The sequence below is a fragment of the Bombus huntii genome, chromosome 11 (assembly GCF_024542735.1).
Source record: "Bombus huntii isolate Logan2020A chromosome 11, iyBomHunt1.1, whole genome shotgun sequence".
NCBI lineage: Eukaryota > Metazoa > Arthropoda > Insecta > Hymenoptera > Apidae > Bombus > Bombus huntii.
In genome coordinates, this window is record NC_066248.1 from 6,567,815 (window position 1) to 7,090,997 (window position 523,183).

The 523,183-nt window shown below is 40.7% G+C and overlaps 24 protein-coding genes across 63 annotated transcripts; 7 read left to right on the plus strand and 17 right to left on the minus strand.

Moving 5' to 3' along the window:
- Positions 1–3,152: 3,152 nt before the first annotated feature.
- On the minus strand, positions 3,153–9,330 carry LOC126870832 (protein suppressor of forked). The gene is made up of 13 exons (XM_050628886.1): positions 8,906–9,330; positions 8,600–8,791; positions 8,442–8,474; positions 6,782–6,879; positions 6,554–6,707; positions 6,238–6,471; positions 5,758–6,141; positions 5,433–5,679; positions 5,289–5,358; positions 5,087–5,183; positions 4,749–5,007; positions 4,542–4,676; positions 3,153–4,430 (listed from the first exon to the last, which is right to left on the minus strand). The coding sequence occupies exons 1-13, from the start codon at positions 8,927–8,929 to the stop codon at positions 4,219–4,221; spliced, it is 2,139 nt and encodes a 712-aa protein (XP_050484843.1). The 5' UTR covers positions 8,930–9,330; the 3' UTR covers positions 3,153–4,218.
- A 10,124-nt stretch (positions 9,331–19,454) lies between these two features.
- LOC126870844 (Krueppel-like factor 6) lies at positions 19,455–311,053 on the minus strand. Of its 4 annotated transcripts, XM_050628918.1 has the most exons (7): positions 308,927–311,053; positions 295,573–296,180; positions 223,580–223,669; positions 196,278–196,443; positions 40,505–40,814; positions 35,354–35,565; positions 19,455–26,819 (listed from the first exon to the last, which is right to left on the minus strand). In XM_050628918.1, exons 2-7 carry the CDS (start codon positions 295,582–295,584, stop codon positions 26,647–26,649), a joined length of 963 nt encoding a protein of 320 aa, XP_050484875.1. In that variant the 5' UTR covers positions 295,585–296,180; positions 308,927–311,053; the 3' UTR covers positions 19,455–26,646. The 4 variants fall into 4 exon arrangements, with proteins under 4 accessions (XP_050484875.1, XP_050484876.1, XP_050484872.1 ...); XM_050628919.1 differs by lacking the exons at positions 295,573–296,180; positions 308,927–311,053 and adding an exon at positions 276,746–277,406; XM_050628915.1 differs by lacking the exons at positions 295,573–296,180; positions 308,927–311,053 and adding an exon at positions 265,202–265,712.
- On the plus strand, positions 255,382–478,206 carry LOC126870823 (transcription elongation factor 1 homolog). 6 transcript variants are annotated; one of them, XM_050628838.1, is made up of 9 exons: positions 255,382–255,391; positions 463,518–463,690; positions 463,767–465,022; positions 466,053–466,603; positions 466,689–472,150; positions 472,216–473,077; positions 473,153–473,527; positions 473,619–475,232; positions 475,307–478,206. In XM_050628838.1, exons 4-9 carry the CDS (start codon positions 466,204–466,206, stop codon positions 475,558–475,560), a joined length of 8,967 nt encoding a protein of 2,988 aa, XP_050484795.1. In that variant the 5' UTR covers positions 255,382–255,391; positions 463,518–463,690; positions 463,767–465,022; positions 466,053–466,203; the 3' UTR covers positions 475,561–478,206. The 6 variants fall into 6 exon arrangements, with proteins under 6 accessions (XP_050484795.1, XP_050484794.1, XP_050484797.1 ...); XM_050628837.1 differs by having other exon boundaries at positions 463,767–466,603; XM_050628840.1 differs by having other exon boundaries at positions 463,767–466,603; positions 475,310–478,206.
- On the minus strand, positions 312,275–316,435 carry LOC126870838 (fatty acyl-CoA reductase wat-like). Of its 2 annotated transcripts, none has more exons than XM_050628905.1 (9): positions 315,526–316,435; positions 315,009–315,188; positions 314,416–314,509; positions 314,094–314,339; positions 313,844–313,989; positions 313,463–313,762; positions 313,004–313,285; positions 312,651–312,908; positions 312,275–312,571 (listed from the first exon to the last, which is right to left on the minus strand). In XM_050628905.1, the coding sequence occupies exons 2-9, from the start codon at positions 315,173–315,175 to the stop codon at positions 312,463–312,465; spliced, it is 1,602 nt and encodes a 533-aa protein (XP_050484862.1). In that variant the 5' UTR covers positions 315,176–315,188; positions 315,526–316,435; the 3' UTR covers positions 312,275–312,462. The 2 variants fall into 2 exon arrangements, with proteins under 2 accessions (XP_050484862.1, XP_050484861.1); XM_050628904.1 differs by having other exon boundaries at positions 315,009–315,197.
- Positions 316,582–325,378, minus strand: LOC126870825 (WASH complex subunit 2). Of its 3 annotated transcripts, XM_050628857.1 has the most exons (13): positions 325,217–325,378; positions 324,869–324,997; positions 324,604–324,792; positions 324,379–324,530; positions 324,108–324,295; positions 323,929–324,011; positions 323,709–323,835; positions 323,456–323,644; positions 323,090–323,370; positions 322,673–322,995; positions 319,687–321,167; positions 319,462–319,601; positions 316,582–319,365 (listed from the first exon to the last, which is right to left on the minus strand). In XM_050628857.1, exons 1-13 carry the CDS (start codon positions 325,217–325,219, stop codon positions 317,863–317,865), a joined length of 4,788 nt encoding a protein of 1,595 aa, XP_050484814.1. In that variant the 5' UTR covers positions 325,220–325,378; the 3' UTR covers positions 316,582–317,862. The 3 variants fall into 3 exon arrangements, with proteins under 3 accessions (XP_050484814.1, XP_050484812.1, XP_050484813.1); XM_050628855.1 differs by having other exon boundaries at positions 323,929–324,295; XM_050628856.1 differs by having other exon boundaries at positions 319,462–319,583; positions 323,929–324,295; positions 325,217–325,377.
- On the plus strand, positions 325,811–329,592 carry LOC126870850 (YY1-associated factor 2). Of its 2 annotated transcripts, XM_050628931.1 has the most exons (5): positions 325,812–326,263; positions 326,538–327,012; positions 327,121–327,481; positions 327,579–327,743; positions 327,818–329,592. In XM_050628931.1, the coding sequence occupies exons 2-3, from the start codon at positions 326,836–326,838 to the stop codon at positions 327,457–327,459; spliced, it is 516 nt and encodes a 171-aa protein (XP_050484888.1). In that variant the 5' UTR covers positions 325,812–326,263; positions 326,538–326,835; the 3' UTR covers positions 327,460–327,481; positions 327,579–327,743; positions 327,818–329,592. The 2 variants fall into 2 exon arrangements, with proteins under 2 accessions (XP_050484887.1, XP_050484888.1); XM_050628930.1 differs by having other exon boundaries at positions 325,811–326,263; positions 327,121–327,743.
- Positions 329,517–332,040, minus strand: LOC126870841 (periodic tryptophan protein 1 homolog). Of its 2 annotated transcripts, XM_050628911.1 has the most exons (12): positions 331,989–332,040; positions 331,820–331,913; positions 331,683–331,744; positions 331,509–331,609; positions 331,263–331,439; positions 331,062–331,169; positions 330,826–331,000; positions 330,585–330,743; positions 330,396–330,504; positions 330,218–330,308; positions 329,901–330,137; positions 329,517–329,820 (listed from the first exon to the last, which is right to left on the minus strand). In XM_050628911.1, exons 2-12 carry the CDS (start codon positions 331,880–331,882, stop codon positions 329,660–329,662), a joined length of 1,443 nt encoding a protein of 480 aa, XP_050484868.1. In that variant the 5' UTR covers positions 331,883–331,913; positions 331,989–332,040; the 3' UTR covers positions 329,517–329,659. The 2 variants fall into 2 exon arrangements, with proteins under 2 accessions (XP_050484868.1, XP_050484869.1); XM_050628912.1 differs by having other exon boundaries at positions 331,263–331,436; positions 331,820–332,039.
- Positions 332,272–333,098, plus strand: LOC126870852 (PAT complex subunit Asterix). Its single transcript, XM_050628935.1, has 2 exons — positions 332,272–332,435; positions 332,597–333,098. Exon 2 carries the CDS (start codon positions 332,605–332,607, stop codon positions 332,935–332,937), a length of 333 nt encoding a protein of 110 aa, XP_050484892.1. The 5' UTR covers positions 332,272–332,435; positions 332,597–332,604; the 3' UTR covers positions 332,938–333,098.
- LOC126870828 (diacylglycerol lipase-alpha) lies at positions 333,075–386,415 on the minus strand. 12 transcript variants are annotated; one of them, XM_050628870.1, is made up of 18 exons: positions 385,831–386,414; positions 384,516–384,772; positions 383,995–384,445; positions 352,910–353,121; positions 347,305–347,409; positions 346,660–346,846; positions 346,233–346,317; positions 345,400–345,728; positions 344,722–344,917; positions 343,736–343,924; positions 343,177–343,467; positions 342,205–342,434; positions 342,041–342,064; positions 341,187–341,319; positions 338,632–338,831; positions 334,981–335,325; positions 334,703–334,877; positions 333,075–334,614 (listed from the first exon to the last, which is right to left on the minus strand). In XM_050628870.1, the coding sequence occupies exons 3-18, from the start codon at positions 384,087–384,089 to the stop codon at positions 334,336–334,338; spliced, it is 3,075 nt and encodes a 1,024-aa protein (XP_050484827.1). In that variant the 5' UTR covers positions 384,090–384,445; positions 384,516–384,772; positions 385,831–386,414; the 3' UTR covers positions 333,075–334,335. The 12 variants fall into 12 exon arrangements, with proteins under 12 accessions (XP_050484827.1, XP_050484837.1, XP_050484828.1 ...); XM_050628880.1 differs by lacking the exon at positions 338,632–338,831 and adding an exon at positions 336,004–336,353 and having other exon boundaries at positions 383,995–384,772; positions 385,831–386,415; XM_050628871.1 differs by having other exon boundaries at positions 383,995–384,533.
- On the minus strand, positions 386,978–389,881 carry LOC126870845 (probable GDP-L-fucose synthase). Of its 5 annotated transcripts, none has more exons than XM_050628922.1 (7): positions 389,748–389,881; positions 388,642–388,790; positions 388,452–388,566; positions 388,247–388,375; positions 387,897–388,110; positions 387,676–387,813; positions 386,978–387,599 (listed from the first exon to the last, which is right to left on the minus strand). In XM_050628922.1, exons 2-7 carry the CDS (start codon positions 388,776–388,778, stop codon positions 387,364–387,366), a joined length of 969 nt encoding a protein of 322 aa, XP_050484879.1. In that variant the 5' UTR covers positions 388,779–388,790; positions 389,748–389,881; the 3' UTR covers positions 386,978–387,363. The 5 variants fall into 5 exon arrangements, with proteins under 5 accessions (XP_050484879.1, XP_050484881.1, XP_050484880.1 ...); XM_050628924.1 differs by lacking the exon at positions 389,748–389,881 and adding an exon at positions 389,193–389,415 and having other exon boundaries at positions 388,452–388,588; XM_050628923.1 differs by lacking the exon at positions 389,748–389,881 and adding an exon at positions 389,127–389,415 and having other exon boundaries at positions 388,452–388,588.
- Positions 389,640–395,797, minus strand: LOC126870826 (rapamycin-insensitive companion of mTOR). The gene is made up of 10 exons (XM_050628858.1): positions 395,578–395,797; positions 395,131–395,413; positions 395,009–395,056; positions 394,509–394,665; positions 391,209–394,403; positions 391,008–391,137; positions 390,568–390,938; positions 390,348–390,450; positions 390,158–390,265; positions 389,640–390,087 (listed from the first exon to the last, which is right to left on the minus strand). Exons 2-10 carry the CDS (start codon positions 395,189–395,191, stop codon positions 389,719–389,721), a joined length of 4,542 nt encoding a protein of 1,513 aa, XP_050484815.1. The 5' UTR covers positions 395,192–395,413; positions 395,578–395,797; the 3' UTR covers positions 389,640–389,718.
- On the plus strand, positions 396,040–397,524 carry LOC126870848 (proteasome subunit beta type-6). The gene is made up of 5 exons (XM_050628928.1): positions 396,040–396,219; positions 396,540–396,607; positions 396,689–396,820; positions 396,904–397,178; positions 397,286–397,524. Exons 1-5 carry the CDS (start codon positions 396,124–396,126, stop codon positions 397,411–397,413), a joined length of 699 nt encoding a protein of 232 aa, XP_050484885.1. The 5' UTR covers positions 396,040–396,123; the 3' UTR covers positions 397,414–397,524.
- LOC126870833 (sodium-coupled monocarboxylate transporter 1-like) lies at positions 397,678–401,895 on the plus strand. Of its 2 annotated transcripts, XM_050628887.1 has the most exons (15): positions 397,678–398,234; positions 398,324–398,649; positions 398,817–399,031; positions 399,108–399,159; positions 399,235–399,302; positions 399,376–399,530; positions 399,615–399,755; positions 399,856–399,964; positions 400,180–400,289; positions 400,363–400,549; positions 400,605–400,691; positions 400,767–400,855; positions 400,945–401,058; positions 401,132–401,318; positions 401,428–401,895. In XM_050628887.1, the coding sequence occupies exons 2-15, from the start codon at positions 398,406–398,408 to the stop codon at positions 401,503–401,505; spliced, it is 1,836 nt and encodes a 611-aa protein (XP_050484844.1). In that variant the 5' UTR covers positions 397,678–398,234; positions 398,324–398,405; the 3' UTR covers positions 401,506–401,895. The 2 variants fall into 2 exon arrangements, with proteins under 2 accessions (XP_050484844.1, XP_050484845.1); XM_050628888.1 differs by lacking the exon at positions 397,678–398,234 and having other exon boundaries at positions 398,300–398,649.
- LOC126870827 (period circadian protein) lies at positions 403,312–428,244 on the minus strand. Of its 8 annotated transcripts, none has more exons than XM_050628861.1 (17): positions 427,753–428,244; positions 423,097–423,180; positions 419,546–419,730; positions 417,080–417,276; positions 415,832–416,030; positions 415,381–415,602; positions 414,073–414,257; positions 413,578–413,862; positions 412,888–413,034; positions 409,159–409,381; positions 408,538–408,911; positions 408,252–408,445; positions 407,563–407,723; positions 407,233–407,477; positions 406,944–407,162; positions 406,537–406,851; positions 403,312–406,370 (listed from the first exon to the last, which is right to left on the minus strand). In XM_050628861.1, the coding sequence occupies exons 1-17, from the start codon at positions 427,833–427,835 to the stop codon at positions 406,257–406,259; spliced, it is 3,432 nt and encodes a 1,143-aa protein (XP_050484818.1). In that variant the 5' UTR covers positions 427,836–428,244; the 3' UTR covers positions 403,312–406,256. The 8 variants fall into 8 exon arrangements, with proteins under 8 accessions (XP_050484818.1, XP_050484817.1, XP_050484816.1 ...); XM_050628860.1 differs by having other exon boundaries at positions 407,233–407,465; positions 409,159–409,405; XM_050628859.1 differs by having other exon boundaries at positions 409,159–409,405.
- Positions 428,726–433,321, minus strand: LOC126870839 (RNA-binding protein 45). 3 transcript variants are annotated; one of them, XM_050628909.1, is made up of 7 exons: positions 433,117–433,321; positions 432,303–432,758; positions 432,018–432,132; positions 431,125–431,915; positions 430,819–431,051; positions 430,591–430,722; positions 428,945–430,449 (listed from the first exon to the last, which is right to left on the minus strand). In XM_050628909.1, exons 2-6 carry the CDS (start codon positions 432,499–432,501, stop codon positions 430,609–430,611), a joined length of 1,452 nt encoding a protein of 483 aa, XP_050484866.1. In that variant the 5' UTR covers positions 432,502–432,758; positions 433,117–433,321; the 3' UTR covers positions 428,945–430,449; positions 430,591–430,608. The 3 variants fall into 3 exon arrangements, with proteins under 3 accessions (XP_050484864.1, XP_050484866.1, XP_050484863.1); XM_050628907.1 differs by lacking the exon at positions 428,945–430,449 and adding an exon at positions 428,726–428,838 and having other exon boundaries at positions 432,303–433,321; XM_050628906.1 differs by having other exon boundaries at positions 432,303–433,321.
- LOC126870840 (6-phosphogluconate dehydrogenase, decarboxylating) lies at positions 433,541–436,563 on the minus strand. Its single transcript, XM_050628910.1, has 5 exons — positions 436,272–436,563; positions 435,724–435,947; positions 434,852–435,096; positions 434,148–434,773; positions 433,541–434,075 (listed from the first exon to the last, which is right to left on the minus strand). Exons 1-5 carry the CDS (start codon positions 436,280–436,282, stop codon positions 433,733–433,735), a joined length of 1,449 nt encoding a protein of 482 aa, XP_050484867.1. The 5' UTR covers positions 436,283–436,563; the 3' UTR covers positions 433,541–433,732.
- LOC126870849 (ADP-ribosylation factor-like protein 5B) lies at positions 436,859–440,752 on the plus strand. The gene is made up of 3 exons (XM_050628929.1): positions 436,859–437,593; positions 438,268–438,712; positions 438,787–440,752. The coding sequence occupies exons 1-3, from the start codon at positions 437,548–437,550 to the stop codon at positions 438,833–438,835; spliced, it is 540 nt and encodes a 179-aa protein (XP_050484886.1). The 5' UTR covers positions 436,859–437,547; the 3' UTR covers positions 438,836–440,752.
- Positions 441,322–445,343, minus strand: LOC126870843 (probable citrate synthase, mitochondrial). Its single transcript, XM_050628914.1, has 3 exons — positions 443,056–445,343; positions 441,892–442,809; positions 441,322–441,803 (listed from the first exon to the last, which is right to left on the minus strand). The coding sequence occupies exons 2-3, from the start codon at positions 442,795–442,797 to the stop codon at positions 441,534–441,536; spliced, it is 1,176 nt and encodes a 391-aa protein (XP_050484871.1). The 5' UTR covers positions 442,798–442,809; positions 443,056–445,343; the 3' UTR covers positions 441,322–441,533.
- LOC126870842 (probable citrate synthase 2, mitochondrial) lies at positions 446,186–460,243 on the minus strand. The gene is made up of 4 exons (XM_050628913.1): positions 460,095–460,243; positions 448,757–448,912; positions 447,098–448,021; positions 446,186–447,009 (listed from the first exon to the last, which is right to left on the minus strand). The coding sequence occupies exons 1-4, from the start codon at positions 460,137–460,139 to the stop codon at positions 446,743–446,745; spliced, it is 1,392 nt and encodes a 463-aa protein (XP_050484870.1). The 5' UTR covers positions 460,140–460,243; the 3' UTR covers positions 446,186–446,742.
- LOC126870846 (methylenetetrahydrofolate reductase) lies at positions 460,095–461,958 on the minus strand. The gene is made up of 5 exons (XM_050628925.1): positions 461,756–461,958; positions 461,468–461,685; positions 461,211–461,371; positions 460,814–461,136; positions 460,095–460,735 (listed from the first exon to the last, which is right to left on the minus strand). Exons 1-5 carry the CDS (start codon positions 461,956–461,958, stop codon positions 460,687–460,689), a joined length of 954 nt encoding a protein of 317 aa, XP_050484882.1. The 3' UTR covers positions 460,095–460,686.
- LOC126870851 (phosphatidylinositol N-acetylglucosaminyltransferase subunit P) lies at positions 461,927–462,695 on the minus strand. 2 transcript variants are annotated; one of them, XM_050628933.1, is made up of 2 exons: positions 462,386–462,695; positions 461,927–462,095 (listed from the first exon to the last, which is right to left on the minus strand). In XM_050628933.1, exons 1-2 carry the CDS (start codon positions 462,693–462,695, stop codon positions 462,070–462,072), a joined length of 336 nt encoding a protein of 111 aa, XP_050484890.1. In that variant the 3' UTR covers positions 461,927–462,069. The 2 variants fall into 2 exon arrangements, with proteins under 2 accessions (XP_050484890.1, XP_050484889.1); XM_050628932.1 differs by lacking the exon at positions 461,927–462,095 and having other exon boundaries at positions 462,220–462,695.
- On the minus strand, positions 462,743–463,490 carry LOC126870853 (EKC/KEOPS complex subunit LAGE3). Its single transcript, XM_050628936.1, has 3 exons — positions 463,171–463,490; positions 462,953–463,081; positions 462,743–462,869 (listed from the first exon to the last, which is right to left on the minus strand). The coding sequence occupies exons 1-3, from the start codon at positions 463,185–463,187 to the stop codon at positions 462,743–462,745; spliced, it is 273 nt and encodes a 90-aa protein (XP_050484893.1). The 5' UTR covers positions 463,188–463,490.
- Positions 478,207–478,530: 324 nt separating the features above from the next.
- On the plus strand, positions 478,531–481,494 carry LOC126870831 (glycine--tRNA ligase). Its single transcript, XM_050628885.1, has 4 exons — positions 478,531–478,907; positions 479,123–480,803; positions 480,879–481,066; positions 481,176–481,494. Exons 1-4 carry the CDS (start codon positions 478,665–478,667, stop codon positions 481,287–481,289), a joined length of 2,226 nt encoding a protein of 741 aa, XP_050484842.1. The 5' UTR covers positions 478,531–478,664; the 3' UTR covers positions 481,290–481,494.
- Positions 481,479–484,296, minus strand: LOC126870854 (uncharacterized). Its single transcript, XM_050628937.1, has 8 exons — positions 484,064–484,296; positions 483,655–483,991; positions 483,231–483,350; positions 482,755–483,069; positions 482,389–482,552; positions 482,150–482,308; positions 481,694–481,858; positions 481,479–481,628 (listed from the first exon to the last, which is right to left on the minus strand). The coding sequence occupies exons 2-8, from the start codon at positions 483,714–483,716 to the stop codon at positions 481,480–481,482; spliced, it is 1,134 nt and encodes a 377-aa protein (XP_050484894.1). The 5' UTR covers positions 483,717–483,991; positions 484,064–484,296; the 3' UTR covers position 481,479.
- Between the last annotated feature and the right edge of the window lie 38,887 nt (positions 484,297–523,183).

Sequence of the window (523,183 nt, forward strand, 5' to 3'; positions counted from 1 at the left end):
CGCCGCGAGCAACTAGAACCGATCTGAACAGGAATGTACGCCTTAAGAACAATGAGAATCTACTGGTTACTTGAGTAGTTGCACGAAACTTTGAAAAATATAGCTATATACTTAAGAATTTAGAGGACAGGAAAATGGAGGAATTTTCGTAAGGCTTTAATAATAAGAAATTATTTGTGTAGCAAGTTTGAACGTTTCTTTTAGTCGCGTCAGAGGTTTACATGTATCCACCACATGCAAGAAGGAGATGGGATTTTTAGCGAGTATTACCGTCAACACCGTAAGTAACAAAGTCCCACATAACCAGGAGGTACGGTCACTGCCGGGTATGCGTAAACTGCACTTTTCCTTCCTGGCAAAAACAAAGGAAAAGAAAATTTAATCGTTTCGGATCGATTTGTACAGATATCGTAGATGATTGAATGAGCCTGAGAGTTTGAGATTGTTACAGAGTGAAGAGGGTGCAAGAATTATAGGTATGAAGATCAGATCGCTGAGCTTTGATAACTAAATGTTGAAAATTAGAAATTGGCAGGTAAAAATTGGAGATTGCAAATTACGAATTGGAAGATGAAGATTATAACGGAAATATTTTTACAACTAATTTTATTCGCGTCTTGACTTTTACAAATGCGAATGCTATTGTTATCCAAACCAACCAGACTCAGTTCGGTATATGCAACTGCACATGACATTTGTATGTTTGCTAGCTAAATCAAAGGTTGCAAAGACCCTTTGTAATTAAATGCTATTTCAAAGACTGTTGTAGCTGTTCTCTATTTACGCAATACTCAATTAATTTCTCTGCTTCTGTAATTTAATTACCTAACTGCAGGTATCTCTCGATAAATCTCGATGTGAATTCATTTCTTCTTAGCAGTTCTCCCTTCTATGTCAAGTAGTGGAATATTGAAACTGATACGATATTCATTTTTTAATTGATAGATAGCGAAACACCTGAGTTTTCTACATTTTCTACGCGTTTAGATATACAGAGCGTAGAAAAATGTTGGAGAAAAGCTTTGGGGACATGTAGCATTTATCGAAATAAATAAAAAATAAGTCTTGGGAAACGTGGATCCAAAAGCCACTAGTTTCGGAGTTATGAGATGTTTAGCGTAAAAAGGTACATTGTATAGTAAACTAGTTGCTTTGTTAGATTAGATAGTTGATACAACGAATCGAAAAACACTGCCATGACACAAGACAAATGCCGGGGATCGACGTGTGCGTGCTTCTATGAGAAAACGTGTCGAAGTTGAAATGAACGGGATACATATTGAACATATATTGTAAAGGTCTTACTGACAAAAAAGTCTTATAGCTCGGAAATTAATGGCTTTTGGATCCATGTTTATTAAGATGTTTTGCTTGCTTTGATGAGTATTATATGCGCCTAAAGCTTTTCCCCTACTTTTTTTCATACCCTGTCTATGTATGTACATTGGTCTAGCGTATAATATCGTTTCAATCTGCCAAGTTTTGAATAAATTCTGATAGGTCTCATAGTGTTTCGGAAATGTTTCTGTTTGCATGTTACGTAGTAGATTATACAGATACTTTACATTGTTTCATCTCCCTTCATAGTTCCAATTTCTACTACATAATCGCAAGGTATATACAACTATGAACTTGATGGCGAGTACGATTAATCAATGTAGGAAACGAGGCAAGCTGCGCTGAACTATTGTACTTTGTGCCACGCATGTGGCTCGTTAAGAAACCGTTAGCATAATAGGGTGTAGCGTATGAAAGCAAATATAGTAGCACGTTTTAACAACACGTGATGCGGAAAATTGCGTTCAAATAATTCAAATAATATCTTCATAATTTATTCTTCATTCACGGATTCCACCGATAATAAAGACCATAGGTGGCAAAATTTCGCATTGAAAAATTTGTTCCAATGTGTGACAATTTTTGATTTATTCTTTTTTTTTTCTTCATTTATTTCATGGAAAGGAAATGAATATAAAAATGTAAATACTTTTTAATATACGTTTTTCTTTAAATTTATAACGCTATAATTAAAACATTGTAGCAAAGTACGAACGTATGAAAGTTGCAAATTGTGAAACAAATTGGCTTTTTGCGAATTGAAATTCCTTTCTGCGGAAACAAGAAAGACGTTTTAGAATACGAAATGACGACACATTAGACATTTAAATGGCGCGACGCGGGTTATTGAATCGGTACGGAAACACCTGGATCCATAGGTTCAGGTGGCTGTTAGAATCTCTGCCAGTAGAATTTCTTTGTTTTACGGAATTGCTACGACATTAGAGGACTCTCAAAGGGATTCAATCTAAGTATCGTAGCAGAAGAAAATAGAAATTAATATATCTTACACTTTTTATGTAAAATGAATTAGTTGTTTCTTCCTAACAAAAGTTCATTCTATCATTAGTTAATATCGGTTTCGTTGCTATCTCAACGTATATTCTGGGTTCGCCGAAAGGAGTTAATGGTCGCTGTAGTATGGAGAGTATGCAAAATATGTTTGGCAATATCAGTATCTTTGTGCAAAACGTAACTCGATTATTTGGAAGGAATGTCGCTTGTTTAACTAATTTGAGAAGTGTACAAATGCTAGGTATCTTCGCTTAAGATAGATAGACGTGGAACTATGCCACAATTACGCATTAAACGTACTGGGATTTATGCCTGTGTAATAGAGATTCCTCCAGATTCCGCAGCTTCTACTACACACAGTTGGTATAAGCACAGCGACAGATTGGGGAGAAGTGTTACAACATTTGATTAACCAAAGGTACTATGTTGTATTACAATTAGATAACTTTTTTTAGTATTTCTTAGTTTGAGTCATTTAAATTATACCATGTATCAATATAAATAGCACTTAACTAAATCTAACTAAAGTTGCAACTGTATGTGCAAATTTCAAAATGATTCCAATCTCAGAGAACAACTACTTTCGTAGCATATAGCTCAACTTACAATTTCCCGAGAGGGCCATTAACAGCCACTCGAACTAGTTACAGTGATCAAAGTTTAATTGCGCCTTCATTGAGTAGTTATACCTGCTGACTAAAGCTCTGACGACATGTAACATTTCACTAACATATAAATGTCACACACGTCAATTTTCTCTGGAGAAAAGATAGAAATATTCTTGAATAAAAAAACTGCAGTGGAATTTCGACAATTTATTGGTCCTGTACATTAAATTATATAGATCGTCTTAACAATACAGAGCGAGACAAGCGTATTCGGATAAATAGTTTTCCGCAGATATTCTATTTTAACAAATGTTAAAAAAGAAAATAATAGATAATACATTAATAGTTAATCATTAGAAAAGTATACAAAATTTATAAAAACGAATACAAATATTGAAATAAGAAACGAAATGAGGAAACTATTTTTTCGAATACATTTGATTCGATACTGTACGATGAGAACAAAGTTATAACTAAGAAGATTCATATTCTTTATCTATCAATTTTTATAATGATTCTAAATAACGCAATATTTCTATATACAGTAAAAATCCATTTATCTGACTGAAAAGTTAATGCCCAACTAACTGATCCTTCGCCTGTTGAATTCATTTATTAGGTACTGGGCATAATTAGCGAAATCCTATTATACAAACTATTTGTCTCGACGAGTTCAAATAAATAGAGTTTTATTGTAGTTCGAAATACAATGAAACGATTTACTTCAATAAAATCATAAGTGTTATGCCTATTATTTTCATTCTAAAATGGTTGTGCAACCATTTTTTATAATCTGAGAAATGTTTTACTCATATATGATATAAATTGTCATAAACGCTGGTGTAAAAATTATATCTCAATCTTATACCTATGCTAAATCTGTAGTTTACAATGATGTAACTAACAATACAATCAATTTCAATCTACTGGACGTTCCCAATTTTATCTTCTTATATCTGATATACATATTAGACACTTTATATGTAAATGAACACATTTGAACAAAGATGAAATCAACAATGTAAATATAGGATTTCTGAGTACATAGTACTCAAAGTATTGTGCACAGTGTCACATAAGAAATTTAGTAGCTGTTATATACGTAACGTACGCTTTTCAGTAATAATAGGTTCGTTCTTTTAGGAAACTTCTTTTAGAACAAACAAAAAATGTAAAAATATATGATAACATGTATCATATTTCTCCAAAATACGTGGAGCTGATACGTAACTCTGGTGAATATGTAATTTTCTTTTATTTACTTGACTCGTTTTTGTTGTCTTTGGCGATATATGTCATTTGCGGGTGGCGGTGGTAAGTCTTCTTCTTCGCTGTCATCACCTAAGCGCGTTCTTCTACGTTTAGATCCAATACTAACCCCATCGTTACTTTCGTCGACTATCCAATGTACGGATTTCGCTAGGTCAAACAATTTTGTATCACATCCGTTATCCGCTACCGGTAATGGGGCTATGTAAAAAAAAACCTTCTTTTAGAACACAAATTCCATACATTGTTGTTATATTTTGATGAGTTAATTAAAAATGAAAATGACTCATTTGATAGTATTTGTAACCTTACCATGGTCAGGTAACTGAATTCGATTGAAAACATCCATGAGTAAATCAACAGCCACAAATGGTCCTCTGAAGCATCCAGGTGGAGGAAGCATGGTACAAAGTTGTGCTGCAGCTGGTGGCAATGGAAAAGATCCACCTATAAAAATTTTTTATCATGCATTATAGACAACTAAATTTAGATATAGTATGTTTTAATAAAGGAATTTACCTGGTACTGGATGCTCTCCAGGTAATGGATTTACTTTTGGTTTATAAGGTATCATTTGTGATATATCAGGTCTTGGCAATGATGCTATAGCTTCCTCTGGATCTGGTATTCGTGGTAATGCGCCAACTGTACTTCTTCCAACGCTGGATACTTCCATATATCCAATGGACCGTAACTCCATAGGAGTACATGGATATAGATCCAAGAATTTATATCTATCTACTAATTGTGCTGTTTCCTTACCTTCGAATTCTTTGATCTACAAAAAAAAAAAAAGAATTAAAAATTGTATAAATTACAAAAAGATATCAAATAAAGGTTATGCAGATCAATAATACCTTTTCTAATACAGCACTACGTCGTTTTTCAACTTTTACAATACTTGCTAGATCTCCAATATTAGATTCAAATTCTAAAAATCGGTTCCATATGTCGCTGAAAATAATATTAAATACAAGATAAATATTAAGAGTAACCTTAGTTATAAAAATAATTCATACACGTTTATTAATATTGTAAGCAAACAGATTTATCACTTACACTGATTTTTCAGGTTCTAAACTACCAGATGATAAAACTCTTTCGAATAAAACTCTTGTATTATTGTCCTCTGAAATATTAAACGCAATTAGAATTGAGATATGTAAAATATATGTAAATTTATTTCTTAAAAAGTTAGCTCACCATTCAAATGTGACAAGTAGTCAATATAACAAAGTATATAGTCAGGATTGTCCCCAAATTTCTTTAAACCTAATTCGAATATCCGAAAAGCAATATTTTTATCCTTCGTGCAATAATATTCCATTAATGCAGCAGCAACATATACATGATGTTTACATCTTGGGTCTTCGCGAGCTCTTTTAAAAACCGTTCTAGCCGATTTTATACCTTCAGCGCGTCTTGCGAATTTCATGTATTGTACATACGCCTACGAAATGGCATTCAATTTAGTAATACTCAAATCATTGAATAAAATATTTAGTATTAACAAACAATAGATACTAACTAGTGTAGGGTCAATGTCAGGTATATCAAGGAACTTTTGATATATTTGATGAACTTTTTCATATTTTACTCTTCCTTCTTCAAAATCGGCATGCGCAAAGTATAATAACATATTTTTGGACAACAATGTACTTGTTGCTCTTTCAAACATTGTTGCTGCTTCATCGCTTAAATTTTTTGCGGCATTTACATCTCCTTTTTCTGTTAATATTTTTGAGCTAAGTTCTAAAAAATGTGCAGCTTGATGCCACACTGCAGGATGATGACCCAAACATAATAAACACTGTTCTATAGCAAACATTACTCTGCGAGCAACTAAAGAAGTATCTTCAGTTCTTAAAGGGTTACTACGTTCCCATGCAATATATTTCTTCCACAATTCAACCTAAAACAATAATATCATTTTGTTATGTTTAAACATTTATACCATAATATCTACAATTTATAATAATTGATATTTACAAAGTAGTTCAATAATTACCTGTTTAACTTCTTCTGGATGACCGGTTGGAGGTACACTAGGAGCACTTCGATTCAATCCTCTTGTTACAGCTTCTAATTCTTTGGCAACTCGTCTTGCGTTCATATAATCTCTAGAACGTTCAATAGCCATTTTATCCGCAATTATTGGATTAATATTTTGTTCAAAAGCCATATAATCTTTCCATAATTGTTCCATATTTATCATAGGGTTAACTACACCTCGTTGATACACCTACAATTAACATCACCAATGTATGAAGCAAATCAATAAAATATATTAATATATAATCCAATAAGAACACATAGTTCATTACCTTCCTCACTGCACTAATTTTTTGGTTCTCAGCATATGAACCAACAGCTTCCACACTTTTAAGGAATGTAACATAATCATTCCATATACTATAGGAATGGATATCCATACCTATTTTATCCAGTGCAAAGTCATATGCTTGTGCCATTTTTTCCCTATGAATAAATTATGTAATAAATTTTGCTGCAATTATTTTATTAAAAACATACTTAAAGATATAAATACATACTTGTATGTTGCAAGACTGGCTTTAGTTTCTTTCACGTAAGAAAGATAAAGTTTCCACAACTCAATATTTAAGATTTTCATAAGGCACCTTTGGAAAAGCTGTCAGACAAAAGAAGTACTTTAGAGGAAATATAAGAAAATAGTGCGACATCAGTTAAAGCTCATTTAAGTGTGGTTACACAAAACATTACATATCTACCACCTTACTTACCCTTATAGGCAAGTCTTTTTTAAACACATATTTAAACATTATTGATAAAACCAATAAGAATCACATCAAAATATCAGGAAGTAAAAATTCAATAATTTATTAAGCAGGTCTTTAATACAATCACTACTACAATATTGTTTGTATGTAATGGGAGAAATAATAATGCACCAGTGCATCAATTGAGAATGGTTTATTGAATAAACATGTTTTCATTGGGAAATAATTAGGAAAAAATTTTCCAGATATGAGATTATAAAGGTAACACAAAATAAACCCCATTGAATAAAAAGTTTATTTATTTTTTGGCGGGGTTAATAATATAATTGACCTATGTGGGATCTAGAAATGAATGATCCCAAAACATCATAAAAAAATTTAGACAATTTGAAGCAACATAGGGTGACAAAACATAGCAAAATTATACCATGATTAAGTATAGGAATTATTTGCCTCTACTATATATTATAAACATACAATGAATTAATACTTCAATGTATTTGTCACCTTATGCTACCTCTATAGAAATTTCACAATATTTGAAGCCTCAAATACTGTGCTGGGGGAAGGAAAATGATGTAATTCCCAAAGCATACTTATGAAATAATATCTAGAAATATTAATTGTCTCAAAACTACACATAATACTGAGACAAATATGTGTGTCACCAATACTTTCCTTATTTGCAAAGAGGTAGATATACTTTACACAAATGTAATTCAATCGAATTAATGCTTAATATTTGTTCATAATATTTTTATTTCATACTGTTCTTAATAAGATTTCTACACTTCATGTAATATGACTATTATTTTATTTTAAGTAACATAATCCAAGCACACTAAAAAATGTATTGCAGGAAGGAATACAAGGCTGTTACATTCAGAAAGTTGCCTTCGTAAGTTGATTTATACTAGTAATGTGTATTTATTATTATTAAGCTTGTTACATCAAATATATTCAATGTATACATCATTCAACAAAGAAAACAACCTCCCAAATATACCAACAGATCAATTGTAATCAATGAGATATTTGTGTATGGTGAAATATTGTTTTTATTCACCTCATATAATATGAAAAGTGCTTAGAATCACATTGTATGATAATATTTGATCACAATGGGTTAATAATATCCTACCATTATTAAATGTAACCTTATTGCACTAAAAAATTAAAATAGAACTCTTTAAATACCAATGTTTAATTAGAAATTAATTATTTCATACAATGGTTATTTAATCTATAACCATTCTTGATTAATAAACAAACATGCATATCATGAATCTGTATTAAAAAAAAAGTTCAACCAATACTTTTATTTTAAAATCAATAACGAAAACTATGTATCATCCCGAACAAACAAATTGAACATTATATATAACTAGAAGTTTGATAATATAGAAAGTGCTTTCATTAAATTTTGAAACTCAGACAATTAATATTAACATACCTTTTCCACCTTTTCAAAGTTGCGCATTTTCATCTGAAACAGTAAAAAAATTACAAACTAAACTTTCTGTTTCAACAATAATCGCATTACTCGATAAAGAATCATTTATATTGATAATTTTTAATAGATATAGTTCACTGAAACTGTAATAATGTTACCTCTTGTTCTATATAAATTTTCCAATATCTGCCCGCAGAAGGAAACACAGACACAAGTTTTTCAAAAACTGGCCTTACTTCTACGATAGGTCTGTTTTGCGCTTCTCTGATAAGGATGCTCCATGCTTCCAAATCATAAGAAGATTCATCTACAGTTTTTTGAGCACGTTGTAATTTTTCATTTCCCCAATCCTATAAATAAAGAAGGGCAAACAATTATATAAAATGTACAAGCTAAACGGATGTTGTAGAAAGTGAGGTTATAATTACTTCATGAACGCTATCGCAATAATACATAGTACTTACAAATTCTGTTTTATCGTCTGTCATTTTTAATTCTCCGAAACAATTCTAATTTCTTGATGCAAGAACTTCCACGTATCGAAATGAAAATTGTTGAATAAAAATACAACACAGCCAGCTCTAGTTGCCTACAAGCTTAAGTAGGTAATGGCGTCCAGAAATCAGAATTTCGATGGCGTCCGATATATCGTTTTGAGAACACGTTCAATATATCGTTTTAAGAAATCGTTCGATATTCGACCTCCATCGATAGCAGCCATTTTAGTGCGTCTTTAATGTGCGTCGTTTCAAATCATGAGAATCTGCTAAAAGAAAATTCCTATTAATTTATACATTTTTAATCTAATAAGGTGGATTTTTATGTAAAAGATGCAAATATTATACACATAATGAGTAGAGATACTTATAGTCGAAGAAAAAAGGCCATTGCAATTCATCGATGAGCAACTTTGAACCAGTATGGAATGTTAAACAATTTCGTCTTGGTAAGAAAATTAATTATGTATTAATTCCTCGTCATTTCTTTATTATATAAGGATTAAATATGCAAAAAAATTTAATTTTCTATAAGAACGTTTCTCTTATTTGTAAAATCTGTATTATAATTTATCACAATACATATATGACGATTATAACCATATACGTAGATATATCGAATGGTAGGCATATGTAACACATTCAATGTATAAGCAAGTTCGTACTAATTAAATCACATCGCCGATAATACAGATTCTAAGCTTTATCAAATTTTGTTGTCTAACAATGTAACAGATTTTTTCTCTTCCAATATCCCACTAAACGGATATGTGATTTTTGACGTAATCGAGGTACGTCTCTAATCAATGTGAACTTCCGTCTATATCATGTACAATAGTTTCGGTTTTCGAATAACAATTTCATTGGTACAATTTCATTGAATATATACATACATATATATATACACATATGAATCATTGATTGTTAAATGATTATAGTCTAGTTCATCCCATTCATCATCTGTCAATTGTATACTGTTTCAAATTCGATTTGAACAATCGAAAGAAGACGTTTCGATTTTTGATCATAAGTAGCTATGAGAATTGAAAGTTACTACCGCTGAAGTATTAGTCACGATCGAGTCAAATCTACTGTGACGAGTTGGTCGATCAGCCCGGGGCGCGAATTTAGAATCGATCTCAGGTGAACACCTATCTTCTGGTACTGTTATGCCACAGGATCTTGAATAGATGCTCGGGAGATTCACATCGTTTCGTGTACGATATAATAGTCTGAATAATATGTCTGGAGGAAAACGATTGAGCATCCATCGTAGTGCATTTGATTCGACTCAATCGTGAGAATATTGTAAGATAAACGTTCCTTAATAGAGAGAGAGGGAGAGAGAGAGAGGGAGAGAGGGAGAGAGAAAGAGGGGGGTGAGGGGGAGAGAGAGAGAGGGAGAGGGAGAGAGAGACAGACAGACAGATAGACAGACAGAGGGGGAGAGAGAGAGAGAGAGAGAGAGAGAGAGAGAGACAGACAGACAGACAGACAAACAGACAGAGGGAGAGAGAGAGAGAGAGAGATTTTAAGAATCTTGATAATACTATACTTCTCGATACTTCGGATATTCTATAAGGCAACGATAAACACGATTTTTCGGCGAGCTGGATCTCGTAAGGAGATTCATTATACACAGAGTTCCGAAGTCAGAACAGATCGATTAACGCGTCAATTTGCATTTAAGCGTAACTAACTTAATGCAGCCAGCAGATGCATACATGCAAACTAAGCTGTGCCTTACAAATGATGGCTCGAACGGAGGACCATTTGTTACTCGTGCACCGAACAAATTTCTATTTTGCATAATGATGCAGATAGTGCATGCTCTAGAGACCTTTCTAACACCGTTTCCAAAGTAACCATTTTTCTGCAACACTTGTGATTTAAAGTCCTTGATGAATATTATTTCTTCAAAGAATATCATTCGAGAATTTTGTTTAATTGTATTTATTTCTACAAAACAACAAAAAAAAAAAAAGAAAACAAACGCAGTGGACGCGGAGTAAAATGACGAAAAACATTGAACCCTAAATTAAGACAGTGGCCGACAGTACAACGAGGTGTCGATAATGAATCTCAGCGTTAATTAGAGCCCAAAGGTGAGACGATAGGTAGCTGGTCGTGGCATACCGATATCTTCTTCCCAGTCTTTCGCACACATTGCAAAGTAAAGCTTAACTGAAACGTCACGCCACTTGTTACTCGTTAGTGTGTACGATGCCATCTTTACTGCTGGCCACTCGGCCGGGTTACTCCTACGGCAGCCACATCGATACCAGCACGGCCGTGTAATTAACAATGTTCTCCGCCTTTGTTCGACCTTGTCGAGCTTCTTCGATAGATTTTTGTTGAAGATCGAACGCAGCAGCAGTATACCTGGCAACCGTATCTTTCGAAATAAGCAGTAACTTAGATCCAAATCAAAGATCAGGGTGAGAAATCCTCCAAATTCTAGGCGCTCGTTTACATACATTTATGTAGGCTAGGAAAGGTGTGATTTTTAGAGGAACTCCATAATTTTCCGACGAAATTAGACGGGATTAGAGAAGCTGTTTGCTAGAAGAATCCTGTATAGTTGTTAGATCGGATCAGATGGAGTTGGTTCGTCCAGCGGGACAAGGAGCCTTGGTCCAATCTCGAAGGTATCTTTCGAGCGTCGACAGAGAGTGCTTCCATTACGCTGGGCGGTGGTCCCTCGTTATATCCGGGACAGGCAAGTCCGTGGCTGCTCATCTGATAGTCCGAGGATTTATGGCGGCCCTGATGGTTCATTTAGCGCTGACATGACTGGACAGGGGCGGGTCGAGACGGTTTTACGTACGTTGTGTGCGTGCGCTAACGCGACAATACGGAAATATCTTGTTAAAAACAGGTTGAGTAACGCTATAGATTGGCCGATTTAAGTGCATACGCATCATCCGTCAAGTGCATCAATTGGGAAATAAGCCTAAACTGCGCCTCGAAAAACCTTTATTAAATAGTTGCTGTTCGTTAATCGTAGGGACAGGGAGTATCGACCAGAATTTGTCAACGCTTATATATCACGAATTATGACAAGAAATGGTGTACTTCTCGTGTTCCTCCTACAATAGAAGATACGTAATAAGGGTTCAAGAAAGGAAAGAGTATCATCACGGTAAAGGATGGACAGTATTAAAATTAACAATTGACAAAACAACGATACCAAGGACTTGAGACCGTGATTACGCATAGCTAACTAAGATGGTAAATTCAAGGATATATTACGCGTCAAAGTCTAGAACAAAGTGCAGTTAATCTCGCCGCTTCAATGAGGATTATCGACGCAAAATCGAAATGTTACATTGAATTTATGTAAATTTCGCTTCTTTCGATCTTTCAATCCAACAGACTCCACGCTTCACCCATCGAAGCACCTTCTTCCATGTTATCGAGCCGATTCATCTGTTCTCTTGCAGCTGAACCTCCCAAGCAGTTTTGCAATTTTCGTTCGGACATACCATAAATATTACACATCGTTGATTTTCCATCTTTCCCGTAACTCCTCTGCGAGCCGCATCAATGTCGAAATTCTCGTTTGGACGGGTGCGCGTGTAAATTACCCGCGGCTAGTAGCAAAACCTCGAGGAGCGCATGTTCTCGATTCGATCCCTTCGACGGTGCTCGACTGTTACTTTCCAAGATTCATGCGCGATAAACGCGAAACTGGCGTAAACCGCACCTAATCCGTTAATAACGCCACGACCAAATAAGTGATATTTGACGGATCGTGAGACGAGCAGGAATGATGCTCCTCGAATCGAACGTGCTGACTAATAATCGAATCTGGCTAGGAACGATATAAACTACGGGGTGCACAGTTGGCAATCGCGAACCATCTGTGAAATATAATCGATGCACGTCCACATTGCTGGAAGAATTTTACGTTCGCTTTACGTGGAAGTCTTAAGACGTTGCGTTGTCTTTTTTTATAATTTTTCGCACGGTGATAGAGCTTGAGATGTCGCAGTCAACGATTAGAATTTGAGACTTGGATTGGACCATAAGCAGAGAAATTTATTAGATCATAAATGATTCACAGTTTTATGCTTCAAGAGACATCCTCTTTAGCCCAGAGTCCTTTCGCGAATAGATCTGATCCAAGTTTCTTAAAGCTTTGCTATTCCGCTTCAAGCATCGATGAAGAAACAGACTTATTAAACGGCCTTGTCAGCGAGCACATTCGAGTTACATTCTTTTGAAACAAGGAAACGTCAAATCCGTTGGTGTTTTGCGAAACACATGGAAGCTGCGCGAGTTCGCTGCAACCTTGATATATCCATGTGTCGTGTAGCGAGTAACTGGTTAAGGTAAAGCTAATAATCACAGCCGCAAACGCTCGTGTGTAAGTACCTTTCTACCATGCCAGTGAACTGATTTCCGAGAGCTATATCATTGTGCAACTGAATTCGTTGGTTGCAACCTTGGCTACCGTAAAACTCTCCTCGTATTACTTATCATTCTCGATGCTCTTTGAATTCATTGGGTTGCACCATCGTCTGAGCCAAGAATATCCCTTCTAACCGTATTTCAGACCTTCATTTACATAAATACTTCCTCGCTAAAGGAAAACGAGCGTTTATAGATACGTGAAACGTCTTAAACGAAACGTTATGTAATTATTTCAAAACGGGGAAAACCATCGCTCGCGAGGGGAGTCGAAAAGTTCAGTTCGGTCATTAAAATCATCGGGACGAGAGCGCGTCGATCTACGGGAAATAAATATAAATCTGCTTACGGCCAACAACGGTGGCGGCGGCATCTCGATAGAAAAATATGAACATTCGCGCGCGGAGCTCCCTTTCGTCGTTCGCCTAAGAGGGAACTGCGAAATGCGTAAAGAACATTTTATGGCGGTGAGTTTCTTGCATGTGCGTATGTATGCAACTCGCAGTGTACCGCTGCCGTGGGAAACGTGACACGAACTCGCTCCTAAACCTGAAAAGCTGTTTCGAGACCGTAGATAGAGGTCGTTGGTAGCCGTAGAAACAGCTGTACACGGTTGACGCGGAAGAGTAAAAAGACAGGAAAAAATAAGCAAAGGAACGAAAGGTCCCGATGATCGAGCGCAATAAATTACTCATTTGCCTGTCGTCAGACACGGCCGAGCGTCATCGAAACGTCACGCGGCCCTTTATGAAGAAACGGGGATCCTGATCGAGAAATTCATCTGATCGAATGCCTTTTCGATATTTTTAAACAGATGTTTCTTGGGAGAAATGTCGTCACGTTGTTATAGGGGAAACGATGATCGATGATCCTTGTTGATTAAAGCATCGATACGTCAAACGTGTTGAAGCAATTATAAATAGTACAATTTTATATATATTCACGATAGGTGTCGATAAGACAGTAATTACGTGATTAATATACAGTTGCGATAAGTTTTCTCAAGGTCTGCACATCTTCTCACACTTTTCGCCACGATTCGTTCTCACAGTCCGCTCCAATGATGCGCGAATCGACATCGCTGGTTTCCTTATTTTTCCAACATCTTCTCGGACGACACATGGTATATGCATCGTTGATCTGTTAGAGGAGCGACATAGTAGTAAAATAGATCTTTCAGGAGATAGCATTAATTTGTGCAAAGGTGTAAAAATTAGTAGGTTTCTACATACATATGTCACTCTTGCAGCAAACCAGCGATATATGTAATACGAGCATGATCTCAACAAACACGATACTCGACATTTACTCGCGACTTAATTAATCAAACGAACCCTTCAACGCGTCATTCGCGTTGCAAAGTGTCGACGATCCGGCGATTACCGTAACAGACTCGTCGGCCCGCATCTGAACATGCTGCAGAACGTTCGTTTTCATTGGTAGATTCAACTTTGTCGTTGTTTCTTGCTGGCTTGGCTGGCCCGTAGTCGTCGTCGAACGATCAGCTCCCTCGTAAAGATCGTCAGATATGACATGCGTTATGGGCTAGCGTGGACTTTCTGCGACGGTAGTTTCGTAGAAATGCAGGCGCGTATGTCTGCTTATGTCTACCAACGTATACTGCGCGATCTTTTGTTTCGTAAAGTTGCCTCGTTATCCGTGAGTTGCGAGTCCGGTGTCATTTTATCGGCCGTACAAATACGGTGGCGAAGTTTCCCCGTCGTCGACGATGATCCATCTCGCGAAAGCAATATCAACTTTTTCGTATGCTTTCGAGATCTATAAAGAGATCGAATTACCTTGCTCCATTGGTACGGGTATGGCTAAGCCGATTTTCCGCATGAAAATGTTGCTTCTTTGTAATTGACTCCGGCTATGCAAGATGAAATCACGATGACGCCATAAAGGGTATTAGTATGCTATTGAGTAGACAAAAGCGTTTATACCGATCGTTTTAGAAACGACCAACGGTCCAATAATGGTGAAATAAGCCACACGATTACGATAAAATTGTCACTCGTTTTAGTTACATTCGTTTGGCAAAGTATTCCCAAGAAATACGCGATACGTTCCCACCTTTTCTTTCCTATCTTCGTGTGCATTTCCATAAAACAAGAGTAATCGTCTAAGTATAAGCAGCTCGAAGAAGATAACGATTTTGTCGCTATTCGCATTGTATATAACTTTGGTTTTAAATAATCAACCGATTTTTACGGCTCTAACTGATTGAAAAATGCGCGAGACGTACGATAAGCGTAATTGCTTCGATCGTAATCGTTTGCATTTGTAACGGGGGGCATTTATCGTCATCGACTTAATAAAATTCGTTGTACCACCATCGGTTTGACCGCATACCCTGAATTTTCTACGTGTTTTATATTTTTCCGTTTCGTACTAATGTGCTACGATTGTTAAAATGCTTAAAATTAAACCTAATCGTAACGAGTTCCAATTCCTTTTACGAGCTGCGAACGTTTTCGTAATTCACTTTCTAATGCCCGGCTAAAATTATATCGTCACTTTTACCACTCGGCAACGAACCCGCACAGTGTAGTATCCAATCCCTTATACGTATGCAATCAAATAGGTTCGCCACGAATGTGCACGTGAGGCATGATTTATAACCGCGTGCAACACCGCAAAAAGATGTCTCGGTTTCGTTCATACATCGCCGAAACGTTGGTAGCTCCAGTTGAAACTGTAGCTAATGTCGGTCTCATTCTGTTGGGTTTTTTCCTCCATTGAACGATTCGCCAATCTTGTAAGATTTGCTGGAGATTTTAAAATTCCTATTCGATTAATAATCGATCCTTAAGAAATTTCTTTCAGATATATATCGATTTCTTCCTTTCTTTTCTGTTACTTTGGTAATTTGTTACTGTGCGGTTAACAATGAAATAATTTCAAATTTCAACAATTTCGTAGTACTCTTTCTATGATACTTTTATATTTTTAACGTATTATCAAGCTAAGAATGGTTTCTGCGTTTCGCTAGAGACATTTAGGTTTACGAATCGGCTCGTCCGAAGATACAATCGCCGATCGATAAACGGCGCCGACGTTTCTAAATGCAATGGCTCTATAAGCCAGGAATTGTACCGCTTGCGTACAAATATATTTGCACCTCGCACCCACTAATGATGACAAATATATATCCACGCGAGCCAGTCTGAGCGATTAATAACGAGCGCGAACACACCGGGCCATTCGTTACGTTCAACTATACGCAAACGTATATTTCAGTGTAACGGTAATCACGCTGCTTTATGCGGTGTACCCTTATTCGCGACCGATGACTTTTTCGCGTTATCGTGCCAACGATCGTAGAAAAAAAATTCGATAGCCATGATAAATGACGCGTACTACGGTTTACGTGTCCAGAAATATCTAAACACATCTATTCGAATCATCTTGATTGCTTATCGAAAAGTTTGATTGCGATCGTTTATTTCTTCGCTGCATGTGATCAATTTCATAAGAAGAAAATCCTGTTATTTTAGACAATGTAGTTTTGATATTATCATCTTGAAGATATAGGAAATTGAGTTATTTCTTACTTACACTGTTTCATTTCCTTGAAGTAATTCCATTGTTGAATAAAAATAGAAGGAATAGCGTTAAAATTGCATTCTTTAGTTTTTTTACATAGTTCAGGTCTTAAGTAACTCGATCGTAAATAGCCGAGAGTTAAAATAGCTAAACGCGTGCAAGTACAGCGATAGCCGTTTTCAAGACCAGAGTCACTGGAATTCAGGAAATGTTCAATTACCATACACGCTAAAGAAGAATCAATTCATTAATCGGATACGATCAATCAGCCCATTACGTTTATTACGAACCAATAAGGGACGTATAAAAAGTTGATCGATTACTGCATACGCGATCTATGAATCATTAATTTATCGGTTATCGTACATGCTCGTGAACGTTAAGAGTATCGTTACGCTGGAATCGGTGTTGCTAATTGCGAACGAACGAACGAGCGAACGAACGAACGAGCGAGCGAGCAAACGATCGACCCTGTACCCAATAACTCTTCTGTTTCTCTTCTTTCGTCGGTCGCCGGCCCAATTACCCGGCACAACGGTAATCAACGTTCCGCCGAGCATCCGTTACCTATCGATACCCTATAATTTCTATTAGTAAATTTAATTACCGATACGTCCGATCTTCGCGATGAGCCGCGCGCTTACATTTCACTCGCGACGGCCACTATCCTTCGGCTCTGTTTTTCTGCCGCGATTCACCGGCGCACGCCAATTTGTAACCGTTTTGTTGATAGTTAACGGACGGTTAATAGAAATACGGGTATAAGGTTAGTAAGTTATACCGTCATTAGCGTCGACGAAATATACTTCGGGGCCGGTTCGAATGGAAATCGAGTGGAACCGGGAGCATTAAGCACGTTCGTGCCTCGTAGGGCTCCGATGCGATGGGAATGTCACGTGGCCGTCAACAGGGGCTCGCGGAAAATGGACGACGTGGGTATACTGGAGCGGTTCGTAAATTCAATTATGGAGGCTCGATCCCATTAGAAGCAGAGCGAGCAGTAAAAACGTCGTGAGCGTACACGGTACACCAGACCCGATTCAGGGATGCGTGCCGCAACAACCATCGATTGCTTCTCTACGCGGTGCGGCGGCACCACCGACAGCATGCAGATATCCTTCTTTCGAAACACCGCCGTGCGAATGCGTTTTCCTGCCGATCTCGTTATTGTTCCCAACAGTCCCTTCACCGTTTTCAATTAACGATATGATCTATATAGGCGACTGCACGCTCGCCGCGCACACGCCGCTTTGCCTGAAATTGCGATTCCGCCACGCTTCGATCGTTCGTTCTTTCTAACTTTACGTTATTTCTGCACGGAGGCCGCACTATCAAAATGAAACGAAGCAAAAGACACTTTTAACTTTAATCTTTATATTGCTTTCTTAAGAGCGCTCCGGTTTCTTCGATCGATAAATACCACCAATGGGAAGAAACGCGACCACGATTCGAATACCACGACGCCGGCAAATACGAGTTCCTTATCATCGCTACCATAAATGATTTCGTTCCTTGTATATTTTTTATCGACATCGCCCAAGAACTTGGCACAAGTGGAAGAGTTTATTTGATCGGACAACGCGAATCGTTACACGTACGTGTCGTTACTCGTCTATGGTTTCGGTTAGTTCGCGAAAACACGGAGAGAAACCAAGGAGAACGTCGAAAGAACAGTCGCAAAACGCGAGCGATTAATTAAGTATACCCGTAAGATCTGTTCGATTGACACGCTTTCATTTACAAAGGAAACGCTGGTTTCTAGACGGCCAGGTATCAGCACGAAAGGACGTCGTGTCGTCGTTGATATCCACAATTGCACCGACTCGAGAGGGAATTCCGGCGAGGACTGGAATCAACGACGGTATTCCGCTTAAGTTATGGCCTCGGTTATAGCCGCCGTTCGGACTACAAATTCTCCCGGAGGTATACGGTAGGATTTGTACTTACCTAGTACGGAGACTACCTACAACTTAGTGGAATACCAGTGTGCAGAAATCTTGTTGCCAGACGGGACAAATACGTGGCCTCGGCAGAGATATTGCGTCTTAGGGCGGTACACTCTGGAAAATAGCCTAATGATCGTATTGTGACTGGCCGGTTGTCACAAAACATCTACGAGGCTTGCCCGGTTTTGCGGCTTTATTTATCGTACCACGACCGTCTAACTAGCGTGTAACGGGGTAAAACGTTAACGAGGATGCAGATGCATTTATATGGGAGCAAGGCTGGTAACGTTTTTAGAAAAGGTTCCACGTTCTCGGCTCGCTCGATAATTTTTCAGTTGGACATTCATAACAGGTTCACGTTGGTAAACTGTTTCGAATTATTTGAATTCAAGCGACCTGATGTCAGCGGACTTGATTAACGAGGACGAGCATAGAAACTTTGACATAATATTTCAAATAATGTGAATAACGTGTTAAGATTGGTAAAACGATATTGACAATGTTTCTATTAATTTATTAATTCCGATTGGTTCGAATTGATTTAAGACAAAACTTCAATCAGGAAATGGTACAAGGATCGCTCTCAGGTAGTTAGGAAAAGTCGTTAGTCTTTCTTTTTTTACGATTTTAATGTCGTAACCCTGCCAAATACAATAATAATAGTAATAGTAGCAATTATAATAAGAATCGTAATAATGATAATGATAATAGGATTATCTAAAATATGTAACCATCATTTCGATAATAAGATTATCGACTGGCGCGATATTGTACCGCACAGGACGCACGTGACACCTTGTGTGCTAGCGATTATGTCGACGATATAATTTATTTAATGGACACGTACGGGGCCACGGACCGCCCTCTTACGATACAATAATTTTTACTTCCTCAGTAGGAATCGCGAAGTACGATATTTAAATATCCGCCCGACCGTACTGTCACAAACGTGATTCACAATTTAGGACTTTCACGCGACGAGACGCGCCTCTGAGACGTGTCCTCGCGTCGATAACGTTGTATAAATATATAATTTCGTGCGTATTAATAATATTTCGCTATTACTTCAATAATCAGTTTGCTCTTTCTTTCTTTTTTTTTTCTTCTTCTTCTTTTCCGCGGTATACGATAATTACACGATCTTCGTTTCGGTTCACATCGCAATAAATAAATTATCCAAATCAAGGACATCGATATATCGATATAACAGTAATAAGATTACAACCACATTTACAATATATATCTATATTTATCTATATATATATATAGATTTTTATTTATATATATATAATATATATATTTTTTTCTTTTAATGCACTAACGAACCTCCCCTGCCGACGTGCGCGGTACGAATAGCGACCGTCCTCAAGCGACGCGGTTAATGTATAATTAGAAAGTACAAAGTTATAATAATGCCTTCGTTTATACAGAGTGAGTCGTAGTGTAATATATTATATTATCGATCCTACGCAACTCTACGCGACATATACAGTTACATATATTCTTATAAAGTAATAGTTGGTGGCGCGCGACTGTTAAAACTGTCCCTTTAAACCTTCCCAACTTCGACGACAGTCGAGCTTTCGCGTGTGTTCCGGCGTCCAATAGAAACACGTTCATCGACGACCCACGGATTTTCATCGCGGTAGATCCAACATATTCGTGTTACCATTCGATGCGATCGTTTACACCTGTTCTAGGAACCTGAAAGCGTTTCCGCGCGAGGTTCGATCGTTCTCATTCGCTGCTCGCGTTCGAACAATCGACGAGAAGCACGCGCGACGAAACTGTGTATATGTATATTGTGTGTGTATTGTGTATGTTCGACTGCGCCAAAAATTCGCTGAGAAAAAGGGTACGCCACGCGCCTCGCAGTGTATAACACCGTGCGAGATCCGAGAGAGAATTACTGGCCCCCATTGATTACATTATTGCGAGAAAAATTATGCTACGCTGATCCGTTGCTTTACTATCGGTGATGATCAACGGATAATTTTACATACTATGTACAAGTATTACTATCTGCTAGTATCTATCCTTACGATCTAGTAGTTCCGTTTTATTCCTTTTTTCCTTTTTCTTAACGAGAATTTCCGTATCTGAGTAAATTATTAATCACCGGCCTGTGTTTCTGTTCGCGTAGCTTTCTTTTTTTTTTTTTTTTTTCATCGTTGGAGATTCTTGGACCACATAAAACGCGACAATTCTTTCGTAAAAGAGAAATCAAAATCGATCAATCGGATTCGTTCTCGATAGCCATTTTCGTTTCCTGAGTTCGAAAGTGATGGCGTTTTAAAGTTGCGTTTCAGGCAATTAACTAACGTTGTATAACTCGTGGAATATACTTAACTACGTGTGTAAATATATTACTTGCTATTGCTTTTCGTTTCCTATGTGGCTCGACATCTCCTAGACGCAAACACGTGCACACCTCTTGCAACGATACGTTTTGCGCTCCTGCGTAATGGATCTTTAAGAATCGACCTCGTATTGTCCACGATGTACGCACGTCAAATTCAACGTACGAAAGCACCAAGAGAGATTGAGCACCGCGCATGATCGCAGATTAAGGATGCAATTTATACGTGTGGTTGCTTCATAAGGTATGCATGTTAGTGACCGACGTGTGTGTGTGTGTGTATGTGTGTGTGTGTGTGTGTACGCGTTGTGTGTATCATTTTACTGGCCCTTGAAGCGAAGAATGGAAAATCATCGCTAGTTTGACGGACTGACCTGTCAGCTACGTCTTCGAAAAGCTCGATGCATCGTGACTTTTTCCTACTCTTTTCTTTTTTATCAGACACGTTTTCGAAGGATCGCTCGCTCGATCTCTCGCGCGGCCATTAAACATCACTCGAACGCGCTCGTTAAGAGCACCTCTTAAATTATTAATACGCCACGCTGGAATTCTTTCCGACAGCCGTGTAAGCGCACGAGAATATGATGAAATCAACAATCTAACAACGAATTCAGGTACGTCGACACCCATCGAACGATCGAGCAACGACGATCCAAACGATCGACGTCGGAGGGTTGAACTTTTGAAAGACCTTGTCGAAAGACGAATTCTTTTCGAGAAAATTCTTTGATTTAAAGACTTTTCCTTTTTCCAATCTTAAAATTTAATTAAAATTAAAGAACGCGAACAGATATTTTTCTTTTAACGATCGAATACCGAAATCTTCCAACCGATTTATACGCTATTTGTAAATCCTTCGGACGAATACACAAACGTACCGCGTTTCGAATTATCAATCATCGCCAATGGAAATTTTATGCCGATCCATTTTTCTCTGCCCCTCGTTCCCACTTTACGTCGCCTTTTTTTAACCGAAGTGTGTCAACCGAATGGCCGAAAGCGTCCATTCGATCGCAGAAGGTGATTTCAATTCGAACGCGTAGCCTCGATTAGTTAGGTGTCAGTTGACGTCTGTTAAGGCACTTGAAATGCTAATTTCTCTAGGTGGGGCCTTTGTAGAAAATCGGTCGCCTTCAATTCCTTTACCCGGTTTCCTGTTTCACCGACGGTTCACCTTCTACGGGAAATTGAATAGCTTCGCATTAACATGAAATACAAATTGCCGATACTCTTTGTCCGGGTTTTCGCGAATCTATCGTACGCGTGCACGACCTAGGAATGTGTGTGCTCGTGGAATGTTCGTCGCTAACCTTGAGGGACCTCGATAGGTCGTTATGCTTCTTATAGAAATCCCTGTCTTCCTGTCTCTCGGCTTATCGTTAAACGATTCTTTCACGATAATTTAACAGCTATGGCGTTTGTTGCTACGCTTTAAAAAGATTGGAATGTGGTTTAGCGATTAAATTTTTCGGATCGAGGAAAGCGGTTCGTCTTTATCGTATATTTCGACTGATCGAGTTCTGAAAAGAAAGAAACCTACGTGAGTTTGGCCGAAACGAAATTTTACGATGAAGAACGACGAGGTGATCCCGTACGAATGTTACGAAGACGATGTGTGTTAATACGTTTCGCGAATGGGAGGCTTCACGGGCAAAAGTTAACCGGAAACAATATCGTTTTATCACCCCGTCGACAATTAGCCGAAATGAATCGTCCCGAGGTGGAGATATAACGGCACAACGTTGGGATGTATCGTTAAGAAGCGTACGACTCGGCACGAGCTCACAGTGAAAAAAATGATAATGATCAAAGAGGGTGTCGGCATGACGTCAGTATGCATTTCTCATCGCCCTCGCTCTGCTCAGATTACTGACGGCTGTTCCGCCGAAGAAATCCCTTACAGGAAAGGTACAACGGTATCAGTCATCAAGATCGTAGAATGGCATCCTGGGTGGCACCTCGTTCATTTTCGGATTGAATTTCGCAGTGACGATCACACGAAAATTATTCATACCACCAACCAGGGGCGTGGTCGTCCCTGCGGGTTTATAACGGAGTATGTGGTACTTATGTATTTTGTCGTTCGACGCAAATCGCTGTGGGCTTTACGAAACGAAAGGATGCTTCTTGAACAGGTGAGAAATATCTGACGAGCGTTTCCAACGAATTTTCCATCGAACGTGATTCGTTGTTTCGCGATCGATCGTTCGAATGAAAATCACAGATAGAATGATAGAAATCGTAGATGTCGAAGTAGGATGAAGACGAAGCAATTGGCAACAGTGAATCGAAGGAGTAACAACGAAAGCAAGGATCTTGAATTAAATTTACGTAAGATATGAAGATTCGGTTAATACGATTAGCGAAATTTTCCTCGTTTGTTTCGAACGACATTTAAACGGGAGTATCGAGAATCTTGTAACTTGATTTCCATGAATCTCGACCGAATAAAGCAACGCTTGATATATCTCACTGGTCCTCTGGACGAGGATTCGAATGGTCGCGTTATGAAATGTGTACAAGCACGAAGATTCGCGTGACTTAAGGCACTAACAGTATACTTAAGGCCTAACGCAGCGTTCTCTTCCTTAACGTTAAAAGGCACTATTCCCTATCAAAATACAACACATAACAAGTATTAATTTATCAATCTTCGCACTAATCTTACACGTAGAGGTTCCTTTCTTCTTTTTTAACGATATAAACTGGCTCTAGCATATACTGGCATCTTGTTCCATCGTATTTTTTTTTCTTTTTTCAACTAGCTTCGAAATAATTTTTGTTTTGTCTTCTTGTGTTTCGCCTACCTTTAGCCACGTTACTGACGCGGTGGCAAAGGGAACAAAAAAAAAAAAAAAAAAACATTAAAATGAAAAGAAGATACAGGTTCGAAGAAAACGGGGGAATGCTACACATGTGCTATACGTACGCAGACGTCGCGTTACTCAAGGTTTCTAAACTATTTACAAGCTTGCAATTCGCGAGCTATCCGATTCTCGTGCGATACATCTGGCTAACGCCACGGCAAACTTAACTTCCCCTCGACGTAGTCACTCGCAGGAAAAAATGCAATAATGCGGTATCGCGCGATACTTTCAGCGTAGCCAACAGACCCTTTATAACACCGTGTTTCCTATTGCACCTTCTCCTTCGAGTAGCTTCGTTTAAGAACGTATCGCGTGACGTTACCGTGGTTTTACACTTGCGACGCACAGAGTCGATGCCTTCGTACGATATGTTTTGATATATATATATATAGAATTTCTTTGATAACGTTACTTTCAGGCTCGTAATTCGTTTATGCACTCGACGCATTTAGATTGACGACAATTGAACAGCCGACTCGGTGCATCATCAATTACACGAACTCTGATACACGTACTCTTTTTCTCAAAACCACGAGGAACGTAGACATACGTTCTGCGTTTCTTTTCTTTTTTTTTCTTCTTCTTCTTTTAATTCTTCGTTCGTTTCACAAGCGAAGATTAAATTCTTTTTATTGGCCTCGAATGTATTTTGCTTGAGCGATCTCGTTTCGTAATAGATGCCAAAATAAAATGTGCAGAAATCGAGCAGGAAACGCTCGATTTTTCTTTTCGTGATGATGCTTGACACGTGGCACGATTCGACGAGACGTGTATCGCGGTGACGTGTTCGACGAACGGGATGCAAAAGCGTTTAAAAAATAATTCTTCGATCTGCTTTCTTCTCTCTTTCTCTCTCTCTCTCTCTCTCTCTCTCTTTTTTAACAATTGAGCGTAATGTATCAATGGACATCTTCGTTCGCACAATACGTTTGCACCTTCTACTTTGGCACCTTGTTTGTGTATACGCATGGCTGAAAAGGCATACCGGCTTCTTTACCGATACGACCGAAGAAATTTTTGCATGATCGAACGAAAGAAAGACTCGTAAAAGCATCGCAATGCCGTCGATAGTATACACAATTCTATTGCTTAATGCACACGTAATACTGGCTTTCAGAGCGTCAAATTCCCTTGTTTTCTTTGACAATGAAAACATCGATGATTGTCCGTCCCTAAACGCGAAATTCTTTGTGCATAATCTGATAAATCGCTATTTAATGCATTAAAAAATGTTTAACGATCACGATTTGTAGTTTATTTAACTGAGCATGCTAAGTCCCAAGCTCCGTCACCGGAGTTCGATATTCTCTTTAATTATTAACCGTTTAATTACCTTAACGATATTACTTCCTTCTTCTCCTTTTACTGGCTCTATTCTTCGCAATAGACGATACATATGGTGCTCTAGACTAGTTGAGCTGGCCTTATTTAACCGTACAAAAAAAAAAAAAAAAAAAAAAAAAATGAAAACAAACTGGACATACGAACAAGTAAAAATTGGCTAGAATTAAAAACAGAAGTGACCGCGTGCTACTTGCGGAAAACCCGCAGCAATCGCTCCTCTCTGCTATCTACGCTCGCTTTTTTTTTCTTCTATCGTCGAAGCTAAGCTTCGTTCGATATCCGTTTTTCTTTTAAATACACCTGCACAAAGAATAAATAAATTTCCATCGAATATTTTAAATATCAACGATTCTTACGCTACGTACGTTCGCCATAAAAACAACGCAAATCGAAAATAGAAATTTGTCTCTCACAGAGGCAGTACAACAAGAAACAAAGTAAAAAAATTTCAACGATTCGCGTTGTCACGATTGCTAGCAGGCTCGTCGCACGATTATTCACCAATAATTGCAATGATACTTCCATTAGATTAACCCATTTGCATCATGGCCCTACTTAAGAGGACTGGTCCCTATCACCACGCGCGGTCGGTCGTAGGTGCAGTGAATGACATCCAAATTCTTCATAGTTTATCGGAAATTTAAAACGATTGGTAGACAATGTTGCTTCGTAAACATCGCATCTTACATTCTTTATAACAGAAAAAAAAAGAAAAAATTATTTATTTAAAAAAAAAAGAAATTAAATCTTATTATTTCTCGTGGAATTCTTTAAAATGGTCAATACAATAAACTGATATAGGCGAGATGCTGACAAACAGGTCGAACATGATCTCTCATATCTGAAGAATATTTAGCGACTGATAGAAGACAGATAGAAGACAGTCGTCCGATTGCGTAATAATCCGCGCTGGGGGATAGAAGACAGTCGCAGAACGCGGATTATTCCGCGCTTGGATGCAAATGGGTTAAACCTCTAAACCTAATGAACGATTCGTTTGCTTCTTCATTTTTTTCTCCTAGTTTCCGCCTCCGACTCTTCACGTTCTCGTTGAAAACGATTCGAGCAACGATGCGAGGCTCTTCAGGTCCCGAATGTAAAAAAAAAAAAAAAGAATCATCGTCGTCGTCCACGATCACGATTCGTGTCCCGGTTTCCCGAGACAAAACGGTCTCTACCCCTTCTTCGATCTGCTCTATCTTTCCTCCAACGGCTAGATGGTCCTCTTTATCAGTGCCTTTTCATGTGAAGCGATAAATGATCGCTCCGCGAAAACGATCGCTGACAAAGATGGCACTTGAACGGCTTCTGGCCCGTATGCTTGCGGTAATGCCGTGTTAATTCGTCAGAACGAGCGAATTTCCACGTGCAACCCTCCCATGTGCACTGGTACGGTTTTTCGCCTGCAACAAATCAGTGAATCTTTATAAACCTTCGCTCCAAACATAGGGTAAGAGCTTGATGTTTAGTTAATACTTAATAGAGTTAAGATTTGAGTTTGCTATAAAAACTTTCGTCGATTAACGTCGTTTGTTTGCTGCAATTTACCAAGTTCAAAGTTACAAGGGGATCGTTGCATTCGAAACGATAGAAGCCAATGGAGAATTGATCAGCAGGTTGTATCGGTGTAATCGCGTGAAAAAAAGAAACCAACGAGATGGTAGGATCGTTCCGCATTGTTGCGTAATTTGCGTTGAAACGTAATGAGAAGCGTAAACGTGGTGAAACATAAAACCTCGTGCTGGATTCGCTTTAGATTTACGGCCCGATGCGTATGCACACGTATGCCCGATTCCTTTCATAATCTTCTTAGTACAGCCACTTATTTTCTTATGCGAACGAAAGTCCACGTCCTTGGGCAATTTATAGGGATACGTTTTATGCGTTTTCAAATTTACGATCAAAAGATATAATTGAAAAGTGGTGCCGGTCATTTGCCAGCCTTTATGCACCTGACTGGCTTCTAATGATTCTTCAGGGGCTTCGTTTCCGAACAAAGTATCGTCGATTCGAAATATCGAACGAGCCAGCAGCAAGTTACAAAAGCGATACGATAAATTTACATCGCGTTAAAATTGAAAATGCCCTGACAAATCGTTCGAATATCCCACAGAAAGCAGCATATGCCGCGATAAATTTACGACCAAAATTAACCTCGATTTCCTGTCGTTCGATTTCCCTTCGATTATTTCCGAAAGCCAACGTCGCTCCGTTTTTCGTCGGCGTAAAATACTCGATCGAAGTTTGGCGCGCTTGATAAGCATCGATGCACACGGCAATATCGCCTCGGTATTTGCGAGTATACGTCGATACAGGTACATTTCCGAGCGTTTACCCGAGGTGACTCGCGTCACGGTGTGCCCGCAGGTTTATTCTTGACTCTTATCGAGCCGAGCCTCTCTCTCTCTCTCTCTCTCTCTCTCTCTCTCTTTCTCTTCGGTAAGGACGTCGTGACAGCTGTCGCGCGTTGCAACGACTCCGGATCCCTCAGAAAACTGCCCATCACTCTCTTCTATTGTATGCAAGTCACCGAGCGTATTTCTCAGTCCGGTGTTCTGCACGATTTGCCGAAGAAAGGGAGCGAGAAGGAGATGTAGACGGCGTGTTCGCCAGAGGTGGGAACGGGGAGAAGGAGAAAGAGAAAGAGACGAAACGGGCAGAAAACGAGAGTAAGAGGGTTTAGGGTCTAAAAACGTAGCCGTCGTCGAGCCGTCTAGATGTAGAAACAGCCTGGTCACAACTCGATGACGCAATCGCTATCAAGTTCCGTCGTTCGAGAGACCGGAGACGAGGACGAGCCGGAGAAAATCGAACGGTGCGATCAGGCAGCCAGTTCCCGATCCCATTAAACCGCGAGAGTGGACGTGGATAATGGGGGACGACGGAACGGCGATGTTCCATCGCGAGCTTCTATCTCGTGAAAAGTACACAGCACCATCGTTTGATCGATATATTCGCGCGTGTCACCGTTGGATCCTCGATCTCTTTTACAGACTCGGACCAGCCACCTTCACCACGCGATTTTCTCGTTCCACATAGACGATTACGCGTTTTTCGTCGTGCTGGAATTGCCGTAGATCGATACTCGAATAAGTCAGGGACACGATTATCGGACATCGATGGCTCGGTGCAAGCTCGAATGCTCCAGGTTTGTTCGAAGCTCGCTCGTTACTCGGTTAATTACAACATCAAATGTGTCATGATTTCTTTGATAACTGAATGAATATTATCATAGATTATGCACGGGAGATCATCTTTCGATATATTACAGCGTAGGCTGTTGGTAATTTATTAGATGGGTTTTTAAACGATCGATAGGATGATACGAAAGAGCCCAGCAACACGGATGTAGCACATGGACGTTCAAACAGGCTGTGCTTTCCGAGAGTTATTGCTCCATGTACGATCAAAAAGAAGCGGAGAACCGATTCGTGGCGCGACAAGCGCGAGCGGACCGATCGTTTGAAACGAAACGATGGTAGATATCTAAATCGGTCGTTTTAACGTTTCAACGCCCATTGACTGAATATTATTATGTAATTCGCTGGGAATACGAGGAACTAATGACGAGGAAAAAAGCCGTGCTCTCGACCGTTACGTAATTGCGAGTAATTAGTCCATTTACGAGCGGCACGAACACGTACGCCATGAGACGTGCATATGCACGCAATATCGGCCAATGTGCAAGCACCGGCGCAAACACGCCGCCAAGAAGGCATTAATTTTCCTGTTATTAATGCATTTTGATTGGATTTTTACGTAGGCAGCGTTACGTTTATTGCACCATAGATTAACGCCGCGTTATACCGTCCGGCTCCATTAATTAACCGCAACAGCGAACTTAGCCACTCATTTGTAACGTCACTCTGATGTCGCGGCACGTATAAATCCCATGTTATATTAAGCCAACGCGATGCGTGTCGAACTTTTTCCTTTTTTCTTCTTTTCGTTTCGTCCGCTCACCAGAAGAAGAAGATCTCCTCTCTTATTCTCTTTCTCCGTACTGGAACAACGCTCGGTATAACGAGCTCGAGGAAAACGAACCATACCTTTTTCCAATTTAATAGCCGCTTTAACGTTAATTGGAACGGTATCATGTCCGTTTACGTAAAATATCGCAAGAATTAACGTCTGTGAATCGAAATTGAATTGCGAAACGCGGTCTAATCCGGCTAATGGAAAAGAAGGAGAGAGAAAAGAAGATCGTGATCTCGTGAGAAATCTTCGATTAAATTAACGTCATTTATTAAAGTGAAAATTATCGATTACGAGAAAGGAGAATCACTTCGATCCGGCTTATTGAACAACCTCGGCAAGTGGGTCAACGATAAACGCTAATTAAAAACGACACGGCGTAATTAAACGTGGTACCCTTCGCGGTACTTTTAACCATATCGCGACTTCTTCCTGCAACACGATTCATATTATAGCTTAATAATTCAACGTAAAAAGAGAGAGTATAGCAGCTCCCCTTTTAACGAGGAATTATTCTTAATGAGTTTACGAGCGTATATCTTCGGATGGTCTTTTAAATTCGACAATCCAAAAATCGTGTTGGCATTTACGGTTCTTCCCCGTTGTTATGCCCCGCGGTACCAATGGAACAAATAGACGTCTTAATTCCAGATAAATTCGTCCATCAACGAAACGCTTCTCCATTGTTCGCGTTCTTTATTCGAAGATATAACAGGATTTTTATGACGACAGTGAGTTTTTAACAGAACTTCTTATTCAACGTCTTGCGAGGCTTCTACTTAACGGAATCGTTAAACGACAACTTGCCGCTGGCTACTTTTTTCTCCTCATTCTGTCAAAGCGGAGTGGAGTTACGGACTAAACGGTAAAGAAGAACATCGTACGAACAAGTACTATGTGTTCAACATTGATCGCGAGTTTTCTATCTTGTAAAGCAAAGAGAAAGACGATAATTATTCATCGTCGGAAATTTATTCGAAGCTGGCAAGGTAAAATACAACTTGAACGCATATTCAGTTTTGCTTCAACGCGCGAATCGTTTTATGTTATTTATAAGACGAGGAAGAAGCTCGTCGTCTCGTATGGATAGGTCGAGGAGAAGAAAAGGACAACGAGTACAATCGATGGCGATATTTTACGAAGATCGAGGCTCTTAACTCGTAAAACATCGCGAGTCGAATCTGTCGTGTTGATGACACGGGGGACAACGATATTTCGTCCGTTCGATCCTCGAACGTGGAGAGAGAGTGCTTCCCATTATCGTTTGAGAATCTCCCGGAGGGATGATTAAGAAACCAGCTCGGATGTATGTATCTCTGGCAATTATCAGCATCTCGCCAAGATTCGCGCGGTAACGCGTTCCTCGTCTGTTCGGAACAGTTCCGTAATATGTAATTATATGGGCGACAAGTGCTGTAAAGATGAATGAATGTTGCCCTGTTCTTCAGACGAGTAAACTCCCTGTGCATCGACTACGAATGATGAATGTTTTCGAAGGCGTAAAAGAGATCGCGTGATTGTTCGAGACGTATCAATTTTGATTAAGTCCGCAATTTCCCTCGAAAGCATAAATCGCCATTCCTCGACGTCCTCGTCATTACCCACGACGGCCACGACGTAATCGTGACCGCTCCGGTAGTCTTAGAATTGAATTTCCAAGGTCTCCTAATTAACTCCCATCATCCTGTCTTCTCACAATCCTATATCTCAAAGTATTCTATTTTTTTGCCCCCATAATTATTACATCGAGTGTCCGGTGAGAAAGCAGCGGGACGAAGCGTCGCGATGCGTGTCGGTAACGAGCATCGAGCTGACAAGTAATGTAAGGGGAAAGAAGGGGAGAAATGAGAGGAGGAGAAGCGAGAGAAAGAAAGAAAGAACGAAACTTGGTAGTGGTGGTGTTGTAGATACAGAAAGGTAGACGCTGCGCTGTCAACTCTGCGTGGTGTCCGCCTAATGCGCCCTCCAGCTACTCCCGCGGTGTACGGGCTTCTTGTAAATAACAACACTCGTTAGCGGCAAGAAATACTGCAGCGATGTAATAACTCGCGGACGCGCGATTCAATTTAATCGCGGTCATTACGCGCCATTCATTATTTACGCCGTTATCGTGCTTTAATAAAATATAACAGTGGGATGCTCGTGCGTTACTCGAGAAGCTTCAATTAACCGCGCCGAAGCCGATTCATCAACGGGCCACCATTAACGTTGCGGCGAGTTCAGGATTCCCGAGACTTAGCCGGTTTTGAAGGGAATTAAATAATCGCCGACTGCCTAACAGCAATATTTGTGAGCGTGTCTCCGCTGGGAACAGCTTTAATTGTGTTTGCCTCGCTCGATTCGAGAAATAGGCCTTCCTGAGAATAAACCTCGAACCGTATATACCTTTGATCACCGGTTACTTCAATTAATGTTGCGCCCGATAGGAAAGACACACACCGAGGAAACTAATGAATTTTAACGCGTTACCCACTGAGAAACCGTTCTGCTACCTTCTTCGTATGGGTAGCTGCATTGGAAACATGTTCATTCCGAGTCGTATGGTTTAGCATTTACTGTTACCCACTTTGTTTACACAACCAATTTATTTAGTAATTTCATTCTTTCTCACGATGAGGCATATCATCGTTGATTCTTGAATAACCACCAGCTATAACGCCAACGTATTTCTTCCTTTTCTGAAAGGAGCGGAAAAAAAGAGAGATCCAAGTTACGATCGCAACGATAATCACCGCGATACCGATAATCGTGGCAAATTACCCGTGGCGAAAGGGCCCGAAATCCACCGACCATGGCCGATTGAAGTAAAGAAAAAAAAAAAGGAATTTAGTTTAAAACCATGTTCAAAACAGCGGCTTCGAGATAACGAGAATACGGAGATCATGCTCGCAAGGAAGTTGTGCTCCGCAAAGGTAATCGTAGTCCCGAACAGTGATGCATAAGTACATTGTTAATGGTAGGTCTGATATACCTTGAGTCCACGAAGGGACGAGAAATCAGTGTTTTCCTTCGATACACGAAGAGCTCGTTGTCTAGTTTATACCGAGGCTAATACGCCTTAATTAATACACGAGATTTTGCCGAAACTCCCATTGTTTACCAAAAGTCACGCTGTTTCATCTAGCGATTCTCGTGTCGCCTCGTTCTTTTATGTACGCCATTCATGGACTAAGTACGATCGTATCGTACGAATCGAGCGATTTTGGATAATCTAGGGATTAAGTATTTATTAGCGCTGGCTGCGGGTGTGCTTCACGTCGATCAGCGCATCGTGAAAGCGGCAGCGCTATTATGGAGAACCGTAGCCGGCATTTACCGTATCCTCGTAATATTTCGCCTCCCCTGGCCGCACAATGTAACTTCCGATGTTCGTGGCGTGTGTTCGGGAAGATACACGATATCGAAAGCGGTAGCAGCGGCCCGCTATTACTCCATTATACAGTTTGCGAGCGGCACGATATAAATTCGATGCAAATTCTACTGTTCGAGCCGTGAGAATCATCAATCATGGTTAGCTGGCTTCGATTCGCTGTTTTTCGGCTTGTTGGTTGTGGGAGCCGATCGATTTCGGAACGATGGCGCTCGACAACCAACGATTCGAATTGTCAGTAGCAAAAAATGGAAGTTTCGGAATTTCATTCTGATTTTAACTTCAGAGAAATCGCGTTAATAAATGAAAGATTTATGCGCTGCAAACTGTGCATTTTAAAACCAAATGTTATCGATCACTCGGTGCTCGTTCTGTGATAAAAAAAACCTCCAATTTCCGAGTACCCTTGAATTCCTGAACTTTTTTCATCGTTCATCTACTTTTACCTTCATACCATACGACCACCATAGTTATCGCGAGTTCACCAGACGATAAACCGCGTGTAAAATTATTTAACAAAACTGCCACGGCGCCTCTGATAACCCCGTTTTCCGCCGACCTTTTGGAACAATAGGTTATTCATACGAGACAAATTCCAACACTTGGAGGAGCAGACGGAGCGACCGTTTCGCCGCGAGCACGATCCGCGGTAGAACGATTTATGCCGTGGAATGGTAGAAATTACAGTAATCAATGAATTGGCATTTCCCACATCCAGAGTGCCAGTATATCCGCCATCGTAAAGATATCTCGATGGCTGCATAATATCGCGGTGTTAGAATGATGGATAGACATGCCGGTCCACGTTTCTACGACCGTGCTGCACAATCGCTGAAACAATTATTACAGCAAGCGTGGCTATACGACGTACTACAAACGTTCCCGGCTCTGACATTTAAATGAAATTTAACATTTAACATCGTCTTCGTTGTCATTGTCTAAGGCCCATAATTCGCACACAAATTCGTACTGTATTTTGTCACTTTCTTTTTCTTGTCGTTAACTATATGTAGAACGGAGCAGAAGCATATTGTTGGAAAGTTAAAAGCAAACGGAAGAAGGAAGGGAAATCTCACGTCCCATTATGTCTCTAAAACTAACATCCATGGTAGAGAAACGCGGCGGAATTATAATTTTTCGCATGAGAATCCCACGGCCGCGACCGTTCGGGCCAGGTTGAGCACCGCGGTTACACCGTCTTGGTTGAACCATGGACCAGACAAAAGATCCTGGTTCTCACGACCACGCCCTCTCCCCGCCGCCTCTGCACTCTGTAGACGGCGGCAATGCCTTCACGAAGGTACCTATCCACCGGAAATTCTTCAAGCCGCGGCTCCTTCGACGTTGTGTACACACATGTGTGGTTGTGGCCGCCGCGATGTGTATAGACCGAGAAACGAACGGTGTGTGACCTCTTCCAGGTTCTCGCGAGGCGATAATAAATGGCCGGCTATGACTGTACCAACGAAACGCGGGGGCCGCGTCTAAAAATGCATACTCGATGGATAGTATTCAGCGTGTAGTCACTTTGGCCGTACTATCGAATTTCTAAGCGGCACCAGGCCATACGATTCGCCGTGCGAATGTCGAAGACCCCTGACCCTCTTCTTCGTAGACTTCCAATTGGTCGCTTGAAAAACCCACTCTATGGGACGAATATGCTTGGCATTCGGCGAGCGTCGCAAACAGCAGCGTGAGCAAACAGCCAAGCTACCGAATCCTTCTCCCGCATAGAGTATCGATAAAAATTCCTGAAATCGCGCGGCCGGTCACGTGTATCCTTGTGACCAACGCGACTTCTGTTTGCCGCGCTTTTCCGTTCGAGTATCTCGACTGAGAATCAAAGGCGGTCCATGAGTAATGGCTCGCGGTCGCGGCTCGTTGACCCATCCAATGCGACAGGCCGTTTAACCATCGGCTATATGTTAGAGTTAAGTATTATATCGGGACGAATCTCGCTATTTTATTTGTTAATAACACTGCCCCCGGTGGAGTTAACGTGGGAAGATCGGCTAATGACTAAGGGAGCACGTTAAAGCGAGGTCAGAATTGCGGCGAACAAAAAGGAGAATTTCCTTTTACCATTTGCGTCGGATCGCAGGGAATATCAGACCACGGAGTTTTGTGCAACGCAACGAAAGCGCAAAGAAACGCGACCGCGTGGAATCACAACGAGCCATTCACGGGAATATTGTCCCAGCAATTAGCCTCTGTTCGTCGGCCGCCTGTTCAAAGTGTTACGGGCCGCTCGCTCGGTTTCTTCTCGTAATTGTGAGCACACCTTGCGCCGTCACCTTGAAACGGTAACGTCACCTATGAACCGGCGTGATCCCTCGCGGTGAGAGAAAAGAAGGACCGGAGCTGAGGATGACGAAACTCGCGTTCTACGTCCGTGATCGTTATGACTAGCGTGCGTGAATCATCGCCAGGCAATCAAGCGCATAGGGCTCGATCGAAGCACCGAACAATAAAAATGGATAAAAATAAAACTAGCTTCGAATCTATTTGGATTTAAGCTAAATTAAGTAAAGTAATTAAGTAAAGTAGTTGCATCAACTTAAGCGAAGGTATTAATTTAATATTTACACTTACCGGTGTGAGTTCTCTTGTGAGCTTTCAGGTGAGAACTCTTCGTGTACACTTTGTCGCAGCCCGCCACGTCGCATCGGTGAACTTTGCGTCTCTTCAACGCGTCGCCGCATTCGTTGTCCACCGCTAAACTACCGCCGTTTCCTCCAACACCGGCGTTTACTCTGCCGCCGATTCCTAACCCACTCGCGAGCGCGGGACGCTTGTGAAACACCCTGAAATTTCAAACAGACACCTTCAGATATATTTACGATCAACTTTGATTTAATTCGATAAAACAAGTGCCTTTCGAAAGAAGAAGAAGAAGAAGAAACGAAAAGATTCTTTCGTAAAAATAATCCTGGCCAATTACGCAACACGCGAAACAATCGAAACCGAGTTTGACAGCGCATGACCACCTTTTAGCAGCGTATCGTTGTTCGATTCACCGAACTATGTCCGATTCCCGCAGCGACGCTGATTACGACGAGCGAAAGGGCGACAAGAAATTCGAGGAACAGTCGCCCGCCGTGATTTCAATTCAGATATGGATAAGACGTCTTCATCGTTATTTTATCTTACCTGCGTACGACTATCGACCAACCATCGTACTTTATTTCTCGTTCGTCGACGGAGAGATTCCGACAGATCCGGCCGCATTCACCATGGATTTATACAGAAAGTTTTTGGTATGCATTATTCATTGATCGATGTGTTCCGATGCGTTATGACCGGTTCGAACGAAGAACGAGTGAAATTGCTTGCGACGTGAAACGATCACGGAACAAATACGTCGGTGTACACACATTAGAGAAAAAGAATTTGCCTTATGAATAACACCACGAGCTGTGGCCGCTGGTGTGGAGGAGGGAAAGAAGCGACGGTCATTACGTTAATCTGCGCGATTACATGGAAGCGTACACAGAGCAACAGAACTGTTGGTCGCAGATCTTTTAACGGGATGTACGAGTTACACGGTCGTATTAAAAGAGCTGTCAATCAGCCACATATATTTTCTCAAGTGCTCGAGTGACGACCTGTGATTTTCCATAACGGATTCATAGATTTCGAAGTATGTAATAATCGGTTGTTATCGATGGATGACCAGATAGTAACTTTCCAGTAATCAGTAACTTTCGTGAGAATTCGAAGATAACGAAGGCGAAAATGTTTAAATCCTTATCCTTCGCTGTATAGGTAGAGAAACGTGAAGTTGAAATATGAATTAATAGAAGGAATTTTGATTCGATAGAATTCTTTAAACGAAAACTTTTAAGTAGGTTTCGTTGCGAATATGGTTCAAGTAGTAATCGCAGCGATAGTTACGTAATTGTATCAAGTCTCTTTATTAAGTTTCTTTTCAAAGCCTTGATATCGTACGTAAGCCTGTAGTGGCGCGTACACTTTAAATGCATTCATAAATCACAAGCCCCTTCGTCGAAACGTGGTCCATTTTGCACTCCATTCCCATGCATATTCATGAATTATTTGTCCATTATACCGTGGCCAATGGGGGTAAACGTTGATATTCCATTATCGTTTGCAATCGGCTCGCAATTTACGCGGCAGTTTATTATAATTTTAAAGCACTTAGATCATCGAGTAACTGATCATAAAAGCACATTGAAACTTCCGTGCGTTCATTTTAAAAGTAGCGAAATGATACGTAATGCTCCTGTCAAGTTTATTCGGGAACTATAACTTTTGTAATTATTTTCTTTCTATTTGCTTGTAAACCTTAATTGTTTTCATATGATAAATATGTATATTCTCATTGTAAAAAGGAACAAATGAAAACTAAATAAATACGAGATAAATTAGAACTGTAGAAACAGGCTAATTGCTGTAGAGTTTCTCGTTAAGCAATGATAATCGTTCTACGACTCTGGAATCACCGCTTCTTATCGATTCAAGATCACCAACGATCATCTACTAAAAGATTCTTCTGCACCGGCTGTTCAAACTCGTCTCCAGCTACTAAAAAGAAGTGAGGCGTGTCGAATCGATCAATCTTGCGAGTCGACACCCGGCGAAACTTGTTTCGCAGCCAAATTCGTACTTACGGTCAATTGTCTCGCCTAATCGATCGTCGCGGCTAACTGTTAAAAAGATAATTTAAAGTACCTCACAATTTTATTTGATCTGATCAAGCAACTTGCTCAAGACAGTGAAACGATACCGTTCTCGGAACTTTAACATCGATGCGGAAATGTATCTATAAAATTTTTATGAAAAATTACAAATTGATCTTTTTGAAAGCTGGTCTGATATTTCTAGTATCAAGCGATATTTCGTATTTCGTAATCGTATTTCAGAATCGGTACTAGTCCACGTGTGAAGAATTTACGTTGACGCGTTTCTATCCTCGAAACCATGTGGAATTCGCGTTTCACGTTAACTGGATAAAACGGCACCAGTGGTACCACTGACGCATCCCTGGCCAGACCATATTTCATCGGGCCGAAGCCTGGCCTCGCACGCTTCGTGCCGTAAACCAGACCCGCAGCTCGCTGTTTAAACTGGCATAAATCTGCTTCTACTCGCGATAATCCGACTCGCTTCTATCCCGACAATCCTCCCGCTGCCGGAGAACAAAACCCTCTCGCACGATTTTCCGATTTTCACGACCTCGACCTGCGTTTATGGCTTTATTCTTTCAAACACAGCTATGAGGTGTTTCTGATGGTTTCGCACCTAGAACGATCGCGTAATTTCATGGACGATACATAGTGGGATATTATTTTTAAGCCGCGTCGGATATTTTATACTTGCGGTATTTATTCACACAACGTAAATATTATACGAACCGTAAACATAGCTCGGGACTTTTCTGAGATTTGAAATTGGATTTTTAGATTGAAAGAAAATTGGGAATTATTTATTACATCAACGTAGAAATAAACGCTCTAAACAAAGTTATATAAAGAGGAGAGATGCTAAAAAAGATTAATCACGAGATGAAAATAAGCGGTCTTCTTCTGTAAGTGAAATTTAAATAAAACTAGGGAAGGGAATTAAAATAGTTCTTATGATTATTTCGGGACTAAAAGCCAAGAACTGGGATCTTGGATGAGAATAAAAATAATTTCTAACTAACTTCCGATCAATTTAAGGTAGATCTGATGTGATTTATTGGACAACTGACTAAATAACGTCTCCTCGTTGTCAGAATAAATACTCAAAATCAACTCCACCTTTGACACTGAGTGGACTATAACTAGCGCATTCAGGTATATATATATATAATCATATGCTATATCAATTTTAGTATATCAAATACTAGTCGAAAAATCACTAACAGTGAAGCTGTCTTGAACCTTCTCCAAATAATTTAATCTGGTTGAGTTTGGATTACATTGATAGTGTAAGATACTGTTTACGATACTGTAATAGTCGAAATAATTAAGGAATTATCAGCAATAGATCACATTCGCGTTAACACGTTCAGAAACCGCCGCGTCGTAAACTCGTAGCATAGCTCTTTCTTCGTGATAATTAATATGCCCATAGTTCCCGACGACAATACAGAATCCAGGCGGCAATTTATTCCGCGATAATTCCATCAGCTTCCTCGGCGTCGAAATCTCCTGCACTGCGTGTACAGGAGGACTACCAAATGGATCATTGTTTCGAAGACGAAGCCGTAACCGCGTGGTTCGCTGGAAAGGCGAAGGAGGAACTGGAAAGTACATTTGTCGTGAAGTATTGCTGTAAGCTTGCGGCAGTTCCTCCGCAGGAGGGCCCTGACATGCGGGTACCGATGTACAACGGTGCGTGTACACGTGCGTACCTGGCTCGCGTATGGAAGTCGCCAGCGTGCACGTACATCCAGACGGAAACAGACAACGAACCAACCGGTGGAGATTTATGAGAAACGTAAAGTATAACTATCGGTTAACGGCATTGGGACACGAGAAGACAGGCCTCGATCCGTGATACTGGTGACGATTTCACGGTACGCGTGATCTACGGACACGATCCGCGGGTACCATTATTGGCATCGATCTGTCCAAAGGGGCGAAACAACGTAAATTCACAGTTATATCAACTGTTGGTTACGGTGACAAGAGTTAAAGTCGGAATAAATGTACTATATAACCATATAAGTCCACATTTGCGAGCATGAAATGTTTCCGTAAACGAAACGAGAAGGAACGACGGCAAAGTTAGCCTAAGGACTTCGAGGGCCGTTCAGAAGCTCTAATAAAGTCATTGACACCGAAGCAAGGATCAAGAGGCGAATTCCAAGATAGGAGGATAGACAGACCGTTATGTCATCGTCCGTCATCGTGGCACTGAGAGACGAGGTAAAATTATTATTCACAACGATCCGCGAGACTCGTCATCCAGTTGGTACAGACGTACATACGTTGGAAAGAAATCGTGACGCTCTGTATGAAATGAGGTTTGTTAGCGTGCACCCGGGTGTCACGAGATTACTATGTTTTCTAACGTCGGGTCTTTTCGCCGAGATCGGGCACAGAACGCTCGCTTGACAATGGAAAAGACACTCGCGAGCGCACGAGAGCAAATTAAACGAGATTTACAGCGGGTGCACGATCTCGTCCTATTAACCCTGGACGTGCTTGTACATTCGATGAAATATGACGGCACGTAACCATCGCATCGGCGCGGCGACCGACCGGCCGCGATATCCTGCTGTTTTCGACCGATTGTAAACTGATAATAAAGTCAGCCCTGGCTAGCCGGATGGCAGCCTATGTAAATCCTTTGTCGACTCCATTCAATGGCGTAATTGACGCTTACGTTAGATTCTCAATCTATTCTACTCCGAACTGTCACGTATTTAAGGACTATTACCGATCTCTATGAAGCTTCGTAAATGTACAGTGTGCGCAGACGTTCTTACGATGCGAGAAAAGATAGTAAATATCGCAACGTAATCTTTCCACTGGAATATAAAATTTGATCGGAACGCTTAATTTGCTTCAAACGCGATACGGTCGACAATGTTGCTTCTAGGAATAAGCCAGCAGTTGTATACTCCGAGTTCTACTTTCTTCGATAATAGAGCACATCCTGTTACTCGTTTATAAGAAGAAAAAAGCGTACGTACGAAGGTGTATGCGCCCCCTGCTACACATCTGTCAAGAGCGTGGTAAAAATCGGCTCGTTCGCCGCGGTTACCGCGATACGATCGGTAAAAGTACTTACAGGGACGTTTCCTTTATCCTCTGTAACGCGAGTAGGGCCGCCGAGGGGGAAACGAAGACAGGATCGAGCGGTTCCATCATGCGGACCGACACGTCCCGCTCTCTGTCCCTTTCCCTGTCCCTTTGCCTCTCCCTATCGCGATCCCGTTCCTTTTCTCGATCCCGCGGCTCCCTCTCTCTGATCCCTGATTCTCTTTCTTGCTGCCGTTCCCTGTGCTCGTTCTCCGTGCTCCTCTCTCGCACCCTCTCGCGCTCTCGTTCCCGGTTTCTCTCCCACGCTGTTTCTCCCAGAGGCGGCAAAGGCGGCGACACTGTAAGAAAAAAAAAAGAACGATGGAATATTAATTAACCGGCCACTGGCGCAACATCGAACAACCTGAAACACTGGCAACCTTATAATCTCATTTATTTAAGAGTATTTCGTCATTTCATCGAGCTTTATATACACGAAACGTCCAATGGATCGTTAATTCATTGGCCGACGCATAAATGTGGAAAATAGCTCGAGTTCGTTAGTGTTGCCCGTTAATTACTATATTTCGTGGAATCGTAGATTATCCAGCGAGTGACATATATGGTTCTAAGGAAACGATACCACTTTCAGTCAGAGAATAAAAGCACGCGTTTGGTATAGGATACCGCTCGGAGCTGTCGGATGCATCGAACGATCGAGGAAAACAACCAGTCGGCCGTTATTAACGCCAGTTTTTTTCCACTTGTATATTTTATTTAAACGTGCGATTTATGCCGACGTGCCTCGGCACCCGTGCAACATTGTCGTAAATCTTCCGTTATAAACTCTGCTAATCTACAAGCCACGGGTTGCGGGCAATGTTTCCCGGGGTTGAAAGGAAATTTAGCTGAAAGTTCAATCGTTTCACAGGCCTACCGCGAACTACCTGCCGCAAAAACCGCGCTAATTACGATTGCTGCTACTTTTTGTCGCAACCCGTGTTTTATCTACCATCTATACTTTTCTTCTCGCCTTCCTTCTTGACCTAGCTCCACGAGCGTCTTTTATCTTTCCTCATCCCTTTTTCCCCTCTCCTCTTCGATCTATTTCTACTCACTTTTCTTCTCCTGCTTTGCTTCAGAACTAACTTTCACTCTCCATCGATTCTCTCTCGACCGCTCACCCACGTGGCCACATGCAAACTCGTCCGTGACATTACTGTTACTAATTAATACACAGCGAGGCCAATAGATTCGCGATCGATCGACGCTGCAATCTGGCTTGGAACGAGTGTGGAATATTGACACGGTGGTTTAACTTTTGACCGTGGTTCGTTGCTATCTGCGCGTCTTTCATTCGATTATCGAAGTCGCCGTTTCGATCGCCGCGTAATCGATGTAAAATTGTAATTTCCAAGGCTTACCTCGTTACGTGGTAATGGCTCGTTTGCTGGTAAATGCCGGTAATTAGTGCCGCGTAATTTCGAGTACACGAAATCGCCGCGGTATCGTTACTCGTTACTCGCAATTTGTTCCGGAGAGAAAAAGTTCGCCTCCACGATCGGACACCATCGAACACGAGCAACATCAAGGTGGATTAACGCGGCTAAATGGCTGCTGCTTTGTGTTTCTGTATGAGGCGTTTTACAATTTAATCAAGCTTCTTCTTTTCCCCTCCATTTCGATCTTTTTTTCTTCCATCGCTATTCACGTTGTTGCCCCTTTCTCGATCCAACCACGTACTCGTACCTCCTACTTATTTCCAAAGAAAGGAGCAAAAAAGAATTGAGAAATATTAATTATGATGAATTTTCTTCGAACAAATTATTTCAAACGCATTTAATACCAAAGTTCAGGGATCGACGTTCACCCCCTTCGGCTAAAAGCTACCAAGAACGATCGTACTCATATCGTTGACCTTTTACCTTATGCGATGCGCCGTAAATATTTCTTGGACACTTTTCTTGATTCCAAAATAATCACCAATGATAGCCAATCGAGCGTCCCGCTGAAATTAATGCCGCGACAAGTAGTATTCTATCGTATTTAGAATCCGCGTAGCACGAATGTATACATCTTACACGGAAGGAGCAGATCCATGTTCACCGATGGACGTTTTATGTTCTCGAAATCTTGTTCCTGGCGTAAAAATTTCGCTAGAGAATTCGATAAAGTCGCACGAGTCACGGGACGCGTGTACGCAATTCGACGGAGCACGGATGTATCGGGAAACCGGTTTCATTTGTCGTTTACCCGGTGGCTGACTCGAGAAAAAACGCAGAATACTTTAAACGATACTACCGACTATCGTAAAGTTTCAAATTTTATATTTTTTAATCGACGGCAATCTCTTTATATAGTTCGGTCCTCGATTTCGATCTTTTCATAAGATAGACCACTTTGGTTTCCTGGTTCTCGTAGAGATGAAGAAACCCGTGCGAGATAACGGGATTAAGAGGTAATCGATTTCGTTCGGTGGGAGAGACACGACGTGTTCGCGGCAGAGCGCGCGGTACAACGCGGAATATTGCGTAACGCACGCACGCACGCGAGTCCCTATCGTTGTTCGCCGTGAATCAACGACCTGGAGATTTATGCAAACGGCCGTTGTGGTTGCTCTGGTGCACGCCAGCTGGCCAGAAACGCGTTCGACCGAAGATGCATGAGTGGAAAACGAACGCGAACCCGTGTGCCCCCGCCTATGTTTCGTTGGTTTGATGGATCGTGGCGGAGATTGATTTTTAATTGAATCGCAGCCTCGTATTTCAGCTGACCGACCTTTGAATTCGAGACGTCGTAAATATTGGGATTGACACAGCACGCACGCCTCGCCGTGCCGCGCTCCAAAGCCGTTTCCCTTTTAGTATTCGAGAAGTCGCGAGTTACCGAGTCGAAAACGTCCAAGATGTTCTCGCGATAAGCGAATTAATCATTATAATCGCGTTACGCTCCCAGCGTAATACGTTCCTTTCGAAAGTTGCGGTCGTCTGTTCGATACGAGTAATAACGATGATCGTAATGCATGGCGGACGCGCGTTTCCAGGAACGTTTTTTCCATGGTCCTGGAATTCAGCACGGAAAATTTTAGTATAAAAGTCAGCGTTACAGATACCATCTCCTGCCCTCGTGTTCTCCAGCCCTTATCGCTAGGGGAATCTCGGAAGAAGACTACGGCCAGGCCGATCGTCCAATCGTATCGAGGAATCATTATGAATACAGTCGGTCGAGCTCGGAACGTGTACTCGCGCTAGCGAGCGCCACCATGGTATTATTAACTGTAATTTCTGTACGTTGCCAGTACGGGCGGTTTCGCTTAATTAGCTTCTGCTTCGGACACTTCTTCCCCCACCGATACGCCAGCTATTTCTCCCTCTCTGAATCTCTGTGTTCTGGACGTCTCGTTAGGGTTATTAACTCTTGCCGTGGCTCTGCTCGAGGTCTATGATCTTTGGTATCTAATGGAGCACGAAGTCGTCAGAACTTTCTGACAGCGCTTGTCTAGCTCTTTAACCTGTGTCCGATTCTTCCTGCTTCGTTGTCCTTCTTCCAATCGTTACGTGCCGTCGTTCTTTAGTCAAAGTCGTGATAAGATGCCGCATCACACAATATTACTTCGCGTGTCGTTCTCTTGCCCTGGAGAAAATTTTTGAAAGAATCCTGAACCTTCTGAAAAATCGTTGGAAAATCTTCCTCTATCCTATACAGAACGTCTCCCTCGATACAAACTTTGCTCTTCTTCTATCGCCTATGCCGAGTTAACCCCGAGCATTACCGGTAATAACGCGGTTTTATCACGTCTCGCCTTCGTATTCGTTGCATCTTCCCACCCTTCTCCGCGTCTTCGTTACTCCACGTCTTCCTCTTGCTTCCTTCCCTTGCACCTTTCTCTCGAGCGCACACGTTTCAAAGACTTTCATGACCCGGCGAGTCTACAGTCAAGGGGGTAATTGATAATGTTAAACGCGGGGTTAATCCGTCGATTTATGGGCAGAGTTTGTACCGTGGATTTTTCGAATTTGCCAAATTGAGGGATAATAGGCGGACATTAATGCCCTGCTGCCAGCAATCGAACAGAGCGAGGCGGTAAAGAGAGATAAGTGGAAATCGCCGGTGGCGAACAAACCGTATTCGATTAATTCACTGGCAAAGTCGCTTCACAACTTCGTAGTCGTAGTCTGGAAAATTAATGCAATCGTTCGAACAGGAATTGCCACCGTACTACCACCGTTTAATTTTCACAACTTCGTGAAAATCATTTATCGGAAGCTTGTATACGTTCAAATGCAGCAAGTGGCGTCGGTTCCGCAATTTTCCATTTTTTTTCTTAAAAATCACTTTTTTTATCCCTGTGCTGTCTCGAATGTCATCTTTTGAGCGACGAACGGCGCCAAAACCTTCCACATACGAGACCTTGCGTTACGAGATCTTTATCGCGCCTTTCTAAAATAATCAACTAGAAAATTCATCAATCCCCGGAGGTGGTCAGGTCGAGGCTATCGGAAATACTATCAGCAGGAAGCGTTCCGCCATCATTTACGCGAATTCAAAGCGGCAAAGACAGCGGCACAATGGCCAGCTGATTGACAATCATTAAACGCGCTTCGATCAATTAATCAATATTAATTACGGAAAAAAGTGGTGCTCGTATTGAAATGATAACCCGGTGTTCGAGTTCAGCCCGGTTCCGTCCAATGATGAATCGTGTTTCGTTCGCGGTAACCTGTCGTGCAGCATCATCGATTATCATATATTGTACGATCAGCCGGACGTAAGCCGTGGTGCACGGAGAAATATGCGCGGACCGTTCTCTTGAATACGCGTGCACGAATACGAGCTAGGTGGGTGGACATGCCACCCGCATCGCGGAACTCGTTAGACGCGAGTTTTCAATTAAGTTTCCGGTTTCGCGCGGCGAAACGGAGATTAGCCGATGACCCCTCTTGTACCAATTAATCGTAGATTAAGATTTTTTTTCACCGGGCTGCTTTCGAATTTATCGACGTTCTCTCACACGCGGACGCGCAGTGAAGTTTACGATAAAATTAAATTTAGCCCATCTGCGTAGCAGACACCTTGTCAACGGTAATAGCGCGATTAACTTGGCGTGTATCTGGAGAAATATGTCTGGACGAACATCAGATTGTTCGAAAAGTTCGTAGCGTTTGTGACGATTCAGATAACAACAATAGGTTCCATTATATATTTAACTCGAGTGAAAGAAGATCGCTTATAACGACTGTGTGACAAATAAGAAAATGTGCACGATACAAATAAAAATTGTTTCTAATTTAAAAGAGAGTCATTTAGAAATTATCTGTAATGAGAGTGTCGTTTTGAAGTAAAATAACGTTAAACGAGAAAATGTTGTACATTAATTAGAGCGTTTTATCGAATCTACTGTTTGCAGCGGAGAAAAGAGATGTTACGGTGGTTTAAGATTCTTCCTAAGAAAATGACAATTTGTTAGAAATTAAAGCACTCAGGGTATAATTAGTTCTTTATGCAGGGATGGGTTATATCGATGCCGGAGGTTCGTAAATTCGGAGGTAGAAGCCGTACGATGGCCTTTAATTGAACCGCGTAACAGCGGGCGAAGCAGAAACGTAAAGGAATGCATAATAAAATCATACACGCCCAGAAAGGGGCGATTATCTCTTCGCCGAGCGTTGCATTAACGTGTCTTTATTATAATTAACCGCCGCCTGGCGCACGCTAATTGACAAAGGCGTGATTATACCACTACGGTGAAAGTAACGCGGAAACGGAGCTCGTGCATGCCGATTCGTATACGGTCGACGTCGAAACGAGCACACGCGGCGCTTGAATTTCGAAGGTTCACGATATATGAAACTTTATTACAGGACAATTCCGGTCATTTAAGCAATACCCGTTATAAAGCAAAACCCATTGAATTATTCCATTTATGCCCCTCCTTTAAATTTACCATCTACGATTCAGAGGTACAGTAATCGTCGCCGTTGATTTATCATTGTAAATGTTTAACTTTTACGCGGCTTAAATACTGTCTTTTCGAAATTCATATCGCTCGAAAAAAAAAAAAAAAAAATCATGTAAGATATGTGATATTAACGAACAGCTGCGGCACAAATATCGCCAGTCCTTATGTATTCTAACGTTTCTTTCCAAAACGAAATTAAGGGAAGATATATGTTAAAATTACTCATTCAAAGGCAGGATATAATATTCGACGCGCGGTGTTCAATTTGCGAGTGGGGACGAAAGTGTCGAATTCGGAGGCACCTTAAACGACGATATTGCCCCTCGTCAGATCGTAAACGTCTGTTAAACGATCAGGTCTCGGAAGGGAGAGAGCGAAGCGTTTTGCGGGTGAAATCGCTCGCGGCTATCCTCGAATTGTTCCACCCACGCCACGTGATCTCTTACGAAGTCTTCTCGCCGATGAGCGAGCAGGAACAGAGTGGAGAAGACGCGGACGCGTCGCGACGATCGAGCCAACAGAGATCAAAGGCCTATACGAAAAAGCGGGAAATAAGATATGGCTCTTTGTAATTACAGAGGACCGAAAAAGTTTCGGATAACAAATCGACGCCTTTCACAATGTTGCATTGCGAAGCTTTACTGGCATTACAGGCCTTCTGTCCTGGTACCTTCCAGGCTCCAAATGAATTATGCGTTTGCGATCGAACGTTCGAAAGTTAAAGTAACGTCTTACTCGAATCGCCGAGCCGTAGGTCTCCCCTGTGATTATCAGACCCGGTAGAACCAGGAGTGAGACTTTCGAGCTTCGTATATCGCGGTTCCGTAATCGGATGCTCGTGAATCGGTACATTTTATGGAGCCACGGTCAGCTCGCAAAAGGTATCGCCGGGGATTTAGTTGCACATGATCAAAGAGGCAGTTGCAACGTCAAATTTCATCATTACCACGCTTTTGCCTTATTATTTCTACGTATCAGAAGTGATTTAAGTAATGTCGGGTTTGTGTTGTTTACTGCTCCCAACATTTGCATTTTAATGCTCGTCAAGAAGGTTCAATTTATAGCGAAGAGGTACAGTCCATCGTGGACAAGGTTCAGAAGGAACACTTATTCCTCTTGATCACCGTCTTCTCTAGTACGTGTCGACTCTTGATAACAGGAATTATACCGCGCCCTTGCTATAAAAACGACGCAACATGTTTTCCGACTTGTCACTGCGACAAAATCCTTCAAAGTATTTTACATTACGAAGTGTGAATGATTAAAACGGTGCTCGACGCTACTTTACTCTCTTGTCAATTTACTTTGTCACGGATATGCTTGACGGTTTCCTTAATCGAAGCTTCCATTAAATAATCGGGAACCACGACGAGAATTCGTGGACGGCTGAAATATTATCGATGGAGTAGAAACTTATGCGAACTCGTCTAGACTACTGGGAAACGGGCACGTTGAAGAGTACCGAAGACAGGCTCGACAGTGGGACTCGCGATCTTTATTGCATTATCGGCAGAACCGTCGGATCCGCGATCGTTAGGTGAAAATGATCGTTAGCGGCGTAGCATTCACGCTGGCTACGACGATGAATCTTCCTCGTCATCCGGCCTAGACGTTCGTCGCGGATCTGTCCGCTTCGGCTCCACTTCAGCCCGGCGAAGGTGTATAAATTGTCGAAGGCTAGCGCGGGACGCGAAGGTGCCGATACTCGATAAATCTATCCGGTCCGTGATAGACGAGCCGAGGTGCAGGTTGGCCTGACCGCGCCAAGCCGTGTGCAGCCGCAACGATGCACCTCTCCTCTGGAGGCTAGATGCACATGCACGATGCGTCTCCCGATGCACCTTCACCTGTGATCTCTCGCGGATGAGCCTGGTGAACGACAGCACGTCGTGCCTCCCCCTGTCCCCCTACTTTCCTCTTCGCCTCAACTGCAACCTTCGCGTCCGATCGTTCCGTTTCTTTAATTGCCCCGTTTCTCTTTCGTAATTTCACGTTCTCACACGACGAGCGAGTTTCGATCTGCGTATTTAGTCGTTTTCTGTTCTTCTGACGAGTCTATGTTCGATAAGCGTAATTTAGATAGAGAAATTCAAACGATCCGTGAGACGTCGTTGTCGTAAGTGACAACGAAGAATTTCTTTATGTAAGTGATTTTGAAGCCCGTTGTTTAACTGGAAACCGTTACGTCGCGATTACACTGGTTCGCAACGTTATACACGAAGATGCATCGACAGATAGCAAGCAGATGACGGCAGGATTAAATTGAGGTGGAAAGATAGCGGTAATATTTCTATGACGTTTCGAGGCTTGGTTTCATAGGCTGCATCGATTGGGCGCCTCAGTACTGAGACATAAAGTATCTCATGCACATTTATCTCTCTCGTGAATCCAACCATTCATAGCGTGCAACGAGATTCTATATCGTTCTAATCGTCCTCTAATCAAAGATTAAAATCTCCCATCGCTTCTTCTTAAAAATGCCAATCAGTAAAGCATAAGAAACCACGTTTGCTTGTATTAATACTTTAACGACAGAGCATCCCAACTAAAATTTATGGCGCACGTCAGTTGAAGTTCTATAAAAAAATAAACACATGGCGAAAAAAGTGAACGAAATATATGTCATCGTACATTGTAATCGTTATCTATGAATCATCTTGTATTTAATGAAAAATGTCCCGTCGAGAAACTGTTAATAAAAAGCTCTTCAAGCCCGCTTTCCATCGTGCAAATTAACATTGATCGAGCATTCAGAGCGACACAATGGTGCTGAAGGTGACACGCGACAACCGGTCGATGCATAGGTAGCGCTGCTTTGGAAAAGGTCAGCCACGGCGACGTTGAGCGTCGCTGTCGAGCATTGTCACAGGTGTTTAACCTTCGCGAGAACGGGCTCAGGTGTGTTTCACCTGCGCCCAAGCGAGCAAGTAACCAAGCACGCGCTCGTACGTACGCGATCTTCGCCAGCCAGTCGATAAATTCCGCATTTTTCCGTTTCCTGTTCTTTCTGTGCTTCCAACTAGAACCACGATGCGTAGAATCATCATCTTGCAGGACGAACCTTGCTCTTTTTCCTCTTCCACCTTTTTTGCCTTCGCTCCGCCGCTTCCCCTTCGTCTTCTTTTTCATTCATTTCTTTTTTCTCCGTTTTGCGGCATGACGCTTAATTCGTAGCGCGAAGTACAGCCACGGCAGGGAGAGAAGGACTGCGATTACAAGGATAATAAATTAACGCACACGACCTTATCGAGCCGTATAATTCATCACAGGCTTACGTGCCTGCTCGCGTAGGCTAAAGTACGTGTACGCCGAGGCAGACCCGTGTGATCCTGCTTTTGCACATTAACCTCGTAAAACTCTGACGGCGGTTCGACCTCTACACCTGTGCAACGATCGTAGGTCCGCGCGATGTGAAAGTTCGGTGCATACGGAGAGAACCGCGGCGACGAAAAAGTGCGCTCGTTAACTGAGCGTTATCGTCGGCCCTCGTTAACGATGAACTCAGTCTGAATCCTGGAATTTTTCTCGGATTATTAGAGGGAGCTGAATCGAGCCTCGCCGCACCTCAAACTGCTTCAACGGAGATTCTGAATTTCGTGGAACATGACGTGGATAGATCGGAGGGTATGTTCGCGGTTTGTGCGAAGAGGTTAATCCTTCTTCAGTCGCGAAATAGATCGACCATTTTCAAGCAGTGAATTATTTCCCTTCGAGAGACCGTTAGTGAAATACTCGTGAATTTCGAAACGAAATGTTGACTTCCTATAACGATAAAATGTTACTTTTATTGTAATGAAAAGTTATCACATGGATTGTAAACGGCCAATTGCACACTCGATTCAAGGAAGAAACGAAAACTAACTGCTAATAACTGTACTATGTTCTTAGAGCACCTATTGTTTTGATGTACATACATTTCCGCGAGGTAATTGAAAAAATTCGGAAAATCGGGCTATTGGGAGTAGCATTGACAGTCGAGCAACATCTTGATAGCGTGTCCGCGAACATGGGACTTGGGATAGTATTATGCGAACTATAACGGGTGGCCAACGCGGCGGTACGAAGTAGATACGGTTCATCTTGATCAGACGCCAGGCAATAACGCCAAAGCAGTACGAAACCTCGAAGTTAACGATTCGAGAGGGAAATAACGAGGGCCCCGGTCCACCAATGGACAGCAGCTGCCATTATCTCCAAAAATAGAAGTAACCCTGTACGCGCAATCGTGGCTACATTCGCTATATCCGAGGTTCATTAAACGTTCGCAAAAATATCGATCAACATCGATCGATTTCCCTTCTTTTTGCCTCTGCTAAATCTCGGATATGTCCTGGACGAATTTCTTATTAGCCGAGCGCCGGGTAAACCGAGCTGTTTACTCCAAAATAACCGAACGTTCCACCTCGTAATAGCTTCGTTAGAATCAATTAGACAGCTGTTTCCACAGGCTAATCGACAAACCGATTACGCGACTGACCCTCGACTGTCCACCGGATCGATGTTTCGCGGTTTTTGAAGCGCGTTAAGAATACGACACGCTTGAGTTCGCAATAATTGTGCGCGAGGTCTCGAACAGGGTGTCGAGCTGAACTTAGCTTTTCTCGTCGCCATTTAAGGTGATGCCGGAAACGAGGAATTGCATAATTTTTGCAAACGACCTGTCGGTTTCTTGGCTCGCGTCTATTCGCATTTATACACGAACGTTAACGTTAACGAGGTGTGCAATACGGACGAAGGATAATTAATTAAAGGCGGTTACACCGGACACTTTTCTTAATAAGATCTGTCGCGCCGCTCTGGTTTGTCACGCGTTAAACATTCGTTCCAACGCGTCACACCTTCGGGCTGAAAGCCTTAATCGACTTCCTTCTCGCCTTCCCGTGAACATGATCTAATTTTACGCGTGTTCCTGCGTACCGAAGGACCCGTACTCGCACTCGCAATAATTGCACGGTCACGGGCCTGTTCCGTAATTTATGCGGACACGGGAATTCATGTGTTTACGTTTACTCGTTACTTTGTAATCTGCGTGGTCGCTTTCGCGATGCTTCGGGGCCTTGCAACGTTCGTACAACATCGTCTAAATAGAAATTCTGAATGTTGGGGTTACGTAATGGGCAAGTCGTGCTGCGGGCAACCTCTCCAGGCAAACATGCAATGCAGAGGCGAGGAATCCCTTAACGAATAATTTTCTTGAATTTCCACATGCGAATTATAGAGCAGACAGATTTTAGATTCGAGTGTTTCTAGACTACTTTCCTTAAAAAATCGAATATTTCGGGAAGAAATATTTAAAAATAGGCAAGTTTTCGTTTGGAGAGACAAATTTTATTACCGAATGAATTAACTGTTAATGAATTTAATGTAAATTACGCCACTTTCCTCGTTCGACATCGGAACGACGCGAACATCGCGAAATTCAATTTCACGAAAGGAGAGAAACTACGGTGGAACAAAGATGAAGCGTGTTGGTACTCGCTGGTTAGATGCGCGCGTTTCCTGGTTAAATCGCGGCACGAATAAGAGATCCCATTACACGTGGTGCATTAACAAATCACGGCAACCGATAATCCGTTTCGACCTTCGTCCGCAACCTGCAAGATTGTTGTTGCAGGCCGGCGCGAGCGGCCGTGCGCTGAAGCCGTATCTTCGAGCCGCGGAATACATTATCCCGAAGATTAGTGTGCGAACGATACAAGAAAAGGCATCCACAACACCAATGGGGGTCCAAGTGAACGCGCCGCGAACACATCCTCGCGATTGCACGAGCGCGCGAGCGCATCTACCGCTGTTCAATTTACGATTGAACGTGACGGCAGAGCGTTTACGAACTTAGTAGAATCTTTAACAATTTCACGATTTTTGATGTTAACGCTTACCTTACGATTTATTGCGTTTACGATAAAAACGAAAGATTTATTTTATAACGTACTTTGAAATATTTTACTTGTTGCTTTCAATTCCGAGAACTTTCGATAGTTTATTTTGGTTACACGGGACTTGCGTACGATTACAAGCAATTACCGCGAAATATTACTTTGAAAAAAGATTGCGTCGTACGCCTAAAAAGGGCCGAGGTGGTTAACTTACACGTAAATGTGATATTGCATTTTAATTTAAGGAAATTCCGGCAAGAAACGTTCCGGCAAGAAAATTGGGATTTCGAGGTAATAACCTCTGGAATCGATTTATCGGTAACACGATACTATTCGCGCAAGCGATCCTCGGTGAAAATTCGACGGTAGTTTCTCTTATATTTCGCGGCGCATTACGAATTTCATTCGTGAAAGTATAAAATTGCGCCCACGATCGTACTCGGGAATTGCTCTTTTCCAATCGAGCATTAAACCTTTCGCAGCGTTTAAAACGAAAGGTAGCCGCGTCCGCCGGTTCGTTCGTCCCGAATATCGTAAAACCAGCTGTAAAGGGTGCTGAAGCGCAAGTTAAACAACTATCCATACATATCGTAAAGCGTTGTTATTGTGAGCAGCGTGTAACGTTACGAGCCGTCACGGGGAACTGTACGTATAGTAAACTCATAGCCATACGCCAGCAATAGTGCCGTGCGAATCGTTGACGTCGATGATCCTCATCCAATGGCGAACCAAACACTTGTCAGCGTCAAAAACATTGTCAACAAAATGATTGTTTGTCATATAAGGATATTAGAAGTACATGCTTCCGATATTACAAAATTTCTATAATTCTCATGTCATTAATTCATTGATCGATTAATTCAATTTTAATTAATTCAATTTACAAATAAATACAATTTTGATAGAAGCTTGAATGTTCTGTAAAATTCTGTTAGGACACAAGCAAATCGAAGCTACGTTTCTCCAAGGTAACGATGATATTTAATAATTTTATTCTATTTACAGTATCACTATTCTTCGTTTCAAGAACATCGATCAAAACGTGGACAGATTTACAGACACGAACACTTGGCGAAGTTAGTGGGAATAGAGTTTCGAGGTCGAGTCATCTAATCCGAAGTCGCGTAGCCGCGGTCGATTCATGATTAAATAAATGTCAATAGCGAGGAAAGATCGATAGCGCGCCGGCGAACCTAACGGAAGCGGTAACGTATAAAGAATTTTTATCTAAACGCGTAGGTATTAACATAATAATAGTGTAATAATAAACGTAACAGAAAAGCAACGTTATTACGAACAACATCGATTTGCTATTATTCTATTAAGACATAAAATCGCGAAATGTAGAAATCATCGATTCGTCGAAGCTCGGTCGATTTCCACGGACAACGAAGTCATAAGTTAGGCCACGACTTTTATACCTGGGACCTTGAAACCGGGGACAGGCAAACATCTCTGTGCCGCGATCGATCACAATTGCACAATCGATAACTGGTAAACGCCTGGGACCTTTTCAATTATTCCTTCTACCCTATGGTCGCGGTTAAGCCGTTCGTTTAGTAATCGCGATTGCAATTTTATATCGACGATTCGATCGATGTTGGAACAAGGAGAAGCAATAACGGGAATATAGTGGACGGAACGAGCGATCTCCATAGTGGAAGTAGAAGAAAAAGCGAAAGAAGTTGGACTAGTCGAGTGGTCATTCGATACGACATCGAACGACTCGTGGTAGACGCGTTAAATGAACTTATCTTCCGTTGCCACGAGAAAATTAAGTCGACTCTAAATTAGCTGGAGGACTCGCCGGGTATAAATCCGGCAATGAAAGCCAACAAGCAAAAGGGTTGCAGGTTGCGCCGGTGTGTGCTCCGTAGGATTTCCTCCGATGCTCACGGCATTGCTACAACGGTATCCCTTTCATTGCATCCTCTCCATTATACGCTGCTTATAGCACGTAATCTCGGTCGCATCTCTGATTTCAATCTGGCCGCTTACAACGCACCGCGCGCGACCGATCTACAAATCAGCCTCGTTTTCTTTTCTCCCTCGAGTAGGATCTGCGTGAATCGTGAACGTACGCGGATATGTACATACGTTAGTTGGTACGTACATACGCACATATGCATGCGGATACACGGGGGTTGCGCAATCCGAGTATTATACGGCGAATACCCGCGAGCCCGCCGCCCCAGGCTCCTTCTCGCGCTTCTCGTATACGCGTCAGCCTCACCGAGTATAAACAATGGGCTTAAAATTGTCTGACGCCGACAGTTATTATAGTCCTGTCCGGGAAACGACGAAAACGCTTGCACGAGGGCTATCGCTCGTCCCAGGGATAAGGGACACTCGTTCAGCTCGTATCGTATTTTTGCGAAGGCAGTATCTTTGAGGGAAGATCGACGATGAACGCGTTCGCTCAGCCGGATTCTGTGCACGAAATGATCGACGGGGTGATTCTGTTTAATGGACGACGTTTGTCTTGACTGTAACCGATTCAATTACGTTGCCTTTCTTTTGACCAAGACAATGGCGAATGGAAAGAAGATGAAAATATGGGAATAAACGATCTTAGGTGGGTTTGGAAGTACAGATTTGTAAGAAAAATACGATGACGATGCAAGCTTTTATCAATTTTGGAATATTTTCGTTGAGTATAGTTCATGGGAACAGCGTTAACGAAATTTTATATAAAGACAGTTTTAATGATAAAAATGGCAATAAAGCGTAGTTGTTAGCCGCGTTTTCGTAGGAAGCTGTAGAAGGGTAAATGTAACGGTTCGACGTTCGAGGATCGAAGAGCGTACAGCATTTTTCTCGTGATTTTTAACGCAAACGAACCACACATTCGAATTTTGCAATTGCGTCCAGTAGTCTGAGAACGAAACGTTCGGATCAACGATTCGCAACGATTCCCACGAGACTCGTGCCGTGTATACGATTATCCATAGATGGTCAAATATTGCAGCTCCTAGTACAACTAATTCGACGAAATTCATTAGCCGCTAAAGCGCCAACACGCTTCTTGATCCTCTGTAGCCGTTTATCGACTCTATTCCTGAAAGCAACTCAGACTTCTCAACGAGAGTATCCATCGAGTAATCTCGATTATAATATCTGTTGGGTTAAACCGACATAGGAGCTGTAATTATGGAATGGTAGAGGAATAGGTGTGTAATCAGGCGTGAAGAAGGAATTTTTCCAGGGGATCGTACGATGATTCCTCGAACTGTGACTAATGTCCTTCTCTGGCTTATACAAAGAAAGAACCGGGCTTCTACGTTACAGAACAGAGAGGAGCGACGACGTCCTTCGAAGGATTTTTCACGTGTAGCCGACACAATGTAAGGCGATACGATAACCATATTGCACAAGAGCGGTGTAACCGGCTGAAGGCCGAGGCGTTACTTGATTTCCAAGCTTATTTCCCGTAAATGGAAATAATCGAGTCGCGCACAATCTTGACTATACCTCGAGCTTCCCACGTTTCCAGATTCATCGAATTCCATCCTGATGATGTTATGAAAACTTTAAGATCGTTTATAGTACACAGTTGTCGTATTTCTGTGATATTTATAATTCACCTTCGTGATAATTGTGGTTATCGAATCGGTGTCGGATGAATCAGGATAGTTCGTTTTCGATTGGAGATAAAATTTTGTATTGGAATAAACGGAATTGCGCCATCATTTAAAATATCCTTCCTCTATGTTAAGTTTAAGGGTAACAATTAATATTTCACTTTGTACCAACTTGTAATTTCCTTGTTTCTTGTAAAGTTTATTTATACGAGTACTCGACTACAATCAGGTACTAACGAATACTACTATCAACACAGCACGCTTTTTCTCTCGGACATCATTTCCATCGATTTTCTCCTTGTGTAAGAAACGTTTCACCTTTATGAGATACCATTACTTGCCAGGCGATGCACCAGGAAGACATGGTTTTCCAGGAAATAGAATACCGCGTTTTTCGAATGTTTTCGATCTTCCCACGCTCGACGACTCATTAAAGAAGAGAGAAAAAAGGGAGGACTCGTTGGCTCGCGAACAATTCACCGGCGGTACCAAACGGCGATCGAGACGATGCGGCGACCGCGTGAAACGCGCGCCGCGTAAAACACTATAAATCATCGAGCACATTTCCGTTAGCGTTAATGGTACGGGTGGTTCATTAAATTCCACGATTTACGCTTTAACGACAAGCCAAGTGCCCGATCCACTCGCGAATAATGCTCCCGTTTACTGCGTCATTATCGCGATTTTTACTCGGCCGATCGAGGTGCGAAATGGCAAATTAATTTCAATCGTGCCTCTTACGAAACACACAGACGAGTCGTCTTTTATACCACGGAGAAAAATGAAAGTAGAATATCCATCGTATACGTATCGTGCCTTTTTTGTACCTTGAAATCGCGACCGTTTTTCTCGATTCGTTTTACTCCATCATCTTTTACCAGCCACGTTGCAATGAATTTCGTGATGATTTAATGTTAACGATATTTAAAGAAATCGAGAGGCAGTCGAACAAAGAGAAGGTAGAAACGCGTTAACTTGTCCTTAATTGAGATCGATTTATGGAGGATGAAAGGACGGAGACTGTTAAAATATTAATTCGTTCGATGTGCTTCGAGTTTGTGTACGAGGGGTATCGGACGCGTACGGAACGGTGCGATTCCCTAGACACGATTTGTCAATCTACGTCCATTACATCAGCCAGGGGAGACAGTTTGCGATCGTGACGAATGCGACCGGCTGGAAGAAAAGTACGAGAGGATTGCGAAGAGCTTGCGCAGCCTCTTCGAGAAAGGGGGTCTCCGAGCGAATTGCCAGAAGACGCGTGCTTGTGACAATATTGCAACATTCTTTATAGAAATACATCTCTTGTGAAATTCGATAAATGTAATGATTTTTACACCAAGTCGTTAAAATTCGACTATTTTACAACTGTTGTACCATGGTGTTGAAGTGGATTTCAATTTGGTCACAGTCGTGGGATTTAGACAATGGCTCCATTATCTAAATGCTTGTTTTCTTGTAACTCGAGCGATGGGCGCTTTCCCACGATCCACTATTGTCATTATTCTTATCCTTTTTCTCAAGTTCAACTGAATTTTTTGATCCGTGAATATTTTCTCTACGATATAATCACTTCGAGGAAATACGATCGATGACGAAAGAATAGATTCGTAAATTTAGATTCATTTAGATTCTTCCTTCTATATTACTTACTTTAGAAACCTTATTACCTCTGATTTTGTACGCTTTGCTTTTTATTTCAACCGTTCTGTTGCGCCTTTCGCGATAAACGATAAAGGAATCACGAATGTTCGCTCGAACCGACAATCTCGAACAGTTCCACGGAAAAAAAAAAAATCGATTCTTCGCCTTTTTCACCTCGAGGTGGACCTATTACCATCCCTCTTGGTATATGCGTGGTCATTGACCATACGTAATCTACTGGCTCGAGAAGCTGGTCCACGCGAAGGCGGCTAAACGGAGACGGAAAGTGGAGCATTCTCAGTGATCCTCAACTCGTTCGTTCATTCCCAGTCCATTCTCGAGTTACAAAGAATTGATATCAATTGCAATGTCGTTATAGTAATAGGAAACGAGATGACGGGTTTCTCTTTGTTATTTTAATTATTTCTATTTGCGATCGTTGGAATTTATTCGATCTACTCCATAAATTTCCTTTCTTCCTATTTTAGAGACGATTAAGCTTCTGCAATTTGATATGTGCTTACTCATAATACGTATACAGTAGTGGTTTCAGCCAACTACCAATTACTTAAAAAGAAACTATCAAGACTAAATTTTCTTAAACTACGTGCACATAAATCATCGACCTTCGTACAAAGTTATAAATGCGGACAGATACTTGTGAGCATGACGTCCAAAGTGAAGGAATCTCTCAACAACTCGAGGAACAGCTCAATTAATCCAATCCATCATCCAAGGAGTAAACGACGCGATCCAAACGTCTCGAATTCCAGATCCATCAATTCCATCGTACGAATCTTCCACCCGTTACAATGAAATCGTGGCAAATCGAACGAATCCTGTTGGACCAACGCGAGTCCTCTTCGATTAACGCGAGCCGCCTGAGTCATCGCGTATCGAGTCGACTCTATTCGAGTCTGTTCCGGTTAGAAATCACCCTGGCATCCTCGTGGTCGTTCCTATGGATCCATCGGACACCTCGTGAAAGGTAATCGCGTGGTAGGAGAGCGGGAGAGGTTTCGTCGCGGTGGATTTTTCGCCCGAAACGCGAGTCGACGGGATCGGCACGGTCTGAATCGGACCTGGCAGCCTTTCTCCCACTCTTTCGTGTTCCCGGTCGATTTGCCAATAGCTCGTTGATATGCAGAAAGGCCCATCGTTTCAGCCGCGAGACTTAAAGGCTCGCGGGAGAGGAACGTTTCAAAACAGGGAACGCAACGTGTACATCGACACCGCCGTCAGGCAATGATATATGGGAATGGCTTCTGGGATGAAAATGGGGAGATGTATCCGCTCGATTTTCTCGATGGTGGCAGAGCCGAGTGAGCGGCCAGAGGGAGAAAGAGAAAAGGAACGCTCGACACGCTCGCGGTGAGTCCTTGAAGACGAACAGAAGGATTTTAAATCCTCGACTGACGCTCCTAGGAAGACCGTTCTCGCGGCGGGCGCCTAAGCATACGTTTAAATGTTATCGAGCCTGTCCATCGGATCCTTCGCGGTTCGTATACGGTAGCGGCGATGAATATAATAACTCATTCCTATTGTTCACGCAACCAACTACCAGTAACATCTGTAATGCGGATGTTGCCAGAGAAAAACTTGGAAAATTTCCGTAATGGTAACGAGAAGTATCGCGATAGATAATGTTCGATTCAACCAGTGTATAAGGCTCGCGAGTCGATTCTTCAATCCGTGATAGCAATTCGAAGCGGCAATGGTGTAGTTGCATGGGTTACTTCTCATCGAATACAGAGTCGAGGTATCGAGAATTTAGTCGTTTTGAATATTGAAAACGACTGAAAAATATCCTTGTTGATATCCCTTTATCCACTCTGAGCGGTGTTAAGGGCTTATGCATTAATCTTGCACTTATAGCACATTATAACAATATTACCGCCAATAGTTGCGAATCTCTTGGTCTTATTCATAGAATTTGCAAAGTTTTTCGTGTTACGAATGCTCTTAGCGCTGTACACCGACGACCGATCAGTTCTATTTTAGGATTTTATTTCCAGTTTAAGTAAATAAATAAATATTATGAAGTTGATGGTATATGGTAGCCTCGTAGAACGTCGAATATTATCTACTCCATTAAGACCACTCTATCGCGAATATTTGAATATTTGATTTCGAGTCGAAAACGCGGAGATTACGTAACACGGCTGTCCTCGGGGCCGAAGTGCACGCAAACGGGCTAATGCATATTCACCAACGACGCCCGGATTCGAAATCGAGCTATTCGAGTGGCGCAAAAGCGTCGCGTCGCGGCAAAGTGTCCGGTAGGGGCATTCTATGAATTCTCACGGAGACTCGATTTGAAAGTACCAATCTGTAGCCACGGACCGGTGGTACGAGCCGCGAATGAAATCAATGGAGCAAAAGTGTTCTTCTGGACTTGCGAAATCGTTTCGACCGACCGCTCGCAAACATGGGCGCATTGCAAATGCAAATGCAAGGTGCATGGAACACGTCCGGACTTACTGTCTCTTCCAACCCTCGAAAATCTTCCGTGCTGCACGCAGAATACTTTTACCTTAGGCTAATTGTCGTAACATTCGACGTGCATCTTTATCTTGTGAACATCGTTTCGATGTTCTCTTTATACGAGCTGTTATTTCAATTAAAATTCTATATTGCGTTTTGATTACACTGCTGCAATGTGTATATATAATATATACATATTATATATAGCTTACGATTTCAAGCAACTTGTTACGATATCTAAATTTATTATCTTGTGCACGTTAATTTTATAGGTTCATTATTTTTTCCAAGCTTTTATACGGATAATTAAATTTTTTACATTACCTACATATGTTACCATAATCTTTAATCGATCGATGAATAAACATCTGTTTCCTCCGGGCAAACGTACGTTCGCATAATTGTCCAATTCGAAGCCAAATCGATGTCGCGTAAACGAACGTTTAATCGATACACATTTATCAGCAAGAACTTGTTAAAAGCGTGGAGCGTTCCCGAGTCAGAAAACAGGCGATCGACGGGTTGTGACGCAACGGTGTGGCGAAGAGACTCGGTCTGGCTTCGAGCTGCGTGGCTAACCTCGGCTATTATGCAAATGAATGTTAATTAAAATCAAACAGAGATCCTCCGCGTTCGCCGGAGCCTCGAAACACGTCTGTGTACTGGCACAGCCCCGAGCCAGAACATAATGAAACGTCATCGAAAGTAAACGTTTCGACGATCGTCTTAATTTGTTTGAACGTCGTGGTTACAAACGAAAATCGGGCCAGCGTCAATCGTCGGTAACCGGCTTGTTATTGCGATCGCTGATCGTCTCGGTTTCTCTTATCGAAACTGCATGAGAGGACGCGTGGCAATTTAAGCGAGAAAGGTGGTCGGATCGTTTATCTCTATCGAGAGCGTTTCGTGGCCTACGAAATGCATTTTACGAGGAATAAAAGCGTCGCAGCAGATGAAAAACGACGCGGATTTTATCGCCGTCGTTGCTCGATCGTCGGCGCACGCGGCTCGCTCGGTCGTCGAGAAATCGGCGGAGCGAGTTCCGCGAAAACCGAGTCACTATGGCGTGTTGATGTTGCTCGTTGCGGCGATGATCTTTGTACGATACCGGAGATCGGGGCGCGAGAGAAAGAGAGGAAGCACAATAATTTCTAGAAATTTCTAGAAGATTACAAGTTGCAACGGCCATTATAATTTCTGTCTGCTGCTACGGCCGCTCGTAAAGTCCATCTACACGGAACATTAGTAGAAAGCCGTCGAACCTCGCGAGCATCTGTCTTCGATACTCCCTGTTCGTTAAGTTCAACCTTTTTCTCGTTTTCCTACGCGTTAGTCGCTGTATACACTCTTAATTGCCATTTAATAAACACACGCAACGACTCGCACAGGTTGCGGCGTTTGTTCCAACCGTAGATAATTTCCCCTTACTTTTTTCTTCTCGAAATGTATGGTGGTAACGATAGAGTACGGGAACGTGCACGTTGGTTCGTTTAATGAAATTCTGCCTCGTCATCGATCATGCGGGTCTGATCATCAAATAGAGATGAATGCAAAACCGCGCAGGTGATCCGTACTGTGTCGTGCCGGTCTTCCACAGGCAAAGAAGAGGGGCACGATGTAGAAAGAGACGGAGACAATGGGAAAAAATCGGCGTCGCAATCTACATACATCGCTGGGTCGCATTAGAAGTAACGAGAAAGCGGGTCGGGAGCCACGCGCAATTTACGAGCAATAAGCGAGCCCGCAGATCTGCTGGAAGAGCGGAGAGACGTCGTTAGGATTGGAATATGCACGGCCACGACCTCGGTGAGCCCGCCTAGGTTCACCTTTCCTCGACAACTTCTCATCCGTGGCTCGACCCACTCTCTTCAAGTGCACCTTCACCGATACACGTGCAACGCCGCGGCGGCCGTGCCGCGCGCTCGACTTCTTCAGGGGAAGAGGATGCATCGTAATCCGCCGTTCCACTCGCGTAGGAGTCTCTCGCACACTCGCGGAGACAAAAGGCCCCGTAGACACCGGCCGATGCGATTAACGCGGATTCCTTCTTTCCGTTTGAGTGGAATCTCTGTATCTTCGTATCTGTTTCATCGCGTATTGAGAAATCACTGGACGTTTAGGTGTTGCTGCACTTTTCTAACGCAGTCAGAATACTGTAATTGCATGATAGATGGGTAAGAAGAGAGAAGTTCATCGAGTTTACTAGACTGGTATTTCAAATTGATTGATCGTTCCAATTTTTGTGTTTTCACCGCGATCGTGGTAACAGGTGTACGATCATTTCGAAATGTTCATCAGTTCGTAGGTTTCTTAACAGAGAGGGATGCTTGTAGTTAAAATACTGTTATACAAAGCAAAGTTATGTACAATTATATTTTTATCTCGATAAAAGTCGCCGTTAATTTTATCAAAAGCATCCTTTGAACGGGGTTGGTAGTAAATATCAAACTCGTTACATCGATAATAATAATAAAATGATTAATCAAAAAGTAACGAATATTTTCTCGATTATATTCCACGATATTTTCATAGAAACGTAAACTCTTCGTTGGTGGAGAAGCATCGGAAAACGTCGGAATCGCGATGGTAGAAGAGAGAGGTATGGCTCTCGGTCGCCCAAACGGCGACCTCATTGATACATGTGCACCATAGCTGCTCGTCCCGTAAAAGATGCAGCGTGGAACGGAGAAGCGCAGCGTTGACCGCGGACGAAGCGGTATCCGTGGAACGGCGACATGGAAATAGTCGCGATAAATCGCTCGCCACGAACTATTCCATTATAAAGGAGCATGCCCCTCTGTAACATAGCCGGTCGCGAGCGTTGCTTTGTGCACACGGCGCACCTACCTGCGCTACGTGCATCGGCTGCCGACAGAGCTTGGCCTACGATTAACGACAATCGAGCCTAAGGATTTCCCTGAAACCCCTACGCGAATCTTGACGTACATCTTTCTCGATTCCGCTTCCTTGAATGAATTTTCTGCGCGCGTCACAAGCATCGAGAACAACGTTTCCTAATTCCGGGAGAGTTTTACACGAAAACGATCCGTGCCAGTTTCCTGGAAAGCTTCTCGACGACGGCGGGTTAAATATGCGTTGAATTTGCTTGCAAATGATGGCAGGTAGCTCTCAGCGTAGAAGTTATTGTTCTTAATTGGAGAGTGGCTGTTAAATAAGCGGCATACAAGTACGAGGATTCTCAAGAGCCCGCATTTTAGATTTAAATCAATACCGATATTAATTTTCCCGGCGGTCTTTATAATACCGGCTAGCATGAATTTCTTTTCAACGCGAAGTACTATCGACCTCGTGTTTCTCATACTACAAAACATTCGAAGTTTCTTTCGTTAGAAAGCTTTAGTTGTGAGAAAAGTATGCAACAGTTAGATTTTCGACGTTAACAACCAACAAATTGATTTCATAAACAAGCGTCTTCCGTAAACGTAACATTACAAAATCAAGTTCCCCACGTGATTTTGCAAGCTGTAGCCATAGATCTCGGCTCACGTTTACGCGCAACTAAGACGAGCGTGCACGAAACGCTCGGACTCGCACTCGCTCGAGCGAGCGAACGAGGCACGCCTGTTATTACTCCCGCAGATTGATGGAATCAAGCAACCAGTCATTTCGTGGTGGAATCAGTGAGAATTAATACCGGGCTATTAATTTCTCCCTGCTCGCGGCCGATTCGTGCACATACTGCGCCGAAGAAGCAGCCAGAAGGTTCGCGAGTGGAAAAAGCACGCATTGGTACCGGTTCCCTCTACGTGATTTAGACAACGTTTCATTTTTTTTCCTTTTTCCTTTTCTTTCCTTTTTCCTTCTTCGTTTTCCCTTCTCTCTCTCTCTCTCTCTCTCTCTCTCTCTCTCTCTTTTCGTTCCACACACGGAAACTCTCCGTCTTGAACTCCCTGGCGAATCGATCGCTCCCTGATGAGGATCGGCCAGATTCATGGCCGCTTAGCGCGAATTGATGCACAGGCATTAATTACGCGATCGGGTTCTCTTGCATTCCTCGTAGCCTCGATCGTGGATCGGAGCGGAGGTCGACACCGGTGGATCCTTAGGCCCTTAGGGATTCGTGCCGATTCATCAACTAACTCCGCGGGTGTGCGCACCAGAAAAGACGTCGATGGATCATCGTTCGCGTCCAAGTACCGTGAATGATGGAAATTGAACGGCATCAGACTTGTTGCCTTCCAATTGTCAATTTTCTCTCTTGCCACGGAAAAGTGAGCGAAACTTTACGTTTTCTGTTTATCGATTTGGAAAATTGCAACACTCTGTATACTAGAACAGTCTCGGTATTTCATTGACAACTCGTTAAGAAACCTTAAAGAATCACGATACATTAAATAATTATCTTATCTCGTAAGTTAACCAAACACTGAGAGTTTCAAAATTATTTGGAACTTCCTAAATCAAGTAGATCTATTTTAGCCGTGTCAATAGAACGCGTGAAAGAGGTGTTGCTAATTCTAATCCGCTTCGCCTAATCGCGCAGCTAATAACACCATGATTCTAGCGTTTAATATTGTTGCTCGTTTGCCGACAATAAATATCAGTTCCCAACAGTCGGGTCCGTAGCTTGGTTTTCAGTGTAAATGCAAAATCGCGCGTAATTTATGCTGGCAAGCAACACGCCTGGCTGGCCGAACCCCCGCGGCGAACTTGCAACGGCTTCATAAAGTCTGTGCATGGCTTGCCGCGCCCCACAACCGCAGATGTGCCACCGCCACGACCGCCACTCGTTTACACACGCACCCAATAGCGCTAACGCGCCGTTAGGGACTCCAGGGATACTTCTGTTCCCGATGAACAAATAGATCTCTCCTTTGAGCAGACACTTATACCAATAAAACTGCTCTGGAAACTCACTTACAGATATTCTCGTAATTTTCGAGCGTGTAATTTTACGAATCATTTTCCTTATCCGCGAATACACGCGTTTGTGAAATGTTTTAGCGATTAATCTTCGCAAACAGAAGATATAATATTTAAAAAACTTATGGTACGATTTAACGGTTGTAAATGTGTTATTAATAAACGGAAGAGTACGATTCTTCTACCTAAGTTCTGAAATCATTTCGCGTAGAGCATTATGATTGTTCGTGAAAAATGTTGCGAAGCTTACGTAAATCACATTGGTAAGCAGAAACTGCTTTACAGACAAATCGACGTAGACGATAATGCAAATGCCTGTCGATAAATTGTTCATTTAGTACCATGCGTAAGCACTTGGCACTCTCGTTTGCTCGTCCTACCATCTGCATCGACTTCATTCAATATAATTTTGCAGTACGACGATTTTCGAATTGCATCGAACGACAAACGAGGGAGAATGTCTGCTCGCATATACCAAAGGTACAAGCCAAATCTATTTGCAGTTCTAACAACCAATCCACCAGAGACCGAATTTAACCAGCCAAGACGACACAGGGGAAGATCGAACGGGACGATGATGCTGTATAAACGAAGTCGAGCGACGAATAATCAGCGAAACGCGGTGTATTAATGCAGACATAAGGGGTCCGTTTAATGCTTATGCCCACAAGCGGACCGAGTCGGGTCGAGCGTGCTGCATTACTCTAATTGATTCCCAATTTCCTCCATTTCGTGGAATGATAAATTGGGCATAATGGCGTGCATTTTCCTTGAATATACGCAATCATAGTTCGCGGCTGGTAATGGTCAATTACGGGGAACGGCTGGAAAGGTAGCAGAGCGTACCGGAGCACCAAATTGAGTGCCTATTGATCAAGAGCCTTTCCATCGTTCCCGATGCCCGACCGTTCAATGAAATACTCACCGCGTGTCTAAGTGGAAGACTAATTGCGCGTGTTGTCGACAGGTGGAACCGTCATTCGTCGTACGCCCAGACGCTAATAAGCGGTTCCAAGGGAAATTTAGAACACCGGCTTTTGGTCACTTGTTACTTCGTTATTTTTCCCGCGACATTTTCATAGCACGGGGAATACTATAAGTCTCTCAGGATAAGAGTGTCACATTGCTTTCGGTCGTTCGAATATCTGTATCGGTGTTCCTGTCGCGTGCATTTCGTCTTGATTATTTGATCTTGCGCTGTGAAAATCATTTTCTGTAGTCAGTGTGAAGGCACGTGCCGTTGCGTTTAATCAAACGATTTGAAACGAGAATACACGAACTCTGAGAGCGTTACGTTAATTTGGCAAAGATTCGATTAGTAGAACACGAGGCAACCGAGCGCAAGTGAAAACGGACCGTCTGTGTCAGACGTACCTTGGACACGTGCGACAAGAATGTTTCCCTATAACGTCGTGTAAAATTCATTATTCATAAACCAATTAACAACTGGAAACAAATCCATCTGGAAACAAATTATCGCATATTTTTTATACGATATAAAAGCTTCCGAATACTATATATATATATATTTATATATAATAATAATCTAATAAAATAATACGTTCAATAATAGAAAAGAAATTAGAAGTTTCTCTAACTCATGGAAATTGTATCTTGCACGAAACATCAGAGTCGCCGTTTCTAATAAATCCATCGACTATTATTAGCTGGTTCTAAGGCATTGTTCTCGCGTTAGCGGTTCGCGGCGAAGAATTTGCGCGCTTCTCGCGATTCTCGCGGGTAAGCGGACGAACAATCGTACGCGTTGAAGGTGTGTAACGGGGCGAATCGCATCGACAGTTGCGGTTACGTGAAAACAGGAACTCTGGTCGCCAGCCAATAACGCCTCCACGTGGTGGATCGCTAAATAAGGCAGCCGGTCCAGCTCGTACGTGGGTCGTTCGGTGGTTTAGCCAGATTTTTCATCGAGCCCCGAGATAAAAGTGGAAAATTGCCAGTTCTGCCCGTTAGTGTTCCCGCATTGTTCACGTTATTGTGAGAAATCGTTGTCGATCGAATCAATACGAGGTTATTAGGCTCCCCGGCGCTCAAGTTTCTCCCCTGTTACTTCCTTGGTGGCGGGCATAAATGGACGAGCCGAGTAACGGAAACTTTCATCCGACATTTTTACCGGATCGTAGAAAGATCTTCTTCTGTATTGTTAACTTTAAGATTCGCTCCATAGGAACGGTGATTTATGGAAGACGATAACTACGATTTCGAATCGAATGTATGAAAGCTTGTTAAGACATCGGAAATAGAAAATAGTAGATTCTCAGAGAATTATATAATACAGTAACATAATTATAAAATAACCAATATTTTTTTTTAATTTTTCCTGTTTAATAGACTCACCGTTCAGTTTTGTGCCATCATTTTCATCAAATTTAATAGCAACTTACCTGCAACAGACAAGAAACAAACTTGTTATCTAACAATTCGATATCGATAAAATTAAACCAGAAATACATGGAATGTGTAAAATTCCTCTTACTAACCTTATCGCCTTAAGATACCATAAAATCGATTTTACGACCTTTGTAAACAGCTAACCGTTCCACTGTTAAATCAGTTTAAAAAACACATTGGAAATCACGTATTTCGCGATTAGATAAGAAGTGAAAGAAGGAACTTGTGCATTGTGGCCGAGAAGAAAGTTGACAGTTTCGAGTCGCGAGTTAGAGGCAGCGCGTTATCGGATTCACCGACGATATCGTTCGCCAGTTATATCTATATCGACGATTATAATCGGACCTGCATCGCGGTCTCCTCGCCTCGTTAGCACCGAGCATATCGTCTTAACCAACGAGGTGTTTCCTTACTGCCTACCATCCAGATAGAGAATCTTCTTGTTCAGTCACTTGTTCCTCGCCGATTACATCGCTATGTAAATTTATCGTCGCTACGTGTGCGCGACCGCCCCTTTTTTCTCCCCTCTCGTTACGTGCAAGTTGCAAGACAGCGACGATTACGCTGCCTCGTATTCGTACTTTGATGCATACCTGTTTCGAGGAATATCCCGTGGTGATGACTTAAAACAACGAGCGACTTAATATCGATTCGAAGGTAGTAACTTAGAACGTAATATTCTATGGATTTCCTTATGAGAAGAAGTATGCACGTGATTGTGATTAAAATTTCTGCTTGTCAAGTTATGAAATTTATGTTAATTTGTCCAGGTACTTTGCACATGCTTTGAACGTACTTCCTTTGTAGACGATGCGTTAGGTTTATGTGGATTTAAAGAGAATATAATAAACTAGAATGCTAAAATCCTAATCAATCGTTTAGTTTTTGATTAAAACGATTGTCGCAGATCGTCACGCGAGTCGAGCAAGTTTGATTGAAGGAAATATTTCAGCAAGAAACCAGCTAACTTTATCCAAGAGAGCAACGTACCTCGTAGATTATGTGAACTTAGACGAGATCATTAAAAGAAGAAATTACTAGGATCAAGCGAGTAAAAGCGTTAACGAGTTTTAAATGCTTTCTTTCATTATAGGAAGAATAGAACCAGGGGTAATTTAGCTTTGATTGTGTAAGCAAGTTACAGCGAGAGATCGCGAAGATTAGATGAAAATGTGTGTTAACGAACAAAATGAAGACTTTATTGCGCGGCTAGGGAAGACGTAGAATGAAAAACACGTATGATAATCTCTTTAATTGCAACGTGTTAAAACAGTCATAAACCAAGGGACAGATTATAAACATACTTATATCGTAACAGATTATTAAATTTAAACAATTATCTATATTACGTTGTATCTTCTAACACTGAAATTATCTTGTTAATTTCCTCCTTACTTTCTCTTTTACGTCTCTTAATTCTTCTTTACGTCCAATCGTTTTATATTTCGCTCTACAAAAACGTTTACGATACCTGGATAACGGTAACCTTTAATTTTACAAGTTCTATAAAAATTTTATTACAATTTCATCTTTCGTAGCGAAAGCAAAAATGTTTAGATTTCTTTAAACCTTGCACGAAGTCCAGCTTGTCCGAGCAGCAATCATCTTCCAATGCGAAGGTGATCAACGAATCGATTATCTCCACCCTCTCTGCATTGTTTATCAATCAACGGTAATCGCCAGGCGATACCCTTTTCTCCTCCTCTGGACGATAATAAATGTCTGCCATAAACCGACCACGGCCACGAAATCTCCTAAGAGGAGTTTTTCTCAGCGGGAGTGATTGACTCCTCTTGAAGAGGAAGCTTCATTACACATTCGACTCCGTGGCGGCGTAATTGCGCCACGGAACCAGCCGACATAATCGTCCCGATTAATAGCCGATCGATTAATTAAGCACGGCCAATAGTCATCGTGCACCATGATGAATAGGGATTTGTTATTCAACGGTGAAGGATGTTGAGCTTAGCAGCGTCGATACGTGCGTGTAAACGCGCGAGTTCGCGAGACGAGCCATTAATTATGATAATTGATTCGCGCGCATTCGCATTCGGCAAATCGAGCCGGTCAAAACATCGGGCCGCCGCGTATCGTAGGAGACCAACAACCTCCAGATTCTTCGTCTTGCATGAATTTTAATCGCGCGTTGTCCCACGTGAAGCCGCATACTCGTTCGAACTCGCACCTCGGGGAGCAATCCTGTCGGGAAATATTTCATGACATTTTCAAAATTCTACGAGACATACGAAGTATGTGAACTTGTGTAAAATTCTACTGTCACGGAAATCAATCGTGTTCGAAGAGAAATACACGGAAATTCCAAGAAACACGCGGAAGAATAGAATAGGTGGATTGGAGAACGGTCGCTAATCAATGTGTGTCCACAAGAAGAAAAACACCAGAATGCGCGGCTCACGGTCGATTACTCGATCCACGAGGTGAATCAAGGCTTTAATAAATGATCCTTCTTATTATGAGGATGGACAGCGAGCGAATAGCTCGATAGCCTCGATCTTCCGGAAAAGGGAAAGTCGGCCTAGGCCGGATCACTCGGTACGACGGATTCTTCGAGACGACCTCGAGGAACTTCGTGCGTGTCGTTGTACGATCAAATCGACAATCGTACCGGAACACTGTGACTTTTTTTCTTTATTCTCTAGATTTACTGCTGCCTGGTGACTTCAATCCTTTCCGTTGAATGTCGACGCCATTACGCTTTCGTATTTGAGAACGTTGAACAAATTGACGCTGTTCAATTGCGATGGCGTTTAAATGGTCGAAGATTAACTTGGTAAGTTTGCTTCTATGAATTTTGTTGTAGTATTTGAAGTTACAGCAAATATCAGGTTAATTATAGGCGTTTACGTTTATGCATGTTTCTCTTAAAATAATCATCGATGCCGAATTCGAAAATCAATAACGCTTCGAAAAATTCACCACACTTTTACGACGTCTCGTTATCGCCCGTTTATTGCACCATTTAAGATCCAGCAGAGTTCGAAGTTCTTCCTACCTCTTATCATCGTAAATTTATAATTGCCGATGATTATTCGATGAGTCTCGTAAAGACAACCAATAAAGAGCGCGTCATATTCGCCGTCGAGTTAAATAGACAGCCACAAAAAGATTCGACGTAAGAAGGAAAGACAGATAGGAAATGAAGGGTGAAAACGTCAACGTGACATCAACGTTGACGACGTTCTAGTGATTCTTTTGAAGTTAAATAGCGAGGCACAAGGGTTAACCACGAAAGACGAGGCAAGAAAGCCACGATTAAGAACGTCCGTCTACATCCATCATCGGCTGTCATTTCGACTCTATGCTCGTAGAAAAAATACAAGAACCCGTGGAGAGCTTTTACGCGGCGCACGCTTTATGCATTCGCGAAGTACTAAGTCACCGCGAAGGCAATTAGCTTAATTACCGCTCGATACGGCAACGAGCCGTGATTACGGAAGAACCACAAGGTTTATGCCGGCATCAGCTATGCAAATGGATTTTGCAAGCTGTTTCGCGGCTTTTAAACACCTTCGTAGCGTAATTGTCCCGTGGTAAAGACGAGTATACGCGATTTACACGTAGTCATCAAATTCTGGAATCGCGCGGCCACGATGGCGAAGATTAGAGTTGCTGCTGGTGTTACAAGGGGAGTCAATTATTTTCAGTGAAACTGTCGTAAATATCTTGCGAGCGACGAACAAGAGGGAGAAGATAAATATCGCTTCGGTAAGTTGTTGCATTAATCTATCTGTAAGCGGTTGATTGTTATGGCTGAAGAGACTTTCAACGAGCTAGAAGTGTACATAAATTGCCAGTTAATAAACCAGCCTAGTGGAAATTAACAAGAAGGGATAAAATTAATAGCGATGCGCCCGTTATTTATATCTTAGACGGTGTAAAATTCTTTCTTTTTCAAAACAGAATCGTTTACAGTCTCGGTCGGAAGAGCTCAGTTCCGACAAAAGGTAAAGTTTTACCTCGAAACGACACCATATATTAAACAAAATATCCGTAATGCCCGATAATTCGAAAATACTGGAATAAAAAGTGGAATTAAATTGTCAGCAAATTTATTCAGCAAAGTACAATAATGGCGTAATGGACGAGAAACAGGAGGGGCAATAATTTTCAGTCGTTTCTTTCACCAGTAACTCGATTATGTTAAACATACGCATCACGGGGCTCGTCCTTTAACATGGAATTCCAAAAGGAACCGATCGAACGATCGACTGACGCGCGTCATCAGAGATCGATGCAGGTGCATGCATGAACAGACGGTAGATAGTTGATCGACCGTGCGTTCAGTTATTAGCGATTATTATTCATCAGCGTGAAAGTTACCTGGCTCCGCCACGAGGCGTGGCGTGGGAGTCACGCGCGCCAGATATGTAAATAGCTTCTCTTTGGAAATTTCACGGTTGCGTTTGTACCATACGTCAGGATGATACCATGGCGATAGCTAAAATCCCTCGGGTGTCGATTCTAAGATAGAACGGTGTTATCTTTAATATTTCTTGCGTGCAACTTGAGATGAAACTTTAGACTTTAAGAATTTTGCGAGACACGGATTTACATATTAGGTAAGTGTAATTTTGATGTTGCGTGATCGAAATAATTTATTCGTAGAGATCGTAGTAGCAGCATTGGCGTATCTTTACTGGAAACTAGAATTTATTTCGACTAGAGAAATTCGTAATCTAGAAAAAATCTAGTCGTAAACTTCGCATTTTTCGTTTGGATCTTCCAACAGATTATTCGAGCCTTCTTTAAACCAGCATTTTTAAGATGAACTCAAAACTAAAAGTAAGATTGGTTATTTCCACGCGATCGTTTCACTCGTCGACCCGCGTATCGTCGATGGAAATCTATGGTTTTGTAGTTGTAGTCTGAAAGTTCGTAAATAAAACGACGATCCAACTCATACGCAGCATCATATTTACGAGTCCCCATTCACGGTTAATTATAGCGTTCGATGGATGAAGCTTCGTTTACACCAAGGGACTTTCAATCGTGTAAAAAGCTTGACGGAGGCGTTGACACCCACACTGGATGGACAATGAGGCATGCAACAAGGATCATCGATTTCTACGCCCAATCAGATATCTTCTTTTTTGTCTGCGTTTATCTGAAGGGTGCTGTGACTTAGTCGATTAAAGTATACTTGCGCGTATGCAAACTTGATTTTTCTTGTTTACGCTGAATCAGTCTTCTTTATACAGGGTGTATTATAATTTGCGTTTCATGAAATATGTTTCCTTATCATATTGTTCCGTTTGCCTCTCTCCAGAAGGGGCAAAGGATGTTAATAGTCAGACTACTGAACGAATCTACCAGATCGTTAATATATTTGTCGTGTTCTTTGCTAATGAATTCAGCCAATAATCTTGTATACTTTTTGAATAGCGCAAATAATTCATTTAGATAGTTTCTTATTAAATTAACTGCAATGCCTACAAGAATGAAAAATCGAACGTCAAGCAGGACAAAGATAAGAACAAGTTTTCGCGGTAATTAATGCAGGCAATAAGAATGAAACAATTGACGTGTTCTCTGATTAGAGAAGGCTCGTCGCGTGAATAGTGACGGAATGGGTGTTACTTTTGCACCGACGTATATCACTAATGCGACGTTAATTGCGAGGCCACGATTGTTTCGTTTAATGAGTACATCCTTTCCGCGAGTCGCACAGAAATGTGCACCAATTACGATTGTGTTCGGGACCGCGGGTAGCTGATTTAGAAAGATTTATCTTTAATTAGTTCGATTCAAAGCGGAACGTATTACGCGACTTCTGGAGAAACCAATAGAAAGCTTTCGGTATGGGATTGTTACGCTGATCGAAAATACAATTGCAATATTACGTCGACGATACTTCTGAAATTATTTTTCATTACCCGCTTTGTTTTGCAAACTTTCCAGTAAGGATTATGTATAACGTTATTTACGACTATTTCATTTCCAATCTTGCGAAATTTTTTTTCTCACCTAATGCAGAATTCTATTAACCTATTGCAGAACAAGCAGGCCATGTAACTGAAGTTTATATAACAGTCCCCTTTTGTCCTTATTATTTTTCCACTTTAGTAATTATACAAGTTTCTGACTAAGGGACGCAATTAACAAGTCGAACAGTATAAAGAAAAATATACTTATGTTGTCAAAACATGAAATATGTATCCTTCGTTTTCGCAAAAATCCGGCTATTAAATTCCATCTGGAAATCGAAAGTAATGCTTGAGGGACATAAATCTTTCCTTACACATTGAACAAGGAGGATCCCCGAATTTCATGAATGCTTTATACCGCTGCTTTCTAAGAGATCCCAGCCTGCCTGAATCTTTCCGTGGGCGTCACGTCGGCTCGGTAATTTAGCCTTTAATACCGGATTAATGCGCGATATATTTATTCGAACGTGGCGCGCGCCGAATGATTTATGCGCACCTCGGTTGAGCGGCGATCCGTGGAAACGACGTTTGTCACTTCGAAGTCGTAGCAACGAAACGTAATAATCATAACTCGGCAGCCGAGTCGATGTAAACTAAGAATTCTAAATCTTCATCATCAACTTCTAAAACGTGAGATCAGCTTCGTCGAAACTCGTTACGAATTTCAGTGTCAAAGTTTCATCGTAAATGGACCACACGTGTCATTTGCTGTTCCTGCGGGGAAGAAGCAGCAAGACGAGAGTGAAGAAGTTTGCTCGAGGGATCAGGAAACTAAAGGAGCATCGGGTAAATGACGGTATCAGGGGAAATGAAACGAAGAGACTCCCGGGGCGAAACGAGTGGACTGTTTGGTTCATCAACAGGATGGCGATTTTCACGGCGATGATCACGTTTCTGTCTTCGGTTGAGCGAGAATCGCGTGCCGAGCCGCGAAACGACACGTACCTCGATCATTTCCGCGTGTTAATATCAATTTCCTGCCGTACCGAGCGTTCGAACCACCTTTTCGCGTCACGTCGACGAAAGTTGCGCCAACGACGCGATGCAACGCGTAATACGAAAAGCTCGTGAGAATCGGCCGTACGTTAACCCAGCGAACGATAAATCTGCGAGAATATAGAATAGAAGGAGACGATGCCTCGACTGGTTGGCTTTTCACTGGCCGGAACACGTGTTGGCGCGCGCACAAGAGCGGCGATATCACGTATCGTGGCGCATATTAATCGTCGGGGTACGTGCGAGTTGTTCATCGCCGTTGCACGCTCTCCCGCTTCGCGATGCAATACGTAACTCGTAGGCAAGCGAAGCGCCAATGCACCGAGTTAACGCCGTGGCAGAATTACGTAAGGATACATGGTATGCTCGTGCAACATTTCGCTGCAACATTTTGTGCAAGATTGCGTGAAAATCCTTAAAAACGAGCTAACCGGTTCGTCCCTTAATGAGAAACTTTCATAGCCACGGAATTAGAAATTATCTGATACGCGTGAAATAGAGATAGATTACTTGCGATCTGCTTATTTATTTTTTTGAAGCTTTCAGATACGTGGTAGCTAGGTAGGTGTTTAGCGATTTTGGTCCCTTAGGACTTAATGATAACTTAATGATAGGTGGAAAATTTCGTAATCTGGTGTGAGTGATTCTAAGCCTTTAGGCTTCGATACATAGTGGGTCTGAAATTATAGGATGTAACAATATACCCGGCATAACCTAGTATTAGGAAAAATCACTGGCTAATTTATGTAATTCAAGGTAATCTATAGACTCTGAAAAACATGATCTTGGTATTTTAAAGAAAGCTACAAATACTCCATCGATATAATCTCCGAGATTTTATTCAGTGACTCAAAAACTCCGATATCTTGGATACTTTCTATCACATTTTTCGATCGCTGGTTTTCAGGTGAAACTCGACGTTCGTTGAGGAATCGCGGGAAATAATATGGAAAATAGCTGGTCAACGATTCAGGCGGGTACGTCGTAACGTATAAAGACGGGAAAGCATCGGAGTAGAGAGGAACGAGCGAGAGACGTTGATGAACGTGCAATGGGAATTTACATACCGCTAAAAATTCACGGCATATAATTGCAAAATATAAGCGCCACGCAAAACGTATTCCGTGGCTGCTGCATATTTTCGCGCGGGAAGCGATTATTTCTTAATTAGCCGGGGTACCAAGGAATACCAGCAGAAATAGAGACATTCAAATACAAACGTCACTCGGTTGATTAAGGGATTAAGGTTGAAGAAAGGCGTTAGAACCGGAATTATTAATAGAAGAGGGAAACGACAGGTGAATAATAACTAACCTGCGTTTATCCTTTTTAAGTAACCAGCACGATATTTTAAGAAACTTCAAGAGGTTAAATGCAATTCGCTGTATAGAATAAATAAATCTAAATTATTCTGCATCTTTTCCTACCGTAAAGATACAAAATGCTTCGGTATATCCTCTCTTCTACATCTTCAAATTGGACAAACTAAACTTAATCTTCTAATTTAGTATTCGACAAAAATATTATTCAAAGATCGGGCACTTAAGGTATAAAATAATACTTTTAAATACATATTGGACAGCTTCATTCCTCGAACAGTGCAATTACTTTTATTATAAGCTATCAAACCGAAGAAAATCTTTATCGACGCCGTCAAAAACGAATAAACCTTATTTTCCTTATACACAGCTAACGCTTCCAATAAACATCACTTTCACGAAATTCACGGTCCAGCTCCACGCCCTTTGCTCTTTGGAATAAAAATCCAATATTTCCTTCCTTTCTACTCAGTATCAGAACAATTTACGTCCGCCCATAGTCTCGCCTTTATAGGCGCGTATGCTGGTTCCAACAGATCCTATTCCGCGTTTAGACGGCTATTCCGACGGAATAATGGATATTTCAATGGAAAGAACAGACGTGCAGGCAAAAGTGGGCAGACTGTGGCACAGATGCGACTAGATGCAAGATAGGAAAAAAATGGCGAATAGCGGAGGAGAAGAAGAAGGAGCGGAGGACGTAGTCGATGCAAAACTTCCTTGTAACGTCGTTGGACGCGCAGATCGTAAGCCGGGGTCAAGGGGTTAACCTAGTCTGCATGCACGCATCCGAGCAAGTTGGATGAGGTTAGACTGGACGGTTATCATCGCGTTTGCCTTTTACAGTCGCTTCAGCGCGAACACATAAAATCTCCGACACCGCTTCTATGGACGAGCGCCACCAATTTTCAAGTAGCTTTATCGTTCGTTCGTTCATACAGTCTTTAATAGCTTGAACAGTTAAAATTGGCTACGAACTTTCGAACATTATGTAATAAGAGATACATACAGGTGGTGGTAAATCGAAGCGCATCGACGAATAGAAATTTCGTCATTTTTATATGATAGTTATTGATTTCCCACGGCTGAAGAAGCGTTTCTATCGTCGTTGTCCGATAAATCAATGCAGGCCATTTTTAGGACCGAAGATCGATGAATTTATTTGAAACATCGTAAAGTTTCAAAGTGATCGTAAAATTAAGCTGAACTTAAGATCAGCAGTTTAAATTGAAAAGCGAGCAGGAATGGTTTTAAGAGGCTTTAAAATAGTGGAGGGAATAGCAAGAACTATCGGACAGTTAGACAAAAACCACTTATCGCGTTTTAGTGCCGACTATTCGCTCTTTACGCGCGATTTGACATCGCAATCACGGACCACTCATGATTTTACATCTTCATCTCGCTCCATGCCGCTAACCAATAGAATTTTCAAAGGCGATGGTTCTTAAACCATTTAACGTTCTTGCGATAGTATTCGATGCTTTCTGACATGCGTGAAGCGTGACGCATAGTATGACGAGCATAACGTAAAACGCGTAATATTTTCTCATTTCGCGAAATGCAAAATGTTCGCGAATTGATATTTTGACAATCGTAAATCATCGGCGATCCGTTAAATACCTCCATGTTAAAATTTTTCTATATTAAAATTCTACATAACTTATTTGCTCACGGGCCAAGATACTTCTGTACGAAATTACTAGGACATTCTAACGTTTAGTTGTTTTACCTTCAACTGTTTGATCGTAGATCTTAAAACGCGGTATAAAATTTTTGATCCGTTCAAAGTGCTGAACAGAGTCTTGGGACTTAATGGAACGCGTTCCTGAAAAGGAGGCGCATAGTGTTTCACGAGGCTGGCGCGGCTATTCCTTGAATTTCCACGGCGATTCCTTCTCGCCTCCCTTTCTCGTTTCCGCGAGGCTAAAAAGATTCCTGTGCCGATCAAGCTCGCTGGCTCGATGGCAAAAGAAAGGACGCGGCGGCGCGTAGAGGCCGCCGCTCGTTAGCACACCGCACCGGCAATAAAGCGGCTCCAGCACGTATTATTGTTAAGCGCCTGCTGGAAAACAGCCGGCGAACAGAAAGAGAGGAGGTGTATCGTGCTAAAAGTGGATATTAGAAGTCTCGTCTGTACGTACGCGGCACGTAATCTCTCCATTCGAGCGATCCTTTCCATCTTCAGCTTTTCCCTGCTTAACGATTCGCTCGTGATGCTCTACGATTTCACGTGTCTTCGTGATTTCATCCTATCAAACCGTATCGTCGCGATATTATAACCAGATTAGACCAACCTGGAATGTTATTCGTAGGAGGTTTATAGTTCTGCGCCTTCTCTATTTTATTGTGATTTTTCTATAATTCGGCCGTTTCGCTACAAGATTATAGAGGCGCAAATCCTTGCAATGTAAAATATAGAATGTAGAAGCTAAGAATCAGACGCAGCAGACTGTTCAAATTAATTCTTCTTTGTAAAAACCGTTTACATCTCTCGTACGCGAGGCACAGACTAAATTACACAACCCTATTAACATATACTGTAGCTTAACCTCCAAGCTAGCAATTGAAGAAAACCAATAAGACGCAAGAAAACGTTACAGCTCACCGAATCGCAGGAAATAGATTATTCCCACCTGCATAGAGTCGCCGGTTCTACTTTATCGAACTGGTCGTTCTATATAAATGGGTACACGTCCACGGGACAGGTCGCGCGAAATTCCTTAGTGTCAACAACAACGCGAGGGAAAACGACGTCTACGGCGAATTACATCCAGCTGTCTTTTAACGAACGTGCCTACGTGAGATCGAATAGCCCCGCGACACGCGAACCCTCAGCCTAACCGGAAGTCGTGCGTTGCACCGCGATAACGGACAAATAAGCCATTTAACTCGTTCGAGCCTAGCTGAGCTTTGATTTGCGATCTCTACCCCTCTTTCCCCCAACTCCTCTCCCTTCAGAGTGCAGCGAACGATTCGCATAAAAATTCCAAACAATCGTACTCGCTCGTGCTGGAGAGGCGGCTTCGTGACGTCGCTTAATTATCGTACATCATTATGATAAAAGCGGGAACAACCTGGTGACACGCGAGGCGCAGACGCTTCGTATCGCCTGAACCGGAAGCGCGTTGACGTACCAACGTCACAGTCGATAAATACCGAACCGCATGCACCACTTTCTCGCGTATCCTCTCCTCGGTGAAACTCGAGAACACGGCTGAATAATTATTTCGATGACCCCTCGGATTACGTTTCAACGCTCGAGCCCTCCACTGCTCGTGAATCGCGTTTCTTTCCTGTTCTTCTTTCTTTTTCTTCTTCGTTTCTTTTCAGAAGCTAGATATTCTAGGCTTTTTTTGTAAGCTTTGGTGATCGTAGCGAAATATTTCTCTATTTTAACTAAACCAGACGTGTATTCGTTATCAGCAAACCTACTTTTAATTTTAATACGATACGACCTTGTTCGCGAATATATCAGAAAAGCTGCGTTATCATTATCGATAATTAATTGAAAAAATATTTACCTCACAGCCGAAAATACATTGATGTTGATAAGGAAAAGCTTAGGATTTTCGAAAATCGAATCCTGCTCGCTTTAAGCAAATATGAAATTGGCACTTTATTTGGCCACTTTGAGAGCGTCTCGCGGCTCACAGCTGCGATAGAGATTATCGAGCCTCCTTAAATTTCGGATCTTGCTTTCAAGCGATGTGGTCGGGCTCGAAATTCGGCGGATGCAATTTTTTACGGCGGTCAGACCCGGTCGAGTTCCGTGGAGCTTTCTACCGCGTTACGCCCGCCAGAAATTCCGGACTCGACGCTCGATAAACTTGCCCCACTGTAAATTTGCCGCGCGTGTGTGTCGCGTATGTGGGAAGCTCTTTAAAAAAAGATCCTCTTAAATCCTGCGGCCTGCTATCGGGAATACACCAATCGTTTTATCCGTCGCGGATTATTAATTCCGGTTCTAGAGAAACGAGCAAGTAAATTTTGCTAAATGATATATCATAGTTGGTTTCATTATTTTAACAGGTCGTATTTTTGTCAAGGTTCCAAGGAAGACTGCAGTACTCTGAATACGCATCGACTGATACGAATACTAATCGAAGCAATCAAATACATATAAGCATAAATTTTTATGAGTGTACGCGTTTCGGGCTTGAAACGTTCCATTCGATAGAAAGATAATTAATCAGAACAAGCATCGATTGTAACCACAAACTGATACGCAAACTATAACCACGAACGATAGAAGTCACGAAATTCTGCAAATTATCACGATGGTCGATACTCACGATGGTAAAAAATTGCATTTCCGTTGTCCCTCGGGTAGCAAAACGTCGCCCTGCCACATTATATCATCCGCAATTACGGCCGTATAATTATAATTCGCCGGCCAGGCAACGGTGGACAAGCCAATAAATTAATGCCGGGCCCCGGTCGAGCGGGATTGTCGTTTACAAGGTTCAACGATCGTGTTCCGAAACTCAATAATTCGCGATAAGATCTCGCGGCAACCGAGTGCTGCAGTGTTCAGGATGCATGAGGAGCAGTAGGCGATGGGCGTAGCTGCCGAAATCGTCGTAATTTGCGGCTGTGGCGTATACACATACGAATACACCACAGGGGGAAGAAAAAGAAAGAAATAAAAGAAAAGGAAAGAAAGCTGGGCGCAACGTCGCCTGTCGTTCCATGGAATTATACGGCTCTCTCCTTTCATTGGTCTCTCGGCTTGTAGCGTTTCCTCGTGTAGCTGGTTCGATCGTTAAACGAACAAGGCGGCAGTAAAAACAAATTTCTCTGGTAGCTGTACGCGATGTAAATTCGTTCGCGTCGCGCAATCGCAGACGCGTGTGCGAGTGAGCTTTGCGGCCGCGTTAGACGTCGCACCGCCGCCGTACATAATAAAGGCAGATTCGTTTTTTCGAAAGGCCTCGCGGCAACCAATCGAACATGCCGCGATCTTTTCGTAACGCTCGAATCATACGAACCGGTTCGCCTAACTACACTTGTAACATGTATATGCGCGCTGGCAAACGTCTTATTTATCTGACATTGTCGGTTAATTGTACTGCTAACCGCTGATAATATTTTCACTGCTTTGATCTATCCCGAAGCTGATCTACGCGGAAAGATTTTCTCCTGGTAAACGAGATCCTGCTTCGATCTTTGCTAGACGAGATTACGTTGTAAACGCACAAATTGCCTGTACTTTCGGAGTTTTAAAGCGACTGCAATGTCTCCTTTTTTATTTAGCCTTTTGATTTGACTGAATTATTCTGCGCTTTTATCCTGGATAGAAGAAATTGGAACGAACAATCTTCACGAATAGACTGTTTAAAAGTAATACCCTTATTACGATGGTAATATAAATATACTTTTGATGGAACGCAAGTATACGTGATGTGCGTGATATGACGGTGTAAATGAGCGATGAGCAATCAAGATAAGGATTGATAAGACGCATGAATAATTAACTTTTAATATACGTGGCCTTATATAGAGAATTTAACTACAGCTTCCGAAGATGTTATATGCATATAGAAAGTAGTTCAAGAAAGGAAAAAAGGAATTCTGATACGATTTACGACGAAATAACGCAAACAACAATTTCGATGCAATCTCGCAAATTTCTTCATAAACCAACAGTTACGCATCGGGTATTAAAAACGAATTAAAAGAGAATGATACGATCGATCGTAGATCGAAAACAGATAGACCAGTAATTATTACTTACGTCGGAAGAAGGACAACGTTAATTGACTTATCGACCCTGCTCGCGATTTACTTCTTTTATCCTGACGTTACATGAATGTAACGCGGAAAGCGAGTCGCAGAGCGGTCTTTTTTCTCTTTTGGCCGAACGTTGATCGATCGTTATTCCGTGAGACCGTGCGCAACGCGATGCCGATGGGACGGTGCGTGAAATTAACCCTCGTGTAATGCAAAGATGCGACGCGGTTATTTCGTTACCTAAATTACGCTCTCTCTTTCTCTCCGCATAATAATCGTCGATTTGTGCGTTATTTTAAGCAGCATCTCGCGGGCATCGCTCTTAATAATCGCTGTCTGCGCATCGGATAGGCGGTTAATACGCGACATAATGTCGTGAAATTAGCTCCGCATTAATGAGCGTCGCAAATCGAACCGTGAACAGAATGGGACTGAAAGGACGTAGAGAAACGGGATGAAAGTTGAAGGCGTAACGGCAAAAATCGTGAAAATATTAGAGCATTTTTTAAAAGTATGACGTTGCAATGGCCCACGGTTGGAGCATAGCGATTTCAGTCGTATTAAATCTCATACTTTATACGACAGCCAGCAGAGACGAATCTTTATTTATCCACGATTATAAACAAAATATAGTCCAAAGATATTCAAAGATAACGAAATCGCGCGACGAGACTTTTTAACAACGCGCGCGTAATTTCCTCTCGATTTGCGATCACGCATGAATCGCCGTGTACGATGCTCGATTATATAATTCAAGAAATCAATTAACGTCGAGAAGCAGCAACGAACGGCGGTCGCGAGCGTGCCTCGTTGATTCGAATCGCTGATTCATTGCGGAGGCGTTAATTGATAGTAAAACTACAGAAATGAATAACCGATCCTAATCGATCAATAGCTACCGCGGCAACGCTCGATTCACGAACCGCGGCAGCACGATATTTCATGAAAGCGTTGGTTCAGAACCGAACTGGAAACGAGCTGACGGATATACGAGCGCGATGCGTTCCAACTACTTTGTATGGTCGTTGCTCTTGGCAAATCGCGTGCCACAGCGATGAAAACAGAAATCGTGTCGAAAAATGAAATTCTTACGGTCGGATGAAAGATGATGTTCGTCTGACGTCGCGTCGGCCCGTTATTAATGGCTTGACAGCTTTAGAAAGCGTTTCGATTTTGAAGCGTATCGTGATAAACTGCAAACGACAACGTCCACCGATTAAACCGGAGAAGAGAAAAGGCGTTGACAACTCGGTCCAGCTGTTGACTTGGAATAATCGCACGAGGAAACGAAAGAATCGAATTCGTATTTCACCGTAGCAATTAGCACCGAACAGATCCGCTAAGATGAAATACCTACGTCGATCGCTCGTAATTTCGACCCATTAAAATACCTGACGAAAGAATAAACAGTAGGAACGAGGTTTCACGGGGCCATTTCTTTCTCCTTACGGCGAGGATAACTACCTTTATCTGGTCTGGCTGGAGCATCGATAAACCTGTGCTACGTACATTTTTCACGAGGCAACAGTACCGGTCTTGGAGGAAGATTAAAAAAGAAACGAGCGACGAAATAGAAGATGCGCACCGTATCGGGGCCAACATTAACGCGGATCGTCCGAAACCGGTACTAGAATGCTGCACTTGTACACGGGACGATCGTGTCTCTGTACTTGTTATATTTCAACTGGTATTTTTCCGCTGGAAAGTTTCGAAACGTCGTCGGGTCAACCGACATGGTAGGCGAAACGAGGCTCGCGTCTGTGGGGACGCGTGCATGTAAGATCCCGTTTCTCGATAAAACGAAATAACAAGTCGACAGAGAGTGGTAATCCGGTTAATTGATCGCTCGCAGATAATCGATAATGTCGGTAATCCGTTCTAGGTGGATCCAGACAGCACGCTACAATCCATGGTAAATGATGCGTGTAATGGCTGTCAACGGAGCAAACGGGTTAGATACTGCTGCACATCTTCATTCGTTATTAATGTCCTAGCCGGTTTTAACGGGCTGCTAATTAGAACGATCTTAATTGATAAACATGATTTCTTCCCGTTAATCATCTTACGGGTCTTCTTCTACTAGTTCTCTTATCATGGCGTTTCTCATAACACTTCGCGTATCATCCAGAATATTATTTTGCCTATTATAGGATTTTACGTAATACGAAACGTTATCGTCTTTGTTATCACGAAGAAACATTTTCCGACTACGTTACACAAAAATCGTTTCGCAGAAATATTTCTACCATTTCTATTCAGCGATTCCAATGAAATCTGGAAAGTTCCTTATACGAAACCTCGTTCCTCCTCAAAATAACTTCGAACTGAAAAGGAAGATCGGCGGAAGCAATCAACGATCGGACAACACCGTAGCCACTGACCGAACGAAGTGCAAAGAACGAACACCGTGAACAGTCTCGTAGCCAGAGAACAGCATGACGAAGGTGAAAAAATCTGGACCCAGAGAACTCGAGGAATCCAGCGCGATATCTACGGTTGAAGCATGTTGGAAGAAAAGAGAAGGAAAAAGCGTACGGGTACGTGTGTCCTGATCGGGGCAGCCAGGAATCTCTGTTCTCTACCGATCGATCGTTAGGGGCTCGTCGTGAGCGGTACGGCGCGCGCTCGCCTCCCAACCAACCGCCTCCTCCGTTTCCCACAACGAATGTGGCGCACACAGAGCGTCACACGAAACGCGCCTCTTCTCTTCTCTTCTTCGCAACGGCGTATAGTAGCGTACACCGAAGCTCCTTATGGGGTTGCACAGCACGGTCAATTTGCGTCTAGCAGAAGTCACAGGGTGCCTTCGTGCGTTCCGAGCCGACGTCATAGCTGGCGCATAGAAATGTCAGCGACGGTGAAGCGCGCGTAAAATAAGATGTAGCGTCGCTGATAACAAGCGCGTCCCCTCGACTCGCCTCCCCAGGCCGCCACGAAACGCACGAGGAAAGGCGAAACGGAACAGGGATAGCCGTGCAGAGGTTGGGGAGGAGTCGAACGAAGGGAAGAGTCGATCTGATAGCGCGGCAAGCCGGGAGAGGAACCGCCACGTCCTTACAGACCTTCTATACGGAGTTCTTCCACTCTTTTCTACGCTGCTACCGCGTCTTTTGCTCTCGTATTTCCTTCCTCCTCTCGCCGTTTCCTCCGCGACTGCTATTCACCTTCTCGCGTCTCTCTCTCCCTTCTCGTTCGCTTTTTCTTCTTCCCCCGCTACACCGTGTTGTGCTTCGTCGCGAATGTTTCTTCGTTGAACAGGGTCGAGCTTGTAAATTTGTGCTCGCCTCCCTGATAAAGGCACAAAGGGCCGCCGTTTCGCCGCCACTATTTGCATAATGCGTCGCGGCAGCGGATGGTGGACGGCATCGGCACCGATGTGATGACTGATTTAAGGCGACCGCGCCAGTAATGATTCCGCCGGTTAAATGAAATGGAGAGAAAGCGGTCCGCGCGAATGCCAGAGATATTGGATGCAAATTCGGACGCGCTTGATCCATGACGGGGATATTTTATGGTATCTTTCTGACACTGACTTTACACTCTCTTTATATTGTAACCTTAATTACCGACGAGTGTCAAATTATTAACGTTTTATATATGAAAACATGTTTTGAAAGGACACCGGGTATCCGTTCGATGGCTTTCGAACCGAGTGAACCGTCCGGCTTTGAAAATGCCGGAATGTTTTTCGATAAAAGGAATTCCGGACGATGAATTTGGCTGCGTGACACGATATATGACACAATTATGGCGCGTATGGCGTCGTACCGTAATTAGAAAAGTGAAATTTTTATACGCCGGGTTGAACTCGTTGGCCGAGAATTATTTTCAAAATACATTACGGCCTTTCGAATAAAAAAAACTTTCCACACTTCGATTTCGTCCCATCGTATACATTTCCAGACCAGAACTTCAACTTTCCACTTGTCACGATACTTCTTCCTGAAACTTCATATCTCATTCGGTGGCCATCGCGGATGAAACCGAGACGATCCAAGTAGAGCAATGATCCTCGCGGGCAAGTTTTTGAAGCTCGAAAGAGAACAGCGGCGAAATGAACGGGGCGGTCTTGGGCAATTCAGGCCGGTGCGATGAGGCGAAGAAGCCGGAACGAAGAGGTGACGTGGATGAAAAGAAACGGAGCGATGGAAGGAGCGAAAAGTTACGGCTGCCAGAGCGTCGGATCGCTCGAGTGGAAACGTGGGCTCTTCCGTAACAGTCAGACCACGGACTTTCTTCCCTCGATTCGATCGATGATATTCGCGAGTCGCCGCACGTTTCTTCCATTACCGGCACACCGCAAATAAGATGCGACGACGCTGAGAAATTATCGCTGGCATCGTTCGATCGACGAGTTTTTTTGCCCCCGTGGAAAGCGGCCACGCTGTCATACATCACGTACTTTGATAACGCCACGCTCTTCTTTCGCCTCTCGCTGCTGCGGTTACTGTGATCCGGAACAAATTGCGACCGTTTATAAACGTGTGTCGTCGACGCGTCACGACTTTCAGTGCACCGCAGCCAAAAGCAGCGGCTGCCTGATTTATTATTCTTGCAGATGAATTGTAAACTTTTTGTTCGAAAACGAGAGCACTTTTTCGCATGAGTCGCGAAAGGAAGTTTGATTGTTCCTTGCGATACTGCGATGAATAATATGCGCGACGATTCCTCAATGGTACGCATAACTGAACAGCAAATAACTGTATTTTAAAAATACACGTGTATTCCGGCGTTAACAAATTTAAGAGATACCATTCAGTGCCACGATCCGAGACATTAGACACAGGTAACCATTCGAAAACGCAAACTCGTGTAATTTTATAATCCTCTCGTCTTTCATTACCCTTAAGACACCGGTTCATGAAACTCCATATTTCAATTACTGGAAATTGCCCGAAGACTGTGTGGCTACGAGTAAATTACAAGCCAATGAAAACTGCAGTGCCAAGCTCTTCTCCTCGGAATATCGATTAGCTAACCCCGAGTCTCCCATCCTTTCGAACGGAACCAGGGTTGAGGGGTTAGCTTGGAGTTGAAAAGACTACGTACCAAGGAAAGCACGCGGATGAACACGTGCGTAAACTAATAGAAGATCCAGCATCGAGTTCCGAGATCATCTCTAGAATATCAATTGGCTAAACTTCGTATGTTCCGTCGGTCTGAAAGCAGCCAGGGTTGAGAGGTTATTTCCAAACTAGGAAACTCTGTCTATCCGAAAAATCGTAGGAATGAATATATATCTGTATACCAATAAGAAGTTCCAATGGCAAATAGTGGAATCGTCCGTGGAATATCGATTGGTTAAAGTCTGCGAGCCTTCGAATGTGTCTGAGGTCGCGGGGTTGCCTCGAAACTGAAAGGGTACGCGCACGTAGATCCGGGCGAGCAGCAAGAAACACGCATTATATAGGAATCGCAGGAACTTTCTATCCGACCCGGCTGATAATGAATGCCGCGCAACTGGTTATGAATGGCCAAGCATACTGGCGGTAATTTTTTCGCGAGAAACCCGTGCGCTTACGCACTCTACGTACTTTATGATTATTAAAGGGCGTAGCTGGTTGGCACTCCAGGAGGAATCTTCGAATGGCGAATACCTGGCCGGAGAGATCCTTGACAACGCAATTAGCGAGGCAAGGAAACATCGTTTGTTGAATTAAGCCCCTAGTGGACTCGACTTTCACACGAGTCAGGCATTCTTTTCTTTTCTTTTTCTTTTTTTTTTTTTTCTCGAGTTATGTTCCTGTAATTTCTTCTTTGTTTGTGTGCGATTATGCTAAGAGCGTTTTAATAGTAGGCAGATGGTGACATTACGACGAGATTTCCGCGGTTGGAATGTAAGGTCGACGAGTTTTAATCTGTCACGTTCCTTTATTTTTAGCTTTTAGGAGTCGCGCGTCTATTTGATTTACGTTTCAAGATTTTACCACGTACGAATTTAACATTAAAAAATAAATATATACTTTTTCGTTAGAGACACTGACAGACTCGTATATAAAAATACAACACTTTCTTTCTATCGAAATTCCCTATACCACATACTTTTCTTATCCCAGCAAGTAGCGTGTGAATGAAATGAATCACCGCGAGTGTAACGCTTAATTGTGGGACGCGAACGCAACGGAATTATGCGAATAATTAATTCGAATCACAGGGCGAGGGTTACTGGAAGGGGTTTATCAGAATATGCTCTTACCGCAGGGACATTTGAATGGGCATGTAAGACAGTCGTAACGTCGAATCGGTTGGTGAAACCGTCGGCATTGCTCGCGGAAAGGAGAAGGCGAGGGTGTTTTACGAGCAAGAGGGATTCCATGAGTGTCCTTCCCTCCTCCTCTCTTTCTTTCTCACTTGCACTCTTCGTTTCTTTAACCATGCCCCTGGTTGTACGCTCGTTTCATGCAGCCAACTCTCGTTAGTCGGCTTCTTCCAACTTCTCGCGCGCATTGTTAGATTAATTAATAGGATATAATGGGCGTTCTCGCCGTGATCGTTGTCTTCCCTTTAGAAAGTCGACTTCGTGCTACGGTTCCCTCCACCGAGGGTGAAATTGTTGGTTTTACAAAACCGACGCCGCGGTACCAACTGGATAAACGTCGATTCGTGGCTCCCTTGCTTCCGTTAGGATCGTTTTTTACTTCGTTTCTTGTCGAATGGCGACCCTTTATACCTAAGAAGTTTCCAGTGTAAGCAATTGTAGAAACTGGCCACGCGTGTGGAACGAATAGATGGCTGGTTTATGGAAATGTGAAAACGTTTAAAATGAATAACGCGTTGAAAGGAAAGTGGAAGTGTAATTCAGACAGGTGCGATAATAATCGTGCAGACGCGTGTAAGCTGCGTGTGTTATGTCATATTTTCACATTGAGAACTTTACTTCTTTTTTCTTCTTTTCAAAGGGACGTATAGCCTTCCTCGTAAAGGGATTTTTTTTTCATTATGACATCCATCTCACAAATCCAACTTGTATCTCTAAAAATTTTCCATAATTTCGATCAATTCCTGCTTCCGTCCTTACGAAGTCACAAATTAATCTTCTCGCACATTGAAGTCAAACATTCGGCGATCGATCGACCGGGAGAATTATTTAGCCGGAGATGGCGAAAGGCTGGAAATCTTTAACGATCCAACGATAGGGCAATATTTCGCGAGGATTCATTTCATACGAGTGGGCTACAGCGATCCATTAAAGCGAGGCGAGAAACCAGGCAAATGATAAATAGTGCGATTACTGGCTGGCCAAGCAAGCAGGCTCGTGGCCACCGTACGCGAAACTGTCCAATCATCATCAGTCTACGAACGGCTGAAATCGTCTGTTCGTAGGGGTAATCTCGCGATACAGGCATCTGTCTTTTATGCCGGAAATCGTCGCTTTTAGGAGAGATCCCAGGATACCGAGGCTCTGATTGCTGAATCTTTTTGCAGAACGATATAAAACGGTCTTCGGTTATCCGAGGTCGAACGAACGTAGAAAATCTTGTCGGTCGTTTAATGCCTAACGAGGGAATGTAAACTTTTTTATACAAACGATGACTTAAGTCTAAACGATCTTTTATTTTGTGATTTCGGTTTTTATTCAGAGAAGCATGAAAAGTGCCTTCTGATTGTGCGATTATGCCATTGGTATTAAATGAAATGCGCGTAAACGAAGGAAAAATCAACGTTTTGCAGCTATTAAAAAGCCTCGCTTTTCATTGTTCAGTTCAGATCTTAAAACACAAGTAGGAATATAAGCGTTGAAGGTAGGCGAAGTTGGTACCTTTCGTTTTTTAATAAATTCTATATTACGAATCTTATAAATTTCAAATGTTAGATAATTCTTCTTCTAACTATCGTTTGACAAAAATAACGTTATCCTGCTACCGATTACGCGTTAGAGGCATTTTACGAGAGTTCTAACAAACAGCGATTGACTTTGCAATTCGAAAAAGCTGGATCGCTTTTAACGGTCCTCGCTAATGGCCACCATGGGAGGGCTTAGCGCTTGTTAGACACTGGATTGGTCGTTTCCACGCGAGTTTTGAAACGTAAACCAGGCCGATTTGCAGCGTGCCGGCATAATGAAGGAGGTTGCATGCAAGATCGTATTTATACACCCGGGGCACTATACGTCGCGCGTGCCAGCACTGGCACGAAACGCAATGCGCCGTTGATGGAGGTAAGCCGCATGTAAAACACCGTGTGGGATTTCATGGGATCTCGGGTTCACCTTGCTTGCTCAAACTGTCTCTTTCCCGTCGTCCTTCCTTCCCCTCGACCCGTTCTTCCGTCGTCGCGCTTCTCTCGGTCTTGTTCAAATGATCCTACTGATTGCATCGCCGCGTACTTTCTGTTCACTGCCACGAACGCTTAGCCGTGAACGTTCACCGGTTCCGTAAACGCGCGGTTGCGTATAATTTGATCGCTTTATAGAAATAAAACGAACCAGATTTCGCGATAACATCCCATGTGGACTCATTTTATATAGATTTTCTCCACTTTTTTTCTTCGAAGAATTTCGTTTATCGCGTCTAACGTTCTCAAGTTTTTCGTACAGATTGCGGAAACAATCTACAAGCGGAAATAAAGAAGAAATGCTACGCGAGGTTTTGCTACTATAAACCTTTTCAACTAAAAGAAAATATTTGTCCAAAAATTTCTCGATAAAACGTTCCGCTATATACAAGAGTAGAATATACGAATCAAAGATGAACGATCTTCCTGCTATTTCTACGGGATTCATTAAAAGAAATTTGTCATGGATATTTCACGCTAGAGGTGACGTTTAAATTAATATTACGGCAAAGATGGGAGCGGAATCACGCGTTAAACTGGTACTGGACTGGCGAAGCCGCCGGTCAAACGTTTGCATAAACGTTATCGAGCGTAATATGTCATAATTAAATGAACGACGGGGCACATTTACATTAGCGACGCGTTAACGTGCGCGTGGACGCTCGGTCGTCCGGTAATAATCGGTACTCGCCGAACAAAGACGGCGAATGTATTCTTGACTCGTTCCACTTGAAGCTCGCTCGAGGAAAACGGCCACGCTCGTTGCGTATATGTATATTAGAGATCGAGAATCGTGGCAAACGGGCGTGAAGCTCGCGATCGAAGATCGAGCAGCAAAGGAGATTGCTTTACCTCGATCGAAAACGATACCTACATGGATTACGTACGATCGAGATCGTAACTTCACCTCGAGGACTTTACTCCCGCGAACGAATCGGATCGTTTCAACGTTTTGAATACCGTATAGCCTTCCATACGGATTGAATTACCATGCGTTACGCGCTGTGTGTGCTATTTGATCGAAATATTAGGCTCCTTTGGAATTGTCTCATTTTCTTGGCTTTTTCAAATTAGAAATTTTGTCATTCGTACTACATACTTTCCACGTGGTCCTATATTAGGTTGTCCGAAAAGTTTCTTTCGTTTCATGAGGTGATAATAAATGAAGAACAATTTCTGTTTTATATTATTTTATTGAATTAGGTATGATCCATTTCGTTCTATTTCTATTATTATGTTCGTGCATAATTCGATAAACTAATATAAAACAGAAAACACTGCGCGTCTATTATTTCCTTATAAAACGAAGGAAACTTTTCGGACGACCTAATATTTACGTGCATTGCTACATTGCTGGATAACACGGGCAGTCGTGCGTACTTGAAAACCATTAACAATTTGGAAAAGAATAAAACGGGCAAAGAAACGATACTGCCATTATGTATTCTTATGTATAAAGTGAATTTGCAGTCTTTAAAGTCGCAATCGTTACAAGGAAAATCAATTTTCATTTTTTCCCTGCGCTGCGTACAATGTAACTAAATGTTGACGACCGAATAATGGTTCGTTAATTAAAGATTCGATTAAAGATCGTGTTAGAGTCTGGAGAAGAATAACGGCATGCCGAGTAAAGTTCTGAAAATCAGCCGGCGAAAGATCGTGGAGCAACGATCGTGGGCGTAAATAAGTCGATAATGAAGACATTTGCCACATTGGATCGTATTGAATCGCTGATATTAATGGCGTTTAAGTTAACGAACTGCGTAATTGTCGTTCCAGGCAGTATTCCAGGCGATAGAATGTCCGTGCCTCGCGACGGGACGATGAGATTTTCCGAGGATGCTCGTTCTTCCGTCTATGGCTGCATTCGCTGCATGCTTCCCTCTCGAACTATGCGGCAAATCGGCGCGATAATATCTACTCGTTCGGGCAACATGAAAATCTTCGCGATTTCGTTTTTGCTTCGTTTAATAGCCGTTCGGTTGTCGGTTTCGTGGATGCTGTTAAATGTCTTCATTAGAAACGGGTTCATTAGAAACAGAAAAATATTTTCTAACGACCATCGTAATTCTACAGAGTGCATCGTAACGTTGCAACGAATGATGTTCATTTATTTGTTCCTGGTGGGAACGATGTTAGACGATCGTAAGAATAAATATACGAAATAAATGATACACGTATTAGGTGGCAACTCATGAAATATTTATTCTCTTCGACTGCCTACCATTTTATGAAAGTGAGTTTGTCATAGAAATATTGCCTCGTTAGAATTGACACAATTTTGCCATTAAGATACAATATCTCTAATGGTATTATCAAAAATTATTTCTTAGATTTTATAAAATCTTTGTTGGACATCCTGCCTCCGCTTTCAAGCCTGGCATCGCTAAAGAAAGATTTCGAATATTTCTTCTGTGACTAAGTAATGTATCAGACATCAAACGTACATGGCAAACCAATAAATAAACCGTAGAGTCAGAGTCGCGTAACGGACCTTTGCGTAACAGTAACTAATAATCGGCGGCAGGAATTGAAATCGGCAGGCACAACACGCACCGCGACGCAGCTGCGCCATGGCCGTTAATCATAAAGCGGGGAGAAGCGAGCAAGACGAGCCCGCCGGGATAATAGTACGTCGAGTTAAACAAGTTGGAACGTAGAAAGATGAAAATGACGCGCAGAATAAAAGGAAACGGAGTGGAAGAAAAGGCAGAAGAGACAAAAGAAGGAAAGGAAAGAGACAACGTTCACAATCGGATTGTGACGCGTACGTCGACCACCTGTTTCCATAATTACGATCTCCTTAAGATCCGTATCGGAGCCCGCAGTGAGTCGTATTATCGTGGTGAAGCACGCCACTGCGACGAGGGATCGACCAGGAAAACGATAGCCTTCGTACGTTCCTCCGTCTGGTCGACGACGCGACGTTGCAATTAACGGGTAACACGGAGATACAATTTTCCATTCTGACTACACAGTGCAAAGGGTTTCAGCAATGAAATCAGGAATTGCATTGTGGTTAATGTGTAGATGTAGACGTCCGGCGTAAATTAAGGGGAAATTGAAATCTTAAACGAGAGGCGATAAGCTACTTATTAAGGTAACGAGGTAGTACGTTAGAAAATTAAACATTAAATACATATATTTGACGAGATATTTTTATTATGATGCGAATGTTAATGATACGAATACAGTTACTAAATGTGCAATTTTTAATGATTCAAACCGATCGAGTAATTTTCCATTCGTTTTTAGTACTTACTCGAGTAGCGTGCTGTGCAAAATTTTCGTATCTAATCGCTCTAAAATAAAAGAATGAGGGGAGAAACTGGAAATTCCCATCGGTTTTACGAAGCATCTTATCACTGCGAGTTCCTGCACTCGCCGACTGTTTTTCCATGAAGAATCGTTGCGGTTATCCATGCGGCGGCGTATCGCTTTCCCAGAGACGATAACGATCGCGTGAGTTACGCCGGAGGCCACGTTAACGAACGGCCACGGGGACTCAGCTGCATAACACGGGCCGAATCGCATCAACGGCGTGGCGAGCTCTCGATGACGTAGATTCACGCGGAAACTATCTATCGGACGCGTTGAATTTCATAGCCCTGCATGCTCGCCGGAAAAGACACGACGCCTAGTCTGTGCTTCTGTCGGTGAAGAACAGTGGAAAATGACGGCGTCGAATGGTCTCGTTAGTTCGAACTACGAGAACCGAGATGCGATATCTGCTGTTACTTATTGCCCATTGTCCTGTAAGTCCATTGGGTTCGCGCGACCCTGCCCCTTTTATGTGAGCTAATGCACAGTGAAAAACCTATTAGCCATCGCGAGTCTTTCGCGATTAGAGTCTCGCCAACTTTCTTGCTGACGGTTTAGACACGTTCTCGCGGTTCTCGATACCACCGTTTCCGACGTAAATTGAACGCGATGGACTTTTATAGAGATCGATTTCTTTTCTGTTAAATCGCAAGTATTTTATAGGTGTATCATATAAAAATAGTTTTCATTACAACATGTAGCTTATTCCTTCAAATAATTATATTAAATACTAACGACTTCCCTCTTATTGTTTTACCTCTGTTTTGTATCTTCGTTTCGGTTTCTAAACCTGAACAAAATGAAAACCATTAAACCACGAAACTACTCGAAGAATAAAAAAGGAAACCTCTCCATTCATACTCGACTCCGCAACATCCTCTTTGAAAGATCAAAAAGATAATCATCGATCGGTCCGTTCTTCAAACCATCTCCCTGTCCCCGTTTCCCTGTCTCCTAGATCAAGTGGAAGGTAACAAGAACGCGTGGTCGCCCTGTTTAACCGGGTTCACCCGTTCCGGTTTTTTCCGGGTAGCTAAATGGAAGAACGGTGTTACGCTCCGTGGAAGCGGGCCGCGAACGGTGGTTAGTCTTACGTATATACGCGTGTGCAAACGACAAAGGAACGAGAGCTTCCGCCGTGGCTCTTATCGTTGTTGCGTACTCAAGCCGATCCGTTAGATCTCTTTCACGGAGATACGGTCGCGCGCTCCCTCTTTGGCCTTTGGCTTCCTTCTTCACCTTCGCCACGCCATCGTTTTCTACCTCTTACCCCGTTCCCCTTCATCGTCTTCTTTTCTCTGGATCGAGCCTGAATACTTCCATGGGTTTGTCCCACCCACGAGACACCCACTTCGGCATAACTTTTGAGCCTTCCGGCAATGTCTGCTTATTGTCCGGTATTGTTGGCCGGCGTTTTGCATTCCACCAGTTCCGAAAAAATATTCTATGGACGGCCACACCGAGTCGCGTACGTCGCTTCGGTAACGTGGTATTACGTATAATTTATATTGACCAGCGATGCGCCCAGTTTTCTTCGCCGAAGTCGCGTACGAACGTGGCGCGGTCACCCCGTGGGTGTTTCGACCCGTGAGAAGAGTTCCACGCGAATTTACCACTTAAGAATCTACGAACTATGCCGGACTTTGGTATAGAGTTAGAACGCGTAAGAGTCCCTTGCTACTTAGGCTCATTGTCCCAAGTGTAAGGAAAGTAGTTAGCGGTGCAAATTAAGACAGACCTCGTTGCGCTCTCAAACATTAGCAAACCAAATTTATCCACCACGCATACATAACTAATACTTGGCTAAATGACCACCTGAGACTGCGTCTCATCAGCTAATGATCGTAGTAATCAATGCCGTTTAATAGAAAGAAAAGAAAGAAGAAAAACAAAAGAAAAGAACGAACGCTGGGCGTATCGAGGCATTGAGTTTTCCACGAGCACGAGCGAGGATGCACCGAAGCCATTGACCTTTCGACGCTAATTGAAAACCTACCCCGAGCAACATCCTGTAAATCATGAACTCTACAATACCAGCTTATAACCTTTTATTCACGATTACGATCGGCCAGGGATTCATTTAATTTCCCTGACGATTCGGTATTGGCGTCGTTTTAATTAAAGATCATCGGGTCGATCGATTCCACTTCAACGAGAAGAACGGCCCCTCGAGTGTCGGCAATAATTAGCGTGTACGGTGGGAAACTGACGACGTGAGTCGACACATTCCACCGTCAACCGAAGTACGATTATCTGTCCTTTTTTAACCGATAATGTATTGTCAGGAAACAATGAGCTGCGAAGGAGTGATTTAGAAGCGGTGCCCCGACTTTCTGAGTCACATATCGATACCTGCGGTACACCTGCGCAAGATCGCTTTGCCTTATGCATTTTATAGCGATTATTTGCCGTATTGTGTAGGTCGACTCATTAATTCCACGGGACGCGGCCTCGTCGATGCTTCGTCGTTAATGACGAAGTCTCGGAAACCGATGCTAAGTCGATAGGAGGGATACGGTTCGATGCTAAAACGATTCTCTTGCTTGAAGATCAGCGAACTTGTGACGAGATTAATTGCTTCCAATTACTCGACTTGAAATTCTGGAATTTTCTCGAACGATTGCTCTAAACATTCTCCCATATCTCTAACATCGTAGATTACGTATCCATCGCTCGTTCTTTCGTCCAATTCTATCATTCCTACGATATAATATTTGTTGAAGTGCAACGCTATCGTACGAAAGCGATATAGTATCAATCTCGAGGGAGAACAAACCATTTTACATTTTCTTTAACGTCCCAATCAAGAAAATCTATTCTATATAGTTGAAACAAGGAATATCTAGGCCGTTGATCTCTCAGCGGAATCTAGTCAGTGTTTAAAATTGCATTTCTGCGGTGCATGGGACTTCCTATTACCGGTAGGTATCGTCCTATGCATCGGCTCCCACACGAGCCGATTATTCCGCAATCGGCTTGGGACGACGACGACGACGACGACGCCTTTCTACACCTGCGCCACCGTGTGAGCTTATCTCTTCGGCTGCTCTCTATTTCTCTCTTGCTGCATGTTCGCGTCTCTCCGCACGTGAAAACAGACAGAAGAAGGATGCAATTGATAAGATGGAGAGAGATGGTAAAAGGCAGAGAAGGGGATCCCATGTGGCAGCGGTGTCGTTTATTCCCATTTAAGTAGAGTCAAGGTGACGAGGGGGGACCTTGCGCACACACAAATCAGTCAACCCTCGTGGCGAAGGTTCCGCCGAGGCGTCCAATCCATCTCGGTGAAATCACCCTCTCCAAGCAGAGACCCTTCTCGATCGTGCGCGCGTCCTCGTGCACCAAGCGGCGCGGACACCGTGAGAAAACCGATCGCCGCTCGGTATCGAGCCACTATGCATAAATACCTGGCCAGGGTTTTTTCGTTAGGAACGCTGATCTCCGATCGCCGCGCTCGGACAATGATCTTGCGTCAGTCACTATTTTTGACTCGCGCCTCGCCGACGGAACGCTCGAATAGCTTCGATTTCCACGACCGATAGAGCTCTTTTACTCGAGACAGATAGCGCGTGCGTGCGTTCGCCGACCAAGGATACCCGTGTCTGCGTTAAACGCTGCTCAAATGAACTTCTCGCTGGTATCGGATTAATAAAGATTGTCGAAATGATAGCAGGACTTTACGGATTCGTTAAGAAGCAACGTTGCGTCGACATTTTGTGTGACATCTTTTTTCATTAATCAATTTACATTTGCGAATTTTATTGTCTGACGTTGTACGTGTGAAAAGGAATCGAAAAACTTCACTTAATATCGTTCTCATAATTACTTTCTCCATTCTGGATTCTATGATTTTATGAAATTTAACCAGTTAGCCGTTGAGATCTCTTTGAAAAGTATGCATCTAAAATGCGTCGCAAAAAGTAGGCGATGACGAATATACTCGTGAAACACAGAGTACGTGTGACTGTTATAACATAGAATTACGCTGTAACGAAGAGGCCGTTTTATTTTTTAATTTTATTACTGCAATTACTAAATTGCGATTTAAACAGCAAATTGTAACTACTTTTTACGCATCGCGAGTATACTCGATTATAACACAATATATTGCCATTTATTCATGACGAGTATAGTCGTGAAAAACAGCTAACTGGTTAATGAAGTAATAAAGAATAAAATATGACTAGATCGTTTCCTTTTATACACACAAGTCGACGTTTCTGTAAAGAATTTTATCCTAGTCGATATGTGTCGATACCATTAGAACAAATGGACGTTCCATTATCAATATCGACGTATCAAAATCGAACATCGTACAGTAATCCCCGAAATAATTTCATCGAACTCACTTACTCTCACATTTCATCGAATTACATTCACACGCCTCGACACGTTTACACTTTACAGCCTCGATAATCGCGTGAAATGAGCTTCCTTTTAAAATTATTCACTCGTAAAAGTGTCCGCAGCGCCATCGTCAGCGCGGTGCTGACCGTCTGTATCATAACATACGTTTCTACTTGCGCGGGCAGCTCCAAGAAACGCGGTTGAGTATTTCAGTGGCCGCCGCGTCATTTACGCCAATAAACGTAATTCAAACGAAGCGATGCCACGGTGGATCTTCGTTTACGCTCGATACGCAAGAAGCGAAGCCCGGCGCTTGTCGCCACGAAAAAATCGAATAGCATTAACGCGAACGGCGGCGAGCGTTTATCTGCGCCCTGGGACCCCATAAAACGAGAGATTCTCCAGCAGCAGAGAGGCAGTTTTTGTTCGTCACCACCTTCGCTATCAATTCTTGGCAATTCCACCTGTCTGAACGTTAATGGATCGACGTGATTCAACCCGTCACCGGACGTCGCTCGTTATACATTCGGACGTTGTGCCCTGGTCGCTATTATCGTGTCGTGTTAATTAAAAATTCAAGTTGGTGCAAATGGTACGACGCCAGAAAGCCGATAGAAAGACGATTTTGTTTCCGATGGGAGGATGTCGACTAATGAGCGAGCTTTCGACAAAAAGAAGATTCACAGGGAAATTTCATTGTTGGAGCTTGCATAATGGATATTATTTACTTGTAAAGATATATGTAGATACTCGTGACGAAACTTGTGTCATAACATGTCATAATGTTCCAGATGTTTTAGCATAAATATCTTCTTATGCTAATCTACACTGTCCAACATATGGATGGGGAAGAGCACACGTATATCGGAAGAAAGGCTAAAAAGTAGCAGATATACCGAAAAGTATCGCTGGCGATGGCCAAACAGCTTCGAAATGGGATAGCCGTGTACTCGCTACTCGTGAAGATAAAAGAAGCATCGGTTGACCGAGTAATGTAATACACGGTTTCCGTGAATCGACCAGAGGAAGGGAGGGCAGTTACGGGCTAATTACACTCGTAAAGATTAATTAGATTAACGGTAAACTAGCGACTCTTATCTTCCGTTCGAAGTTCCTATCTCATCAAATGCCATTCGTCACCGAGACAAAGAGAGAAAAAGATTGTTCAGAAGTAGGTTTTATATATCTTTGTCTTAAGTATCGTTAGGAAGTAACGAGCGACGATTGCAAAAATAATTATGAAATCGTAATTTACGATAAATATAAAGTACATTGACATCGACGTTCCAAATTTTCAACGTTTTCGGTTAATTGGAGTTTTAATATCCCGGTTAAATTCCGTTTGCTCGAACGTAGCTTGGATCAAGCTTATATACGAAAGTTTTCTTTCAAATATCATCGCGCAAGATAAAACGAAAACATCCACCGAAAATTTCTGGAAATTTCTTGTACCGCGATCGGCAAAATAACAGGATTTCTACGTAACCACCATGATTCACGTTCGTAAGCACCGTGTTGGCCGCAGGCTGAGTCGCAGAGCGCTTTCTCCTCGGATCGCGCGATATCAATTAAAGACCGCGACGTACGCAATCATTAAACAAGTCCAGCGAAGCGACAAGCCAAGCGGCTGATTACAAGCCGCAGCGATACCTAATGATAGTCAAGCTAATACGCCTAATGCAACGTAACGCGCAGAATTATAGGCTACACCGGTCGCATAGGTGTCGCGTGTAATACGGTTGCACCGCCCGGAGGAACGTCCAGGAACAAGGGGGAAATACATGAGGGGAAAAAGAAGGGAAAAGGCGAGACGAGGCGAGCTGAATTGCCAGAGGAGGAACAAAATGACGCGGTAGAATCCAAGCAATTTAAACGCTCGTCCCTGGAATGTTTCGATCCGATCTGCTGGCGAAGCACAGGATCACCCCGCCCATTCGGGTCTGGTCGCGGCGATAATAATTCTGATCTGGCCTCGCCACCGTAAACACAGTCATTACCCTGGTATTTAGATGACACACCGAAGGATTCCTCTGTAAATTCATCGAGTAATCGATGCACTTCCGATTGGTAGGTTTGTAAAGTCTTGGGATGTCTGGCATAATTGTAAATGGCTGGGTGTTTACGACGTTGTCAACATGCGTGGCTATGGTGTAATTTGTAAGGTGAAAAGTGAGCAAGACCGATGGCGTGTGCGTGATCGAGGAAATGTTTGAACGAGAAATGATGCACAAGTTTAAAAATGATTAAGTAATGTAATCGTAGATTTGTAGAATCGTAGATTTCATAATATTAAAGTTGCAGTGCATTTAGATAATATCCTTGTTTGTTGAAGGAAATTTTATAGAAAAAAGAGAAAGTTTCGATTGAGGAAAGCAAGTACGATAATTGAATTCAGCAACACCGTAGCAACGAACATTGCAATGTCTACAGCCGTTTTCACGATAGCGAGTCCGACACGATGATAAGAGCGCACGCGAATAGCAACAGCGGCACAGGGTTGTCAATCACGGGGCGAAATAAACACCGGTCGCAGATTTCCGGAACGTTAATTATACAGAACGTCGCGTAATTATACAGAATATCGGCGGCGCGAAATTATTCCATGTCAATTAGCGTGATTTAGAAAGCAGCAACGCGGACGGTAGACGACGGGAGACGATACGAAATTTACGACAGGTGTCGACGAGAACGATAGCCTTGATACGGCATTTGCATTTTCACCGATACGGAGAATTTGCATGGGATTTGTGGCGCCAGCAGCCGTTGATCCGCGATTATCGATTCGCAAACTATTCCGTCTTTTGAACTATGAACTGAAGCTATTTTGATTCGTTTTAGGGACATTAAAGAATAGAAAAAGTTGCACAGGAATGGAAAAATTACAGTCATATTTCCTTTAATTTTACTATTACGTATTTATCCTTTTTAATTTTACTTCAATTTTACTTACTGGCTAGAGGAAGCTTAATCAGTATTTTTCTTTTGCAGTTTATATTTGTTTACGTGGCTGCTATTTGATCATATGGTTGCAATCTGTGATGAAATCGTTTGTTTTGGAAGATGATTCATATTCATTATTCTTCAGATCGTCATAAAACGGTTGTATAATCATTGGTCATTCGGTGTTGGAACGTCGTCTATTTTCGGCCCTGTCTTTCACTCGCGCTACCAAGGTCTTCAATCAAAACCTCATCCCAGGATCTATCGTAATTCATCGCGAGAGAAAGCGACGGATTCCGAGGGTGCATGACAAATCGCAGGAATCCCTTCTGGTTATGTATCTCGCGAACGGATTGTACGATTTAAGATTTTGTTTCAACATCCACCATAAATACCTGCAATACGATCTAAAAACGCGTTCAATATTCTTCATCGATCGCTCGTGTTTAAATTCCAGTACCTTCGCAAAACGCAATATGCTATAAATTGTTCCGCAATTTCGCCCGGAAAATAAATTGCACTAGTTTTTTGTTCCCTGCTTTCGACGACTTTTTGTCAACGGCCGTTGAAATAATCGCAAGAATTTCCAATTCCCACAACCAGAGTACAAATTGTTCGCATCTGGCTCGTAAATTTACATCACCCAAACGAGGACTTTCGAGCTTTTTGCATATAAAAATGTGACGATGCATGGACGAGTGGTCTCGTCTGCTCGCCGCCCATCCGAACAGCTTCCGTTCCGCACGATGATCGCCGAACGTGGCGTCTGATCGCGCCGCGTGATCGGAATGATAATGAAAAGCGTACGTTCGGCCGCACGCCGATGCCTTCGATACTTTTACCATGGCCGAGAGCGAGCAAAACGCACACGCAGCCTTGTGCCAATTGCAATCGGCACCGTGTGCCACCGTGAACACACGATCCCCTTTTACGCCTGCATGAAAATTGATCAAAAATATCTGGGTCTCTGCCGCGTTTACTCTCCTATCGATGGAAAAAGTAGATTTTGCCGTGCATAGTCAGACATCGTATAGGAGATTATTGAGCGAAATGTACGAATGTCTATGGTATCGTAACTGATTCAAGTCGCATGTGTATGGGTTTGAAAATGTTTCAACTATTTATTGGGACAAGATCAATGGTGGAAATTGAAAAATAATTTTCTCGTATCGAATTAATCGTTTGACAAGAATAACGTTTACTAGGACTTTTTATGCTTCCGCATTTTTCTTTCATTCTGACTGTAATACAATATTCTGTAAACGAGGTAAACAAGATCTGTACGATTCAAGAGTTGGTAATGATGTTGGCTGACTCACAAAGAGTAATGCTACTTACGGCCACTACTTCTTACGTACAGTTTTATCTTTCATTGTCTGCTGCATATCATTCTGTAACTGAAATATTCTATCTTAATCGATCGTTTCATCGCTCATTCGCACTCCAAACAATCGATAAAATATCTCTCCACTGAACGTCCCTTTGGAACTTTGTCTCCTTCGGCAATTACTTTCTCGCGACGATTCATTCGCAAATTCTTTCTTGCGGATCCTCTAGAAAAATAATTATCTTATACGATATAACTTTTATCGGGGATGAAACAACGGATTTACGACGTGACAAACTTAGCCTATAAATACCTGAAGATAATAACTGGGAAGCCGGTCAATTAGGAAGGCGGTCGTTGGTAAAGGATATTAATCGAATTCTCGACGATTTTCAAGCCGCGAATTATAAGACAGGAATGTTGTCTGGGAAATAAGCGATGCAACGTCATATGCGTGAAACGTATATACGCGAACCTAAGCGAGGACACGCGCTAAGCCCGAGATAGCCTAAGCACAATATGAAGATAAGAAGTTAGGAAGGTCATAGTGCATTAACTGAGACTTAAATCAATGAGCTAATAGTTTCGCGGTCGGGCCCCGCTACTGTGTGCTGGAACTCTGACCTCCGAGGCGCGCAGTCGACGTTTCAGAAAAAGAAAAGAAAACGCGGCGGAATGGTGGGAGGGAGGGGAAAAAACGTCCGCACCGGTGGGCAATAACCGTAAAACCGGCTTTTAATGTTCCGTACGCGTTGGGCTATCGTGCATCGTGATCAGACATTTTCAGAACCTCTTACCGATGCTGCGCGTTTCGCTCGAGGATCCTACGACGGTGTATCGGCGCGGCGGGTTCGTTTCTCGCTGGGTTTTCTCTCGTAACTTTTACGTCGTGTGGTCCCTTGGCGATACGCTATGCGGAGCCACATGACGTTTCAAACGTTATCAATGATTCATTAAACGAGTTAAACCGAGTATTACGTTGATTAGGAGACTTTTTAACGCTGGAACAAGTATCAAACCCGTCAAGATCATGGATCTGAGATTTTTTGCTTTTACAATTATCGAAAATGTGCAGGTGCTTTCAGCAACGTTAATACTGACTTTTATCGGTATAGAGACGCAATTAGGTATACGTAGATACGTATGAGAATTATTGCTATATCAGATCGAAATCGAAACGGTATCATTCGCAGAAACTCATTTCTCGTTCCCTTCACCGTGCAGCGGCTCGACACGACACACCGCTTCCCCGATCGTTACCTTTCGAAATCGCCGGTAACAAAGGCTCGAATTAGAAGCCGGCCAGCCGCATTGAGATTCAACGCATGTGGCCCGATTTCCTTGATTAATAAAGTTACTCGGCTCGTTCGCTGTAAAAGGGAGCACGGATCTATTCGAGCGCAGTCTGCACAGCCGCGGTCGTTCCGAGTCTTACGGAAAGTCAATTTAACTCTTCCCCGTGGTCACGAGAGATCGATGATCGTGCGAGGGCAAGTAATCCTTTAGAAGGTTTCCCGCGAAAGATTCTCGGCCCAGGCAGAAAGAAACGATAGTAAGAAAAGGGACGAACCACGGAGATGAAAGGGAAAGGGTAAAGAAAAGAGGAAGGCGAATAGAAAGAGAGAGAGAGGAAACGAGCGAGAAAGCGAACGCACCGACGGAGAAGGGACAAAATGAGCAGTCTCGATGACAGGCGCGTGGCCTTACAGGGCGGTGGCCACCGCCATTTACATTTACAACACCCGCCACCGCCTTATACGGCCTCTTATCCGCTCGTTCGATGACATTTCTCTTTTATTCCTTTATTTTCGTGCCCACGTAGCACGAAAGCTGCGCGCGTTCTTCGCTCGCTCGTGCTCGGAACGCGAACGGTTTCGAAGCTGCCGCGGAAGTCCAGCGTAAAGTCGATTAAGCCAGCTTTGCAACTCGATCACGTATCGATCAGAACGACGTTCGTCCTGGCTGCTTGTAAATTAACATACGTCTCTGTCTCCGGATCGATATTGTCGTCGCGTGGATCACCACGTGTCACGTTGAAGAAAGGGAGAAAAAAGAAAAGAAACATTCTTTCGGATGTTCGTAGGACAATTCGAGAGATACGCAGTTGATTTCGCCCGATGCCTGGTATTGCGAAAGTGGTGGTCGTTGTTTCGACGAGCGAAATCAAAGGAAGCGGCGGAGTTGAAGAATTAATAATAGAAGAAAAGTAAACTAAATTGTAGAAAAACGATCGAATCGAGCGTATATCGCGATGTAGATAATGTTTGAATTCATCTTTCCCTTTAACACTGTCAGCGACAAAAAGCCCTATCAATTCACAGAGCCTACGAAAAACAATATTGAAGATAAATGAAACGCCGTGAGACCTCCAAGGAATACAAGTCTTCGTCGACGAAAGAACGAGGGGCCGTATTATAGCGCCAACTGGTACTGCGAAAAGCATGTTTTTAGCGTTTACGAGCGCTCGTAGACACCGATATATGCACAATGAAAAGCAGATGCTGGACACGGCCAGTCTGCAATTATCGAAGGAAAGAAGTCGCTACCACGACGTAAATTTCTCGATGTGTCCCGTTTATAAGAGGCGAACACCATGGTGATGCATGATGGAAGAATAATTAGCCATTAACGATGCACGGACTCGAATATGGATAATTCGAACTGTCTGGCCTCGGTGTAGATTAGTAATTAGCCGCGACGCGATCGCCTTATGATGCTTTAATGTCGTTAGCCAGCGTGACAACCGACCTGGCCAAGAATAACTTCGATAAGTGACGTTTAATCCCTGTACTTCGATGTTTTTTATCGGGACGATTCGTTTTAATGCGTGGCGATCGCTTTTAATTTGCTTCTCCCCGTCGAAAGGGAGAAAGTCTGGATGATTTTTTACGACCTCTTTCAGGTAGTTTTGGTCCGCAGTTTGTCGGGTTATGTGGAAGCTATGGAAAGCTCCGATTAATGGGTTTGAACAAACGGTAAACGACACGGGTCGCTTTATACCTCGAAAATTATCCTCCTCCATTTGGAAGTGATTCGGATGATCGAGTTAATGGTATTCGTGTTACTAACTTATTTCGTTTAAAATCGATTCGCGAAAGTATTTAACTCGCTGCCCCGCATTACTCTTTGCCCACGGTGGAAAATTGCTCGCGATAAATCCAACATCCAACATTATCCGGTATTACTTTCTCGCAGCAAAGACGAAATAGACGCGGTTCACGCAACGCGAACGCCAACGATCGATCATCATTTCCACCGTCTCCAATCGATTTCTTCGAGTTTTTCACGATAACACACCGACTGCCTCGTAACTGTTATGAACACATCGTTCGCTATTTGCACGGAACTTCCCTCCGTAACATTGTCGCTAGCAAAGCAACGTAAGCGTGTAACGCTGTATGTGCCGTAATTGCGGTTTACCAGGACATTACAGATTTTATGATGTATTAACGGTAGCATGAAATCGGTAATTGCGAGCATTTACCATGTCCAGTCGTTCTAACGAGTTACATATCTTACGAATATTAAGACAAGCTGAAAGCAGCTCTGATACGTCAATCCTAATGGGAAAAATGATAACGATGTAAGGAAAACGACTCCTGGAAGTCCGTATCTCACGGTGTTCGCGCTGCTCGCGCTGCTGGAGCCTTCGATGGGTACCGTTTGCCACACGATGCGCTCTCGTGCTCGGTCATTTGTTTCGTTTGACGATAGCCTCGGCCCCACGGGGCCGCCATACCGACTTTCCACGGCGTTTAGTAGCGATCGACATGCCGTGACCATTAATTTACTGACCGTACTAGACGCACTGCGTCGGGTTTCGTCAAACAGCCGTTTCACGGCTCGTTACTAAAACCTCGCGTACCCATGTCTGGCAAGCCGGCTAAATTTATGTAGGAGGCATCCTCCAGTGGCAGAAATATAATGTGGGAGAATATGTTTCACCAACATTCTTCTGCACGCTGCCGGATGTTAGGGATCGTTTACGAGCACAGTTAATATTCGCAGTTGGACGCGTCTCGGGTTTAGACAGATCTCAAATCGCCCTGGGTGTTATCGAGCAATCGAAGTAACGAGACAATGTGAAAGACGGAGAAGGAAACGGTGCGTTGTCAGAGACGTTATAGCGAATATCAATCGAAGAGTTGATGATAATTTCCCGAGGATAAGAGATAAACGATGAAAAAGGTTGTTCACCGTTGTTGCTACATGCTATAAATAAGCGACAAATGGTCTAAAAATATTTTTCTCCGTAAATTCGTTTAATGATTCATATCATAACTTTTGGTTCTTCGAATCTTTACGAACACCCCTCTCTTCATCCGCAATCTCTCGTTCAAAAATTCATTGTTTCACGTTTAAGCCCATTAAATTTACGAACAAGCAACGACCCACGCCGTTGTCTTACCTCATCTTACCTCCTGCCACTTTCTTCCCTCCACTTAACCAAACTTCTTTCAACGGTCGCCAAACGAGCAAAGTTGGCGGAACGTTAGCGGTAAGAACTCTCCGCCCAAGAGATTCTCGTCTCATGAAACAATCACACAGGCTTTATTCACGATCGGTCGCAATTCGCTTTACAGTTACGCAATAGCGGCCATATTTTCTCCGTCGTTTAATTACGAAGGCACAAGTCCCACACGCTAAGAAGACCCTTATGCGCGCGGTCCGTTACACCGTTACTGAAAATCATCCGTTAAAGCGGTAAGAAACGTTGACTGTAAAGTCTCGCCGGGTGCAATAAATAATACGTAATTGCTGGAGATCGTGCCGGTGCCAATTGGTCGCGGCAACCGACGCTTTCCAGCGCGCGGAATACGAATTACTCGCCGATGCGATATTAATTTCCGCACAATGGTGCGTTCGACGCTGTGTGATAGCCGATAATGATGGTGATCACGCTTGTGGCCACCGAGACGAACATCGTGATGATGCTCCTTTTGCCATCGTATATTTCGCCTAAATATCGCGATCGGACGGTGCTCTGATGCGACGGTCCCATCAAACGAGCCAAAAGAACGAATATGAAAAGTCACGTGGAAAGAAATCGCTTTCGCAACATTCTTTTATATCTTCGACGAGGAAATTTAGGCGTGCGATCGCATTGGTACTATGTTACTTTATTTTATTTTATACAGGGTGGTTGGTACAAGCGGAAAGGGGGTGATTCTAAGCGAAAAAAGAAGTCGAAAGTATAGAATAAAAAAATTTTTTTTTAATTTTTCCATCGAGACAACGATCTACAGTGAGATTCGTTATAACGTACCGCACGCGTACCGAGCGAAAATCCAAAGTCGATTTTCTCGAAAACAAAGCCTCAAACGAAAAATTTTTATTCTATATTTTCGACTTCTTTTTTCGCGTAGAATCACCCCCTTTTCGCTTGTACCACCAGTTACAAACCACCCTGTATACAAATTTTCGAGTCAGATAGCGCTTTTACAGATAGAGTTTCGTACAGTACGTTTCCAGGGATGGTTCCACGAAATAAAATTTTAAGCTTTTACTTATGTTTAGTTATCAAATCTTGACCATGAACAACGATTACAAGCGTTCGACAAAAGTCGTCGCAGTGCACTAACATTGCTCGAGGACGCTGTCTGACGCTAATCGGTCATTGGATGTTAACAAAATCCCAAAGAATTCATCTTTTTCGTAACAAGACGGTCATTATCGACTCTGCGGTTGCTTTTCATGCACCGTACTTATATAGTATGTAATTCTACGGCGACCATACGTGTAGAGCATATGCAGTATGAGCATTTTATTTTCGAGCGGCTCGCAGTCAGGAGGTGAAAAAATGCGATGTTACGTGTGAAACAACGTCGTAAACGACGCGGAAGCGGCTATCGAATTTATTCAACGGCAACGATAAAGACCGGTGATCGTCTTGTAAACGCCGTTCCGCGTTTTATCGCGGCCACGAGCAAGAAAATAACAGTCGCGCGGTGAAACTAGGGCTTCGAACGCGGCCGAACAAGTTACACCGATTATTCCATTATTAATCGGCCCGATTTAAGTGAAAATATTCGTGATTTATTCGCGAGCGAGCCGGCAGATCGTAACGGGAACGTAAGGAAGCGCGATGAAAAATTCCCTCGAGCTACGGTTTCCAGTAAAAGATTCCACGAACACAGAGACCGGTGGTCCCACCTGCAACGAGCGATCGCGACCCTGAAACCGATACTACTCGTTGCGGTAACTTCGTTTCACCTCCTGCGGTCGCATAAATTCGTGTGTCGCAAACCGGCAATGGATCGTTTCACCTGTAATAACACACTTCGTTTCGTTTAGCGTTTGCGCGGAATTTAAGGGAGGACACAATTTATCGCGATACTCTTATTTTTGAATGAAACGGATCTCGTTACCGTACGCTTGCTATATGTGTGCGTGATTCCTCGTTCTTTTAATGTAGCTCATTAGAATATAAGTTTGTGCGTAAATTAAATTCATGCATACGAAATGTCATTTCTCCGAAGCTTAATTTCGGCCAATAAATTAAATTTAATTGTTCTACAGTCAATTATCTGTCGTATTGAAGAAGAAAAAATAATTTGTAAGGCACGTATACTTGACGTTAAAGAAATTTATAGTAAAAATATGCTTTCATTTATGCGTCTCAATTTCGTTATCTTTTCTTTTTTCCCTGACCAAGAAAAAATATAAAACGAGCAAGTCGCACCAGTTGATTCTCTCTAAGCCACGGTTATTGAATGGCCAATCTGCTGGTTGAGCAATTAAAATCTCCCACGGCGAGGAAACTTTACGAGCGTGAAATCTGTCGTAGAACGGCACGGTATGAAGTTACGTTAACGGTGATCGCGGAGAGGCGAGGCAGCTGGCCATTTGTCTCATTAACCATAATTATTTTCCACGTGTTTCTCTGGAACTCGACCATCAATCTCGAAAATGGACTAGTCGCGACACGTGGTTGTTGCATACGTGACTAGTTCGTTAGAGCACCGCGCGGAGGAGCATCGCAAAATAGAACGTATCTGAAAAAGCTGATCGCTGATCTAACTCGATGATTATCCGAGAAAAATTGATCGTTCGAAATGCAGGTGTTCGACGAGAAGAAAAATCGCCGTCGAGGAGAAAAACAGAGATTTCTTGTCTCAAGGTGAGAGGTAGTTCCTGTTCAGGCAATGATTTTCGTCGCTTATCTCTACGACAGCAATTTAAAGTTAAGAGGAAAACGTCAGGAATGTGGTTGCGTAAATGGCCGTCGATAATTTAGAATTTATTTCGTGGAAAAGGAAAGGCTTTCTTGTTACTTTAGTAGAACGTAGAGTACCTGTCATAAGCCCTCTCGTTACCTTTTTTCATCTTCGATCATAAATCATTATAGAACGTATTTGAACTAAACCTTGAGTGGTTCCAACGTTGGCGCGGGTTCGAGAATTGGCGAAAAATATTGTAAACGCGTTGCGTAACTGGCGCTTTCTCACGAATGCTTTAAGATAATTACATACCCCCCGTTACATAAACGGTATCGCAAGTAGATTTTTGAGTAATTGCCCGATTCGCGGGATGTGAAATTTCATAAACGTTCCTCGCATCTAATTTAATTAGATAGCTGACTCGATCCTCGTTTGCTGACGCACATTATTTATGACTACCACTATCTAAAAATCTGTAACATAAACACGAAACATTATAGGCAGTTTTATAGGTAGAATTATTTCACTTGAAACGTTAAACGTTCAAACGTTATGCAAAAGAATTGATTGGTCTCAGTGATTAAAACTTGTGACATGTGACATGTGATTATGCAAGAAGGCTCGGGTGTCCTAATAGTTATTAAAGGCAGTGAATATCGAAACGCAAGTAAAAACAAGTCGAAATTTTCGCGGGGCAGACTGTCGACGCAATTACCCGCAAGGTGACGAGTTCCCGATTGGCCGCAAGCGCTCGGCCGTGGTTCGGCATCCATCAACGTCGTCGTGGTCGGACATTGGGCGCGGGAATGCAAGAGGAATCGGTGTCCATCGATAATAACCGTCCCACGATCGGCACCGACGTGAAAAGGTCTCTTTTACCGCTAATAACGTCTTATTAGCACGGCCATGGTGACATATGACGGATGACCGTAATAAGGCCCTTTACGTTTTAACGTGACAAATTGCGATTGCGCCTGTTGTGTCGGTCGACCGTCCGGTCGTATGTTCCACAGCCTCGTTTACCAGCGAACAACGTGGCGAAACCACGTTCCGTTTAGAACACCTTCCGCGACCACCGTTAACCTATATTCGCCTACGTCCCTGCCGGCTACGATATTTTAGCGATGTTGAACCCGATAGGAATTAGCGCCACTGACATTCTCTGTTAATCGTTCCATTGTGTCGATTGGACGATTATGCGGATTGGATTAGTCGAGAGATACGATCTTGTTACGAATGTAAGGAAACATTGGTTTTATAGATACGTTGTCTCGTATGAACGTAGGAAGATGAAGTGTTTCTCGCGCGCTGCTTTGTTGCAGAACGATTCGGATTAGGAGGTCGCGAACGAGGTACAGATATATCCCCGTCTTAAACGTGACCGGATTTCAAATCGTTATTTCTTCGAGAAACGCGAGAAATTATCTTTGAACATGATAGTACATTATTTTGTTTGTCAAATTTATATTACTTTCCTATATACTTTTAACGTGATTTATAGCAACAGGCATGCGCGAAGAGCGAGTTAGAAACGGTGTGGCAATGGGAAGAAAGCTGTTGATTACCTAACGCTTTTAATTCCACAATATTCGAAGCAAATGAACAGCGAGTACAAAGGGACATAATTGCAAAAGTCAAACAAAGATAAACAGTAATTTCTCAATAAAGTTGTCGTAGACAAATAAGTAGCCAACACGTGACATTAGACAGTCTTAGACCCCTATTGTCGAATTCCAAGTGAAATAAAATCCAACAACTTTGTCAACGACACGATTATCTACGCCAATGACTTTCTCTCTCTCTTTCTCTGTGTAATCATTCTTCGTGATGCATAAATTCAACTGTCTATTCCTGGAAACAAACAACGAGACTTTCGAATCTCCCTGCCCATCTAACGATATTTCCAGTTAAATGAAACTCACGCAAGAAGAAAAACAAGATCAAGTATAAAGAGATAGGAAGAAGATGTTCTAACGAGTATCGTTTTTAACGAATCGCGTCGACAGTGATAACTGACTCGAAACGAAGTTTCTCTTGGCGACTGGCTGACCGCTCTTGGAATTACGAGGACACACTAATGTTCATAGCGTGATGAAGCCGATGGATCTCACGGTAGTAACCATAACGAAGAGGACGAACGATGGCAACGTAGCTACGAGCCGGACGAGAGAACCGAGCGACGTAACTACGAGGCATCGTTCGCTCGAAAGGTTCACCTTTCGACCCATCGAAACGGCCGCGATCCACGAGATTACCCTCGAAACACCTGTCATCTAACGACCGAACTTTCAGAGACCCGAGGAGAGAGAGAGCGAGAGAGAGAGAGAGAGAGAGAAAGACGGGGAGAGAAAGAGAAAGAGAGAGAAAGAGACTTGCCATCATTTATTTCCCCACGAAACGCGAACGACTTTCTAGCAATTACGGAAGCGCGTGTTAGACGTGGTCGTTGAAGATGTCTTCTTCATACGGTCGTAATGGGGTGTTGGAATTTTTTTAATGTCAGGGTGGAGGAGGAAACGAGTGAGAGGATAATTTGGAATAATGGATACGTGTCACGGTATACGATGGAAGCAACGAGAAAAGTTTGGATTTTCATCAGATTTTATCTTTCGGTAGATAGCTTTCGAAAGCTTCGAATTCAATCTAATTGCAGAGTTCGATACCGAACGATTCTTTGTCCCCGAAAAGTTTGGAATTTACGATCTAACGATATTAATTGAAAAATTAAATTTGCATTCTGTCGATAAAAAGGATTTCGAAAGAAAAAGTGTTTCCACAAGAAGAAGTAGATACTTGGCAATTCCTTCAGATCAGTTCAACAGAATATTCAATAAAAACATTCGTATTGAAAGACCTTTGGAAGCCCTGCAGAGAGTCGTACACCGAGATACGCCCGAGGAACGCGGCAGCTGGAAACGTTTCCTCGAAGTTTGCCTTTCATTCTGTCTGAAACGTTCCGAGGATCGGCGAGCAAACGAATCGGTAGTGGAGTAACGTGTATATCCTTCGCGAGACACGGAACGAATGGTCGCCTAGCAGCCGTACCAGCAGAGATATACCTAGGTTACACAGTGTACGGTGACTAATGAACCTTTACAGTCACCTTTACGTCCTACTGCCGGCGTAGCGTAACTGGCTAAGTTTATTGCCGATGCTAATTCACGAGTCCGAGCAATTAGAGGGTTCGATGGAAGCGGGTCCTTTGAGAATCCCCCTATTGCTCTTGTCGCCGGCCGTCCAACCCTGATCGCCATCGTTTCACAGCGTTCTATCGATTACTCTGGATATCTACCTGAATGCAAGGTAACCGTATCCGAGCTGCGAAACCAAACGTTCTAAGTAGATGAAGAGATCTGAAACATGGCAATTTCGTTTCGTTCACAACGATGTGGATTAATCAAAAAATTGTTAAACCTTCGCTCCGTGGTGAATTTTAAATTTTCACGACGTACGCGCGGTTCTTTCGGTTCTTGTCAATTTTCACGAAAAGTTTATTCGACAAATAAATTACTTTTGAAAATTGTTATTGCTTAAGAGAATAAGTGGCAGAAGAAAGATGCCTTGCGACAAACAAACACGAAAAAGGATGGAGGAGAGGCTAGGACGACAGAAGGTCGCAAGGAAAAACCGGTACACTGGTAACGCGTTCGCTTAATGACGGAGCATGTCGGTCATCGGGATATACCGTGGCGCTTCACCTTCGAGATCGGTGACGAAGACGAACGGTACAGACGATCGTGGACTGGCAAAAAGAAGCTTGTTGTCGCAGAAAAGGATATTCATACGGCCAGTTACGACAAACTGAACACAAAATTTCAATAGCTTTTGAAGACTAAAGAAGCCTGCGATATTTCGTAAATCGAATCCGGATGGCAAATGTTTCTTAATTTCTTAAATCTTTTTGTTTAGAACCTGAAACATTGTCTGCGGGATACAAATAAATATCGCTGATTCTTTGCTTAATGCCGAATATCTGGCTCATATATTTTCAGTCTTTTCGTTATTTTGCTGACAAGACAGCGACCTATGGCAGAGAATCCGCTGCGTTCTTCAAGTTGACGGAAATTCCACAACTTATCTAGTACCAGTCTTCCAGGTGCATACCATCCGATCCATGCGAGTCGATCAGTGGTTGGTTATTCGCATCGCGAGTAAATCCAGCTGCATCTAGCCGCGTTTTCTCCATCCTGTCAACTGGCCCAATCTAAATAGAACGATCAAAACCGAGTCAATAATAAATACCGCGTAATTACGCCGCATTATATATATATATCAACGCGCGACACGGTACAATAATTGCGCGTCATTACATGGTATCGGCGCGGTAATATATTATTAGGCCTGGTTGCGCATAATGCGACGTACGATCGCGGGAGACGGAGAGGTATCGTGGTACGTTTCTAGAATATTTATACGGTCGGTGACCACCGTTAATTAAGGAAAGCGCCGTAAACGTTCTGTCCGTGTGCGTGTAACACGGCAGAGGATCGAACCGACCCGAAGAAAAAGAAGGGGGAAAAACTACGAACGAAAAGCGGACGAACGATCAGTCGTCGTGATCGTGAAGCATCGAGGATCATGGGAGGCCATGAACTGGGATCGATGGATGGATCGATCGTCGCGAAAAAAAAAAAAAAAGAAAAAAGTGGGTACGATCGATCTGTCCGTCGAAATGACCATAGCGGAAGGCTAACCCCGATGCGAGTAAAAGCGATAATGCCTTGGACCTGGAGGCCTCGAGAATGTAAAAGTACGCTCGCCTCCCCCTCCTTGTAGGTAAGGTGCGCGCAAACAACCGGCCTCCGTTGCGACTTGCGTAGCTCGAGAGAGCAACGACAGAGCAACGAGAGAGACGCATGCGAATGCACACGCAGTCGATACACTAGATAGTGATTGATGATGATTAGCCGGCGATTTGCCGATAAGGGAATGTACCGCGCCAAGGTAAGCTCTGCGGGCCGTGTGCTGTTGCCGCGCTATGATACAGCCCACGATATTGGGCCCCGGTTCGTACACTCGTGTAAATTGCTGTACAATGAGCAATTACAATGAGTTACGCAACCACGTTCCCCGGCGATGCCAGTTGCTGAATTTCATTTTCTTTGCTTTTATCTTCTTTTCTTTTCGGTGGTGTCCTTCGATGGTAACCATGATAGGTACAGAGAAATTGCGAAGTAGCATCTTTCCTTGTTTACTTTCCAATAAGAAATATTTGGAAGATATCTTTATACGCTATACGTGTTAAGAGAAGAATATGAGATGAATCAATGTTTAAAATAATCGACTAGTCTATCAGCGAAAGAACGATATTTAACGGATTGAGCTATATCGTAGCTTGAATCTTAATCAATCATATTTTAAATTTGCATTCACATAGAGCACCAGGAGCGATGAATATTTACCCTTAATCGTCAAGTAATATATTCTTGACGTTATATTCGCCGAAATACGTCTGACTTAACAACGTCATATTCCACTTGACACCGCGCCACCGTAGAACCGTCCAATTTCTCGGGGCAGCTTTATTTCCCTATTAAGTCACGGCTGACAGAAAAGCGGTAACCATCGGCACGGTCGATTTACCGTGGCTCGGTTTAGCGCGAGTTTCCATCGTGGAGTCGCAGGTGCAACGAGAATCAGCGTCGTCTGTGAACTACGACGCCGATACGGATCTACCGGCGTGACAATCTTTCGATAACAAGCAGAGACGTCCGTAGGATGGTGGAGGGTCGGTGAACGCGGTATATACCATCGATTCGATATCTGTTACCTGTTCACCGTGATACGCGATGCGTTCTGATAAGGCGTATTGTTGTCGCGCCTCTTCCGGCACGATCGACCTCGAATATCGTTCGATAAGTTTTATTGGATCGATGCTCGCACCGATCCAGCTAATTCCCATGTAAATTGGCTGTCCGGTGCCCTGTGCTTTGCATAATATCTTTATACCTGTCTCGAGGCGGTGTGTGGACGACCAAGCTTGTTGCGAAGCTTTGCATGGAACAAGATATTTTCAAGCGGTCGAATTGTTTTCGATCGTTTTACGCGCGTCGAAGCTTTTTTTAACAAGAATTTTCTATGTTAGTAAGTGTTTAAGTTTCTTTTTTTTTTCTCTTAAGTCCTTTTTTTTAGCGAGTCTTTTCACAAAGACTTTTTTTAGAGTGCTTTTTATGTCAGAAAGAAGTTTCGTATTTGAAGTCATTATATTTCGAATTGTTGGATTACTATTTGAAAGATCATATTTCATTCGTTGCTTCGTAATCTAAATTCTAGCGAACATCTTGTCATAGACTTTAAATTTAGCTTAAATTTTAATTCTAGTTTGAAATTGTGCCAACAATTGAATCACAGTCCTCGATTCAAGTTACTATCTCCGGGTCATTATTCCCCATAAACAGTTAAATCGCTTTGATCACTTCGTACGAATCACCGTCGCTTTGTAAATAAAGTCGCGGTGTTGTTAAGTTCTGCGAGTGATCCTCGCGTGATTTAAGCAGCTGCCAATTACTCGGCTTGCTAATTTACACCTGTGTAATAGTGCTCGCAACAGCTTGCAATTAATTATTCATAAGAAATCTCCTATTCATTAATTATACCAATCGCGAACGTGCCAAGGGAAACATCTGCCGCTTAAACGCGCCACCTTGTTCCGTTGGCAAATCACGAGGCTTCGGGCGAAACAACGACTACGACCGAGCGTTTAAGAACCTGGATGGACACTCGGGACACATTAAGTCCGTAAATCGTAGCCAGACGGAAGGAGAAGCCGAGCGTACTCGTGAATCACCGCGTTAACACGCCGACTGGATCGTTACGTTGAAGCGACGTTGAATGAAGCTGAGGACGACCGATAACGTGCTATTCCACGACCGAGTGAAACATGCAAATGAGCTTAATCTGTATAATATCTGCACGTACACCTATTCTATCGGCGAGTAAAGTATCAAGCTTGCGTCAAAGAAATCAAAATGAAAGTTGTATGTGGTAACGTATGGATTCTTAGAGTAAGGACAAGCGATGATGGTAGATTTAGGGTTTAGTGTAGTTTAATAAGCGATACTCGATAACAACAGGACCGACTACAATATCGTCGCACGTCGACTCACACTCTGTAACCGCTCAACTCACACTCTACTTCTCAACTCACTCTCTGGCCGTTGTAGCATCTCTTTTGTCTTTTGCTAGGCCCAAGCACACGTGTTCCGCAGACGCTCGTAGCCAGGGTCAGGTAGGTTTTTTCTAACGAAACTAGTCACTTGTAAAGACCGAGGACACCTTAATAGACCCGACAGCGCCTCGGCTCTCGCAACATTGTCTATAGTTAAGTTGATGTTTCTTAGGTCCTTTTCCCCGATACTACATGTATGAAATGAGACAAGAATATTATATTTCACGGACAAACGTTCAAATCTCCAAAGGTGCATTTATAAAATATCTATGAAAAGTTAAATCGTTATGGTCGAGGTTTTTTCTGGTAATTGCAAATGCGGTACCGTCTGTCAATTATCCTCAATTGGGGAAACGCCCAAAATCTATTGCGCGAGTTCTCTGTACACATCTGAACCGCGCAAATCGAATCAGAAGAGGCAGCAGCATCCACGGCGTGAGTTAAATCTTTTAGTTGAAAGAGCGAGGTGACCACTGTGTGGTCTGACCCCTAGTTAGCGTGATTCAAACGCGGTGCACGCTCACACGTTCTCGATGAAGGCTGATGCACGGGTTCCAAGGACCGCCACGGTAGTCGATCGGTGATTAGACGGCAGCTTGTTGTTTCCGATCGCCGCTAAATATCTCGAGCGTCTCGGACGACGCTCACGCCGCTTCGGCGTGGATCGTTCGCGCTTCGCGGATCTTGCTTGCATCCTGCTGACACAGACCCTCTCTCCCTCTCTTCTTCTTTTCAGCTCGTTCCTCGCGTGGTTCGCGAACCCTTCCTTCTCCCTTTCCCTCTCGCGGCTCAGATCCTTGAGAGCACGCCGCTTCACTTTACGCGCACCGCGCGCCCGCTCGGTGAGAAAGTTTTACGACTCACTCGTGCGAACGCCTCGAAGCCCGAGGTCGAATCTCGCGGAGGGAATCTCGAACGCTCATCGCCGACCCCCTGTGTGTCGTTCAGCGCAACCAACTGCCGCGATGCGGCCTTTCTGATCTCCTTTTCGCCAAAGGATTCGATGTTTCCGGTTTCTCCTCTTCTTGTTAACGTTTCAAGTTGATACAGGAGCAACGTCGATACGGGATAGGAAATAGTGAGAGATTATGAGAATCTAGGTTGAATATACAGTAAATAAGACGATGCTATGGACATTATTTAAAAGTGCGGTAGTCAGTAAAGACAAATGACTAATGATACAATATGTAATGGTCTTGAAACAATCTTAGGGACGTTTAAAAAAAACTACAAACTATCATTGATGAGTCATAATAATTTATCGTATCACAGACACGAAAAAATATTCTTAGCACGGATATGTGAAAAGCTATCCAAGAGCGTTGGCATTTTTCCTGCTCATGCCTTAAAAATCTATGGCTTTTTATAGCATTCAGTATATACGTGGAATTCAGCTTCTCTACGCCGATACGAGGTTCTCGTATAAATCAAAGGTTCGTTTGGTGGTTAGCCGTTGCACGACCATAGATAGGCATAATATCTTACGTCGAGGTCAAGGCGAATGCGTCAGGCTCGTTTACAGCTCACACACGTGCTGGTATTAAACGCCACGATTCATCAGACGTAGAAAATAATCTGTACCTGTGCCGTAAGACCTTTGGGAAATACTCTCGTCCAACAGCTGGCAGGCGTTGATTCCCGTTCATCTTGAAAAGTAATCCTCAAACTTCGACAACCGTGATTGCATGTGCCATTTATGATTATACGTTTATGGGCAATTAATTGGGATAAGAAACGTAATGACCCTGCGAAACAGAAAAATGCTACGTCGAAAAAGAGGAAGCGAATAATCCTGAGAAAGGATTTCGAATGAAGATTTTTTTCTCGCGGGTTGCCACTCACGTCTAATTGCTTTATAAATTTTATCATATCGACGTCCTTTTATTTTCGCTAATAAATTATAAATTCTACGAAATCGTTTTTGTTCGCAGTCGTACCAACTAACAGTTTTTAATTTATTCATGAAACAGGATTCTCTCTGTCTTTTTCTAAGCGTTGAAATCACGAATAATATCTTTTTAATAGTTTCTCCGAGACAAAATAGATCTGTAAACACGAATGTTTTCACCTGCGCTCGGCTATCAATAATCCAAATCCTCTTGCTCAACATATCTCGTTTACGATCGCGAAAAACCAGATTTAAATGTCTACTTAATGCGAACATATACATACATACCTCCCTAACTCGTTAATGAAATGCTAAATGAAACAGGTATCCAGTTGGATATCAATTATCCATTATTAAAAACTGACACATCAACTCTATGAAAACATTATTCATTATTATTTCCATTCGAATACGTTTGTAATCTAGACAATTAGTAAAATGTCGTCGATCATTTCCTATATACCTTTTCGACAATAAAAGCAACTCGGCTGTATATATTAAAATCTTGCCAATGGAAGGCTTCTACATCGGTGATTCTTCGTATAAAACATTTCTTTCCATATACTCAGTTTCAAACAAATTAATCGTAAAATTAAATTTTTACATTGACAAACGTTCGCTAGTTCGAACGAATTCGCGTCATCCCGATACAAAAGTGAGCGTACGCGCGTTTCGAGGGCAGTTCATTAAAAATTTATTTATGAATGCCTGGCAAGGGCTCGGCACCGACGTCCACGGTCCCCTTGTCGGTGCGTATTATCGTCGTGGACGAGTTTTATCTACTGGCAAAGGTGTGTCATTGTGCGTTTCGCGCCGCGCAATTTGCTCCACTTTTTTCCCCTCTTCTTTCTAATTCGTCCTGCATTGCGTGTACACATTGGCGAACAACGTACAGAGAGAAAGGTAGACGGAAAGAGAGAGAAAGAGAGAGAGAGAGAAAGAGAGAGCGTGACACGCCAAAATGGTTTTCTCGTAAACAGGCGTGCCGATTCCCGCTGGAGATGACAAGGCGAGAGCCGATCGAACGTTTCGCGCGTCCGTTCGACAGCTTCAAAGGATGAACGCATCGCGTGTGGATAATCGAGCGAAACGTTTTAAATGTACCACGTATGCATGAATACGTATCTGAACGATGATAATACGGTGTACACGAGTGGAATAGAAATTAGTCGTTGTATAATAGAAATTGCAGATTCTAGCGTTGTAAGAAACGCATGAAAGAAACGGAAAGAGTCAAGAGGCGTGGCGAGCAACATCTTTAACTCCGGCGATGACTTGCCTCTGGTAGACGTTCAGACACGAAGTGTTTGGATTATTTATTTAAATACTAAGTGCGCGAATAATTGAAGGCTCGGTGCTCACAAAAGAGGAAACATTTTTTCTTCAAATGTTAAGAATCTTTTTTCTTTTTTTTTTTTTTTTTGTTCTTCCAAACAGGAACGAGATTGAAACATAAAAATAGAAGGATCGCGGTGGGATTAAATTCCTACGGTTCCACTAGAAACAATCGCGAAACTGATAATCGACACGTGTGCCACTTAGCAAACAAACGAATTCGCTGTTTTCTTTTTTTCTTTTTACCTCGTAGCCAGTCCAGTTTCTAGGAGCAATTAAATCGGGCTGAACAACGTAATGACCGATATAGCTTGATAGTCGGCCGATTGTGTAACATCTAGAGCGACTGAGGCCGCGATCTAATAGTGATGTAGAGAAACGGGATTAGTGGAGTCGGTGACGGTAATTTGTCACGCGTGCATGACATCGCGCTGCCTTTCAACGCGAGTCCTCGTTATTGGTAACAGGACAATCTGAATACCCGGTGACACAGACCCGTGTCCTGGTTCGCACGTACGTCACCCACACGTGACGTCCCACGCTTCGTTTGCAGCGTCTGTCATCTCTTTTACGCTGACGCGGATGCCTTCGTGCGCCAGCAATGACCTACACCAATTCCTGCGAACCCGCGAGAAACAACCGCGAAATTATGCAGAAACAACCACGTTGGCTAAACGAAATCTTCTCGTGCGCCACGAACAAAGCGTGTAAACGCTCACGACCTTCTATCTTGGGTATAATCAGAGATTATCGCAGCATTTTGACGGAAAGATTTAACCCGGCCACTGGTGAAATATGACATACCCCGGCTTCTGAAACTAACACGTATTAGTTTCCTTCTAAACACACAACTTGCAAACGATTTAAATTTTAAATCGACAACGTATTCACATGTAGCAAGTATAGTAAGGAAGAGGAAACAGCGAGTGAAACTTGTACACGTTTAACACCGAGCCAAGTTACACAGGAAGATCGATAGAAGACCGACTAAATCTGCAGAAAGCAGACAGTGATCTCGATATACTCCCCACTTTCATACCCCCCAGTCTTTTCCTTACATTCCGTTCCGTTGTCGCATCAGCATATAAATCAGGCGTGGTTCGACGTAGATCTATCAAGCGGTCGCGGCACGAGCTAGGAAGAGAACGGGCCCCGTGACAGATTAATCTCGAAGTGCAGCGCGTGCAAGCTATCGTACGCGTACGCTTCGCCGCATAATTCATTATTTTTCCGCTGTCACAGTTCTCGTATTCTCTTGTCCTGGCGGGACGCGAACAATAATGGATCCGTTGCCACTCTAGAAATCGAAAGGACGGTCGATCGATTTCTTTAGCTTTCTTCTTCTTCTTATTCTTCTTCTTCTCCTCTTTTTCTTTTTCTTTTACTTTCTCACTGTCTAAACACGCTTTAGCGATGCATCTAAAGCGATACGTTGGTACCCTCGCCGTTAGACTTTCCATTGCCTGAGATCGGGCCAGCTCGTTCGTTTCGCGAACGACCGGTATAGTAAGTATAGTAAGCGTGTTTGTTATACAACCGAGGCTGATTGTAAGACGGGACGCGATTTCGTCAAACGTACGCAACCGGTTAAGAGTCATACGCGATCCGATATGGTTAATCGTATCGGGGGCCCAAAGATGAAGCAATCGCGCCTGCAATGGGCATAATTAGCATTAAATGTGTTATTACTCGCGTTTCGGACAGCCGCGCACCTGGTCCGCGCGCGCTCGTATTCTCTTCGACGGCGGTAACGTTCGAGAAACGCGCGTCTTATCGATATCACCAGACGTAACACTGTGGTTAATTCGCCGTTTAACGCAATCAGATCTTTAGACTTGACCCGTGGAAAATTGAGATAGCGCACGTGTGGTGCGTTGCTGGAATATTTAGCATAACTCGAACGTAATTCTTTCCTTTTCTTTGCATTTTGCTTCCTGCGTGAAAACGGCTGGCTTGTTCATCGAACGGAATATTTTTGAACTCAGTCAATTCCAGTATTCGAATATTTTGCGATCCTGAAGATTGCATACTGTCGTAATAGTTCACGATCTTCCAGCCAACTTTCTCGAGTACGATGCTTCTTGTTTGTTCGAACTAATTATCAAGAAGTAGAAACAAAAGATTACTTCATTAGGGGGAATTCGTGTGAACGCGAAGTTAAAGAAGCTAAGTTTCTCAACAGAAACGCTTTGCTTTGTAATCGGATTTGCTTTGCAATCTCGGGCGATTGCACGTTAAAAGAAGAACTCGTTATCGTTTCTAACAATAGATCCTTTGAGACCAACGACTGATAGAAATTAACGTTATTCGGACGTCCCGTTTTAAATGCTAAAAAAGTCACACAAATTGTCCACGTTTAATTTCGTCCTCCACTCCACCTATCATCACGTAACATCAATCACGCGTCGCAGAAATTCTCCAACATATTTATGGCTTAAATAATGCACGTGGGTGAGCCTACTTATGGGAAAGTCCTGGCGATTCCATTCGTAACCCATTGTGTAAACGTTTGACAAGAGCCAGACAAGATTTATTCGCGATTTCGTGGACAACGACGACACTTCGTTCTCAATTGCGTCCGATGAACACCTACGTTCATTATCGAGCGTCGAGCGAGTTCGAAATCCCTCGAAATTGCTATACCTACGCTACGATAGTGAGTTGATAAACGTTCGTCAACGACGTAGGGAACGAGCTCGAGAAACGGCCGTGATTGTTTTTCTGTTCGTTGATTTTTCAACGACTAATTACGAGCAACAATGTGCTCGCCGCGAGATCACGTTCGGATAACTTTGTCGGTGAATTCTGAACACGTTGCACAATTGATTCCGTGGCTCTTTCGCGGTTTCTCAAGACTACGTGCATTCGTTTAGTTGCCTGTAATTGACGATTAAAAGGCGAATATATTTGTTTTTTTTTTAATGGAAATTGAATCCCGACATATTGTTTAATTTCCTTGTCGAAAGGAGAATCGAAGGAATTTCTACTGGTATTTGTTTACATAACGTAGGCTTATATTTGGAATGGTAATTGAAGTCACTCTGATCTTCGTTATTGGAAGGTAGCAAATCTTTACACGCTCCTATAATTGATTATTCAGCGACGTGTGTTTGTTTATCTAAGACGGAATTACTTTTAGAGCCTTCAATTGTCATTGTGAATATTTTTCATAATGTTATTGGGGCGGAATTTGTTGAAAGGATTTAAGTAGAATGTGAAAGTTTAGATGATTAGCTCGATCGCCTTAAGATATTGATTTTGCTTAGTCATCGAAGGTAACGGTTATTCAAAATCCTGAGACCATTACGTTGAGGAATAACAAGTTTTTTAATTATCAGAATTCCCTATGGGAACGTGTCAACGATGATAAAAGAAAAAAAAACGAACGAAAAAGGATAAACAATGATTTACGATTCTTATACGTAGTCTATTTAAAGAATTAAACGGCTAAAGCCTGTTCCTTTTAATCTAAAGTGGGACAGTTTTTCCGTATACACAACATTCTACTACACGTTCCTAGATCCGCGAAGTAGTAGGATTCTTTTATGCACAGACACGCATTCGAATAGAACGAATGTGCATTCGACGCACGTTCGAGATCTCGCAAACAGCAAATGCAGCTTTTATGTAAACGCGCGTCTGGTCTGTGTTAATCGCGTGCTAATTCCGTTGTTTGAGGTCACGCATTTGAAAAAAAGAAGTTGCACCTTCGGCCTTTCCTTCATCGAAGTTGAAACGTGACTAAAAGTAGCCGCGTAAAGTGAAATGCAATAAAAACTCATGCAAGAACAGAACGAAACAAAAAGGAGGAGAAAGTAGCAACTACGAGTACACATACTTTTCAATCTACCGCGAAAGTATTTCCAATTCCATCTCCATCGAATGTCACTTTCGTCGATTGTATTGTATTTCGTTCAATTTTTTCTTCCAATTCGACATTTTTTATTTATAGGAAAAAATGAATACTTTCAATTGCACTATGTAAATCCTACGAAACAAATTCTCCGTAACAGATACAAGGGCGAAGAACTCATCGAGTCTGTAGGCTCGAGGAGCAGAGACGGTCGGTTATCGTCACGTGTGCGGCAGCAACGCGAAATTAATAATCCGTCGTTTCTTATGCCTCGTTATCGCGCATCGTCACGTCTTTATAACGCGGCCGGTGCTCGTACGTCAGATGGTATCGTCGTATCTCGTACGGGCTAGCAGCTAGTAAAGTAAGTGCGAGTAAGTATAAACTACCGCGCTGAGCCACCACCCTCGATGTTCCGCCCCAGCGGAGAGATAACATCTTCGTGCACATTCTCCGTCTCTCTCCGCGACCTCTTCCTCCCTTCCACAACCCTCTTGCTCGCCTACCGTCTTCGTTGATCGGCCGGAGGCTTCCCTACGATCGGCTACTTCAGTAGCTGCACCATCTGCCCTCTATAAATCCTCACGGCCGTCTATGCTCCACCAATATCCTTGCTGGTCGATCCTTCGTTTCTCCCTTTTACCTTTTTCCTTCTTCCCCCTCTTTTAATCACGTGCTAGGATGGATTAAGTTTGATAGAATTCGTGGAGAACCTTGCGTGGATTTGCAGCGATGGCAAACAAATATAAAGCGATGGTACATCACATATGAACTGATTATGTGTTTGCTGATTATTACAAATGGTAATTTGTAATTGCGAGTGTTTGCACATCGTAACAAGTAATACCGAAAACTTGTCAAACCACCTCAATCCATCGAGCAAGCGTTCCAACTCTTGTTCCTTCTGTTCGTTTAAATGTCCTTCCTTGGCAGCATCTCGGATTAATAATTGCAACGCGGGACACAAACACGCCGATCATCGAACGCGTTGATCTGCAGAACTCTATAGCGAAACGAGGTATACGAGTCTCCGCGTGGGAGAGTAGAGTCCGTTTCATCGTTTGCCCATGTCGTTTCTTCTTCTTCTTCTTCTTCTTCTGCTTCAGCTTCTTCTTCTCTTCCTCCTCCTCCTTCTACCTTCGCTTCTTCCTCCTCCTATGTCCTATGGGAACGAACCTACCGAAGGGATCCCTGCTCGCGCGAACCGTGCAATATATTGCCATTTGTTCCGGCCGCTATAAGGCAATATGTTTGTCAGTATCACGGAATCGAACGCGAACCCTCGAACCTCGACGAGAGAGCCTAGTAGGTTGATCTTGACCGTTATTTCTCGGGTGCATATGGACTCAGGCTGCCGATACCACCTTGCGATATCTTGCCAAACGCGATCCGCACGGCTTTCGATCGCTCTTCTCTCGCAATCGATAAGTCTTACACGAGGAACCTTCTACTTCTTCTTCCTCCCGTCTTAAGCTTGTTATTCATTTGTTGCCCGTACATCTTCCGCCAATCGGCGCACCAGCTACACCGAGTTAAGGCTAACGATCCGAGGCCTGCACTTCGCTATCGATGCATCGAACGGACCTACGAGCGATCGCTGATCGTTATTCAGTCGTTGGATCCAGATAAATTTTCGTGGCTGTACTCTAGTTCCTGGCAAGGTAGAGGCGCTTCGACTTTTGGACGCAGACTACGAGCTGATATCGTATCTCTTGACGATATTCGTTCGAAGGGAAATATTCGACAGATAAAACGAGAATCAGAATTTTAACGTGGATTAAGGAACTCGAATCCTCCAGTTGAATTTATTATTATATGATATAATTAATTTAACGTCGTTCTTCTGCGGAAGAAGTTATCTTCTAAGGAAGAATCTTTGAACGAATACCAAGTAAAAATTTATCTTGCTGTACGTTATAATAAAGCAAAATCGATAAGGATCGAAATGTGTCGAATAATAAATTCACGCAGCGGTATGAACTTCTTTCCTGACGTTGCCATAGATTTTATTTAAAATGTAAGTGGTCGTTGATCCCCGTGGCATGGCATTTTCGATAATCGCGAAGCAGGATTGCGCGATTCGTAAGGTGCAGCGACGCGAAGGGTCGAGGGTCACGAACCTTTCCGCGCGTTCGAGTAAATTTACTGCTCGGCCCCTTGTCTCCCTTGGAGGGGATAAATGGCGGCGGAGAATTAAGTAGTAAAGGACTATCGACTGCGAAATCAGACGCACGATCGCGACTCGTGGCTTTCGTTACGCGTGGCCTCTGTACCGGTGTCGCGAGTCCCATCCAGTAATTGTCGGTTTCTTTAGAAACGGTTGTTAACCAAGTTGTTTTATCGCGTTACCGCCGCTTCATCGCGGTGATTATTCGCTCGAAGATAAAAACTTGATAGAAAATTGCACGTAGATGGAAATTTGTATTATATTCGTACCGCGTATCTATCGATATCGATGAATTTTGGTACGCTGAAGTTAATTGATTAATCAGTATCAGAGGTGCAACGCTGCGTAATTCGTGATCTTATCATCATACAATTACCTTCAAGAATCTTTCAATCCCAGTTGCTTATAATTGAACGAAACGATTAATTGTACCACGCATTATTGAAACTCTGGAGTGAAGAAGAAAAAGGAATTCCTCCACGTGGAATAATCTCGTCCTTCATCGAAGTCGCCGATAATTTAATCTTCATCGCGTTTTAAAATGTATTACGGCTTCTCCATAGGAGCATAAACATAAACTTCAAGAATGTAATACGTGTTTCCCATGAAGAACACATTTTCCCTCGCGGCTCGGAAACGTCTCTACTCCGATGCCGGAATCTGACATTCATCAACCGTTCGCAGCGTGGTAGAAACGTCGAAGAAACTACGAAGATATTAATCGCGGCAGCACGCTGTCCACTATAAATAGCGAAATTATATCGGGACGGATCGCGAACAGGTTGTCAGAACGCGGGGAAGCGGTGTGACGATCAAACGACGACGATCCTTCATCGATGAAAGATAGCCTGGTGGACGTAAGCGACGACCGCAGAAATCTCGCGTACTCTGTCGATCTTCGATGGAATTCCTTCGGTTTCTTTACTTTGTCGGGCAAAAATCAGCCGGCTCGGACGATCGTCTTCTGTCGGCGATGAATTATTATGACGTTAAAGGGGAAGCGCAGGCAGTTTCTTCTCTCTTTCGGTCGTTTTCGATTCTACGCGTTTTCCTCTTACGTTTGATAATCATCGACACGATTGTTCGACTGTGAGCGCGATATTAAACGGCTCTCTCGTCTGGTGACGAAAGTAGCCTGGCAACTTTCGGGGAAGCATCCATCCTGCCGAACATACCATCGCAGCGATATTATCTACATCGTGTTCTTTGCTTTCGTGAAAATAACGTTGCCTTCTTGTGGATGATATTCAGACACGGAAAACGCGTTTTACGGGCCGAGATCGAAGATAAAAAGCGGTCGATTGGAACAGACCGTGGAATATAGCGGGAGACACATTCCTCGATTTCATTTCGATGGATATGCCTCGCGCGTACCGTCGATGGAATTCGCTGTTTGTTAAAAAGGATCGAGACAGGAACTGGACTGTGTAACGTTGTTCAACCAGGGTAATGGAAATTACGCGAAGGGTGATTATCATTTGTAATTGCGGTGTTCGCGTATGTTACGTGGTAGAGGTGCTCGTTGTCGTATTAAATTGCAAGCGGTGGATAAGCTCACTTTGGCGGATTAATTAATGCAGTAGTAGATAGCAGAACGAAGATAGAATGATAGATGCGTGTATAATAAAATAATTCATTCTTTTCTTTCACCTCCCTATAATTCTAGTGAAAAACTTTGATATCTACATGATTCAATGAATCTTTAATCTAACACACTGCATACAATTAATTGCGAATTAACAATGTAATATTTTATAAATAATAAATACTAACTATACTTCTTTCAACATATTTATTCGTTTCCAATATCGAACACAATATAAAAATAGCAGGATAATGTAGAAAGTTGGCAAAGAAGAGAAACCAACAATAATTCCTTCAAGTTGTTTATCCGTTTCCAATATAGTGCAAAGTATAAAAATATCAGAATATCGAGAATTGTAAAGCGAGCAGGCTGAAAATATCGTGAAAGACGCGCTCTTGATATTGTTTTAGTTTCGACCCGATATCTTATTTAGTTGTCGATATACGAAGCCTCGAGGCGCAACGTTCGAGATGTCCGGGCTGCTGAATGGCCGATCGAAATCGTAGACATAATGACCCACTTCTTCTCCTGGAACCGCGTACGCGCGATGGTAATAGTGGAAAAAAACGCTGACTCAGCGTTTGCTACTGACCAGCGCAAAGACCGCGAGCTTGGGGTAGGCCAGCGAATACGTGCAAATGAGAGATCTGACCGTACGAGAAGGACGGAGGAGTAAATCGCTTAAAATTACGTTCCTCTTTCTACAGCCGTATCTCCTGAATGAAGAATCGTATGTAGACTAAAGAAAAAGCATTTTACAGGAGAGAATTTCCTGCTTCTGAGGACCCTAGGTAAGACTTCTTGTGATAATTTGCGACCAAGAAATTCCAAATATAATTACGAAAAAATAGTTTAGATTTTAATAAAACAAGAAAGACCAACGTTTTTTGAAGACCACTCGAGTCAAACTACTGAAATAAACACATAAAGCGGAGGATACATTAAAATACAATTAGGTCCAAGTATATTACGTTTTCTATCATTTAGCGGTACTTTCATATAATTATAACAATTTGATACTGAAACGAAAATGAAATACAATACAGACGCTTCGTTGGAAAATAATGGTACGCCACTGAAGCCAACTAACTGTATCTTGAAAATTGACGATCAGTTACCATTAACAAAGTGGATCGAACAAAAGTGTTGATATTTACGATGACGGTAGTCGACGATTCAATCGTTTCCGGTGCATCGAAAAGCGCGAGAATAAGTAGAACTGGTATCAGATTGAAGCTTGGATCGGCAGAAAGGACTGCGGTGCATATATACGAGGTACAGAGAGCGAAGGGAACAGAGGCGGAACGTAGAGGATCGTGGCTCGCTAATCCGCGGGGGCGAGCAGAGATGCACAGATTGGCGCATAGCGAGGCGATTCGCGGGACGCCTGCAGGTGAAGCCGATGCAACCGGCGGAAAGAACGAGATCGAGAGCCGATAGACGACGAGGTCGCGCGGGAATCCTTAACAAGGACTCAAATGTCACTTCTGGGTCTGACCCTGGAAAACTGCTCTAACGACCGGCCCCGATTTTTTACGGTATTTCGATCCAACAACGAAACCGACAGAGATCGTATTGCGCGTTCTCAGGCAATTTCGCGTTTTATCCTCTCCGACAGGTAAACTATAATTTTCACCTTTCTGACCTGCGTTAACTTTTTGTTCGTTGTTCTCTGTAGAAGATTGTAAATAGAAAAGAATGCTCGAGGTTCAACGTTCTTACGGAGTTTCGTGCTTTAAAATTTCCTTTTATGTACGATCTTTTGAGAAGAGATTAAATTACCGCGAAGAAAAAGTTATTATTTCTCTTCTTTCAAAAGGGTTTTCTTCTCTAAAATGTAAGCTTGCCTTTTACGAGGTCAGAAAGACGAGACAAATTGAGACACTTGTTCTCGCCGGTGGGTAGAAAATGTACGCAACGCACCTGCAAATCTTTGCACGAACAGCATTTATATACCTGTTGGCTCGTGAGACGCTTTATCACGATCTAGGAAAGGGACGTAGCCTTAAATTTTTCGGGGACACCGCTCGTTTACATGTACGTGACCAACATTGGATTTTTTCCTGATAGAAGAACGTCCAACACTTACCACTTTCTGTGAGAGTAACTTTGAGACTTATGACCCTCTTCTAAAGACTTACCTGAAACGGAAAAAGAAACTTTCGTTACAATAAATATTAATAAGGATTAACTAAAACGAAGAGTTTGATAAAATGCACGTATGCACAGAGTGCAGGATAAAATCCTCGTTCACTGAATCGTTTTATAAATATTTCATTTCAAGTTTCCACAACCTGTAACTTATGGAAAATTGGTATTTGGCGTATTGGAAAGTATAAATCTTCTGTATTCGAGAACTTTATGTTTAAATTACTAGCTGGAACCTATAGTTCCCACGTTTACGCTTCATGCATGCACGATAACTGCACTTCAAGATTCATGCAAATAGTCGCGTACAAGTGTACGGACAGATATGGTAACGAATTTATCAGGGATCATGGGAAACCGCCTGTCAGAAATAAAAGCCACGCATTTGAATACGAGCACACGAATTTAAATAAACAAAAGTCATACAGTATATTTCGTATTTCAGCAAAGTCTTCGAACCTTTCTGAAAAACTCTCGCTTGGTAGCATCGCGATAATTCAATAAAACATCTATCTCTATCGCAACAAATTTCTATCTTTCCCACGAGTTTCCCAATTTATCTCCCAAGACTTCGCTTCGTTATATTTGCATCTCCTTCAAGCAAATAATTAAGAAATCACGACCACTTCCACTCTCTACGTCATTCACCCTCGACGAAAGAAATTTCCGCGAAAGAAAAGAGCAACGTTATGTAGCATTTTCTTTGCCCTATTCCAAAATAGACAAGAACGAGAAGAACCAGAATACGTCGCTTAAGGGTTGAAGTGCAACGATCAGACTCGCAACCATCCGATCTGATCGTTGGAACAAGCAACCACCTCGTCGCCTCTCGTCCTTTCTCACCCGAGGATGCGCCGCACTCGACGGTCCCTGGCTTACCAATTCCGGTTCCCACGTTTACATTTCGTGCATGCGCAATGGGTATACCGTGTGGCCGGTGTATGTAGCGGTGGTAGCTCGTTAACCGGATAACGGTAGGTCAGCCAGCAGCACGTTGCAAGCGCACAACCACCGAGAGACTGCGGCCGTCTGTTCGCGGGGCCAGGCAGGAGGGACGGTGGGGGACGACGCGAGCGTGGCTTTACAGGGCACTACAAGATACCGGGAACGTCAGCCGCATATAGCAATCCCCGTGGAAGCCCTTAGGCTCATAGCAGAGCCTACGTTAACGTGTCTATTTGAGATATCAGCGATCGGTCGGTGCACGGCTGCTGCACGACGCGACGAACTCGCCTTCCAGTCGTCCGCGTTTGCAAACTGCGCGCTCCTGGATACACGCCGTGAGCCATCCACGATTGGATGAACCTACGTTCAGAGCGAGGGTGAGAGTTTACGATGAAAATGAAGGGTTGGAATATAGCAACGAAAGACTTTTGATAAAATATATCGTTTATCGCAGCTGCCATTCAGATTTATTCTCGTTAACTTTCGATTGCGTTATTATAGAAGTTTCGAGGACTCGCAACATGTCTGAGAAGCTACTTTCCATTTTCGAGTGACGGATTGGAAGCTCTAACGTGATTCGTCGATGCGAAAATATGAAAGTATTTCCTTATAGGCAAAGTAATTTCAATAAAGCGCATCATCTGAGAATTTATTGCATCGATTTACATAACAGCGGTACAATCTTTCTCTTTCAATGCTCTTCTTTCTTCGTTCATTCATTTATATTACCTTCAGTCGAATAAGTTTTCATTCGTTTTTTTACAATTTAGAATAAATAATTTATTTAGAATAAGAATTGAATAAGAATTTAGAATAAATTTTTTACAATAAATATTTCTCATCCCTTTCGAATTAATAAAATTTCTATTTCTTAGAGCAATACAACGAATCAGAAGAGGACAAAATATTGAAATAAAAATTTATCTCGCACCGCGTCGACACGAGATACACGGGACCCAAGTTTCTTTTAGAAGAGCGCCAATGAAGTAACGGCAGTCCACGCATTGAAGTCTCCAAACGCGTTTACTAGAAATTATCTGTTTACATGTCAGTTCCTATCAATGTATTTTTCGAACGGTAATCCGTGTACTTACATCGACTTAACGATAATCCTATTCACTCGCGGCTCCATTTGCACGATTGTACACACAAGTTAAGATCTCCGGGTTAACTCGTAGCCATTGTCTACGGGATTTTTACGCGGTCGAGTAAGCGGTATCGCAATTACCGGTTCACGCCCCGCAAACTTGCAACTCCTGCTTCTGTAATCGGTGGCTTTAATTACCGCGTAATTGCAGGGGCCTGGAGGAACCTGCTGCGTTTTCCGCACTATTATTACCAGCTCGAAAAATGGTGCTTGTTTCTACGTAGATAAATTCGAAGGTTCTTGTAGCGGAGAAAACCGATGCAGGCTCATTTGTACATAGGTACTTGAACATGAAAAATCGTCTATCCGCGGTAATAACACGTTGAACAAGATGTAATTTAGACCAAAACCTACAAAATTTGCCTACAACTCGGACGTTAAATCCTTCATAGGTGAATTCAGGTTGCGATCTCCCAGAGGAACAAAGAAGATTCATCTATGTGAAACACGTTGAGACACCGACAAACTGCGAGCCTATTTCCTTAAAGCTACGCCTGAAGAGAAGGAAAACGATGTCGTAACCGGTCGCGCCTCCTCAATCCCGGAATCGTTGCGCAAAAGTCGGCGTAGTTCTCGATGAAGCCACATCAATATTCGTCATCCCTCGCCTTCCTCGCTTGACGTGTAATCGCTCGTGTTCACGGACAATGAAGTTATCGGCACCGATTGCAATCTCCGCGCGCCGTTTCTGCTTCTCTCCTTCTCCCTTCGACGCGACGCGACGTGACGTGACGAGCACGCAAAAGAAAATTCTAATTAGCGACGGCAGAGTTTTTTTTTTTTTTTTTTGAAATAAATCAATGGCACAAGAGGGGAAAAAGAGGACGACGCGTTCGTCAGAGACGAGATGGTAATCGGAAAATTTATGACTACTAGCAATTGAAATGTTTCAGCATGTTGACGATGAATACTCTGGCATAAAATTCATAGAAGCGTTGCAGCAATACTTCGAAGAAAAGGTTAGAACAATATAATTAGAACCGCGCTGGTTATTACGTAATTGCGCACCCTATGTGACCGTTCTCCGTCTTTCTCTTTGTCTGGGCCGTCAGGAAGCAGTAGGGTAACCGAGCGAAAAAAATAAAAAGGGAGAGCAAAGAAGGACGCGTATTGAAAGGCAGGAGAATACAAAACGACCGAACAGAGATCGTAACGGAGCTACGACACTCACCGCTTTAACGATATTAATAATCCGGCTGATATATCTCAATACGCTGGGTGTACACACGCATCTATACATAAAACATGCGGCTCGTATATCACGTCAATTAAGATAGAAAATACCTAGTGTCATAAGCAAACCTCCGGACCGGCTTTAATTATCGACCGCGTTGCGCTCCAACAATTATCCGGTACGCTCGGAAGCGGGTCCCCCTACTCAATAATAACGACTCGCGTTACAATAATAACTGTTATAAATAATTACTCGCTACTCGAGAGAGCTTGTCGTAAATCTACTCGCGAATTACCAGCCACTTACTGCTGCTACCAGGATCGAGTAGCGCTTTGGTCCCGCGGGCGACACTCTTCGATTCCTTACGCTTAACGTACGGTTAACCATGAGCATAAATAAACGGAAGGAGAATAATGCCGCTATATTGACGGTGTACGATACGATATCGACCAACGATATTCTTACGATCGTTCATCGATATCAGTCTCTTGATATAAATCTCTTAATATCATTTAGATATCATTGAGAGATCGATAGAAACTGCACGAGTTTGTCGACGCCTGATAGACGTTTAACGCTGTTGACATTAATTAAGCATGGCGTGAACGCTGCGTGGATTACCATTTTAATGGATAGTCTCAATTAACGGGGCAACAGCTATTCAGTGCCGGACGATTAAGCGAGCTACTGGTGTTCAGTCTCGCGATACGCCGGCACGCGATCCTTCGATCGTCTACGATGCCGGTCACGCCTCTGTACAGACCAATTTCCAACGTAGTCAGGATGTTGAGTGAAATTTAGACTACCTAAGCAGAGTCGACGAACGTGCATTCCAAATTGAAATTCCTCGCGTAAATGGAATTGTCGTCAATAATCAATTGCGTCTTTTGGATCTTTGATGAATCGGTTTAAAGAAAGCGAGAGAGAAAGAAGGTAAAGATGGATCGTCATCGGAGAAGTCGAATTCGAGTGAAAGAATACGGCGTGAAACAGCAACTTTCTTCCGTTGGAAACGTGATCCTCCCACGATGGATTAAAGGTAATTTATCGTTCTGTATTGCATCGCTGCGTAACGTTTGCGGCTGCGGTGTAATACCGCTCCTAGACTGTAATGAATCGTATATCAACGCAATTAAGAGCGATTTCTCGTGCACGAACGAGCGAAATAAAGGAGAGGGTCCGGTAAATTTGTGGCTTAGGTCAGCACTTTTATACTCTGGATAAATGCCACATAGTTCAGTGAATATGCCGTTTAAATTATGACAGCAACGCGGAAATTGAAGAAGCAACTTTATTTATCTGTATTCGTTGTATGAAAAGAATCTACCAGGCGATATCAAGATTAAAAATAACGAATTAATATCGAGCCTATAAATCTGCAAGAATTAGAATATTTAATAGCAAATCCTTCAAAATTTGCATAATCATACGAGGCGAAGCATGGTGGTAAGTAATTCATCGCCGCGCGAATGCAACGAGAAACCGAACGTTCGACCCGGCAGCGTTTACTAAAATTAACCACGTACAACGGCCGATGAATACGCGCGTTTAGAGGCGAACCATGAATTACGTTCTAATGACAGCTGTGGTTCGTGCGTGAAATTAAACGACGATTACACGTGGCTACCCTTTTCCTCGTTCCCTCTCGATCTATCCCCAACGAACGGCAACTTCCTTTTTCCCCTGTACGGATGGTTGTCCGTTTCCACATCGACGACTCAATCGCGCCAGCCATCACCGGGATACTTTACGCAACCGTTCTCGCCATTATCGAATATCTTCTTTTTCATCCGTAGCATCGTCCTTTCCTCCCACCTGCGACCTGTCTATTTATTCACCTCCACCCCTTTTCTTTCCCTAACGATCGTCAGTCGTTACGTCCGTACCACGACGACGTGTGTACGTATGTACAAACCGTAGACGATAAGACGATGCTGGACGCACGTGCGCTGCTTCGTGGCTGCTTTGCAACTTGCCTACCAACGGTAATCACCTGCCACTCCGTTCTTCCTACCCGGCCAGCTGGAAAAATTCGCCAATCGCCATCAATCATGGAGAATTAGAGAAAACGGCCGGTCTGCGCCAGCACGTTGCGCCAAGCCTCTCTCTATCTCTTTCACTCTTTCTCCGTCTCGAGTTCCGTGCCATACAAGTTGGTACTTTCGCCTCCTTCTACCCGATGTCCCGTCGTCGTTCTCTCCAATTCGCCGTCTTTATCCCCCTGCCAATGATTTTTTCTTCCCCTCTCAAGCGCGCGCGACGGCTACACCGAGGTCGTCCCTCCGCGTCTGTCGTGACTCGTTCCACCGCTGCGATTTCCTCGTTATTGCCGTTAAACGCGATACCCTATGACCGGGCCCAGGCATCGGAATCTCATTTGATAACTCGTTGCGAGTCGCGCAGCGAGATAAGACGAGAGGGTGTCGTGGCACGTTTCAAATCGATTCGAAGGTCTAACGAGATTTTTCTTTCGAGGAAAACTGAAGAGTACGCAAACGGTCAGGAGAATGTAATCCGTGTCCGCTAGATCTGTAAACCACTGTGCGTTCTTTGAACTGCAAATGTTAGCGAATATTTGCGCTGAAACGCTTGTCGAGTATTTTTGTGGAATAAGTGTTCGAGAGCTTTTTTTTTTAAAGACAGCTACTTCGGTAGATCCTCTGATGAGGCACATTTCATTGTGCATAAGGAGAGTTTAATCGTAATGACGGATTCATAGGAGTTAGTGCTAAAGGATAATTTATGTCGACGGGATTAAGTCTATTTTTGCAAAGAGAAATAACGTTTGTCATTTCCGTATTGTTATTAATTGACGATCAATGCTGTACGTCGATGGATGAAAAAAGCCTAGAATGGAAATCCGAATTACAGTTAAATCGTTTTTCGTTGAAATTCACTTAACTATCGAACAATTTTTCTCGGAATTCCTTCTGCTTATCCACAGACAGAAATAGGAAAAATTACAATTTTCCAAGCGGCGCTGCTAATATTCTCCTGTCACGTTTCCCAGGTGACGCTGTATGTTAACGTCAGCAAGTTTGAGAGACACTTTTAGCTCTGCTCTTGAATGATATATACGTTTTCCGGTGTCAATTCACCCTAAGAATGACGCCATAGAATCTGTCTCCTATTCAGAAAATGCATTCAATTTGTTACCCAATTTTTAATATAGATACCTCCGGTGTTCGCTTTTTCAATTCTCATAAATCAACTCTTAATTTTTCTCCTAAATCTACATTAACCGAACTAAAAAGGATCTCTGTCGATTCTAAGATGCGATAGAAATACGTTTTTAGATTCTATAATATATAACACAATTTTCCAAAACTTGTATCAGAAAATTCATTGCCTGCCGTGTAAATTTATTACTTGGACAGCGTAACACCTTCACCCTCGGGAAATTAGTTCCGTCATAGTGTTAACGCCATTCTGGAGGAGAGGATGGCACGTCTAGCTTGTCGTTCGAAGCAAAGGTTGCTTGGAAGAAGATAGTCACGTCGAAAGCAATGTATACAGCTGCACGTGCCATCGTGGAAATTGACACCGGCTGACAGGCAGCGTTATTTAGCGATATTTAACAAAAACGGCGGCTCGAGGCGACGACGCGTTAAACCAGTAGCCATCTTTACGCGCTTCGCAGGTAGTAAACAGGGATTAGCAGCGTACAGCGCCGACTATGATCGTCTCTTCGAGTTTCCTCTGCCGCATCCAGTTTCGCAGCGGCGTACTTACTTGGCAAATACCGTGAATAAACTAGAGTTACCAAGACTGGACGATTGTCATCGGTGAAATACCGCGAAGTATGTCGAGGATTCTTAATGCGTATTGCGCAAGATTTTTAAACGCCGACGATTATTCTCGGCGTAAAAAACCGTGTTTACAGAATCGTTGATAATATACCGCGCCGTGCGCGAAGATTCCTCTTTTCATTGTGATTTTCAATGCAGGAAGATTGATATCCATAAAACTGGATAAAAGCGTCCGTATATCATGGTTGGGGCGAGGATAAATTTTCTTTATTGTTCTATTGAATGTCTTGGAACGTCGGACATACGAGAACGTAATAAAATCAGCATCCGAAGTCAGCAAAGTTTCCTATACTAAATCTTTAAATCTCTGTAGCTTAGTTGCCGCGACACCCAAAACGATAACAAACGAATTTCTCAATCCGTCCAATGCAACTTAAGAATACGAGTGGAGGCTCGAGGCCAGAACGAAAGAGACTTACAACAATAGATTTTCTTTCGTTCGTTTACGGCAACGTATTAAGGGCGATAAATTATTAATTGCAAGAAAGGAATCGGTTCACTTGCAGGCGTGGGAACGTTTCAATGGCCTTGAAGGACCTCCGCGAGTGACGGTCGGCAAAAACGTTAATGATATCTGATTGCTCTCTACTCACGATGATACCTGATCGTGCGCGTTCGTCTTATCTGTGTCTGTTTGCCTCGCCTCGTAAAACGTTTCCAGTTCCATTAGAATCTTATTAGACACCCGACAAACATCACAAGATACCGCCATTATGGGACTGGCGACGACTCAGCAAAGATTATGGTGGCTGGAAGGCGGTTTGGTAATTTTCCAAGCGACATCGAGTAATTGAGGCGTACGTTCGCGGCCAACAAGGAGATTTTCTCCGTGCGATCAGCTCCGCGGTTTTCCTCGATGTATTATCGCCGCGTGTGAACTGGGAATGGCACGTACACGTGGCGCGGCTGCGACGTAACTACTCGGTGACTGTAAAAGGTTTATTCCACTTTACCGCTTACCTCCATCGCGACGCGACTCCGAGTTTCCCGGCGCGACAGTCAACAGAATCGCGGAAGAAGTTTGTCGTTTAATTCCTCGTGTGGTGAAATGAAAAACGCGTCAAGGTATGAGGTTAATCGAATTAACAAAGAACAGTGATTTAAATATTTCTGTGACGTAAGAGATGTGGAGAAAATGATCGAATTGGCTTGGGAAAAACTGTCTCAAAAATATTGCGGATCCCGTGAACGATGATACTACATTCTGCGCTAAGTAGAACGTATAGCATCCCCGATTCTTCAAGCCTGAAACTTTATCCCATTGTTAGTTGGCTGTGCCCATATATCTCCAAAACAAATATCGACTACCTAAAGTGAAGTCGGTACAAGAAGTCTCCAAACAAAAAACCATCGAAGGAAGTGTAACCCAAGAGCGGTAGCAGTTGGGGAACAAACAAGAACTTCCTCACGAGCTTTCTCGCCCCTTCGATTCTCCGGAATCGTGACGCGACGGTTGAGAGAGATAGAGAGAGAGAGATAGAGAGAGAGAGAGAAAGTAGAATTGCAGCAACGGATCGTCCATCGCGGATAAAACAATAGTCGTAAGCTCCTGTCAGACCGGCCAAAGGGACGGAAAGAGGCAGGAGGACGAAGCCAAAGGAAGGGGAGCACAGACTGGCCGACTGGTTGTGGGAGGAAACCGGCAAACTCATTCCCAGCCGTCGAGGACCTCGACATTTCCCGTCATGGTGTACCCCTGTCTATTCGTCCGAAACGTTTCGATCGCGATACTACAGAAAGAGAGGAAAGATTAATGCCTCGCGAGGCTATCGCTGCTCTCCGTTCCTCCTTATTCACGTCTCTGCCTACCTTCCCTCGTCGATCTTCGTCCATTCTGTTTCCTTTTCTCTCGGCTCGCTTCGACAAATGATACTCCGACGGACGATTGCGCGAGCCTGTCAGTTAAATTATTATTGCGTTTACTCGTTGCGCGCGACTACGCAATCAACGGAGACTTTGTAATACGATTGAGGCGAAGGTATCGTCGCCACACGTAATTATGTGCCGATCGTGATCGAACGATCTACACCTTGGCACCGGTGTGGTGGATACCTTCCTTTGATCGTTCAGCGAGGATTAAAACCCTTTTGCGCAACCGGCGGATTTCTACGCGACGCTGACAGCTCGTTCGGCCTCTGTCCGCTCGGACGCGACGTTGACGCGCGCGTGGGTGTTCCTCCGGCTTGATAAGGAGCTCGATCGTATTTGTGTACCCGATGCTGTTACGTTTTGCTCCTTCTACGTTTCATCTGGGTCGCGGTGAATGCCGGTTATTGTTGAGCGAGTTAGGAGTGGAGGTTGAAAACGAGACATAATGCATCAAATAATGCATCAAAATAACGTATAGCGTGAGACGAAACCTGGTCCAGAAATATCTACGTATATTTATTGTAATATTAATAGACGACGAGGATACTAAATAGATAAATTTCAGAGTTTTTAATACCTAAGACTAGACGTAGTAGATACAATCTTGTTTTCTACTTACGTATCTGATAAACAAGAGATTAAAGAAAGGAATATTTTGTGATTCGATCAACGGCAAAATATTCTAAGAATCAGAAGACCGACACCGTAGTTAGAGAAATATTCGAAGCACATGCGGCAGGTTTTCGGCGAATCTCATTAAAAAATGCATGAATGCAGGTTTGATCACTATTGTTCACCCAGGCATCGAGGATCGAATACGAGTACTTCGCAAGAATTTATGCGACTGACTTGCTCGCCAGCTGAAGAAAAGTTGACTTGTCTTTCTCGTTTGACAGGAATCAATGGACAAACGTCGATGACATGCTCAATCCAAGACCACTCTGTGGAATGTTCAACGTTCGAGATTCGTCAAACTTAATCATCCGGTCTCCTAAGTCCGAATATCTTCGTGACAACCTTGTCTACATATTCTTCCGAGAGCGGCTTCTTTCAAGAGCTACTTTCTCCTCTGTCCATCTCTCGTTTCCAAATTACGACATAAAATAGAGACGAAAAATAAATATGAAACCAAGATAAAACGTGGAACCTGCTCGAGAAGAAAAACGCCGTATCGAAAGAAAACAGTATGCGCCGATATCTTTTCCAACCACTTAATTGTCGTTCGATAGAAAAACGAAAGAGCACGAGACAAAAGAGAAATGATAAAAAAATAAAATGCTAAAGTTAAATAAAAAGTTCCAGTAGCTTGGAACACACCGGACGAAGAGAGATGAAAAACGAAGAGGCGTAGTTCGCGTGGAGAAATGACAGGAGACGTTATTTAGAAGAGACCTAACTAGGTTGGACGTTGAAAGGACGATCTAGGGACGAGAGAACGATGATCCACGTAGAACATAGCCGGGAGGAGTTAACCTGAAACGGTACGAGGCAGTCGTACACGTTTCCGTGGAGACCTGGCACGGTCACGTGGCACGGGCCCGCATTAATTCGTTATTTGCTTGAAATATACGGATCCTCTGCCGCTCCGGGCGCAACAGTGTAAACGGCGGACATCGGCCGGCTGCTCTCGAGAGCGTTTAACCTTAATGACGCGTCTTTAACGACGTACAACGGTTCAAGTCGAGCTGCTCTATGCTCTTGGCACCGCTTGCACGGTTTCCCACGAGTCTATCTAGGGGATCTCGCTGGACCAAGGCACGATCGCTTAATTGTTACTCTGCTCTGTCTACATCATACACGGCCTTCTGGACCACCAGACAGAGGCGGCAGCAAACCTACTTCAAGTAGACCGAAGTTCGTTTTCCTTTTCTTGGCTTTAACTTTTTCTAAGTATCTCTCTCTACGTTGGTTCACCGAAACACGGCTGCGCTTCTAGGAGGATGTTGAACAGCGTAAATAGCGCTGAGAGGTCGCGAAATAAAATTAGGTACCTTGGCATTATTTTTTGACAAATGTGACAGGCGTATTTAAGCTAAGCTGCTAGCCTGCCTAGGGAGAAACGTTTATTGGGACTGAATCTAGCTGTTAAATCGAGTGTGTTTTTCATGGAAAGTAGCGCCAGAATTATTGATTCTAATAAGCATAAACAACCATTGGGTTGAAACGATAGAAATGCGAGGAACGTTTGACGAGTTTGCAAGAAGCTAAATGAAGGCTTGATAACAGAATAGCAATTTAACCATGATTCATGTCTCAATGAAATATGTTCAACGCGTTCCGTTTATTCAAGATGATATTCCTGAAATTAGATTGTCTCGCTGTAAGCTACATTGAGTCATAATCCGCCGGCATCAAGTGCAATTACGAATACGCAAGAAAAAGAGCACCGATTCAACGAGTATCCGCAACCGGATCAAGGTTTCCTCGCTCTCTCCGTGGAGAGAAGGGCGATCATCGTTTCTTTGATAAATTATCAAATCGCATCGAGGGTAATTAGATTTCAATTACACTAGCCAAGCTGCATTCGAACGCCGAAGGAATAATCGTTCTCTCAAACGGATCTAAGATCCATCGGTACGAAACAAAAGCGGCATTCATCATTTGTTACAGAAGGGATTCTTCGAATCCTCGTTCGAAAGAATTCTTTCAACTGAATTACCATGCAACCTATACCGCGTTGCAAACGAATGGTCCCTGCAACAGGATCAAGTTCTCCGGCTGAAGAAAGGAACATCCATCACCCGGCTGATAAATCCTCGAATTGGCAAAGCATCGTTCGCCACTCGTTTTGCAATGACGGGACGCGGTGTCACGGTGTGGCGCGGTGCGGCGCGGCGGATAACAGGCGGATCGTTTGGCACGGCGTATGCAAATGCCGCGGAAGCAGCAGCAGGCCGAACATCGTCCCAGGATTGGTCGGCGATCTTTTTTTTTCGCGGACGCGGTCGATGCAAAAGGAGCACGGTTGCCGCGGATTGGCCGGCTGTCTGGCGCGGTTCACCGCGACTTTTCCGATTAGAAATCAACACTGCACTGGATGCCCCTCTACTTAGGAGGAGCCTGCTGAAGTAGGTCATCCTATCTTGCCTTGGACTAGCGGTAAAATAGCCTCTCTCTCCGTTTGAGTGGGGGTGGCGTGGAGGGGTCTCCTCCTCGATGACTGCGACGAGTCGCTCTGCTTTTACCTCTATCTCTCTGTTTCTTTCATGCCCCTCCTCGTTTCTTTCCATCTGGAAGCTTCTTCCTTGTGGTTTTCGGCAACCAGGAACGCACCAAAGGAACCAAAAAGGAGGGAAAGAACGTGGATTCGTGAGAAAAATCGTTCGTTCGAAGAAAGAACGGAGGAACGCGAAGAGAAAAGCAAGACGGAGGGAGATCGTTAGCGATCGACATGGAGGGGTCGTACACTCCACCACCTGCCAGATAAATCCCGGATCGGAAAGACCTCTCCACGTGCCACGATTCGCCGATTGGATCCCCGCCAATCCCGTTTTGCCCGATACCGGCGTGCCAAGTAATCAAGCGGTGGCGATATACGGCGGCTACATGGAAATCCTGCCTCACCGATACTCGTTAACGTTTCCACTTCTTGCACCGCTTTTCTATACGAGGATCACGCGGTTTTGCCACCGCGACAGACCACCGGGAGTCGTCGCGGTTTTAGGTGGTTTGACGCGGGATAACGACTCTCCAGTCTGCTCACGATACCAGTTTTTTTCGAGGGCGGATAACAACCGCTCGCGAGACTTGATTTTTAATTTAGTTCTGTCGGATGTGGTTACGGTCTGTCTGATTTGGAAGATGCTTTACTAGAAGAACTCTTCTACACGGTAACGAGCCGCGGGTTTCAGTGACTTAAGAAACATGTAAAATGCTAATGAATTGGACAACTTTGTTCAAGGAAATGATATTCGAAATACGTGCTACCTGATAATATCAACGTTAATAGTAATGGTGATAGCAGCTTCTCACAAAGATTCTGTAGAAATTATTCTGCAATGTACCGTGACTTACGATCGTAGAAACTGAGATCTCCTTGACTTACGTTTACAGGCAGATTTAGTATTTCTATCCGTGAAAACTGTTGGCAAAATTTGTAAGAAAATTTGCAAAGCGATCGTTATACAAATAAATAACGCATCTCGAACTGTAACGATATTCGAAACTAAAGCAACCGTGTACATGAAAGAAACGCCCCAAGGGTTGCCACCTAGTCGCACACCTTGATATCCAAAAACCTATTACGGCTGATCACGAGGTGAAATTAATAATCAGCAAACGCGCTGAAACTAAATCGCACACGGCGATCAGTCAGATTCGCGAGCTTTCACAGCCACCCAGCCAGGCAGATTCATCCCGGCTCTAGCTCTAAATAATAGCCCTTCCCTGGGAGAAATATATTTTATCGGGGTCAGCAAGCGCGCTGAAAGTCAGTCGGTTATCGTTAACGCTTAAAGAAGCTGGTGTCCCGTTAATCACGAGTTCCAATATTTCTCAATGTCTTAATGAGAAGAAGCATTATCGTGCGGCCTGACGCTGTGTGAAATCGCGTATATAGATCGCGTGCTCGCGTGCTATCATAGCTGAGCGCGGTATCTAAATATCCTCTCTGAAGGGAGGACACGGACTTCGTGATACTCATCGATGATCCCTCGACCTCTCGTGTAACGATAACGCCGCGCTAGAGCGCGCCTATATCCGCTGATTTACGGCCTGTACCACGTTTCGGCGATGCCAACCGAGGATTAATTGACGGGTCAGGAAATGCTGTGACAGACGCTCGTTTGCGAATCGATTTTCTGCAAGGGTGAAGATATTGCCTTAATCCCCGATGATTTGAGTTGTGTGAAAGGGTTTATGTGATTTAACCAAACATCATAACGTTTACCCTGCAAATTCTTGTATATTACGTATATTTTGTATATTTGTATATTATGCACGTTCCGCGGTCTACTAATTTACGTAAATTTGTATTCATTAATTGACTGAACTATTTTCACGTAATTAACATCGACTAAAAATGCACGAGCATTGAGAAAGCGTAGACGTTGAATGAAAAAATCCCGCCTCGCGATTCGTATTCTCCAATAACGACATAAAAGACTCCTCAGACTCTCAACCCTCGGCTCGCGTCACGGCAGTCAATTACACGGCATATCGCATCGAACGTCGACAGACCACCGAGCACTTCCATTTCCCAACGTCGATGTAAATTTTCCATCCTGCGCTCCTTACCGACTCGTTAATTAATGAACGCCAACCGAGCTAGCCAGCCAGCCAGCCACGTAATCTCTCTTCGTCCGCCAGTCTACCCCGCGCGAACGTTCCCCGAAAGAATGGAAAGAAACGAAAGAAAGAAAGAAAAAAGAAAAAAAAAAAGAAAAAGTTCCACGAGCGCTTAATAACTTTCATAGTGACAAGACACCCGCCCACCTAGGATACTCGACGTTGGCTAATCCAACGAGACGATTATAAAGCCGCTGCACCACGACCAGCGCACACGCTGCGCAGCGAGGACGTGCGCGCAATTGATGATTATAATTAAGAAGCAATTAAACGTGCTTATTTGCGCGTCGGCGAACCGTTATGCAGAAGAGCTCGCCGGAAAGTCCACCGCTAATTAAGGGTTAACGTTTCAATCAGACGGTTCCCGGGTGAGCGCGCGCATTGCGCAAATAATTGTACAATGCAGCCACAGAGTTACGTCGTCTCTTTTCGCAAAGCCACGTTCACGTCAACGTGATGCGCTCCCTTATTCGTTCTCCCTGATCTCTCGATTCACCCGCGTCGCGTTTCAGAGAAATTCACCCGATACTCTATCCGAAGAGGCGACACGATCCGAGGAGATATGGTTTCTACAATTATCGAAAGACTCGGAGTAATTGGAAATTTTAGGGTTTGCTTTATTTGGATAATTAAATTGATTTAATGGATGTTAATCTTGGCAAAAAGATTTGATCAAGTATGGTGGTTAAATACGGCTGTTAAATTATATTACATACGACCTGCAACAGTTACAATAATACGACCAGACGCAATTACGTTAAACGAGAAAGTACAGTTGGTCTTACATCTGAAGTAGCATTCTGTATCCCTGAGATATAATTACTTTTAGCTACATTTCTGTCGCTAAAAACTAGGAAACGAATGCCATCTTAGCGTAGTTACAGTTTCCTAAATTACATACTTTATCGTTTATATAATTTCCTACATCTATAAACTTAACTTCGCTTTACCGATAAAAAGTCCGAAGGCTAAAGCAAAAATTCTCCACTACTCGATTGTCTCTTAATTACCAGTATTATACCTTCCGAGCGAAATTCCCTCGTACTTATCGAACGATTTCACCCCTGTCGTTTTCCAAATAAACCGACGTACAGGTCTAAAAAAAAATCCACGATCGATTACACCTGTCGCCCCACCAGAAACGAAACACATCCAGAATCGGCGAACGACACGAGCGCGACAAGGTTGTAGACGCAGTACCGTCGATATCCGGCGAAAAAGACGAGAGGAAAAATATCGTAGGAAAAATGGGAAAAATCGTAGGTATATGGAGTCTAGCGAATTACACGCATTCGTGGAGCCGGCGAACCGGTTTTAATTGCGATAACGATCAGAGGGTTGACGAGGACTATTGTAACCCCTCGGGTCCCGCGACTACGAACAGGGGACACGCGCGTTACGCGCCGAGTTACAGCACCGTTGTGTGACGTCCCGTACGGTTCCAGTTTCCAGGATCAGATACCAAATGCGGTGTAACCGATCCAGCGGCCGAGCCTCTTCGATTTAGTCCCGCGGCTCATTTGAATTTCGCCGTCTAGGCGTATCTCTACGCGTAATCTTTACCTGCCTCCATTCTCCCTTCCCCTCTCCTCGTGCTTATTCCTCTTTTCACTCGTGTCCTCTCTACCAAACCCTTGTGTCCTCTTCACGACCGTCCACGACCACTATTTCCAGCTATAGACTTAACCTCACGGCCGACGATCCTCGCTGGATAAGGATTCACCTCGACTGCGACATAATCGTAGGGACAGAACGCTGACATTCCACGGAACTTCCTGATCGTGGCCGCAGTTGTTTCCTGATAAAAGTTGCAGCGCGCGTGCGCTCGTGCGCGCAAACTGCCCCGCGAGACCGCCGCGTCCCGTTAACCGATGCTCGCTTATCCTTACGACCTTCGCATGGATTTCGATGCCTGTGGCGCGAGGATACCACTGTTCGATAAACCAGTGGCCACCTTCTGGTATAATATCTGTTGATGTCGCCGCGATACCATCGCTCGCGAATTTACATATGTATGGCGAAGTCTGTTCTGGAAACATCGAGAAGCTCGAACGCAGCAGGCGCAACGGAGTAGGGAGGATCGTTGGGTGTCAGAGTTGTACGAGCTTGAAATTTTATCGCATTACCAGCGAGTTCTCGGCTTAACTTGCCTTCGAATTTCTAAATTTCTTTAAATACGACCGTCGATTAATAGACGACGAAACGAAAATTTTGTGAAACACGACTGTCTTTACACGAACAAAAATACGTATCGATGACAATATCGTATTTAGCTTTGCTATGTTTTCGCGTTTGGAGAAAATGATTTACGAAGATGTGCTCGTACTCAAGGTTAATGCTAGAAAGACCAATCCTTTTGACCCATCCACCAACCGTCAAAAGTAATTATTTTCATTAATAAGCATGAGAATAATTTATTAACGATCATAAATCTAGAGAACACGCCAATATTTAAGGGAAACAGCCAAGCCAGTGTCTTCCGATATTCGATTACCATCGACTGGAGTGCCTTCTCAAAGTAACAAGATCTACGTAATAAAATAATATCCACTTAACCTCGGCCGACCTTCGCGGAAATAATCGCGTCCATTGAAATCGACGAGTTCGACGAATAAAAACACCTGTATTGAGAACCCGTCACGAGAATCAAACGCGATATGCTGGAACTCGAGGTATTTCGTGGATTTTGCGAGCGGTTCTCGAATTAAATGCATTAATGAGCCAGTGAGCTGGTGAAATTGCGTTGCGTTTGCGTTGCTGCTCGGTTTGATGCGTCACGGATTTGCCATCTTTAACGAGCATGCTTGATACAAACGCTGCTAGGGAATCGTTCGTGGAAGGAAAAACATCGATAAATCACCGGCAGCCAAGGGAGTAGTGGCCAGAACACTGTAACAGAAAACTGTTGTTGCCCAACCATTGTTCCTCGCCATTTAATTTCACGTCCGGTCTGAGTATTTACGTCTTCGGTGGTAATTGCTTTTTTATCTTCCCCGCGATGCTAGTAAATGGCCAGGTCTAGGAACTTTTTGTGTTAATAACGAACTAATGGAAGAACTTAGCAGTGTAATAGGAATATTTGATGTACGTTATTGGAATGAAGTTTATATTCTGCAATAAATTTCTTGTAAATTTATTACATTAATATTGTTTGATTAATACCGTTTTAGAGTTTCACACGTAAAAAGTATCTTCCTGATACAGCATGGTCAGTCTCTCTTGTTTCGTTAGCGTGGAATTAAATATCATAATAAAACAACGTTACGATGATATACCTATATCAGAAAATCCAATTTCAAGCGATTCAAGCTTCTCGAAGCTTAATTTCAATGAAGGAGAAGAAACGATCGCACTTCGAAGAGGCAAGAAGAAATCACAGCGAAATGAGTAATTTCTTATCTGATCGTGCAACTGGGTGAAAAACATGTATTTCCATCTCTGATCTGTTTTCCAGACAACCAACGACCCCGACGCTTGTAATACGTTCTTTTCTACGCAACGACTCTTTTCTTCCTCGTCTCGGAGATCAAAGAATTCTTCGTCGAGATCCAGACACGATAAGAGACAGTGGAAAGTCCGATAGATCGCGATCGATTCGATCGTACGAACAATTAGACCGAGACTATAAAGATGAAAAAGAAGGGCGGCCTCCCGCACGGTTCGCTCGTAATACCATGAATTCGAAGGCACGAAGAGGCGTATTATTATTCCGTTATTAATCAAGTTTTCTTACCGCGAGACGCCGGTAGCGAAATGTTCTTCTTGCGTGGCCCCAGTGCAAACACCGCGGCGAGTTATCGACGCAAGAATATGATGCATGGGGCGCCATGCGGCGTCAACCGTTTCTTGCTAACATCGTGGCTAATGTCTGGAAACCTATTACACGCGGTGTGTGCACCGTGAACACGGATTCCGTGTGGTCAGTGGCAACGCCAGTGATTCTGTTTCTCAGAGATTTTTGCGCTGTGTATATTTCGCGTGAGTATATCAGTCGTGGGAACACTGCTCCGATCGACAAAATGACGGAATGGTTGCTACGTCGATTAAGTTTTTCGTGAGCGCAACGTCAATTTCTACGAAAAGAGTAACTACGTACGTTTCCACGGTACGTGTGCGAGTGACTTTAATTAGCAGAGATACTAATTTCACTGCTTACCAATGGCTTAATATAGAATGTTTCGGAATGATACTTGGGTACGTTGTAATAAAAATCAAATTAAAAGATTTGTCGGGAACGCGCCTACTTGGCCGATAGAAGAAACACGGAAACGCACTATGTTAATACGTGTAACTTAAGAGCTTTCTTCTTTCGTTCTGATCTTTATTTAAAGCTGCCTCTCACGACAAACTGACTCTTTCTTGCACCATTCAGGATACTTACGCGCAATTATCTATAACATTAAGAGCAAAATTACGGGAATTTACTTAAAACGTTAAATCATGTCGCATCCGCTTTTTCCGAGTCGAACTCGAGGATTTAAAAAGCACCACCCAACGCGAATTACTAAAAGAAGCGAAAAGAAATAATCACCAACGATATCTGGAAATCCGTTCCGTTCAAACGTGAACTTCTGGTCGTTCGTGTTCCTCGATATATTTAGAAGCCGTTTAACAAACGTTTCGCGTTAACATTCACTGGGTGAAGGAGAAGAAAACTGGCTGATAAGATAGAAGAAAGTAACGTGGCATCGTGTAATTAATTGCCCCCATGGAACAGGCCAGGAAACACGGTTTCAGAGTGACGAGATTTACTACTTAAGGATACCGATACAGACACGAGGAGGGAAAAAACATTTGATATGACGCGGAAGACGCGACAAGGAACACACGAAGGGGGTAGATACAGAATAAAGAGGGACAGTACGCGCCAGCGACACTATATCAATGTAATTGACGTAAAGCCGTGGCATTCTAGACGACCTCTCACCGTGGTGTAGCATATCTACCGTTATCGTCTTCCGTGGTTCCTGCATTCGAGTTGCTTTTCCTGAAATCGCGTACCTGATCGTCTCGATCATCTCAGGCGAAGGACGATGTCGAATACTCGGGCGACGATGGATACCGATCTTTCGTCGCTTGTTTCTCGACACCTCGATCGCAGCTCGGATCTCATTACGGAGAGGATTCGATAAAAATCGGCAACTCTGAAATCTTGATCTCTGGTTCATCCTTGCGTCGCGTTATCGACGAACGAGGGTACGGTGGTCTAGGCTTCAAAGGCTTTGAAAGGCGAAAGGTTTCGTAATAGCTTGAAATGTTTATAGGATTTGAGAAATACATTATCGAAATTTAATTCATAGACGATATTTTTCATTCTTACGATTCGTATTTTCATTTTAATTTCGCAGAACTTACCGGATGAGATACAAGGAAAGACATAAAGCAATACTTTCACGCTTATGTAGAACAAGAATTGTTTAAAAAATCCAAAATATAAAACAAAGATCGATTATAAAGAGGCTCGCGCTCTATATACGTTACGCTCGTTAGTAGCGTAAACTGTTGCAGGATCTGAAAACAGTTGCAATCAAAGTTTACGATCCTAATGTCGAACATACAGAGCGTTAGTTGACAGCGGTTGTCGTTAGAGTTTCATTGCCGCCATTGCAAAATGCACCGACTTACATGCATAATTGGCCCCCCGTGGAGCAACGAAACGAAATTTTATACCCGGTACTCGTTCACCTATTCCCGTCTATGGGCAGCGCGCGTTTTCCACGTCAGGTTCGCGCCAGGCCTCGTTCAAACGCGATCCAGCTCGTCGATAATCTATCGGACGCGTTTCAAGCACGTGTTTCCTCTAACGATCACCGATTCTCGAATGCAAACGAGCGTTCCGCTAACGCACCAAGAAATCAAGCGAATCGTCGATGGCTGCGTGAGTGTAACTTCAAATTGATACAATATTCGTAACTGTAAACTGCGCTTTGCGGATTGCGAACGTGGAGGATCTTTTTGCTCAGCCAACGTTCCTTGTATTTTCTACAGAACGTAAATCTAACTCTGGCCGAACCCAGTTTAACTTTCGCTACGAATTTTCCGAGCAACGCAATATCTATGCGAGCGCGAATCTAGAAGCTTGCACGTCAGTGGGTCGAATAACTTTTATCCCACGAAATATCAAAGACACGTGCGCTATAATCCGTTGAAATCGAAGGAACCGAAAAAACCGGAAGCTGAGTCCTAGCGTCGGCGGTGTTGCGAAAGCGACGCGACGCAACGCACCGGGAGGCGCACCGAGAACGTTACTTTGTCGGCGCGATAACCATTGGCCATTGAATTTATTCCAGGAAGGATAACTCGAACTTAGAACGGAAGGAGCCGAGCGATAAGATCTAGCCGGCATCGGGCCAAAGTAGCGCTGTCCGCGGCACCACGATAACAGATACGAGTCGCAGATAGGCAACGCCGGGTGACAAATAGCGCGTGCTGCTTCGTGCAACCCGAGTTGCTGCCGCGCTTTTTTCCTCCTATCTAGATAGCGATTCTCCACTGTCCTGTCTCGATGATAAACGTCGCAGAACTCCGACCGCGACTCCCTCCTCGTGGATCCACCGCGGGTTCGCGTTGGGTGGTTTCACGCCGGTTACGCGAAACGATAATTAAAAGCGGCAACGCGACTCTCCCTCGTTATCGATTCTGGCAATAACAGAAGAATATTGAAAAGATACAACCGCATAACTGATATTTAAAGCTTAGACGAGAGGAGCTAAGCGTCGTGAGTCTAGCGCGTTAGTCTGTAACAAGAGCACGGTATAATTGTTTAAATATCGTAGAAATATAAGTCGAAGTTATCTAAAGTTGTTGGAAACGATTATCGATCCCGTTTCTACTGCGTCTGACTACTAGATTCTGACACTGGCTGTCCACTACTACTTTCTCTGTGCGGCGAGCAAGGCCCGCGGTAAGTAGTATAGGACCATACGAATCAGACACCCACTGGCAACTCTTATTTTTCTAAAATTGTATCCCCAAGCGTTTAACGATATTTTCCCCGTGTCGTTTATCTCGTTTTTTATATTTACAGATATATTTTAAGCAGATACGATCGAAAAGCCAAAAATCGAACGATCTAACGATGTTCCAAATCTTCGATCGACACTCGTATAAAAGAGAACATGGAAAAGATAAATATTAACATAAAGATCAAGGCAATAAAGCGACGAAGAGAAAGACAATAAAAACACGGTGGTGCAATGGTTATCGTCGGCCGCTAAAGAGAAGCGTAAAATTCGTCAGAACGGTGAACGCAGAGAGAAACGTCGGATCAGGACGCGTGTCTAAAAAGCCGGGAGCGACTGCTCGTCAGCGTGGACGCGCGAGCGACAGGTGACACTTGTTACACGACGTTAATACAAAGCGGCCGCTCCCCCCCTTTGAATTTCAGAGCAGCCGCCGCGAGTGTCTCCGTTCCTCCTCGAGCCTTCTCTCGCTCGTATACGTTCATGTAAATCCCGCACCGGGCGAGCTGGATCGAATGCATGCGTACAACCGCTCCAAGTCGTGCGTCTGCTTACAAATACTCGTCGTAGGCCCAGGCGGGCAAATCGAAGCGTACGCATATCTGGAAACATCGAGCACGACGCAGCGGCATAACGATTCGCCTTCGTCGAACAAACGACACGTATAAGATATCCGACGATTTCCATGGTATCGTCGGAGTTCGAGCGGAAAACCCGAAGGAGGAGCAAGAGCGGAGAGCAACGCAGGCACGAGGCAAATAAGAGAGTCGCATAGTTAGTAGCACGAGTTAACATTTGACGCAGGAGGAATACTAAGGTTCTACATGCGAATGCTATGGTTTGCTAGTGCTCCTCTCCGTTTTCTTCTCTGTTCGTCTTTCGATTTACGTCGGATCATTCCTCCGGTTCATAGGCCTCCCTTCTTTGCGACCCCTCGCATTTTCTCCTTTCTCTTTCTCGCTCCGTCTCCGTCGTACGTTTTAGCATTTCGCTTGGAATGGCGAGCCAGCGAATCGGCCAACGCAGAGCTCTCCGTTCGGTCGTTCGGTCTCGTTCGTCGAGACTCTGCTTGATTTACTTCGTTATGCGAGCGATGTCACAGAACGCGTGTCCCTACGAGGGCCGCGTTCGCCAACTACGGGACCCCGCGAGATTGCGGATAACGAATAGGTAACGATCGGATTGTGTTTCCAGAGATGAGGGCCAATTATGGGTATAACGTCTGCCGCACGAGCTTCGCTGATCTTTGCCCGTTAGCGGTACACCCACGCGTGCAGAGTGAAAACGGCATCGAGAAATGCCGGCACCGATGCGGGGTGCATGTATCTGCGCGAATGATCGATCGATCGCGTGCCCCGACTCTTCTCCGTGGATCACGGAAATTAGCGCTAATCGTTCCATGCGGCGCGTTGCGCTGACTAAGACGATCTGTCGCGTCAGTAGGGGATTGTGTTCGCTCTTGTTTTCAGAATCGACGAATCCTAAGTAGACGTACCTGAAGACGTTAAACACAGGGGTGAAGAAACACGAACGAGACTGACTATAGATAAGAAAGTAACAAAATTTCGATCGAACCTTATATCCTTCGTCTGTTAAAATCCATGAATTCTTCCTATGTATCCATAATACCAGGCAAATATATAGCCGGAACAAATGTATCCTCCAACTACCTTCGTCGAAGCAACTAAATCCCATAGAGCACAAATCTCCCTACTTCTCTCACCCTCTATTCGACTCCATTTTTCTGGCAAATTTCCATTCCGTTCAGGACGAAACCCATCCCACCACTCGAGCTAAAAGCTCGACTGTAACGAACAGTAACAAAACCGAGGGCCGAAAAGGCACTCGTCCTCGAAGAAACGCGTATTGTGCCGGCAAATGGAATGGGCCTGGGTGCAGCTGGTGCGCATGGTTTCCCCTCTGTCTCGCTCTCAAGCTCTCTATCGGTCTATCTATCCGTCTCGATTCGTCGTTCCCCTCTATTCGGTATCGCGGTTGCTCTCTCCTGGCGCGCGGATCGTTGCGCAAGCCGGCGAAGATGCGCGGAACGAACTGAGGAGCGGCTCTCTCGGCACGGCCTCAACCGTGCATCCGTGCCAACAGCGTGCTCGCGTGCCGTAAATTTCGAGCTCGTGCGCGATGCTACGGCGTACGTGTGCCCCGAGTGTGGCACGAAGTGTGCCAGATCGCATATACGAGAGAGGAATCGGCCCGCTCTATCGAGCCGATCCTCTTCTCTTCGCCCGCGCGTACCAGCAAGCTCGCGCTCTCGCGCGTATACATCGTCAAGAGAGTATACGATGCTACGACTCTCTCTGCTCCACTCTTTGGAGAGAGTAACAAAGCTTGGCCACGCTTGTCCCGCGTTCGACATTTAATCCTTCCTAAAGGCGAGACGCGTCTAAGGGCGCGCGAGCGTCTCCTTGCGTCGATATGTGTGGGTGAACGGTTTCTGCTGCTAACGGGAGCTTCGACATCGAGATTGTCACGCCACGGGGAGAGATCTCGTCACGATCGACCCGAAGACAGCCTTCCTAGATTCCTCTTTCCAATTTTCGAGAGCCTGCCTTTGAGAGTTTGCCTGGCTTTCGCTATGTTCTTTACCGCACACATGGTTTTTCGGTATGTTCGTGAGTCGATTTGATTATCCGAACATTACGACGAACATGTACCTCTTGGATCGTTGTTTCCCACTTTAGACATTTTTGTCTATTTCTTGATAAAAATGTTATAGCTGATACTGGATATACAATAGTTGATTTACCTTTCATAGAGAATAATTCAACGATTTGTTAAAGATGAATTATATATAAACACGAGTTGCTTATTTCTCGATTAAATCAATTAAATAGCTACATGAAAATATAGCATGCTTCTGATCGATGTTCCTCAGTTGCGATTATTATTAATCAGGAAATTCTGGAAATTATTCACGAGCTATCGCTCGAACTAGACGAATTTGTGAAGTTTAAATCCGAGCTCATACCTCGAACCTCAATTATTCATACCTCTAAATATTGTAATATCTATCTGTGGCAGCGGTTACTAAAAATTCCGATGAAAAAGCAATATCTCATGCAGTGTAATTGGCAATATAATTATCGAATTGTCAAGTACGTTATACAATTTTACGTCAACAGTTTTTAAAATATTAACAAGTTTGCACCGAAGAGCACGACCAAGTCGCTTCTAATTTATTCAATTCACTCATAGAAATTGTCGCTGTTAGACGAGAGAATGTCTGAAAATATATAATTTATAATTTATCTGAGAAATATATGGGGAAGGCTCGATATACTTTCTTCAAAAATACACCAGAAAGACACCTATTATTATTTCAGCAGCGAGAGTTATATCTTCTGCGACGAGACTTGGACAATTTTTTTCGGTCAATCCCGAGACCCATCCTCAGGCGACGCCAGCAATAAAGTTCCAAAAATATTCGCCCAGAAAGGAAATGATCGCGCCCCAACAGGTATTTCTGCGCAACCTGTACATTCCAGTTCGTCTGGTGTACCGGATGTTCGCAGAAATCGATTCGTCGAACGACCGTGTCGGCGAAGGGTCGTCGAAGTGGATTGGAAGCGGGGCTTGTCGGCCGTTTCACAATGGAGCGAATCGAACGCGTGCCGTCCGAAGACAGAACCCGCGGAACATCTGCATACTGAGATTTCAATGCGCGCTACACACGAGAAAATAATCGACTGCCTACGAGCACCGCCGCTATTTGCCTCCATAAACGCTTCGATCGGGCCACAGAAACGGTACACGCGGTAACCAATCACATTTGTCACGGCAAACTACGTCTGGGATATACCTTAAGCACCTTTTTTTTTTTCTTTCAGTAATTACCACTTGTTTTTCATTTTTATCTAGCTGAAGTTCTAAAATATTTTATTGCTTTTTTCAATTAGCGAATACTTTCGTCGACTGTCTACTGTTCTAATACCGTAAATGCTTTACGCGATAAATCATGAAAAGCACGCCTCTGCAATTTGTACTAACAGCTCGTTATTAATTTTCCATTCCCACTTCCTTCCTGATTCTAAACGTGATGAATGGATACGTGTCTTTCTTCGCCGATTCTTTGTGCCGCTGTAAATAAGAATTATTTCCCTAGTCAAACTTCTATCAACCTTTGACACGAATAAATCACGGAATGTGGAAATCTCATTTATATAACCAACCACTAATGATCCCCTCTATTTAAATCTACTTGCAACAATTTGAAGAATCACAAGGCAAATTACTTAGCATGACTCAAATAATAAGTCATCGGTAGCTCTAACGTTGAAAACCTTCGTCATACTTCCTTCGTCGTCGTCGTCGTCGTCGTCGTCTCTCGATATTTCCCACCCCCACCTTATCAAAATTCCTCCTTTGCTTCTCCCAGACTTTTTTCACTCGTCGAAACTTTTCTCAACAGACAACAACGTATCATCTTGCGGATTTTCTTCGTGACAGAGTGGGAACCTCCTACGAAAGGCAGCCGGAGGGCACGTCGACACGGGCATCCGAGGTATCGACGCGCGTCCTATCTTCTCGTCGGAGGCGGCAAGCAACGCGGAGGAGGTGCTCGGAGTTCCTGGTTCACCTGTATGCCTCATCCAAAGCTCACCTGAGACTCACCTGGCCGTGTTGCCACTCCCGCGGCTGCGGCACCACCTCCGCGACATGCCGCCTTTTCACTCGCGGCGGCGTTATTATCAAAGGTCAGCCGGGAGGTCGTTCGGGCCGAATTACCATAGTATAGGTCATGGAAGATGCACGTCCGCCAGGACCTACGGACGACGAACGGGAACACGCGAGCCAGACACGTTGACGTGGGTGTGCGCGTGATGGAGAGGTGCGTGATTTGTCGCTATTGCTTCATTGATAGCCTTTGCAACCGGCTACAGATTTTTCGGTATTCTCCTCCCTTTACTCTGTTGAGTAGGTGCGAGTACACGCCAAAGGGGAAGAAATAAGAGAAATGGTTAACGATTTTTCAGTAGAAAGGGTAAATTTTGGTGAATTTTCGAGATTACTGAAGTTGTCGAACGTTTACTACGATTGTTATCAATAATTAACAGAAATTCACTTTTAACACTAGGAATTATAAGAGAAAGCAGATGTACCTGTATGATGCAAATTTCGAAGGATTAAGAAATCTAATTTTTTTTAGAAAAAACATAATACGGAGAGAAGAAAGCAAGTTGATAAATCAAACAATATGTTAACATACTTCAGGGATGAATATGTTTGTTCTACATATGATTACGTCATTGTATTTAATTTATACTAAGTGGTGTGAATACCACTATTACTTTCAACAATCCGTTTCAAGCCTTAAGCATCACTCACGCGAAGACAATACCTAGCTGTCGTCATTAATACGACGCAATGCTTCCCCTCTTTGGTTTAATAGCTTCACGGTTCGAGCTACCGCAATGCGGGCAGAAGGCGCAAGTTTCCCTGCTCACCAAAGGCACAGCCACCCTTAAGTCGCTTTGCCTCGTCGAATATAACCGCACCGCATTGCAGTTACGTAGGGAAATCCATCTTTAAACTCAACCGATCATTTCGCAAATAATTCACCGAATTAATTAAACATCCGATTAAAACCCTACATAGAATCCAAATAAGGTTTGAATCTTTGAAATATCAATTACACATCATCCATCACCTTTGCCCTCGGTTCTTCGCGATTCATCCAACGCGTTCTACGTTTAAACAATGACACGATACAAAAAATCTCGATGAATTACGACAGAATTGCTGGTTGAACATGCATCGTTTGCTCAACGTACGCGGCGCGATAGTCCGAGAGATCGTGCGTGCCGGACCTAGACAGCAATTACAGTTCAGAATCCAGCAACTGTGGGGCTAGAAGTTCAGAGTTCACCCGCGGCACAATGAACCGTTCATCGATGCCTCGAGGCGGCTCGCGTTCCCTCCTCGAACGCTTTGAAATAACGGCGCGTCAATGGAACTGTTGTAACCTCGTGGGATTGAGATTCTCCGCACGAAAGAACCCGAGAAAAGAGAAACGAAAAGAAGGGAAAAGAAAAATAGAGGAGATTTTCTATGTCGGTGCAAGAGCGGCGAGTGGCGCATGGCAGGCTGAGCGTGTTCGAGACGTTAATGGAACGCGATTCCCACCCGCTGCGCGTCACATCCGATCGAAACCGTGTTACGCGTCGCTATTCATAACATTTACAATCAAACCGCCGCTGCATTGTGGACCGATGACGAAGCATCACCGTAGAATGCCCCCCCGTGGCATTGCGTTGAATTATTTCTAACCCGAACAGTATTAGCGGGTTTTTGTTCCGTTTCGGTGATCGTGCTTTCCTCGTGGAATCGTGATTCGGCATAATTATCGTTGCTTTATTTCTGACGGGAAGTGTCGCAAGAGTTTGGTAATAGGACAGAGGAGTCGAAAAATAGAACGCCTTTGACAGACGTCTGAATTCCAACGAGAAAGTTATACATATTAAATCATTTCCGAGAAGAACAATATTTGTTCGGAATTCGACCGACATTTTGCCGTCCCCATCTACCCCATCAAAGTCTACTTGGACGTTACATTTCACGCGATAAATTAACCATGCAGTAAATATTCACGGTGGAATAGCAGCGAGGAACGCTGACTCGCAAACAATTATCTTTGCCTCTCTCGAATAAAATGGGGAAAAAATCGTTGTGCGTGCTCGCGAGGACGACAAGGCGGAGATTGCGGAATCGGCTAGAATGCAGATCCACGTCGTCACCGCGCCGTTTTCTACATGCCGACAACCTGCAACGTTCAAGCGGAGCCTCGCATTTCTGGTTTTACTTGCCTTTACACCCATGCATCGTCCTGCATTATGCGCTACAGTCATCGTTCCAACTCCTCTTCCCCCCTTCACTCCCCCGCCCTGTAAGCCTCTCTTTCTCTGCCATATGTTGCCTTTCCTCCTCCTCCACCGCATACTTTTACCCCCTTTAGCTTTTCCATCTCTGTCTTCTGCCGATTCTGTCTCTGTCCCACACGTTCTCTTTCTCTCTCTGTCCTCTCCTCTCCTCTCCTTCTCTCCCTAGCCTCTCCCTCTTCCACGAGACGGCCTGTCGTTTCGCAAGGATGCACGTATCGCTTTATCTCGAGCTGCATTTAATTCACGTAGGTAGGGACTAGGAAGAAGAGCACGTGCATAACCCAGTCACTTTCAAAGGTTGGGCGTTCGAACGGTTTGCGAAACGCAGGAGCATACCGGCTTCTCCCCTTGCCGTATCTTCTTTCTTCTCCTTTTTCTCTTCTTTTTTTCCCCTTTCGTGCCTTCGCTCGTTTTCTACACGCGCCGAGGACGGCTCGTAAATCGCGATCAAGTTAAGTAATTCCACGATCGAAAGTACGCGCGCAACGTGGCGCAACGCCGTGTTTTGACGACGCGTATATACGTACGTCTCGATGACGGTGCTTCTGCTTAGCTCGGTCGAAGCTTCGAGCGAGCGAGCGAAATAGGATTAAGTAATTTTCACCTGTTCAAAATCGTTTTACGACGATTACGTTGTTCGATCGAACGCTCTTTCGATATCAGGATACTTGCGAATTTTATCAAAGAACAACGCGCAACTTACGAAGGCTGAGAAGATCGTAAGAAGAAATAAAAAGCTGCTAACCCCTCGACAAAATCAAACTGTATTCCATTTATAAATCTTATTATTCCTCGCGGCCTATGTACGATTTCAATAACCAGAATCACCAGATCATCCGATCGATCATCCGATGGTGAGTCACGGGAATATCTTCTGTCCGACCTTCGCGCGAAGCCGCAGAAATTCCGTGTCAACGCGTGCAAACACGTTGACCTCTTATATTATCCAACTCTCGCAGCCACGCTCGATGACGCGCAACGAGCGAAGAGTAGGGAAGAGCTACGAAGTGGAATGGAAACGCATCTCGCAGGATGGGACGAGATAGTATTGTGCCACGGCCTCGATGGTAGATGCCATAGGTGTAGGTGGATGAGTTGTGCCTCATTGTCGGGGCGGCATACCATTAGAATACATTAGAGAGTCCTTCCTTAGACCCCTATCCCGCTATCGTTTGCTCGAGGAACACGTCAGAAAGAGGAACAACGATAGAAGAGCAAAGAAACGGTATAGAAAGGGACGAATGGAGGGGGGAGCATAGAGGGTGGACTGGGTCGTTCATGATTCCCGATGATTAAACGTTCGCGGTACCGTTGAATTATGTTGTGAACGGTGCTGGACTTACGAGGGGCGTGATCGATCGCGGACCGAGATGCTAACTAGACCCGGCCACAGACGACTCTTTATTAAATAACAGCGCGCTGTCGTTTCCGCGTACCGATTCAACCTTTGCGTGGTCGCGTGGGATCATTGTGTTCCGAGTGTTTTCGGTTTAAACAGTGATTGCGTTCGATAGAACGAACGAGGAAATGGTCGGGTTGGTGATTAAAAAGAATCGAGTGGAACAATAGAGAGAGGTTGGATTTCAACGAGAAATTCAAGTTTCTTCAGGGAAATGATGTGTATTCAGACTTGTGGAGGTTCAATGAGGAGTATGAAGGTTGCCAGTTTGTGGGAAAGTGTTGTTAATGCGATGCACTTCTCTCCTTTCTTTCATTCTCACCCTGTCTTCCTTACTTCTTTCAGATACAGAATTTTTTCACATGCACGTAGAAATTTCGCGTATCATAAGTAAGCATTTAATATAATGCTCGATACAGAAAAATCAACAATGAAAAAACTTCGAACGTGTTAATTTTTCGTTCTTAGCGTAAGCACATATTTTATCCTCTCCTCTTTGCAACAAAATTTCTCCCTTCCATTACTCGTGATGTAGGTACTGTTTCAGCACCACTGAGAGCGAACTGGTCGTTTCAGGAAGGAGAAGAAAAAGAAAGAAACAGTAATTCCGCTTTTGCAGACAACGAACGATTTCAATTGCTGCCGAACCAGGACGATATTTCACACGAGCCGAAAGCGTGCAAGGCGTAGAGGAGAGTACACTCGCGTGTGCTCGTGGCGCTCACGCCGTTTCTTACACGGGTACAAATTGCAGCCGCGTCAAGGTAGCACCGATTTCTCTCACGAACGATACCCAGATCTGTTCCCCGATCTTTCACGGTTGACCAAGTGGAGGCGTTAATTAAGATATTCCCCTGGGCTGAGATAGCCGGTAAATAAAAGGATCGATGCGATCGAGCAAACCGGTGTCGTTTCTTTAATTAAATCGAACTAATGCCGGAAATCAAAGGAGATCGTGTCAGTAGTTTCGTACGTCGAATGGAGCAAGATTTCCTTAAGGTAAGGTCGTCGAAACTCTGTGATACTTACTCTCCGTGGCTTGATTTGGTCTTAGACTTGTAAGTAATTTTTATATCGTATCTTATGAAATTAACGATGATTAGGAAGGTAAGTTAAATAGAGTTATGCAAAATTGAGTCCTACTCATATTTATAGGGTATAATTTGCCGAAAAAACAGAAATTTATTTGAAAAGATCCCCAGATCCAACAAACTCATCTTCTCCATATTGTATCAAAAATTTTCAACGGAACAAAAGAGCGAAGAAAATTAGTCTCTTTGATCTACCGATTAGAGAAACGACAAAGACGATAACTCAATTGTCGCCTAGATACTCAATTGTCTGACTCTGACAGAATTTTCCACTTGTGGTGAGATTATACGATCGACGGGTGTTGCGGGACGCGTAAATCTACGCAGTTAAATCGACTGGCCGAAAGGGAAATAAAATTTGCCATAGGCACCCTTCGTCGTAGTCGATTCGTCGTTTGCCGGCAAACGATCGACGCGTAGGACGTTGAATTTACACCGACTGCCTCTACATTCCCTGCTTGGGCTCGATTTACGGTTATAGTGCAACGAATTAATGGGAATTAAGAATCGCTGGACGTGTACCTCTGGTGGCCGGTCGGATTCTAGGCAGCAGCTTTTCGCGAGAAACCGGAGACGTTTTATAGAGGAAATGGTTCGAATTCTTCACGCACTTCGATGAACTTCGATCCGCGAACATCACCGTGCGTTAAAGACTTACACTACGATCGATTCCTTTCATAGTTGAAGTTTCTATGTCATTAGAGAGTAGAAATGCTTTAAGACATACTTTCCGAGAAACCTACGACTTGGAATAGCGCTACAACATTTTGTCGAATTGAAATAATCGCAACTTGCATAGTATCAATTGTTTAAAGCACGTTACAAATATTATATACCCTAAAAAGTCAATCATTCGATTCTGACGACTACTCAAACTTTTTAAAATCAAGTCATTGCCGATTCTAGCAATATGAACGTCTCATTCAATGAAAGCAGTGCAAAACCGATAAAGATTATCCAATTTCAATCCCCGGAGCGGCTGAATTGAATCAGTGGCCGCTGCAGGACGCCGTGGAACGAGCGGCGATTAAATAATTCATACCGTCTCCAGACAAACAATAAGCGACGAGAAACTCCTCGCTCCCTCTCCCTCTTCCTCTCTTTGTTCCACCATGCGAGTTCCCGTGGAAGTTCGAGAGGCCAGAGTCTCGGGATTCGAATTAACTCGACAAAGTATCGGCAGGTAGTCCTTAATTAGCAGAACTAATTGCGCGCTGACTCCGCATGCAGAAAAGGTTACGCGTCGTGATTTATTGACCCCTCCCCGCCACTGTCCTAATTAAGTGCAAGCGAACGCTATTGTAGCCCAGCAGCGAGACCAGAAACAATTACCGATCCGCGCGCGGACCACGAAAAAACAGCTCGGTTCACGGGCACGGAGACTCGACAACAGGAATCCAACCGGTGTCCGCGAGCTCTAAGTTCGTTAACCCTTTCTGTCCTCCGTTTGCCATACGTTCGCCGTTTTAGGAACGATTTTAAGACGAATTTTAACACGTCCTCACTTCGCGCCGGTTATACGACGTTGCGTCGTTGAGTTTTTGCAACAGTAACGTTACGTGATGATTTCACGGATGTATTTGAAGATCACTGTACTTGCTCTGGCCATTCTCAGATCCAGGCAGAACTTTCCGAAGGTTTATATTGCAACACTTAGTATGTCACAACGTATAATTACAGTTTCATTTCTGTGGAGTATAGCGTAATGCAAGTAGCCCGAGAGAGAGAGAGAGAGAGAGAGAGAGAGAGAGAGAGAAATGAAAATTACGGAATAAATTATCGAACGATCGAGGGAAAAGCAAAAGTACTTGATTTATTCTACGTATGATGAAAAGGAGAAAGAAACGAGAGACTATGGTTATTCGCTCGCATTATCGGGTACAACATCATGAATGTTATTTTTCGAGGTCACGTAGCACGAGAGAAGGCTCGTTGCTCTCCGCTTAGCTAATGACCCGGCTGGGTATCTCTTCCGCTTGGCTTTTAGCCGTGATTGAAGTTGCGAAAGGGTAGCGGAGCCGGCCCGACGGAACGCTTTTCTTTTGATTCAATTACGCTGAGAGAATGGACGCGCTTTACGCGTGGACATTTGTACACTTCGTAGCTTACGTAAACGAGTCGCTGGACGTAACGCGAAAACCGAACGTAAAGGGCGTGTCGTTGTTTTCAAAGCGGTTGGAAAGGAACAATTTATCGATTCTGATATAACAGAGTATACTAAATACTTTGAATTATTTTGAAATTATATCGTCAGATAAAGATCTGCGTGAAATAAATGTCAAGAAAAGAAGAAGTCTCGTTGATCGAACTACTCGCAAATCTACCATGGATATCGAATTTTCTTTGAGTATACGAAGTTATTTTTCGATACAACAACGATAGTCTCTTGTAGAACTTTCACTCCGCAAACTCTTAGTAACTCAAACAGACATCCCATTCGAATCGTATCGCGTGATTGCAATATCACCCTGTATATCGTTGGAAGCTCTGACTGTACAAGCAAAACAATCGGTCCAAGCCCTAGCTACCGTATCGATCGATTGAATTTCTCCGCCGGTGCAGATACAGAGCTGTGTTCTCCGAGATCGAACTTGCCGCGAAATATGTTCGATATGATTGCAGCCAAGGGACCGGAAGGCGAGTTTCGCCTGGCTGCAACGCGGCACACAATTAAACGTAGTCCACCGCAGCAGTCGGCCGGGTTTCATGCGGTCGAAAGTACTCGCTGGCGAGTTATTACGATTCTCCATCAACGGTGCCGACAACCCATTATGTAACGGCACGGTGATCGATCTTAACAGCGAGATAATGGATCGCGGTTCAGTTCCGTATTTTAGAGAACCGCGGGGCCGGAGCTGACGCTTCGGAATCTGGATCTGAATCCGCGCGAGAGGGATCCACGTTTCGAAAGGGAATCGAGAGACTTGGAGTGGTGCTAGCTATGGGCGAAACCCCTCGCATGTTTTATTCCCCTTCCACGCGTTGTTGTTACAAGAAAAAGAACGTTCGTAGAAGAATCTAATGTAATTTTGAAACCACCGGATACTTAATATTTTTAAGCGAGCAAGATTTCCTATAGTTCCTTAATATACATAATTTAAGTGTGGATAGTATATACATATATATATTACTTAAATTAGGTCTTACAGCAAATGCTGTGAAAATGAAATTTAAGTGACGTAATCGTAACCTTTTCATCGTTTCTATTTATAAGCCACATAAACGATACTACTTGTGGTTCGAATATGGTTATAAATGACGTAGCAAATTGAAACAAATTTCAAGCAGAAAATATATTTTCTACGAAATATGTTCTGTAACTCACTTACGTACAGAAGAAATAAGAAAAATAAACGATCGATCCTCGTAAATTTCTCGAACAGCAGATCATCGATTTACGAACGATAGCGGATAATTTAGAATTTTTTTCACGAAAGTAGGGGAATCGCAGAGGCTGGCACGGCCCCGCATTAATCACCGTCTGGATTAATAATTACCGGTGTAACATATACCAAGTTCCAGCGTTGATTTATTTAGTAATTGCTTGCACTTATCGCGGTTCCACTACGCGCGAAATGTTAACGTTACTGTTCCTTCGCCTTGAAATGCTAATGCGGCTGTTCTCATGTCCCGGTATCGATCCCAGTAATCTTTATTGCCGTCACGGCTGAATATTGAAATATCCACCGTGCCAATGTATCTCGCACATCACGTGTCTACGCGAGAATGGCATTCATACGTACAATTAAATACCGATTAAGTAATTAAGATAGAATCGCTTAATTGGATATCGTGCCACGCTTAATCAAACCGTGTCTGGCGCTCTTTGTAAGCGGACAAAGCAACCGCGATAGCGAAACGTTTCCTACTGTTCCTTTATCGAATCCACCGATCGATCTGTAAAACGCAACAAATCAACTATGACCGTGCCTTGGAACTCGCCATGTGTGTACTCCTGTCGCAGGGTTTCTCGTTGATCTGTGTACTCGTAGGATATAGGTCGTAGGATTTTTCAACTGACCGACACTCTACAGTAGAGCCAGTTCGACTTCTAAACAAGTTGTCGAATTGGTTGATAAATTACTCAGAGTATCGATGACGAGTTGTACTAGATTAAACGTTGCTTTAAGAAGCGTGTGCGTGCGCGTGTGTGTGTAATAAGATTTTTCACCTAACATTTTCGAAAACTATGTTATTTATAGAATAAGTTGAATACGATAACTTCTATGTCTTACGAAAATTTATCAGATGAAACCACATTCCTTCGATTCGCTAGAAATTGCTCCAAAATCAAATCTTATGCAGAGGAATTCCAATTTGCTCGTCATATTTCCGCATATACGCGACTATAAACCGCAACACAGAAACTCGATAGCCGCTGACAAACTCCCCAAAGCGAAGTAACAGGTTCGACGGTTCAGCCTCTCGGGCTCTCAGCTTTTCGCCGAGAACGACTAAAGGGGGCTGGAAAATTTACCGAGGCAGAAGCTCGTAATGGTTCCCTGTCGGTCGTGACTGTGTAAACAATACGGAACGAGCGTTAGCAAACGGTGTTGCCCAACGGCACGAGTCCCCCATGAGACTCGTCCTCTCGTTCCATCCGTCCCATAAAGCCGCGATTTCGCAAGCTTTCCAGACCCTCTTCGAGTCTCGCAAAAGCGACCACGAGATAGAATCGCGAACGCGTCAGGTGCAGCACGAGCATAGCTACACCTAGACGCGATGAGCACGATCATAGATCCGATTTATATTTGCATGAAATTTATCGAAACCGAGGCGGACATGTGTTCGCCGTGGATTGTCGCGTCTCGTCGGGATACCGCCGATGTGTCGGCCCTAACCGACGATATACACAGAACAAACACGAACCGGAGATATATCGTTCCGCTACGTTCGCGTTTTTCATCGATTCCCGTTACAGGAATAAATAATCAGAGACATTGTATGTTCCGTTCCGGACACGTGAAGTCTTCCTGTGGAAGATTTACAACGCGATTGCGAAGGTAGGCTAGTTTCGCGTGGAAATTTTAGACCGTTAACGGCGACAAGCATTAGTTTTTCTCTTTTTTTCAAACAGACAGCTTTTTACGTTCTTTCGTTTGTTCCTGAGAAGCAACGACGACAAAGCGAGGTTAGAAAATGGAGTAGCTAGAGAGAAGATTGGGCGTGGTCTGTTATATTGTACGTTAAATTGATTTAATCTGACTCGATATGAAACTTGATGGATGTTATTAATAGATAATAAAAGTGTCTCGGTGTTACCTTCGGACGAGGTCTGTTCTTTCATCGAGTAATTGGGCGTGACGATTTGAGCGAATATAACAGTAGCTTTGAGAATACGGCTATTCACTTCATCCAACTAACAATAAGTGGATTTTAACAGTTGCAGAGCCTACCGACTTATAGTGGACTTTACAATCGTTTAGCATTTTCGCGATTTTTCCAACGTACCGGCTACGATTATCAGAAACACATGTTACGAAAGCCCCTTTAATGCCCTACAACAGCAACGTTACATAAAGACACGTCTATTAACCTCGAGCTACGCGAACTTAAATTGGAACGAACTTAAATTCGATATGCCGAGCACAGATCATACTTGCAACGAAAACGTTGGCGAGTGAGGCCAGTTTGGTTGGCCGTTCGCCCGATTATCCATCAATTTCGACCGTTCAGTCCCGATGAAACGATCGCTCCATATCAGCGCGCAAACGGCCAACCGATCATTCGCGGAATTACGAACTCTCCTTCGGCTCGCTACTATCTCCGCGGAAACGCCAGCTCAGCCAGCTCCGGTAATTGACTTTTACTTCTGGCTACGGGCACGCTTTTATTCCGGAAACACCTGTGTCTATTGCAGCCTCGAGTTCGATTGTGCAATCTCGTCGATCGCGACCGCCGCCGTCCCGTTTCTGTCTCTCTTTCTCCTTTTTCTTTTTTCCTCCACGGTAATATGCAGATCGACCGGTTAACGAGAAGTCGAATTTGGCAATAGGCGAACGGCGCCGGTGAAACTAGAAAAACCGTGGCCGTGGTTTTGCGTAACCGCGCCACAGTCTGCGTCTGTCCCGCGTTTTAGGGAGCGTCCAAACGCTCAAGATACACTACCACTCGTAAGTTCTTGGATATCTGGTGCACTTCGATCAAAAGGACGATACTTTGAACATATTTCCAACGTTATGGTGTTCGTTTATTTGAAACGTCGCCCGAAAATAATCACGCGATCCCAGTCCTATTAGAATTTCCGATTTATCGTAATTTCTCCATCGTTTCTTCGATCTTCCACGCCATGAATCCGCTGGAAAGGCGAAACCCGCATTCCATCGCAGCGAGTAAAGAAATACGACGGCGCGGCACAGGGAACGAGTGGAGAAGACGCCGCGGAAGAATTGGAAGCCACGCAGAGCGACGATTCCCCGACAACTCGGCGGGAGTTGATTTATAAAGAGCACACCCAGAGCGTTGGTAGCTGCTCGCGGTGGCTTGCCTGATGCAGCGTTAATTTCAAAGACATTGCGGCAGCGAGCATTAGGAGCGTCATCCAGTAGCACGGCCGATGCCGTGGATGCGAGTGGATGTACACCTCGCGCCTTCTTCCTCGGCGTCGCTAATAATATTTACTGGCCGAGCCAGGCGACCGGCGAAATGGTAGGCAGACACACATCTTGGCTGGTAATGACGCGGCTACCGACGCCGCCGGTAACCTTATAATTACGTTTCTATTCTATTATGCGTCCGCGATTGCGCACGAAATTCCTTCTTTTTTCGTTTCGTTTCGTTCTGCTCCTTTTTTCTTCCCATCCCCGGCACTATTCCCTTGCCTCGGCCGGTGATCGTGTTTGTCTTTGTGAAGGCGTTTTTCTTCTCACACGAGCGCGTAGCAAGACGCTTAGAGTACGATCGAAAGTTGATTACGGCTAACATCGATTACTGTCGGAGAGCGTCGGCTGAGAACAGCCTTGCGCGCAATTTCTCGGTAGCCGCGATTGACGAAATACGTTTACGATTAGAATGTGTAACTCGCTACTGCAATAATATATTATAACGGGAAAGGAACGCCTCTGTTTTATATCTTTTTAATGACGTGTTAGACGAAATTATACTTAATTGCCACGTTTAGAAATCCTACGAAAATTCTTTTGTAATTTGGATAGAACGAATCGAACGATGTGAACTGTGTATGCATCGCGATATCAAATTATACGTATACTGTGAACAGTAAAATGCTGCACATGTAGCGTACATGTATATCGAGTTGCGCATTCTGCACCCTGCGCATGCAGCACATATTGCGTTATGCATTGTAGATTATAGATTATGCATCCTGCATCCTACACTATACACCGTGCAATATGCATCACGCACTGTACACTATGCCCTATGCACCCTGTACAGCCTGAGTATTCTTCACGTTGCGCTATACGTCCAATATACACCCTAGGTACAACATTCTCTAACTTACACTGCACGTTACACCAAACACAACGTACGCAACAAATTTCACGTAGCTTGTATCATGCACTGTTGCACTATGCGCGATCTGCTAAAACGATTACCACCTACATACGTTGCATCTGTCGCGTTGGTGGTGAAACGTGCATCTAAATCACGGTTACAACGCGTCAACGCGTTTCCCGAAAGAGAGGGCGACCACCTAGCCTTCGCCAGGCAGTGCGCTGGTAAACGCAGTTTGTTAAACCGAGTACCTCGAGCCTCGCGTCTAATCAGAGACGTGCGGGCGAGTCGCGTATTCGCAGCTCAAATACGCGGAGATACTCGTTCATATACGAGTCGGTACCCAGCGAACCGCTCATTAACATGCATTCACGCCGCAATATTTATCGTTGCTGGTCGCTGCTCGCAGCCGTGCCTCTGTTGCGCGTCTCCGCGTCCCGCTCGACGTGGCCACGGCATTCAGATGTTAGATAAAACCGCCGCGAAACGCGCACGTTACGCGCCGACCGCCTGCGTGACACGCACCGAGGCCACGCACCGCGGTAACCCGCGTGCAATCGCGTTGCATTGCATTGCCAACAATACCCACCTCCTATTCTCCGCTAATTCCTAAATTTTTATTCTCGGAAATCATTAGCGTAATTGTTCCCTTGTCGAAATTTTGTGTAATTCAATGATTCGTATCGTACGAGCTATTGTTAAATAAGTTGCGCAGGCTTGATATCGTCGACCTCAACCTAGTAGATCGCTGAATTCAATTAAGCGCTATAATTAAAAAGTTCCCCATTGTAAAGACTTTAGCTTCGAAATATCCGATATCGAAATGTGAGAAGGAATCGACTGTAAGAAATACCGTAAACGTCGTCTAATTAATATGATAGGCTTTGTAACCAAACCTTTAGTTTAAATATACGTTACCAGCAGCCTTTCAAATCGCCGTTCATCATTACGCGTTCCGAACGAACGCGCGAATCAAACTCGATTCACAAAGAATCGCTGATTGACAGCGACTCAGACAGTCGTACGGCCAAGTCTGAGAAAGTAATGGTATCGAGTGGTCGATTGGGCAATCGTCAACGATGAATTCAGCGTGCACGAGCAACGCTACGTCTAAAAGTCCCGATTCAGACGATTCTCCGCGAACAGATTAGAAGCTGGATTCGAGTCCGTGGACCTCTTTCACACGCGTCGATCGCTCGAAAACGAGGTTTCAGGGAAACTCGCACATCGTCGATTAATCAAAGATATATTAAGGTCGAGGCATCATGTAAGCTGGAGCTGGATAACCGGTCCACTCGGGGCTTGGCGCCAACCACGCCGGAATATGATGCTCGTCTGACTCGAGAAGCAGCGGGATCACGACCTATGTATTGAGACGAAAGATCGATTTAAAGGTTGTGAAACCTCGCCGCATATGTGGAACGCACAATCTGCTTCTGACACGTTTCAACTAACGAGTTGGATATAGGGTGTGTCCAAACAGAAGCGTCAGGCTGTCTTAGATCTGAGAGAAACGACGAGGTTGATACTTTGATCACGTGGAAAACGTTGCTTCTCGCCTGATTACGAGAGACAGAGCTGTGTTTAGCTGCCATTACACGGAGATATAGCTTTCTAGAAAGTTCACGCGTAGTTAACACCGGCGGATTATAGTTTACATAGAATTGAATTTAGTCGACCGAGAAATATCGCTCTCGCCATCTCAAAATTTATATCAAACGTAAATCACTCGCATTACGACTTATTACAGCAATTCTTCTCAATTTCACGTTAAAAGAAAGTTACAGAATGTCCACATCGATACTGTGATCTTTCTGATTACTTCGAGAAATATGAAATATAGCTGATATTTTACTAAAGTATAAGAATTTACTGAACGATGACAATCTCTCTTTCTCTCTGTTTCTCTCTCTCTCTCTCTCTCACTCTCTCTCTCTCTCTCTCATCAGCGCTCTACCGAGGAGAGATTGAATTGTAGCGCCTTATAGGGATACCCTGATTCCCGAGGGAAGGCAAGCGCAAGAAGATACGAGCTGCGAGGGGGAACCTGGACGTATATGCTAATCGGCCGAGCGTGTCAAGATTCTTTCCGGTATGGTGAACCAGTCTACCCTGCTTTGGGGTGAACGAGCGCAACAGGGAAACGCGAGTGCACATGACGTCCCTTTATAAGGCACCACGCTTCCTGTTTTCTATTACTTTTTCAAGAGTTACGTACCTTAGGAGTGAACTTTGACGCCGAACATCCGAAACTACTATTTTTAATAGCATCTTGAAATCGGATGCTCGTGAAACAGATCTCAAATTGGAATCTCAAAGATTTTGTTCTCTGATATCTTTCTCCGATTATAGTTCATAGCCTTCGAAGTTTACAATTAAGGAAATAAATCTTCTACCATTTCTTTTTTCGAATATTTTTCGAAGCTTTCTTTCGCAGACGTCGTATCTCGACTAGCGAAAAGTCGATTACCGGTAGGCAACGATCCGTTACACGAGCATTTGTAATTTAAATGAGAGATAAGTACCGAGCACGTCAAAATCAGTATACCATTAAACGTTGATGAAACGTCGGGATACTGTATTTCGTAAAGATACCGCGCACACCCAACAAACCTCAGACGAAATTAATCATAACCCGGATCAAATCCTCTAATTCAGTATGTAATCTCAGAATAAGATTCCGATCAATGAAACGCCCGCTGAGCAACTACATCGATAGCAAGAGTATAGCCTGTCTCAAGGTGCGTCGAAACACCTGGCAGAAACGTCTGCGAATTTATGGAAGCAAGTGGAAACGAGTCGAGTTCGATCTTACAATTGTATCGAAGTACGCTGAAGGTACACGGTTTCCGATTTACGATCTCATCGAGGACCAATGATAAAAGCTGAAGTATATACGAGATGCCTGGTAAAAACTGACAATTAAATTTCTATGAAATTGGTGTGCTTCAGGTACGTCAAGAATTTGTAATAAAACGTCCTAGAAGCATACTCTTTAAAATAATTCCTTCTAGCCAGCCGAGCAACGAAGAAAATCAAAAAATCGATAAGACTGTTCTTAGGAGGATTAGTTCGGGTGGTCTTCGTGTATTAAACGCGAATGACACACTGTTCGATGGTAATCGAATAAATTGACGTAATTAACGCGGTAATGAATCGGAGTTTTGACGCTTCGCGCGAACCATTAAACATAAGCTGGAAATAAACATACGTTATCAAATACGAACGGACCCTTTCCATAGTGATTACGAACAAATTACGGGTAATCATCGGTGGAATGAGGGTTCGCCTATCTCCCATGAATACATTAATAACGTCATTTCATGTTCCTCCCCCCTACTTCGATTCCGCGTGAGTTTGTAGCGATTATCGTACGTGTCAAAATGCGGTTTTACGCTTCTGACGAAATAAGAATAACACTACTTCGATTTCCTCTAGAAGCGGCTGCCTGATACTACGGTTTAAGTTTGAAAATTACCTGCGCTTCGTTCGCACGTTAGACGTTAATTGTAAGAAGGAATCGAAGTGATCGAAGAACATTGGAAATTTCCAATTTTTACGTTCGATAAATTATATCCTTTCGCGAGATAGATAATTCAACAAGTTACGAAACAACCTTTCCTCTATCTTTTTTACAACGCGCCATTCTCAAAAATATACACCTTCGACTGGCATCGCAACAAGAATAAAACGTAGATATTAAAGTGCAGCTCGAACAACGAGTGTCGGTATCACTGTCTGAATTACGCAAGAGAAACGTCACGCCCATAATAAAGACTTAACAAAATCCGTAGAAGACACCGTCACGGACTGACAGCGGGATCAGGCTGCCATTCGAAACGGCAGCGAACCGAACGTTCATGCAAATCATATTGCTCGGTGTTCGTGAAAGGAAAAGTTCGCAACCTCTAAATGGGAGCTACTTAACACGCTCCGGACGTCGGTGGTTGCGTATACATCGCGCGCCGACAAGTATTTTGATTGGCCAGATTATCCTGGAAATTTACGTTACAGCGAAACGGATCGCGACGCGAGAAATTCGCGCAAAAACGTCTTCATCGTGTGTACGTGCGCGCACACCATCATGTAGACGATAATTATTAGGCAACGAAGTCGAGTAGCCGTGCAGATGCAACGGTACGTCGTGCAAATGCAAATAAAGGTGATCTACAGCGGTGTAATCTCGCGGCGGTAAGCTCACGATGTCCGATCAGAATTGCGGACCTCGGTCACAAAAACAGAGAGAAACCGCCGGCTTAGATCCTATCGTACGGTAGAAAATCGTATGGTGAAGCTAAGTGTCTCGTTTTCATATACTGCTACCTGTGCTAGATATTATTGGGTCGTCTTTGAATATTGGATCGATGGGATCGAAGACGGGATAACTTAATTCGTCGGTGCTCGTTAGGCGAACAGTGGTGGCATATCCGAATTTATGTGCCTCGTCTGGTCATTTCGTAGAACGTTGCACGTTATGTACTCCGAACTATCGAATGTACTCGAGTTTGAGTAAATGCTTGGACGTTGAATTGAGTGCTACACATACAACAAGTTGGTAATGTAAAAGTTCGATTATCGATTAATTTTTCTTTTGACAGTACATCGATGATGATATACCATCTGCGATATCCTACTATAATACAAGCAGTTCTTTATCAAAATCCCTTTAATTTCATCAAACATCGCGTTACGCTTTATCACCGGTATCCATCTTGCCCGTTGAATAGCCTCGGCGCTATCTAAAGTCAGACCGATAAAAAAATCTCTGCTAATAAACTACCGCCAAACGAGGCACTTTTTAAATTAGAAATTCCGCTAGGAGAAGGTAAGAAGGACCGATTCGATAGAGCGTCGTCCATGGCGCAGAGAGCATCCTACCAATAATTCGATAAGCTTGGTGAAAAATGGCCAGTGACACCGGTACTTCGTTACACGAGCGACCAGTCATACCAGTCTTGACCCCTGGAGGAACCGCTTCGGAACCTTTCCCAGCACACCTGGGGAAACGTTACCTTCCTCAACCGTCCATGCATCGACGAAACGATTTACAGTGCGCCTCCTCCCATCGCGCGCGGCTTTCCTCCCCGATCCTCCTCACGTTATCGATCTCGTACGCGTCCCACCGACAGCACCGGCCGCTCCGCATCATGGCCACGCTACGAGTACGCTGCTACACACCGCACCGGTTCGTGCCACCAACACACCACGCACGCGCCGTCTCCTCGTAATGACATAGCACCGCGTTTCGCCCGGGTAAAAGTGTCAATTCCACGGACAGAGTTGACGAAGGCTCTCAAGAATCTTCTGCTCACCCGGTTGGCTGGCTATCATCGCGTTGGGTTGCCTCTTCTTCATCTTCTTCTTCTTCCTTTCGAACGGCTCGAAAGGAGAGACGAACGGCTCGCGGCCCACGTGATATCCGAGCGTACTCGCGCGCACAAAGCCACGCGGTCGAGAGGCGTATAGTACGTAGCTGAAAACGGGTACGTAATCAGGCGTAATTAGCCTGTTGTGCCGTGGTAAAAGGCCGCACCAGGAGAGAGAGGAATAGGTGAGTGACCCTTCGCCTCGGGCGGGGTTCACCGTGGGGTCTTCGGCAGGGGTCGAAAGGGGTCTTCTACGGTCTCCGTCTTTTTCTGTCCGCCACCACCTCTTCCTCAGGTGCGTGTAGCCAGCCTTTCTAGCTTCGGGATTCTATCCCCCTTTTCCCGCCGTGTCTCTTTGTCCCCCTTCTTCTCTATCGCCGCCCGATACATACATCTTTTTGCGTTTTCTCCCGCCAGGGGCAATGGCCTCGGTCGAAGCCGTACTGTCCGCCCGATTCCCGCTTCTTTTCGCTCCCTGATATCCCCAATCGTTCTACGAGTTTCCGATTGTTTCGAGATTAACAACGATTGGAAAACGATTTCGATGGAAATGAAAATTTATTATTAAAATCGGTGTTCTTACTCGTCATCTTCTTTCTCTTCTTTTAAAGAAAATTACGCGAGTACAGAAACGCTAAGTTGCGTCGTTAATTCCATTAGCGATGGCTTGTACAGTTCGATAAGATCGATTGGAAAGATCAGCCAATATGCGTAATAAAAATTTTCCAGTGGCACGAAATAATATATGAGTTTTCCCTTGGAACGTTTGCTTCTCGTATCTTCCGCGTGACCTTTCTTCCTTTTCACCGTGGAGGGCAACGGCCCTACAGTCACCTGGAAAGGCCACCGTTAGAGCTGCAAATTTTTCGACGATCGATCGTGGAAACTTCTTCACAGGTGGTCGATGCGAATTATCACGCGACCAATGACCGATGATTCGTCTCTGCTGCACGCGATCCCGTAGCATTCGATGCACGGGTACCAGCGCGTTCACGTGTCATAAAATTTGTTTCCTCGACTCTACCCGAACTCAAACTTTCACGATAAATCCACCGAAGAAGATATTAATTTTAGATAAGTGGATTCGAACACGTAACGCTGCATTTTTCTAGTAATTTCGTTCCAACTTTTATTCAAGTTAACTAAATTTTCTTTTAAACAATCTTATCGAGTCTTAGGACACGTAGGAATGAATTTTTCGATGAAATTCATTAGATCGTATCGCACGAAGGGTTTCCAAGCATTTTTAACAATCGACATAGGATAAAGGGACGAAGAAAAGGGAACGACATCGCGTTCTGCACAAGTGTAAATTAATATTACAGCGTTCCAGAATATGCTCTTGGAAATATGTTGAAAGGGAAAGTACGAATTATAACTAAAATTATAATTTACAACAAAAACATCTCTTCTTCTAATAAATATTCCTATGATACAGGTTCTTTATACCAACATTTCCAGCGCATTAAATTATCGATAGAAGAAGGAATTAAATTAATAATGATTTCTTAATGCTGTAAAATGTCACGTAAATTGGAAATTAAATATCCACGTAGCGCAATTAACTATTATATAATCAGACGGTAATTAACCGGTAATCTTTCTCTCCGAATCGAACAAAATTCTGGTTACAACGGGTTAAAGCACTTTATGGATGATTTAAATATCAACTAATCTATAGAGAAACTGAACTATCATTACCTTATCTTCTACGCTTCTTCGTGTACATTAATTTACCAGCAACTTTAACGAAAGTACTTCCCAATGAGCCACGTCACATACCAATCTAACCGGCGAAGGTGCCACCTTCTTCTCCCTCCTTGGCACACGTGATTCCCACTTTCTATGTTTCCACTTTTACGCTTCGTAATAAATTACTCGCTCGCCAAAGTCCAGAACGACGTATTCGCGGTTTTTTGCCGTCCTTCTGCGATTTTTCCCCGTTGAAAATTAGTGTCCGCCTCGAAATTAGTGTTGGTCGGTAAATCTGTCTGTTCTTACCAGCATCTTGCAACGCGTACACACCGCGAGGAAAACGCTTCTGCTCGGTTAGCAGATTTCTTGCCGGAGCTTCTTCGTTCTGCAAACTTTTTAAACGGAAGCCTATCTCGAACGCTCGATCGACGAAATCACGTTGCATCCACGATCCCTATTGTTAGGAGGCTCGTTCCAGGGCGCGAGGTGGAATGTATTAATGTCAATTAAGTGATAATAAGTCGCGTCGAGCAACGCGATATCTTTTTCTTCCACGTTCGAAGACGACTTTAGGCTTAATGACGCCGCATCCTGCTACTTGATCGTCGCATCCTGACTAGTTCATTAGTCACGATTGCTCAATAACAACGGGAGCGGAATTGTTACACCGCCGGTGAACTTATAAATCACATGATCCACGACGTGATAAAGCGTAATGATCCCCATAAGGGAGAGGGAAAGAGAGGCAGAGAGAACGTTCGCGCTAATTCGAGGGACTTGCCTCGCGGGTCGGAGCAATCGCCTCTATAATGCGTGTACCGTGGCTTCGCAACGGGGATGACTCGTGAGTTCCTTCGCGATTAATATCGAATATTCCGTGAATATTATACCGGTTGATTTAATGCAAAGCACACGGCGGGCGAGATGTAAAATTAACGAATTTCGTTCGTTAGTTTACGACGTTTGGCTTATTAATTCCTGGTTTATATCTAGGTGAGATTAGCTTCGTTTCATAGCGCTTCTTGGATTCATCAGTTTTATGAACACATTATGTGCACGGGGTAATCAAAGCTCGAAAAGAAGAATACGGTGAATTAAGTTTGTGTGTGTGCCAGTTTAGGGATACGACTAATTTCCTTCGAGATAATAATATTACCGGGTGGACGATGAGAAAAACTTTTCTGGAATTTCTTCAATCACATTATCTTCAATCCTACGGTATCAATTAGTCCCAATGAAACGAATATTATCGAAAATCCATACTTTTCCATACTCATCGGTAAAATTAAACTTCACATTTCGGAGTTTTCAATTATCAAAGTTACTTTTAATTAATTTATGCCCTCGACGCTTTTAACAGGATTCATTTACATACACGTTTTTGACAAAAATTAATCAAACTAGAAGCTCCGTGACCCAGATCTATAAATCGACTGGTTGAAACTCCGAAAAATCTCCTGATCGTGAAACGAACTCGCACGTATATAAATACACTCGGCGCGCATAGACACGTTCTTTCGTCGTTCTCAGTGTCGTGGGAAGTGCACGCACCCCATAAACAGAGTACATCGCGGCAGTAATCACGAGGTCCACGTAATAATAACTATCGTGACGTAATTGCAAATTCGTCACGGTGCCGATAAAGGTTATTCGCGAGTCATTATTCTGATTTGCCATTAGCCGCGCGCCTAAGTATCGACGCGTTCCTAACGCTTTGTGTCGCGAACAGCGCCACAGCTGCGCCCGACGGAAGAGGAAACGATTAATTTGCAAGAATTAGCCGGCCGTTTCGAGCCTACCTCGATGAAACTTAAATCGTCCTTAGTTCAAACACACGACCCGATTCGCTGACTCGACGCGATTATCGATTTCCCACCCCTCAGGCGTCTGCGTGTATTTCGTCGCACGCCTTATACATACGCTCGATTGATATTTCTCGATAATTATTGATAGAAGCGCCGCTTGCACGTGTGCGCGTTACTCCGTTCCTCAGTCACAAATCGAAGAAACGTCGATGATACTAGGTGGATAATTCTTTGATCAACATCAACGAAAAGTGTGCATCGGCCTCGCCAGAATCCCATTGCAGACCACGATGTAGTGTTAATCGTTCGGCTGAGAGGCGATAAGGTGGAATAGGAAGGATACACAACCGGCTAGTAACGAGGGGTCCGTGATCCTGACGGCAGAGTGGTAGGAGGGAACATCTATGGGAAACTCAGGATCGTGGCCGTATGTAGATGGCCACAGGAGGCGTTAAGAGGCCGTGGTACGTGGCCACGCCACGAGGGTCGCGCACGAAGAAGGTGGTCTATTAGTTCTGTAACCTTCTCGAGCAGTCGAGAAGGCACACCATATCTGCGATCACCGACCGATAAGATACGAGACGTAACAGGAAGTCCGTGCTATTCTCACCCGAATACAAGCGTTTCGTTTTAGTAGTACCTTACTGGGCGTGCGCCGCTGCCCGTGTCGAACAACGAGCCGACATTACGTTGTCGAAAAAAAGTCCTGCAGAGTATCACAGAAAAGATCCTTGAATTTTATATTGGTACTTCTATGTACGTTTTATAGCGTGGAAAGAAGGTTCAAGCTTTCGCTTTCCTCTTTTCTTACGCTTTAAAGCGAACATTACAAACATTTAATATAGATGAATGAACAGTTTTTACTTCGCTCACGAATTATACATCTTTTCTCTAAAATATGCGATGCTAAATTTCAAACTTCACAGAAAATTCTACTCGAGATAGATTTAATTGCTGATTAAGTACTCGGCGAACCTTCGAAACAGACCTTCTCGCGAAGAAACAGAAAAATCATCCTTTTATTCACATAGAATGTAAATCTATACAATGGCACGATTTCCTGTCGGAGAGTTTCACAACTTCAACGGACAGATATCCATCTGAAGTTTGACATCGACGCATCGTTGCATCGAAGAAACGCGTGTTTCCCATTTCTCTGCGCGCGACTTCCCAAACGGCCTCGGATCATCGTCGACGATAAGATCGCACGTACGATAACGCGTCGCTTTATAAGGTGTTCCATTTGTAAACGCGTCGTAGAAGCGTTTGCATCGCGTCCGGTGATGTGGCATTAACTTTGATGCAATTGAATGCAGCGGCGATTCGCTAGGCCAGTTCCGGTTCGGCCGTGCCGTCCGGCTCGCTTCATGCCGCCAGAGATCGAAGGATATATATCCTCTGCGACGCTGGAATCCTCGTGTCTGAATAATGCTAATGTCGTCGAGGAAGATGTCCGTCTAGCTCGGCCATCCGCGAGACAAGTTTGAGAAAACTGGAGATAAGAGACAGCAGAATGCTGTTGCGTTGCCATTTTACCGACGTTCTCGCGTGTTTTCCTCGTCACATCCTCTGTTATCAGCAGGTATATCGATTCTGGCGTTTTTGCATTTTCATCGTTCCTATTCTTCGAATTATTCAATCTGTATCACATCTGAATTTCTGATTTGCTGATCCGTAAATCGTCAGAGTCACTTTACAGGATACCTTGAGAAAAATTAGATACTTTTTTTTAGGAGAAAATACGTCCACGCATGACAGCAGTGCAGAGTGTAAAACTCAGAGTAAGAAGGTTCGTCGAGAATACAAACAGCTTGTTTCGATTCTAACTAAGAGGTGTATCCATCGACTGCTAAGTTTCATTGTACAGGTTACAACATGTGCAGACTCGTATCGATATCAGACGTGGCTTGCGTCCACATAGAAATTAATACACAAATGTAGCTGGTAAGTAGAATCCGATCCTGATGCAGAAACCTAGCAATCGATGCGTGCGTCACGAGATGTTTCAACAGATACAAATCTCTCCACTTTACCAGATAATTGCCTACTTCGAAATTCTGGTGCAATGGCATCACCGAAATATTTCTGCCTCTACGTATGCACAACTTACTTTCTCCTCATCACAAAATATCAGCTGTGCAAGCCTGCTGCTTCCTAGCCACAACTCCACAGTATCCGCGAATGCAGAAGAGGATCGTGGCTCGTGAAGTTAGATTGTTGGCGTATATCCTGCTACTTGGATACCGTTCGGTGTTGGCGAAGCCACGTAGAATTCGTGTCGATTCCGCCGGTGGAAAACAGGCCTCCCCGTCGTATAGCGAAGTGGAGGGTTGGCCTGGAAGCTGCACGACAGGGGGCTGGGTGGGGAGCTTGGGGGAGGACAGCAGGCGCACGGCCCACGCCACGAATTCCACGGATGCAAATTCGCTTGAGGTATCGCCGGATCGTGAGCGTCTTCGGTACGGATCGGCGGGGGAAAAGACAACGAGGAACGAATATAAGAAACGAGCATCCGTAGAATCGCGAAGAGCCATGTATACGTGCATCCACCCACCCGTACGACCGGCCACTGGTCGGCTGCCAGCAAGTTGGCGCAGAGGATGGCGTTTCGAGCGTCCGTGTGGGTCCGTGCGGGGATACGGGGCTGCCGTTTATGTGCAGGCACCGTTGCACTTGCACCACGACCCGCCAGCACCGCCGTGGATGCATGATGTATATCCGCCACCGGGTTAGGTGCAGTGGCGAATATGCAAAACCGGTGGCGCGGGGCAGACTTGACCCTGTGCTGGCCCTCTTCTTCCCTACCTGCCCCTATCTTCCAGCCGCTCGTGTTCCAGGGCCCACCGAAGAACGATCCAGTCAATACGCGGAAGGCGGTCGTAAATCATATATTATATTTCGCTCTCCGCTCCGCTGAAGACCATGTTCCGTCGCTACGTGCCTCGTTAAACCTCCTGAGCTCGGGAAAAAGCGTATTAGGGGTTGCTGTTTCGTTAGCCGATCAGCTTTAGGCATAACGTAGGTGTCGATGGAATCATAGTTATAGATTGTACAATTATACGAATTCAATCCGTCAAGGTAATCAAATATGCGCTTACGTAGAATCTTGCGAGGGTATGCATTTTTATCTTTGGACGTTTCATTGGTGAGAACACGCAACCACAGTCTAATGTATTATGTAATATACGTATGATACTGACTCGTCGTATGTTTCGAATTAAATACGGTTGCCAATGAAAGTGGCTAGTTCATCGCGATATCGTAATTACGAGGAACGTGGCGATAAGTCGATGTAATTGAATTTGCGTCGCTTTACTCCGCAATGCTGTTGCACGGTTCGTTGAACCTCCACAGGTTTTAATTTTAAGAGAATCCTTCCGTTTGTCCGAGCGATTTCCGCGATTCTCGGGAAAATGATATGGTTCGCCGGCTCTGTGGCAGACAGGATAAGCTTCCCGGGCGCGCAATTAAAGCACGGCTGCAATCGCGACAATCGGAGCGGAGCGATATCGATCTTTTAAAGAGAATTCGTAATCACAAGCGAGGCTCCGTTAGACGAGATCGACCTACCGTTGCGAACGTACGCCGCTGTTAAATGATGCATGTGGAAATGATTAGGCCACCGACATCGATTGGGGATAATAGCCATCGGGGAGAAAAGCGACGTTTTACTCTGTCTGCAAACGCGCTAGAAAGTATAGCGCGTTCGATGGAAAGGGTCGAGGAAATCGGCTGCGGAATGATGATTGCGCGAAATAAGGCTACTTTGTAAATTGCCCGGTATTTGCAAGAAGTTAGACGAGACTGCGTGTCCACAATGTAGATTGGGACGAACCGTTCGATCCAAAGTTATTACGATATCATCGTCACTATGGTTGTTTTACCTCGAGTCCGAGCAAGACATACTTAGTTACACGAACAAATATAACAACGGTTAATAATTAATACAGGCAACAGGAACTGACCTTCTCTACGTCTTTTCAAGCGGCTAAGTTCTTTGTGAAATCTACCCTATGTTCCCAATGATATTTTTTGCGGGAAACACGACAAACTCGAAGAGGCTACTTAATGTTCCTTTTACTCTCCACCGTTTCAATAATCGTCTGAAACATTGCATTTGTTAAATGATATATATTATTTAGGCATAGCATAATGTCATACGCGTATACTTTGCAACGGTACTATATGAATTCCCTTTCGAGCAGCAAGTATTTGCATTAACGTCGAGGCTCAACAGAGATCGTAAAATCTACGACGACCATGATGCAACTTCTCTTTAAAATTTTCGACAAAGTCTTTCAGCTTCTACGTCAAAAGACCGTAATGTCGTTTGAGAAGCTTGTTCGCGTTTTATGGATGTAGAAATTTGTCGATTTATGATTTTCTAACTGATTTACAACGACATTCTTCCCGTCTCTTTTTCTATGCACACGTTTCCCTTATTAAGAATCCTAGAAAACAATTTCCGCTATCCCTTCGATTAACATTTTTCACGCGTGTACGATTAAGATTCGAGCGTACGCCTTCGACTAACATTTTTGTGAATGTAAATATTAGAAATTTAAGACTATACCGTTTCGAATAATTCTTCCTCCTACGAGGAAGACTTCGAGGATCAGCAAGAAAGCAAAGAAGGAACCGTAGCGTGTGTAAGGGAAAACGAATGAAGATCCCGACAGATTTGATTACCTTGGAAACACGGCGCGCACGATGTTCGCTCTTTTTGCCACGATTTACGCGACGGTACCATAAACACCGATGGTTCGCCGCGCAAATTAATTTATTTTTGTGGCCGGTTAATCAACCGACTCTCGTCGCTAACTGTCGCTAATTTAATACTTATTCGAGTATACATACATCAAACGTGAGACGAATACTGTATCATCGAGGGGCGAGAACGACGGTCATTTTAATCAAGTAATTTATTATTTATGCCGGATTTTTACGCTTCCCGTTGGGCTGCTACTGATTTACGCTAATGACTATAGCGAACGGATGGTTTTGTTAACGCGGCATTGGCACCGATCATACGTTCTAAGTATGATAAATATAGATTCTGACATGTCGTTAAAGGCACGCCGTGATTCCGATGGCGGAGAGTCGATCGAGACCCGCGAATCGACCACGGCTGATTGAGATTTATGTTGATAACGTTGGTCAGCTTGCAAGAACGTGTCTGATATCGTTACATCGCGTAGATTAATTTACCAAGGTTATCCTTTGGCCAGCGATTTAAATTTCCTTTTAATCCTCTTTCTGTCCGGGGAACAGTTAGACCTTTAACGATGATCAACAGGTACGTCGTAAAAATTGTCCACCTTTGCCACTGGTAATAGTAAACAAATTTCGAATTCTTGATTTATCATTCTTTTTTCTTACCTTATTATTATCCGAACGGAGAATGTGACATAAGATTTTCGTACGGAATATTTGTTTTCTACCGGTCGGTGAATGAAATTTATGGGTTTGCCCGGTGCCATTAGCCTGTTTCTTAATCCAGACCAGTCACCGATGAAAAATGTTACGATATTGCAAAACGTTTATAAAAACGTCACTCTATATGCAAATAAACGGGCAATTGCTCAGAACGGTGGACACAAGTTACTAATAATTATGGTCGAGCGTGCTCGAAAATACAGCGACGCGGAGAAGGTGGTCCGAGAGCTTGCGGTCGTCGGTGTCCATATTTCATGCGATCTTTCAGCCGTTCGCCGGTTAATCGACTTTTTTTCACGCGTCTTTCGTTAAATTCTTCACCGGTTGATTTACGATCGATATTTTTTATCCGGTACCCTTTCACGCTCGCCTTTCCTTTCTTTTTCCCTTATTGTCTCTTTTTTTCTTTTACCCGTCTTCCTTCTTTTTCTTTCCATTTCTTCTGTTGCTTCTTCTCGTCTCATTGCGAAGGCAACGGTAGTCGGGTCGCTTGCCAGATTTCTACGTACGCGCGTCGACATTTATTCCCGCATAATACGCGACTGCCACCGGTAGAATTATGGACGTACGCCTGCAGGGACACACGACGGATAAGATCTTCACGGTACAACCACAAGGTACTTTCTTTTTCTCCCTGGCCTCTCTGAGGCTGCAAGCACAATATAAGTTAACGATCGACCGATGATTAACATTACGCGACGCGATCAGCATACGCGATGCTGGACCTCTTCGCCACGCTCGGGACGAAGCTCCTTTATCGTGCCCCGCTCATGAGAAACTCCGTGCAGTCGGTGAATTGCAAATCATCGGCCATGTCAGGAGTTTCGTGCAGATGTCGAAATGAGTTAATGACGGACTTTACGTTCGTAGATAAATTCTATCCGAGGTAGGATATCCAGCGACAGAAGATAGCTTAAAGAAGAGCTCTAGGAGCGTCTACAGGCGTTACTTATCGATGTTCAGTAATACGAAAGGCTGGAATTATCAATTAAACATTATCCCCAAGATATCTAGATTCGTAATATCGCTACGAGAAGCCTACTATCGATCAAGCGCAGAAACACACGGTCAGTCCTTCTCACGGTACGTATCTTGCCACGTTTATATCTCGATCACCGATCGCAAGATGCATTCCAAACATTCTGTCGAATGGGATCGCAGATGAAGTGCGCGACCCCTAGAAATCGTACTCGATCGAGCTGAAATCGACGACTAATCTCGTCCAACACACAGGTGTGCGGGATTCAGGTGCAACGTCGATACGCGAACGAACAGCCGAGAGGGATGCTGAGAAAGCATTCCTACACGAGTCCACGAACCCGAGCCGTAATGATACCGATGTAAGAAGAGGTCGAAACGAAGAAGGATCGGTCCCGAACGGAGGTCGAGCACGGTTGCACTCTCTAGCCAGGCGCAGGACGTCGACTTGTAAGGTTTGAGCGATCTCCATGGCAGTTATCCACTTGCGAGCTCTCGCTTGCCATCGGCCAGCTACTGGGTCAAGCGTCGCTGCCTCCGGGGCCACGGGAATCTCCGGCGCATCAAGATGCACCAGTTTCGTACGATGAAAATAATTACGGGCTTGGTACTCGATCTGCCACGTAACCTGCACACGTTTCAGACACGCGTACCTCACGAGCACCGATAAAAAATGATTAATGCTCGATTCGATGGAAATGGTTTTTGGTTACGGTAAAATATGGTTGAGTTTAACGTGGATCATCGATCGGCCGAGAAATATGCGAGAACTGCCACTCTGTCGCAACTGCGGGTATACGTCCCTTGCTTTTTGAACTTTTTATGCGATTAAATTGATACAAAGTAGGGCTAGCTAGCTCCGAGTCTGTATTAAGTTACAGGAATGTAAGATTTACTCCTTAATTATTTTTCACAGTGTACGTCATTTAACTGGTGTTTCTCCTCGCTCCAACAACAACGCAGCATAAAACTTGAAATTGCGAAATATGCAGGTGCGGGAAGAATACATATACCTTCCACTAACGAGCCCTTATAGTCTCAAAATGCTAAGGAATATATACAGCCCATTAATATTGCCCCGTAAATTAATAACAAAATTGAAACTCGTTCGATCGAAGCGTAATTCACCGCACTGAAAGATCAAACGTCGATACCAAAATTACTCCCGTAGTCGTCGCTGTTTCGGCACAGCACCCTCGCAATTACGATAAAAACGCGAAAGGTAGCAAGGTCCGCTACTACTACTCGATGTTATTACACAGTCAACACGCATCTCGTCTCTCGTCGATCTTATCTTGTCCTGATCTCATCGAATATATCTTATAGCAAACCGTAAACGTGTTAAATAATAACGCAACAACTACAGAGAAACGTTTCGATCGTGACATCATTACCATCCCTTGGTAAATTACACTTTGGGAAACAGCCGCCGATCTTCCTCACCTCACGCGCTCATTTTTCAAGGCCGTGACAGACTGGCGACCGAGCACGCGTCGTCGTCGAGGAAAGACGAAGAGGCGAAGAAGCGAGGCAGCTGAGGCAAGGTGGAAGAGCGCGGTCGCCAATTTTCCGCGGCTTTATCCGGCTTAATGCGCGCACGCCGCACGAGCAGGTGCCAGCGAATACAAAACGGACCCGTTTAGCCTGTCTGCCACGTCCTACGCGGCAATGCGGCGCGATAATACGTTTATTACGATAGGCAATTTACGATGCAGCGCGCGGCGCGAGACCAACCATCCGTGGGCTCGCCTCTTTTCTTCCTTTCGACGGATCCTGCGAATATACACGTCGATCATCCACGCGCGAGGTCCTTCTTCGTTCGTCGACACTATAATGCAACGTGTCGACGCATTTCGCCCCGGTGAATCGACGCGATCACATACGCAACGTCATTACACGCCGGTTTAACGCCTCGGCGTCGGACACGCTGCGCCTTGATTATGATCTCACACGCTTGTCCAACATCCTAGCCGCCCGAATCATCGGCTAACGGTCGCGAAAACCACCTCGCGAACCCTCTCGCGCGAGATTGAATTAGAATACGCCGTTTCATCTGCGACGCTTCACGCCGGTTAACCGGAGGTGCGCGTTAGAGATTCGCCAGAGAGCTCGGATCAAACGTGTGGAGAATCGCGGTTGATCCTTTTCCCGTTATGGCGGGAAAAAACTGCTTTAGAACACGGTGTAATTCGTTCGGATATGGTTTCTAGTAAATATATTAGAACGATTTCGAGGCCATTGATACTTCTCCACGCGGATACGTTCCTTGCGCAACGAGCGACAAGGAAGAACAAAGCAACCCTTGATTCGCCTTGGCATCCAAAAAATTGCGAATCATCCGAGATTGCAGATCGGAGCTTGAAAGACGTTCAAGAACGAAGAACAAAAAGAAGCATCGACGAACTTCTGAAGAAACGTAGCCCGATTGACTCCCGTCGTCGCAGTGATACCGTGGCCCGACCCACGACCCACGACAAGGCTACCAATCAAACGTAACTGAAACATAAACTCACGGAAATTCCTGACCCAGGTTGTCCCGATCGAGAGAAGAACGGCAGAGCGATAGGCCAACTGAAACTAACGTTTGAAGAGAGGAAGAAGAAAGGAAGAGAGGCCGCGCGGCCGCGCGCGATACAAATTGACAAGGATCTAGCGCGCCTAACCTTGAGCCGGCAGCATTATTTATCGAATTAAGCGCCGGCAACGGAGTAGGTAGACGGCCGGGACGTAGCGTCCAGACGAGAAAACGGTCCGAGGCCGAGGCTGGAAGGTGGATGCTGGTGCTAGTGGGGGCGTGCGATAGTTCAAGTCGTGAGCGGGCAGCCCCGCCCGACACGACCGCGGAGCATCTCCGTTCTGACCCCCGCTGACTTAGTCGAGGGGGCCCTCCACCAACCCCCCGTCCCGTCCACCACCCTGAATCCGCGGTCCCACGAGCACCACGAGACGACTCTGCGCGCTTCTTCCTTCTATCCGTTTTTCTCCTCTTCCTTCCTCTGCACGAGTAGATTCAGTGTGTCGTCTCGTTCTAACTCGAAGTTCGTCTTCTTCCCGTGGCTGGTTAGAGGCGCTCTTCGCGTCTCGAGTCCCGCTTCTTCTTCGCTGAAGAGCCACCCCACCCTGAGGCTTAGCGCAACGCCAAGGGCACTGTGATCAGGCACCGTCCAGGCCTCACGGGCCCTCTCGTCCCAGGGTGGGGATTCATCGCGAACACCACTACTTTCCACCTCTCCCTTCCAGCCATGTGGCTAGAGCACCTTCGAGCGAGAAGGAAGGACAAAGGAGAACAAGAAGAAGAAGAGGATAAGGGGGAGAAGAAGGAAGAAGAGGCGATTGAAGAAGGAGGAAGGCAGTGATAAGTGTGGGAAGGGCAGGTTGCATAAGGTCTAATATTATGCAAGCGCACACAGGCCTGAATGCGTTAGATCCCTTGGGTTCTGGCCCCCTCTACGTCTGGTTACACCGCGATACTCTACACAGCGTACACGCAGAACATAAGGCCCCGGGTACAAGGGAACGGTTCTCCAGAACGTCAGGTTTCAGGGTTTGCGCGTACACGTATATACGGAATCATGAGATCGTGTTGAGATCCCTCTCCGTTTCTCTCTTTCTCCGTCTGTCTCTTTCACTCCCTGTGTGTTTGCATTCGTGTGTATACCTTTACCCTACCTGCATAGAAATCGCAGGAGCGTTGAACCCAGGAAGTGGCCATGAAATAGTCATTCCTGAAAGGTTAACTCTCCTACCGCATCTCGCGGGGCCCTGGGGTCGAGCCTGAAAGTCCGGAAAGTCCACGGCCGGACCAACAGGAGAGACGGATGGAAGATGCGAGAGAGGATCCACGGACTGGATGAGAAACGGAGGGAAAGGACAGCCAGGGAGTAGGGAGCAGGGAAAGGTCTCTTTGATTGTCCGTGTCCGTTTCGACTACCCTGCTAGATCCGATGATCCCTCGCGAGACCAACGACCAAGGGAAGATCGTATTCAGGTCGCAGCCGGGCATGATTAACAAGGTAACGACGGTCGAAAGAGTAAAACGAGTGGCATTTTAAGCTTTGGAAGAAAATTGTGCGTTTCACGTGCGACCCCCGTCACGTTATGTTGAATGGTACTTTTCTTTTTTTTTTTCTTTTTTTTTGGTAACTAGTTGTAACGATTTCACGTTGGAGGATAAAGCTTGCAAGTTAAAATCATTCGAAACTGTAATTTTTCAACTCAAGTACCTGTTACAATATTCCTCTAATTTATACAAGATTAAGTATTCAGATTAGATAGACTTAATAACGTCGTTACGTTTACGGCAATATCTAAATCGAGACAGTCACGACACGAGCATGTACAGTTCACAAGCTTATTGCAACAACCTTTCTGATTTCTACATTCCCAGACACAAAGCCCAACGATATATTAAAATCTTCCAGACAGGTCGAATCTTAATTTCAAATCGGATCAGCCATATCCTCTCTTCGACGTCTCAAGGTGCTCCGATCGAATTGGAAAAAATTTCTCCGTTGCCCCCATTTCGTAGGCCGTCTATCAATTTTTGCCCAGCAGTCCAGACCTCGCTAGCCCGCCAAAAACAAAATAAATCAATAAGCCATTCCCACGGGCGAACCATTACCGATTGACTCTCGAACCAGGAGGTCGAAGATCGAGCGAAACGTCGAACGTGTCAAAATTTCATCGGACTGTACGGTTCGAACGGGGAAGATCGCGCGTAGAGTTCGACCTGTCGTCTCTCTCTCTCTCTCTCTCTCTTCCTCTTGCTCTTTGAACGGCTCTCCCGTCCCCCCTCTCGGTGCACGACGTGGCTACGTCGAGTACCTACGGAGGAGTAGTACCGGGGTACCCTGGAGGCCACGAAGGTCACAGGGCTAAGGCACTTCTCACGCCCCCGCCATGTCGGTGAGGAACACCCCACTTAGACGGATTGTACATACCTTAAAGCAGCCGATTAGTATATGTGCTTAATTACCGGTAACGTGCGTGCATGACGTCGGATATCGATCATATCGTGCAAGCTTGACGGATTCGAGAAAAGAGATTAGACATCGACGATAATTCCTGCATCGCGTTTCAACAACGATACCTGCCGAGCTTTTTCGTTTATACGATCAAGCTGACGGAGTTTCGCGAGAGGAAGAACGTGCAATTAAATCGTGTAAAATTTTCTTTCGTTAAAAAATTTTCCAAGATGGTTAAACGACTTTGCAAATTGTAAGATGCTGCTTCGTTTCCATTTAAAGATCATTGTAGATCGTAACGATTGCAAAGAGAATGATTTACGCAGACCCGAAGGTACGCAGACACATTGCAGAGAAAAGAAAGATAGTTGCGATAACAAAGGCTATGATTATTTTACCAATTCCGATAAAAAGCTAGGAATCGATAGCGACGAAGATGCAAGGCCATCTCTTTGCGACCATTAAGCCGCCATCGCGGCATCACGACGCGCGAATAAAGGCGATGTACACCTGATCTAGTCTTGAAAGATCAACGATCTTGGTGACTGGTGTTCGATCTTTGAAATGTCAGCCGACTATCGCTCCTCTAATAGAGGCGAGCAGAGGCGACTCGAGACGAGTACACGATACAAGAGGACATAATGTCAAGGGAACCACCGCGCTATTGTACCAGCGTAGCGGCCCGGAAAAAAAGAATATGATGAATGGTTCCGGGTTGCCCGAGGATGGACAACTCTCCTTCTCTCGAGACGATTTTCGGCTCATCCTCCTCCTCTTTTCGTCATTGCGGACGCGTAGGCAACGTGCGAATGTGCAAGTTAGTCCACCAAAGCATGGTGGACTTTCGATTCCTCTCTGCTAATCAATCGGGAGAAGAGCTGCCTTTCTAGACCCGGAGGCACGTCAAGGATTTCGACGATCCTACTTCGTCCATGTTACATCCTCGACCGCCCGTTAACCTCTCTATTCGACTGGCCAATTTAACCCAACTTCCGACCAGTCGATTATATTTAATTCATTTGAAAGTGTGCCGCTACCGTTTGCTCTTACCGTCCACGCTTTCGACGGATAAGCGGCGCTTGATGGAAGGTGAACGGTTCACCGTCAAAGAAACATTAATCGTATTCTATTCTTCGCGGGTCTAAAGCGTGTCTTTATCGAATGGACGTGGATTTTTGAAAGCGGTCTCTGTAATTGCCGATGAACCATGGGAATGAGACCAACGGATCTCTGGCTGTTGCGTCGGGTAGCTGCTAATGAAGTTCTTCAAGTTTTATCATCTGTCGCGTCATTCGTACGATGTCTTCGCGTGAAAAGACAGACGATATTACTCGCTTATTAATTTGGATAAAAATCAGTCCGTTTTCTTTTACGTGAAACGACGTTCCGATATGAAAGCTTTGAAATTACGAAGAACTCCGACATTCCCTGCCCTTCGTACCTTCCATCCCTCAAGGTTCGGATAAATCGCGACTATCCGTCACCAGAAAATGAGAATCTAAGAAGCGTACAGGTACATTGTGTACATTGCACTTCTCTACCTTTCCGTCATCCAGGATAATAACTTCGCGAAGAAGAAAAAGGAGAAACGAAGGAAGAAATGGACTTCACGATGTAGAAAGTCGTGAAGATTCCTCTTAGGAGGAGACGCGTTTCCATCAGCGTAGCGTAGCTTACACAAGCAAGCGGGTTTAGGCTCTCGAAAAGAGTTAGCAAAGGCAAGGTAAGAGGAGGCAGAGGAAAAGGAGGAGGTGGAGGAAGAGGAGGTCGGACACGAAGGAGGAACGGTACCGACCGTTTACACCGTGACGAGGACGAAAACGTGGCGCAACGGAACGTTGGCGTTATGTAAAAGCGTAAAACGACTTAAAGATTCGCCTCACGCTTTGCCCTCGCTAAGAAGCTTCTCTTCTTTCGACCAAAATCCCACCTTCCCCGCTCTTACGATCTTCGTCGAGGCTCCACGCCTTCTAACTCTCTTCCGCTTCTCGCGTCTCCTCCATAGTTTCTTTTTAATTTCCTTTCGACCCATGTTTATGGATACCTTGGAATACAATTTCTATCGCCTTGGAAATTATTTCGATCAATTAAGTATTTTTCCAGCGTGTTAATAAATCGACAAAGAGTTCGCAGGCTTGTAAGGACTCATAAAATATTTATCACGATATGTTCGTTATTGAATGGGAAGGAATATAAAAGCAATTAATTGTACGACGATGTACGTGTATCTTGCGTTTGATCGGAAGAAGAATGCAGGCTTCGTTTAAAGGTAAGTCAAGGCGAACGTGATGTTATCGAGGGAAAAAAGAAAAAAGACAACAGGTGTCTGGTTCGGTAACAACACCAGTTATTGCCACTAAATGATTTCCGATGGCTGGTATTATTGTAAATCGTGGTCAAATTAAACGTTTCGTTATTTCAATGAAACGATAGTCATTAAGCCAGGCGTAATTCGTTGCACTCGGATCAACCATAAATTCTAGCATATAAAATCCATCGATCAATCTCCGTAGTAAATGCCTATGCATGCATTTCGCATCACGCGAGAACGCTACGCCAACGGTAATTACAAAAAATCCCAACCACCCTACGTTACGCTAATTAACAGCGAATCGAATAGAAGGTGATCGAAGAGCCACGACGCAAGAACCATTCCGGTGAACAAGAGGCAGGCAACGCTGAAAGAGGAAGAGAAGGTAGCTTTTATCAGCCTTATCTGCCGCCAGTGTCGAAGTGCGAGGGATCCGGTCGATTCTGTACATTGCATAATCACTTGGGTCTGATTCTAAGTATCGGTGAGCGAAAGACGAAGAAAGAGGGGATGATGAGGAAAGAGCGAGAGAGAGAAAGAGAGAGAAAGAGAGAGTGGCGATAATCGTTGTATGTTCGTAGAACACTGAGTCGACCGGCTGTGTGCACTCGCATCTACGCGTCTACTCCCATGAAGAATCTAAGATCGTATCGTGAAATGCTCCGAGCGCGATATGACCACCGCCTATTGCTACTCGTCTTACCGGCGGCTCTCCCTTTTTCTCTCTCTCTCTCTCTCTCTCTCTCTTTCGATGATCGCTTTGCCATTCAACGCGAGGACTTATCTCGATCGACGGAACATGTCCGCACTGTGCTCTATGTCTCTGATAAGAACCCATAAACGTCACCTTAATTGCGGCTAATAAAACCGCGACGCTATCGAATTGGCGCACTTTCGCATTTGCGCTTTTTTTGAAAATTCTTAGCTTTAAAAATGAAGCCGATGATGAGACCGACGACGAAAGAGAGAATTGACAGAGACTGGTCCTAGTTCTAATCTATCTATGTATGTGAAAATTCGAATATCTTCTTTATATCTTTGTTAGTAGTTTTTAGAAGCAATAAGAAGCGATAAGGATAAAAATAAAGAAACGATGAAAAGTGGAGGACGAAGTTTATAGTTGTTGCATCAATCCGAAGTAGCGCAGGATATTATGACCATTAGGTTTTATGTCGCGAGTAAATTAATAGTTTCAGTGAAACGTTGAAATGAACTTGAAAAGTTATATCAAAATATTTAATTACGTAAACGATACTTTAACGATACTTTGCGTTTCGCTAAAGAACAATTTATTACGTTCAACGAAAGCTCAAAGATATTTTCGCTAGAGATAATCTCTAAATTCATTATCCCTCGTTTATAATTTCATTAGGATCGCGTTTAACATTATGTAACTAACAATTTATAGACGTTTGCAAATTTCCTTTCCCTGCCTTTCTCCGCAAAACTTCTATCCAACCGAAGGATCTTCACGACCATTTGCATACGATGAGAAATGCCTAAGCATTAAGCTACACCTTCGAGGTGTGTAAAGGAAACTCTCGTTTAAAATTTATTTCTCCGAGCTTCTAATTCGGTTACCACCATCCAGCCTGGTTGATGATGACAAATTGCGCCGCTTTAAAGGCCGCGTTCAGACAAACTGATTATCCGTGACGTCTACAAATCCGACCGGCATGCCGCAACATGCTTTTATCATCCAATCGGTTATACTCAGTCACCGATTATCGTTTTACCATTCGCCAAGGATTTATCTCGATAGTCGGAACATGCCACCGGCGCGGCGGCCGCACTGTTCGCGATAAGGAAGAGCTATGATAACAAGCCGCTATTTGCTGGAGCAACACACAGTGTCGGTGTCACGCTGCTACTGTGCACACTGCACGTGCTTGTCTCTCTTTTTATTTCACTTCTGATCCGTTGCAAATGTCGTCGGGATTCCGTTATCGCTTTAACCTGCTGTTGTGAACGCTCATAAGAAGATTGACGACTATGTTATTCCATTGATAATTATTTCACATACGGAATAATAAGCTTGAGATTTTACAGCTACTCGATAGTATCGAGTGAAATTCAAGGAAAATTGACATATATTTTACTTTCATGCAATTTCAGAATTTTATTAAATCACTGCGCTTTTCCCAGGAATTTTTCGCAACGGTTTTCCTTATTCTGTGAGACATCTTCACGTACGATGGTTGGACATTAGGTTCGTTGACTCTTCGTCTACGGAAGGAAAAAGAATAAAAGCACAAAAATTGCCTTCTACGTCTGACGATGGAAAAATATGCGAGAAGAAATATATTGGAAAAAATCGAGTCGTCACGACGCGATATTCTAACCAAAGAACTACATAGCGTCGTTGGTTCCAGGCGTTTTCTCTTTAAATATAAGAAGATTACGCTGAACCGTTAATACGGTTACGCATTATCTAGATTGCTACCCGTCGGCTTCCGCCGGCCGAGAAACAGCATGAGTAATTAATCAAAGACAATCAAACTCTGGGAGCGTCGGCTCGAACCGACTCCCAACAAAACGGGACGCTATCCGTCATCTTCTCTCCGTTAAAACCGGAGAAAAATACAGAACTACGGTAGATCGAAGGAAACGTAGACGAGAGTACGAAAAACTGGAATGGCGAATCATCCGTGACTTTCACCGGGAAAGTTTCATCAGATATGTATCTGTGCTTTCGAGGCGAGCAAAATCCACGTGATAATTTTCAATGAAAAGTCGACGCGTCTCTTCCAACAACTTTCTTTAATTATGCGCTGGAATAGACAATAAAGGTGTCTATCTCGCGCGGCTACGCCTCGCAATTACGCTAATAATATTAATTGCCACGGAATTCCGATCTTCTCCGCGCCACCACTGTACGTGGAGATAATTTAACGCTGTGGCGCGAGCTTCGTCCAAGTGTCTATAATATCAGCGAAATAAAGTTCGTAAGATTCTTATTCGTATTTAGATAGAATTTAGATTTTTAATACAACTGTAATCTTTGTACGTACTCACGATGCTTCGTTGTAACAATATTTAATCCGCATTTAAAAATTTATTAACGCCGAAACGCAACTTCTTTCGCGAAATATTTCCGTTTTCTATCTTTTACCGGAGAACATAGAAACATATTACTTTCGCTATTGCAATTTTCAAATAAAGTCGAGAAACATCGACGCGCTCGCTTTGGTTGACCGCCCGTGTAGTCGCGTCCCCGCGAACCGAGGCCCATATTAATTTCGATCGGCGCGGAATACAAACGAAAGAACGACCTTCGGCAAATTTCTAATTTCACTCGGATGGTATCTATATGCGAGGAGTATTACCACAGCGGCGAATCACTTTCGCACAGCGGGGCCCTTTTACCGAATCGCTGCACGCCCCGTGGACGTTCGCGTACGCAAACAGCCTGACTGACGTCACTTCTAGATCCGTGGGACGCTCGTGCTCGTATCCCTCGTGACGCGTGACAAGTTTCCTTTATAACGGGCAACGTTTCGAAAAGGGAGTCGAAAGGGGAGCTCGATGAAAGCCGCGACCACGACCACGAGGCCGCAACAACGCCACAGTACCACGCTAATGTGCTCGTCAACTTTTACGAGATCGTGCCGGCTAATACGCTAGAAAGTCTCTCGACGGTTAATGGGTCCGACCAACGAAACACAGAAAAGGAACACGGTAAATGCCTGCTTTGAGTATTCGTACGTCCTTAATTGCTCGTTTTTGCACTACGATTTAGCCGTAGGATCGAAGGTAACGTTCGTAGAAATCCAACGTTTCAACCGAGTGTGTGAAACGCCTTCTCGAGTCTACGAATTTCGACAATTTCGACCGTCGTCGTTTTACGAAACGTTCGGCCGTGTGATTTATCACGGTGCATATAGTTGAACGTAGGGGACATTAATTGCCATTTTTAATCGGCCTCGCACTATGTTCACGAGGTATGCCGTAATATCATTCTACCAGGTGAAGTGCTTTCTTGATGGGATTCGTTCCGGTGTTTCGAAATTTGCGATGATCACTGGTCGTTCATTATGCTTCAAAAATTCCCGTGGTTTCGACTTGGCGTGACGAAAGGTACGTTTAGACTGGTGTTTAAGACGAATTACAGTGCCCCGAGTTATATTACTCATCAATGTACGTGGAATAATAAACGACGTTAACTGTACAATTTAAGAAGATGCGACAGACATTGTGTCGTGCCAAATTATCAATTTTTCAGAAACAACATTCTACTCTGCTTTGTCTTCACGTGTCAACCAATTCTTTATAAACCACGAACCATCCCAAGAATAAAATAACGACAGTGGCATTTAACCGACTACTCGAAAGTGTGCGGTACCTTGCAAAGATTTTGAACCACGCGAGGAAACAAACTATTCTCACACCGATGACTCATCCTTGCATTTCGATCGTTAAATTACGAAATCCTTGGCCGGCTAAGATGTCAAAACGTCGTTCGATCGACGAGGATGAGCTCGGCCGATTCTCAAGGTGTTTTATTTTTCGTTGCGTAAACAGACCTTCGGACATCCTGAACGCAGAAATCGAGCCGCTGTTGAATGTGCAGCGAGTGCCACAACAGGTCGGCCAGCTCTGCTCGCGTATATGGTATCCACGCACGATCGGAATTTTCCGATAGCCACCAAGCGGCGATTTATGGACGCGCGAGGAAACGGACGCGAGCCGTTATACACGGCCTCGAGTCGAACCTGGAAAGGGGAGGCTCGACATTCGAAGCCTATGCTCAATATCTGCTTGTATTATATCGCTGGCAGCTGCGGCCGCAAACCGATCAACTGTAAGGAAACCGAGGGTGCCTTCCTAAGGACTCGAATGCTTCTACTTGCTTACAAATCCTTGCTTCAGGTTTCAAGATCGCTGAGATTTTCGATTATTATAATTTTTCGTTCGACATCATCGAAACCGAATGCCGAACGCAACGTATCGGCAAGTGTATTAACCATTCACGTTTTCATCCACAAAACCAGTATGAATCTGTTCGATGAATCAGCCTGAAGCTACCAGAGAAAACTACCATAGAAAATAAATCGTATAGCAAAATGACTACACGTAAGTACGATAAGATGTACCAATCGTAAATAGGATTCACGAATCGTTACTGAATTTTCTCAAAACGCTTTCTTTCTTCTAAACATCGATCTGCCAATACTAACCCCCCTCCCCTCCATCATAATTTCCAACAGATTTATCTCGGAGAAGAGTCGCATATGGTGCCCCATTGAACGTTACAAACATGTATGCCCACGAGACCCGCGGCACGGCTCGGACAAATTGCCAATCGGCAGTCAGCGAACGGGTGCTCCTCGAGCAGAGAAGTATTCTCGCGGCGTTTCGAGACGACGAACACGGTGACTATAGGACAACGATGCCCCGGGGCAAGGACTACGGGTTGCGACCCCAATCGCATTCGGACTCCGCTTTGTGCAGGTGTGCGTGGTCATTAATCCAGAAATGGAAGTGAATGCGGGTCCAAATGCTAGCCAGAAGCAGACTGGAGCGCTGCGTCGTTGCACGCTTGTCTCTTCTTTTCCTTTATACCCTTCTTGCGACGCTTTTTTCTCTCGTAGCTGGTGATACACTTAATAAAGAAGAGGCGTGGCCCGTGCCCCCGGCCGAACTATTTCGCGGTCCCAAATGGTTTAAACGCGCTACATCGCGTGGCTATTTTACGCGAGCAAACGTAACAACTTTTTACCGCTGCCTAAGTAACTGCTAGTTCTCCGGTGGCCATTAACGTCTCATAGGATCGTTTCGGGAACCAGTCCTTTTTTTGCGTCGTACCGTTTCGGGGCACGGGCTATCGGAACAAGGTAATTCCACGCGTTCTACGACCGCGTTAAGCGCAAGGAGTACTACAATCTGCTCCACACATTCTCCAAATGCTCTTCTTTTTTACAGCGTTACCATCTGCTCTCTATTTGACATTTACATGAGACGTAATGAAATTTGTAAAAAGATTCACTCGTCGAGTCAAAAGCACCTGCACGCTTTTAATAATCGTAGAAGCGAAAGATCTAAATCCTGTCACTTTCAATAATTAGCTGGAATTAATCTTTCGCACAGCGTAAAAGTATTTTCATACTCTTGTATTTATCACAATATTCAATGAAGTCCAAACATATGAAATTCTCTATACCTAGTCGAGTTGTATCACTAACGATGCAAACACACTTATCCTAGTAGCAATGCAGCTCGGTTAATCGGTTGCGTTCGCAAGGACGCGAGCTATCGCTTGTATAGCCTTGACTCGTTCGTAAAACGCGGTTTGCTGAGCAAATCGATCTTCTATAGAATGGCTAGGGTTTGTGGGCTCGTCCGCAAGCGGTATGTAGAAAAAATCGTCCATAATTAACCCATAAAGCAAGCGCAATCGCCGGAGATCTCCGCGGTTTTATCCATAAGCGAGAGCGCAGCCACTTTCCAGCCACGACTGTTCCATGATACTATTATAGGTGTATGCAGGATCGTGCACCTGTGCACACGCGCGCATAGAGACAGGCGATAGCCGATAGTGTTGCTTTCCTTCGCCTTTGGTTCATAATGTGTAGTTCTACGGTGTTGCGAGCGCTGGAATTTTAAACGCGCCACTCGAATGCCCCGGCCCAATGCGGACTATGCCAAGCGTTAACTATGCTTATCGACCCCCTTGTATTAGAAAACTATGTTAACAACGTATCAGGTATTTTAAACGATCCGACAAATATCGAATTGACGTTCGTTGGCTTATCGCGGCGAAAGAATTAAAGGTATGCGCATAAAGAAATTTGTCGCTTGCGATATTTGCATTTTTCACTCTGAATTGACGCTAACGAAGAATCTCTTTAGCGTTGAATAGGTGTATGCATGCATTGTGAAAATTCGTCGACTCACCCGTAGATATGGAGAGCGGCGGCGGTGTAGGCGTCGTCGAAGGTGAAGGGATTCTTCTAGCCGCGGCGGTAATTATAGCCGCTGGACTATACCGAGGCACCTGCAACACCACAGGAGTTTTCACGGACAGATCCACTGGTTCCAGTTGCACCGGTGGTCCCGCCGCCTGAAACAGAAACGAACATGCTCGTTAATGCATGCTACAATCAATTTTGCAAAATGAGCTTCCCTTTGGCTCGATGTAATGAAACAACGGCTGCCTAGATGTTAATTCCCTGAATTTAGAATTACCCGACTGTGTAATTAGAACTTCTGCTACGCTGAATGCGTATCGCGAGACGAGTTCCGCGTTAGATCTTGTTCGATTTTACTGTTCCGCCGAGTGTGTGAAAATGAACGAATTTTTCTTTTTTTTTTTTTCCTTTTAGATCAGAGGAGATTAAAAATTCCTTACTAATTAAAATACAAATATTCAAATCTAATATTCAAACATTTGAATGGAAATACAGGATACGTTGAAAATACCCGTTTCTGAATCGCCTTATAATCCGAAACGAAATTCACGCGCTCCACGGTCGAAGTTATCGCGCTTCAATGATCGAGAGCGGCCGATCTGAAACCTCTCCGAGGGAGTGAGCCCGATAAATCGATAGCCAAAGGTACTACCTTCGTACCTAGCTTATCTGCTGCAGAGCACGATGCTGGTAGCAGGCCCAAGTGCTTTCGCGCAATTAGCATAACTAGCATTGCTATTGACGTGGACTAATCACGACCAGTTCCCACGAGATTCGAATGACCCGAGAGCTTGCCCACTGTCTATAGCAGCGATGCTATTTGACTTTCTCGATCGTCTTCGATTGTCGAACGAACAGTGGGCGCGATCAACGAGAACCAAAATCACTTTCGCGCGTCCAAATGATTTCCTGAATTACGTTAAATCTCATCGAAAGGCGAGAATATATTATTTATAGGTAAGCTCGTGTTAACGAGGATTGCTCTGCTTTTAAAACATATTGAAGATAAGATTGTGGAAACAAGTTGTTGGGTTACAAGCGTGATGATTCGAGGGAAAGCATAACTTCAAAGGAATCGACTCGTCGATTTGTCTTCGTTATGTTTTTGTAATCCGAGTAATTATAAGATCATCATCGGCATTCGCCTGTCGCGCTTAATAACTTGCGTATTTCCCTCCGTTTGCCAAGATTTATGGCCGTGCCACACGCGAGAACGACATCGGACACAAACTTGCATTTGAATTTTTCGTCCTGATCGCTGATTGCGATTCTTATTGCCACGGATTAATATCTCGGATCAGGATTAAAAGAAGATTTAAAACAAGTTTCGACAGTAATGAGAGACATCCTATTCTACAGAATTCGTACAAAAACGCGGCTATAAATCCACTGTCAACAATCGCACTTGAAGCGCACGTATCAACGTTATAGGTTTCCTCTTTCATGATTATCTAAATTCCGGCGATATTTCAATGTTCAAGAAAATAACTCGTCTAATTCGCTCGACACATTAATAACAAACTCGTCCGATCCACGCTAACGAAAGTCTTTTCTCCCAATCTCAATTCCATCCTTAGCGAAAAACCGAAATTGCCCAATTATCGAACCGCCCAACAGAACGCTGTCGATCTGGCATCGATTTCGTTCAACCCTTCGGTACAACCTGTTTCGGTGGAGGAGAAGAAATCGTCGTCACGGGCGACAACGAAAAAGAGGCATTTTGTATTCTACGAGTACTCGCGCAAAGGATCCGTGCCGGTATCGGATTCACAAAACAGTCGGGCGGAAGATCAAATTTACAGCGACGAGACGCTTCGACCACCGAGAAAGCACGATTGTTTCCAGGTAATGCCTTGACGAGACGTGGGAATGCTCGAGCATATATCGGCAATGAAAATCGACCGTCCACCGCCCCCGCCTTTCCGTACAGCTTCGAACGAACGGTATCGCGTCGTGCGACACGATACACGGCTAATAACGTAATCCGGTTGACAACTGGATGAAGTGGTAACGTTGTACGGTTAACAAATCGTGGACAATGCCAAGAGAAAATAAAACGTTTCCGATGTAGGCTGCTACGGTTGCCATTGGTCTATATCCATTGGTTTCTGACATTTCAAAATAGATTTGGAACGAAGTATCTTTACGTAAGAAAGGAAATCTTGAACGTTAGAGATTTCCATTGGTTTCACGTCCGTTTATTTAGTGTTACAATTCCATGCAGCGGAGTAGAAGCAAAAGTACACTCGACCGAGATGAAGATGTTTGAATAAACAAAGAATCCAGCGTATCTCGCGAAGTGTAAAAAATTATTGAAGAATCAGACAACGTTGCTTTCGACGAAATAACCGACGACGCTGAAAAAATTAAATTTCTACTTTGGAAATAGATTTATTAAAATTGGAAATTGATCGACTACTTGAAGATCAAGGCCAAAACGGAGGAGGGTCGAAGGAAGAGAGCGAATAGATTGGTCGACTCAACGAATCAGCATTTTTTTCTTACCAGATTATTTCAATTTGTTCGGCTAGTCAAACTATCGATTCGTACTTTCTTGGTAACGCGATAACATTCGGCAATAATCTACCGCACGCGACATTTGACATAAGCAGAAGTTTGCTCACGATAATAACTCGATGTTTGTAATCGCGGATCGTGTCTGGAATAGGAAAAACTTGCGAAATGAACCGGCAAATCGATCCAAAAAAGAGATACTCGTCACGCGAGACACGCCCATGGCGGTGTTCTCGTTTTCAGGAAACTCGTCGTTACGTGCATTTGTTATTCATGACTGGGGACAAGGGTCTAGCAGGTTCGCTTGTAGTTTCGGCCACGAGAATGAAATCGTTATGGCATGCGTATCACGACGCGAAAAAATGGCGCAGTCTTTGCAATCTCGCTGTTCTAATTGAGGAACTCGGCTACGATCGATTTAGGATCTTCCAACAAACGGATATAATAAATCTGCTGAAATTATGATATGCAAATAATATTCGTTTCTACGTAACGCTGAGGTGGAAGAGTTTAACGAGATTATCGGTGTAATTGCAAATGGTACAGTTGCGAATTGCAGATTTGTTTTTATAATTCTTGAAGATTTAGAAATTTGAAAACTTACATGTTCCACAATTGGAAAATTCCACACGCCTAAGATTAACATGCCAATGGAGAACTTATTGACAAAATTGAAGGCAAATCCTTAAATTTCGCAATATGCTTCGGTTAGCTTGCGTCATTCGTTTCCCGAGCAATCTTCATTCGATGTACGACGACGCGTACGCAATAACGAATTGTAAATCAATACGTTTTAACGAGAATTCAGCAAAGAGATCCGTCTCTCTTTCCATGTACCGTTTCACGCGATTTGTCTCGGTACAAAATCTACGATACCTGAGCCTCTTTTAAAAAAGGAACGAAACGACGGCGAACCTGCTGTTCTACGGATGAAATCAAACGACGTATTAAATCTGCGATGACTAATGAAAGACCGGGTAAACTGTTCTTAATGATGCTGGTACGCTCGAGATATATAAGGAACATATGTAGCAGCTTATATACTGCATATTATACGTACATATGTTCCCACAGTAGCGACTGGTAATGAGAATATAACGTTCATCAATCATTCGTTAGGCAATCCACGACCGAACGAATCCCGGCGGAATTAATTTAATTACTACAAATGTTTCGTGATAAAAATGGCCGGCGATCAATTCATTGCCAGCTCGCAGTTACACCGGTCGCTGTCCCCGCGATAATTTATGCAAAAGAGCAGCAGAGATCGAACATAGGCTAGCGCATTATCGTAAGACGTTATTAGATCGGTTAAACGTAATTAAGAAAATTTAATATGGATAATGACCTCTAATAAATATAATAATACGTTAGCAAAGCAGTGATCGATAACTTTTAATGAGCCGTCGTCTAGGGAAATTGATACCGGGTTCTTTCATTTGTCAGATGTGCGTGGATGTGTACGTCGAAGAGGCGAGAAAGACAGAAGAAACGAATATTCTTCTTGAGCCAGCGGCTGGTCGCCAATTAGGCAGTAATTAAATCTTATAGAAAGTTAGAAGTCGTTCTAAGTTCTCTGGCGTTCCGTTCACAAAAGAGATATACTCTGACACTGAAATAACGAAATTTCCGTAAGATAGAGACGACCGATTTGCGATCATCTGTTTCTCGTTTATCTCGTTTTACTTTAAATTCAACCAAGTTCCATTCGCGTATCCATCTTCTCCGTGAAAAATACCGTTGTTGAGCCTTGACATTTGAATTTCCCGTGCACCTTCTACAATTTCATCGAGTCGAGATTAAAATCGTCGACGCGAGATCCGCAAATGGTTGGCGCGGGAAAAATCGATGCATCGATGGATAACGTTGCCACTATAAAATACAAAGAGTTTCGGGTCGGGCACGAGGAATAAATTAGTCGACGGGTCCTGGCCTTCCTAGAGGATCGGAGGCGAGCATGTGCACAACGGCCGGCTTATGGCTGTCTTTGGAATTATCGGCAAGATCTACCGTGGCCGAAGTAACTACGAGTTATTACGAAGATAGGCCCATTATATATTATACACGGTTTCTTTTTATTACGATCGGCTCGGCGTACGCGCCGCGGCCATGCAAGCTCGACGCGCGCGAGATTAGGTTAACAGCCGATGTAGACATTACCAGAGATAGGGTGTTTATAGAGCAATTTTTGAGACGACGAATTAGTCTGTCCACGGTAACGTGCGATCGACCCATAACCTTGAACATTGCAACACGTTTTTTCTCCATTTCTTGCTCGATATAACGTCATTCGTTGAAAATAGCCGAACTTGTTGCGTGATAAGATCGGTTTCGAGATAATTGCGTATAGGAAAGGAGTATCGATGTACGACGCGAATGTAGTTCTTGGACTCGTAAAAATATTGTGATACCACAGTACTTTCTGTATTTTCTTTATAATTTCCAACGATACGATTGCTTTATGCATCATCGTGTATTACTCAAAAGACATCGAAAACAGATTTGCAAGGAATTCCGGTCTTATGGAAACATTTAATAATATCTTGGAACGAGATCTTCTGAAATAGGATTCGTACAAATGTTACGAACAATGTAACTCTCTTACTTTTCCACGCGATGATGTATCGTTAAGTAACTGTTATAAAACGGAAGAAATCAACCTGCGAGCAAGCAACCGAAGAACTTCATATTTAAAGAAACGAAGCACGACAAGTCTCAATTTAAAACGTCCAACTTAGTAGTTCGCTGCACGTGACCAATCTCGGCAACTATTCACTTGATCGAACGCATACACGTCTAATACATACGCATTAAGAGCACCGCAATTATTGATTGCTCGAAACTGACGTCGAGCAGATTATGCAAAACGCAGGGTAACCCGACTTCTTTTTAGCCAGACGAGCAAAGGTGATCCAGGCAGGTACGTGTCTGAACGGCACAACTGTCTTCATTAACGTTGCGCGCGAGTAGTAGCGGCGGCGGAGTGCGGATAAATCAGTTTACTGGCCGCTGTAAGTCTTACGGGGCTAATCGAGGCTGACCAAATTAACCGGCGGCGCACGGTGCACGGACCTTTGGAACGCGGTATTATCCTTATTTACCGAGCGGCCGTGCCCCGTGGCCACCTTCCCTGTTTCGCTTCTTTTGCATTGGCCCTTTCACACAACCTGCCGAACGTACTATATCTCCGCCACGATTTATAACCTTCATCGACAATCGAATTCTCATCCTCGTTCGTATCGCGTGAATTATTCGATATAATTGTCGAAGAAATTACTCAAGCGTATTAAACGAATTCCAAGTTGACCTTCGAACGCCGATACTTTCGGTTACCTTCGTAGTGTTATTCATCGGTGAATGTTAACAAGGTGTAAATGCAACGGTAATTAATTGCGCAAGCTATAGTTGCGAGTAATTAAAAGCGATTACACGATGCTGTGTAAAAGCTACTTTACTCCTATGAAAGCTTTGATATATGGCTGCAGACGTAGATGGTAAATAATTTACGAAGTATTTCATATTAAAATTACGGACCATTTGTATCCGAAATTGTAGGTAAGAAATCAGTGCAATGCGTTCCTCGAAAAGTGGTGTTATACGATCATATGAAAGCAAAAAGCTTGATACCCAATCGATACACCGAAACTTATCTTCTTCGTCTTGAAACATGGAGAAAGAAACCCGGACTCCTCCGAAATTCTACTCGCGAATTCCCGACGAAATGGTTCGACCACGTCCCGCATTTCGACGACAGCAGAGCAAATTAGAGGCACGGTTCTTCGAAACGGAATCATACATCTTGCAGCGTATCGTTACAGCAAGGACGGACCTTTTTACGAAACTGTCAATCGCGATCGAACACGGAACCACTTCGGACGGCTCAATTCGAGCGCCGGGAATGTTTATGACACCGGTCGTTCGTCCCCTTATTTGGGATGAGAGGTGCTCGTTAAGCGAAACGGACGAAATAAAAGCGGAGAACTACACGGTGAAGGAAGCGCTAATTCGAGGAAAGGACGAGCGTCCCCATAACGTTGCGAACGCAGTTTCCATTCGTCCTCGATTTCCATCGGGAACGAACCCTTTTTCTCACCTTCGTATCACTCTTTCCGACGTTAATTTGCTTTTTACCGCGACATCTGCGGCCAACCAGCAGTGGCTCCAGCCTTTTTCGACCGGGATTGAATTCAATTAGGAGGTCGTAGAACTTCTACGGTGGTCGTTACACGCCGCCAATCGAACGGAGGAACGACCGTAGCGTTATTTTTGCGAAAATCGACTCCACCAGCGTGGTAACTTTCATCCTTCCACGCTACGGCGTTGCGCAACAAATCGTATGGTTTTTTCCCTACTAGGTACTGAGATGGACCGCGCTTTCTACCTTTCACCGCGCCAGTTCCTAATAAATAATTTATTCGTGGATTGGCTTCGCCGTGGTCGATCGTTTTCTGCCCTAATCCCGCATTCCTAAAAATATATTCAACGATCGAGGCCCGGTGTTCCCGTCGAAAACAGCCTGGTCGCAGGTGAAACGCAGTTCACGTTCGCTCGCGGGTGAAGCAAGACATCGACCGTTCGTGGTCGATGTTAAACAGGGCCATGAAAACGAAACACTGGCACGAGGGAAACAACAGAAAAGGAGAAAAATACCGGGATCAAAAATCCTGCGCACGTTTCGCGATACGAGACACGCCTCGTGACATCATCGCCGCTTGATCTCCGGTCCCACGAGAGTAGAAATAAGGGAACAGACGGCGAAACCATTCCAAGACGTATACAAGAACGTTGTCGTGTATGATAAGGCGAAACGAAAGAAGGAGATGTCGAACAAGTTCGTACGTACATGCGAATTAATCCTTTGATCGCAACATCGATACGGTTGAGACTTCCGCGAGTGTAAAAATCGCGCGATAAAAGAATTAAACAACGACGGTTTCGTCACACGACATCGGAGACGCTTCTTCCATTTGTAATTCCTTTGCACCGTTGCAACCATCGTTGCTATATCTTTTTCTCTTCCTTCTTCCCCTTCCGATCGATCCCACTAGTTTTCTATAAAATTTCACCGTTCCTTGTTTCGTCGTTTTCCACGATGCGTTTGCTCTCGTGGAATTCGCCGGCTTATCGCTCTCCTCGTAAAGATGTCATTGATTATACGCGCCGTCCGCGCGCTGAGATATTACGCCTAGTGTGAATATACCGTGCAATAAAGATGCCTGTGTCGAGCGCATGCGAGCGTGTGCGCGAGTACACGCGCGTGTATACGCGATGGTGCAAGATCCAGTGCATCTGTGAACGGCTACGTGCCGCGACTGAAGCGACGTGTTGGTGAAAGTCTCGACGGGGTTGCACCGAAGGGAATCGCGTCGCGGTTGTTTAGACCGATGCATCCGGCTAATTGCACCAGGCCCTACGCTGTCTCCACAGACCAAAAAGGATCAATGGGATCGAATCTTTGTCCAGCGTTTGTTCCGTCGCCAGATGAGAAGAGAAAACTATATCGTTTTAACGTATCAGAAATTTGTACAGTGACTGAAATTGAGATGGATTCCGCCGTCATTCTGCAATTGCTGAATCGCGAATCAACTTATTTCTTTTGAGATTATTCCTTTTCTTGTCTTATATAACCAACGCAATAACGTTTTATTTCCTAATTATCCCATGCGCTAAAGACTGTCTGTCTTCCTCTCTCTCTTCCTCTCTTTCTATCGCTCTTTCTATGTTTCTCTGTGTTAATTACTATCGCTCTCAGGCCAGCTAAGCAGGCTCATCATCGTCGAAGATTTGCAGTTTGACTAGCGAGGAAGGGGGATCCACTTTCGAGGCAGGAGGGCACGGCGAGGATCGACGATGCAACCCGCTACACGAACGCGTGGTTTCGCCATCTCGGTTTTGCCATTCGTCTAGCAGCTTAAAGATGTCATTGATTAAACGAGCAGGAAGCGCCGAACGAAATACCTGCGCGCGCGTTTCTCACCCACACGTGGTCGGTTCTCGCGCGACGGCCTTCGTGTGGGCAACGCATTATGGTGCGGCCGACGTATGAATAGCCATGGCCCCTGGTCCCGTGAGATGCGGCTGGGCGTGTACCCAGGTCCTTTTATGCGGCACGATACCTCGTGGCATACCAGATTCATCCGTGGAAAGAAGAATACCGAGCCTCGGCCTCGAAATCAGTCACGCTCGAGCCGCTCGTTTGCGAGCCGGCCACTTTATTCGCCGTGAAATCTACCTTTTAATTCGATCATAGTTCTTGTGATACGATTCGATGGGTGGCGTGAATTAAAAGTCGCGTTGAAAACCAGAGACATCGTATTTTATTGCAAAGTTATGGCGTAGGATCCGAATGGGAATGATATTTCTATTTTGCAACAGCAGATCTAAAAAAGAAAAGTTTACCGATAGCGTTATATAGAACAGAAAAAAATAAAGCTTCTATCGTATTGTATCGTATCGTATCGATTGGACATTCGCGAAACGAACGATCTAATCGCGTAATTTGGAAACGTTACGGCAGGAAGCCGAATCGAAATGATACGATCGCGACAGGCTGAACGTCAGACGTAATTTCACTCGATGGTATTAACGTAAATACATGAATTCACTGTCTCATGTTGGCTGAGCAGAAGCCTCTTTAGGAAAATAAGTCACGCACGAAGGCACTTCATAAGCATAATGCATGTAGCGCCGTGGAACGAGAGAGAGAGAGAGCGAAAAGGGGGAACGAAAGAGAAAGAGAGAGGACGCAGAGGCATCGATATGCTTTCGAACGATCTGCTACCGGTGTTTATGAAACTCTTCCCTGCGGTGGCACTAATTCAACGAGAGCTTAATCCCCGTCGAGATACCCGCCGCGGACTTCATTACTCCGCGACTAATTATTGGTTCGTTAACGGTACAACGTACGGTTTATTGATTTTAACAGGCGTGCGAAAACGAAAGTTTTCCCTAGCCGTGAGAGAGCTATAGCGTCTCTACGATATCTTGGCGTTCCTGCTCCAAGAAATCCACCCTACTTCGATCTTTCCACCGATCGATCCGACAGAACGACAAATTTGATTGCAAGTCATTCGATCTACCGTTCCAAGGCGGTCCTCTCGTGGTAGCTGATATCGACGATCGACCGGATAATCGATAATGGCGAGCAGCAGCTACGTCCAAAGCAAATGGTAAATTCTGCGTGAAATTAGGCGAACCGTTGGCTGCTTTTACAAAACGGTTATCTATCCTGATTTATAGTCGTAGATCCGTGTACGTGCACAATGTTAAATTATGTTAATGTGTTATTAACATAGTCGATCTGAAGATTTAAAATAAAATTAGTTGAAAAATACCAAGTGCCGAATACTAAACTCTAATGTTGAATTCTAAACGCTTTTATCCAAGCTTTTACCTCTAACGACTATCATGAATCACGCAAGGATCGCGTGTTAATAGATAACAAATATTATACGAATGTTAATAGTGTTGAGTTTCTAAAGGTTTCTCGCTAATAGTATTATGTGAATGAACGTTGACCGATCGTGCAAGAATATTGAATCTCGAGGTCTACGTTCGTCGAATACGTAATGCGGATTTGTAAAAGAAATTACGTCGATCCATTTGATCGCGACGCCACGCCAGCGACAAGAGCGTCTCGCGTTGATAAATCGACGCGGCATCGACGATCCATCAGGCCAATTTCCTTCTCCGCGATGATTAAACGGCCATCAGAGGATATCATGGAAATAGATTTCCGTTCGTCGACCACGGTCGACCGGTAGGGAAAAAGAGCAGAGCGGGGAACGTAAAAATGCGACGATGCGTGGTGAAGCAGTCGATGAGCGATGCGACATTAAAGGAACGATCAATAACCCGGTCGTTGTTTAATGGGCTAGCCTTAAACGCGCTACGATTGAGCTACGATTGTCATTAAAGAGCCGGATAACATGGTGGGAACGTGCATTAATATCGGGAATTGACTCGGTTATACGCTCAGGAAACCTTATCATCTTCAAGTATTTGAATTATTCGTATCCTCAGTCACATACGAAAGACGTACAATTAAAATATCATCAAGATCAACGGGAATAATATATAAAAAGAAAAATACGAGTCTCACGACACTTAACCTTAGAAAAGCTAATGAGACCAAAAATGAAAAATAAAGTGCTCGTTAATGTATAATATAATTCGATCTTTCGTTAATAAAAAGAACGAGATATCTATGCGAGCACATGCTTGCAAAGCGAGAAAATGAAATCTTCGAATTGAAAGGGAACAATAAGAGAGAGAGAGAGAGAGAGAGAGAGTAAGGTAATAACATTACGATTGTAAAATGAAATCTTAACGTCATAAATATTTGCATGCCGACGTGAAACAGGAATAAAAATTTCTGTTTTTACTCGAGCTGTCGTTAAATAAAGAACCGAACGTGATAAATGGTTCTCCGGTTCTCCGACAGACGATCGAAATCGAACAACGTAGCCTTTTTTCTCATGCAAATTGGCCGCCGTTCGCCGGAGTTAATCAAGACGCGGCGATCGCGGGGACAATAATCTTGTTATACGCGCGGATACCGTAACCGAGTATCGACAATAAGACCGATAAGTGGTCACGCAACCAGTTGATTAATTACACGCGACGAAAACGTCGACTCGATGTGCCGGGATTAGGCGTTTCTGAATTACCATCCAATTATCGTCAGCTGGCCTACAGCATCACGAAACGCGCTAAGGCGCCGTGTAATCGCTAATTGGGCAGGGGCCGGAGAACGCTAATCAAAAGCCGAACAAGAAGATTACGCTCCTAAAAGTAATGTAATTACACGTCGCGGTATCGTTCGAAGCCGGTGGGGAATAGGCGAGACGGAGATGGAAAGAGAAAGGAAAAAAGCGTGGCAAAAAGCAAACGCGCTCGAGCCGTCCGAGTCGACTATCCCCGAGAAGAGGAATCGTCCAGTGGAAACTGGACGTAACGTTAAAAGGTGGAATCTAAGCATCCGGACACCTCGAGGCAAGCTTCTTCGCCGGTGAACTAGTGGGAGGAGATCGAAAATAAAAAAGGGAAGAAGAAGAAGAAGAAGAAAGAAGAAGGAAAAAAGAAAAGAAACAGGTACGGGTAAAACTAGAGAAGTTAAAACAGCCGAGAGAGTCGTCGGTCCGTTCAACGTTGACATTCAAATGTACCGTACGATCCGGTGGGCAGCGTCCGGCTGCAGGAAGTCGTGAGCCTGCGTCTCGCGGGCGCACAGTCCACCGGGAACCTGTTTGATTAAACAAAAATGTCGCTTGCGATGAAAAGAGTAGGAAACAGTAATCGTTCGTATGTAGGAGGAAGGACGAGAGCGCGCGCTCGAGCGGGACAAACGGTCGTAGCCGTGTGCATAAATGCGAATAGCTGGACGTAGAAAAGGAGAGAGATCCGACCATTTCACGTACAACGGATAAAAGAACGAGGTAAAAGTATAAAAGGTGACGAGAGGAAATAAAAGAAGGAGGAAGAACGAGACGCGAAACGAGAATCGTTGGATCGAAAGGTGAACATCGGCGCGTTTCACGGCGAACGTGGTAACGTCGGTTTTTCCAAACGGTTACGCGGCATCGAAACTAATGATGGAATATAGATATGGCGCCGGTGGTATCCACTTGGCTGCGCGCCGCTCCGCACCGCCCCGCACCGCGCCGTACTGGCAGGCCGCCGGCGATATCCTAAGAAAAGCCGATTAAAACGGCCTTGCAACGCCGTTTTTCACCGTCGGTGTCGGTGCCGCACAGAAAGAGTTGGGATCCTCTATAAGGAAGCACGAACCTCGACGCTGAACGGACAATGAGCGTGTGCCGCACTGGAAATGACATTTGAGCGCCTGCGAGGAGAATCGAAGCGAACGGGCCGAGGACGGTTAACAGTTGGCTTCGCCGCGGTCGTCGCCAACCCGAGAGGGAACGATAGAAGCAGAAACGCCAATAAGAACTATCGGCTCGTTATTGCTACCTGGCGGACGAGAATGTTTAAAGATCGTGACTTGTGTCCGCCGCCGACAGCTTTACGAATCCTGCAACCTGCGAATTTCCGCGATGCACATCGACCCAAGCCTGTGTTTCGCTTGCAGCCCTTATATATTCGAGAATCGACCGCCAGCCTGCAGACGACCACAACCTCGGTTATCAGCCGTTGTTAGTTTCGACGCCGAGATAAAGACTACTATTACTAGACAACGGTACTATTAATATTTTCTCGCGTGCACGCCGATGCCTCCTATTTGTCTCTGTCGATGAACCTCTTGTTCGCTTTTAGCGAGCGCGCACATACTCCTTTCTTGCGCGTAATAACTTCAAACGCGACGCGTATCGAGAACACGCACTCGCCGACGAGGAATAATAGTCGCGCTAACGGTTATCCTATCCAGGAATTCAATTATAATCCAGTAGTTCCCCAGTGTGTTGATCAATCAAATGTTAATGAAGTCACGTCCACGATCAGTTGAAAACAGATAGTTGTAGCACGCGAGCCCGTTGGATACACGAGTCGCGCCGCTTTTTTACAATAAATCAACCTAACGAGAATACTACTGATTGGTTCGAATAGAGAAGGCTTCGACCTATCAAACGAAACCGCGTGTCCGACTCTGTGTGCTCGTGGTTCCGTCGTCCAACTCGAATGAGAGTCATTAGACGGGCCAATTGAAAGAGGGATTAAAAAAAAAAAAAAAAAAAGAGAGAAAAGATAGAAATAATCAACCATTATTATTAGAACTGGAATACGTAGCCGGCTACGTTCCTTTGGTCGCTGATATCCCGTCACGGTCAATAGGATATCGCGGGATTACCGACGAATAACGAAGATTAATTCGATAAGACGCGGTCGAAAACAGCAGCGCGCTACCACCCTATTCCGTTTACGTCGTTACGTCTGCGACGTAAATCGCTTCGGCTAAAAGTCCAGTATAACGCGAGGCTAGTCGGTCGAGCGATAACGAGGCACTATTTATTCAAACGCATTCCATCGGTGGACTCGGTTCAATATTTATTTTATCTAGGTCCGATTGTCGCTAGACTAATAGTCGTGCGGCTGTAATACAACGTCAAGATCCGATCTATTCCCAATGTTGTTCTAAAAGCGTATAGAGGCATTAGACGAGGCAGTGACGTGGTAAAAGTACACGCGTGTCGTGTACCACGGTAGCTAATATGTAGTAGCTTCCGTACGAAGTACGTATCCTCGATCGAACGCAAACAGACGTCGATCGTGTTAACTCGAAAGAAAAACTTGTTCGACAGAACAACCGCGACAAAGAAAATGGTAAGAAGCCGAGTTTTCAAACATTATTCTTGACCAACGCAGTGGTACAACGAAGAGACGCTGTACCATTACCAATAACCTCGGCTATAAAAATACCGTTCTCATCGAGGTATCCCGTTAACGACATAACAGCGCCACTTCTTTCGGTTACAAGGTCTAATATCGTAAGAACGCTGCGTGAAAATACGTTTTCGCGTGTTGGAAACACTGTGTTCTTCTTGTTACGTTAGAGTCTTAGATTACGAGATGGGAGAGCTTAAAGTCTGGAATTCCGTTTAATTTAATCAACGAGAGTAGCGAGCAGTCAGCCCGGTATAGTACAGCTTCTATCAGAAATTCGTCGAAGATTACCTTACTGATATTAGATATCGTAATTTAGCTGGAAATTACACCTACTGGTTTCTTATAAAGTTACGACGTAGCTGTAAATCGCGCTGTCGTTTTTCAACTCGAAAATCGAGACGAAACGACTTAGTAGCTGTAGGTACTGGTACTGACTTGATTCGAGCGAGTCGAGACACAACTTTCAGATTTTAAATATCTCGATCTTCTAAACTTTAAACTTTGATCCCTCGATGGAGATTACCGGCCGCGGAACGTTACGTAATTCGACGTATCGCGATACGGGCGCAATAGCGAACCGTAAATCGATACGCGCCATCCAACGAAAAGTTTCTATACGCGGTGAAACTGTGGACTTCCTTCTGAATAAATAAATCGAGATCAAGATAAATAACGCTATCCTCTAAAATCACCTTAAAAAACAGCTTCTGTAGGATCACGTTCTAAAAAACGCACCGGAGCAAAATATTAAGAACCTTGATACCTCGATGATCCAATGGGAATAAATTAGGTATAATCATCGGCTTGTCGGCAACGAGGTATCTAAAAAGTCGCCAATCAACGAGTATCTTCGTTACGTTACGAGATTGCCAAAGTACCATCACCAGCCAACGATATCCGTAGAAATCCGAGCGAGAAACAAGTGGAGAGGATAATCATAGAACAAGGGCGGAATGTGTGCTCCGCTATGGTCGACCTCCGTTCCCCTTTTATTTACGAGGCACGCAACGCCGCTTCGGGAACGTTTTAACGAACGAACGGTTCTCTTTTATAACAGCAGTCGGTCGTACAAATTAAGTGCCTTTCTTCCGATAATAAACGTCCGCCTGTAATTTAGAGATTTAGAAATTGTGCGCCGGTGCTACCGCGGCCGCTGACATCGGCCAATCGCCAACCGGAGGGGAACCAATAACCACGTTCTTTCTGCTTCCTCGTCGACCCAGCCGATGAATTCATTCCGACCGCAATTCGCGTGTCGTCTGCTTTCTATTCTGCTTATTGCAGGTTCCATTAGCGACGCCCGTCGCCACAACCCAACGCGCGCGCACGCTCGCGACTACGTACGACCAGCACCCTGGAATTCATCGACGTAAGCGTCGTATGTGCACAGCTGACGTCCGGATGAAACATCGGCGAACCGACATAATTAAACGCCTCGAGATGGTTATCCGATATTGCCAATAAGCAGCGTAGATCCGATACGACACTGACAAATAGCTGTATTGATTCGTTCGCGTGCATCCGATCGAGCGGTTCGCGGTCGTCGATTAATTAACGATTTCGAGAATCACGGAGAACGTTCGCCGCGTTCGGACGTCGTCGCTCCGAGGAATCAATTTCGACGACAACGTCTACGAGCGACTCGACGCGAGAGATCGATCCCTGAGTTCGATCGATTCCGTTCTACGTTCTACGGGGCAAGGAGCGAGAAAGAGATCGGCTCGAAGCTCGGAACTATCTCGAGCCTTGAGATAGGATCTACGGAAATGCTGACAGCCGCGATCAGACTATCCTCCACTTCCATTCGATTCTCGGTGGAATCGGTACTTAGAGTTGCACGAAGTCGGATTCCAGATATCACGGTTCGTTATCTCATCTAACTTCGCGGTGGTCGATCGTTACGTGATCATTACGGTCACCGGGTCATTGCCAGGATCGCTTAGATCTCAATGATAGCGTACCGATCGGGGCTCAATTAAAAGCGTAGCGGCTGTAGAATGGCAGCCACGATGCGCCGGAGAAAGAAAGAGAAAATTAGCTGGCTCGTTCGACTACCGTCTCGACCCACGTCCAAGTTCCCGTACGTTCCGCTCGGTCCCAGAGTCCGGCCATGAATCTTAAAGGATCTCGTCGATCACGCGGCGGATCCATCACGAAATCCGCTTGTTCGCGCCGAACACACCGTTTCGTTCTTCTTTATGGTTTCCTTGGTCCGTGCGTCGAACGCAACATTACGGACGATAGTTTTCATAGCCAATGAAACACGTAAGCAAAAGCACATCGATGGCTTCATTGAGAAGATTATGAAAGATAGAAAGCTTCGTGTTTTCTCCAAATAGAAACGGCCTTTTCGGCTGGCCTCTTTCTCGCTAACTATGCGAATCAGTTTATCAAGTAAAACGTTCCGAGAAACGAGGAACACGCGTTGACGTTTATTCAATGAGCACGGACCAAGTCGACCGAAGAATCGACGCAGCTGTTAGGCGGAACAGTCGCCGAACAAATATTTAACGAACCGGCTGTTCGATCAAACGCTCCTCGAAACGAACGAAAACATGGTGGCAGCCTATGAAGGAATCGAAGGTTGCGTGGCGGATCTCCGCGTTGCCGGGATTTCACAGGCGTCCAGAACTGTCAATCACCTAATTTGGGGATCGATCGTCGAGGCACCGGTGCGGTTTCGAGTAATTGCAGGCTTGTTGGCTTCCCTGGCCGCGCCGAGGTCGGATAAACACACGGGAATCAGACATCCGCGTCCACAGCTACGTTTAATCGAATGATGATATTTAATTACAGTCCGTCGTATCCTCGTCGATGATTAATCGACGAATGGAAAGGTGCTATGGTCGGAATTTCGGATCAACGCTGCCGCGAAGATGCAATTAATGCGATCAATCGTTATACTATAATTCGAAAGATGGCCAGCCTGTACACTATTGTACGACATCATAATCGCCGTACGATTGTGTCTCGCTCCCGTTTAAAATCAGAACGAAACCAGTTTTCGGCCGAACTCTGCGATCCCTCGCGATCCAGCCTCGTAGAAAGTCCGCTGCGGTGTCACCGAGAGAGACAGAAACTTTATTTTTACTCGTTCTATTGATTTAGTATAAATTCATGCTGTAAATTTGATGACATAAGTATGATTGATGAAGTAAATTGCGAAATACGGTAACGCAACAGTATGTTAATGAAGGCTCAGAAAATTTTAAATAATTTAAAAATCGAATCGTACGACTTGGGCGCAAAGTATATTCTCTGTACGAGAACGTGTTAATCGCGAGCAAATAAAATTCTACCTACACGGGATTAAAGCATTACGCTTGTAATCTTTCCATTTAGTGATAGAAGAAATCCTATCTATGGCTTCTTCGTATATATAGATACTTATTCAACAGATTTTAGAGCAGAGTTTAAAACAGAATCTATGCAGTTGTCTAACTCTCGCTCTTAGATAAAGTCATAACCGAATAAATATCGCTCTATATATCCTCACGGGAAGAATACGTAGAATAAATACGAACCGTGTAAAATCTTGACGCATTGCGATCGTTTGTAAAGATATCCGGTCGTTCGTCATGCCCTGCCAATTTTTCCTTTTCAAAGTCACGAAGCACGAAGTATCTCGTCCTTTGTACGCAATGCGTTAAGCACTTCGTCATCTATCAAATTTTGTAACGACCTACGTCGCAAAATAGCCGGTTGTTACGCAAATTTCGTGATCGTAGTATAACAACTAAACTCGATCTATCGTCATCGGTTGGAAGAGGTTGCGCTGGTTCGCGCAACAGGCACAATGTAACTGGAGAGGCTGGGTCGCTTCGAACGAGACTGAAAGTGCAGACGCCAGGATCGTATAAATAGAACCACCTGTGCGTAACCGTACGATTTCTAAGTGGCAGGCGCTCCATGTAAATCCGAACGAAGTCTAGAGCCGCGAGAGCGACGTTCCTGGACAGGGCAGTTGTTGAGCCGAATGAGACGAGCGCTATGACGTGTGTATACCACGCAGGGGGTACCACTTCGATCGATACCGCTCTTGAACCATCGATAATAAATCACATTCCCCTCGTTTCGTCTCGTTCTAATCGGTAATGGACGTCCGAGCAGAGCCACGGTTTTAAAAATGGACAGGAGATATCCTCGATGAAGGCGTATTCTCGATAAAATAAAGTTGACTTTGTTTATCGCCGAAAATTAAGTTTATCGTCGATCGCCCTTTCGATAACGACACGATCTTCGATATTAAACTGGTTTTATCTCGAGGTTCTTCTACTGTAAAGGTTAGTTTGTCTGCTTAATAACATCTTTCACACGATCCACATTCTTATGATAAATTACCGTAATTACCCTTAATCAACAATTCCACGAAGATTCCATCTGAAACTGGCAAAAACGAGCAGAAGAGAGCGAAGCAAAAGCGTATCGTCCCAATTGCCATCTTATCGACGAATTCAATGCCAATAATCGATCGTCGATCTTGCACTCGATTTACTCGTTCAAACATGCAAAAGTGCGTGGTTCACGCGATCGTCGATCGCATCGCGAATACCAAGCAAAGCTAACCACACGTCGCGTCGGAAAGAATATTTTGTCACGACCGATCGTTACCAGCAATCGACGAGCCCCGGCAAACAGAACGTGTCTATACGCGGATAGCGGTGAATCGGCAATCACGTAGCTGTTTCTTCTTTTTTTTTTCTTTTTCGCCGCGATGACGATCCATGACACGACGAAGCGACGTCGTGAATCGACTGGAACGAGGCATCGCCTATCAAAATCGAACAAGCGAAATCAAGCCTCGACTTTTTGCGTACTGCGATCCTTTCTCCCTTCAACGTGTAATTCGCTTGGCACGGCGTATACGTATAGTAGAATAGACCTCGAAAGATACTGCGACTTCCAGCTCGGACTCTGTGATTTAGCGAGGAAACGTAATAAAACCCGCGGCAGTGAAAGAAGACGACACGCGGTCAACACTCGCGGCGCCTCTATTCGTTCGCGGCTTAGCGCGTACGGTACTCAACAATCAGCGGCGGCAGATGTTACGACTCTGAGCTAGGCTGCAAGCGACTGACTCGACATATTTCGTAGGGCGAGAAAAAATCCTGCCGTTTTATGCGGCACCTTCCTCTTCCTCGTGGTAACGAGTACTTACGCCGCTAACCGGGACGAATCGCGCACGCCTAAGATCGCGAGGAAACAGGCTGCGCCCCGTCGACCAGATGCGGCTCGCCTCCGGTTCGCCAATCGAATTTACCGGTGGTGGCCGCCCGAGAAAAACACGGATGAAGGATGCGGCGAAGCGCGTCAACGATTTCAGAACACACCGCGCGCATCTCGCGTATCTCGGGGGACCGTACAATGGAAACACATCTACAATCTCGCGTCATACATCTTCGCGATGTTTCGCAGCCGAGCTGTGATTTACCGTGCAGCACCGTAAGGGATGATTGTCGATCCTCCTCGCAGTGGAACGAGGTACTTGTTTGCTAGAAAGGACCGACGAGGCTTCGTTGGCTCCGATCGAAGAAATAACGCGAGGTTTGTCACGGTTGGGGATTTAGCGACAAAAGATGCGAGATTAGAGTCTGAATAGAGTAGAAAGTGGTCGTGGGTGTCTCCGGCTTGAGTGGAAGATTACTCGGATCAAGGAAATTTTAGTAAAACGCGATAGATATCAAAGGAACGTGAAACACGGAAGAAAATCAGGATGCAGTGCCTTTCGAGTCGTTAGGATTTGTCAAATAATTCTCGAACGGTGAAAAATGCTTGATAACGAAATACGCTGATAGAAAGTTGGGTGTGACTGAAGAGTTCTTGAGATCATCGTGTGAATGGAGAGTGTGACTGCGCAAGATTTCGAGTGGACGTGACCATGAGTTTCCTAGGACTGTCTCTTCGGAATTAAACGAAGCACGGAGCAGGAGAAGGAGGATCGAGAGAAAGAGTTTCGTACGCAGCGGTCGCGACAAAAATTTGTCAAACTAATTCCGAATCTAGTTGCTATTACCAGTGATAAGTTGTTTCACAAACGTGTTTGTCAAACGGAAAACTTTTACATCCACGTAAAACGTACAAAGCAACGAGGAAAGCCTGGGAACGCGAAAATGTAGAAAAGAGGAACAAGAAAAAGGATCGAACAAGGCCCACCTGTTGGCCCGTCGAATGGACTATGATCGACGAGGAAAGTAAACGCGATCGTGCAAACACACAGTCTTGCAAATATCCACGTGCAGGTATGCGCGCGAGCGAGCGGCCGAACAGGAAAGATCATCATCGATCGAGAATCCGTGGGCCGCGTGTGAATCGTCGGAGTTATGCCTTCGACAAAAGCCACCGGAGTGCCTCGACAAAGCAATTCCGTCTGTGGAGGCACAATCGAACGAGACGCGCCTCGTTCGGACGTGTTTTGCGCCAGAACCCTCCTCCTGGCTCTTCTTGTAAAGCGGGCAACGCGCGTTCGTCTCGCGCTTGCTCGAGCGCGTACACGTCCGTGAGAAAGAAACGGAGGGAGCTGAGATAGTCGCGTGTCTGTGTGCGTTAACGTTTGAAAATATATGCGACGATTTAACAAGCAAACGAGTCTTACACGTGCGAAACTTAACCGCGTATAAGGCGTGTACAGTTCGTCAGGTACCATATCTAGTTGTAACGATAAAACAGAATTTGATTCGTTTAATCGTCGTCCGTACGATTCGTTGGAATAATTATTTCATCGTTCGAGCCCATCTAAATTTAATAATAAAATCACTGTAATAAAAAGCATCTGCTCCCGCTAAAAGACCTCGATTTTGGATCGAAGTTTAATTTAAATCTTTATCGCCAAACGTCTCGTAAATAAAACTCAACGCCGTATTTCTTCTTCTAAAGTAAAACAACTCTTTTAATATTCGAAAAAAATGACTACGCATGTATTTTCAAACCGGACATGCTGATCGTGCGTACACGCGCGCGCGTTGGAGAGAGTGTGTCGGTGTGGCCACACCTCGTGCGATGCTCGTTGCGGCAGGCTGGTCGACATGTAAATTCGTAGACGTAAAACTCGCAGCCACGAGTCACGCGAAACGATGAAGAAGAATGCGTTGGTTCTGGCAGGGTGGCGACACGGATGAGGGGTCGGAGGAAGACCCGGGATCTCCAGCTGTCCGACGCTCGATTAAAATGCCATTGGCGAAAACGTGGACTGGGTAGGCCTCTAAAAGCGATCCGTGCTTTGCCAACGACTACGCCGTGGGATTCCAAAATGTTGGCCGTTTTGTGCGAGCCGCGCAGTCCACGCTCGGTAACGTGTCGCTTTCGACCAGATCAAGATCGTCGTCCCGATTTTACCGACGAATCCCATTTCCGTTGTTCCTTCGCGCGTTTTGAAGCTATTCGAGATAGAACTAGAAATTGAATCCTTGAATATTACGTGCATGTAGTTTTTTTTTTTAAATTAGATCTTTATAGATCGCCATCTCGAAACGCAAAAATAAAACAACGAAGCTTGAGACAGCATCGTAATAACCGTGTTCACAGTTTAAAGAGTTAAAGGACCGCGGCGTTGTAGATATCAATCTAAAATTCTTATCTGGTTCTCGATTTCCAACGACAATATCTGCCTACGATATCTCGACTGGTTTTCTACCACAAAGCGCAAGAACCACCGAAATATTACGAAAGCGTGGAACAAAGCGAAGCGATCCGCGCAGATTAGAAGCCTGCCCAATTAGAATTTCAAATGGGAGTTTACAGGACGTTCCACGTTTCACACGTCCGTCGAACATATTACCCTTCCCGTTATCGCGACCGGCGTGTTCGCTGGATCTTCCAGCGGGATGATGCATCGTGAGCATCATGCAAACGCTTTCGAAGCGGCGCGCCGCGGTCGCTTAGCTCGCTCGCGAGCGCAACCACATAGAGACGGGACCGACAATAGATATTCCGCAACGCCCACGTTAGCGGGAGACAAAGGCCTGAATGGTCGGCAGATGCACGGCTTGCGCCGACGTAATGCACCGACGTCCGTCGATTTAGAACGCAACGATGCGCCATACGTCCGTCCGTACGTTCGTTTATTCGTTCTTCGTGACGAAGGTGCGGTACGTAACAGCACGAACGCGCGCGCCCGTGCGAAGCGTGTACGCGCGTTTCCCCTCTTTCAGCCTCGTCGCGTCCCCGTTCCCTTCCCTTCCCTAAAGCCTGCGTCAATCGCGCTTATATACAGCCAACTCGTGCACGTACGTACGCTGGAGGTTACGTAATTCGGAGAAGAGCACGCGGACGGAGGAGCGACCGGTGACGACACCTTCTTCGGAGAGAACTCAAAGATCCGGGAGTGTCCACTTCACGAAGGTAGCCCAGCCCAGCCCACGTTCCAAACGATCGACCGACGTTCGTCCTGGATCCGAGATACAGCTCGATCGATACCGCAGCTACTGGTTGCCGCCACACGGTCGATCTTTCTGTCAGCAATGCTTCTTGATTGTGTGCGGGCTCCTTTAGATAGCTTTTATGGACAGTGGAAAATCGATACGTTACGAGAAAATCCGGTCTGTTCATCGGTATACGTAATGACGCGATGTAATTTATGGATAGAGGACGACGACTATCGAACATCACAAATGGAAAGGGATACGAAGAGTGAGGTTTATTGCCTGATTTTTCTATGTACGCGGATTGTTTACGAGCCATAGGTGAATATGATTATCGGTTTTCTCGACGATCGAGTACAAATTTTACGATAGATTTGATAAGAGCGGACGAAGAACGACGAAACACGGAATCGACGTGTACATCCATGGGTATCGCGTGGGCGGCTATTTGCCTATTTACCCAGATCCGATGGGAAATCGAAATTAGAAATCAGAAAGATGTAGGTGCTGACTGGTGATTTCCAGCCACGTGAAATCATACCCCGTGCGATCGTGGAACCGTTCGAGTGTCATAAATTCCGTTCGACGCGCAAGAACGAAGGATGACTCCTTCGTCGATCCTACTTTTCCACCTGTCCCAGTTTTCACATTTCTGCTGAATTCGAGATTCAGCTGCATCGCTATTGTCGTGATTGCGTGATCCGTTCGACTCGACGAATCATCGAGAACGCGTCCAAATTGCGTGTACGAAATCACGTTTGCTCCTGCATCGAATATACCTGCGAAATTCAATTCAGTTGAAATTCAAGTTAAAATATTGTAAACTATTTCCATCGGCACGAAAGGTCGTCGCACTCGCTACTACCATTAACGAGAAACAATTCGACGCGAGCTATTGTTTCTGGAGTCAACGAATTAATCATTTCTTAATAAATTTTTGTATTCGCAAAATCTCCTTTAATTAGCATCCAACGCGACACTCAGCAGGTGGCTGTCTACCAAAATCCCACGCTATCTGATACGACATCCCATGCAGAAGGGAGGAATGTCTTCCACGACGAAACGTGTCGGTTTATCCAACCGGTGTAGCCGTTAAATCACTCGAATCCTGCAATATATTCGAGCATCAACGTATCTCTAACGAGCCTATCCCTATCGTCCTCTTGGCATCGGCCAGGAAAATCCGACAAGCAATCAAACGACGAAAGATTCCACGGCTACCAAAGGCAGGCGACGAGGCAACCGACCAGCCACGATAGCCACGATGGAATCCACGACTATCGGAAGCGATCGCGAAATCTTCGAGCAATAATTCACCCCCTCGTCCCCTTCGTCTCTTTCTTTCTATCGTTCCATCGTCTCTCTGTTCCCCGTGGCAACGCTGGCCCGTTCGACAGCGATGTTCTCGTAGACTTCGGCAGAAGACCACGCTGCCGCCGCATCGTCGAACAGTTAATGCTCGCATAATACGTGCACGCCGTGGTGGCCGCAAGGGGGGACAGGTATTGTTACTAGTTTACGTCCCGTTATTTTCTTGCAGTTGACAGAAATTCCTTAAAGCGCAAAGGTGACTGCGCTATCGACGAATCTGCCGGCTTTTGCGCAAAAATCTAACGCTTTTATGCCAGCTCGGATCGTTGACCTCGTGCGCGCATGTACTCGACGTACGAGTTTTCACGATTAAAACGTTTCGCGGAAAAGGAGAAGGATTTATTAATAAATTGCAATCGTCGACGAGAAATTCGACGGGGGAAACTCGTTGCGGCGATTGAAATCTCGAGAGCCGCGTTTAATTACCGAGCCGGTGCAAGTGGAAAGGGATTAAAACGTAAACGTCAAAACGAAGATAGGGCAGAAGGGCGAGGAGACGATGTATCTCTGGTGGGCCGCGAACTCTTTACACACAATTACGCGTGTACCGGGTGAACCGGTGAGAGAAATATTGCGCCGCGGCGTGGCGCACGTCGTGGCCGGTGCATGCACGATGCATGCAGTTTACCGGTACCAGCGGTAATATCGCATCGCGAACAGCCGGCAGAGAAGAGAGGATAGGTCGAGATTAGTTCCGATTGCCTGTGCCGCACAGAGTTATAGAAGGGTTGCCCGGCTTCGGCCAGGCATCGATCCCGGCTACCGGCTTCTGCCCGTTAATGAGTCATGTTTAATTGGCGTGGGAAGACCATGGCTACGTTCACGTAACGGAATTGAACTGTACCCGATGCAACAGCGCTTCCAACAACGTAAATATACCAGCACGCCGCCGATTGACCTTATGTACACGTGGACACTGGATGGCAAATAATTCAACGAAAAAATTCTTAATGAGCAGCAAATCGTCAGGTGATTAATCGATCACCAGGCAAACGTTTACATTTGCCGGAGAGAAGAGAGCTAGAAGATTTAAAATCGCAATTACCTCTCGATTCACGATCAACGTGGCCCCCTGTTTACTACGAGAATCGTAATAGAACGATCGTCGTGCTTATTTTTCCATATTACGTTTTCTGTGTCGTTGCACATAAACGCATACGCGTCTATAATTATTTATCTAGCTAGTCCATACATGTATATATATATGTATAAATAATGAAACTTAGGAAACGTTAAATACTCGAGCAGCATCAAAATGTTCCATCGCATAGCCATTTCGCAGGTGTTGCGATCATATTCCAGGCACGACTGGCCTGGATGCTGCTTTTCGCAAGAAGCTACAGTTTTACGGCTACCTTGACGACAGCCAGGCATTCACCATCAAATCGCGATTTCTCAGGCAACAACGATTTAACGCGAGGCATTCACGGGCCTCAGGTACGAGCACAACGACGAGGACGAGTAGAAACGTTGTGTGTCGCGGCAGATGGTACGCGACAGGCCATTTCAAACGATTACTGTTACGCGAGAGCTTCTCTCTCGACTCTCTGTTAGGCAGGCCCAACTATACCGGTATGCAAATAAATGGCATCGAGCGGACGCGTTTAAAAAACGTACAATACGCTTGCGATACGCGGCGACGACGCGTGCTACGGGCCATTGTCTCCGAGTCTAATCACGACCGCGTGTGCATTTACGAGCCACCGGTTAGACGGACGTGTAGCCTCCGGAGAAAGACTACCTTTTGCGAGAGGCGGTTCTCGTATTCTCTGCGTTACCGCGCCACGTAGTAATATGCATCGCGAATACCAACACGGAGTCACACCCATCATAGAGCCCGACCCTGTGGGTGGCGCCACGTACTCGCAAATAAGTCCTACGAATAAGTCGTAAGACCATCATCCGCGTTGCGTCTCCGTCGCAACCGACTATGAATATTCTCTCCTACAGCTAGATATAATGCGCTCTTTGTGCTATGTTTCCTTTTGTGCCTGGTAATCTAACCTCCGCGGCGATTTTCCGACGCATAACGACGCGTTAGATCAGCGGAATAATTCACTTTGATTCGAGGACTCGTTAAATTTTACCCCAGTACTTGCCCGAGGAAGTTATGGTTAATACTACGCTATCCGCCGCCAGCCAGTTGACCTCTCGTAGAATTTTCAAAGAACGAGATAGATACTAGTAGTAGAATCTCTGTAACGGGGGGCCATGGTGCGCTTTCTATTTTATGATAGAATCTGATTGCCTAAAGTGTTTTGGTCGATGACATTCGTTTTAAAGAAATTGAGAAACGCTGGTAGCTAACAGAATTTTCGAGAACACGCGCGCCTATCATAGATAACCACCGTGACGGTGAACGTTTAACCGCTGATACCGAATTTTAGAAACTTTGGTCTTTAATTATACATTCGTCTCGCGCAAATTCCAACTGCCACGATTATCGTAAATCACCGTTCACCCGTACGGAACGTGATAAAACGAAAAAAAGTTGAGCTACGAATGAAATCACCGCAAGAAAGTGTCAAGGCGTCTGGTAGCGAGGTTCATTGGCGCGCTCCAAGTCCTTGTACGATCACGTTCCTAAATCGACACCTCGCTTCGCGATCTCGCCGCTAATCGTCCTTCCGCGAGTGACGTGCTGACATACCGCGGTTCTTGCTAACAACCCCGACGGACCCTATTAGTAGCCCATATATATATATATATAAAAGTATACGGTGATCTGGCTTCTCGACGTACGAGGCCGGCATCGCGATTTGGGTGCCATCACGTACCGCACGGAATCGAGCGGGTTTCCATTCGCGGCCAATCGACACGCGCTTCCCGCGGTTCGATACCGATCTCTGATCGTGATCGCTACCTCGCCGCGTAAACAAATGGAGATCGCTCGCGAACAGACTACGATCGTACGCCTAACTGGAAAAATTGATCGGACACGTTCGTGGGAAGGTTGAAGTACGACGTGGCTTCTTGAACTTGCCGTAATGCCACGCGGAAGGTTGCGGATTCTCGTGAGAGAGAATACGAATTATTTCGCGATACCCGAAGACACGGCCGTAATTAGCGCGATGAGTTTACGTATCAGATTTGATACAGGTATGTACAGGTTGAGAAAATTCTAAAACGCTCCCGGGTTCTTATCGCGCGCGAGAAAATCGGCGAAGAAACATTGTGTTCTTAGTAAAGCAGTCTCGTTAAAAATGAAATAAGTCGTTTAGTTTCCACTTGCATTAAATTCAATTAATTTTACGCGGGATTAAAGCGAGCGGTATTATCAACGTAAAATAAGATACAAATAAAATAAAATAAAATACAGACCGTCTTACTTACTGTCGTCAAGCGTGATATGTAATTTGCAAATTGCAACTTCAACTTGTTAAGTCGGACTTCAAATGTACAACCCGAACTCGTCAAACTATTCCGGTTAAGTTATTCAGATTGATACGAATCTACCATTAGATACTACGTGTATAGACAACCCGCTTGCGTAACGTTGATATTCGCATACGCGAACCCTACAGATTTACCAACCTTCTACACCGTAAAATAATACAGAGTGGATGAATATCTTCGTAATATATTCAATCTGTAGATGTTATCGTTACTTAAAGCCGGAACAAAGTCTCCGGTTTGTTTGCACGCGACTATTGTACAAAGAAAAGAAGGAAGAACGCGTAAAACGTAAGAAAAGCTAACATACCTCCCTAGACGTTGGTGCCCCCAGGACGCAGGGGCTGTCCGGGCGGCGGGGCGCACTGGCCCACCGCTTGCTCGAGAGCTCGCTCTCATCCTGAAACAATAAACGTGACCTGTAATTAGACAAGACGAAGGTAAAGGTGATAGGCGGTCAGACTTGATGAGCGCTATTATAGCAATCGTAATGGGCCCCTTGGAAACCAAATTGCTCTTCGCAGAAAATTAGATAGAGAACAATGGAACAAAGAGGAGCGGAGAACTTGCGATTTCATCGTATTCTACGCGAAAAACCAACATTTTTGCTCCAGTAATCTACAAATTCTGTAAATACTGATAGAAGTAGGTATCTCCGTATCAGTCGACGCATTGCACGCGGTGTGATTGTACGTGTAAAATATTCGAAGAACGCAAATCTTGTACCTTTTATCGATCCTACGACTACGTATAAAATTCGGATGATTTAAACGTAATTGAAGGTTGTTGCGGTTTTCCATTAAAACACCGTGCTTCATACGTGGCGAATAGCAATAAGAGAATGTCCGTTAGACAGATCGATATTCCATCGCGTTTATTCATACGTAAATTTCCCAGTTTCATCGTACGACTGCCGATAAGCATAAAAACTGCAATGTGTATTCCGTTTCGTTTTACGACACGACGTATGCCACAGCTTTTTCCTACTCTGCGGAGAGTACATCGTTGTCGTTGAAGAACGTACGGGTTGCTTCGTGCGGTCACTCTCTCGAATGGACGCAGCTGCGCGACGCAACGCGAGGAAAAGACGGGTAAACGCGGTGCCATGCCGGGCGCAATTTTCCGGCGGCGCCGGCGCGAATCGATGCGAACGCCTCGCAGAATTGCATTCTGCGACGCGATTAAGCTCGTACGCTCGGCCAGGAAACAGCAGGGACGCTCTAATGGGCCAATTACACCGGTCATTTGGAACGAAACGAAAGAAAGGATCGCCGTGGAACGGTGGCAGTCTCGTCGGTTCGCTCGAATAATTAAGATCGCATCTCGCCACGGTGACAACGTAAATCGCTTGCGCGCGAGACTCGGATAGCGATGCGAACAAATCCCGAATGAAGAAATACCAGAGATACCTGACGCAGCTACCTTTCGAATTTTTCATATTATAGGAAACGTATAGGAAGATTCTGTTTCGCGTATTATATAGACTGTGGCCTTTACGACAGAGATATTTCACACTTATTTATAACGCAACGTTAATCGACGCTTCTCGTCATTTGAATTTTCTAAACCGTACATACTAGTTTCTCCACTTATCGATTTCTCGATTAAGAAGTTGCAACTAAGCGCTTCTTTCGCATTAACGACAAGCAGAACTCTAGAAATCTTACGTAAGCGAAATCTAAAAGCTCGTAGAACGTCGATGAACGTGTATCCGCCTTGGATAACTAGACTAATAAAGTCGTTTAAAAGCAGAATCGAGTGTTATCCTCTCGAACGGGCAAACATTGCACACCTCACTTATCGCAGTAGAAAGAATTATAAAATACCGTTGCGTTATTACGTAAGCCTTCTACAAAATTAGATAAAGCAGATTCGGCTTTCTTTACGTAACGAATGCACGTTGTCACCCAATTAATAGTAGACGTTATCTACATGCTCAGGTGTCTACGAACATTTCTGGTCGATGGAAAGGCAATCCACTCGACGGTTGTATCTAACGCGGTAAAAATACGTGCATTACTTGGATTCATTATATTCGACTGTATTCTGACAGCTAGATGCGTTATTATCCTCTTATTATTATTACATATTGCATTATTACGCAGCAGTTGCAACAGGTCGACGATGTTACGTTTACTTTCGCTAGATTTCTCCTATTTTCCGTAATGCAGTGAGATTACCGCTGAAATTGAATCGGCTCCTTCGGACGCGGCAGTAACGATCCAGACATAGGTGTGTTCTCCGTCCAGACGCATCGATTATGTCAGCGCGGCTCGAAAAGTAAAAACCTATCCAGCCACCGGCGAATCCATAAAACAATTTCACCTGGCGCGAACTCACGACGATTGCGTTGTTATGATCTGGAAGAACGTCGAGGGAATCACGCGTGCCGATACTCCATGCCGATTCCTCGAAATCCTCCTTCGACCACCATATTCAGTAAGACGTCACGATTTTTCTTCTCGTCGAAGGCAATCGCCAACGCGAGCATCGCGGTCAGCGTCGACGATTTCGCAACGAGAGAGTAACAAAGTCGTGCGAGCTACGAAGTTGCGGTGAAATCACGAGCTAGCGCGAGAGGGCGCGATTAAACGTAAATGAGACGACCTCTGGTAAAAATCAGCCCTCGAAAAGGAAAATTCGTAATTAACGAGCCGGAGAAGAACGAGCTGATTCGCGTAGACGAGCTGCCTCTTAATTATCAGACCAGACACGGGCGATCTACCTTTATGAATGCAAGCATAAACGCTGGCCGATCGGCACACAGCGCAACACGGAGGCGTGTACGCACACTGACTCTGCTCCGGCCTTCCTCTACTTTCCCACGCCACACGTCTTTAACTCGCGCTAATGGCAATCGGGAGAGAGCTTTTGAAAGCTCCGCCGGTGGCTCCTGGTAAAAGTCGATCTGCGTAATCCGTTTTCTCGCGTGGCAAACCCCGCACCGATCGACCGTGTGGACCATAAATTACAACTTTCGGTCATAAAAACGAGACTATGAAAGTGATTTGCGGTGAGACGCCAGATACGGCGTTCCGTCTCCGTCGTCTCCTCCCCTGTAGTGGGAAGGCCAGGTGGGGCGGCTTTGAAATAATGTATGAAATCATCGACGAATACGCCGTGCAAACGGCCGCTCTCCATATGCAGCTGTTAGCAATAAGGAGGTGAAACGCTTACCTAACGGACGGGCATTAGCGGAATATTTATAACATTAATCGTCGAACCGTGCTGATTACGCGCTCACATCGCGCCATGGACACCCGCTTCACCGGCCGATCCCCGTTAATCCGATTTCGCCCCCAATCTTCGCGTCTCGTTCTTTCAAGGAACAACATCGAAGATCTCCAACGTTTTTGGACCGGTAGACCGCTGTAGGTACGTGTTTCGTTATCCTGATCACGATGCAAGAATATATCCTTCGTGAAATTTAGGTTGATCTCCGGTGTAACTTATCCCTGATACCTTGTCGTAAATCTCGACCGGTTTTCGAACGTTCAGAGGAAAGAACAAAGCCGTTGACGAACTCGATATCGTATTTGTTACGTGTATTCGATCTCATTGCTAATAGTAGCGCAGACAAAGTGCACAATGAATTGAATAGCTCTCCCACAGCGCTTAATAGCTCCATACTTGGCTGGAATACGCAACTTCTCTAGGAACTCCAAACGTTATTGGCATTGACTACTACGAATCTGTCTGAAACCGTAAACACTGACTAATGATCAGCCATCAATGCCGTTCAACTGCAAGAAGAAAAGGTAGAACGTAAAGAGAGCAGACTGCGTGATTGAGTTAAACGTTTCGTCCATGGAATTCTGCACCTGTTAGCCGGCTACGTTGAAACGCGATCGATTCGGATCGACTGGAGACTATCAATACGAAAGTCGATGATGCACGAAACGCGAAGATTTATACCGGAATACCGGTAATATCCCGAACAGAAATATGGAATGCGCGAGACTACCGTGCGGCAACGCTCGGGTCATTCAATGAAGGAAAACAATGGAGGACTTGATTTACGGGGGCATTACCGACAACCCACGTACATGCTTAGATCTACATATTATACCAATATTCTCGATGTTTACTGGCCGAGCACTACCGCTATCCGCGTACACGATGTGATTCGCATGAGGCTCGCCGCATCTTCCATAACAGTCGACCGGTACGATGTCCCGCACGAATATTCAGAGGTTGCGACGTCTTCCGTGACTGTCCGACAGAACTCTGACGATTCTGTGAATCCTTTCTTAACCTACTATTCTTCGGTTTAACAAATCTTTCGCATAGGAAGCGTTTCTTCAGACTTTCTGTTTGTTATTCACAGAGAAGACAATCTGCTATTATTTTAAACACAGAGAAAATAACTGCAAAATGTGGAATTCTTGTTCCTAGAAGGTGCAGGATCGTTCCAAATGTTACACCGACTTAGAGTTCCATCGGATCAAACCTTCCGTCCTGCAAGACTGTCGCTTTTCTCGGTCACGTCGCGAGACACTCCGCGTTACATTTGGTACGTTGTTCGAAAGGAAGAGCACGACGACTTTTTCCCCTTTCGCTTACTCCGCCCACGTGGACAAGATAATAAATCACACGGTATCAAAAGGAAAAAAGACGAACGGCATGCGCGAAGGGAAAGCCATAAACATTGTGGCAGTGCATCGGCACGTTGTATCAAACGTTGAGTCATTGGCGAAACGGGACGGGTCGTAAAACGAAAGAAAAAGAACGGAAGTGAAGCAGGTCCTTGGGACGTAAATCACAGGATGCGGTTAACGCAATAAGGAGGATATAATGATGACATATATCATCGTACTAATAGTAGGACCGCGATACGATCACGCTGCGCGATGGTCGCTAAGAAATGGCCAGAACTGCCCCCCAACCGTGTGGATGCGCCCGACCGTTTCGTACGCTTATAATCGGACGACTCGCCCGGATAATTACATTCGTTAAAATAACTCGGCCTGTCCCGGTGTAACTACATCCGTTAGGCATCGCGGCACTTGAATTTTTCACCGCTATCCATAATCGACCACCGTGCACCAACGTTAAACGTCCTCGGTGAAAATTGTTTCACGAGAATCACTCGATGTGGATGGGCAAAGTTTTCGTAATAAATTTAATCGCTGTTAATAAATTTAACTTTACGTATGTTGCGAAACTTTAATTACTTCGCGGGCGACGCGTTTATGTATTTTCGTGCGAAGGATGACACGCGTCGTGTGTGGTGGAAAATATTTTAAGTTCGCCAAGGCTGACAGTGTCTGCGTTTAAAGAAAAGATACGATCGAATACCTCGAATAAGGTGTGAGAAATTACATTTTTATCGGTAAGGAGAATAAGGATTCAGTTTCGAGAGGATTTGCATACGGGAACCAGGGCCCCGCCAATTATCTATGAAGCATCTGAGCGCGGTTGCGTACATCCACGCTCGTTCGCTTTACGCTCGTCTCGAGCACGAGTACCATGGAAGAGGACGAACGGGTAATTAGCGACGCTCGAGCAAGGAACAGGCGCGTGCCAGGGTGACTTAATTACAAATTTCGAAATGCGAAGTTCGCCAGCCGTGAAGAAGAAAAAGATAATTAATTTGAGGAAAAAAGCAGCTGATCGGTCGGCACGCTGTTTAACGCGTCAACGTACCAAAGACTATACAGTAGAAAAATGTACAGACTCGAGGGACTCGGAGATACGAATCTACTTTTTTCAAAACAGATTTTCACAATTTCACGAGTGCGTGTACCAATGTGTTTTACATTTGCGAGCACGTTCATTTTCTCACAAACCTAATCGCACTTTCGTTTTGCTTTACACTCGTGCTTTTTCACCCTTCTAAAGGTATACTACGATGAACAACAGTTGCTAGAATACGATTTTTGCGGGTTTTCGTTTTCCCAGTAGAACGGTGGAAAGATTTTTTCCGCCACGGCCCCTGAGTGAAAGTTTCAGCCAGGCTCCTATTTGCAGGCACGAAAGCGAGGGAGAGCAACCACGAAGCCGGCAGGTCGAGCGAGCCTCTCCTACGTATAATACTCGGCAAATCTTTGCGCCTGCACGTAACGCAAATCATGCGGCAGAAGTGTGGCACGTGTTGTCAGCGCGGCAACATATTGTACGTAGGTATATATATGTGTAATGGAAGCTAGCCGCCTCGCGCGATTACATAACGAGGGGATTTCAGTTTAAATATGGAAGCTGTCAATCTTCCCCCTGGCTACACGCTGTAATTAATAATAATTGCCTGCTCTCTTTGCCGCTCCAGTTATTACCTCCGTTTTGACGGCTGATTAGCACCGCATATTCGTAAATGAAGCAACCGACAAATTAAAAAATCTCTCTCTCTCTCTGATACCGCTGATTAAATTCGTGACTATCAGGAGAGAATTATTACAACGTGTCTTTGATATCTCTATAGAAATCGCTTGTTTTCTCGAACGATGTAATTTTTCGATCGTTCCTCATCTTCGTCTTTTTACAGACAGTGCAACGATTAAAGAAGATACATCGTAAAAGCGAACACCGATTAAATGCAGATCTCGCCCGAGCAAGAGCGATCGCGCCGGATCATGCAAGTAGAACACGGCACGTGTTGTCAGACTCGGTGTGTACGTGTTCGTACGTGTATTAAGCTGCACGAGTTTCCTTGGATTACACCAGCGGAACGTGCTCGAAATAAAAGTTAAAATCACGATCGGGTTCGTGTTAAATGCGAGCGGTTCGTAACTCGATCCATCGACACCGTCTCCCCGAGATTGCTCATCCTGGATCGGAGTCAGACATCGTTTGCTTCGTCTACAAAAACCCATTAATCTCTGGTGAACTAAGGAAAAAAATAGTATTTCTTATTTTCCAGGTGAAACATCCTTGATTGGAAATTTAATCGCGAAACCTATCCAGATACATTTTGAATCTAAGAAACAGTTAATCGTTTATACGCTTCGATCAAATCTTCTTAATTTTCGGTTACATAAATCACCGCGTTCGATATTCAACGAAGTTAATTATTTAAGAACTTTTCCTTAGTGGAATGACGAAATTGTGCACGGTCCAACTTGTTTCAGTAGTATAACCACGTATTATCGTGGACCACCCGTGACGAAGATTACCTAAAATATGTCCAAAAATCTGTTTGTAAATGGCACGTACACGTGTACAAAGAGCATAAACGTTCATGAACTGTTCGAACAAGTCCAGAATTAATCGCTTACAAAGTACCAACATTTTCTTGCCCAAGTATCGACATTATCCCTAAATGGAACGGAACGAAGGCGATCAGTGAAAATTTATTAATCGCAAATAAGATCGCTTTACGATCGCAGGTGTTGCACGATGCGAGAACGAAAATAATTGCAATGGTAATAATTGAATCGACCAGACGGACGATATCATTTTGGCGTGGTCCATCGCCGCAGCCACGCAACGAAAAATACTTTCCTCGTTACGACCTCCGGACACACGACCGATGCGATTTCATTTACCAGATTATGTACTTACGTTTTGACGTATCGCAGACTTCTTCGTCGTTTAAATATCGCGAACCGTCCAACAAACCTGTCCTACATGACTACGAAAGTGGACTACCAAAGCTTGAGGCTCGTTATGATTCGTCTTAACGACGTCTTAACTTTCGTTCGGAAAAAATTAAAAGCAACGATACGATCGCGACGATCGTACATAAAGATCGCTGGCGCCGTACCGTGGGATCGTGAATCATTTCGAATCTTTAGCGGGTCTCGCGTATAATTACAATGTACTTTTCGTAATTTATTACTAATATCGGCTATTAACATCGCGGACAGGCCGACGAAAAGTTTCCTTAACCGGTTGGCGGCTCGAATTTTACGAGTTCATCGCGTGAGTTTTTCTCTGCCTTTTTCTGCTTTTGCTCTTTTTACGTTTCTTCTCTCTCTCTCTCTTTTTCCTCTACATTGTAATTACAGAGTAGGACAAAAAGGTGTTGGCGAGTTTTACCAGCAGGGCGGAACTTTTCGCGTTCGTGCCACGGGTTCCTATAAAACAATGCACACCCACCACGGCGCGCGTTGGTGTAACAATGTCTTGGCGCCACAAAGGTACAATGATATATCTGTGAGTCGAGGTCGGTTACTTAAACTTCATTGAAACCGCGAACAACAATGACTTTCTCCCGCGAGTCGAAAGGAGGAAGTCAAACCCGACGCTGTTACAACTATTCGCCTTGCTCGTGACGCTTCTGTTCCATCGGCCAGGCCGGTGAAAAAAAAAAGTCAATTATTTATTTCGCACAGGCCAAACAGCGTGGATAGTGAAAGGACGAGATCGTCTCTCGAACGTTCCTTTTTCGTAGGGGATGGCTTTCGATCGATGAAATTACCAATCCAGTAAGAGAGCCAGCCATAAAACCAACGTGAGTTCTTCGCGATGTCTCGCTTCCTCTCGTGTGCACCATTTATTAAGAATATTACAACGTTCTACCGACCGCAATGAAAACGGTTTAATGGCTTCATATAAGCTTTGATTTATACCGAATCTCGTACGTTTCCTTATTCTCCTGGTTCGTTTGTCGAACGAATACAAGCATAGGATTTTCTGATTCCACGTTACCTAAACTTGATACCGAAACTGCAAACTTTCTTATTTTACTCGCGATAGTACTGCATAAAAGTATCGAATACGTCGCTATGAAAACATCTATAGCCTAATTTCTAATTTCATTACGTAAGAATAAGAACAACTTGGACTCTTTTTCAGCTTGTTTAACTCGGAGCAATTACAATATTCTATTTCACTTATGCAGTAAAAAATAATGTTACTATCGTAATATCTTTATTCCACTCGTACACGGCACAATCGATCAAACATCGATCGAGTTGTCACACGCTCGGGTGGTTCACCCTTCCAGTCAAACTCGAGGCATTGGCACGAGCCTACTCGCATTACGACACGCGGCCGCTAGGCTTGATAATTTATTATTACCGAAGAAATGGAAGCCGCCGATCTATTAGCACGTTCGACAATAACAGCACCGGCCGTAAGTAACCTAAGTGGTTAAGTAACGTCAATGCGGCTTACCAACCGCCTACGCCAGCTTCTTACAGGTACATATATGCCCCCATCGACGATGCGGTCGCTCGCATTCTCAACCGGTATCGATCGCGACGGCGCAGAGCCTGTCGAAGCTCGTGCATAGGACGAGTACCGAAGAAAACACGTTGGTTAGGTGGATAGGCAAGAAAAACAAAGTGAACAAATATCCTTAGAATTGCCAACTCGATCGACAAATTCTGTCACTTTCTTCTCAAATTATATTCTTCCTAATATCGTATGACCGTGCCTCGTCGTACAAGCAGTTTCGTCTAATACTTCCAACCGTCGTATGTATCGTTTTCATTGCGTATACATATATCGAATTTAAAGTATCAGGAATATTGTTTGAAACAGAGAAGAAATTATGGCCGTAGCGCACGGTTATTTCCGAATGCTTTACGAGCGTTCAACGTGGAAACAGGGACACCGGTATCCTGCTTCGTTTTATGGAAACAAGTTATCCTCCTTTAAGCTCGCGGCCCGGTTGCTGTCCGCTTCGATATAAGAGGCGAGTTAATCCACGCAGAAAACTGCCCACTAATATCGCGGTATTATCGCTGCGGCCTCCTAATTGAATCACCGATTCATGACGAAGGCTGGATGTTTAAGAAGACTTAACGGATTATTCGTTTATGCGGATCGGTTCAGCAGGCACAAACGCGGCCGCTGCCTTCTGATCTACGCGCGGGACCAGACAACGTCCGTATCCGAGCATTTACGTGATTGTCATACCGTCTCTCCTCCCCTTTCAGAACGACTGAAACGCAGCCAAGCAACAAGCATGGAGCACACGACTCTGTACCTGATTCCGCTCGTCGTCGTCTCCCTCTCTTTTCTTCTTTCGGTAGCGAGAGAAAGATCTCGTAGAGAAAGACCCAAGAGACGAGCGCCAACTACGCTCTACTCTTGACGAGAAATTTTCTCAGCGTTGCCCGGACAAAACATAAAATCACCGACCGGAAGCGTAACTGTTTTTACGAACGATTACGACGCGCGCAAATGAAACTGCGCGATAGTTTATTGACGCGTAAATCGTTCATTTTTTCATTCTGTTCGCCGATCAGAGTTCCTACACACTCGGTGCGAACGCTCGGAAATTCTGCAGCGAAATTTACATTCGGTGAGATCGCTGGAACGTTTCTCGCGAACAGAACGCACGATTTCGAATGTAAAGCCGGTGACGTCGCGAGACCGTTTCGCAACTGTCGAAGGATCGTACACGTTCGTAGAAGAGACGAATGCCAGAGGAGCAGAAGGAGAGACGCAGGCGAGATGGAGAACCGCGGAACGGCTTTAAGAGCGGCGCCGTCCAGCCGCAAATGCGATTCGCCTCGCCGCGACAAACGTTTTGTCGCCGGTGATTGGCGTTTGAAAGAACAACCGCGTACAATGCAATTACCTTGGCCTTAACCGCTTCGACCGACCGATAGCATTCGATTCCTCCACTGGATAAATACATACGTGTATATCACGAGCTGGTCCGCGTAAGCGAGTAGCATTCGCGACAGTCGATGCACGATTATGGTTTTTGTCCCTTGAATCTCTCGAATACACGTGTATTGCTTGTTCGCGCGATATCGTTACGATCAACGATTTTTAATATCCAGACTTTTCTTTCGAAGAGGTCAACTAATTTAAAGTTCAAACGTATCGCCGTAATGCAATAATCTGACGACGTATAACGCCATAACGCGTGACATACGATCGTCTACATAATTCTTTCGCAACTGCCAAAGCAACAAATATTTTCACCGCTAACTTTCAACCGACTTTCACAAGATATTTCCTACGAGGTATTTCTTACCTACGATTTATTATATTTCCATCGTGCAATTTGTTCCAAAAAGATTCAATTACCGCCAACAAAAACCAACTTACCATACCGATAGAAAATAAAGAATCAAAAACCCTGCATAATTTCCTGTATCGGCGTGTTTTCTCCCGTCTCGTCGACACGTAACGAATCCTGATTTTTCTTCTATTCTCTAGGGAACCCCTAACGAACCATGAGATCGCATCTCGTTAAAGGGTCGTAGGTCAACCCCCATCCTTTCTCTTATCTTGCCTTTTGCGCGTATCGACTATTTCACGCGACCTCGTATAAAAACACTTTGAAGGAACGCTCGCGGAATATACTGTATACTTTCGGAATACTATATATACTACATACTTTCGAATTAATTGTTCAAAACTCGGTCGAGACATTCTTGCACGTAATTTCTTTTTTTCTTTTTTTTCTTTTGGAATGCTGACGTGTAAAATCAGGGGCAGGGAAATTTAAAGGATGAACGGTGGATCACTTTTCGCAGAAGCACACACGCGCGTAATTTCTCTTTTTGAACAATACCGCGGATAAAGATACGTCTGGTGGCTTTTAAGGCGCAATCTTTATACCCGCACCGCGAGGCCGAGGCGGATATGAGAGCGTGGGCGTTATTGCCTTTAATGCCGAATTCACGATCGTAAACGGGCATCCCCGAGTCACGAATCCATGTCGTTTATTGCCCCAAAGTGGCGGGTCGGCCCCTCGTAATCATTGGATACATTCAATTTTTCGTAACGCCGTACCGGCGATTATCGCGAATCTAATTAGCCCGATCAACAGTCCTTGTTGAACAATTACCGACCTTAGTCCGACCCTGGTCCATCTGAAAATTATAAAAATCATCCGAACGAAATTCGTGTAATAACGATGATACTACGTCCGTACAAAGGGCTACCCGATTAAGATCCCTCGATCTGGATCGATAAGATACACCAGATTCGCTGTTCAGATAAACGACTCGACGAATAACTGTTTTAAAGTCGACGACGATTTCTTTTCTTCGACCAGCCCCGTTATCATGCAATAGTTACTTAATTGCTTTACACTGGTCGTTACAGTGTATAACGATCATTTTTCACTTCGGTTATTCTCCGCAAAAGAGCGTAGGAAAATTGCTGTCTTGCGCCTCGACTTCGATCGTTCCCTTTTGCTAAGAGTATGTATTTCACGTTAAGGTGTAATTTAGGTGTAATTTTTTAATTCTTTTTTTTTTCTTGTTGTTCTGGTTTTAGTGTCTTTCCCCTTTATGCCATTGTTTATTGATATTTATTGTAGGTGCCGGATACTACTTGGTAGCGGAACACCGTGATATTCATATCAATTAGTTCTCGAGAAAAATACCGGAAGTAACCGATCCTTCCATGAACCCTAGCGAGTAACGCTTTACCTGGAACAACACCTGGCTACCGGCAAGTGCCCCCAGTAGCTGCCACTCAACTCGATTATACTTTAATAAAGTACATAAGCATGTAATAGCGGCGCGACTCTTATTTATTTCCAAGTCTGATCAAGACAGGTGATATCCACTAATCGTTACAGATTCTCCGTCTGGTATTCAAGCAACGAACTTAATAATCCATTAATCTACGCGACTACCGTCATTCTACACAGCCGTATTATGTTCTACGTTATCGTATTTACAATCTCAAAGACTAAAACCAATTAAACCACATTCGCCTCGCTGCAAAGATACTTTGACTGAAAAACGATTCGCAATCGGTTAATAATTTAAGTTATCTACCCCCTAATGGTAGTTCTCTTGCTTCGCGACTAATACCGCCGCCAACTTGCCAGCCAATACTGTCTAGTCTGTCAGCAATTTTACGATCCTCTTCAAGATCGAACAATAAGACTGTACTGTCTATTGTGAACTAGCTCTGCTCGCCGAACTGGACAAAGGGGGGAAAGGACGGCTAGAAAGAAACGCAAAAAGCCGTGGAAAGGGCTGAGAGAGGAACATTTGCTTGAGATTTACGGGTTGGTTCGTAACGAAGGGGACTCATCAGCATCGGTAATGGCGACATTAAGCCCATCGGCCCTTTTGTACTCGCTGGCAGCCTCGATCGGACTTCTAACTGGACGCACGACGATTCCCAAGTCGGAGTGAACAGCAGCGAACGGTCAATCAATTTAATTACTCGTTCGAACGTGCCGGATACCAGAGTGGAACGTTTATCAGAATCAGAATGCCGTTCGGCGAGCACCGAAAGAGCCATTTCTCGAGTAACTTGTCTACCCTAATAGCACTAACTCCGCTTCAAGTGGATAGGTTGAAAATTACGCGTAAAAAAAGAGCCAACGACCGGTCTGAGTCGCGTTCCTTGCGCGAAACACGAAACGGAGAATCGTGATCGTTTGACGACAGAAGATGAAGCACGTTGGCAGCGATCATTTGTAACCACTGATGACGCCCGATCTCAAACAGATCCTTCCATCGTTTTCATCCTTTCGACGTACCTAACTCGAGTAACGTCGGCTTCGTAATCGTCGCGTGTTTTAATTCCACTCTGAACTTCGATTTGCAAAATCGACGACAAATCAAATTTTCTTTTATCGATTATCAGAGCGTCGATTATCGAACCGTAAGTAGGTATCTGCGAGGAAATTCACTTTCGATTCTGATTTCTACTTTAATTTAGAACATTGAGAAATAGCGGCCGTTTTATCAAGTACTTAATATTCCAAATCAGACACCTGTAGCCGTGAAAGAGGCCGTAATAATGATGGAAATAAATATGCGTAACTAACGAACGAACGGATAAAAGTGGCAGGAAAGAACAGTTTTACACAGGCCTCGTAAAAGAGTTGAAAACCGCAATTAACGATAAAAATCATTAAACGGTCGTTAAACCTCTTAAAAGTAAAGCTGTTTTACCAAATGTAACAAAACGAAAGGTCAGTTTTCACGTTTTACAACGTCCCTAACGTTCGATAATAAAACGTTTTAATTACTGTTACCGATGCATGACGAATCGAAACGAGCGAGATTTTCCAAGGAACTCCAAGACCTGTGGAAATTGCCAGGATGCATTAATTGCGAAAGAAGACTCAAGGGTATGGGCGTAGTAACAGTACAGAAACGATGTTATTTTACGACTGGCTGAAAGCAAACGGGAATACTTATAATTTCATTCCTTATAATTTTATGACCGTTGCACAATGATACGCGAAGAAAATTCGCGATGTCTAGCGCGAATTAGCCTGTAATCACCTCATCAGTCGCATTCCCACAAGTCTCTGCTCACTTACTTAAAACGCCAAGTACCATCGGTACTACGTACCCGTAAAAAACAGGCAAAGATTACATGTATGCAAATTTCCTCGTGCTATGCGCGTAATCCTCTTAATCGCCATCGGACTAATTATGTAAGCGAACGACGCGAGGGTTTCTAAATATGACGAGAACACGATTGGAAAGTGAAAATTTCAGATGTGGGTAAAGCGTTTGAAGATAGGTAGACGTAACATACAGAAAGACGATAGTGTGTAAATAGATGTTAGGAAATCAGCAGAAGTTTAATAAAAAGGGGGAAAAAAATGCTTCAAAAAATGAAGTCTTTAAAGTGTCCAGGTCTTGCAACTCGCAATACTTAACGAGCCAATCGTAAATCAAAATATTCACAGAACCTTTAATCCAATCTAAACGTCACGAATTTATAAATCGTTATTTATTGTAAAGAAAAAAAAAGAAAAAAGAAAAAAGGGGGAGAAGAAATACAAAATAAAGCTTTACGCGATCAGACCCATTTCCCCTTAAGATTTCTGATAGTACGTACGACCGGCACCGTATCTACAATTATAAAGGAATTAAAGACGGATTAGCGTTTCCACGAGATCATGAGCGAACACATTTCGCTTGACGCGCGAAACGACTGCGTAAACGAGCAACCGACCATCGGGGAATTAGAGGTGGACACACGCTAGCGAACCCACGTCACGATACCGATCCACAGATACGCTAAACGAGCTTATTACAACAGTCAATTGTGGCATTGTTCGCGCGCTTCTAACGACGTGCATTTGCATAACGCGTACGCTGCGTCCGCGTCCTCAGCGTACACGCTCCCACCTCTTACGTAAGACTCACGACTTTTTTTCCTTTTCGTTGTTTCACGCCATCGACGCTGCTATAATTGCAAGGGGAAATCAGCAGCCGAGCGTCGGTTATTGATTTTCGATCGTATGCAAGAGGATGATATGTCCGGCCACGCCTTTAAAAAATGGTTAGCGCGTCAGACGGTATGCGAAACCAGATACCGGAATCATCGGAATCCATGGGTCGTTCCCTGATGTCTCCGTGTATAATTAAGCACACCGACGTATGCAGTTTCATTCGCCTTTAAACACGCGTTCCGTTTAATGCGCCAACACTGGGGAATCACGAAGCACAATAATGTACGGCGAAGAATGTAATTGCATCGTGATTTAATGAGCGCCGCGGCGAGGTGGGGCGGCCGTAAACTACGTTTTAAGCACGTTGAAGGATTATCACGAAAGTGAGTCGGAGCCGGCTACGCCTGTATAAATTTAAGCATGCTCGTTGGAATGCAGCAGCTTTTAAAATGACCGGTAGGACGCTTAAAAAAAAAAAGAATTTAATTGTTTTCGACAACGCACACGATCAAGAAGGTGTCTGCGATGCTCGCCGCGATTTCCCATACGTCAAACTGCACTCGATGTTTCCCCTTTTGCGTGCTAACCGGTTTTAACAGACGTCGCGCAAATCCCAATAATCACGGTCCTGGTCACGACGCTAAACGCAAGGTAATTTAATTGTCGTTTATCTTAACTTATCGTTGAAAATAACCGGTGATAGGGTCTCTGCATACTTGCAACGAGGAAAAGTTCATCGATTCTCTCTGTTCGTAAATACGAGGACAATTGCTGATCTCGTGCGAATTCGGTTTTTAACGTTATCAACGCTCTTTACACTTACGTCGTTCATCACTTGCGCAACAATGTCGATCACATTTCGGTGATGCAGAAGATACCGCGCAGCCAGCATCCCTTCGTAATTTCGGCGAACCGGTGAATCGGTAATAATGCAGCTCCGAAGAGCTACGTTCACCGATCGTTCCCGAGGCGGGCTTTGATGAACCGATATCGTCCTATTTCACGTTCGAGCGAGACCACGTAATAAATATTCAGAAGGCTTCCGCCGTGGATTGTCGCGGAATACCGACCACTGAGATGCGACGTTGTAACGCAGCCGAGTTTCATAAACAACGACTCCGTGTACCGGCAGGTTGGTTAGTTATGATCCTCGAGGAGGCCTGGTGGCTACGCCACGACGCGACGGCCAACAACGAAAGACGGATGGCATACGGCATTGAGGAAGAAGCAAGAGAAGGAGAAGAAGAAGAACTCTCGAGTTGAAGGCGTAGTCGCGTCGCGCGCGACCTTTAAAATTTTCTTGCGGTCTACGAACGTGGCGTGTTTACACGCTTAGCCAACACCTGCGCGCTCCGTGATCACGTTACCGGTTCCGCGCGTACCGGTTTAAGATTTCTGCCGATACCTGTGCGATTCTCCGATTTTCCAGCGCTGCGCGACGCTTAGTTATTAGGCGGCCTATGCGTTATCCTGTTGCGTATCGGTTATCGAATATAAAAAATTCGAGTCTCTGTATATTCAAATATAAAATTCATCCTATTGTTTGTACAAAATAAACACCTGATTATCAGAGACATAAAAAAAGCAAACGATCAATTTTGCGCGACGATTACGATTAGCCCACAAAGTTCTTACGAGCAATAGAATCTTCGATCGCGCTTCGTTCGAGCTTCTGTGACCTAGCATTAGCGAGACACGTCCTTTTAACGTCGAATCGCATGCTAGTGGCGCGGCGGGTCAAAGTAAAAACAAGCCGGTATGGGACCCTTTAACGAGCGAACACCAGGTAAGAAAATCACCATCGCGGCGTACGCCCAGTATGCCGACGTTAAACGCGTTATTATACGCTAAGGTTATATTTTGTTGGCGAGATGCGCGAAGAAAAAGGGTTTGTCGAGCATCGACTAGGGGATGAACGGCCTTTAATCAGGACCGCACGAGTTTACGACACTTCGGAACGTGCTGTTCGCCGCGCACGAACAAATGCAACTCGACGGATCGTGCAAGACGAGCAAAAGCAACGGCAGCAACGACGACGACAACAACCACGACAACAACCACGACGACGAAACGAAGTAGGAGAACGAACAGCAGAGGCATACAGCAGCGCGTTAATTAAACGCGAGCGATTAGTTAGCGGCAGTTAATTATATAGATTAATATGCAAATGAATTCCCTCTCTCTCTCCTGCTGCCGGCGGGCTAGGTGAAGGTAGACACAAGGCGCAACGAAGCCCGGCTATCCTGATTACATTACGCTGCAGACTCTGCTTCGGCTTCCATCGCCTACTCGGTTTCCCTCTGTTATGCTACCACGCGATTCTTACCTAGAATCTAATGGAGCCACGCTCTCGAATAAGAGATACCGGTAATTAATCTCGGCTACTCCCTCGACCACGTCTCGAACGAAGAATGATCCCACTGAACCCTGATTTTCCAGGTAGAAAATGTTTCGCCGAAATTTACAGTATCGTAGTACTATTCCATTGGATCATTTTTATCATCTCTGCTGAGATACTTCTTCCCCTTTTCATTTTCTTCGACGAGATATTAAACTGCAGTTAAACGTTTTCTATCTTCGTTCCTTGGATCAATATAGCTTCTATAAACGTTCTTCTGGAAATAAAAGCTATTCCTATAATTTCCGTAGCTACTGCATTTGCGAATCAAACTCCAACTTCCGTACGTACCTTTTCTTTTCAAATTAGGAAAATTACTAGGAGAAGATTATGGATCGCGTACAAATCTCGCATCGACTTTTCCTTTGCACTTCGGGCTATAAAGGAACAAGAAAATTCCTCGTGCTACTAGATTCTTAGCTAGTTCGGAAGAACTGTAGGAAAATGTGCGAGTTTTAGACCGGTCACCTAATTTAGACCGTGTGACTGAATGTCGTAGTTCATGCGCATTATCGAGTACACGAATTAGAATGGGAAATTGACAAATCGGAGTGCTGTTTACCGTAAATTGGTCGAACGTGATCGCGTCAGGCCCATTAATTATCGCTAATGAAAAGCAATTAGAACTCCTCAATACGTGGCAAGACGGGTCCATTAACTGTTGCAAGAGTTCTCCTAGTTCGAGCGTCGCGCAAAAACGTGCCGCTGCATTAATCGAACGGCAGAAAATCGCGGAAAACCAGATTTCACGTGCCTATGATCTCTTCCTTATATGCGCGCCTATGCTGGCAATTATCATTCGAGAAAGCTCGGAGCATCGATAAAAGATAACCACCGTAGCGAATCTATTGGTTTCCACATTTATCCACTCGTAATATGATAATCAAGCATTTATCGCTACTTATATAAAATGATGATATTGCGAGTATATCGTGTGACAATCTTGGGTGATCGCTCAGTCTTCCTTTGCACCCTAATTTTTATCTCGTTTCTATTTTACGTATTAACGTAAAGTTTTCGTCCCTCGAGTGATCACGACTACTGCTTTCGATATTTTATATTTATCGCGTAAAAAAGAAAACCTAATTAATTACAAGCGTTGCATGAGCGAGTATCCCTGTCTCAAGTAGCAAAGCTCTTCGAACTTAGCAGCTACCGTCTAGCGAAACTTCCTAAAGAAACATCCATATCCTTAACCGCGCGAGATACGACGAAATTCGATGTAAAGCGAAATACACGAAAAGGATCGGTTGTGGATAGAAAGGGTGGACTGTCGCGTATTCGTCAACGCTGAATATCCCGGTCTATCATACCACGAATAGACGGTAGATAGAACGGCAGGTGAGAAGGCGAAAGAACGAATCTAAAGCTTGACGACAGGTAGACACGTCGGTGTCCGATCTTATAAACTGAAAGCCCTGGGAAGATGGGCCTAGCGCCTTCGTATGCCTCATGTAACTAACATTAGATGCATAATGCATGGATAGGTGGCCGAGCTAGGTGTCGCAGCGACAAAACTCTACGACTATCGACGTCCCTCGGGTTGCATCGTGCCAACAACATCGACATTTCTCCAGCGTCGCTCCTCTTCGGATCCACCAATATACGTCGATGTTGTTTCAAAATACGATTGCGCGCAAGTGTCTGACTCTCTGGCGTGTTTTTGGCGCACGCCATATGCGAAGAATACAGATAGAACCATAGGAAATTTTTAATAAAATTCGAGCAATTTGTAGTTAAAGTACGGGTTAAAGAGTAGTTAAAGAGGCGACGATAGGAAAGTAGAACGAAATAGAAAGAGGAGAATTAGAAACGACGAAAGAATGAGAACAGAATGAGGAAGATGTTAAGACGATATGGAAATGTGAACGACGCCGAGAGATTTGAATAAACTTCCCGATCAGATTCGAATAAATTAGACAAAGTGGTTGAATGTACGGTGAAACTTCTTTAGATAGAGGGTACACGTAACCAGTGGCTGCCAACAGGTCCGCGGACAACTAGTAGGAGCAGTACCCCCGTTGCCGATAAGCTTTTTCACGAGACACAAAACAGTGTGTACCTAGTAGCCGGATCGTCCACGTGAGATCTTGGTCGATACAGCGTTGTAAAACCATTGTAATGGTAATATGCGGCGCGCCCAACCACCGATACACATCAACGGCATAGCCACGACCGTTTTGCACCGCAAAAGTGTCCCTGGTGCAGCGAAATCGTCGCGTGTTGCGACAAGAGCGACAGCCTTTTCATCCTTCGTGCTCACCGATCGATCCCGAAGACAAAAAGAGAAATCACGGTGCATAAAATAGGCGACGTGGGACGTTTTGTTAAAGTTAGCCGGTGCGACGCACGGCTCGAAACGATTTTCCGTCTGAGCGGTGTCGGCGTAACACCGAAGCGTTGTACAGAAATACAAACGGGGCATAAATCACTCGTTGCCGCGACGCAATCATATTTCAACCGAGAAACGGTTAGCGCATTGCTAACAAGCACGTAGCGTTACCGGCAATTACAATCGTGCACGCAGCAACGCAGCAACGCAGTGCGTGCAACCACGATGGCGGAAGATGGTCCGTGACCGCGGGCCACGGATCGCGGTTCGTGTTCTACCATGCTGACCGGGTGATTCTAAATCGATTTGTCAGAACGTCCAACGCGAAGCTCCGCGAGACGACGTTAAGGACATAAGTCCGCTGTGGCAACAATCGCGGACGGACCGGAAGAGCGGTGAAACGCAGCGCACCGGCGCGTTGTACGCGGTGTACAACAGACAACAACCGGCAACGAGCAACCGCTTCGCGAGTTCGAGGGACGCTTTCCACGGCTACGGACGGCTAACAACCGCGCTGCCCATTGTGGAAGGGTCCAACCGACTGACTTTTACAAAGTGGACGCATAACAAATGCCCGGCGCGCATACATTAGCCCGCATTAATACCTGCTTGGATTTATTAATGCCCATATTATATTCATGCGTTGCTACGAGTTACGGCGCGATGCATTGCACCGGGGCATGCGCCAAGCCCGATGATATATTCAGCGTCGCGCTCACTCCATTGTTCGAACTCCCGCCACGAGGCTTCCTTCTCTCGAGCCGTGATATCCGCGGCTATCTCTCTCCTTCTAGCCCTTTCATTTTTTCGCACGAACCCTTTCAACTCGTTCGAGACATACGTACGAACCGTACGAGCTCGTTGTACCAGGCGATCGCAATAAGTCTACCGCTGACTACCGTTTGGCTTTTAATACGAGACCGCCGGTTGCGGTCGTGTCGTGAAATTATACTATCCGCGGGACGAGACTGTGGGATAGGTGTTGAGATAAGACTCTGGTAGAACAGACGCTCCAAGTAGAACGATGACAGTACCAGGTTTGTGTCCAAGTCTACGTGTTTCGACAGGGCGATAATTTTTCTCGTTTCCTCTTCCATGTACTTTTATATGGTCATTCGAGTTAGAGAACGTTTCTACGGTTTGGAAATACGGATAAATCGAAGGAGACACGATCGCGTTAACTAATTTTTTTGGCTGTCTCAACTTTTTGAGACGCATAAACCGGAAGACTTTCTCGGCTATCTCGGTTAAAACATATTGGGAGCATGGTTCGACAGACTCTGTAAGTGGTGAGCAAGAAAGCAAGAAAAAAGGATTTGACACGGCACTTTCACGCGATTCTCTTGCCTCTCGCCGACAAAAGAGCCTTTTTCAAGGCGGAACGAACGACGACTATGTGCCAGAAAGTTGTATCCATTCGATGGTCTTTGACAGTTGCTTTTTACTCTTCGTGAATTTCTTTTTACTTCGTTCCGTCTATATTCCGTATTGACAAGGATTATGTAACGAGAAATTTCAGCTTTACGACGTCTAACACGGACGTGGGAATTAATTGGAATTCTAACTATTTGTTTGTTAGTAGTACAGGCTATGTAAGGATACTGAAACAGGCTTTTTAAACTTCGTCAAATTACGTCAAATTACGTCAAATTATACAGGCCTTTTTACCACTACTTTATCCAGTCAATTACCATCTACAAATTACTCTCAAGCATGATTAATCGAATAAAAATCCTTGACGTGTAATCCAAAATTACACGATAAGCTGGCCGTTCTAGCGCAGCAACCGATCCAAGTATCAGCGTCTCGCGGAGAGCAGCAGCCTGAAGCGTGTACATTTCTCCTTTGCATTTCCTCGTACAAGCGGCGGCCTTGTTAGCCGTAGTCAATAGGTCCACCCAGACACGGTGCGCCGATGCACCGTGGGATCCGCGATATATAAGGCCAGAACCGCGAACTTGCACTTTAGCGTGCGACGTCTTCTCTCACGGCGATAACAAACGCGGCACGTCGTTGTTACGCTTGTGTGGGACGACCATGCGCCACTGTACAACGACGAGTTGCACGACGTGCGAGCGCCAACCTCCAACAAATATAAATGCACTTACTCCGCGATGAGGACAGAGTCGAGCTTTAGGTGGCAATTCAATGGGGCGTCTGCGCCTGCAACGCCACACAAGCGGCAGAAACGAACGTGCACGGAACGAAGGTGGGGAAAACGCGTACACGGATCAATAAGAACGCTCGAACGTCGCGGAAGAGATACACACGGCGAACAAACTGATGCATGGATCCGAGCAACGGGTTGGACACCGGCGACATGGCAGTTTCGCTGGCCACGTCGATACTCGTTAACCGTAACACCACCTGCCTCCATCTTGGATTCGGCTTACTTACTCGCGTTTCCATTTACTTACTTAGTTACTTACTTACGTACGCGTCGGGAACACACACGGTACAGCCTTTGCAGGAGTTTATCCGTGGATATCCGCGATATCGACGTGGTCACGGCCATATCGAGACAACGCGAGAAGGCGCTGGCTATTATTCGAGAGCGCACGTGCTGGTGAATCTCATTGGGCTGCGGCATAGGCGTCGCGCGGACGTGCTTCACATTCGTGAGGCGCCGTCGTTCTTAGACTCGACTTCTCCCCGTAATTCATCGGCGTGGATTTAAATCGCTTCTCTGTATTCGGATTCTGAAATGGATGAGCTCTGTAAAGATCTGCTTTGAAAATATCGTAGTTCCAGAATAGAAAGGGTTCTTTGTTTCAAATTTTTGTCCGATTCGAGGAATTAGAAGCGACTAAATAAGCATAGACAAGTCGATGGATTCATAAAGAACGTCACAACATTCCCCCTTTCCAAATCGAACAACCGTACGTCTCTAAATATTCCACAAACGACCACTTCACGTATGAAACAAACAAGTTCCGCGTTAACGCTCAACGAGTCCAGTCACATTCCACTCGTCAACCAAAACAAGTTACCTACATGTCACCGTATGTGCGACTGGCTTACATTTTAACTTTCGATCTTCATCAAGAAAGTACCACAGCTCTATCCATCGACGCATTTTATTCTAAAATATCCTGTGCTTCCGCGACCGATCATTATCGTAACCAAAGAGGGAAAAGTACCAGCTGTTCGTCAGACACGAGGCAACGACGAGGATAGTGCTTTCCTCGGCAGCGAGATAACGCTGGCTAAATAACGAAAAATGGCGGAATAACGCGCGACGACGTCATTAACTAACGCGTGCATCGCGTCTTAACGAGTCCCACGAAGGTGTATTTAGTACGTTTTATCGGAGCAATACACGCGCACACTCTTTGCTTAGTGGTAGATACACACCACACCGTTGCGTACCATTAATCGACGATAAAGCGAGCAACAGGATCGTGGCAATAAAGTGGCCCAAGATACAGCACCGTCGGCGTCCATGTACGCGAAGCGGCAACAAGCCGCGGAAAACAACAAAAAGCCTATCATTATTAACGCGTTAGCATAAATCCCCACTAGCGGGGATGCGGTTCCACGGCGGAGGTGGCAAAAACGATTGTCCACGGGCGTAAACCGCTCCTCTCTAAGGTTGACAATGACCGCCGCCACGAGGTCCGCGTGGAAGCCATAAAGGCTCGTTGAACACGAAGACGTGGCCACCGCGGAAACTACGAAGTTACGATCGGCCGCGGGTTCCCCACCTCTCGCTATCGGTCGGCAGCCTCGTAGAACAGACTTACGATACGTCCCCGGAACTCCAACGAATGCGACAAAAAGAGAACTGGCGAGTAGCACGGCAAAAGCCACGGCCGAGTGAAAAATGGAAGTCGAAGGAAAAACGAGACTGCGCGAACGCGCTTCCTGTTACTTTGTTACACGTCGCTGTCGATCGCCGCGATTTACCCGATAGGCTGCGCCAAATGCTTCGTTTCACTTCTACGAACCAATGTTTCCTTTTCTTTTGTTCTATTTGTTTCCTTTCTTCCGTTCCATAACGATCGACATTGGTAAAACGGAAAACTGAATTTTATCATCGTAGTCGGCCATTACGGACCTCCGACGACTGACGTTGCATCGATAATTAACAAAAAAACAGCTGTTTAAACATGTATTAGTTCCTAAAACTCGACGATCGCTTCTCGAAACGTACTGCGTCGATGTATGTATGTAGATAAGAAACGATTAGTCGCTACCAATAGGCAGGTATTATGTAAATCAACTTTAAAACAATCGTCATTAAACAATCGTTAATAACTGGAAATGTTTATTAATTAGCTCCCTCGGTGACGACCAAAATCGAACGAACATTGTACCTTTATTAGGAAAACATTATATTTGTAAACGAGATACGACACGATAACCTAAAGACTTAATTTAGAAACTAAGATACGAATAAGTTGCATGATAAACAATCTTCTTTGAATTTTAATCGTACAGTTGTTTACCATAGCGGCGTGGTTAACTTTCAGAGATTAATTACAAAGTTCGAACGAGAATGTCTATACACGTTCAAATTATTCCTTGGCACGTTATAAATTTGTTCGCATGCCTAATTCATCTTACAAAAACGACGCAAAAAGGAACGTGCATTCTGTGCTACTACTTAACAAACGGAAATCAAGAGGCGGCTTAGTTCAAACAACAAAGGAATATGAAGAAACGCCTTCCAAGGACAATTGGAAATTGGCTCTGAGCCGATGACGCTTCGGCAAGTAGTAGCTGATAAACCTAGCCAGACGGAGAGCAGTCACCGTGTCGTATTAGCGTACTCCGGGACAATTTGTAACGCCATCTTGGATCCCATCCGTGCGTAACAATGTAAGCAGAAGCCCGGCACCGGAGAAAATAAATGATTGGCCTGGCCGGCGTAAATCAATCATCGCGAAAGCAGGCGAAGCCGCGGCGCGGCGCGGTGCAACGATGACACGCGTAAACGTTGGCAGCCGCGCGTTACGATACGGACAGCTGGAAGACGGACCTGAAATCGAGTGTTTTACGATGCCAGGCCGAAAGACGTACGAGAAAAGCAACCATGATACAGGTATAAATTAAAAGCAAATTGTCTACTTCTACGAAGCGCAAGAATGTCTCCCGGACGAATCCACCGGAGCACGAGCGTACGCGCGGATCCGCGTGCAAAAATCCTTGAAAATCTGCTTGCGTTCGGTGCACCGTCGTTATTCGACGCGGCTCGTTTAAATACGCGCGACATCTCGTTCCCGTGGTCGCGCGACCGGATTCAAAGAAAACCGACGAAACCGACGTCACGAACGGAGCTACCAGAAGGTCTGCCGAAGGTAGTCCACGACAAGAAATCGTCCGCGGTTCCCGATTGTCCGCTTCACAGGCTGCTCCTTCTTCTTCGCACCGGCGTGTTTAGGAGCTGTTGGAACGCGATCCTCCGGATCCCTTGGTCACCAAGGAAAAAGCATACCGAGCAATTTGTGACGACGCCGAGGTGCCGCCGCCGCGATGTAAGCTCGACACATGCTCGGCCGTGTGCGTTCATACATATGGACATGTATAGGGACGTATATATCTTTATATGCGTGTATAGAAATATATGTCGTCGATGGCGGCTGTGGCGGTATCCGAGCCTGGCAAAAGACCGACGGGGTCTCGGGGATCGCCAGGATTGCTTTCATTAGCTGTAATGCCTAGATAATTCGATAAAACTGAAAAATTCCGATGTCGCGTAAGGGAGTGATGCATGGGTTTCGTGCCGCGTTCGTCGACCCATTTAAGGATAGGGACAGCCGCGCCGATTCCCCTCTTGAATTTGTGTATTTAGACTACCATTACCCGTTTCTTGCGCCAGGCCCGGGATCGACCTGGCCCGAACGGTTCTCTGTCCCTTCCTATTCGTCTCTGAAATACCATGCGCTCGTCCCGCCGGTTTCTCTTCTATTGGACACGTGAATTTTATACATCAACGTTTATTTATATACAGCAACGTTTATACGTCGTTTTATATTTCTCAACGAAACAAAATTTGGAAATATTTGAAACAAAGTCTCGGTTAGCGACGTAGATTATGTCGAAAATTAATAGATAAACATTGGTAAACCTGTGTAGGTTCGTTGGTAAGAAAAAGACAGAAGTAGAAGATACGACATCGGCGATATCGGTGAGTAGCGAAGTGAATCAAGCGTCGTCGTTAGTCGACAAAAACGGCTCGCTCCGCCAGCCGGATACGAAAAACACGATAAATCCTGCGTTACACGTAGGCGTGCCGGCCTTCCGCGGTACCCGCAACACGAGAATCCCGCCACTACTAAATTACGACGACGAGTTGGGCTCTCCTGCTTAAGCAAAGTGCAGGTTGCCTGTTCTACCTTCCTTTCGTCCTTGGCGAGAGGCGCTACACAGGCTTTCGCGCATTTAAAACGGTCACGTTGCCGCCTTACAAAACGTTCTGTCCATCAATAACCCATTGGCTAGTCGTCGGCCAGCGAGAGTGACTCACCGAAACAATCCTCGCACGAACGAAAATATATCGGCCAAGTGGTAACAACTGAATCCATTAATAACGTTCAGCTGATCTTATTGAGGCAACAAGAAGAATTTCTCTATCGAAGAACAAAGTTTCTGTGATGTATGAGCGATAAATAATGGCATTTGCGCCTTTTTCAATCGTCGGTATCATGTTAATAGCAGGAAATTTTAACAATGTCAATTTAACGTTTATGGTTGTTGAAGATAAATGTATAAATCGCGAACTTAATAACGGTTACGCTTTAGTTCAATTTCATGGAATTTCTGGGACGCTTAAGACACGAAATAAAGAATTCGAGGATCTAGTTGTATGCACGTAAGAATAATAGCAGAGGTAAGCTGATATTAACATTCAAAATATATTCACACGTATCAAACGGAACATGTATATTCGAGACATCACGCACGACAATCTTCGTGAAAAGCGCGCCTGGGAATAAAAGTGCAGTTACAACACAATTACACGACAATGCTCCTATTCATCGTTGTTTTGTAAATATATCTAGTCGCGATTCGCGAGATAAATCTCGTGTATAGTGTGCGTTATAATCTGCACATGACGCGCAATTATCCCATGTCGCATGAAGTTATCTTGAGAGCAATGTCCATTCGCGAATCCATGCTTTGATAAACGCTCACAAATACCTATCCAGATTGTTAGATTTTCAAAATAAAATTGATAAAGCTAACGTGACATAATAGATACGATATCGTCACAGTTTTATTCTAAAATCCGTCCACGTACTACAATGTTCTTATCTGATCGATAGACGCGAACGTGTAATCGAACTGCGTAGCTGATTTAGTTGAAGCATTAAGAGATCATTTTACGACAGCGCATCCTATCTACACTTTTCTATCAGACCTTGTCTCACATTTAATGAAGGCCAAATACTCGATGAACATTTGATTATCAATGACGAATAACAATGACCCTGATGCGTCATAATTTCTGTGCACAAAAAAAAAAACACCAACAACAAAGTTATCGTGCAAACGCTTTCATCTCCGAGTGCCTTCTTACCGCCAAAGATACTTTCACGATAAACGCCTAAGTAGCTCTAATTACAAGAAGGATACATTGTCCAAGTGAAATCGATCGAAAATGGAGCAAAAAGGAGAGATTCGAGAGTGGTCAACCTCAAAATCTGAAACTACGGATTCAAGAGAGCTCTCGCCCCAGTGACTCCACCCCAACATGTAGTTCGCTTTATCTGTGGATCGTCCGAACGTTAATGAAGCGGATCGGCTCGCTCTTAAGCGAGGACTCCAGCACTCGTGGAACGCGTCGTGCGCGACGCTCACTTGCTCGACATTCCATACAAATGTTCCAGTCGATCAGATACTCGTCGCTCTGGCTGATTTCACCTCCTCTTCTCCTGTTTCTTTCTTTCAGTTACTTTTTTTTTTTAAGAAAAACAGAAATCACGATGTTTTTGCAATTTACTCTTTCTAGCGTAAACTAGATCACTAGTGTAAACGATCGATGATCGATTTGTCCGATCACAAGCTTCGCGTGTATCACTGTTGATGTTGACTGATAGAGGAACCAGTGGATGAATTTCTAATAGAAAAATATACTGAAATAACTATAGGTATAAGTACAGGTATAAATATAGATATAGTGTATGCTGATTCAGATCCTCACTTTTACAGTGTTACAATACAATAGAAGAAGCTATGATAGAGAGCACGTTCATATATTTATAGCAAAGGACATTACCAAAAAGTTAACCTTGGTGTGTAGCTCTAGCTGAAGGCTGCAGGAAACAGCGATGGAAATCTACTAATAACTCTTTTGTTTCTGGACCTTGTAACACAAAACAAAATTTATATTCAAAGGCACAATAATATGGACCTCTTCTTATTTTGAATTTTTTTCACTAAATTCTATTCTCTTGGTAACAACGGTCTTCAGGTCACGCATATACAAAAGAAAAGGTGTAGAGTTTTTCTTGAAGTAATCACTTCAACGATCACGATCGCAATTCTCGATGGTAACTTTCGAATTACTGTTTAAAGGTAAGTACGAACACATTTTAAACGATTTCGGTGAAAGAAGCGACTCTCGTAGAACGAATATATTTAAACTTATATCGTTGAATTTACGTCCGCCAACGCTTGATCGTAATATGACGATGATAAAGCGTTCGATTCGGTTAATTAGCGCATCTGCTATCACGAAACTCGTGCGAGAGAGAGTTAACGTGACTCATCCGGAAATGTGCAATTATTTCCTTTTAGTTAGGACTCGTGTACTGAAATAGATACGACGGAGGAAGCAATGGTAACACCAGGTGATAAGAATCTAAATGGTAGAATCGAACAAAAGGATTTAGTGTATAACGTGATAGAAATGTATTCGAAAGTATGTACGTAATGATACATATATAATTACAGAGACAATTACTGCAAATAATTTTTAAAAACAATCGTGTTACAAATGTTATGTCATCTACGATTAGTGTCGGTTATCACCTGATACGTAATACCATTGTGCTAACTATTTCGGATCGTCTCACTAACGAAGAATCTCGGACGCTATGGCACCCGAGGATATACGACACACGATGGAATAATCCCAGGATGATGGAACCAATGTCAAACCATCTCGTATTCATGGAATCCACACAGTATAATCCTGAGGCCGTGGAACTTGCCGCAGATCTCCTCGGGGGCGGACGACCACGAACTCCGAACCCGCAGGGTCATGAAAACCACGTCGGATAACCTTGGAATCGTGAGACCTACCAAGAATCGAACAAGGATCACGAGACCTACCAAGGATCACGTTGGAAAATCGAGACAAGCCACAGAATCGTGGAATCGTGGAATCTCGAACTTCGAGATACAAGATTATGAAATTCACGTAGAATCTCATCGGAATTCTGCAAGCACTTACGGAACCAACGAAATAGCCATTTTCTATCGTTATCCTGTTTCTACGATGCTGACATTTTTCGAACAAACGAACAAATCGCCGGTTAATCGATTCCTGCACGCGAAACTATCCAATAAGGTTACCGACTAAATTGATACAAATTAGAAGGAACAATTAAAGCTGGTCGCGTTGTAATCGACGATTGTCGGGAATGAACGTGAGTGGCCGGCTGGATTAAACGGCTCGATCGCGGATGCTACGCACGCTTCGATCGCGATTCCCACTCGGGCCTTAAATTACTCTCGCGCCTCGGCGACGGGTGCGCCTCTTAAAAGGTTTGTACGGGACATTCGTTTACTTCGAGACGCTTATCGGCACGTAAGTACACGCTGTTATGTCCAATACGGTCCCAAAGGAATGCTGATACGCGCGCGATACCGAAGCTCGTTCGGCGTACACGAAAAAAAACGAAAGAAAGAAAGGAAGAAAAAAAAAGAACGTGCAAAGGATCCAAGAGAAAAAGTACACGTGCAACGAGCGCGTCCGTCGATCGAATTGCTCCGTGCACGCGTGTCGTAAATCGAGCGCCACGCCGAAACTGTTATTATTTCCGAGGCGAGGGATCAACGAGGCTATGTTCAACCGGATCCCCTTATTTCCATACGAAACCATGAGAATTCTGTAACAATCGGCAAATATATCATTACCCTTGACCGACCGCGAAACACTGCCAAAGAGAGGCAGAGAAAAAGAAAGGACGGGCATACCCTTCCAAAGGATCGGGGATTAATTGGAGGGTGTCGATTTTATGGATAGAAGCGGCAACTACTGCTAGCCGGTAATTTCACGAGCGAGCCCGCTCGGTCCAAGGTGTACCGCGAAACGGTAGTGGGGCGTGCTGTGGGAACCTTAAGTAATTTATAGGATGTTGTAACGGGATTTTTACAACATTGGACATTGCAGCATGGGAACGGTAGACTGGCAAAAAACTGGGGCTACGATATCGAGGCCGTGATTCACCCGCATCGTGGTACGCCCACCACCGCTAGACACCCATTGTCTCCCGTGTTTTAAAAACGTACTCCTGTTTAAGCGAAGAGACCCATCTATTCCCACCGTAAATCACGCGGATGATCTTAAATGACGGAACAGGGCAAACGGTGATTCCATGTGGTACTCTACTTGTACAGGATTACGACGATCGGTTACGTCACTGTCACGAATTACAGAGCACGAATTGCAAAGACGTACGATCGGAACGTTCTATCAACTTTGTCGTAAAATAAAATCTTCATACCGGCTTCTAATTGTGGCTGGTCTAGTCTATATATTTCAAGGAATCACGGACACCGTTAAAACAGCGGAGCACCAGAGAGCAGGTCGTGATAATTATGGCGCGGCTAGAACGAGCTAACGCCACGGTGTCCCGTAGCTTCGAGCAGGATCATAATTATACGCTGGGGACACTGGAAATCTGCTAATCGTCGAGGAAACACGGATGCACGGCCGGAAGACGCAACGGTCGCGCGCGAAAAACGAAGAAAACACACGACCAGAATTCACACTCACGCCGGCTAATGAGCGTCAATAGTCACGCGTCAGTTGTTCCTTTTTTCCTTTCTTTTTTCTCCTCTTGCTCGTTGAACGGAACGCGTTGTGCGCGAGCGAGACGCGTCATAATGCCGAGCAGATGAATGACATTAGTTGAAAAAATACGCCTTGTGCCATGAATGCGAAGAAAAAGAACGGCAAAGAGAGAGAGAGAGAGAGAGAGAGAGAGAAAGATGGGAGAAAAGGCTCGAGTCATCCAAAATCTGGCCCTTTCTCGATTGCCCAATTTCTTAATCGGCTTCTGGGAATCGAGCGTCACGATATCGTTTAACTATAATCGGATTATAGGATAGAAATGACGGCAGGTGAGCAGAAAGGCGGAGGCTAGTCTTCGTAGGAATATAATACTAGCTATAATCGAGGAAAGGAGTGGTGTTCCTTTTCGTCTTACTTTCTTCCGTCCGCGCTCCATCCAAACCATCGTTCTTTCGCGTTCTCTCGTGAGTAAATGGCTATATTTGGCGATTCGACACGTGCCAAGTTTCGAGGTAAAAGGCAAAAACCAGCTTTCCAGACATTTGTTTCGACGATAATATGGATACATTCGTTCACGTGGTTCTTGTACGATTGTGTTCCAACGAATCGACATTTTCTTGTATTTTCAAGCACGGGCTGTCTGTAGTGTCTCGATTGAGAAACGTGGAAGTATCGATCTCCGATTCGATACAGAGCGGCCATAAATAATGGCCATTCTTGACGAAATATACCGGTGCTACGATCGTTAACAGAGCCCAAATGGTCGTGAGAACTTTTTAAGCTCCATCCGAGCGTGCTACGTTGATTCGCTTCGAAAATAACAGTCGTATAGAATGCAACGGGTTACAAAAGAAGGAGTAAAATAATATAGCAGCGAGCAAAGTTCTGAATTTTCGCGCGACAAAGTGTCAAGGAATTGCTATAGGAAAACGACGCTAAGGAATAGCGATCGTTAAATTTTGTAACAAGCATGGCGAACAGTTTTTACGTACGACCGATCGACAAGAAAAGATTTACGATCCTGCTTATTACACGCGGAGGAAAAAGAAAGAAAATACGACGTTGGAAGTCTCTGTCTCGGATGGACGTGTCAGAAGTTAATGAATCATAAAGACGTAAAAGATCGTTCTCGCGGAGATCGCTACAATGCCATTAACACCGCTCGCAATTAATGCACACCGAGCGAGTATCTCGTTGCAACGTTCGACGGCCTCGAAGTATCTTGGAGCGGTTTCTCCTCGTGCCAGAACCACTCCGATCTTTTCCCTTAATTAAAAATAACGATTGCTCGTTCGAGATGCGGTCTCACAGTTGGCGGCGTCGAAACGGGATTGGCACGGGCATAATCATAATTTCCCTTCTTTCCACATTTTTTTCTTTTCCTCTCCTGAGAATCTCGTGGCAACTAGGACACAAGTAGTGGTGCACGGTTCGCCGGCGGATGTTCAAGGACGTACCTGTCACCTTCGCTATCTTTGTACTATCGGATCTTGGAGCGTCAGGAAAGGGACGATGAAAGCGAACGTCGGAACAGCGCGAATACACGTGTACGTCGAAGCGACCGAACGAAATTAAGTTTAATCGGCGAAAGATTTACGAAAAAAATGAAAGGAAAGAACGCGCGACATCGTGAATTCTCGAATCGCGCGAAAGTCTCGGTTTCTTCTTTTTCCTCGTTGTATTCGTCGGCTCGTAAAGTATCGTTCTCTCCTCTCACTCCCACGCCGCGAATAACTAACTCGACGTATACACGCGCCGGCAAGTGCGGCTATAGCACGATTTATCGAGCTAATTTTGGGACAATGGCGAAGAATCAAGGGAGAACAGCGGGAGGATGAGAAACCGGTGAAAGGAAAAGAGGTTGAGGATGCACAACAGGTTACGTACCGAGTATGGACGGTAGTTAACGGTGCGAATTGCTCGCCATATACGTACGCCTGTCGCGGTTATGTTGGCCCGGCTAATGCCAACCCGGGACCCCCACGTACGGTTTACACAGCCGTAAATATACCAGGGGACTAATGTGGTGCAACTTTACGTCGCGAGTTACACGATCATCCCCCACCGTATCGGTTGCCTACCGTATACCCGTATGCGGGTTACACACCGAGTTGGAAAGGGTCTCGTGTACACCGGATCAATTAGGAATTTAAATTTGCCGCTCGAATCGTCCGCGTTTGGACATCAAAGGAATTTTTCAAGTGGGAATTACACGAACGCGAGCGACCGTTTCCAAAGGTTACCGTGAAACCGACGCCGAGCCAAAGCCAGATTCGTAGCCGAGTTCGCACGAACGTCGCGTTCCTTGAATTTTTATTATAACGACGGATATTTTGCAATCTAAACTCGGTCTCACCGCTCACAGGCGAGTCTAAAGAACGGCGGCCCTCTTCGAAAAGAAGTTGTATTATTTGTTTTCTTCGACGGAAGGTCACGGAAAACCTGTCGCGATACAATTTCTCGATTCGATCGGGAATGATCTAACGCGACAAAGAGACTGACCTTCGTCCGTACATCTACCACACGTACGCGCGTACAGTACGTCGATTCTACACACTCGCGAATATACTTCCGCGTTACGAATGAACTCGCGTTTCTGGAATTCCAGCCTCGATACGTGTCCATTTGACTAAATCCACGATCCACTCAATTATTGTTATTTATCCGAGTAGGAATGGCCGTTAATGGCCGACCTTATTCCCGTTCGTAGCCGGTAGTTCGTGCATTTGCATGCAATTTACTTAAATCAGCGGTCGAGCCGTGCCCGACAACGCCACGTTCACCGGTCGCATAAACCACGACGGAACCATTCTGACTTCTTCGAAGGTGTAGGTTGCTGTATCGAATGTCTGACTGCTGCCGTAGTTGCTGCTGCACCGTGGCTTGGGGTCTGCACGGTGACAGGATCGGTCAGATCTCGTACCGATACGGTGGTACTCTCGTTTCAAAGCAATTACGCATAAATTTTCATGCCATGGCTACGACCTTTCCACTGTGCCGGAGTTAACAACTACGAGTGATCTTGCGCTGGCTCGCCTCTATATCATTCGCGGTGAAAGATAAAAATCACGCGTTAAGATACCTGGCAAATGCGTTAATAATTATTTCGTTCATTTTTCTATTCCGATTTATCTCTAGCTAATCGCTCTCCAACGATCTTCTACCGGCACGTTGTGAACGCACCGCAACGATACGGCGACGATGTCGTTTCGTAATAAATTTGTAACAAAATCGATACGAATCGATAGATCCTTCGATTAGAAATCGAACATCGTGGGATTCGGTGACAGAGTCGCGAGAAATTCCATCACGTTCGTGACTCTTGTACCGTGGCTCGAGGCTGCAAGTTATTCCTCAACTTGCACAATCCATTCAGGAATTTGCACGTCATAGATTGACCATCTTCGGTTAAATTAACGCTGGCTTGGAAGAATCGATGGTCTTCGGTATCGCGTGAAAGTGCCATAAGTTACTCCTCGAGTAAGTCACGTTCCACTGACCCTGGAAGCTTGATGAACACGTCTTTCAACGGTTTTACCAAAAGAGGACTGTGTAGACGTAGTCCATATCCATCGATCGCCCGACTCGTCTTTTTTAGGCACCTCTTTAGGTATTTTGTATCCATGTTTAACCTTAATCCTTGTTTGATGAGATCGCAAAATCGGGATAAAAAACCGTTCTTTTTCTAAACACCTTGTATATCTACCTCAGCAGAAATTATGAATTATATTTGACGTAATAGCATAAACGTTTATATAACAAGCTATGGACGTACACGAGTTCGATACGTAAAATAATCTTTTCTTGGATCAACCGATGACTCTTATACAACGTTAGGCCATCAAGGATTAATCTCAGCCTAAAACCACGTCGAAAACCATCATTCGCAAATAATCAAACACCTGCGAATGGACGAGCCAATGCCACAGTGGATGGATCGTTCGTCAAACGTTTCGCATAGGAAGAAGACATTGTCCGTGGGTTAATCCTGCGGTCGCGTCATTCTTGTGCAAGTCACTGATAGGTTACGGCTGATTGCAGTAATCTTCGCGTCGATGTTCCGTAAAAAAAATCTTGGAAATCCTAGCGCGAGCGTGAGGCATTACTAAATAACGGTACGCCTAAGTACGGGCTTTAATGCACAGGAGAAAATATAATCGCTCGAAGCTTCGAGGTCGACACCGGAGAAACGCGTGTCTCGTGTGTGGCCCAGAAACGCGTCTTCCCTCTATCCACGTCCGCTTAAATTCGTGCTGATGAAATGGAACTGCCAGCGACGAGCCGATTAGACACGCGAAATCAAATGTATATTGATTCTTAAGGTATCGATCGTTGTCGCCTTAAACGTTGGAAAATCGATTAGAATATCAGAAGGGAGACACGCGAGCGATAGACTACCGATTCGGTCATATCTGGTACATGATAGCGAGTAGCCAGATACCTGGCATCAAAGAGATAGTAAACATTGCGGTTCTGAGTCTTGTTTGGTCGAGTGTGACAAGCTAATGGTGTCCTTGCTCCATCGAGTCCCCGATTGAAAATACCGCGGTAATGTCTACCAAATCGGACCAAAGTGAGCGGATAGTGTACGGTTAGTCCCAGATGCAAGTGACACGCGGCCGATTGCCAAGCAAGAGGAGAAGGCGAATGTCGAAGGGGAGGTGTTGGCTTTCGAACCGAAGCACGTGAACGTTCTACTAGCGTATCAAAGAAAGCTAGAATATTTATTTCGTTTATCTTTGCTGCTAATTGTCGACGATGAAGAGCTATGGTGTGTGAAATTTCACAGAAAACCTTCTTTCGTTAGTTAAACGCGAAGCTATCGGAAATGAAAGAGGGATAAACGTAATAAGAAACTGTTTAGGCGCCTGCACTTATGATATCGAGCGTACGATGGATAATCGCGCGCACAGTAGCACGACGCTGACTTGTGCTCTCGCTAACGAGCTAAACTCGTGACACAACCTTGATTCAGTCAGCCAGGAAATATCGTGCGCTTCCTGCGTTGATAGCGATGGCATTACAGCTGCGTTCAAAAGCCACCTACGAACCTAAACGGTTAGTCACTGACCCATTTACATAATTGCTATCTTAAGTTAAATCTACTTTTCTTCTAGTTTTCCTTCCCGAGCTCGAACTTTAGTTTCATTAGGAATTAGCGAAGTAGTGATTTAATCGGCGACACATTCCACTGAACTTCTACCACATGCTTCGCGCGAAACGATTCACTCGCTTAGTTCCAATACATAACCAACGATCACGCTTCAAATCCAAGTCACGCCCACCGTATGTGTAATTAGTTCGTTCGCACAGGGAATATGATGTAAGTTAATTATCCTGCTGGTTTCTTTTGCTTCCGTCACGCCTCTTACGTCGTACAGCAAGGATTGTGCGGCCATGATATTCCCGTTAAAAAATATTTACCAAGGAAGATAAAATCGAGCGAAAGAAGATTCTCACCGTAGTTTAAGGTTCGCGCGTATTTTACGCAACCATTCAAGAGGCATAATATGCATCACTGATTGGCATCGCGCCTTGTACCCTCGACAAACATTCCTACGACACGTCCTCGCCACAGTGGGGTTTCGTACGGAACTGACGACTTTGTTAGCGTAGCCTGATGTAGATAGAGCACCGCCCTGTTACGCTGTTGACCATTTGAATGGTAGAACCTAGTCGGCTGTAGGTTACCGTGCTATCGATGCCGGTGTACAACGTCGAGGTAGGCAGCGCAAGCGCCAAGAAGTCTCCGGGCTTTCCGTGAAACACCTTCGCGAAACGTACGACGTTACTTGAGAAACAGGCTCCCGCTAGTGCCACGATACTCGAGGATGTACCAGGAGCGAGTACCAAAAGATGTACGACGAGGATTCGGTTCTAAGGTAGACGTAAACACAGAGGGTGTTAACGCGCGACACTGAATTTTAGTAGCTGCCAAGAATTCTACCTGCAGCCTGTCGCCAGAAAAAATTACACCACGCCGTTCTGTTTAAGCGATCTTATCGACAAGTGTCTCGGTACCGTCACAACGCCTACGGTTTGTCTAAGTTTACCGATTCTATATAAAGCGAATTCGCTTTTTCAGTCGTTAATAACTGTAACATAGATTCGTTGGATTAATTATGAGAAAATTTTGTGTCAAGCACGATCTTTTAAGAAGATCTCTTTGAAGGATTTTTCATTGACATACTCGCACTATGAAATAAGAGGATCGCTATCTCCTGATAAGGATCAACGGTGGTGTTCGATGAAGTATTTCCAAAATTGGAACGCAAAGTTGCAGCGCAAGAGATGTCGAAGACAGCGTCCGACGACCGTAATTTACATCGACAACCATATTTGATCGCAAGATTAAACGCGGCAATGAAACGAAGGAATACCCGAGGTGTACTCGAGGCAGGTGAAACGTCTACGATCGATCACGAACATACGGGACGCCAAGGTGCGGCATTCTCGATCGATTCTCGATGCACCTTACGACCTCTGCCCGACGCATATGCCGTACGCAACGCTGTACAACGTACCTTCCAAATTATATATTCGTTCGAGGCTAATCGGTGGTGTCACCCTTTCGTACGTGCAAGCTTCGTAGTTCGGCACCGAGTCATCCATAGCTGCCACTCTCTGGTCTTTGATACGCGAGAAGGAATGTTAAAACTTTGGATATCGCATGATAGATAATTGATAATAATTAAAAGATGTATAGTTTCGCTTAAAAGGAGGCTGGGAAATGCCTGCACTGTCGTTTGAAAACCGTTTCATTCTGCCTCGATGAAATCTTTTCCCGTCTTCCACGACTTTGAAGCTTTGTCCAGTTGCAAAGAAACCTAACTGCGTATAACTAGCTATTGCGTGTATATCGAGACTTCCAGTAAAGAGAAGAGGAACGTATTGATATACGTAATTTCAATAACTTTCTATGGTTATGCCGCGAAGATACAAACGTCGTGTGTTTTCTTCATTCGAGAATTCATGTTTGACGTGTATATACGATGAAAAATTCCTGCGAAGCTATCGATAGCTCGATTCCTGCTGTTTTCCTGGAAAAGGATTGCAACGAAGAGTGCGCCTTGCACAATTAACTGCTGATTAATAGTTACAAGCTTTTTCTGCGACATTTACGATTATAATCCCAATAGCGGCGTTGCGCGCGGCCAATTGGACAACACAGACCCATTCACTTTGATTGGTAATCATCGGGGACAATGAGGCGTAAACTTAATTGTAGGAAAAAGAGGCTCGACGTGCTAGATGCGCTGTGCGAATGTGTGCACGAGAGAGGCTGTCGTCCGTGTGAAAAGCCACGCGAAGGAACTTCGCGTCGAGGAATAATTACCGTTTCATTCATCGATCATTAAGGGACATATTATCGAATTGTGCGTACGTCGGCCGTTGACGAATATCCGGTAAGTCGGGCGCAACCCTGTCGAGGAATTACATTGTGTCGGTTGGCTGGCCACCGCTGTACAACTGTCACATGCGAATAAAACCGATAACCACTTCCGGTTTACAAGTTTCAATCACGGATAAAAAATTGAAGAAATCTTCTAGCCAACGTGGTGTTTGTCTCGATGGTCGTAAATAATATTTACTCGAAACCAACGTCACGGTTTTTTAGATATCGTGCGAGATTACCGCCACGTAACTATAATAGCGTTTAATGCACTTTAACGATTGGTTTAACGATTAAGCGTAGAGAATCGCGCACCATCGCGCGAACTGATGAAGATACCTCGATCGACCATTAAGACGTTTTCCGTTTCAAAGGACGCGACGTTGACAATCTTGGTCGTTGATCGAAAAAAATGTACTCGTCGTGACGGGTAGTTCGTTTTCATCCGGTTTCTTGTGCGGTCGGCGTTTTCGCTGCGCTTCCTTCAACGAAGCGTAATCGTCGAGACGAACCCGCCTGGATACACGTAGCGTCTAAGCCGAGACTCGTCTGGTCGGGAAGAACGAGCGAGAACCAAGTTTTTCTGGCTAATTTGAGTAACTAGCGGATACTGGGAAACAAAGAGAGACTGGACGAGAAGAAATCTTGATGAGCGGGCGTGGCAGCCGTGCTGCCGCACAATTTTATAAAGATCCGCTCGGCTGCTGTGCCGTCTACAAAGAACAGCCAGCGCTAAGGAAACCGCGTGAATCGACGGTCGCCAGGACTCGCCTAAGCCTCGAGGAAACGAGTTGATGAATCCGATCCATTTTTAACGAAATCTTGGTAAAAAGGTTAAACGGCGTTCGTGCCGTGCACGGTCGACGGCAAAATTAAATTAATTATAAATCGTGGATGCACCATGAAATTCCACCGACCGTTTCTTACCGCGGTCCGCTTCACCGCCTATGAGAATTTACCGAGACGTTCGAACGTTCCTTGGTCAAAGATCGTATATTCCCCCATGTCCTGTTTCAATAGGCAACACGCGGCACGTAATTCGCGTATCCCACGAATTTCACCTCTTCTTCTATTTCTATGTTAATTCGATCGAAGAAGAAAGAAATTAGCGATTCTGAAAACGCCATAAGGGCGACGAACTTCTCGGAACGATCGTTCACACGCTCGTTCTCGGCCTTTTTGCCCGATTGAATTTAACGATTCTGGATTACCGATGCCGAGCTTGGTCCCAAGGCGGTTCGTCGAATGGAATTCTCGTGCAATCGGGTCGCGATTCTGCCACGAAGGACGATGGATCGCGACAGGGAGAGAGAGAGAGAGAGAGAGAGAGAGAGAGAGAGACAGAGAGGGGAAGGGGGTTAGAGCGGGAGAGAAGGGCCGAGATGAAGCTCGCACAGTCTCATTACTCTCGCAAGCCGAGCTTATTACTTCGCGAACCGCAAAGAGGGCAAAGCAGCAAAGTGGATATCTCTCGAGGATACACGTTCGCGTACACGCATTAGTCAGACAGATATTAGGTAGAGGCCCGCTGGGTGGACAAGCTGTTAGACGAATAATACATCATATTGTTGAGAAACGTGCCATTCATTACGACAATGTATCCTTAATGATTGATTAACAACTTTGGTGTAGCACTGTAACGCTACAAGTTACTAAATTGTAATTGCAACGTGTATTTTAGATGATGCTTATGTAAACGATGAGTGAAGACAGAGATGCACGAAAGAATCTTCCTCCTTCGTCGGACATGAATGTGACTTAATCACAAATTTAATTGAAAATATAGTTGGGACTATTAACGGGAATCTCATATGTTTCCATCGATAATAAATGTTCGGAACTATTTTATCATAATGAAATGCGTTTCTTCATCGATGATTACTACACGAGCTACGAGATTCGAACATAATAACAACTTCCTTTACAATTTTCAATCGTGTCGTCCTCGAAAGTAGCAACATTACCATCGCACAAAGGGGATTAAGATTTCACCGCGATGGAGGGAAAAAATCGAAGCTTCTTCTCGATCGTGTTCCGTTATTATTAATCGAGTATATTACGGCGGCTCCACATCAAACGTTGCACCGCAAAAGTGCGGATAAAAGCACACCTGCTTCGACAGTTCGCACCGTCGCGTCGAGCTCTTACACACACCGTATACACCGACACTCTAATTGCGTTCTCGAGTTCCTGGCACGACTTCCCGAAGATGTAGCGCGTCGCTAGAGCCTGTTTACCCTAGACCATGCACAAGGGTTACAGCCAGCGACGTTAATTTGCCGACAATAAATGTAACGCGTGCTCTCAAATGAATTTTCTCCGTACTCGGTTTCTGATCGGCTAGATAAATATTTGAGCTGTCAGTTGATCCTTTCCTGCCGTTGATAATACGATTCCGCGAGAAACACGAAACATCTTTTTAAAGAATTTAATACACTTAGCTATCAACAGACACGCAATTTTTTCAAGGTACAGAAGTAAAAATATTATCGACATCTTTTCCTCAAACTTTTATACGTCTAAAACGAGCTATTCACTTGCGAGTTATGCGAACGTGTTAGACAGTACTGTTATTCAAATTGACGCGTATCGACGCACGCGAATGTCCGAGCTCGTTGGTTTGGACGCTTAAAAGCAAGCACTCGTCGTGAAGGAGCGTACAGGTGAAACGATCTTCCCGCACGCTCCTTGGTTCCCGCGAACGCCTACAAGAAACAGTTTCACCGTATTATTAATACACATATATATATCAAGGAAACGCGCCTAAGTAGCCGCACTTAATTACTTACTGCCAGAACTGCCAGCTACCGCGACATGGCCGGAATGAACGATAGTTTCAAGTTGCCAAGTTGTCTTTCGTTCGATTCTCATCGAGCGAGAACAACGCCAAGAACGAGAGTATAAACTCGAACGACCGCGACGCAGTACCCTTCGTACGACGAGTCGCCAAAGAAATAAAAGGCAGAAGTAACGCGTCCAACACGTGCAATTATATTTATATCGTGTATCTGTCAAACCGACCGCCCCTTTAACGCGTATTTCTTAACGCGTAACGACCGTCTTAAATAAACGTTAATTGTTTCCATATAAATTCGCAAATTGATACGTGTCACCGGGAGATAAAAAGATGCGAAACGGGATATATGATGGAACGATTTCACGGATCCGTTGAACGCCGACAGATTCATAGTGCGATGCGAATCATCGTTTCCGAGAAGGGAAAGTTTGCCGGCACGAGATATCGATTTTATCGAAAACCGGCTCTAAAGATCGAAGACGTGCGATAGATCGTACGCGTAAGCCACGATCGATATACAAATTACTCGTCGACAGATTCACAAACGATTTCTAAAACCGATAGGCGATACATTTATAAACCGTTTACCGGGACGTATCTACAACGGGCCGCAAATGGACGCGTATTTATGCTTTCATTGGCCGGTCGAGCAATCGGCGGCTGGCGGCTTCAGCCCGTGGCTCAGCATGAGTAACGACTTTCCACTGATCGCAGAAAGATTCGCCCACATTGGCCTTTGAATCAATTATGTACGATTTATATTTATGCACGGGTCGAAGAGCAAGGGAAGTGGACACGGGTCCGCTGGTGAGAGGGGACGAGAAGTTCGGAGGTAACAAGAGTATACGGTATGCGTACATACGAGAAACAGAAGGGGGAGGATCGAAAGAGATAGAGACACAAGGGGAGGAAACGAGGGGGAGAAGGGAGCAGATGCGAGAAGATGCACACGAGCTCGTTTGCAAAAGTATCATCTCGACGGGAATAAATCAAGGCTGCACCCAGATTTCAAAGCGTAAGATTACAAAAATTAATCGACCTGACGTTCAGTGCGATAAAAAGCGTTCTGTGGTCCTCTTTTTTTCATTTCTCTTTTCTCTCTCGCCCTCTCTTCGTTCTCTCTCTTCGTTTGCCTCCTCCTCCCGAAGGTCTTCTCCAGACTCGTCCATGGACACGTAACGACCGTGTGTACGACAGAACTCGTGGGGTTTATATCAATTACACCGATCGTGACCATAAAATTTCGATCAACAAGCCCGGGACGTCGTTAATTGCACCGCACGCTCCTTTAAACCTCCGAATAAGAACAGGGCGCAGATCGTAATCGCGAGCACTCCGATAATCTGTTCGATCAACAGAAAGAGACGAAACACGATCGGCCGGTGGATCGAACCTTATCCACCGAGGTAATCGAGTACGACCGTTGTTTCGTCACTTTCCTTCGATACTTATTTATCGCCCGATAAAATTCCTGGAAAACATTAACGATCGTATTGGACTGACGTTCGACCGCACCACCCATCCTTCTCGTCAGAGCAATCGACGCAAACTAACGATCTAACGCGAGACTACGTCCCTGACGTATTATGTTACGCCACTCGATCATAATAATTACCAATAATCCTTCGCATTTAGGAGTAATCACGGCGTAGCGTAGCCTTGGCCCGTCATTCCGACAGGGAACGCTCACGAATGTGAGACACATGTAACGAGACCCGCCGCCACTGCCTGCGCCATTCCACACGGGGACCCAACTTTGACTTACGGACTTTGATTTAACGTACGCGATCTCGTACGCGAAAGAAACGGAAAGATAATAATTTGATGATTCATGCTCCTTTCTTGTAAACGTATTGTGGCCGGTAATACGTTATTTTCAAGAACGTTGTTTCAAAAGGTGGTAAAAGGAGGCTAACACTTAGCGAGTATAAAGTTCAGCGAGGGAAGGTTAGTTTTGTAAATAATACATTTTATGATACACAAACGGGATGGGCTATCTTTGAAGCGCGATTACGTAAGAGATTATACTAAAATCATTTCACGACGTCGTATTTTTAATTTAACAAGTACTCTCAGGAGTAACGAATATCGCGTGCTGTACAGTTACGACGAACGAGCCTCGAGCTGTTTGACGAAGTCCGGACCAAACTGCGTTCAGTTAAAGAAGAAAAAGCAATCACCGAAGCTTGAGATTTACACGACGCGCAAAATACTCGACAGCTTTTTTCTTCTTTAAAGTCAGTCTGCAAGCATCGCGCGTTGATCGATCTCGTGCGAATTTGCACCACCGTCAGCTTCCTTTCGACGCGGTTAATTAAATCATCGCCGATGATCCCTACAATTCGAACGTATATTTACGAATAGTACAACAGCTGCAACTGATACGAATTAATAAGTTAACGAACGAGACAACGAACGTTCGATGTTAAATGCTGGTATTACGAAACAGTACCAACAACTGAACATTGCTGTACCGTTACGTTATACGGCAATAAGTTGCAAGATATTAGTGCCAACCAGAAGTCTCCTCCCACGCTTTATCCTCGTTCCCACCAATCATTCCGACCTTAAAACGCAAGGAAACGCGTTCAAATTGCAAACTTTATCGCTCTTGTCTCCGTCTGGATGTACTTTTAAACCCGGGCGTCCCCGATCGAAATCAAAGTCATTAAAGCGTCGCCGTGGTACGCGTAGGACATTTTTATTCGCTGCTGTAAAACTGGCGAATAGATACAGCGCGTTTCATACAGACGTCAGGGGGGGGACAAGCATTCCGCGGCAGTAGCACACAACGAGAGCATAAAAGTGCGACTCGATAAATCTGTAGGAGCGTTACGGTAGCGGGCGTCTCCGAGTTCTGTCCTCCTCGGATACTCTGGGACAGAGCCACGTATACACACGTACCGGCGATACACGACACGTTGTCCCGGTGATATTAACGCGATACGACGAAGGCGGTGCATATATATTCTTTCGAAGTGGCTCGAGCGTGTCACGTATGTGTACGGGGAACGCAATGCCGTTAAAGATTTAAGGAGCGGACTGAAACGCCTCCTTCCGATTAAACGATAAAAGGGGAAATAAATGCGAGGCATGCGTTGCACACGCGGGCCTTTTGTCGCTTACACGACGAATAGGATCTCCGTGGTCGGTTGATTCTTCCAGATTTCGCCTTACGCGCCTCGTCCACGACCGTGCGCGAGTCCACGGGTCGAAATTCCACGAAATTGAAATACATCGAATTATTGGAATTCCTACGGTGATATTACTTTCGCCTTGCTCATCGACGATAATCGCGGTGGATAATCGAACGCGGGAATGTTCAGTTTTGCAGCACGTAGCGGAGGAATGAACGTCAACGAGTCTGGTACTAATTATCTCACGCTTATAATTTTAATGCTGTGGGAGGTGGAAGATAAAAAGCTCCGCACAGCCGGCGAACTGTCCAACGAGCTGTCACGACTTCATGGGCTTATACGAGCCAGACGCACCGGTCACATATTTGTACAATTAATACGCGCGAGAGTACCGTAAAGCGTGGACCCAACCGGCCGGCACTGGCAAGGCATTAACGAAGACGGCTCGCCACGAGAAAAGTATCCGCGTAGGTGTTAAACGTAAGCACACACTAAGCGATCGCGTTTCCGAGAACCAACTTCAAACTGATTCTTATTATTAAATTTTAAGGCGCGGTCGCTTAAAGTGTCAGCCGATTGCAACGAAAGATTGCGAATAAAAGTATCTCAATCTCGAGCTATATGATTTATAAAACGCTACGAAAATTAACGACAGATATTTCAAAGTTACAGAGCAAATTATATCGAACGTAAACGCACGAAGCTATACTACACACGTATTTAGGAAACATCTGATGGTACTAACGTACCAATTTGGGTGTACAAATACAACCGTGCATGAACGACACGGATGATGTATCCGTAAGTTTAGATACCGGTTTTAAAGGCGTTTTAAGCCTGCAAACGTTTCAAGGTCGGGCCAAGATGGTTCCTCGAGTGCCGTTTCAAGGTGCCGGAACGTCCATTCGACGCGTACGTCGGCCAACGTATGTGGGTCAACCGTACGAAAAATTAACACGAGAAGCTCGTCAGAAACGGCGAAAAGAAATGTCGATGCCAATAACGCGGCGTGAATCACCAGTGTGTTCATCGATATTCCTCGTCCCTCCTTTGCGCTTCTGTTCTCGTTTGTCGCGGCGAGCTACTGCTGGTCCTGCTACCTCTTACATATATCCATGCAAATTGATCGTTATTGGTCATTACGCTCGCGGTGCACCATCGTGTTGCTCGGCCGTTCGAAAATTACATTGACTTTTGCTACGTTTCACCAACGATCGTTCGTTAACCACACACGCGGTAAACGCTGCGCGAGCTGCAGCTCCACGTGTCCGATTAATTATGAATATGACGTCGAACTTAACTGTAACACCGTTGCACCGTACAGTGAGAGCCGATCTTATGCATATTATGCGCCATTATGTCGGACGATATTTGTATTATGCGCGTACGCTGGTCGCGTTAAGGCTGTCGCATGGGTGCGGTTGCCGTGCGGCACTGCACGCTTACGTATCGGACAACTATTCGAACGCCAGTCAAATCGCGACTGGATTTATCTCGACTACGATCCGAATCATCGATGGATTGGAAACAGTCAGTTCCGTGTTTTAACTTTAAAATCGATCGCCTCGGAGGAATCGTTCGACGATCGCTAACGATTGATATAGTAAGAGCTATAAGAAGGAGAATCACAATCGATCGAATTTGTTGATTCGATGATTAAATATGTATTGTAACGATTAATAACGAGTCAACAAACTGCTCCATTTATCGGTGCGCCACGATCGATAGCGTAGCGTGAACCACTCGCGGACAAAGTCGTTCTCAAGGGAATCGAGAGGAAAATGGCAACTAATAGTAGAACGATTTCCCTGGATACGACAAGAAACACGATACGATACCAATCGGTCGTCCAACGGACTCGAACTTGACAGCAGTCGTTATTCAAATCGAACAATGCGCGTTTTTTTTTTCACCGTTCGCCAACGTACGTTGCGACGGATTAAAGGAAAAAGAGATAAAACCTGCCGCGAGACCTTCCAATCGATCAATCCTCGATCGAGTAGCGGTCAACGATGGACGACGTGCTCGTATCGACCGTGTATTCGTAGCGCAATAAAATTAGCAGCATTTACAACAACGCCATCGAAGGAACAAAGCCCGTTCTACAATGCTCTACACTGTAAAAGCTACTTTATTGCGGTTTGCACATAGGCGAGAGACTGCAAGTAATTATCACGCGACTAATTGACGCTTTGCTACTTTGTCGATTATACCGCTTCTCTAGTTCGATCGTTCCTTTCTCGCAATGACTTACGAATCTGCTTAGTCCAGGCCCTGAAGAATTACTAACGATACACGATCAATGATTTGCAGAACGTCCAAGTTTCAATCTCCACGAATTGATCATTTCAATAAAGAATACATCCTAATGTTTATTATTAAATTTCTTCCCTTGAAAGTCCTATTGCTTCAAACCCGAACGAAAACACAGACACGGAAGCATATCATAGCGATAATTATTAAGGTGGACACGAAAATTCTGCGATCTAGAGATTTTTAAAAGATTTCGTATGAAAAAAGCATCCGGTGAGTAGGTAACGGTAACGGCAGATTTTTTTCCTTCCGCTTTCAACGTATTCAAGTCTACAGAGCGACTGGAATTCAAGCGTGACTCTATCGACATCTAGTTAATATAAAAGCGTTCACGCACATGGCAGCGCGTTATACAATTCAATCGGTACAGTATGCATACGCGTGTTACTTGCACGCCCGGCGCAATCGGAGCACGAGGCTTATTTCGAAACTTCGTACGAACGTTTGTTTATGCCCACATTCTCGGCAACCACTGATAAATTAATCTCTCATGCTAATACTTCCAGCCGACTGACACAGTCCGTGTCTCGAAAGCACCGCGATTTCGTATCCCCGTGATCCCCGCATTAATTCTCCATCGCTTCCGGATTTCATTTGCCGGGAGGGGGGAGGAGTTAGCGGCTGGAAAATGTGTACGTTCATAGATTACGTAGAGGGGAAAAAAAGGAACCAGGTTATATACGCGGACACGCGTCCATTTACATCGAGCCGGCGCATTATGCGAAACGGTTGTTCCCCTCGGCCGCGGCGCGGCGAGCCGATTGTACGCTCGTGATTCGGTCCAAGATGCTCAACGTGCTTCGTTGTTAATCCCCGAATATAACATAGGATATGACTATCTTTTACGAGCCTGGGGGTTAAAGACGCTTTAAAACGGAAAACGTACGCTCGGTTTTGTCTAAAATATCGACGAGTAGAAACAGAAAGAGGGAAGCAAGCATAATTTATTATTTCTATATTACGTATCGCTAAACGACTCCGTTGTAACTTCATACTTCTTTACTTGTGTCTTCGTTAGAAACGTTCCAGCTGTTAATCGGGTTAATTTCCATTCCAGCCAGAGTTCCTTGGACGAGAATAACGCGGTATAAAAACTTTCAATACGAAGTAAAAGCCGGTAGCTTTTAACGTTAAAATTTAGAGGAATAAATTTAACGAGATTACGTAGGAAGAAACAAATGATCGTAGTTTATAGATGCAATGCATCTCGTACGATGCGTTCTGCATACAACGATCCTTGTCGACGATCCAATCGCTGACGCGGCGATACTTTAGGTCTAATGTCAAGGTTATGCCTATCCAGACAGAAACGTTGTAAACGGCTTTCCATGCGCGGTGGCGCGGCGAAGAGAACACGGAACACGGAAAAGGAAAAGTTGGACGATAAACGGACTGATGGACTTTCCCATGCTCCACCTCCACGGGAGAGCCGTAAACGTCTTGTCTCTCGATTTAAATGTCCCGGCATCTACTGGGTTGGGCAGATCCAACAGTCGTAGCCATTGCCGCGCCCTCGTGCGTCTCTACGTGTTACGCTGTCGCATTGGCGCAGAATATGACGGATTTGCTTTCATCTCGGTTCTCTATTACGCGATGTATTTCGAGCGTGACGTAACCAAAATTTTATCTTCGAAGAAACATTTTAGACAGTCGAATAAACAACGAAACAGAGCTACTCGATATACAAAAAATAGCACATCGTTTGAATTAAGTTTTTTGCCGATTAAATTTTTATTTTTGGAGCTTTCGAAAATTCGTCGCTACGTAACAATTGGTTGTAAATCGTTTTTGTCATTCGCTCAAAGTATATACTTTAAAGACGACTGAGTAACCGATATATTGGAAACAATGCTGAATTCTCTGTTCAAGGCTGATAAGGAAGGTTAAATGTTAATGTTACGTTGACAAGTGTCACGGTTACCTAATCAAGAACAGTCGCACTCCGACGATAAGCGTAATTATTACGTAGCTACGAGCATTTCACGTGGAAACGCAGTAAAATATGCTTATACGAACAGATGCTCGGCTTTCGAGAAGTTACGATTGCATATATGAAGATACAGTACATAAAGATAGATAGAAGCACTGTTTTACATCGCGTCCATAATAATCTGCTATTCTTAAGCTGAGTTACAACCGTTTGGCACGCGAAGAATCGATCTCCCTTTTTCCTGGCCTATATACTACGGTGAAATCTTAATAAAAAATACTTTACGCGATACTCCGTATTAAAAAATGTAGGTTGGATTAACAAAGCTTGAGGTGAAAGTCGAATAAATTATATCTTTTCGTATGATACGCAAAAATTGAAAAATATCGTATCAACCGGGTGTAACGAACGTTCGCTTCGCGAAAGCGTCGAATAACAGACGATCGTTTAAAACTACGGAAACGTTTGACAAGAACATTAAAATGTATGATGATATTTGAAATTTGCAAATCTATAAGCGAAACCTTGAAATTAATATTCGTACGCATGCAGCTCATCGCGGTTAATAATAATTTCATGAAGGTCGCAAATGAAAAAGGCTGTATTAAAGGAAACTCGAACGCTCACCGGTAACTCGTACGTTATACACCGTAGTATTACATTCCTGTTACATTCTCTCTATCGCAACCGCGGTGTATAAGAGCCAGAGAGTACGAGAGACTTTTACGAGGGGCAATGAATGTCCGTACGAGGAAGTTCCGTGAAGTTCGTCCATATATTATTGAGAACTTATTAGAATTAATTAACTTTTCACCCGTACACCATATCGCTTATTAGCCTCGACGACCTGGTTGGTCGTTGACATCGTCGCAGCGACGTTTCCATTATCGATGCTCCTCGAATTTATCTGAAATTACGTTGGTTTACGTCGCGGTGTAACACGCAACTTTAATAAACAACGTAAGATCAACCTCGTTCGGATGCTCGCACGATCTCGTTGAATCGAGGACAAATCGATGCGAACTTTCGCGAAACGCTCCTTAAATTCGCTCATCGTCTCGTTCGACCGATGCTAATCCCTTTCAACGATCAGGGAAGAAGATTAACAGGGGAGAAAAAGATCGAGAGAAACGTCAGAGTTGCTCGAAAAGAACGGAACACCAAGAGCGGTAACTGAACGAAAGGTGGAGAGAATGGGAAGAGGTAGGAGGGAAGGTGAGGTCGAGGTGATTCGCGGCGTGGCGAGGCGAGGCGAGGCAAGGTGAGCTCGGACCCACCTGCAATTATCCGGTCTAATGAGCAAACAGTCTGTTCTACCCCTCTCTTTCTCTCGAGTTCCCTTGTTGCCCGTTTCTCTCGATTCTGCTCGGTAGACGGCCCATCAGAAACGCGTGTACTTGACTCTGCTCTACCAACAACCTTCCACGGTCGTATCCTCCTCCACCTCCTTCCTCTTCTTCCTTTTGCCCCAACCTTCACCTCCACCTCTGCCAGTCCGATGCAGGTTAATGAAGATTATTAAATTAGTACCTCTCACGGGCAGTTTTTCCACCGGACAAACGTACCAGTGGCTTTGCCGCTCCCATCGATACACCGTCAGCCTTTCAGGAGAGCCAACTGGTTCGTTAACGTCCGTACACGCTGCTCTCTCCCACTTAGAGCAGCATTACAAAGAGCCAGGACTGAAAAATGGAGCTCGAACCTCGGTGATGCCGGTGATGGTGGAAAAAAGAGAGCAACCAGACCGAGATAAATGCGAGGTACACGATCGAGAGTACAGCCTGGACAGCAGAGAACGAACCGACTATCCCATGGACTGCAACGGACCCTGAGAATCACACAGACCCGAGATTTCAAGAGTTTCAGACTCGGGTCAAAGGGCAGGCCCGTTTAACGACACGTGGAGGGCAGTATAGCGGGTACGTTGACCCTTGATTTCTTGATTTCAGAAATAGAAATGATTCGGCATAATTGAATCAGGAGGGACGGAGCTGAGTTAAAAGCAGATGAGTCAGCTAGCGAAGAAGCTAGGTGGAACGAAGAGACGCTGATTACAATGAAAATCATCTAAACGTATGTAAGTACAATTTTTACGCGGAAAGAGAGATTAATAAAACGATTCAAATATATACTAGAAAGATTAGAAATACATACATATTTACCAAATAATAATAAAATTTAAAAATACAAAGAAGTGCTTGAAAATATGTATCGAAAAAATGAGCTTTCGTACAAATTTTAACAATTTATACGTTTATAACGAGAGAAGTTTGTTCGATAGTTCATCCGAAGGAAATAATTATTTCGCCGTGTTTCAAGCTGGCAGACAGCATCAGATTTCTCGAACGAACGCCTTCCGTCCTTCGACGTACGAAATGGTCTCTCGAACGGAGGAGAGGAAGACGACGATCAAGGCGTCGTTCAAGCAGGATGCACTCATCCTACCTGGACTGTCCGCCACGCCCGCCATTCACCTTCAACTTGGTCTCTCTGTCGCGGAACAAACGCGTGTGTTGTAACCGAGGCACACAGACGATGCACACAGCGAGCCAAAGCGGCTGAAAAGCAGCGCAGAAAATAGCAAACCGCGGAGAGGAGACGAACGCCAACGGCGGCTGATAAATACCAGAATCGAAACCAGTCTCCGACAAATTGTCCCGGATTAACGCGAGCCTATTGCTTTCCACGAACGACAGAAAATCGTACCGGCAGAAAAACGCACCGGCGACGTATTTATGGACTCGTCGAGCGCGTTACGAAGTAATTTGTTCCGGAATCTCGTGGTTCGGTAAACGATTCGACGCTAACGTTTATCGCCCCCGTTAACAACCAATCGTAAACAATTCGCCCGACCACTCGTCCCTGTTTTAACAGAAAGCTTATAGTAAAGTACTTTTTCCTTATTCGTGTCTCTTTTTTCGCAGCTTCGCGGTATCGGAATTACGACGAATTTTAGTAGCCCTTCCGTAATCGCGATTTATTCAGCGAACATACCGATTATAAATATATTCGAAAGTCCATAATATATCGTCGCTCTGGTTCTTAACCGTTCTATCTCCGCTGGTTTCTAAACGAAAACTGACTGAGTTTAATAATTAATGAAGTTTAATATTATCGCGCGAATTTAGGACTTAGAAAACTAGATAATCGCTGTTTTCCGATTGTAAGTAAAGCTTCCATCGTATTATCGTGAATTCGTAATCCTTCGTACCGATCAGACGTATGTGCACCGGTTAATTCTTTTTTTTTTTTTTTTTTTTTTTTTTTGAAAAACAAAATTAGGACAGTTAAGAAGCAGGGCGACGATACGTAGCTAATGGTCGAACAATTTTCGAACGTATGGGTAAATAGAGATACGTATCGTGGAGCGTGGAGAATGATTCGATACGATCGTTATTGTGATTTGCGAGAAACAAAGAGCTCATCTAAGCCGACACGCAGCTACCGTATCTCAAAAGTAGACGGCCGAGTCTGCAACGGAGATCGAATATACAGAGAACCGTAACGCTTTAATAGCACTGGCTTGCATTTATTCCGACAGTCCATAACTCCGCGACCCGTAATTGCCATAATTATGCGACCGCTGGTAATTGTGGTCGATCGGAAAGGAATTGGGAGGAGACGACGGTGCACGAGACTTTCCACGTCGCGTCCTTTTCGATGTTCCGAAGTGGACGTCACATTTTTTTTTCACTTACATGTTTTCTTCTCGTAAAATTTGGTAATCTCGATTAATTTCGCATACGAGGAAATGGCAAGAGTGGAATCCGAGATTACTGTCATCAGAGGGCCGCTAATAATCGTGGACAAGAAGCCACGAGGACACGCGATCAAGAAATATATTCCACGCATTCCAGCGTGTTTTCAGTGTGTACGAGCAAACGTACATTTTTCGTTGCTGCAAGTTCGATACTTATAGGGAATTTCGCGTGTAATTTTCTGGGAAAACACGAGGTTGCAACATCATACGCGGGTTGATTACAGTGGTTACGGTATAGCCCGTAATCGCTATCGATTAAGAAGCACAGAGATCTATAATATATAAAATGTTGAGGGCTATTGTGTTATAATTAATAATTTCTCCGCACCTCCCTCGAGCCATAATTCCGAGCAATCTGTTGTATCTGCTTACGTTGAAATAACTCCCTATATAAAACACTTTACTACTTGACTCCTCAATTGGAAACCGCAAAAGCCACAATGATCGTGTCCCAAGAAATTTCGCTTCTGGCCAACTGGTGCATAAATCTTTTTCGAATTGAAAGGAAAATTGCCTCGAACGCCTTACCAGACGAAACTCGTACCGTGTTGTATGCTCCCCGCGTATACTATATCGGGCAACACCTGAAAGTTTCCAACGATCTTTCGATGATCAAACCGAAGATTAGGAGAGGCGTGCGTAGTTTTTCAACGAATTTTTTTTATCTCCTCGTGTAAAGGTAATCGGATTACGCGAACCTAGGTATTACTTTGCGTATTGGAAGAAAAGAAAGGTGAGAACGATACATTGTCTGGGCCTACGGTGTTGATAAAGGCTTAGCCGATGTTTAAACGAGTTGAAACCTTTGGTCGGGTGCAGCTGCGGAAATGTCCGCTGAAACGAGGTGAAGGCTACCAGATGCAGATACACGCGGATAGGCGCGTATTAAGGTACACAGACGTGCACGCTAACGTCAGTGTCGGCGTTAGGCCGCTTAAAGAAGCTACGGCGATGCTTAACAGTGCATAAGTAAGTAACTAACAAGCGAGTTGCATAACACCGCGGCCGTCGCCGCCGCCGCGATGTACACCGGGTGCCGAGAGTTCGTGTAAGACGTTAAGGTCTCCCGGCACGGCAACACCACGTCGGCTACCTATCAGCGATTGCGTTAACCTTAAGGCGATACCGCCTTCTACACATATATGTAGGTACATATACCTGATACGCTCGTTCCACATACGAACCGCTGCCGCCGCGCGATATCCTACGTACTAGTTCGAACATTCGACCGTTTCCCGCTATGACGCGCGATATATTTCGCGAATAAAATTTTTTAATCGTATACGCGATTCAATACCGATAAAGTGGAACAAATTGCGAGACGATGAGAAACTCGGAGGAACAAACTGCAGATGTAAGAGTAGAAAGAAATACGTTTGACGAGAAATCGCGGCAATACGGCGGCAGACCAAGTTTACGTTTTAATCGATTTTTACTCCTTACCACCATCGTAATCTGGTCCGACTAATTGCTTCTACGAATCCAGAGGAGGCGCGTTTCCCGCAACAGGTGAACGAACCATTATCGAGCAATCCACGAGGACGACGAACGACAGATAACAAAAAAAAAAAAAAGATACAAAAGACTTTCCAAGGAACGAACGACACCCGGTATGTAGGCGAACCACGCGACGTATCGTGCGACACAGGAGTAGGGCGTGCCTGCAGTCGCTGCACACTGCGCAGTTTGTTGTACGCGCTGCAATCGTCCGTATGTACCGAGATGTGAGAGTTACACGAGCCATGTACGTGAACGCACATGCGTACGCAAACAGCTGAGCGAGCGGCGCACATCGACGAGCCAAACTTTTACGCGACCAAACGTATCTAACGAGAAGGTTTCTTCACGAGCCGTCGAAAACCTGGCCAAAATGAGACGCGATGGCTAGCCACCTATTACGCATACGGGAGAATACGAGTACGTTACGCGAGACGCGCGACTGATGCTTCCTACGAGTTTATTTTTAGAGTCAATCAATGGGACAGAGTTACCACGATGCTACGAATTTTTCTCGAACGCTGAGAACTTTGAAATCTCACACCTTTTTCAGCATTTCAAATATTTTAGCGTTCGCCTTCGACGTTCCGATTTTGCATCGATAAGGCTGACCCTATGAGCAAAATTTGCCGTTTCACCTTTAATTAGAATAAACGCCTAACAGATAAGCAACTGTATTCTAGATAAATTGCTTTGACACCGAACGTTCGTATCGTTTTTCACTCGGATGCTTCGCGACTTGTGTAGATTTAGAAACGATTACTGATAAGATGACAAAAGCATCTTTTTTTGCACTCGGGGCAAAATGCCAAGTTGTCGACGCTATGGAACGTTGGACTATTTCAACGAACAACGCGCGAGAAGATAGACGCCTGATAATAACCTTCGATAGTAGACTGTCTAACAAATAATAATAATAATATCGTGAAAATAGGAAGAACGTGTTTTTCAACATGAAAGTGAAAACGACGGATTAAATGCTTTCAATCGGAACGCTTTCTAATTAATTTCCGCAAGGTCACCCGTTAACGAATCTCTTTCGCAATTTTCATCCGTTGCATCTTTCTTATCTGCGACTCGAGATACGGTGCTCCGACAATTGTTCGCCGCTTGTAGCTTATGATTAATCATGCGTGACAAATTTATCATGTTAACTCGGTTGTAACTAATCTGTAATTTTCTTGCCGATCACAATTATCTTTTTACGCGGCGACAGTCGCCTCCAAACAGGTCGCGTCTAACCTATCGTTCTCGTTTCGCGAGTTAACGCGGGAGTGCCCGGGAAACCATTAAGAAAACCGTGTCGAAGCGTTCAGCGTCGTTGTCCGATAATAATCGACGCGTACGTGTAATTCTAGTTCGCAGATTCGCAACTATCCGAACGAGAGCCAAGAGTTGGCCAACTTTTTACTCGATCGACGAATTTTCACTCGTAAAAGCAAAAGGTATCGGAATGAGCATAAAACGATTTGATATAGCAACGAATCACACCGTAGATGACGTTCCTGCCGTAGTCGAGAAGCATGGAGCGTGTCGGTGGCAAGGGTCCCCCTACTTCCGGCGAACCATATCCGGCAGAACGCCCACCTATATCTCGGTCCGCCAGACCGTGCACACTCCCTACTGCCACAATCTACTCTATCGTCGTCCAATTGTAATAGATATTCTAGCCAGACGAAATTGTTCGACAGTTGTACGCGACGATAATAAAAATTGATTCCTCGTCGGCGGTACCCATTGACGTTCCCATTTGTCAAGTTTCGTCTTTGAAAGAATTCGGTCAAGATGCGCGGAGAAGACACGCCGAACGGAAATAGAGACCTGGCTTGCATAATAGGTGTATATTTTATTGCCACTGTTTGATGGAGACAAACATTTCTAAGAATGAGCGTATATAAGAAGAAGAGGAATGAAAAATGAAATTCGTGTCCTCGGAAGTGGATTTCGAGCGAGTCTCGATAAAGTAGAACGCATCCTCGGGAAACGTGGGTGGAATAATTTATTCTCGCTCGCAAATCCGTCCAAGACTTTACCGGACGCGCAAAGTTTCGTACACGTAGTATCCAAGGTTTTCTACGAAGAACCGCTTTAAATAAGATCTTGAACAAGCAAATAGACATCGTAATACGTAATGCGAATCTGGCACGGTGGAAGAAAGGGTGATTTAGAAACTTGTAAGTGGTCGGCTCGCCGGAACGCTCATCGATAGAAATTCGATCGAGACGTAAACAACTTCACGAAGACGATGTAAAAAGAAAGGGGAATGGGCAAAAACGATATTATGAAACTGCAAAAAGGTTGTGCGTGCCGCGGCACATGCCCCGATGCATATAATGCCGGCAAAAACTTGTAACGTCTGTTCTCGGCCGTCATCTGCCGATTCGATCGCGTCAGTCTAACCGTACGTTCATCCAGCTTGGAATCTAATATAAAAATCAAACTCGATATAAACACGAGGCCGCTAAAGAGGACCCGGTGCGGCGTACCGCGTCAAATAAAATCAATCGCTTCTAATAAAAACTTACATAACGTTAGTCGAACGTCTTGGAAGATTACTATCCACCTGTATCGAAGCGGAATTGCCAATTTTCCCGTTGGTTAATAAGCCTGGCGGCCGGGTCGAATCTCGCGTGTTCGTTGCTAGATAGGCGCTAGAAGACTTACGTAAGAGGTCGTGATCTTTCAACTGAAATCTGTTCGATTTTGCGCGCCAATATTCATCGCAGCCACATCGCGTTATCGTAATTAACTTGGCTGCAGAGTAATCCGACTCGTGAAGAATACGCGCGATACGCCACTCGACTCGGGCAATTTTATCCAATCCACGTGGGTGTCCGCGTATGGACCAGCGCGAAGGTCTCCAACCACATGACGCAACCAGGAAAGTAACCAGTAACTGATAAAACCGATAAACGATAAAGAACCTTTCAACCCTGTTCCGATCGTGCCATTAACCATGAGCGATACGACGAAAGTGACCAACCGTTGCTGCAGAACTCCAGCTGGTACATTCGGTAGGATTTATCGGCCGAATGACATTGTTTTCTAAACGCTTATTTATTTTATTATCTCAATACACTGTTTAGAATCGCGATTCCGATTAATCGCCAAAGGTATCTGTAATGTACTGCATAAGCTACGTAAGCTACGTACGACTTGATTTAAACGGTATGTTTCACCGGCAATTTGTTCATTTTCAAGTATGCGAAGACAGGAATGTTGGCAGAAATGAAAATGATAAAGGAACGAATATAATTGCAGGCCGTTGGATAAATTGCTTCGGTAAATCGTTCAAACCGAAGCAATGTCGGACGGAATAAGTTATCGCATCGTATTTCGACACGTTTCGAGCTTAGATTAACGTCGACGATGGACATGCCGCGTTACCAATGGAACGGACAAAAACTTCGCAGAAAATCACTCGAGGCTTCGAGCATGAACTATTCGTGCGCTCGCAAGAATTCCCAGACACGATGCAAGTAGCAACAACCGATAACTGTCCTTATCGTATTTCTACGCTTGCACAGGGTCAGCGTTCTGCTATCTGTTAATCATTTCGGTCTGCATGTGCAAGTAGTTCTCGAGTTTCCAATTACACGTAACAAGGAACCGGTTACTCGAACGATATGCTATATCAGCGGAGACAATAAACCAAGAACAACAGACACCGGCTGAACCTGTAATTGCGAACGTTCGTAAAAATCGTCGAACTTGAATCTTCCTTCGTCTCGTAACTCCTACCTCAATTAGTCATTGACTCGTTCTCGAGCCTCTGTTATCGTTAAAATACCGATACCTTTCCACCTGTCGGTGACGTGTAGCCGACGCAAAAATCAGTGACCTCGTCTCCACAAACATCGCGTCAGATACGAAACGTGTATACGAGTTATTAACCGATGAAAATTACAAGCGCGCGTTGTCGAGCTCGCAATCAGGGGATAGAGCCAGACATTTCCAAGACGTCTAAGTCAACGGTACGTTAGGGCAAAGCTAACTCGAAGTCAATGTACACTAACCATTTGTCATGCTTGGTTACTGCGTGCTTGGCTATCGAAGTGACTTCATAAACTCACGAGAGAACACCTGCGGCGCGTGAGGATGCTCGCATACCTTCTATCCAAGTGTCAACCTACCTGTTACCTAAACAATCTGACACCGCGAAGCTTAACTCGTGGGGATCTCTAAACAAATCGATAGCCGATTCTATCGACGATCCTTCCATCGTCTTCCGTAACTCTTTTTAGATTCTATCCGAGTGGAGAATTCGTGAAAGTTGGCAAGTTTACCGCGTGCGACTCTCGTGCACCACGCGTGGAATGTACCGATGAAATTACACAGATGCGTTTGAACGTGCTAGGAAGTGACACGGCGAAACGCTAGAAATAAAAACCGTCTTCCACGGTTCAACGCAACAACGGTTTGCAGAAACACTTTTTACCGGTATGATAAAAGGAAGGTGTAACATTCCGTACGATAAACTCGAGGAAATCAACGCTGCAAAGTTTCCTTTTTCGAACGTTCTGCGGTCGAAAAAAAAGTCCCAACGATTCGACTCCTACTTGAAATTCGATAACACCTCAAACGAAGCTTAAGTCGAGAGTTGCGAATATTTTTTGGAAGCGTTGCCTCCGATGTCGTACGAAGAAATTAAAGGAAGAAAGAGAAGAACGTAAGGATATTAATTTGCTCGAAGGTTATGTTGTGTGCTGTGCGTACTCGCAGAGGAAGTTAACAGAACGCTTTACCACTGAACACAACGCAAATCCACTGAATCCATTTTGTTCTCCGAACGAATCGTAACGGCTTGATGGAACCCTAGAGATAGAAACGGCAATATATGATCTCAACGGACATCGCGTAGTCAGCTATAAAACGGACGTAAAATAATGTCTGACATTCGAATTACAAAACACATGTAACTTTGGTGGCGAGCATCGTTCGGTTGCTCGTAAAATGCCAGCGCGAGATACGATTCACCCATATGCACTTTGGATTACGTTCTCATTTTACAGGAATTGAGTTTAAACAACGATGATACGTAAAATCGTGGCTTCTCTATTCTCAAGGGGTTCAACAGGCAGATGCATCTTTGATCTTTACTATTACGTCCAGGAACTTCGGACTTCTCTCGATGTAGGAAATTTGCGCCAAATAAGGAAACGACCGTGTGTACATCGCAAAGTCAGGGTAATTTCTTTATCGGGCGACAGATTCGAATTTAGTATCCGAGACGTTGCATCAATTGCGGACGCGACACGTAAGTGTCGAATAAACGAGACGATTCCGTAACAAGAGTATTCACACCCACCGAAAGTCAAGAATAAAATTCGCGATCCGTAACGACGCGCAACGATGCAGTGCGCGAGACATAAAAGGAACAGCAATTATTCAGTGTTGCCGCAAGGAAGTCACCCACCAGGGCCTCATGCTGAGACGATCACGTTCTGTGGACCGGTTCACCGTACGATATCGTGAAATCCCGTAACTACAACGGACGTAACCTCGCTGAACGGGATCGAAATTTCTCCGAAGAATTGGATTATCAATTATTCCGACTCTTCCTGAAATTATTTCAATTTTTCTTTCGTATCGCGCCGTTAATGTTGCGTTATCGCGACCCTATGCAGTTTAACTTCTTTCGTAACAACAATGTCCCTCGAATAACAATGCCCATATCGATAGATAAAATAATGCAAAAGCGCGATCTACAGAAACGTACGCTTATCGTTTATTCGATTGGGCAGCTATAAGAGCAAACGATGAGTGGCAATTTTAATTATAAACAGACACGTAACTGGCCAACAGATAGTAAGACTACACATCTCTACGCTCAAGAATTTAATAAATCATTTTCCAACTGAGATATAAGGCGAGAACTCTTAACAAGAGGTGTAACCGCTACCCTACGATACGCAAGGAATGCGATATATCTTGCATTTGCAATTCGCTTTTCGATAATTATGGACGGACATATCGCACAAGCATGCTTCTTACTCAGGATTCCTTTTACGTAACGAGCATTTTATTGAAACGCGATACCGAGCGCCGTACGTTCTTCGCCAACTCGACGATAGCTTGAAAATTCCTGAAAAGTGGAAAATTGAAAGTGACGTGACGTGAGAACTATATCGCGATATACGATCGTAACAGTTGCCGATGAAAACAGATCTACGACGTATGGGAAGGAACGCGTTCAAATATTAATCGACGTGAACGCGCCAACGTTGCCTTCTTATTTTTCCAATGGCGAACTGGTGGCATAAATCGTTCTTGAAACGAGTGCAACATCAAAGGAGCGATAAATCGTAGCAATGGATCTCGCGGATTAATTCTTCCGATATAGACAGCACATTTAATGCAGTTACCGTTCTATCGAGGATATATTCGCGATCGCAACCGGCATTAATTCCGTGCTAATAAACCTTAATGACGGCTAACGTACGCGTAGGAAGCTCGCTAATGACCGTCCAATGATACAACTTTCTTGTAAGTATTATCGATAATTTCGTACTTTCGCTTTTCGTATCTCCTCGTTTCCTCGGCGAATTATTTTCCCTCGTGTCGAACTTCCCGTTGATAATTCCCTATCGTTAACGTCGCTTCTTTTAATCCGAATTTGAATTCTCCCTTACGAATATGATTGCGCAATAGTAAATTTCCTTCATCGATTAACGATCGTTTCGATATACACCTGTTTACGAGTTAAGCGTACGAGTATATTATCACTTTGTTCGTGTCTTTGGGACATTTATCACTCGTGTCGGATATAGGCAGCGTTATATGCAACCATCTGATTCCGTGGCAACACTTTAAACATCGAAGAGGTAATTGAAATTGCCTCTCTGTGGTACTTTCAGAAAACTGAGAATACACATACTGTTACTCCGTATTTTTTTTTTTTCCTCCTGATGAAATATGAAATATCTGATGCGCGGTACATATAATTTTATTACGTTCAAAAGATCACAAAGTGGTATGAAAATTTTCGAGAACAGGTTCCGGTAAAAATTTATTACGTTTTTTACGTTCCCAGGGCAACCGGGTAATTTAAGTTTCAACAATTAAGCTGATCTTTCGTGAAATAAGCTGCAACGGGCGGTTGTCGGTAGCAAGAGGTTTGATTGATCATTAATAAACATTAATGCCCAACTTTAAATTGGAGGCTCGTTCGATCGATACAGAATTTATACCAGAGCTTTCTCCAAAGCAATCACGAAGAATTCTTCATCGGCACTCGATAATTATTCACGTAATAACTCATGTCGCGAGTCGAACGATAATTCATACGTCACCTTGTAAGCCGTAAATTACGTTATTAGCGTTTTAATTGCATGGTTATCGATTTATTCGGATACGCAATATCGTTAAAAGTCACACACGGCGTTAGTGACCTTTAGCTTTTAGCCACACGCGGCACAACTTAGAAGCAATAAAGTATTACGATCGTCGAGTTATTTTTTAAGAATACAATATTTATTTTTCACGGTTGTTAAACAGTTGTTATGAAATGTTAACTGATTCGAGAAACTCGTAAATCTAATCGGATATTGTATCGTCTCGCTTTATATCTACGTTAATCGTTTACTACTTTCCATAAAACAAACCGTGTCTCGAGTTTTTTAATCTTCTCGTTCCCATTTTTATATTTTCAAATGTACGTTAGTTAAAAGCAATACGCTTTCTCCGTCGCGAGAAACTTCTTCAGCCCTGCGGCATCAAATAAGACTTTTTCTCGGGATCCGATTGTTCCTTAATATCGTTTGACAAAAGCATTGATTTTCGTCGGTATTTCTTTTATTCGTGTACCAGTGGCTCAACTACCTCGCCCCATTTGTCCGTTTTGGGCGGCAACGTGCGGAAGAAATCTTTCCGGTTTTGGCGGTATAACCGGTTTTACCTTCTTTTTTCGTTTCACCCACCACGTTGATGCACTGCGACACGAGACCCTCGCGAACTTTTTAGCTTTTATTTATCGATGTATCCATATACGTATGCATACGGCCCTAGAGATCGCGGAATTCAATGATCTTCCAGCACGAAATGTTCTTTGCCGTTCCCTCGCGTTCCAGCTCCATTTTTATGCGCGTGACAATATAAAGTGTTATTCGCGAATAACACGCGTAATTTGCATATGTAAGTTACTTAGAAATCGTGTAGCGAATGGATCGTTTGATAAATTTTAGATAGACTCGAAAGGTTTCAAAGTGGACAGCGCATTTTATGTTTCAAAAACGCTGTTCAGAGATACGCTTATCTTTCTAGATTGTAACAACTTCTCAAGCTCCCACATAGTCGATTCCATAGACACGTTTGGCTTGTGCCAACAGACGATAACCTAAAGCAACGACGCTAAAGGCGTGAAACTTTGATAGAATACAAACTGACGAGTAGAACGATCGAATTACTCGAACTTACTCGAGTAACGTTCTCGATTATCAGTTTGAAAGAATCAAATTTACTTACCAGACAACGTCTTTGAGTCGCAAGATATCGATAAGGATCAGCTGGTGTTGTCGCGTGAAAAACAAAGAGATCGCGTAAAATGAAATAAGCGTCGCGCACGAGACAGCGTGGTTTTACCGCGAGCATAGCCAACGAGCAGAAACACTTTTCATTAGCACTGCCGAGAGTTCAGTCGAGTTAATTTACCCTCTAAATAGATCGGCGGCTATGCACGAAACCCGTCATTAGCGCACGCCGAACAAAGAGAGCTGCAGGAATTAAGAACGTAAGAGACGATACGCGGCTCGGAAGAGCGCATAATCGTAGCAGACTACTTTAATGTTTCCTGTTACGACCATCCCGCTGGTTATTGTTTCTCCATTAGATACATACTTAAGCGCACGAAGTAAATTCCCTGAACCGCGTTGCCGTCTGATCCGCCTTTTCCATTCCTTTCCTGCCAACTAGCCGGGAAATTTATCAGGAAACGAAATATGTTTCCTTCTACCATGAAAATCCCTTTAACACCGTATGAACGTTGATAATTAGAGAATAAATAACAACACTGTAAACGTCACGTCTCGTTATTGAATTGAAACGCAAAGACGTTATTTCCAAGATCCACGTAGATTCCAAGATCTAAGAATAGCGCGTTATAATTGCGGCCATAAGTTAACACGTTAATTAGCCGAATTGACGATTCCGATGGTTCCGTGGATAAAATTTAAACACGCGCTGGAAGGCACGAGCCTCCGCAGGGCGATGCGAGATCCCCTTGTACTGTACGATGAGACAGGAGCCGTGTGTAATCAATGTTTCTGTTAACGTTTAATGTTTCTGGACATATACGTCCCGGGAGAAAGACATGAATTCCGCCGTTCCACCGATGAACCTTGTCCACGCGGTCGGCAGTGACGGATGTCGACAGAGTCGATAAAATCGTTTCTTACGAACGGTTGGACCGTGCGATCGGTGTCAACCGCGTAAATTGACGTCGATACAGCTACTTATCGAATTCTAGGAGAATCGACGATCGGTCTCCTCTGTCTGAACGAACCTGGCGCGCTTACATGGCGCGCTTTATGACTAGACTCGCATTTTCATGAAACGACGCTTTCCGTCGACCGACCATGTCGATAAATGTCCAAACGACCATATCCAATCGCGAACACGCCGTTTAGAGGATCGATAGCTGTTCCCGTACAAAGGCTATCCCGACAAAAAGACGAGATATTCGCCGAACGCGAGCCTAGCTGTCACGATCGTTCGAGACACGACAAAGTGGCCCTGCCATTTGCTCTCCCGATCTGGATATATCATGTGGAAAATGATGAAGCTACAGCAAATCGTTGTGACGGCTGCAAGAAAACCGAAGAGGGAAACAGGAAGGGACAAACGGGAGAAAAACGATAGAGAGCAGAGACAATCACACGGATAGGGGAAACTTCGATGTACATACGCCTCGAATGTAAATTATCGTGGCACGGTAACGCTACGGAGTATGAAGCACGTGCTCATTGTTATCTCACGACAATCTAAATAATGCAGATAAGCGGAAGAAAATTGCGACAGGCAGGAACACAAGTCATTTCATATCTGGTGATTCTATATGCTTTGCGTAGTTGCACGCTCCAGCTCGAAGAACACAGAGATCCGAATAATATCGTATACCATATCGGTAGCACGTGTTACATCATAGATGCAATTTGTGTTTGTTCGGTTTTACGAGGAAATATTCGTGGGCGCCTTATTTATGGTCAACGTTCGCCGACCTTACGACCATATTATAGGAGAAGTGGCCCTATTAACTTGGCAACGACAACATCGCAGACCTTATAAATCGTCAATGAAAATTATTCGATTTAAATATATTACTTTCACGACTACAAATTATTTGCCGTAAAATAATATATTACAGCGAATCGTAGACGCGATTTTTACGATATTTAGAACCGATATATCTAATTTTGTCAGGATACTTGAATATCTGTTTTAATACGATGACGGGTGTAGAGGCCTCGAACGCGTCATTCACAAAATTTTACGACGAAGTACATCGTGGATGTATTATTTATCGCCGACAGTAGCAGTAATATACTTTACAAAGCGATTTACAGATGTACCAGTGACAGAATCGTAAAGACGTCACGAATCTTAACTCAATTTAGCGTAGAAAGCGCTCGAGAGGGAGTTACGAAAGGAAATCCTTTTTATAAAAGGCGAAGTGAGTTACGATTAGAAATATGCTTGCACGGGAATCGCAGACTGAACAGAGGAACAATACGAAAAAAGAATAAATGCCACAAAGTAGAAACGTCGAATTCAAGTCGATCCAATTAAATAACGAACGAGAAGAAAACGATCGACGTTGCATAACGTTGATAAAAGTGTGACAAACGATCTAGAAAAAAAAACTACCACGAATGCTTATCGTTAACAAAGGCAAATCGATGCCGAGTACAAAACCGTTGGAACGTGCGTTCACGGTAAATGCACTTGTATCGTCGTGAAAGCGAAACGGTCGACGAGATGTTTCAAAAAATTTGGCACCTTTTTAACGTTGGCCAAATTTACATCCGACTTTAAATCTTCCGCCTAAACGGGAGTGCAACTCCATCGACTTTAGTACCGAGCCACGTGACGTTAACGGTTCGTAAATTAAAAGATGGCCATCTCGTTGGTACGAGGCCGCCAAAGAAAGAAGACGTTCCTCGGCCGTTCTGTCGTATAAAATTCACGCGACTCATTGTTCCTGTTTTTATATCATCGGAATTCGCCTTTCGCTGAAAGGATATACGAGATTGTATTTACCCTATCCCCTTTGCAAAACCGAAAATGATACACGACCGTAAATTTCAACGATGGTAATTATTTTTCTCTCGATCGCGGGCATTCCTTGTTGCAAAATTCTTGCTTGCCACGTGACCGTTAAAACGCGCGCGCAATTATTTACGACATTTCTCCGTGCGCGCTTTCACGAAAGCGATATCGATTATTGCCAGTCGAAAGCAAATTATTTCTACGGACCGATAAATCCTTTGTCATCGATCGAAGATGGTAAACGAATTGGAATAAAACGCGTTCGTTTGGACGCATGAGACCGTCGGGAACAAGATTGGATCCTCGTGAATCGGCAAGCCATGCGTGTTCACACCCTTTACACGGAACACGATCGAAAAGTCGATCGAAGTCGTCCGATAGTGATAATCGAGCATCCGTGAGCCAGCACGTGAGTTGTTGGTATCCTACAGTCATGGAACAAGATGCATGCGCGCGTATATACGCGTGCACACAACCCTGCGGGTTATGGCTTCGTGCAACCGCAATGTTACTTGAAAATTAATGCAGTATAAATCAGAGGCAACACGTCCGCGACATGCTCCGGAACATCTACATTCCCTGACGCTTCAACCATAAAACGATACCAACGACAGCATCGCGTTCATATTTATCAGTTCTCCTTAAGATTTCTTAGATCGAAAAGATCCGTTCGATTGAAAAAGTCGTTCGCGTTGAAGACAATCGATACGATGTCTGTACGACCGATTGTTTGTCAGTTTTTACCGGAATACACGCGTTCAACGAAAGTTCGACGCGATAGAGCACGGCGCCGCTATTATCCTTTTTACATGAATGTTTTATGATCGCATGGGCGCAGGGAAAATGTCTATCATACGCTGGAAACGCAACTTACGGTTCATTTTACAAACTCGTGAGGTATCTCCGCGCGATCAATACTCACGATGTGCGTCTGAAATGGTTTCCTTCGTTGCATATGGAAACCTTCCAAGACACGTAATGTCGTTCGCCACAGTGGAATGCAACGTTAAACTAAATAGTAGAAATTTACAGATAGTGCCGTTCAGCGAGACACAGCTATTTAAGAAATCCCACTTCCAGTCTTGTAACTAATTGTAAGATTATAATTGGCGTATCTTTAACTGGTCGCTCGTATTCGCTATCGATGAATTTAAATGATGCCTATTGATCATCGCGGATAATTTATATCGCGCGAAACAGGAAATATTCTTTATGACTAACCACGATATCACGAGTATCGCGAGACCGTAACAGGTAAGTGACACCGTATAAATAGTTTGAATAAGACATTCTTATAATGATCGTATCCACTCGTAACTATCGATCGATAACAAAAGAGGGTGGTGCACATCTACCTACGTTGAACTCGCGTTACATTCTGTTGGCCGCACCGTCTAGACGCGCACATCAGCATAAAGAAAACCAAGATCAAGCTATAAGTTACCTAACGATAAAATCTTTACACTACGAGCGAATAATTTATTGCTAACATATTTACATTTGTTTTAAACGATCGCGATGAGGAGTATAGGTAACGCGTACGGGTATCTGAAAAAAAAAGAATGTTTGCTCAATCAAGAAAGCATGTACGCGCGTATTTTCTCATCATTCTTTCCTTCCTTTCTCCTTTTCTTTTTTTTTTCTTTTTTTTTTTTGTTTAATCATCGCCTCGCTCGAAAGGTTTAAACGAATAATTCTAATTACGGATTCCATGAATATGCAAACGATCCTCGTCACTGTGTAACAGTTATCAACTCGATCTGTTACTTCGATAATACGCGCGCACATAGCTCAGTATCATGAATTTCATCGGCTATGTCTGGAATCCAGTGAAAACCTGTCTCCGAATGTTTAATTAAATTGATCCGTAAACAGTTCACCGTGTGTATTTCAGAACCCGCGACGGAGGCCTATAGCTACGTTAGAACGAATGTTGCACTCGTTGTGCAATAACCAACACGTGCCGTGTCTTAAATATAGAACAAACTGTGTTCCTCTCTCTCGGTCCTTCTCTCTGTCTCGAGTCTTCGCTAAATGCGTGGTTTGGATCAAAGAGAACAACATACAGATCTTAAAGTACGATAAGAAACGCATTGTCACTCGACTTCCGTGAATGCTTGCTAATTGACGGTCGCGTTATTTAACGTCTTATCTCCAAAAAGGACTTGCGCCAGCTTTCCTCGCTTTTATATCGCGTAAGAGCATGCCTCGTCGATTTCGCTAAAATTCTACGTTGTTCGAATTTATGCGTTCGATAACATCGTTCAATCTGACTTTACCTCTCGACATTACGTAAACGATACTTTTTATTACGTTTGTCGGATCGTTCGTTACGATTACGATAATACACTCGTAGAAATCCGTGCCTGCCTCTGCTCGCATCCCGAGAAATTCGCGACTGACACACCGAACAAGACCGTGAAATCAAGAAAAATACAATCTACGGAGTACGTACGTACATGCTGTTCGTGTCACGGCTTTTCAGACGGAACGTTTGCCTCGAGCTGCGAGCATCGATTCATCGAGACAATCGAGTAATCATTGCGACGGAAGCCTTTGATATTCGTTGCACGTGAAGATATAATAAATCTTCGTGATTTCGTCAAAGAAATTCGATCAAATGGCAAAGATAAAGAAAGAAGTTATTAAAATTTCCAAGCGTCTGATCGCTCCATGTTTCTAACGCTTCTGATATACTTAAGCAAAAGAAAAAGAACGAGTCAAGGTCGCATGATAATAAGATAGCTTATGTACAAGCCGTATCTAAACAAAGTTGAAACCGCGTCGAGATCAACTCGATGAAACTAGCTTTGCGTTGCTCGACTTGAATTTCAAATTCTCGACTATTTAAATATAATTCGCTTCTCGATAGTTTGAGCAACATACAACCGATGGAGGAGCCAATTAGTATTTCGCAATCGCGCGCATTTTAGATCGCAACGGAAACTATTAAGTGAAGATTGTCCCATAATAATCTCGCGTTCGAGTTAAATTCAGATTTGGAACGGCTGCTCTGTAGATGAGAATGATTAAAATGTGAAAACTGTACCGAAGTTTCACTCACGTATAAGTACGTCCCGAAGAAATATAATCCGTGACGACCATATATACCTCGTTGCATCGTACCGCACCGCGCACCTTGGCAAGCGACATTCATTTATTTCGGACGCCGACTTTAAATCCATCGGAACAATTAACCGGCACGGTACCGGTGCACGCCTGCACGCATATCGCGTAGGCGTCACGTTCAAAACACCACGAACGATCTTCCTGTATCGTGTGCTTGGCGCGCGGCAGATAAGAGAAAAGGCAAAAATTGCTGCGTCGCGGCAATAAAAATAAGGCGAAGCTGTATACGCGGGCGGTGTAAGCACATTGCGCGTTGAAATAACGACCGCCGTATAAAGGCCTAAGGTTTACATTTCGAACGTGTTCCGGACAGCTTAAAGCATGATATTAAAAAATCGAACTTATCGATTTTTTTTAATGGTGAGGAAAAGGAGATAGGAACGCTGGTTTTCTCTTTTATTCTTGCAGCGTTTCTTGGTCAATGTATGAAATTAGATACGAAGAACTAAAGGTTTTTATTAAGCTGACCTGGTAAAAACGTGTCAAAAGAATGTGTACGACCCAGTCGCGCCTAAAATTGGAATCTCGATGCGAGATTGTGATCGTGAAGCTCACGTTACTTTTTTAATACTTCCAATTTCCTACGTTTAATAGGGTCGTCAATAAACAGCAGCGAAAAACGAACTTACGACGGGTAGACGGTGAGGATTAAACGCGAATATAAAAATGTTCTAAACGAACGATTAAGATTCTCCATTAAGACCGCGTTTTCGATCTTTATTCGGGCTATTAAATATCTCGAAGAATTCCAGGTACACACCCATATTCTCTTTCAACGGAAACTTGGGATTCACCGATCTTAGACGGATAAGAGATTTTGTAACGCGGTATCGAACGATAAGACGAATGGAAATTAGGTGCATTACCGGGTATATTTGAGCCGCTGAACGAATGGTATTCAACGTATCGTCTTTGACAAGAAGCATGCATCACTTTCACAAGGACTGCGAGCGGTACGCGGGTGATGAATCGTGGCACGATGTTCGTTCATTTTTCACGTCCATAGAGTACTGTACCCAGGTCGGCGGTGCCGTACGGGTTTCGTTTGGCTTTTAATGTCTCCCAGAGAAAAATATATCCGCGAGCAATGCGTATTACGAACGTTAAGCCGTCTCCACCCTTTAGCGGAATTTATTATTCCGTAGGTATTCACGGTTGTTGAGTATCCCACTGGTTGGCCGTGATATATAGCCGACAAACGTTCATTTGTGACGAAAAATATTTTTATTAATTGCCTCGCCGACGTACAGCCCGAGTAACGTCAATATTTATAGCACGTTTTTTAAACACACACCACGTACAACGGATACAAATAATATTTAACGTTGTATTACTCAAACTTCATTGACGGTCGTGTAATTTTAGCATTCGGAACGTCGTCGATACTCGACCGCGTGAATAATTAAATTCGGCGATGTTTCCGCATGATTCCGATAGCTTCGAAAAGTAAACGCGTAGGACAATAGAGCTATGAAAATTGTATTTGACCTTCGATGATACTATGCGGTGTTATTTGTACGACAACGAAATTGTGTTGAATCGCATCGGAATATCGAGGAAGGTCACGACGAACGATAACCGTACTAAGTGTCGAGTAATGCGCGTCACGATGCAAATGCGTTTCAACGTTTAAACCGTAAACGTATCTCGGCAACGTAAACGAACAAACGGCAGAAACACGAATTGAATTCCAAAAGGATTCGCGAGAGGTTAGTATGCATACATAATGCTATGCATCACGGGGCGAATATTATTGATGCGTCTCGCGAATGCAACCGCGTGATGCACGCCCGAGCGATGGCCTCTATTAAATTCGGCTCGACGCTAAATATGCTGATTCGTCGCTGCAGGTGGCTGTGGTAGTGGTTAATGGCGATGCCGTTCGTAGAGGAGAAGGTGACCAAGGGGCCGACGACCGATTTTCACGGGACAACCGATAGGGACACACGTGCTCGAGGAACCCGTTCCTTCGAGGGGAATTTTTTTCTCGCCAGGACTCGGTGGACGCGATCGCCGATTCGTCGCACTTGTGAAAAGAACGCGCATATTTATCGTCGTCGTTAATAACGCACCGCAAGGGGAAATGACGGCAAGAATTTCTTTCAACCACCGCGGCGACATCGATTCGTTTTTCGATTCGTATCTTCTGTCGCGCAATTCATTTTTTCCTCGAGGTCTTAAACACCGAGCCTCATTAAGGTCCTATATTATACAGGACGCGACCGCACGCTTTCTAACGCGCCAACGATAATCATCGACGATGAAACGACGAGGTTCGCGTTCGTAAAATTGCCGAAACGCATCGACGAGAAGGATCAAACGCGTGCGAACGGAAGCTCTACCGAAGAATAACGTCGCAGGTGCGCGACGAAATTCTTCCGCGTAAATTGACCAGGTCGAGCGGTCCTGCACGAGTAAATAAATATTCGTAAGAAACTTACTTACTTTGCACTAAAAATTGTTTATTCGAAGGCGTCGAGGTGCAATCGGCGAAATTTATCAAACGACTGTCCGGCATACCGGTTTATCGAGTTTCCCGGCGATGTTAATTTCTCAGTTTTAATTGTCGCCCCCTACTTCCGAAATGAACCATCGAGCTATCTAAACGTTCGAACTTCGGATAAAGGACCACGTTTTAACTTGTCGCAAAATTCAACATATCGAAATCTATAGCTATATCGTAAAATGTTCGATAATCTATGACACTGCGTATTCTCTAAGATACGTTAAAAAACGATTAATTCGCGATCGAAGAAGTCGCTGGAATCGATTTGTAGTTCAGCAGCCACGCAAACGATTTTCAATGATCTACAAATAAATTCTGCCCCTTGCGCTGCCAGCGAAATCGTCATGACGATAAAACGACTACAGATCGAGTGTGTACCCTTTCGCCATTGATTATCCTTTTTTCACGATATATACGTCCAACTGGTTTACGAAGGCAAGCCTGGACTTTTTCCTCGTGTTTTGTCCATCCGGTGCGCCACGGACGATCACGAAGAAGCAAGGAGAGTAAGAAAAAGCAGAGAGGAAGCCGGAGTAGGAGGAACAGAAGGAAGAAGAGGAAGAAAAGGAGGGTTAACGCACTCGCCACACCCTGCTTTAAAGATTGTAAACGATTATTAATGCCCCACCGCGGCTGACCCGTAACCTGGCGGTGCATCTCTCTTTGTATCCTTCTTTCTTCTCTTTGGTTTTGCCTCTACGTCTCCTCTTTCGCCCTCGAAATATCCCAGCAAGAGTAACAAAGCCGAGTGGCATAACCGGGAGAAATCGAACGTATCGAATGCCCGATGCAGCCGCTTATTCGACGCTTTTCTTAATTAGCGAGCCACGTTATGCTATATAATTTGAAAGTTACGCTCTGCTACGCTAACTAATTTGCGTAACACACTGTGGCCGTCTGCATTAAGATATTCCCAGCCGATCAGCCGGAAGAATTTAGAGACGAATAATAAAGTTTCAGATAAACCAGTTAAATCGGTAACTCGAGTAACGTATCCGAGTTGAATAAAGCAAGCTGGGAAAAAAATACACGGGTCGGAAACGCGAATGTTAACGAAACGGAAGAGCGAGAAAAAAGGAAGATAGACAGCTATTCCGGATGAGGAAAAAAATTTGTCGATTGCCAAAAGGTAACGGAGGGTAGAAATTCGAGAAACTTTCCTTGTACGTACCAACAGGATATCGAGCCTGTAGATTTCGATATAAACCAGCTTTTATCGAAATGATTACAGCGATGCCCATTGAATATTACCCTGAACTCGCGATAAAGGAGAATGGCAATAAATTGCAGGAGACGGAAGTTTGTAATACTTTCGGTAGTCCTTATTTATCGATATTTACGAGACAGTTTCAGTTCCTCGAATTCACCATTATCGGATGTTCCGTTTAAGCCGCTCGCTCGATAATCCAATGATCCGTGATATGAAACGATACGACGTGTATAAAGATAACGTTTCGGTACATCGAAGAAGTGTCGATGTTGCATTATGCAAATTGCATGTGACACGTGCTATATATTTCATGGAAGTTGCGGCATCTCGTCACGGCGGAAATTTTGCATAAAATCGCGTTGCTTATAACGGGTCCGCTTGCCAATTCGTAATTGAGCGACCGACAGAAGTACGAGGGAAAAAAAGGGGGGAAAGGATAAAAACGAGGAGAAATCATGTGTAAATATGTCACGAAATTTCTGCGTGAAATTTCATGCAACAAATTTCCTCGTGTTGCGGCAGCTCGTTAAAAAAAGGGTACGAAATTTTTTCGGAGCGTTCGGTGTGTCGTGATTGTACAGCCGCGTTATACCGAGGAAAAGCAAGAAACGGCGATAAAACACCGTAACCGTATTAAAATTAGTAGAAATAGATACAATGACTCACCATGAAAACCATGAACCTTGATTGCAGGTTGGCGCTCTCGATGTAAGTCACCGTTTCCAGCCACCGTGCTCGCCTGTGTACGCTGTTCGCTTCCTTTCTCCGTTTCAATCGTTTTCCTGGGGTATTAATTCACTTCACAGCCGAGAAATCGATCGGTCAGTCCACTTCGATAATCACAACTCGATTGCACTCTGTCCAATCTTACGAATATACTCTCGTAAAGAGAACACGCGGTCACCGATAATTTAAAAAAGCAAACCAATGAACGAGCGGAGAAAATTGTAGTGGTAGAAAAAAAGAGTACGATGTGAAAATAATAGCCCGCGATTCGACACTTATTGCTTCTTCGATTATATTATATTTATATATGCGTATATGTACGTGTGTGTATGTATATATAATATAAATACGTGTATATTTGTTACGCCTATTAAGCGACGTCTTCTAACAACGATTATATAAAACAGCGTGTGATGTATCGTCTATTAATTTAACTATCTAAGTAACTTATTAATTGGCTATCGGTGGCGACAGATACAGATACTGGCTCTCTACTGGCATCTGATTGGCATACTGGCATGAATACTGGCCCGTTCGGCGTACGTCACCTGCAACATACAAACGTACGTATCTGCATTAGAAATTAGTCTACACGATTGCGGGAAACTTAACCAGTAACGGCAAGGTTTTATCATAATTCTACTCGTTTCTCGTTCCTACTAAATTAAAATCCTGGAACTGAGTAAAAGCAAGTAATTGTTCTACATTCTAAATGTTCTTGTTCGTGCTATTCCATATTCATCTAACGCGAAGACAACGTTTCGTTCTATTTAGATCGTAGTTAACGTTAATTCTCTTTCTTTTACGTAATTAGAACCTTTGCAGATGTAAAAACAACCTAAACCAACCTGATTCGTCTACGGTGTATGAAAATATATTTACCTATGAAACTAGTCGGAATAAACCGTCGAAAAAAATTATCATGTTTTACAGTATCGTTACGAAAAACGCAACAGATTGAGCGTAATAACGAGCGAATGCAACGGCATCATGTCGACGGGCACGGTCGACAAGTACCAAGCCAGGCCCATGACGCACCCGGTCTTTATTTAAATCATTCGATCCGTCACGCTATAATCGATTAAAGCTAATAGTCGGGGAAATAGACTTGACCGGTGTACCGAGATGCACAATTTCTAGCTACCGCACCCCTTGCGAACCTCCCGTACCTCGATCGAGCATCCTGCAATTTAATCAACAGCTCAACATTTTTATGCATTAATCGAGTTCCCTGTGTACACATTATTTTAGATCGTTATATCGAGATATTGCAAGAGAATTTCCATTTTATCCAGCCTTTCCTCTCTTCTTCGCTATCGTTAGAGCACCTTGTAATTTCAGGAAATATTCTCCTAACACGATGGTACTTTAAAATAAAAAAAACGTAATTGCAGCAAGTATAGAGGATACACAAGGTATCTGATATGTAATTTGTAATACGCTATTAGCGTTATGCTATATTCAATACACACTGTTGCTTTCATCCTTGGTACTTTGTACGTTTTCCTAATTGTTTCGGACAACGAGTGGTTAAGTAAGATAGGAAAATGAAATTTCATAGGTTTGGCTCGCGGCTGTGGCCACAAAGAAACGATCTACGTTAACGGTGAATTCCAGATCCGGCACGCATAATGTAGTACAAACATTTTGTATACAGCGTGTGTAAAAATCGCATTGGAATTCGCACTTTCGTTAGTGCACTTTCACAGCGGCTTCGTAACGGTAGCCCTTGCACTCCTACGGGTATTGTACGCTTCTCTGCAATCGAGTAATATGCAAAACACGTCGTGTCGGCAACTCGAAGTAATTGTCAAACACAAAAGCATCGATGGCTAGCGATATACGTATTAAAAATGTAGAAAATCAAACGTAGGATAAAGGAGAAAGACTACAAAACTAACGGAAATCTATAATACATATACGAATACTTCCTGCTGCGTAAATTTCTGTACGAGTCTCGTTGAATTCTACACGTGTCATTAAAGTTCTAATGAAGCGTAGGTAATAAAAGCTCCAACGTGATCGTTCCATAAGAAAGTTCTATGACTGTGCTTGACCCCAAGCTACGCGTTAGCCTAACGTCAATGAACTACGAGTCTAGAAGAAATTATGAACATTATAGTTATGCAATAACATCTGCTTAAGTAACTGAAAGCTGTTGCATACGATCCGTTACAAATTGCGTTTTTCCATGAAATCGTGTTCTTTACACGATCTTACCTCTTTACGTCCAAGTATTGCATCTTATCGTCTCTTTAATATTACTTATTGTTCCACACGTGTCAGGTTTGTAACGCGACAGAATTTATTTTTCATGGAATATTATTTATCCTTTCCTCGATATCGTTGCATCGTACAGCGTAACCGTATAAGATGAAACAAACGTGCACCGAGATCAAGCAAAGATTATTGTCGATCCATCTATCGATTCAACGATCGATCGCCGTCAGTTTGTCTTATCGCGAGACAAACATCCTGACGATGTGTTACCGATAAAATTACTATGACGCGTAATCAGTTTATCAATCTCGATCCTAAATCATCGTAGCCTCCGTCTGTTTTCGTCAAAATACGGAACTTTGCAAGCCGGTTACGTGGTCCGCGCGTTCACAGTTTCCACTTTAAGAACATAGTTGCACCGCCGTGGCACTCCGCTCTTAATTGAAAGGTTACGAAACTTCGCGTTTAGCGAATAAACGCGCGCTGCCCGACTCAGGCAGAACCTTCAGTACGGAATATACCAGATCATCTATTATATCTCTTTCTGTAGATACGACTATGCATAATCGTGGCTGAGCATGAAAACTTAGATACATCAAACGACGCATAAAAGTCATTTACATAATTTTGCGTTATATAACGTGGCATCTTTGTTCCAGACGTTGAATCATACGCAAGAATTAAGTTTAACGCCTTCGACATCGAGCATCGCGCACTCGCCTTTACTCTTACGTATGCCTCAGCGATTAAAGTTTCGCGGAACATCGAGATAGATCGACTAGGAACTACACACGCGAACCGGTGAATAGCTTATTTCCGTGTATCGGCGTACCTGCGAACCTACACCTATGTGCTTCAGTCTGGCTATATACGCGCCTCTATAAGTTTATGAATGGAACAGCACGCGTGCGCGACGACTGGAACAGTTCAAGCCGGCAGCGAAAGTGACCTGCTCTAACTTGTACCTGCTCCAACGCACGACGTGTATACACTAGCGTGTACATGCACACGCTAGAGGCGTAAGAACTGCCTCGGATAATTACAGCGAGCAGCTAACCACTCGGTGGACGCGAGAGTGTACCGCTGCCGCAAGTGTGAAACGCACTGCGGGTCGCGGGCCGCGGGGTGCCACGAATGCTAGTCGCACAATTTCTGCCAGTTAAACGACTAAATTGCAAAATATTATATATGAACATTTTTATCTATAGAACGAATACAGTTTGATTGTTTCAGTTTGATTCAATCGGATTCAGTATCGACAAGCTTACGATTCAACGATCGTTGTCGTTGGTATATATCGTGCAATTTCTGCTTAATAAGTGTCACGGAATCCGTCGATTCCGTAGAATGCCATGAAGAAACTGGCTAAGTAAGTCGTTACGGCATCTATAAAATTTTAAGCGATCGCGACTATTTAGGCGCGATAATAATCATTGACATCGTTCCCGATAATGAGTAGAAAGTTACGAGTTTTAGTATTAATAAAGAATCAAGGGGATAAACACGAGAACGAAGAGATATGACTTTCTCGTGGGCGGTGCCAAGATCGGGCTTCGATAACGTTGGTTAAAATTAAATAAAATGCATCGTTGCCCGTAATACAGAAATTCGTAGCGAGGTCTCCTACGAGACGGGAGAACCGTGTTACAATAGCTCAAGGGAAACTTGTCCTCGAGTCGAAAAAAGACTCGCATTCCTTAGATTTCACCGATCAGAAGCAACGCGGATTTTCACAATCGGCGGCAACGTTCGACTCGCTGATTCGGCACAATTATTTCAACGACGCACACAGAGGCTCTGTTATGGCACATTGTAAAGTTTAGCAGCTGGTTTGACGCACAGCTATAAAGATACACGGTTGCGTTTCTTTTTTCCTTGCCCAGCCTCTCGTATACTGCTATGTCGAAATAGATATCTGCATGAAACTCGGCCAGTTGTACTACCGGTGCAAATAATTGTGTTATACCAGGACATGTAAGATAATGATCGGTACAGATCAGTCGTATCCGCGTGTGAACCAAAGCACATGTACCATTACCAAGACATTATCTTATCTGGCCTTCTCTCTTTTCGCCTTGAAGACTACCATAGCCCGTACAAGCATTCGAGACAAATGCTAGATCGAAAGAGAGAAAGATACGAAGGAAGTAGCAGCGATAGTAATTGCACATGATGTCTGTAATTTACATAAAAACACCGAATCGTACGAAACGACAGGCAATCCCTAACGTGTCTCGCTTCGTAATATAAAATTCATGACAGACTGCGTTATCGTATGAATGCCAGATAACAAAGTGAAAATACCTCATTCAAACGACTCCGATTGCTAAATCAGAATCGTCTAAAATCAGAAGTGGAAATTCTATGACTAACGAAACGAAAACATATCGAACGTGTTTACAGATCACGTTCTCGACTATTAATCATAATCACTCCCGCCACTTATGCCTTTGGTATTTGTCGTTTCTTCGAATATAAAGTTGATCCACTCGCTCGGTAATATTTTAAATTCGATCGATTGATCTTTGGCGGCCACGGCACGGTTCGAGTCCCGTTCCTTCTAATGAATCCGTCAATGTCGTTAATTTACCGATTACCAATCCGATAACAACATTTTTTTTTTCAGCGATTAACCTTATCAGTAGGTGGTACCAGTTCCTTTCGGTTATCGTGAATCGATGCTGTTTAATTAAATTAATTGCGAGCCACGAATAAGCTTCAGTGGCTCATCATTGAGAAATGATAAAAAGAATATACTTAGAAAGTATAACAGTGTCTCTATATAAAGGAAGCCAATTATATTAACACATTATGTTTGGCATGATACGTGCAATTAAGGTGTACAAAAAAGAAAGCTCTGCCGAGAACCATTTGACTGTGCTGAAATTACAACCATCGTGTTCCGACCTATTTAAGTCTTGAAATAATTACATACATCGTTTCCACGTAAAACGAACAGCTTGTCATCTGCCGTGCTTCTCTCTCAATTTCTTCTCGGGTTACATTAATATTACATCCGCGAAACGTCTACTTTACATGATACCGCCATAATAATGTTAGAACGGTCTAACGTTGACGGTGCACACCGGGCATTAATAACCTCCGTTCGTGGCTCGCACGGTGCTGTACATTGACGTTAATTTGAAATCTGTTCAACCGAGATCTTATCGATTTATTTCGAAAGCGAATCGTGTTTTAGCATACGGTGCATACTTGGCGACACTTTGCCGTATGTACGTGACACGTGTGTACCGCGATGCACGCTTGCATTTATGTTTCCATTTGTATAGATTCGCATAGATTTAATACGAATCCAGTGAGCCGATGCTTTTCATGGTACATCGCACCGTTCCACTATTCACGATATGATGCACGAGTAGGCCTAGTTACTTTACATTTGCTGTATATATCGTTGTAAGTCAAACATACATAGCGCTATTTTGTTTTCCGTTTAAAAAAAAGGAAGTAGTTTTTAATAGGTATCTATACATTGAAAAACCATATCACGTGTAACTGAACATACACTTTCACAAAACACGTTCGTTCTATTACGTTACAATGCTTATCGAATGCCCAATACACGCGTGTGAACCACGAACGCATTAGCTGGTCGCAAGTACGGTTTCTAATACGCATCGTATAATAACGCGTTAATCGGAATGCAACAAGCTCTGAATGCCATGTCGTGCATATAGATCTACCCATATCTGCAATACATATATATGCATATACCCACATCGGTTCGCCGGAACGTACCACAAAAGAAATTCCTATTCTATCATACATTAATGTACATCACGTACATGTACTTCATACCTTTCCCTAGTATCAGATTTTATCAGCTGGCACGAGACAATGAAAATTAACGAACCAACCCTGAACCCTCATCCTGAATTACAAAATATGTATCGAGTCGGTTTCCTTCCGTAAATTCTACCTTATGTAAAATATACGCGATACTGTGAGTAAAATCATCGTATCCTAAAAACCGATTCAACGGAGCAATTCGGATTCAACGAGCGAAACTACCATTGAAATTGATAGGTGAGGAAAATAAAGAAGGAATATCGACTTATGCGCATAATTAACTTGGTATGGTATTAGAAAGCACGTTTTCCTTTTAAAAATCCTCTCGGCAGAGAATCGGAGAACTAATTTCTCCTGATAGGGTGAAAGGAACGTGCGGCAAATGGTCAGTTTTCTTAAGATGAACGAATTCGTAATCGCCTATTGTTAGGTCAAAAGCAACGTCTCATTAGACGTAATCCAAGACTCTTTAAATACAAGCCCCGAGCTCGCGGTACGACGTTAGAGTATCAATTATGACGGGACGTACATCAATTGAGACGAAGCGTTCCAGTCGTTTTTATCGAGTTTCTCATTATCGACAGCTACTCGCTTCCATACTCTCTTCAGCTTGAACCGACGGCTAGAGTTTGTAAGTGTTCATTTAATTTTATCGCCGACCTATTGGCGTTTTTACTGCTACCAAGACTGGTGCGCGATCTGCTGGTTGTGTAGCATAAAACGTTCCGGCAAACTTAAGCTGAAGTTTCAAGTAATTTAGAAGTCTTCTACCGATAATTGCATGCGCGATTATGAATTGAAGTAACGAGACGTCGCGTCGGCCTGAGCAAATAATTTTTCGTAGTTTTTCTACGAGATACGCGTATTAAATGATTAAAATAAATATCAACGTGACGCATACCAGACATCCTTAAAGGCATTCAAACGTTAATTGTGTCACTGTGTACAAACAGTTTCTTTCGCTCGCTTTCCGCATCAACGGTAATCATCGTAGTATCTTCCATACACGTTTCTATACATCAGTGTACTCGTGCTTCGTATCGTTGTTGTTCGCTCCGAAACCCCCGACTTATCGCATTATCTCGTAATCCTCCACGGCAGAAAGCCCAACGAAACGATAATGAAACAACGGACCGGTAAAACTAGCAGAAACTACCACGAGAAAAGCAATAACAACGACGCCTCGCGTCTTTTACTGCCTCGTACTAAAACTGACATTCGCACGCATTTGCCAGCAGTAATGAGGGACGTAGTTGGAACTATAATACGATGACGTGTAAATAGCAGTCAGTGTTACAATGCCCGCTACAACGATTCGAACCAGTTTTATCTGTTCCAGCAGAAATACGTGCTCGGCCTAAACTGCGGGCCGCAAAACGTAATTCGATATATTATCTGGAGTTACTGCGAATAATTTTAGTACGTAATATCTCCTATTTGTAGTAGATACAAGATACGCGTAGATAAGCAATTTCATTAGCGAACAAAAGAACTAGGTCTATATTGCTAGGAACAACAGATGCATCTGATACAGGAATTAGTCATTACAATTAATCATCGAAGCCTTTGTTAAATAAATGACATTGTACCTGTTGAGTGCGCCACGTGCGATAGACGATTTGCTAAGTAACGTGAAATAAGTATGAAGGAACTGAAAAACAAGGAATAAAAACCTATTACTCTATAAATAACCTTCTACAAACGCCATCGGCTGCTTATTAATTCCATTATGAGAAGTCGTAATTCCGAATATGCTAACGATACAGCGATAATTTTTCAACGAGTTTCGCTCGAGAATATTGCTGCTAAATTTACATTTGCTTTTAAAGCAATTTACCGAAGAATGAATTAAAGAAAATTCAACAGAAGAATTAATATTATTCATTAATATTATTTCAGACGATGAAGTTTGAAGAAGGACTTAATGCAAAATTAATTAAATGCACTGTAGAATATTTCACAATTATCCTCGATATTGCATAAATCGCGAGGCAAGCCTGCCGGCTATGCTGGTAAACGAATGAAACACGAAGACAAAGCTCTAACAAACTACTGAGAGAAAAACTAATCCGAACCTGTGGAACAATTTTAATATCATCGATGCCGCTCTTTCTTCCCGAAAGAGTGACTAAAGCTATGTGTGGACGTGATATTGAACGGTAGCCGTCAGCGTGCGATCCCATTAGCCTGTATTGTATGCTAATGAGCGGTTGTCGCCTGTGATCCATGCTTATATCGTGTTATATCGCCAGCAGCGGTTCTCTATTTTTCAACCTTTGACACAACTCTTTTTTATCTAATCATGAAAGTAAAAAGGACGCATCGATACGTTTAATCATTGCATCGTTGTAGCGTTACAGACACTTCGATGCTGTTGAATCGTTTAGAATATCAAGAGCATTTTCATATTTTTGTCAGCTATTCCCTTGACCAACATAAATTACGATATACGTAACTTCTTCGACGATTCGAGCAAAGCTTATTTCGTAAGACGCCAGAGATGCATTCAAGCCAATTAGATGGTTAATTAACGTACGCCACTGCGTTCCTCGCATATTCGGGAATTCAACGCTTTTCCAATACGATTAAGGAACGAGTGAGAACTGCTGTTAAATACGCCGTTAAATTATGTACGGTTTATCATCTAGATACTTATTGCAATTACAGGTGAAAGAATTTTAATGAACTTTACTGGCAACCCTAAGGATCTATGAAAATATTAGGAAATTTCGATTAGTTTTAAACAGAAGACGCGTATTACTATCGAATTTTATCATTTAAATTCATGAAATAAGTATCTATCGGAATAGAATTTTTGAAAGAATTATTGTCATTCGCGACGGTATACAAGCGTGTACAATGTTTTCTATTTTAAGTAGCCCTAAAATGCAACTAGTTCTTAATGCCAAGGTAACCACGAATTAATGGGTGCGTAAATTTTTTATGTGCCATTAAAATGATCGTGAAAAGGATCGTACGCACGCGGTTGTTTCGCGCTTGCGTTGGCGTCCAAAGGCACTCGAGTCGAAACCCGAACACAATGATGTTCTGTGCAAAAGACTGAAACGAGTGCAATTAACGTTACGAGTGCTAGCAGGTCATTATCCGACTGAATTCAGTCTCGTCTCAAAACCGCAAATTACCTGCGCCACTCACACACGCATCACGTGCGCACGTAAACACGCGCCCAAGCTTACAAGCTCGTTCGTACATAGTATCGCAATACAAGATGAATTAGATATTAACAATTAAGAACACGAATCTATAACCGTGTATTATTTAGATACGCGCATACGAAGAAATATTCATGAACAAATTAATTATTGCAGAGAAATGGTTCGTGTACGGCTGCCTCTCTCTTCTAATTCACGCAACGTATTAAGACATAAGTATACGTGCCACATAAAGAACATTTTAACGGTGGAATAAAGAGGAATAAATAACAAACTCATTAAAATTCGCAGCATGAGCAACAGACAATGGACAAAACGAACGATTTGCAAGTTTCGCTATAAATACGGTTTTTGACGCCCGATCAAACGCACAATTAACCAGAGTAAACTAGTGGCAATAACGAACGAACACACGAACAACATGCACCTAATGAAACATCGTGTACGCGAGAACACCGTTATTCGAACACGAGCAACGTTGGATCTAACGTTTCTTTTCAATTAATTCCTATTCGTTAGTCCATGCGCACTGGTGCGAGATAATCATGTCAATAATCATCGGACAAGTTACGTAGCAGCACGTGTTGCCACGATCGCGCGCATTCGTAGACGATTAAAACGTCTCGTCGTACGTCAGAAGTCGAACAAAGTCAAAATCAGGGACGACTAGGCGTTGTCACTTGGCTTGCCGAGCCCAATATTACAAACTGTGTCGGCATAATTATGCTACGCGCTGTCAGGTAGATGAAGCTGATACGAACGTGGGACCATCTAAGCGCCTTTAGAAGCATAAATAATCCTATTAAACGTGTCACTGGTTGTGTCAACAATCTGACAGCCTACAAGTATAAGATAGTCAAAGGAACAGTTAGGTGCGTTCTCTCCTATGCACGTTGATTCTGCGGTCAAAATCAATGTCAGAAAGTCAGGGGCATCGTTGTGCCCGTACCACAAAGATGCGTTTAAAGCGCATCGCGCTCAAACATTACGCAACACACCGGTTAGATAGATATTTGTCTACCATAGCGTCAAGTGGAAGACTAACTAAATGCCACGCTATTGAACAGAGTATATACATATATGTATATAAATCGTTTGGAAAATATTTCCTCTAGTCTACTCTTATTCTATCGTTCGGTTCTAAAAATTGGATTCATTGAACTGTGTTCGATCCAATTTTTTTTATTTAGAACTGGAATACGTTGCTCGATCGATCGGATTATTCAGGTTACTCAAAAATGTTTCTTTCGTTTGAAATGCCAGAGTTTACTTGTTTTAACGCTAAATAATTAAATGGACATTGACATAAATGGTGTTGGAACGGTGTACTATGCATTGAAAATGCCGCATCAACATTAACGGAGGTTAAAAAACATACAATTACAGTTAACAGTTATCCTATAGACGCGCAGGTGTTTATTCATTTAGATTCCGCAAGCTACTTCACCTCTCTCAACGTGTAGCTAAATATAAGTATACAAAACGTAAGCGGTTTCAAGTGTTGTCGAGATGTCTGTAAACTTAAAGAGGAAAAGCGAGTTTCATTTCCGAAACCATAAAACAAGGAGAACATGCTGAACGACTTTATAATCTTTTATCGCGTATTTGTATTCGATAAAAAGGTTTCATGCGTAAATCTATAGAAATAGCATTAGAAATTTCGCAAGCTAACTTATAAATCCAAATCTATAAATTATTAAACGATACAGTCAAGATATATTTCAAGAAATGAAATTCTTTGGTTCGTTCAGCTCGCAAATCGAACACGATTAACAGTACTTTTTCCAGAGATTATAACTTCCTAGATACGGTTCGATGAAATTTTGTCGCAAGCTTCCATGGCGAGACTCTCGTAAACCTGACAATTATACCAACTCGTACCGTGGACCATGAGTCGCAAATGAAATAACCGCGAGCGGACTAATAACCGTCCTCTCTGTCTCTTTGTCTCTTACTTCGTACCATCGTGTTCCTTCTAATGCTTGTGCTACTGTGACAAAACGTTATTCGTTGGATGTACAACGTCAGTGAACCAAATTAGTAACGTACAACCGCAAATTAAGATGCGCCTGGTCGTTTCTCCTGTCTATATTTGGAATATTGTACCGTCTATCTATACAAAGTCATATCTCGGACCACCTCCGCGATACCATCAATTTCCAGTTGCAACGACGCTCTTGTCTCGGAAATTTACACTTTATGAATATTTTCACTTTTAACCGGTATATTTTAATTAAATCTTATCTGATACAGCGAGGGGAATGTATCCAATTAAGAACTTAATTCTGAAATGAATAATAATTTTATGCGATCAAAGTGAAGTAATACTGATTCGATCTCAGTCATTGAACAAAATGTATTCGTTTGAGTTAATGGCTATAGAATATGGAAACGATGGACATAATTTGCCAATCATGTTTGTCAGGTAAATAATCGAATTAAAATTCCGTTTGTTGTGGTCACTCTGGGGTGCTAAAAGCCTCAGTCACCGTTCCAGTTTATTGCACTTCGAGGCGGTAGGTCCCAAGAGGAGTATGTGACAAAACAGAGAATCCTCTTTAGGTTGTGCACTCTCAAGAATCGCATAAATTTCAGAACTAGTTTGTGAGAATTTAGTTGGCTAGTAGCCACGAAGGTAAACGCATCTACGACGGTTTTACAAGAACGAGTACCTGCTTACACCTGGCTTTGTAGGATCAGGTGCAAGATCGATATTCTTTCCGTTTGTTTCTTTTCCTAGTCACATTTTAACATTCACGTTCGCTCTTTTAAATCTACGAGTACGATTATTAGGCTCAGCAAGATTTTAATGTATTTCAAAACGATTCAACTTTTCTTATTAGAAGTTCTGTAGAAGATGACAAGCTGGACCATTAATCGACTTTATCAATTTTATCTCATATTGTTAATTAAAAGTTTAAATAACGATTGGCTTGTTCTTTTTCCTTTTCCTTGAAAAAGCAGATAAAATGTACAATGGTATATTAATAAAAACCAAGAACAACGGTAGCTTATCAATGAGTGTGTACCTCTATTATGTGATGCCTATTGCGTTGTGGCCAGCAACTTGTCTCGTACAATATTATTTGTAAACATTTACTACACTAATATATATTCTTCTTTCGATTCCTATTCTGTGCTCATTTCAGATAAAAATAGTCAGAAAAATATATTTAAAAAATTGATAAGGAATCAAATTATTATATCATTATTTATTACCGATGTTTTAGAAAATAACAAACAATTATAATTAGGATATACGACGTATTACGAGAATATCCTCTAAGATTCATAGACCCACCGGGAATTTCAACATGAAATATTTTTAATCGTACATATGTACACGGTGTGGACATTAATATTTATGATATATAATCAGCGAACAGTTTTAATTAAGCAGTTTATTCTAAAATTTGTGATGGTGATCACAACTCGAAAAACTTAAGAAATAACTACGCCAGAAATACAACACAGCCTGCATTCCTGTGTGACAGAGCGGTGGAGGACAGACGCAGACAGGAGGTAAAGATCGATAGAGGTTCGTCGACTCGACAACTGACTAGACTCTATATACTGCTCGACGTTACTTATGCTTATAGTCATAAAAATTATAATTACGTTACATCCCACAATAATTGTTTGTTCAAATGTAACTGTCTATTGAATTATAAAATTGCATATCCTATTTATTTCCACTTAAACGAAATATATAAAAAATAATGTTGCCCCGAATGAAAGAAGACAAAAAATGGCGGGAAAGAACTGATACGAAGGAAATATGTTAAGTTGGTAGCCATGAAATATTGTTCATCCGAAATTTTAACGAATAACCATTAATTAAATTTTGACCTACCCTTGATTATCAACCAAATTGAAAAACAAAACGCTCGCTCAATCGTGTGAAAATTATTTCGAACAAATGTCTTAAAAGAGATACAATGTATGGTTAAAGTTTATTTCAATGTATAACATTTCGTATGCACCAATTTAATATGTAATTCGATTTTTAAAACTCAATATGTTTATCGGTGTAACAAAAACAATATTTTTTCTGCTTTTTTATTTTACGATAAATATATATGTTTTTTACTCACCAAGCTTTCTATCAAGATAATATCAGGAACCGATCTTCTCACACTTGACTTAATCCGAGTAATGGCGTTGCTGACATTGGCTATCACAGAGTTTCCGCATGAACGAGAAATTACTTCGAATTGTCATTGTTGCAATTGGCGTATAAAGATGCAGTTGCAGGCACAGCACGAAATAAAACGAAAAATCACTTTTGACGAAAGTTCGATAAAAAAAGAATTCAGTCACTTCACATATTCACACGGAGTCTGGTTCATGCAGTCAAGTGATTCGTCACAGGTACAAACGATTGTCAAAAATTTGTGTCCGTACAAAAAAAAGCTTTCACATTCTGCGATATCCCATTACCAAGCGAGCCTGAATGTTGTTTTAATGAAAATTATAATTCACCACAACCGTTACTTCCAATTCCGACGTGTTTTGTTCTTCATTTCGTACGTACGAAGACTGTGTGGCCATCGTTCACTGCAGTCTAGCGACACCTGACACCAAACAATATCGATATATCGATGTTTTTTTCCAAACTGCACTACAACACCATCTTCTGATCGATCGATTCGAAATGATTATGTTTCATTTTTGCGAATACTGTGATACATCGATTTAATTCAAGTAATTGAATTTTGTTTCATTTGCAAATTAATCGATTACGAGAAGTGGCAAGGGCGTTCTTCGTAATTCCCCGATATATCTACTTGAATGAGTGATCGTTTTTCAGTTTAAGTTTGTTTTGTTGATTTTGTAGCGTGTCATTGATGGTCGCACGGTTAGTCACGTACATAAGGTCACCTGACAACGCTATTGAAAACATAACGCACGGTAAATTACTGCTTCGAGAGACGACGTGTGTTTATTACTATTATGTATCGAACATAGTTTCGATTATCGGGCGCGGTTAGAAATACGCAGCGACCATCACCAAGCTTGTTTCTTACGTTCTATAAACTTTTGTTCGAATGTAATTTGAAAACGTTCGACAGCAAAAATGGTTCGATGTTTCAATCGGGATACCTTACAACGCTTAATTAAACAAACCATGATATCTAATACTCGAATCCACTGTCGCTGGACATATCTCCGTTGAATTTCGCTTCTGGACGGTTGAATTTAAAATGCGTGACGTGAATCATGGCAAGGTCTCGATAGTCGTATGCAATGGTGTATCTCGAAATGCTTTGGTTTTCCTTGTCACAAGCACACAAATGAATTACTCGAACAACGTACTTAGTTCGGCTTTGGCTACTTCAAATCATATTTGATCCAACGTCTGGTCGTTTACTTGGCTAATTAGATTGACAATACGGATACAATGTAACAATGCATCCTTCTAACCGCAAAAACAGCGAATAAGAGGATGATCCGACCGTTATGTACGATCTATTCAAGTTTGTCTAGTTGTATCGAGAATTTTCCTGGAACTATGCGTTGCCACAATGGGAGATGGGATGTTGACGAAATAGTTGGTTGATCACTAAATCACGGCGCGAAAGGCAAGCGAGTTGCACGAACGCATAAAACGAGTGGACGGAGCCGCTGCTGGCCGACTGCCGACGGTCGAACACGCTCGGATCCCAACGATCAGCTGATCGGCACGCGCGCTACTATGGTAACCAACGTCAGCGGGCTCCGGTAGGGTTGCACGCGCACACACGACTTTTGGAGGGCGCCCCGTACGCCAGTCGCGCGGGCCTGATAATATAGTAAATACGTGCGTCGTTGGAGTTGGTGCGTGCGTGCGTGCGCACACACGTGGTGTTAAAACGTGTAAGTACGCGACGTTCGTCGATGACAAAACACGAAACGACCACGATGAAAATCGACGACCAGAGACAAAGATCAAAGGGGAAAATCTACCTTTCGCCTTCTCCGTTTCTTTATTTCCTTTTTGTTGTCTCTCGCTCGTTCGTTTGTTTTTTTTTTCTTATTCCGCGATTGAAGCGCGGCACACAAAGTCACAAACGAACTTGAAGACTCCGACTGTGTGCAATCGCAATAGATAGTTTAGTTTAGAGTACTGTGTGATTCGTCACAAGAGATCGACAACGGTGACCGACGGTATCTCTGACAGAAAGGAAAATCACGAGGTAATCGTGGCGCGAGCGGCAACGTACGCCATCCGCTCGTGTCGGCAGTCGGGCGTGCACTGCCTTCCTGAGTCGCCGGTTGGTTCTCGATCCTCGACTCTGTTCGCTTGAACCGCTTGCCTGCTCGCGCGGCCTCCATCCCCGTATCGCACTACACTCTGACGCTCGATGTACGATGGTGGCGCACAATTTACCCGCTTCTTTTCCTCATCTGCCCTTCGATCCATTCCTGTTATGTATTATGTATTTATATAGTATTTCTCCAGTGTTGGTTATACCAAGCTTTTATAATACTTTTAATATCATGATTAATATTGAATACAAGCATATTACAGCATAACAAATTTATTATTCATATTAAATGGGTTATATAAATCTTGATACACAGCCATAAAAGATACACGAAAAAGATGTGCAAAATCTCCCTCCCGGCTCTCTATATTTTATTCCCCTATATTATATTGATTCATTTTAATTTATAGTTAGAACAAGTCTATAAAAATTGTACAACCTAAGCTAATATTTTAAAGTAAAAAATTGTATTGGAATAAGAAGGATATGATAAATACTAGTATATCCAGTATTTAAATAGGAAAAAAAACAATTTCAGTAGTGCTTCGTACTTCGATAAATCAATCAATTTGTATACAATGTGCTCAGCATGTAGACAAGACTGTAGTCACACCTATTAACAACGCGCCTATAAATTGAGAAGAGACTCCTACGCATACATTTCATTTTCATGATTAGAAACTTTTTAGTTTGATACACTCGGTTAAAAATTCTTAGTGAACAAAATCTTAATTTTTAATTTATTTATGAAAATATATTTTTATATGACATTTCAAATTTTTATTTTCTAGTATAACTATTTCACTTTTTTTTCATCTTATTTCACAATATAAGAATTTCAATAACGCTTCTGATACCTTATATTTCTTTTTACTTGTGATATTAATTAATTAAAAATATTCCTATATAAACAAGTTAATAATTCGAAATAAAGGCTTCAGATATTACAAAATGCTTAAAGATTATATAAATTATAATTATTATAGAACATTTTTAATGTTTTGCTTATATATAAATAGTATAAAAATAATATAAATAAAATTTGTAAATAACTTGAAACTTCTCTAACTTTCTATTTTGACCAAATATAGAAATGTCAGAATCAACAGAATTAGTCAATTATGAAACAATCTTAATATTGCTTACAGAATATGAAAGCAAATATTTCCTTACTTAACAAATTGGATATTGTAATAAAGGTAAGAGAATATATACATTTTATTTTAATAAAGATAATATAGCTTTGTGGCGACATCTATTATCATTATAATGAAATAAGTTCAATAGTGAACAACTGTTTGTAACAGGAATGTACACTTTAATAGAAAATTGTTTCAAATGTAATGTAGATAAAAGAACTACAATATTGCTATCAATAATTATTAGTGTGATAAAGGACAAAAAGACCAAAGAAAACTTATGAACGATATCGCAAACCATAAAAGTAATAGTGATATTGTTAACACGATTGTATTGTGCGCTAGACGTAACCTACAATATAAAAATATTTCATGTTATAATGTATAATAACAGTAACTTTAATTTCAATAAACATTGAAAAGGAACGTACTTCTTATATTTGGCTATTCCTAGTTCTACTGTGTCCATAGGATCTTTTAATAAATACATACGAACACCTCTTATGTGATAATAGAAATATTCCTTCCAGTCCAAGTATTCTGTATTAAGGCAGAAAATTTGTCGATCAGTAGAATTCATCTTGTTCCAAAGTTTTATAACATTGTCATTTTTAAACTTCCATTCATTTACTGCGAAGTAATGTATCACAGTGCTAAATTTATGTATCTTTTTGTATGCATCTAATAATCTAAAAATATATTAATGAAATATTACTATTAATTTACGTAATTATCAATGTATGTTATCTATACATGGTTTATAATTGGTATATAGGATACATACATAGGTGTCCGACCAGTGAGATAAGCCAGTGTATCAACGATAATTGCTGGTATTATGTGCAATAAGAAAGCATAGATATTGTGAAGAAATAAATATCTATTGAGTGTCAGTCTATAAACCCAAATAACTTTTGTACTAGGTACTATTAATCCATAAATTTCATTAAGCTTCATAAATTCACCCCAAGAAATTGGTTTTTGACAAGAAGATACCGAATTATAAACAGGTATTTTTTCCTCATCAGGTAAATTAGAAGATTGGTCTGACTTTATTGCAACTTTTCTATGAAACAAAATAATTATTACCTGTATTGAATTTTATATCTCTTTTTATCTAAATATAATTCTTTATTATTTCATTCTATCAATTCTTTTTTCTTTTTGTTTACGAATGAAATGGTATTACTCAATTTTTCATACTATTTAATAACAAAATTAATAAAAAATGACAAAATACTACCTATTGGCAACATCCCAAGCAGAGGAAATAATGTTGGAAATAACATAATCAGCTGGTATGATATCTGCTATATTTTCTTTTTTACAATGCAATGTATGTAACAAACCTATACCGCTACCCATAACTACACCTGTGGGTCCATACATATTATTTATCCATGCAGAAATTGGTTCCTTGTAAGTTGCTATAACGATACTGGGGCGTACAATACAAACTGGTAGATCATCACCATACTTTAATACCATATTTTCTCCTAGTGCCTTAGTAAATACATATGTATTTGGCCATTTATCAAGCAATCTATTATACAGAATATTTGCAGTTGATTATAATCATTCTTATTCAGAAAATTAGAATTTAGTGTTTTAAAGCAATACTTACATAGGGGTCATTTTTTCAAGTCTTCCATCATCCAATGTATCCAACAATGTTAAAACTTTATCTGCATCTATAATATCTGTATAGTGTACTTCATCAATATTCTTACGTACACAATTGGAAAATGCAGTTGATACATGCACAAAAGCCTACAGATAGAATTATTTGTAATTATTAATAATTATTTATGTCCTTAACAGAGTTGGTCTAAGATATTTCGTATAGAAATTACAATAAGAAATGTTAGATATACCTTAAAATTTGGTAATTTTTTTGCAAATGACAATAAGAATTTTGTGCTTCTGACATTGATATTCACTGCAACCCGAATTTTTTCATCAAATCGCACAACTGCAGCTGCATGAAAAATAATATTCACATTCATTAAAGTCTTCTTATCTTCTGGCGAAAGTCCATAATCTTCTTTCGCTGCATCGCCTTCTAATATTACTATTTTTTGCAGAAAATTCGGTTGCTCGCATCTTAATTTGTCGTATATCTAATAAAAATATTATACAATTTATTATTAGAATTCATTTAATAAGATACTTTATTAAAGAGCTTATTCTACTTACAACTTCTTCGAAACTTTCTTTATATCGTTCGAAAGCAGTTTTCCCCTTTTTCGGTCTCACTATCATATATAATCTTAAAATATCTGGACAGCTTCTACAAATATACTTCGAATGGAATACAATGATTTATTATGCAAAATAATATGACATAATTATATTAGGTCAATGTATTATCAAACAATGTATAGTACATAAAGTATCAATCATAATAAAAGTACCAAAACTCCGCTGTACGTAGAAAAGAATTATTTCATAAACACCGGAAGTACCTTTGAACCGATTGTTCAACAAACGAATTAAGATGTATTAGCAATCAATAATGGCACGCCATGTCCAGGAATTACAATTACAAAAAATATCAAAACGTAAATTAACGAAATTTTCAAGGCAAAGCAATATTATTTTTTATATAATCGTATCATCATATTATAATACGTGCTGATGAAATTTTAATTGCAGAAATAAGAGATTATTGATATGTTTTAGGCACAAAAGTACGTCGTAAGATTAAATAATCGCTGTTAATTTATTGTTTGCATTCGTTTGTAATACGTAAAAAATTATTGAAATATAGTGTCGTGTCAGTAGAGTACCTGAGCAACTTCTCGATGAGTAGCTTTCCTAAAAAACCCGTACCCCCTGTTACCAAAACATTAGTATGAGAAAAAAATTCAGCTATTTCGCTTTTTTCATTTGATACCGTTGGTTCATCAAAGTTCACTAAGTCGTCTATATATAAATTACTTCCACTTGAAGACATCTTGACGGTCTACCTGTTAAACCTCGGACAATATACGTAATTTAGTATAACAATTGTTCAGCGACATTTTATAGGATGAAAAATGATAAAGCAAGGCAATAAGATAAAATGTATCTAGAATATAAGTGTGATTTTTGAACAGCTCAGTTAAACATTATTTGAACTTTATTATGCCTTCTTCTTGAAATCTACATAGTTCATTTCTTCAGTTTTTATATGAATAATTTATAGAATAATCTTCACAGTATGAAATATGGAAACGAATTTAGAACAAAATGTAATTACAAGAAACACATCGATTTAAAAAAAAATTGTTAAAGGAAAGAAAAGAAAGTAACAGTATTGCTTACCAAATGACGTAGCAGCTTAAGTAATACCTCTGATGTGAATTCGACGACGTTTCAGTTTCGACTGTAAAGTATTCCGACTGTGCCCCAATAGCTTTAAACGGATATATATTTCTTCAAATGTACACCTATTCAGCACATATGAAAGTCGAAACTTGTGTATGCAAATTAAAAACAGGCCATTTAGCTTTAGTAATCTACTGAATTACGATAGTTGGATTGAAGTACTGAGAAAGCAGTACATCATATCGATGTACGGGAAAATAATGTCATGTGTTTTGAAACATTTTGTAAAACATACCTACATTGAATTGGAAACGAATATACATGTTCCGATATAATCGACTAAAAAGATCCTCTCAGTAATTTAATATATGTGTCGCTACGACACATATACATAGTATTACATGTTATTGAAGATTTTGCATAACTTCTTTTAGTCTGTAATAAGCCATTTTATTTTACAATGTAAATATTTATAGAATTTATGTAATTTTACGTGAAATTTAACACTAAATAATCTTTAAAAGAAGATTAATCCTTATCATCATGAAGAATAATCTACTATGTAGGACAATGTACAAAATATGTACCTGATGAAGTATAACAGAATAGGTGTGCTTGAATTTGCTTAAAACAATGAGTTCTATTTTATTTTTAATTTAATTCATTTAGTCAGATAAATTTCGTTTACCTTTCCATAATTTTAATAGAAAATTATTCTGACTTAAAAAATTACATAATCACCACAATTATATAAATATAAATTCATTTCAATTGTAAGTACATCAGCATTGTTTTAGAAATACCGGATGCACCTTTGAACCATTCAATGACTTAACTATTAACTAACTTAACATAAATTTATAGCCGAATAACGTCATTTCTAATGCATCAAAAGTTTTACGCTTTTCACTTCGACTTTTAATGAACTATGTACGATATCATCCGAGAATAACGAAAATTCGAAAAATAGATTTTTCGTTAATGAACAGAAAACAAATAACAACAAATTTCCTTTTCATTTTATCTGATAATATTAGGAATTAAATCTTTAAATATAATATAAATGATATTTATTTCGTTTATTTATTTGTATTTGTACTAATACATGTTTCATAGAGAGGATGCAATATATACAATAAAATACATTATCGAGTGCAACATATTGTCAACAAATAAATATATAAGACGAACTATACAGGGTGTCTCTGAAATTATAAAACAAGCGGTTGGGTGACGATACTACATGCAAAAATCGGTAGTAAAAGAAGAATAACGACTTTTCATTTAAGGCTTCAGTTTCACTCGCAATCATGAATCTGAAAACGCATCATGTACCCATGTATTAACTGCAAATTTCGAATTATGAAACTTCTGTTTCTACTCGTGTCTGCATTGTTAAACATGGGCAATATCACGATTTGTTTTTTGATTAATTAAATGATTCTTAAAAAGTACTAATCCTATCCTTACTTATAAAAACCTTCAAATTGAATATAGAAAAATGAAAAGTAATAGTTATTGTCGCGGAGAAAACACACGCGGAGATGACAATAGCAGGAAATTAATCGTGGCAGCGTATATATTTAGTAATAGTCACAAGCAGGAAGTTTTATAATTCGAAATTTTCACTTAATGCACGTAACGTACTTGGATAAGTTTTCAAACTTATTTTCCTCGGAAACGAAACTTCTTTATTCAATTTATTTTTACATGTAAAATCACCAGCTGACCGCCTGTACCATGATTTCGCAGACCCCTTGTACATAAATTACAGAGAATGTATGATATGCAGTATACGTGAAAGCACTGCTTGCAAATTAATTATGCAAAATAATTGTGTAACAAGATGGCAACCAATCAAACAGTATTAATTATTATCTTATTTGTCTAATATTATGCTGTTCGTTGTCCTCGATACTTAATAAAAGTTTTGTCTTATGATTTTAATATTTTTATGATTTCTATTTAAAACAGTGACAATGAAAAAATACTTTAAAATATCTGTGGCAATATATGTTATAAATCATAATATATTTTGCATTCCTATAGAAAGAATAAATAAAAACAAATACATCTTGTATATAATTAGATTTTCTCCTATTATTTTTGCAGTGGCGATACCTTTGAACGCACAGCGTTATTCACAATTTATACATATTTAATCATCAATTTACTTAATTCTGGATTATTATTTTAATAAATATACAATTTGGAAAGTATTATATATGTTCAATGTCGATATTTTGTATCCTAATTTCAAACGAATTTATAAGATGTATACATTAAACAACAAACATAAATAATATATATATATAATTTTAGAAAAAAATATATTTAGTCATCTAGTAGAGCACTCAATGGATCTTCGCCAATCTTTTCAGCTGTCTTTTTTAGATCCCTCGTTACCGCTTTTTTAACGATCGAACGCGTTTCTGCTGAGTTTACCTGCGATTCGCTTGTGAATTTCTTACCGAAAATATTATCATCGTCGTCGTCGTCGTCGTCAGAAGGAAACAGCGACTTCGACGTGACAGTGGTTTTCTTTGAAGCTGGTGTCTTGGCGAAAATATCATCTTCTCCGCTCGATTGATCGGCAAAAATATCCGTAATATGCGACGTCCTTACGGTCTCGGTAATATTGGTTAACATATCATTTTTACTCGATTGCTCTTGAATACTTCCAGAATCTGACTTCTGTGTTTGATCGAATGGCTCAGAGAACAAATTTGTGTCGTTATCATCATTACCAAATAAACTTATTTTCTTCGCAGTTTGCTCCATAGAATGTCTCTTTTCGGGTATGTTTTCTATCGTCGACTTTTTTACAACGGATCCAAATAAACTATCATCTTCGTCTTCTTCATCGAATAAACTAATCTTGGTATCCTTTAAAGGCTTTTTCACGGCTTTAGTTAAAGTCGTCGAAAACAAATCACTTTCCGCATCATCGGTAAACAAGTCCAAAATTGGTTTCTTCGTAGTTTTTTCTTCGATGAATTTCTTATTACCGCTAGAAAACAAACTATCGTCTTCGGAAAATAACAAATTCTTTCCTTTTTCTGGAGACGGTGTTTTCGTAACAAAAGCAAATAACTGACTGGGATCTTTCAACGGATCGTGACTATCATCTCGTAACGGATCGATCATTTTTTTCGATTCGTCTTCGAATTTCGTGTCCTCTGATTTGGATTCCTTTCTAATAGCGCATGAAATTGTAGCGTTTACATTGGAAGTGGTACTAGATTCGGATAACGTGCTACTCTTTTCTTTCTGTTGCTCGGTTTTCCCCGTTTCTGTCTTTATATCGTCGATTTGTTTAATATGCGTGTCTTTCAATACTTTAAAGGTAACCGGTGGCTTTTCAGAAACGACTTTCTCGACTGGGGAGAGAATAGGCGCTCTACCAAACAGTGTATCTTCTTTCTGCGGATCCTCTGGTAGATCAGGTGGTACATCAAATAAATCTTCTTCGTCCGTAGACGGTGACAGTAAAGTATTTTTGTTAGCACTCACTGAACTTTCCTTGCTTATGCTCCCTAATTCAGATTTATCATCCGCAGACAAGAATATATTAGTATCAGGGGTTTTATAAAGATTATCGTTGGTAGACGAAACCAAGTGGTCAGAAATCGCGGCGGTAGTATGGGCAGCACTGGTGTTAGCAGCTGTAAAGGTCTCTTTATTGAAAATACTTGACGATTGATTAACCTGATTCTCATCTTGTGAATTATTCTCAACGAAGTCTACGGTATCAAAATCGATTCCGCTTTGTCTGATAGCGGATTTTCGTGCTTGCCTACTTTGTGGTCGGCGTCTAGCTTGTATCCTAACCCGAGTCTGAAAAATGATAAAAAGAGCAAAAATAAATAAACAATATGATCAACGGAATTATTTTCGCTTTTCAAAATATTTCAGTGATGTTTTAGTAATTACCTTCGAAGCGGTAGTAGACAACGTCTCTAGCTGGGCTGGTTCATCGAAACTAATGGCATTTTCTGCATTATTTTCATCCGAAATCATTGATTGCTGTGATTGCTTCTGCGTGGTGCTATCTTCTACAAAACAACATTTTCCTTTGGGTCAAATATATTATGTTAAAAAATTATAGATGAAGATACAAACTATAAGTGTAGAATGTAAAAGTTATATCTTCGTTACCTGACACACTTAACGGCGAATTAGGACCTTGTGTACTAAGACATCCACCGTCGTCGCTATCTCTATCCGCTGCACTATCTTCTTCATCTGTCTTTTCTTTGCTTTTTCGCCATACTGGTGGTGTATCCATAGGTGAAATCAACTTCAAATCGCCCATTCTTCCCATCAAATTTTTTATCTTCCCAGAAACCACGCGTTTCGCTGCCTGATTGTTCTTTTCAGGCGAAGATAACGTGCCAGGTGTATGTATGTCTAAAGATTTTGGAGGACTCTTCTTTAATTCATTTTCATTATTTTGCATAGGTTCGCGTTCGTCAGAGCTACTAACTCGATGCATATCTTTGTCATTATCTTGTTCTATGTCCGTGGACGCAGTAACAGGAACGTTTGATTCTTCAGACTTCGCAAAGATGTCAGAACTATTTGATGTTTCAATATTCTTAACAGAACGTTCCTTAGTATCCTCTGTCGTCTTCAAATTTAAATGTGCATCCTCTTTTGTTTTTTCCATTGATACATTTTTGGTACTGAACAAATCATCATAGTCATCATCCTCAAAGATTAATCCATGCGATCCAATGGCAGTAGAAAACAATCCGTTGCCCGAAAGAATATCGCTACTCTTACTTTTGTTCTTCTCAGTGGATACTTTTTGATCCGTGATATCTATTCCGAATGTAGCCGTTTCTGATGGTTGTTCGTTATCTTTTTGCTTTTTATCAATTGGTTTCTGGGCGGAAAACAAATCATTCTCATCGTCGTCGTTGAAAATATCAGGCTCATTTTTAGTTTCGCTTTTGACAGGTTTCGTAGCGAATAAATCGCCATCTTCGATATCGTCGTCGTCAAACAACCTAATTTCCTTCGATGTGGCAACATTTTTGCTTTTCTCCAAGCCATTATTTTTTGGTATCGTGTCTCGAATATTGCTTGCAAACAGATCATCATCAGGTATGTCCAAAAATTTTCTACTAGAGGTACTGCTTTCCTGTTTCGCAACCGGTTTCGGTATTATGCCAAAAATATCAACGTCTAGCGAATCCTTATTATCGAATATATCGATTTCTTCGTCAAAGAGACCTCTGCGTTGCGTGGATTTTATTTTATCAGAATACTGAGAAGTTAATAAATCGCTACTCCTTTGCGATCTAGAACCTGAACTGGTCGTCGAAAACAACTCGTCACCAGAGTCGGAATCGTCAAATAACGAAGGCATCTTCGATTTTGCCGGTTTTGAATCCGCTTTTGGTAACGGGGGTGGGCCAAACAGATCTTCGTTCTCGAATACATCGTCTTGCGCTATAGACAATACATCTTCTATCGATTCTTCCTGCGGTTGATTATTTGTTGAATTTAAAATTGAAGTAGCATTCGCTGGATTCTGTGTACGTGCAGTGAAGAGACTGTCACTGGTGATTTGTTCCCGATAGATCTCTTCCGATTTTAAACGCGTTGATGTCATTTGTGGCTGGAAGTCAACGCTAAAACAAAACGGTCATAAAAATAGAAATAAAAAATAATAATATAATATTCTATTAAAGTGAATTCAAAATTGTTTTCTTTTCTTTCTTTTTCTATTGCTTATCTTGAATTAAATTGGAAGAATAGTATTTCATTCTCTGTATTAAAAGATATGCCTTATTTATGGTAGAAGCTTCCTTCTGAAGAATACGTTACAAGATTACAAAACAAAAGCAAATAGAAACATGAAACTTAAAACACGGTGCGTATTAATAAAAAGTATAGAGTTAAATATATCGTAACAAAATCAATAAGGCAACGCTTGCAGATCAAAGAAAGATTAAAAAATGTGGAATGCAATGTCTAAAATGAATTTATATAAGAAATGGTAAGATTTCATGACGCTAGTAGTTTCTTCAACGCAACAATTTCTCATAATTCAATTATTCAATATCATGTGTACGCGAAACGTAATAAAATCATTGAATACACTTATAACTGCGATGCATTAAAATGCAAAAATAGGTATAACGATAATATAGTACAATACAATTTCCGATATAGTATTATCAATAACTCGCGGCAAAACAAATCCATAATTGCATGTAATAAATTCTCAAGAGACATAACGCGATAATTTATAACGTGCTAAATGAATCAATTGCTATTGACAGAAACAAGATTACAGCGAGAGAAATCTTGTCTATGACAAGTTGGCATGTGAGATTGGATTCTAAAAAATTGAATTACCATTCAACAAAATATAATAGCTTTTAGAAAGTACGAGGATCTATCCGTGGAGACGTACTATAGAGATTAGAGACATATGCACCATTCAGACAGGCATATAACAGGACTTTTGTAAGTGATTTGATTTTAAATCAATACATATATACTTGTTAAGTATCACATGGACAGTAATATTATTCATTGTTCTACATATCATGTTCTTATACATAAAAACTAGAAATGTTTATTAATTAATTAATTTAATTAAACATATCCCACTACCAATATGATACGGAATTTATTTGTGCAAATTGAAAAATTATTATTGCGTTAGGGATGAATAATGCCAGATGAATAATAGCCATGAGATAATGTAGTACTTACTAGATTTCCTATAATTAGAAATAAATGAATTTAAAAATGTGTTGATCGAATATATGCCTACAAGATACTAGTTCTGGACGAGATACGAATAAACTAAAGGAGCTCGCCTTGAGCTCGCGCATGTAGCCGATACAATCACCGCAACGTAATGAATGATGACTAATGTTTGGATCATCAATTCAATGACATTTGATGTACATGGCACGTGCATTTGTTTTTCGCGCGTATAAAAAAACAATGACGATATAAATTTTTATCGATATATCATTAAACATGGTCCGACAATCGTAGGGACGATAATACCTTTATTTTTAGCAAAATATATTATTGTCCATAATCTAAATCATCTGATTTGTTATTTAATCTAATTTACTTTAATTTAATTTAATTTAGTAATAAAATTGGCACTTACCCTATGCTTGAACCACCTGTATTATTAATACTTGATGGATGAATTGATATTCCACTGCTGTAACTACTTTCATTAACAATGTTTAAATTTTCTGCGTTATTCCTTGCTGTCACAATAGAGTCTTGTTCGTTAATATTATTGTTCAGAATAATATTTCGCGAACGATCAAGTACCGATTCATTGCTAGCACTAATTTCATAATTTGCTGGTGTATTACTTCCGGAAGATCCAGATGATTGAGTTCGCGATATCCTACGAGATAGCTTATTTTCAATCTCTGAAGTTAAGATATTTCCAAATATTGATACTTCCCCCCCTGGTTTCTAAAATATCACATGAAATATTAATTTTGCAGTTCCATTATAATATTTGTAACTGAAGTATTTTGTTAACAATAGTTATTTTATGCAATCTTACCTTTTTATTTAGTTGTTGATGTTTAGACGATCCGAAGAGGTCACCAACATCTTCATCATCGCTAAATAAATTAGTATTTACATTAGTTTCTGGGGTACTCGTAGTCATATTACTAGTTACTGATGATGCTATCTCTAAATGATTCCTTCGCGTTCCTTCCGTCTTCGCTGACTGATTATTATTGCTAGAATATTTATTTTTCGTGATTGTATTTTTCGGGGAAAAAATGTCAGAATCAGCATCACCGAAAAGATCATCGATTGCAGATTTTGGTTTCGTCGCTGTAAATACAGGCCCTCTTATTAAACATCTTGAAAAGACGCAAATATGTAAATTACGAAAGCTTATAAGCTACAAGAAACTTACAAACAGCACTAATTGGAGGTGGCACATCAATGCTAGCAGGTATAATATTATTCTTATACGATTTGATTTGTCTTTCCTTGGATGCATTTTCTACAAATTGATCATTTAAAAATCCTTTACTTCTACTGATTATAGTTTTAGATTTATCGTTTAAGATGTTTTCATCTCCCTCTGGTGTAAATAAATCATCTAAAAAATATAATAAAAATTAAATATGGATAAAAATCAAATTAAATTTAATTCATGTAAATACCTTTAAATCGATTTATCGATGCCTCATTTTTTTCATCTACAACAGGTTTTTCAGTCTGTCGAACTGTACCTAATCGCTTGGCTAACTCTTCTGCAAAATTTGGTGTTATATTGTTCGGCAATGGTATCTAAATCAAAGTATAAAGATCTTATAACATGTATGTGTAGTGTAAAGAACATCATACAAGAGTATATATATTAAAGAAAAAGGAAATAGGAACCTTTGATGCATTATCAGTAGGAGTAACTGAATCAGGTACTGAATCTATTTCATTTTGACTCAGTGCATCCATTTTGTCATTTCCTATAATATATGTCATATCATTTCTTTTACTGTAATCCGATTCATTCAAAGAAGGTAATAATCCAACAATGTTTGTTTTTGGTGCAGCATTCATACTGTAATCTTTAAATGCTGCTGTGGTATCATCTTCGCTTTCTGATTCTTCTTCTTCTTCGTCTACTTGTTCAGATTCACTGCTGCTACTGCTTTCTAGACCAATTTTATTTGAATTTTTCCATTTTTCTGAGCCAATGACATAAGGCAAAGGTCGATCTTGGTATGGATTATTTGGTCCCAATACAACACTGTAATTAAATTATCGATATTTTATTTATATATGTATAATAAAAACAATAATAAATAAAAATAATCTAGCAATAATATTTACCTTAGTACTACTTTATTGTCCTCTTCTTCACTATCACTATCAACAAACTCCATTTCCTTGTATTTTTCATACATTATATTTAGGCCTTGCTTGACACTTTCACTCACACTAGCTATGAAATCTGCAGTTGCAGAATCTTCATCCTTACCTTGCTATAAACAAATTTTGATATAGTAATAATTTAAAAAAGTTACAGTATCTTACATCGTAAAAATCTCCAACTACCTCCACTGATGTTTCTGCTTGTTGTCCAATCTCTATATCATCCTCCTGTACACGGCTTTCAATAAATTGAGTATTGGCTAAAGCCAAAGATGTATTGGTAACATTATCTATAAATATTGCTGTTTCATTTAGTTGTGTTGTCAATGAATCTAAGGCTTCTTGAGTTTTATTTGCCCTTGATACCACATTCTATAACAAATATTGTCGGTAAATATAAATCTTGTACAAGTATAATTTTAATAGGTTACACCAATTTCAATCATACATTAGAAAATTGCTGCAGATGTTTAAGGAGTCCTGCATCACCTGCTAAACTCCATTCCCTTCTCTTTTTTCGCATTTCATCTGTAGTCCATGGATGATCCCATGACTTATCCATCCCATTTGATATGTCCTAGTATATCAAATTTCTATTATATATACTTAAAACTATCTAATATATTTTTTCTAAATGCTTAACAAATTTGACAAAAAGGAACAAATTTCCATATTATTTTCATTATACTAATTCTGTTCCATATGAAAAAAGTAATATATAATCTTTATTATTGTTTATATTCGTTAACCTTGAAAGTTTTAAATGTCAAAACTGGTAAATGGTTATACAACATACCATACCACCTAGCCCAATTTACTGTAACAGACTGTTATTTATCTTCGTAATTACATTTACATACGTTGCATTATTTTTTATCAAACTTAGTAAAAGAAAAAAACACCCACTTAACAGTTGGACTTATCAAGTGTCCGGCACTGTCACAACTACTACTGTATGGGAAAACTTTCAGGAATGTGTGAAAGTTAATCTGAGGCCTATATTTTGCAAGCTGTTTTTTGCTTATACGTCATAAAATAGAGAGTACGTAAAACGCTACAGAAATTCTTAATAAGACAAAGGATTAAACAATTAAAAATTTTGTATACAAAACATCTTTTTGATATAAATTATCTGTTTGAAAATTATAATATATCTTTTTTTTTATATTATTGTGAAGTAATATTCGTAATAATTTATGTTTCGCTGCGTTATCGTGTTATTTAAAAATTTAGTACAACCAGCACAATAAAGTATATTAATATGTATCATATTTTTCATAATTAAACAAGTAGAAAAGGGCCTTTCTGTTACAGCATACAACGCTGGTCCATACAATGTTGCCAAACCGAACAGTATTTTAGTCCATAGTCCGTATTCAACATTCCGCTGTTCGACCTATAGAGGAACAGCGCTGTAGATTGTTTGTCAATATCTTCGAGTTAGTTGATTTTTACCAAGTTTTATGTGTAAAGCAACCGTTTTACAATAACACAAAACATAAAAAAGATGTCTTGACTGTAAATGTGTCAGAGTGTCTAGTGTATGTGTATAAGACATACTGATAATACTGACAAGGAGAACATCGTATATGTGGAATAATGCTACTTTTATATGCAAGTGAAGAATTCCATCTGTTTCATTAGAGAAAAGAATGTTTGGAACCTTTATACCATAAATAGTATTTGAACTTTCCACAATTAAGATTTTATTATTTATACATTGCCCGATGGATATTTAATATAAGTTTTTGAAGTGGAAAAGCAAGCATTTGTAATACAATAACAAAAAACGACGGATAACCGTTACTGTGCAAAAAGTTCCATAAATTGGTACTTTTAATCGGTACGTACGTATTAAATAAATATTTTATCATAATCTACAGAAAGATCTATTTTATTATAAATTTTTGTAACAAGTTGATTTAATTTTTTAAACAACATTTTATAGCATAAACGTACGTGTGCCTATGTATTAAGTAACAATAAATATAACAAATTTATTTATCATAAGATATAGGATAAATACAATCACGAATACATTATAAAATTTTTGTTAGGTATTAAAAACAATTTATTTATCACATTATGATAAGAAATGTATATTTTATTTGTTCTAGATATACTTTAAAACATGTACATCAGAATGTCACAACAAACAGATATGTATGGCTTATATAGCAAAGATGAATACATCCGACAATTGTGTATCTTGTTTAGTTGATGCACAGAATATTATCTTAGGCAATTGTCCATTTTCTTTATTGCATATCTTTATTCCTGCTCTTTTAGAGCATTCTCATTGTCATAAAGTATACAGTGTTCACAAAATCACTTTTAATGAGGCTGAAAGCACGTACAGGAAGGCTAACTCTCTTTTGAGAAGGTACAGTGTTTTACAACTGACTTTCATGAACAATGAACCATTCGGGAAGTGGAAAACGTCAGGCGAAGGTTTTGGAAGAAAACTATTGGGACTGCAGTGTTTGCACATATAGAAATACAGCAGAAGCATTTAAGTGCCTCATGTGTGACGTCCGTAAAGGAACTTCTACGCGGAAACCCCGTATTAATCCCCAACTTGTGGCACAACAGGTTACAATATTATAGTATTTCACTATATGTTATAAATGCAATAATGTATAATAAATTTACAATACGAGTTAATAATATATAATCTTATTAACATTAATTTATATGTAGGTTGCGCAACAACAATATGTACCACTTTTGAAACCTGGAAAGAAGGAAGGTGCAAGTGGGGGTAGTACAACTAGTAGCGGTAAAGAAAAAGATCGTAAATTGGACAAACCAAGGCGTAAAAATAGGCACCCACCTCGTCTAAAAAATATAGATCGTAGTACGGCTCAGACCAATGAAGTGACAGTGAACAATGTTACTGTCGTTATTACCGAATATAAGCCCAAAGTAAAAAAAAGTTCAGATCAATCTGGTTTGTCTAGCAGTGCTTCTTCTGAAAATGGAAGTCAGCATGATTCTAATCAAGACTCCAGAAGTCTGGATATAGGAACAGATGCTTAGCTCAGTGCTGTAACACATATGTGTATGAATTAATCTAATTAATATATTATATCTGTCAATCTCTATGGACTATGGTCCATTCTGTAGACAAAAACAACCATTTTGTCTATATGTTACAGGTTACGTAACATTCAATGAGGTCAGATGTTTTATGCTATCAGTGGAATCATTAAATTATGTCTTCAGTATAACATAAGAAATATGTTGTATATTGTTGCTACATACTGACATAAAAAAAAATTGTTTCATAACAGTAATCTTGACATCTAAAAGCAACAACAAAAGTTAGTTAAATTTATTTATTTCATAGATTGATAATATTCCAAATTGATCTTTAATATTTAATTACATATTTTAGATAATTTTATTTGTGCAACTTCGGATATTACGTATTACTCTATTTATATAATATTAATTGTAACAAATGCATTATATGCCTTAATATGGCAAATGGAATTTGATACACCCATTGTTGACATAACAATGTCCACATGACTTTCATTGAATCTATGACGCCACTGCCAGAAAGCATGTTGTAACATTATTGTTAATTAGAATATTTTGACTCATTTATGTATAATATGAGGTATTTATCTTGTTTATTTAATAATTGCTGTGAAGAAGAACTAAGAAACTGGCATTGGTACGTATATACCTTTATCCCATTCCAAATTCGATCTGTTCCAAGCTTTACACTTTAATAGCAGTTAATTTCACTAACACAGAAATTTTTAATTTATATATAGATATACATAAAAAGATATGCGATTAAATTACATAACATACTACATAATATAAATTGAAATAGGTATCACATGGTTTAATATATATTTTAGATAATATCTGAATTTGTAACAAAAAATTTTGTTAATTTTGGTTGCTCACTATTCTCGTTATGAAACACGACAAATGTAACTTTTATGTACTTCTTATATTGCCTCCATACTTTAATAGTATTAGGATATATAGATTCAATGTAATATTACTCGAAAATATTTGACCAATTTACTAAATATTAATTTCTTTATCTAGTAAAATCACAAATATTGGAAGAATGTTACAAAAGACTATCATTTTTCTATTACTGGTACTACAGCAGAGCATAAAAGCTGCAAAGCTAGCTCATATTAGTAACTGCCCAATCACTTGTAACTGTGATTTATAGTTCTTTTTATATTTATTTTTACATATTTTACGTTACCAGATAAGAAATAGCATTATCGAATTGACTCATACAAAATTTATTGTGACTATAAGGACCATAAACAATATGATTATTTCATAAGTAATGGAAAGATATTAACATGCTATACAACCAATTCTTTTTAAATCCATGTAAAATATTTGTATGCTAGTTAGACTGAACTATAAAATGTAACTTGTCATTAAAGTTAATATTCTTTATCATAAACATGAAAGTAAATAATACTTTTACAAACATTTATACATATTCAGGTACCAAAAATTATATAATCATGCAATGTTTTAAAGAGTTTATAACATAAAAAAATGAAATTGTAGCGGCTACTTCTCAATTGTTTTTCATAAATGTCATCAATTTTATAAACTTTACAAGATGAATGTAAAATTTGCGTTTAATATTTGTAAATTAAATATATTCGTAAATCATTTTAATTTACTTCAGATAAAAAATTAAAGATATTTTAAATTATATTATCATTGTGAAGATAATGTATTTTTAATCCTTTTACAGTTACAGCAAATGTTTTATACTTTATAATGTACAACTTCAAAGTCCATATTTCCAACTACTGGAATCGTTCATTGATTTAAAAAACGATATTTCTTTAATAATTTAGTAAATATTATGATATTTCTACATTGGATCAATACTAATCAAAAATTTGTACCAATTGTCTTCAATGTGTAAAAATATGTTAAAATAAAATTGGATTTGTGTGTGTTGTAAATTATTAGAACAGAATTACATACTATGTTGTACAGATTGTAAAACTTTCGAAAAATATTGTTGAAATTAACAATATATTATTACAAAGAAAAAATAAATTACACGTTTTAAGAAGAAAAAATACAACTTTTAGTTTAGTCTTTCAAATATTTGTGTTCCTTTTATTTATGTCAAAACAATATACAAGTAAAAAGTAGCACAAGTACTTATGGATATACAATCTTTGGAGATCTCGCTGTCAATATAATTCGTAATCTTTATTGTACTTGTTTACTTATACCTTTCTGTTCTTTTGGATGCTGTATTAGTTGTATGTAGATTACGAATCGTTGAATTCTTATCTTCAGTTACATCCATTTCTTCTTCTTTTTCTTGTGTTCTGGTATCATTGATATTGTTTTGTAACTTCCGTTCCCGAAACCTCTCGCGTACTGTTAAAAATATATATTAAGATGCTAACAATAACAAAATTATTATATAGAAGTTTGGTATTATATGTATATTAACATACCTTCTGGTATTTGTAAAAGATCAAATATTTTATAATTATGTGATTTATTGTCACCACCAACAGCAAATACAAAAGGATTATCTGGGTTGGGTGCAAGACATAACAAAGCACCAAGATTAGTCTTTTTTTCCCAAATAGACTGTGGCTCTTTGTTGTTAATAATATCCCACACCTTTATGACACCGTCGTTTGCTGAAGTAACTAAGAGTCCAGGACATGATGAGCTAAGAGATAAACCTAAAATCATAATAAATCTAGTTATAATTCATATTTATGTATATTACACATTATTCATATATCAATTTTATATAATTTACCTATGACTTCTTTTGTGTGAGCTTGCACATCCCAAATTGATTTGTCTTCCCTAATATCTATATATTGTATATATCCATTAGAGGTACTGACCTAAACCAAAAATAACAATTAAAATAATTTCAACCAGTATAATGTAAATTCTATTTCGAACAAAAATAATATATTTCATATATTTACTAAGCAATAATTTGAATCGAATGAATTCCATAACACTTTTTCCACTTCTCCTAATGCATCCCATGACTGTACAATTGTTTCATACCTACAGTCAAATAATCTTACCAGCCTGAATAAGAAATTAAGCATGTAAGTATTTCAGTTATAATTAAAAAATTTCTATAAATGATTGAAAACTAATAGACATACGTATCTGCGCAACCTGTCAATAAGTAATGACTTTCGTTTGGATGCCATTTTAATGACTGAATTTCTTCTTCAAAAGATGTAAATTTGTTAGCAGGTACCCCAATTTCTAAATCCCACAACAGAACTGTATGATCAGCAGATGCACTAGCAAGTACATGTCTACAAGAGTATTAAAAAAGCTGCTTTATTAGTGAGTGTATGAAGTTTCAAACAAACATTTTAATTGGTAGATGATACTAACGTATAATTTTTATTCCATGCTAAATCTAATACAGCATCTCTATGCCCAACATAGCTTTGACTTCTCTTTTTATTTGATTTGCGACCAAGTTTACAGGCTGGTTCTAAAGAATCCATTAAATCTAAATCCCATATTTGTATGATAGAAGTCATATCACCAATTGCACATAAATTACCTATAATGAATAAAAAAGTTTATACAAAATTTGTAGCTGCATAAAAATATTTCATACTTACCTGGTTTTGAATCTGAAGGATCAAAATCAAGCCATTCTATACACAATGGGAATGATGGTAACAATATATCATGATGACAATAAAATGAATCTTCATCTTCATTATATACTAAAAAAATAGGTAAACTTGTGCTTTAGAAATTATTTATAAGGATTAAAGTTTCTTCATTAAAAAATTATGATTTTTATTTGATATACAAACCAAATACTTCTAGGATACTACCACCTCCTTCTACACGGCCTATTAGTACAAGATTGTCGTTACTTTTAATAATATCATCATCTTTTTCTGAATCATCATCTTCTTCTGTTATAAAAGGGTCTATTCCATCTTCCTCAAAACTTGCAATATTACCAATATTACAGTGTATATTACCTGCTGTATATTAACACCAATTTTTTAAAAAGTTAAATTATTTATGTTATAATATGATAATATTTATCTTACATTCGTCATCATATTTGTCAAAATTATATTCATCTATTTCATGGGATCCTACTTCACGTTTTTTCTTATTGTGTTTTTTATCTGAATCATTTCCAACAGGTCTAAGAAAATTGAAATATTTTTACTGTTGTGAAATACTTTTTTAAAGCTATCAGATATTACTATAATACTTACAGTATTAATTCAGGTTGTTTGTGTTTTATGATTCGGTTTAATTCTTTTGGAGTTAGTTGAATCTGAAAAATTAGTAAACTATGCCCATTAGATTAAACAAATTAAATTTCATACCAAAAATATTAAAATTGATTAACCTTTGCAGGGTTTGCAGAAGCAACACCTTTTTTTACCCACGATGTGCACGGTATTATACTCATTTTCAAACTATATATCTTTTTAAATTAACTTCTACAATAAAAATATTTACAATTATTTATGGAAACATTGAATAACAAGAATAATATCTGATATTAGTTGTCATACGTATTGCACGTTGTATAAATCGTACGTTGTAAATCTATGATTTCAATTTGAGGTACCAACTTTAGGAAATTTTATGCATGTTCAATGTTCAATATGTTAAGAAAGTGATTATTGAGAATTCAATAATTATTAATTAAATGTGAAAAATAAATACGTTTACGTACTGATAGTGCTAAATATATTTAAACTTTAATGTTTAAAATTTATATTTAAAAGTAAAATAAATTAGTTTTTCAAATTGTTTGGGTATTCTTAAACTCACCAGAATGTTAGATATAAAAATTATCCCTGAAGACAGAGATAAAATTACTAAGGATTACTAGTGTATTTGGTCAAAAGTACTGGTTGAAAGGAAATATGTACGTCAGTAATCATTTGTTTAATTGTCATTGTTAAATCAGAATTGTTCATACAAGTTACTTTTTATATATTATATTTACTATACTGGTAAGTGAACTTATATAATTTTGAACTATTATCGTTTAATATTAATTTGTGTTGGAATAATTTTATCATGATCTATCATAATTTGATAACCTGAAAAATTTTGATGATTTATGATTCTGTAATAAATAGTTATTAAATTTGGATTCATATGTAAATTTCAGTTTATAAAATGAACAGTTCATCGGATCCTAGACGTCCAGAACGAGAAGTTCGGTACAAACCGAGCGTATCAGGCAGTCAGGCACAACCAGACGACAGTGCAACTCCAGATTATATGAATATATTAGGAATGACCTTTAGCATGTGTGGTTTAATGATGAGATTAAAATGGTGTGCATGGGTTTCACTATATTGCTCATGTATTAGTTTTGCTAATTCTAAAGTGAGTGACGATACTAAACAAATACTCAGCAGTTTTATGTTATCTATATCAGCAGTTGTAATGTCGTACTTACAAAATCCACAACCTATGACTCCACCATGGGCATCTGCGATACAATAAAGGGTTTTTTAAATTCACACAACTCTCTTAGAATATTAATTATTTAATTATTTTTTAAAAATTCTTGTAAAACATATGTTAATGTTGATACAATAAAACAGTTTTTAAATTAAGAAAGTAAAGTAGGAGAGGAAAAATAAAGTATTGAATTGGCATTTTTATTTTTTGAAAAGTATATTTTAATACATTAAATGAATTACTTCGCAATGTATCACTTTTTGCTAATGATATTCTACAAATGTCACTTACAATATTTCTCTAATATTTATATATTATATGTATAGTATTTTCTAAATATCTATCACGTAAGCTAAAAATTAAATAGATCAAATATATTTTTTCTATTTTTTTACATAAATACAGTAATTTTAAAGATTCAACTATTAAAAGATTGTTGATAAAAATTATGTTTCGTAGCTCATATTTTTCTGTTACATAATTATATCTTCTTACCAGCTACATATTTTACATCTTACGCGTAATCTATATACCTTTTCAGTCCCATTTTTGCATCCATTGAAAGATTAGTAAAAAATGTAATAGAAAGTATTGTTCAATCGTATAATGAAAGATCTCGAACATTAAGTAAAAGAGATAATGTTAAGTGACAAAATCATATAGACAATATCACACTTTGTTAACTCTATTAAAAACTGTACAAAAATGCATGCATACAATTCTATTGAAAACTGTACAGAAAGCTGGTACTAAATGCGATTGACGAGTAGGCCAGTGCAACTTTTTTTATAGACGTTTACACGTTTTTACCATGTTATAACAATCAACAGATTAAAAAAAAACAAGAATCTATATTCTTAGAAGTTATCCTTAAAAGTTGATATTTCTTTTGAGTGACAAGGCATCTTCATTCGTGTAAATCGTCATTCATATAATCCGCTGCCTTTTTGCTAATTTTCTTATTTGTCTTTATATATGTATATTTATTTATTAGATCTTTAATGTATATGTAATTAACTCTGTATCTTATTTGTCCTTTGGTTTATCATTTAGTTGGCAGAAAACGTTCTGAATCAGAAAATATTTCGTCTCATTCGAGAAATGGCTGTACAAAAAGGAAAACGAAAAGTAGTATTTTTATACTACGATAAAAATCATATTATTCGAATTTGACTATCTATCTATTATTCGAGAAATTTCAGAACTTCTCTACATATCGAGTTTCCGTTTACTGTCTTCATACTTCAGTGAAAGATCGTATAAAAAGAGGCAACATAGATATATGGCCCCTTCATTTTAGAATATTTCATATGTTCATCCATCCAAGGGTTTAAGGGAATGATTCTAAACGATCACACTGAAGAATGTGACATTGGCACAGACACTTTAAATCTATCCCACCTCATTTCTATGGTCCCCGGTCGGTCTAACATTTTGCAATTAAACGCTACTTTCGCCTCGACCAACCAGCGTAATCGGATAAACGTATTTCTTGCGTTTCGCGTTGAAAAATGGCGAACTATGTTGCCCGTGCGTAGGTGTCGGCGATAGTCCACGTAGAAGAGGTAACGAAGCATCACCAGGCAGCCCTGTTGCGTCAAATTTCTTTTTCCACTCTGCCCCTAAGTCCGTAGCTGGTGCCATCAAACCTTTACACTCTGGGGAACTTCTGACACTGAGGAACACGTCGTTACTGCTATCACGTTGTCCAGAAGAACCCTTGAAAACGACAGGAATATGTTAACGTTGTGAAAGTGCAAATTTATCTAGTTTATAAAATATGATGTCTTATAGAATAATCGAATACTTTTGCTTCGAAAAAGTCCAAGCTGGATCCATTCGTTTCGTGTTCCTCCACGGGGAAACCTGATTGAACTCGATTCGACGTTTGAGACGCCCTAGATGAATGGGAAGAGGCTTGCGACGAGGAGTTTTCCGACAAGTCGTCTCTGCAGCAGGCAGCTGTGCACACTCTTTGCTCTCTGCAATTTACCATAAATATTACCTTAAGGATAAAAAAATAATTTCGAATTCCAAAAAAAAAAAAAAAAAAAGAAAAGAAAAAAACAAAAATATTTGGGCTACCTCCTGACGATAACAGAGTCCCGTCTTCTCGGTACTGGCGGCGGAAGACCAGCGGTTAAGCTCTTGGCGCTTTCGTAGCTCGCCTCGCTGTTGCCGCTGCTTGTGTTACTGCCGTTGTTCCCTTCCCTCAGGAAGTAATTCTTCGCCGAGAGCATAGCGAAGTGAAGATTGTTCTTCAAGTCGTCCGCCGCCGTTGACAAGTTTCCCGAAATTTTGGGTGTACGCCTCATCGGTCTCGGTGGTGGTACCGGCGATGGTGGACTGCTCGACGCCTCCGAGAGTGTTTCCGGTGTGGCTAGTGGCGCCGTTCGAGAGCTCTCGTCCCAGTCGCTTCGACGATTCGATCTTCGTGTTAAAAAGTAAGAAAAAAGACGAACAAGAAGAAACTGCTTGACATAACTCTTGAGATAAAAAATAAACTGCAGCTAAAGAGCAACATTTTATGATCGAAGACAACAAAGAAAATACGATGTCTGATTATTAGAGCGTAAAGTGTTCCTCTTAAGCCGCAATTCTTCGGAAGAACCGTTTTCCGTTAGATGGTCTGGTCTGATGGAGTGCAATGAGTATTTAGGTGCGCGATTGCCGAAGCGGTGAACCTTGTGAAACGTGAAACATAAGCGAACGTGAACAAGAGCGTGATATATGAGGTTCCTCAAACTCGATGGAATACTATTTTGATTGTTTCTCGCGCCTATGTATGTAGTTCGAATGAGATTAGAAACGCATCGAATGCAAATATACAAATCGAAATTTAACGTATAAATTTCCTGCCTCGGACGTAAATATTTACATAAATATTTTATAAAATTCGACAAAATACAGTGCAAATACAAATACGTGGAATATTCTTCTACCCGTACGTTTATTATCCCTAAAACAACCAAGTTATTACATCGTTATATCGTTCTTTTCGTTGACTTAAAATCCTCATCGTAAATCTAATATATCGGCATCCATTTAACGTCGGTCCTCCGTCACGGACCATAGTTTGTCGTCCAGACGTATAATTGCTATTCTTACGATTTAGTCTCGTCGGCCCTGGGCGTGTTGAGCAATTCGCTGGCCAGACTGACGTATTCCCATGGGATTCCCCTGGAGTCGACGCTCAGCTCGCGACCAGCTTGAGGAAACTCCGAGGGGCTTTGCAACGACGTGAAGCTTGTCTCCAGGCAGAGTTTGTGCGGTGGCGTCCCAGCCAGGTTGCTAGGATGCGACTTTACTGGGCTGGATGAAGAGAGTAACGCTCTCATCTCCTGTTCCACCTCCATCTCCTGGATCTCGACGGCCTCGCGTGCCTCCGACGGCTCCGTCGATGATGCGTGACCGGAAGCCAGCCTCTGTGGCTTCGCCGGTCCCAGGGTCGTTACAACCTGACATATCCACACGCGTGGTTCCAATATAATCGTCTCACGAAACCGCCAGACATTATTTTACGACAATTCCGTGTTATTTTCTATTGTGATTCAAGAAGCAATTTGATTCGAACCGATGATTAACGAATGTCATATATCGATATACAGGATGTAAGACTTTGCAAGTCGATAGGATATCTTGGTGAGTGCTATAAGCTCACAAAGTCTTACAGCCTTTTTCTTTTTTATAACACCTTTCGTGACATTATGATAGGTGATAATGACAGGTGGTAATGTTATGAATCGATAGAATTTTTGAAGTTACAGAAAGAAAAATGTATAAAGTTTCAAATATTTGTCGATCGGATAGCTTCAAAATTCGTGGTCACATTGCCTTTTATTGTGTTTAGAAATCTTTCATTCGTATCTATGTACCCTTACAAAGTCTACTTCCTACTTTTACATCGATCAACGATTGAATGGAAATTAACATTTAAATCCAGTTTCTTTGCTTCTCTATTCTTTGCACGTTTATTTTAAAGTTGAAGTTTTATTCGATTTGCGTGAACGTTCAAAGAATTACTGCAAATTAGTGATCGATATCATAAACGTTATTTTACTGATTCGCGATACATGAGATAAGGTTTGGATTCGTGTCAACATTGATAGATAAAACGGCAAATAAACAGCTGTATCATTGACTAAAGTGAAGAGTGTGGACGATTTGAAGGTCGTTTCCCGGAGATTAACTTACTGAAATATTTTTCTATTTCACTTTACTCTCTCTTACAGAAATATTTCTCCGTCCGATAATTCGCTCTTCGGGACACGAAGCGTCTAACCCGCGCTTCTTTATACATCTTCAAAGCAATTTCGAAACTTTGCAAAATATACTGTGCAATTTATTTCTCGTTTTATGCTGTACGAGAAAGATGAACGCGAGTTTCTAATTTTCATTATCCAGCATAGAAATTTTTAACAAGTATGTATATATTCATAAAAGATATAAAGAAGTTTCCGAATAAATTGACTAAAAGTTCAGGTATATGCCGCTCGAAATTCGCTCGCGTACATTTATTATTCCTGTACTACGTTGGAAGCGAATTTCCTTAATTTATTTAAGGTAAAGAGTAACAGCAAAAAAAAAAATAGATAAAATATAGAGATGAATTTTTACCCGATGCAGCAACATTTTTGCCATGGAAAAGAATTTATTACTCGTATAAGAAAAGAACGCGTTTAAATACTTGATGTTTTATCACAATATTCTGCCTTCATGCTATTGACGTACGATAGATGATGATAAACTTAATTACGAGCTGAACGAAAAAATCAAATACAATGGCCATATGATAGACTAAATGCGTGAGTACACATGCATGAACGACTGGGTGGCAAATAGCATTCGACTGATCGACGATCAATTTTCTGCTCTACATCGTTTATCTACGGCTCTATCGTTACAATCGTTGTTATGCTTCTATCGTACACATATCGTTTAACACGATCTCGTGTACGAAACTAATCTCTATGTTCATTTACGACACGTACTCCTGTTTCGTTTCGGAAGCGAATGTATATTTCGAGCAAACGTGTAAATGAACGGTCGTGATTGTGATACTTAAAGATCATGATCGTGAATAATCACATGCGATAAACTAATCAAAGACAGATTAGACTGCAATTTGGTCGCTGCAGACGAGACCGTCGTTTTTATTGTCTTAAAGTGCATATAACGAATAGATAGACTAAATATACCAATCAAATACATATTAGATACTTCAAGGTTTAATTTGTACAATTTACTGAAAAGATCTACCATCTTACTGTTCTAAAATAAATACTAAAATAAAATAGATTCAATTATTTGTTACTCGAATTCTAACATATAAATACTTTTGCAGCACTGTATCGTAACAATCCAGTCGAACAGATAATTGCTTGAAAATTTAGAAGAACAAGGAAGTATAACACAGAGAGATCGTATACGACAAACGTCCGTCTAGCAACAACGAACGTCTGCAAGCAGTTAGCTAAAGACAGCCACTTCTTCAGCGACCTGCGTCACTCTGAACCAGCGATACCATCTCGTTCTATCTTTTCCCCGTAATTTTCAACCATACAATCGACACACAGTCCATTACAATTCTACCAACGTAAATATCTACGAGAACACTCTCTATCTACATTCTACATAATACGAAACCGTTAATTAGAAATGATTGGGTAATGGTATCACCGATTCGTGGTTGTTGGTGAAACACGGACCCGATGAAGCCGAAAGACATCAATGTACCTTGTGCCGTGGCAAGAAGAGTGTGTGGTGACATAGACGTCGGCGTCGCGGCCGTGAGAGCTCGTCGGTGTACTTTGATGATGGAGTACGACCGCGACGTGTCGTTGTTCAGGCGTCCGTTGTGTTGCTGCGTCCGTCGCAACCGTTGCACGCGTTGCTCTATCTCCGTCTGCAGCGCCGCGATCTCTGCACGCTGACACCTAATCCACACACCACACACCCTCAGCCACACATCCTTTCGTGAGATCGCCGGTTATTATCGGTCGCCACGATACAACTTTTTTCGCATTTCATCAATTTCGCAATGCAAAACCTATGTAATCTAACTCTATGTAATTGGGAAATCGGTTAATCTTCTACGCTACGGGGATGTCAGAGATTCGAGAGAGCTAAGATTCCAGCGGAGAAAGAATAGCCAAGGATAGAGATAGACAGCTTCAGAGTTTATTCAAGCAGGAAAGCAACGATACGGCTACTCCTCGTTCCTCCACGCTAATATGCAAGTAATTTAGCCAGTACGTTGGTTCTTTGGACGTTTAACAGATTACTTGTACGCTTAAGGGATTGCGTTCATCCGTTATCCTGTTTTCTGTAGACTTTGAACCGTCGATTAATTTTCGATGTATTTCAGGTAATCGACTACGTTCTAAGGTGCGAAAGTTGCTTGCTTCGTCACTACCATGCAAAGCGAGAGCAGATTAATCAGCATCTTTCCTTTTTTGCCATAACAGTCGAGGCTGATACATTAGCATGATCTGGAAAAGTGTGAAATTAGGAAAAGAATCTAACGACTCGAGACGCAAAGCGAATATTAATAGCCACAAAACAAATGTATAATCATTTCTTTTTTGCACATGTATTATTTATATAAAATCTATTCCAATTAATTTCCGATTAAATAATAGAAAGTATAATTTCGTGATAATTCCGAATAATATAAATAATACATGACGTATAGAATTGTATTCGTATTACTTTTAAATGTTTCAGGCATAGAAGTAGGAAGCGAAATTTAACAAATAAATAAATAACAACATTTTCGTGGTATAAAGTATATTGATCAAAAGTAGCGTACATTAAAAATTATACAGAATCGAGTTGTTCCGATATGCAATCAAAACGACCACTATCGGATAGAAGATTTAGTATAATGTATTTGTTTTACTTAGGTAATCAAGGTTCGTTTTAAGGCTGGTATAATATAATTCTTCGAATAAAAAAGTTCTGTTATTGGATTAGTTTAATTGTTGCATCGATTACGCTTCTTTTCTGATAAGAATGTCCATACGATTATTACATACGTATGTTTAGTCGTTTTGGATGCAATCGCGATTCAAGTAAAGGTATAAAATAAAACACGAAGAAAAACAAAAACCATTTAAAAAGAAAGAGATGTACAGAATTATGCGAAAAGCTATAAATATAATCGTTTGCAAATGTTACGGTAACCCATGCAGTGTCGAAGAACATGCGTGTCAGCTACTTGATTGATTTAAATGAAAATAAAAAAAGTAAAAAACTGAAATATTCTATATAGTAATTTTCAATCGATTCTTATTACATCGTATAAATATTATTGCTTCGATATTGTGCTTCGCGCTAGAAATTAATTTAAAAAAGGAGCTATAAACCAAATAGTTTTTAAATATAAATGAAGGAACGTAAAATTAAATAAACAATACTACCCTATTTAAGAAAAACTACCACTACAACCACTTCACTTGTGATTTTACGTATACTTAACTACATAACTATATACAAAAACATTACGCAACAAATTGATTAAAATTTATTTCAACTTAAACGTAAAAGAATCGTATAGCTTCTTCGTCAGTCGGACATTAAAATTCGATAAAAAGTATCACTTTGTAACAAACAGGTTTTATCATAAAAGCTCTATCCTAGAGTACTATTGCTTAGTAAATCGTCAGTGGATTAACAGTTTCGTCGCGAGGAAAGAATCTGTGATACCTTTATCACTCTTAATATCCACATCATTCGTCTAACGATAACATATAACTTCTACAAAGAATGTTTCATAGAATGAAAATATTGGAGTCATGATATTGCTCTCACAGTAAAAACTACTATACAAAATTGATAAAAGGATTAAAAAAAAATGCATATATATATATATATAAAATTTCTACTATCTGTGTCAATTTACGTCTTCTATTTAAAGATATGATCGCCAATGTGAATATTAGCAGCGAAAGGATCGATATTCACAATAGAACAGCTCCACCTCGTTATCAAGATCCAGACTTCGTTTCCTTTTGTTCGTGTACCTCGACATTGACCACAATAGTCTCGTTATCCGTTTCCGCGACGTTTCGAGTACTTTCAGTTTGCACACTACCAACATCTCCATTTTTCACGTGTCCATTACTCTCTATATTGATTACTACGTTCTGAGGTTTGTCCTCTTCCTTCAGATTCAGTTCGTCCGTTGTTTCCTCCAAGATTTCGTAATTACCCAGCCTTACCGAGGACATTCGGCGAACCGGCGGTTGCGACCTCTTTATCTGACGAATTATCAAATCGGTCTGGCTTACCTTGTTCAATGCTTTCAGCATATTGTCCGGCATATGGTCCTGTATCATCACCGGGCTTATCAACACCTCGTCGAAGTCGCACGGTCCTGCCCAAAGCGCTTGGTACACCGGTTCGTGTTTGTGTAACATTTGTCTGAAATAAAAGAAGGAGATCTTGCGTTCGTGCGGCTCAATTTCGACGATCTAATTTTTTTTCCAACGAAATTAATTCTTCAATCTTCTATGAGACACTAGTCGCTACGTGAGATTCATGCAATTGGATGCATACGCGGATTTGAATATTCGATGGATGACTTCCTCAACTATGTACGTTATTTTTAAAGTATCGTTTATAAAGCGATGTAGTCTGATGGTTTTCAAAGTTTGAAAATAGTTTGCACGTATCGGCGTTCGAATTCTAGAGATCTAAAGTATTGGAATAATTTGAAGGTTTAGGAGAATTTAAATCTATGGATAGCTCGTTAAATTTTCTATTTAAACCGGACAACGCGTGGTTGCCAACGTAACACTTTTCAGCCAGCTCTCAAAGTTTGAAAACGATCGCACCATTAATCTTACTAAAAAATTACTTCGTGCACGAATCCGTGCACGATTAGGTATAATACTACGTATCGCGCGGTGTAACATCGTGTACTCGTTCTCTATAGATTTCAATCATGCAAATACATGGATATAAAAGATGATTGTACGACAATTTCTTCGACAGGAAACAGTCATGAATGTGCGACGATAGATTTGAAAGAAACAAGTGTAGAATACGAATCCGAGGAACACATGCGGGGCAATGCGGGCACATCTCCAAGATGCAATTACCCAGAGCAACCCTGAAAATGCAAACTTTTCGATAAACGTACCTCCAACGGCTCTCATACTTTTTCCTAGAAACGAAAAACATCTTTCATTAAAATTTGCTCTTAATCACCTTCCTCGAGAGTCATTGCATCATAACGTTTCGTGTCTGCGTTTTAAACGATGCTTAAAATAAAATCGACGACGATACACGAACAAACAAACTTACTCTCCCTTGTTGGGATGATGTCGAACAACGTGTATGATTCGACCGGGTGGATAGAGAGGCCTGTGCAATGTCAACGCGATGCTGGAGTCGCTCGGAACAACGGTCTGCGAACGAGCTAGGTCCTTGTCTCTCTGATACTCGCTGATACATCCACCAGCTTCTAAATTCGCAGCCGAGGTAGGGGTGGAACCACAACCGCAACACATCACCGAGCACGCTATCGTTTTCCACTGAAACGATCGTTACGATTGACGGCGCAGCCTCTACCCGATTATAAGGGAACACTTATCGTTCTCCTTGGTAGATGCTAATGTATATTGGGGCAGTGCGCGTAAAATATCGTTTTTTCTTTTTTTTTTTTTTTTTTGAAGTTTGAAATTAGCTGGAAAACCCTAAAGTTATAAATTTTCTCCGATACTATGTAATACGTGCGTGGAATACTTAAGAGAGTCATAGTAAAACTATTAGAATTTTGGAATTTAATGTCGTTGGTTATTGATACTGTTGAAAGTACATATTTAGTATCAGAACGTATAAATGTTAGGGTAGATCAACGCTGATGCGTACAATTTAAAAATGACGATTAGCTTGTCGATGTTTACACAAATTTATATTTTCAGGAACAATGATAGAGATGAAACTTGCAAGCACGTATTTATTCTCTGAATTATTTTTCTAAATGTTGTAATACGCATTTCACTTTTAACATTCTATATACCATAACGTTTATATTTCCTTCGTATATCTTTACGTTTCTTGTATATTTCTTAAATTTTACAAAAATCATTGTAACGCGTATCATGAAAGGAGCGTTATATTTTTCTTTTAATTTCATATTGGAAAAGAACAAAATAACTGATGACGAAGATAGAAAGGATACTACATGTTCTTTTTAGTGTGACTGACATTCCATTTATTCAGAAGGTTATAGGAGTTCTGTATTTTCTATTTCTCCCACGATAAAGTACGTACCTTCGGATCGACGCTCCTTTTTATGGCATTGATAAGATCAGCTCTTAAGCTCTCCATCTGTCTAAGACCTATCCTAGGTACGACATCTTTCCCAACTACTACGGATGTAATAAATTCCTGTGAGTATTGCTGAGCAGGCATGCTCAAGAGACCACCCGGTGGAGCGAACGAGAAGCACACCAGGTCAGGATAGTCTTGTTTAAGCAAAATCGCTAAGATAGCTGCTGTACCCGCTCCCAGAGAATGACCGACGAGTGTCAGACCAAATTGATGGGTCCCTCTCGACGTATCCTGAAGGAAAGAATTGAACAGTTCCCCATCAGAAAAATTATATTTCATGAAATAACAGCTTAATGCTAAAACAACGCTACCGAATATAAACATTTGATTATTAAATAAAATAAACGCAATATTTCTTGTGTTCGGTGTATTACTCTTTTAGTTTGACGCTGTTCGCGACGTAACGTGTAAAGGTGATAAAATATAATTGCTTCGTTCAAGTTAGTTTTTACACATAACGCATTTGCATTTATCGCGACGACAAGGCAAAATATAATACCTTGGCAAGCGCGCGGGATATAATTTCTTCTTCGAGTAGTTTCTTTCGAATGTATTCGGCTGCTTGGACCATACCCTTATGGCCTAACCAGTCCTCCCTCGGTGGTGACAATGGTAACACTTCACCCTCCGCGTTCAAGTCCGTTAATACATCCTTCATGCTGAGAGTTCCTCGTATACTAACGACAACCTTGAAAAGAGGCAGCAGAAAATTGGTAATTATCCGTCCTCAAGTTCGCTCGAGTTCGGGATAAAGCGACCTTTAAACCCTATCTTAGAAATCGAGGATTACAATTTTCTATGGAATTTTAACAAGAGGCGAACTATCGGTTTTTCATTATTTCGATCCACTTCCTTTACTATGTTAAAATTCTCGAGTCTTCTTTCATACACTAATATCGAGTCTCCATTTTTCAATGGATAAAGGGAGATAAGAAATTAAATTTCGCTTAGTTTCGCTCCGTTGCTAATCAGGTATCGTATATTATTAAATAGTTATTGAATTATTCAAAGATGGATACTTTTAAATACATATTAAACTCGCGAGAAGTTTAACAGAGTTAAGCAAAATGGTGTAACTTATTCATTATGGATTAAACTACAATTCCCACACGATGACTCTATACATACGGCTATACATATATTTATAATAGGTAACTTCTCACGGATGTCGTTGCGACGAAGTTCGCCGTCATGGCACGCTTAATAGCCATTGAAAAATTCATGAACTCGCTAAAGGAGAACCATTTATTCTACAATTAAGCAGCCAAAATACGCAATTTGCTTTAATCTCGAAATCCGCAGCGGTGCAGATTGCAACTTTTATGCGAAGAATTCGATCGGCTTGTCGACGAATATCGTCGCGAACGAGCATCGCGAGATACCTAGAGGGCCTATCTCTATTCTATCTCTAATTCTTCTCGTGTTCGCTGTTTCTCGAGCAAACGCGGTTCGATGCATGCGAATCAATGAGGAAACGCGCGAAACCTTTTTCTTCGTGTAATCGAGCGCGACGAAGAACGGCGTCTCACCGACGTCGACGTGAAAAGTCGCATAAATGACCTCCACCTCAGCGACGTCAACCATCTTTCTTAGTGCGGCGTAATTGCACTGGCAACAATTGTCTTCCACAACGGTCGCCTCGTCTTCGTGCCTGCCGCACGGGAAACAGCCGCATCTTAATCTGCCACAAAGTTCCAAACATCTTATTTTCCTCGATGCTTTCGCTCTAGAAATTAGTCCGGGCATGCAAACGGTTCCAGATGCTTCGCGTGCCGATTACTCGCGGCTAATTGATTGGACGAACAACTTTGGTGGAGAGACTCGTATCCTGATTCTTTAAATAAAAGATTACGATTGGGTAAACGTTTACGACGTAGCGAATTTCAAATTTATGTTGCAACAAATAAAAATGTAATCGGAGAGTGCGATAGAATCTCGAAGGAAGGAAAAGAGAATTTGGTGGAAACTCGCGTTGTTTCTGAGAGAACGGAAAGAAAACAGAGCGAAATTCCTTTATAGAGAAACGAGCGCGGTAAAAACTATAATGGATATAATTGAAAACCGAAACTCGATCGATTTTGTCGAGTAATCGCGCGAAACATCGTTGAAAAATCAATTGACGCTAACACCTGGAATCACGACATGCGTTCACGGTAACGTTACCTCGTGCAAAGCTGACAAAGACCGGTGGAATGGCTAATGAGGAACATGGGCCAGCCGTAAGCAGCGAGGGCAAAGTGCATGTAATGAATGGCCGATTGAAAGTGGCCCAGATCACCATCCTCGGTCAAGGACAGGAATTTAGTGCGAGGTGTAACTGGCACACCGGATAGAAACTCGTACGTATCGTTCTTTCGTTGCTTCACTATCAGTTCCCGTTCGATTTTTTGGAACTTCCTCAATAAGACCAGACCGGCGACCACGTCCGATGGAACCACGTCAAGGTCTCGGAAAAAGTCGCTCAATAATCTGGCGATGTCTGCGAACGAATTCTGGGGAGGAATCAATCTCATTGAAAATCTAGGCTGCTTCTATCAGATCGATGCAAACGCTTTGCGGCATTTTTAAATATTTCAACTGTAAAGAGTACATTTTCGGCAATTAAATTAGATCATCAGATATCGTTACTGAAAATATAAAATCAATATAAAATGATGAACCAATATTATCGAAAATATTAACTTTAATTTTATTTCTTCGATCGTTTACGCTCAAAGAGACAGAACGCAAGAGCACAAATTTATTCGATGAAAATAATTTATATTTTGACCTCGCTGTTCGATGAATAGCTATCATCAGATGAATATCATTATACGTAGCAATGAAAATAATGACATGTATGTATGCAAGTTGACGTCAAAATGTCCATCGCGTTTCTCGGTTAAATGCAAATCGATAATGTTGCTTGAAACAATTCGGTAGAAAAGAGATCAAGCATCTTGCACCGACCTGAAGCAAATCTTTGAAGAAGGCGTATCATTTCGGACAACACTTACTCGATTCCTATCGGAATTGCCCATGCAGCAGAATAAAAGTCTGCATCTGTTGTCCCAGCTATCCTGGTACGCTCGTATAACTTTTCTACAAGCACCGAATGTTCATTATTTTAAATTCATAATTCATCAATTAATTGTCAAATTCATAATTTAGTTAAATTCATTCGCCAATCGTTTTCTATATTATTTATATCATCTTACTTGTTTCATTTGTTGCTTAATCTTCTCTCAACTTTTATTTATTTACTCTATTTATATTGCTCAATATATGATAGATAGAAAGACTTTAAAAGGCGAACAAAGACTCGACAATCCTCCACTAACTATCCCGTATCAAGTAACATGGGGATAAAGATATCAGTGGAAGTAGACGATAATAAGTCAGGCGTGAGAAGTGAAATAAGAATCGTAAGTCGTAAATTGTTACCTCTGCCGCCAGTTTCTGTTTCTGCTACCGCTTCGGTTGTAATGCAATTTACCGCATCTCGATTCCGCTTCCCTCATGCTGCGTTGATATTTCTTCATTTTTACCCACGATCTACCCGCAGCGTCGTATGTGCACCACACCGTTACCATCACCGACGCCAATACGCACCAATTTGATACCACTAAACCTGCGGCGAAAATGAAAGCTAAAATCGTGTTTGCTCTGATTTCAGACGCAAGTATGTTTACGCGTTCCTTGGTTTATGCAATTACAAAGATACCGCGGAAACCAACATTTCACAGAGCGTTTCGGCGTCGTGGAATTTCATTCGCACGCGATTCAACTAAAGCGAGCGTTATTGTTAGTATGGGCATCATCTCCGTCCTCGGGATTTAATTGATATAAAAATTACTTTTACGATAGCTAGAATTCTCTCAGCGTAGCTCCTTTCGCACAACGAGTCGTTATTTCGAAAGAACAACGATACAAGTACAAAATTGGAAATTAGAAACGAATAAGATCAGTTTCTCTTCTGTATTTTCCGAACAATTATATTTCTGGTAGCTGTATCACCGTTCATTCGAAATGTCGTTTCTGTTTCCTATTGGAATTAGAAGTGTCGGACACCTTTTGCGAAAAGCTTACCTAACATTACATCTTTCACTTGGCCGATGCTTGTACAGCTTTGGTAGAAATGCGCTAACCACGTTATACCTGCGCACAACCAGCCAGTCTCTACCAATAAAAGCACTGAAACAAAGTTTGATAAAGTTTTAAGTTCTTTCTTCTTACCGGAGCAAAAATAGAAAATTTTGTAACAAAACGAAAGTATTCTTACTATATCGTAGAATTCTTCAAGCACTTCAGTCTGCTAATTTACTATTATTATATCAGCTTGTCGGAAAAGTTTCTTTCGTTTCATAAGGTGATAATAGACGAACAACAATTTCTGTTTTATATTACTTTATTGAATTAGGTATGATCCAATTCGTTCTATTCGTGCATAAGAAGAAACTTTTCGGACGATCTAATATTTTGCATATATCCATTTACGTACATTTACATATTATTCCACCGCTTCTTCCTGTATTTCTTTATACACTTTTAAATTATTTTCTTGTACACTTTATTAGATTTAATCAGTAAGAACATACAGATATTCATGGTCATCTTGTTTGATTTTATTTGTCAGCAAGATGGAAAAGAAGAAAAGTTATCTGAATCGGGTGAAGTCGAGTGTCTCGTGAATGTCTGTTCCTTGACCACGGTTCGTTGCCATTTCTTCGATGAAAGAAAAATATGTCGACGTAAATGCCGTAGCTTCACGCCGGATAAGGTTTGAAGATATCGACAATGCTTTCTCTTCGAACATCGAGCCACGGATAGCTTCCCTAAAAGGATATGGCACGTTCCTGCAGAATGTGTTTACTTCCGATAGTTTCCGTACAATAGCAAACGTGTCCGTCCTAATTAGCTACGAACACGATTTTCCTATGTGAGTCAGAATCGGTTTTATTATAACTGTATTCGTTATGCTAACCAGATACGATTGCACTGGTACGACTTGACACGGCGGATAGAATTAAAAAAAAGGAAGCAAAGAATTATTTATATTTCTGACAATTATTTACTCAAATTATCAGAGAGTGACTAAACAGTTTGCCGAATCGAATAAAAACGTCATTGCACAAGAGAAGATTGCTCGGAACGTTTAGATTGTTTTTCCATTCGTTGGACTTCGATTTCTGAATCACGATACGAAATAATCGAGTCTTCTTAGTGGCAACCTAAAAGACATACGAATACGATAAATTTTGTACGTCAACTTTTTACAAATTTCTATTTTTCTGTTTTTTTTTTTTTTATCTCAGTTTATATATAAAATTCGATCTTTACTCGAAGTTTGTTTTACCACGATACAAATGAATTATACATATTCATCTTACATATGAATTTCACATTTTATATTCCCATTTTTACATTTAAATTCTTACATTCATATTTTACATTTACATTTATTACATTAATCATATTTATTACATTTTTTACATATACGTTTGCCACTGATACGAAACGGCATTATTATCTTAATTTTCACCGTCTTCTATCGAAATCAGATCAAGCAAATGGAACAAAACAGACGAAGAGAAGTACAAGCTGCAATGGCGGTGGTCTGGCACTCTATACGCATCCGACCAATCAGCTGTATGTGATCGGAATTTCCATCGAATTCTTCCTAAAGATGCACCAGATCTGCTGGAGAAACAGCAGACTCGAGTTGGATCGTTTCCAAAACCTTTAATACATGGACACTGGTACATACATCCATGCGCCCCATGTTTCTTCGTACGTTCCAAAACTACGTGCAATTCTTTCCATGTAATCGATCTGCTGACGATTTAATATCTAAGTAATTCGATATACGCGTTCATTTAATGAAGCTCAAGGAATAACCAACAGCATCGAACATTTCAGTTTTTATTTTCCTTAGCTTTAGATTTTGAAACTATTTAACAGATATTCGAGCGTTATATATTCCCTTGGAAGTATAATACAGAAATGCGCGAATATCTTTCGATTAATTTTATTCGATGAATTTTGTATTATATTTAATGTACCGAGAATAACGAGATGAATCGAATATATATGGATGTGACCGCCGCACTGTTTTTCAGATCAAACGTTTGTGTATTATTTCGCCTTGATATTTCCAACATTTTTTCTCGCTCAGAAAGCAGAAATATAAATTTTGAGACTAAAAAGGTGCGCAGCAATTTTCTGTTTCCCGGTAAAGAATCTGCCCAGATTTCCTACGTTTATCGCAGTTTAGTTTGTTTAACAATGATATACAGCAGACTTCGGAAGAAAAACATGGAACATGATTTTCCTGAATTAAGAACGCGTGCAAAGCCCCGGAAAGTTTGCTCCGTAAACGTGTGCGAAATTTAATGAGTTTCTCAAGAAGAAATCGGTATATTGCGAATCTTCCATCGGATTCGCCTTTGCAGATAAACTAATCGAACCCTGAAACTTCTAAGTACGTAAATTTCCAAACTCATCGAACTTCCCAAGCTTGCAAATATATTCCAAACCGGTGGAAATTTTGCATATTGTGAAAAAATTCAGCGAAAGGAATTACACGAATGCTGGCAAGGTACGCGGTGCTATTAATACTGGATTAATACTGGAATAATACTGGAATTTCTATCAAAAAAATAGATTCATTACATTAGCATAATGGACGATTAGAATGCCACTTGAACAGCGACGCTCCAACAGGAAAAAGTACAAGAAAGGAACGTCTCGACTTCCTATTCCTTTTAATGGTCAAGGAGACAGAACATTTCACGTTCATCTTTGTGCAGCAAAAGTGTACAGACGGAAAGGTGAGAGTGGAAGAAATACTTGTTAAAACAGTCTCTCGAAGAAAAGACAGTACAATGATTGGAAAGAATAAATCAATCTTTCTTCTTCTTCTATTCTGTACGATACTTTTTATTTGAACAAAACTATGCATTTTGCATTAAATTTAATTAAGAATTTGATATCATTGTTCGATATTAAATTTATATAAATAGCTAATATTAAATGACGAAAGCGAAGTAAATCGTAGCAGCAACTTAATTGTTCTAATTTCGAAAGAAATCCCAGAGATGACGATCTATACACCACTACTCTCACGAACCATCATTTATTACGATCAGGATTCTATGGTTAAAATTTGATTCTTATTAATATTCTGCCCTTGCTTTGCGAAAATTAGGAGGGTCGACAAGAGAGAAGTGGCTTCGCGTTGCCACCGATGAATCTTCCTTTAACGAAACCCATGGTACGTATCTCCAGATTGGTTACCATCTAATTCCTATGATTACCGACGCCGGGCAAAAGCTTCGTTAACAATTCTAATCTCTGATCTACAACAGCCTGATTAACGTGATACGCAGAATGACTTCGAAATATTTTCAACCTCTGTAAGGAATAATTTCCCAATCGTATTAAATTAATCAGGAATTTTCGATACCTATCGACTTGCACATTTTCAGTGATATACATGGTCCGTTTCAAATTGCACGTTGCAGCGGTTTTCGTTTTGAAATTCAATGGTTTTATTCAGATTCGCATACCATTATTTGATGATTTTCCGCATCGAATATTATATATAACTTAACGGCTGACAATTTTGGTATTTGAATTCGATGGTTTCCAATTTTTATGGAAAATTCTTCGAAATAGAAAGAAGGTACCTCAATTCGACATGTATTTTTTTTTTCATGAATGTTCGCAGATTTGTTCGAAACGACTTGACCAATCGGCATGATTCTTTTTGCTTTTTGTAAACTACCTTTTTCTTTTTGCAAAAATCTAATTTTTATGTAGGTTCATCGATTATTCAGCATTGAATCGTGCTGTCGGGACGAAATCTTTCGCGTTTTCCCGAGATAGACCACCGATCGGTACTGTTTGTAAAATTTCTCCGATTTGTTGCTTGTTAACTATCGTTGTTGCAAACAATTCGTTGTTCACCGATTTCATTTATGTACGTTCAGTGCTCTCGTTGTTCTGCAAATTCTGCGATATCGAGATGATTCCGAAACAGAAGCCTGGTCGAGCGCTTTCAAATGCATTTCGCAATATAAACTTCGACTCGTGTTTCCGTTGTACGAAACATCGTTCTGCTGATTCGTTTTCGGGCATAAGTCTACTTTCATAGCGAAATGATGCGTGACACACTATTAAGTTATAGAAATATCCTTCCCTATCATTGTTCAGAGTATAATATCGCTGGCGGAATACAGCTGGTTTATTTCTTATTCGTATGCGGGGTTGGACAGCCTATACAACTTTTTATTCATTAATAAGAATTTAGAATTGAAATAAATAATACATAGATAGAAACAAATTAGCGTCTTATTAACGACAATGAAAGTCGTTTCACGTTGGTGCCGCGATATTGATCGCTTCACTGAAAAATATGAAATAAAAGATTTTGTGATATTACCGAGTTCGAAGAGCGCTAAACAGTGTGAAATAATTTCTTATTTGCATTTTATTTAGACAAATAAGCGACAATTGTCGGATTACCCATTTTCTTATTAAACAGCGTACTAAATATATCGTAACCTTCTCGAAGACGGCGAAAAATTAAAAATACTACTAATATACAGTTTATTTCCGTTTCAAATTGTATAAGGTCAATAATTGTAACGATTGTATCTTAAGTTAGAGACAAGCTTGCTGTATATATATAGTTCCATTAACCTATATACTATTAATACATTGAGCGTAATTTGACCAGCGTTTTTCAATTTGCCCACTATTGAAACATGTTCTTGGTGACCTTGTGTTAATTCAATCAAACATAAATTTGTTGAAATTAGAATGATATAAATATAAACGAGGTGTAGTTTTTTTTAGTATGGCGCTCAAGCATTGCTATATTAGAAACATTTACCGGCATTTTGCAATTTTTGAAGATCTCAATATATCTAGTATACTGTTCAGTAAGTAAGTGGGTAATTTAACCATGGATGAATATATGCCTAAATAGAATGCGAGTAAAATACACGTTATTTCATACTTTTCGGCGTTTTTTAAAATTGACAATATCTTTTTGGCAAAAAAATCTTTTATCAATACCGACGCTTGACGCCTGTAATATAGTACGTGTCGTTTTACGGCTACTACCAGCAAATATTTGTTCTCGTATTTTTCAATTTCAGGTATGATCATTTCCTAATACAAAAACGCGAACGATTTCAGGTACGTAGTACACAGAATACCAACGTAGAAGTTACCAACACTTGCATTAAATTTTCATTTCTTAAAAGGCTTTCGTTCTTTCATTATGCGATGGATACGTTCGTTTACGAGTAAATTAATCACACGCGACCATACGTGTACCTATTTTCAACTTCAATTTCTCTTTTGCACTGGTTTGCGTTAGGGTTTCGATACCATAAATATCTCGTCTAATCGTGGTGAAGACAACCGGTAGCACTGAAATCGACAAGACACGATTCTTTGTTTATAAAGAATTCTAATAAAAGCTGTAGCGCGCAGAAGCCAAGGAAACTTCTGCAATGTATTTTTACTGCTTATGTATACAATCTTCCCTTTTTCCATTAATTATGACCCATATCGGCTTAAAATACATTAAAGTACGATTTAAAATAGTATCTCGTTCCACTTCTATTGCATTTCATTTCTACATTTCATTGTAACACTTGCGAGTTAATTTTGAATTACTTACGAAGTCGAACATAGAGAATATATTGCATTGGAGCTCTGGCTGCAGTGTCCAGGATGCTTCCCCTTGTAGCCAGAAAGCAGATGGAAAATTCTACTATCATGGATAACACGAAAATGACTAAGTATCCCACGAAGTATTCCCACAGTAGAAAGACACAGAAAATATTGCGATTCCAATCGAGGACTCCGAGTAGGATGCTCAGTACTGTCATCCTGTAACAGAAACGATAAGAATTTTAATAAAGGTACCAAGAGATTGTTAGTTTCCTTTCGTACATTTTTTATTAAGCTTCCTATGTTTGACATAGTTACGCGGAAAGGCAAGTTTTACTACGTTTAACATAGTAACATAGAGAGAATATATCGAAAGATATAAACCTATCCGTAAATGGTTTTCGAGGTTTTAGACGTCCTAAAATTCATCTGACATTTACTAACCCTCTCTAAACTCATTTCGCCTGTACCATATTTCATTGCCGGCTCGCGGCGCAATATTTATGGCGTGCTTACACGAACAGCCTGCGTACTTCAGTAAAATTTGCAATAAGAAGAAAAATAGATCGAATATTATCCTTCTCGTGCCTTTTATTTCAAAATCGTAAACACAAAACATTTATTTCACTCGTAGCAATATCAGTACAGTTTCTACTTTTATTATACGTCCACATCTGAGAACCTTAACATCGTATTATTATTTTCTGAAATTACGAATAATATACGATGAAAATAAATTATAAATCACGACACAAATATGTATTTATTGGAATCGTTACGTAACATTTTTCTTCGACGAAATAAATACTTTTAAAGTAGGAAATACAAGGGAACAAATATCAACCGAGCATGCTCTGGTGGCTTTAATAATTTTTCCAGTAACATCGATGTTATCCCGCTGCTGTGAAAGTTCCCTAATCCCGGCTTAAATCGATATCAGCTGGAATATTTCAAGTTTTTCTCTTCCGACGGGAGACGGAGGCGTACTTCACAGAGTAATTGTGTCTTGTGTCTGGTACTTGACGGAACTTCGGGAAGCTTTTCTCGCGTAAACTCGCCCTTACAAAAGGGGTAAGTTTCCTCAGACCTGCGGATCCGCAGTTCTACAATAAAACGCGCTCACGGAAGCCACATTAATGTCGGTGTCGATCTCAAAGTTCGCACAACGTCGCGCCGTTAAATCACCATCGTTCCGTGAATAACTTCTATTCAATCCCAATACGAACAATTATCGGGAATTATTTCTTCACACTTTTTCGCGGAATAACGTAATTGCGTAATTATTTCGACAAAGAACAAAACGCGCGTACAGTTGATTCGTCGATATTGCTTCAACCTATTGGCAGTATAGTGCTCGATACTCGGGAGAATAATTTGATTTGTTCGTTTGATAAAAGAAATCGTGATTTATAAATCGTTAAATTAAATTCTTTTCAAAGTAGTTTGCGAGTATTACGCAAGACGTCTTTAACACGAAGAAAGTTGATCCGATCATAACTGGTACCGAGCAGCACGAAAAATATCACGCTCTGTAGAAATAACTTGCGTTGATAATCATCTATCGTAGGTACACGAATTATTCTTTTAAATAATCTTAAAACACGCGAAATGCTATTCAAAGTCTTATCCAGAATGTATCTATCTAACGACCCCATATTAAAAATTTTCAATCAGATCTGTAAAATTAAAAACTACAATTCTAATTCACTGAAATTTATGAATTTGTTTCGCGAATACCTTAGGATACCGTTATCTTCGTCTGAAACATTTTTCTCGTATCGATCCCAAGCCAATTAATCGGAATTATATTTCTTTCGTTGCCCGGAATATATTTCCGTTGTCCCTCATCGATCCTCGAAATGGCAATTGTCCTCGATAACGACATGCCAGGATTACTGTTCGAAATGGGACGAACTTTTCATCGTTTCTTCGAGCCGTTCACCCTCTTCCTGTTTCTTTCCCCTTCACGAATGATTAGCGAACGGAGGGCGAACTGTTCGACGAGCCGATTTTATTTTTCATCGGCTTCGACCATCGATCCAAGATGCCTTCATAAATATTTCCCGCGTATGGACGGCATTGTGCAATCTCGATAACCGATACTGCGACGCGTAGACAAAACCTGCTGAATTATTACCAACGAACAATAGGACGCAGAATACAAAATCGTGAATCGAAAATTCCGACCATATTAGACGGCCGTATATTTGCGAAAAGATGGCGAAAGAAGTGATGACATATCGGAGAACTTCTGTATTTGCACATTTGCAAAGAGACATCGTTAATGTGCACTAAAAGCTTTGAATAATAAATCAATAAAACGTCTACGATATTCGTAGTATAATTGTATCTACGTAAAATAAGATCGAATTCTACGTCAACCTAATCAATCGTAGTGAAAATTCTGTTGGCAGAAACTCATATATATATATATATGAGGAAGTAAAATTCTGAGGATCGAATCCCACCATCGGAGTCGTGGGATCTGAGTTCCGCCATCGGAATTCCTTGCCGCCGTGGAATGCGTTCCGAACCACCCCAAGATTGTAAGGCCTCGACTCACATATCCGTAAAGTAGAGAAATGTCGGCTTCCATGTCCGTGGGGTCATAGGACCTGAGTGGAATCAACCCGGAATCTCCCCTTGTTGCAGACTTAAGTTTCTAGATCTTAGAGATTAAATTCGGGTCTTATGTTGCCAAGATCGTAATTCCACTTCATCAGATTTGGGCCTGTTTCGAGTTCAACGACTGATGGAATTATAAAAGTTACTTACGATTTTACGATACTAAAGTGAGCTATGTGCAAAAATTTCCCCATTCTTATACGTCAAAAACTTATAAGTAGTATGCATTAATTTTCATGTTCATATTCCGTTTTCAGAAAATTGAAGAAAAGAAATCACAAGTCTACGAGGAAAAGAAAGCAAGTATACGAAATAAAAATGACTCAACTCGATGAAAATTGCTTGTTAAGCATAACTATAGATTGGAACTGTTTTAATACGCTGGAAGAATCGCTGCCTCTTTCTTTGAAGCACTTTGCATAAAAAATGAAGCCTCTGGCGAAAGGGGCCGTTCATTTCACGAAATCTCTTCAAAGCGGCGCGGCAGCAAGAAACAAGGTAAAACGTGCCAGGCGACTGAATGGAGTTACACAACCGTGCTTTAATAATGAAACGTGTGCATCGTGTTCTATACAGGTCTCAAGGGATATGACCGATCGTAGTACTTCACCGTTTGCTAGCCACTTCAGAATGCGATCTCTCCGCAACCAAAGTGGAAAATGAACGTGTCACGACGCGGATTGTTACTCGAGATCGACCCATTATTAAACTGCTAATAGCTTGTAGATGACGCGTACAATCTGTAACAATTAGTTTTGGCGCGAGCGAAGCTTTATTAAATACGTTCGAATTACACGTTTTTAATGGAAATAAATCGAAATTCTCTCAAATGAGATATTTAAATTTTCATCTTATCCTAAAGCTTCGGGATACTAAATGATATTAAATATTACTTCAATCATACTCGTTAAAACAAATAATTAAAAGTGAAGTAATATTCTCACGTTTCGTTTCACGCTCTAAATCTTCATTAAAAGAGTCTTGTTGCAAAATATCCTGGTGTTTAAAAATCAACGAGCAAACATTCCTTTTATATATAACCAGTCTTCTCTTCGAACGTACAAACATAAAACTTTCCTTCGAACACGAACTTCTCGTATTCAGAGTCTTCCAATTAGCGGCAGTAAGTTGTCACTCGATTAAATCATCACTCGAGTTTCTGTTAAATAAGAAGAATCTCGTAGATCTTGGTCAATTAGCACTGTTGGTGGTGAAGCAAAGTTTCTTCCCTTAACTCAAGATCCCAGTTGGTATTTTTTCGTTCCCTCCAATCGATCTGCGGGTTTTCGAGTTCATTGCTCAAGGCCACGCGCAGTCAAAAAGAGCAAGGGCTATTGTGCGAAAGATAAGGGATCGTGGTAACAAGCAGGTCGAAGGAATACGCGAGAAAGACTGCTAGAAAGCGGAAGAGGAAGAGAAAGAAAGATGAACGTATACGATTCTAGCCGCGGTTAGGGGAAATTTAGAGGGGTTACGCCCGTACTTCTGCGTGGATAAGTAGCGTTGGCATCAAGAGGCTCGCACAACTTTTCTACATATCCGTGCAGCATGTTCGTGTATGCGTGTCTTTTTTTCGTGTACACGAGTCTAAGGGTGGTCTGCAACTGATGGCACAATTAGTACTACGCAACAGAGGGAAATTAAAAATATGACAGAAATTTTGTTGAAAGCTCGAAAGTTTTGTTACATTTGCTGTAATTGCAGAGTTTAAATTTAACAGGTTAATTCTTGCACTTCCAATTATCTTGGAGCTAATTTTAGCGAGCGGGTAGTCTTCGTTTGACAAATTTTACCATACGTTACACGTCCAAACAATGCCTGTATATTAATTAATTAGATTACTTAAAAAGCGAATAAAAAGCGAATGTTCCTGTTTCCCTGTGCGATCAATTAGTAAATGTAATGAATAATCAAGTATGGCGACAGCGATATGTAAATTAATTAATTAAATTATTTAAAAACTAAACATTTGTTTTGCAGTTATGCTGTCGATTACCAAATTTAATAAATACACAATGTAGGATGGAATTTTGTTAGCAGAGGCACAACGAAACACGGTGGTATTATTTTAATAAATCCTTAGATTCATTTTCCTCGAAAACCGAAGGTTTAAACGACGAAATTTAAGCGTACTCTTTTAATCTTGTTTTGTCATAGAATCATATCTTCCCAAATTATGCTACGAACTACATATTAGACACCCTGTATATAGACGCACAAGGGGCATTCTAAGATCCACGTATTTTACCGTACATGCATTAAGATAGCGAAATGTCTATACGACGCTCAAGTTACGACTCACATTATACATCAATTTTTACGCGTACTTCTGCCGTAAAGCGATTTAAATCCTTCGCCAGCTTCTATCTTCCTTGCTGAATTTTCTCGCGATTATAATCCACCATATATATCATTATCCTCGATGAAATAGGTCGAATTTCAGAGAAAATATAGTGCAATATCTTTGAACGAATTTTGTCCTCGATTCGCGTTCGACTGGTGAAATTTTTGAAAAATCCATCGCCCACATGTCTCCGACGCGTTGGAATTTTAAGGACCTACCTTGCCGCTCGATGGAAATTCGACGCTTGAACTTTGACCGAGGAGAAAGCATCAACGGTGAATGACGTAAAGTAGATTGAACTGTCTGTCGTCGCCTGTCACAATGGGCGCAGTCCGGTTCTTTCAAACGGTTAGATCAACCGGAAATGCCACTTGCACATCGGCTTAACGATTTTCGACCTGCCTTAGCGAGCACGGTTGAACATTAAAGCTTGACTCTCACTCGGATGGAAGTTCGTTTAGGGCGTTGTTTTATTTACGAAGTCGTGTACAGAATCGCGTCAAAACAATGGAACTAGGGAAAAACAACAGAATCATCCGGAAAACACCTGGTCTCGGAACCATTAATCTGACAAGTTTTTACGTCCTTTTAAAACCAACACAAATATGACTATACGTTGCGGTTCCGGAACTAGCTATCTGATACTTGCCGCTCCACAATCTGACACAAACGAGACGACGAGAGATATTACAACAAACTTTCCGCAAGTAGAACTTTATTTTATTACTTACACCACCAGTAACAAACAAGACATACGTTGATCATTCCGAACGATTCGATTTCGACAAAGTTTCAAAGTGTAGGGATTTACGACTTCTGCTCTATTGTCACCGATGAAAGCGAATTTTCTAGTCCGCAAATCATTGTGGATATATGCATCAACATCGCTTGGAGGTATATGGTATTTGTCTTACCGAGCTCCGAACGATCTACTAGGACGAATTGCGAGGAACTTCAAATGAAAATTACAAACACGTTCACTATTACAGATACTTGGAAGGTTCGGGGCGTCGAGTTACACAACCTAATGGTTCTCAATGTCGAACTATCCATCCCACCCACGGCTGATCGTTTTCGCTATTAGTATTCGATTTCTGCAGGAAACTGGGTCGAAAAGTAGAACAAACGATAGCAAACGTTAGCACGCAATGATAGAACCTCCGAAGCCAATAGTACAGCGAGCTTCCGAGCGATACAACGAGATTCTAAATCGAATTACACATTGGATAGCAGCATCGATTGATTCGTCGATGTCCTCGAACGTTGGAACGCATTATCATAGATACTCGTGGCGTCGAAGTTCATAACTCGATACTGTCGAGTAGTTGAACACAGCCATTCCCGATACCAAACGTCCGAACTTAGCGGTTTTTGGTTTTGAATTGTACGTTCCAGCGGTCTTCGGCCATAACTACCACCGTTCCACGCTTTTCCATTATGGATTGCACAATCCGGTGGTCTTCGACCGCGAGTCCCTTAATCCTCTTTCACGTTCCGAAGCTCCATACGTGAAACTAAACGCCAAGAAAGTCCAGCAAACGGAAAATTGGTGGAAAACAAACGGCGTTGGAAATCTTTGTTCGTGATTCACGAAGCTGTCGTGACACCGCATTGGTCGCGTTTAAGAGAAGCTAGAACATTCAACGTACGGAGTTTCAAGGCCCATGAGCCGATGGAGAAAAGGGGCACTGCCACGATGGCAAACTTTGTACAACGAGTGGTGCTCCATTCCCATTGCTAACAGGGAGCACCATAATCTGTGCGCAAGGGGGTGCGGATAAGAGCGTAGGAAAGGGAGAATGGATGATAGGGGCGCAAGGAAACGAGCGGGAGAGAAAGTAGAGACGACGGAACGAAGCGTAGGGCCGTCAGCCTTGGCTGCTGCATGGCCCGTATCGATTTACCTTGTGCCGGCTTCTCCGGTCGTTTCCACGTTACTCTCTCGCCTCCTTCTCTCTCTCTCTCTCTCTCTCTCTCTCTTTCTCTCCATCTCCCTCTCCCCCGTTCCTTTCTCATCGGTCGATGAGTTAAAAGCCAGAACGGGTGATTTTATTTTTCTGCCTTCCTGTTTGTAGCATCGTGCTACTTGTTTTCGAAGGAATCGCTGTTTCCGGGGCGGAAGGAGCCGATTCGCTTGAACCGACAAACAGCTCTTTGTCGCACGTTCTTTGGTTTAAGGAGCTAGTATCGGACAACTCGTTACATCGTCTCTGATAGATACACCTGTACTGGCTTGTAGAGTTGTATATGCGCAAGTTTATACGCAATGCAGTTTACGGTGTCGTAAGGTTTGACAGAATCCTTGTAAATTAAATTCGTGGACATATTCTATAAACTGCCTGAACGACATCGATGATGTGATTATTGTTTGATTTAGATTTCGCGAAGAAACGCGTAGAAATCGGCGTATTCAATAGAAAATTTCTTATTGGAAAAAGATTATTATCGTTTTAATTCCCATTTTTGTTTTTACATCTCGTAGATTCTGCAAGAAGGAAGTTAGAAAAAGAAACGTATAGAAATAGATAAGTTCAACATCAACTATATCTCAGGTGTTACTCTCATACGTCTCGCAGTTCTACGAAAAAGCACCATCAAAAACATTAGGTAATCAGCGAGCCTTTATTCGCCGCAGAGAATATAATATTCTACTTTAACCCGATTTTAAATCACGCCTGACATCTTGCACGATAATTCTATTTTAAGTGTGTCCTGACATTTTACGTTATCTCTTCATATTACCTGAACTGACTCGTGAGCAGAAATAACTGCGTTATTTATTCACGTTTTACATCCGCAGTAGCGATAAACCTCGTACACTCCAAAATTATCATTTTGATTGCATTTCTATAATATAATGTTTACCGTTACGACATGTTAACGATGCTCGAAGTAATAAACTGAAATCTCGATAGCCTGTAGCATAACAAATAGAGAAACAAGTACCCGAAGCAATATTTATTCCCTTCTCGATAATCAGAATTCCGGTTCTATAAACGAGAGTTTCATAGGTAAATTAACGAGATGAGAACACATCATTACTCGACTGCACACGTTAATTTATATTCTGATATCCACCTCATAGCAACGCCTCCCATCGACATGTAAGTACTAAGTTCGCGTTGTTATCGATACCTTAAATTAGATTCAAACGACTACCGTGTAAACCGTGACAGCACAAATGAGAGAGATGGGAACGGAAAGATCGTCCACGAGACCTACGGAGTATCAGCTGTTTGTTTTTTAAATTATTCACCGCGTTCGTCGAATCCCACATCACACGGTTGAGAAAAATACAAGGACGTGACGATGTTGCTAATAGATTCCGAGAAATTACGTTGCGTAATTTATTTAAGAGTTGTACAAATCTAACGAAACCCAATGATTCGCGATGTAACTTGGATAATATTACGAAGTATCGTGATTGTTAATGATAAACTTAATCTATGTAAGAATTTTCTATGTGTAATCTAGCTTGTTAATTATTTTGTTTTGTTTCACAATTATTTATTTTACTTTAGTTTCCTTATCTTATTATTATTTTACTTTATTTATTTTATTTCGTCGATATAATTTTCATATGCACTGACAAGGCATACAGGATAATTAATAGAAATATTCTAATTAAATATAAGGAAAGGAAATGTTATGTGCATCACTAAAAATGAAAACAGAAAGGAAGTTACGATCCCTAGTGCTCTAATTTTAGAACCATTTTATTTGTTATAATTAATATACAGGGTGGTTGGTAATTGGTGGTACAAGCGGAAAGGGGGTGATTCTACGCAAAAAAGAAGTCGAAAATATAGAATACAAATATTTCTTTAAATTTTTTTAAAAATCTACAGTGAGATCCGTTATAACGAGACGTGTTAAAGTGCACGCGTATCGAGCGAAAATTCAAAGTCGATTTTCTCGAAAACAAAGCCTCAAACGACGAATTTTTATTCTATATTTTCGACTTCAGAATCACCCCTTTTCCGCTTGTACCAGCAGTTACCAACCACCCTGTATAATATGCTGTACTGTGGCGTTTCAATCAGGTTTACGTTCTCGCATTAAAAAGGTTTTTTGTCGATAAACGCGTCAAAAGAGAAAAGAGAAATTAAGTATCGTGGAAGTAGGTTAGATAAACTTTGTAAGGAACAGATAAGAATGAAGTATGTGCTTATATGCAAAAGTAGTTGCCGATAGAATAAAGGTTGCCAAATCAATAATTGAGTGTAACAGTGTAAATATTCTAAGAATGTCAACTATAAATACGCAAACGAATTAGCTGTATAATATAAGCAGTAAACGTATTGTCTACCGCTATTGTTGTTCGATTATCTTCTCTGTACAAATTCCAAAAGTATAATTTATTTCATTAGATACGGTCGATAATCTAAAGATACATCAAAATACTATTAAATATAAGTTCTATAAATGTCATAAACCACAGGTAATTTAATTTCTCTGAAAAGTTCACAGGTAAACAACTATCGTTTCCATATAATTGTCTAAAAAAGGTACTCACACGATTCACAAGTATATGTTTTAGATAAAAGTCCATCCCCTTCATGAATTTATTAGCAAGCACAAAACCTACTTATTGCAAAAGCATTTTCCTTCCCGCGGAACTATCTAGCAAGAGTTCTTCAACAACTCCCTGAAGCAGGTACAAACTTGGCCGACATTTATCTCCACGTTGAACTTCGCTTTGAATTAGCCCCACAGTGACCATTTTAACATGAATAAATTCTGCGGTGAGAAGGGAAAAAGTCTCGAAGGTTCCAGTTTTAGTCTCGGCGGTCAATTGTCGAGACACGTGTGCGCACAGACGTAGAGGAGGATGGTGTCGTTCGCCTAGACAAATTCTGGACCAGCGTGTCATAACGAAGAAGCACTCGAGGCCGAGCGCACACACTCGGTTACGAGGAAAACCAGATAACGAGAGTGAAAAGGGTCGACGCTTGCGCCGACTCGGCGGAATATCCGCGTCTTTCGTGTCTAGGGAACCTAGTTTTCTTCCGCCTCGACGTCGTCGTTTTCTTTCTTCTCGCAATATTACGGCGAGCAGTTTGTTTTTTACGAAAAAGGATGAAAGCACACACCGCGATTCTCGTTTGCATTTTCGAATAAAATTTCAATTCAACCGTGAAAATCACGTTCCCTTCGTGGAACCACGTTAAACCGTGCAATGATATCAGAGAGGTGATAATTGCTGGGAAAAAGACGCTGCCAGCTATAACGTCTATTCATCGCGAGCGTACGATTATGCTCGTAGAAAATTTATGGTGTTGATATTCCTCCGAGCGTACGAGTTTTCCAAGATTTATGAATATTTCATTTCGGTAGATTATCTTGCGTATGCATACAGAATACGGTGGATTATAAAACGAATCTATCAGATACGAAATTTATTTTCTTTCGATACACTCGATAACGTGAAATTGTGGAATTACGTTAGTTCCATGGGGATATCGCATAAATTAATGATAGGGTGGCAATTGACGTTTCCGTAATATGTAAACGTAAAAAAAGGTTCTTGACATTCTGCCAACGTCGCGGCTTATTTCGCTCATGATTTTAGAGTCCATCGAATAGCCGAGAACTATCTTTGCTCGAACTTTGATGAAGCTAGTTGAAACGCTGGCGAAACTTCAAAACGCTTCGCGGAAGGTCAATGGCTCTCAACTAATCACTAAAGTTGAGGTACGTTAAACAGGCTTACAGTTTAGATAAACGATCATTCAGGAAACTCGTAAAAATTGTAAATTTTCAACCACGGATCTCGAACGGCACGGAGAAAAGAGTTTGCTTAAAAAGACTACAACAATTTTTTCGTTTCTCTTCTCTCACACTTATCACTTCAAAGTGAATACCAAAGAGTAGAACGTAGCGTTTCAATAAAACGGAGAGCTATCTTTATCATCTGCGAGCGACAATATCCTCGTATCCACTTCAAATCTTCGTTGTTTTTTCGACAATCGCGACTAGAGCTACGTATCCAAACGTTCGTATCCAAACCTACTGCGATGCGATTCGCGGTACACGCAAAAACGTGCGTTCTTTGATAAGTTGCCAAAGGACGAAAGGAGAGATAGGAAAGATAGACGCACCTTTTATGGCCGGAAAAGCGTTCCTTTGAGGAACGACGCGTCCATTTACGAGCAGCAGGACGACAAAACGCGACCAAAGCTTCGGTGCATACAAACATTTGCAATGCGGTGCATACAACATCGCATTGTGGCAAATCTCTTGGCTCGCGTAACGGGAACGATTTTAAAACTCGACGAGGAACATTCTGCCTGTCGTTGAATTATTTCCCTTTGTATGCTCGATGGATACGTATGCAGATATATTTTTTTCTTTTTCCGCCTCTTTTCCTGGCTCTCAGGACACGCGTGCAAGGACTAAGAGGAGACGGTGTGCGGTCACATCAAATGCCATTATTCGCAAAGCCAGAAAGCGACGTACAATTAAACAGAAATGCGGCGACATGCTTTTGAAGCATGCAGCCAACAATTCCAAGTTAGCAGAGATATTTTAGCAGAAATCATCGCTACGAAAACCGACAGTCCTGCAATTTGTTGGAATGCAACTCGTAGTCTGACAATTTTTTGATGCGATCGACCAGTACGCTTTGTCGCGAAGCTTTTCAAAGCCAAACGTTTTGCGAAACGTCGCGGAACGGGCAGGAAATTGAAGACGAGCGCGTAGAAAGGATCGGTAATAGCTTAGCGACAGCAATATCTTTATGCCTGAAGAAGTTGTAAATTTCTCAGTTGCGAGAATTTTAGTTGATTTTTTCCTCGTTTAAGATGTTACGAACATGTTAAACGAACTTTGATAGAGGCAGGCCACTTAAAATGCGAACTTGTTAAAAGTTGAGCGATTTGTCAAACTCGTGTCACGAAGCGATAATAGGAAAGATCTTGTAGAAAATTATACAGGTTACTTTAAACGCAAAGCAAAAAACGCCGTTATGTAGAGCTCAAAAATGTTGTTGGTAAAAATGTTATTAAATTGAACGAAGCTTGTAGTAAAAACTGCAATACCTGCAAGTTGAAGTAATATGTAAATTCCCAGTTGAATGAATGCTTCTACAGTTTGAATTTCGAGTGAATCACAGATTTTATGTACAGCGCGGTTATTTCATGACGAGGTTATTTCTCGACAACTATGAAGGATTTAAGACGGTAATAAGAATACTTTAATGCAGCTTACTTAAACGCAACAAAACAAGTATTATGCTGTTCGTAGTTGAAAATTGATACTGCGTGATAGTGACAGCGATCGTATACATGTATCGCATATACTTATATACCTGTGCACATATGTATGTACATAAGGGTTGCGAAATCAGTTTAGGCTTATTTGCTTCTGAAACTTCGTATCAGACAAATCGTTAACTTAACCGAAGTAACGTTATAATAAGTTAATTGCCAACTAAGCAATTAACCACATTCTATTATCCACAATTTATTATTAATTCTACAATTTAAGATAAAATAGGTGTAATAAAGTAAGGTAGAGAACTTCTAATAATATTCTATTGGAGCAAAATAGGTCATACATAATTCAATAAAATAATATAAAACAAACGATGTTGTGCATCTATTATTTCCTTATAAAACGGAAGAAACTTTCTGGACAACCTAATATTTTAATGTATTTGTTACAGTACTAGTTGTCAACAGATATTGGATATTTTTAGAAATATTAAATCAGGAATATCAGTAATAAAAATGTATTAAATATTTGAACTATTTTAATTCTTGACCGTGATATTACATCGAGCCAGTTATCCGGAATGGATACGAAATTCATGTCTTATTGATTTTCCTGCCGGTGCACGGCTATCTTCTTCGAAAATCGTTCATCCGTAAAACATTAAAAGAAATCTAATTCCTAAATCCTATAATCCATAAAAGCTTCTTTTTATTAAATAACCTAATTCGGCAATTCTCACATATTTTTACGACGGGAAAGAACATTTTTATAGAACGAAAAGCGAACACGGCTGTAAAAGAAAAGAAAAATGTTACAAAAGTAATTATCACAAAGATATTAGAAGAATAGGGCGATGAATTCGAAAATTTTTATACTATTTAAGCTCGTGATAAATTTTACCGGATTAATAACGATTTCAGTAGAGTAAATAACGTTCAGCTATTATCCAGAAAAATTTAACGACGATGCAGAACGCATTAACGTGCACACGATGAAGTACATGAAAGAGACAAATGAGAGGAATTTATAATAATCGAGTCCTTCGGCAAACGGCTATCGATTGGCTTGGCGTTAATTTAATCACAGCCGTCTACGAAACAACGATCGGTATTTAACAACAATTTCACAAAGCACAAAGTGTCTTCGAAACGGTAGAACCAAGTTCGAGAATAATCAGCGGTCAAAGAGGAGGGGAGAAAGAATCGCAGCGAGTTAATTCGAGAACGAGCTTTATTTCAGACTGTCGTTGACCCTAGTCTGATGCTTCTTCTCCCTATGCAGCCGTACAACGTTATCGTACACGCTTGGTTTCGAAATTCTATTAACATGATCCTTATTCAATTAACTCCTACGGTAATCTATACCGTTCGGAAGCTACCTATCGAAACGGTAAAATACCTTAACGTTTGGAATCGTCGCGACGATGTAAATTAGACAATGGGAATCAAACAAAATCACGATAAAACACAACGTGATATATGTTAGCGTTTATATGCGTTGAGCTGTAGCTAATTATACAAAACATTTAAACGCCCATCCACTTTGATAAAAGGTACCTATTGTGTACTATCCTTGTACAAAAAAAACGCTTTTAGTTCCCGGAGTACAGTAGCGAAAGGATTGAAGTGCCAAAGTCAATTTACTCTAACGACCCGTTGCGACATTTACAATGTACTTTTCCATTCCCATAATACTTTACCAAATCCTTTCACTGATATATGTACGCGCGGTCCATTACATTAAAGTAGCCTTTAAAATTACAAGAACTAGAATTACCGCTGTCCCAACTTAAGATCTATCGTGTAACTTTATGCCTCTACTAAATCTTCCGTAGTTATATTTTCGGTCGTCGGTGTGCATTCGCCAAACACACGCGGCGCGATATTTTTCCCGGAAATGGTCGATCACCTGGCACGGGTCAGGGCCAAATCGTAAAAATTACGCGGCGTCGCGCGTCAACACGAAGTATATCAGCGAATATCGAGTGGCAAAGTAGAGTAAAACGACAACGAACGAGCCCCAGTCCAATCTCCTGACTAGGAAACGATTGCAGTGGAACACTATTTCCACGTAATCCGGGCAAATTGATCGATTGTCCGTGTGGTTATGACACACGGTAATATCTACTGTAGCTGTATACCGTCGTGGAAATATTTTGCGCTTGTCGCCGCAAGGATTGTATATTCTCTCGCGCGAATACGCTACTATTACTCGACGTAATATAAATTGTTCGAACGTAAAGTTTGAATCGTACTCGAGTAACCGTATGTTACTCGCTTCAGGCAACGGATTGATAAAAACCATTCGAGCGAATTCGAGCGCATCGACAAGGTGTAAAATTACAATCATGTAGACGACTAATTACATTTCGCTGTCCAGTGGAGAATGGTTATTAATTCTTCGTCGAATACGTGAAAATTTTTAATTGCGATGGAACTTTCGATTGGGTCTCGTGGAAGTTTAAGATCAACGTAATTTCAGTGGGAGAAACTGAGGCGAAACGTGTACAAGAGGATATAAACGAACAAAATACCCCATTGAATTCGCGTACCCTACTTGAGTTTCCCCGTTCGTATCGATATCCTTATACATATAGTTTTCTATTTTTTTTTTTTTACTAATAAAAGTTTTATCGAAAATTGATTTTGTATATCTTTCGACATTTCCGACACATCGTAAACGATGAGCTAAATTCGAAGTGAACTTTGAAAAGGTAGACCAAGCGATGCCTTCCCTCTACGACTTATATACGAACTTTGTCACGACTTCTATGTAGCTTGTGCATTTTTCATTCACTCCGGGAATAGCTTATATATCAGGTAGGAATGGCTTATGCACTAATAATTCCACTGAACGCTGACACGATGCAGAAGTAAGTTGGGCCAATGTTTAACGATCTTGATTATTCAACAGTCTTTGAGAACAGGTGCATTTGGATTCACCGATCCAAAACCGTCATATTGATTGCGTAGCAATAATTAATTCGTTCGAATGTCGAATCCTCGAATGGAATTGCATATGGAACCGCAGCTGCACTTTACAATGTAAACGCGTATACACGATCAAATAGTTATTGTTAACAAAACGCATGTACATGTGTGTTTAATTTAATTACAAATCATATGTATTATACGACCTTATTATAAATTCTATTTTTCTTTTTCGTATCATGGATCGTCTACCCATTACTTTTATATATTATTATATTTTATTATTATATTATTACATATCGTTCCTGTTTGCCCTCTTTTTCTAGTCCAAGAAAATTTCACGAGGCCGTAGACATTTGCCATCAAACTGAAATACAAGCCAATCTACGTTTCACATAATGATCGAATCATTTTTCGAATGAAAATAAACTCGACCATGCTCGACGCAATCCATCCAGAATTGATTCCGAATTAATCACAAGAATCATCAAAGACACTCCTTCAATATTGATCGAAATTCCATTAAATCAATCGTCCACGGCTCAAAGGTTTATCTTCCTCAGGAATCACGATATCAAAAAGGTACTGACGAAAGCTAACAGTGCTTGCACGGAAACTAATTTAGGCTTCGTAAGATCGGATGTCTTCGGAGCTCATGATTATTCATGACAGTGAAGCTTATCGATTAACGGTTTGCTTGTAACTTTATACCAAGCCTTCGGAATTCCAAGCTTCTTCTTTCAATAACCCGTTAGGTGTTCTTTAATCGCAAAGCATCCCATAAAATTTGTTCTGCCAAGCATGCAGAAATACGCAATAATTCGTATCTTTGATTTTTCGCGAGTCAAAAGCTATTTTAAGATACGTCTTTTTATACGCATTGCTCGTTAAGGTTGCAACTCCTACCTGTATTATACACTTATTATATTGTCTTCGTGGTAGACATTTTATCGATTAACTGACACGATATCGAAGCGAGATCGTGTGCAGCCTGTCACCAGTTTAGCACGCGAGACAAGGTGACTGTACGATGTCACGAGAAATCATATAACAGCTAGCCACAGACTGAAGTCTATTAATTATCGACGTGGTTAGCGTGGCGGGAGCTGGTTCTTTCGGAAATTAACTAGCTTAAGTGGGCCACGACCATTCATACTAGTTCATCCTACGTCCCATCGATGTTTATCTATGGCAAATCCTACTGGTGAATCGACTACCTATCTCCGATCAACTGGAAAACCGATTATGCCCGTCGATTATCGTCATGCATGCAAATAAACCGACAAGGTACAACACCGCCGACAAAATTTTGTACTTTATGTAAATTTGATGGTATCATTGACATTACGGCTCGCTCAGAAACGATATCACGTAAAGCTGTTTGCCATTGGTCAAACGTTTTAAATTACGACTATACCGAATCTGTCGACAGATGTACGATCAAATCGAAATTAATGCTACTGATATTAACGATACTTTTCTTTATTTCGATAGTTTGCTGACGAACAAAATATTCCAAGGCAAACGAATTCTACGTTACTCGCGAAAGGAGTAAAAATTGAAATTTCGACTTTCGGATTTGAAATTGATATCGAAAGCAAGCAATTTCCATTAATTTCTAGATAGAAGTATCTCAATGTAAGTTTCGACTTCATCGAAGATATTGAGAAATCAAGAGACTAGACTAAGCTACATTATTGCTCTAATATTTTGTTAACTTCCCGTAACAGATAACAGGCATAATTTATGAAAATTGAGGATACCAAGTTTCACGTGCCAGCGAAGACTCAACGTAGCTACTAGTTCGTACGTTGCCAATAAATTTTCCTGATACGTGTAGACCGGTTGTTTCGCGACGCGGTCGATGCACACCTCGATAACCGTTTCGCGGTCTTTCTAGGTATGTACGGCGGAAAAACGAGGTGAAGTAAAATTACCACCGACCGAACTAGGCCTGGAATTACGTTCACCGAGATGATAACAGTTCCACGCCTACGGAAGGAAAATAACTCGGCGATCGATCGTGAATCGTGGCTAATCGTTGCCTGAAAGAGCGCAATTAAACGTGTTGGCATTACCAAGCTCTACGTTTGCGCTCCACGTATCATGCATACGTATAAGTAAGACGTTCGTTAAAAGTTTAACATCGCTATTTAGATACCGAATGTTTGCCAATTACGCGAATGAGAAACAAATTGTGTTTGACGTAAGTGCCACGTGTATACCTAACACGGTGTCGTTGTAAAGTAAAAACATCAAGGACGATCGAATTGTTGCCTAGTAACGATAGAATTAAAAACTCAGCTGAAACTTGACGAGTTTTCTTATTAATTACGGTAATTTCGAGATTAGTTAGAACTTCTAGCAACCGAGCATCGTTGTTTGTACATCTTCGAAAGTAATAACCTTAAGGCTCACGGCGACCTATTTTCTTAATTAAACACGACTGCTCGTCGCGAAAAATCGACTTTCTTTGCATCGTTCCCTCTAGTCAACACGAACTTTCCACCACTGTGACGAAATAAAATTTCCAGCATGATTCAAGTATACGGAGAAACAATGCGTTTACGATTTTAATTAAAGTCACTCGTTCGCGAAGGAATTCCCGAAATATTCATCGGCTCTCTCGCACAAACGAGTTGGGACCCTCGCGAGAAGACATCGCACAACATCCCACGCATCGGCGTAGATTTGGGGTTGGTCCGCGTACGCCTCCTGCCGCTGGTCGATTTTTTCGACCGACCTTACGCTCACCACGCGCGTCCTCTGCGTCAAACACCGAATTGTTTTACGTTTCTCTGCTGCTAGGAGGGTGCAGATCCCTTCTCGACATCGATGCAAATCCACCCACACACCAAGCTTTCATGGCTCCTTTTCCCCGATACTCGCCGCTTGGCGACCTTCCCCTTGGTTTTGTGAATCGTGCATGCACGGGGTCGATATGTGCGTTTTGGGAGCTGCCATTGGCGTCCCGCTGCGATAAATGCTCCTTTGTCTCCGAAATGGGAGAAGTATCCCGCAACTGGAGTATTCGAGGCAACGGAACACGGCCTGTTCTGACCCCAAAACGTTCGACTTGCCAACTTTTGTATTTTTCTTTTTGGTTTCGTGTGGATTTATAAAGTTGCTCAAACGTTCACTTTTCGCAACGGGGGAAAAGCTCGATCGTTATTCTACTTACTACAGCGTTTTTGAAAATGTTCTCTGAAAAGCTCTTTCACACTAACGATAATGTTCTTTCTTTCGTCTCGAGTTTTCATGCTCGAATTAGAATGTTCTTCGTGTACGAAAGCGTTACACGGAAACGATACAAGGATCGTTTGCAGAAAAGCTTTATCGTTGTAAAGTACGAGACGTTATATACACCGTCTGTTCGATGATTCGTTGAAGCATAGAAACCTCTGGCTCAAGTTTACTGCGTTAGCGTTTCATTGTTGGTGTACGTAGTTTGCTTGCTTCGGGATATTGATAAGTGGCAATAAAGGAGCTTCTGGCAACCAACCTGTATTACTCCGCTCGGGCATCTTACGTCTTTACGTATTCATGAACAGCAATGAATGGAACGCTGAAGCTGGTATACAAATGACGATAGTTTCGTTTAATTTATCCGACGAAGAGAAGTTCAAAAGTTACGAGATCTTATGCAGTTTTATTTCTGTAATTTCCACCAATTTTGACTTTTCAGTTATCTTAGGTTCTAAAGTTGAACTAAACTATACATTATTTCGTGTTGGACACATATAAGCTATCTGAAAAGCCTTAACAACCGAAGTAGATTATTTTTCTGGTAGTAAAGCAATTAATAAATATATTCATATACAATTTCTTCGTTCTTCGTATTATAATACTCGAACTTAATTGTCATAGAGAGTACAGTCCAATGGCAACAAACGCAACTTGCATTAGTATTTATAAAATGAATTTCTACCACGCAGCGATGCGTTTAATCGCCATGCTATCTTAGAGGTAAGTAGCTAACTCTAATCTGCAATAACCGTAAAAAGGATTCATAAAACAAGGGAGTGGAGCTTGCGAAAAGCTCATCCTAGCTACTCCCATCGATCTTAATATTCGTTATCATTAAACTGGCAGGTCCTACATAAAAAATCTCTTACCCATTTTGTGTTGAAATTAGAATTCCAAGAAGACAACGGAGCTCGTCGTCATCAGCGTGAAAGGCGTTTGAAGATGCACGTGAAACGTCGCGACGCGACACGCGACGTATAATATCGCTAGTACGGATCAATGAACGTGAAAGTGCGCCTTCATTTCAAGACGTTCTTTCGAGGATGATTCTATAATCAACGCGAACAAATCCTGTGCCTGCGTCTTTATTTTGCATCAGCTCCTATTTGCAAGATAGGGCCCGTAGGAATACGCATCCGCTTGATTAAGGGGTTTACACCCCCTTCAATTTGTTCAAGTCGATAATCATGCGTATCGATCTTTCGCGTGGGTTGCACCTTTGTTCATCGTCGATGAGAACCGTCCTTAAGACAAGTTAAGTCGTTAAATTGAGATCGCTCTCCCAACGCCCCCTTTAACGACAGGATAAGCTGCACTTTTAATTACTCGCAGTTAGTATAATAATAGGTATATCTGAAATGCGAATGACCTTAAAGGCGAGCCTGCATCTTCAGCGAAGATAGGGGAGAAATATTCGTCGTTAACTCTAAAGAGCTGTTTGCTGATAATAAGAGAAAACGCTGATCGTACGAATGGCTATTTTTTATGGAGTAGTTTTTATAAAGAATTTCAAGCGTTTGGTGGCAACAATAGGAGATAGAAATATACTATGTGCGTTTGCAAAAGCATTCCGTTATATCTTGGAAATATTGGATATGGACTCCGATAAACGAAGCTTCGAAATGTACATAAATTGAAAGATTAACTATCGTATGTTTGCCAATTATCGAAGAAGAAAGAATGGTATTTGTACATCTACGTTACGATAGCAGAGTATATATACATACGGAATAGTACGGTAAGTATCAGCAGATTGTCGATGATTTGCAATTCAAATGAATCCAAGTTAGTTGATCAAATTGACGTTACAAAGTAGAAATCTTAATACTTCTATATAATTTCCAGCTGTTGAATAATATAATACGACGCAATAAGAACGCAACAAAATGTCGATAGAGAGATAGTCACACTTTTCTCAGAGTATTTATCAAGTAAATTTCGTATCGAATAATTGTACCGACGCGTTTAAAGGATTTATCAAATACCAGTGGAAAATATCAAGGGCGGTTTTTTACGCATCTACGCATCAAAAATATCGTACCTCGATCGTCTTGAGAAAAAAACATTCAAAACGATCTATTTCCAGTACCGGCACGAGTCTCGCATCTGTCGTCTAAAAATGACAGAGTCTACGTTACGAAACTTTTGCTTGCTACTATACGGATGTCAGTCAAGAACGCATCATCGGAAACAACAGTCTAGAAACGTGAGAAAAATTCCAACGAGTATGTCCTGATGTCTACTATGATTTTCAGCGTAGATATTGTTCTCATAATTTTTGTTCTGTATAATGACTCATCCATTGCGCGAAAGATAAAGCGCGGAAACCTCTTGTTACAAAAGAAACACGGAAAGTTTCATTTATCGATGAATCGTATAAAAAATAAATCGTTAAATTTGAGACAGCTACTTTTCAATTCACAGGCTATAATATGAGAAAAGAAAAAGGAAACTCGTATCAAAAAGGGTTCGATAACGCTCCACCCACCCAAAATACTTTTTATCGATTTACTTATTCTTCCTGTATGCTCACGGAATACTTGCGCTTTTAATAACACGCAATCGAGGATTCACTGTGAGAGACAATGATTTTAACAAACTATTGTCACCCGTGGTTATCGATAATTTGTCTTTGTTCGAGTTTCACTGAATCCAGTCATGTTTATTCATGTATACGGAGCAACTCGTGTAAAAGAGCCACGAAATATTGTTTTACCATGAAATAACAATTTCCAATTTTGGGAATTCAATTGATAAAAAGATTATAAATATAATTAAAGAGCGATTTTAACAAGAGGCGAAAGATAAGAAATAAAAAATCTTTAAAGCGATGGATGTACGTGATTCGATCGAAGATTACGAACTGATCGAACCCTAAAAATCGAGCTTCCAATCATAAAGTTTCTCTACGTAATTCAATGCTAACTCAGACTTAATGCATTCTAAATTGCGATAGCCTGTCGGCCGGACTTATATTTAGATGCCTGCACATCGGAGAAAAGATAGTATTCGATACACGTACACGCGTTTCTCGCGAGAAAAATGTTTTGTACGAACCCCGCGTTTTTCATAGATATCAGCGTTGATGCTGCCGATGCTTTAGCTTTCCAACTTTCAGAATTTTGGATATGTCTCGAATGCTTTAATTATCTTTCTTATGAGTCTCAGGATAGCTATATATAAATAAAATCATATCGAATCATATCGAATAAAACCATATCTATTAATTATCAGATAACTTGAACGGTAAACTCAAAGTTTGTACGACAAATATTACACGAGTATTACGAATGATTGATAGTAATGTACGACTATAATATTAAACATTTCAAATGATACTATTTAGTAAATACCAATAGCGGAAAATAATACACGTTAAACATGTTAACAGTAGAAGTCAATATGGATTAATTAATAATAAATGTGCAGGTTTAGGGATGTAACAATGATATTAATAATACGAACATTATTTGCGAATCTGTAAGCATGTACACATAAAATAGCTGTAGAATTGCGCAGTCTGAAATTTCCAATCGAATTATTCGAAAATCTGCATAAAAAATGAAGAAATGAACAGTGTTGTCACATGCAGATGAGATGTAAACATATTTGATATATACATACATTTGATATATATATATATATATATATAAACACATACATACATTTGATATATATATATATATATATATATATATATATATATATATATATATATATATATATATCAAACATAATGCAGCATGTTCCTAAATTATGTGAATCGGAGGAAAGTGCAGTTGGTGTAATATGTAACGGGTGCCATACGCAATACTCGCTGTGTAAGCACGTGTGAACGTGCAACTTTCGTCAAGAATATCTCGCCGTTGGCGCATTCCATAATTTATGAAAACGTACGACCACGTTGAAACGCAAATAGAACATTCCTGGCGAAAGATGGAATCTTGGTCAAAAAAATGAAAACGATGGGCGCCGAAACTTAGCGCCTGTGTAAAATTTATGGCGATCCGACCGTGCTCAAGAAACTAACCAAATGTTACTTTTTTTCTATTCGAGGTATTCTTTAAACTGTAGATGTTTGGGAATTTCAAGAAGAAACGCTGATAAAATCTATGATACAATGCTGAATTGCAAACTGCAGGAAAATCCTTGTTTCGAGAAAGGGTGAAACTAAGTACGATAAATCGAAAAAAAAAAGCAGTACAGAATAGAAAAGGTATCGGTATTAATTTTATTCTTATTTATTTGCTAAGTATCTAACGACCAATATTAGTTTGTACTCGTTTTTTCTTTCCTTCGCTCCACTATAAATAGATAATTACAACGTGGATAAAGTATCTGCAATACGCTGTGCTCGTAACGTTCTCATTTGTTTCAGCGAAAGAGGAATTTTACATAAAATTTCATAAGCTTTGTCTTCCGCTGGTGACGAAGTATGACTATGCATATTAATTCGCATAGTGTACCGCGAGTTAAACGATATAGGATAAGCGAAAAATGTATGTAAATATGTCACTTAGATGAAAATAAGGTTAATAAATATGAAACAGCCTGGCGCCCATCGCACGAAAGTGTCGCGTGTAACGTGTGTAACGTGTACACTGCACGAAACGGTGCGGCGTTACGAAAATTAGATATCCTTATACCGCATGAAATATTATATTTTATATTTTTCGTAGATACTTCGCAATTTTCGTCAGTTTTCGTTTCGAATTTTTGCAGCGAAAACAAAAAAGGAAATGGACGAAAAATATAGCAAATTCAAGTAATAAATTAGACACGATCTTACAAAAGAGCTTCTTTTTTCCTCTTTCTTATTTTTCCTCTAAAGAATCTGTTGTATTATATTTCGCCGTGAGTTGGTTTAAGTTAATCCCTCGAACTCGTCAGGACTTATTTTCTTGCAAAGTACGAGACACGCCAACAAACAAGTTTTCCCAACGTGCTGTTTTACATCTTCGTGAAGCGTCAAAGATCCATCGACGAGAAACATCAAAGAACGGATATCAGGGCTAAAAAATCAGTAGAAAACGGATGGAACAACGGAAGATTTCCATCGACCTCGGGGGCCAAAAAGACGAACCCGTTGCGCACGGTTTCGAGCACGTAACGCGCGTAAACACAATAGCGTTGAATGGGGATGGATATATAGGGTGAACCTTAAATGATTCATAGGCAACGAGAGAGGGTGTAACGGGCCATTCACAAGCTAGAGCATTGCACGCGTTCAACCCTGACATATTGATCACCAAGAAGCACTTTCGATGCTGTTTTTTGCCGATTCTCGATATAATAAAAAATCAAATCGAGTCTATCGTTCGTTTCAAATTGGCCAAAATATGGAAAAACAGAGAGGAAGAGAAGCGATATTATTCTGTAAAAAGAAACAAATTCACATCGTGTGCTTCGTGACGCGCATTTCAAAGGGGTAAATTATTAATTGAACTGATAATCGAGGAGCAAATTTATTTTGCGTCTGCCATCGTTCGTTTTCTAAGACCGTGAATATTTAACGTTATTTTCGTAAGAGCCACGCGAGGTTCTAAATAAATGAAATCTGCAAGTATACGAGGAGCTTAGGTTCTGTAATTTTCCACGTTATACCCAGCGGGTCGCGAGTAAAAGCATGCACGATCTGTTCAACGTAAGTTTCGTTCGTTAAAGGGATTCTGGTACGAAAAGCCAGTCTTTCGTAGATGCAAACTATGGGCAGAGACGAACCCGTTTGAAAAGAGCCGCGCACTTCGATTCGAGTATCGTGTTCCTCCGCATCGCGAATATCCCGGGGCTTAAAGGGGACCGCTTTATAAACGACTAAATAAATTACGACTGCGTCTAGTCACCTTGAAGCTAGGGGCCGCAGGAAAAGTGTTAAAGCGGAATCGTTCTGCTATTCAATTTGCGAATGATTGCGACCGCGCGGCGATGCAATTAGGAAGATTGAAATATGATAATCAGTAAATGATTCTGATCCGTTCCAATTAGAATACCAAGTGCAATTTTTCTTAAAATATTTCTTATATCGTGCGGCGATTGTTATTTTTGCCACTTAATTAATTAATTAAAGACTACAAAAAGAAAAATCATATTTTCGTCTTTTTTGCACGAATAATATTCAATATGCTTCCATTCAGTTATTTTACATTATTACATGATTTTATGATTAAATATTGATTTGAGTTGTCCCTTTGAATATTTAGAAAATATCGATTGCTATACCATTGACTGTACGAGTGATGCTTTATTCATTTTTTACTAAAATGTGGTAAATGTATTTGTCTATGTTAAAAGTTTCACGAGTATCAAATTGTGCCGTTTTTAAAACATACAAATAAATATATTGTATTGCTTCTACGATTTGTTTTATTTATTCAAATTTTCACACTATGTTTATTTGAAAATGTAGATACACGAAGCGAAAACAAAACGCAAATACGTGTGCATACGTGTATAAAATAAAAAATTGAAAAATAGCGGCGAAGAGATGAAAATGTGCACTATCGCGCGAAATATTTCTGGAACCTTCGACAAAAAATAACGGAGTTTGTGTTCCACTAAATTATAAGAGCGGAAAAATTATTATGTGAGCGTATGTTCGCAAACATTGTCCTTTCGAGCTGGTGTCTCGCATATAAAACTAAATCACAATTTTTCTGCATCAATTTTCAGAGAACGATAAAGTCCAGAAAATGTTCGAGAACTCCTGCTGCTAATATATGTAATTATACATTTGTTCAAGAACCCTAACCGAGACCTTTTGGGATGGAGTAAGACAGGAAATCGGTGAAACCCTAACAGCGGTTCCTACGATTCTACCTACTTACTAGTATTAGTTGTACAAAAACAGAGAACACTGAACCGTTACGCTGTATTGATTTAAAATATTGCAAGTTCGTGTTTTTGCTAATATTTGCAATACAAATTTTAATGACACGAACGATCTGCAATTTTAGCACACTGTCACAGCAAAGTTTTTTGAGGCCAATGATTCTATTTCGAAACGAAGAAGGTTATAAATGCACGCAGATTTATTTATAGCAGCCTTCTCCCTTTTTCTATTTTTTATAAGCGAAGAAGATAAGTAACAATTTTCACATGAAATATGAACAAGTTTTCAAGAACCATCGTAAGTTTAATTTTATTCGCGATATTTACCGCTGCTACACATAAATAACGTTATCTAGAAATTATTAAGAACATTTGGACGAAAAGTCGTAATCGATGGATGCAAAAGAAAGTTTTATCGATTTCTTCGGCAGTAAATTCGCCATTCCTCCCTTTAACGTCATGAACGTTTTCACGTAGAATTTACATCACTGAGCGTCACCAACGCCAGCGGTGCTCCGCCGTGTAGCGAATTTGAAATTTAATGGGGCCTCAAAAAAGTGCGTGCTCGCTTTGCCCGATTTTAAGGAATCTTTCATTAAACGAAAGAAGGAGAATGAAGTTAAAGGAGAAAGTCTTCCCTCCGCGGAAAAAAGCAGTAAATCGCATTCTGAACAGAGGATCCGAATGCGTGTTTCTCGCGTTATTTTGCTGCTTTCTAAGGAAGCCCGATGAGCTCGCACGAAATCGCGGTCGAGTTCACGTTAAATCTATTTACCGTCTCAAACGAACTCCGTGGAACGACGTATCTCAGATTCTCCTTGAGAGAGTAAGAAACGTTGTAAACGGCGATAGAAAACCTATCTCGGCTTATTTGTAGAAAAATCGTCGTCGTCTGAGGACCGGCGTGCAAATTTCACATTCACCCATTGGATACCGTGCGTGTCTTCGCCATATCGGTTACGCGTTTCCAAAAAAAAACAAGTGAGAAAGTTAGATTTGTAAATCTAAAATTTACATTAATCGTGAAAAGGTCAGTAATAGCCTAACAATATGTGCATCGCAACGCCTACATCTTCCTGTCATTCATTCACTTTATCTCATTTCATTGGGGTTATATCATTATCATATCATTACAAGAAGGATGAGGTTGACTGCAATACACTAAATATTTGAGCCCACGCACATTCATGTAATTATTATTATTAATATTATTATTATTATTGAACAGAGCTGTAATTGTAAAGCAGCAATCTTACTTATCACGTGATAGATAAAGAATCGATAATCCTCGATGGGCAATCAGTTATAGTTAAGCCATTAAGACAGTTTTAATACAAAATATTAGTAATGAAAAGATTATAGATGAAAGAATATAGTGTACTAGTTGAAAAAATAATATATGGCGGTCTAGAATCTGATGTCATCGCTAAAAATAAGCGGAAAATCTGTTATTCGAATAATTATAATACGCGGTATTTAGTGTCTCAAAAATAATTTTATCGTGATAAAAATGAAGTAATAAAATTTTTATGCAATGCTCTTTTCCAACGTCATCGTGGTTTAGATGAGAGGAGAGGGGGAATTAACGAAGCATAACGTATCCCAAATATTACAGCGCAGCGCGGTATTGACATTATGTTCCCGCCATAATACAATTTACAACTACTCTTCTACCTCACTTTGAATGGGATTTCCAACATACCTTATGAAACAGAAATATAATACCTTGGATAACATACCGAACGTCGATGTGATCGGCAAAGTAATCGACATTGACATTTGCACTATTGCAACATTACACTCGAATGTACCAGTCCCCAGTACCCTCGATGTGATTACGAAAATCGATAAAACACTCGTACAACTACCACATATTACACCATTAAATATGTATGCATAGTATGCACACGTATCAAATATATATTTCGCATGTTACTCCCGATTGAAATTGAGCCAAAACGTTATGGCTCTCTCAGATCTCTCTGATACATCTCGAACTCTTAAATTCTCAAATATCGCAAAATATCGATCATTGAACTCAAAGCTGGTTCCGCGAGGTGCTATCGACCTTTGTTCATCGATCATAGTCGACGGGAGAAAATTGAAGATGAGATGAATAAATTTACCTTTTAATTGCGAAAAGCACGCACGATCCAACAGTGTTGGAAAATGTAATACGGCGATATGTTCACAGCTGATGTATATTTCGAAGAAATTTGCAGCTGCTTTAGCGTATTCTATTTGCATAGGCATGTATCCATACTTACTCGACCGCGTGAATGAAAGCCAAGGTGGCGCCCGGTATGAGCAGGTCATCGCTGCCGACACGCCAACGTCTGCCAAACGTGATGAGAGCCGGCATGTTTCGTTCAGCAACTTTGTGGCTCGCCCGAGCAATTGTCCCCGTACGCGAGCAAAAACATTCACGTACGATGACATAACCTATACCGGCACAAATAACGCGATTAACTCATCGACCGACCGACTATGTGTTACTTGGTGTACCTCGCGAAACGAACAACCGGACCGTCGAACCTCGTGACCATTCGGCTGTCACGGATGTACTGAATCAGTGAAACGCGGAACGAAACTCCGCTCGGTCGGTTCATAGCGAGGCGAAAAAAAATGGAGGGAATCCTGGATCGCTTTGCGGTAAACTTGTTTTTGAATTGAAGGTGTTCGAATGGTAGGATAATAGGGTCATTGTTGTCTTAAAGTGGGTTTATGTATAAAATACTTATATTTATATCACAGTTAAATTGCGCATGTTCATGTATTTATGGAAAATTCAGAAAAAATGTATAAAATATCCAAAATATATTTATTATAACAAATTATGATATTTAATAGATGGGAAAACTCTGCATCCGCAATCTAGTGATAATAATGTTATTTTCTGTACTGAAATATAAATCAGTGATATTTACGAAGAACAAATTATTTCTTCGTTAACAATTTGTGGCGCAACATTATTTTCGTATATTTTTTTAATTATCATCACGTCGTATATTTATTCGAAGACACGATGTGACTTTTTAATCTTCTCAATCTTCTTCATTAACGCGAGAGCAAATTCAATAAGCTCAATGAATCATATTTCTTCCTAGTGGAACGGAAGAAATAGAAGGGAAATAAGTTCAATCAGGAAGAATCTCGAAAAATATTTGAATGGAAATCTTTGATCTTATCTTGTTAGAAAATAGGATCAAGGTACTTGACAACTTCGATTCACTCGAGTTAGCAGCAAACAAGCAAAAATTTTTTAATAACTTTCATATCATACCCGTTGCGATAAGACATCTGTCCGCGATTCTTAATTAGTTTCCAACACGGTTAGATGTTTTATCAGCTCTATTTTTCAAGCTACGATACAAACTTCCTAAATTCATATTCTCTGGGGTCTTCATAAAAAAAAGAGATAAATTTAAAAATAAAATACATCATTTCTAGTAAGTTTTTTTCCATGTATCGAAAAGCTCGGAATTGCGTGACTTTCATGTCAATCTGTGTTTAATATGCATAAAATACAAGATGCGAGACATCACGGAATTCTATTTGAATACGTCCATATTCGTCTACGTTTAAACGGTCGATATCAAAATAATAAATAACAAAACAAATGGACATTTTTACGAAGAATCTGTGTCTAGGGACGAAAGATGAAATGCACATCAACTAACCGAGATAAAGTTTCGATGTCGTGCACAGCTAGTCGGTGGGACAATACACGAGATAACAGAGAAAATTGATTGTACATTCGTTCAAAGGGCCGTACAAACGTCAACAACGGCTAGACGTTGTTTTAATTGAAACTTTATCGGCTATTCTGTATCGCCCGATAGAAGAAGACACAGAGTCTGCGTTCCAGACATGGACATATTAGAGACGTATCGAGAGCCGCAAATTTATAAAGATGACTAGTACGAAATGGACGATCGCCAATTTCCTATGTATTCGCCTATCGTTTGTCTCTCTCTCTCTCTCTCTCTCCTTTCTCTGTCTCTCTATCTCTCTGTATCGGGTCATTTACCGCGTTTATTAACGATTTTTCAAAGTTAAAACATACGGCATTGGCGTGCTATCACGCGAAAATTATCCTTTGATCATCGCTAATAATAAGCCCAGGGATATTGATGCCTAATAATTTCCTCTAAACACGCGATAAATTACAACGCTCTGATAAAAACGCATCAGATCTCGACACGAGCAATTTTCTGAAAATGTATATAACCGTGCAGCTTTTGATTTGAATCTGTAACTAAGTGGTGACGATCAAGAAGAATCGCGGAATTATTGAAATAAGCGTATACATCAATCTATTTATTTCGTAAGATTTTTATCTGAGGAAAGCGAATTTTATTGCCGCTAGAGTGTCGAAAGAACGAGAAAAAGAACTACGAATACATTTAATCGCTTCGCAATCATGAACGAGACATCTGGCGACGCAATATCGTTCGTACGACGAACACGAACGAGTTACCCTGCGGCTAAATACCGTTTATACAACACCACGGATGAAGTATCTCGCCAGTCTATTTTTCTGTAATTACAACTCTTGTCCTAATAAACAAACACACGGGATATCTCGACCGTGGTCATTGTACGAACAATATTATGTCGCAAGATACTTTGTTCGTGACAGCAAAACGGTTAAATAGATTCTCGTGAATTTATGATATTTTCCAAATATTGTTACTCGTTTAAACAAAATTTTATTGCGATCAGGAAGCCTTTACGTATCTCGTTAATCAAAGTCATGAAAATGTTGGTAAAAATTCGACCACGCTTTAACCAAAACTTAATCATGATTTACAAAATATACATACGTATATTAGAATTTTAACAAACGTATCAAACAAAACCAACCCGGACGGGGCGAGATGAAACCAGGATGAAACCAGGATGAAACCAGGTCGAAACTAGGACGAAACCAGGACGAAAGCGGAGCTAGGCCAAGACGAAACCAGAGCTAAGCCAAGACGAAACCAGGACGACACCGTAAGACATATTAAACAAAATTTTACGATAAATATCGGTAGGTTAGACAATAATTTATCCGTGGAGTGGTACGAATGATATTGTATCGCGAGATATTTCGTCCGTGACCATTGCACGAACAATGCCGTGAAACTGTTACAAAATAAAAAAATAAAAAATAATGCAACAACTGCTCAAACACAAAGTGAATCATTATCTTTATATATACAGTTCTAACATAGTTATATAGTCACGCACTGCAGCTTTAATTGCCTCGGGGCCTTTAGTCTCAAATTAAATTAAACTAAAAGAGTACCATCGTTTAACTGTAAAGGGTAAATAGCTCAACGGCAAACGAATTCACTCGGTTTTCCACTGTTGCATAATTTTCACGTTTCGTACACGAGACATTGTAAATTGTATTAAAAGCTGCAAGTTGGCCTGCAACGGGCGAGAAACTTTAAGACATAATTAAAATTCCTGACTTCTTCACGCCTTAATGCTAATCGCGCTTAATTACACGGTAAATAAATTAATCGGCCGATTTGTATCGACGTATTTTCGAAGATCACACGAAGGTACAGGGAGTCCGGACGGTTACACGACGAGGGAAGCTAAATCGATTATTAAATTACGATGGTAATTAAATGGCGGAAATCATGCGTTCTGAGAATTTCTCTATCGAAACTAATCGAAATACGTATAGGTAAATGCTATGCGCATTAAGCACAATGTAGGTCACGTGGAATTATCCGCGAACATATTCTATTTCGAAGAGCTTCTATAAATACAAAGACAGGTATCTTTCGCGCTGATAGCATGTCCTATTAGCATTGAAAATTCTTGAAAATGCTGAAAATAACGACGGTTAGAACGGGACAAAGTGATTGATCGGGGTCCGTTATTAATATCGGAATGTTCACTCACCATATCAGATGCAGGATGAACAGGAAAGCACCGGGCACGACGAGGTCGTCACTGCCGACGCTCCATCGGCGCCGGAATACCACGATACCAGGCATATCTTCTTCAGGATCCTTTGGTCGTTCCTATTTCCCATTCAATCAGCCAAGACGCTCAACGATCCACCGATCAGCGAGGGGTGCAATCACCGGCTTTCGTCCTCGAATCACCGAGCGATACGAACTTGAACTCTGCTCCGAGATCTCTTTGGAAATCGACACGAACGCCGGTCGCCTCGTCGAGGTCGTCGTCGACGCGCATTTCCGTAACTGTGTTCCGGCGGACCACGGATTCTCTCCATCCTCCTCACCAGCAAACTTTATCGGAAACCTCTCGAGCGCTGTTCCCCTCGAATGAACGAGCTTTCATTCGCGACACGACGACAACGCATCGCGTTCTATCCACGATGTGGAAACTGAATCACGTTGAAGACACTGTTTCAACTGAGTCGTGAATTATCTTACGGAGAAACCTCTCGTACATACCAATCGTCCTTACTGGATCTCAAAAGGAAAACGAATGCAACGATTAATGCGACGAAGCGCGCGATATTCGCTTAGATCGCGCACACACACCGCTACCGAGATATTCTTATCGTAAATGCGATAAATATCAATCAAAAGATCGCGCACGATGGATCCTCTTCGGAAGAACGTTTCTTTAGATCTCCTTAGAACCACTCAGATACTGACAATGTAACGCGAATTACGCAGGATAGCCTACGGCTTTGAATTTTGTCGAGCTGTTAAACGATTCAATTAATTCAATTTTGTTTAGATCTTGTATTCCAGCGATATTATTGGTGAGGACAAAGTTAACGAATATTCTATTCGTTTTAGAAGATATTGTTTCGCAAAACCATTGTGAGTCACAGACTGATTTTACCTCCCTTAGGAGAAGAATACGCGTCGTAGAACAATGGAGGACAAAAAGAGAATACAGTTCCGTGGGATGCGGATGGAAGGAAACGAGATAATAAAGACATGCACATAGACTCCTACATATTAAATCATCTCCGATATTACAACTTTTCCATAGACAATATTTCTCCATAGGAATTTATGTATCATTTTTAGGGTCGAATGTTGCGATTATACGAAGGATAACATATAAATTATTTCCATCGGGTATGTACGTCAGAAACGAAAGTGGTTCACACTTTGAAAGGTAGCTGAAATCCTCGAGAATTCTCCGGAGATCGGTAAAACTTTTAAGCAGTGTTGGCACGCTTCTGAAATCATCCTTTCCATCCGCAGCCGAGAAGCGCAAGAATTTGATCAAACTAAGGGACGAGATCTTTTTACCGCATTCGCAGCAACTCGTTTAGCGAAATGAACGAAATCTACTAAGAGGGCTACAAGATCTTAAAGACCGAGCAAATTGTGAATGGAATTCTAAAAAGAGTGATGCGACGCTCTGTTTACAGCAATCGTAACTGCTTCAAAGGTAAACTTTTATAGAAGAAATTAAATGAAACCATGCTTTGTCACTACGTGATGAAAGATTCTCTTATTTGGCATTAATTTAATCGAAATTTAACAGATTAACGAATCTAATTAGCGCAATTTCGCCTACTGGAATTATTCTTAATCTCTAACTGATATCTTCATTTGTACGCAAGATCGATACTAATCAAGCTATCAATGTCTGCCAAAATAGCTATGCTTACTACTCACTCCGTAGACTGCAGAAAACCCGTAATATTTGCGCTTTAGAGTACTTTCATCGTATTAAAGACAGAAATCTATTTCTTACTGTACTCCAATGAAAATCGTTTCGTCCTTGTAACATTGCTCTTACCATTCGTGTTTATCACGTTGTTCATCCAGACACTTTTCTATCGTCGAGCTGCAATAAATGCTCACGAACCGATTCACACGCATCACGATATTTTACCCCGAACATGAGTTCTTTTTATCACAATCTAGACTCCTATCCAACTTAGATTCCTTGAAACTGTTCATTTTTTTTTTTTTTTTTTTTTTTGGGTACACGTTTCTACAAAGATTCGCCTTGTTTCACTGGAAGCGTCAAGATCCTTTGATGAATCGTATGGATCGCTTGTGCGATATGGTTCGCAGGAATAAAAGACACGAAGAAGCTGACTTTCCCCCGGCAAAGCCGATCGGCCGGCGTTACCGTCTACGATACCGCAACGCGTGTCCCTGCACCGCTATCATCATTTCTTTCCATGAAAAGTTGTTCAAGTAACGCGGTAATGCATTGATCGATGGATGCATTTTATTCGCGAAACTTTGAGCCTGAGCTACACCACGTGCCGAAAAAGCATCATATCGTGAATACAAGAGTGAAACGAGAAAAGCACATAGTTCCGCGATCGTCGAGGTGAGCCACCTCGAGCGCGACTGAGCACCAAATTTAAGCCATCGTGCACCTTCCACGGTTCTGAGGGCGCTCAATTTATGTTAACAGATGCGCGTGCGTCGCGACGCCTTTTGTGCGACAAGCGCTGCATCGCGTCCATCACTCGCTCCGCCTCATTTCCGTGACAGTCGTCGAACACCAACGATCAGTACGTCATCGTTTCATTTGTTTTAGTTTTTATGTCTATCAAATCAAAAGGATATTCGTAATTTTCCTTACGTGATATTTTTTCTTCTATTCCCTTTTTTATTTCATTGGAAATATAAGCTGGCTTATAGATAATATTTAATAATTAAGCTTCTAGATAATATTTAAGCAATCCTGTTGATAATGTTTATGATGAATAAAATAACTGAATAACCATTAGAAATTGAAAAAATTACGATGTAGTTGATGTTTCTTAGATGTTCAGGTAACGACTAAGAATTAACATCTATAAACGAAAATAATCACTAATCATCCCTTGAGAGAACCAAAGTGAAACATTGATTCAGTTGAAAAAGAAATATTTTTTATCCGACAATCTTAAAATATTGTAAGTTTTGAGAATACAAAAAAGCTGTTTCATATGTAGGAAATATTTATTCTAAAAATATAGGGTATTTATAGTAACAACAGCTTAATATCTGCTTTTAATTCTTAACATATCTTGATGGAGATATCCGTAAAATTAACGAAAAATTAGAAGACATGTACCCGTAACTTTTTAATAACTTACTTATAATTATGTAAATAATTTTAATACAATTGTCTTCTTCTAACTATAAGAGGTTAAAATATTGTTGAAATAAATTCAGCGATATATATAATTTCGTCACTTCCTGCCGTAGATATTACATTACATTACAATGTACAATATAAGCTTAAAGTAGTGGTCATCTTATTTTCCTAATTTTGTACAGAACCAAAATTAGTGTGAATGAAACATTAATTAGTTCTCAACGTTTACTAATTTCTCGCTCGATCATAGTTTTTTATATACCAGTCAACGGTATCTTTAATGGCTTGATTAAATGGTGTGAATTGAAAATTTGGTAAATATTTTCGTAATTTTGCATTGCTTGCTGTTTTTTTATACTGCCCATCGGCAGCAGACGTATCATATACCAGCTTTCCTTTAAAATTAAAAGCTTGTGCAATTGCCTCAGCTACTTGAGAAATTGTAACTTCTTGGGATTCGTCAACTGTGTCAAAGATAAATAAATTTCAAATAACATATACCGATATATACCATATGTTTAATCGATCTTTTTGATTTACCTGATAATATAATTGGTTCCACAGAGTTATACTCTCTCAATACCCATATTATTAAGTTAGCTAAGTCTAAACTATAAATAAATTGTCTCAGTGGCTTCCCAGAACCTAATATGGTAAATACCTTATCTTCAGTATTTCCTAAAATATATACCAACAGATACCAACAATATTCTTTAAAACAATTGATAATTTATAAAAATCTTATTGGAAAAATATTGTACCATCTTTTATTAAATCATAAAGTCTGCGTATTAAGCCTGGTATAACATGACTGGCACTGGGATGAAAATTATCATTTGGCCCAAACACATTGCATGGAACGATACTAGTATAAATTCTATGATACTGGTCATAATAACCTCTATTTTGAATATCTATAAGACGCTTGGCATAACTGTAACCATAATTTGATGGATGTGGTGGACCATTGTGAATCTAAGGAAATAAACATTAGATAATAGATATTAATATAGATATAATAGATATTAAGATAATAGAGGATACTATAGGTAAGATAAGAATATATAAAAAGCAAAGCCTTAAAAATTACTAATATAAAAGGGAATGTTACCATGGTTTCATCAATAGGATATGTTGTTTTATCAGGAAATATGCATGTTGACAAACATGATATGACCTTGACAATGTCATTTTCATGAGCAGTTTGTAATACATTATCGTTCATGTGAATATTCCTACGCTAGAAATTTATAACATACATTTCCATCAATTTAAAAATAATAAAACAGGCATTAGTCAAGATTTTATTCCTTTACCAGAAAGTCCAAATTGTGAGTCATATTATGGAACAAGCCACCAACCATAGCAGCTAAATGAATAACGTGTGTAGGTTTATGTTTCTCAAATAATTTCTCTGTATCCTTTTTATCACTGGAAATACAATATATTTCACCTATAGCTTAACTAAGTAGTGTACTGATATATGACAATTAATAAATAATTTACCATAAGTCTGCATCTTTAGAACCTACAAATATCCATTTTTCATTTTCATTTTTATTTGTTTCGATGACATGTTCAATAGCTCTACCAACTAGTCCTGTTCCACCAGTTACAAGTATAATCTTTTTACCTTCAGACATGTTTCATGGAATCTATGGAAGCATTTAAATTTTTAAACTTGAACTTTTCCTTTATTTTTTACAGATTTGATGAAATTGAAAAATTTGTAAAAATAAAACATGATATTGACCATGTCACAATATAAGTTTAATTCTTTGATATAAAAAGTACGAAAAAATTATAAATACATTTGTAAATACATTTTAAATCACTTAAATAATAAAAGACAGAGTTAGAAAATGATAGCACAGTAACAATATGGTTATTAATCAAGTAAAAAATTTGAAATTCTTATTCTGTTCTTGGAGTCATTAAATATATTACATATTAGTACACTTTGACTGACAATTATTAATTTTGTAACTCACGCATAAAAACAAATACTTTGTTAGTGTCAAACAAGTAGAATCTCTCTGGTAGAATAAATCACTTACAATAATTATATAAAAAAAACTGATAAAGACCAAGTTCGAATTGTACTACAATTGCTATAAGATAAAAACGTTCATGTTGCCATCTGGCAACGAATATGGAAAACTACTATCTTATACCACAGGCGAAATATAATATAGACCTGACATACTATTTTCACTTCATATCACATGCGGTGTTATCGATTCAGCATGGAATAAGATTACAACCTGTAATTCCAATACTACCCACTACCAATGGTATAATCTTTTCCTACGTTGACTCCATACTTTCTTGTATATGAATCAATCGAGAAAAAGGATTATATATATATAATAAATATATATATATATATATATATATATATATATATATATATATATATATATATATATATATATATATATATATATATTATATATATATCATTTTCTATTACTATATTTTAGTAGGGATATTGTTACATCCTATTTTGGCAGTGTAATTTATTTCATATTTTGTAATTACTTTAATACAAAATATTTACAACTGTTTGAAAGTTGGTGACTACTAATCAAGACTGATGGCAGTGTTTGTACCTGATACTTTTAATAATCTATCAGAACTTTTTGATAAACGTATTCTTTCTTCTGGTTTTAAAATTTCGGCTATTATCTTTTCGTCGCTTCTCCGTTCTGGTTTGCGCAGAAGCTCTTGTGGTTTATTGCATTGTTGAGTCACACAGGAATCACCTCCCGCCTCTTCAGCAACAGCATCTAGCTGTGCTACTTGAATCTCAGAAAAAGTAAGTCTTCCATTGACCTTACTTTCGGAAGGCACACGGGAGTCGGGTTCAAGCGCCGTGGAAATGGGAGATTGCAAGGATTCATCACCATTACCATCGTTTAGTTTTAAAACATTAGCTGCTTCTACATAAAGCTGTGTTACAACGTCAAAATTAGAAACTTCTCTTGCACGTCGTGACTCTAATCTTTTTATGACAACTTACTGCTTCGAATGTAGAATCTAGAAATAATTCTTGTAAAAATCGCCGTGCTTGCATCCTATATGTATTACTACCTAAACGAGCAGCTACATCCGAAAATAAACAAATATCCTATAACATAAAGCACAATTATGTATAAATAACAAATTAAACATATGGTTTTTTATTCTTGAACCTATATTTATATGTATACCTGAAACCTTTCTGAGTGTAACTGTCTTAATCTAAGCAAGGTTTGTCGACTATTACGATACCATACAGGGTTTGCCAATCGCTGTGCATGCCTAAGTATTTTCCTATTCAAACAATACAGGTGTTATTAAAATTAATGTAACTTAGGTGTACTAAAAAAAGTCAGCATTCTAAACTTATAATATATCATTTTATGTAACTGTATAATTAATTAATGTTACCTCTGTAACTTTAAGTCTTTTTCTGGAATCATATCTTTGCTGCTACTTTTACCATGAGAACATACTAAACATATACGATAATGTTCTGCATCTACATCACATTCTGAACAAGATTCCTCATCTACTTCGGTCGTTTCTACATCTGACTTAGGTGCATCATCCAGTGTTATAGCTGGAACCGACAACTGTGGTGGTTCCGGAAATATAGTTATAAGTCTCTTTGGAAGCGCAATACCCATGTAAGATAAATTATCATGATTATCATCGGGAGGTGGAGGTGTTGGAGTGAGTACTTGTTCCGCAATCCAGTTGCGAGATGAATCAAATTCGGATAAACTTTGTAACGAAAGCCGACCGTCTAAACTATACATCTAAAATAAAATAAATTAATTTAATCAAATGTCCGGTGAAACGGAAAATTGATCTTTAAACATTCTTGCCTCTAAGCTACTTTGAGAATAACTAGGTCTCCGATGACGTTGTAAACTACGAAGTCTTGCATACCCCTCAGCATCTTGTTGGCTTAATCTTTGAATACTTGAAACAGGACTTGGTGTCTCTCCTCTTTCTCTGCAAAAATAAACAATGATAGAGAATGTTCTTAACGAATACAAAATTATTACTTAAAATATGGTTCTTACGGTAACGCATAGCGTCTGGCTTCGAGATCCGTAGCTGCACTTTCAGATCGATTTCTGGTTCTTCGAGCAACTGGTTCAGGTAATTCTGGCTTACCGTCACTGAGACTCCGATGATGTCGTTGTATAGGAATCGGACTCGGAGCTGGATATCTGTTCGTAGGAGGAACAACTGGCCAATGGTCTCCACGTCTGTGTCTAACACATGGCCAGTCAAATGTCGACAGTGCATCTGCACCTGCACGAGTTGTAGCAATCAAACTAAGAGCATACATAGCTGTTGCTCGTACTATATAATATGAACACGTTTCCGCTATGGAAGTTAACAATTCTATAATGCCTGCATGATTTAATTGTTCTACTCCTGCTGCTGAGGTTCCCATGTGACCAAGCGCCCATAGCGCGGACTTTACTTTTAAAATTCTTTTACTTAAGCTCGTTTGATCATCTCGAGATTCAGGCTCCAACCTCCAATTTCTTTCTAAGGTAGTTCGTCTGGAATCATCTAGACTTGTTTTTCGTCGGATATCTACTTCTAGAGAGTCAGCTTTTTGCGGATAACTTATATCCACGCTTTCCACAGTTTCTGAATCCATTATTGTCTCTAATCTATTTGATTCTACTGTTTCATCTGTACCAGATTCTTCAGACATAGCGCAAGCATCATCAATTACAGAACGATTAGTTTTAGTACATCTTGAGTTTGATTCCGAATCTCTGTTACCAAATTCTAGTCTAAATCTTTGAACAACACGGGTAAAACGTTGTATTACATTTCGACGTAATAACAGCTGCATACCTAAATCGTGTTGTACCAATTGACCTATTAAATGTGGTAGAATAAAAATGTTCTGTGGTGTCATGGGAACGTTACTTGTTCTTCTATGATAACTTCCTGTTTCGTTTCTTTGACGACGAGTTAAAGAATCATGTATTTCTCCTTCTATTAAACCAACATATCTCTCTGCAAAACCTCCTGGACTTATCCATTTTTCCAATTCCTCCGCAGGAGACGAAAGTGTTGTGAAACCCTGATGAAGAGAGTATAGTCGAATTTTCAGCAAGTAACCTTTATCGCCTAATTTTTCCAGCCATTTATCCCAATCCCGAAATTGCCCACCTTGTTGCAATAAAGCTTCTAAATATTCTGATTCGTCGCAGGCTTCGTGTAATGCCTCTAACGCAGTTAGTGCTATAGTTTTATTGAAATCTGACAACCGTTCTGACAATAATGTTATTGCCCAACGATAGGCATCAGCCATTCTGGCTCTGAGTATCAATCGGAGGAACTGTGTCGCATATAGACGTGTACTGTCTAATGTAGCTTCTGTAATAATCTTAGTCAATACTTTTCTATTAGGTCCATCTCTAGAATAATCTAAGCTTGATATTATAAGTTTAACATAACAGTCGTGATTAGTAGCTAAAGCCAAATCTTGCAGCTTTCCTAATAATTGAAATTCTTTTAAAATCCTAGTTCCCTTTGCTGAATGGCTCAGTTGTCCAAGAAATAGAAAATATTTTTGACAGCAAGTAGTAGACATATGACGAGGTGAAAATAAACATTCATGAGCAGATTGAGCTGTTCGAATACTGGAGATTTGCTCATCAACATCCTCGATTAATTCAAATAATAATTTTGTACTCTCAGGTTCAGGAATTTCCAATAAACAATTCAATAAATCACAACCAGCTAATGTTGCTTCTCGTGCTAAATTAGCATTTGTCGCTAACTCCACTCTACTGTAACCATTGGAACATGGTTTAAAGTAACGTACAAGTCTTTTCATAAATAATCTGTGATCAGAATCATGGAGTATTCGCGCAGTATCTTCCCGTGAGCGTAATATAGATCGTACTACCGGCCAATTCCAAGCAAGAGCATCCTTGGAGCTGAGTACTTGCGCATCTTTCAAAAGAGGTGTAGTCGGTGATTCTCGACGTAACCAATGTCTACTGGATGTTCGTTGACGCCTTGGTAATGTCGGTCTTAACCACGTACCAGCTTGTAAAATTTTATCGAGAAATAGACTTGCTGGTGCCGGTCTTCGTCGCATCATAGTGTGCATTCGTTCCAAAATTGTAACAGCTGCTAAAGCTTGATGCTTTCCAGCACTTGCATGCTCTAATAAATTCGGTAAAGGAGGAGTAAGATCACATACTTCAGAAGGCAAAAGAGAATGTGCAAGATGCAGTAGTGCACCTAGCAAAACAGCTGCACGTACAGAAATAAAAGTATCAGTGGAAACAATAGTCTCTGCTAGAGCACGATGTAGACCACATTCCAGTAAAGCATATACCAATAGTGCTAAATGTATTTCTGTAATATTTGGACAACGTGATGATAAGGATGGTAGAATATATTTTCCTTCAGCTGCAACAAAGCCTTCTGACAATTTCCAAGAATCACGAGCTCTGCTGGGATCTACTGCTGCTAGAGCAACATCAGGTTCATCTGTCCAAGTAGGCAAAGGTAAATCCAACAACTCATAAAGTAATTCTAAAACAGCACCTCTTACTTCGAGTTGCTCAACATATAATACATCTGCTATAGCTTTCAATCCCGAATTGTCATCAGGTCGACAAAAATGTAAAACTCCAGAATAGGATCTTAATATACTTAGTAATGCTAACTTGCTTGCTGCAAATCTTTCTCGTTCTTCTTTTGTTCTATTTATACTTGCAGAATGGAGCTCACAATAGGGAGCTGCAAAACACATAAGAGAAACACTACTCCTAGTATCAGGAGTATTTAATAATTTCAATAAAACTCCTACAACAGATTCAATTATAGCAGGACTTTGTCCAGTCATGGCAGCTCTCGCTAGGGCACTAATTCCTCCACAACTGATTAACAAATTTGAATTTAAAACACCTAATTCACAAAGAGTTGCTAAAAATGCTCGAAATGCTCCATCTTTTTCTTCAACTCCTCCGTTTGTTAGACTTATTAAAGACCTTGCTAAAATAGGACTAAAATGTTTTGGAGCTAATACTAAAATTCTTCTAACAAGTCTAAGAGCCTGCATCCTCTCCATTTCATTTCGTAAATTAACATCCATACTTCTAGCCACAAAATATGGATACTGTAATTTATTAATTGCAATAACATCTTGTTCTTTTTTGAGCATGTATCGTACAGCTCGTAGTGCAGCTGCACGAACTTGTGTTGCTTCGTGCACAAGACCCACCCGCAAGCTATAAAATACATAAAATCAATATAAATTATAATTAATACATACTATATTTTATAAGATAATACATCTCTATATTGCTTGTAATAAATCATTCTTAAATTCTTACCAGCAAAATACATCACTAATGGAATACCCATAATCTGGTGAATCATTTTCGCTAATTAATTTAACAATGGCATTAAGATAGGCTAATTTTTTTATACTTGGAACATTTTCCCGTTGATAAAGATTGGTCAAAACTTCTTTCACATTTTCTTTCAATCCTATAAAATAAATTAAATGTTTAATTACATAGATGGATAATGAAAATAAATATCTTTATAACAAATACATATGTATATATGTAGAAAGTTACTGCTATATTGAGAAGCTTACAAACACTGATATCAAAGATAATTTTATATCTTTCATTAACTAAATTTTTTTACTTTCTTTTTTCTAAATTTGCTTTTAGTATTTCACAAAAGAGACACCTGTTACTTTATAAAATGCATCTTAAGGATAACCACGTATATACATATAATCGTAGACTGATATGAGATAGTTATGTTATCGTTATAAAGTACTGTGGATACAAAGTTGCAAGTTACAGGTTAGGTTACTAACCTCTTGACAGATCAAGTTGCACGTAGCTGTCTTCACTCTCTTGACGGCCTATAAAAAGAATACATAAATAGGAAACAACGTAGTTTTAAAATAAGGAAATTGACAGTCAATGTTCAACGTACTTCGATGAGATCTGCTCGTACGAAGACTCCTACCCCAGATCATCCAGCTAGAAATTGCCATTTCTTTACCGGCTGCTACCCACGATCACGATCAACACTTTTTATCCGATTGTTACCACAAGTCTTTTGCATGATATATGTCATTCTTATTGTTAACCCGAAGCCTGAAGCACTATAAATCCACTACTGATAAACCAAGTATAACACAAATCAAGTGTTACATGAGAACGTTGCTTGCACGTTGCACTCAATATACCGCACTCTTCGGGAAAATTGTAGGTACCTGAAAAAAGTTGCAAGAGTCACGATTCACGATAGACATGCAATCAACTGAAGAATGTGCTTTCTTTCTTTAATCCTTAGGTCTTTGAAAACGCATATAGTTTCGTATTATTTTGTTTTCTAAACAATATTTTACGACGAATACAAGCTCTGTATATTATATACTTTATTTTTGAAATCCTAATATATTTCCCATTATATACGAAGATACAAGTAAAATGCACTGTATGACATGCTTGACTGGCGACTGGTCTGGACTAGCCTGTTCAGAAGATTCAATTTCGAAACAATAATGTTTTGTATCTTAGATCGCTTTATAATAGTTACTTTGATAAAATTAAAGCTCATTATATTTTGTTAATTGTATAATACCCATACAAACACTGGTAGTAAAAGTAAATAAATAGATATAATTTTACTTAAGTATAAAATATTTGTTTAATTATTATTAGAAAAAGTCTAGTACATGGTACAAAAATAGAAAAAGTTGTAAAAAGTTTATTGTAGCATAAATGTAATAACAAAATTTATTGTTCTGAATAAAAGCTGTTAAAACTGTTCCGTTAAAATTGCAAATTATTCATATTTAATAATTATGTTTAGATACAGACATCATTTTTTAAGTTTTGTAGATGGACACACTGTAGTCGCAAATTAGCTTCCAACATTGAACAGTCAAGCGGAAAGAGCATTTATTAGAATTTTTGAAAAATGGCATATATGATGGATAATTTAGTTCAACCTAATATAAGTTCAGTTGCCAGTAATTTGGGCCCAGATTGGCTTTCCTCTGAGCAAAGTACAGGAGTAAGTTTCAATAAATTCTGACATTAACACGTTTTGAGGTTAGAATGACAGTGCAAACTTAAAGTACATACATGATGAAAATTCAAAACAGAATTAACTTATTCTGTTATATTCATGTAACATCAGTATACTTTCTGTAATATTATGTTAATAATATATACATAATTTAAATAATTATGTTATATATTTTAATAATTGTTTCATATATAATATAAATTTTGTATTCCGTGAAAACATTTATTTAAAGCAAAACAATTTTTATTACGTTATAGTTTTGGAAAGAAATGTATCAATTTTTTAAAAATTATTTCATTAATTAGACATCAATCATGGCTTGTGAGTTTGATGGAGGAGTTGTAATTGGAGCAGATTCTAGAGCCACTACTGGGTATGATATGATATGTCTAAAATTATTTTTTATGGATGTGGTAATAATTATACAATGAATTTCATAACTAACCCATTTTAGGGCTTATATCTCCAATCGTTTTGCTGATAAGCTGACTAAAATCACTGATCACATTTATTGTTGCCGTTCTGGTTCTGCGGCAGATACCCAAGCTATTTCAGACATAGTTGCATATCATTTGAGTCTGCACAAGTAAGTAGATTTGTGTGTGAACTTATGTACTTACATATATTGGATTATGGAATAATTTTATTTTATATGTTTTATTTTTATAGAATGGAGCTGGGCATGGAACCTTTAGTAGAAACAGCAGCAAATGTGTTTCGTGAATTATGTTACAATTACAGAGATTCCTTAATGGCAGGAATCTTGGTGGCAGGATGGGATAGCCGTAAAGGAGGTCAAGTTTATAGTATTCCCCTAGGTGGTATGTGTGTACGACAACCAATTTCCATTGGAGGATCTGGTTCAACCTATGTGTATGGTTACATGGATGCACAATACAAGCCAAACATGTCAAGGGATGAATGTGTTAAACTTGTTGAAAACAGTAAATATTTAACAACCTTTTATCAGTACAATATGAGCATATAATTGTTGATTATGTTGATTATGTAATAGTGTAATATCAATGTAATAAATTTCTTATTTTTATAGCATTGGCATTGGCAATGTCTCGCGATGGTAGCAGCGGTGGTGTCATCCGAATTGGCGTTATTACGGAAAAAGGTGCTGAAAGGAAAGTTATATTAGGCAACGAATTACCGCGTTTCTACGAGGGATAAAAGTTGTGTACGCTAAATCCAAATGGGTTATTTACTTCAACTTTATCCTATATTTTTTAAAATTCTGTATCAATCACGTGTTATTTCTTAATTAAATTAATATAAAACATATCTACCTTTTACTTTTTTTACAGTTGTTGTTTGTTCCGAGTGTATATACATATCGTATGTATACTTTCTATACATGTATCTCTTAAATAGGTTGCCAACAAGTACCATGTTAACGCTTACAGTAGCGCTGAATAGCTATTAATAAATAATTCTTTGACACCCGAAAATCATCCAGGAACTTGGTTGAAACGCGACCGTCAATGTGATCAAACACATCTATACAACTACTACCATATTTAGGTCGTATTATCCACTTACGATTCACTCTGGTATATACCCGGTCGTTTTAACTTCGTACTTAATGTTCATTGTCGATTTAATGAGAAAATTGTCACAATGGCACAATCGTGATGTGTGCAATCGTATCGGGCCGCTTCGAGCTTCTGCCTCTTTTCAGATGAACTGTCACGCTAGTTGTAGCCGGTCTTCCGTGATATCCATTACAACCTTCCACACCATATATTAACGAACGTGTCATAAATTTGAAATAATTTATCATTTAATTCAATGTGAATAGAATTATATTTTGACCCTGAATGTTATATCGCGTGTCCAAAATATTAACTATATTTAGCAATTTTTATTCTTGTATAAATTGTAAATTACTCTTCGCAGATGTATCAAACTCAAAATAAAAGTTCGCAGGTACACAGTTCTTTTCAATAAATTAGTTTTAATGGACTGAAAAATTATCAAGCATAAAAATTAAGGTAAGTACCGTTTTTGACTATGCTACTTAAAAATATAAAAGCGTAATTTTTATATTGTTAAAAAGATGTCAATTATTCATTCTTAAAAGGATTTAGCTAATAAGAAACGCCTCAAGGCGTTGAAACAGTCACAAAATTCCATTCTGTAACAAAATAACCGCAGAAGGTAGCATGGAGGATCGTCAACCAAATTGGTCGCAAGACATGCTAACCGTACAGGAAGTCAGTGAAATGATGCGAAGTTTTGGTATATGGGATTATACAGTTTTCGCGTTCATGTTGGTTGCTTGCGGCTTCGTTGGTATTTATTTCGGTTTTATTAAGAAATCATCAGGAGAAGACGAATACCTCGTGGGTGGTAGAAACATGAAGACGTTCCCTGTTAGTTTGAGTCTTATAGCCAGCTTTATATCGGGTAGGAGTTCGCTTGAAATTCTAAACAACTATCTACCTGTTTGTAACGATAGCATTCTCATTAAAATATTTAGATTATAATAATAACAACGAATACCAATTTTTATGCAAAATTTATTTTTATTTCTTCAATCTGTAACTATTATTAAATAATAATAATAATAATAGGTATTTCATTATTGGGCACACCAACGGAAGTTTACGTACACGGTGTTAGTTACCTGTGTATTGGTTTCGGAGTAATCATCGTTGGTTTTGTAACGTCAGGAATCTATTTACCAATTTTCCATGAACTCAGGCTTACAAGCACATACGAATATCTCGAAAAACGTTTCGATAGGAAAATCAGAACATTAGGATCAGTACTTTTTTTGATCGGCATCGTGAGTTATTCTAGTTCAATTCCATTCATTTATTCATTCAAATTTTCGACGAGAAAAATATCTTATTCTTTTCTAGATGACATGGCTTCCTATTGTTATTTACGTACCAGCGTTGGCTTTTAATCAAGGTACTGAATGCACGCCGAATAATTTTGAATAGAATTAGTCACATAGTATTAACATATAAAATAACGTATTTACAGTTACTGGAGTGAATGTACATGTAGTCACTCCGTTCGTATGTATCGTGTGCATTTTTTACACTTGTGTGGTAAGACATATATAATTCGTAGATACGAAAATTATTCTCTTAAGAATGTACAAAATAATTCGCGTTTTACTAGGGTGGTTTACGAGCAGTAGTATGGACCGATTTTATTCAGACCTTCATAATGTTTGGCTCTATGATATTAATCGTTGTTAAGGGAACATCCGACGTCGGTGGATTTTCGGTAGTAATAAGAAGAAATCTAGAATCTGGAAGACTCGAATTACCCACGTGAGCATTATAATATCGCCGTTAAAAAGAAAAATAATGGTCGCGAGTAGAACAATAATAAAGTTATACGAATTTTCGGAATAGGGCAGATTGGAGTCCTCTTACGAGGCATACGATTTGGTCTCTCGTCGTTGGTGGTTTCTTTCATTGGTTGCAAGTATCCGTTATCAATCAGAACATGATACAAAGATATCTTGCATTACCCACGTTAAAATCAGCTAGAAGGTATATCCGTTGTTTTAAATCTTTCTTTTTTTATTTGTAAAGTATAAGTTCCGAAATAAACTATTAAACGATCTAAGGCACAAAATGGGATATGTTTTAGAGCGCTTTGGATCTTTATAGTTGGAGTCTTGATTTTAATAGGAATATGCGGATACGCGGGAATGTTAATATATGCCTGGTACCATGTATGTGATCCACTTACAACAAAGGTAATGATCCGACTTCCCTGATACCCTAATTCCACAATATATCATGAACTGGAAGTAATAGAAAGATTTCGTCTGCAACATATCACTCATGCATCTGACATTTCATACTTTACATCCTGTGAATATTTTACAATTTTTTACATTATTTTTATTTTGTGTATTCTACATTTCTAAGAATAATCCGATATTAAAAGAAAAATATATTTCTCATGTAGTTAGCAGGTGCTAAGGATCAGTTATTACCATTGCTTGTTATGAACATATTAAATGAATTTCCGGGTCTTCCGGGTCTCTTTGTCGCTGGAGTATTTAGTGCAGCATTGAGGTAACCTTTCTATCATTCACATTCACGATCAATTGTAAAAAAAAATCAATATTTAATCATTCCCTTATTTTAGTTCTTTATCTACCGGTTTGAATTCGATGGCTGCAGTGGTGTTAGAAGATTTTGTTAAACCCTTTAGGAAAACGCCCGTCTCGCCAAGAGCTGCGGATATTTTATTAAAACTGACGGTAGTTGTTCTTGGGGCAACCTGTGTGGCGCTAGTATTTGTCGTCGAAAAAACAGGATCTCACGTATTGCAGGTATAACGTGCAAGAATTTAATCTAAAGAATTAGTCAAAATAAAGTCTGTTTCAGTTATCTATGAACTTGTCCTCCATTACCAGTGGACCGTCTCTTGGAATTTTTAGCATGGGTATTTTATTGCCCTGGGTAAATGCCAAGGTATGCTAAAATTTAATATGAAAATGATAAAAGAACAACGGAAATGGGGATATTATAATTCTGTACGAAATATAGGGTGCTCTGATAGGTGGCCTTTCTGGTTTGGGTTTTATGGGTTGGATTAGCCTTTCGGCAGAAGCAGCGATTGCTAGTGGAAGAATAAAGTAAGAATAACGAATCGAATGATTTTAAAATAAATATTTGCCACTTCTCGACTATTTATAATATTGGCCAACGTAAAATGTTTCGATAGATTCGATGAGAAACCAGTCAGCACGGAAGGATGTTATTATTCGTTCCCTCAAGTAGAAAACTTAATGTTACTCGAGCCTCCAGACACGATTTTGGATGGTGACGAATTTCTTCCGTAATAATCAAATTTTTAAAAGAAAACATTAATTATATACTTTTCTCTCTATAATTTTACAAATATTTTTCAGGGAACCTCTAGCGTTGTATCGTCTCAGTTATCTCTGGTACACCGTTACCGGTGCCTTAGTGACGATGACCATCGGACTAGTTGTGAGCCTGATCTCGTCCGAAAAAGTTGAAAAATTGGATCCAATGTTACTGGCCCCGTTTATAAGGAAATTATTAAAAATATCGGGCAAAGAACCTCATCAGGAGGCAAGCAATGATCAGCGATCAGTTTCTTTTAACAAATGTGTCTTTTTCAAAAAATTCGTACAGTATCTTTTTTCGACCATTGATATCATACGTATTTTGTTTCTTATAGGTCGAGAATTTAGAAGTACACAGTTTGGAAATACGTAGAGCCGGCGAGGAGAACGCAGCTGAAAGCGTATCACATTAGTATGACCTTGACTTGATGATTATGATCCATGCTGATCGAATCAGGGGTCGGCAAACTGTACGAGATGAAGTGTTTGGTTGACAGGCTGAAATATCAAATTAAGAGGATTGAGTCTAAAATAAGTTAGGTCAATGGAGAAAATAAAGTACAAAATGACTCGAGTTAGAGTCTGGATGAGTTGAAATACCGAGGCAAGAGAGAGACGGACTTATTCATATAATTCTTAGTCACACGAAAGTGTTAAAAGTCGTCTGACAGCGGAGTATGACACACGAATAAAACTTCCATACATTTTTTACACTTACTCACAGATATAGTGTATTTCGTACGTATATTTCAACATTAACGGAAATGTACAAAGATAATATATACGTTATTATTCTAATGTTATACTAGCAATACTTTCAATGAAGTTCTTACCTTCGTTATAAAATATATAACGTTCAGGATATATAAAACAATCAAACTTTTTGAAATACGCCTTTTCCTTTCACTTTCACATTGTACATAAAAAATGGAATGAAAATAGAATATTTAAATAATAAAAAAGAATCATATCTGGAAATATTTAAAAATCTTTAAAAATTCTGTTTAAATAGTCATTCCGAAAGAATAAATTATTAAATATCTATATTTTATTTGTTAAATAAAAATGATATATTAAAACTATCGTTTTTCCTTTACAATTATCATTAATTCTCTCGAACACATACTCACACAGAATAAAAATCAGAAAACATTAGTTCATGTACAATGAATAAATCCAACAGGAGAAACACTCTTTCAGAATGTTTGATTTTATCTGAGAGGAATGCATCGGTGTTTCTTTTTCTTAGATCACTCCACATTATAATGCCTGGTATGTATATTGCAGTTATTATTATTATGTTATTACAATCCAGATGTAATATAACAAATTAAGATTAATTGTATTGAATTATACAAACATTTGACTCATGCAGTTTATAGTTATTTAAAATTGAGCATTAGATCATACAGAGATTTAGATACTAGCATATAAGCTGAAAAATGTATGTCTAGACTATTTAGACAAATCGATCATATCCTTTGCATTTATAAAATTGTAAATGCATATAAAAAATTGTAGAGGAAAAGTATTCGGATACACGATATTCTAATCTTTCGTACTTATGAAGTATTATGACAAACTGCACGAGAGTCAGTCGTTTCTATACATCCCAAGACGTAATGTGATATAAACGTATTTCGTGTAATAATATTTATCAATAATATACCAAGTCAATTATTCATCATCGCATCGGCGTTATGACAAACATTTGTTACGTGAATCAATGTACGATCATAAGACATAAAATAAGTAATATACAAATTGTTTTAAATAATGCAATAAAACCAGCAGAAGATTATCTGTTGCATTCTAAATCAAACAGATTCAACCGTGATTGAACGAGATATTCCTTACACGAGACGTTAGTTTTGTATTAGTTTTTGATAATTACAATTTCCTTAAACCTGTTATTATTATTATAATACTGCAAGAAAAAGATAAACGATACAACCAAGAAGTAAATTTTCAAGCTATCCTCTTATCACTTCTCATTATTCGTATATTATCTATGTTATTTCTTAGAGATTTTCACACTTGACGTGCGGTAAAAACAGCTGTATCTGAAAAGCGGGAAGAGCATACAAGCGAGATATAAATACAGTTCGTTAGACGAACATGTCTATTGTAACATGAACTATTATTATCGCACATTCGTGGCGCTTAAATACAAATGCTAAAAGGAAACGTACTCTAAGTGAAACAAATAAATGCATGTGTACATGTTCATGTATGTTATGCGAATGTACATACACGTATTTATTCATTCACACATATATCTCTTAAACAGTCAATTGTCAGAAGAAATTATAAATTTTTGTGCCAATGTATGTGGTCTTAAAAAACGAAGAACGAGACTCGTAGGTTGAATTTCTTAAAACCAAAAGCATCGACACTATCACTCTGGCTCGTTCATTTAGAATTTGCTATGACATTTTCCAGTCTGATGATGGTAATCAGTTTTTACAGTTTGATCGAATTATATTTAAGAAAAAGATTAATATTTCGTAAAAATATTTAGTATCGGCGCCTTCGTTTCTTTGTTTCAGATATAGTCGATATTAAATATTCATATAAAAACGGACAATGTTGCTTGAATAATCGTAGCTTGAATTAACATCGTTCGGTTTCTTTACGAAGTCTTTGTAATATAATTGTTGTATCACTGTATACAATGTGGACTAGATTTACGATCTACAGGATAAGGGACGCTTAACGCTTCATTTTCTTTTCGCCTTTCACATTTATAAAATCAGCATCATGATCTCTTAGCGAACTGGCCACACCTTTTAATTAAAAAGTTTGCGGATCATTGGTATACAAAATATTTTTTCTACCTCTTAATTACACAATACAATAGGCATATCAATCATTATATGCTGTATATAAATTGGTGGTATATAAAATATTCTTCGATCATACAAATGTTAGAATGAAGATTTTAGAATGATACTCTTCCCATATTGAATGAACATGTAAATATAATCTTTTCAGTTCTGTATTATGAAACATACATATATGAATAGTAAAATTATTTTTTACAATAATATTGAAAAAATACAAATACGTATATTTAATATTAAATGAGAATTTTCATCATCATGGTATAAATATAAAAATTACTATTAGGATTACAAATATAAACGAATACAAAATTTATTAGTATAATTTCACTGAACAAATTTGAAAAGATTAGTTATTACGAGATAAAAAAGCTTATTACATCGGCTGTAAGATAGTATATATTTAAAAATGTTAAATATATATATTCAATCGAAATCTTTAATTTATACTACTGACTATATAATGAATTATATTTTCGAATTACATATATTTTTATCTCTTTTATGTGAATGGAAATGCGTTCATGTTGAGGTAGCGTATCCAATATTGTGTGTTTAAAGACGAATGATCTCAATACTTGGTCCCATTTCGAAATCAGAATTTATAATAATTTCGAAGTAAATATAGTATATGTTAAATATCAATGAAATATAATCCGATGTCGTTAAGATTAAAGTGAAACAAAAATCAATATGTAATGTAAAATATTGGAAAAATAATCTTCCTTAAAAAGTACAACTATTTAAACCTACTTAAAATACCTAACATAATGATAAAGTATCGTTATGAAAAATTGATTATAAATGAGAATGAAAATCGTTGCTCAACGAAAGGCTATATGTACATATTATATGTTGAGGAATCAACGTATTGATCTAATTTCATTTTTAGCTCTGCTATTGATAAAATTATATTTATATTGTATATAGGATGGAACGGCAATCGTAATACAACAGGGTAGGCGGTGATTCTACATGAAAAGATAAGAAGAAAATTTGGTATAACATCTTTTCATTCGAGGCTTCGTTTTTGAGAAAATTGAGCTTCAAAATTTGACATGTATAATTAAATTTGGCTAATTCCGGACTAAAGAAGAGTAAATAATCAACAGGGGTTCAAAACTACATTTGAAAATAAAGTAACAATGACTAGATTGGAGTAAACAATCAGCAGGATGTTATTATACAAAAATGAAAAATAACATTTTTCCTTTAAAAGCCTTATTTTCAAAAAAATAAAATTTGAACACGTTGAAGACTGGTGTGATGTGTACGTATATATATAATATAAAACACATGTTCAAATTTTATATATATATTTTCGACTTATTTTTTCACCTGGATCACCACCTGCTCCGTTGTACTACGATTTCCATCTCACCCTATATGTATACAATTTTATTAATAACATACATCAATTCACTCTATCTTTTCTCTTCATCATCCATTTTTAATTGTATTAAATCTATATCAAGTGTTGTGCAGGCGACAGACTTTCCAACGGATTTTCTATTTTCGTAATAATGAAAATTTAATAACTAACTTATATATGAACAAAAAAGATGATCGAATAGAATTCAATTTGATTAGAGACAATCACGTGGACGTCAATGTCTGCCCGGTTACAGGAACCTTGTAGTTTAACTGAAACGTTTCCCATACTTGAGACATGAGTATCTAAATATGTCTAAAAATTATCATCGGCATAGTAGATGTGTAAAAATACCATCATCGGAGATAATAAAATATCAATAAATTTCGTTTGAACGAAAAAAGGGACTTAAGCCTTACCAAATCACTAACTTTTTAAGCAATATGATTTTGATTTCTCATATTATAATATTATGTATATGTATATTTAAATGTATGAATTGATATCATGCTCGAATACAAGGAAACTTATTTGAGGCAGTTAAAATAATAATGAACAATTTACAAAAATAAAACTACTATTCTTAAATCAATCAATAACATTAATATCTCAATTTTAAGTGCTTCAAGCTTTAAATACATATGTGTATTGGTAATAACTATTAATATATGTCTGTCATAAGAAAAAAGTTAAACAAGTATTTTTCTAAACGACTAAAAATATATAAAAAGTTAATCGTAAATCTGTAAATGTGAATAATGTAAAGAATGTCATCTGCCTCAAAATATAAATTTAATAAAATAAAATAAAACAGCCTAAATGACATTGGCATTGTACTCAGCGATCAATTGTAACGATATTAGAGCCAATTTCGAAGTATGGCATTGCAAGCGAACAATTCGAACTTGAAAACAGAAGTTAGTTACAAATTGGTCGTACAAGGTTTTTACTATAATTGCTGGCAAGGTACGGACTGAGGTGGTAGAGCCGGTGGCAATGGTGCATTCTCTTCGTGAATCATCACGAGTTTACCGTATTTCACCATTCTCCTTCTATGTTTTTGCTGTAAACAAGATCTTGTTTTTTATTATCAGATTTAAGAAAAGATCTTGTGCTAGTTTATGTTTTCTTTTTTTTTTTTACAAAATATTTTACAGCTACTATAAAATCGATACTAATACGATATCAAATTTTAATATTTAACGTAATGACTTAAAATTATATTTTACCTGTGACATTGTGCCAGCCGTCCAACTTCCGCTGCTACTTCCACTGTCACTACCACTAGAAGTAATCCCATCTTCGAGAACAAGCTTCGTTTCGAACCCCTCGACCTCTAAGTCCAAATAAAGCTGACCCAATTGATCGTTAACCAAAAGGGGTTGATTGAAATTTTTTAAGGCATCCATGTCTGCTTGAAGTACTTCGTTCAGAGTTTTGGGATGTATTTGATACTCGTATATTAATTCTGGAGTTAATTGAACACCTTCGAGCCACGGTGGCTCTTTTCTTCGTTTACCATAATGTTGCTTCATCATACTCTCCTATGAATAAATTTATTATTTATTAAAATTAACGCGACTGAAATTTTTTTGTGACTGAATTTTATTAGATAATAATCAAGACTATTAGCTACCTCTGGTAAATATTCCGTTGGCTTTTGATCTGGATTGCAGCTGCTATCACTGCTCTTATATAGGAAACTACTGTAAAAACTAGACGAGCTCGATTCGTCTACGGAGTAGTCGTTTTGTTTGTGGATCTTTTGATTCACTGGCGTTGGTGCATCCACTAAGCTCGAGCAACCTCCGTCATTGCTCACACAAGAAGAGAATAATTCACCGGGTGATAGTACCTAATTATCATTAAATGTTTCACATATCCGTAAACCAATTAAAAAATCAAGTATAAAAATGTTGATTTACTTTTTTAGAAGATTCTGACATAGCCATACTGCTACCCGGTTCAGCTTTTACGCTTGTTGCTTGGCTCGCTGGACGTTTTCGATCGGAGCATTTGTTCATTATAGACTGATTATTTTCACGCGTGACTGATGTTTGTTCGGGAATCAAGAATGGTCTGTACATCATGCCCGCTGACGGGGCACCTATTACTGGAGGATAAATGACACCGGCCATCGCCGTCGTCACATATGAAACTGGCACAAACACTAAAAATTAGTTTTGATATTTCAAACTTTAATTATTATTTAAGAATTCTCCCTTAAAAATTAATTTATTCAAATAAATACATACTATAAGGATTTGGTTGTGGGGGTTGCATTGAATGAGGCGGACTAAGTTTCTCTTGTAGAGATGATAAAACTGCAGGATCATTAGTTTGTGGTACGGGAATATAATACACTGGTATCATTGGCGGCAGTATTGGTACTCTGGGTATTGCTTGTGAATTCGTGCTGAAATTAGAGAATTCAATGAATTAGAGAAATCAATATTTCATGCGGTATCCTATAAAAATATTAACTACTGTTAAATAAATAAGAAAAAGCAATGGATGCTATGAGCAAAATGTTATGAATATGTTTTTACATTACGTACTTGTATAATACGAGATCATTATCAATAAATTAGATATAATATTAATCGCTCGGAAAGTTCATTCCGATTTTGAAGAAATTTAATCGACATAAAAAATCATGTTGAAAATGAGAAAGGCTCTGCAAGGATGAAATATTCAAGCTGCATGAAGGATGGAGAAAGAGTGTGGAACAAAATAGCACTTATATAATTCAATAAATGTATATCGGATAGAAATGTAAATCGAAACGAACTTGCTGACCTTTTGAATTTTTTCAATTACTCCAAAAAATATGCAGGATTTCGGGCTATTTGCTTGTCAGAGCATCCTCAAAGACAATCGATTACCCTTCTTTTATATTACTTTTCTTTAATATATATTTCTTTTTTAATGAAAAAACACTCACTTTTGTGGCACATTGTGTGGTTGAGCAGGTGAGGCAGGGGGCACAGTAACCGATAAAGGTTGCCACAAATTGATGTTGGCACCTTTTTGAATTACGGTAGATTGATCGACGCTCATGCTTGTAACTGTCGTCGTGACATTCGTAGGGAATTGACCCGCGGTACTTGTTCTTGACACCTCGTCATGCTTTGAAACCTAATAAAATATAATCGAACGGGTTTAAACGTTTCTTCCTCGCCATAAGTCATGAACTCGACATTATGTGTATTTATTGTTGAGTTACTAACTTTAAAACTGTCTCCTTCCCAGCTATGGCTTCCGCTTCTCTTAACTCCATGACCTTGACTAATAAAATGCATGTTCGTGTCCGTCGACATTTTCTCGGTGGTTTTTATTCGGGAATCCTTCAATTTGTCGCTGGCCTTAATGCTAGATCGAAGTTCCCGATGCTTCTGCATCATCAACTTTTCCATATCCTCATTGTGACGATTGAGCAACGACTCTGTCAACGTTGGAGGTTTGAAACTTTCCGTGCTAGTTGTATTCGACGTATTGCCTCTACTCGCTGAGCTTGTTTGATTGTTCGAACCACTGCTTAGATTTTCTGCGCTACCACTGCCGCTCCCACCGCTTCCGTTTATCGGTGACATGCATTTTCTCACTAATTATGCGATAATATATATATATATTAGTATGTTAAATTTATTCTAATTCTGGAGGGAAGATCATTTATGAAAATCATAAATGTACGCTGTTTAAAATCTTATTTGACGATAAATATTGTTAATAATACTCAATATCGTATATTTTATAATTTATAAATTTTTTAAAAATTGGTCAAAGTTGATAACGTCTTTACGTTCAAAAAATTCAATAGTGTGAAGTCTTACGGTGAAAACTCAACTCACCTGCTGAATTCGGGCTTGTCTTTTCACCTTCATCGTTGCTGGAATTAATATTCTCTTCATCACTGCCATACATGGTGGCAACCGGTGGCTTACTCTTAAAAAATCTTTCAATATTTTCGTTGTAGTTGAGCTGATTGTAACTTGGTGGTGTCTCAGTGGACGATTTACTGTCGTAGTACTCGCGATGGGGCGAAATCTCACCAAGCATCACGCTGTCGTGCTCCTGTAACAAGGGATTGCGTGATCCCTTCACAAGTATATTGTAGCGACTTAAAAAGAGTTGTCATTTGATTTCGGCACTGTCAATTGTTTTGCAAATTTGCGTTGCATTAAACCCGCGTCGCAGGGAGGAAGCTTTCATTTTTGTTAGATGTTTTGCCCAGTTATACGAGTTGCTATAATTTGTGCAAGTAATTTGTTTGTACTATGTAAGTCGCTCAGCAATCTTGCTACCGCAAAAATGCAATATTTACAGCGCACGAGCGAGCGACTAATCGACCAACTAATATTTCTCCAGCTCTGTAACACCGTTAGTTGCCTTACAATCGACCAATTTTCTTCCGTTCTACTTCTTCTCAAATCTTCTACTTCTTCTAGACCAGTCATCGTTCATACATTCATACATACTTTCATACATACTCGTTCAACATTCCGCTAATTTTTTAAATTCCCGTTAGACATACGAAAGATTTAAAATGAAGATTAAGGCGAGAAATTTCGAAAAATTCGCGTGTCGCTGATGAAATAAAATGAAATAATCTATACAAAGTAAATCTGTATAAAATGAAATAATCTATACATGTACTTTTATATCTTTCGTTCTATCGATAACACCCTGTGAAATAATAGTTACTAACGATGGAAACGAAATTCAATCATTGAAAGGAGCAGCGAGAATAAGAAATGCAGAATCTGTGCGGCAGCGGGAGGTGATGATGAGGCACGTGCTGTAAGGCTATGAGAAGGTGAAAACGGAAGAAGACGTGGAAATAGTATTAGGAGCAAAAGAAATAGAAATACATACTGAGAAGGACAGAGAAGTCGAGGGAGAGTGAAAGAAGGGGAAAGGAAAAATTGAGGAAAACAGTAAGAAACAGAAACTAACGAAAGGCAGAAAGCAATATGGAATACCGAGAGGAAGCCAATAAAAGGAAGAACAGTATAAAGAAGAGAAAGAGAGAGAAAAGGAAGGAATTGAACAGAGCAACAGGTGTTATGTAATATGTAAATGTAGAAATATGCTATGCTTTACTCACAGTCATAGTTTACATATAGGCGAAGTATATAATACATATAGGGTATGAGTGAAAGCGTAGATGGAGATGGATGAACAAAGAGGGTGAGAGTACGAAAGGTAAGCGGAGAAGATAAGAGATAGATGTAAGGCTGGAGGACCATCCTAAGCCACTAGACGAGTATATGTACAATGAATAAAATAAGTAAAATAATAGATAATAATTAATAACGAGAGTTAACCAGTACTGTCATCGGAACTTTCAAAATATTAACATCACTCTTGCACACCTTTAATGTATACTCTCTTCCATTCTCGCTTTCTCATATTGCCTCGTTAGTTTCAAAACCTTGTAAGTGAGGAGATACACTGGAACTTTATTCACGAGTATGGTACTGCAATAAATTTATAGATGCACTTATAGCCTTTAACGTTAACGTATCTCAATTGTTTCTCGAATACATGAAACTGAACTTTTCAAATCCCGTACGTGATACTCTCTACGTACGGTCTATGAAATTGCGAATCGGTAAATCGATGAATAACAACAGTTACACTTAACGCTAGGATACGATAAAGAGGCAAGAGAAGGGATATAACTCAGTTGTTCGATTGACGATACAATCCATAAAATGGTAAGGAATGGTTTAGCGCAGAAGAGAATTCCTTGATACATAGAAAAAGAAAGAAACGTTTCATTATTCGATAAAAAGATACTCGAGAAGAAGAAGGGTACCGTCTAGAAATTGCAAAGAAACTAAACGATGCTTCGACGATAAGAACAGAAAACAAGATTGATCGAAGACAAACAATTTCTTGGCCAGCAAAATAAGTACATAATGGAAAGATCAAGAAGAAATAATGATATCAAGCAGAAATAGAAATTACTAATGGTTCCTCTAAAAGAAAAATAGAAAATAAAAAAATATGTATGTGATTGATAGAAGATGACACGTTAAAAATTTTGCTAAAAATTCGAGATCAACGTATATAAGTAACAAATTGCCTTCTTTCTCTTTGTTCTTTTTTTTTTTATTTTGTTGCCCTTGTCCATTTTCCATTGATCAATAACCAAATGCTATGCCGCCGAAAAACGGAAGCAATTAGCTACTATATGATACTAAACTGTTGCAATCGAGGTTGGTTTATAAAAGGCTTGGCGTTTTTACCAAATACATACGAATAGTAATATTGAATGAAAAGAAAGTAAATAGACTTACCAACAACGTGCCTACAAGGTTTTGAAATTGACGCTATCCTTCACCGGACCTACGCAAGTTTCATTTTGCCCTCCGTCTGTGTCAATGTACAAAACAATTTGATAGATTTTTCCTTATCGATCGTTTTGTTGATCGTTTGCTGGTACATTTTTTCTGTTTTTACTTACGACTAGCCACATTATGCATTATAATAGCAGAATGCATGAATGCAGATGCGGATGAACCCTAACTCGTAAAAGTTGATTTTTTTAGCATTACTTTAAGTTAAACATCCGGTTAAACTTGTCACCAGGCTGTAAAATTTTTAATCAGTTGTTTCTTACTCACCTTGCACCTTAGTTTCCAAATAAAAAATTCTAGGACATATCGTTCAGAAGCAGCGAGAATCTCATCATTTAGAAAAACGTGTTTTCTGTTTCAGATTCGTAAGGGTCAGAAAATTTAGAGAAAATGTTATCGAATAACAGATCTCGGAATGTTTTGAAGTTTTGATCTTTTGTTCTTTTCTTTTGAATTCCTCGTATTATTATCAAATAAATAAATTTTACGTTGCTTCGTGGAAAGACATATCAACATAGAACTTCTTCTATTAATAGCCCTTCACCTAACTCTTTGTATTCTACTTACACCATACATTCCCGATCGAATCAGCCGAGGAAAAAAAGAAATTTAGCAAAAGACATCCAAACTTGATTAAAAGGAACACCAGCCTCATAAAACGCGATTTACTAAAATTAAAGCCTATCGTTGGATATATATGAGAAATTTCTTCTTTTCTTGGTTCTGTCGATACTGGCGACAAATATTCGGTACAAGGCATTCGTTTTGTATTTTCTTCTTTGTTTCATACAATAATTATAATATCGCGTAAGATTTGAAGCAAATGAAAATAGTTAAAGCAATCTATGGAAAGGTAGTCTATACATAGTAGTATAGTATAGTAAAAGTTATTCATAAAACATGAGACTTGGGCTAAACTGAAGTAAAAAGGGAAAGAGAGAGACATGACATTTTAGGAAAGTAAGAAAATAATAACGAAGGCTATGTTGTACCAAAATACTATCGTACGATTCGTGAAACCATTGGGCAACACGAACGATGCGTATTAGACATGATTTAAGGAAAATACCCTCAACGTTGAACCGTTATAAGAGGAACGCGGGTAATATTACAATTACTGTAAATATACTTGTAGTATACCACCATAGCGCGTTACAGCGTATTATTAGCAAAATAGGTAAGTGTCGGCGATACTAAAACGTAGCTAATAGTCACCGAAAAACTCCTGTCGTCGGTAGCGAGCACATCTTTCCCAAGACCGGGCGTCCTCGTCTCTTGTAGCAGATTTTCCATGAAGGACGCAAGGTCCTTGCACCTCTTTGACACATCAAGCTCGGTTATATCTGACTTTCTTTGGATGTTCTGCGCAGACGTACGATAGAACAAAAGAGAAAAAATTGGGGAATGAGCGAACTTATTAGTTGGGATTAAAATTTCATGGGAACAATTATGCGGCTGTGAACGTTTTACTGTTTGTCTGTGTGTCTCGTTATCCTTCTTAAAATGCATTTATTTATTCGATGTCGCATTGCCCTTCAGAAAGAAAAAGAGGAACACGGAGAAAACAGGAATTAATTCTCTAATAGTCTCCTGTTCTTTGCTTTCTAATATTACAACTTTGCTTAATAATTTGGACAAGTACTTAAGCTCCTAATCGAAAGCAAAGGATAAATAATATTGTCATATAAAGTGTAGACAATGCGAATTTTTATTTATAATAATCTTTATATCGCTATGAAAGAACGTGTATAATTTATATGTGGTTTGTTTTGTTGGCGTATAAATAAAAACTTGATCGACCATAAGGGTGATTGCTACGTTTACCTTATCGAACAATATCACGATCTAGACAAATTACGCTAACTATATCACTGGTGCAGCATGAATCATTGAGAGAAGACATACCTCGTCAAGAAGTGTACGTATCTCTCCTTGTATGATCTTGGCCTCTTTTAGCACCTCCTCGCTAATATTAGCCAATTGACCGTACTCGGTTGCGCATGGCAAGCGAAAGATATCAGGATTTGCTGGACCTTTCAGTACCCTGTGTTGACCTACGACAAACTCTAGTTTTTTCGTCCAGGGATTGATAAAGGACGACCACTCTGTTTCGAGGACGACGTAGCCTCCGTTCTGCACTCCGAACCTGTAGGGTTTCGATCTGAAGGAGGCACCTTCGAGCTTGATCACCTGTTCAACGACATGTGTATAAATATGAATAATCGAAGGAATAGGGATTGTTATACGTCGTTCGACGTTCGGTTGTCGGGACTCGCTTACGCTTGCACTTTTTCTGCGGATTACATTTTTTTTTCTTTTACACTATTATTCTGTTTTTGTCTCAAGCGTATACTCGATCGAAACCTAAAAATTTGCTTTTTTTTTGGTGCACATGCTCACAGTCTCATAGATGTCTTTGATGAAGGGCAGATCCTCGGGATGGTAGAAGTCGAATAGCGAACGGCCAACCATATCCTGAGGTAGATAGCCAAAGTATTGGACTACGTCGGGATCGACATGAGATAGGTAGCAGGTCGCAGTATGGCGGGTCGTGAATACCGAAGATATTATCGTTTCTTCTGGCGCTGCGGATAATGATAACAAGAAGGTCAGAGTCATTCTCTCTTTTGTCAAGTGCTTCCTTCATGATGAAAGCTTTAATCTTTATGGTACGCAATCGAACCAACTTTGGCTCGTTGACAAATCTGTACGAACACTTGTGCACTCTACCTATGTAAGCGTGAAATAATATTATAACATTGTGCGAAGCGACGTACCAACTATTTCGATATTGTGTTTATGAATTTCGAACAGACTTGTCAGAAGGATTTAAAAGAAGTTTCGAAATGACATTCTAAGTCACGAGTAAATTGTACTTAAGGCAAAATCTGCATCTAACAAAAGTGTTGATATTGATACAAGAAAATGATAAAGAGGCAAATAAAATGGATTAATTCTCAATATAATTTCCATCTATCGTCGATAAAGTTAATACAAACAATTTCCAGAATAGGCTGATAAGGGCAAACATCTTTGATTTCCCTTCCCTTAATTTTGTTTCATTGCTAGTAAATTTTTATACCGAAAACGTACACGAATAGAAACAGAAAGAGGAATACGATATTATAGCAAATTAGATCGCAATTAAAATATTCTTCATCTCTTTCTTTCTTATTGTCTTTTCTCTCTTCTTTTTTAGATTAAAATACAGTGAATAAAGAAACATCACTACGTGTTTATCAAACAAAAAATGAATTTTTATCTATTGTATGGAAAATGATCGATGCGTTGTTATTCTTGTTCTTTGTTTCCGCTTCTTAAATGAATACTCGAAACAGTGGTCTCCAAACTGAACGAAAAATTGGCCAGATGATAAAAAAACGAATAAATAAAAAGACGACAAGGATGAGAGACTATCAAAATCGTCACGATCCTCGAATAAATATTTCTAATTTAAGAAAAATTACCTTCTGCTTAAGGCACGTCGCCGTGGAAACCACCGAGTCATATTTTATCATCGAGAAGATTAGACTGAAGAAACGACTCGACTATTATTTCTCATACATATTATTCACGAATCGATAAACCTTATACGTAGATTTAGAGATCATTGAAAATTCCTTATTCTTATTATTTTTATTTAGAACAAACTATGTATCGAATCTTTTTTGTCAGTCGACTCTCCTCGAAGACCTTCAATCGTACTACCTTTATATGCAGAATGAACAGGTTGGGCAGTAACCACCAGGAACATTGCTTTGTGTTGCTGTTCAGTAGCACGGTCTCGAAAATCCCTGAACGATAAGGTCAAGTGAAACGGAAGGTAGAAATTCGACCTCGCCGCCTTATGCTGATCAATGGACTGGTGAATGACCGATCTCGTAAACTTTCGTAACCCGCAGAATAAACTTGCCCTTCTACCGTTAATACCTATGAGTACAATAATAAAACAAATAAATAAAATAATAAATCAAGATATATAATAGATATTTATAGGTGTCTATAAAAGAATTTTATAACATATTTTAATGCGAGAAAAATTAGATAAAAGTTCAATGAGAATTATTAAGTCACGTTCTTCGTAGTCTAGTTTCATCTTTTATTCAAAATTATAATTTCTTTTATGAAAAAGTTTCATTAAGCAAATTTGATGTAATACCTTTCGGTCTATCTTCTTGAGGCGACACTATACTGCTTGAAATCTGATCGGCCAGTGTAGCTTTATCCTTGGGGTGTACATAGTCAATGAAAGATCGGCCAATCCATGCGTCCTTGGGGTATCCTAGAGCTGTGCATATCGAGGGAGTCGTATACAACACGAGGCCATCATGCATCGAAATCACCGCGCAAAATCCCTCCTATATAGGATATACAATATGAAACTGTTGACTTCTATTTACGTCAGATCGATGCTAGTAGATTTATCCATAAAATAATTGATTAACACGTAGATGACACCTGAATCTATGTCATCAAGATAGTCTTCACATAAAACACCTTTTTCGATATCCCTGTTTCTCTTTTTTTTTAATCTAAATTACGTAGCTTGTAGAGTGAACTCGTCGCTACTTTTTCCTCGATTCTTGTTCATATTCTTTCCTATGATCTTTACCAACAGTTACATGCAAATTATGCGATGGAATTACCATAGGATATTTTACATGCAGTACCTTAATAGTACTTTCAATTGGTCACTTTCGAACGCTATATGCATAGAGAAAAGAGTTGTATTTCACCAAAGAATATAATTTTTATTCGTTTAAAAAAATTCCAAATGATCGAAGATATAAATTAAATAAAAGCAAAAGAAATTCCATGACATAAAGAAATATATAGTTCTTTTGATAGAATATATAATATAGTAAGTATATTTAGAATTTGATTAGTGAACCTTCACCCAACAAACCAACCCCATTACTGGCGTTGAAAGAAAGCTACTTGTTAACGTAAGTATTAAGAAGAAAAAAGGAAATGTACTATTTCTAAAGAGATTTAATAGTTTCACTATAAAGCCACTAGAAAGTCGTTTTGCTAGCCGCAGTTGTAAATCTCCTTTCTCCATGCATAATATCACGGAAACCTCGCGACAATGGTGTACCACTATGTTACATCATCGTATACAAAAAGCCATACCAAATTGCAATAATTAAGGAAAAAAAAATGTTCTAATGTATCGATATAGGCAACAATCGGGTTAAGATTAATATATAGATATGTATATAATATTAGGTGGCAGGATGCTTTTGCGAGTATACCCGATCCTGCACCTCCCTAAGAAGCCCCTCGATCGACCACGACCGAGCGAGTCTCGATTGACATAATTATTGTTTCTCTCTACGTGTCCTTCTACCACAGTTAACTAATTAGGAGAAATCTGTTTCCTCGTTGCTTTTTAATGAATACTAACATTGGCTTGAGAGGCGGAATCATCCAGAGGATTCGTACGAGAAGCAAGTCCTACTTCCACATCTGTGACGTTATCGCCGTTGTGCTCGCCGGGATCCGTTGCATCCACCAATTCTATGGCTACTTCTTCTTGTATACATCCAACAAAAATTCTCGTCGTTATATTCTGTTCTTCTTGGACATACCTGCCCATGTTTTCTAATAGAACATGGATTCTTTATACCCATTTAACATCTGTCAAGTTTTCAACAACGTTTCATGGACGTCCCTTTTATCGTTTTAACAATGGATAAACACGGAGATGTTTCTCGTTGCGTGATGGCTTTAATTTTGGAGGTCTATTTTAAATTTAGGATTCTAGGAGATGCTTTAAACGTGTGGGCGAAGGAAGGCAGTAACCAAGAAACGTAGCTGCTGTACGGATCTCCTTGGATACTCCCTGACAACGTGATATAGGGAAAGAGAATGTCTTTGATGATGAAAGAAACTAATTGAAATTAAATCGAAAATATTTGGAGGCGTCCAAGAAACGTGTAAGACATGACCTATTGCATGGGTAATGAATTAATGAAGGATAGGAGATAGCAATGTTTCCTTAGTCCAACAGGACAAAAATTCCGCGACAACGTTTCGTAATACGAGAAGAAGTAACGAATCAACAGCTCGACATCGTTCTTGAAGGAAAGAAATAAAAAGGAATTCAACTTCGAGCTCTATAACACACCAAGCTGATACCAAGGCAATTTTTACCTCTCGACTCTCGTTTTTTACCTCGTTTATCGAGCGACTGTTAATGAAATCTAATTTTTTAAATCATCCATAATGTCGTTAAATTCATTCGCGACGTTATTGCAAATCGGTCGCTTCGTGTTTGGACGTCAACATGCCCCACATTGTTCAATTTTTAAACGACACATTTATCAAAGATTGTACAATACATTGTACTTAGCTATCCCTCGTGCAACGAACTAACAAACGAGCATCGTGATTACGAAACGGATCTATTCTCGCGTTGAAACATGTCGTATTGCAGGACACGTCGCAGGCTCGTAACCAGTAAATCAGGTCCAAGCTCGTAACGACCGATGAAAAAAGCCTACGTAAGAATTGGTTATTCGAGAAGTGGATTATTAAAAATTATGTAAATAATTACGTAAATCATAGACGTTTCTCGATGTTATATAAAGCTCGGTTCAGTTGTGAGTGCTACTGTGGCTGGACCAAACGGAGAGCTCGACAGCACCTGCCTTTTGTTCACGGATAGTACCGAGTGATTATATAAAACCAGTATAAGGAGAAATTATATATAAATACATATATAATCTCAATGCTTAAAATATTTTAGGACTACTATTCTATCCGACAGCTGTCCTCCGCCGAAGGGGCACGCATGTATACCAAGTGATGCTTATATCACTGTAGTTAGGCTATTCAAGGAACTATTTACAGCCTTGTAATTAGAAATACGTTATATATCGTTTATACGTTGTTATCGTTTATCATTTCAATTCATAACGCGAAAGATAGTATCTTCCAACGTTGTTACTATTTATGTCTCTTACATTTACTAAAGGATTCGTTGTACAAGTAGCGATACTGGCGCGGGAAGGTTGCTATGACGAAAAAGGATCAATATTTTACCACGTAAGTGAGTTAGAAACGGGGTGCTCTTTTCAAGGTTTTGTTCACGCTGGGCAGAGCTGAGATTAATTGCCAGGGTAACAACAACAGCCATTACTCTATTGTGTGACTATTTTATTTAAACACAAGCTACGTAAAACTCTCGTTTAAAAAGGTTCAGGACAATCGATGCTAACCGAGTGTCCCCGAATTCGAAGCAGACGAATCCTTCAGATCCATTGAATCTCTCTTTTGTCCAAACTGAAACGCGAACTTGTAGGAGCTGACCAAGTAAAAACGGGACGTTCAAGACCGTTTCAACTTTGAACAAAAGAAGATGCAATTGACCGTTTCAGATTCAATGTCTGACGGACTAAGGGAACCATGGAGATGGACGTAAAGAAGGAAGAATGGTCATTCGAAGTCTTTGGCTATGAAGTAAGCGAAACCTAATTGAAGGGAAAAGTGCACGAAACCAAATAACGTTGCGCAAAACTGTCGATCTTCTTTCTACTTCACCGAGAAAAATTGATTCGTGTTTCACGTATAGCTTTTAATTATAATTATCAACGATCTTACAGTTCTGCGTTAAATCGATTTCTATCAATGTTTAATCTTAACCGTGAAACTAGAAGGAGGAAATTGTATTCGATAGAGTTTGCAGTAGTACGAAAAAATAGTTAGACGGACGATAAGAATTTGATATTTGCTCCTCCTCCTGTGATACCGATCACATAAATCAATGATTACACGTCTCCAACGACTAAGCTACCTTATAAACGAAGAGATTCTAGGAATCGTACAGTTAACGTGCACTTGTTCCCGCAAATTTTGTATTACAACCAACCTGATTTTTTTTCAAGTATTGGCTTCGTTGGGACGGTGACGTTATATGACACAGCCTCTGGCGGTGTGCCGGCACTTTTCAGGATAATATCTGCCTCAGCGTTAACAGCCAAAATCGTCTTCGACTTCTTCTTCTTGTATTCTTTATCCTTTCTTTTGCTGATTGGCTGCGGTAGTGCTTCATTGCTATATTCATATAGACGTTACATGTACAGATGGAAAAAAGTATCTAATCTTAATCTAGCGAACAGATCCAAAAATTAGTAAAGACGTAACGTAATTTTAGGAAATGGTCAAACGCGGCATTTTGTAAAAACTTCGTGTTATCGAAGAATATAATGTATTTTCTACGACATTACCTAACCATGTTTAAGGGTGTGATAACAAGGGAAAGAGTGACTTACTTTCGTTAACTTACGAATAAAGCAATCGCGATCGATAAAATGAAGCGAGTAGATCGACCTGTAATACAATATACGCATATATCGCGTAAAAAAAAAGTAAGAATCAAACAACGACTCGCGACTCGTAGTTAAAGTAAGTTTCATATTTCCAGCAGAGTTTTCATATGGTGACATAGTAAAATTCATTGATTTTATCGTGATGTTTATTCGACTATTTTTATTGCGCAATCTTATCGAAATATCCTTAAGCAATCTGAAATAGAACATTCTCATGTGTTTTGTGATGATAACGCGATATTGGTAACGTTGATATACGGCATATGCTTTCAATACGACGCTAATTATAGATATGCGTTCTAAAAATAAGTTTATTTCCCGCTGAGTCAACAAATAAGGAATCCACTGGGCACGCGTGCGAACATGAGCTCCAGGTTCATTTATTACTTTAACAGTTGCTTCATCAAAGAGAATGTTGTTATTCTAAACGACCGTGATAAGCATAACTAGATTTATAGTATTGTTACGTGTTGTGGGAGTGGAATGATACAAAAATAGACTAGATTGCCGAGAAACTTTCTCCAGGAAAACCATTTGCAACAAAAATACAATACGTAACAAATGCTTTAGGTCATCAAATAGTGATTGCATTCGTTACGCAACAAAGAGAAAGTGCATTTCTCTAACGATAAACCTTTCAAGCTTTCTCCGAGATTAGGTTGGCCATTTAGTGTTTATATTTCCTAGTTCGATATTAAAGCTTGAGAGGGCCAATATATTCGAATAGCTTTGATTAAAACAATAGAAAGAATACGTACTTTGAATTTATATTACAATGATCATAGAAATAAAATTAAGATGATTGCATGCTAATACCTTGTGAACTAAAAAATATAAAAACATTCGTTATTATTCATCTTAATATTCTTCTTTAATGACCGAAAGTGATATTATCTGTTTCCTTTAATCAGGATTAGTCACAAATCGATACAAAGCAGCAAATTTATTAATATAATTTGAAATACATTATGCAATAGGATATCCTTTAATTGTACTCTCCCTTTCTCTCTCTCTCTCTTTCTCTCTCAAGAGACCTCTCTCGCCTCTCATAATATCACCTCTCATAATACGTATTTCCAGCATGAAAGAGCAATTACAAAAACATCGTTACAAATATAAATTAATTTCCAGTAACATCTGTTCCTTTGTGATCAAATATAGTTATTCGCAAGGGTTGATTTAAATTACCAAATATATGTCCATTCTACTCGCAGCAACAGAAAAGCATTCGCGGTAATTAACCTTGACCCTTGCAAGTTATGTAGAGAATTATATGAGGTATATTCTGTGAATTGTGCGCGGCAAGCGACGACGCATTCTCGTACTATTGTATCTCGTACTCGTTCGAGGAGTGCTTGTTGCACCGTCAGAGACCAATAGATATGAAACGATGCGAGGCATGTCACTCTGCTCTTCAAATATTTCGAATCAAGCAAACAGTAATACTTTTCACGTTGGATGACACGGCGTAATCAGCTTGCTTAAATTGCTCAATCGCTGTTTTCCTTACGGAGTTTTCGCGTCAAGAAATGAAAAGAGAAAAAAAAAGGAACGAATTCTATACGAGACGAAGAAAACCACGGAACGTTGTCGTCGATCGGTGAGGTTTAAATGAAACAGGAACGACGTTACAGTTTGATATGTAAATTCAAAGCATCATTGTCTTTTTATTTTCTCTATCTCTTATTATATCTGACGAATAATCAGAAATAGACTTGTTTTAACTGTAATTTATAGACCCGGTGATGATTTATTATTGCAATGGCGCGGCCTATCCAGATTATGCAATAATACGTGGGGATACTTCATGCCACGTAGGCGACGCCAATGGCGACGTCGTAGGCACGTGGCAGGGCACATGCACCAGTGTTTACAGCTGCAAATAACAAGGTTTGTGTGCGCTTTCTCGTAACTGAATGTAATCATTCTCTTACACGTACATGAATACGATAGTAAAAATCCACATTGCTGGGCGCGTATGCGCGCTGTGTCACCTTCACAATCGCGATAATTATAGAACAACCGTGTTCAGCTGTATGAACATACCAGGAGTACAAATCTGTCAATAATTTTTTCTGATGTTCCATTATATGACTTTAATTATAGGGAAAGGGGAAGAATAAAATTTAAAACAAAAATTGACTAGATGACTCGTCACAATAGCGCCAAGTGACATAGACACAGACATCGAAATTTAAACGTTTCTTCGATTGTAATTATACAGAAGAAAATGATGGAAAAAGTTGTGTTGGCTTCTCTAATTTCACTATTGCTTTTGATTTGCAGGATGAATAATTCGCAAATGTTAATGACGTTCGTTCTAAGGTGTTCATGTACTCAAGCGAATAATCTAATTGGCAAACTCACGTTAGCATGCAACGTCTATTCAGTCTTGTTGATTACGGCGGTCATATACACGCCACAACCACTAATTTTAACTTAGACAGCTATTTTCCTTCTTTAATTATAAATAGACATTTTTCGATAATTGAATAATACGTGTATGTACTTTTCGTTTTTCCAATATCAGATACTTTTTCCATAAACGCCTGGGACACGTTATACTAAATATCTTCTTTAACTACAGTGAAGTGCTTCCGCGTGTTGTAAGTTCATGTATTTTTCATTCGACGTACAATTATTGGAGATAACTACACAAAGTAGTACCGTAATATTGCACGACTACAATTAGCAGTGTCTTGCGTATATTTCATTTGTAAGTACCAAAAAAAAAAAAAAAAAAAAAATAATGGTAGACACTTGCTTTAAATTGTTTTTTATTGAAAGTTCACACAGCACTGAGGAACAAGAATTACCTTCCACTGGATACTTTACTCTTATTCTTTACTAGCTGAAGTTGTAATGATTTATCAATTGCTTATAAATACGACATATTGATATTTCACGCATAATCGCAAGATCCTTACGATCATAAATACTTTCACTTGCCATCAGTGGCCAATAGGTATCTCTATGTTTTTTGAGGATAGTGTTTTGGGGAAAAAATTTTTGTAAGAGTCAACCGAGTCATCGCGATAGCTTCTATCTTTGAACTACCGATAATACTAAAGAAACTTAAACAATATATTACCTGGATCCAAATGTCGAGGGGCGCCTACCGCAATAACCGCTACTTTCGGAGCGGTTACTGTTTCTCGAGATTGAGCTGCCACTACTGCAACAGAAATGAGTAAACGTTATTTAACATTATTTAGTGAATCCCTGTGTTACTAGTATAAAACAAAAATGATATTTTTAGATGAGTTTATCGTAATATGGCTTACGTACGTAATGTAGTCACGTTAACGTCTGACGATTAATCGACCAAACTACTGTATATGCTTATTCACCGCGCTAGGTCTGACCTTGACTATCCGTTACTACTGAACGCGCTCGCGTATTGAAATAATCTTTAAATCGATAGCTTACCAAGCTTTCCGTGCGATTATCAAACTTGAAAAACGTCAAATATATTAGCGTCTTAATGTTTTGCAATATTGTAAGTTTAACGAATAACATATTCAACAGATTATTATTTCAATGTTTCATGGCATTTAAAATTGAAAAAGAAAATGATCGTAAGTACCGAAGCTTTATGAATTTATGTTGCTCGATTACGAAACTTACGCTTTTCATCGAACTCTTGTAAGATTCATTTGTTATAATTTGCTCCTCCGTAACTAGATCCACGTGTAACGCTGGAACCTAGAATACGCGCCTTCCGATAAGAGTTGCACCGTCCTTAGAAACAGTATCCTCGACAAATTAACTCACCTACCATGAGAACAGACTGAAAAACTTGCTGAACAAACGAAAAATCGTGCGTAAGCTTGATCTGGTTCGTATCGAGAAAAAAGAATTACTATCCTCCGATTCTCTCTGTTTCACTGGCAAATTGGTACAGAGGTGGATAGAAGCTGATTGCAGCAGAGGTTCATTTCTCGAACGATAGAAACGGCCTCGGCCCATTGGCCAATTAAACCGGTGTCAAGAAAGTCACGCGATTCGCTGGCACAAAATCTCTGAAACCAGTTATGGAATGGAAAAAAAAGGACCGATCACATGTTCGGCAAACGTGACCACCACAATCGGCCCTTACGTCGGAGTCTTTCTGGCCTTTCACTGTCCTCATTATTTCCCAGGGAACGAGCACGGGGCTCCTACATTTGTTGCACCTCGTTCGGTAGGAAAAATTATTGCATAAGGTCTGTTTCACGCTCGTGGCCCCGTGACTAGAACTGTCGAACGGGACCGTGATCCGGCTATCGATTTTATTCGAAGTTCTGACACGAATAATCCCAAGGAAACGTTGTATTAACGAGATATAAAATCCGACAAAACATAGAATTCGCGATTATAATTAATCTCTAACTACAGACGTCTACATTTTATCCGTTAGGTATCATTTCTAAGATTATTTGACAAATTCTATTTCTGTTAAATTTTTGTGTTGTAAAAATTAATGACTATTTTAAATACTGGAATTTTTAGACTTCAACGCAAAATTACGGTAATAGAATAAAAATTCGGACTCTTCTCAGGGATTCGTCGCGCTATTCTGGCGACGTATTTTTAGAATGTTTTTAAATCTAATGAAAAGCCCTATTAATTTTTCTAGTGATATAATACTTTCATATTGACGTAGGGAATGGTGCTATTATGCAATTAAAACAACAAACTGGTAAATACGTTGAATCAGCATATGGTGCAACATTCGCTTCGCCAGAGGAACATCACGTTTCACTCTTCATCAGGTACCTGCAGCGTGTACAATTTTACTTGATAAGCAACACGTGAGAATTCAGAATCTATAATTATGCGCTGGTATCAATCACTTGAGTAGCATCAATAGCCGAGTCGCCCACGATGTCGTTCTTTGTTATTATAGGGGATCGCCATTAACTGTTACATCGACGATGGTTAATTAAAAAAACAAAGCTTGAAATACAACGTGCATATTGAACCAAGCAAGGTTCCCTTAAAACAAATTTTTTTAAAACATCAAATATACAACTTTTGTATGCAATTATCGTCTATATCAAAGACAAGGTTTGTAAGGTTTGTAATTTACTTTGAGGTTTCTTATCAAATTATAATCTGATTGCTTTTGCCATTTTAGATCAATAAAATTTTTATGACGCAATAAAATCATAACAATTGCTTTGATTAAATATAAAAAAATTCGATCATCAAACATCAGTAAAAAGCCTCTTGGTTTATAATTTCTTCGATATTGCATCTTATTTCGTAAGGTTCTCGAGATTGGTACCATCGTGGAAAGTATTTCAGTCAGACGTTAACTTTCGTTAACGTAGCAATCAGCGATCTTGCGTACGTTTTGCATTCGTTCGACCTGTTTTCATCGGGTTTCTCAACCCGAGCTTAGATGTTTAAATGCGAACGTGGAAATGCAAGCGGCATGTTTCGCCGAGAAACTAGTTAGCCTTAACCGTCGTGTTCGAGTTTCTATCCTTCTTGTTCGCCATGCTTTTCGTCTGCCTCTCACCTACATCATCGACAAAGCGTGTCAATGCCAAGAATCCTGTGCTAACGTACAACTACATAGAGACTGGATATCCTAGCGATCCTAATGGTGAATATCCTACAGCTAAGTTTACAACGACGAGCAATTGTTCGCAAACTCGTGTCTGTCAGTGTAGATTTAGCCTAAGATATCTCATAAATTTTCAATTTGTTTAATTCGTGAATTATCACAATGATTTTGTCAGAGATCAACCACTTATGTATGCCTGCAAGATACCCACGTGAAATTCATGCGCAAGTAAAAGTCTTTTCTCGAATACTAAGGATATTAAGGAAACAAAATCTATCAACGAGCTGAGAAGTTCAATTGAGTCTGACGAAACAGTCATCCAGCGATTAAGAGATCAGGGGTCAAACTTTACGGGTCCAATAATCTGATCAATCAATTCTATTCCTTGTCATCACTGATGGATCCAGAGCGGCAATCGCCCCTCAAGAATAAAAGAATATAAAAATATTATACCACATTCTGAAAAACTTGTTAGATATATAATTAATATTAATTTATTAATTTAATTATTTAGGCTATATACAGTATCGAATAGAGATATTGAAATGTAAGTTACAAGTAAATTTTTAATCTTGGAAAAGAAAATTTAAAAATGTACTTGCATACTTTTACACATTCCGCTGCCCTCGCCGAAGAAAGGCTCCATCACTGCTTGTCATGAACAAAATTTGCGCTTGTAATTTTTATTTCGATACAAGTTTCAGAAGAATGATCGTGTCTACTCAGATGATCAAGATGCGTAGGCAGTGGTAATTCTTAGTAGTAAGTACAAAACTTTGAGATATACAATTTATCAAGACGAATTGAAGAAACCAATTGATCAGTCAATCGATTAATTCGTTTTCTTTAGTATATATACAATATACTTCATAAGTACACAATCTAAGTCTTATGGTTCGATATTAAACATCAATCACATGGGACATAAGAAAATTAAGTTGTAGGGATTTCATCGCCTTCACAAATGCAAATCGTTATGAAACTCTCTTACATCTTTTGTAAGGTCTCCGAACGCGATAAAAAATCGCAAAACATCTGACATATCGAAACCTGCATTTTCCAATCGATCCAATGATTTATAGTTCATCTCCGGCTTGGATTTTCCAAACGTTTAATCAAACATTTACTTTTACTATCTTTGTACATTCATTTATAAAATAACGCGCAGTCATATATACATATATTGCACAAATTGAGATTACACAAGAATTCGACTGATCGATTACAGGAATGTAACAAAAATCGGCAAATGGAAAATAAAAAAAAAAGACGAGAGAAAGCAAAAAAAGGGATTATGCTTCATCAAGAGAATACGTGAGATATTTCTGTATTAGTTAAATCTGTATTAAAATAGCAGGTCAATTAAATTGGTTGCAATTAAACAGCATTCATTAATTAAGATCTGATAAACGTTTATTAAACGTCTGCATGTAGATTGCACAAGATGAACATAATAGAATAATGATGTATTAATTATGCTCGATAAAAATTTATATAGCTTTTTGCCTTTATCGCTTGCGTTCTATTAACGTTGATGTTATTTATGCATATTAGTTATTTACATTAATTCCTATCTGTTCTTTTTCCTAAAGAATAAATACGCTTTGTATACGATTTATTACATAAATATTAACAAAATCATTAACAATTATTTAATGTACCGATATCAGAATGTATTTTAAACGATACGATAAAATGGAAGTTTTATAATATGTTTTTTAATACCGAATAAACTAATAATTTTCAAGATTATTCTTCTATCTTATGATTAAACCCTTTTAGTTGCCAAAACTACTGTACCGTTTATTATTTCAAATAAAAATTAGCCAGGTAGTATAAGAATACATTAATACATTTAATATACATATTAATATACATTTCTGGTATTGGTATCATGTCAAAAAAGTGGGAAATCTTACAGTTCGCACTTTACGTTAATATCTATGATTATTAAAATTTGGTATTGTAAGAATATGAATTGTAAAAATGTAATTTTACCTGAAATATCCACCGACTCGTCTTTTTCTTATAGACGTATCATTGGAATAACGTATAATGAGTTGATCGACTAATATAACGCATAGTTCATATTTGAAATTCATGGCGCTATATTCAAATCAATGCTTGCGAAATGAAACAAATTCAGCGCACTTCGAAAGGTATAGACAAACAATTAAAAAATTCGATACATACCTACGTTGCGACTGACTGTTGCTACAAGTATTGGAATATCCGGAATCCGACACCTTAGCATTTTCAGTGGATACTTCTTCCATCGTTCTCTTCTAAGGGTAGCGTTTCTTTTAGACGATATCCGTTAGGTCACAACACTGCTGCTAAATTAAATGAACTCGATGTTCACGCGTCATTTCTATATTTCGTGGCAGTAAAAGTGTTAAGAACTGATAAAGAAATAAGCGAAGGCAAATTGCTCGTATTTGTACGAACAAAAGGGAATAAGTTTTTTCTGTTTAATGTATCGCATTCACCATTAATAATTAAATTAAGAATAACGCACCATTTGATTGGTTATAAAAAAATCAGTAAATAGAGAAATAAGCTTTCACTAATTTTCAGTTGGTTTCACAATAATATAATAAACACCACGATGCGTTCTAGACGACGATGTCTATGAAGACTGAACTGAACCATACATTACATATCTACCGCGCGGAGCGACTGTTCCGCATCATGCTGCACGTTCGGTAACACGTGAGTTGTTATCCCTCCCAGCCTACTGTTAACCTATATCGATGCAAAACGTGCCCCACTTAAACCTCTCGAACGACGAACGCGATTAAAATATGTAATCTGCTACCCCACGACTTTTACGCTTGATTCCAGCGCAGTTTAATGGCGCGAAAATCATTTCTTATGTACTATTGCGACACCTGCTGACAACTTTATTCCATAATATCTTCCGATTTAAATTTAAGGCGATAGATCATATTCGAGAATCGATTAAAAATAACATAACGTACTCCTTTTTTATAAAAGTTATTTTATTGCACATTTTATGAGCATATTAAAGAAATATGCTAAAAATAAATTATAAACATGGTATACCTTAAAAGTGCAGTATAAAAGCGAAATGCGTAAACAAGTACAAATACAATAATCTTCTGATCGGCATAATGATCTCCGTCCAGTAATAAAAAGGAGGAACTATATAAAATTATAATTTATTCTTTATATTTTACGTTTTGTATATACAATAGTAGTATCTTACTCTGCTATATCACAGTCATCAGGTACACATCTTTGAATCCTTGAGATATCCTGAAAGTTAACAGAAAAAACACGTCAAGTTAATAAATTATAAACATAGTGTAAAATAGGATATTCTGTTCAGTGTGAAAAAAAAAAAAATAAGTGGAAGTCAGTGTGAGGTTTTGAATACTTAATGTGTATTTTAATATCACCAAATAAACAAGTCAGTTACAGTCTCCTAAAACATCATTGCGTATGGTCATTGAGTAGAACAGTCTAACACATGTACAAAAGTGTCCATCATAAAATGTTCATGTTGTGCGTCAATTATTGGTATTTGACAAATGTGATTATGGACATAATATTAATTTCCTAAGAAAACGTATTTTTTTCCAGGAAATTTGGTCTAATTATAGAAAACAACGTGTCAGTATATTTTATATACATGAATATATGTGATACTGAAACGATTCCAAAACAAGATTTACTCATAATACTTGAATGGAAAATTTCTTCTCATCTCTTCTCTGTCTGCAATTCTGTAATTACAGAAATTAATTTTGTTTTTACAGAAATATGTAACATAATTAAATTTGATTAATAATACATACTTTTAAGATGAATTACGCACATCTGGTGTAATTAAAATTAAGATTATTATTGTAAGCAACAATAAAACATAATATACATTTAGTCAAATATAGTTTTAATCTACACAAAAATATTTTTCAAATACGCTTCGTTATATTTATATTCATAAAAATATAATTTTGATTTATATCACGTAGAGTTGTAATCCATAAAACCATATTTGAAAAGTATTTAAAAATAAAAGTATTATTCTGCAGAATATATCTTGTTTTGGAATTTAAATTCTACGAAATATATTATTATTCGCAATTACGAAAATATTTCTTGAAACAGACACAAGAAATAAATTGCTTTACGTTTTCTTCCATACGTGCTATATCTAATAAAAGAATAGTACAGAACTATTGGATATAAATTATAAAGAAAAACTTGTTTTACTAATCCTAAAGCAGGTTATATTATAAAGCCTGTGCGAATAGATAAAATTAATATTATAATCAATAATTACATATTTCTTGTTTTACAATTAAGAATGTAAAATATTAAAAGATAATTTCATTTCATATTCTCTATTTTAAAATTATTCAATTTCCTTAATCATTAATGTATAAATTCATTCTTTTCTTTTTGTAAATTTGTTTGAATAAATTTTCATTTCAGTATAATTTTAATACAAAAGTATATATGCATTGATAAATACTCTTATCTGATTAATGTATATAGTATATTACCATACAACAATAAACACCTCGAGTATGCTCGATATCATATACCTTCCTTGCATTAAAAATACAAGTTCCAAATTTAACTAATTTCTTGTGTTCTATATGTTCTTAACTAGAATATTTAAGATCACTTTTCGCACAGGCCTTTTAAAATAATAAAATTAGGAAGTCAGGTGTACGTGTAACGACATGTAAGGATAAAGTAAAGTATCGTTAAAGTTTCAGTAACGTTGAAATCGCGAACGTAAGCGGTAGTTAAAAGTAGGTAGTTGGAGTTTCCTTGGATGCGGGCCCGACGTGGTCAAGTGAGTCTTAAAATTCGTCTCTTTTATTGCGTGCGTCCAGCTTGTGTATACCAGTCAGTCTGTGAAGACAAATAGAAAAATTACATTTTCTCCTGTTTTTCGAGTAAAGTAATCGTCAGTTACAACGTCAGGGTGTTAATATTTAATTGCCTCTCTCTTTCCCTCCTTTCTTTTTGCCATGTACTCAGCGATTTACTTACGAGGTATACAAAAAAAATTTAATTTTCGTCTTCGTCCGTTCGTAGTCGTTTCCTACGATCTTCACCGACATTACGCTCTTCTGCTTCTAATACTTTTAATCGAGATCCACAAATTTCTTGTCCATGTAAAACCTACGGTTATTATTTTATAGATTGATTATTACTGTTTAACTGTCTTATTTGTTTAGAAAAAGTCATTATGATGAAATAAAGCATGATAAAATATACCTCGATTGCTTCATTTGCACTTTGCACACTGGCATACTTTGCATAACCACAATTTTTCCCTGGAAGCATGTAAACATCTATAAGGTTCCCAAATCTACAGAAAGCATCTTTCATGGCATATATTGGAGGTACTGGAGGTCCGCATACAATGAAGCACCTTTTAGCAACCTCTGCATCTATACTAGCCATTGGTTGCACAGGTGGTAACTTCACACACATCGAATGCTCTAAACCTAATTATGTAAAAATACAATTAAACACAAAAATCATACATTATCACATTATGTAGATAAAATAATCTCTCACTTGGTGCAGTTAATCCCGCAGCTTGAATTAAAGATGTAGCTTGAGCAATAGTTTCAGCTAAATGTGCCAAATCTGTCCTAGCACTAGCAATTCCAGCAGCAGAACTACCAGGTTTTATTGCATTTTTTGGTGGAGCACTTGATAAATCTGGCTTAACTATCATCCTATGACCGGGAGGATATTCAAAACCATGAAATTTTTCTCTTGCATATGCTGCTGCACTAGGATTAGAATATACTACAACAGCCTGGCCCCTTGGCATTCTATATCGTACATCATTTTTCAAATGACAATAATCCAATCCAGGTACAATGTCAAATAATTTCCATAATTGATCTTGGTTCAATGCTGGATGTGCAATCACTTGCAAATGTGTATAACCTTCAGAATTAGGATAATTTGTGGCAATTTCTAAACTAATACTACTCTTTCCAAAATTTGATGAACTATAACCTCCACCAGCGCTATCATAATGAGAAGATAGTCCATTGTTATATTTCACATCAATATGTTCGGGTTTTGGTTTTTTTGGTTCTGCAAATACAGCCTTGTATTTCCTATCACATTCTTCAAATGCTTTCGCTGCACTAGATACTTTTTGAAATTTTACATAACCAAAGCCTTTTGATTCATTCGTATTTCTATCTTTAACTACTGTTGCATATTCTATAGATCCAAACTTTGAAAATTCTCGATGAAGCTCACCATCTGTCATAGACTTAGGTAATACACAAAAGAGACGAACCCATCTTTCTTCTTCATTTGTTTCTCTGACAGATCCTTGATCACGACTGTAACAAATATCTAGATTTTCACATTTATCAACAAATAAATATATGAACATAGAATAAAGTTTTTCAAGGATATTTTGGAATAACTATTATAATTCTTACTTTGAAGCAATCATTACTTTAATAGGTCTTCCAACAGAACCCAACATTTTTCCATTCATCTCTTCAAGAGCAAAAGCTGCCTCTGATGTTTTTGAAAATTTGATGTATGTGACTCCTAAACAAGGTAAACAAGACGCATTACTTTTCAAATGTTTGAAAAAAGCATATAAATAAACAATTTTCATAAATAAACAATGTGTATATAGATAAATTTAAAAATATGTAAAAGATGATTAAAAAGAAAATAAAGTCTTATTGATTTCTTGTGTAGACAAGAGAAATTACCTTTATTTTCCCCCGTCGTTCGATCTTTCACTACCCAAATATCTTCGATCTTCCCAAACTTTTCAAAAGCTTTTCTAAGATCATCTTCTTCAAGACTTTTGTGGCATATAACAAATAAACGTGAATTCGGTGGATCATCATTTTTTGATCTTAAATCCGTTTGCGAATAGTATGAATCCCTTTCCCTGTGGTCAGCCATTTTGCAAATGAATGATGCAGAATACGTCGCCCGTCTATGGTCAGTAAAGCCGATGTGCTTCAGGGACGGCACAAATAGGGTTCGACGAGATCAGTTTCTCACATGTATGTAAGTAACGTATGTACATAGGTATGTAGTATTAGAGTATTTTTCAGAGTTTCATAGATGAAACATACTACAAAGTATTAGTTTGCTCTTAATATTCTCTAAACTTCATTATTATGAAATTACAATAAAAACTTCCTTTACACTTCTATCTAAAAGAAAGATACGTACATATTACTTAAAATAAACCAAATATTATATTTATTAAAATACCAACGTTATCATACAATCGTATAAATTGAAATTGATGTTATTTGAGTACCAATGAAAATAAGGAAGACGTATATAATTATGCTAATTACATATAATGTATGCTAGTTTAAGCTATACGAGGTTTTATTTAACTTTGGTGAATCATGGCGCGAAATTATTTTTACTTGGATTTCCATTTTAGTCGATATGAGTATATTGTCAATCTAAATGTTATATTCTTATTAAGTTTTTAAATTTAAAATTAGGTGTTTAATAAATTTTTTTAATATACTAAAAAAGCTATTTAGAATCACATACATGTATTGTTATTTGAAAACGTGACATAGTCATGATTGTAACGACAAATAGGTTAGATAAATTACTTCCGCATTGATTTCACGAGAATGACGAGCGACTTCACAAGTCATGCTCTACTATTTTTTCATAATACAGACTTTCTTATACGAAAGCATATGTACATAGGTAGGTGTATGTTAGAAATTATTACTGCTTTCATTTCCTGGATAAATATACAGTTTCCTGATACACACGCGCGCGCGCGCGCACTCACACATATATATGCATGCAAGTGTATATTGGCCTATCATTTTATTGTATAAAATTGTATGTAAGTATGTATATTGTATTTTAGTAAAGTAATGTATTATAGAAGAATAATAATCTTTATTTTTGAAAAATATCAGTTTATAATTCAAGAAAGAACAAATAATTTATACACATATACAAATGTATGTAATATATTTTTTTAGTAAACTTGTATCTTTTTAAACAAAATATTTTCAGCAGTTTTACATAACCAGTTATTATTATCAGACCTAATACATATTGATAGATTTATCAACCATAACATTAACCTCAACTGTAACATTAACTGTATGTACATTTTATTAGCATAAAAATATGTTAGTAATTATTATACATCATATGTAGATGCAGATACATTTCCACCATGCCCAGTCCAATTAGTATGTACAAATTTTCCTTCTTGGCCAAGTAATTCATATGTGTGAGCTCCAAAGTAATCTCGTTGAGCTTGAAGTAAATTTGCTGGAAGTCGAGCTGTTCTATAGCCATCATAGAAAGCTAAAGCAGTTGATAATGCAGGAGTTGCTATGCCTAATGTTACAGCTGTAGATACTACTATCCGAGCACTAGCTTGACATTCTTTCATTGCATTAGCAAAGAAATCATCTAATAATAAATTGGAAAGTTTTGGATTCTTTTCAAATGCTGTTTTTATATTTCCCAAAAATGCACTAAAAGCAAAAATTAAATGATAAATTATTGTTACTAAAATTATTATAAAATTTCCATAAAAATCTGTGTACCTTCTTATAATACATCCACCTCTCCACATAAGAGCTATACCACCATAATTCAAATTCCAATTGTGAATTTTAGCAGCCTCTCTTAATAACATAAATCCTTGTGCATAGGAAATAATTTTGGAGGCATAGAGAGCTTTCTTCAAATGCTCTAAGAACTGTTTCTTGTCGCCTTGATATATAGCATCAGGACCTTGCAATACCGAGCTTGCTTCTATTCTTTCACTTTGTAAGGCAGAAAGGCATCTAGCAAAGACTGATTCTCCTATTAGAGTTACAGGTACTCCATAATCTAGTGCTGCAATAGCTGTCCACTTTCCAGTTCCTTTTTGACCAGCTGTATCCCTAATTCGCTCTAATAAATATCCTTTTTCATCCTTATATTTAAGGATATCTTTCGTAATTTCAATTAAAAATGAGTCAAGTTCTCCTTTATTCCAATCTTCAAAGACCTGACTCATCTCTTCTGGATTAAGTTTTAAACCATTTCGCATAATGTGATATGCTTCGCAAATAAGTTGCATATCACCATACTCAATACCATTATGTACCATTTTTACGAAGTGTCCTGCACCTCTTTCGCCAACCCAATCACAACAAGGTTCTCTATTAACTTTTGCGCAGATTGACTAAAAAAATATATACGCTTAAGTAATTTATATTATACATTAAATAAATAATCATATTTCAATGCTAAAAAAAATCACCTGAAAGATTTGTTTAATATGTGGCCAAGCTTTGGGATTTCCACCTGGCATTAAAGATGGTCCATATCGAGCACCATCTTCACCTCCACTAACACCACTACCAACAAATAGAATTCCTTTCTTTTCTAGTTCCTTAGTTCGTCTATCAGTATCCTGGTACTCAGAGTTACCACCATCAATAATAATATCTTCAGGAGACAATAAAGGTACTAATTGTTCAATAAATGCATCCACAGCAGCACCAGCTTTAAAGATGATATAGTATTGTACATGATTATTTCAATTACATAAAATTCTCAGGTAAACTATATGAAGAAAATAAAAGAAGAATGCTAGTCTCGACCTACAGTGAGAGTTATAAGGATAGTATCAAAGCCATAGAACTAAAAAGATCTAAATACTTAGATATGAAAATACTGCTTCTAGTAACAAAATTAATGCACAAATAACACTAATAGTAATGATAATTGAAAAGAGTTATAAATACAAAATAAACAAAAGTACAGAATGTAGAATATGCAATAGATGGAAATTAGAAGCCAAGTCTTAACTAACCCATATACTCATATACAAAGAAGTAAGACCAAAATGGATAGAAAATGGTAAAGTAATACAGATTTTAAAGAGTTATGATCCCTCTGCTTATAACATTAGAAAGAAAACAGAAATCTAAAAAAGACATGAAGTATATCACTATATACTAGTTAACGAAAGACTGAAAGATATACAAACTACACTAAGTATACTATCTGAAACAACTAGTATCACTACAAATACACATCTAAATACAAGTTTAGGAGTAGTAATAGATTTAACAAGTTTGGGAGGTCAAATTCTTGTTCTCAAATTTATAATTTATAACAGGAATTTACCTTTTACTAAAAGCATTACTCTTTTTGGTGATTTTAGTTTGTCTACCATTTCTTTCAATGAATATGCACCAATTATTTTTGTGCCCTTTGCTTCATTTTCCAAAAAAGATTTGACTTTCTCTGTTGTACGGTTGTAGGCACACACCACAAATCCATGATCATTCATGTTTAGGATTAAATTCTGACCCATAACAGCCAACCCAATAAGGGCAATATCAGCAACTCTATAAAGTAAATTATGTTTTTTATTAAATTAGGAGTCACTTGAAAATATATCTTTTACATTATACATATCTCATACATTATATGTTACATATTACAATATATATAAATGAAAATTTGATTTTCTAAATTAATTTATAATATTTAGTATAATATTTATATTATATTTATTCTTCTTTTTACTTTTTTAAATTAATTAATTACTTATTAAAATTCACTCGAATAGAAATGGTTATATAAACTACATTATCATAAAAACAATTATCTACATTCTTTTTACAAATTTAAATTTTTAATATATCGGAAATAATGTAAAGATGACTCACGGTTTACTCATTTTAATAAGTATTATTTTTCAAAATAAGATGTGTTTTGTTCTCTTTGGTTTTATATCAAAGCAACAAGTGGCCGAATGCTTTCCCACAAAGATTAAGAATGAATGTTCATACTGGAGTAGATTCGACATCAGCCGACATTTCGTAAGCCAATCGCAGTGCACAAGGTCAACGTAATGTTAACACACTATGGAGACTATTAAAACGTTTCATAATGTTATCACTATTTAGATATATTATAAATGTAATATTAAATGATAATTAAAACGATGGGAAATTCGAACTTTTCATTTTATTATTTCACCTCCTGAAAAACAGCCTTTATAAAGATAGTATTCTACAGAATTTTCAAATATTTATTACATTTAAAAAAATTTTACATTATAGTGTAGAAGAAATAACTAGATAAATCTGATTAATTTGTTAAAAATTGTGTATTTAACAATTTATAAATGTTTATAAAATATAAAATATTTATAACTTTTTACAACATATAAAATGTGTAATCTTTTTTGTTCTAAGGCATTAAAATTTAAAGTTTAATTTATATTTTAACCTATATAATAAAATTGTTGCTATTAAAAGGTTTAAATTAATGTTTGTATTATATTGATTATAATCTTTAACATTACAGTTTATCTTAATACAATATAAGATAATATCAGATGATATCAAGTTTTTATAATTATGTGAACTTCGTTCAGTTACATTCACTATAACCAGTTCCCTTGTTTTTTTAAAGGAGAAGATAGTGATTCAGCAAAATCGGTTAGGTAATCTTAGTCAAGAGAATTTCGTTCTAAGAGTTTTAAGTGTTTTCGTTTTACGCGCGTTTAATTAAGTATCCTTTAGCTCCAATCAGTTTACATATATACAGAACTGACATCGCTTTCAGTTATTGCTAAACGATGATTGGACACATCGAACGTATGGATGTTTTAATTGGGAAAGCAACATGTCGCGATTTGCTTGATTAGATTAGGGAAGGTTTTCGTATACATATTTCTTTCACTTTTGGGTTATCCTTACTGTATTTTCAACAGTTTACAACAGTTCTTAAGTATATATTTCACATCATAATGTATCAATAATGAAGCAAATTTACTACAAACATATTGCAAAGGAACTTGACAGAAAAGTGTACATAACCCTCTGACAATGAAATGTCCCACTTCTGCAACTAAATACATCTTTTTTATCGAGAAAAAGACACTACAGAAACACGATTAAATAAATATTAACTGAGTGGTTTACTGTTTTGGTCAATATGGGATTATTATTTGCAAAGTTGTGGAGTCTCTTTGGCAATGAAGGTAAATTTATCATATGTAGTAACAATATTGTGTCACAATTATTGTATTGTTTTATGTGTGTCATCATATAAAATTAAAATTGCAATAAATTTATGCTTAATAATAAGTGAAAAATGATGATCAGTTATTAAAATCATATGAGCAAAAGTCGTGTTCCTTCTTTTTTTTACTTTAATGATATACAAAAATAATTCATAAAATTTAGCAATAATAAATTTACTCAGATAATATAAAACCTATATTAACTTCATGACTATATTCTCTATATTTATATGCTTAAAAAGGATATGGATATAATAGCTTTTTCTGATCACAAAAAATTTAAGAATAGATACAATGATAAAAAATAGAAAGTTTGAAATAAATGAATTATAAACCTTGACATATGCTAGTGTGAATACAAATTATAGTTACAAGTGAAACTGTTCTTTGTGAGTTTGCTAATTACTCTTGTAATTAATATATTTTTGTTAAAATTGTTTTAAATTTTCATTGTCCTACTTTAAACATATGTTAACATATGTTTTCCATATATTTTTCTTTCACATTATAAGATGAATACTTAACACTTTTGAATACATAATTCAAATAACTATAATTTAAACTATTAAATTTTCTAATTATAATTCATCAAATTTTTATTTAAATGTAATCAAAATCTTTTTATTTTTCAGAACATAAAATAGTAATGGTAGGGTTAGATAATGCTGGTAAAACTACTATATTATACCAGTTCCTAATGAATGAAGTTGTTCATACATCACCAACTATTGGATCCAATGTTGAAGAAGTTGTTTGGAAAAATATTCATTTCATAATGTGGGATTTGGGTGGACAACAAAGCCTGAGAGCTGCATGGTCCACATATTATACTAATACTGAGTTTATTATTATGGTTATAGATAGTACAGATAGGGAAAGACTTGGTGTAATAAGAGAAGAATTGTACTCAATGTTAAATCATGAAGAATTAAGCAAAGCTAATGTCTTAGTTTATGCTAATAAACAAGACTTAAAAGGTAGCATGACAGCTGCTGAAATTTCTAGACAACTAGATTTAACTTCCATTAAAAAACATCAATGGCACATACAAAGCTGTTGTGCACTTACTGGAGAGGGGTAAAAAGAGATTCATTATTAGAGTTACAATCCTATTTATGAAACAAGGTTATTAATGACTTGTAATGTTTTAGGCTTTATCAAGGTCTTGAGTGGATTGTTGGACGTTTAAAAAAGACATGACGTACATTATGAGGATTGATTTTAAATATAATAAGATATCTAAACTGTAAAGTATATGTTCAATGTAAGTTACTGTGCCACTCTACGATTGTACAAATGATATAAGAATGAATGATCTTTTTCAAATGGTACATTAGCTTCATGCATAACTTAAAGTGTAACTGCATATATTGATTAACATTATTGCTGCAGACACTTAATATATCAAGTGGTGGACGGGTAAATTTTGTCTCATCTATTAATGTGATATAAGATATAATGGTAAATGATTATGATATAAAACTAAAATAATGTTTTAACTATTCTCTGTGTAAAATATATTCAAAAGATTATGTTATAAGAAAATGGAAAAATTTAGAATATCCAGAGTCTTTTATAGAAAATATTGTTGCATTAAGAGAAGTATCTATAGTAAAAATTTTTTTATCTGTGTATAAGAAAATATATATATTATAAACACTTTACAACAGGACTGCCAAATTTAATGTATGGTCTATGAGCACATCCGATTATTTATAGCTATAAATGCTATATTAAAATTGCAGTCTGAAAACTATAAAATTTTATTTTTGATTCAATAACAAATGTAGTGAAAATATTGCATGCGTATTTGAAGGATAAAGAATTTAATCTTGATCCCGTCCACCTTTGTTTATATAACAATAAAGATAGATGAGGTATTTCTATTTGTTCTATTGAGTTATGCACAGATAAAAATTATTTAACCTGTGCAGTTTTCAAAAATATACCTATGTACATAGTTTTTTATACTTCACATTAATAGTAAACACTTGTAAAAAGTCAACTTCAATTTAGCACCAATTAAACCACATATTTTTCAACGTTCTGTACAAGAATTTAAATATTTCTTAATACTTGATACTGCAAACATCTTCAAGAATTTCAAGGCAAATTATTCAACCAATCTAATCAAACATTTAGAAGCAGAAAACTGCTCTGTGATACGAGTATTCAACAGTGAGATGGTTGTTTATTGGGAATATTTAATTCCATTTGTATGCAAAATATTACAAAGATGTGTTTTATACAAAACTCATTTGATTGTTAAAATATATCTATTGTATTCTTCAATATATGTATTATGAATTTTTTTAAGTATTACTAATGTCTAACTATCCTATTAACAGCTGTCTCATTTATTTTATTTACTTCATGATTATAGTAATTAATTTTTCTATAGCTAAAAATACTCTAGTATTTGACAATTACTAAAATTTAGAACACACACGTTAGTAACATATGAGAAAGACGATTGTAGAAGTTGTTAACATCATCGTATGAAAGACAAATGCCGTCTAAAACAAGAGTGAGATCATACATTTAACATTTCATAAGAATAAATAGCAGTTTTCTCATATTGAGAAAAGAAGCAATTAATTGTCTTAATTATGACATATTATTACAAATACACAATATTATAATATATACTGTCGTTAACAAAGCTTTCATTATATAGAAGTTTTGAAATACAGTACAACATATAGGTTGTTTAATTTCATTACTATATAACTTTCATTATATAAGTCATGTGAATCAGATATATGTGTTTGCATTTAAGCTTCTTATATGATTAGATATTAATCAAACAAAATTTCAAAAATTAACAAGTTTAAAAATGTTTGTTTTAAATTGGTTATTTTTAATTGATTAACATAGCAAGCATGAAATGTTTACATATAAGATTGTTAATTAACATAAGGACTGAGATTAATGTAAAATAAATTTATCAAACTTTCTTTTATGAGATGTCAAAAAAGAACTACGTACTGTAATATACAATTTCCTATCCTGTTTATCCGATTTTATTAATTAAAATTACGGTATAATACAATGAGATTATAAAACAAATTATGTACATGCTATATTAATTCGAATAAATGAGCAGTAACTTTTTTACATTTCTGTTTTAAAATTCTTTTAAATTATATATTTTACTATATTTTATTCCTTCCTTTCATATATGAATAATAATTAAAATGTATAATAAATAAACAGTGTAAATTGTTTAGAAAGTATCTGCAGGTGATAGAAATTACGAAATTCCGAAGAAACAATTTCTAATGGTCTAGTAATCGAACGGTAAAAGCTTTGAAAATTTCTTCACCATTGCGAAAAAATTACTTATCGCTCTCCACTACTCTCACACTCACGGAAAACTTTCCCCTCCCATAGATAAAGATCCACGGAAAGGAGGTGATCGATACAAGATACAATGATTGGCAATATTATTATATATATTGGTAATATTAACAATTAATAAATCGATGGACGAGCCGAAAACGAATTTGCCGCGAATGGAGAAACCAGAAGTCAAAAAGATTCTAAATTCTCGGCTGATCAATTTATTTCTTGCGTCTCATTACGAGACTGATCCTTCGAGTGGCTTTTGTTAGTCGGTACACACGTGTAAATTTCACCACAGGATTAGACAGCAGTAAATGTTTAGTGATTTACTAACTGTACAATGAATTATGTCATTTTTATTTCTAAAATTGTTATTGCATAAGTTAATAAAAAGCAACACGTGTATTTACAATGAATTTTGTTTACCGTTAATGCACGCATTTTCTTAAAGAGCTTGACGATTAAATTGTATATAAGTTCGTTCTATGTTGCAAAAACGCTATTTAGAAAGCTTTAGTGAACATAATTTTTCACGAATAAGAATGGTTTTCTTTTATTTAGCTTTAACCAATTCCATAAGCTTGTCAGTGCTTATGGATTTGGGTCTTTCTATTGGAAGGCCGAGAGCACGAGACCAAACGAGAGATGCCAGAACACCAAGAGCACGTGATATTCCGAACAGGACAGTGTAATATTGCATCTCTGTCATTCCATAGCATTGTAAGAGAACTCCCGAATGAGCATCTACATTTGGCCATGGGTTTGCTACTTTACCAAGTTCCATAAGAATGGGGGGAACTACTTTATACACTTGAGCAACGAGCTAGATATATACGAATATAGTCATTAGCAAGGAATAAACCACATAGAAACTTTATACAAATATTAAATGAGTTATTCGAGAATTTTACCTTGATTAGTTTGTCATCCGGCATGTGTTTCATTGCATATTCTCTTTGGCATATATACCTAGGATCAGTCTTTCTGAGTATGGCATGACCGTATCCAGGAATGACCTGACCGTTCTTCAGCGTCTTCCAAATAAAGCCTTTCAGCTCGTCATCAGTGGGACTATCTCCGATTGCAGCGCACGCCTTCTTTAGCCATAGCAATACTTCTTGACTTGCAAGGCCATGAAGAGGACCTGCCAAACCGCTCATTCCACAGCCGAATGCAGAATAGGGATCGGACAATGTCGAAGCCACCAAATGGGTCGTGTGCGCACATACATTTCCACCTTCATGATCAGCGTGAATCGTTAGGTATAATCGTAAAAGTTCAGCAAATTGTGGGTCGTCGTAACCGAGCATTTTTGCGAAATTGCCAGACCAGTCTCCGCCTGGGTCCACAGATGCCCCGAGTTTGCCATCCTTGTAAAGGTTTCTGTATATCATGGCACAGAGTACGGGTAATCTGGCAATCAGGTTCATTATATCTTCGTAAGTGGCGTCCCAATATTTGGATTTGTGTATACCTGCCTCGTATTCTTTTTTGAATATACTGTCTGTACTTAGAATAGTGAGCGCCGCAGAGAATTGATGCATGGGATGAACCGACTTGGGGAAGTTGTTCAGAGTTTTGACTATGTAATCAGGTAATGCGCATCTGGAGGCCCATTCTTTAGAGATTTCTTTCACTTGGGCTTCCGTAGGAACATCACCGGTAATCAGCAGCCAGAACAAACCTTCCGGAAGTGGTTCGTCTTTGATTTTCGGTAGAATCTTCCGGCATTCCAGAATCGATTTTCCTCGAAATTTAATACCTTCTTCAGGATCTAGAACCGATGGTTCCCACACAAGTCCTAACATCCCGCGCATACCACCATAAATCTAAAAAGTAACGAAAAGTTATCACGCGATATCAACATTAGGCGCAAAAAGATAGAAGAAAAAAGGGGAGATATGTTCAGTGACATTGACCTCTGACTATTGACTAGAGGAGCCGCACTTTACACTGATTTGAATGCTACTTTCATATCGTTCGTAATCTAATTTTGCATATAAGAATAGGAACATAAGCATAGAACGTAACATACGAAAAAAAGAAAGAAAAGAAGGAGAAAATATTTTATTTACATATTATTGCACAAGTTTTTTCCTTAGTCAGATCTCGTTAAATTAAACACAAAGAATTCTATTGCCTCCAGAAAATCATTGAGAAAGTGATACAAAGATTACGATTGTTAGGCGGGTAGAATTATTCCGAGAACCTACAAATTTGTTTATATGTACAGTCCTTATCGTCCACCTATGAACATTACAAAAGTTAATACGTATTGTGTTTTCTACGTGCCTTAATCTATTAATATATCATTTTTGTCACGTAACGTTCCGTTCTGGCAATAACATTGCTGTTACGTTCGATAATCTATTCATCATCGGATGTTTAACAAGAAAAACGAATGATATAGTCGGAATTGCACAACAAACAAAAATTACCATGTTCACGGTAACGTCTCCAACTTTGGTGGTTCCGTACTTTTTACGGAAAGCCGCGACACGCTCTTGTTCTTTAGGAATTTTCTCAGCCAAAATCTTTTTAAGATCGGTGAAGGCATTGCTCATTGATCTTATGAATAAGGACAAGACTATGTTCTGTAAAAACGAGAAAAAGGAATTAATTCACCGCTGTATTCTGAAATTTTTTAAATCTATTAATTTCGGATACATACATTGCGAGGAAATCAAACGTTTAGCATTATTTTCAATTTATACAGAAACTAATTATTACGTAATAAGGGAAGAAACTAGAACACGTGCGAGTCGAATCATTAAGATATTTTCTGCCTTTATGACGAGGACACACGATCCGAAGACGTAAATATTTATTGGTTTTATTGGATTTTCTTCGCTTGACTTGATGGATGTAGTCAAATCCTCGTTATGTACAGAACTTTAAAAATCGATTTTACCAATTTTATTGAACAATTCTGTACGATTGAAGAATTAGAGAATAGACGCGATGTACTAATTGTCGCGTGGATGTCGTGATCACGAACACTGATGTTTGCTATTAATAAAAAAATTTTTTTTCAGAACACGCATTCAATACCATTTTTATATTTCCTTCCTAAATCCATAAGTTTATAAAATAGAATAGTTTAAAACAGTATAATTTTTTGTGATGTTAGAAAAATATTAAAATACTTTTCTGTATACATTTTCTTTTATATCGACCCGATATTATACAACTCTTCAATTAAAATAATATAAATTCTTAACCATTACGAATAATGTATAATTTTAAAACACAAAGTGTGAACATTGCTTCGTGCTTAGAAATAGTCAACGTTCATGAGAATTTCAATATATCATCCAAGACTCGCTTGAGGTCATAGGGTCTCGCGTTATAGTTTATTATCAATGCGTCGATCTTGCGAAAACGTGCCGGAAACTCAAAAATTAGAAGAATTATGACGGTTGATATCAAACAACATAATTATACATATTAGATCTCATAATCCACGAAGATAGACGGTAATATCTTTTCTGCCTGTTTAATGCATATTATTGTTCCTCCTTTTTGAGTTCTTATCAACACATTTTTATTTTCAGTAATACAGTTGATATTGATAAACCTTTTACGTTATAAAATTAATCATCTAGATTTTAGCGCGACAAAAAAGAAATTATTTCGGAATTGTATGCGACGGTTATGTCAATGATTATATTATTGGACATTTCTTTTTACAGATGTTTTTAAATTATTAGGTTTTTCATACTTTACTATAGTTGAGCATTCCTATCGAGCACGGGGAATTGTCTGCAGGTCAAAAAAATGGTCAACATGAAACCACGATGGGAAGATAAAGCTGGTAACAATCTGTAGATTTTGACAATCGTTGCATAACTTGGACCGTTTGATTCCAAAAGCAGAATGAATAAAATCGTTTCTCGACTGTTTCTTGAGCAAACCTTCTCTGTGTATACGATATTGAATTTTTTTACATAATATACAGTTCATTCGTTGCAATAATTTTTCATAGTCATCTATGTACGTCAAGTACATTAATATTCGTTAAGTGGTCCAATTTGTTTAGATAAATTCCTCTAAGTTGGTTATTATTAATTCGCTTTAAACATTTGATAGAAACTTCATGTAGCGAAATACATGTATATATATATGCTTTAAAACTTTAATTTGATAGAGTTCAAGCGCAAATAGAAAAGCTCGTAACAGATTAAGGCGCGGACCTTGAAGCATCTTATTTTGGCGAGTACGATGAATGTGAAGGATGACTCTCATTCGATACATTATCAGTGTCGAAAATCATATTACATCGTTAGGCGGTTTGCAAACAACCCACGGTAACACCGCGCGCTGTTATCATCTAAATTGTACTAAATCATGCGCGATAATTTTACAAAAATGCCGACGATTTTACTACCACAATTCGGTGGAATGTACGGTGATTTGGTACTCATTGAGTATTGGTTTTGGAATATTTCTTTACGTGGTTCACAATAACGAATAATAGAATTATTGTAATAAGAGTAACAACAGTAAGCTTTTTATATTTTTGTTTTAAAATTCTTATACTATGTATTGTATAATCTTAAACTATATAATCTACTATATTCTATTTGTTCTTTTGATATACGAATAACAATTAAAAATAAATAATTCAAAATGAAATAAAAATACAAGTCACAAAAAATAAATTGAAAATATTTACTTATCTTATATTTTTATATTTCAATTGTTTATCCTAAAGTGCCAAAAAAGCCAGATATACTTTTGAAAGATTTGTTTATTTTCACGTTCTTTATAAATAAAGTATCGCACACACTCACTCATTCTTGTAACAGTGGGTTTACCACTAGTCATCATTTTTTAAAATTTAAGTTCACCGAAGTAGATCGATGTGATTGAGCCGAGTTTATAATGTTGTTAAAGAATCTAAAATCAACAACTGGTGCGCAAACACTGCAACATTTTTTACATATTTTATTAGCTCTATTTATTTTGTATTTTACATAGTTTACTAAGAGCCATTATATTTTGCAGACTTCTGCTGGTAAAACGGTATTTAGTAATCACGTACGGTATTTAGTAATAGCCGTAAGGATAATTATTATGATTCAATGTATATTCTAAAATTTCTGATATTTTTTTGGCAGTGTCTGTTCAATTTACAATATTTGAAAAACCTTCACTACGCATATTTAGCTTTGTAGTGAACGTTTTAATGATTTACTAACTGTATAATGAATTACGTCACTTTTATTTCTAAAATCGCCGCTCTATAAATTAAACAAAGTGGCAAATATATTTACAATGAATTGTGTTTATCGCTAATGGGCATATTACATCTTTTTAAAGGGTTTGGCAGTTAAACTATATTTAACGGATGAATCTTTTTCGTAGCTTATAGTATATCGCAAAAACTCTACCTCCTTTACACGAAATCTGCATTGTCAACAGAAAAAGGTGAATGAACACGTTATTAAAAGATGTAGGCAAAAGTTTTTGCGATACAGTAAACTGCGAAACCTATTTTTAATGTGTTTACATTCGAAGCACATATCGTTACGTGAGACGATACCTAATTTTACATCTTTTTGATAAGATTCAACAATTAAAACGACTTCCTTGAAGTCATTTAAAATGAATTCGTAATGAGCTCAAGAAGATTACACCTGTCTGTGCATTAATAACATTTTCACTATGATAGAAAGCAGTCAGTTCTTTACTTTTGAAACCATGATGGTGGTGTGTCACAAACTTAAAAGGTGACACCGATTTTTCATAAATAAAGTTGTTTAGGCTTTGACAGATTTCATGAGAAGATCAGTGCTTAGAGATTTGGGCCTTTCTATGGGAAGACCGAGAGCTCGATCCCAAACAAGGGACGCCAGAACACCAAGAGCACGCGATACTCCGAACAGGACGGTGTAATAATTCATCTCTTTCATTCCATAGTATTGCAGTAGAACTCCCGAATGAGCATCTACATTTGGCCATGGGTTCTTTACCTTGCCAGTTTCCAAAAGAATGGGTGGAACTACTTTGTATACTTGGGAAACAAGCTGAAAATATAAAAATATAATCATTAATAGACAACAAGCTAAAAGCTTAATACTAATCCTAAAGAAATTATTCATTCTGAAATTTTACCTTGAACAGTTTGTCATCCGGCAAGTGTTTCAATGCAAATTCTCTCTGGCATGTATATCTAGGATCAGTCTTTCTCAGTACGGCATGACCGTATCCAGGAACGACTTGACCGCTCTTCAACGTGTTCCAAATAAATTCCTTCAGCTTATCGTCACTGGGACTGTCTCCAACTTGAGCGCGCAACTTTTCTAGCCATACCAACACTTCTTGATTTGCAAGACCATGGAGAGGACCAGCCAAGCCGTTCATTCCAGCGGCAAATGACAAATACGGATCAGACAATGCCGAACCTACCAAGTGAGTTGTGTGTGCAGATACATTTCCACCTTCGTGATCAGAGTGGATCGTTAGGTATAAGCGCATAAGTTCGATGAATTGTGGATTGTCGTAACCGAGCATGTTCGCGAAATTCCAAGACCAATCTTTTCCCGCATCGACGGATCCCAAGCCTTTACCACCCTTGTAAATATTTCTGTAGATTGTGGCAGCCACTACGGGTAATTTAGCGATCAGATTCATCGAATCTTCGTAAACGGTTTCCCAATATTTGGTCTTGTGTACACCTCCCGTATACGCTTTCACGTATTCACTCTCGCTATTTAGAAGAGTAATAGCGGCGGAGAATTGAGTCATGGGATGAAGCGATTTGGGGAAGTTGTTCAGAGCTTTGACTACGTGATCAGGTAATGCGCTTCGGGAGGCCCATTCTTGAGAGACTGCTTTCACTTGGGCATCCGTGGGAACGTCGCCAGTAATCAGAAGCCAGAACAAACCTTCTGGAAGCGGTTCCTCACCACCCTTAGCTTTTGGTAGAAGCTTCTGACATTCTGGAATCGACTTTCCTCGGAATCTAATACCTTCTTCAGGATCCAGGACCGACGGTTCCCATACAAGTCCTTTAATTCCACGCATACCACCATACATCTAAAAAGTAACGAAAAGTTATCACGCGATATCAACATCAGGCGAAAAAAGATAGGAGAAAAAAGAAGAGATGTATTCACTGACATTGATGTCTGATGTAACGACCACAGGAGCCGCACTTTGGACTGGCCTAAATGTTACCTTCACATCTATCATGATTTGATTTTATAAATAAGAATAGAGAGAGAAATGTATAACGTATCATAGAAAATAAAGGCAAAAGAGGCAAAAAGGAAAGATGTCTCATATTGTAGCATAATTTCTTGCTTGGTTGGATCTCATTAAACACAAAGAATTCGATCGCTACTAAAAAATCTCTAAGAACGTGATGTACAAGGAATAAAGTTCATCGAGTATTGATATAGAAATTGCGAGATTTTGTTCTCCGATTATTAGGCAGCCAGAATTTTACCCGCAACCTAAAAGCCTGCCTATATATGTATATTGCGATCACATGATAAGCACGCGGCATACGCGCTGATTTCATGGTCTTTATCACCCACTCGCGAGACATTTATCAATGTCACAAAAAATAACTCGTAGTGTGTCTTTCATAGTGAGATTCCTTATCTTCCACGTGGCTTAATATGTTAATACGTAACGTTCATCGCGTGACGTTCCGCTCTTGCAATAATATTGCTGCGATGCATGATAATTTATTCATCGTCAGATATTTAGTACGTAAAACGTATATAAAACGCATGATAACTGGAAATTGCGCGAACAGACGCATACCATGTCTACGGTGACCTCTCCAACTTTGGTGGATCCATGCTGTTTACGAAAAGCCTTGACACGCTCCTGCTCCTTTGGAATTTTATCAGCCAGAACCTTTTTCAGATCGGTGGAGGCATCGCTCAATGATCTTAAGAATATGGTCGAAGTTATCTTCTGTAAAAAGCAAAAGAAGAAATTAATTCTGGATTATATTCTGAATTTATTTTTGATCTCGCTTTAATTCTTATTATCTTTAATTCACATAAATATTAATTGTTACATAATAAGAACAGAAACTAGGACACGTGAAAATTAAATTATTACGATATTCTCTGCCTTTGTGGTGATAACAGTCCGAAGACAGGTAAATATTTTATTGGCATCGTAAAACAATTTTCCACGTTCAACCTGATGGATGTAATTAAATTTTCGTTATGGACAGAATGTTATGTATCGGCGCTACCAGTTGTAACGAATAATCGGCGACAATTGCCGGATTACGTAAAAAGAACGAATTGCGTGTAATGATATATTTGCTCGATCAAGAATACACGTGAAGAGCTAATTCCTGCGCGAATATCGTGATCATTTTAAATTGACGTCTATAATAATAAAAAAGTGATAAAATATTAAAGCTAACGTCTGCTGTTGATAAAGACAATTTTTTGTGAAATATAAATTCGGTATCATTCATGAGAATTTCAATATATCGTTCAAGCCTCGTTCGAGGTCATGGGGCTCCATGTTAGAGTTCATTATCAATGCATAGACCTTGAAAAAAAGTACTGGAAGACGTTAAGTTAAAAGAATTATTACAGTTGACATTGCGTAGCATAATTGCATATCACGTTTTATAATCTTAGGTTGAATTATTTTTTATAAACATTTCTCTTTCCAGTAATACAGTTAATACTATTATAATAAATACCTCCTACGCGATAATAAAACTGAAATGAACTATTCGTGTTCCGACATAACTGTTAGGCAGAAAGTTATTTCTGAAACACGCGTAAGTCGGTTACGTTGATGATTATATCATACGATTCGTCTCTCTGTTTCTTATACGTATTTTTAAATTATTAAATCTTTTATACTATTTTATCGTTAAGTATTTCCATAGCAAGTCATTGTCTACAGACTAGCGTAGAAATCTCTAGATAACGGTAAATACAGGCTAAAAGCTGGGGCAGAGAACATCGATTCGTGACCGCATTTTACGATGAGGAATTAGGTCGAGGTGAAATCACAACGGAAAAGTAAAATGGAACATCCGGTGAGAATTAGTGGATTTCGATATTCCTTGTTTAACTTCAATCGATTTCGATATCAAAAACAGAATGTATGAAAATGGTTTCTCATATTTTTTATCACGTGCAAACATCCTCTATGTTTATAATATTGAATTTTTTAAAAAGAACTCTTTAGAAATTGTGTTCGTAATTATTGGACCGACTTTATCGAATTAGAGTCTCTAGTTATACAATGATCCCGTTATGAAATACTTAAATGTAGATTATTGAAAAATTGTTAAATCAAAAATTCAGTCCATCATAGTGATAGGTGTTTTCTTTTGACTGGAGTCATCTACGAGTGTAGTAATATTGTATGATCACACTATACACCGGACGAGACCATCTTCGACGTACATACAATGAATGCTGAATATGAGTCGCCAGTGACCTTGGCCTTTCTATTAAATTTGTCATGCATCTTATAAGATCATTGCACGCGATTCTCTACATACGCGTCGAAGGTATACAAATCTCGCAATTATATACGCGTGATTTAATGATTTATCATTAAACGAAAATAGTATCTCGAAAGTATCGTTTAATTATAACACGAAAGTTGATCCTGTTACATAATAATTCTATATCTATTCTTATGAAAAAGAATTCGTTCTATAGCAAATGATTTGTGCCGGTGCTATATTTTAGAATTACGTTGTTCTTTTTTTGGCTAGCGTATTGTATTTATAAGTGCAAGGGTTCACCTAGACGTTATTAAATACGTACATGTATACGGAATGTTACATCTGGATACAGGCCAGGGTTCCAAGTGGTTTATGACTAAAAATAAGTAGTTTTACGTGTTCTATAATTTGACCTACACTACATAATGCACACGTGATAAGGAAATTGGATGCAAAGAATGTGTCCTTCGCAACACGAGGATATACAATGTTAAAAAAATGATTACATACGTTTCACCGGGACGTGCGAAATTTAAGGTGTCGTACGAAATGTCACGATTTTATACACGAATTGATCTTTGGTTAATTTGAAGAATTATTTGATTGGAAACTTTGGACTGTAACTTTAAATTTTTGAATAATCGCTTCCATGATAGTTGAGTGAATTAATTATCCGGTTTGTAGATAACCGTTCTATTATTCTAAGTGTTGGTTGCTATGAGTGAAAGTAATGTTAAAAATTAAAAATAAATACTCAACGTAGTAGTATCTTAATATAAAAAGTATTGATTATTCCATGTACATGGCCATAAGAGTGTTTGAATATACAGGGTGGTTGGTAACTGGTGGTACAAGCGGAAAGGGGATGATTCTAAGCGAAAAAAGAAGCCGAAAATATAGAATAAAAGAAATTTTTTTTTTAATTTTTCCATCGAGACAACGATCTACAGTGAGATCCGTTATAACGAGACGTGGTAAAGTGCACGCGTACCGAGCGAAAATTCAAAGTCGATTTTCTCGAAAACAAAGCGTCAAACGAAAAATTTTTATTCTATATTTTCGACTTCTTTTTTCGCGTAGAATCACCCCCTTTCCGCTTGTACCACCAGTTACCAACCACCCTGTATAATTTTCTTAATTACTTTCGATGGCTTAGCTCCGTCGAACAAAATCAAATACCTGGATAATGTTGCTTATCGAACTGCAACATAAGGATAAAGCGAGTTTACAACTCAATCTGTGCGTTATGCGTTATTCCGTTCACATTCCAAGAATGTATTGCTTCAACTGCAAGTAACAATATACTCGGTACGTAACATAAGACGGATATCAGGTGGTAACCACAACGATGTAACGAAATACTAATTGAATAGATTGGGACTGACTTTTATTTCCGTTATGCGTATCGTTGTGAATCAGGTTGATGATGATCAGTTGATCGAGTGGAAATATTAAAATTTCACTAGAAATGCTAATTCTATTTATCTATTTGTATTGATTGATTACTAGTAAAAGGAAAATAAATCACGTAAAGAAACATTATTTCGATTGAAATATATCGGAATACGATGTAAAATATAACTGTCGCTTTACTATCTTGGAAATATTTGTAATCTCTCAGTAACGAGTATACGATGAATTCTAGTTAGTTAATTGTATCTTTTCTCTTTAAGAATTGCGTTAAATGACCATAATTAAAATTGTCACTGCTGTAAGTCAAGAGAAGACTAACATGAGTTCAGAATCCGAATCAGAAACTTTCACCGTAAACTTTCACTGTATTTCCGATATAATCCTTGCAATTTATAAATCGATCCGAGAATAGCTTGAAATACATTTCATTTTTCATATATTTTTCTTTTTTTACGCGCGAGTAAAAATAAAGCGATGTAACTGATGTGATAAAACGAGAAGAAAGTAAGGAAAAAGGAGAAATATCAACTTACAGTAATATAGCGTCCACTTTTACAAAGTCCCAACTTTTTATGATAAGCGATAATTAGCTGCCTACGAACAAAGTTCAATACTTGATTCCTTGCTCGTGTAAAATATGACTCGAGATATCTCGTAATGAATAAATGGTATTACGTAGCGTTAGGTAGTTTACACGAGTTGGTGTACCAATTTCTACATAATTAATACTTAAGTAATATTCAATATTTATACATCTGGATTCCAATCTTACTTTTGTCGATGCTACCTTATTTTTATATTCTCTGCTTTATCTTATATAAATTTTGAATGACAAAAAATAAATATAGTCTACTCCGTTTCTTTCGTTGAATTCGTTAGAATATTTATTAGTCTAACAACCACAATAACATTTAAACTTTCCAACAAAATATATCACCTGATTGAATGTTTGGCCAGATCGGATAAATCGCATATAAAAACCTGGAAAGTTTTGATTAGCGTCGATACGAAAGATAAATATCTCTGAACTTGTGTATGTAAATCATGTATTATCTTGTATTATCATAATAGCACAGATGGCCTGTTACGTGTGTACATACATTATGCTATATGATCGTAACATATCGTGACTTTTCCTTCATCGCGTGCAAGTCACTTCGTTTTATCCTCAATACTATAGAAAACAAAAAATGTAGAGGACAATAGGAAACATATTCGTTGACCTTGAATTATCAGTTATACATATGTATACATATGTAAGTTATACGTTTAATGACGAATAAATATGTAAATACAACAATAGTAAGCATAATAATTTATCGTAATTCTTAATCAAGTAAAACCTTCCAAAATTACATGTAATCGAATTCTTAATTTTATACGACTAGCAAGATATATGAGACAAACTGGTATCACGTGAAGCTTTCCTATGATCGGCGCTTAAATGTTAATAAAATTGAAATTATCGAGCGATGATATGGAAATTTCAATACGATGCAATTAGAATCATTTGTGAAATGATTTATTTTTATTCGCTACTGGTATTGGTAAGGAGAGGACTTTAGTAATGCATAGGTCGATCGAAGAAATTGATTTCCAACCTGAAACTCGTTTACCACTCATCCGATTAGCTCTATCGTAAATGCTAAAAGATATTCAACTCGTACAAGATAGTTGAAAGCATTATATTCTTATGATGATAAATCAAGTTTATTAATGATAAATACAGATATAACTTAAATTAATTCATAAGATGCTCTAACGCTAGCGTTTTTTTTTCCTTATGTGAAGATACTGCCTGCATAGATATAGATAACGATAAAGGTAAAATGTAATACGTTGTTTCTTAATAGTGTTCTAATCTCGACTAAACATGAGGTTGATTTATGTGTTTATGCGGCTAGTTAAATGTGCAACAAAGATTAGATCCTGGTAGTTAGCTATAATTAAATATCTTGGTAATATAAATCTACTACAACAGATTATCGGCCAACAGATTACAACGATACTTAACCAGATAACATTTGTAAAACAACGTGTGATAATGTTTTCAAATTATATAAATATTCTACGTGTTATATGTTTGCGACCGATTTTCGGCCGCGATTCGCCGACATATAATATTAACGTACGTCTGAAAGAGTGAAAAGAACAACGAGATCGAGTGGTCAATTAAATTTTGGATCTGTGAATTGGTTATGTCACGATGAACAGAGATTATCATCCCACGTGTTCACAATATATGTATTCACAGATTTGACGTCACGCATCGCGCGCGATTCGCTTCACACCATGTGACCGACAATGACATTACTTGCACCAGTAATCATTTAAATTCTCTCTAGTTTTCAATGATTTATGCGTGCTGACGCATGTGGTATTACGATGACTTCTTTCTAAAAGTCCATTCCTTAATACGTAAGCACGATTATGTGCCTGAATCTCGCCATCTCGCTATTATACAACTCGGGACATCTTGTTTAAATAATCAGCTACTAAAATAACGATAATAGTTGCATAAATTCATTAACTTGCCATTAATCGGCTATTATACCTGTCTATATATTACGATTCAGTTATAAAAATAGCAAAAAAATAGCTAAAGAAGTTTGAATTTTAAGAAATACGAGGCCCTAGTGTCTTGGTAATGAACGGACAATTTATGGTATATCAAAAATTCACACGATGTCGCAACCAACGAACAACGATACATTCCTACAGTCCAGCCATTCTATGGTTTTATCGTTGAACTTTGGGTACAGGCGCGAATGTTATATGTGCCGGATTATTCGCGTGCATTAGGTCAATCGCATTACTCATTAATATGTTATCGCGATTACAATTTAGTTTCTTATTGATAAACTCGAATAAATTAATCATTTTGTCGATATTTATTAATTCAATCAGGCAAAACGATCGAATCACGTGTCTTTAGACATTTCATTTATCGATATGAAATATAAATTTCGTTGGTGCAAGTCGAGGTTATCTTAATCTGCTCGAGAGTCCGAATTTTCCGTGACCACAGTGACGTCATATAAAATGAATTTTCATTTCTACTCGTTTCATGGCCGATCTTTTCCATAATACGGAAATTGAAGTACGAAGAAAATATGCGAATGCACATTTCAGCGAAATGAAGATCTCTGACCTTATTTCCTCTCTCGATTGAAAGTAGGCTGACATCACCGTGTTCTTGGCGAGAACCAGTTCTCCTTTCTTTACTACACCGATTCTCATTATGAGCAAGTTTCTGCGTGCTCGCTAAGGAATTCTAAATTTTTCGACATACTTGAAACCGTTTTTGAGCAATACGGGTACGAAAGAATTTTCGAAATTGGACGAAACAAATAAATTGTTGCGAAATTAAATTAAACTGAATCGTAAAATCTAATCAAATCCTTGTGCGAGTCAAAAAAACAAATATGTGTTACGGCAACAATATCTTAACTACCGCTTATCAGAGTCGACGATAATCAAAATGAATCATTGTACAAGTAGTAATGGCAATCGCAAGATTAATTTTCTAAAAAACTCAATAACGACAAACTAAATAAATATCGATTAGTAGGCCAAAAACACATCGTCTGTTAGCTATAGAATATACAGGTTAACTTATTTCAGACTGTATACTTATATACAGGGTGGTTAGTAACTGGTGGTACAAGCGGAAAGGGGGTGATTCTACGCGAAAAAAGAAGTCGAAAATATAGAATAAAAAGTTTTCGTTTGAGGGTTTGTTTTCGAGAAAATCGGCCTTGAATTTTCGCTCGGTACGCGTGCACTTTACCACGTCCCGTTATAACGGATCTCACTGTAGATCGTTGTCTCGATGGAAAAATTAAAAAAAAAAAAAAAATTTTTTTTTTTAATTTTTATTCTACATTTTCGACTTCTTTTTTCGCATAGAATCACCCCCTTTCCGCTTGTACGAGCAGTTACCAACCACCCTGTATATTTATATACATACATAATTACCGATATCTAAATGAATTTATATTTATTTAAAGGAAAAACAAAAGAATTTGAGAAGGAGTAAATTTTATTGCACATCGAACCATGGCATCTGCTGGGTAAATTATTAAAAACACTTCAGAAGTAAACCATCGATGTTAATTATATGAATATTATATAGATTTCCTGTTAACTTTCTTTTTCTCTCTTTTGTGGTTTTTCCAAATGAACTATTTTTCGAATTTCTTTTAACATCAAGTGAAATTTTATAATTTGATCCATTTTTCAAAAGGTAAAAAACAATCCTATAAGCAATTAAAATTGTCCGCCGAATACGATATATTTTATTAATTTCTTGTTCGTTCAATTCCATAAGCAGGAAAGTGAAATATCAGCGAAATTTGTTGTTGTGAACGGGTCATTTTTTTATCTTATCATAATCTGCATAAATAAGTATATGACAGGTATATGACGAATATGTTCGCAACATTCACAGTAATGAGCAAAACTGAACACCGCACTTTGAAATAAAATTAATTTTCTAAAATTCGATCAAATGACGATTTTTTTTTATATTAGAAGGATTAGTTTATTAGGTGACATATAAAAATATGATTTTGAGCAATTTGAAAGGAAATTTGAAAAAAGAAAAAAAAATGAAATTCCGAAGGAAATAGTAAGGATCATCTTTCACAACTCTTTTATCTGAGCCTGTTATGAAAATTTAAACAATTCGTTTTATAGATTTGTCAGTTATACAGGGTGGTTGGTAACTGGTGGTACAAGTGGAAAGGGGGTGATTCTACGCGAAAAAAGAAGTCAAAAATATAGAATAAAAATTTTTTTCCTTTTTAAATTTTTCCATCAAGACAACGATCTACAGTGAGATCCGTTATAACGAGACGCGATAAAGTGCACGCGTACCGAGCGAAAATTCAAAGACGATTTTCTCGAAAACAAAGCCTCAAACGAAAAATGTTTATTCTATATTTTCGACTTCTTTTTTCGCATAGAATCACCCCCTTTCCGCTTGTACCACCAGTTACCAACCACCCTGTATAGGTATATATCGAAAATTTCATCGGAATCGATTAACGTTGCTATGAATTACAAACGATTAAATATGGCGAAAATCGCAGCTTTCACGATTTCTGTCCTAAAATCTGCAGATCCTTACATCACCTTGCAATGATAAAATTCTCAACATATGCAGGATGTCCCAGTTTTTTCGGTCAAACATTGTCAGTATATTTTTACAAGTCAAGATAAGAAAAAAATGTGATATAAGCATATGTCACTCCAACCAGAAAAGAGTTATAACAAAAAAACTATATACGAAATTGTGCGTTATTACGGTACAAAATATGAATAGGTCAGGAATACTTACATTTAGCAGTAGTCAGGAGATATAATACTTCTACTACTTCTAACTTCAACGAGCAATAAACGGGAACTTCGAAGAATAAAAATCCAATTTTTTGTCACTGCTAATCTTGTATCGACAGTTGTCTTATATTGGCGAACATTTTGAAATGGAATTGTAGTTTAAGTTGTAGAGGTATTATGATATCTCTTGACTATTGCTAGATGTAAGTATTCTCGGTCTATTTATACTTTGTATCGTAGTAACGCATGTTCATTGCCGCTCATTTCGCATATCTTTCTTTTTTGTTAACTCTTTAACAATGCTCCCAATAACATATATTTATATGACAATTTTTTCCTTCTCTTGGCCCCTTGAATATACTGACAACGTTTGACCGAAAAAAATTGGAACACCCTGTATATTTCTGACTATGATCACAAATCTTCATAACGTGTTGTTAAAATCTAAAAAAAAAATTCTTAAAAAGCAACCTTTACTTTTTTTGGCCTGATTCCGGCCAAACAACGATTGTAATTTCTTCGAAACATTTTTACGCATCTAGTAAAGTAATCCTTTTAACTTCTCAAAAAAATTAAGTCAGTTGGTCGAATTTAAAAAAATTATTGTTTTAAAGAGTGTGTGTTGAATTTTGCTCATTATTGTACATAGAAGAGCTCATACTGCTCATTATCATTAATTGCATAACTAAAAAACATTTGAAGGGCATTGCCAGATACAACACACCCGTAAACTACAATTATCTAATTGATTTCGCGCCATATAATCGTCAAATGGCGCCAAAATGACCGAGAAGAGGGTGTCATGCATGATCCAATTTTTATTAACCCTGAAATTCAATCGTCTTGTCGACAACTGTACGTTTAGCTTTAACTCTTAATTCTTAATATACTTTGTAATACCTTTCCAATATAGAATATGCAATAAAGAATCTGTAATTTTTTTAAATTGAATTGTAAGAATTTGATACAGATTAGAAGAAGATATGACAAGTAAAATGAGTAAAACACAATGAAATCCAACTTTTTCCTGTAGCCGAAGTTTTCATTGCGACCATATATGCCAATAAATTCTTCTATATATAAACTAAAGTTTTTGCTATATTAGGATATTGTCAAGTTATATTACTTAATGATAAGTGACAATAATAAACGATTTTATATTGTATAGGAGAGAGAAAAGGAAGAAATGGTTTTGAAGTAGTAGCACGTTACATGATCCGAAGGTCACGTTTATATATCTATAACATTAGGTAATCGGCGAGCCATCTACAAGTTGAGCGAAGAGTTTCTAAATGTGCCAAAAGTTACAGTAGATATACATACACTTTGTATGAAACTATTCATTCAGTCTTTCTATGACTCCAATAATCAAACTTATAATTTAATCAAATATTAATATATTTTCCTAAAAATCAGTTTCAATGTATCTAATTCCCTTCATAAAACTGAGGAAGAAGAATTAATAGAAATTAAAACCGGATGTGTGTACAATTTTGGATAGTAATATCGAAAAAGTTACATGATCAATTCGAAGTTTCATAGGTAAGCAAATATTTGTCAGGGACATAATGAAGGAACGGCCAATGCAGATTACAAGGACAACACAGATTTTGACCTCGAATTCGTTCTAAAATTGTGATACCTTACGAAATTATAATGTCGTGCACTTCTCAATGGACATGTGTATCGACGTAAGAGATTCTCACATATTTTGTATTATATATCAAGTATTATCGCGATAAGTCGCTACAGCAAAAATAGACTGACAGCTTTCAAATTTTCACTAGATTAACCTTCTAATTTTCACATCAACGAACAAAGCAAATATATTATGTATCTTGCATTGTTTTTCCCTATCATATACGCGATCACGGGGAATTCTGTGTTTTCATCGATTAGGACAAAGAGGATATGTCAACTTGTATCAAAACTTCATTCATGCGAATTGTGAGTGTCCACTGCTGCTATACACATTTACATTTCAATTCGACAATTTCATTTATAAATGTTCGAAATGTAAAACAATAGTTAAAATATTTAGTTAATTCTACCTTTATGAGTATTAATTAAAAATCATCATAATTACGGCTCAATTAATATGTCCGGTCTCTAACTTACGATAAATAGTAATCAATAATTATGCATCGTTTAAAAATTTATTACGTAACATATCAGGCTATCAAGCTTGTCTAAATTAATGCCAAGTTCTGTCGGTCAGGTAAACCTTATATCACTCGATATGTAATTCAATGTACAGTTTTAAACAATTGATCAATATATATTCATTTTATGGTTTCCATAATATTTCATATCGCCACTAAATGCAACGATTCGATTAATAATAAGCTGCATCCATGTTAGAGATATTGCCCCAAAATAATGTGCATTGTTGGAGTTTTGTAAAGGTGTTCTGAGCACACGCTCAATACGTCGAACAGCTTCGAGACAAACCTTTCACAGTTTATTTTATAGCACATTTTATCTATCGAATCAACAAACATGACCCAATATTTTGTCTAGATATCATTAACATAGATGATTTGCTATAAATTTGTAAATTTGTATACCGACAGTTTTGATCGTGTTTAGTTACTAGACTATTGGTCGATAGAACGCCTACTACATACTTGGTACCCAGAACCACATAGCCAAACCGAATAGCGTCTTAGCTCTAAACGGTGCAAGGTTCTAGCATTTCGAAAGAGATAAATAATAAAAAAACCATTTATTTTTATATGACTATCTATTAAAAATTATCAACTATTATTACAAAAAATAATGATGCACGTTAAACACCTGCTTGTCTTTCGAATTTCGCACCGGAACAACGTGAAGTGGTTTAGGAATCATTCAAATATCATATTGTGTACTAAGACCAATCAATTTTTGGTAAATTCATTTACCACGCACCTGAACTTCCAAGCAACGTTTTGGACTGAAATGGAAGAGTGCCATTGTTCTTTATATCCTGGCTTATGGATCCTTCCTCTTTCTTGTTACTGTCACACCAACTATCCAACTGACCACGCGGAGCTCTGGCGCCCAACTCAACTAACTGCTCTCTTCGTTCGTCACAAATATTTCTATCGCGCATGCGCAAAACAGTTAGTGTTCCCAAAGGATCATTTAATGTCTACATATAAATCTGCCATGTTATGTTCATGGAAAATATCAAAATTAACTTTATAACTATTCTTGATAAGTACTTTAAAAAAATTGAAAAGCGAAATGTAGAAGAGTACATTCATAGAGATTAAAATGTACAATAAATTTTAATAGAGATCCTATGTCATTCGTGTAATAAATTTAATATAATATTTCACTGTTGTTCCAGTATAGAGAGTTTCGAGAATTGGTAATTAATGAGAAATTTGGCGCGTAATATGAATACATTTAAACCGATATATTTGTTAAGATCATATGCAGATTCCCATATTTACTATTATTTATCTTAGTAATAGAATTATTTAGTTGTTTAAACTTCTTCCATTTTCAAGCAAAATTAGTGAAAGATATTAAGTTTATCACATATCTCCAATGATAATGATGGTCTACAATTCATAAATATATAAATAAATATAAATAAGCACATCTTACGTTATATGTTTTCTATTAGAGTGAACAATTACTTATTTAATGTGAAGAAATGGAATCCACAAGCAGTTTTACTTGCAATAATTTTTTTTATAATATTTGTAGCTATTTCTACTGCATAATTGTGTACTTCTTCGTCATTATCTTTTATACATTCCAAAGTATTTAAAATAATTTTAGGTATTTTGATATTACAAATTCTGGCCATTTTTTGGAGACACGTATAATTCAAAATTGGAAAAATACCTGGGATAATTGGAATATTAATTCCAATGTTTTTACAATCACTCACAAATTTAATAAAAATACTTGCTTCAAAGACAATTTGTGTGATAATAAAATTTGCACCAGCATCAACCTTTAAATAAAATTAATGTTAACATATTCGTTTTATATATATAAATAAATAATAAAGTGAAAGAAATTAATTACTTTTTCTTTCAAATAAATCAAATCCATTTCTTTAGACGATGATTCTGGATGCATTTCTGGATAACCAGCAATGCATATACAAAATATATTACCAAATTGATTCCTTATAAAACGTACTAAGTCAATTGCACGTGAAAATTCACTATTTGACTTTGTAGAATCTAAAATTGTTTTACAAAATCCAATTAATATGAAAACTTTCATCTCATAAATAGAGTCTTTTAAACATGAAACATTTTATAACAATTCTCAATTACCACCCCTTAACACAAAAACATTACGTATGCCATGTTCTAATGCTTCCTTTAATATAATTTTTACATCAGTGGAAGTTAAATCTTTAGCTATAAGATGAAGGAGCGTGTTATTTGGGAGTATATTAAATGTATCTAAAGACAAATAATCTTTCATATCATTTTTATGCCATGTTAATGCATAAAAAAGTGGATGGTACTTATTCACTTCTGTAAAAAAGCTAGTAACAAAAATTTTTATTTATAGAAACATAGATAGATTAAGCATTATTAAATACATAACATACAAACCTTTGCAAAAGATCCTTACTTATTACAGGCATCATCTCGAAACTACAAAATATAGCATCTGTCTTGATTATATCTTGTAGCTTTTTTCTTAAATCAATCATTTCGCGTTTAGTATCTACAGACCGAAAATGATCTGCAATATTATCACATTCGTCATCAATACATGGATCGTGCACTTTATCTTTCGACACAAATTTTTTCATTTTTTCGGTATGTACATGTAGAAAGTACAGTTAACAACTATATAATTTTTTGCCTCACTCAGTCCATATAAGATTACTGATATCAAATTGCGCAATGTATGAAATACATAATCAGTTTAATGTAATGGACCAATTTCCTGTAAGTAATACTAAAGTAATACTAAAGTAATACTAAATAAAAATTTAACATTATAGTTGCAAAATTATTAAACTAAATTTCTCAAAATATTAACTCCCAGAATATATTGTAAAATATTAAAATTTTTTACATTATATTATTTCAAATTTATTTCATAGATTATTACATCTTATTTAACACCTTTAAAATATATAAATTTTTAATGTCACTTATTGTTACTTCTTTTTGCTAAATACAACTTCCTACAAACTTCTGTTATTGGAATATCATACACAGAAGGTATACCACCTGGAACAATTTCTTTTTTAGGACGTGAATGTTTATCTGTAATAGTGGTGATATCATTAATATCTGGAGTCATAGATAAGTTTATAGCTGGGTAAATAATAAATGCAAATGTAGCAAGGGCAGTTAAAGCCCAAATTGGTATTGCTACAGCCCAGTATTTAGAAGGCCAATATGTTAGTCCTAAATTATGTAAAATTTGATCTGGTATTAAGGCCCATACCAGGAATAAAAGGAATAGCATATTTGAACCTATGTATAAAGCATATCCATAAACAGATCTTGGTCCATATGGAGCTGGGGTATGTTCCATTTTATATATGTTATGCTATGGAAATAATTTTAACAATGAATATTTACTTAATAATAATTGTAAGTTGGTACAGGTGGACCAAGAAGTTGCATAGTTTCTGTTACTAAAATTAAACTATCAAAAAATGATGTTAATGCCACTCTAACTTTTCGTGCTTCCGTTCCACAAATTAATCTATAAAAAGTATTATAGATTAGTACAATGAAATATGCATATATTTAAGCTTATGCTATTATAATACATATGGGAAAACTTACATTTGTAATAAATTATTATCTAGCGTCAATTTCTTTGTAATACTACCTCTTGAGGGCTCTTTATCAACTATTAGTACTTGATAAGCAATTTCTGCTTCCCTTTTTGATGGGAAAGGTATTGATAAATTTCTGTACAAAATTAAGGTTATTTTTGTAATTACGTGCAATGTTTTACAAATTACATAAGATGTTGTGAAATTACTTATTTTAAAGGATACACACTGAAAGTACTCATTACAGCAATAGCGGTAATTATTATTTAATTCACGTATGTTTCCTATAGTGTAAATTCCTTTATATTTAATTTTTTACATATGATACTTAGTCATTAATTTTATAACTCGTCCTATAATAATTTAATAATTTAATTACTTTGCACGAAATGAGATTATAATTCTCAAATTATGCGATACATATTCAAAGTTATATAACTTATTTTATATGTATGTATATACAAACCTAGTAATATATAGTAATTTTTCTTGAATCACATGGCGTCATACTCTGTGTTCGGTCATTATACGCAACAGTTCACAACACAAAGCTCAATACAAGCTTGTATTAGCTAGCAAAGCTTAATACAAATTGGTGAATCAGTATAATTTGATACACTTCAAACGTAATGGGCCGAAGAAAAAGTAAAAGGAAGCCACCAAGTAAAAAGAAAGCTATTCAACCGCTAGATACACAATTTAATTGTCCGTTTTGCAATCACGAAAAATCATGTGAGGTTAAGATGTACGTATAATTCATTTATCGACAATTCTTATACTACTCAATTTTCAATTTTACTACTTTCTCTTTTTATTTGCAGGGATAAGTCGAGGAACACAGCTAGAATTACTTGCAGAGTCTGCTTAGAAGACTTTCAAACCACGATCAATTTACTTTCGGAACCTTTAGATGTGTATAATGATTGGATTGATGCGTGTGAAAGTGCAAATTAAATTTTACTATCTTTGCATCAGGTCAATGCTAATAGTATTATTTATTTCTTTTAAATGTAAATTGTCAGCACTTCAGTATAAATGGATATCACATCATGTGCAACGCATAAGCAACAACTTAATGCTATACATATATTCTACGAATCAATGAAAAGACATTTAATTTCGTAAATTTAATATTTCATTGGTTTAAAGTAACAAAACTCGATATATATATCCCATATGTAGTATATTAAGTATTATATCATATTATTTTTAATTATATATGATATTTGTATAATCATATATATATATATATATATGAGCTTGTACTTAATAATTAAGGATATGAATGTTTACATTAAAAATGACAAAAATATTATATAACTGCTATAACCTACGAATATTTATATGAAAAGAAGACACGTAATGTTTTTACTGTATGTTTATATTATAAAAATTAAGAAGTTGTAAGGTGATGACAATGTGAATAAAATAGTCTTTGCTATAACTTTTTATGAGTATTAATGAGTTTAAACTAAATCATTCATTAAATTTGAATATACTGAAATTACTTAAATGTATTTGATTTAAATATACTGTCATTAAAGTTACTGAATAGTATTTCTTATAAGCATGAAAATCTGAATAATAAAAAAAATACAAGGCTAATCACATTAATGTTTTTATGCAGTTAGATGAATATTTTTTTGGTGACAATTATTCGAAGTATAAAGTTTATTGTTTATTAAAAGGATTAGTGAAATGTAAGAGAATGAGGAAAAAACTAAACGTGAAATAAAGTTGCGATGTCGTTCCCTCGCAAATATGCAGCGGATGTGTCTCATAGCGCAGTCAAGATGGCGTTCCACCGAGTGGAATATACTTGTTAGAAAAAGTGTGTGAAAAAAAATGCCGCGGAAAGCTTGAGAGCGACGCGTGCGAGCTTAAGTGAAGTTTCGGTCGCAGAGTGAATCCTCGTGGCTTCACTATGCATTCTAGATGAAAATAACTCAAATGACGGGGTTGAAACGATGCGTACATTAACCCAAGTGACAAGGCTTGTTCGCTGATCTTCGGACATTGCGGAGAACCGTAATCGTCGAGCGGCGAACAACGACGCTATGGCGTCCATCGGACGTGTGTATGTGTGTGTCATTATTTTTAATCCGCAATTAACAGCTAATTAAGCAGTCGTAACTGCGGATCACAAGTAGAATTCGATGCGTGTGAGATTCGTGTTGACGCCGGTTGCTAAACGACGCGACTTCCTAGTATTAATCGTCCGAACCGAATCGGTTCAACCAAAAACAAACATTCTGGGCTGCTTTCATTTTCCCTGTTTGACAGCTCCTAATCAAAATTACGTGGAACATTATGAATATCTTACTTCGATTTCCTCAGTTACGTTGTCACAGACTAAATTGTGCTTCCGCTATGATCTTCTCATTAAAGAGTATCGTCCAAATCGTTGCTGTTAGAGTTTATACGTAAGCTCGAGAATGTGACTAAACTGATTTTTTCAACAAGTGTGTTTAATTCTAAGTGTTTATAATACAATGTATGGTTTATATACCGTTTTGAAACATTTTGTTTTTAAGTGTTTATAAGGGAATTTCAATAATATGTAACACATACAATCTTCCATGTAAACATTTCTCTAAGTGTAAAATTATAATTATCAATTTCTGTCCTAATGTTTAGATATTTTAATCTTAATATTAATTGAATGTGTTTATTTGTGTCGCTTTGTATACAACAAAGTGAATATTGTTTTATATATTTCACTTTTGTATGAAATACAACTGTATTACTGCATAGCTGTATTATTTGAGACACAATTGTATGTGATATAGCAATGTATTCCATAAATATGCAATGAACTATTATTTACTTTTAATTATTATATACTGTGTTTTAACGTTGAGAATTTAATAAATTGTCAAATCTAATTTATATTAAACACATATGAAGTGCAATATTTTTGTTTTGTGTCGTGTACTTTGTGTTTCTAATGTTAGTCTTTAGTTTTTCTTACTTACATGTTAATTTGTGTAAATTTAGTTAGAACTGCTTTTATTGTTATAGTTTATTTTATAAGTGATTTATAAATGTAACAGATCATTATCGTTTTATGAAAATGAACTTATGAAGGAATACATTTCTTATTGCAGGCATAAAAGAAAATAAAATTATGGATAAATAATGTAAGTGATATGACAACTTATTTGGTAGTGTGATGCAGGAATGAAAGTGACAAGACATTCCATGATTTCACATAAAATTTTAGTAAAATATATTGTGACTTAATGGACTTTACACATCATGTCAAATAGTTTGGACAGTTTTTTAACACGTATTGGGGATGTCACTATAGAACGCGTGACTCCTCGCCCAGGCCCTAAGCCTAATGAAACGATAATGTCGAATGAAACTGTAACAAACACAAACATGAATAATGTAGAGCCTCAAACAGGAAATGATGAAAGTTCAGAGGAATCTAGCGGTGAAACATCTGATGGAGAACATGACAAGAAAAATGATACATTGCAGTCAGAAGAAATAGAAGAAATACGTTCAGAAGGATCAGGGGACGACATGGATTTAGATGAGACAATTGATTCACAAATTGGTGTACGAGCAGAATCAGAAAGGCAACATCATTCTCAAGCTGAAGAGGATGATGAAGAACCAGTTAATATATTGGATACTTTGCCATTAGAAGGTTTGTATAATACTATGGATTTTACATTTGTAATTTTTTTGAACTCTAATATTATAGTATTAATAATCCTTAAATTCCTTAAAAGGAGCCCCAATAGAGGGTCAGGAAGTGTCTGAAGCAGACTTACTTGGAAAACCAATTTCAAAAGATACAGATGATGAAGGAAGCATAGGACATGAAAATGACAAACATGAAGGTCATGTCATGGAGGAGGAAGGAACAGAGAGTAATAAGAGGCATGCTGATTCAGAACATTCTGATACAGCTAAGAAGAAGCAGAAAAAAGATGATGGAACTGAAGGATCTGCGTCAGAATGTGAAACAAAAGCAGAAAAGAAATTAGCAAACATGAGAAGAAATATTCGAGAAGTTATGGATGAAACTCAACTTGATGAAGCTACTTTGTCAGCTCAGCGGCAAGAGATGGAACGTCTTCGAAGGGTACAAGAACAACAAAGACTAATTCGTGAAGTTCAACGACATATGGCAATAACTAGACAAAATATGAAAGCAAAAACAAGAGTAATTAGTCTTTTACAAGGAAAACAAAATCAAGCAGGTACTACTATTTCACAATCATCTCCATCTGGACCAGTTCGTTTGCCAAACACGGTGCTCCTTAAAGTAAATTCTGGATCTGGCACTGGATCTCAGACTACTTCTGGTATACAAACAAATCAAATACAAAGAAGATCGGTAGAAGGCTCCCGATGGCAAAAAGGTAGAGGTATTTACCAAGGAGCACAAACATCAATTTCGCGAATTGCAAATCGACCTAGTGGTCCCAATATGTTACAACAAAGAATTCGAATGATGACTCCTTCTGTTAGCATATCTCCTGTAGTTCCTAAAAAGGAACCTATGGATAGATCTGAATATTACTCAGATTCTGAAATCTCAGATATAGAAGCTGAAGAAACTTTACGTGAGAAACAAATACATGCTGCTAAAAAGATATCAACTGGGCCAAAGTCTCAAAAAACAGCTAAAGGCAAAGATGTAGTTACAATATCTAGCTCTAGCGAAAGTTCAGATGATGATTGTATAGTTTTAAGTGACCCAAGTGGTGAAGAAGAAACAGACAACGAAGATGATCCATCCAATTCTGGCATGCATACTAATGATAGATATAACATTCCAGATGAACATGGTAGAGTGTTAATAAATGTCGGTCATCCTGAAACAGAACCTAATGTATTTTTAGCTCCACAAGTAGCTCGTATTATTAAACCTCATCAGATTGGTGGTATTCGTTTTCTTTATGATAATATTGTTGAAAGTATTGAAAGATTCAAAACTAGTTCTGGTTTTGGTTGTATCCTTGCTCACAGTATGGGTTTAGGAAAAACACTTCAAGTTGCTAGTTTTTGCGATATTTTTTTTCGTTGTACCACTTCTAAAACAGTTCTCTGTATTATGCCCATTAATACACTGCAAAATTGGTTAGCAGAATTTAATATGTGGTTACCATATGAGGATCCTAATGCTCCGGAAAAGTATGGTAAAAGTTCTGGTATTAAATCAGAATCTATTATTGAGCTTAAACAAGAAGTTAAGGATGAAAGCGGGAATCAAAGTGACATGTCAAATATGTCAAGTATGTCAAATATTTCAAGGCCTATTAGCACAGAATCAGCTCATCGTTTTGGACAAGAAAATACGTCCCAACCTATGAATATTATGCCAGAAAATCCGTATATTCATCCAGGATATGAAACTCACAATATGATGCCTGGTTATGTACAAGATAATATGTTGAATAAAAATATATCAAATTCGCAAGTACACATAAATGAAAATTATCACGGAGATATTTCACAAAATGCATTGTATAATACAAATCCTAATCCAATGTCTACTTTTGAATCAATAAAATCAGAAGTAAATTGTCATGGCATGCAACAAAGGTCAAACATGTCAGATACAAAATTTGGTATGGAAAATCAGAATTCTAATAATATATATCCTGGTTTAGAGAATCGGCCACAAGCTCCTATATATCCAGGTATTGAAACTCGAAATCCTAGCACTTTGTATCATGGTGTAGATAGTCATCACTCTGGGTCCATATATCCTAATTTTGACAATTCTACTAATACTTTCTCTAATTATACAAACCGATCAACTCAAGAATCAGATCAAGAATCAAGAAAAGATTGTTTTAAAAATACTTTATCTTCTATGAATGCAGAAGTTAATGTAAAGAAAGAGCCAGAAGAAATAGTTAAAAAGGAGGAAAGTACTTGTACAACAAAAGAAGAAATATCGAATGAAGAGAAAAAGGAAATTGAGAAAGTTAAAACTCCATTTAGTGTAGATTCGCCTATTGGTATGGAAATGAGACCGCGGCATTTTCGTTTACATATTTTAAATGATTCTCATAAAACTATGACAGCAAGAGCCAAGGTAATTCAAGATTGGCAAGTAGGAGGTGGTGTTTTGTTGATTGGATATGAACTATACAGACAATTGTCTTTAAAAAAGCCAAACAAAGCAAAAAGGAAACGTGGACAACCTTTCAAAGATACTGTTGATGTTGAGGAAGAAGACAAGAACAAAGGATTATTAGATGAAATGCATACAGCTTTAGTTAATCCAGGGCCTGATTTAGTCATATGTGATGAAGGTCATAGAATAAAAAATTCCCATGCTAGCATTAGTATGGCTTTGAAACAAATGCGCACAAAACGTAGAATTGTATTAACTGGTTATCCATTACAAAATAATCTTTTGGAATATTGGTGTATGGTTGATTTTGTAAGACCTAATTATTTGGGAACTAAAAGTGAATTTTGTAATATGTTTGAACGACCAATTCAGAATGGGCAGTGTATTGATTCAACACCACAAGACATACGTTTAATGAGATACCGTGCACATGTGTTACATGCCTTGTTAGAAGGTTTTGTACAAAGAAGATCTCATTCTGTATTGCAAGTTTCCTTACCACGTAAAGAAGAATACATCCTTCTTGTTCGGATGACATCACATCAACGTAAACTATATGATACCTTTATGAATCAAGTAGTTAAAACACGTGCTGTACCTAATCCATTGAAAGCTTTTGCAGTATGCTGTAAAATTTGGAACCATCCTGATATCCTATATCACTTTCTACGTAAACGACAGGCTAATGAAGAAGATGATTTAGATTTAGAGGAAACAATTGGTGAAAAATCTACTCCAGGAGGTAAACGTTCTAAAGCACGCCAACCAAAAGGGGAATCCAAGAAAGGAAAGAAAACAAATACAACTATAAAAAATAAACCAGCAGCTAGTGTTCAACCTAATTCCTCTTCATCATCTAATACTGATAATGTAGAAAATGATAATTCACATACTACTCCAAAACAAAACAATTATTCTAATTATCCTCCTATGCCAATGAATAATTCAGGGTATTCAAATTCTATATCTCAAAATTCTTATCCTCATGGTTATCAGAATTATAGATCAAGTGATCAAAACACATATTATAGAAATGAAAATAACCATGGAGAATACAATGAATTTTACAATAATCAAGGATCACAAAGATATGGAAATCAATCATTTCAAACATATTCACAAACTCCAGGATATAATGCACCACAAAATTATCCTAATCAATCACAAAATTATATACCAAACAGTGAGCAGTCTACAAATAATCATTCTCAAAGGTATTCAACTGCTACTTCCAATTCAGAATTTCGTTCAGATCAAAATCAAGGGAATAATTATGAAGTATCTGGGATGTTTCCACGTCAATCTTATCCTTATCAAGATCATGGACGTAATTATGGATCAAATATAAATCAAGGATCTAATAATTATTCTCAAGTTCCAAATCAGTCTTCTTTTCAATCGCAAATGCCAAACCAATCTGCAAATATGCCATTACCTGATTATTCTTCATATACACCAAATCAGACTCAAAATTATAATCCTGCAGCAGGGCAAACAAATACCATATATTCGCGAAATGAAGGTCAACCATTACAAAATTCTACATTAGGATATGACACAAATCAACAAAGTCAAAATTCATCATCTCAAACACCAACTGCTGCATATCTTGCAAATCAACAAGGGCAGAGTACATCTGGTCAAAATCGTGGCTTTTCACCTAATCAACAGAATCAAAATCTTCCTTTGCAAAGTTCTTCTCATACTTATGGTGGCTCACAGTCACAAAATATTCCAATATCAAATCAACCCCACAATTATCCTACTCAAGTAAATCCAAACCCTTCTCCACAAACATCACTCAATTTTAGTCAACAATCTCCGAACACTATACCACAGAATCAACCTCATCCATATATAACAAATTCATCAAATCAAACATCAATTCCACAAAATCAAATGCGTGGATATTCTACAGCAGCTCAAAATCAGATGAATGTATCACAAAATTCATCTTCGTATCCCACTGGCCAATCAGCTTCAAATCCTACTCAAACACATGGATATGCTCAAGATCAGCAAGGGTCAGTTCCTAGTGCACAAGGTACTATGCATGGATATTCACATCTTGTATCTCCATCAACACCACAAAATCAATCTTATCCACCTAATATGCAAAGCCAAACGGGAACTCCATCAAATGCAAATCATGCCTATGGGTCTAATCATCAAGGTCCAACATCAATACCATCAACTCCAACTCATAGGTACAGTTCTTCTCAACAAGGACAGATATCACAATCTCAGAATCAAGCTCTTCCATATTCTCAAAATCAGCAAACACCGAGTTCTATCAATCAAAGTGATCAATTGTATTCCAGACCAGATAATCAACAACAAACTCAAACTTATACACCAACAGCCAACACATCCCATGAATTTTCAACAGATCGTCAAAGTGGTAGTTCCTCTACCAATCCTACAAATAATTATTCAATAAATCAAACGTCGTCTCAGAATACTGTTGTACCAAATTATTCAACAGATGGAGCACATTCAAATCAAGTAAGTCAAATGAAAAGTTCAGAGGATCCTTATTGGCAAAGAAATTATTCTCAACCATTTCAATCTGATCAATGTAATGATCCTTATTATCGGGATGTAAATCCTAATGTGAATCGATATCAAAGTAATTACTTTCCGTCACAAAATTATCAAAATCAGTCTTATGATTATAGTAATAATCATAATTCGGATATTAATACGCGCTCAGAGGATTCGAAGTCCCAGCAAACCACTACTCACATTCAAAGCTCAGGATCTTCAGAGAAGAACAAAAATAATAAGGAAATGACATCAAGTGTTGGTGTGCAAAGTCAACCAATTCATCAAAATAGTTCAAGTTCTACAAGTTCAGGTTATGGTTCTGAATCAAATTGTCAGACTTCAGTATCTAGATCTGTACAAAATCTTAATTCATTGCATAGTCCCCGTCTAAATCAAAATGATTTAGTGAAAGAAGATGAAAAAGAAAAAGAAGACTTATTAGATAAAGATAAAGAAGAGAAGTCAGATGATGAAATTCTTACAAAAGATGAAGAAAAGGATTGTAAAAGTTCTCCAGGAGGAAAAGAAGACCCTGGTATTCCATATGATTGGGTAAATATAAAAAGCATGAAAATAATGCTTATTAAATTATAACTAATTAAACTTTGTATTTGCAGGCAACAGAATTAATGAAGGGCTATGTACCAGGATTAATGGATGCTTCTGCAAAAATGACAATTTTCTTTTGTATTTTGGAAGAAGCAATTAAACTTGGTGACCGCGTTTTAGCATTTTCTCAATCGTTATTTACATTGAATCTCATTGAAGATTTTTTAGCTAGAAATAGTTTGAAGTATCCTGATGGGCAAACAGATGCTTGGATTAAAAATGTAAATTATTATCGTCTCGATGGCAGTACTAGCGCCTTAGAAAGAGAAAAACTTATTAATGAATTTAATAATAATCCAAAAATTCATCTTTTTCTTGTTTCAACGCGTGCTGGTTCTCTTGGTATTAATCTTGTTGGCGCTAACCGTGCCATTGTATTCGATGCTTCTTGGAATCCTTGTCATGATACACAGGCTGTTTGTAGAGTGTATAGATATGGACAACAGAAACCTTGTTTTGTTTACCGTTTGGTCACTGACAATTGTTTAGAAAGAAAAATATATGACAGACAAATTAGTAAGCAAGGAATGGCAGATCGTGTGGTTGATCAATGCAATCCAGATGCTCATCTTTCATTAAAAGAAGCAACTACATTGTCTTGGGATTGGGAAGAAGATAGTCAAGTACAAGATTTTTCTCAAACGAAAGATAGTTATTCTGATGAAGTGATGCATCGTGTATTAGAACGCCATTCTTCTTTATTAACGAAACAGCCTTTCCACCATGAAAGTCTTTTAGTTGATAGAAAAGATAAGAAACTTAGTCAAGCAGAAAAGCGACTAGCTCGTCGTGGTTACGAACTTGAAAAAATGGCAGCCAACTGTTCCAGGCCCAGTTATAATTATGTTCCTGGAAATACTGCTACACGGGGTACGATTAATTCTAAAATTCAGATGTGTAAAATATACATATTTACATCAGGTTTCTTATACTAAGTTATTGCAGCAGGTGGATTACAAATTCGAGCAATTCGAGGTGGTGATAGTAGTACTACTTCTAAACCAGTTGCCTCAGTTAGACCAATGCAGCAACGTGGTGCTGAAGGTATAGGTTCGCGTAGTGTAACAGGAAGTCGGTGGATACCAGCGGAAGTATGGCAAAGGCAGGGAATGAGTGCACAAGAAATGACATTACCTTTAGATGTTGTTATTCCCACCAATTCACCCGATAAGGGAAGTATTGTATTGAAAGCTGGTCAACGAGTAATGGTACTGAAAAGTCCCAAAGGCATTTATATGCAATTAGAATCTGGTAAAATTATTGCTATTCGAACGGCTCTTAAACTAAATCAACAAAAGCGAGAAGAAGAACCTAAGAAAGGTATATTAATAATTAAATGATTTCATTAAAATAGTTGTCCTGACCTTTTTAATTTTTTAAATTTATATTATTTATATTGAAATATTTATAGGTGTATCGTCAATGGCACAAAGGAATTCAAAACCAGAAGTCGGATTTCCATTGAGAAATAATTCAGCTATTTCTATCATACCGAAATCTTCTTCAAGTAATCAAGCAAGTGGTCGTTCGATTAATAAACCAGGAAACGGGCCTAATTATAGGCCATTTGCTGACAAAGAAACTTTAAAGAGACCAAAACCTGTCGTTACTGCAACTGCCAAACCTTATTTGAGTCAAGTTAATTTAACCAATCAAGTTTCTCTATCAAGGTTACCAAAAATAAAGCAGGAACCGGTAGATCATTCCACACTAGGTGAAAATTCAAACTCCTCAGATGGACAAGTTAGAACTGAACAAAGAGTGGAAGAAGTCAGATTAGAGGATGTGGTTGCGGAAGTAAGTTCGAATACAGATTATAATCCTAATCATAATCGTGTAACCAGTTCAGATACCGATATTGCTTTACAAAAGTCATCTGAAGAAAATAGTCAAGTATATACTTCGGATTCTGTAACTGCACAAAGTGTTCAAACACAGCACGATCAAACAGAAACGGAATTGACATCAAAAATTGATAAACAGTGTTCTCCTTCAATTGAAAAGGAGATCATAAAAACAACAGATACATTAACAAATTACGGGCATGCTTTTCAAACTCAACAAGAAAAAAGAGATGCGTCCAATGATGAAATTATAATTGAAGATCCATCGCCGATACCACCTCAAATACAGTCGCAAGTACCATCACAAATGCAATCTCAAATGCCATTACAAGTATCTCCGCAAGTACAGTCACAAGTATTACCTCAGATACAACCACAGTTACCAACACAAATACCACCCCAAGTACCTTCCCAGTTATCATCGCAAGGACCATCACAAATACCACAAGCATCACCGCAAGTTGCACCACAAGTTGCACCACAAGTTGCAACACAACCAACATCATCTGGCTCATTACCGCCATTGTTAACGCAACAATCAACATCATCGACTATGCAAGTACCAGCGACACCTACATTACGAGCTACGGAAGTTCCTAAAGGTATAACAGATTCAACTATTGGTTCTTCTGCTACATCCATATGTACTGGAACAAATACTATAACATCTCCAAAAACAGCGGAACCAAGTATGCGTGAAACTTGTATACAAAGTGAACCCCTTAATGTTCCACAAGGTTATCCTTATGCTCAGTATCCACGATATTACGATTATAATGATCCTCGATCTCGATCGTTGTCCACTCCTTATGGTACATATTTCCCTGGTGTTCCACCTCATGCAGCAAATCCTAGATTACCAATGGATACCTCTAAGAGTCAACCAGATGTAGGAAAACCTATAGAAGAGAGGGCAATGATGAATGTGCCTCCTGCATATTCGCAAGTATCTAATACTACTGCCAAAACATCAGCCAACACTATAGAAACGAAAGGTGCAGAAGCGATGGTAACTACAACGGTGGCGACTACTCCTACTAGAGATGAAACGCACATACCCACTGCGTTTAGTCATCCTACGAGTAGTCGTTATCCTGGACCTTATCCACCGGGACCGTATGATCCATATTCACAGCATTATCCTCCAGCGCCCGGTTCATCAGCAACTTATCCACCAGGTGGTAAGTTGAAATTTTGCTATTTTCGCATGTATTTATTTATGAAAGGAATATATGTTGAAACTAAATTTTTAAAGTAGCTGCCCCTGGATATCCAGCATACGGTGGCCCGAGTTACAACACGGAATATGCTCGTATGTATACAGCGTTTCATGGTCCTCCTCCACCAGCAGATCCTTATATACACAGAGGTTATGCACCCCCTTCTTCACATCCACCTAATTATTATCCTCCATTTCCTCATCCACCACCGCCTTATCCGAATTATTCATTTTTGTCACCATATCCAAATCCCAATATGCCCAGCGAGCCACAGCCACCTGCTCAGTAGGACACTTAAGTGGTATTATGATAAATGATTAGTTTAATAATTTCATAAAATGTCGCATATTGCGAAAGTTCAAAGGCTGTCGCGATTCAGAAGCTTAATAGACTGAAGCTGTAAAACGCATTGATGTAAATATTTAGTCACAAGTATTGTATTAAGATAATAAATTTACGCAGCTACTTTTTGAAGTGCTGTGTTTATGTCGAGGAAGATGAGATAATCTCAATTAACTTTGAACTGTGCAATTTGTTGAAATGTTCAAAATATTTAGCCTTGACTGTCATGCCGTTTTACGATGCGTCTATTCGACTAAGTAATATCTGGTTATGAGTACAAATAATTTCTCAATTTGATATTCCATAGTCTCAAGGAAGCGTCTGTGTTTTTTCTAGCATATTGACATATATCATTATTATGATTTTATGAATTTATTGAGAATTTATTAAGAAATAAGGAAATATTTTCAACATAGGGAGCATCCTTGTTATCTATTTTTTATTTCCTAATTTTTATTTTGAATGAAATGCTAGGAATATTGAATGAGAAATAATTTTGTACATTCTAAACGAGTAATATAAAGAAGAAAGGAATGCTGTACACTATCATTTAGCTTTGTGCATAAATGCTACATTGATCACACTTTTATATTCTGCACTGAAAAATGCAAGGAATTCATTTTGATTAAATGCAATACTCAGAAAAGTATAAATTGTAAGAGTAAACTCATATTCATAAAACTTATATGCCAGCATTCCATCTTCCATTTTATATATTTTAGTTTTTCGTTTTAGTTAATTTGTGGAGAGTGATGGATATTTACATATTATTTATAAAATGATATTATTTAAAAACCTATTTAAAAACTTATTAATATCTTTTTGATAGTAATATATTTATATGTGTAATCTTAGAATTTAATACTTTTAATATTTCGACGAAACTATTATATACATCATACATAATAATGATATTTTTTATTATATATTATTACATTATTCATCACTTCTCCCTAAAAATATATTATAGGCTGCGCATCGTTATTTCGGTTTCCGTCATTTCAATAATTAATCTCTAAACGATAAAATTAGGCTTCATTTATACCACATGCTCTGAATCTATGTATCACCTCTGACTTTTTACATACATTATACGTACAGTATTCACTTGGAACATTTAGCAGCCAGTATACAGTTTACAGCGTCCTTAGCAAGTTGTATATGACTATGTATTACTATTAAACGTTACAATTTCTGAAATAGATAATCTCATAGTAGAATGTAGGATTGTTGTTAACTAGAATGTCTTACAGTTCATGACTGTTTTGGAATATGAATAAAAGAAGAATAGGGAGAGCCATGATTCTCAGAAGCGACTTCTCAAGCTCGGAACTGTGATATTTTGTCATATTCTCGTGTAACATTTTTGCTTGTATATTTTTATTTGAAATCAAAGTTCAACTTTGATTCTTGCATAAAATTGGTAGAAACGAATAATGATCGCGGATGTCGGAATACTGAATTAAAATTGTGCATTTATGTTAACGTAAGTTAATTCGAAGTATAAACACGAGATTTTTAATCAATTTTCCAAAGGGGATATAAAGCCGTATGCATGTTTATCATGGTGCTCCCTCTAAATACTATAGGTGAATTATTATAGAAAATAAACATTCATGCTGAATACTATTAGTATGTATTTCTCATTGAATCTGTCACCTGATTGCTATGCGAGAAATACATTGGGATCTTACATGTTAGTACGTACGTGTTGTGGTTGTACGTTTTCTAGGTTTTAAGTGTACAGGATTGACATGACGCGAATATTAACGTGAGATGTATTTTTGCAAACAAGCGACAGAATCTATTGCAAATACATACGAGATTATATGTACGAAAGATGAAACAATTATTTTGTCTCTGTTATAGCTTCTTTGCCATTTACATACTTGTAAATACCCATTATTTACATTTCATACTTTATTTATTACTATACATTATCCATTATTATCGCTTTTTTGATGTCAGAGTATTGCTCTTATGTAAAATAAATTGTTTACACTGATCAAGATTGTTTTTGATTGTAGTATTGTTATGCAAAGAAATTGAAGCATATATATTATATATATATATATATATATAATATATATATACTATATATATATAATTGTTTGTACATTTCCCTTTGCGTCTCTGACCAACTGTTTGACTTGAAATTAACACATGCATGTAGATGCGTAGGATAAAAATCTTAATACATACTTATATGTCAAAAAGGTTAAGGTTGTAATTAAGGAATTAATTTACCTATAAAAATTTTAATATCCTTGTGGTAACACGAACAAAACTTTCTTGATTACATACTTTTCTCTATGCATATTATGTGATTTAATGTGTCACACATAAGCTGGGTTTATTGAAAAGTTATAATTAATAATTCATTTTGTAGGAGAAAATCTGATATTTTTTTTTATAAATCATTTTCTCTGATTGTAATTTTTCTATAAACCATGCTACAGTGTACAAAGAAAATAAAATCGTTCGAAATTAAGAAAAATAATTTTTTTGTAACAAGTAAGTTAGTTTGATAACACTACACTAATTTAACAAAAAAAAAAAAAAACAATAAACTTATATTTGCGTACGCGCGTCATATTGTGTATTTTTTATTTTTTTCATTCTATACAATGTTATTTGTTTTGAAATATATTCTTTATGAAAAAATATAAAAATATCGTTATAGATAAAAAATGTTTTTTATTTATATTGGCATTACATCTCATAAAAGTATAAAAAGGGATATTATGCAGTATTTAGAAATACATATTAATTATTTATAAATTATAAATATATGTATGTAGTTTGTTTGAGTTATAAATAATTTAAAATATTAGAAATATTAAAAAATTATACGTTACTTGAAAATAAGTTCTTAAAATTTAATTTTATATATTTTCTTCATTTTGAACATGCTATATAATTTTAAATTTCATCAATTTTACCGCCAACAGTACTGTATTATGTAAAACTAAGATCCGTGGTTATTTGAAGTAGAGGGCATCAATATCGCAATCAAGTGTTTGGAAATTGCTAAAGTGAAAAGAAACGTAAATGCAGTTTGTCTCCTGTAACTTGCAGCATCTTTGTAGAAGAGCTATACGTGACCTATGTGAGCCTAACTCAGTTTATAAACAGATATTTCGGAGATTTACTGTCACCGTTAGGTTGGCCGATTTCAGTAAGTGGGGTACAACAAAAAAGAATCGTAAACTGAAAATACAGATTACACAAGATATGGCAGACCCAAAGATAGAAGAAATATTGTCTCCTCTTCGGGATGGTGTTAAGGAACAGGTAAGTTCCATATGGCTGATATATTGTTATTAACAAAAAACTTAGTTACACATGTAATAGATTTTAATATATTTATATAATGGATATGTAATCTTCATCATTGTAGAACTTGCAATTGAAAAAAATATATTGTTGATTATGGCATTTTATTTAATGTTAATATCTTTACGTGTTATATGTTAGTATTATAATATCATTATTTTTTATGCTTAAAGGGTGACTATGTGCGAAAACTCAAGTCTAATGGTGCTCCAGAATTGGACATCAAAGTAGCAGTTGCTGAGCTTAAACATAGAAAAAAGTTATTGGAAGAGAAAGAACTATCCTTTTCACAAACAATATTATTTGATAGGGCAAGGATGGAAGATCTTTTAAAACGTAGATTTTTCTTTGACCAATCATTTGCTATTTATGGGGGAATTAGTGGACAATTTGATTTTGGCCCAATGGGTTGTGCATTTAAAACAAATCTACTAAATACATGGAGAAGCTTCTTCATATTAGAAGAACAAATGTTAGAAGTAGATTGTTCTATTTTAACACCAGAACCTGTACTCCAAGCATCTGGACATGTGGAAAGGTTTGCCGACTTAATGGTGAAAGATGTGAAAACTGGAGAATGTTTCAGATTGGATCATTTGATTAAATCACATTTAAAAAAAGTAATTAGTGATAAAAAAACTAATGAAAATGTAAGCAGAGAATGTGAAGATATTATTACTAAATTAGATGGAATGACTAAGGAAAAAATGGCAGAAGTTATGTCCAAATTCAATATAAAGTCCCCTATTACTGGGAATGATCTAACAGAACCAATGGAATTTAATTTGATGTTTGGAACTCAAATTGGTCCTTCTGGGCTTGTGAAAGGGTTTTTAAGACCAGAAACTGCACAAGGTATTTTTGTAAATTTTAAACGACTGCTTAGTTTTAATCAAGACAGGCTGCCATTTGCTGCAGCCCAAATTGGAAATGCATTCCGTAATGAAATTTCTCCTAGATCTGGTTTATTAAGAGTAAGAGAATTTACTATGGCAGAAATAGAATACTTTTATCATCCTGATGAAAGAGATCATCCTAAATTTGATGATATTAAAGATTTAAGTGTACTGTTATATACTGATCTGAATCAAATGGATGGAAAGGGTGCAGAGTATATGACTTTACATCAGGCTGTGTCACACGAAATTATAAAGAATGAAACCTTAGCATATTTTATGGGTAGAATTTATTTATTTTTAATTAAAGTTGGAATTGATCCAAAAAGATTGCGTTTCCGTCAACACATGCAAAATGAAATGGCTCATTATGCATGTGATTGTTGGGATGCAGAATGTTTAACCTCTTATGGTTGGATAGAATGTGTTGGTTGTGCAGATCGTTCTTGTTATGATCTCGAGCAACATGCACGAGCTACTGGAGTAAAATTAGTAGCAGAAAGAAAATTGCCAGTACCAGCAACTGTTGAAAAGCTTGAAATAGTACCAAATAAAGTTATTATTGGAAAAACGTTCAAAAAAGATAGTAAATTCGTGTTAGAGACTTTGGAAAATTCAGGCACAAGTAATGTTCGTGCTATGGAAAGTGAGCTTAACTTACATGGACAAATTGAAATATCACTTCCAGATGATAGCACAGTATTCATTACAAAAGATATGATCGAAATAAAAAGATATAAAAAGACTATACACGTAGAAGAAGTGATTCCATATGTAATTGAACCATCTTTTGGTATTGGTCGTATTATGTATGCAATTTTTGAACACAACTTTAAAGTAAGAGAAGGAGATGAGAAACGAACTTATTTCAGTTTGCCACCAATCGTAGCTCCTTTAAAGTGTTCAGTGTTACCACTCAGTGGCAACAATGAATTTGTACCATTTGTGAAACAACTATGTATGTATTCTAACTTTTCAAAATATGATATATTTTAGAAAAAATACTTACTTAAGCGTTATTTTCCACATACAGCTCAGAATCTCACTAAAGTAGACGTTTCGCATAAAGTCGATGATTCTTCTGGTAGTATCGGACGTAGATACGCACGGACAGATGAAATTGCAATACCATTTGGCATCACCATAGATTTTGATACTTTGAAAGTACCTCATACTGCTACACTCCGTGAAAGAGACAGCATGGGACAAGTTAGAATAAATGTGAGTAGGCATTTTATAGTTTTTAAAATACAAATAGAAATACATATACAATACAAATACAAATAGAAATACAAAGTCTACAAAAATTAAGTTATTGTTCGAATTACAGTTGGACGAGATTCCAGATATAGTAAGAGATCTATCTAATGGTAAACTTACATGGTCCGAGGTTGAAGAAAAATATCCCAAATTCGAACAACAAGAAACAACGGAAACAAAATAATATATATTAAAGGACTAGCTTATTTGCTATAATAATAATTACTATAATAGTAATTTCTATTTTGCATTTATAATGTGCATATTATAGACGTTAACGTGTATGTTATTTTGCACAAATAATTATATAAATGTCATTAATGAAACAGAAATTTCGATTTTTGTGACTCTGATTAAGAATATATGAATTTTGATCAGCAAAAATAAAACTCGATATTAAATTCAACACCCATTCTATCAAAATCGCATTTGAAACAAGCCATCATACACCTTATGCTCTTTATCCATTTCTCTTTATCTAAACCATTAACATCTTGAAGTTGCATATTAACACGATAAACATCTGAAAAACAAAGACTGATAGACACCGATATATATTAATTTATATTATGTATATAAAATAATTACTGCAATGACCAGATCGTATTTGACAGCACATAGCACAAAGTGTTTTCAATGTTCGAATTTCGCCGATATATTCAAAAACACGAAGTGATGGTAAGTAAATAAAGAGTCGTCTTAGTTGATCATCCAAATTCTGTCGATTGTGCCATAATTGCAGGGATAAATATACTACATAATAGTAATAACGGTTATCTAACGTATAATAATTATTAAATTATAGAAACATGAAAAGTAATTCAAATACATATAATATAATTGATATCGATAATCGAAATATCACTTATCGATAAAGAGAGTTAGTACCACGAACTATTCGTAGACGGCGTACAATGATTCGCGCTCCAAATTTTAGTTGCGGTTTACGAATTGAAATAGCGATGATAAAAGTGATTTAAAACGATAAAAAAATAAAAAATGCTTAATTATTTTAAGTATAAATAATTTCATTATTTCGATTACCTAGAGTATCCGAATACCATGTGCAAAGTGTTTTAATCGTGCAATCGAGATACCATGGCTGTCGAAATTTCAAATCGATACTCGTTGATAGTGCAAAAGTATGGATTCGAGTATGTTTTGTAAAAAATTTCTTATGGACATCATATCGTGGTATTCCTACTAAAAATACAAAAAAATATATGTATTTATGTACGTCTAATTTTTGATATGTTATTAATCACTATGAAATTCTGTCATACTAATAGCATATTGTACTTTCAGTACTGGTGCCCAAAAATGTGCTGCTCTCCAAGCGCTGTCCGGTATTACAACTTTTTCAATATCATATTCATCTTCTGCTTTTTGTATAATTTCTTCTTCTGAACACAATAATTGTAACCAGTGCCAATTTGTTCCAAGTTTCCTACGATTGAATCTTAAGGTAAGTGCATGTTTTTTTAATGACACCATTAGTTACACGTAATATTATATTTACATGTTTTAACAAACGATTCGTAACTATTACAATAGATGACGTAGGCAAGATGAATAAATTATTTTTAACTGTTAGAGTGCTATCGCGACGATTAAAATAATAGAAGGGATTAAGTAGTGAATCTAATTACTTGGCCAAACTGACGAGTAGATCTCCCGTGGGTGTCGCTATGTACGCGTAGTTTACAGATAAAGTGGTGAGAAACTCCAAGCAGCCGATGGCGCGAAACCAGTCGCATATCTTGATTTCTTTGTCCGTATAAAATCTTGATTGTTCGTGATGACCAGGATCCACCGTGAGGCCTACCATTTTCTCGAACGCGTGCCAACAATATACGTGTCTCATTGTTTTACGGGAGTTGTATAATGCCAATAGTAGCCGTACACCTTCGTCTGGCGTTAACGACAAACCTTCCAGACAAATAGATTCTAGTCTAATCTGTTTACTACAATGTATGATATACATATAGACTAAGTTTTAGTTTTGTCGTATTTTACAATTTTGTGTACATGTTGTTTTGCAATAACACGACGCAAATTAAAATTAAAAAACGCAATTAAATTTAAAATTTATATGATTACCGTTATATATAGTATATCGACTTACTAGAGGAGTCGTTCTAGACGAGTTATCAAATTCTTCCGGCCAATTCGATCAAACGTTTGTAGTCGAATCAATTCTGCCCAAACGCTCATACCCCTCTTGCTTTTTTGGCTATACAGAAGTCTATAGCATCGAAAACATATTTTTGAATCAGGGATATTCGATAATTCTATATACTGTATTCTTTGTTTTATTATTATACTTTGCTTGAAGCGCGAGATAATTGAGTTTTTAGTAACATCGAATTGCAATAATAATTTACTATTATCGATGGTTTACTTTATAATTCATGAAGCTTAGATTTATTGTATATGAATAGTAGAAAAAGAAGTAATTTACTCTTCAAATCCAACCGCATCGATTATACAAGATCAAAGATTACATAAACGATATAATCGGTTTGATCAAGTCACTATAAGATTCTTACTTGGCCAATGTAACGAGCAGAGCGTGATTCACTTGTTTCTGGTAGGGATGTGAGTTTTTCATCGCGGTTGAGTACAAATGCCAGTAGAAACGGCCCTGGGCATAATAACTTTTTAATTACCAGCCACCGCACGTTCTCACCGACCGACATTCGTAATTGAGTTCTAGCCGTTCGGGTTAATTGAGTTCTCGGCTTTTGAATTCGCCGGGTTTCCTCCGGTGATATACGTACCTCCCTCGAGGGCAGAGGCAAATTCAACGCCGCCCTTGGAAACGCGGCCCTCTCGCAGTGCACCATCATTTCCCAGTGTCTGCGAGACTCGTTCGTGTATCGCGTTCTGTGAACCATATTGTCTAATTTTTTTCATTTTCTCGTTCTTTGCGTTTCTTTATCGCGATGGGAATATTACCTGGAAAGTTGTTCAAGCAGTTCTTTGACCAGAGGATCTGATTCTTCTGGCATGCTGTAACACGTTGAGAGCGGCCTCCAGATCGATGCGGATGATTCTTTCGTATCGTAGCTTTTTTACGATGAAAAATTAAAAATATTGAATCTGTAGCAAGCGTTAACTTTTGAATATTAGTCAAGCACGTTACATCGAATTGTCCTCCTGTTCATTGGAAAGTGAATTGGATTCGGTCGATGCATTGTGACAAGTCGACGATAAGTTGTTTTGACAAACAGAGATATTATCCCTGTTGAAATAAGAATTCCTGACACACTCTATCCATTACGATGCATTACGTATTTTGTTATATTATTAGGATAATACTACCTCATACACGATTTCTCTGTGCTTTGAGAATCTATATTTGATTTGTCTGGTAGATCGCAACAGATCGAATGGTTTGCACAAATATGATTCGTTATATGGGTCTCCGATTTTTCTAATTCGCTGCAACGCAATACGTATCTTCGACATATTGCTGTAGTCAAAGACATTTTTCTGAAAAGAAAAGAAAAGCTAAGAAATTTCGTATAAAAAAGGTTAAATTATTACATTTCCATGTCCAAATGACGCATAACGATTTGCAAATGTTTTATTTTAAGTATGAAATAAGTGAACGTCTATTTTACATATTACGCAAATAGAACAATTTTCCTTTTCAATGTCATTATCATCAGCGCCCTTTCCATCTGATAATAGCATTTGCTTCAATGATTAATCAAAGGGAAATTTTAAGAAATTTTAATAAGCCATGGAAAAAAATACATTAACGTTGCTGTGTTGTTAATCGAATCTCGCATAGATAGATAGAGCGATACAATGAAGAAACGTACACATTCATTGATTTTTGGCAGAGGTATAGAAACATGGAGGCGATGATAGCAGTTTTTTGTTCGTCATCGAAATGATATCCATTCGATCGAGTATCGGGCAAAGCGCAGGTATTATTAGGAAAGCTTAGAGCGAAAGACGGAAATAAATTTCTTGCCTCTTTCAGCACAAAGAATTTCTATTTGGGTGACCGTTGCTGGCGCATGCATTGTTTTAAGGTATTTTACGATACAGAGAAGGACTATGGAATAGAGAAAGAGAGACAAGAAAGAAAAAGCGAGACATTTACAAGGACTGAACTCGAACCACGAGTTCGTGGGTGCGGTTCCAATTATCCACAGTGGCTCTCAGAAAGGAAAAAGGACCAGTGGAGCCCCTAGGCCGCAAAAAGGGTGGGGTCCTCTTACCGTTCCGTTTTCTTCCTCTTTCTTCATTCAACCCTCCCGGAGAACGTGTCGAATCGATTCTCCTCGACTCGTTTGCAAGCCGTCCAGCGAGTGACATACCGGATACGTGGTTGCCGTGCATTATCATTTTTTATTCCCACGGAGAATATTTCGTGTACTTTTGACCAATCTCGTTTCGAAGAACTTATCCATTTTATTAAGATGAAACAAAAGGTACATGATGACGAAAACGGCAGGGGGATAAGATCTACGTCGTTCATAGCTCTTTCGACGCTTGAATCTGTGTTAAAACAACATCGTTCTATTTTTCTCCTCTTAACACATATTCACGTTCATCGTCATGTCGATGATGGTTCTGCTGGCTGTTGTTCGGAAGGGTCTATTGGGAATTGTCTCGTTTCTTCTCTTTTTATCTGCTAGGCAGCTATTTCTTGCTCGAGGCTCATTCAACTGCGATCCATTGAGTTGCAACAACTTGCATCCTGTTTCTCGTTGGTACGAAACTATTTTCCGGTTACAACGATCCCGAAAATAGTTCGACCAAGAAGAAAATCGTCTGTTTGCATCGTTGTAGGTCTGCGTTGTCGTTATTACTGTTAAACGTGTTCGGTTAAAATCGAACGTGAGATTCCTGTTTTCGTTGACTTATAGGGTGCAGCTACCTGCGTAGGTGCACGAAGCATTCTCCGATGGTAGGCTATCCGTTTGAAAAAATTACATCGGTCCCTTGACCGATTTTTGTCCTTCGCGGAATAGCTGGAACACGTAGCCCTGGAAACTGTGAATTATATGCGAAACAGAAATTCGAAATCGCGTGCTACACCATTTAAATATTATCTAGTAAATTGGAGTTGACCAGTTTGAATGTAATCATCTTAATATCAGTTTATTAGTATTTATCTACGTCTTTATCGATAAAGATATAAAAATTAATTACCTCTGCGATGAAACGAGGAACACTGTAAAATACGGGACAGGTATACAGGGGTACATGTAAATGGTATTTTCGTCCATATCTATGAACAACGTTATCAGCGAACGAACGTTTCATGTGTTGCAAGCTGATAAGTTTAATCGGAGCAAAACGACGCGCGGCTCCAAACTTACGAATGAATAGTATCTATGCATCGGTAGTTAGCGTAACATCATGGCGCGATTGCGAGTAACGCGCTACGAACTCGATGTTTAATCCTTTCCAGGGGAGGGAACGGTGTGAAAAAAAAATCAATCGCGTTATCTGTTGCGCACGGCGGTTTGCAATTAAAAGTCTCTTCCTAGATGCAGCTTCATGAAAAGACGCATTAACTGTTCCCTTGGTTTACCGGGGCACCCTGTACGATAGTAAAGCGTACGATAACGACCAAGTAAATTGTATCGCGAACGTTTTACGCTTTCATTTGCATAAATATTCGTCGGTGTTCGCGATCTTATATGACTTTGAGAACTACGATGCCCGTTACCGACGTACGCAGCGTCCGTTCCAACAGAATTTATTCGGTGCAACGCACTTTTGTTTTTTCCCTGCAAGAATCCCATATTGCGTCATCACGTTTGCGCCCCGAGACTTTGTGTAGGATTTTACGACTGGGCGAGGTGTTCTAAAGTTGCTCTATCCGGTTTTATCCCATGTAAAAAACTATTAAACATCCCAGCTCATTAAGTGCATTCGCTTGTAGAAGGTTATCAAATAAATTGCCGATAAGATGATGCAGGTAATTAATGACGGTATGCCCATTATAAATTGTAACGCTGATATAATTCTTAACGTTTCCGTGAATGTAACCGCCCGTCGTTTCCTCGTGATTCCAGGCATATTTCCGAACACATGTACCTACGCGTCAAATCGCGTTACTTTCTATTCGCATTCGTCTCTGTTTCGCATTCGAATCTCCGAAGCGTTTCGGAGCGCACCGCTGCGTAAATGGCAAGTGCCTTTAGAGATTTCCGAATTAATCGAGATCAACGTTTACAAGATTCCTCGAACACTAACAGAAGTCTAAGTTACCGCATGGCCAAGTTCCGTGTCCTTAACGAGCGCTACACATTCTTGAAATTTTATCGTATGGTTGAAGATCTTGTCGACCATCTCGCGACAGCTTCTCCATCGTTTTCGTTTGTTTTTTCTTACCGTGAAACCGCGTGTTCTGTTCCAAGCAGGACTCGGGAAGGGTGCGGATTTATAGGCTTTAATTAAACGCTATTCATTAGGCTTGGTAGCCGAAAATGGCTCGAACGTCCCCGAAAAGCACCGATTAGGTAGCCAGAATCGCATTAGACCACACAAGTAGATGCAACGTTTCGTCAGCTGGTCGACGTGGTAATTTTATATGAATTTCTGCGGATGCGATTTTATCAAAAATCATTCCGTCTTCTTAATACATCGTGTTGCGAACCTGTTCGATGTTGACCAAGAAAAATCCTCTTAACCATCGTTATCTAATTTTAGGCCGGTGATTTTTTACTAAGACGCATTATCGTTTCGCTATTCCAGCTGGCTAAAAGGGGTTGCCTTTATAACTTCTCAAAAACCGAGCTCGATGAAGCGGTCTGATTAGGCGACTTGATTTATCTTCTTCGTCGAGCAGATATAGCTAGTGGCCTTCGCTTTCGGTCTCTTTCTCGGGCATGCAATCTCGTTAAAATTTATTCATGATTCGGTACCGCGAACGCATCCTTAGTAAGACCCCACCGGGGACTGGTCGGACTGGTCGCGGTCCAAATATTCGTTGAGACGGCCTATTTTCCGCGTAATGTGATAGGGGCTTAATACCACTCTCGAACCGGTCGCGAGCTTTGATTTATCGATCGGCGGTATCGACTTTGTTATGCCCCGGCTAATCCCCCGAGTTCACGTTCCTCCGTGCGTCTGCGGCGGAGGGTTGTGCAGGCCTCTCTTATTGTCTCGCCGACACGACAGCGTCACTATGAATCTTAAACACGTTAATGATAAAATTAGGGTTATCAATAAGCAGCTGTACGAGAGAGAACAATCTCCTTAATGATATACCGCGTGGACGCGAGAACGTCTGTACTTGGCCTTGGGTTTATTAAATAAGTAATTTTCGGTTGCGCGGTAGTCGGTCACGAACGTTTCGAAAAAGAATGACGAAACGACGCGCGAGGAACATCTACGAGGGAGCGAAGGAGGAACATCCACGAGGAAGGGAAGGAGGAACATCCACGAGGGAGGGAAGGAGGAACATCCACGAGGGAGGGAAGGAGGAACATCGTACCGTCTAAACAAGGTGGTTGGTGGTGATGCACGGTGTAACGGGGAGGGTCCGGAATTAATCGCGGTGAGTCGGGAAATTCGTTGTGGGATTTTTATTCGAGGGAGCTGTTCGCCTTTCAGACGGTTTCGTGTACTTCAGGAGTGATGCGCTGGCACCTTGTCAGACTTGTAGGCGTTTCGCCTGCCTCGCTTCATACCTTCAACTTGTACAATGGGGTACAACGACGTGGAGAAAGAGGAAGACCATGCTCGCCCACCTCCGAAACTAATAAGTATTGTCCATCAGGCGCATTGTTTCGATGCCCACGTAGGGCCAGCCAACACGTTCGAAACAAGTTACAGTTTAAAGTGGTTGGGTCGTTAGTTAGGCAGAGGGTGACCGCTCTCGCTTCGTTAGCATTGCCGTGTGCATTCGGGTCGTCCGCACCTTACAGATATGTACCGGGATTTCGATGTCGTTTCAGGATATTTCCCCAGTACTTGGGGATTGTCGGGGAAACGAGTTTCTTTTCCAAACAGACAAGTTTCTCGAAGCAGGATATATTCGATCGTAGTTAGTCATATCGTTGGTCGTGTCCAACGGTTCGTTGTCCATTGGCGTCTATATTTACATAACACTCGTAAGCGCCACGTTAAGACCTCCGTTTAGATTTAACTACCACTTCGGGAAATCATATTAACCAAATACTGCAGTCGTTATGCGAGGATCCCGATGCGCTGGAAATAAATTACCGAGGCACCCTTGGAACCTGAATGCGGAGAATGGGACGTATGTAAGAGAGGAAACGGCCCTTCGTATCCGTTGCACGAAGACCCACCGCGCTTCGGAATTCTTTACGATTTCTATCCAATTCTTTCCTTTGTCGTACCTTCACTCGGGAATTCCATTCTCTCGCTCCTCGTCCGATTCTTAATTTTGTAGGGGGAAAGAGTAAGGGACAGCGAGGAAAATACAATACTTTATATTTTCTCTTAAGGAAGATTATCGATATACGCTCGTAATTGATCCGTGTATTCCCTTAAACTTTGAAAGTTCGAATTTGAGAGACGAAATCCGGAATTTAAAAGTAAAGCTGTAACTTGCCACCTTACCACTAAAAGTTACTTTCCAAATATCGTACGAAAGGATCATACGAGAAAAAAAATTAAGCGAAACTCGTTCGTTCAACATCTGTGTGAACGTTGACTCACGGAAAGTAAGCAGAAGGGATCGTGGATTAGCCCCTCGATGTCCAACATTGTTTTCGCGATAAATTCAACCATTGTACAAAGTTATCGCGTATAAATTTCGCTGCCGTGTTGCGAACTGGTGCCGCGGCATGCTGGAAAAAGAATAATATGACATCGAAAGGAGGATAGAGTGTCCTCTCTCTCCCGCGTACGTGTACGAAATAAATTGGCCTTTATATTAGCATGAGTTGCGGCATAAATCCTGGTTCTCATTGTATCGGCCCCCGTGGGTGGACGACGCTGCACGTGGGCAAAATCCGCTTCCCCCGGCTTCGAAAGTGGCGCGCGAACGTGGGGGTGGAGAGAGAGAGGCCATCGATGGAGTGGGGTTCGTTCGTAAAGGCAAAAACTATCGTCAGGAAAAGTTTCTTCGATGAAACTCGTCAGGGTGAGACGCACGTGTCTCCACGGTCGATAAAATAAATCCGTTCGAAACGGAATCTGGGGATGCTGGCTACGGTTCTTCGTCGCTCTGCACGCGGTCTATTTTATAGAGCTGCCTCGCGATAAAAGGCCCACGCTCGCATGGAAAATAAGAAATCGGTGTAGGATGGTAGGTAAAATGGTCGCGGAGTCCTGGCAGGTGCGTCTGTTATTACGATAGCTACCATTTAGATTTCACGCAGCCACTGTCATACCCTAACGCGTAAGCGGTGAGATAGTCGAGAAAGGAACCGCGCGTAATTTGTGATAAACGCTCGAGAACTCAACGGACCGTGGAAAGTATCTGTGTTTTCTGAAATTCCAGCCAATCTTTGTTTTTTATTTTATCGATTGTACACTTATTTAGTTGTATACCTGTATATACGAGAATATGCAAGGATGGCGAATGCACGAAGATGCGAGCTCGAAGAATCACGATCGATGGGACTATGGATCGAGCTTATCGAACGAGGGAGTTCATTTGCGGTTACCGTGTATGAAATTATGCGTGGAAAATTGCGATTTAAAAGCTGGTCGCGTGAAGGTTGGTGAGTACGAAACGACGCGGCGCGGTGGCAAGATTCGCACAAATCGTTGACGCGGCGGCACCGGGGCCTCACACGGTGCTTCTCGCTCCGGATATATGCAATTGCAGTAGGCGGCGATGCAACGTGTCCACGCGTGTACGTCGCACGACACATCGTGAGGATGTCGATTTATATCCAACGATGAATCGTGGGTCCCGGTACCTACGAACCCGGGCAAGGAGGAGGGCGATACACGCCACACGGCTAGAAGTGTTTCTTAGAATCTTGTTCTTGTTATTCCGAGCGTACAATGGGCAGCATAGAATTCGTGGGATATTAAAGCTATGCCGGCGTTGATACGACGATTTATGAAAATCTCTCGTTACTGCTTTATAAATTGTGCTTATTACCGTGATTATTCTGGTACCGGGTGTATCTGAACGTTGTTCCTTGGAAGTTACGTCGATTGGATTTTTTCTGGATACACGGCTCCGAGATACGGCGCGGGGAGACAGATAGAGAAAGAATAAGTTTCTAATCCTTCCGCGGGGTGATCGGTCGGACTTGGCGGCACGCTTACCACGACGTTTATCGTTCACCTTCTGGTTAATACAACAGGCTTAACTTAACGAATCAACAAGATTTACGAAACGTATGCGGCTTCGCGAAGCTGATCATATTTCTTCGTTCACGTGACTCGGCGCCGGTTCTGTGTAGAAGTAGCCGTTGTGTGCTTCTTGATAAATCGAGGCACGTGTAAGACTATAAATCTTTGTATACCGCATTAGTGCCGCTACTCCGTATTTGTCTCCATTCCTTTAGTATATTAATAAGTGATAATATATTAGACCGTCGTACAAAAAGAACAGCGCGTTTCATAACGCCGCGCCCAACATGGTCACGCTGACTCGTGTCCGTTGGTTAATTGTCCTACTCGATTCTGCTTCCATTCGATTGGTACCTTGACTTGACGCGGTGATCGCTTAAATGGGTGTCTGTGCTCTCACGGAGGAGGCAAAGACGATGGGCCACCGTAGGACGCGCAATCGCATTTACGACCAAGTAATTACGCATTTCCTCGTCACTCGCGGTCGTGTTGTGACTGTTTCTTCACCACGGACGATGTGAGCGATGACAAGGAGTCGCGGTCCCAGTGGGAGGTCTTAACAATGACCATCCGCCTCCGACTTGGCTACGCCGCTACCTGGAGAACTCGGCTCGTGGCTCGACTGTTGATGGCTTCTGATCGCCTTTGAGTATCAAACAAGCATCCTCTACAAAATTTCTCGTTTCGACTTTCAAGCCTTACTTAAATATTTCTTGTGACTTGTTTGATTCTCGCAGTAAATATTTTCTCCTTCGTGTTCTTAATGTTTGAGAAGATTTTAGGGGTTGCGATAAGAGTCGTGTTAACAGTGGATTTGTGGATATTGTTCGTTCGATCGTGGTTCGCTTTCATCGCTGGACGAGCCGTCTATCCACCGCGCGTTTCTCTTGGCGAGGTTGTTTTTCTTTTCAATTCATTGATCTACTCGAATTGAACTCTAAGCTGTCGGACGTGCTCGAACGAAATCCAAGTGAACTGCTAGCAGTCCGGTCGGTTCAGCGGCGTGCTCTCTTCTCGAGAAGCGAGACAGACCTCCTTACTGATCGTAGGTGGTCCTCTTCGTCGGACGCAACGATTTTAAATTAAAATTAAAGTCAAGCGATCTTATGGTTCTCCTGACCGACAACATCGCCACCCGCGTAACAATGTTAATGACTTTGGTGCTGAAATTGCGGGTCCTGTCGCTGCGAGCCGCCAAAATGCTTGTACGTTTTCATGGACGTAGAGAGCACCTCGAATATTCGCCACGCTTACCACGAACAAACGTTCCTTCTTTTATGGAATGTCGGCTCGTTACTGCGTGGATAAGTATCAACGTTTCTCGTACGCTATCGTCTTACTTAATTTTCCAAGTTTTCTTTAATACAGTCCAACGATATCATCATCACTGTTTAATTACCTTGGAATACGAGATATCAGTTTATAATCTTTCTTGTAATTACGAAATTCCGAAATTGGCAAATTTTTATATCTGCGCGAATAACTTGGAGACTGTTATGTTCATTTTTTATGACGTTTTATTATCTTAAGTATGAAACTCTCTTAAAAAGTATCATTGGACGATGCGAATGTTTCGGAGTTACTTCTCTGTACGATTAAATTTGACCGGTTTATTAAATATTTTCACTCCATTTTCACTGTGTAATTGAATCGCGGAAAAGACCAGAGGGAGGACCACGGAACGATCGTTTAACGAGAAACGCAAATCGTTGTTACGAGTTTAGAACATTTTAATGGTGTATCGCGTAACGCGTTTTAACTAGAAATCCAGTCAGAGGTCCATTGTTGATTTTTGCTCATTGTTCGTGGTGCGCGAACGCGCAACTCCGACTACTTTATGAGAGGGCGTATGTTCGTTCTCACCGGGCGGCAGATAATTGGCTTCGTGTTTTTCGGAGTGTTACGATGTTTATACGCATACCGCGCTCGTATCACTATTTCATAATTAGCAAGAAAGTTATTGTTCGTGCGGCATGGCGCGGGTCACGCTGAGAGACCGTGCGTGAAAAACGAGCGAGACTGCTTCGTTATTATTTCATTAATGTCATCCCAGTATCTTTGCGAGTGACGCGTATTGTCCGATCGTGACTGTTATATATTCGCATAATTTATCGCCTGTTCTCGTTTCCGGCTAGCCAAGAACGTTCACAGCCATTCCGCACGCCGACAGAACAATTTGTTCGATGCCCGATAAAAACGCCATGTCCCCGTTTCCGCTCTTTCTTGTCCTTCCTTTTTCGATCTTTAACTTAACGACGCTCCTTTGGAACGTAACATTCGCCGTTGAAATATTTCACCTAATAATCCTGGAAACTGCGATGCGCCACAGAACGCCCGGGTATAAGCGCAAACGCTTCCCGCAAGTTTCATTCTTTGCTTAAACTCGTTCCTTGTCACGTTCGTTTATCGATACCCTCTTTTTTCTCATTTATTTTATAAGTCATAAACACCTTCGATATGAGCATCGAATCTTTGTTTTATCGTGGACATCAAATCCTGACAGGGATAGCTGGTTGGTGTATCAGACGGTTCGCGGGTCTCCTAATTGGCAATTAGTTTAATAACATTGATTAATCTTCGAGTTAAATTCGACTCCAACGAGAGTCAATCATGGTCCGGTAAAACTGAGTGCAAATTCAGAAAAGAACAGAGGAGAGTAAAGAAAGATCGGGGAGAAAAGAAAAGGAACAGGAAGAAAAAGAAGAAGAAAGAGAAGAATAAAACGTGTCGTTTGATCGAAATATTTTCTTGCATTTCTTCTTACGATCGTCGACCATAGTTTACTGCAATCTTAGGATCTCAAATATGGTCGAGCGAGTGCAATTGACCATTAGAGACTGGATCGGTACTCGTTCATGCCTCTGCTTTCTTTTCTTCTTTCTTTTTTTTCTAATAAAAAGATATGCTAATTTGTTTAACGTGCAGGTGCGCGTTAATTTTTTTCACCCTGTACAATCTGGATGCCGTAAAAATGCCAGTCTAGTACCGGGCTCCGAAGATTCGCGAGCAATGAATTATCTTCTCGGCGGTCTACTGATTTTATTTTGATGAATTTCGAAAAGCAGCCCGCGGCCACAAGGCATTAGTCACGGTGTAATTGGCGAAGGGAAGGTTCTATACACCGGCAACTTCTCGAAAAATTTTGTCGGCTATGCAACGTGCAGCTAGGACCCAACCTAAGAGAGATCGTTTGACTTGCTCGGTACCTTTCTTATAACGAACCGCTTAAACTGACAGATATTATTAAAACTTTCTTCTTTTTTGTCTATCCGTGTGAATCCGCGAGGCTTACTTTCTCTTAAAAAACTCCTAAAAGCTATCCTGTCGTTCATCGCGTTAGAGATAACAATTTTGGACGTTTCCTTCGAAGCTCGCAGAGGGAAACGTTCCCAAGGATAGGTTTACATCCTGTGAAATTTGTCTGAGATCAACGACGACTTTTCTTGTTTTCTTTCTTTACGTACGGGTCGTAAAATGCTATTTGATAAAGATCCAGCTGTTGTTTCTCGACGAACAGCTGCGAAAGCCGAACGGTTTTTCGGAGTAGGGGTCGTAATCGCGACTACGACGCGGTAAATCTCAATGTTTTTAATGACTGAGTTCTAAGAAGGAAAGACGAGGGAGAGGTATCTACGCAGATGGTACCGGTGGTACCACATCGCAGAACAATAGAACGATTTCGAATTCGATGATTTCAGATAATCGCAAGCACGAGATAATCAGAGAACGGCAGGGCCTTGGCGTGTGCTATTCGCGAGAGTCAAAGCGTGGTTTATTATTGTAGCGGAGGACGATGTTCGAGGATTTAATTAGCATAGAATTATAAAATGTCAAAAGGTGGGCGTTTTCACGTGAGGAGAGATCTGACTCGGATCTCCGCGGAAATATTGCACCCGCGGGCAATAATCTGCCCGGTGTATTATCCAAGCGTTGGCTATCGTGGCTGGTCGCGTGTATTTGCATACATGTTCGATATATACGTATGTATACTTGTCGATTACCTTTACAACGTTTTCTATCCGTGTTTACATCGTATTTCACCGGATACGAAAATACCGTCGTATCAATTACATGCGTGTACCTTGTGTAGAGGCGAAATTAACGAGGCACGTGCAAAAAGAAATCGAAGGGAGGGAAAGGAGAGAAAAAAGATGAAAGAGAGAGAGAGAGAGAGAGAGAGAGAGAGTGAAGAGAAAAGACGACTGGCTGGTAAAAATGTCGAAGTGGCGCCACGATGTTCTCGAAGCGGTCGATTCTCATGAAGTCGATCCACGAACGTGAATTCCACGTCCCACACGTTTCCATGGTTTTCAGTTTTGCCGGCGGTGGTCCCTGGCCACGTTTTTTCCGCAACATTTCTTCACCGTCTCTCTTCCTCTTCTTTCTATCGTTCCTTTACCTTCTCGCTTCTTACCTTATCCGAGGTTCTTTAATTCGCACGCGTGGGCGCGAATGGACCGCGAAGGACCATTCGGTCCTTCTTCACGTCTACAAACGCGGTGATCTTGTCTCTTTCTTCCCACGGCGGTTGCCGCGCGAGCGCCAAAAGCACGCGCTTTTAAACGCTATAATCGCGTGGCCCTTTGGAAGCTAATGCATTCGATCGTTGATTTATGCACTATCCACGTCGAATATATTGGGACTCACTTCGTGTATGAAATTAATTTCGTACATGCCCCGCTGGCCTCGCGGTCGTGTAACTATCAATAATAAAACCGTTGGAGCTTATACTCTTCTAAGGATCTTTCTTCGACGTCTCTTGCCCGTTTTCGTCTCGCCCTCTCGTTTCAATCTTATTTCCTCCTTTCTCCTATTCTTTGTGCCTCTCCTTTGTAGTTTCACTCGTATTTAATTACGATCGATCTTCTTTTTTCTTAACTTCTACATCCCTCTATCGTAAAAATCAAGAGTTCATCGAGTACAGAACACACGAACGGAACGATGTTCGAGAACGTTTAAAACCTTCGTAAGTGGTACCTAAAAGAGGCATCGGCCGGTGATTAAGATTAGCGATTAGAAGGAACCTGGTAAAAATACCAGAACCTCGATAAGGATACCGTTGGCTTGCTTCCCACACAGGCGAGACAACGAGACACATAAAACCGAGTCGTGTAAAGGACGGTGGGAGAAAAGGTTGGGCGGCTCGCGCGGAAGCATCCAACTTCCACAGAGCCGATACACATGTCGCGTTATTAATATTGGCTACACCCCGGCACCGTCAGAATCCACGATCTCCCCGTTCCAGCTTCTTCTTTTTTTACGCCCTGGAATCTCGTCCCAAAGTGTATAATCTTGCACGCGAAGTTCGGGGACACGTTGCCACCCGGCAATCTGCATATGCTTATGCCGCTATACCCGGACAGCTGAAAACTCCGACAGCGAAAAAAACCAAACAGAGGAACCTAGTCGATAACGCGAGCTGTCGTCGGCCTTTCTCCATTCTCGTAGAAAAACCATCCTTTTTGTTCTCCTCGTCATTACGGAAATTTGCTCGGACGTTATTAGAAAGGTTTAGGTTGCATCGAACTACGGTTAGGTCGACCAGCGAAGGCGGTGTAGGTTGTAACATAGTTACCGGTCGGAACTCGAGCACAGATCTGTAACGTTTAAAAGATACGCGCGAAACTATTCGCCCACTACGCACCTATATATATATATATATATATATATATATATATATATATATATATATATATATATATATCGGAGCACGGATCAACTTTTATTTTTTACGTGGCGTAGAAACGTTCGGATTGATTAATAGAATTCTATTCTCGTCTCGTGCCTGTCGTGACAAAACCTATAAGACTTCGAATATCATTCAGAAGTCGTTGTTCTTAGAGCCTTTCGAACAAAATTATTTCGATATTTATGTCGATCGTTTGCTTAGATCTAAGACAAATGATCACCTCGTACGTTACGATCCAATTTTGTGCACTATAGCATGCAATTAGCGTCAGCGATACGTCGATCCTCTCGTCGCGTTTACCCGGTTACAGGTATCGCGTGTTATCGTCACGTTCGCGATGTGCGTTATAAAATACCTATTATCCGTCCTGGATGATCCGCGATTCGATCTTGCGATATCTCGAAAAGGGATATTCACGATCGAGCACCGGGCATCAGATCACGCGATACCCTGTCCTCTCTCGTCGTGGAAAAAGTTTCTCTCACGAGTATCCGGTAAGTGTCGGTCACCCTTCGCACTCTTTACGTCATGTTCGAGATCGTGCCTCTCTTGTCTTCCATCCACACCCCCGTATTCGTCGTCAACGAGCAACATCTTCGACGTTGAAACGCATCGCGGGGCGATTCTCCACGAATCTCGAACGACCATCCACCTCTGTCGTTTCCCCGAAACGTGGCCACGGTTATTACGCGAAAAACGAGCTCCCACGAGTTCTCGCGTTATTATTTTTCCCACCCTCGGCAGCCTCGGGACTCGGAGATGGATCAGAGGTCCGAGCACGGTGAAGTAGGATGTTTTTCTCATGAGCTCACGATGCATCGCGGAGACTCGTTTGGATCGCGTTTGGAAGACTTTACCTCCGCCTTCCATATATGTAATGACCGGGCACCAACGGAGACGAAGAAGCGAGAGAACAAGAGAAGGAGAAAGGGAGCCCGGACTCGGTGGAAGAGCGATCGAGAGGAGACGATAAAGAAACGGGTGAAGAAAGAAGGTGAAAGAAAAAGACGGAGGCCGAAAGAAGAAGACGGAATGACGGAGAACACGAGCGGTGAGGCCCGGGAGTATGGGCCCCACCTAGACGCGTGGGACCGACACCCACGATCCTTGCATCAACGTACCGACTCTCATCGCGCACACGCGGCACTTACATATAGCAGGGTTTTACGACGGGGAGACAGCCTGTCGTAGTAATAAGAGGGGCCCTGGCCACGCGCGCCAAGCCTGCCAACCACTCGGAATAGAGGGCCGATCTCCTACGTTCGTACGAATGTTCCTCTTTCGTTTGTGATCTCGCCGATAAGAGAGTCGATCCGAGTACGGATCGGCCAGTCGCCGAGGAAGATGAATTGCCGCAGCGAGAGTCGCTCGATTTCTAGGGGAAATACGAGGGAGGCTATCGAGCAACCACACAGATGGTCGGAGAGGAGGAAGCCAGGTTTTCGATTGTTGGTTTCTCCTCTAAATTTCTCGTATAATGGATGACATGTACTCGATGTTGGATCGTAGAAAGAAATATGCGTTCGTATGTAGGTTTTGATAAATGACGAACTTGGAACCGTCATTGTTAGGGCGTCGAGAGTTTTTGGAGTAGGAGAGACAGCGGTGAGTGGAGGCGAACGTTCGAAAGGTGATTTCGGTTGGCTACGTTATTCCTTCTTCCTTTATGTTGTATCTAAAGGATCGAATTCGATTGATTTTTTTTTTACTAATCTTTAGACGCGTGTTAGAAGTTACGCGGAACGTCGGTTACCGCGTCGAGGAGAATTTCAACTCGAAAGGATCGGAACGCGAAAGATCGAGGACAGAATGTATCGATTTTCAGTTCTCTGAAATTCCTGTGGTAATGTTCTACTTGACGCGTGCACTGTACCACTTATTATTCAAGCCTGAAAACCGATATTCTGGGTCTTACACATGTTACCTGTTAGCAACACGAGCTTCCTGATAGCCAAGACAGATCGCTTCGCGGAGAATCGGCGGTGGATTTACAGGAAACGAGTAGGTGTCAGACAGTGGTTGCGGACATTAGAGAGGAACGATTTCGCGAAATAACATCTTGCCTGTTAACCGCACGGTGAATAATCGCGTTAAGGAAATTGCCTGTTAATTAGAGGATAAAGGGGTGTAGTGATTAATGGTACGGAGGTGTTAAAATCTCATCGGTACGCATCGAGGTTCGATGGTACTTTGTTTCGTTATCGACGTGTCATTGTTTCAGTTCATTTTTACAAGCGGCAACGAGTTAACGTGTAGACAAAGCTCCCTTTAGAAAGCATAATTATGCCGTTTGATGGACACGTCGATAAAAAAGCCACATTAATCACGAATCGTATTCCACGCGAGCGACTCTAACCGGCCGTCGAAGATTTATTTTGAGCTCCTAAATGCACACGGCTGATTGATCTTAATCCTGATCCCTCGTATTTTGCTGTCCTTATCTACTTTGGAATATCTTCCGACCGTCCAGCCACGCCATCGTTTGGACAACTAAATTTGTGCTCGGAGAACAATTTGACGTTGCGAGATGGCGTAGTCGCGCGAGTTTCGGAAGAAACTTAGTACGCTTCTTGTTCAGGGCCGAAGGTCTTGAAACGTATCACCCCAACGAGGCTTTTACGGATGTAACGTATCAGTAATAAATCCGGGCGAGTCAGTATTTTTCCATGTAAAGCCAACAATTTATGGAAAGGGGTACACGAAACGTTCAGGTACGACCGTTCATATATCATAATTAAACGCCACGGAAATGCGCCGAACTCGGACATTTATAACTCTCCCCGTGACTTCGAAAAGCGAGCGACTTGTTCGCTCCACCTCCGCAATCGTGTTTTCGTGTCGCTCCGATCTTAGAAAATTATTAGATATCGATGTATCGTTTGCTCGATGGATCGTAACGGTGCAACGTCTAGATAGCACTTTTCTATTGCGCGGAACACGCGAAACAGACCCTTTGAATTCCCAGGCGACATTAAAAAGAAGGATACGAACGAATGGAAAGAATTTGGTCGAGATAAAAAGACGGTTGTTCGTAAAAAAGGGAATGCTATGCGGCGTGTAAACAGTAGGCACCGGTGCTTGGAACTCGTAACAAAGATGCAACCGGTGTTTCTCAAGGTCGTTCTTACAAATTCTAACACCAGCGCGGACCAACCAGAAGAGAGGGACTGATTCACGCCTGTAGATCTTACGGTCAGATTATTCATACGTTCCGTTTCAAACCCCGAAGAAGCATCTCGATACCACGTTAATAAATCTGCCTAATACAAGGGGCGCGGCCCTCCGAGTTCCACGGTTAAAGGTTCGTTCACACCGCGGATCTCGGTGCGTGCGTTTTATCGTGCAAGCTCGAATAAATCTCGGCGTGCCCGTCGATTGTGTCTTCTTCTTTTCATCCCGAATCTTTTTATTCTCGTCTCTTTCCGCTGTTGCCGTTCCCCTTCGTCCTTTCTCATTCTGCTTCTGTTTCCTCCTCTTCTTTCCATTCCATCTTCATCTTCTTTTTAAGGCTACTCATTGGACAAGATCTTGGCTCGTTGTTGCCGAAGATGCGCCACTTGGTGCATCGGCTCGAGTTTCCGGTTCCCCATTGTGCACGCCTTTGCGTGCCCCTCCTTTTCCCTTGTTCTGCCATCCTTCCGTCTTTCCTACTCCTCCACCTTTGTCTTTGTCCTTTCAACTTCTCTTCAGCTCCGAACGGAGGATTCTATAAAGACTAGATTGTAAGCGAGACGGCTCTCTTGTATCAAGTTGTTCTTCCAGGCGTGGGCGCATCCCTTGTTCTTTCGCATTGGCCCTAGAACAGTGTTTCCCAAAGTGCGTCCTGTCGGGTATCCTGTTACCGCCGCTTTTTCGTCGTTTAGGGCCAATTTATACGTGTAACGCCATTTCCACTAGATCCTCGTCAATCGTGCAGAAATTGATTCTGGCGATTAGACTGGAAAAACCGATATTCAGTTGCGAAGCGATACGAATACAAATTTTACGCGGACTCCAATTGTTTGGAGCAGAAATCGATGTGAGAGATGCACAGATTTACCTTTACATTGGGCAAACTATTAACAGTGACATTCTGTGATTTAAAAATATTTAAAATCGATTGCCTGATATTTTATTTGGCAAGGAGAATGCCCAAAGAAACAAGAAGTTCGATGTTAAGGAACGAAATCGTATTTGCTGAAATACGTGTCCTCACGTTGGTCCAAATAAGAGTACAAGGTAGTCGAACGATACTCGTTTATCTTGAAATACTTCGGACTGAACACCGTATGTCCGCTACCTCGTTTCTCAAAGTCTTATCCTTTTGTTTCTCGATAAAATATCGACGAAGTTCGAAGAAACTATTTACAATTCCAATTATAATACAGGTTCCTTCTATTATAATTTTAGTAAAAAATTTCAACGAGAAAAATACATTTCGAAGGTGTAATGTCAAACTTTAATAATTATCCTACGTTGAAACTGTTTCATAGGTATTTGTTTCGTCGAGGCAATACGTATACTGCCTTTGTAAGTCCTTCAATTTATCGCTGATCCTTCAGTGGCTCTCGAAGAAACGATCTTAAAATATAATACCGCTGTTCGTTCGAATACGTCCTCAGGCATGACGTATTTTCCGAAAATCAATTTCGTCCGTCCCTTCTGGGCAGTGCAGTGGCGTTATTATCTGCCAAATTTCTTTTCCACGTCGGCCACGAAATCGTCCTCTTTCCAGAATCCTTTTAGCCTGTTAGCGCGAATAACCTGTAATCTGTACGTACGAAGATGGGTTAGGTTTCTTGCACGATGGCCAATAAATATCGCGCCCACTCTTCTTATTAGCGTGATCCAACATTTTCGGCTTCCTCTTTCACACGAGGGATTATTATATTAACTTAGAAGGAGGAAGAAGGAAGAAATTTTCTAATCAGTTCAATTAACTTTCATAGGGTGTACTTCTGAGTAAATGTCCAATGAATGGAATTGAAATGATTTATAGGCACGGTCGTTCCAAATTATGCTACCGTAATTTTTCATGACGGTCATTCGCAGAAACTCGATGTCATAAATCTCTGACCTAGTGACACGGTATGGATGAAAGCTGAATTTGTGAAATCGAAATTTCAGTTTGATGAATCTACGTTCGGAATAATCGAAAGAATCGATGGAAAAGTGGAAGAAGGGTATTTTTTCGAAGAAAACGATTGAGATAACTTCGATTTAACAACGTTAATTCTGTTTGTCGATGACATGGCGAATAAAACGATTGGATTCTTTCGCGTGGAGCGATCGAACGACGAAGGCAATGCCGTGACGAGTCGAAGTCGCCTCGCCGCACATTTGCGACGAATATCGAGCGGCTCGAGGCACGAAGACGATACCGTGGTAAGAAAAAGTAGAGGGTGAGAGAGAGAGAAAGAAGGTGAATAAATAAAGAGAGGCGCGGCGTCGTTCGCAATATGATTAATGTGGCCGATCGACGGCGAGAGAGAAACAGAACCAGTCGGTCCAGAAAGCCGCCTTCGGCTCGGTTCTTCATGGTGGCTTTCAGTCGAACAGGGAACGGAGGAATCGATCGATTGGGCGCCAATCGGTTTCTCGGTTCTTCAAACCGGTGTGTACGTATACCGTGCGCTCTTGTTGCATGGAAACGACACGGATGGACGTGCAAATATGCGATCAATTTTTAGCTGTTATTCGATATCGTCGAGTTTACCGTATCGCTTTTAAAGCCATGTATATGGTTCAATTCGAAGAAAACATAATTTTACATCTCTGTACGTTGTTTTTGACAAGTGAAAGTGACAAGAGAAAATCATGTTTTTAAAGGAATTGCCAGTCATCGTTTCGCGGATTCTAAATCACTTAAAACGTTGTGGCAATAGTTTCGAAATTTCTTAGCTAATTAAATTCTGCTATTCAGTAACGTATACCCAACTATGGTAGTTGTATTTGTTGGCCTTCTCACAGTTCGTCACGTTTACTTCTCGTAACTGGCTTTTATTTAGACGGTGGATCAGCACGTTCCTCTTTCTCCTAATCCTCTCTGTCCTCGTGCTCCGGCTCGTTTGTTCGCATCATTAGAGGTTCGCGTGCTGCAATTTGCCACGCCCAGATACAAGAATTCGCACCTTCGACCAGCACGGGTGGACTAAAAAGGAAGAAACCGAGCGCCGGCTCTTTTCTTATCAATCGTTGAGAAAGCTCCCCTTGTACTTACCTTTCCTAAGTTCTTCATTTGGAACAGCCTTGAATAATGTGCCAGGGATGTCCCTTGACCTTCTTGCCGCGGGACGAACTGACAATGAGATCTTTTTTCGAGTCACGCGAGCCAAGTGTTTCAGAATAACGTATTGAAGAGATGCCAGGCAACGATACACGGTCTCGTGTCGGAAGGTTATAATTTCGTTGTCGTTCGAACCGGGCCATTCTGCTCGTCTCGTGGCGTCGCTCGATTGAAATTGAATGGCGGCAACATCGAAATATCATTTTCAACCAAGACAAAGAGTAATGGGTTTTCTTCGACGTTTTCTTCTTATACGGCATGTCGGATATTTCCGTTACCTTTTCGTGGACCGATGATTCGGCCGGTTGAATTTCACCGTCGAGTTCGTGCCACCCACGTCAGTTTCACGAGAGAAGCAATTATCCCGTGTAATTTCTCTACCATAGTTGGTATTTCACCGTTCGTCACAGACGTTCAACGGTCAAATATCAATATTTTAACAGCTGGCGTGCATCGTGTTCGACTAAGCGATATAAATGTTCAACAGTCTGGCATAATAAATAAGGTTCGTTCGAGTTCGTGATTCGATCGATTCTTCGGTTCGCATCAATCGACTCGTACTTTCTCTGGCGCTAATGAATTTTGAGCGGCATAAAAATTGGGCATACCTTTGGCCCTTGACGTCGATCGAAACCTGTTCCGTAAAGTAATATCGTTGGCTAATTAATTCGTAAGCTTTATCTGTCACAAAAGACACATTAACGATAAAATGCCTGTTCTCAATATTTTCTTATCGCCGGTCAGATTGAATATTAATTGGACTTGGGTTTGATGGCGGGTCGGTTCGAAGAAACAGCAGACCGGATCGAAGATGCGTTCGATCGAGTTCGTACCTCGTGAACTCTGGATCGTGCGAATTGGATTATCGTGTTTCTACGAGAATTGTCCATTTGCATAAGTATACGATATAACTTTCAACTGCTGTTTCATCGATGAAAGCAGAGAGGTATCCGAACTTGTAGACAGAGGAATATCGTAAAAGATAAAAGCAGCTCGGTTGCGAATCATTCCAGCGTCTTATAACTCGATAGTCGTGATGGAGTTTTAAGATATTTAGGAAACACTCGAATACGATCCGAAAATTCGCGTCTGGAGAATGGTCCGACTTCTTCCTTTGGTTTTGTATATCTAAGGACGAGCGTGCAAATATTTGACCACGAAAGCAGGATATACTCCTGGCAAGAACATACCGAACGCGGTATGGCGAAACCAACGAACGGACCAGAAAGAACAAGGAGCCGCGTCTCCTCGTCGTTCTCCTCGATGCGACTGCAAGAGACGATGAAAAATTTGTCGAGATGAAAATACGAAAAGAGCGACAGCGCGCACCGCTAAATGGGAACACGCGATTCACGGATCGCGACGTGAAGTGACACGAACACTGGTTTCGAATGGTCAGTCGGGGCATTTACCGCCATTCCTGATGTTTGTATTTCTCATCTACCAGTTTCGCCACCCACACTCCGTGACGTTGGAATTCCTCGCTCTTTTTCTCATGTTTCGTTCACCGGTGACTAACGTGCCGTGACGAAATGAAATATCTGATTTACACATCTGATGTTACAGCCTGTCTGGATATTCCGCGTTAATGACTCTTCCCTGATGGCTGACGGGAAGACCAATTCGAGTATTTGACCGATTTACGCGTATAAATTGCTTCGATCAACATCGTACATCGAAACTACTAATCGCGGGGAGTTATCGTTTCCTTGGAACGGACCTTCGTTTAAATAACGTTTCTCGATTCGAATAACGGAGAGTTGCGCCGTCAAAATTTTTGCGAGACGTGGGCAAATTCTAGGCCAGCAAAATGGTTTCTATAGCGAGCACTCTATATGCCAGCGAAATTACAGGAAACAGGATCGCGTTACGTTCACGCTGCACTCGCAAAATCACAGCGTCCTTGCCTTTTGTGCCTTTACTACTTTACTACCTTCCTACCGGCATTCTCGAAGCAGTGCTAGAAAAGGTGCTATCCCACCGAGCGTAACAAATGTTCGCGATTAAAAGTCGGCGTGGCGTAGAAGCGCGAATGACGTTATTCGATACTCATGTTCAAGCCCAGGTTTTATGGTTTCACGGTGCGAGAGAGGTTCTCCTCGGCGATCCCAATTAAATCTCGTCGCGACTTACCGATACGAATCTTTTAATCAACGATACTCGCTTTGCCGAAATCAAAAGATAATTGCTCAAGACGATCATTGTCGGATAACGATAGACAGAATTAGAAACATGGATAATGGAAGTAAAAGGAATAGCGCGTAAAACAGGTTATAATAATATTATTTATGTATCATTCGCAGTATCCTTCATCGAAATTTACAACCTTGCCGATGTCCTGAATCATTCTTTTCCGATAGATACCCAGCATCTACCTGTTTGCTGTACTACCATCGGACTTGCACCGCCTCCGTTCTAAGTACGAGAGAATGATTCATACTCTTTCGATTACTATCCTATATGGAATTTACGTCTACCTTCTATTCTATCTAACTAAGCTTCTATTTTATCCTTCCTTGGAACCTCGGTCGATGGCCTTGGAAATCTTTCCAGCAAATCGATCCACGTTTGGCTTCAAAATCGGACGATCCCATTGTCGTAAATGGGAAATTTATTTACTTTTACCATTTTTTAACCGCTATTTTTCTTTATCACCCGTGGAGTGTCCCCAAACGAAAAGGACACATACGGTAGGTGAATTTGCTTTATACGTGGCCGCGAAATGCTGCGAGGATAGCGATACATTATTTTGACAAGGCACGCGCGCTGGCACGACGGTGTTGCGCGTGGACGTCCGGAAGAGCGTGAATATTCAAATGCCCGTTGCCGTGGTATACACCGCGCGACTCGCTCGTCTCTTGGTCCGTAGAAGCCACGAAGCAGCCGTAGCTCGAAGGAGTAGACACGAAGAAACCCGTTCGGTCGCGTGGCTCGCCCACGCGTTGCGTGTGTGTATGCCGCCTTACGCCGCTTCCCTCTGACGCCAGTGCGCTGGATAACTCGCAAGGTCTTCGATCTTAACGATGAACCACCGACAGCAACGTGTCGATGTCTCTCGTCGTCGTGGTCCGCCCCACGGTGTACCCTTATCTCTGCAACGTCGATGGACCTTATTATCGGCCGACTGCTACGAGGAGCTGTCTATGCACTGGACGATTGCCACTTGCGTTTCGCGGCCGTCTATACGGCCAAGGTGCGATAATACGGTAGGCGGTATTCGACCGATAGAGTTGTATTCACGGTCGTGCCCTGACGCGCTCATTTGAATCGGCTTCTCTATTCCTTTCCCCGAAGCCTCTCATCTTACTTGCTCGGACAGTGTTGGACGAACACGCGATCAGACCAGAGATTCATCATGTGGTTAATTAAGGAGGTATAAGGTGGATTTTTTTAGTGTTGACAGGGTTAATTATCGTGGAAGGTAGTTGATCGAGTGATGAAATCCCGGATGAGAAAATTTGTCGATATCTTGGACATGTTGTAAGGAATGCTGTTTTATCGGTCTCGTTATAATATACGGCTCCGAGTCACGGGATCTACGTGAGAATCGTCGTGTATATTCGACAAAACATATCACAGGATTAGCCTAGTGTCAAGCTAATTACACGAACGCTTGTCCTTTCAAACAATTACCTTCTCTTCGTCCAAATAGTATAAATGTGGTGTCGCGTTACTCGCTTGGACTTGGGTTCAACGTGTTCGCCGATCGTTTATTCCACCCTTTACAAAATATATGGAAATAATCATTGCGCATGGGGGATAATGAGCAATCACCTTGGCGTGAATCGATTTGCGACAAATAGCGACGACAAGTCGTTGCTATGTGACACTTACTGCTGGAATTCATCGTTCCTCAATAGGATATCGCGACATCGGGAACCGGAGAATTCGCCCGAGGTGCGTTCGCGCCAGTAAACGACAGAAGGGCTCGTCGATAGTTATACGGACTAGGCTCTCTCGTTGCTCCATATAGGAAAACGACAAACAGCCATCGTCGCGGTGGCAATAAAATCCGGCAATATGCACGTCGTACCAAGACGATCATTTTCGCGGTGCTGATATATACTGGTACGCTTTACTACCGTGGTAGCAATATTATAGCTTATAAATTCCTACGTGTACACTGCTATGCCCCTCGAGATATAAATGGGGCACTTAAGCGGGGATGTCGTTCGCACGTAATGACGCCTTCAAAGCTTACCTACCAGAGCATAATCGACGATGTGTCACTCAAAGGATCGTCGATGATTTTTCCACGTTTTCCCAACAAACTTCATGTTACGGTCGTGCGTCTCGAGTCTGACTTTCTCTTTTCGTAAGCGTAAATCATTTTACGTAAACGGAATTCCGTAGAAACGGTTTATCCGTTAACAATGGTTAAAATGTCATCTTATTGGTCGTTTCGTTTTAATCTCGAACTTCATCGTTCAGCGTGGAATAACAAACATCGTTCGGTCGGTCGATGGTATACGACGGTGTTTTTACGAGTATTGCTCCGTGCTTAACCAAAGACAATTGACGCAACCCTTCAGGGCAAAAGAGTTAGCTTTACGACGGATGTAGGATGTAGATGCGCTTCTGTCGAGCACATTCGCCTACAGATTATGATTTCTGGCAACAAATGGGCTCGAGTTGGTGGCCGTGGAATTGTACGGAAAGAGGATAGCGTTCCCTGTAACGAAAACGAATGAGAAAGAGGTGGGAGAAAGAAAGCGAAAAGCAACGCGCGGGGTCCGTTATCCAAGAGTCGCGTCGTAAAAGATACAGGAGTTACGACGCGAGCTCGTATCCAACGACTGGCCAATTGGAAAACTTCTTTTTCGGCTCTCTTTGTCCTTCTTGTTCCGCGACTTTCCTTTTGCCCGTCACGTTGTTTTATGCTCGTTGCTTCCACCCACGAACGATTTATGAGCGAAGTGAAAGACACTCGTCTGTTCGTTGCCAGTTTTATACCAAAATAACCAGAGACTTCGCGTTACTTTACACGCTTAATAGAATTCCACGGAAGGATTTCTTCCCACCTTCGATCAACCATCGAATCTACACGAAATCTGGCCCCCCCACGGGCCCATAGAAAAACGTCGCATCGTTTTACACGTTTCCGTTTCGGTCTGCCACTTTTGTAGCTTAATAAGCCGTAAAATCGTATCGTGACGGCGGATGATCGCAAGCCTTCTCTATTGTTCGGTCTGCGGTTCGTAAAACAGGATACCAAAACCGGGGGATCCAGGGTCGATCCAGAAATTATTCGCGGTCGCGATCGTATCTGCCGCTCCTGGGAAATTTACGGGACGATCGCTCGGACGGCCGAGCTTGAATGTCTTCATCGTGCGGGGAAGGCAATCGGCGCGGCATGAGACGATACTCGATCTCCGCGATGCAACGGTTTCTCGTTCTCTTGTATTGCTGAGAATAAACGACCGGTAGTATCGTAGGACGCGTTGATAAACGAGACGCTCGGTCCAAATGCGACTGTTAGTTTGCTAGCTGTTCTCCATATCGGGTAGACACGCGTCGTTTGCCGATGCAATTTCGAAAACGTTCACTGGCGGATGTTGCGACGAGAATGCGATTGGACTTCGTAAAAGTTCACCACCGGATCGATCCCGCGTAATAGGCGTTTGTGCATGTTTTTTTAAACAAACAGAGAGCGTAAAATTTTGTGGAATCGCGGAGAATCCTGGCATGTTGTTTACTCGGTCGATCGTTTTAATTTTATATGGTCCGCATGCCGGATGAAATTAAGGGTGGCGAGATTCCTACCGGATAGGTACTTGTGCGACCACAACGATTGTAATAAATTGAATCGCGAAGGGCAACTTTCTCCGCGGGGGTACGCGTAGGTGGTTGTCGAATATTGCTTCGATACTGGTTTGAAGCGAGCAGGAAGCATTCGTTTCGAATACGATACTCGATTTAAGTTTCTTTTTCGAATAGCACCGCGGCAACATCCGAGGGCACCGCTTCTTTCCGTTTCGGTCGAACACGAACGGCGCGAAAAAAACCAATCAGCGGAGTCGAAAAAGGAAAGGAAAAAATAAACCAGATATAGATACGCTCGCATTTTCATAAATTTCTCGACGATTCGTGTTCGTTCGAAAATTTAACTGGACTCTTTCGGGAGTCAAATACGAGCGTTTCAACGATGCTCGTAAGAAATCGTTCGGATGAGCAAGGTCTTCCGGGCATCCGGTTCGTGAGTCCACGAATCAGATAATTTCGCGCGGTAATTACGTTATCGTGCGAGGAGGGGACGAGAAAAATCGAATGAAATCAGATAAGGATAAAAGGGTGAAGTTGAGAACTTCATCGGTGTTGCAGAAAAATTGGCGATGAAAAAATGCTGGAAGATAGCCACAGAGTAATAGAGTTGTGTACTCGTCGCAGATATTATCTGATGGGAGTTCTCTCTTCCCTCCCGCTATAAATACTCGACATACATTGGCGCTTTGCAGATGAACCGACTGAATTCGCCTGGACTGGCTTCCCCTCGATTCGAGCGGAGTTTACAGAGCTCGACTTTGCCCGACTTTGACTCGGCGATTCGACTCGACTCTGCTTTCCAATCGAGTCGAGTGCCTCGACACGTTGTTGTCCGCGAGTGGGACGCCGCACCACGCGGAACGCGTCGGCATTGTACTCCTTTTTCCACGTGCACTTTTAGCCAATGCGGCTGCGCACTCGAGCGCTCGCGCAAACGACAAATTATGTACTCGCATTTGCATATTTGATACGTGGTTACAACGTCCTGGAGGAAACGGTCCTGGTACTGAGTTACGTTACGATGCCGCCGCCGGCTCGGTTCGTAGCTTTTCGTTTCTCTCGTTGCGTATCGTTTTCTGTTTGCTCGTCGCCATTCGAGCGTACGCTACGCTTCTCGCGCATGACTTTCCAGGCAGATCGGGCTCGTTAGTCTCGGTAGAATCGAAAAATCCAACGATCACGTTTGAAACGCGGTCCGCTGTTAATAAACCTCGCAAACCAGTAGGTTTATCGTCGGCTAACAGCTCGACGAAATTATTGAAATTGCGACGGAGAATAAGTTATGTAACTGCCGAGGAACGATTGAAAAGTTTCGTTCGATCGGTAGATACCGTATCTACACGTGTTTCGCTTGTCGCACTCGCCGCGAATCTGGTACCGATTAATTTTCGTCCGCGAGTCTCGGTTCCAGTTAATCTAGCTTTCTAGCACCACGTAAATACGGACGGTCTTCTCATCTCATTATGGCTGCGATCGCGCGATTACGTAAGTGGCGAAGTTCTCGCCTGTTTTCAAGGGAATATCGCGTCGAACGCAGTTAATCTGCGCCGTTTACGAGCACGCCGATCATGCAGAGAGATTATAATATCGACGCGGAATCGGACCTGTAATTCAGGTAGCGACCCGTGGAAGTGTGTATCTTAAGTCGATCGACGTCGTTTCGCGTCACGTTTTACGAATGGACTACGTCTTGGCTCGCGTTTTCCACTCGGGCGTCGCTGATCGCGATACACGGCCATTTTTTCGCTCGTTGAGGATCTTGCCGATATTAACTGACAGCGATCGCGGGAAGCGACAAATTGTACGCTCGTATTTACATGCATTGAACGCGTAGCTGGTCTCTGCCCTATGGGACAAACGGTGAAACGTGAATTGCAACCGTTCAACCGGATTAGATCATATTTGGAAAACCGGTATGAACGGTGGACGAGCGTTATACGCTTGGTAGAAAGAAACGCGGTTCCCGCGAGATACGAGTTATGTATTCGCCTCGTGCGCATAACGTTCGACACGTGGGACGTAGGGTTAAAATACGGACGACTTTTGAGCCGTGCCATTGTGTTCTCTCTTTCTCTTATACGTTTGGAATATAAGCCGTAAAAAGGATAGCTCATATAGCCGCGTTTGCATAATTCACACGTGGGTACAGGATGAGCGCACTCGCGAGAGGGTCCAATATTATTTTTCTCGTTTACCCGGCCGCCCTCGTGCCTCATTTCTTTTCTTTATTCCCCGTGTACTTTGTATTGTTTTAACATTGCCGATATCTCCTCTTCGATACACCGACCGAAGAACTTGTTTGATTCGATCGCTGCAACTCCGAAGCCCGTCGTGTCGAATACGAAGCCATCAAATATTCCAGGTGGTAGCGAGTCCTCGGATAGCTGCCCTTCGAATAATCGATATCCGATATCACGAAGAAATTCGCGTGGTCGTTAAGGCGCGAGATTATCCTTCTTATCTCTTGTTATCGTCCGACCGTTGCTCCATTATTGCCTGGATCGTTGTTACGATCGACATTATTAATATCTGCGATACCGCGTAATATTCATACTCGTTAAGTTCGGATTAGAGGCGGGTTGCAAGCGGCGGGGTATGTTCTTCGATGTAGCGTGAATACTCAGATAAATTCAATCTCCAGAATCCATTAAGTACGACGCACTTCTTGAGGCCCGCGTTACCCTACCGTGCGTGGGTGCCCGGTAATGGGAAGTGCACATAGAAACCGTCCTGCCCATATTTGTCTACCATTCGTCTTTTTCAACCTCGGTCTCTTTCGTCTTCGTGTGTTCGCCACGAACCAAGGATTTTCTGTTCACCTATGTATACGTGTATACGGGAGCGGTGAGACGTAGCGCGTATGCGTAGGTCGTGCATTCCTGAATGTCCTTCGGGAATCACAGTGGCATTAGTCCTCTGGGATTCTCTAGGCTGACACAGACCGCGCACACTCGTCACGTTGGTAAGACGTGACGAATGGATACTAGCGATCTTGGCATTCGATAAACATATTAAGTCGCGTTAAGCCTGCTTACGAGTAAACTGGGTAAGATCCGAATCGATTTCACCACACTCCCATCACCTTGACGTTGGATTTTATTCGATTTTTCTTCAGCGTAATCTGGCTGGTTGGACACCGTATAACTTACTCGAGCGTCTATGCACTGTCGTGTACGATCGATCGTATCGGTCAAATTAATACCGTGTAATTTTAGACACGGTCGGCAGAACATCTGCCGTGACATGTATATTAGCTTGGTGAAATCCTTGTTGGAGCACGAGTGTACGCGCGTTCCTTAGCCTTTTTCTTCCTTTTCAATGAGATTCTCGGGCTTTTATTAAGTCCTCTTACGATCGATGTGAATTTAAAGTGGCGATGAAGGAGTGTCATACGCGAGTCACTATAAATATTGGCTCGGGCTCCAAACTGTGCCTGCCGTACGTAAACGTTTGCGATTCGAACATGGCCGACGGTATGCCACGACGCGGCAGTAAATTTCACGTTAAGCCGAAGTCAAGGTAGGTGATTTACGTGAGTACGAATCGAGAGAGAGAGAGAGAGAGAGAGAGAGAGAGAGAGAGAAAGAGAGATAGAGAGAAGAGGAACGGCTCCTTTGCTTTGAACCATCCGTGTCCAAATCTTATTGGCCATCCGATAGTTTTATGAATTTCGGTTGCCATACGTTCCGATGTCTACATATTTCAGTCAAATTAAAACTCCATTTTTTAGCTCTATCGTATATCTATGTAACAAAATATAGCCTGTCGAGGGTAAGCGATAGGATCGGTATAACTCCGATTTCAAGGATCGTGAATTTAAAATACAAAATTTAATCCTTTTTTCGTTGTATAATCGTGTTAAGAATATTGTATATAAATTTATTAAAAATTATAAGTTTTGATATCTCGGAGTCCAAGTTTTCACCGTTCTTTTCGTAAAAAATTTAAATTTATAATTTCTGTATTTCGACTGTAATTCGACCAATTTGCCAACATTAAGACGCTCCGTTTCTACCGAAATTCAACAAGTCCGATTGTCTCCGTCGTTGGTGGGTAATGTTTTGTAGCATTTCGTGAAACACGAGGAAGTAAGGAATATGGATAAAGGTGCTAGAACATTTGCCACGCAGCACGCGACGCCTTCGTAACAATAGGATTTTAGGGTGCGTGGGTGGGCTTCACGTTCATTTCGCTCAGAACAGAGCGAGAAATCTCTTGTTTACAGCCGGTTGGTCTTGGACAATCGTGTCTCGTGAGCGTTCCTTCTGTTGCATTCGGTTCTTGATCATTATTTCCACCCGTCAACATCTTCAAATTTTTTCCCAGCGACACAACTATAGTTGCTCCAACGTTGAGATCAGTAACGAAGTAGGATAGAGAACTAGAGTTGAAACTTCGACATAAATCAGCTACCAATGTCACTAGAAAACTGGATAAAAGAAACAAGAACAATGTCACAGTTAAATCTTGCTATCATGTATCTTCCTTAATGGATCCGCGTAAGCAGGATCATCATAATTTTCTGTGACTGTAGCGCTTGCCTAAACCGGAAACGTGTCTCTAATCTTGGAAACGCTACGTTGCTCACGCATGCGATTTCTCTGAATGCCCAAAGAAGTCTAATTCGACAAACATCCTGGTATAAATCCTCTGAAACGTTTCGTGTTTTCTCCGTATCTGCTTAAAAGTTGTCCTTTGAATTCCATCGTTACACGGACAACGCCTGACAGATACTTTTATGCTCGTTGGATAAATTGACAACGATGGAGTTCGACGATGTTTGACCGCGTCTGATCGTCAGTCTCCGTTAGTTTACGATGATTCGAGGGCCGATTGATTTTGTTTTGCAGCTTGGAAACCGGCGTGTCTGGCTACGCGCCACAACCTCGGAGCCGTTCGATCCTCGAAGAAGTGGCGGGCAATCCGAGTCCCCGTGCTCGCTCCACTTCACCTACGAACGATCTTCTTATGAATGCCGCTTACTGTTTGTAACAAGTGCATAATCAGTGGGCATTTGAAAACGACCTCGTTATCGTTGAATCGTTCCGCGTCGTGTTTCGATCAGATTCGAGGACACGCCTCGATTCGTCATCGTCTGAGCATACCGGTTCTTAGTGTCGTCCTAAGGTTGATTCATGCTGTTGTAACAAGCTACATTTCGATGCTTATTTTTGTTCCAATGAGAATCGAGGAAAACGATAGTAACGTATAAACTGCAAAAGAACGAAGCAACCAAAGTACTTACGTATGACACTATGCTAACGATCTTTGCCCTCGAAGATGTATTCATCCTAAGTGTCTAGTTTAATACGTCGATATACACACGTAATTTCTCTTTGTACCATCAGCGTATCTTGTGTAGGAACAAACGAAAAGATTCGTAACAACGGTGGATCATCGGAGATGTACGAAATTTTATCACGCAGTCGGAGGATTTTACAGCCTCGCGAGGTCCGGCTCACTTGCAATATGTTGGTGCGCGATGTCGTTCTCCGCGACGTGATTTAAATAAATTGTCTTCGATGGAGCGTCGAAGATCTTTTCCCTACATTACGACGACTTTACTCCACATTTATTCAATCGCCGCGCTAAAACTGCGAGGCTAGACACGAGGTTCCGCGCGTTGCCTCCGCGACCCTGCCTTTCCTTGTGAATTCCCGACATCGGGTAATATCAATATTTTACGGTAATAACGCAGTTGTCCTTCGTCGAAATGACGCGTTTCTCATGCGCGTACACGTGTATATTTTTTTATTATCGCGAAACGGATCGTGATAAATATTTTTCAGCGACGAGGGTGTGCACACGTGCTGTTATAACGTAGCAATGGTCGTCGCACTGATCTATATTTTCACGTATATACGAATCATTTCCGTCGAGGTTTACGTTCTGCCAGCGTATTTATTAAGGAAAGGATAATCATTGTACGAATGAGCGGATATCGTGTCGCGTTATAAGCGACTTCGATGCAAGAAAATTGTCTCTTGGTGTGCACCTGAAAACCGGTCGCATTCTGCTAATTGGCTAAACAGTGTAACTATCTCGACTTATAGATCGGTTTACACCGTCCATAAGAAATTTGTTGCACCGCTACTTGCCACGACGGTCATAACGTAAGCTATTACTTTAATAGAATATCGCCGAGCGAAAGGGCCATTTTTTGGTGTACTCTCGATAGTTAGGCAGGCATTCGCTGCTTCGATTTCGATACGTCAATCGTTAAACGAACGCGTTTCCAATCCACTAACGACGCGACATCGGTGCCTTTGAACGACCCTGCTACTGCTCTACGACTGCTCCCTTACTCGCAGCTCGTTTCACCATAATCTGGCTCCTTATACAGCCGTTTATTAGTTTTCCAATAATATCGAGCTACTTAAGGCAATTTGTAGATTCAGCGCTGGTTTTTGGTACTTCCACTATTGATTTGGTACTTGCTATTAAACAGATAGTGCATTTTGCCTAATGAGATAGGAAACAGTTTTAATGTCGTACCGAATAATCTAAAATTATACCGAAGAATATAAATCCTATTTTATTATTCAATTCTCTTTTTGCAATCGTTATTCGCGCAGAATTTAAATTCTCAGAAATAGCAAAGAACGCCGAGCGTTATAAATCCAAGAGCTGTCAATTGTTGTTCCTCGAAAGTTTCGATTGTTCGTGTATTCCTGCTTGCAAGTTGTTAGAAGGATTTATGGATCCCCGAAGCTTCGACTTCTAGACGTATATTGTTAGTTCTAATGAAGATCTAATCCAACGATGCAAAAGGAACGCGAAGGGTGTAGGATTAGTTCATCGCTCAGGGCTGACATAGTCGACCCTCTAAGGATAACACTATCCTATTAATTAATCGTGTCGAAGCGTCGAAACCGATTAAATCGAAATAGCGAGCTCGTTTCGCGGGGGCGTTTCTTCAGTCTGTTTAAGGCCGCATTAATTGCCCGTGAAAACGCCTCCGCGCATGCACGAGACTCGGTTTCGCCACAGTTCATTAGGGTTTACGCCGGGTAACTCCGGTTGAATCTGATGCCGCGAAAATAAATCCTCGCGGATGGACGCCTCTGTTCGTTCGTTCAACAAGGCGCCATCTTGAAGAGCAAAGAGAGACCCACGCGGAAGTTTACAGTGTTCCGCTACCATTGCCGTCCTGCTCCGCTCCATTGCCACCATTCACCTTCATCTCCTTTTCGCCGTATTATCACCGCCCATTCGATCCATGCGAGAGATCGATTCTCGTCAACGGTTTCTTTGATACTTCAATTTTCGTCCAATGGCGTAGGATCGAACACGACCGGTTTAATCCGATCAATTCGATTTTTCAACATTTGAGAAAACGAAATTCCTTCGTTCGTTTCTCTCGAGTTTACGTATCTATAGCAGTTATCGTACGAGTTGCATTTTGAATATTGATAACGTATCGCTGGTTCGACAGAAAAAAAATTGAGCGATTTAAATTAATAACGCCTTTTAAACATTGGTTCAAAACATTTTGATTCTAGGTCTGACAACGCAGTGTGAAATAACATATTCGAATCCTTTGATGCTGGTACGCGGTCCCTGCTTTATCGCATTCCGATCACAATAAATTAATAAGCGTCCTTTTTTTCCGTTTGCTCGCGCCACGGAGATCGTTCGACTGCGATATTAGAGGTTTATTAATTTATTTTTTCTTTATTAGGCGGACGAGTCGCGCCCACCGGTAATCAGGGATCTGTAATTAGTCGAACATGCTGTCTGTCCATAGCGATTTATGCCGTGCCCCCGGGGATAACTTCCCCTTTCCTCCTCACCTTTCGTTTGGTGGTTCGTTCGTTCTCTCTACCAACGCTTCTTCTTCTCCGATTCTTTCGCGACCGAGGTTTGGGCTTTTTTCGTCATCTTCGAATCTCCCTTCGAGGAAAGACGAATTCCTTACCTTCCACGTATCGGCCGGACTTATCCCGGAACTCCGTAATTGTTGGTTTAGACCAGGAAACACGAAACACCCTCGCCTCACCGTGTTGGCTGATCGATCACTTCGTTCTTGAATTTTGTTGCCGTGAGATATTCTTCGTTAACGCGAACGATGCTGCATAATGTGTTCTGAAAATTACACGCTTACTCTGTTTGAATATATATTATATCCGGTCGTTTAACGATTATGTATTTTGTATTTTTTATCGCGTGAAACACTCCACGTTCGATAAGAAGAGGTCTGACGATCGATCGCGTAGGCTCTTGTAACCTGTTACTCATCCAGATCGGATGAAACAACATAGACGCGATCGTTTGTCCAGGAAGCTTTACAGTTTTTGCGTACATTTTGGTGGTTCTTTTCCGCTTTTCGGCTACCGTTATCAGGCACAGTCGCTGCGATAAAGACGCGAGATAAGAATTTCCTTGCGGCACCGTATTAATCTTTCGACAAAGTCGTGGGAAACGAGAAACACGAACGCTTGGTCCGCGCTGGGTGGATTTAATACGTCCAGACTGTCTGTCAATGACTACACCTTCTCTTTCCTCGACGCCTCGTTTGTTCTTCACGGTCGGATCCCCCAGAGACTCAATCGCTTTCAACGAAAATCAGCGCTTTGGAGAAAAGAATGTTGTCATCGAGCGATCGTAATAATGGACGGTGGTTGGAAAGCCGAGAAAAATGCCGCGTAATTATATGCGATCGAGCGGATCTCCAGGCGATGCGATGGTAAGGTTCCAGGCATCCCGTGGCGAGAGTGTTCGATCGTTCAGCAACGGGATCGTCTTGAGAAAAGTTCCTTCGGGTTGGTATTTACATTTCTGGTCGCACGTACCTCATCGACCGCAATAAAGGTTCGTACAATTACGTCTGTACATTTTTCTTCGTGAAAGTTTAATTCCATCTTGTCCACGTTTCCCGCGCCGTTTACGGTTCACCGTGGCTGTAGTCGCGGCTTATCGTCGGAATGACTTATCGCTTAAACAGTACCCTTTTGGCGAGAGCCAGTGTACCGGGTCCCTCGTAACAACCTAAATTAAGTCTGCGCCTTCGTCTCTCATCCGTATTTCATTTCCATCGGAACGCGCGTGCACGCTCGTTTTCTCGGTTTAAGATTACCGCCATGCTACCTTGGCGAGTAGTCGCCATTAAAGAGGTCCCCTTGACCACCGTACGACTATGTCCAACCACGGACATACTCGCGTTCACGCGTACGTCGAAATCCGTTATTGGCCTGAACGTCAATTCTAAAGCGCCAGATTGTCCGGTTTCGGTGATGATTTTTGGTCAATCATCTACGAGGTACCCTTGTTCCTCTTTGTTTATACGACAACGCTCGCCTCGTAAAACGAGGGGATCCAGTCGGGATCGTGAACTCTGAATACAACCGTCAACGTTTCACAGGTTCGATAACGCGACAGAACATTCGCAGCCACGATATATTTCTCGCGGAATCGCATTAACATTGAATCGTAGAACGAACGATCGGGATTTACGATCAATATACGACTCATTAAGGTGAGAAGTAACCGTTTACGACAACCATGAAACGTATCTGAGTTAGAGTTATTTATGATATCGGCGATCTGTGTTGAACTAACGTGCTTAGGATATTTTTCGATCCTATCCGATCAAGCTTCATTTGCGCGGTATTCTGTGCAGATTTATGCAAGCGTCCGTTTAATTTCGAGGAACGCTGGCTCCGTGTCCGTTCGACGGAGTCGCGCACGTAAGTAAGTACTTACAAGTCCTGCCTCGTGCCAGAATACAAGTACTATTATCCACTCGATAACGGTACAACGTAGGAAGCGGCGCGACGAGCAGAATCGCGGACTTAATTTAGGCTATTACGACGTCCGGGCTCGACGCGTTGCGTTTCGTTGTGATAAGTCGTTTTGCCTGGTAGGATGTAAATACTTTGGCCATGGCCGATTAAGCAGGAAGACGTTCTTCACGAACTACATTAATCCAGCTTAAAAAACGTTCTAAGACGCGCATAAATCTTCGTACGGTTTGGTACGAGCGAGATCGCCACGATTGTCGTAACTGGTTGCCGTCTCTGTGTCTACGAGTTTATATTGAGTACTTCCTAATATATGAAGAATGATTTGAAAAAGGGCTCGAACGATACGACTAATGGAAGACAAAAGCCAAAAATGACTTTCGTCGGAAACCGAGTATCCATCTATTAGATAAAGGTTCATTTTCTAACTTGTCGATCCGCCTGTAATCCCATATCGACAGACAATTTCCAGTTTATACCCTGTCTCTAAATTATTTAGTCTGTTTCTTGGGCCACTCTATATATATACTCGCGTATCGAGTAGACGTAAGACGATACAGCCCTATTCATCGCGAACGTACCGCGTATACCGTTCACACTCCATAAGTTTGAAGAGGTGTTGCCAGCGATGTCTATCAGCTGCGTGGCTATGGCACGCGAATCTCGGGTCTCAACTACGTCGTTCGTACCGCGAATAGACCGTTAATTCTATAATAAGGTAGAAGTGATCGGCAATTCGCGCGACGTGTATAGCTGTCGCGCGCGATAATTCGCGGACACCCGAGATCATAATCGACTGGTTGCACGGTCGCGCGCGAACTTTGCGCCCCGTCGAACCTTGCAACGCCAACTACGTCTTTGCTGCAATTTGTTCGTTATCCCAACGCCGAGTCTTTTCTATTCGACGCGTTTCGTCGTGTACCCGGAACGGTGAAAATGAAAATGACCAGGAAGAAATAGGAGACAGAATTGACGAAGGAAGCAGAACGAGAGGCGGTCTTTGACTCGGCGCGCGTATAAGCATAGCCAGCATGAAATACGATGAGAGAGTGCCTCGGGTGCGAGACTTATGCTAAGTACGCGCACACCAGGACGTTGCGTGTGTGTTTAATGCTCGTACTCGTGCCACAGTCCTCGCGTTCCATCTTCGTTCCGCCACAGGTATCCTCGTGGTTACAATGTAGGGTACGATCGTGTGCGTGCGTGGTCGCGTGTTTCGCGCGTTTGCGTTCCGCTCGCCACGGCTCCCGCGTTCTACCTGTGCCCGGCCTTTATATGGGATTCTGCTCGCCGTGCTGGACCACGGATACCACCGCCGCCACGGCCGACGGATCATCCACCTCGAGCACGCTCGACGTTCGGTTCAATGTCGTGGGAGTTCTTCCAGGTGGCAGATTATCCAACTAGTTTACGGTCAGGCTCGTTTAAGGTGATGCTAGCTAATGACAGCGTTGTTCAGAACTTCGTTTAAAAGTCACATTGATCAACGCCATAAATTGAAATATACAGGAAAGTAATGAGATTACAGGCATCGTTTTTTAAATTTATCTTAGAGTTTATTACTGTTTATGTCATCTTGTTGCGACAAGCGAACATACGGGTGTCGAGGGGCTCAATTATCGTTATACCAACGAGCGTAATATTCGTAAGAGGAATTAGTAAGAAAAGTTCATCCTTGCACTAAATCGTGATCAATTCGACGTCATGAACGGCCGATCTGTATAGCTTTTCAAATGGCAAACGCTCGTATCGCCGTCCAACGATATTACTCAACATAGCCCTTGACAAACATACAAAAGGCTAACGACGTCGGCATTACGGCGAAGACGCACGCGAGCATTTATAAGTTGCCGGTGGAACAACGCGGCGGCCGAGGGTGGTTCGAGATTGTAACGCGGAGAAGCCAGAGGCGACGGTCGTCATAACTCATCTCCGTCGTACCGTCATCGGGTCGATTTCTTGGCCGATCTAGGGCCCGCCACGACGAGATATATATATTCTGCGGTTTGGTAAATAAATTCTGCCGAACCGCGTGATCGCGGTGTAAAGCGCGAATAAACGATAAACAGAACGCGGTTTCTTCGACGAGTTTGTCCACTTCGAACAGCACGAAGTGACAAATCCGTGCCGTGCGATAACTTTCGATGCTACCGCTGCTTGTAAGATGAGAGAGCTTATAAGATTAGTTTAATCAAGGCTACACGTACTTAGCGTCTCGATGGAACAAGGATAATCGAGCGGAGGGATAGGTTCGGGGGCGACGAGGACGAACTTAGGTCGGACTGGCGAGTTCCAAGGGACAGACGGAGCTACGAGAGATCTGGTTCTCTCTTTTTATCCGTCCGCGACAGCCTCATCGCAGCGAGGTCGTCCGAAACAAAGTGGCGCATTAGCGTTCCTTACGTGTATTGTTAACGAGCCACGCAAATCGATCCATTCGTTAGCTGGTGGATCAGTCGGCGCGGTAGCTTGTCTCGTCTTTCCATCGCCATATTTTACTCCCATCGACCAACGATTTGTCTACTGTGCGGCCCGTGTAACCTGTCTATATACAAACGGGTTGCCTTCGAAAAAGCGAATCGTTTAACGATCGGTTAACACGGACTTCTTTAACGCTCTCCTCGGTACATGCAACGAAATTTTAGAATTGATCGCCCTTCTAAAATTATTCTACACATTTTACGGATTATTAAATACACCGCGATGTCTTTATCAGTTAGCGTTGTTCACCAGGCATACTTTGACAGGAGACACGTAGATTTTACCGACGCGGATAGAACGATACCGATCGAAAAATCGCAAACGGCGCTAGGCGTGAAAACAGCTCAACGGCGTTATAACTAAATCCATAACTGTAACGAACAATGTGATATATTCCAGTTGGGAATTACGCCATTAGCACTTCGCAGGATATTACGCGCGTGGAAGGTGACAATTCAGATGGAAGATACGAGACAATCCGAGACGTAACGTCGACATCACACCCTCAAGGATAAGATTCGCAGATATTCGCGGTAAGGACATACAGACAAGGACACTTGGAGCGAACGATCCACGGTGATACGTTGCGCGAGCGTGGGCATCGGGGCAGTTCGCTTTGCTCGTCGGTGATCGTGCCACGCCGTGTATTGGAGACTTAATGTCCTATAGAAGCGATTCTAGGGCTGTTCCTTTCGAAAACGATCGCGTGCCTGCTGTGGATCCGGACCGTTGAACCGGGCGAGAAATCTCGTTTAATCGGCGGCGATACGGTACGGATCTCGCTATAAGGCATTCATTAACGTCACCGGTGTGCCTATTACTATCGATGCATATTCCTGCAACAATGCCACTAGCCGGGCCTGCATTCCTTCCCGTCCACGTGGGCGAACATCGACCAGATACGGATCTGTGTTTCATTATCGCATCACGATAACTGGTCCGACCGTGTGTCTTGACGTTATTCAGGATTCCTGACCTATCGAAATGCCCACGTTTCCTGACGTCTTGCGGCAGTACAGTCGCATATTAGTTCGATTTAATGAACGAAAAGGAAGAAAGCGAATCGTCGTGTCGATGGGTCGGGAAAATTGATCAATTAGAGGGAACGGTCTCGGAATCGTTTCGCGGAATGGTAAGAGAACGCGTAGGTGTCTTGGGGTTTTTCTCGTCAAAACGGACGGTTCTAGTATCTACTTGGAGGATCATTTTCTGCGAACAGTTCGAAACTCGAGACCATATCTGGTTGGCAGTGCAAGACAAGAATCTCATTCCTTCCACGCCCAAGCTCTGGTGCTGCATAACATTGTACGCGAGCATATAAATATCCGCGGAAATTATGATGTACCATAACTGACGACACCGTAGATCAGTCTCGGTCCGTTCAGCTTCACGCAAAGGAAACTATTATCATAAATAAGCGAACAAGAGCTTGTCTCTTCCCTTGTATGTTGTCCCGACGAAGTCGACCCATTAACTTCTTCGACGGACTCGTTAAAGAGGTTTCCCAGCGTTTCGTGGGTGATGCGGTGAACTAACCACCGAACGTGCGGTCACCGCATCAATGGAACTCGGCATTATCGGTATTATCGGTCGCCATCAATTACAAACCGTTCGAGATTGTAGCTCGTTAGAGTCGATATAGATTAGATCGTTTCATCTCGACCGTCCATTTTTTTCTTTTTTTTTCTTTTTGCCAGCCGTCACCCACGTTTTCGAAATCCCAGGCGTCGAGGTGTTAAAACGTGGCTTGCACGCAACGCCAACGACGCTCGATTTAACAGTTGGCATCCTAATATTTCTTCCGTCGAACGTTCGACGTTGATCTATATACTCAAGTTTTCCATCGATTCTCCGATTTCACGCGAAAGAGCGCCGATCCATTTTCA

Excerpts from the sequence above, each read along its gene's own strand:
- LOC126870848 (XM_050628928.1), top strand. The coding sequence starts at position 396,124 with ATGGCATATATGATGGATAATTTAGTTCAACCTAATATAAGTTCAGTT. Across the intron at positions 396,608-396,688 it reads GATTCTAGAGCCACTACTGG|GGCTTATATCTCCAATCGTT; the intron begins GTATGATATGAT and ends AACCCATTTTAG. Across the intron at positions 397,179-397,285 it reads TGTTAAACTTGTTGAAAACA|CATTGGCATTGGCAATGTCT; the intron begins GTAAATATTTAA and ends TTATTTTTATAG.
- LOC126870841 (XM_050628911.1), bottom strand. The coding sequence starts at position 331,882 with ATGAGTATAATACCGTGCACATCGTGGGTAAAAAAAGGTGTTGCTTCT. Across the intron at positions 331,610-331,682 it reads AAACAACCTGAATTAATACT|ACCTGTTGGAAATGATTCAG; the intron begins GTAAGTATTATA and ends CAATTTTCTTAG. Across the intron at positions 330,138-330,217 it reads TCACACAAAAGAAGTCATAG|GTTTATCTCTTAGCTCATCA; the intron begins GTAAATTATATA and ends TTATGATTTTAG.
- LOC126870842 (XM_050628913.1), bottom strand. The coding sequence starts at position 460,139 with ATGGCACTCTTCCATTTCAGTCCAAAACGTTGCTTGGAAGTTCAG. Across the intron at positions 448,022-448,756 it reads GAGAGGTCACCGTAGACATG|ATGTATGGTGGTATGCGTGG; the intron begins GTATGCGTCTGT and ends GTTACTTTTTAG. Across the intron at positions 447,010-447,097 it reads CGGATGACAAACTGTTCAAG|CTTGTTTCCCAAGTATACAA; the intron begins GTAAAATTTCAG and ends TTATATTTTCAG.
- LOC126870838 (XM_050628905.1), bottom strand. The coding sequence starts at position 315,175 with ATGTCTTCAAGTGGAAGTAATTTATATATAGACGACTTAGTGAACTTT. Across the intron at positions 313,990-314,093 it reads AAAAATTACCAAATTTTAAG|GCTTTTGTGCATGTATCAAC; the intron begins GTATATCTAACA and ends TTCTATCTGTAG. Across the intron at positions 312,572-312,650 it reads GGAATAGCCAAATATAAGAA|GTTACGTCTAGCGCACAATA; the intron begins GTACGTTCCTTT and ends TTTATATTGTAG.
- LOC126870823 (XM_050628837.1), top strand. The coding sequence starts at position 466,204 with ATGTCAAATAGTTTGGACAGTTTTTTAACACGTATTGGGGATGTCACT. Across the intron at positions 466,604-466,688 it reads GGATACTTTGCCATTAGAAG|GAGCCCCAATAGAGGGTCAG; the intron begins GTTTGTATAATA and ends ATTCCTTAAAAG. Across the intron at positions 473,078-473,152 it reads TGGAAATACTGCTACACGGG|CAGGTGGATTACAAATTCGA; the intron begins GTACGATTAATT and ends AAGTTATTGCAG.
- LOC126870825 (XM_050628855.1), bottom strand. Across the intron at positions 323,371-323,455 it reads ACCTCCAATTAGTGCTGTTT|CGACGAAACCAAAATCTGCA; the intron begins GTAAGTTTCTTG and ends CTGTATTTACAG. Across the intron at positions 321,168-322,672 it reads ACAGGTGGTTCAAGCATAGG|CGTTGACTTCCAGCCACAAA; the intron begins GTAAGTGCCAAT and ends GTTTTGTTTTAG.
- LOC126870843 (XM_050628914.1), bottom strand. The coding sequence starts at position 442,797 with ATGCGCGGGATGTTAGGACTTGTGTGGGAACCATCGGTTCTAGATCCT. Across the intron at positions 441,804-441,891 it reads CGGATGACAAACTAATCAAG|CTCGTTGCTCAAGTGTATAA; the intron begins GTAAAATTCTCG and ends GTATATATCTAG.
- LOC126870840 (XM_050628910.1), bottom strand. Across the intron at positions 434,774-434,851 it reads ATATTAAACAAATCTTTCAG|TCAATCTGCGCAAAAGTTAA; the intron begins GTGATTTTTTTT and ends ATATTTTTTTAG. Across the intron at positions 434,076-434,147 it reads GGTGGATGTATTATAAGAAG|TGCATTTTTGGGAAATATAA; the intron begins GTACACAGATTT and ends TTTTGCTTTTAG.
- LOC126870850 (XM_050628930.1), top strand. The coding sequence starts at position 326,836 with ATGAACCATTCGGGAAGTGGAAAACGTCAGGCGAAGGTTTTGGAAGAA. Across the intron at positions 327,013-327,120 it reads CCCAACTTGTGGCACAACAG|GTTGCGCAACAACAATATGT; the intron begins GTTACAATATTA and ends ATTTATATGTAG.
- LOC126870849 (XM_050628929.1), top strand. The coding sequence starts at position 437,548 with ATGGGATTATTATTTGCAAAGTTGTGGAGTCTCTTTGGCAATGAAG. Across the intron at positions 437,594-438,267 it reads GAGTCTCTTTGGCAATGAAG|AACATAAAATAGTAATGGTA; the intron begins GTAAATTTATCA and ends TTTATTTTTCAG. Across the intron at positions 438,713-438,786 it reads TGTGCACTTACTGGAGAGGG|GCTTTATCAAGGTCTTGAGT; the intron begins GTAAAAAGAGAT and ends GTAATGTTTTAG.
- LOC126870853 (XM_050628936.1), bottom strand. Across the intron at positions 462,870-462,952 it reads GATAATAATTTATTACAAAT|ATTAATTTGTGGAACGGAAG; the intron begins GTAAGTTTTCCC and ends TACTTTTTATAG.
- LOC126870845 (XM_050628922.1), bottom strand. The coding sequence starts at position 388,778 with ATGTCTGAAGGTAAAAAGATTATACTTGTAACTGGTGGAACAGGACTA. Across the intron at positions 388,567-388,641 it reads TCTAAAGATGCAGACTTATG|TGATAAAAAGGATACAGAGA; the intron begins GTAAATTATTTA and ends TTGTATTTCCAG. Across the intron at positions 387,814-387,896 it reads TTATGATTTAATAAAAGATG|GAAATACTGAAGATAAGGTA; the intron begins GTACAATATTTT and ends TATATATTTTAG.
- LOC126870844 (XM_050628915.1), bottom strand. The coding sequence starts at position 265,399 with ATGGTCACGATCGGTGTAATTGATATAAACCCCACGAGTTCTGTCGTA. Across the intron at positions 223,670-265,201 it reads TTTATCGCACTGAACGTCAG|GATGAGAGCGAGCTCTCGAG; the intron begins GTCGATTAATTT and ends TTATTGTTTCAG. Across the intron at positions 40,815-196,277 it reads GCCGCTCTCCATATCTACGG|TGTCGCCGCCTTTGCCGCCT; the intron begins GTGAGTCGACGA and ends TTTTTCTTACAG.
- LOC126870827 (XM_050628859.1), bottom strand. The coding sequence starts at position 427,835 with ATGGAAGAAGTATCCACTGAAAATGCTAAGGTGTCGGATTCCGGATAT. Across the intron at positions 413,863-414,072 it reads TCAAAGACATCTATGAGACT|GTGATCAAGCTCGAAGGTGC; the intron begins GTGAGCATGTGC and ends GTCGTTGAACAG. Across the intron at positions 407,163-407,232 it reads TGTCAGAATCTTCTAAAAAA|GTACTATCACCCGGTGAATT; the intron begins GTAAATCAACAT and ends AATGATAATTAG.
- LOC126870854 (XM_050628937.1), bottom strand. The coding sequence starts at position 483,716 with ATGAAAAACTCACATCCCTACCAGAAACAAGTGAATCACGCTCTGCTC. Across the intron at positions 481,859-482,149 it reads ATGGTATTCGGATACTCTAG|TATATTTATCCCTGCAATTA; the intron begins GTAATCGAAATA and ends ACTATTATGTAG. Across the intron at positions 481,629-481,693 it reads AATACGATCTGGTCATTGCA|ATGTTTATCGTGTTAATATG; the intron begins GTAATTATTTTA and ends TTTGTTTTTCAG.
- LOC126870833 (XM_050628887.1), top strand. The coding sequence starts at position 398,406 with ATGGAGGATCGTCAACCAAATTGGTCGCAAGACATGCTAACCGTACAG. Across the intron at positions 399,531-399,614 it reads GGAAGACTCGAATTACCCAC|GGCAGATTGGAGTCCTCTTA; the intron begins GTGAGCATTATA and ends TTTTCGGAATAG. Across the intron at positions 400,856-400,944 it reads ATTGCTAGTGGAAGAATAAA|ATTCGATGAGAAACCAGTCA; the intron begins GTAAGAATAACG and ends ATGTTTCGATAG.
- LOC126870828 (XM_050628880.1), bottom strand. The coding sequence starts at position 384,089 with ATGCCTGGTATCGTGGTATTCCGGCGCCGATGGAGCGTCGGCAGTGAC. Across the intron at positions 346,847-347,304 it reads AGTGAAAGATGTAATGTTAG|GTTTAGTGGTATCAAATTGG; the intron begins GTAAGCTTTTCG and ends TTTTCGCCGCAG. Across the intron at positions 343,468-343,735 it reads TATCCCGCGCGCTTGCCAAG|GATACGTCGAGAGGGACCCA; the intron begins GTATTATATTTT and ends TCTTTCCTTCAG.
- LOC126870846 (XM_050628925.1), bottom strand. The coding sequence starts at position 461,958 with ATGAAAAAATTTGTGTCGAAAGATAAAGTGCACGATCCATGTATTGAT. Across the intron at positions 461,372-461,467 it reads TGTTTTTGTGTTAAGGGGTG|ATTCTACAAAGTCAAATAGT; the intron begins GTAATTGAGAAT and ends AAACAATTTTAG. Across the intron at positions 461,137-461,210 it reads TGATTTATTTGAAAGAAAAA|GTTGATGCTGGTGCAAATTT; the intron begins GTAATTAATTTC and ends TTTTATTTAAAG.
- LOC126870839 (XM_050628907.1), bottom strand. The coding sequence starts at position 432,501 with ATGGCTGACCACAGGGAAAGGGATTCATACTATTCGCAAACGGATTTA. Across the intron at positions 431,052-431,124 it reads TGCGGGATTAACTGCACCAA|GTTTAGAGCATTCGATGTGT; the intron begins GTGAGAGATTAT and ends TTACATAATTAG. Across the intron at positions 430,723-430,818 it reads GTGCAAATGAAGCAATCGAG|GTTTTACATGGACAAGAAAT; the intron begins GTATATTTTATC and ends TAATAACCGTAG.
- LOC126870852 (XM_050628935.1), top strand. The coding sequence starts at position 332,605 with ATGAACAGTTCATCGGATCCTAGACGTCCAGAACGAGAAGTTCGGTAC.
- LOC126870832 (XM_050628886.1), bottom strand. The coding sequence starts at position 8,929 with ATGACAGACGATAAAACAGAATTT. Across the intron at positions 6,708-6,781 it reads GCCAGTCTTGCAACATACAA|GGAAAAAATGGCACAAGCAT; the intron begins GTATGTATTTAT and ends ATTTATTCATAG. Across the intron at positions 4,677-4,748 it reads TGGAGAGCATCCAGTACCAG|GTGGATCTTTTCCATTGCCA; the intron begins GTAAATTCCTTT and ends AAATTTTTATAG.
- LOC126870831 (XM_050628885.1), top strand. The coding sequence starts at position 478,665 with ATGCAGTTTGTCTCCTGTAACTTGCAGCATCTTTGTAGAAGAGCTATA. Across the intron at positions 480,804-480,878 it reads ACCATTTGTGAAACAACTAT|CTCAGAATCTCACTAAAGTA; the intron begins GTATGTATTCTA and ends TTCCACATACAG. Across the intron at positions 481,067-481,175 it reads TGGGACAAGTTAGAATAAAT|TTGGACGAGATTCCAGATAT; the intron begins GTGAGTAGGCAT and ends TTCGAATTACAG.
- LOC126870851 (XM_050628932.1), bottom strand. The coding sequence starts at position 462,695 with ATGGAACATACCCCAGCTCCATATGGACCAAGATCTGTTTATGGATAT.
- LOC126870826 (XM_050628858.1), bottom strand. The coding sequence starts at position 395,191 with ATGGCAATTTCTAGCTGGATGATCTGGGGTAGGAGTCTTCGTACGAGC. Across the intron at positions 395,057-395,130 it reads TACGAGCAGATCTCATCGAA|GCCGTCAAGAGAGTGAAGAC; the intron begins GTACGTTGAACA and ends TTCTTTTTATAG. Across the intron at positions 390,451-390,567 it reads AAAGACTTAAAGTTACAGAG|GAAAATACTTAGGCATGCAC; the intron begins GTAACATTAATT and ends TTGTTTGAATAG.